The following is a 567379-nucleotide window of genomic DNA, read 5'->3' on the forward strand; positions in this document are numbered from 1 at the left end:
ACTTTTGCAACACACTCTGTAATTCACTAAAAACAAAGGTCTCTGCCAAGGCCGGAAGCCCGGGGGATTAACTGTAGTCACCTGACCTCGAATTCCGGGCTTTGATTGGGCTTTGCGAATACGTGCCCCTCTCGGCCCCGTACGCGTATCCCGCCCCAGCAGCCCACGGGGCGGGGGACAGGTGCCACCGAAGGACAGTATTGGTCGGCTTCTTCAGGACGCAGCCAATCGGAATCTGTCGGCTTCCGGCGCGAAATGAGCTGGCGCGGGGCGCCGGGGCTCTGGCAGCGACGCGGGTAGTTTAGATCCTGGTTCCGCCAGCTTCCACACTGTAGGAGAGGTGAGTTCCCGCGCACGCTGATTTACGGGTTGTCCGCCTGGCCCAGCTCTGTTCCTGGCCATCCGGCCCAGGGGTGGAGAGGGAGGCCTCTCCGGTTCCTCCCGTTGTCTCCCTCGGTTCGGCTAGGCCAGAGTCCGGAGTCCTCCAGTCCCGCGAGCGGCATGAGGAGAGAAGAGACGCACAGGGACCCTCAGATGCGGAAACAGAGGCCCGGGGGCCGGGGCTAACTTTACCAGGCTGTCTCAAGGCGTCGGGGGCAGAGCCGGCCTAGCACCCACTATGTTCTTGTTCGTGTGCTCCAGCGCCTACCCTGATGCCTGGCACAGAACAGTCACTGTCTAGATTTCTGGCACTACCCCGTTTCTCTACCGAGGGAAAACCAAAACATTGTACTTTTCTAAATGGCCTTCCACAATCATTAGCCAGGCAGTGGTGTTTTGAGTGTCTGCTGTGTACCACGTGCCCGGCACCCCTTTATCTTAAAACTGTAGTTTACCCCCAGCAAAGGGAAATGGTTACGGGCACAGACTATCAGATTTCCTAAGTTCAGATGCCGGCCTCTGCACATACTAGGTATGTGACTCTCCAACTCTTACTTAAAGTGCCTCAGTTTCCTTCTCACATAAAGGAGATGACCTATTTTACATCTTGGAGTTTTGTTAGTATTGAACCGACTTAATGCTGTGAAAGTCAAGTCGCTCAGTCATGTCCGACTCTTTGCGACCCCCTGGACTTCTCCGTCCATGGGATTTTCCAGGAAAGAGTACTGGAGTGGGTTGCCATTGCTGTATATGCCTTTAAATGCTTCATAGACTACTTACTACTTAGTAAGGGTTCTTTTATCACCACCCGGAAAACTGGATAGGATTGTTCTCATTTTAGCCATTGAGACTAGAGCACAAACAAGTGTCTTTGTGAAAGGGCGTTTGGTGATTAAACGCTAGAGATAGGATTTGAATTAAGAACTACTAGATCCCAAAACACCTTGTACAACAGGGGGATTCCTCCTGTACCCCTTACTTGTCCTTAGGTTACTTGGGACTTTGGACATCTAATGGCCTGAAATGGAGCAGGTGCCTGACAGCTTGGGCTTCCCTGGTGGTAAAGAATCTTCCTGCCAATGCAGGAGATGTGGATTTGATCCCGAGGTTGGGAAGATACCCTGGAGAAGGAAATGGCAACCCACTCCAGTATTCTTGCTTGGGAAATCCCATGGATGGAGGGGCTTAGCTTGGCGGGCTACAGTCCATGGGTTCACAAAAGAGTCGGCCACAAGTTATGGAGAAAAATAGCCTGACAGCTCCTGGTGCGACCAGACCAGCGTGGATAAATAGCACTCCTGTGCCCCTGTCAAGAATAAAGAGCAATTTATGTAACTGATTCACTTTATCCTACAGCAGAAACTAACTCAACATTGTAAAGCAATTAGACTTCAATTAAAAAAAAAAGAAAAAAAGATTAAGTGACATAGTGAGAGAGGGTAGGTGAGAGAGCCGAAATTAGAGAAGGGAGAGGCAGAGTATTCTGTGTGAAATAATAAATAGAATTAAGTTGAAACAACATTTAGTTAGCCAGGCTGCTAACTGTCAAAATGTAACATGGTCTAGTAGGAGGAAAGGAAATTTCTGAATCTTGAATCATTTTCAGTGTCAGTCCCCATGATAACCACCTTATGCACAGTATTTCTCATCCTCCCAGCACCCGGGAGCTATTGCCTTCATTTTACTGATGAGGAAACCCAGGATTTAAAAATTGGAAAAAGACTGTAGTGTTAGATGTGCAGTAAAAGAACATGTGCAGGGAATTATACACATCCACTTTAGGATAGTCACAGTCTCTGGAGAGGAAGATAGGGGAAGTGAATAGGATTTTAGATATATCTGAAATGTTTTATGCCTTTAAAAGAGAAATAGTATAGAGTTTGGACTTTCCTGGTGGCTCTGTGGTAAAGAATTTGTCTGCCAATACATGAAATGCAGGTTTGATCCCTGGTTCTGGAATATTCCCCTGGAGATACCCACTCCAGTATTGCCTGGGAAATCTCATGGACAGAGGAGCTTGGCGGGCTACAGTCCGTGGGTTCTAAACAACAACAGGACAGAACCTAAATTCTTAAGTTTAGTTGGTGGGTACATGGGAATTGTTCTATTTTCTGTACTTTTCTGTATGTTTGAAATATTTAAAATAAAAAAAATTTTAAAGGAAATATATAAAATTAAATATAAACACTATATTAAATATAGTAGTACTAGTTAACTGTATATTTTAACATGTAATATTTTTCTTTGACGTATAGTTGATTTACAGTATTATGTTTGTTTCAGGTATATAGCATCAGTTCAGTTCAGTTCAGTCGCTCAGTCCTGTCCGACTCTTTGCAACCCCATGAATCACAGCACGCCAGGCCTCCCTGTCCATCACCAACTCCCGGAGTTCACTCAAACTCATGTCCATCGAGTTGGTGATGCCCATCCAGCCATCTCATTCTCTGTCATCGCCTTCTCCTCCCGCCCCCAATCCCTCCCAGCATCAAAGTCTTTTCCAGTGAGTCAACTCTTTGCATGAGGTGGCCAAAGTATTGGAGTTTCAGCTTTAGCATCAGTCCTTCCAATGAACACCCAGGATTGATCTCCTTTAAAATGAACTGGTTGGATCTCCTTGCAGTCCAAGGGACTCCTCAGGAGTCTTCTCCAGATTATACTCCATTAAATGTTGTTGCAGGATAATGGTCGCAGCCCACCCATATTGCTGCAAATGGCAGAATTTCATTTTTTTTATGGCTGAGTATTATTTATTTCTGTGTGTGTGTATACACCACATCTTTTTTATTCATTCATCTGCTGATGCATTACTTCGATGTTTTGGCTGTTGTAAATAGTGCTGCTATGAACATTGGGATGCATGTATCTTTTTGAATTAGTATTTTCATTTTTTCTAGATATATGCCCAGAAATGGAATTGCTGGATCATCTGGTAGTTCAGTTTTTGAGGAACCTCCATATTGCTTTCCTTGATCCCTGCACCGTTCCCATCAATAGTATACAAGGGTTCTCTTTTCTCCACTTTCCTACATTTATCATCTGTAGGCTTTTTGATGACAGCCATTCTGACTGATATCTTGAGTCAGATATCACTGATATTATGAGGTGTTATCTCATTGTTTTGACTTGCATTTTCTCTCATAATTAGCAGTATTGAGCATCTTTTCATGTACTTGTTAGCCATCTGTGTGTCTTTGAAAAATGTCTGTTTAAGTCTTCTGCCCATTTTTTGTTTGGGATTTTTTTTTACTCAGCACCACTTGTTGAGGAGACTCTTCTCCATTGTATATTGTTGCCTTCTTTATTATAAATTAATTGATCACAGGTGTGTGGGTTTATTTCTGGGCCCTCTATCCTGGTGCATTAATCTATGTGTCTGTTCTTATGCCAGTACTGTGCTGTTTTGATTTCTGTGGCTTTGTAGTATAGTCAGAAGTCTGGGAGAGCAATACCTCCAGCTTTGTTCTTTTTTCTCACAATTGCTTTGGCAATTTGGTGTCTTTTATGATTCTGTATGAATTTTAGAATTATTTGTTCTAATTCTGTGAAAAATTTCATGGGATTGCATTACAGCAGTATATTACTTGGGTTGTATTTTGTATTTATTCCGTTTAAGGGAAGAAAGGATAGAAAAAGAGGTCCATGGGTAACTGCAGAGTATTTTGGGGAGCAAAATGCCAAAAGCCATTGAGGGTCTCCATTACTTGTAGCTTGATACATGAGGCCTTTGAGCAGTCTCCTCTAACCCTTGTTAGTCCACACCAGTCTTTGCAAAAATAGTGCGTTGACTACTCTTCACAACTTCCACCCTGTCAGAAAGGTTCCAGTTGTCCTTCAAGATCCAATTCAGTATTCTTTGAAAAGCTGCTCTATGATTTTCCTGAATTTTACCTTCATCTGGGAAATCATAAGACTTTTAAGAAAAGACTTTATTGTAGGATTTACCCCATTCCATTATAATTATTTATTGGCATGTCTATTTCCTACTCGTCTAGAAGCTCATTGAGGGTAATAATTATGTCTTGCCTATCTGTCCTCTAATGCCTCCTACAATCCCTGGCACAAAGTGAAAATACAAGTTGAAATCAGCTAGTGGAAGTTCTTGGCATTATGACACAGGGACTTTGTTCTTGAAGAATAGCAAGGAACTATTGAGTTTACTTTATCTAAAAAGTCCTATATCTTAATGAACCATGTTTTCAATATCAAGAAAAAATTTTGCAGTCATAATCTCGTCTTTCACTCACTTCAGCTGTTTTTATTTTCTCATGAAATTTAAATTTTAAAATTTCTAAATAACCTTAGTGTATTCATAATTTACTGGGGTTTTTTTTTCCCCAGTTTTAAATTATTCCGTGTAGCTTCTCAGTCTTTGTGGTTGTCATTTATCTTGTAAATTATCACAGTATTCCATTTTTTTTTTTTTTTTAGTATTCCATTCTTCTTGTTTTAATAGGTGTGAAATGTTGCCTCATGCTATTAATTATTAGAAAAGTTGAACATTTTTCCGTAAGGTTATTTTGCATGTGTATATTCTGGTTAACTGTGTATTTATACTCCCTGATCATTTGTTCTTTGGAGCTTTATGTGTTTTTAATATTAATGCTTTATTTGTTACTTGTTGCTGTTTTTTCAAAAAAATTTTGTGTCTGAAAGTAGTTACATCTTTTAAGTACATTGTGTGTGTGTGTGTATATATGCGTATAAAGAATATAGAGTTTAATTTTATATTAAATTATGTAAATGTAAAGAATAATTATAAAGTTGTAATTACATGTAACTGTCACCCAGATGAAGAAATGTAACATTATCAGTACCCCCAAAAGTGTGCTTCGCTCATCATAGTGTCCTCCCTGCACTGAAGATAACTATTTTCCTGGCTTTTATAATAATAATTTTATTAACTTATCCATGTATGTACCTGTAAGTAATGTAGTTAATTCACTTTTGCCTGGTTTTGAACTCAGTAAATGGCTTGATGGTTTATGTTTCTACTTTGTCTTTCTCCTTTGATTCAATGTTATGTTTGTGAGATTCTTCCATATTGTAGATACAGGTTTTCCTTTTCTTCTTTAATTTTTTGGCCATGCCGTGTGGCATGGGGGATATTAGTTCCCCAACCAGGGATTGCACCTTTGCCCTCTGCATTGAAAACATTGAGTCTTTACCATTGGCCCACCAGGGAAGGTGCAGATACAGGTTTTCTAATTTTTTAAATAATTTATTGATTTTAATAAAAGCTTGTTTTGTTGCCATAGAATACTCTGTTGTATGATTGTGCCTCAGTTTGTCCACCCTGCTTTTGTCCACCAGGCGTTTGGGCTGGTTTCAGATTTCAACTATTAATGTTGCTCTGAATGTTCTTGAATATACTACCTGCTGTGCATGTTCTTTAGTTTGTGTATGACTAAGAGTAGGCTACAGTCCACGGGTCGCAAAGAGTCGGACACGACTGAGCGACGGAACGGAAGAGTAGAAGCACTGGGTCTAAGGGTATGTATAGGTTTTACTTTCCAATCTGAAGCCAAATGGTCTTCAAAAGTGGTTGCGCTCCTACCAGTGTATTAGACTTTTCATTGCCCCACATCCTTCCTAATATTTGATACTGTGATTTTGTTTTTTGCGTGTCAGGTAGGTGTATGTATTTTCGTATAGTTTTAGCTCCCTGGATTATTAATGAAGTTGAGCACCTTGTATTTATGGACTGTTTCCTCTTTTTTAAAGTGACTCTTCAAGTATTCTGTCTTTTCTGTGGAGTTGTCTTTTTCTTATATGGTAGGAGTTATTTTTACATTCCACATAGTTGTTTTTATTTGTTATACATATTGCTGATATCTTCTCATCTGTGGCTTTTAAAAGTGGATTTAATAAAATTTTAGTCAACTATTTTTAAACATTTTTATTATGAAAAATTTTTTGACTTTTTATTTTATATTGTAGTATAGTTGATTAACAATGTTGTGATAGTTTTAGTTGTTCAGTGAAGTGATTCAGTTATATATACACACGTGTCTATTCTTTCTCAAATTCTTTCCCCATTTAGGTTGTTACATAACATTGAGCAGAGTTCCCTGTATTACACAGTTTGTCCCTGATGGTTATGCATTTTAAATATAGCTGTGTGTACAATCCCAAACTCTTAAGTTTCTCTCCTCCACCCTACTGTGAAATAATATATTTCATGGAAAAAAGGTGCAGAAAACATCCATATAAACTGTTGTTTAGTCGCTAAGTCATGTCCAGCTCTTTTTTGTGACCCCATGGACTGTAGCCTGCCAGGCACTATCTATGGGATTTCCCAGGCAAAAATACTGGAGTGGGTTGCCATTTCCTTCTCTAGGGGATCTTAACAGCCCAGGGATCAAACTTGCATTTCCTGCCATTAGCAGGCATATTTTTCACTACTGAGCCACGAGGGAAGCCCGAAAGCTTTGTAGGAATGAGTTAACATAGTTGGCCTGAGAATTATCCTTAGAAAGACCTGCATGCAAGATTGGCCCTTGATTGGTATCTCGGAACTCGGCTTTTGGAACCTTTCTTAAGCTAATAAGGTCCTTTTGCCTATATGGGACACTAACACTTGCTTTCATTCTGAGAAGCTGACATTTTGGGGTTAAAGGGTTCCTATGTGATTAGCCCTAGATAAAGACCCTAACCATTGCATCTCTGGTGAGTTCCCTAGGGAAGAACCATTGCGCACATGTAGCTACACTTTCCTTCAGAGAGAGCATGCTGTCTGGGAGGGAGAGAGTATGTAAAGCCAGCATGTATTCCTACAGACTGGTGTGTCTTTTCCCCTTGCTGATCTGATGGTGTGTCTTTACTGCCTGTTGTAATGAAACTTAGCTGTGTGTTGGGACTGTATGCCTGGGGGTCCTTCATCACTGAACATGAGGGAGTGGTCTCTGGGGACTCCACCAACAGCAGCTTAATGACATCTCTCAAAGCAAACACCTCTGTACCCATGTCCCAGGTGAGAACATTGCTAGCACCTTCAAAAGCCTCCTCTCTGCCCCAGTCTCATCCTCATCCCCAAAGAGAAAAATTATCCTAACTTGTGTGCTAATCAGGACCTTGCTTGCTTGCTTGTGCTTGTGTTCCATCGTGTCCAACTCTACAACCCCCTCTACTGTATCCCACCAGGCTTCTCTGTCCATGGGATTTCCCAGGCAAGAATACTGGAGTGAGTCGCCATTTCCTCCTCCAGGGGATTTTCCCAACCCAGGGATCTAACTTGAGTCTCCTGCATCGCAGGTGGATTCTTGACCACTGCGCCACCTGGGAAGCCCAATCAAGATCTTATTTTTCTGTATTTTCAGGTGTCAGGTCTTGGAAAGTGCAAGTCGCTCAGTCATGACTGACTCTGCAACCCTATGGACTATAGCCTGCTAGGCTCCTCTGTCCATGGAATTCTCCAGGCCAGAATACTGGAGTGGGTTGGCATTCCCTTCTCCAGGAGATCTTCCCAACCCAGGGATCAAACCCAGGTCTCACTAATTGCAGGCAGATTCTTTACTGTCTGAGCCACCAAGCAAGTTATTTTAAACTAGTTGGCACACAGAAGATTCTTAACTAAATGACAGTTCAGTTTTTCTTATCTTTTATCTTTTTTGTTAGTGCTTTTTATATCTTGTTTGATAAATCTCTTGGTGATTATAAAATTATTCTGTATTCTTTTCCAGAAACTTTATTGTTTTGCCCTTTACATTTAGAGCTGCAGTTCACTTGAAAATGATTTATGTGTGTGGAGGGAAGTAGTGTTTAAATTTCATTTCTTCTCATGTAGATATCCAGTGCCACAGCCCCATTTGCTGAAAGACTTTCCCTAGTGTTCTGCAGCGCCACTTTTGTCATACATTCAGTGTCTGTATATTGCCTTGCTTGTGGGGTCTTTAGTCTCTTTAGACCAAAGAGAGACTGATCTATTTGCCTATCCTTGCATCAGTATCTCACTGTTTTTAAAGTAGGTTTTTAGTAAGTCTTCTTATGTCTGCTGGCACTAGTCTTCTGACCCTATAGGTCTTCAAGAGTGTCTTGGCTATTTTTGGAATTTTGCATCACCATATGAACTATACACTCAGCTATTAAATTCCTTCAAGGGGAAAAAAATAGAATTTTGATTACAGTTGCATGAAGTTATACATTGGCTTGGTGAGAATGGGCATCTTCACAGTGTTGTTGTCTTCCAGTCATGACTATGATTCAAGCATTTGTTTACTCCTTGTGGGCTTCCCGGGGAGCTGAAATGGTAAAGAATCTGCCTGCAATACAAGAGACCTGGGTTCGACCCCTGGGTCGGGAAGATTCCCTGGTGAAGGGCACGGCAACTCACTCCAGTATTCTTGCCTGGAGAATTTCATGGGGTCTCAAAGAGTCCTTTGATTACTCGTTAATTTCTCTTAATAATTATTTATAATTTTCTGAACAGAAACATAGACATAGTTTGGTAGATTTATTTTTTGGACTTTAAACTTTTTATGCCATTGTAAATGGTAAGCTTTCTGAAATTTTCTCTTTATTGGTGATATATAAAAACAGAATTAATTTTTGTATGCTGAGCTCACATCCAACAGTCTGCCTAAACTCACTGCATTTGTTTTCTGCTTGAAACAACACAGATTTATTATCTTACAGTCTGTATTCCCAAAGTTGAATGGGTCTCGTTGGGCTAAAACCAAGGTATTGGTGTTCCCTGTGTTCCTTTCTGGAACCTCTAGGGAAGAATCTGTTTCCTTGCCCTTTACATCCTCTTGAGGCTTCCCCCTCCGTTAATCTGAAGATCTTCTAGTCGTTCTATAAACACAATTGTGTCATTTGTGAATGTTAATGCTCTTGCTTCTTTCCAGTCCTCCTGTACTGTTTGTTTACTGTTCTTGCTGTGCTGCTTTGGCTTAAACTTACAGTGCACATCATATGGAAGTAGTGAGAGTGGGCATCCCTGTAGTGTTCCTGATCTAAAAGGAAAAGCTTTCTAAATTTCATCCCACTGGATGGAGGCTTGTTTATTTTTTATTTATATATCCCCTCTGTAGGGTTAGGGAAGTTCCCTTTTATTCCTTCTTTGATAAGAGTTTTCATAAAGAATGGATCTCATTGTGAATGGATATTTATTTGATTTTACCGTATGCTTATTCTGTAGCTCTTGAGAAAAATCACAAGATTCTTCTGCCTTAATAATTTGATTTATTAATGTTGCCAACCATGCATTCCTGAAACAGTGCGACTTGGTCATAGTATATTTTATAAATGACTGGATTTGGTTTGCAAACATATTGTTTGGGATTTTTTGCAGCTACATTCATGCATGAGAATTGACTTGTAATTTTTCTTGTTAACTGCCCTTGCAGAATTCTGTACCAAAATTATGATAGTTTCATAGAGTTGGGAGGTTCAGTCTCTTTGTACTTTTGAATCATTCATAAAATTTTGAATTTTAAATAAAGTATTTAAAAGTTAGAATATTTTATTATCATAAATGCTCAGAAGAATTCACCAGCTCTTGGGTGTTGATAGTATCTTTATGGGTAGATTTTTAACCACAGATATTTCTTTAAAATAACTGTAAGGCTGTAAGCTTTCTGTCTTTTTGAGTGAGTTTTGATAACTATGTTTGTAAAGAAATTTGTCCCTTTCATCTAAATTTTAAATTTCACTGGCTCAAAGTTGTTCATAATGACCTATTATTATATTTTAATGTCTATATTATATGTGATTGAGTTTCTTCTTTTAGTCCTCATAGTGAGTTATGCATGCCTTTTCTCTTATTTTTGTTAAGTCTTTTCATGGAACAAACCTTATTTACTGACTCTCTGTTATTTGTTCATTATTTTGGCTCTTTATAATTTTCTTCTTTCTATGTTCATTGGACTTATTTTGGTTTTCACTTGTGAAAATGAAAAACATATGAGATAGAATAGTTAAGACTGTGCATTTTCCTATAATTGCATCTTTAGTTGCATAGCACAAGTTTTTAATATGTAAACTTTCATTATTGCTCAGTTCAAAAATATATAGTAACGCCCACTCTGTTATCTTATTTGATGCATGCTTTTTTAATAAGTATATTCCTTTATTTCCAAACATAAGGATTTCCTGGATCTCTTTCCTCCTTTCTCTTTATTTTACTTTGAAAAGTTAAAGTTATTTTTATGGAAAAATTGTAGGATTAGTCCAGTAATAATGTATCTACTCAAGTGTGCATTTTATATTCATAAAAATAGTTCATGTTATCAACCTTAAAAATAAAATAGCTATTTTACTGGCAAAATGAACTTATTCAGGAATGGCAGAGGAATTGCAATTTAGGACATGCAAACTATGGCAAACCACAGGTAAGCCTGGAAAACATAAGAGAACAACCTTACTTTATATGGAAAAAGAAGTTGGAAAGGGATGATGCTCTGAACCCAGGACCATTGGAGGAAAGCAAGAGTTCAGAGTGGCTGAGTTGCAGATCTCATTGACTGCGCTGTTGCTTAACAAGGAGAAAATCAGGTGGTAAAGTAAGCTTCCTGGCCAGGAAAGTAAAGCAAGCTGTGAAGGAAGGTACATGTGAGGAGAGCACCCCCTTCAAGACTTTGCAACTCTGTTTTCAGTGAAATTTCTCCCTTTTTAAATTTTTGCAATATGTTTGGTCACAAAGAAAGCATTAGTATTTCCCAAAAAGTACAAATATTTTGAACTGTTCTTATTATTGTATTACAAAACTAGAAATTTAGAATGTTTTTTTTTTTAAAAATAAAGACAAAGGCTTTTCATCTGGAAAATTAAAAACTTTCTATTAACGTACTGTCGGATACAAGGGAAATACAAATGGAAATAAGGGATTCTTGAAAATTAATGAAATGAAAACAGCAAATCTGATTCTGTAAGACACATATAATGAAGTGATGCAGGGGGGATTTATAGCTTTAAAGCCATTATAAATGAAGGAAAAAAAATAGATGAACTGAATTGCAAGCTTGGAAAGTTAGAAAAAGGACAACAAAGTAAACCAAATGAAAGCACAAGAGGCAAAAATATAGTAAAGACAGAGGCAGAAATTAGTGAGATAGAGAACTGAAAAACATGATTAATCAATCAAAATCTTGTATCTTGAAAAATTTAGCAAACTAGTAAACTACTGCCGAATTTAAGAAAATAGGCGGGGGGGATTGGGCTTCCCTCATGGTCCAGTGGTTAAGAATCTGCCTACCAATGCAGGAGACACAGGTTTGAACCCTAGTCTGGGAAGATCCTACATGCCACAGAACAACTAATCAATGCGCCACAACTACTGAACCCAAGCACTGGAACTACTACTACATGCCTAGAGCCCATGCTCCACAACAAGAGAAGCCCCTGCAGTGAGAAGCCCATGCACTGCAAGAAGAGAGCCTCTGTTCACGCCAACTAGAGAAAGCCCACCTGCTGCAACAAAGACCCAGTGCAGCCAAAATAAATAAAGATTTAAAAATTAAAGAAAATAGGGGGAAATCGCAAATACAAAATGACAAATGGGGAAAAACTCACTGATAGAAAAGAAATTTTTTAAATTGTGAGATTAATTTGCATACCTCTAAACATATTTGAATATTTATATGAAAATGGGTTCAGTTCAGTTCAGTTGCTCTGTAGTGTCCAACTCTTTGCAACCCCATGGACTGCAGCATGCCAGGCCTCCCTGTCCATCACCAACTCCTGGAGTCCACCCAAACCCATGTCCAATGAGTGCTTGATGCTATCCAACCATCTCATTCCCTGCCATCCCCTTCTTCTCTTGCCTTCAATATTTCCCATCATCAAGGTCTTTTCAGATGAGTCAGCTCATCACATCAGGTGGCCAAAGTATTGGAGTTTCAACTTCAGCATCAGTCCTTCCAATGAATACTCAGGACTGATCTCCTTTAGGGTGGACTGGTTGGATCTCCTTGCGGTCCAAGGGACTCTAAAGAGTCTTCTCCAAAACCATGGTTCAAAAGCATCAATTCTTCGGCTCTCAGCTTTCTTTATAGTCCAACTCTCACATCCATACATGACTACTGGAAAAACAATAGCCTTGATTAGATGGACCTTTATTGACAAAGTAATGTCTCTGCTTTTCAGTATGCTGTCTAGGTTGGTCATAACTTTTTTTCCAAGCAGTTCAGTTCCGTCGCTCAGTCGTGTCCGACTCTATGCGACCCCGTGGACTGTAGCCTACCAGGCTTCTCCGTCCATGGGATTCTCCAGGCAAGAATACTGGAGTGGGTTACCGTTTCCTTCTCCAGGGGATCTTCCCGACCCAGGGATCGAACCCGGGTCTCCCGCATTGGAGGCAGACGCTTTAACCTCTGAGCCACCAGGGAAGCCCAAGCAGTAAGCGTCTTTTAATTTCATAGCTACAGTCACCATCTGAAAGGGGTAGAGAAATACAATTTGACAAAATGGATCCTCATAAAGATTACAGGTTAAATAGCTCAATTTCCATAGGATAAGCAAAGTTTTGAAAGAACCGTTTCATTGAAAACAAAAAGCAGTAGGTGCAAATGGTTTCATAGGGAAAATTCTACTAAACTTCAAAAATCTAGGTAACCACAATGCTAATAAATTGTTTCAGACCAATGAAGGGAAACTTCAACAAAACCTCCTTATGTACTTCATATTACAGTTACTGATTTAGCCATCTGTCTCTTGTGCTTGTGCTCAGTTGTTTCCGACACTTTGCAACCCTGTGGACTGTAGGCTGCCAGGCTTCTCTGTCCATGGGATTTTCCAAGACAGAACACTGCCATTTCCTCCTCCAGGGGATCTTCCCGACCAGGGATCGAACCCTCGTCTCCTGCATTGCAGGCAGATTCTTTTATCACTGAGCCACCAGGGAAGCCCCAAGTAATCTGTCTCTAGTTGTTATCAAACAGCTAGAGTGAAGTAAAATTTCCAAAACACTTTTCAGTCTTCTAGATGCTCCTTGAGTTTGCCTTTTTTGAAGCTGTTTTGTTGACCTATAATAAACTGCACATATTTGAGTTATGATTTGATCAGCTTTGATTTATATATAAGATATCATCACCACTATCAGGTTAGCGAACATACCCATCTCTCCCAAAAGTCTCTGCATGCCCCTGTGTCATGCCTCACTCCTGCTCCCTTTCCCCCAGTCCAGAATCTATAATATATATAATCCATATATGAAACAATTTGAGCATCAACATAAATAATGACAGTATAGATTACAACCCACTGAATAAATGAAGAATCTTTACTGATAGAAAACAAATAGGGAAGACAGGAAAGTTCTTGATAGTAGAGTGCCAACTACTAAATGGTAATGCCAACTGCTAAAGAATGACTGGGATTAGAAAAACCTTCATTATATAGTCATATTATTTCTTCAGGTATGAATCATCAATGGATATGAAAACAGTTTTTTTTTTCCCTAGCTATCTTTTTATTGCTGATTTCTGGCTTAATGACAACTGGTTGGAAGCATGTCATTATTATATCAATCCTTTGAAATTTGTTGAGACTTGCCTTGTGACCCAGTACAGGATTGGTTTTTATAAATGTCTGTTCTTGAAAAGTGTACATAGTGTAGTTGTCAAGTTTGTGTTATTCAAATTTCTGGATTGTTACTGATTGTTTGATTACTTGTTCTGTCATTTACAAAGAGCTAATTTTAAATCTACTATAATTACAGGCTTTTTTCTGTTCTTGTCATTCTATCAGTTCTGCTGCATGTATTTTTGCAATTATTTTATGAACTATACCAGTTTAAAGTAGAGAATCTTCCTGGTGAATTGAATTTTTTATCATTATATTCTTTATCTCTACTGAAGCTTTATGTCTTAAAATCTATTTTGTTTGATATGAATATAGCCATCAGCTTTTTTGGGTCAGTTTTTGTATATTTTTTCCATCTTCTTACTTTCAACCTTTCTGTACACCTAATTTTTTACATGTGACTTTAATAATCTGCAAATATTAGATACTGTTTAAAGAATTCAGATTGTAATCTTTTAATCAAGACAGTCTGTTCACATTTATTATAATTAATTTTTGGATTTAAATCTACTACCTTATTTTTTTCTTTGTATTATTTTTTTCTTTTATGTAGCTTTCTTACAGGTGAAGTTTTTTGTTTGTTTGTTTTTAATCATTTTTCCCTTCTAGATTTTAAGTTACATACTCTGCTTTTGTTCTTTAGTAGTTACCCTAGAAAGTGCAAGTGCATATTTATGCTTTCAAAGTTTTAAGCTTATCAACACTTATTTCACTCCTCACAGACAGTGCAAGGGCCTTGGAACACGTTCACTGTATTTGCCTCCCTCTTTTATGGGTCATCTATTGTTGGGTGTTTTAACTATTTTTTTAACCCCACTGGACATTGTTGTTATTTTGTACAGTCAAGGTTTGCATAGATTTAACCGAATGTTCCTTGGACTGCAAGGAGATCCAACCAGTCCATTTTAGAGGAGATCAATCCTGGGTGTTCATTGGAAGGACTGATGCTAAAGCTGAAACTCTAGTACTTTGGCCACCTCCTGCAACGAGTTAACTCACTGGAAAAGACTCTGATGCTGGGAGGGATTGGGGGCGGGAGGAGACGGGGACGACAGAGAATGAGATGGCTGGGTGGCATCACCAGCTCGATGGACATGAGTTTGAGTGAACTCCGGGAGTTGGTGATGGACAGGGAGGCCTGGCGTGCTGTGATTCATGGGGTCGCAAAGAATCGGACACGACTGAGCGACTGAACTGAACTGAACTGAAACCGAATGTTCGCCACTTTCTTTGTCCTTCAGTCTAGCTGTCATCCATCCAGGTTCACTTTTCTGCTACGTGAAGGTACATCCTTCAGAGTTTCATCTAATGCAAGTCTGCTGGTGGTAAACTCTTCATTTTTAATTATCTGAAAATATCTTTATTTTACCTTGATTATTTTTTAATTTTTTTTTAATGTGGACCTTTTTTTTTTTAAAGTATTTATTGAATTTGTTACAATATTGTTTCTGTTGTCTGTGTTCTAGTTTTTTAACCACAAGGCACGTGGGATCTCAGCTTCCTGATGGGGGAGCAAACCCACACCCCCTACATTGGAAGGCGAAGTTTTAACCACTGGACCACCAGGGAAGTCCTCTGGCTTGACTTTTTAAATAACAACTTTCTTCACTATAACTCACATACCATAAAATTCACCCATTTTAAGTATAGTATTCAGAGGCTTTTAGCATATTCACCTGTGCAGCAGTTGTCAGACTGAATCTTAGAACAGCTTTGTCAGCCCAAAGAAAACCACCACACCCCTAGCCATCAAACCACAATCTAACCAGCACCCCTGCCCCAGGCAATCACTAATTACTCTGTAGGTTTGCTTATTTTTGACATGTCATGTAAATGGGATCATACCGCATGTTGTTCCTTGTGACTGGCTTCTTCCTCTCAGTATAGTATTTCAAGGTTCATCATTATTGTAGCACTTATCAGTACTACATTCCTTTGTATGACCAAGTAATATTCCATTGTATGATTACCCACATTTCCGTTATCCATTCATTCATCAGTTGATGGACATTTGGGTTGTTTCTAGTTTGGGGCTATTATAAATAATGCCCCAATAATTGGGGGCAGGAGGAGAATGGGACGACAGAGAATGAGATGGCTGGATGGGCATCACCGACTCGATGGACATGAGTTTGAGTGAACTCCGGGAGTTGGTGATGGACAGGGAGACCTGGCGTTCTGTGACTCATGGGGTCGCAAAGAGTTGGACATGACTGAGCGACTGAACTGAACTGAAGCGTTCAGATACAAGTATTTGTTTGAATATCTGTTTTCAGCTTTTTTGAGTGTGTGTTTAGCAGTGGAGTTGCTGGATCGTATGATAACTCGGTGTTTAACTTTTTGAGGAACTGCCAGACTATTTTCTGTTCCCACCAGCAGTGGATAAGGGTTTCACTTCACATCCTCACCAATACTCTCTTTCTTTCATTATGAAAAGTGAAAGTGAAGTTGCTCAGTTGTGCTCCTCTGTCCAGGCAAGAGCACTGGAGTGGGTTGCCAAATGGAGTGGGTTCCATTTCCTTCTTTCATTATAGTCAGTTTAAAAAATAATAGCCTTATTGTGATGTAATTTATGATTCAATCTCAATTTTTGAAGGATATTTTTGCTGGGAAAAGAGTCCTAGCTTATTTTCAGCAGATTGAAAGATACTAATCTGCTGTTATTGTCATTTTTTTTTAATGGAAGTATAGATTTATAATGTTGTGTTCTATTCCACTGTCTTATGATTTCCAATTTTACTGAAGAGAAATCTGTCCAAAAGTCTATCCAAGTGTTGCATAATTAGGGGAAGTCCCTGGCAGTCCAGTGGTTAGGACTGTACACTTTCAATGCCAGGGCCCAGGTTCAGTCCCTGGTTGCAGAACTAAGATCCCACAAGCTGCTTGGTATAGCCAAAAAAGAAAGGGAGGAAAAAAACACCCCACAAATTTTGCAATTGATATATTTTGGTATGTATTTATTTTTATCTGTCTTGCTCAGAATATGTTCCCTTTTTTGAATGTGAAGATTTGTATCTTTCATTCTGGAAATGTTCCAGCTGTTATGTTTTCAAATATTCTGCCCCAGTTTCTCCTCTTTCTGAAGTTAGATTTATGTTAGACTTTCTTACTCTATCTTCTATGCCTTTTAACTTCTCATATTTTCCATCTGTTTTCTTTATCATTCTGTATATGCATCTATTAAGTCAGAAACTATGAAGGATCTTAAATTTTACCCTATTTTTCATCTCACAAGTTAGCCAGACACATAGAGATGCTTACACATGTACTGATGACACGGGACACCTGGGTGAGGGATACAGATGGTTTATATAGCAAAACCTTGCATCCATTCCCTATACCCTAATTCCCACAAGGTGATGTGATAAGAGCTACATGATACCTGTGCATACAGTTGCGTGCATCCCAGGAAAGGAACCCCAAAATTCAGAGACTATGAGCACTTGAGGGTTTCTGGCATATCTCCCAGAGAGATTACTTTTTACCTTGAGATGTAGGTAAATCTCCCCTGGCTGAGAGAGGAAGGGACCTTGAGGTTTATTATCCTGAATGTAGGGAAACATCTCCAGGGAGAGAAAAGAAAGGGCTTTATCTTTGCTACTGTGAGATGTCTCTGGGGAATGTGTGACCCCAAATTGCTCCAGAAGAATATAGCCACCAAGGCCATTTGCTACTTAACATGTCCTTTGCTCAGAAGGCTTAGACCATGCAGGAGTGTGAGAATCCAGAGACAGATCCTGGACACTTTCTTCTGATTTTCCCCCCAGGTTACTAATTTCCTCTTCAGCTCTATGTCGTCTACTGAAACAGCGTACTGGTTCAAAATTGAGAAAGGTGTACATCAAGGTTGTATATTGTCACCGTTCTTATTTAACTTATATACAGAGTGCATCATGCGAAGTGCTGGGCTGGGTGACTCACAAGGTGGAATCAAGGTTGCTGGGAGAAATATCAATAACTTTAGATATGCAGATGATAACACTCTAATGACAGAAAGCAAAGAGGAACTAAAGAGCCTCTTAATGAGGGTGAAGAAGAGAGTGAAAAAGCTGGCTTGAAATTCAGCATTCAAAAAACTAAGATCATGGCATCCGGTCCCATCAGTTCATGACATAGAAGCGGGGAAAGTGGAAGCAGTGACAGATTTTATTTTCTTGGGCTCCAGAATCATTGTGGACGGTGATTGCAGCCACAAAATTAAACTGCTTGCTCCTTGGAAGAAAAGCTATGATAAACCTAGTGTATAGTCAAAGCTATGGTTTTTCCAGTAGTCATGTACAGATGTGAGAGCTGTACCATGAAGAAGGCTGATCACTGAAGAATCTATACTTTTGAATTGTGCTGGAGAAGACTGTTGAGAGTCCCTTGGACTGCAGGGAGATCAAACCAGTCAATCCTAAAGGAAATCAACCCTGAATATTCATTCATTGGAAAGACTGATGCTGAAGCTCTAGTACTTTGGCCACCTGATGCTAAGAGGTGACTCATTGCAGAAGACCCTGATGCTGGGAAGGATAGAAAGCAAAAGAAGGGTGTGGCGGAGGATGAAATGGTTAGATAACATCACTGACTCAGTGAACACGAATTTGAGCAAACTCTAAGAGATAGTGGAGGACAGAGGAGCCTGGTATACTGTAGTCCATGGGGTTGCAGAGTCAGACACGACTGAACAACTGAACAGTCTACTGTCCTACAAAGTCTATCTATTGAATTCTGAATTTTGGTTATTGTATCTTTCATTCCTAAAAGTGCTGTTGACAGGGTCAATCTAACAGTTATGTTTACTGCAGATATTTTCAAGCTTGTCTTTTATTTTTGTAAACATAAGTTTAATAGCTTTGTACTGCTATGTCTGATACTGTTTGTTTCTGTTACAACTAATTCTCATTCCTGGTGCCTTGTTTCCATTTTGTGCTTGACTATTTCTGTTTGCTACACATTGTCTCATGGTAACTATTTAAGAAGCATAAGATAAAGGGCTTGTCCTCCAGAGACATTTTTGCATTTGTTTCTGCCAGGTGCCTTGGGGTTCATTTGCTTTAATCTAAATGCATGACTTGAATTTTTTTAAAAAAAATATGTGATAAAAATTGGGTTGCAAAGATTTTCTTGGGCTTGTGGTTTCAGGGTCTCTCCTACTCAGCACCTGACTGATTAGTAACTTTATTTGTAGATACCTGGGGATAGAGGTAGGGTTTAATTTTAGTTTACCTTTGCCCAAATGATAGAGCCCTTTGGGGTGATGTTTTTATGGGGAAACAGTTCCCACCATGATTTTGCCCTGACTTTGATTCTATCCATCTTTTTCCTCCAAGGCTAGCAAAACTGGTGTTCAAATTCTCAGAATTATGCAGCTGTCCTCAGGACAAAAACATCTGTCAGTATTCTCCTTACCTCTCTGGGTTCTCACTTTTGACTTGATCATTTTATTTTCTTGTCAGAGATTTACTGTATTTAATCATTTCTTCTTTTTTTTTAACTTTATAAAAAAATTATATTTTATATTGAAGCATAGTTGAATAACAGTGTTGTGTCAGTTTCACCTGTACAGCAAAGTGATTCAGTTATACATGCATACACATGTATCCTTTTTCAGATTCGGTTTCCTTTTAGGTTATTACAGAGTACTGGGCAGAGTTCCCTGTGCTATACTGTAGTAGACCCTGTTGGTTATCAGTTTTAAATAAAGCTGTGTGTCCATGTCAATCCCGAACTCACAGTCTATTCACCCCACCCCGTATTTAATAATTTCTTATTTTATCCAGCACTAATTTAGTAGGATCAATTGTCAATAAGCCTTTTCTGGAAGGGGCCAAATAGTCGATGTTTTAGGCTTTGCAGGCTAGACATTGTCTGTTGTAACTTTCCAACCATGCAGTATGTTAATAAACAGGCATTGTTGTGTTTCAATAAAACTTTATTTAAGAAACACAGGCTGCAGGCCGGTTTTGTCCTGTAAGTCATAGTTTTTTCAACTCCTGATCTAGAATATATTTTGTGCTCATTATGTCAATAACATTTGTTAAATATTGGTTCAGTTCAGTTCAGTTGCTCAGTCGTGTCTGACTCTCTGCGACCCCATGAATCACAGCACGCCAGGCCTCCCTGTCCATCACCAACTCCCAGAGTTCACTCAAACTCATGTCCATCGAGTCGGTGATGCCATCCAGCCATCTCATTCTCTGTCGTCCCCTTCTCCTCCCACCCCCAACCTTTCCCAGCATCAGAGTCTTTTCCAGTGAGTCAACTCGTCGCAGGAGGTGGCCAAAGTATTGGAGTTTCAGCTTTAGCGTCAGTCCTTCCAATGAACACCCAGGATTGATCTCCTTTAGAATGAACTGGTTGGATCTCCTTGCAGTCCAAGGGACTCTCAAGAGTCTTCTCCAGCACCACAGTTCTTTCCTTCTTTTGTTATGTTTCTCTCATTACACACTAAACATTATATTTTGGTTTTTCTTTTTCAAAGTTGAGTACCATGCCTTTTAAATTAGTTACACTTAATATGCTTATAGTATTTCTAATGCTAGTTCCCATCCCATTGTTATTTTGTATTCTTGCCTCATGCTTTTGTCAAATGAAGTGCTTTTGTTGAGTTTTGTGAAATACTCTTGTGGCATTTTAATTGGAATTTTATTAAACTCACTAGTATAGAAAGAAATATCTTTGCTATATTTAAACCTTTCTTTTAAGAATATGAAACATATTTCTTGATCCAAATCTTTATTCTTCCCAGTAATATTTGGTCATTTTCTTTACATCATGAAGATGTATGTCTTTTGTTAGGTTAATTGGTATTTTAATGTTTTTCATGCTGTTGTTAATTGAATGCTTTTTTAAAATTATATTTTCTAGTTAGTTATTACTGTTACATGAGAATACATTTGACTTTTGTGAATTTATATTTATCTTTTATTTTTATTTACCCACTTTCCTGAAGTTTTGTCTATTGTTAATGACTGATTTTCTTTGGATTGAGTTAGCGTATAATCAAATTGTCTACATGTAATGATATTCTCATCCCTTCTAGTATATTTCTCTTTTTGCATATTTTTGCCCCTATTTTTAATGGATTCACCTCTATTGTAAAATATAAGATATTGTATTGGGTCTTGATTTTAAGTACTTCTAATTTTATGTTTTAGTGTACGTGTTAGAAATGATTTAACAGACACTATTTCAAATATACATTGATAATACATACTGTGTGGATCCATATATACGAATCAAGAAATTCAAGAACAGGCAAAACTAATCTATGGTGATAAAGTCAGATAGTGGTTATATACGGTGTGTATTAACTGGGAAAGAGCATGGGAAAGCATACTAATGTACTAGAAATGTTCTATACCTCTTCTTAAAAGCATTACTGCTGAAGGCTGTGGCATAGGAAAATTATGTCTTTGCTTCCATGCTTCAGAATATAACTGATTAGAGGATGCCACCCTGCGAGGAATAACCAAAGAGCAGTGTAGCTTGAAAGTAGGGAAGGACACATTAAGGTTGAGATGGTAAAGAATCTGCCCACAATGCAGGAGACCTGGGTTTGATCCCTGGGTTGGGAAGATTCCCTGGAGAAGGAAATGGCAACCCACTCCAGTATTCTTGCCCAGAGAATCCCGTGGACAGAGGAACCTGGCGGGGCTGCAGTCCATGGGGTTGCAAAGAGTCTGACACAACCGAGCAACTAACACTACTACTGACTACATGCTAACTGTGAATCCACAGTATATCACTACAGTTACAAAATATTTAGTCAAACATATGTACTATTACGATGGTTAAATATACACATCAAATCATGCCGTGGAATAATGTTAGAAATCTTTATTATAGACTACTGTGGCTAGTTTTGATCCAAAAATCAATAAAGTTTGAAAAATTTGCAGAAGGATGAGACAGGGACAGTAAAACCTGAGAAGGAATGTGAGGAAAGGTTATATAATGATGCCGTGGACCGTTTTGTCCTGCTTTGTCTTAAGGCTGAAGGATTGTGTGCCTCTGCCTCCGCGTCATTGATGGAGATCAGTAGTGTGGCTTTAGTCTTTTAGTCTTTTTATTCTGTGAAAACTTCCATATTGGACCGGGCCTTGGAGAAAATATACTTCGGCAAAAGGCCAGTGCTTTTAAACTGGATGTAAAATGGGGAGGTGCCTTTGGATATGCAGGGAATGATGGTCTTAAAATATTATCCACTGGGACTTCCTTGGTGGCCTAGTGCTTAAGACTTCACCTTCCAATGTAGGGAGTGTAGGTTCAATCCCTGGTCAAGGAGCTTAATATCCCACATGGCTTATAGCCAAAAAATCAAAACATAAAATACAGAAGCAATATTGTAATAAATTCAATAAAGACTTTTTAAATGGTTCACATAAAAAAATCTTATAAAAATATATATACCTTCTTCACTAAAAAAAATAATCAGGGTGGGGAATTCCCTGGTGGTCCAGTGGTTAAGACTCTCTGCTTCTACTGAGGGGGGTGAGGATTCAATCCCTGGTTGGGGAACGAAGATCCTGTATGTTGTGCGGCATGGCACACACACGCAAATCAAGGCTCTTTGGAGAAATGCCTGATTCTGAGTCTGGGGCAAAAAACTGCGCAAGCGAAGTCTGGGACATCTTTTTATTCCAGATAGTAAAGAAGCTCTCAAAGCCTAACTTTATGTCAAAAGGACTGAAGAGCCAGTCCTGGTATCTGAGTGATACCCTGGGCTCAGCAAAGGGACCAAGTTTTCAGAGCCTTGAAGACAAGGGGTAACACCCCAAAATATGGGCGCATTTCCCACTCTTCCTTCATTGGCTGAGCAGCTGCCAAGAACAAAGGCCACATCTCCTGATAACCTGGCAAACAAATACAGTATTGCTCACAAATTGATTTCTTCTCTGAGGTACCGACTGGTTATTTGGGGGTAAACTTCAAAAACAAGTTGAGGAGCGTCTGTCCTTCTGTGACACTGGAGAAATTCCACAAAAGAATCTGGGTGTCATGACGGAGGCAATGGTTCAGGCAGAGGAAGCGGCTACTGAGATTACTAGGAAGCTAGAGAAACAGAAGAGACGCTTGAAGAAGGAAACGATTGCCCTGGCATCTTCAGAAAATAGTCGTGCCCCAAAGGAGTATGAGGAGACAAGTGAAAGACCCAAAAAGAAGAAAAAACAAAAGCCCCAGGAGGCTTCCTTGGTGGCTCAGATGTTAAAGAATCTGCTTGCAGTGCAGGAGACCCGGGTTTGATCCCTAGGTTGGGAAGATCCCTTGGAGAAGAGAACGGCTACCCATTCTAGTGTTCTTGCCTGGAGAATTCCATGGACAGAGGAGCTGGCAGGCTACAGTCCATGGGGTCACAAAGAATCCAACATGACTTAGCGACTAACGCTAACAGGAGGCTTCTCTGGAGAATGGAATGGAAGACCTGTCTGTCTCCTTTTCCAAACCCAAGAAAAAAAAATCTTTTTCCAGGGAGGAGCTGGTCAATAGTAATCTTGAAAAGAGATGGGACTGGAAGTCTTCCCAAGAGGAAGAAATCTTTCCCCAAAAAGGAACCAGTTAGTGACCCCAAGAGTCAGGAAACAAGAGGGTGCCCAAGAAAAAGAGGAAATTGTCCTCCAAGGAGGAGCCTCTCAGCAGTGGACCTGAAAAGGCGACTGCCAACAAGAGCAGTTGCTCCAAGAAAAGAAAAATCCCAGGGAAATTAGAATGGACATCTCCCTCATGGGACGTAACTTGTGGAGGTATTTCCCAGCCCATTCTCTAGAGCCCAATAAAAATCAAAACTAAAGAAGCAAAAAGGACTGAAGAGTCAAACTGGAAAGGCTTCCTCTGGCCAGTTTTGAAACAGTTTGAGAATCAATAAGGGTGATAATTATATTGAATTGAAACATACCTAATGTTTAATCCATGAATTTATAATGATATTGAGAAAAAAATTGACCAGTAGAGGTTACCAGAGAATTCATTCGTTATGTTGAAAAAGAATAACGGGAGAAAAATCCCACATTCATGCTGTCCTGTGTGAGCTGTACTGCTGGGCAAATAAACAGTGGATCAGAGTGCGTTTCTCTTGGTAGAACTATTCCAACCAATGAACGAAGAAGGAATGACAGATTTAAAATATCACTGTTCTGAGCGGCTGGCTTCTGGAATAGTGAAGTGAGGACCCTGGGATGTGTGTGCAGATGAAACTATGGATGAGTTGACAATTTTTGATAAATGTTGATAATGAGTATATAAGAATTCATTATACCTCTCTGTCTACTTTCTGGTGTTTATTTTGTAACAACTTTATTAAGATATAATTCACATAGTTATTCAGTGTTTATTAATTGGGCTTCCCAGGTGGTATGAATGGTAAAGAACTCTCCTGCCAGTGCAGGAGACATCAGAGACATGGGTTTGATCCCCGGGTGGGGAAGATCCCCTGGAGGAGGGCATGGCAACCCACCCCAGTGTCTTGCCTGGAGAATCCCATGAACAGAGGAGCTGCAGTCCATAGGGTCTAAAGAGTTGGACATGACTGAAGTGACTTCTTGTTGTTTAGTTGCCAAGTTGTATCTGACTCTTTGTGACTCTGTGGACTGCAACACACCAGGCTTGGACACGACTGAAGCAACTTAGCATAATTAGTTATTTTACTGAAGGCATTTTAAAGAGGAAGAAATGGCAAACATTTTTTCTTCCAGGGAAAGTGGAACAAAATCGATATTGTAATTATCTTCATCAAGCTCAACACATGAAGATTTCTTCCACTGAACTTGCTTCCAAGTTTTTCCTTTTTTCACTATTATCTAAAGTTCTTTTTAAACATAATTTATTTTAATAATTAGTGAGTGGACTATGATATATGTAAAAGTTCATATTTCCATGAATATCATTTGGTATTGTTAGCCCTTCCTCCTAAGCGATATGTCATAAAATAGAAGATCTTTGTTAAAGATAAAATGAGAAAGAGGGTTATAGCTCTTAGCTCAAATAAGAATTGATTACTGTCCATGTATTCTGCTATTCCATCCTCATTTGGCCCCAGTAATTTTTTAAAAATAAATTTGCTTATTTTTAATTGGAAGATAATTGCTTTACAATATGGGTTGGTTTCTGCCGTACATCAACATGAATCAGCCATAGGTACGTATATATGTGTCCCCTCCCTCTTGAACTTCCCTCCCACTGCTCACCCCAGGCCCCAGTAATTTTTTTTAATTTGGCTTCACTGGGTCTTAGTTGTCGCATGTGGGATCTAGTTCCCTGAGTAGGTTTTGAACCCAGGCCCCCTGCATTGGGAGCACAGAGTCTTAGCCACTGGATCACCAGGAATGACTCTGGCCCCCTTAACTTTAATACAGCAGACAGGGACGACAGAGAATGAGATGGCTGGATGGCATTACCGACTCGATGGACATGAGTTTGAGCTCCGGGAGTTGGTGATGGACAGGGAAGCCTGGCATGCTGTGATTCACGGGGTCACAAAGAGTCGGACACGACTCTTTGAGTGACTGAACTGAACTGAACCTACACATTGATGGTTAATGCTTGTGGGGGTGGTGCTCAGTTATGTCCAACTCTTTGTGACCCCATGGACTGTGGCCTGCCAGATTCCTCTGTCCATGGGATTTCCCAGGCAAGAATACTGACGCAGGTTGCCATTTCCTCCTCCCGTAGATCTTCCCAACCTAGGGATCGAACCCGCATCTAAATCTCCTGCATTGACAGTTGGGTTCTTTACCACTGGCACCACCTGGGAAGCCTCTAAGCTACATATTATTCCAGGAATTAGCTCAGTGGTGTCACAATTTATATGCTTGGTAAAAGTATTCTTTCAGGTTGAGACTAGATGACACCAAAGCACAGCATCTTGCTGGTAAACCATTGCCCTCATTGACAGTGCTCATCCTTTTCCTGATTTACCCTCGGGCAGAAAACTCAGTTATTCCTTTGTTTGGATTTTCAGTGTGTTTTGATCATTTTCTTACACTTCTCTCCCCATTTGCCTTCCCTCTTCTTCAGACCTAGGCCAAGTCCCCTTTTTCTGCAAGCCTTTTCCTAATAAGCCCTTCCCTACTAATATCTTTTGTGCTTTTTTTAGCATTGGGGGAAAACCAGGTCATTTTGCTATTTAAGTGAGCCTTCAGTTAGTTAAAGATTATGTATTTTAAATGTCACCTGTTTTAAATGTCAAAACAGTTTTTTGAGCAAAAAAAGTCTCATTACTCTGGGCACAATTGGAACAGTAAATATTGTGATTAATGCAAAGCGTGTAATTCCACTGATATTTTTCTCCCTCATTTTTTAGGATCATGGCTGCTGTTCCTCAAAATAATCTACAGGAACAACTGGAACGTCATTCAGCAAGAAAGCTTGACAATAAATTGAGTCTTTCAAAACCGAAATCTTCGTAAGTACTTTAGTTTGCTTTCATACAGGCACCAACACTCAAGTGAAAAGAAATATCTCTTACAACTCTTTCATTGTAGAGATGAGAAAATGAAGCTGAGAGGGTCAATGGTTTTCCCACGTTACAAAATAATAATAGAGGATGTTTTAGCACCACCAGGTGATGAATTGTTCAGCACCTTTGCACAGTTTCTAGCACATGATATTTGCTCAATAAATATTCATTGAGTGAACAATGAATCTTGTAAATATGAGCAAATTGGTATTTTTAATTTTTTTTAATTTTTATTTTTGGCAGTGCTGGGTCTTCATTGCTGTGTGGGCTTTTCTCTAGTTATGATGCATGGGGGCTGCTCTCTAGTTGCAGTGCACGGCCTTCTCATTGTGGTGACTTCTCTTGTTGTCGTTCCTGGACTCTTGAGCACAGAACCAGTAGTTGTGACAGCCGAGCTTAGTTCCTCCCTGGCATGTGGGATCGTCCCAGACCAGGGATCAAACCTATGTCTCCTGCATTAGTAGGTGGATTCTTTACCACTAAGCCAGCAGGGAAGACACAAATCGGTATTTTTAGTATCTTAATATAATTTTATGTCCTTTTCGAAAACCATTTGTCAGGAAACTGTAGCTCTCCAGTTCTGTTCTTTCCTTCAGGCTGTATTCCAAAGTCCTTCTAAGAATACCTAATGATGTATAGCCCTCATTGTGCCCTTAGCAGGTTCTAGGCACATTCTTTGTGCTTGACTTTAAAGTTACCATTAACCTTCATGTCAGTAAATCCAGGAGATGTCCAGGTCCCTTGCCCCTTTCACTTGTCTTTCAGATTTCAGCATAGCTGGAAGTTTTTAATTCTTTTCCCCATAAAACTTTTATCAGAGTCGCAACAAGTAGTCACATTTGCGTCTCTTCTCTTCTTTGCTTCTGCTTCCCTCTGCCTCTGGAGAAGTTGTTAATTAAGGACTATGAGCCTGAGAGGCAAAGTAATGGGAATGGCCTGGATAGTCTCAAAACTGAGTAATGAGCTCCTGAATAGGAAGAATCAAAGCATACAAAGCATAATGTAAGTTACCTTACATATTTTAAAGTCAGAGAGGCATATAGATTCTTTGCTCGTTTGGGATACAGTGAAGGTAAGTCATTATATAAATTAGTGAAAAATAAAAAATCAGAGTTTTGTATACTCTCTGGATTTGTTAAAATTAATCCATCTAATTCAGTTTTTCGATTCTTTTTCAGAGGTTTCACTTTTAAAAAGAAAGTGCCTTCAGCCAACGATGTCTCCGTAACTAGTGTGTCAGTGGCAAAAACCCCTGTGTTGAGTGATAAAGATGTTAATATCACTGAGGCCTTTTCCTTCAGTGAAACTTCACCCCACTCCACCAATCAGCAGACGGGGATCAGTGACTTTAAAAGCGCTCCATCTGGACCACAAACTAAGAGACTTGGTTCAAAACCATTATTGCCAAGTTTGTCGCAGGTTCATCAGGAAATTTCATGTGCGGCCCAGAACACACCGGTTATAAAGCAATCCCACAGCGCTGCTTTCAAGAAATTAGAATTTAGTTCCTCATCAGATTCTCTTATTCCCTTCGATGATTGGGATGATATGGATGACTTCGATACTTCTGGAAATTCTAAAGCATTTGTGACACCGTGCAAAAACCACTTCGTAAGAGTAAGCACTGCTCAGAAATCAAAAAAGTCTAAGAGAAACTTAGTAAAAGCGCAGCTTAACAAAACAAATACAGAGAAGACTGATTTGGCTCCCTCCTCTGAGAGCAAGCAGGAACATTTGACTGAGAAACAGAAGGATGACTTAGAATGGTTAAGTAGTGATGTGATTTGCATTGATGATGACCCCAATTCCGAAGAGCTGATAAATGAAGATACTCAGGAAAATCACTCGTTAAAAACTCATTTGGGAGCGGAAAGAGGTAAAAATTATTATTTCATTTTAATAGGTTGATTGTATTAGTTTATTCAAAGCTAGACATTAGGAAGAGTAGCAAATATGATTTAACTTTTGTCCTTGGGATATATAGAGGTGCTTATTGAACCATCTGTTGGTCACGTTCTTGCATACTAAGGAAATGAAAGATTTTATTCTTCTAATACAGTTTTTATATTAGCAAGGATATTTCTGTGATTTTAAATACAAAGAAATATGTGGAGAATATAATGCTTAATGGAATAAGTCAGAGAGAGAAAGAAAATTACTGTTATATCACATGTGGAATCTAAAAAATAATAAAAATAAATATACAAAACAGAAGCAGGGACATAGAAAACAAACTTATGGTTACCAAAGGGGAGAGGGAAGTAGGGGGGACAAATTAGGAATATGAAATTAATAGATACAAACTACTATACATAAAATAGATAAGCATTAGGGATTTATTGTGTAGCACAGGGAGTTATACCCATTATCTGGTAATGTCCTGTGATGAAATAAAATCTGCAAAAAACTGAATCACTTGGCTGTACACCTGAAACTAACCCAATATTGTAAATCAACTACATTTCAATAAAAAGAAGAGAAGGTTCCATAGAAGTTTCAAATGGCTTCTTGATGGTGTGCTGACTAGTTGGTAGTAGAATTGGGATGTAAAACTAAAGCCTTTGTGTTATAATTCTTTTATGATTTGTACTACCTAATATTGATGAATAATATAATCATGCTATTCAAGTATTATAAATTACATTCAAATAGTTTTCTGTTTAGGTCTCATAGTTATTAGATGTCTAGAACTTAATAGCTGAGATCAGCCATATGTGGAGGTACCCACCTTATGAAATAATTGTAAATATGAAGCTAATATTTTTAAACACCTGAATCCTATCAGGGTTAGTGCAGGGTAAAAGGGGGCTGAAAAGTGACTGATTATAAACACAACTATAGTCTAATCAAATGTGTTACTATTTATGAAGAGAAAATTTGGCAAAAGGTAAACTAGAGAGCAACGATTTGGTACTGTTTTCCCACATAGTTGAGAGAGAGAGACATTTATTCTGGGTGACTTAAATAATTAAGACGCCTTTGGGATAAGGTAGACATAGTTTATCTGTATCAACAGTGGTACTTGTATAACCCTCAGGCTTACTTACTGTACTTTACCCTTATTTAAATGTGAATGAAAAATAGAGAAATAAAAGCACTGATCCTAAATATGAGTTTCATAATTTAACTGGAGACAGTCATGAAAATCCTTAAGCAAATCATCAGCCTCAATCCAGCTTTTGTTGGACTTAATCCAGTTGATTCAGTCATCCTCCATGAAGAAACAAGCCAACATTAACGTGTGAAAGGAGAGAACGCATATAGTACAGAGTGCTGCTAGTGCTTTTATGTTATCCAAAGCACTCACTTTTAAGTGCTCACACCCTGTTCTTTCTGGCTCGTTAATATTAAAATAACCTACACTTATCAACTATTTTACTTTATTTTTTAAACTTTTTATTTTGTGTTGGGATATAGCCAATTAACAGTGTTGTGATAGTTATAGATGAACAGTGAAGGGACTCGGCGATACACATACATGTATCCTTTCCCCTCACCGACTCCCCTCCCATCCAGGCTGCCCCATCACACTGAGCAGAGTTCCCTGTGCTGTACCGTCAGATCTTGTTGGTAGGGGAGTTTGGGGTGGCATGTACACACTGCTCTGTTTTAAGTGGATAACCATCAACTTTTACTTTAGGTAATTGTGAAAAGAAGAAAAACTCGGAAGAAACAGAATTACATTCAGTTGAGAAATCTTCATGTGTTGAGCTTGACGAAGATGATTATGACATAGATTTTGTCCCACCTTCTCCAGAAGAAGGAATGGCTTCTACCTCTTCGTCCTCTTTAAAATGCTCTAGGTAAAATTGTTTTATTAATTAATAAGCATTGTTTCTGAGATAGCTGAAATAATTTTAGTTGTGTAATGTCACCTCAAAATTGACTAATTTCATGCTATTGCAGTTTGTTTTGTATTCAAATGAACACATCAAGAAATTCCTATTTATATACATTTTATTTAATTGTTGGTATTCTAAAACTATATAGTCCCATTATCATTAATTACATGACACCTCCAAATGGTTTTATGTAGTTGATCTTGATATGTGGAATGTAGATACTGATTTCCTAGACCTGAAATGACCCAAAACCACCTACTTTGTGAAGTGACTTTTACTAAGTAAAGCGTCCTTTCTTCTTTTTAAAATTTTTCTTAATCCAAATATTAATAGAATTTACCATTGGTATTTGTCATTCACTGAATTTTGATAAATTTGTGACATGATTGTGATTAATTGGTGGTGTTATGGGAAAATAGAAAATCCACATAGTTCATTAATAGCTTAAAATACTAATAGTCGTTGTTACCGCCATATTGACTCCAGCCTAAATCCGCTCAGTTGAGAGGTCTGATATATACTATGCTGCTAACCATATTTTGATGAGAAACAAATCCCTCTAGTACCTCACCTGAAGGAAGGAAGGAGGTGTTCGTCTACATAAGCTGGTTTCTCTGGGTTTTTGTTTTAACAGGTGGGTTGAAATGTTTACAGAGGTGGGAGAGGGTGAAGCATGATTGCTATTTGACAACAAAACAGAAAAACTCCGAAAGTTCCCCTCTTTCATCTCCCAATAAAAATGCAGACAGAGTTGTGGGGGGTAAAAACTCAGCAAGAGTTCACATAGCATTATTCAACAGCATTCTTATTTCTCAGGTGAAGGAGTTGAAGCTTAGGGAGGAACAGGGGATTGTCCGAGATGACGTAATTAATGGCAAATGAGCTAAGATCCAGTGTAGGGTTATTTCAAGTGTGTATTGCCCAGATAACACTGTAGCCACTTTAACAGGCTATTGACTGATAGTCTTATAGTCCAACAAACCAAACATTTTCTTTATCCACATTAAGTATTTTTTTTTTTTAATTGCAGTATAGTTGATTTACAATATTGTGTTAGTTTCAGGTGTGCAGCATAGCGATTTAGGGTTTGTATTCTTCTTTTTCTGATTATACTCCATTATAGATTGTTACACGATATTGAATATAATGCTCTGTGCTATACAGTAAATCCTTGTACCTTGTCTGTTTTGTATATGAAAGTAAAAGTGTTAGTTGCTCAGTCATGTCCAATTCTTTGCGACCCCATGTACTGTAACTTGCCAGGCTCCTCTGTCCATGGAATTTTCCAGTCAAGAATACTGGAGTGGGTAGCCATTCTCTTCTCCAGGGGATCTTCCCAACCCAGGGATCGAACCCAGGTCTCCTGAACTGCAGGCAGATTCTTCACCATATGAGCCACCAGGGAAGCCCACTGTGTATTTGCATCCCATACTCCTGATTTGTTCCTCCCCTTTCCCTGTCCACATTGTTCTGTTCCTTCTCTATATGTGTGTATGATTTTTACATTGCCATAATCAACATGTTGCTATCATTTTTCAATCTGCTTTTCTTTTGCCGTTATTTTTAAAACGTTTTCCATATTGCTGCATAGTCATTATTTTTATTCCTCTTAATGGCTACATAATTTATTGAGTTGTCATACCACAATTTAGTATATTTTACCTAGCTCTTCAGCAGTTGGAAAATGGTTCTTTCTAAGGTTGTTTCTGAGATAAATTCTCTCTATATTTCTACTGCAACCTTGTATACATATTTGTATATATTATAAAACTAGAAGAGGATTTTCACAAATGCTTTATGTGCAGTGCACACTTACATTTTCTGTTATATTTTATTACATTTTGTTGTGATGTAATGGTTAGAAAATATATCACAAAAAGGAGAACATGTTTTTGTATCTCCTATATTCCTAGAACAACAAGACTGGTTCCAAATAGGAAAAGGTGTACGTCAAGGTTGTATATTGTCACCTTGCTTATTTAACTTATATGCAGAGTACATCATGAGGAACGCTGGGCTGGAAGAAGCACAAGCTGGAATCAAGATTGCTGGGAGAAATATCAATAACCTCAGATATGCAGATGACACTACCCTTATGGCAGAAAGTGAAGAGGAACTCAAAAGCCTCTTGATGAAAGTGAAAGAGGAGAGTGAAAAGGTTGGCTTGAAGCTCAACATTCAGAAAACAAAGATCATGGCATCTGGTCCCATCACTTCATGGGAAATAGATGGAAAAACAGTGGAAACAGTGTCAGACTTTGTTTTTTTGGGCTCCAAAATCACTGCAGATGCTGATTGCAGCCATGAAATTAAAAGACGCTTGCTCCTTGGAAGGAAAGTCATGACCAACCTTGATAGTATATTAAAAAGCAGAGACATTACTTTGCCAACCAAGATCCGTCTAGTCAAGGCAATGGTTTTTCCCGTGGTCATGTGTGGATGTGAGAGTTGGACTGTGAAGAAAGCTGATCACCGAAGAATCGATGCTTTTGAACTGTGGTGTTGGAGAAGACTCTTGAGAGTCCCTTATACTGCAAGGAGATCCAACCAGTCCATTCTAAAGGAGATCAATCCTGGATGTTCATTGGAGGGACTGATGCTAAAGCTGAAACTGCAATACTTTGGCCACCTCATGCGATGAGTTGACTCACTGGAAAAGACTCTGATGCTGGGAAAGGTTGGGGGCGGGAGGAGAAGGGGACGACAGAGAATGAGATGGCTGGATGGCATCACCGACTCTGTGGACATGAGATTGAGTGTACTCCGGGAGTTGGTGATGGACAGGGAGGCCTGGCGTGCTGTGATTCATGGGGTCGCGGAGAGTCGGACACAACTGAGCGACTGAACTGAACTGAACTGATATTCCTAGACCTCTTTAGCTGGCCCTCAGAATCCTCTCTCTGCAGACCCCAAATTACCTTTACAGCTTTATCTCCAGTTATGTTCTTATAGTAACCCTAAGCTCCATTGCCTAATCAGAGTAAACTGACACTCTCTCTCCTTCATAAGTGTTAGCTTTCTTTGGATTGCCATAGTATCCTCTCTTTAACACTTATTTAATACTAATTTATTTTGTTACTTTTAAAGTATTTTTTATATCCAGCCAGAATGACCATGTTTATGTGTGTTAATATCAGGGCCAAAGATGGCAAACTTTGAGGGCCAGCTAGGGCTTCCCAGGTGGATCAGTTGGTAAAGGATTCACTTGCAATGCGGGAGACGAGGGTTCGATCGCTGGACCGAGAAGATCCCTTAGAGAAGGAAATGGCCACCCGCTCCTGTATTTTTCCTGGGAAATCCCATGGACAGAGGAACCTGGTGGGCTACAGTCCATGGAGTCACAAAAGAGTCGGACATGACTTAGCAACTAAACCACCACCTAAGAGGTTTTACAATAGAGATACAAAGACATGTTTCTCTTCTCTGTTACATAGTGTCTGACCAGTTGTGGAAAATATTAGAGGGAAATGTATGCATTTGGTCTAGTCTGTACTCTGATCTGTTTAATGTTTTTGTAATTTGTAGTATGTTGAAGGATCTTGACACCTCTGACAAAAAGGATAGTCTTAGCACATCAGAAGACTTGTCAAAACCCAAGGAAGTGGCCACACAGCAGCCTAATCGAGAAACCAGCACAAGCTGTGAAGGTACAAAAGTATTTTAGACATAACACATGTTGTAGCTGCTTACTTTTGAAAACAAAGTAAGGTTGTATTCTTAGCCTGTGACTGTATAGTATAAGATGATAAATCTGTAGTTTCTTTTGATCTAATAGTGAATCATCCATAATAACCAACCACGAGCATTTGCTCAAATAACTCCGAAACTCAGAAACTTGTTTTCTCACCAAATGACTCTCTAACAAGTAGCATTTTTAGAATAGAGAAGGAATTTTTTTCTCATACTGAACCAAAATTTTGCCTTCTTGTAGCTTTAATCTTTGTGAGATAAATGTGAAGTGCCTAGAGCTAAATATTAGATCGTTTACCTCTTTTTTATAGGTACTGATTTCTAGACCTTTCATCCTCCTAGTTCTCTGAGTTTGGTGTTCACTTAAAATTTATACTTTTTGTTTGCTTGATTTATTTCTCATTCATTTTTTAATTTTCTATTAAATATCTAGTGTAAATAATCCAGTAGCACCTAAAGGCTTTGAGAAGCTGCTGTGTCTCCTTCCCACTCCTGATTTCTGTTTCCCAAAGGCTTTTTCGGACTAGAAATTTGTTTCCTTCTAGTCTGAATTTTCGGAGAAGGCAACGGCAAGCCACTCCAGTACTCTTGCCTAGAAAATCCCATGGACGGAGGAGCCTGGTAGGCTGCAGTCCATGCAGTCGCTACGAGTCAGACATGACTGAGCGACTTCACTTTCCCTTTTCACTTTCACACATTGGAGAAGGAAATGGCAACCCACTCCAGTGTTCTTGCCTGGAGAATCCCAGGGACGGGGGAGCCTGATGGGCTGCCTTCTATGGGGTCACACAGAGTCGGACACGACTGAAGTGACTTAGCAGCAGCAGCAGCAGCAGTCTGAATTTTTCCTGGTATTATTCCTGGTTTTCCTTCTAGTTTGAATTTTTCCTGGTATTATTCCTGGTTTTCTTCTTTTTTTTTTCTCTTTCACTCTTCCTGGAACTTCAGCTATTGGACCATTAGAACTCTGTTAATTAACTTTTCTGTTTTTTATCTCTTGCCTTTTTTGCTTTCTGAGAGATGTCCTCAGTTTTTAAATTAACTCTTGCATGGAATTTTTCATTTTTATCAGATTACTTTCCAACAGCTGCATTGTAATCTATGAGTATTTCTGTAATGTTTTTTATTCTTATTTGATGGGTACTGTACTTAGGGGGTGTGTGGATGTGTGTTTGACAGTTGCTGTACTTACGGTGTCTGTGTGTGTTTGACAGTTGCTGTATTTACGGTGTGTGTGTGTGTTTGACAGTTGCTGTACTTACGGTGTGTGTGTGTGTGTGCACACATGCATGTGTAATGATCTCTTGGTGTGGTTCCTGTTTCCTCTGAATTTTTGTTTATTTTCGTCTCTGAATTTATTGTTAAAGATGCTCCTGAAATAACTGATGTAGGCACTCTTCTAAGTGCCTTACAATATTAATTAATTTAATCCTCACAATGATCCTTTAAGATAGTTTCTGTTATCCCATTTTACAAATAAGGAAACAAGGTACCAGGTACCAGAGAGCTAAATAATTACTCATGGTCATAGAGCTAGACATCAGCAGAGCTAGGATTTGAACCCAGCAGTCTTGAGGCTCTTGAATTTGCACTGATAGCCACTGCACCATACTGCTCCTGCGTCATCAAGTTTCACTGATGAAATTGTTGGCTAAGACGAGAGCAAGGACAGAGTCCTACACAGTGTCCTTAGCGGCCTCCCTCTCAGCTGACAGCAGTCTATTCATCACCGCCTCGTGTCCATCTTGTTACAAATCTACCTTCAGACTGTGTTTCTCTCCCTTGTCCCTGCATGTGACTCCAGAATTTGAAGGTCTGAGGCAGCAAGAGGAAAAAGTTGGGCCGTTGGCTCCAGAGCAGTGCTGACCTGGTATGCAGGCCTCCATCTTCCCACTCCTGGCTGGTGACTGTGCCAAAGTAGTTCAGGTTCTTTGGACCTCAGTTTTTGTTCCTTCTGTTAAATGAGAAGAATAGTATCTACCTTGCCTGGTTGTTGTCAGGATTCAAAGTAAAGCACCCCTTGCACTGCAGGCCTTCAATAAATGGGGGCTTTTGTTGTCTGCCAGTCTAGTGATCCTTTCAAAAAAGGAACTACATTGAGATGGCTGTTGTATTTTTATGAACTCTTGCGAACTCTGTAATTGTTTCCTCTTTTTCTTAGAGCTCACAAAGCAGCCATTTGATAACATGTTCTAGAATTTTGCCTTGAATTAACTTTAAGAACACCAGCCTGTAGCTTTTGGCATCCCTTTAGAATTTTTTTGAAAATTAGAACAATGTTTGACTGTCTTCACGCTCCCTTCAACTCTCCTATTAACTAGACGCCTCATGTATTAGTGAGACTTTCTTTTGCAGGTTTCCTTTGTACTCTAAGGTGTAATCTGTCTAGACAAAGAGACTTGAGCTCCTTTCCAATAACTGTGTCTCTGAGCCTGTCTTGGTTTTCATTTCCTTTGGACTGTTGTTTATCCTCCTCTTTCCAATCCAAGGCCCATTCTCTTTCCAGAGAAAACAGATGTCAAACAGGAGCCCAGCGAGCGCACTTGTACCGCTTCATACTTCACGACCCTGTTTACCTCAGTCACTAGTGAAAGTCCTCACTCCCAAGTTGTTTTCACATGGACATGTGGGTCCCCTCATTGGGGTCGTGTCCACACCCCCATGCTCATCTGTCCTCGCTTCCTCTCCTTAGACCCTTCGGCAGGCTCCCTCGCTCAAAAATTTCCCAGCAGCCACCTCCTCTTCTCTGATTGTCTCTGAGAATACTGTTGCCTCTGTAGCTGCCTATTTGCCTCTGTAGCTGCCTAAACTGTTTACTTCACCTGAACACCTTAGGCCCCAGGGGTCGGTAGGCATGTGTCTTGCTTCCCATCGCTCCCCTAACCCATTTTTTTCCCTTTTCTTCATCTAAAGCCACCCCTCCTCTGACATCTATTTCTTAGTTACACAGCTGAAATGTAAAAGTGTGGAGTGGGCTGGCTGGATTCATATGTCCATACGGGTGTTATCAGGAATTTCTTTCTCACCTGCCTCTCACGTCTCGCTATCTCAGTCTTCCATTTCCCTCCATCTCTGTTTTCTGCTTTCCCTTACATTGGCCTTATTTTCAAGCTTATATTTTCCCTCAGGGTGGCAGAGTTGGCCACCTGCAGCCAGTCCAGCTTGTTGAAGAGAGAGGTCTTCTTTTCCAGTTAGTCAAAAAACTCTAAGATCTAATTCTCATTGAACTGTCTCACGTCACATGCCCACTGAGGAGGTCGGGGTAGGGGTGGAGGGTGGGAGTGGTCTCCAAAAGGAAAGTGTAAGTGCCGTGCTGTTAGGAAGCTCTAGTTGGCAGGCAGACGAGAGCAGCAAGTGGAGTTCTTACCTGTCCAAACTGTATGACGTACTCTGTGTGGGCATGGTGAGATTTACATCTGAAGTTAGTTAAAAAAAAAAAAATCATAAAACTTTGCTATCTTACAGTGACCTTGGTTACCTTATAATAAGATTTAGCAGGAAATGAAACGATAACAGTTTTGAGCTCTCATAATACAGATTAGAACCAGTCTGATTTCAGATGATTTCAGAGGCAGATAATGGGAGAATATATTATTGTTCAGAATCCTGTTTTTAAACTACTTCAGGTGTTACATGCAGGGCTTTCAAAATTTTAAGTCTTTTTTTGTTGGTGGTGAAAAATATTCACAGCATAATTACTTTACAGCTAGACAGACAAGTTTACAGCAGCAGCTTATCCATGTGATGGACCGAATCTGTAAGTTAGTTGATGCTGTTCCTGATGATGAGCTGAAAGCTTTGGATTGTGGGAACGAGCTGCTGCAGCAGCGGAACATAAGGTATCTTGACTTCTCCTTCTGGATCTGATTGCGTTTCCACCGACACTGTAAGTGTCAAACATACAGGGCAAGATTTCCAGGCATTCTGCCCCACAAATTGTGTAGCATCCTTATCACTGTCTTTTTTTTTAATTCTGTGATTGGAATATAGTTGATTTACAATGTTATATTAGTTTCAGGTATACCAAAAAAATGATTTAGTTATACATATACATATATCTATTCTTTTTCAGATTCTTTTCCCAAATACATTATTACAGGCCTTCCCAGGTGGCACTAGTGGTAAAGAACCTGCTTGCCAATGCAGGAGATGTAAGAGACCTGGGTTCAATCCCTGGATTGGGAAGATCCCCTGGAGGAAGAAATGGCAGCCCACTCCAGTATTCTTGCCTGGAAAGAGGAGCCCACTGGGCTACAGTCCATGGGTTTTCAAAAAGTCAGGCATGCCTGAGCAACTGAGCACACACATATGTTGTTACAGAGTATTGAGTAGAGTTCCCTGTGCTCTACATTATGTCTTAAATTAATTTACTTTTTCAAACTATTCCTTTAGCATTTGTATTCAGATTTTTAAGGTTGGAAATATTTTGCCAATTTGGCATGAAAACTAAATATAAACTTGTGTGTACCCTACCATTGCCAGCTTGTTGTTGTTTAGTTGCTAAGTAATGTCTGAATCTTTACAACCCCATGGACTGTAGCGCACCAGGCTCCTCTGTCCATTTGATTCTCCAGGCAAGAATACTGGGGAAGGTTACCATTTCCTCCTTCAGGGGATCTTCCCCACCCAGGGATCACACTTGTATCTCCTGCATTGGCAGGCGGATTCTTTATCACTGAGCTACCAGGAAAGCCCACACCATTGCCAACTACGCATCCTTAATTTGGCATCCTGTGTTCTCTCTTCAGAAGGAAACTCCTAGCTGAAGCGGATTTTGATCCCAGTGATGCCAGTGTTCTTAGCTCTATGTGGGGATGTAGGCCTGATCCCCTGGAGAGCCCTGTGGAGGACTCGGCCTCTGTTTCCTTACCTTACGCGTTTCCGAAGGGTACTTCCTGTCCTGCAGGGAATGCTGTGAAGGAGTTCACTCTTCCACACCTCCCCTCAAATTCTGTGTCCACCCGGGAACGTTTACTGACTCCTCCCCTAGGAAAGACGGGAGTCTCAGCCGCCACGAAGAGTCCCTTTGAAAGACCGCTATTCAGTTCCCATTTACAGAAGTCCTTTGTAAGTAGCAACTGGGCTGAAACACCGAGGGCAGAGAAAAGAAATGAAAGCCCTGATTTCCCAGGGAATGTTCTCACAAGCACGGCTGTGAAAGATCAGAATAAGTATACCACCTCCATAAATGACTTGGAAAGAGAGCTCCAGGCTGCTTGCGAGATTGACAGTTTTGACATAGATGACTTTGACGATGATGATGATGATGACTGGGAAAATGTGATGCAAAATTTAGCAGCCAGCAAATCTTCCACAGCTGCCTACCCACCCATTAAGGAAGGTCGACCAGTTAAATCAGTGTCAGAAAGACCCTCTTCTGCCAAGACAGACTGCCTTCCAGGGGCATCTACTTCTCAAAATAAAGACTTCTCAGAGTCAGTTCCGAATTACCCTGGTAAGTTTACAATAAATGGAATGCTTATATTTTCTCTGACAACAAAACTGTCCAAAATAGGAATTGTACAAGAGAAACCATAGCAAATCATCATTGCCTGAGAATGACATTGTTTCTATGCAAATTTCTGCTGATAATATGAATTACAAATCACAATTTCAGAAGCAAGTTGCTCTTTTGTCTGGGTACCAGCTGTAGTTTTATAAAATGTGTAATTATAACCTATTGTAGTAAAGCTCTAAAAGTCATTACAAATGTGCTTTGCCTTTAAATTAACATTTTTTAGTCCCTAAAACAATAAAGCTCATGAGGGCCAAGTTTTTAACAATTTGGGGGATGGATAAAAAGCAAAGCTGAATTTATATGTTAAAAAATGTCATTGTGTGTATTTTTAGAATCCTGGATTCATAAAAAATGATGTTTATAAAGCAGTGGAACAGGTTTTATGTCAAAATACTAAAATTTACGGCAACCTAAGAAACCCAAGCGGAGGAGGCAATGGCACCCCACTCCAGTGTTCTTGCCTGGAGAATCCCAGGGACAGTGGAGCCTGGTTGGCTGCCGTCTATGGGGTCGCACAGAGTCGGACACGACTGAAGCGATTTAGCAGCAGCAGCAAGAAACCCAAGAAGTCAAAAATTTCTTACAGTCAAATTATTTTTTTGTTCTAGGATCATTTTAATTCACTCAGCAAATATTTCCTGAGTGGCCACCATGTGCCATATGCTGTGCTCAGGTCCTAGTGAAAGATGGATAATGAAGACTTCCTGCCTGCTTGGAGCTCACAGTTTAGTGAGAGAACTTTTTGGAACAGTGAAATTAGCCATTGTAAAGGCTGCAGAGAAAAGCCAAAATTAATTTTAAAACCTTACATTAACTTTATAAAGTTATCAAAAGGTGGTTTTTTTAAAATTTATATGTGTAAGGTTTTGTAAAATGCAGTCCTCCCTATTTTTGCCATTGATGATTTAATCCCACGGAGGTTGTTCTTACAGCTATGCTGTTGACCTTTAAAATAACCATTAATGGATTTGTTTCTATGTCATGTTTGAGTGTGTCATGTTTGGTGTTCGCAGTTACCTTTGAGACAGTTGAGGGCTGGGGTGAGAGGAACTGCCAGAGCTGGAGTGAGCACTTCTTGCAGTCTGTGGGCACCCTTCCTGAGTTGCGACAGCGAGGGGGCAGAAGAGGGGGCAGAGGCGAGTGACATGATGGAGGGAGATTCATAGGGAGCTAGGATGACTCTGAGTTTTCAGGCCCGGTGACTGAGAAAGCCGTGACACTATGAACAGAAAGAGAAGTCAGGAGGCAGAGGCAGATTTGGAGCAGAGCTGAGGAGGGCTATTTTAAGGCTTGCTGAGCTTCAAGTGTTGGGAAGTCATTCAGGCGGAAGTATCTTGCAGACAGTTGGAGGTGCGTGCAGCCCTGGGATTTAGGAGGGCGTCAGTCTAGTCTTAAGAAAGAGATCTGGGCATTCTTTGCACATCAGCGATGTTTAAGGTCAAAGGACTAGGAAAATTCCAAAAAATAATGTCTACTGATGCCAGTCCCAAGTGTCAGAGACTCCCAAATTTCAAGGACAGGTGGAGGGAATGGAGCCAGGGAAAGGAAGTTAAAGTGAGTAGAAAACCCAGGACTGTCTTTTTTTTTTCTTAATATGTATGTATGTATTTGACTATTCCAGGTCTTAGTGCATCTAGTTCCCTGACCAGGGATAGAACCCCGACCCCCTGCATTGGGAGCACAGGGTCTTAGCTACTGGAACACCAGGGAAGTCCCCCCATGATTGTCTTGAAGTTCAAAAGAGAAAGAGGAGAGAATATATAGGAGGAGTAGGTGCTGTAAAAAAAAAAATCAAGGAAAGATTTGAACTTGGCCCTTAGGAAGTCTCTGGTGGCCTTGACACTGGGCAGCAAGGAAACCCTGATAAACAGGTAAAGAAGGGTGTGCTATAGCAAACCGTACACCAGCGATTCTGCAGGGCAATGGGTTAAAATGCTAAAGCTTATTGGTTACAACAACGCCATGATTTCTCTTAACATTGATTATTTTCTTAGACAAGACGGCGCAGAATTTAGCATCCAAAAATCCGAAACACGAGCGTTTCCAGAGTCTTAATTTTCCTCATACAAAAGAAATGATGAAGATTTTTCATAAGAAATTTGGCCTGCATAATTTTAGGACTAATCAGCTAGAGGCGATCAATGCTGCACTGCTTGGCGAAGACTGTTTTATTTTAATGCCCACTGGTATGTATTTTTAGATATGAATTGGCAGGAATCCATTGGCAGATGTTAAATGAAAGCCCTTTAATAGAAATAAAAAGAACGCCTACACCATATTTCTATCATTGAGGGGCCTCTAGCCCTCCCATGCCACAGTTGGGGAAGTATATTACTTCATGTCCTCGGTTCTGGTTGTTGACATGATAACATTTATTGCCCTTTAAGATCCTCACCTCAAAGCTCATTGTGTTGAATTGATCGAGGATTTTCCTTTGGGAATTTTTCTTTTTTTCTAGTCTAAATTAGCCTGAAACAGGAACAAAAAATTTACTGTCAGAGACCACAACCACTTCTGGCAGTTTATTTGGCACAACCTCCTGTGGCCTGGTGGTTGAAATCATCAGCTTTGGAGTGATGCCCTGGGCTCAAAGCACAGCTCTGCCACTTATTAACAGTGTGGCCGTGAGCAAGGCACTTCACCCCCCAAACCCAGGCTCCTCATTTGTGCAGTGGGAATAATACCAAAGCACCCACTTCACAGAGTGTCATGAGGATTAAGTGAAAAGCCTGGAAGATAGTTCTTTCTTGTCTTCAGTTTTGAAGAGATCCAAGACTTTTCATTGTGCTGTTAAAGTGTATAACATTTGTTGAGTGATTTACAGTCATCCAAGTAAGAATATTAAATCAGCCATTAGGATAAGAAGCAGGGGAACATTGTAAATCACCTATGCTTCAATTAAAAAAAAGAAAGAAAGCAGCAATGTGGGAAGCTGGGGTTTCATTACTTACGTCTAGTCTTCCCTCTGCCTCTACTCGCCTTTGTTGTGACTCCAGCAATCAGTTGTCGCCATCGTCATTAAATAGCGTTGACTAGGCATCTGAATTTTCTCAAACTGATCTTACAGTTTAGATGACGTTGGTTTGTTTAGTCAGCAGCTTTCCTTACTTTATAAACTTGTCGTTCAGTCTGCGTCTTCTGTTTTGACTCGTTTGGCACTGCAAAACTAAGGCTGCAGAGGGAGGGCCCTGGCATTCGTCTCGCCCAGCAGTCTGAGGCATTGGCAATTCAGTGGTAGAATTCTCACCCTCCTCATCCAGCAGTTTTCATTCAAAGCTTTCCAAGACCCTCTAGGGTTTCAAGGGGACATTTTTCAGGGTATCCTTCTGAAGTAGACTTTTAAAGTATTTCTGATGCATTTAAGTTTCCTGCCCTGAATCTTGCTTTTGCTATCACATGTACCTATATAAGATTGTCCTAAAGATATTTTTTATACATTTAAGTTGCCCACATACTTTTTCTCATTCAAATATGGCATATTTTGGCACCGTGGAGAATATCACTTGGTGTCATATTAGTTAATTACTTTAAATTGTATATGTCATTTGCATTGTACATTTTGCCTTCATGCTCTCAACATAGAACTTGACAGATTTTTTTTTTTTTTTTGTCATTTCCTTTAGGAGGTGGTAAAAGCCTGTGTTACCAGCTCCCTGCCTGTGTTTCTCCTGGGGTCACTATTGTCATTTCTCCCTTGAGATCACTTATAGTAGATCAAGTCCAAAAGCTGACTTCCTTGGATGTAAGTTAAAACACTACCAATTATAATAAAAATACTAAGAATAGCATAACTTAAAGACAGTTATATTTTAGTACTCTGGGTAACCTTTTTTATTAAATAGTTCATGAACTGTAAGACTAAAACACAGCAGTTATATTAGGTTGTTACATTTAAGTACAAGTCTTTGGAAATTCTGGTACAGATGACTTTTTAGAGTTCAATCTGGTTTTACTCAGGAAGAACGCATTTTAGTAAGAACCTTTAACCTGTATCGCTGATGTAAATTTGTGTTTTCTAATATGGAAGGATTTCTTTTTCTACTACTGTCAGATCGGCTTAGTTCTCACTCCCTTCATATCTTAAAATGCCCACACACATATGTCCTTTTTCCTCCTGGCTGAGGTAAAGAAGAGTTTATGAATGCAGTCTATTAAATCCTACATACTGTGATCAAACAGAACTCTTCTCGGGATTATGAACTATCACCCCTCAACAAGACTACTGGTTTGATTTTTCTTCCCAAAGATGTCTCAGTACAGAGATGGTAGCCATTGTGCAGCCATTCCTGAGGTTGTGGTCCTTTTAGTGTTGTGCATTAAAACCCAAAAGATGCATTTACCTGAAAAAATAATATGGCCATACATGAGAATTGAAATCTCCTAGATGCTGAATTCATATTTATCTTCCTTACAAATCTGAAGAGCTAAGAAAGTAAAGAAACAGGGAAAAAGGAAAGGAAATAAACAGTGAGAAGACCATTTGACTTATGGTAAACAAGGATTTTTAAAAATTATGTACTGATTATTATGTTGAGATTCTCTTTCCTTTGACAGGTTTGATATGTGACTTATAAAATATTTATAAAACCTAAAGATAAATGTAAGCTTGAGTCAGATTAATGTGTAAATTTAAAATTGTTTACTACTTTTATGCTTAGATTCCAGCTACATATCTGACAGGTGATAAGACGGACTCAGAAGCTACAAGTATTTACCTCCAGTTATCAAAAAAAGACCCAATTATAAAACTTCTGTATGTTACTCCAGAGAAGGTTTGTATTTCTATCATTATTTTAAAATATGATATTACAGCTATTTTAGAAAAACAACCCAGTTCTCCTTACCAAGTAAGGAAATACCAAGTCTTTCCTTCCTGTGTTTCTCTCCTTTACTTCTCACATAGAATATTACTCGCTAGTCATCAAAAGTATGGAGGTCTTTGCTTCCATTAAGTGGTCCTCTGTCACACCAGCTCAGGGTCCTACAGTTTACCTCAATTCTGACACTACCTACCCAGAGATAGTGTCAGACCCCACAGGTTAAGGGCTCAGTCCCTCGAGATTACCACCCTGCTCCAGGTGCCAAGCCACAGTTTACCCACAACTTCCGTCTGACTTAGCTGCAAATCTGAGGTTCCTGTGACCTCCTCCTGCTTGAATTCAGTGACTTGCAAGAGCAGCTCACAGAACTCAGGGAGACACTTACCGACATTCACCAGTTTATTGAAGGCTGTGGTAAAGGCCTTCAGATAAACAGCCAGATGAAGAGGCATACGAGGCGGGTCCTGAGCACAGGAGCTTCTGTCCCTGTGGAGCTGGGGTGTGTCACCCCCCAAGCATGTGGATGTGTTTGCCAACCTAGAACTTCTCTGAACCCCATACTTGTGGAATTTTATTGAGGCGTCCTCACATAGGTATGATCAATTATAGTCTCCATTTTTACACTGACTCCCTTCTCTGGAGGATGGGAGTAGGACTCAAAATCACAAGCTTTTAATCCTGACATAGTCTTTCTAGTGACCAGTTCCCACCCAGGAGCCCAACCAGAGTTGCCTCAGTAGGACCAAAGGTGCTCCCAGTGCTCTTGTTGTTTAGTCGTTAAGTCGCATCCAACTCTTTGTGACCCCATGTATGGCATTTTCCCAGGCAAGAGTACTGGAGTGGGTTGCCATTTCCTCCTCCAGGGGATATACCTGATCTAGGAATCGAACCTTGTCTCCTGAATTGTAGACGGATTCTTTACCACTGAGCCGCCAGGGGAGCCCCAGTGCTCTAAGAATTTACAAGGGTTTCAGGAACCCTATTCCAGGAACTGGGAGCAGGGACCGGTATATTTTTTCTGTTATTTCATTAAAGCCCACTAAAATATATATGTTTTTAAATTTTTGACATAATTTCTGATGCATTTAGTGTAAGAATTCCTCTATAACTTTCATTGAGAAACCCATATGGTAACATTTTATTGTAACTGCTCTATCATTCTTTCTCTGTTTTTCCCTTTAACATTTCAGAATAAGTTGCAGACATGATATCCTTTCAGCCCTAAATACTTCATTGCATGTTCTAAAAACAAGGAATTCTCAGTACAGTTAACAAAATTGGAAAATATTAATTGCTACAATACTACTACTTTATGAAACTTTATTCTAATTTCACTAGTTATCCAAATAATATCCTTTATAGCAAAAGAAAATCCTAGATTATCCATTTTCTTCATGTCTCTTTAAACAGTTTCTGTCTTTCATGATCCTAACAGTTGAGTGAAAGCCAGTTGTTTTTTGGACTGTCACAATTTGATTTTATATTTCCTCTTGATTAGATTTGCATTGTTCATTTTGGGGGGAATATCACAGAAGTGGTGATATATTCTCAGTGCAGCCTATCAGGAGGCATTTGATGTCAATTCATTCTATTATTGGTATTGTTAACTTCGTTCATTTGATTAATATGATGTCTGCCAGATTTCTCCACTGTAAAATTACTTTTTTGTTGTTAATTATTCATTACAAGAATAAATGTAATTTTTTTTTGTAATTGTAGATCTCTTATTGTGGAATATTCTGAAACTGTGTAAATATCCTATGTCTCATGAGACTTTGACTTGAGTTTTATTGTCCCCACCAGTTGTTATTATACTGGGTGCCAAATGATGAGTCTTCTAATTTAATTGGTATTCTCCTGTAAGGACAAGGTTTCCATTTTACCCACATATTTATTTATATCAATATGAAATCATGAATTCTTAATCAGTGGGTTATAATCAATTGCCATTGTGTGTTTTGATGTTTTAATTGTTCTAGGTTTGGCCAGTGGAAAAGCTCTATCACACTGGCTTCTGTGTCCTTCCGACATGTCTGTCAAGATGTGGGTGCCAGATATGGTCACTGCTACTGGGATGTCATTGTTTCTAGGCCCAGTTATGGACTGAGCTATGAAATATATGTGCATACAGGCTTGTATGTACAAGCCATATATATACAGGCTTCCCAGGTAGCACAGTGGTAAAGAATCCACCTGCCAGTGCAGGAGACATGAGACGCAGGTTCGATCCCTGGGTCTCAAAGATCTCCTGAATGAGGAAATGGCAACCCACTCCAGTATTCTTGCCTGGAAAATCCCATGGACAGAGGAGCCTGGTGGTCTACAGTCCATGGGGTCACAGAGTTGGACTCGACTGAACATGCACACATGTGTGTATATATTGTACATATGTGTGTATATGATTCCTCCAAACAGCATGCACACATGTAACACATCTGTAACCCTGTCACCAGTATAAACGTGTGATGGCTCCCAGATACACTGAGGCAGAAAAATTGTTTCAGAAGCACTGACCTAATACATAACTGTTTGCTAAATGTGGGTGAACATCCTAGAGTGTCTCATCCGCTATTTTCTATTACTTTTTCTAATTCAGTTCGTAGATTGAAATCAGAACCAATTTTATGTGGTTTTAATGCAACTTAAGTCACAGTGGAACTTAAAGACAACCAGATCCTTACGGTGATGTGTCTAAATGGTTTTAAATGTCTGACTAACATACTTCCCGTCTAGGTCTGTGCGAGTAACAGGCTGATCTCTACTCTGGAGAATCTATATGAGAGGAGGCTCTTGGCACGTTTCGTCATTGATGAAGCACACTGTGTGAGTCAGGTAAGTACTGTTCTCTATGTCTTGACATACCAGTAAATACATACCGCCAACAGTATCTAGATCTTGAGTGCCGAGAGAAAAAAATATTGATTGAATTATTCTGCTATTTCACTGAAGAATAATATGGTTCTTAATATGTGTATTAAGTGTATGCTTTATATAAAGAAGATCCGAGTAGTCTGAAAAGCAGTAAAAAAAAAGCAGTTTTTTTTTTTCCCCCCAAATAGTGGGGACATGATTTTCGTCCAGATTACAAAAGAATGAATATTCTTCGCCAGAAGTTCCCTTCTGTTCCAGTGATGGCTCTCACTGCCACGGCCAACCCCCGGGTACAGAAGGACATACTCACTCAGCTGAAGATTCTCAGGCCTCAGGTGTAAGTTGTCAAAAGCTACTCATTTTAAAACCTGGGGGCTGTGGTTCCCCAATTATCGTACAGTAGGATCATTTGTGGAGCCTTCAAAAATCCCAGTGCCCGGGGTGCGTGTGTGCTAAGTCACTTCAGTCGTCTCCAAGTCCTTGGGACCCTATGGATTGTAGCCTGCCAAGCTCCTCTCTCTGTGGGACTCCCCAGGCAAGAATATTGGAGTGGGCAACCGTTTCCATCTCCAGGGTGTATTTCCATCTCCAATGCCAATTACATCCGGATTTGAGGAGCTGGGAGCCAGTATGTATTGTTGTTGTATTTTTTTTAATTTTTTAAATTCCCAGGTGATTCCAATGTGCAACAGAATTTGGAAACCAAGACCCTGGGGCTTTTATTCAATCACTAAAATTAAAACTCTTATCCCAGTACCAATTTTGGAAGTAGGGATAAAGTGCATGCCATACCTGTTAAACCTTAGGATGGTCTCAGTAATTAGCTTTTATTTATCCAATTTTGGCTCCTGTGTATTCTAGAACAGGGGACCCCAACCCGGGACCACAGACTGCTACTGGACTGTGGCCTGTTAGGAACTAACAAGCTGCACAGCAGGAGGTGAGCAGCTGTGGGCAAGCCAGCAAAGCTTCATCTGTATTTACAGCCACTCCCCATCTCTCCCTTTACCTTCTGGGCTCCACCCCCTGTCAGACCAGCGGCAGCATAATAAATGTAATGCGCTTGAATCCTGAAACCATCCCCCGCCCCCCAAAATCGTCTTCCAAGAAACCAGTCCCTAGTGCCAGAAAAGTTGGGTGGGGACTGCTGTCGTAGAGTGTATATAATGAAAGGGACAGACAATACTGCTTTGTCATTTTCCTCTGAAGTCTCAACTATATCCAGGATGTTGAAAACAGTCCAGAAAGTATATGTAGCAGCTTTTTTTTTAACTTTGTTTTTATCTCAACAGCAAAGTGCTTCTTCTTGCCACCAAATCCATAACTATTCAATAACAAAAACTTCTGTAAGACAATATCCCCAGTATAGGTTGCACTGAGTTGTTTTGTACCTCTGTATGACTTTGTAAAGACAAGTACATTCTCTGACAGGTTCCATTTACTCGGCAAACATTTGCTTAAACAGCTGTTGTCTACCAAGGTTAAAGTATTTTTTCCTTCTGATTTATTAGTAGGTGCTTTGAGATTGAGGAATATCTGAGGAAATAATGGCTGCTAATGTATTGGGGTGAATTTTTAGAGCTTGGCTCACTTGAAAATAAAGAAAATAAGCTGGCTCTATAAATATTATGATCAGTAAAAACAACAGCAGCATTTTGGTGGATTATATAAGAACTCTTTAAGTGCCATATGTGGGGACGGATGTGAAGGTGGTATTAGTCACTCAGTCGTGTCCGACTTCTTGCAATTCCATGGACTGTAGCTGGCCAGGCTCCTCTATCCTTGAAATTCTCCAGGCAAGAATACTGGAGTGGGTAGCATTCCCTTCTCCAGGGGATCTTCCTGACCCAAGGATCGAACCTAGGTCTCCTGAATAGCAGGCAGATTCTTCACCATCTGAGCCATGAGGGACGCCCTAGTGTGAAGGGGTTTGAGAGTAAGATAGCTTCAGAGACCTTTTGCAGATTAAACTGGCATTCATAAGCCCCATAATTTTAGAGTATTCAGAATTCTGTGCAGGTAATCACAAAAACTGGAATGCAGTATTTTAATTTCACTTGCAGATGAGTGTTTATAAAATTTGGGAGAAAAAAGATCGTTTCTTCCATAATTGATTTATATTACAACATTTTATATTTAAGATGTCTTATAAGTTTAGGTTCTAGTGAAGAACCCACATGCTAGGAATTTGCTTCTGCAAGTCTTCCACTGGTTTATAAAATCCTTTTTAAAAAATAGGCAGTGTTTTTAGCATTTTTCCATCAATAGATACCAGATGCAATCTACTGTTCCTTTAAATCAGTAATATTAATTGCCAAATGCCCATAATTAAGAGAAGTGATGCAAATTCAATTTATCTTTTGAATAGCTTTTTGGAAGTATCAAATCTATCTTTTTTGAGTAAGCATTGCACATATAGGCTCAGAGGCAGACACTTCTAATATGTTCTCCCAAGGATGTGTAGGGGAGATCTCCTTGGAAAAGTCATGGACTGTACATTCCCTGAGTCTAGCATGTGGTGCCCTGTGTATACTTGGCACTTGGTAAGAATGAATAAATGAAACATGTGGAAGAATTTTGGTAAATGTGGGTGAAATATGAAAATTTGGGCAGGTCTGTTGACTCTTAATATATTTGGTGCTTCTATATTTCAGTTCAGTTTAGTCGCTCAGTCGTGTCCGACTCTTTGCGACCCCATGAATCACAGCACGCCAGGCCTCCTTTGGGGGGAATTTAAATCCCTGAGTCAAAAGTAAACGATTTTAACCAACACTTTCTGTTACTTTCTTTGGTTGGTGGGGGGGGGGGGGGCGAATCTTCTTTTCTGCCCATAGACCTCTTGTTTGGATTAAATTTCCCCACTGCTGTGGTGTCATGGCCCTGGTGAAGACAGGTGCCCCTAGGGTTGAAGCCACGGTCCCTGCTCTTCTTTCCTACTGCCAGTCTGTGATAACATTCTTCGTCTTTGGGAAATATGAGGATGGAAATGAAATTGATTGGCTTTATGTACTCTTGCCTGGAAAATCCCATGGACAGAGGAGCCTGGTAGGCTGTAGTCCATGGGGTCGCTGAGTCGGACACGACTGAGCGACTTCACTTTCACTTTTCACTTTCATGCATTGGAGAAGGAAATGGCAACCCACTCCAGTGTTCTTGCCTGGAGCATCCCAGGGATGGGGGAGCCTGGTGGGCTGCCGTCTATGGAGTCACACAGAGTTGGACACGACTGAAGCAACTTAGCAGCAGTATCAGCATCCCTTTTCTTCAGGGCCTTATAATATGAACCGAGAAAGAAAAATAAGAGATATTTATGCAGTTAATATAGCAAAGAATACTGTTTCTCTTTCAATTTCCCCATAGAATTTTACCCTAAGGTAATGTATTTTTATGCATGAAGTCTTATTGCTTACTCTGTCATATTTACCTGAAAGAAAAACATATATATAAATTAATTGTTTTTTTTTTTAATTTCCTATAGTAAAATTTTTTTCCTAACTGAACAAATGAATTATATATAACAGTACTACATGACTGATCAGAACAGCTTAAATACATTTTTGAAAATAATTCTTAGGGATAAATTTTGATGGGGAATGTGTAACTTAATGAGCTAGGACTTCTTCTCAGTACATTTATCTATGGATCAATCAAGTCAGTTCATATTTCTTATTTTTAGAGGTATATTTCATAGCATTGAGAAGTGTTGCTCATATAAGCATGTAGATAGGAACGGAAAGCATTTTAGTCTAGCATTAATGCTCAGTTATTTGAATTCCTTCTGATATATATGCCAAAATTATATAATGATCTGTCATCAAAAATTATTTGTAATGATCTCTCAGCTGACATCTCAATTTAGTCCTCCAAATTTTGTGGAAAGGAAAGAATTCAGAACCATCTGACTGGCAAAATAAGTCAGATCATTAGTTATTCACTTTACTTTTTCTGGGAAATATACCTTTAAAAATATGCTTTACCAAACTTTTCTAATGGCTGTTAGATATCCTTGTTACTCTTTTCATTCACATGATTCCTTTATCCAGGAGTTGGGGAAATCAAAATACTATTAGCTTCAGTACATCTTTTCTAGTATATTTTTGACATATGTTTTTATTCTGTGATATGCTTTTTTTAATGATAGTTTTGTCAGAACTTTACAGCTGCCAATTAGCTCTTTAAAACAATGAGACATGACTACCATGAAAACTAATTGGCAAAGCCAGTTTTCATTGCCAAAACAATTGGCCAAACTAGACTTATTTTTTTACATTAAAAAAAAAATTCTGGCTTTGTTTTTCAAGTCACATAAACTACTTAGTACACATGCCCAAGACAGTGCCTCAGTTCCAAAAGCAACAAGAGCTGAGCACAAATTGATTCCGTTTCCTAACATTTAGAATGACTAGAGCTTGACGCCCTGGACCTAATAATATTTACCATTTCAGTGTCTCCACCAGTATTCCCTTGGTGAAGATATTTTGGGATCCAAAGCTTTTTTACAAAAAAATAGAGACACATTTGACACACCACCGAATTCACCCATTTAAAGGTTAGAATTTACTGGTTTGTTCGTACTTTCACAGGTTCTGCACCCATCCCGCAAATCTAAGTTTAGAACATTTTTATCACCCCCAAAAAAACCTAGTATTCAGTAGTCACCACACATTCTCTCCTTCCTGTTTCTGCCCTGCTTCTTTCACTTAACATGTTCTCAGGGTTCATCTATGTTGTAACATATATCAGAATTTCATTCCTTTAAAAAAAAATTATTTATATAACTGCACCGGCTCTTAGTTGCAGTATTCAGGGGATCAAACCCAGGCCCCCTGCATTGGGAGCATGGAGTTTTGGGCAGTAAACCACCTGAAACCCCGTCATTCCTTTTTATGGTTTAATAATCTTTGTGGATCACAATAAACTGTGGAAAATTCTGAAAGAGATGGGAATACCAGACCACCTGACCTGCCTCTTGAGAAACCTGTATGCAGGTCAGGAAGCAACAGTCAGAACTGTACATGGAACAACCGACTGGTTCCAAATAGGAAAAGGAGTATGTCAAGGCTGTATATTGTCACCTTGCTTATTTAACTTATGTGCAGAGTACATCGTGAGGAACGCTGGGCTGGAAGAAGCACAAGCTGGAATCAAGATTGCTGGGAGAAATATCAATAACCTCAGATATGCAGATGACACCACCCTTATGGCAGAAAGTGAAGAGGAACTCAAAAGCCTCTCGATGAAAGTGAAAGAGGAGAGTGAAAAGGTTGGCTTGAAGCTCAACATTCAGAAAACAAAGATCATGGCATCTGGTCCCATCACTTCATGGGAAATAGATGGGGAAACAGTGGAAACAGTGTCAGACTTTATTTTTTGGGGCTCCAAAATCACTGCAGATGCTGATTGCAGCCATGAAATTAAAAGATGCTTATTCCTTGGAAGGAAAGTTATGACCAACCTTGATAATATGTTGAAAAGCAGAGACATTACTGTGCCAACCAGGGTCCGTCTAGTCAAGGCTATGGTTTTTCCCGTGGTCATGTATGGATGTGAGAGTTGCACTGTGAAGAAAGCTGATCGCCGAAGAATTGATGCTTTTGAACTGTGGTGTTGGAGAAGACTCTTGAGAGTCCCTTGGCTGCAAGGAGATCCAACCAGTCCATTCTAGAGGAGATCAATCCTGGGTGTTCATTGGAAGGACTGATGCTAAAGCTGAAACTGCAATACTTTGGCCACCTCATGCGACGAGTTGACTCACTGGAAAAGACTCTGATGCTGGGAAAGGTTGGGGGCGGGAGGAGAAGGGGACGACCGAGAATGAGATGGCTGGATGGCATCACCGACTCTGTGGACATGAGTTTGAGTGAACTCCGGGAGTTGGTGATGGACAGAGAGGCCTGGCGTGCTGTGATTCATGGGGTCGCAGAGAGTCGGACACGACTGAGCGACTGAACTGAACTGAATCTTTGTTGAATAGGCATTTCACATTTATTTATCCACTTATCAATTGATGTGAACTCTAATTAGAATATCTGTTAATTCCAAACATCCCATTTCCAACAAGCCAAGTAAGATTTGTTATATGTAATGAACTCTTTAAGAGATTTAGCTCTTTCATTATAACAAATTGTGTGAATACAGTGGACCCTTGAGCAAAATGGATTTGAACATAGGCATAGTAACCTTCCCATACATGTTTTTATCTGTACCTGTGTTTTCATTTCTCCTGGGTATATGCCCAGGAGTGGAATTGTTGGGTCATATTGTAACTATTTTTAACCTTTTGAGAGCTTTCCAAAGTGGCTGCACCATTTTTCATTCCCACCAGTGATATAGTGGATTCAGATTCCACCAGCATGCGCTTTTGTCTCCCCTTTTTGACCCAGAATTTTTTTGTTTAATGCATAAAACACCGTTCTGAAATTAAAGTGTAGTGTAAAATGTAGGGGAAATCAGTAAGGCCATTCTTGTGTATAATCATTTTAGCATTCCTATCGGTAGGGAGACTCATGTACGATTCCCAGCTTAAGCCCGAATCATGCTGCTGCTAAGTCACTTCAGTCGTGTCCGACTCTGTGCGACCCCATAGACAGTAGCCCACCAGGCTCCGCCATCTCTGGATTCTCCAGGCAAGAATACTGGAGTGGGTTGCCATTTCCTTCTCCAATGCATGAAAGTGAAAGTGAAGTCGCTCAGTCGTATCCGACTCTTCGAGACCCCATGGACTACAGCCTACCAGGCTCCTCCACCCACGGGATTTTCCAGGCAAGAGTACTGAAGTGGGTTGCCATTGCCTTCTCCCCGGCTTATTTCCTACCTAGAAAGAAAAAGGGGCCAAAGAGAAGGAAAGAAACAATACAATCATATCAAGTTTTTAAATTATCTACATCATTTGTATTCCTGGGCAATTCTTTTTATGCCTAAATTTTATCAAGACTGCAGTTTGCTTTGCTGTGGCAGTGATTGTAAATAATTAATTGAGAACAGTCAGAATAGTCTATGGGTGTATCGAGTCTCTCATCTACCGACTTCCCGCAGTCTGCCACACATCTTCTGCCATCTCAAGCACTAAAAGATCTCTGAGTGTTTTGTACATATACATGATGTCTTAAGAGGGATGGTTTCACAGTATCGTTTAGCAGTCGTCTCATAAGACGCTGTGCATAATGCATTTCATGACCCTAGGAATCAAAGAAGCCAATTTCATAAAGTGAGCATCAGCTTCTCTCCCGCCACCTTCCTGTCAGTATATCTGAAATCAGATCATCCCAATAAAGGCCTGAATACTTTTTTCCTAATGTTGTACTTTACTCTTAACAGAAATGTGTAAAGCACTGAGAGACAGGAATCCCTACCCGGGGTGTCGGGTACTTAGATTAGAGAAAGTTGCACCTACACCATACTACATTTCAGTCGTTTTGTTTGGAGGTTTTGACATCTGGAACATGCACACGGTAAAGTTTAGAATGGGTGAAAAATAAAGTTTGTTTTTCAAAAGTGAGAGACAATTGTAAAAGGGAAAAAATGGTCAGGAGTATCGAGCAGAAAGGGCTTCCCTAGTCGCTCAGCAGTAAAGACTCTGCCTGCTTTGCAGGAGATTTGGGTTCTATCCCTGGGTCGGGAAGATCCCCTGGACAAGGAAATGGTAACCCACTCCAGTACTCTTGCCTGGAGAATCCCATGGACAGAGGAGCCTGGTGGGCTACAGTCCAGGGGAAAATTCATACATGTTAAAACAGGATCTGGAAATTGATTCCTGTAAGATTATCCTCGCTCATGTACCTTTAGAAAATCTTTGTGAACCCTTAGGCGTATATGTACCCCAGATTTAGACCACTGATTTGGAAGAAGTTAAACTGTGGTTTAGAACTCTGAAAAGAGGTCTAAGGTGGGAGTGAAGTTGGAACTCACAGGTATGATATTTGGATGCTGTTTAAAGCAATGAGAGTGCAGTCCCTGAAGAGGATAATACAGGGGAAGAAGAAGAGAAGAGCCAAGCGTTTTGGGAACTGATTCTCTTGTAAGTGGGGAGAAAGCCCACAGGTGTGAGAGCTGATTGTAGGTTTTGGTAAGGCTAACAAACAGCAGAGAGTGACAAGGAAAGGTAAGAGGATGAGGTCTGACAGAAGACCAGGGCAGGTACCAGATGCAGTTGATTTCTGCCGCCTGCTGCGTGGCCATTTTATGTGCCTAGTGGTCCCCTCAGGAACATGCCTGCCTCACATATGAAGCATTCTTTAGTACTAAAATTAAGTGTTTATCCTGATATCAGTGGCAACCAAACCTGGACCCATCTGTCTTGAACTTAGATGCAAAGACAGAAAAGCAGTGGTTTTAGTTCCCGTCTTTCCTTCCTTTGATCCCTACCCACTGTGTATAGACCACCTCCTTACCACAGTTGTTGCAGTTCACGATCTTCGTTCCCCTCCATCCACCCAGGCACTGAGATGTCTTCATTCTCTAACCTTAACTCCTTCGTTCATGTTCTCTCTCCTTCCTGGGGCCATGTTGGAACCTGGCGCAGATTCAGGGTCTCCCCAGGGCCAAGGACCCTGTAACAAGTCCATCATCCTTCTCCAGTTTCTCAAAGCTCTGATAAACCAGTTTGGGTAGAATGATAATGCCAGAAGCCAGTTGGTTGGGGGCACAAGAGGATTCTGAGAAACCTACCTTTGGAGGGAGAAAACAAAGTGGGATGCCAGCTGCAGTGGAACATACGAAGGGTCGAGAGAAGCTTTTGTTGTTTTCAGGATTGGAAGGTCCAGGTACGTACACAGAGATAAAAGGGAAGAGTTCACAGAAGAGCCTGGATCACAGGAAAGGAGATAATGGAGAGGTAGAGCTCACACAGGAGACAGGGGCCGTGGGGGACAAGAGCGAAGGGCAAGGACCAAGCGCACACCCGTCTCAGAGTCAGTCACGCCCCTCTGAGCACAGAGCTCAGGGCAGTGATCAGGGTCTGCAGACTTCACCTCCTGGGGCCGTGTAGCCCGCTCTCCACTCTTGGTGTGCAGGCGTGCCTAGTCGCTTCAGCTGTGTCTGACTCTTTGCCACCCCATGAACTGTAGCCTACCAGGCTCTTCTGTCCATGGGATTCTCCAGGCAGGAATACTGAAGTGGGTTGCCATGCCCTCCTCCAGATCTTCCTGACCCAGGGATCGAACCCACGTCCCTTAGCATCCCCTTCATCAGCTGGCAGATTCTTTGCCGCTAGCACCACCTGGGAAGCCCCCACTCTTCTGTGCACAGTTAGAATTGGGGGATGTTGGTAGCCTAAAGTTATGTATGGTTTCTCTATGAATTTCTTCATCTTTTAAATAATGTTTTAACCATCTCTGGCAATGGCAAGCCACTCCAGTACTATTGCCTAGAAAATCCCATGGATGGAGGAGCCTGGTAGGCTGCAGTCCGTGGGGTCGCTAAGGGTCGGACACTACTGAGCGACTTCACTTTCACTTTTCACTTTCCACTTTCACACATTGGAGAAGGAAATGGCAACCCCCTCCAGTGTTCTTGCCTGGAGAATCCCAGGGACGGGGGAGCCTGGTGGGCTTCCATCTATGGGGTCACACAGAGTCGGACACGACTGAAGTGACTTAGCAGCAGCAGCAGCAGCTTTTAATCTACCTTGTTTTTGGAAACTCCTGTCTTTTCTGCATATTTTTTTCTTTTGCCGTCCTTCTGATTGTCATCGAGTCCCGTAGACATACCCTCCTTATCACCATTCTTAATCTTTAACCTAACTTCCAGCTGTATTTTATTATATAAGTTGCCAGTAGTTACATTCACTTTAAGACAACTTGATTGCACTGTAGAAAACCAGTGCTTAATTTTTTAATAATTTTGTTCATTTACTTATTTTGGCTGTGCTGGGTCTTTGTTACTGCAAGAACTTTTCTCTAGTTTCGGGGAGTGGGGGCAACTCTCTAGTTGTGGTGTACGGGCTTCTCATTGCAGTGGCTTCTCGTGGAGCACGGGCCCTAAGGCGCCTGAGCTTCAGTAGTTGCAGCTTCCAGGCTCTGGAGCATAGGCTCCATAGCTGTGGCGCATGGGCTTGGTCGCTCCGAAGCGTGTGGGTTCTTCTGGACCTTGGATCAAACCCGTGTGTCCTGCATTTGCAGGTAGATTCTTTACCACTGAGCCACCAGGGAAGCCCAATCAGTGTTCAGTTTTTGAAAGTGGCTAATCTGGTCCCATCACTTCATGGGAAATAGATGGGGAAACAGTGGAAACAGTGTCAGACTTTATTTTTTTGGGCTCCAAAATCGCTGTGGATGCTGATTGCAGCCATGAAATTAAAAGACGCTTACTCCTTGGAAGGGAAGTTATGACCAACCTAGATAGCATATTAAAAAGCAGAGACATTCCTTTGCCAACAAAGGTCCATCTAGTCAAGGCTATGGTTTTTCCAGTGGTCATGTATGGATGTGAGAGTTGGACTGTGAAGAAAGCTGATCGCCAAAGAGTTGATGCTTTTGAACTGTGGTGTTAGAGAAGACTCTTGAGAGTCCCTTGGACTGCAAGGAGATCCAACCAGTCCATTCTAAAGGAGATCAGTCCTGGGTGTTCATTGGAAGGACTGATGCTAAAGCTGAAACTCCAATACTTTGGCCACCTCATGCGACGAGTTGACTCACTGGAAAAGACTCTGATGCTGGGAGGGATTGGAGGCAGGAGGAGAAAGGGGACGACAGAGAATGAAATGGCTGGATGGCATCACCGACTCGATGGACGTGAGTTTGAGTGAACTCCGGGAGTTGATGATGGACAGGGAGGCCTGGTGTGCTGTGATTCATGGGGTCGCAAAGAGTCGGACACGACTGAGCGACTGAAATGAACTGAAACCTATATTTTCTCATTATAGCGAAATTTTATGTTTCTGACTTCTTTTAGGTTTAGCATGAGCTTCAACAGACACAATCTAAAATACTACGTGTTACCCAAAAAACCTAAAAAGGTGGCATTTGATTGCTTGGAATGGATCAGAAAGCATCACCCACGTGAGTACAGCCTTGTGATGAATTATGTCTAGAAGAGATAAGTAAATGTCTTTTTAGTACTACAGTTGAATATATAAAATCGCATATTAAGCATTTCTTTTCTCATCATGGTAGCACTAACTTGCTGTTTATAGCGCAGAATATTTCAACTCTCTCAGTTCTGAAAATTAGAAAACCTTATTTGGTTTGCTAGCAATAACCCCTAATAAAAAACATATTAAATACCCCCTCCTACACACCTGTATTATTCGTGGTTTCAGTCTTTCTTTTGGCTGCTATCAGTGTGTGAATTATGCAACTATGTTCTAGTCCCTTCTCCCAAGTGTGTCTGCCTTTGAGTCCTGTTAACTGAAATGAGATTCCGAAATTCATGGTAGTTTTCCATGTAACCTCTTAGCTACTTTTCCATGGAGCATTCTTTGTTGTTGTTAAACATCTCCATTTTATTTTTTTTAATTAGTATACACACTTGTTTCAGTAAATCAAATAATACAGAGATAGATCAAGGAAAAAGTCAGTTTTCCATCCCCCATTTCCAAAAAAATTTCCTTTTCCATCCCCCCCATCCCCCACCACCCAGAGAGCTAATATAAATAGCCTTGTGTGTATCTGTATCCTTGGCTTTTCCACAGAGAGGTGTCTTTTTCTTTACTGCCTTTTATTTTCCAATTTTTAAAAATAACGTTCATACAAATGGCAGTAAATATAATATAGTGAAGAGAATTTAGAAAGGAAGGAAAGAAAGAAACAAAAGACAAACCTTACCATAGGACAAGTTAAGTTATTATTACCATTTTGGCTTACTTCCTTCCAGTAATTTCTGTGTGCATTTTTCTTTCCATTAGCCTACTGTATATACAGTGTTTTCTACCCTTTACCTCTTTTACACCTTAAACATTTTCTCATGTCTTTTTAAAAACTTAGAAATCACTGAATGGCTGCTTGTAATTTTCTTTCTTAATTATGTCCTATGTTGGCCCTTAAAATTTTTTTTTAATCTTAAAAACTGTAGGGCCTTCCCTGGTGATCCAGTGGTTAAGACTCTGCACTTCCACCTGCAGGGGGCCAGGGTTCAATCCCTGGTTGGGGAACTAAGATCCTGCATGCCGCACAATGTGGCCAAATATTGTAAACAGAACTTCTTAAATAAATCCTTGGGTCACTTTATTTCTTCGATTTGTTTCCCAGAAGGAAACTGCGTCAAAAGGAAGGAGAATTTCTAAGGCTCTTGATACATGTTACCGTATGCTTTCTACAAAGTCTGTGTAGAAGTGCCTTCCTATTGTATACCAGTGAGAAACAGAGCCAGGGTGCCTCCAGGTCAGTTTGGAGGAACAAGATTACAAGTCAAACCTTGTCATTTCCAGCACATGTTATTCCTTGCTTGATTTATTCTACCTATGTGATTCTCCTCTGCTGTCAGAAAACTGAAGGTCTATTTACAGTTCAGACAGTTCTAAGAACATCATGTAAGTTACGTCGTTGTTTATGTTACATGTTCTCATTTCACAAGACTGTTTTGGTTTCTTGGCAGATGACTCAGGGATAATTTACTGCCTCTCCAGGCACGAATGTGACACAATGGCTGAAACATTACAGAAGGATGGCCTTGCTGCCCTGGCTTATCACGCCGGCCTCAGTGACTCCGCCAGAGATGAAGTACAGCACAAGTGGATTAATCAGGATGGCTGCCAGGTAGCATCTCTTAATATAAAGGAAACAATATTTTACAGTATATAAGCCACCTTAGATGGAAAATTGTTTTTACCTTAAAGGTAGTAAGCATCAAAATAAGGCAGATTTAAAAGGAGATCTTTAAGACATCTAAAGTTGCTTTTTCTTTCTTAAATTAAAAAAAAAAATTTTTATTGGGATGTAATTCACATACCATAAAATTCTCCCTCCCAAAGTTTACAAGTCAGTAGTTTTTAGTATATTCATAAGGTTGTGCAACCATTCAGTTCAGTTCAGTTCAGTTCGGTCGCTCAGTCGTGTCCAACTCTCCGCAACCCCATGAATCACAGCATACCAGGCCTCCCCACTGTCTAATTCCAGAACATTCCATCATCCCAGAAAGAAGCCACATATCCACTTGCCATCACTCCCCACACCCCCAACCCCCATTCACTAATCTATTAACTACTGTTAATCTCTCTCTGTAGAGTTTCCTGTCCTGGGCATTTCATATGAATGGACTCATACAGTATGCATGCTTCTGTTCAGGTTTCTCTTCCTGAGCATGTTGTCGAGATTTATCCACATTGTAGTATGTATCAGTACTTGACTCCTTTTTGTGTCTGGACAATATTCCATTGTATGAGGCACCATATTTGTTATCTGTTCATCAGTTGGAAGACATCTGGGTTGTATCCATTGTGTCACTCTTGTGAATAATGCTTCTGTGCAAGTTTTTGTGTAAACATATGTTCAGTTCTGTTGGGTAAATATCTAGGAGTGGAGGGACTTCCCTGGTGGTACAATGCATAAGAATCCACATGCCAGTGCAGGGGACACAGCTTCCATCCCTGGTCTGGGAAGATTACACATGCCTCGGAGCAACTAAGCCCATGCACTAAAACTACTGAGCCTGTGCTCTGGAGCCCTCAGGCTGCAAGTACTGAAACCCTCGAGCCTAAACCTGTGCTCCACAACCACAATCAGGAGCCCAAGCCCCACAACAAAGGGTAGCCCCTGCTCGCCACAACTGGAGAAAACCTGAGCACAGCAACAAAGGCCTAGCACAGCCGAAAGTAAATAATTCATTAATTTATTTATAAATAAATAAATACCTGGAAGTAGAATTGCTTAGTCATATGGAAATTTCATTGTTTAACTTTTTAAGAAACTGCCCTTTTTCCAAAGCAGTTGTAAAGTTATACATTCCAGCAATGTGTGAGGTTCCAATGCGTCCACCTCACCAACACTAATTATTGTCCCTTTTTTTACTATAGCCATCCTGGTGGATGTAAAGTAGTATCTTATTGTGATTTTATTTGCATCCCCAAATAACTAGTGATGCTGAGCATCTACTTCTGACAGATTTGTCACCGAAGTGGATCAAGAAAGAAACTGAGAACACTCTAGGCATCCCATACTGTCACTTGGATAGATCCCTCTAACACACAAGGATGAATCTGAGAATGACTAAACTTTTTTTGGAGCCTGTGAAATTTTCAGTTCATAAAAAAAGAAATCATTACCCTAAAGATTCAGAAAGAAAATAACTTTTGAAGTTATTTTCTGAGGAAAAATAAAAGGAAGTCTTAGAGGATATCAACTTAATATCCTTAGGAAGATTTAAGAAGAACTGTATGAACAGTTTTTCCATAAGAAGATGATATGAAAGAAACAGTTTGCCATAAGAAGATGATATGAAAAGGCTGACATGAAGGGGAAAATAAAAATTCCATATATGCAAACAAAATGCAAGGAAAAACAAAACAAATAGAATTATATATCAAGACACACATGGTCCAATTCAATGCAGACATTTGAATCACTGATGTAGTGAATAACTTGAGAATGCAAAGGGGAAAAAAACATGAAAATAGAAGGAATAAAAAAAAAATGTGTTTTTTTGCCAAACAGAGAAATGTTTGGCAACGGGGAGTAATGCTCAGCCTAAAAATAATAAGTGTACCCAACAATGAAATCGGGAGAGTTGAGATAGATAGAATGGTCAAATGTATTACAAATAAATATATAAGAAATTAAGAGTCATCTCAGAATCATTGGGGAAAAACTTAGATGTAGACATAGTTCAGAATATTTGTTTGATTTACAAAGTTGTAAGGAATTGTGGGCCTTAGGAAGCATCACTATGAACAAAGCTAGTGGAGGTGATGGAATTCCAGTTGAGCTATTTCAAATCCTAAAAGATGATGCTGTGAAAGTGCTGCACTCAATATAGCAAATTTGGAAAACTCAGCAGTGGCCACAGGACTGGAAAAGGTCAGTTTTCATTCCAGTCCCAAAGAAAGACAATGCCAAAGAATGCTCAAACTACCACACAATTGCACTCATCTCACACACTAGCAAAGTCGTGCTCAAAATTCTCCAAGCCAGGCTTCAGCAATATGTGAACCATGAACTTCTAGATGTTCAAGCTGGTTTTAGAAAAGGCAGAGGAACCAGAGATCAAATTGCCAACATTCGATGGATCATGGAAAAAGCAAGAGAGTTCCAGAAAAACATCTATTTCTGCTTTATTGACTATGCCAAAGCCTTTGACTGTGTGGATCACAATAAACTGTGGAAAATTCTTTAAGAGATGGGAATACCAGACCACCTGACCTGCCTCTTGAGAAACCTGTATGCAGGTCAGGAAGCAACAGTTAGAACTGGACATGGAACAACAGACTGGTTCCAAATAGGAAAAGGTGTATGTTAAGGCTGTATATTGTCACCCTGCTTATTTAACTTATATGCAGAATACATCATGAGAAACGATGGGCTGGAAGAAGCACAAGCTGGCATCAAGATTGCTGGGAGAAATATCAGTAACCTCAGATATGCAGATGAGACCACCCTTATGGCAGAAAGTGAAGAAGAACTAAAGAGCCTCTTGATGAAAGTGAAAGAGGAGAGTGGAAAAAGTTGGCTTGGAGCTCAACATTCAGAAAACTAAGATCATGGCATCCGGTCCTGTCACTTCATGTTAAATAGGTGGGGAAACAGTGGCTGACTTTATTTTTCTGGGCTCCAAAATCACTGCAGATGGTGATTGCAGCCATGAAATTAAAAGACGCTTACTCCTTGGAGGAAAGTTGTGACCAACCTAGATAGCATATTAAAAAGCAGAGACATTCCTTTGCCAACAAAGGTCTGTCTAGTCAAGGCTGTGATTTTTCCAGTAATGTATGGATGTGAGAGTTGGACTATAAAGAAAGCTGAGTGCTGAAGAATTGATGCTTTTGAACTGTGGTGTTGGAGAAGACTCTTGAGAGTCCCTTGGACTGCAAGGAGATCCAGCCAATCCCTCCTAAAGGAGATCAGTCTTGTGTGTTCATTGGAAGGACTGATGTTGAAGCTGAAACTCCATTAGTTTGGCCACCTGATGTGAAGAGCTGACTCATTGGAAAAGACCTGATGCTGGGAAAGATTGAGGGCAGGAGGAGAAGGGGATGACAGAGGATGAGATGGTTGGTTGGCATCACCGACTCAAAGGACACGAGTTTGGGTGAACTCCGGGAGTTGGTGATGGACAGGGAGGCCTGCTGTGCTGCAGTTCATGGGGTCGCAAAGAGTCGGACATGACTGAGCGACTGAACTGGAAATGAAGAAGTTATATTCGTTAAGATAAAGAAATAGGTTACTCTACAAAGAATGAGAAACAGACTTACCTGAGGCATTGTCACTAAATTAAAAAAACAGAAACAGACTATCTCTAGAAGGCTGGGACTGAGGGGTTTCATGCTCATCTTATTGTTATTTATGTTGAAAACAATGGAACCACTTTTTCAGATATTTAGAAGTTCAGAAAATACTGGTTTGTCTTCACTGACATAACTATAGATGGCATTCTTTCCAAATTAATATTTAGCTAATCAAAATTGCACTGTTTTTTTTTTTCCTTTGATGAACTTTTTTGAAAGTTTGCCTGGATGAACATTCAAGTGAAAATAACCAGAAGAATTTGGCAAGAAAATGATAATGCATGAACATTGCCTTTGCAATACATAATAGATCAATGAAACAGAAATCCAGAAATAGACTAGAAACATGTAAAAACAGTGTATGATAAGGAAGGTATTTAAAATTAATTGGGGAGCTTCCCTGTTGGCTCCGTGGTAAAGAATCCGCCTGCCAGTACAGAAGACATGGGTGGTCTGGGAAGATCACACATGCCGCGGAGCAACTAAGCCAGTGCATCACAGGTACTGAGCTCATGTGCTGCAACTCCTGAAGGCTGCACGCCCTAGAGCCCATGCTCTGCAGCAAGAGAGATCACCACAGAGTGCACCACACCTAGAGAGTAGCTCTCCTCTCTACAGCTAAAGAAAGCCCACACAGCAACACAGACCCAGGACAGCCAAAAATAAATTAATTAATTAAAATTTAAAATGAATTGGGAAGCCCCTGGAGAAGGAAATGGCAACCCACTCCAGTATTCTCACCTGGAGAATTCCACGGACCAGAGACCTGGCAAGCTATAGTCCATGGGGTCGCAAAGAGTCAGACAAGACTGGGCACACAGCACAATTGGGAAGGGAAGTTTATTCAACTTGTGGCACTGGTTACCTGATGGGGAGAATTATTCTGAGTCCTCATATCAAAATTAATTACAGTTAGGAACTTCCCTTGCTGTCCATGTTGAGACTCCATGCTTCCAAAGCAGGGAGCATGAGTTTAATCCCTGGTCCAAGAACAAAGATTCCACATACCGTGTGACCAAAAAAAAAAAATTACAGGCAAATACAAGTACTGATATTTTTAAATGTGGAAGAGAACCTAAGCTTAAAAACAAACCCTACAGGAAGCGACTGCTCTAAATGATTGAAAACCTAAACAACTAAACAGTTCTGTATCTATAAACAAAACCGAAAGGCAACAGCAAACTGGGAACTATATCTTCAAAAATAAAACATAATGAAGACCTTGTAAAAATGTGATAAGAGAAGCATGAGTCTCAAATAGTCAATTACCCAAGGCTGTCAGGAGACTATTGGAAAGGAAGAAACTACAGAGGGCTAAATACAAATTTATTTTTAAGTGCAGCTTTACTAATAATCGAATTAACATTTAAAACAGCTTTTTACCTTCTGTATTCAGTTCAGTTCAGTCGCTCAGTCGTGTCCGACTCTTTGCGACCCCATGAACCACAGCACGCCAGGCCTCCCTGTCCATCACCAACTCCCGGAGTTCACTCAAACTCATATCCATTGAGTCAGTGATGCCATCCAGCCATCTCATTCTCTGTCGTCCCTGTCTCCTCCCACCCCCAATCCCTCCCAGCATCAGATTCTATATTAGCAAACTTTTATTAACTGACAGGAACAGTGTTATGAGAGGCAATTTCCTATAGTAATCCTGAGACCCTTTCTGGAAAACAGTATGATGGACTGTACTCAAATCTGAAACAGGTGTGGAATTTGCTTTAGTATTATTTTTAATAATAAATGTTCTGAGACCATGATTGGTTATATTGCAGTACATTCCTGCCATTAAAATGGTTTATGAAGAATTTTTTAATGGTATGAAAATGTTGGAATGTGAATGATAGATGAATGCAGGAAAAAATATAATTCAAAAGTGTGTAATCTCAACCATAAAAAAATCGGATAGGAAACTGATAAGAAAAAAGAGGCAAGTCAATTTGTTTAATTTCTTTAATTCTTTATATATATGTATGTGCTCAATTGCTCGGTCATGTCCACCTCTTTATGACCCCATGGACTGTAGCCCGCCAGGCTCCTCTGTCCATGGAATTTTCCAGCCAAGAATACTGGAGTGGCTTGTCATTTCCTACTACAGTGGATCTTCCCAACCTAGGAATCGAACCTGAGTCTCCACCATTGCAGGCAGATTCTTTACCACTGCACTACCTGGGAAGCCCCTTTATATATAGTATATTCTACAATATACATATTTTTATATATAAAACACTTCAATCCATTAATTCAGTTTTTTTTATCTAATTGTTTCTGCCTCAGAGCAGCTAATCCTCACAGTCAAGGTGTAATAACCAACTGGGCAGCCTTGATCTTATTAGATTTGTGGGACAGAATAAAACTTGGTTGTTTTTCTTCACAAAGAAATGATGGTTCCCTGAAATTTTGAAAACCACACAGATATAAAAAAGGAATTATCAGTTCAATAAAGCCAGTGTTCCCAGTTATGAGAAGTAGAGAGGCTCAGGAGGAGTTGGTGTCATTGTCACCTCATGAGCCTGCGGAGGTGCACCCAGGCTTCCTGGAGACCTGTGGGCTGGCACAGCTCGCTCCACAGCCTCTCCACCTGCTCTCCCACCTCTCAAGGCTGCGGTAGACCTTCCCTTTCCAGGGAGATTCACCTTTGATCACAGTGCCGTAGATTTCAGTGGATGGATAACCTGAAGTACAGGCCATCGGTGTTCCCAGTGTGGATGAGCACTCTGTCTGCCATCTATCCGTGTGCTCTGTGCTGTGCAGTCCCCGGGTCTGGTACTCACAGTGACTGAAATCATGTCATTAGCCTCACTCTGGTTGCCACAACATCCAGTTGTTTTTTGAAATACTCTTCTTGAAGTAGCAATTCATCTTTTTAGGTCCTAAAAAAAGACTTGCAGCTTTATTTGTGTAATGTAATTTTGCCTGGAGATACAGTGTCTTCAGATGGGTTATAGGTCCTAAATTTGCCACTGAAACAGATACGTTTGAAGATTATTTTTTACTAAAAACTGATTTATCAGGCTCCTGAAATTTAAGTGCCACTTTGCTTCCACTGAGTAACTTGCATAGGCCAAGATCCACAGTCTCTCGTCTTTTTTTCTTTTCTGGTATAAACAGCTCTCAGACTTTTTGCCCATCTGAGTTCCAATAAAAAAATTCACAAATTTTGACTCTGAAACCAGCTGATGAATAAAAGGAACCGGTGTGTGATCAACTGGGAAAACGGTTAGTAAGCCCTGGAGCAGGTGAGAACACCACTGTTCCTGAGCCATTGGAAAAGCTAGCAGCAGAGACCCCAACAGCCCCAGCCCGGGGAACACCCAGAGCTTCAGAGCAACACGGTTATCAGGGCATTATGGATATCATGGCCGTGTGAGCACCACTCTTGCACATCCACATCAAAAAAATGAGAGAGCAAATAGTGGCAACACATCGAGAGGCAACTGCTGTTGACCTTGGCTCCCATGATGATAACAGTCATGCAAGCAAGGGCCTGCCACTCCAAACTTCTTCCTGCCTTCTTGGGTCTGACAGGGTTTCAAATTAACAACACGAAAATCTCTAATTAGTTACACTCAATAATGAAACCAAGTTATTAGAATCTTGTATAGAGTACATTTCAAAGTAAAAGAGAGGAAGACTTCCCTGGTGGTCCAGTGTTTAAGAATCTACCTGCCAGTGCAAGGGACACGGGTTTGATCCCTGATCTGGGAAGATCCTGTGGGGCAACTAAGCCCGTGCGCAACTACTGAGCCCATGTGCCGTAACTACTGAGCCTGCATTCTAGAGCCCAAGAATGGCAGCTAGAAGAAGCCCAAGCACTGCCATGAAGACCCAGGGCAGCCAAAAATAAATAACAAAATTACTTTTAGAAAAATTAAGTAAAATAGAGGATGAAGCTTTTCAAAGCATCTATTATTAAAATGTTCCTTCAGATGCATTAAGAGCCTCACTGGCTTTTGCTTTTACATCAGGTTATCTGTGCGACAATTGCCTTTGGAATGGGCATCGACAAACCAGACGTGCGCTTTGTGATCCACGCCTCCCTCCCGAAGTCCGTGGAGGGTTACTACCAAGAGTCTGGCCGAGCTGGAAGAGACGGGGAGATCTCTCACTGCATACTCTTCTACACCTACCATGACGTGACCCGGCTGAAGAGGCTTATCCTGAGTAAGCTGAGCTCCCTGGGGGACTTGTGCTGTCCCACTCAGTCCCATGACTGTCGTCCACCCCTGCAGTCATGGTGCTTTTGGTCCAGTGTCCTTAAAATAGAGATGCTTACATAGATATGGAAGTTTTATTTTAGGTCATCTTTATGACAAAGATGTTCAACATGTTGAAGACTGGAAAATTTCCAAACCAGGCCTTGTATACAGTGCAATCCTAAGAAATAACTCCAGTTACTAATTTCCTTTGTATCCTTCCAGGCCCATTTTCTGCCTGGATCCTCAAACCCAAGTCTCCCGTATTGCAGGCAGATGCCTTACCCTCTGAGCCACCAGGGAAGCCCACTCTATTTATAGTTATTATATAAATGTGCTTTTTAAAATATATATGTATACTGACCAGGTTTTTTCCTAGTCAACACCAGGGTGTAACTATGACTCCCAACTAGTACACATAGCTTGACTATATAGAATTCTATAGAATCATATTCCTTGTTTATTGAACCAGTCCCATTTTAGTAGGTAAGTAAACTTGCCACTTTTGAAGGAACTCTGACAAAGATACTGAGTGTGTGAAGTGACGCTTACCAAGTTCTGTGCCGGATAATGTTGACCTGTTTTGCTTGTAACCAGTAGCAAGGCCAGGGTCCTAACCATTGGACTGACAGGGAATTCCCAATCACTGGCTTGAGAGATAGAGTCCGTCCCAAGAGAAAAGTGAACTTCAGAAAGGTTTCGTAGCTTGCTCCCGACAGCAGCAGCAGCGGTAGCGGGGAAGTAGTCATGTGATGATACTGTTTCCTTAGCACTTACTTACTGTATGCCGCTGTCCTGAATGCTTCACGTGCATCACTTGATGTTCACACGAACCCTAAAAAAACACTACTCTTCCTCTCCTCATTTTACAGAAGAGTTTCCTCGAAATACAGAGCTAGATAAGTGGCAGAGCCCTGGTGGAATCCAGGTTCATCTGAATCCAAGATGCACCTCCCTTGCACTATACCAAGATCATTCTCAGTGAAAAAATAAAACTTTTAAACTTAGTGTGTCCAAAAGAGTGAAACTTTTAAACTTAGTGTGTTTTTGAAAAGAACCTATATTAAGTTCGGTCCAAATAATTTAGTAAGTATTTAAACCCTAAATACTTAGAAGCCGTCTGAAAAATATAATACTCATAAAGGAGAAAAAAAATTTTTTTGATTTCCTTTTTAACGAATCATAGTTGCTTATGAATAAAAACTATGAACATGTTGTTCTCAAACCTTGGAATCAGAATGGATGCTACCACCCTCATTTCCTGTTTCAGGTTGATATTTTTGGAGGTAAAGATTCATTTGAAAAGACCCTGATGCTGGGAAAGATTGAGGGCAGGAGGAGAAGGGGACGACAGAGGATGAGATGGTTGGATGGCATCACCGACTCGATGGACATGGGTTTGGGTGGACTCCGGGAGTTGGTGATGGACAGGGAGGCCTGGTGTGCTGCAGTTCATGGGGTCGCAAAGAGTCAGACACGACTGAGCAGCTGAACTGAACTGAATTGTGCTCGTGATAGCACCTGCCAAAATTTTAGCTTCACAGTGTCATTTATAGGGACTTCCTTGGTGGTCCAGTAGTTAATACTCTACACTTCCAATGCAGGAGGTGAGAGTTCGATCCCTTGTCAGGGAACTAAGATGCCATGTGCTGCCTGGCACGGCCAGGAAAACCAAAAAAAATTTAATTTACTATAAAGCAATAACAATGTCATTAGAAGGAAAGTAGCACATCTTGAGAGCCTCCCTGGTGGCTTAGTGGTAAAGAACCCACATCCCAGTGTAGGAGAGGCAGGTTCAATCTCTGGATCGGAAAGATCCTCTGGAGAAGGAAATGGCAACCCACTCCAGGATTCTTGCCTGGAAAATCCATGGACAGAGGAGCCTGAAGGACTACAGTCTGTAGGGTCACATGAGTTGGACACAACTTAGTGACTAAACAACAAGCTCATTGTGAACTATCCCAAACTAGTTGTGTATGTGGAGTTCAACAGGTGTTAGGTGTTGCTGTGTTTCCCTTAAATTTAAAATACCAACCAGCAGCCATGTGCATTCATTGCAACACCCACCCTGGCCCAGGAGGTCCTTTGCACACAGTTTCAAAACCAGTGGCTTTACCACTTTGATCCCAAATACTCCAGAAGATGCACAATCCACTGCCATGGCCCCAGTCTCTGCTTACTCTGGATGCTAGATTTAGTTCATGCTTGTCTCAATAAATGTAGTAAATATAGTTCAGATAGTTATCATTGGGAATAATGAAGAGATGCAAAATGTTTTCAGCTACTCCTGACAACCTGTGTTTATTCCTGTAAAACTAAATTCTTGGTTGTTGTTGTTCAGTCCCTCAGTTGTATTTGACTCTTTGCAACCCCCTGGACTGCAGCATGCCAGGGTTCCCTGTCCTTCACCATCTCCCAGAGTTTGCTCAAACTCATGTCCAGTGAGTCAGTGATGCCATCCAACCATCTCGTCTTCTGTCATCCCCTTCTCCTCCTGCTTTCAGTCTTTCCCTGCGTCAGGGTCATTTCCAATGCATCGGCTCCTCGCATCAGGTGGCCAAAGTATTGGAGCTTCAGCTTCAGCATCAGTCCTTCCAATGAATATTTGGGGTTGATTTCCTTTAGGATTGACTGGTTTGATCTTGCTGTCCAAGGAACTTTCAAGAGTCTTCTCTTGAGATGAATCTTGGAGATGAACATAAACATTCAGTTAATTATAATATAAATATTTAGAATTATCGGAACCTATTTTAAATACTTCTGTGATACATTCAATTTTTCTACTTTAATAAGTATGTTTTACTATGTTCTTCATCTCTTTTAGTGGAAAAGGATGGAAACCGTCATACACGAGAGACCCACTTCAATAATTTGTATAGCATGGTACATTACTGTGAAAATATAACAGAATGTAGAAGAATACAGCTTTTGGCTTACTTTGGCGAAAATGAATTTAATCCTTATTTCTGTAAGAAATACCCAGATGTTTCATGTGATAATTGCTGCAAAACAAAGGTAAAATAAGCAGGTTTTAAATTCTTTGTAGTAAGGAAATTACCAAGATTTTTTTTTTCTTCTCTTAATTTAGAAAAGTTAGTTACAGGTTCAGTTCAGTTCAATCACTCAGTCGTGTCCGACTCTTTGCGACCCCATGAATCACAGCACGCCAGTCCTCCCTGTCCATCACCAACTCCCGGAGTTCAGTCAAGGTTAGACTGCAGTAAAGTCAGCCCTAAGGAGTTTAACAAGGGAAGAGTGGCTTCCTCCCCATGTTAATTGGAAATAGAAACATTTTGACAATAATTCTGTGACATACCCTTAGAATTCAAAGCCTGTTTAAAAAATATATTCTGTACCTGTTTCAGTGATTATAGGATGTTTTAGAAATGTCGTTAATCTATAAATTTCCAAAAAGATCCAATATGGGCAGCTAGAATCATTTCCATTCAATTGAAATTACATTTAAACATCCCATTCTCAAAAGGGTTATAACTGGTGTACTTATGTGTTTGAATTCAGATCAATTAGATTACTCTGTAAACTGGTTTTAAAAAACTATAGAGAATAATGGCAATAGCTTCAAGATGAGTTTGCTATCATCTCTCGTAAAAACAACCTTGGGAGGTGGTTAAATTCAATCCTTATCTTCTCTACTTCAGTTTATGGAACATTTTCTTGTTTTATGTATTACTTGAAATGTCTGTGCAAGGTGCTAGGAATTCACAGACAGGAGAGACAGACATGTTTGTATTCATATCGTTGTGATACTGTTATAAATCCAGTTACAGATAGGCAGCACTAGCCGAGCAGAGGGCAATTTACTCTGTCTCTCTATGGTTTCCCGGCCATCTCCACCCACCGTGCCCCACTCTATAGATGTTGCTGATCTGTTCACTCATTCAAGAAATATTTGTTGAGTGCCTGCTCTGTGATAGACACTGTTCTAGGAGTTTGGGATATATCACCGAACAACATATGAAGATCCAAAAAAAAAAAAAAACATACGAAGATCCCTAACTCTTGTGGAGCTCACCTTCGAGCAGAGGAAGGCTGAATAAAGACAATAATACGTTATAAGTACATGTGAAGAGGGAAATTGTTGCTGTTCAGTTGCTCAGTCCTGTCCAATTCTTTGAGACCCCATGAACTGCAGCATGCCAAGCTTCCCTGTCCTTCACCATCTCCTGAAGTTTGCTTAAACTCATGTCCATTGAGTTGATGGTGCCATCCAACCATCTCATCCTCTGTCGCTGTCTTCTCCTCCTGCCCTCCATCTTTCCCAGCATCAGAGTCTTTTGAAGAGGGAAGAGCCTTGGTGAAAAGTACCACAGTATAAGGAGTCAGAAATGATAAATGGGATTCAGGAGGCAGTGGCCCTAGGAAGTCCTATTACAATGATGAGATCTCAACAAAAACTTGAAGGGAGTTTAGCTGAACAGCTCGCAAATATGGGTATTCTTGGCAGAAGCCAAGACGAAAGGCCCTGAGGTGGGGATGTGCCTGTATGTTTGAGAGATAGCAAGGGAAACCACTTGTGCAAGGCTTCCCTTGTAGCACAGTTGGTAAAGAATCTGCCTGCAGTGCAGAAAACCCGGGTTCGATCCCTGGGTTGGGAAGATCCCCTGGAGAAGAAAATAGCAACCCCCTCCAGTATCCTTGCCTGGAAAATCTCATGGACAAAAGAGCCTTGTAGGCTGCAGTGCATGGGGTCGCAAAGAGTCGGGCACGACTGAGTGACTAACACTTACTTACAACTAACACTTAAGGGAACTCACAAGCCTTCCTGGGCCTAAGAGTTAGTCAGGGGAAAGGTAACAGCCAGCCAGAGCATTATCTGGAGGGTGGAGAGACTGGCCAAATGGAGCAACCCTCAGCAGAGGAGACCTATTGGGCAGGAGGATCAGGAGTTTGGCCTGGGGCACAGTGAGTTAGATACTCTTATCTTAGATTCAGGAATTCTGAAAGGAGGCTGGGGATACCATAACTGGGAGTGGTTGGCCTGGGGGTTGAATTGAAAGTCATGAAAGCAGATGAAATCCTCAGTGATTTCTGTTTACCTGGAAGAGAAGAAAATTAAAAACTGAGCCCTGGTACTTCAAGAGCCTGCAGAGAAGAAGAATTAGGAAAGGAGACCAGGAAAGAGAACAAGTGAGGTAGGAAGAAGAGCAAGGCAACTAAGTGTGGAAGAGCTTCAGGGAAAAGGAGTGCTACCTGGTCACACACTGCTGCCAAGCCTCGTATCATAAGGACCAAGACATCCCCATGAACATAGTCCCACAGAAATACGGGACCTGGACCTGACCAGTTTCAGTGGAGAGGGGCAAAGCTGGAGGCAGTGTGCTTATGGAAAATTCTTTCAAGTTTTGTTTCAGGGATGAACAGAGAAACAGTAGCTGCCAGGGGAGCTGGAGTCAAGAAAAGACAGGAGAAATGCTGTAGTTGTGTGCTGAAAGAATGTACCTACAGAGAATGGAAATTGATGTGTGAGGACAGGAAGACACGCTGAAGCAGGGTCCCTGGGTTGGCGAGGGGGCCTGGGAGCTCGTCTCGGGTACCAAGATGGGTTCAGACAGGAGCCTGGGTAGTTCATCTGTAATAACAGGAAGGAAGAAGAGAAAATGTGGGAGAGGTGCTGGTGACAGATGTAGTGGAGGGAGTTTGTGAAAGCTTTCTTCCCATCAGTTCAGTTTTCTCAGCAAAGCAGGAAACAAGGTGTGAAATCAGATGGGTCCACAGATGTATCTTAAAGGGCCAGAGAGTAAACATTCCAGGCTTTGTGGGCAGTCTCTCCCAACTACTCAACTCTGCCATTTTAGCCCAAAAGGGGACATAAAACACAATAAATACATCGATTTTCCGTGATTGTATTTTGATAAAATTTGATTTACAAAAGCAGATGTATTGCGCATGGGCCATAATTTGCTGGCTCCTATTCTAAGAGAATGGAGGAAGGATAGACCATACACATGTCATGATCACCAGTGGGTGCACTTGAGGTCTGTGACCCTGTGTTGAAAGTGAAAGTCAGTTCAGTTCAGCAGTTGTGTCCGACTCTTCGCGACTCCATGGACTGCAGCACGCCTGTCTTCCCTGTCCATCACCAACTCCTGGATCTTGCTCAAACTCATCTCCATCGAGTTGGTGATGCCATGAAGTCAAAAGTGAAAATGGCACAGTTGACCGCGTGTTTCTCCAGCCAGGTGTAGCTGCAGAGATACAGGCATGAAGTGGTGGAGAATGGGATGTAATGTGTTTGTCAAACTAGGAGACATAAGGGCAAGGGAGTTGAGGGTGTGTGAAAGGTGGTGTTATAATTTTTTAAAAAAGGGATTGACTCTGGGATGTCAACTGAATCTCTTAGTACTTAGAGAACATCTAAGGGTGTGGATCCGGAGAAGGCAATGGCAACCCACTCCAGTGTTCTTGCCTAGAGAATCTCAGGGATGGTGGAGCCTGGTGGCTGCCGTCTATGGGGTCGCACAGAGTCGGACACAACTGAAGCGACTTAGCAGCAGCAACAGCAGCAAGGGTGTGGATCAATGGCTTGGCAGTCCCAGAGGATTGTTGGAGTCAGCATACTAGCTGGCCTGAGTTTGAAAGGTAGAAAGTGATGGTCAGAGAACAGAGGGTTGCTGGTATTATTAGTAAGACTAAGGTAGTGGGTGTGACCATTAGAGTGAGTGGCCGACATTTGTGGAGGATTGGATCACTAGAGCACAGGAGATCAAGTTGCCCAAGGCCAACATGTGGGAGAATCATTTCTGTGTACTAAGTCACCAAGAATTAAGGCAGGAGTCAGGTTGGAGAGAGCGATGGGGACACTCATGACAATGCCAGATAGAGCCTCAGAATCACTACCAGTTGTTGGTATAGGATGAAAAACCCACCTGTCTTCAGGACTGTGGGGGTTGAGCAAGGATTAACAGGTAGAGGGACTACATATACAGAAGCACGATGCCGCTTCCGAGAACTTCAGGCACTCGGCATTGCTGTGATGCGATGATCGTAAAACATCACACAGTAATGGGGACTCCAAGAGGGAAACAGGGGGACTTCCCTGTTGATCCAGTGGATGAGTCCATCTGCCAGTGCAGGAGACTCAAGTTCAGTCCCTGGCCCAAGAATATCCCACATGCTGCAGATCAGCTAAGCCTGTGTTCTACAACCACTGAACCCTTGTGCTACAACTACTGAAGCCCACGCACCTAGAGCCCATGCTCTGCGACAAGAGCAGCCACTGCAATGAGAAGCCAGCATGCTACAATGAAGAGGAGCCAACCTCTCACCAAGCGCAACTAGAGAAAATCCACAATGAAGACACAGCAGAGCCAAAAAAGAAAAATAAATAAAATTCAAAGAGCAAAGAAAAAAAAGGGTTGGCAGAGTTTGGAGACAGCTGAGGGCTATGAGAAAGGAACCTGACTGGAAATAACAAAAAGGATTGACTGTGGCACCAAAGACCCAAAGGACATCAGAACTCATACATTTGCATGGTTAGACAATGCATTAGAGACATTGTCTAATCTTGGTCTCCTGTGCTGTAGTGATCCCATCCTCCACATTAGACATTCCAGAGGTCACCATACAGTAAGTAACAGAAAAAGTATGAAGGATTTTGGAAAAAAAGAATATTTCTACCCATAGAGTGCTCTCCGGTAACTGTCTGTGAAACTAATGAAATAGACACTGTAGACTGCTAGTTGTTCTAGACACAAGATTAATATAAAAACTTAGAAAAGAAGGAACATTTGCAACTTCCTTAGTTTTTGGTCTTGGTTTCAGTGTGGAAATGGCATGTTGTAGGACTATTTCAGTTAGTATTAAACCCTAGCAATCTAGGTATTGTTATTGTAATTATAAAGATAACAGTAAAAGGTAATAAATAAATATAAAAAGGTAATCTCTTTTTATTCATAGGATTTTAAGACAAAAGATGTGACCAATGATGTGAAAAATATTGTAAGATTTGTTCAAGAACACAGTTCATCTCAGGGAACAAGAAATATAAAGCTTATGGGTCCTTCTGGGAGGTTTACTATGAACATGCTGGTCGACATTTTCTTGGGTAAGTCAGCTGTTTTATCATTTGAATTACATCAATTAAAATTGAACATTAAAGAAATCATTACAGCTACATAGAAACACCTCTATGGCAAGCCACTGCAGTACTCTTGCCTGGACAGTCCCATGGACAGAGGAGCCTGGTGGGCTACAGTCCATGGGATCGCTACGAGTCGGACAAGACTGAGCGACTTCACTTTCACTTTTCACTTTCACACATTGGAGAAGGAAATGGCAACCCACTCCAGTGTTCTTGCCTGGAGAGTCCCAGGGATGGCAGAGCCTGGTGGGCTGCCGTCTATGGGGTCACACAGAGTCGGACACGACTGAAGTAACTTAGCAGCAGCAGCAGCAGAGTAATGAAAGAAAAGCCATTTTATGCATTATAACAGTTATTTTTATAGAATTTATATAAGTCACTAAAATGAGTTTTCACAAATGAAAAATAAGAAAGCTCATGCAGTTTCATCTGAGTGAAAGTGAAGAAAGTGAAGTCAGTCAGTCGTGTCCGACTCTTTGCTACTCCATGGACTGTAGCCTACCAGGCTCTGGTGTCCATGGGATTTTCCAGGCAAGAATACTGGAGTGGGCTGCCATTTCCTTCTCCAGGGGATCTTCTCAACCCAGGGATCGAACCTGGGTCTCCTGCATTGCAGACATACGCTTTACCGTCTAAGCCACCAGGGAAGCCCTCATCTGAGTGAGTGGAGCATAAATTCACTGGGCTTCTAGTTTGGGACAGCAGCTTGAGCATTAAGTATCTGTCTTCTTTTTTCTTCCTTGAGGCCCTTTTAAAATAGTAGCAAGGAAATAGAAGGAGGATTCAATCCATAACAGCATAGAACCAGAAAGAGACCATCATCAGATTAGAAGTTTTAAAAATCTTTTACAAAATGGATGAAAGCATATTGATAAATGGAATGAAATTCGATAAATCACAGAGCAAATAAATGTAGAAGAAAGTTACAGCCAAGGGACTGTCAACCAGGCTGAATGCCATTGTCACCAGACCCCAAACCTGGGGTCTTAGAGGCCTAGAGGTAGAAGGGAAAGCAGGGGAGCTCCAAATAGGAGGGGACAGTTGGAAGAAAGTCTGCTCACAGAAGAACTGCATGGAATACCAGCCTGCAACTAATTCTAGAACAAAGATAAACTGCTTGAGGAGCAGAAAGACAGCCAAGTTGGGGGCCACCCAGCGCATTTACAAACCTGATAACTGGACATCCCATTTCAAGGCAGGAATTTGGGGCGAAATACATGTAGATACAAAATAATAAGAAATCCACTTAAAAAGTTTAATCTGGTCCCTGAAGAGTAAATATAAATAGACAATCAAGAGAAGACCAGAGACTTCCCTGGTGGTCCAGTGGCTAAGACTTTGTGCTCCCAGTGCAGGGAATCCAGGTTTGATCCCTGGTCAGGGAACTAGAGCCCATGTGCCCTAACTAAGAGTTTGCATGCCGCAAAGAAAAACGAGAGAGGCCAAAGAAGTAACATATTTGATCCTGGGGGTAGAGATAATTTAGAAAATAGGCAGTACTTCTGGGGAAACAGGATGGGGAACTCTTCATTAGTATCTTCACAAAGACAAATAATAATAGAATGTTATGGTGTCTTGGATGGTAAAGAATCCACCTGCAATGCGGGAGACCTGGGTTCGATCCCTGGGTTGGGAAGATTCCCCTGGAGGAGGGCATGGCAATTCACCCCAGTATTCTTGCCTGGAGAATTGCATGGACAGAGGAGCCTGGTGGGCTGCAGTCCACGGGGTCACAGTCGGACATGACTGAACAACTTTCACTTGTATGGAAAAGAAGCAAAGATGGAGAAAGAGCTGTTAAAATTTTTAAATGATTGACAAAGTAAATTTAGTAGAAAGGCTGGAAGACAACATCAAGAAAATTTTCTCAAGACCTCAGCAAAAATATATGGAAAATGTGAAAAAGAAAATACAGATCAATTCTTAGGAAATGTAAGATCTGACAAAATTTTGAAATGGGAAATAAACCAATGGTAAAAGGAAATTTCTCAGAAAAGGAAAAAAGCCTTAATTAAAATGCCCACTGGAGGAGTTCCCTAGTGGTTGGAATTCGGCACTTTTACTTCCATGGCCTGGGTTCAATCCCTGGTCAGGGAACTGAGGTCCTGCAAGCTGTGTGGTGTGCCAAAATTTAAATTAAAAAAAAAAAAAAAAAAAAGAGCCTGCTTAATGCCAAATAAATGCTTTATAAGATGAGATTTAAGAATACCAAGAGTAAAGAGATGTTAGGGAGGAAAAAAGCCTTTTCTCTGTTCTCATAATTAGGGGAGGCAGATTAGCAAGAGAAAGGACAGATTTAATCAGATGTGTAATGGGAGTTCATGGAAAATGTGACTCAAAGGAGCCATTACAATCTGAGGCTTAGCTACCATTTTAATAGGGGAAGGAGAGGTAGGAAGGGTTAGGAGGAAACGAATGATGTGGGGATAGATAAACAGGCCCTTAGGAGAAAGATGCGGGGGGGACGTGGTCGTTTTTGTGACAATGTCTGGGTGTATGGAAAGTTCTCATCTCCGCTGATGAGAGTCAGTCTTCTCTGGTTGCTCTGGGGCGGGAGGGCAGCGGATAGGATTTAAGACAATTGAGTTCTTTGGGAAGTGTCTGCTTTTTGGCAGATAGATTTCAGGAACTCAGATGCCTTCTGCTCAGAATAGTTTTGATACCATTGTGGCATATTCTGAACCCCTTCAGAGATACTCCCAAAAGCTTTGGAAAGAAAAACACAACCAAAACCTAAAGGACATCATATTAATACCAGCAACCCTGGAGACTTGCAGGCAAAGAAGATGATGTGATGTATACCATAAACAGGAACAGACCCATGGGTCCAGGGAGGAGAAATCCCAGAGTCACAGTAAACAGTCTTTACATGCATGCTCAGTCAATTAGTTGTGTCCAGCTCTTTGCGACCCTGTGGACTGTAGCCCGTGAGGCTCCTCTGTCCATGGGACTCTCCAGGCAAGGATACTGGAGTGGGTTGCCATACCCTTCTCCAGGGGATCGTCCTGAAGCATTCTGTACAAATTGTTAACAGAAAGTCGGAAAAATAAGTCCCAAGCAATATAGAGAAAGAACAAGAAATGAATTTTTTTTTTTTTAAACGACAGAAAAGGCCACAAATGTTACTTCTCAACAACAAAAGCAGAAAGGCACTTAGAAACTCTGGGGAACGATTATACAAGAGAGCAGAGGTCAACTAGAAAACGAAGGAAGTGGCCACACCGTTTTGCGTAATTGATAAAATGTACAAAATCATCTGTCTGGATACAGTGAACATCCTCCTTAGTTGCACAAGAGTCAGGAGTTCTAAGTGGGAAAGGAAGCTTGTCCTAATCTAAACAGTGCTGATAAGTGGCAGAGTCAACTTATAGACTTAAATGTGGTTAGAGAACAGGACAGGATATAGTTGTTAATCCTGGTGATGTAAGAATGAAAGTACAATAAAGAAAAATAGGGATTTCCCTGGTGGTACAATGGGTAAGAATCCGCCTGCCATGGCAATGCAAGGGACATGAGTTTGATCCCCGATCCAAGAAGATTCCACATGCTGTGGAGTAACTAAGCTCAAGCGCCACAACTAAACCTGTGCTCTAGAGCCTGTTCGGGCCTATTAGGGTGTGGGTTCAACCCCAGAGCCTGTGCTCCATAAGAGAAGTCACCACAATGAGAAGGCCATGCACTGCAACAAAGAGTAGCTCCCGCTTGCCACAACTAGAGAACGCCTTTGCACAGCAGTGAAGACCAAGCAAACCAGTAAAGAGATAAAAATAAAAGGGGAGTATACAGATGACTTGGAATGACAGCAGAAGTATGGGTTCCATGAGTGGTAACCACCAGAAGAGCTGAAAACAAGCCATTTAAAAAGTGATTGCCTTGGGATTTCCCTGGGAGTCCAGTGGTTAAGACTCCACGCTTCCATTGCAGGGGGCAGAGGTTCAACCAGTGATCGGGGAACTAAGATCCTACATGCTGCATGGCACAGCCAAAAAAATTTAAATTTTTAAAAAAACAATTGACTTGGAAAAGAGTGAGACTAGAGAGGGGAAGGGTAGAATAGAGGAATGTTGCTTTTAATTACAAACCCTTCTGTACTGTATTTTTTCCTATGTACATGTATTACTTTAATTTAAAATCTATAAAGCAATTAAAAAATGAATAGCCTCCACTAGAGAAGAGAGATGGTTTGCTCAGTTTCTAAGCTGTTTCTTCTGGATCCACACATTTCTTAGGACAAAGCAGCTTTTAATGCTGGACCCCCTTTCTCGATTCTTGCCTTCTAGTTTGGGAGCACAAAGGTTTGTAGATTAAGCAGTTTATTATAAGAATGATACTTAATCATTCTACATTATTACATGTATAAAACTGAAAAATACAGACTCCAGAAAAAAACTACTAATATTTTAATGCATTTGCTCACAATCACATATTTATCATATTGAATGTATAGTTTCTATCATTTTTATTTAATAATATAAGCATTTAAAAATTTTTTTACTCTCCTGAAGTAGTTTTTAGTTTATATTTTATCATATTGATAAAATATATTTAAATAGTTTTATTTTAGAACATATTGGGTTGGTGAAAAAGTCTGTTAGGGGTTTTCTGTAAAATGTTACAGTGAAATTTTTGGCTAACTCAATATTTTTATAGTGGACATAATGGTGTGATAAATAGCCTTTTAAGTACACCTTCACCTGCATCTCTGTTTGTGCCTTTCATGTAGGTTCCTTGAAAGATTGCTAAGTCAGACATTTTTCTGACACATGCTTCAGTTTCTCATCAGCTCTTGTATGTTTTTAAGGAAACTGTTTATGTTTCATCCAGCTTTCTTAGTTACCCTCAGCCTAGTACTGGGTCCGCGTCACCCAGTCCTTCACCAGAGCAGTAGTCCTTTATGTCCAGATCACTTGAAGAAGTAAAACTTGGGTCATTCAGCATCTGTGACCAGAAGCCATCTGAAATTTACAGTAACATGATTACTTGGAGCTCTTACAATAGAGCTAAAGCCTTACAAAGTAGAGCTGTTAGTTCTGATTATAATCGGTGTCACCAGCCTTCTTAAGTGGTGTTGGTTTAGTTGCTAAGTTGTGTCTGACTCCTGTGATCCCGTGGAACTGTAGCCCCTCAGGCTTCTCTGTCCATAGCATTTTCCAGGCAAGAATACTGGAGTGGGTTGCCATTTCCTTCTCCAACCTTCATAAATAGATTGTTATTAAAGAAAAAATAACTGTGCTTATGATTTAAAAAAAAAAAAAAAAGACACTTGTCATTACAGCAGCTGGGATGAGAAACCAAGTATCCAGCCTGGTGTGAAGCTCTCAGTCAGCCCCCTGGGGGAGGAGGGAAGTACATGGCCTCGTGGAATACCATGCTCTTGTTTTGGAGTTTATATAGGTTTCATCTGTGAGGATGACAGAATGTGTAGACTTAAATACTTTGATTGTAAAGGAGTAGCACTTTCATCGCAGGAGCAGATATAATATTTATAAAGTTGATTGTCAAAAAACTTTTTGGAACTAGATCAACAATGCATAGTTATCCTAATACAGCAACAGTGATGTGAAGCTATTAAAGTTGACATAAACTTTGTCTTTGATTTGTTTGCTGTCATATAATTTTATAAGCTGTCCATGCAACATCCTAGAATGACCAACTTAATTTTGTTGCTGTGTTTGGTCAGTGCCTGTTATATAAAGAGAAGTACATGAAATTATTTTAGAATTCTACTCAAATATTCTTACTTTATGGAAATGAGTATCTGTCTGTGCCATAGGTTTTCCTGAAAAAGAGTTATCTATCCCTTTATCCAGACTTGTCCATAAATGACTTTTAAATATATATATATATTTGGCTGCATTGGGTCTTAGTTGTGGCATGCAGGCTCTTCATTATGGCTCGTGGGCTTCGTTGCCCTGTGCCATGTGGGATTTTAGTTCCCCAAGCAGGGATTGAACCCATGTCCCCTGCACTGGAAGGCAGCTTCTTTAACCACTGGACCACCAGGGAAGTCCCCATAAATGACTTTTTAAAATTTCTTTTATTACAGTTATGGTGAAAGGGCAAGTCGTGCAATCATGTCTGTCTCTTTGAGACCCCATGGACTGTAGCCGCCCGCCAGGCTCCTCTGTCCATGGAATTCTCCAGGCAAGAATACTGGAGTAGGTTGCTGTTGCTTTCTGTAGGGGATCTTCCCAACCCAGGGATCGAACTCTGGTCTCCTGCCTTGAAGGCAGATTCTTTTCCATCTGAGCCACCAGGGAAGCCCTCAGTTATGATATACCTATATTTACTAATCTAACTCCTTGTACCTTCTTGCCAGGGAGTAAGAGTGCAAAACTTCAGTCAGGAATATTTGGAAAAGGATCTACTTATTCAAGACACAACGCTGAAAGACTTTTTAAAAAACTGATACTTGACAGGATTTTGGATGAAGACTTATATATCAATGCCAATGATCAACCAATTGCCTATGTGATGCTCGGAAGTAAAGCACAAACCGTACTAAATGGGCATTTAAAGGTATGATTTTGTTAAATGTTGATTTTATTATCTCCCAAAGAATAGATAGAAATATTTTACTGAGAGTTAAAGTGTCTTTTCCTAAGCTGATGAGCTGATGGACATTGAACTTATATGTACTGCCCTATATGAACATATTCTGTTCTTCTTAATTTAGAAATAGATCTTAAACTTGAGCCCAAGTAATGTCATACCTGTCAAAATGAGTCATATGGGCTATCAGATCATTAGATCATCACATATTCATTAAATAAACATTTATTAAAAAGCTTTTCTGTGCTTTCACTGGAAATGCGAAGATGGAGAATGGACAGCCCCTGTTCCCGAGAGACTTACTATCTACTTGACATAACAGAAGTACCCGCCCCCCCCAAGAAACGTAATTAAGCATTAAATAAAGCCTCTGTTTGGCTGCAAGTATGCACTCACCCACTGCCGTGCTCTGTTTTTCTCTCACAAAGGTAGACTTTATGGAAACGGAAAATTCCAGCAGTGTGAAAAAACAAAAAGCGTTAGTGGCAAAGGTGTCTCAGAGGGAAGAGGTGGTTAAGAAATGTCTTGGAGAACTTACAGAAGTCTGCAAATCTCTGGGGAAAGTTTTTGGCGTCCACTACTTTAATATTTTTAATACCATCACTCTCAAGAAGCTCGCAGGTTGGTATGTGTGCGTCTCCTGCTGCACAGCATAAATGAATGGGCCACAAGTTAATCTTGATAAAGAGCTCATCAAGAACATTAATATATCTCAGTCTTTTTCATCCCTGAATCGAAAGCTCAGATAATTTAAACTTATTCTTGAAATAAAATATATTCTTGAAGATAAATACAGTACTTTGTTCTTCAGACATATGGTATTAATATAACTTTAATCTTATACTTTGGTTTAATACTGCATGTTAAGATATGGGTAATTGTAATTGCTAATACCAGGTGTCTCTTACTGACTTTGTGTGCATTACTTGCCAGCCTTATGTTTAATGAATTGTGCACACGGTTTTGTTTTGTTTTCGTAAGGACCTTAGCTTAACATTCCTAAAACATAAGTTCCTTATGAAAAGAGATTTTGTTTTATGCTTCTCCGAATCCAGACCTAGCACATGGCTATGTCTTAAGTATTTTGTGATAAATACTTGCTGACCTGAATTATCCCCATGGCTTCAGATAGTTCCACCCAGAATTCTCGTAGTAAAGTCCCTGGAAAATAAGTTGGCCAGTAGTTGACTGACGATGAGTGTACATTTCCTTCCATGCTTTTCCTTTATAAAAACCCATAATCACCACCTTCCCTCTCTCCCATTCCCACTCTGGCCACCATAGGTCATTATAGTATCTCATCAACTCTAAGATGCCACGTTGTTATTTTATGGACTATTGAGAAAGAAAAAAATTCTGCTAATTAAACTGTGACACAGTACTTTTATTGAAAGAGTTGTGTTCTACTTTATTTAGATTTTTAACATACATAACTGTGCCTCTATGGAAAAATACATAAGTCAAAGTAGGTTGATTTAAGTACTTATAAAAATTCACATTCAAAGCCTGACTCTTCGGAGTCTTTTTTTTGACTCAGCTGTCCGTGCCATTGTTTTTCCCTCATGTCATCAGGGACGTTAGTGATACAGCCTTTTTAGCATGTTCCACTATATCCCCCAAATTTTGTCAAAATCCCCATCACCCCTTCCAATGTGATGGTGGTGTTTTCTTAATGATACCAGAAAGTTGTCCACGGATGGGCACACATCTCTTAGCAACACAAGTCATGTAAAGCACTTGGTTGTTGCCTACAAGAAACGATGAAATTGTCATCTCCTCCAGAACAAATCATTTGCTTTGTTAATGCCACATTTATTCCCCATTACGCTGTGTCTGAAACTTTTTGCCTTCACAGTCGTTTTCTTTTTTTAATTATTATTATTTTTTTTTTTCTTTTTGGCTGCACTGGGTCTTTGTTGTGGCTCAACCCCACAGCATATGGGATCTTAATTCCCTGACCAGGGATCGAACCCGTGTCCCCTGCCTGGGAAGGTGGATTCTTGACCCCTGGATCACCAGGGAAGTCCCCACATCATTTTCTCAGTGCTTATCCAAGTCTGGTCTTTTTGAAGACATTTCATGTGCAGTTAAATTCAAAAAGTGAGGAACCAGCACTGCAGTGGTGCTGTTGACTGATGCTGTGACTACATTCTCACGTGCATTGGCGGTGACAGCTGCTGGACAGCTGCCATCTGGCCATCTGCACTGGTAAGACACAGCTTGACCTCAGGAATGCCAAAATGCAAAAAAAAAAAAAGTGTACATTTAGAATCAGTAAAATACTGTATTTTGTTCCTAGGTTCTCAGTGAAGTTTCTTAACTGGACTCCTTAACTCCAGATATAAACATGATACTCATTTTAATCTTCTAAGTACTCTAAAGCTCCAGCAGTTCTTCAGATAAAGTATAAACTCTATCAGGGATTTGCATTTCTTTTTTTTGGCCACACCCTGAGGCATATAGGACCTTAGTTCCTTGACCAGGGATCAAACACTCACCTCCTGCAGTGGAAACACAGGGTCTTAACCACTGGACCACCAGGGAACCTGCAGGGATCAGCATTTCTCCTTGCCTCTCTAACTTTATCTTCTGTAACCCCCTGGTCTGTCGCACAGGTCTGTTCTTTTTCCTCTAAATGTAGAAATAATGTGAGAATCATGGGTTTGAAATCCACCCTTTGCTCAACTCAAATACGTAGGGATTACTCACTTGCTTCCCATAGCCAGTGCATCAATAAATCCTACAGACCTAGCCTCCAAAACATGTCCGAATCTGCTTCTTCTCTCTATCTAGTTCATAGCATCCTCACTTGCACCTGCAGCAGCTTCCTCGAGGCTCCAGTTTCTCCTCTTTCCCTTACAGTCCATTTTGCATACAGCAGCCAGAGTGGTATTTACAACGATAGACTTGTCTAGCTGTAAGACTCACGTGCCTTCTGTGCTCAGAGGACTCTTGGCCTACTTGCCTCTCCCACGTGCAGAAAGGCTGGAGGAAGGACAGGTTTGGATTGAGGGGGACTGAGAATTCATTTGAGGCCTTACTGAGCAGGGGATGCAAGTCAGGAGTGCAGGGGAGAAGTCGGAGGTGGAAGGAAGCACAAATGTGGGCCTTCTCTGCAAACAAAGGATCCCCATAATTGCAACTAGACTTGTCTTTGTAGTGCGAACAGTGGGTGAGAGCAAAGACCGGATACCCCCGACTCTTTTTCCCCCCCTCCATGTCCTCAACCCCGTCCCATTCTCTGCCCTGACCAAGCACCTCTGCTGCTGGAATGTGATGGTGGGCTCCTGCCCTCTGGGCCTGTCTGCTGCCTCCGTTAGCACTAGCTGCCTTTTTAGAAAATTGGCCCGTGTACCCAGTGCTCTGCAGTCAGTTGGCACTTAACACACAGGCGCTGAATGGGTGAATGAGCATAAATCCAGTGGGTTTTCTCTGGGTGGTAATTTAAATTTCTAATTTTATGCCCATGTACAGAATCTTTATCTTCTGATCCTGAGGTTTTGCTTCAGATTGATGGTGTTACCGAAGACAAACTGGAAAAATATGGTGCTGAAGTGATTCCAATATTACAGAAATACTCTAAGTGGACATTGCCAGGTTCAGTATATAGCCAAATATGTGTTTTTCCAAAAGCCTCTTTTAATGTTAAGCAATGCCTCTCACTGGATTAGAGTTGTGTGGTTTCTGGGTTGTGTCAGTGCTTCCTACACCTCGTCATACTGACATCCAAGTGCTCCGAGCAGACCCCAGTGGGGTGCCAGGCACTTCATAGAGAACACTGGTGCTTAGAACCTGGGGGTGCCAGTTAGCAGACCTGCTAATAGGACCCAATGGAAGGCCTGTGGACCCAGCATTTGTTGCTTCTGTTAAAGCAAGTGCCTGAGGACCCTGGAGCCCCCGGGTGCCGGTTGCAGATTGGTCAGCATCCACCTCTGTGATCCTTGGCAGGCCACGAATAACCTTTTCATGTTTCACTTTCCTTATCCGAGGAAGGAACGTGTTATCTGACAAGCATATCTAAAGATTAAGTTGAAATGTTTTGGAAAATGAACATGTAACTGGAACGCTAGAACCTCTACTCTCAGTAGCGTTGAAAGGCGTTGCCCGAGCGAGTGCATCCTTAGTGGACGGCTCCAGAGGCTGTGTGAGGCCTGTCGTGTAGCACCTCTAACTACAGAGCTCACCACTTGTGCTTCTCCCTACAAGCGATAGAAAGTGGATGCAGGGAAAGCCGAGAACACAGACTGTGTTGTGGGTGATAGGTCGGGTGCAGGGGTCGGGTGCTGCCTCCAGGGTATTGTGATGCATAGGAGCCAAGTGAACTGTTCTGTGACTCCGGTCCTTCCCAGGGCTGAGGGAGATGGTAGTGGGGTGAGAAATGAACAAGTCGCGTTCTGTCTCTCCACAGTCATTTTTATCCCTTGGCACGATGCAGAAGAGTCAGGTTCTCGTTAATTCTTCTGTACGGTAATTATTCCATAAAAGCCTTACTTCAGACACATTGAACTCTTGGTGGGAACTTAGCGCTGGGTTAGTGTACCACCTTGTTTGGAAGGGTGTTTTACCCACATCAGACAGGGCAGCTCTGCAGAAATCACCGGCGATGAGCACTCCCCCTTACTGAGGGAGAGATGCTGAGCCGAGAGCTTTGCTCGTTTTGTGTCATTCAGTCCTTCCTTGTACGCCTGTTTGATTTTTGATCATGCCGTGTAGCTTATGGGATCTTAGTTTCCCAAGCAGGGACTGAACCCAGACCCATGGGCTGTGAAAGGGCAGAGTCATAACCACTGGACCGCCAGGGGCTTCCCCACACCCATTTTGGAGGTGGAAATGGGCGAGGTTTTTCATTTTCCTAAAGTCCCACAGCTGGAATGACTGCACTCTTCACCCTTCCTCCTGTGCCCTTCCTACCACGCAGTGAGGCAGGGTGGCCTGAGGGTAAACTGGGCCAGCCAGGAAGTACCTTCAGAAGATGAAGACCCGATCACTGTTGGTGGGGAGATTTCAGGCTTTGGGAGTGCCTTGGGTTGCAAATACCTATGGAAATTTCCATCTTCTTTGCAAATGTGTGCTTTGTACAGGCCCATTTCCTGCACAGTATGTGAACTATTCACAGCTACTATGCAAAGAAAAGTAAAATACAGTCTAGAATTTCCGGACACTTACTACTAAGTAACTATCAGATGAGGAGCGAACATAGTCATGTTTTCCTTACTCTGGGCTTGTCTTTTTCAGCATATGTAAACTAATAAATTGTCTTTTAGTTAGCACTTTCTACTTTTTCAGAGAGCTTAACAGGATTAAGGGCACAAACAATAGCAGAGACTTGGGCTGCAGAGAGTGAGCTAATAAACCTGACGTCTCTAGTTAGGTTAGAGAGCATCACACATTTTCTTAATGAATTCCGACCCCCATTCTTTAAAACTGAATTGCCATTGACGACTTTGGCCCTTTGTGGAATAAAAGAAGAGCACGGTTCTTGTGGGATGGTTGAACCCAAGTGGCAGGATGCTCCAGGAAAGCAGCAGGGCCTCAGCTGAACTGCGCCCTGTGCTGTGTGTCTGCACATAGATTGTCAGCAGCATGGCATCACCAGTAAATGTCTGCATCATCTGTTTGTAGCTGAGGACACCTCCCCACGGAGAAGCCCCTCCAGCAGCAGAGGCACTGGAAAAAACACCCCTGATGAGTCAGATGAGGAAGCACCCATATCTTCTCACTACTTTGCAAATAAAACCAGAAACGAAAGAAAGAGGAAAAGGATGCCAGCCTCCCAAAGAGCCAAGAGGAGAAGAACTGGTTTCAGTGGTTCCAGGACGAAAGGGTAAGTTCTACCACCTTGTCTGCAGTGTCAGGTGAAAGAGAGAAGGATAGAAGGGAGTGGGGCTGCCCTGCTTTGCTTTGAGGTGTTCATTAAAATAAGCCATTGTTCAGTGTTGCCTGGTCCAGTTCATCTGGATTAAGTTTTGATCCAAAACAAAAATTTTTTTTGTTTCAGATTTTTATATCTGCTCCTAGGTTGACTATCACTGAAATTTTCTAGTTTGTAAAAAAGCTTCTCCAATTTTGACCTCACCTCTAAGGGGGGTAAAAAATTTGTTTTTTTTTGACCCTTGCACTGAAGAGACTTTTCCACCTAAAATACTGTAAACCATATTGTTGTTGTTTAGTTGTTAAGTTGTGTCCGACTGTTTGCAACACCATGGACTGTAGCCCACCAGGCTCCTCTGTCCATGGAATTCTCCAGGCAAGAATACTGGAGGTGGGTTGCCATTTCCTTCTCCAGGGAATCTTTCCGACCCAGGGATCAATCTGCATCTCCTGCTTGGCAGGCAGATTCTTTACCACTGAGCCACCAGGGAAGCCTGTAAGTCACACACTAGCTGAATAAACAAAAGGGTTTTGTTTCCTCATGACTCTTATGATCCCGCCAGTACTTGCTACTCTGCTTTTATTGCTGCAGCATCTGCAGGACGTCCACCTGGAGGCCCCGCACAACCCCTGTCATTCAGTAACAGCCAGGAGGCCAGCCTCCCAAGCTTTGCAGGGCAGCGGAGAAGTGGCGATGACTGGAACCCCCCAGAGGCCAGTCCAGCCCTGCCATCTCCCTGTTCCCATGTTTGCCTGGCCCCCGGGATGGGATGCCCCAGCGTTGGGGTGCTCTCTGCTCACCAAGGCGGAACAAAGCATTGCCGTCAGGTCCCGGGTGACGATCTGAACAGCGTTTGTATTTCTTCATCATTGCCCTGCTCTTTCCCACCTTCTTCAAGAACGTCCTCTGCCCTCACCTTCTAGGTGAGTTCTGGTGGGATAGCGACCATCACGTCGGTGTTAACAGAAGCATAGGAAAAGGGAACTCAGTAAACTTGTGCAGGCTATCGTGTTTTCCTCATGCAGTTTTTCTACCTCTTTTCCTTCTGGGTTAATAAAGACCAAATATTGAATGGGGAAGAGAAAAGAAGGCAGTGTTAGCAAGCTGTCATTTTCTCCTTAAGTCCTCAAACAAACATCTTGTGTGTGCTAATCCTTCTGTCGGGGGACAGAAATGAAAGACATTAGTAAATATTAGTTTAACTTTGTGGGTTTTATTTATCTATTTTAATTCTATTTAAACTTTAAACTTCACCCATTTATCCTACGCCCCACCCCATCCATGCCTCTTGCAACCACCCCACCAGTCTTTTCTCTGCATCTATGAACTTGGTTTAAATATTCATATGTATTTAGGTTCCATCTATGAGAAAGATCATAGAGTATTTGATTTATGTCGTTTAGCCTCATGCCCTTGAGGTCCACACGTATTGTCGCAACTAGCAGGATTTCATTCATTTTTATGGCTAAGTAATTTCTGTGGGTTTTGATGTGCAAGTGACCCACCAGTGCCCTTCCGTGGGGATGTTTTCTTAATTTCTTCACTTATTTCCCCATTTTGGGAAAGACTTGTTTCCTCAGGCGCTTACACGGAGTAGAAGACCTTACAAGGCCTCTGTCCCACTCCCTGGGACTTACGCTGAGGACACTGGGGCTTCCTGAAGCTTCCCCTGGGGAAGGCGTGTGCATTCCTGGCCTGCTTCCCATCTCACAGGTGGGGCCGGACACTGGCTCGCCCAGGCCTGACCAGAGCACTTTCTCTGCTGCACATGGTCCGCGGAGATTCCATCATGACCTCTTCTTGCTGCCCTTTAGAACAAAGCAGACCATTGTCTCCCTTAGTGTTGTCGCAACTGTTGTTTTTCAGAGGGAAGCACTTTGCCCTGTGGCCTGGAACCTAAGCCAGTAAGGGCCTTCCCTGGTGGCTCAGTAGTAAAGAACCCGCCTCCAGTGCAAGAAACATGGGTTGGATCCCTGGTCGGGAAGATCCCCTGGAGAAGGGAATGGCAACTCAGTTCAGTATTCTTGCCTGGAGAATCCCATGGCAGAGAAGCCTGGTGGGCTACAATCTGTGGGGTGTTGCAAATACGCCTTAGTGACTGAACACAGCAGCACAGAGAGACTCACACTTGTCCAAAAGCCAGCACAGTTTTGATGCTGGTTTTTAATTAGCCTGTGTGTTTACGGCAGGATTCTTTTCTAGTCCCTGCTGGCGGAAAGCAGCGAGTTGTGTAATAACCGCTTTGCCCTGTAGCAGCCTTGCTGTCTCCATGCCCAGTTCTCCACATTTCCACTGACCCACTCTACAAGGTGGTGGCTCCCCACATGTCCGGGCCGCTCACCTGGCTGGGGCCCCGAGCGGCCACGGGATCCACGTGGCTCCCTGCCAGTGCCCTCACCTCCCAACCCTGCCCTCAGAGTTTCACATCTTCGGAACAACACACAATGAACTGGTTGTGTTCTGGGCCCTGAGTGGGAGTGAAATGGGTGGCTCTGGTGAAAATGGAGGCTGCTCTTGACAGATTCATTCTATAAATCAATATCAACAGCAGGTTTTCTCTCGGGGCTTAATTTCTTAGCAGGAAATCAGCATAGGGAGATTTAAGGCTGCTTCTCTGCTAGTTTTAGCAGATCTTTACCAAGTTCTGCAGTAAAACTGCCCTCGAGCAAGAGTTTTAAAATGTTGAAAAACCACTTCTCACTCAGCCCCACCAAAATATCATCAGCAGACTGATGGCCCTGACACCTGGCCCTCTGAGGCCACTTGGGTGCCCTGATGACCGGGAATTAACACGGGGCAGGAATTCAGCCTGGCTGCAAAGCGACGGGAAATACTGGTTTAGGGACAGGCTTCTATGGCAAATGCTGCCTGCTGTTAGCCTTGTAAACACACTGGCCCTGTGATTTTTTTTTCACAGTTTGTTCGGTGGGGAGAGAAAAGCTGTTATCTTCAGATCAGTGGAGGAAGTGAGGTGCTGGAAGACCTCTGTAGTAGACCGTGGCAGGGGCTCCTCAACCTGTTTTAAAGGTAGCGAGTGGGAGGTGAGAGCAGGCAGACCTTGGAGTGTAGACAAGCAGGCGAGCCGCAGGCAACAGGGTCTGATGAAGACATGGCAGCTCCAAGCTGCTCCCGCTCAGGAACCACGTCTGCAGCCTCCCCAAGACTGGCGGGCCTGGCCTGACCGGGAGAAGGCTTCCTCTGCTCCACGCCACCTCCACTCACCTGCAAAGCTCCCTTCCTCTGGGCTGTGAGAGTGCAGGAATTCCACCACGCCTGTTGTCCAGGCACTGGGGCCTTAAGACGAGGTGCTGTCACTTTTCTGTATGGTTGGAATAAGTGGGGAATGTGAGTCTCAGTTCAGATGTCTGGAGGGATGGATGGAAGGAAGGGAGGAGAGAGAAGGCACCTGGGGTTGGGCTCAAGTCAGAGAGTCCTTGACATTTTAGGAAGACACGTCTAGGACAGATTTGTGTAAAGGGCAGCAGTCCTTTATTCCTTGAATTGTAAAGGAAACTTACCTCACCCCAGGGCCATCATAGGCCAAAAATGGAGAACATGTCATACCAAGGAAAAGCGTGGATTATAAAGTGCATGCAGGTTAAAGGGCTTCCTTGGGGGCTCAGTGGTGAAGAACCTGCCTGACAAGCAGGAGAAACGGGTTTGATCCCTGGGTCGGGAAGATCCCCTGGAGAAGGAAATGGCATCCCACTCTAGTATTCTTCCCTGGAGAATCCCATGGACAGAGGAGCCTGGCGGGCTACAGTCCATAGGGTCACAAAGAGCTGGGACATGACTGAGCAACTAAACCACAATAATGCAGGTTATGAGAAAAATGACTGTTCACTTTTGGGTTTATTTGACATTTTTTCTTTTTTTTAATTTTGACATCTTAATTTTCTTTTCTTTGTCATATTTTAGGGGGTCCAGCACATGCCGAAGGATACCTTCTAAAACTAAACCCTCCAACATAATCGGACCCAGTTCCACTTTGCATGGTTCTCAAGCAGCATCAGGAGTCAGTAGGAAATTGGGGATTATGGCTCCACCAAAGCCTATAAATAGACCATTTCTGAAGCCTTCATATGCATTTTCATAACAACCAAATCTCGATGTACATAGATCTCATTTCTTGTTTGTCAGCATTTGACCATCTGTGAATATAAAGCTGTTAGTTTCGTTAAACCATTTGTAAATTTTTACCCATGTCTATTAATATTTAAATAAATGCTCGGGGTGACAGTTCTGTTTTTTTTTTTAAATAAACATTTTCTTATTTTCTTTTGAAACACATGCACAATTTGCTGCCACTGCAAACGCTGTGGCCGTTGTTTCTCAGAATGTCTGAACCAGCAGCTGGATCATCTCAGTGAGAGAAATCTTCAGCACAACATGAAACACAGAAGCCAGAGGGAAAGATTCAAACAGGACAGCACGAAACTGGAAAACTTTTTGTAGAAGACAACATAAACAACATTAAAACATAACTGATAGAGAAAAAAGGGAAGAAAATGCATGACACGGGGTTCATATCCATAATATATAAAGAGTACCTATAAATCATTAAAAAAAAAAAAGACGAGCTAGTAGAAAAATGAGCAAAGGATGTGAATAAGCTGTTCTCGGAAGAGGAAATGCAGGCAGCCCACAAATATGTGAAAAATGCTCAATCACCCTTGTTTAAAATATCAATTAGAACAATAAATTGCCATTCATTTGCCTATGAAATTGTCAGCCCTAGATGATAAATTTGGGGTCTGCAAGAGAAGGATCAGAAGTTCTCTGTGAAAACATGTATTAATACTGGTGTCTCCCTTTAGCATCAAAGAAGCCTTACTGGTCAAGACCCTCCCTGAACTGGCTGACCAGCCAGAAAGTCTTACAGTGGGATTTTGGCACCTCTTTTTGCAGTTCCCAGCCCCTCATTTTTGGAGACATCTTTTCTCAGCTATCATGTAACCTTGGTGACACCTGTTAGGTACCCCACTTCTTGACCTCTGTCAAGAGGATAGAGCTGGGGGACTCTTGCCTGGGCCAAACTTGTTGAAGAAGGAGTTGGCTGGGAGTCTGTGGCCTTGGCCTAGATATGATGCTGAGGCCGACCCTGTACCCACCCTGAGGGGTCGCCCTCGGAGCTGCATGCCTACCCCCTGCCCAAGGCCTTCATTTATTGGAGGAGACTGGGAGGCAGAAGTCTGCTGAGGGCTGTGCACTGTTAGCTCCAGATGCCTCCTGGAGCTGACCTTTTCAGAAACCACTTTTCCGGCAAGTCCCAACTCAGGTGGCCAGAAGAGCCTCCTCGGGGTGAGAGAAGGAAGTGGAGAACAAAGTAGCCAGTGGCCTGGACTGCAGGGTTCATGTTGCTGGCTTGAGGCATCCATGGAGAGCTGGCCATGCACGTGGGCATCTGGCAGTAGGTGGCACCTTCCACCTACAGCAGCTCTGGCTTCGGGGACAGAGGAGATGAGGGGGCAGCCTCCGTGCAGAGTGTGCCACACACTGGGCTGCTTCCCAGCTCTGACCTCACTCATTCTAGTCCTCTACTGGGCACCTCTGTCCGGACTCTGAGCTAGTTGTCCCCTCCGCAGTGCCCACTCTGACTTCAGGGGCTCCCAGGGCAGTGGAGGGGGGGGGCAGGCGAAGGTGGTGCCTGGGGGCCCCGGGGTGGAATGCAGAGGCTTTGAGCAGGGTGGCACCACCCATACCTGTCACCAAGCTCAGAGGAGGAACTCCCTGCAGGAACCTGGGGCCTGGAGACCTCAGGCTAGCCCGGGGTCAAGGGGCAGAGGCAGGTCCCTCACCCACCTCGCCACCTCGTTCAAAATGCTGGGTTGGCACAGGTTCTGGTCAATTTCTCAGTACCCAGGAGTAGCCACAGGAAATGCAGGCAGCCTCCTTAAATCCTTCTGGACCTACCAGAAAACACAGCTGTGTTCATACAGGGCAACCTCAGAGAACAGAAGTACACAGGCTTTCTCTGAACCAAAACTGGGACCTCTGGCAGAAAGCAAAGCCGCTTCAGGCCAGGTGATGGGAGGGGTCCTCGATGAGTACCAAAGACCACCACTAGGGAGGAACGGAGGGGACAAGTCCACAGGGGAGTTGCAGCCTAGGACCTTTCGCTGGCCCACCCTCCCCAGTACAGGGAGGCCCGAGGATTGGGGCCAGTGCCGGGGCCTCACCATCCCCCTGCGGGAAGGCACAGAAAAGACGAATCTGACTTTGCAGCTGTATACATACCTTCCCTGGCCCCTCCCATGAGAACTCCCTCCAGAGAGCTGACAGGTCCTTGCTTCCCTCCAAGGACAAGGAACCCTCTTCCTCACTGAAAGAGAACGAGCATGGAGAGTCCAGTCTATGCTGAGGGCTGTTCAGGCGTTTTCACATAACTTAATGCGCTTGAATCCCTCAGCTCCAACACTTTGGCCACCTGATGTGAAAGGCCAACTCCTAGAAAACAGCCTGATGCTGAGAAAGAGTGAGGGCAAGAGGAAAAGGGGACAACAGAGGACGAGATGGCTGGATGGCATCACCAACTCAATGGACATGAGTCTGAGCAAACTCCAGGAGACGGTGAAGGACAGGGAAGCCTCGTGTGCTGCAGTTCATGGGGTCACAAAGAGTTGGACAGGACTTACCAACTAAAAAACAACATTCCCTCCACCAGCCCTGGAAGGCAGGCACACAGGATCAGCCTTTATGCAGAAATTGGAATTCAGAGAGGTTATGTAATTGCCCAAATGCACACAGCTCAGAAATGCTAGTAAGTAGGGTAACATATGTCTCGGTTTGCCCTGAGGAGTCCCAATTGGTATCTGCTGCCCTGGTATAATAATTAAGACAACTCCCTTTCAATTCTTGAAAGTGCTCTAGTTTCGATGCTAAACTATAAGGAATCCAGGTCTGTGCTCTTTCCCTGGACAATCCAGCCTCCTCTCCCAGCCCGTTTTCCCTCCCAAAGCCCCAGGGACCATCCTAGGGCTCAAAACTTCAGAACTTTGGGGCACGCTTGAGGCACAGAAGCAGCAGAGCTTATCAGCCAACACAGCTGAACTGTGGTTTTTCTCCAGAAGAGGAAGCAGAGGCTGTGGTCCAGGCTCCCTCACTCTGCTCAAGACACTGCCTCTCTTCTACAGCCTGGAGCTGCTTGGAGCCCCCAGGGCCCACCCTGTGCCGAGAGGTTTGCTGGGTTCCCATCCCAGCTCTACTCTGAGCAGCAGTCTGGGTTGATGGTGGGGTGAATCTCAGTGAACTCTGGAGCTCCCACCCTGGTGGAGGCCTCTGAGCAGGGGGCCATTGACCCGAGCCCTCAGCGGAGACCCCAAGAGGCATCACTTTTCCCTCAGGACAGCAGTCACGTCCCCCGCTTAGCTGCACAGACAGGACTTGGAAAAGGAGGCTGGTGGGACACGCTTGGGGACCCCAGCCTTCAGCCGGCCCCTGCTAGGTTCCCCAGGCCGTGGGCCCAGCCCCCACTGGTTAGGCATCAAGTGCTCAATTTCTATAGCTGTGCCAGGCATCACAAGAGCAGCTCGAACCAGCACCCTTGGCCTTTAGAAGTCTGCTTTTCAAAAAGCACTTATTCTCCTGTCCTCTCCACCCCCAGAACAGCTTTCCTCAGCCAGACCTATGTTCCCTGTAGGCAAGAGAGAAAGGAAGGAGGGAACAAAATCCCATCGAGGCTGGAGTGGGCCACTGGAGCTTTGTTCTGGGCAGAGGCCAGAAGCCAGGGCGAGAAGCTGGGCAGAAGCCGGATCTTGACTCAGCAGACCCTTGGGCAGGGAAGCGTTTCCCAAGCAGGGAGGAGGGTCTGAGACTCGTCCTTGCTGCTCAGAGGTGTGGGTGATGGGGTTTTGGTGTCATCACAGCTCAGCTGCGTGGGTGCCCCATCCCACAGAGGCTGTGGTGACCGTCAGTGACTAGGGTGGCCCCTCAGCCTACTCCGGATGTGGGAGCCCCCACAATGGGCCTCCATCTGTCCCCCTGGGTCCCCCACGCATGGCCTCTCCCGGCCCCAGGGACTCAGCCGCTGGCAGGAGCCTCAAGCCCCCACAGAGGTCAGGGTCCCCGGCCCAGCTTCGGGCGGGAGCAGAGCACGCAGGTCCCCTCTGAGGGGCAGGAATGAGCCGCACACCTCTGGGCGTCAGGACCTGGTGGTCTTCACTGCTCTCAGGAGGAGAGGTCTGGAACCCTAGCCTGGAGGGAGGCATGTCTGAGAAAGGAGCCCTGTGGCTGGAGTCCCACCCACACCCAGCACCCTTCCCCAGCAAGGGCCCCAAGCATCTTGTGACCTGAGGGACAGGGAACCCCGTCAACCTCAAGACGGAAGTGTGAACGTCTGTGGCGGCCGTGGTTTGACAGTTACAGCCGAGAGCAGGCCGCCCTCGCCAGCCCCACGGGCCGCCACCTGCAGCTGCACGCGCTGTGCCACGGGGACCACGGCAGAGGGCGTGGGGGACCACCATCCACGCGTCACCGCCGGTCCCGGCCCCCAGTCCCGTGGCCCTGCTCGTTTCGCACTCGCTGAGTGACCTTTGCAAGCCCCCTGGCCTTCCTGAGCCTCAGCTTCTCATCTGCATGGGAATCGTTAACAGCTGGCCCTGCCGCCTGAGGTGGTGGTATCCTCTGGTCAGAGGTCCTGCAAATGTTTGCTGGTCTGAAACCAGAAACCCCAGCATGGCTGTGGCTTTCGGCGATTTCACAGAGAGGGAAGCCGTGCTCACTCACCCCTGGGGAAGGAGAGGAGAAGCAGCACTGGGCGATCGGGGTGCCACGGGAGCCCCCAGGGGAGACCTAGTCCAGCCTGGAGGGCCCAGGAAGTGAAGTTCGAGCCTTGGAGAACGAGTAGGAATTCAGAACAAGAGGAGGAGACCCCAGGGAATCGCAGAGTTAAGTAAAGGCTGGAGGTGCAATGGAGCCTAGCCCGAGAGGGGACCGCCCTGGGCTGAAGGACGAGCCAACCAAGCGAGGGAGGTGGACGAGCCAGCCGCGATGGTCCCGGCTGAGGAGTGGGGACCTGTCCCCGGGGAAGGCTCTGAAGCCAGAGAGACATGATCCAATTTGTGTTTGAAAAATGACTCTGATCACAGGGTCAGAAAAGGATTGAGGTGGGTGAGGCCAACGCCAGCAGAGAGGCAGGAGGCTCGAGCTTGTCCAGGAAGAGAAGCAGCAGTTCTTGAGGTAACAGGTGGCAGGAGAGGCCAGATCCCATTGACAAGGAGGGGACGCGGGGTGGGGACAGGGGCTGTTGACGTGCTTTGAAGACATCCCGGAGAGATGGCGCTCCCACAACAGGGACACCAACAGACACTGCCCTTCCCAGCAGGAAGAGGCTTTGTTGCCCAAGGGGTCAGTTTGGGAGCCCCGGGTCTACCACATCCTGCAATGTGTGGGGCAGGCATGGTGTGCACGTGATGGGGGGTCCGTCCAGCCCACATGGCCTCCAAGCTTGGCAAGTAACCCTCAAAGCCCGCACTAGCACCCCACCAACAAAGCCAGCTCTGTGCTAATTTACTTTTTATATTTAAGAGCATGTAATGAGCACTCTGCTGATTGACCTAGAAAATCATCCACAGCACGTGCCTGAGGAGCCAAACAGGGTCCCACTGCTTTGCTGTAAATCCCTGCTCCTGACTGCCCAGCCCGGGACCCCGGGTCCCTCATGGTCTGCAGGAAGGGCCAAGTCATAAGGCTTAGCCTGCTTGGCGTTGACATCTTAAACGACAGCTCGTTTTGGTTTTGTTAATTTTTTTTTAAAGCAGGCTGTAGAACAACATGGCTAGTAAAGATTCCGTCACTTTATCTGTGTATGTGTATGTGTTTAGATAAAGGGTTGCTCACCAAAATATTAACAGTTGGTGGGATTGAGATGATTTTTACTTCTCTGAATTGCCTGACTTTTTACAAAAAAGCTCTGTATCTTTTTTTTTTAATTTTGAGACTTCCCTATTTATTTATTTGTGGCTGGGCTGGGTCTTTGTTGCTGCACAGGCTTTTGTCTAGTTGTAGCGAGCAGGGGCTACTCCCTACTTGCGGTGTGCAGGCTTCTCATGCTGGTGGCTTCTCTCGTCACAGAGCACAGGCTCTAGGCACATGGGCTTTACTAGCTGCAGCACATGGGCTCAGCTCCGGGGCTCTAGAGCACAGGCTCTGAAGTTGTGGCACACGGGCTTAGTTGCTCCACAGCGTGCGGGATCTTCTTGGACCAGAGACTGAATCTGTGTCTCCCGCCTTGGCATGACAGATTCTTTGCCAGTGAGCACCACCAGAGAAGCCCTGTATCATTTTTATAATCAGAAAAAAGCAAGGGACACTTAGGGGTTCGGTCACTCTGGGGTTCAGTTTTGCTCAGGAGGGCTGGGGGCGGTGGGGTCGGAACCTCCAGTGGAATGGGCCATGGGGCCAGGAACGAGCAGCCCCCTGCCTAGCACTGGCACCAGCCAGGACCAAGCAAAGCCAGCAGATGTCAGTGAGCTTTAACTTGCACAGGGTGCTAAGGCTGGAGTGGCCCCGTGGCCTCCAGGCTGGGGAGCCCAGGGTCTGGCCATCGCCAGTGGGGCCACCCTGCCCATTCCTGAACAGAAAGCAATGCTTCCCCACCTGGCCACCCTCCTCACTTCGGAGGGACAAGGGCCCTGGGCTGGGTCTCCTGCCTAGGTGACAACCGGGAGCACAGTGGGACTCCAGCTCAAGGAGAGGGTGCTGCCCAGGGGCAGGGAGAGGGGGCCCCGGATGGCCTGCAAGGACCCCCACCCTACAAGTCCTGCCACTCCCCCCATAGTCCTTAGCTGAGGTCTGTGCTTTGCCCCAGACCAAGGTTCTGGCTGAGAAGACCTGGCACACAGCAGGCTCCAGATAATATTCATGGATGAGTGGGCAAAGGGGCCGATACGAAGGCACCTGCCCCGGCTGCCCTCCCCCCAGGCGGATAAGATAGGAGGATGGGGACCGGGGCCTGGGGCCTGCTGGATCTTAGAATCTTGCTGCCCACTTGGCACTGCCAGGCCTGTGGGGACACTCCCCCCTCACCACTTCTGTTGGCTTCACCAAGTGAAAGTTGCCTTCCAGTTGGCCTCAATGGCTTCCCTGGAGGCTCAGATCACAAAGAATCCACCTGCAATGCGGGAGACCTGGGTTTGATTCCTGGGTTGCGAAAATTCCCTGGAGGAAGGCATGGTAACCCACTCTACTATCCTTTCCTGGAGAATTCCACGGACAGAGGAGCCTGGCGGACTATAGTCCATGGAGTCACAAAGAGTCAGACATGACTGAACACCTGACACTTTCAACTTTTCTCAGCTTTCTTGGCCTCGGTATTCACTTACATTTCCTTTTGTTTGCGTTGCTATTGTTTTTGGCTCTCAGTGTCTTGCTTGTTCCCTGTTTGTTGATTCGGAGGTGCACCATTCACCACTTGCTAAGGCTAATACAACCACCCGCGTCTGCTTCTAGCTCCCCGTTCTAGCCTCTGCATGTGGAGTTTTCACTGTCTTGTGGGGAAGGCTTTGGGGAGGACCATGATGCAGGGAGGAGGACTTGGAATTCGACCTTCAATCATCGATACTTGTGCAGAGCTTCATCCCAGCGGAGAAGGCGGAAGCCCAGGGCAGCGGTTCTCAAAGCTTCAGCATCCCTGGAGGGCAGGGTAAATGCAGTTTCTGATTCAGAAGATCTGGGTTGAGGCCAAAGGGTCTGCATTTCTAACAAGCTCCCTGGTGATGCTGAGGCCATCAGTCTCCCCGGGGCCCACGTTTTGAGAACTGCTGGCCTCGGGCAGAGGGAAGAGCACCGGGAGTCAGCCCTCAGGGTGAATACAAACTTCGGCTGCTGAGAATGTAGCTTTGGGCTGTGGGCAAGGCAACCTCTTTCTTATTTATTTCTTTAGGCTGTGCTGGTTCTTTGCTGCCCCTGAGCTTTCTCTGGTCGCGGTGAGCAGGGGCTGCTCTCCGGTTGTGATGCCCGGGTTTCTCCTCTTTCAAAGCACAGACTCCAGGTGCACAAGCTCAGTAGTTGCAGCGTGTAGGCTTAGTTGCTCTGCGGCATGTGGCACCTTTCTGGACCAGGGATCGAACCTGTGTCTCCTACATTGGCAAACGGACTCTTACCCACAGTACCACCAGGGAAGTCCAAGGCAACCTCTTTCAGCCTTGATTTCCCCCGCAATGTCAGCTGAGCCTGTCAGGTGTGCCGGAAGCCTCCGGAGGGAGTTTAGGAATGCATGGGTGCGAAAGCCATTTGCAGGAAGTGGTCTGGCATCATGAAAAAGCTCCTGCAGCACCCAAGTCTGCCTTCACCAAGGAAACAGGGACAGGAACATGGTTTCCCACAGACACTTTGCAGAGAGCACTGGAGGTAAAGGGAAACTTAAAAGCAGTAGAAAGGAGTGTAGGCTGATGTTCCGCAGGCTTTGCCAGCCTGTGAGGTCAAATGGGGTCACATCACCACCCAAGTTTGCGGGGGGAAGTGGAGTTCTATCTCCCTGCCAAGCCAGGCAAACACCACTTCATGATACAGGGCTGGGGGCGCCAATGTGCTACAGAGGCTTTCCAGAACACTGCCATTTCAGCATCCACTTAGAGCCTGCTCTCCTTGCCTTGACCCCACAACATCCAAAGCCACGTCTCAGGAGAGGATCGGGCCAGTCCCCCCGCCCCCCGGCCCCCACCCCACTGGCTGTGTCCCACCACCCGCTATGAAATGCGGCTCAGACGGTAAAAACTCTGCCTGCAATCTGGGAGACCTGGGTTCAACCCCTGGGTCAGGAAGATCCCCTGGAGAAGGGAATGACAACCCACTCCAGTATTCGTACCTGGGAAATCCCATGGACAGAGGAGCCTGGCGGGCTACAGCCCATGGGGATCACACAGAGTCGGACATGACTGAGGGCCTAACACTTTCACTTTCATAAAGGCATGAGGACTAGCAGATGGTTCTGGAGTCAGAGTGCTTGAGGTCAGAGGCCAACTGAAACAATTTACTGTGTGACCTTGAGAAAGTTCCTTGACTCCTTTGTGCCTCAGAGTGATCGTAAGCGCATAACCCCTGTGAGATTCACTCTTAGGAGTGTTTAATGAGATAATGCACGGTCAGCATGTAGTGCCCTGCCTGGCACTCACTGGACATGAACTATTGTTCCTGTGGCATGGACCCACCCTATGTTTGTGTTTTCTGTTGCATATATCTGTGCAGAAGTTGGCTGGTGAATACACCGGACTCAGTTCTCACTCAGTGGGCTCAGCCATTCTCAACCTGATTCTTTTTTTTTCTTGGCTGTATTGGGTCTTTGTTGCTGCTCAAGGGCACTCTCTAGTTGCAGAGTTCAGACTTCTCATTGAAGTGGCATCTCTTGTTGTGGAGCCGGGGCTGTAGGGCTCAGGCTCAGTAGTTGGGGTGCACTGGCTTTGTTACTCCGAGGCATGTGGGATCATCCTGGACCAGAGATCCAACCCATGTCCCCTGCACTGGCAGATGGATTCTTACCCAATGGACCACCAGGGAAGACCCCCTCAACCTGTTCTTTTTTTTGAAATCGCTCTCTCAGTAAAAGAAGCCTCCTTCAGGTGTGGACGCATCCAGTCCTCTAACCATCATAAGCAGCCAGATTCTAGGTTCTGGAAATTGGCGGACAGCACATCCTAACATAAGAGGTCTCCATGCAAACTATAGGAGCCCTTGGAAGATCCAGGGATGGATGGCAGAGGGTGTATAAACCCCGAACGTGTATGTACTATTTCTGTATGTCTGTGCAGATTTCTGGGAGAGAAGCCAAGACCGTCATCAGATGGTCAGAGAGGCCAACACACCCAGAAGGTCCAGAGACCCTGCCTCAGAGGCTGAAGAAGTCCTCAGCAGACTACCTGGACAGTATAGCCCCTCCAAGGAACACACAGGGAGTTCCTGAAACCAAGATGCAGGATGAATATGGGAGCTCTGCATCTCCTTTCCTGAGAACCAAGCCTTCTTCAAAGTGAGGAGAGGACTCACCACTATAAAATGATGAGACTTCCCTGGTGGTTTGGTGCTTAAGACTCGGCACTTCCAATGCAGGGGGCGTGGGTTCGATCCCTGGTCAGAGAACTAAGATTCAACATGCTGTTGTAGTTTAGTCGCTAAGTCACATCCGACTCTTTGGGACCCCATGGACTGCAGCCCGCAAGGCTCCTCTGTCCATGGAATTCTCCAGGCAAGAATACTGGAGTGGATTGCCATTTCCTTCTCCAGGGGATCTTTCCGACCCAGTGATTGAACTGGTGTCTCCTACTTGGGAGGCAGATTCTTTACCACTGAGCCACCTACGAAGCCCTAGGATACTGCTATTTTATAGGATATTCCTATCTTACAGATGAGAACACTGAGGCTCAGGGGCTCAGTCACTTGCCACTGGCACACAGCATGCTGTGGCGCAGCCAAAAAATTAAAAATGAGCGCAAATTAGGAAGTGTAAAATGCCAGGCAAAAATGTGTGATGACAACTGGGCATAATGACCAGCTGCCTGTGATGTCAAGGAGGAGACAAGCCTTGGAGAAGAGGGAGTGGAACTGCCACTGTCACCACCCCCAGTTGTGGTAAGAGCTGTGCAAACAGAGGGCTGAGGCCGAACAGTAGAGGGGACTCCAGGTCAGGTAGAAGTGGGAGAGGACAGGGTGGGGAACGCACTGAGCAAGGAAAGAGCAGAGACATCCCAGAGAGAAATTCAGTTGAAGCTTCATTACGGTGAATCACGAGATTCCTTTTCAACTCCTCTCAAAAATACTCCAGTGAAACATTTCTTGTTTCCCTGTGGAATGAATCTGTTCTGAGCTCAGGAGAGCACCTTTATAGGAATCTACCCTCCCCGCCACCTGGGAGAGAGTCCTGCTTGTCCCTGAAGCAGGCCGGTGGAGCCATCAAATCAGGCAGGGTTGGGTCCAGATTCTCCCCAGGCTGCGCGATGTCATCAGGCTGGCCAGAGTCCCAGGGAGCGTGCGAATGTCCCAGGGGGTATGTGAATCACGAGGGAGGCTGGGTCGCGCTCTGGGAAGTAAAAGGAAGTGACCCCGTGGCAGGACCGCCGTGACTCCATCAGACACAGGGCGCCCGGGGAGGAGGTGCCAACTCGGGATGCACACTCAGCTGCTGCTGCAGCCAGCCTTGACCACATCACCATGTGCGTGGGCTTCCTGGCTCTGCAGCGAGCCGGGGAGGAGACGGGCCCAGGACACCCAGTGTGGCTGACCTAACTGCCTGAGGGTCCTGGCCCAAGCCACTCAACAGGCAGGAACCTTCCCTGACCAGGAACCGAACCTGTGCCCGCTCCGGTAGAAGCACAGAGTCTTAACCACTGGACTGCCAGGCAAGTCCCTGGCCCATCCTCTTGATGGATGATCAAGGTGTGTTGCCTGGTCATAGCCCAACTGCGCTGGCAGCCCCTTCCCTGAGCAAGCAGGGGTCCCTCCCAGAAAGGCCTGGCAAGCCCCTCTCCAGCCCTTATCCTAGGTTCCCTGCCTGTTCTGCGGCTGCTTTCTCACCAGGGTGGCTCAACCTACTGCCCAGCCCATGGTCCTGACCAGATCTGGGGCTCATGCGGAGAGCATGGGTTTGGGGCAGTGGGTGATGGGGTGAGGCAGGCAGGAGGGGAAGTGGGGTCACTCTTCCTGGACTGGCCACCCTCTCCAGCGATGCCCCCGGGGAAGGGCCACACCCATATCCTCTCTCCAAGGCCCTGAGGTGGGAAGGGAGCTGCTCTTGCTACAGGCAGAGACCTTCCTGGCCTTGGAGGTGGGCTACCTTAATCCTGAGGCCCCAGATCTGGGATTGGCACTTCCATGTCTTCAAACCTGTCTGTTCAGTCCTTCAAACCTGTTGCTGACATGCTGGGTGACCTTGGGCAAGTCACTTACCCTCTCTGGGCCTCAGTGGCCTCATCATTAGAATGAATGATCCAATATGCCCATCTGTTAGGACATTCCAAAACTGTGAAATGTTTATAGATATGTGATTTTACATAATCAGAGCCACATTCTTTCAACTTGACAAAAATGCAAATGACCCTGGTAGATGACTCAGCAGTCCTCAACCTTGGCCTGTCCACCCATTTCACTCGGAGTGGAGAGGGAGAGGTCCCACCCAGACTCACAGAATCTGAGGCTCTGGGCCTCTGGGTGAGCAGGACCTGGAGATTTGCATTTTTAAGAGGCTGCCTACGAACCTCTCTGGTGGTCTGGTGGCTAAGACTCCTCGCTCCCAACACAGGGGACCCATCCCTGGTCAGGGAACTAGATCCTGCATGATGAAACTAAGACCGGTGGCAGCCAGAAAAATAAATAAAATAACAGTGTTAGTCACTCAGTCGTGTCCAACTCTTTGCGACCCCATGGACTGTAGCCTGCCAGGCTCCTCTGTCCTTGGGATTTCCCAGGCAAGAGTACTGGAGTGGGTTGCCATTCCCTTCTCCAGGGGATCTTCCTGATTCAGGGATCAAACCCAGGTCTCCTGCATTGCAGGCGGATTCTTTTCCATCTGAAGCTTCCCTGGTGGCTCAGATGGTAAAGAATAAAATAAAAATAAATATTTTTTAAAAAATTGCTTTCAAAGAGACTGCCTAGGAGGAGTTCAGGCTTTAGACAGCAGAATGAGAGGAGAATACAGACTCTCCCTACCCCAGTACCTGACAATGTGAACAAGAATGACAGATTATGAGAGATGACTCAACACGCTAAGAAAACAATCTCCAACAGAGGACTCTAGGGTCCCCCCAGTCTCACGGATCCCAGGCTACCTGGGACACGGGAGTAGGACACAGGCCTGGCTGGGCAGAGGGGGTCTGGGGTGCAGGGTGTGTGAAGGCTGGCAGGAAACAGAAGACCTGTGCATTGAGCAAGGGTGGCTTCTCCCCCAACCCCTGCACAATTGGGGCTCCCCAAAAAACTGAAAACAACACAGCCCTCGAAACCATCCTTCCAGGGGAAGGCAGCCTGGTTCCCGAGCGAGAAGTGGACCATTTGCAGGAGATGCTCGAATTAACTGAGCAAGATGAAAAGAACTTGCAAGGCCACCCTGCCAACCACCAGGAAGGGGAAGGAAATCACATGAGGGCATGGCTGGCAGGGGATAGGGCTGAGGATCAAAGGCAGCTTCCTTGAAGCTAATAGCTTTGGGAGAGAGAACCGTCAATAAGATGAGTGGAGTAAAAAAAGAGCACAGAAATTCGTTCTCCAAGTCTGTGAATCTCTTTCTGTTTTGTAATGAAGCTCATTTGTATCACTTCTTTTTGAATTCCACCTTTAAGGCATGTCTTTATGGTGGGGGATGCTGGGGGAGAGGGGAGGAAGCGATAATTAGTGAGTTTGGGATGGACAGGTATACACTGCTATATATAAAATGGATAATTAACATGGACCTACTATTGAACTCCAAAATCACTGCAGATGCTGATTGCAGCCATGAAATTAAAAGATGCTTACTCCTTGGAAGGAAAGTTATGACCAACCTAGATAGTATATTAAAAAGCAGAGACATTATTTTGCCAACCAAGGTCCGTCTAGTCAAGGCTATGGTTTTTCCCGTGGTCACGTATGGATGTGAGAGTTGGACTGTGAAGAAAAGCTGATCGCCGAAGAATCGATGCTTTTGAACTGTGGTGCTGGAGAAGACTCTTGAGAGTCCCTTGGACTGCAAGGAGATCCAACCAGTCCATTCTAAAGGAGATCAATCCTAGGTGTTCACTGGAGGGACTGATGCTAAAGCTGAAACTCCAATACTTTGGCCACCTCATGCGACGAGTTGACTCACTGGAAAAGACTCTGATGCTGGGAAAGGTTGGGGGCGGGAGGAGAAGGGGACGACAGAGAATGAGATGGCTGGATGGCATCACCAACTCGATGGACATGAGTTTGAGTGAACTCCGGGAGTTGGTGATGGACAGGGAGGCCTGGCGTCCTGTGATTCATGGGGTCGCGGAGAGTCGGACATGACTGAGCGACTGAACTGAACTGAACTGAACTGAACTGAACTATTGAACTATAGGGATTCTGCTCAATGTTGTGTGGCAGCCTGGAAGGGAGGCGAGTTTGGGGGAGAATAGATACATGTATATGTGTGGCTGAGTCCCTTTGCTCTTCACCTAAAACTACCACAACGTTGTTAATTGCCGGTGCAGTGGTAAAGAATCTGCCGGCCAATGCAGGAGGCAGAGTTTGATCCCTGGGTCGGGAAGATCCCCTGGAGAAGGGCATGGCAATCCACTCCAGTATTCTTGCCTAGAGAATCCCATGGACAGAGGAGCCTGGCAGATTACAGTGTGTAATGCGTGCTAAGTCGCTTCAGTCTCGTCCGACTCTTGCGACCCCATGGACTGTAGCTGACCAATCTCCTCTGTCCATGGGGATTCTCCAGACAAGAATACTTGAGTGGGTTGCCATGCCCTCCTCTAGGGGATCTTCCCCACTCAGGGATCGAACTCCTATCTCTTATGTCTTCTGCATTGGCAGGCGGGGTCTTTGCTACTAGTACCATGTGGGAAGCCCTGGGTTACAGTCCATGGTGTTGAAAAGAGGCAGACATGACTGAGCAACCAAGCGCCCACACATGGCCCAGATGGAATCTACTCCACACATCTGCCCATGTTCCAGAAATTCCAGATACTTGCTGGACCCTTACTCTAAAATAGCTCATGACAGCCCACCCCTTAAGGACAAATAATTTCCTTTCTTATGTCAGAGACCAGCCTTGTGGCTTTTGTCTTTACAAGCCCCCAACTCTTCCTCTCTCCTGAACACTCAGTTTTACCCAAGTCTATCTCTTCTGACTTAAGCTTCTTAAGACCCCAAATAAACTCTTTTATTATTTGTAGCCTTCCGTGTTGTTGTTTTTTTTGGTTGACAACCTCAGATTCTTCCACAGCAGCGTTCAAGACCAGAAGACAAGAGAGCTGAGTGTTTGCAGTGGCATGGAAAGGGGAAACCAAGAATATTACACCCGCTGGGGTTGTTTGGATTCATAGACACCATGGAAATAATATCCTTGAGCCTTTTTTGGAAGGAAAAAAAAAAACAAAAAAATAGTCATGAATCCAGCTAACCATTAGAAGTGTTCATTTTGGGGAATTCCCTGGCAGTCCAGTGGTTAGAACTCAGTGCATGGCCTGGGGTTTAATCCCTGGTTAGAGAACTAAGATCCTACCAGCCAGGCAGAGTGATACCCTCCACCCCAAAAAAGTGTCAATTTTTTCCAAAGGTAAAATCAAAGATTTCCCTTGTGGTCCAGTGGTTAAGAATCTGCCTCGCAATGCAAGCCATACCAGTTCGATCCCTCATCGGGGAACCGAGATCCCACATGCCAACTGAGCCCCCACACCACAGCTAGAGTCAGTGCGCCACAATTAAGACCCGAAACAACCAAATAAATTGTTTTAAAAAAGGGAAAATCCTGACTCTCAGACAATATAAAATGAACACGTCAAAATTTTTGTTAAACTCCTTAAGGAATGAAGGAACAGGTAATATTTTCCAACTAGTTCAAGGGAAAATTGGAATAACACACACACATATATGGGCAGATAAATACTGAAATGAATTTACATGTATGAGCAAGAACTGTTCAATGGCCACAGACAGCAGTCATTTGCATCCCACTGGACAAAACCAATTTGCATTTCTAGATACAGGACACCCACCAGTCTTGTTGTTTTTGTTGGTCCAAATTCAGTCTTTCACAGGTTTTACTGATTCAACCGAGAGATGACTCCAAATGCAAAATTCAGGGACACGCTGTGCTCAGAAGAAAGAATGAAATCTATTTAAGTACAGAACTAAGCCGAAATACTAGGAGAATTATAGATGCAGAACAGAGTATAAGTGTCATAAACCTTGAGAAAGTGAAAATATTAACATCAAAGCCAGGAGCCGGGGGGAGTGGGAAAGGAGGAAATGGTCCCAAGAAATATTGAGCCTGCCCAAAGTGAAGGGTTTATTCTTTTTCCCCAAGTCTCCAGTCTCTTAATGGGTTTCATGATTTTTCCTTAATGTTTCATAAATTCATCATGAATGAATATCTCTGTGGAAAATAAAAGTTTATTTAAGATTCAGCAATTTTTTCATTTTCTTTCCATTAAACTCAATAAAAATTAAATACTTTTTGTTTAAAATAGAGCAGGTGTGATACAATCCCACGTTTTAAAATTATTTCGGCTTCCCAGGTGGCTCAGTGATGAAGAATCTGCCTGCATGCAGGAGACGTAGGGTTCGATCCCTGGGGGAGTAAATGGCGACCCACTCCGATATTCTTGTCTGGAGAATCCCGTGGACAGAGAACCCTGGTGGGTTACAGTTTATGGAGTCACAAAGAGTCAGACTCGACTTAGCCACTAAATGACAACCACCAGTTTCTACCTGTACCTCATTATCTCCCCCAAGTTCTCTGTGCAGATGACATTCACCGAGTGTTCGCAGTGGATAATTGGCTGTATTAAGCATTGACTGCATGCCAGAAAGTTCCAGGATCTGGGAACACAGTACAGAACAGAAGAGGTAAAGCTCCCGCGCTCAGGAAGTTGGCATTCTAGCGAGGGGATTTATGGCTTCCTTCTTTGTAGTTTTCCAACTTGCTTGTTTTGTCTGAGAAGGAGCATGTATCATTCTTATAAAAACAACAGTCATTACCTTCACACACACCTCAGATGACTTTTCTGAACAGTCAGACTTGAGAACCACGACCTTGTGAGCAATATGAGTCATTAACACTTTAGCGTAAATAAGGTTTTTAGAAAGTCAGCCTGAGGACCCAGAGTCTCTGCAGATCCCGACCTGGAGAACTTGAATCCTGGGAAGAGCTGAAGAGGGGAGACGGTCCCGAGGTCTTCAGACCCCCTCAGCTGGAAGAATCTCTGAGCTTGTTTCCTGAGCCCCTCAGCCAGAGGTTCCCACCCCTGCCCTGGGATCCTAAGCCTGTGAGACAGACACCCACTCTAGCAGGCACCAGAGCCAGGCAGCGGGGGGCCCAGCCCAGTCTCGCTAAGAGTCCGGGACGTCCCGGCCAGGGTTCTCCCCCCTCAGCCCTGGGGACGCCTGAGCCCCATCTGACTCCACTGCCCTCACCTCCCACTCCCTCTTCTTCTTTTTTTTTTTTAATTTTTGGCCACTCTTCGAGGCATGCAGGATCTTAGCTCCCTAACCAGGAATTGAACCCATGTCCCTACACTGGAAAGGGGACTCTTTTTTTCCTTAATTTTATGTATTTATTTTTGGCTGTGCACAGACTTTTCTCCAGTTGCAGGGAGTGGGGGTTACTTTCTAGTTGCGGTACACTGGGTTCTCACTGCAGTGCTTTCTTTTGTGGAGCTCAGGCTCTAGGGTGGCTTCAGTAGTTGCAGCTCCTGGGCTCTAGAGCACAGGCTCAGTAGCTGTAGTGCGGGGGCTTAGTTGTTCCGAGGCATGTGGGATCATCCTGGACCAGGGATCGAACCTGTGTCCTCTTTACTTGCAGGCAGATTCTCTACCACTGAGCCACCAGGGAAGCCCAGAAGGTGGATTCTTAGTCACTGGACCTCCCATTCCCACCTCTTGAGTGGAGCCCTGACCCCACCCTTCTCCAACTGTCCCCTCACTCTAGCTACCCCAACCTAAGTCTACCCTCCCCACACCACCCTGCCTTTGCACACACTTTTTCCCTCCACCAAAACCCTCTTCCTGCCTCCTTCCCTTGCTCTTAGATCCCCAGACCCTTTCCTCTGGAAGTCTCCCTGACATACCTCCCAAGCCCTCAGGTCAGGCCCCTGCCCTCTGGCTGTGGGCTGAGCGCCCCCTGCGACAGCCCAGTGCCAGCCGGGCCTGCTGTCTGGGAGGCAGGAAAGCATGTGGGTGAGACTGGGCCTTGCCTCTTACCATCGGGGTGACCTCGGCGAGGTCCCTTGTACTCACTGACTGTTTCCTCTTCTGAAAAACAAGGACATTGTCAAGTCTTCCTCATGGGGCCCTTGAAGGGAATAAAGAAGATAATTCGTATTGCTTTATTTTAAGGTCTGTTGCAAGAATAGCAATGAAATATGCACTTAAAGGAGGAGGGGAAAGTGAAAGGGGGAAATAAATCATCAAGTCGGAAAGGTTTAATTGGGGAAAAAAGTCTAACTTTCCAGAGGGGACAGAGAATCCCTCCAAAGCCCACTGCCGGTCTGCAGTTCCAGCGGTTGGACGCCATCAGGCTCACGGAAGATCACGGGCAGGGCTGGGCCACCCTGCCTGCAGGCCCACTGGGAACTTCATTCTCAGACCCCCATCTTTTCTAGCTCAGCCCCGCTCAGAGCCCCAGGAATGATCACCCCACACAGCATTCACCAGCTCCCCGGAAGTTCCCTAAAACTGTTTTCTCTATTCACGTAGCGAGCTCGCTGAGCAAACGTGGCTCTGAGACAAGCCCCTAGCCCCCGTGGGTGAAGTGAGGTCTCCCTGCTCCAGCAGTGCCGCGTGAATCTTGGAGCAGGTGGGGGCCGGCGGGAGGGCTGGGCTGTCACCCTGTGTCGCCTGATGCGCCTCCTCCCCACTCTGTCAGGAAACGGTGGCGTGAACTCTTCCCCTCGTCTGCTGTGGGGGCGGCCAGAGGAGCTGGGCTCAGCACCCCTGACACGCATGCGGAGCGTGTGACAGGCAAGGCCACCGTCTGAGCCCCTGCCCCACCCCCACCCACAGCTACCCCACCTTCCCGATCCCATCCAGCCTCTGGTCTGCACCCCCATAGTTCCCAGTGAGCAAAACTTAAGTCACATTCACCCCTATTGGACTCCTACTCTGTGAACCAGGGGCTCATCTCACCTGCGAGGTGGGGAAAATGTCCCCCCATTCTACAGGTAGGGAGACTGAGGCAAAGAGCAGGGTCTGGGTTGCTCTAGGTCACTCAGCTGAGATTGGCAGGCCCACCCGGCTCTGAGCTCTTCTGTCTCACTCTTCTGCCCCAGTCCCAGTGCTGGGCTGAGACAGGGTCATGTGACACAGGGAACACTGAGTGAGGCTTCGGGGCAGTGGGAGGGGGTCTCTGAGGGACATGGGAGCCTGGCTTCGGGGTTTATGGCAGCCTCTGAGGAAATGGGGGCTTCCCAGGTGGCTCAGTGGTAAAGAATCCCCCTGCCAATGCAGGAGATGCAAGAGATGCAGCTTCTATCCCTGGGTCGGGAAGATCCCCTGGCGGAGGAAATGGCAACCCACTCCAGTATTGTTGCCTGGAGAATCTCATGGACAGAGGAGCCTAGCAGGCTACAGTCCATGGGGTCACAGAGTTGGACGTGACTAAGCCGCTCAGTGCACTGAAAGGAAGGGCACGGAGAAGCTACCCTCTCCCCTTGTGAGCACACTCTGGAGACCCTCATTCCTTTTCTGGGCTTGCAGGACTCCACAGAAACGTGTGCTTGCGTGCTCCATCACATTCCACTCTTTGCGACCCCATGGACTGTATGTAGCCCACCAGGCTCCACTGTCTATGGAATTTTCATGCAAAAATACTGGAGTGGGTTGCCATCTCCTCCTCCAGGGGATCTTTCTGACCCAGGAGTCAAACCTACATCTCCTGAGTTGGCCAGGGGATTATTTACCTCTGAGTTGCCAGGGAAGCCCAGAATCCCTGATCCCCTCACCCACTCTTGGACATGGAGGAGGTTAGCTCTAGTCTTGCTAAGACAGGCAGTGCTGTGATGACATCCCTCTCCGTGCCTGTGTGTGTGTCTGCCTCGGTGTGTGTGTGTGTGTGTTTGTGTGTGTATGTGACAGATTCCCCCAGGGCTCCCTCCAGCCCCACAGATGGGAAGGAGGGCCTCTTGCCAGGAGGACGCAGTTTCCAGGAGGGCCCCTCACTTGGGACTGACCCAAGCTTCCTCCAGAGCCAGCCAGTCCCCAGGAGGCAGCTCCCCAGAAAGACTGCCCAGGAACCACCGATAGCCTGTCCTTACACCAGAGATTTGTTTGTTTGGCTGGTTGGGGTTATTGGCCAAAGGGCAGTGCTGGGCTCCGGCCCTGGGTGTGCAATGGACAGAGCTGGTCTGGGCAGATTGTTATGCAAATCAGATGAGGAAGCCAAGCTTGGGGATCAGGGGCACTTTCCTGCTGGGTTGCCTGCCAGGGAGGAAGGGGACCTTAGGGACCCCGCCCCTGCAGGAGTCCTGAGGGGCTTCAAGGAAGGCACAGTGACCACCTGGTCCCAGGGAAATGAGTCCAGCCATCGCCCCAGCTCCTGCATTCCTGGAGTCCCTCCAGAGAGCTCAGAAGCCAGTCTGGGCAGGTACTGAGACTGTGTGGCTGTTTCCTTGCCCTTTGTCAATTCTGGCTCCACAGACGCCTACACAGTGTCCCTGGGTGTTGGAGGAATATTTGATGGGGGCGACCCTGTGCCCACACAGCCCTGACCTTTCTGCACAGTGAATGGGTCTAGGTCATGGGCACCCGGCAAGAGCCTGGGTACATCATACATGCCCAGTGCTCTGGCCCACTGGAAACCCTCCCAGTCCCACACTGACAGAGAACAGGGCAAAGTCGTGTCCGGTGGAGGGCCCCCAAGCAGGGCCTGGCCCCAGGGAGGACAAGAAACAGGGCTTCATCAGCCCTCCGGCCAGAGCTGCTAGCAACACATGAAGAAGAGGGAGGAGGAAGAGAAATGAAGAAATCCTTTCCCGGAGCCCGAGGCCGTGTGGGGCGAGGCTGGAAGAGTCCAGGCCAGCTTCCTTCAAATGGTGCATATATTACATGACGTTCCTAGATAGAGAGTCCAGGTTCTCTCACCTTCTTTGGCACATTTCAGGAATTGTTTTTTAGCTAATTATCTTAACGGCTCTGGTGCCTAGGATTGGCAATTCTAACCAGCCTCTCAGACACAGGCTTCAGGGGTCCCCGCTCACCTCTGTTCTTGGTGAGTTTTGCCTGCGTCTGTGCGCAGGGCGAGCTCATTACACAAATTAGCTGTGCCTGTTGTCTGCTCCCTGACCGTCGTTGAGGAATGGCAGCGTCAGAAGATGCTATGGATCTCACCAGAGAACAGTCATATTCAGCTCCTCTGCAGATGTGCCAATCGGGAGGTGGCACGGAGCCAAGCAGTATTCAGTTTCCATGCACATCGATGCCTGTCAATTGATCATGTTTTTTTGTTCTGGGCTTCCCTGGTGGCTCAGTGGTAAAGAATCCACCGCAATGCAGGAGACCTGGATTTAATCCCTGGGTTGGGAAGATTTGCCGGATAGGGAAATGGCAACCCATTCCAGTGTTCTTGCCTGGAGAATTCCATGGACAGAGGAGCCTGGCGGGCTACAGTCCATGGGGTCACAAAAGAATCAAACACAACTTAATAACTAAACAACAACGTTTTTGTTTTATTCTAGCTGCCCCCATGGCTTCCCTGGTGGTTCAGATGGTAAAGAATCTGCCTGCAATGCAGGAGACCCGGGGTGGTGGTGGAGGGGGGTGTTGAACCATAAAGAAGGTTGACCACCAAAGAATCGATGCTTTTAAATTGTTGTGCTGGAGAAAACTCTTGAGAGTCCGTTGAACTGCAAGGAAATCAAACCAGTCAATCCTAGAGGAAATCAGTCCTGAATTTTCATTGGAAGGACTGATGCTGAAGCTACAATAGTTTGACCATCTGATGCAGAGGGATCGTTCATTGGAAAAGACCCTGATGCTGGGAAAGATTGAAGGCAAGAGGAGAAGGGGACGACAGAGGATGAGATGGTTGGATGGCATCACTGACTCAATGGACGTGAGTTTGAGCAAACTCTGGGAGATGGTGAAGGACAGGGAAGCCTGATGTGCTTCAGTCCATGGGGGTCGCAAAGAGTCAGATACGATTTAGCAGCTGAACGACAACAAACTGCCTCCACTCGTGAAGGGCTGAAAAAACAGCCCATTTCAGTTGCTCCTGATGGTTTGCTCGGGTGAGGATCTGGGTCGGGCCACCTGCTACTCAATGGCTGGTGCTGAGAGCAAGCCTCTGGGTCTGTGCCTGGGAAGCCTCTAGCTACTATCCTTTTAAAAAGAGGTCAAATCATGACTGTCACACATATATTAAAATGAACATGTATTAAAGAGTTTATTACACTCCTAAATCCATAGAATTAGGAGATATAATCAGTTCAAAAGAGAGGGTGAAGAGCAGACACATTTATTTATTGATCGGGACTACGGAAATGAATGTAGACATGGAGGCAAAACCAGGGAGGGGAAGTCAGTTGTGTTCTACAGGCGGGTTCTGAATCCACAGTATAGACCGAAATTGGTTTGCGTCACCATCAGTTACCTAGGATCTGCAGAGCTGTAAAAGAGCCTTCATAAAATGGAATCCAATAATCCCAGGGGGTTCCTGCAGAGTTGAGGTAATGCAGAGCTTCTCCACAGATAGTACAATGATTTTCCCATCACCCTGAGCATCCAAAGCCCTTCACCTGACCTGCTGCGGCCACGCCTCCCCCAGAACGCCCTCCCTGGCTTCAGACAGGGTGGGTATTATCCACTCTGCTTCCCTAGCCCCTGCAACTTCTTTTTTTTTTAATCTAATTTTATTTATGTATTTATTTTTGGTTGTGCTGGATCTTCGTTGCTGCGAGGGCTTTTTCTCCAGCTGTCGAGAGTGGAGGCTGCTTTTCACTGCAGCTTGGGGACTTATGGGGTCACAGAGAATGGGCTCTAGGGCATGTGGGCTCAGTAGCTGTGGTTCCCGGGCCCTGAACACAGGCTCACCACTAGTTGTGGCCCTCAGGCTTAGTTGCTGCAAGGCATGCGGGATCTTCCTGGACCAGGGATGGGACCCGTGTCTCTTGCGTTGGCAGCAGGACTCTTTCTTTACTACTGAGCCACCAGGGAAGCCCCGTCCCTGCAACTTCTGATCACACTGTCTCCTCTGTCAGACCATGAGATTCTCAAAAGAGAAGTTGCATCCTTTCCACCTCTCATTGTGCCTGTGAGAACTTGAGATACATTTGTTGAATGAATAATACAATGAATGAGAGAACAAAGCAAAAAGACAGGGACCTAAAATCAGGGTGGGCTTCCCTGGTGGCTCAGTGGTAAAGAATCCACCAGCCAATGCGGGAGACCGGGTTTGATCCGAGTCAGGAAGATCCCCTGGAGAAGGAAATGGCAACCCACTCCAGTATCCTTGCCTGGGAAATCCCATGGACGGAGGAGCCTGGCAGGCTACAGTCCATGAGGGTCGCTAAGGAGTCAGATACAGCTGAGCGACTAAACAGCAACAAAAACCAGGTGGTCCACGGGATGCCCCCCACCCCTTTAAGAAAGTAAAAGACTCCTGACGCAGCAGGCGAAAGTCAGCAGGGCCTCATGAAAATGTGTAAGTCTCCATCTTGATCTTACTAAGGGCATCTCAGAAGACTCCAAGAGCGAACAAGCTTCGAAATGCTGGGTTACACATAAACAGATTCTTTGCTTTTTCCTTTTTCGTCACAACATGTCTGAGAGCCTTTGATATATCAGAGTGCCAGAGAATGCAGTGTTCCAGCATTTTTCATGCTTATCAGATAGTGAAGCGAATTTTTTAGATGGGGCAAAGGTGAGGGTTCTGGAGAATTCACACTGAGAAACACCCATTTAATTCAACTGGCTTGATGTATTGAACAAGATATAAATCATTATTACCTGGGTCAGAATTCTGGCTCCACCATTAGTGTTCCTGTGGCCTTGGACAAGTTAATGTCTCTACACTTTAATGTTTTCATCTGTACAATGGGATTAAACTCGCCTCAAAGTTGCAGCAGGGGGGCAGGTTAAATGATTTACTGCAAGGAAAACACTTAGCATAGAGCCTGGACAGGGTGTGCTCAACAAATGTGAGCCATGTCATTATAATTTATAAAACCATGAAGGGCCATTTATTGATTGTGCCTTTGCATCGCCTCACGTGAGCCTCGCAACAAGCCTGAGGCCAGATGAGAAAGATGAGGATAAAAGACTTGAGGGGTGAAGCCCCTGGCCCAGGGCGTTGTAGCCCGCAAGCCTCCAGCGCTCCTGGACCAGGCACGAGATCTTAAGAACAAGCTTAGGCCAGGACTTGGCATGAAGTAGTTGCTTAAGAAAGACGGGTTTCTCCTCTCCTGCCTCCCTCCCTCCTTCCCTACCAGCCAAGAGTCATGCCAGGCCCCAGTGTCTAGGTCGCCCCTGGCCAGGGTTGTGGTGGAGTGGACAGTGCTCAGGCCAAGGGCTCCGCAGGACCCAGGCTAAGCCTAGGCTTCCTCCCCACCCCCAACTGAGATGCTCCCTTCTCTTTCTCTTCCTCATCCTGCCTGCACCCCCCCCCCTTGACACACCCCCGAAGTTATTTGGAGACTTGAGAACCTCCAGGGGTACCTCCATGCTCTTCCCCATCTTGGTGACACAGCTTCACTCTCAACATACACAAAGGGCTTAAAATCATTCCTGACTCATTGAATGAGTGAAGCCTGTGTGCTGCAGCTTAAGCTGGCTGATGGGGCCAGCAGGGGCTGCCCATAGGCTAAACATACACCCAGGGACTTTCCTGGTGATCCACAGGCTAAGACTCTGTGTGCCCAATGCAGGGGGCCTGGGTTCGATCCCTGGGCTGGGAACTAGATCCACATGCCAAAACGTAAAAGATCCCGCGAGCCGCAACTAAGACCTGGTCCAGCCAAACAAATAAATAATTTTTAAAGAAATAAATTTTTAAAATTTAAAGAAAAAAATATAAACACAGAGGCCCCGCCCTGGGCCTGGCTCAAGAACGCTGTCCTGGCTGAGTACATGCTCAGAGAAATGACTCAGCATGAATGCTCAGATGCAATTTTCCACGTTTTATGGACTAAAGGTATTTTCACAACAGCCGGTGTTGATGAATCAATAGCAGGCTGTAAATAGAGCAAAAAAAAAAAAAGGCCCTGGTCTGAGGTCCCACCCACACAAGGGCCTCCCAGACTGTAAGTTTCTCCTCCATCCTGGCAAATAATAGCACAAATTCCCCACCCCCACGCCCCCCAAAATTACATGGAGACTCATCCAGGCCACTTCCTTAACTGAGGAAGGAGGTGAGTAAAAAAGTTTGTCCTACAGCCTCAGACGCAGCTCAGTCCCTCGGGTGCCCCCATTCTCCAATGAGTCTGGAAAGTATCCTGGGACCAAGAGTCCAAGGGCCCTGCGCTGAGCAGGGATGGGGGTGGGGAGGAAGAGGACCCTCCCCCCGCCCCTTGCCCTAGCAATGAGAGTCCTGCTTGGGGGAAATGACCCACGTGCTGAAAAAACTTGTTCAGTCACTCAGTCGTGTCCAGCTCTTTGCGATACCATGGGCTACAGCACGCCAGGCTTCCCTGTCCTTCACTGTCTCCTGAAGTTTGCTCAGACTCAAGTCCACTGAGGCCGTGATGCCATCCAACCATCTCATCCTCTGACATCCTCTTCTCCTCCTGCCCTCAATCTTTTCCCAGCTTCAGGGTTGTGGTAGCCAAAGCATGTGAAAAACAAAGAGGGTGGTGCTTCCTCCTCCCCAGGGAATCCGATGGGAAGGCTGCAGCAGGTAGGGCGGCCCTGCCAGCTCACACCTCCTACTTGCCCCCACTCATTCATTCAGTCAGTCAATTATCAGGCACTTTCTAAGGACCCACCTCTCAGCTGCACCCCAGACCTTCCCATCTCAGCCAACGACATCACCAGCCACTGTAGCCAAGAAGCAAGGGATCGTCTTGGATCCCAATTCTTCTTGCCCGTCAGCAAATCCCGTCCTCTTTCTGTCCGTCACGGATCCAATATCAGTCCGTTCCTTAGCCGTGTTGCTCTCCTCTGGCTTGGACGCTGCAGCAGCCACCAACTGGACTCCTGACCCCTTGGCCTTGGCCTAAAATCCACTCTCCACTCCTCAGAGTGACCTCAACACAGCATCATTCTGACTCCACCATTTCCTGTCCTCAAACCCTCTGAGGGGTCCTACTGAATATTTAACCTTATAAAGGAAATTAAGGACACCAGCTTTGGCATCGGGCTATAAAGAGATGAAATGAACAGAAGAAAGGCCCAGAGGCAGGATTGTGCATAAATGAGAACTTGCTATATGACAAGGAGGCATCACCAGCCAGAGGGGAAAAGACAGACTCTTTTATAAATGGTGTTGGGACAAGTGGTGATCCATATGGAAAAAGTAAAATTAGATCCCCAGCTAACACCACACACACAACTCCAGGTGGATTCCAGGCTTACATGTGAAAAACAAAACGTTTAACACATTTAGGAGAAAATCTAGGAGAGTATTTTTATGACCTAAGGGTAAGGAAAGATTTTTTTTTTTAAACAAACCTTTTGTTAATTACAATATGGATTTTGAAAGTGCACATTATAATTGTGCCTCTCCATAAAATTTCACAAAGTGAACCTGGCTTTGTACCCCGCACCCACGCCAAGAAATAGGATGCAACCAGCAACTCAGAAAAAGCCTCCCTGTGCTTCTTGACAGGGAAGAACATCTTAGGTGCAAAAAAGCATCAGCTGTGAAGGAAAATATAATGAGTCCGATGACATTAACATTCAAATCTTCAGTTCAGCAAAAAATATCATAAACAAGATTAAAAGATATGCCACAATCTGGGAGGAGATATTTGCAATATACATGACCAGCAGGAGATTTGTTTCCAGAATATATAAAGGACTTCTGAAAATCAAGAAGACAACCAACCCAACAAAAAATTCAGCAGAAGTTGTCAACAACTACCTCCTAGGAAAAGAAACTTGCACGGCCTATAAGTGTTAGTCACTCAGTTGGGTCTGACTCTTTGCGACCCCACAAACTGTAGTCAGCCAGGCTCCTCTGTCCATGGAATTCTCCAGGCAAGAATACTGCAGTGGGTGCCATTCCCTCCTCCAGGGAACCTTCCTGACCCAGGGGTGGAACCCAGCTCTACCTTCATTGTAGGCAGATTCTTTACCACCTGAGACACCAAAAAAGCACAATAATCATATAAGAAAAGAGGTGCTACCTTGCCAGTGTCAGAGAAACTTAGATTAAAACAACAGTGAGATATTGCCTTCGAAATGGCAAAAATTAAAAAAAAAAAAAAAAAGAAGCTGGTGCTACCCGAAGCAGACCCCATGGCTGGTGGAGGAACAGATAAGGCCACTTGACACTTGCATGATGTGGCATCTCGCCAGATTGAGGGCAAGCATATCCATGACCTAGCCTTTCCTCCCCAGAGCACAGACTCTACAGTAAGCTCTCGTCTGAGTGTCCCAGGAGGGAAACTGGGAACATCACCAAATGAGGAGAGTCATGCAGCAGAAATGTCCCTGGGCAATAATTTTTATTTTTCCTTTTATCTATTTATTAATTCATTTTGCCACACCATGCAGTTTGTGGGATCTTAGTTCCCGGACCGAAGACTGAAACCAAGCCCTCCATAGTGAGAGTACAGAGTCCTAATCTCTGGATCGCCGGGAATTCCCTGGCCTGGCAATTAAAATAAAAGTAGCAAAATAGAAGTGAATGATCAGTTAGACACAGCAAACAGGACGTGTGCAAGGTGAGACATTAGAATTAGGACCAAAACCAAAGCCTGTGGGAGGAGAGAGAGAGGCTACCTGAAGGAGCTGACCCTGGAGAAGTGAGACACATCCTCGCCCACTGGGGATAATTTGCACACGAATTTGTCTCACTCATTCTACAAGGATGTGCATGCTAAGTTGCTTCAGTCGTGTTCGACTCTATGTAACCCCGGCGACTGTAGCCCGCCAGGCTCCTCTGTCCATGGGATTCTCCAGGCAAGAATACCGGAGTGGGTTGCCATTTCCTCCTCCAGGGGATCTTCCTGACTCAGGGATCGAACCCTCGTCTCCTGCATTGGCAGGCAGATTCTGCACCACCGAGCCACCAGGGTTCCTATGCCATAACTCAAAAAGATCCTACATGCCACAGTGAAGATCAAGGATTCTGAGTGCTGCCTCTAAGACCTGGCACAGTCAAAGAAAGGAATGCATGAATAAATACTGAAACAGAGGGACAGAGAGAGGCAGGAGGTTTTCCACTTTTCCTGACCTCGCCTTGGAGGCCACATTGATCGCTTCTGCTGTTTTCCTCATCAAAGTCTGTAGCTCAAGGAGCTACAGCTGCAAGCTGGCAACTACAAGTTGGCACAAAGGTCTATAGCTCAAGGAGAGGAGAAATGGACTCCACCTCCTGGGAGGGAGCAGCAAGGTTTTCGAAGACCATGTGGGGCCAGAAATATTTCTGTGGACATTTTTGACAGTAGGTAGAGGAAATTATTAGCATTTAGGGCTGAGAGCCACAGCAGATCTTGAATGGGACCCTCTTAGCCCATGAGCAGAGTGGAGAAGAGGCAGGGAGGCCAATGTGGAGGCTACTGCATGGGTCCCGGCCTCTGTGTGGTGGGGCCGGAAAGGCTGGGAGGAGGGTCGGGCGGGGGGAAGGGGCAACAGAAAAGGCGCGGAATTGCAGGTGAAGCTGTCAACTACAAGTTGGTGCTTGCCACGGGCACTTTCTACTTCTATAAGGATTAAACCACGTGCTGCTGCAGCTGCTGGCCTTCAACATCCCCTGAAAGGAATTCAGGACAGAGAGTAGAAATGAGGCACTCTGTGCTCGGCAGTGGGGTGGGGGTGGGGGACTAGCCGAACAGGTCTTCAGATAGACATTTTCACGAGTCAATTTTATGAGCCCAGTTCTTGCATCTCCTCATATCTAGAAGATCACTGAAATCCTTAATGGTGACAACCACGTTCCTCGTGACTAGTGAAGGCTTCTCAAGACTAGCAGAAACCTAATGGGAAAATATGTGCTTGATTGTATATAGTCTCCCTTCACCAAAATCTCATCTAAATTGACCTTTCCCTCCTGCCTCTTCGGAGTAGTCTCTTGGAGCTCTCTGAGGTGCCATCTCCTGGGCTGCAGTTCTCATTTTGTCCCAAATAAAACTTAACTCCCACCTCTCACGCTGTGCATTTTTTTTTAGGTCATGAAACGCAGTTACCATCTCAGCTTGGTTGCCAACATGGTAAGCCATTCCCCTTTATGGAGTTTACCTTTATAACCTGTAAAATAAGCAAACACAAGGAAGAGGTCTCTTATTCATATCATGGACCCTTTGAGAATCTGATGAATGGAATGGATTCTCTCCTCAGGGAAAGACAAACACTCAGGCACCTGTCTGTGAAACTGAGTGGAGTGTCTGCGGGGCTCTGAGTCAGCCAGCTCGGTGAATAAGGTGGAGCCAGGATGAATGGATATAAATCCTGCCTCCACTCCTCACCAGGGGAGAGAACCTGGGTGAGTGACCCGACCTCTCAGTGCCTCTGCTTCTCCGTCTGCAGCAGCTGGAAATGCGTTTGACAGTAAAGAACTGAGGACTCCAATGTTCAGTGCTTTTGGCAAAATGGAGGCTCCGTTTCTGTGATCTGGGAAAACCCGGATGTGTGGTGGTGGTTGTCATTTGGAGAGCTCAGACAGAAGATTTCTGTCCCTTAGAAAGACTCAGGGGGGAGAAGGGATAAATTAGGACTGTGGGATTACCAGATACACACCACTGTATATAAAATAAATAAACAGCAAAGATGTACTGTATAGCACAGGGAACTACATTCACTATCTTGTAATAACCTACAATAGAAAAGACTTTGAGTGATTTCCTGGTGGTCCGGTGGTTAAGGGGCTTCCCGGGTGGCACAGTGGTAAAGAATCTGCCTGCCAAAGCAGGAGACACTGGAGACTTGGGTTCGATTCCTGGGTCAGGAAGATCCCCTGGAGGAGGAAATGGCAACCCCCTCCAGGATTCTTGCCTGGAGAATCCCATGGAAAGAAGAGCCTGGTGGGCTACTGTTCATGGGGTCACAAAGAGTTGGATGTGACTGAGCGACTGGGCATGCAGGCACACCAGTGATTAAGAGTCCACACTCCAATGCAGGGGACACAGGTTCAGTCCCTAGTCAAGGAACTAAGATCCCACACGCAGCACAGCAAGGCCAAAAAGAAAGAATCTGAAAAAAATATGTATATATAATTGAATCACTTTGCTGTACACCTGACACTAAAACGATATTGTAAATCAACTCTGTGGAATGTGGGGTGTGCTCAGTCACGGCCAACTCTTTGCAACCCCATGGACTGTGACCTACCGGGCTCCTCTCCCCATGGGATTCTCCAGGCAAGAATACTGGAGAGGGTTACCATTTCCTCCTCCAGGGGATCTTCCTGACCCAGGGATCAAACTTGAGAGTCTTGCATCTCCTGCATTGGCAGGCAGATTCTTTATCACTGGCATCACCTGAGAAGCCCCGTAAATCAACTCTACCTCAATTTTTAAAAATCCCTTTGCCCTGAAGACCTGCCCTCAATTTCATTGTCCAGAATGGAGCCATGTGAGCCCCTACCTGATTGACGGTGATGGATGGAGCATCAGCTCAGTGGTCCTCAGCTTGAAGGGACGTTTGGAGACGTGGGAGGACATTTATGGTGCCCACCGTGATCTCACATGTGCATTGCATGCAGCATTTTACATGAAGAATTGTTCCCCACCCTGTGCCAAAAACAGTCCCCTTTGAAAAACTCAGAAGCTCCTCTGGTCTCTATTGCAAAGGCAAGGAAGAAGGGCGGCTGGGGAGTGCAAGTGGGTCACCCAGCTCAGGGCACTGGCCACCACTCACTTCAACCTTGTAGACTGCCATGAGACACACAGGTAAGTGCTCAGGTCAAGGCACAAATATTGGGGTCCCGTGAGAGCTGAGAGACTGCAGATGAAGCCCTATGAGACCAGAGCCGCAGGGGCCAAGAGACTCTGCAAAGAACCCACCACAGGACCAGGAGGCACACACATTTGGTTAAACAGAACTTCTTGGCTCATGTTCTCTGATTTCCCTTGGAGCTCCTGGCTTCTTTTTGAAGCCCGCCTGGCCCTCGGGGGCCCACCCAGAACCTCCCGCCACATCCTTCTATGTCATGCCACATCCCACCATCAGTCCCCAAAGGGACCCTGACTCAGCAGCAGACGAAGGGCAGGTAAAAGGAAGTGGGGGGAACGTCACTGCTGCCTGTCACCACGTCCGCCCGCTGGCCCAGTTCCCGGAAGGCGGGGAGTCAGCAGGCCCCTGGTGGGTGTGGGCCAAAGCCACAGCCCCGCTGCCAGCTGGCCGGGATTGGCAGGACACACGTGGCCTTCAGGATGGAACGAGGGTAGGGGTAGGGGATGGAGAGGTCTTGGGAGGAGGCTGTGTCCCCTCCACCCTCCACCCTACCCCCGCACCCCGAGGGCCAGATCTCACCATTCCTAGGGACTGGACCTGGCCCCACCCCAGCCTAGGGGTCACCACTGTGGGGCTCGGGGCAGGAAGTTGGCCCAATGTGCACAGTTGGAGCCCAAACCCTTAGGCTTTGTGTACCTTTGTTTAAAGATAGTGGACTTTGTTGTCGCTATTCTGATGATGATAAAAGCAAATCCAAATCGTGCTTGCTGTGTAAAAGTTTGAAAGGCACAGGGAAGAAAGTAAAAAATCCAGCCTCCAGTCCATTGGTTACCTAAGACAATTATCAGTCTGGTGGTATATTTCCTTCCAGTTTTTTCCGTGTGAGTGTTAGCTTCATTTCTCATACTATTTTATAATTAGCTCCTTTTTAAATTTTAAAACTACACTATTTTTATTTTAAAACACTAGATCAGTGACTTCCCTAGCAGTCCAGTAGGTAAGGCTTTCTGCTCCAAATGCAGGGGCCATGGGTTCCATCCCTGGTCGGGGAACTAAGATCTGGCATGCTGCACAGAATGGCCAAAAAAAGTACAAACCCACTATAGATCAGTCAATGATCTATATAATGATCTATATAAAGATCTATATAATGATCTCTTTCTCCTCCCCGCTGGTGCCACCAGTGTTCCCTTCTATGGCATCAACCCATGTGACGTGGGTGGGCACAGAGAGCAGTGGTCCCCAGAAATGGCCCCTAGGAAGTCAGAGGTGGGCACTTCTTGCCAGAACCTATTTCCAAGCAGGAAATTTGCTGATTGAAAGCCCCTTGCCACACAGGGAATCCCCTCCATTAGGAGGGGTCTCTGTCTGTGGCTCCCCCAGTTGACACACAAAAGAGGCCACAGGACATGGGCACCAGGGACTGCTGTTTGGGAACTTCTAGGCTGTTCTTCATCCCTCTTGCCCTTTCCCCAACTAAGGAGAAATCAATTTTCTCACCCTCCCAGGTTGGCCAAGGTATTTGAGTTCTGGTGACTACAGAGCCAGCAGAAGATGGGACAGCCAGCTTTCTGCAGGAAGGTGTGGGTGGGTCATGGGCTGGGCTCTTTAGAGCTGGAGAAGTCCTCGGGTGATTCCAGCTGCCCTCCCTGAGTTGCCGTGTGTGTGCAGGTCCTCATGCTGAGCATTTTATAGAATTAGTTCATCCCATTCTTGTGACATTTCGGCAGGGGAGGTATCATTATCCCCATTTAATGGATGAAGAAACTTAGGCTCAGCCAGATTAAGCCACAGGTCAGCTTCCTTATGGATGCATCAGGCCTCAGAGGCCAAGAGGGCAGAGGGAACTAGCCTAAAGCAAGTCTTGTCCCTTGGACATCTGTGTCGGAGAGTCTTGTCCCTTGGACATCTGTGTCGGAGAGTCCTGCCGAGATTGCCTTGGACACAGGCCACAGACTGAGGCTCAAATGAACCTGTCTGGCCTACCGCTGTGTTCTAGGCACTGAGCCTCCCGACCATCTGCGCACTGCTGCCCCACTGACCCATGGAGCCAGAATGTTCAGAGTTCATCAGATCAACCCAACCACCCTGGGATTTCACCCCCTGTACTTATCGGCACGAGGGGTCTGCCTCTGGTGGACATGTGGGCACAGGGACACACATGTGTGCTCTGATTCCCAGACCAACTGTCCAGTTACAGACCGAGGCTTCTTGGCCAGGAGTAGGAAGAGCAGAGCTCCAGACCCTTCTGCCATGATACCCCACGTGACCTCAGCAAGGCCTCGTTCCTTCAGAGCCTTGGTCTCCTTATCTGAGGAATCCTAACCCTGTGATGTTTGCAGACACATTTCTTTTGCCCCACGCTCAGGAATGGCTCTTCTACCAGCAACAGATATTACATCTCACCTCCTGGGTGAATTCTGATAGATTAACAGTGACTGCCTGGAGCACTGTGGAAACAAGGCGTCCACAGCCATGTGGGGATGGATTAGCAATGTCTGCTCTGGGCTAGGACAAAGAAGTGATGGATGTTTGCCATAACGTGATCCTGCAAGCATCTGTCCCAAGTGAACCCGCGAGGAGTTCCCCAAACATTCCCCACAGGTAAGGTGCCCCAGTAACCTCATTTCTGTGAAGACTGAGTCCTTGGAGAAATTTTGCAGTCGTTGCAAGGGGATTTTGAGTTGGTTCAGCGCTTCCATAGCCACTTCCTGTCCCAGATAACCAACTCCAATGCCTGCACTGGGGTTTATCTGTGAGGTCACTGCCGTCTTGAGCTCTCCGATTCTGAGGACTCCTGTCACGGAGAACAGCGTTTGTAGGCTTCCTACTTTCCTGGCAGCGCCCTTGCTTCTAAATGCCCCCATTACCAAAACTTACACCCCCTGGTGACCCATTCTCGGCTGCCAGGCAAATTCAGACCTAGTTTATGCGGCTGAGATGGCAAGAAAGTGAAACAGTGAGTGAAAGTGTCAGTCACTTCAGTCGTGTCTGACTCTTTGTAACTCTGGACTCTAGCCCACCAGCCTCCTCTGTCCATGGGCTTCCCAAGTAGTAGTTCCACCTCCCAATGCCACAGACTTAAGAGATGCGTATTCCCTGGGTCGGGAAGATCCCTTGGAGGGGAAACAGCAACCGGCTCCAGTATTCTTTCCTGGGAAATCCCACGGACAGAAGAGACATAGCAGGGAGGCCCTGTGCTAGAGCTGAGTGAGCCAGGAAAGGACTGGAGTAGACAAGATGAGGTCGGAATGGACGAGATGGATGGTGCTTATGTATGTACTACTTTTGAAGAGCAAGAAACCAAAATTTTTAAACAGGAAAGGGTTAGATTCCAGTAGAAGTACAGGGGAATTCCTCTGTGGTCCAGTGGTTAAGTCTCGGGGCTTCCACTGCAGGGCACATGGGTTCGATCCCCAGTCAGGGAAATAAGATCCCACATTCCATGCAACCAAAAAGAAAAAAAAAAAAATCTCTAGTAGAAGCACAAACCCAGAAGAAAAGAAGGCTACCAATACCCAATCATGGTGAGCCCATCAAAGACCACACTGGGAACTATGTAAGGGGACCAGCATTTCAGGAGCTCTAACAATGCCTGGAGTGTCACCTGGAGCCACAGGGGCAGGTTTAGTTTCTACAGTCATTTTGATCTAGGAAAACAGAAACCAAACTACCAGGCAGGGTGAGAAGCAGATCAGAGAGCGCTGGGCTTCCTGGGGCCTAATACAGGGTGAAGGGTAAGGGTATTTGGGGTCTCAGGCCTGGATACAAGGTGGGCATGGAATGGTGCCCGCCCCTGTACCCTTGGGCCTGTGTATGCCTCCCAGGACCTTCACCAGGAGAGGGTCTCAGGCAGGCAGTGGGAGTGCCCAGGTTTTCAGGGCTCAGGCATTTGTTATGTAAGCCTTGGGGTGAGTCAGCCAGCAGCCTGGTATGTCCAGGGGGGATGTCCTGATTCTTGAGGGCCAAACCCCTTCCCTGGGCTGCCATTCAAAAGGGTGGCAGCCAGCCACCAATAGGACTCCACTGGGTCACCATCTTTGTCATTGAACTAGTACACCACTTCTGTTGCCCAGGAAACCGGTGAAGCTCAGACATGCTCTGTCACCTGTGGACTAAGATTGAGCTGAAGTCTCCGCTCCAGGCCTACCTGACCGGCCCTGTTTCTCCCAGTCTTGGGGGCTACAGGCTGAGGCTACAACAGGGAAAAAGGACAGGCCCAGGGCAGGAAGTGAGCATGGATAGGAGAGGGGGAATGGGTGGGACAGAAAGTGAGACGGGGCAGGAGTCGAGGGAAGGTGGAAGGCCCTGAGGAGGCCCTGGGGAGTTATGGCTACAGAGCCTGCTCTTTCACCCTGAGCCTGGCCCAATCCCAGGCCAGCACAGCCAGCCAAGGATGGTAGAAGAACATTCGGAACTCTCAGTCCTTTGCCAGAACCTGACAAAATGTCACTGTCACAGTCACCGGTCACGGACATAAAGCATCTTCTAAATGGTGTTTTTGGCGTGTGTGTGTGTTTATTCATTTTGATACTGAGAGGGAAGTAACAGGCTCAGCACACTCTCACCAACTCAGGGAGAGGATCCCAGAGAGCCTAGGCCCCCACAGGGACCTACCCACACCCTCCCCTTCCACCTTCTGCCCCAGACCCTACATGTCCTACCTGGCCCGGCCCAGGAGCACCTAGCCAGGTGAGCAGTTACAGCCAGCATCTGATGGCAAAGAGGTTAGTAAGGTCCCTGCCCCAGCTCCCAGCCCTTGCGGTGATTACTGGGGCCAGCCTGACATGGGTTCAAATTCTGACTGTCCCATTTCCCGTGCATGTGACCTTGAGCAAATTATTTAATCCCTCTTAGACTAAATGTTCTCATCTGTAAAATGGGTAGTGCTTACTTTATAGGATTGTTTGGAAGATTACATAAGACCCAGCATGTAAGGCACTTAGCAGGGTGCCAGCCCAGAGCAAGTACTCATAAATGTTAGTCATTATGATTATCTTCATCATCATTACTGCCGGCATGACCACCTTACAATCTACTGTTGACACAGGATTTCACTGCCTGAGTTTGCATCTGTGTTTATGATGGCATTGGCATCAAGCAGTCGTTTTGGATTGCTGCTGGCTAACAAGAAAAGAACAGAGGCGGATTTAATGCGTAAATGATGCATTGAAGCCAAGTGTAGGCCAAATGATGTAACAGCCCACTATGCAAACAGAAGTATTGCAGTCATTCAAATAGAGAAAAGTACTGGGAGAACTGAGTCATCCCCAGCACATGGAGCATCCATAGGCATGACAAACTCAAAAGGAGAGCTACTCTTATTGGTCAGTCCCAAATCACTGCAAGTGGCAATTTGATTTCAGCCAAGCAGCATCACCCTTCACATCAAGCTAATGTTGTCACTTTGAATTGGATTAGGTTTGTAGTTTGGTTTATTTACTTTTGCATTCTTTGCCCTTTAAAAAACTTTTTAATTGAAACATAGTTAATTTACAATGCTGTATTAGTTTCAGGTATACAGCAAAGTGATTCAGTCACACATATATATATACATGTTCTTTTTTAAAATTCTTTTCCATTATAGATTATTCAAAGACTGTAAGTATATTTCCCTGTGCTATTCATTAGGTCCTTGTTGGTTATCTATTTTATATGTGTGTGTGTTCGTGCTCAGCCACTTAATCTTGTCCAACTCTTTGCGATCCCATGGACTGTAGCCTGCCAGGCTCCTCAGTCCATGGAATTTTCCAGGCAAGAATACTGGAGTGGGTTGCCATTTCCTCCTCCAGGGGATCTTTCCGACCCAGGGATTTTATATATAGTAGTGTGTATATTTTAATCCTTTGCTTATTTTTATTGTGTAAACTTCTCCAGAATGTACTGCTAAGTAAAAAAAAAAAAAAAAAATTGTAATATGCTCCCTTTTGATTAAGAAAAAAGGAAAGTACAAGAATAGAGAGGGGACTTCTCTGGTGGTCCAGTGGTTAACACTTCACCTTCCAACACAGGGGATTTGGGTTCAATCCCTGGTCAGGGAGTTAAGATCCCATATGCCTCTCGGCCAAAAAACCAAAGCATAAAACAAGCAATACTATAACAAATTCAATAAAGACTTTAAAAATGGTCCACATCAAAAAAATCTTAAAAGAATAGAGATAAATGTGTACGTGCATATAATTTATGTTCTTTTTTTTGCAGAAAGAAATATTGGGGGGATAAATCAGATCTAATAAAAATTGGCGTCCAAGTGTGGAAGGGGCTGAGCAGAAGGGACAGAGGTAGCAGCAAGATTGCTTTATGTGTATTTTCCCACATAGTTTTCACTTTGAATGGTTTTGGCCTGATGGTTGCATGAGAACTATAAGGAGATATCTAATAAAACAAAAATAATTTATCTCCATGAGCATTGGGGAGGTTGCTCAGGTGTCTTTCCCATTAAGGGAATGTACAAGACTCAATTAGAGACCCGTGTCCGTGATAAAGAGCCTTATTGCTTCCCAGGGTAACGACCTTCTAAGAATGCTCTCTGGAAAACATTTCTTCTCTCTAAAAACAAGAAGGTCAGGCAGACCAGCCCTTCCCAGGACTCTGTGAGGAGAGAACTTAGCAACACGGTATGTGGCAAGTGGTGGGACAGTCTAGCCACTTGTCCCCGACGTGGCCAGACCACCAGCCTCCCCTTAGAGAGCACTGCCGACTCATGTGCCTGAAATGGGCTCTACAGCCTCCAGCCCCCAAGTGGGCATCAGGGTGAGGGGTGGCAGCTGCCAGAAGGACCCCATCAACCTCAATCGGCCTGGTCCCTTGGCCCCAGCGGCTACTCACATTCTCTGCATGTAACCATGTCGAGAAGCACTGCCTCGGGGACCGTCTGCTGACCTTCGACCTCAAAGGCAAGAGGTCAAAGGAGCCAGCATCTTACAGAATGGTTACAAGGCATCTTGTGGGCCACCCAGGGACCAGGCCACACCAAGGCTGCTTTACGCACTGCAGCAAGGCAAGGAGGCCCGCTGCTCTCCTCCAAGGAAAAAAATTAGCTAATGGCACCAAAGAAGGACCACAGGGAGGGCAGAGATTTCACCCACTAATGCCTGGGTTTGGGCCAATGCAGAACAGTTAGAAGCCTCCAGGGCCAGCCCACGGGAAGAGCGTGCCTGCCTCAGAGAGGAGGATGGAATTTACTCACAGCAGACACTGCTTCGGACCAGACGCTGCATTGAGTGAGGACTTTACATTTATCACCTGATGAGCTGGACAGTTTTCACCCCAGTTTAAAAATGAGGGAATGGAGTCCCTGAGAGGTTAAGTAATTTGCCCAGGGACTGGGGGTGGCACTCAAGCCAGTGTTAGGGCTGCATTTGAGGCCACGGCTGGGCTGGTATTAACACCCAGGTTGGGGGAAGAACAGCTCTGGTTCCGCAGCGCACATGTTATAGAAACATCATTATGATGGGGGGTGGGGGGTGGGGACAAGACAAGAAGGGGTAGGGGAGGAATTCTCCCATGATACAGTGTACAGGAGTCTGCCTACCAATGCAGGGGACATGGGTTTGATTCCTGGTCCGGGAAAGCCTCACATGCCACAGGCAACTAAAGCCTGTGTTCCACACCTGGAGTCTGGGCTCTACAATAAGAGAAGCTACCACAAGGAGAAGCCCAAGCACCGCAACTAGAGAGTAGCCCCTGCTCACCTTAACTAGAGAAAGCCTGCATGTAGCAATGAAGACCCAGCCCCCAATTTTTTTTAAAAGTTGAGAAAGGATTCATGTAAAACAAATTAATTAAAAACGTCTCAGCTGGGAGAGTGCAGGTATACAAGCTTCCTCCAAGAAAAAGTCAAAGATGAACCACAGCTGAGCCACCCACATGACGGTGCCTGGGGAATCAGCGTCTCCCTCTTCTGGAAGCAGAAAACTGAGAGGCTGAAGTGTGTGTGTGTTCCCCAGGCTCAAATCCTGGATCCTCTTCTTCCTAACTGTGACTCCAAGCAGGCTCTCTGGGCCTCAGGTTCCTCATCTATAAAATGGGAATAACAGGACTTCCCTGGTGGTCCAGTGGTTGGGAGTCCACCTGTCAGTGCAGGGGACACGGGTCCGATCCCTGGTCAGGGAAGATTCCACGTGCCACGGGGCAACTAAGCCTGTGTGCCACAACTACTGAGCCCAAGTAGTCTACAATCCGTGGTCTGCAACAAGAAAAGCCACTGCAATGAGAAGCCCAAGCACCGCAACTAGAAAGTAGCCCCCACTCGCCGCAACTAGAGAAAGCCTGTGCACAGCAACGAAAATCCAGTGCAGCCAAAAATAAATGAATAAATAAGATGATGTGGCTTAAAGATAGGCCATTTCAGTTAAAAAAGAAATAAATAAAATGGGACTAACACCAGTGCCCGGGCCAGGGTGGCCATGACAAATACAGGAGGCAGTGAGAGGAAAGCGCTTGGCAGGGTGCCTGCCAGGGAGTGAGCGGTGGGTGCTCCGGGAGTCCTAGCTGGGAACTCGGGCATCCCTTGTTGCCAAGGCTGCAGCTAAAGATGCTGACCGGGATGTGTGATTCAGGGAGAAGCACCTGAACCACCAAAGGGGCTGGGCAGTGGGGTTCCAGGCCTGGCCGCCTAGGGCCAGCTCTTGGCCTGAGGAGGCTCCGCCTTCCCAGGGCAGACACACGTTATGGCTCCTGTCCATCCTTCCTAGACCTGCTGCTGGCTCAAGAGCCCACAAACCGGATTACTGGGTTATGAGAGTCTCCTGATACCCCAGACCCCTCATGCACCTGTAATATGGGAGGGTCATGAATGGTACCTCGTGCACAGGACTGTCATGGGGCTCCCACTCTTTACATATATATTTATTTGGCAGCACGCCAGGTCTTAGTTTCGGCACTCAGTATCTTTGATCTTCATTTCAGCATGCAGGATCTTTAGTTGCAGCAAGTGGGATCTAGCTCCTTGACCAGGGATCGAACCTGGGCCCCCTGCGTTGGCAGCACAGTCTTAGCCACTGGACCACCAGGGAAGTCCCTGGGCTCCCATACTTACCCACCTGCCCTGATGTGTCTTCTCTCCTACAGTAGTCAGAAGGTCTTTGAAAAAAGGCAAATTAGTAAAAATTTCCCTCACACTGGCCACTGTTCAGTTCAGTGTCCCACCCAGCCTGCTACACGCGGCGTGGTCTAGCCTTGCTGACCACTCTCATCCCATCTCTTCCTTCTGTCACCCTCTCCCCCAGTGCCCTGGAGAAGTGTCTGCTCTCCAAGTGCACAAGCTTACTCACCAGGCCCATGCACTGTTTTCCTCCGCTCACTGCCTGGGACGCCCTCTTGCCAGATCATCACACCTTTATCTCTTGTTTGAGCTTCTGCTCAAATATCACCTTCTCAGAGAAGCCTTCCCTCAGAGAAGACCACCCCAGGGATAGTACCTTCCCGTCCTCCCTCTGTTATTTTGTTTCAGAGTACTTACCATGATCTGAACTTCTTATTTATTTACTGAGTTGTGCTGGGCGTTAGTTGTGGCATGCTGGATCTTCAGTCTTCATTGCAGCACTCAAAATCTTCAGTTGCAGCGTTTGGGATCTAGTTCCCCTACCAGGGATCGAACCCTGGGCCCGCTGCATTGGGAGTTCAGAGTCTTAGCCACTGGGCCACTAGGGAATTCTCTCAACTGCATTTTAGCTGATGGAGACCTCCACTGAAGTTCTCAGAAGCCTAAAGTGAGGAGGGGGTGCAAGGACAGACCTTTGCGACAGGGATGTTATGTGTGACCACAAAAATCTCCGTTTGTGCAGGGTTGATTGTGCTCTGGGCATTTCATTCCTTCCTTCCTCGGACATTGATTGAGCACCTGCTGGGTGCAGGATCTCCTCCAGTGTGAGGGCGGCAGACAGCAGGCTAACTAAACCAGTTTATAAGAGAAGCTCAGGGACTTCCCTGGTGGTCCAGTGGCTAAAACTCCATGCTCCCCATGCAAGGGGCCCATGGTTCAATCCTTGGTCAGGGAACTAGATCCCACATGTTGCAACTAAAAAGATTCCCCATGCTGCAAGGAAGACCGAAGATCTCACATGCCGCAACTAAGACCCGATGCAGCCAAGTCAATAAGTGCATTTTGGTTTTTAAAAAAAGAAAGGCACTTGAACTGTTGCCGAGATGCCCCTCACTGTTGGCCATCCCCAGCTCTTCCTCCTGGGCACCTTGGCATGCCTCCCTGCAGAGGACACCCCCTGGGCACAGTGGCTGCTGGCACCTTTCCCATGCAGCCAGCTCCTGTAAAGGCTTTCTGTTCCCCAGCTGCAGCAGCCCCACTGAGGGATAACACCCGCCCTCCTCCAGGTATTAACTGGCTTTTCCCCCAGCAATGTTTGCTTTAGGGATTAAAGGCAGTGGAGGAGCCTGTAATTTTCAGATTCATCTGTTTCTTTCCTGGCAGCCAGCACTAGAGTTGTTATTTCTTTTCCCCAAGCCCCTGATAATACCGTTCCAGACACGTTGGTCTGATAGCATCATTCAACAGAAAAACTCTCCCGTGTTTCCTCTAAGCCAGCGGACAGGCTCTCGCTGGCTTCATGTAAAGACACTGGAGCTGAATGTTCTTGCCATCATTTTCCCTCCTTCTTAGATATGCCTGGAGGTCCATGATCATTTTCTCCTTGTTTTCTGTTTCATTTTTAAGGACTACAGTGACTGTCCCACCCCACCATTCATCTGGCACAGTCAAGAAATGGCTACTTCATGGTAGTACATTTCCAAAATAATGCTTTTCAAGCACTAAAATGTTAAACAATGAAATACATTTATTTTTTCTGGGGTCTTCATTGCTGGGCTTTCCTCTAGTTGTGGCCAGCAGGGGCTCCTCTCCAGTTGCAGTACTCAGGCCTCTCCCTGCAGTGGCTTCTGTTGCAGAGCGCGGGCTTCAGTAGTTGCAGCACGTGGGCTCATAGTTGTGGGGTAACCTGGCTTAGCTGTTTTGTGGCAAGCGGGATTTTCCCAGACCAGGAATTGAATTCATGTCCCCTGGATTGGCAGGTGGATGCTTATCCACTGAGCCACCAGGGAAGTCCTGAAATACATTTTTAAAACAACTTTATTGACATAAATTGACACGTGATAAACTGCATATATTTAAGACATGCGACTTGATCCATCTTTGTTTGTTATTTTTGTTTTTCTTTTTTTGTTCTGATGACTTGATCCACTTTGACATTTGTGAATACCCTGGAATCATCACAATCCAGGTAATGAACAGATCTGTCACTCCCCAGAGTCTCCTCTGCCCTGCCCCTCTTCCCTCAAGAACCACTTTTGTCTGCTTTCCAAATACATATTTAATGCAGAGCTGTCTCACCCGCTTCCCCACATCAGTAAACAGTGTGATCGACGTGATGGTTCCTCTCCTCAATTCAGCATTATCATTAACGTTCTTGAGAGCCGTGTCCTCAGATGTTGGGGAGATACATAGGATTGTTTACCCTGCACACTAAATGGCCCCATTGTTGCCCTGCCCTGCCAGGTGTTTTGGGGTTTGGGAGTTTTCTCTCTTGCTGCCAGCTGTCTCAGTGCAGTTCCCGGTACACAGCCCCTGCCGCCCAGAACCCTGGCACACCGACCCTCTCCCGAGTCACTGCCACTCCTCACTCTGAACCACTGGTTCTCAGCCAGGAGCAGTTTTGTACCCCCCTGAGGGGACATTTGACAATGTCTCAAGACATTTTATGGAGAAGGAAATGACAACCCACTCCAGTATTCTTGCCTGGAGAATCCCATGGACAGAGGAGCCTGGCGGGCTCCAAAGGGGAAAGTTAAGTCCATGGGGTCGCAAAGAGTCGGACATGACTGAGTGACTAAACACACATGAGACATTTTTGGTTGTCATAATGTTGCAGGAAGGGGGACCCCATCCAGGGCCTGAGAGGGTGTTCCTGTCTAACACTCGGAAATGAATTGTCCAAGGAAACACACGAGCTGACAAAGCAAGAGGCTATATTGGGACGAGGTGGCTGGGTGGGGAGCAGGAAGGGAAGGGAAGCCAGGAGAACTGCTCTGCCATGAGGCTCGCAGTCTCAGGTTTTATGGTGATGGGATTAGTTTCTGGGTTGTCTCTGGCCAGTCACTCTGACTCAGGGTCCTTCCTGGTCGCACATGCTCTGCTCAGCCAAGATGGATGCCAGTGAGGAGGATTCTGGGAGACGGAAAGACATGTGGCATCTCCTTTGGCCCTTTCCCGAACTCTTCTGGTTGGTGGTGGCTTATTAGTTCTGTGTTCCTTAGCAGGACCTCCTGTTGTAAAATAACTCGTGCAAACGGTTACTATGGTGCCTCGCCAGGGTGGGCGGTTTCAGTCGGTGTGCTTCCCCTAACAATAATGGGGGTGGGGGTGCAACTGGGCCCTAGTGTTCAGAGACCAGGGATGTTGCTAAACCATCCTAGCATGGACAGGACAGTTTCCCAAACAAGAATAATCTGGCTCAAGATGTCAATAGTATCGAGGTAGAGAAATCCTGTTCTGATTAATAGAACTGATAGGAAAATTCAACAAGAAGTCATGTTAACTGATAGTTTTTACATTGTATCACGAGAGAGAAGGAAGGGCAGAGCTTATTGGAGCTGCAAGGCCAGAGGGAAGGCAAAGCTTCAGGAAGCTCCTGGTGCCTCTCCTTCTATCTTGCCCGGGGGTGGTCGAGGGCTTCCTAAGGACAAGTCCTAAGGGGCTCAGCTTGAGATCCCAGGGCTCAGCATTCAGATTGCACCCAAAGCACCTATTTGTTGCCCAGTCATGGGCAGCACTGGCTGGGCAGTGAGGGCAAAGCAGAAGACACAGAGCCGGCAGAAGGGAACCCTTAAGCTGAGCAGTGACTTGGGGATGCGGCAGAACCTGCAGGTAAAAGCTAAGTGTGGACCTAGCCTAATAATTAGGAACAGGAGAAGGGCCGGTCCAGCTGCGATCCTGTCCCAGCGTGACCAGATACATCACCGCCACATCACTCCTCATTCCTCCCCCCACCCACACAGACACCCAGTTTGCCTGTCGTATAAAGGAGGTTTTCCCAAAGCGGTTTAGCTAGAACTGGAAGGGCCCTGCCCTGTGACGGGACAGGAGGAGCCTGACTGTTGTCTCAGCAGCGTTCAGGATGGACCCCAGGTGTTCTGGAGCCAGTTGGTGAAGTATGGGCATGCTTTATTCAGTTTTGCATGACTTAAATATTTTAATTATCTTATTCTAAGTTATTGCAGAAATTTCTGAGCATGCAGGTAGGCAAAAAGAAAACAACAGAAAGCTTTCAAATCCCGCTCTTTTAGAGAAAACCCCAATTAAATGTTGTTGTCTGCTCTTCCATGCATGTGTGGATGTAGTGGGTGTTGGTGGAGGTGCTGGACTTCCCTGCGCATCCAGTGGTTAAGACTCTGAGCTTTCACTGCAGAGGGTGAGGGTTCCATCCCTGGTTGGGGAACTAAGACCCTGCCTGCTTTGTTTGATCCTGAAGGCTTTGTTTGAGGTGTCTGAGAGAGGGAAGAAGAGATTTTGAGAGGAAGGGATGCCCCGGAGCACTCCAAGGGGACAAGGAGAGTGCCTGAGGTAAGGGTGAATGGGTGGATTTTATCATAGGACACCAGTTGCTCTTGGAGGTCTCCCCAGATTGCTTAGTCGTGTCCAACTCTTTGTGACCCCCAAGGACTGTAGCCCACCAGGCTGCTCTGTCCATGGGATTCTCCAGGCAAGAACACTGTAGTGAGTAACCATTCCCTTCCCCAGGGGATCCTTCTGACCCAGGCATCAAACCCTGGTCTTCTGCATTGCAGGCAGATTCTTTACTGTCTGAGCCACCTGGCTGTATATGTGTACTCAGTTGTATCCAGCTCTTTGTGACTGTATGGGCTATAGCTTTCCAAGCTCCTCTGTCCAGGGATTCTCCAGGCAAGAATACTGGAGTGGGTTGCCATGCCCTTCTCCAGGGGATCTTCCTGGCCAAGGGATCAAACCCGCATCTCCTGTGTCTCCTGCATTGCAGGCGGATTCTTTACCCACTGAGCCACCTGGCCGGTTAGCCTCAAACCCAGGGATAAAGAAAGGCCTGGTTGGACCCTTCTTCCATTCCCCTGCTAGGAAGGTAGAAACTGCTCACAGCCCGTTCCTCCCTCAGGCCTTACCCACTAGGCCCTGCTCAACCCCACAGGTTGGCCCCCCTACCCCCCACCCCCATTGCCAGGCTTCTGTCACTTGGTGCTCCTGTTGTAATTACTGCTGTGTAAAACTGATAACTCTTGTCCAGAGGCCCGTGAGCTTACTGAGGCCCCAAGTCAGGGTACCTGGGCAGGCAGTTTAGCTCCTTCAGGCCTTAAGCCTCAGATAAATTCTTGGGAGTGATAAAGAGAACAAAACCTGCTTTTAGGACTTGCTCCAGGAGATAAAGGAAGAAGTTGACTAGCAGTCACCAGCTGTGGCAAGGTGGGATTCTCGCCAGAGGGTTTTTCTCAAGGGGAATGGCTTCCACTTTTTTTTTTTGGCCTGGCCGAGCAGCTTGTAGGACATCTTAAGTTCCCTGACCAGGGATTGAACCTGTGTCCCCTGCAGTGGAAGCACAGGGAAGTCCTTCCACATTCTTTTTTAACAACAGAATTGCTGTAAAATACAACCCGAAAATAGGAGCAAGACTAAGGTGGGGATGCCCTGGGACAGGCTTTTAGTCCTCTCCTCCCCTCGGAGATGTCCCTCTGAACAACAGTTTAAAGAATTCTCCTTATGCCAAAGGCAGCACTGGAGGCACAGGCTGGTGGGAGAAACCGGGACATTTCAGTGCCCCTTCCTCCTCCTCAGACCCACTGCAGCTTCCCTGGGCCAGCCTCCAGGACGGGTGGGGCACCGAGAGGCAGACAGCCCTGGTTTCTTTCCGGGCTGACTTTTCTTGTAGGCCAGGGGACAAGTGGGAAGGGCACAGAGGGACTCAGAGGCTAGGTGGGGCCAGCCCAGTCCCTGTTTCCCCTCAACAGGGTTCTCTTGCTCACAGACTTAGGAAGAACCGTGACTCACTTCCTGCCTAGGTCTGACTGTAGAAGCATTGTTTTCCCAACTGTAGCTGGGGCTGCTGGTTGGGGCTACCCCGGGGTGGCCCCGAGGAGTCTTTGCTCCCTGGTGATTGTGGTGGGGAGAGCAGTTCCCATTCAGAAAGAGGGCCAACCCGACTCAGCTCCCCCGCTCAAATTTCAGGACCCCATTCTTCTCCGAGTTTCTGGGTTTTGTGCTGTTCGTATAGGTACCCAAATAGTATGTTATCTTACTGGTTCCATATTATCTCCATTTTACAGAGGGGTAAATTGAGGCTCTGAGAATTAAGGTGTTGTCACTGTCATTCAGTTGCTAAGCCAAGTCCAACTCTTTTTGATCCCATGGACTGCAGCATGTCAGGCTCCTCTGAACTACATTATCTCCCGTAAAGTAAAAGTGTTACTCGCTCAGTCGTATCTGACTGTTTGCAACCCCATGGACTGTAGCCCACCAGGCTCCTTTGTCCATGGAGTTTCCCAGGCAAGAATACTGGAGTAGGTTGCCATTTCTGTCTCCCTACTATCTCCCAGAATTTGCTCAAATCATTGTCTAAGGTTGGCACAGTTTAAAATAGTGCCGTTGCGACTTGAACTCAGGTTTGGGCATTGACTGTCACCTAGTGAGTTACTTTACAAATGCTACTAACTTCTCTGGGCCTCAGTTTCCTCCTGTGTAAAGCGCAGACGGTGATACACGAAAGCTGCCTAAAGGAAAACTGTATCTACCTTGCAGGATCCATGGTAAGCATGGAACAAGTTAACACATGTGAAAGAGCTCAGAACATTCTGATTCGTTTTCCTCATCATCCCCAAACCTGTACTGAAGAGGTCACAGGATAACACTTTTCTGCCAGGTTATCTCAAAGGGGGCAGGAAGGGCTGGGCAGAAACTGCTCTGTGACCTTGAAATAACCCAGCCTGTGGAGCTCTTGGCCACACTTCCCCTCTTTTCTTTCTCAGCTCAAGCAGTGATGGCCTCAGCCAAGTAGCACAGACGTTTTCTAGGGCAGGGACCCAGGGAGGGAGAGGAGCCGGTTGGTATATTGCAAGGAGCTCAGATTCAGGCTCTGCCAAAGCCCCAGATCTCTTCTGGGATCTGAGGCCTGTTAGTTGTGGGACCTTCAGCAAATTATTTAAACCTTGTGCGCCTCAGTTTTCTTATCTGTAAAATGGGATTAATAATGTCAGCCTGAAAGGATTACACGGATTAAATAATGTACATAAGAAGGAGATAATATAAAGTGATTGACCGGGTGCCTGGTAGGCAGTTGGAGTTGAAAAAAAAAAAGTTTAAAAAAATTAAAAGGGGATGGGCTAGTTGTTCTGCTCATCCACCTGTCTATATAAATGCAAATAAAGTCGTGAGTCTTCTAACTGTAGGCCACAAGGAAGTTTGCCCAGACACGGTGAAGCCCGACCTCAAGGGGGGTACTCCAGGTGCGTCATCCCAGGGCACTTAACCCGGTCGTGCCCAAACTCGTGGCTTAGGAGTGGGGAAGTGGCGGGGGGTGGGGGAGAAGCCCAATTCCCCCAGAATCCAGCCGAGACTGGGCTTAGAGTGACGCCTCGAGTCCTTCCCAACCCCTGCCCGGGGTGTCGAGTTCAGGTCTCCTCGGCCGCCGGCCCGGGGAGCTTGCGGGGCTAAGAGCCGAGCCCGGGGGGCGGGGGCGCTGGCAGTGGGGCCTGGGGGACCCGCCGAGCAGCTGCGAGGGCTCTGGGATCGCCGGCCCCACTTCCTACCTCTGCCCCGAGATGGAGCCGGAGGCGGCAGGCGCCCCGGAAGGCCTCGGGGCCCCGGCGCTCCCGCTCGGAACGCGGGCCCGCGTCCGGGCCCGGGCGGCATGGGCGGCACGGCGGGCCGGGCCGGCGGGGCGGCGGCCGACGGCGGCCGGGAGCGCGGAGGTGGCGCCGCGAGGGGGAGGGGCGCGGCGGCGGAGGAGGAGGAGCCCGGGCCGCCGCAGCCGCTGACAGCGGCCCGAGTAAACAAGCCGCGCCGCCGCGGCCCGGCCGCTGCCCCCGCCCGCGCCGGAGCCGGAGCCGGAGCCCAGGCCGAGCCCTGCCCTGGTCGCCGGCCCGGCCGAGGCCGCGTCGCCGCGCCTCCCCGCCTCTGCGCGGTGACGCTGCTGCGGGGCGCGGGGACCGCGCCAAGCCCAGGCCCCCCGGAGCCGGGCTCTCCGCTCGGCCGAGGGGCGCCTGAGCCGCCCCGGCGCTCGCCTGGAAAAGTTTCCCCGCCCGGGCTCCCTAGGGTAAGCAGCGAGGGCGCGGGGCCCCGGGGGAGGCAGCGCGCCGGGAGCCGGGCCCGAGGAGCCTGGGCCGCTCTGCCGGAGGAGCGGGCTCCGTGGCCCGAGCGCCCAGGCCGGGGGAGGGTCGGGGTCGCTGGCGCGGAGGCAGCCCGGGCCCCGATGCCCGCCCGGCTTTCGGAACTGGCCCGCGGGCCGGCGCGGAGGGTGGAGCCGCGGGGAGCAGGAAGGGCATCCCGCAGCCCACCTGAGCGCGCCGGGCCCCCGCGGTTGCCGGTGCTCTTCCGCTTGGGGCCGGGGCGAGCCCTCTGACCCCAGGAAGCGCCGCGGGGGCCCCCGCCGGGGGCGGGATGGGGCGAGGATTCCAGCGGCGCCGGGTGCTCCCGCCTCCCCGCCGTCCTTGGGGGCAGCCGCCGCCGGCTCGCCCACTCCGTGGCTGGGGAGGGCCTGCGCTCCCGCCGCGGGAGGGGCGGAGCGGCCGCTCGCGGCGGAGGGGATTATTCACTGCCTGGGCCTCGTCCCCGCCAGCACACCTGGGCGGCGAGAAACTCAGGTGCGGGGTCTGCGGGCGCGGGCAGGTTGGCCCCGGCGAAGGCCTGGCCGAGGCCCCTGCCGCCCCCGTGGGGTGGCCTGCTTGCCAGACAGGTCTTAACAGCAGTCGGTTGTCAGGTCAGTGCCTCCTTCCCGCCGTCCGCTCACCCCTTACCCTCGGGATGCAGACCCTCTTCCACAGAAGGGTGTCGAAATTCTTTCTGCCTTGGGAAATGGGAGGGAAACCCAGGTGATGTGGCCTAGTGAGGGCTGGGCAGCCGCTGGCCAGGTGTGGAGACAGCGGAGGAGAGGAGCCAAGCTTGACTCCTGCTCTGGAGCCGCCCAAGTTTTACGATGTCCTATATTGGGCTTCCACATAAGATTTGATTTTTTTTTTTTTTAAAGAGGATTCTGTGGCTTTCAGAAAAAGTTTCAAAACCTCTGGTCTAGCAGTTTTTCAGTTCAGTTCAGTCGCTCAGTCGGGTCCGACTCTTTGCGACCCCATGAATCACAGCACGCCAGGCCTCCCTGTCCATCACCAACTCCCGGAGTTCACTCAAACTCATGTCCATCCAGTCGGTGATGCCATCCAGCCATCTCATTCTCTGTCGTCCCCGTCTCCTCCCATCCCCAATCCCTCCCAGCATCAGACTCTTTTCCAGTGAGTCAACTCGTCGCATGAGGTGGCCAAAGTATTGGAGTTTCAGCTTTAGCATCAGTCCTTCCAATGAACACCTAGGAAAACTGAGGCCCAGACAGAGAGAGGAAGTGACCTAAGATCACACAGCAAATGAGTAGTTGAGCAAAGGCTGGGATTCAGAATTTCAGCGGAGCCATCAGTGCCTGCTACAGGAGCTGGTTTGGTGTCTGTGCTGGAAAGAAGGAACCAGTTTTCCCAGGCAGCCCTGACCACGCCAGACCCCCCTGATGGCTGGGAAACAGCAGCCGGACCTGGGTGAGGTTCAGTTCAGATGCCTTGAAGAGACTGGCTGCGTTGGGAAGGTTCCTGGGGCAGGAGAAGAGAACACAGCCAGGAAGAGCACCCACAGGTCTCTCTGTGGTCAAGCCTGAGTGGAGCCCCATAGAGGGCTTCACAGGAGGCTGGAAATATGGCAAGCCTACCGGTTTGAGCCGAACAGGGACTCAGAGGGTGAGTCAGAGTCTAGGATGGGGGTGGGGAGAAGAAGCCCATTCATTTATTGTTCTCAGCGCCTGTTCTTTGAGGTGGGGGCCATCCTCCCTGCTTCCAGGATGCTGGGGCAGGGCTGTTTGGGGTTTCAAGCTCTGTGGAAGCCATATCCACAGCTCAGCATGTCTGGGGATGCTGAGCAGACGGAGGCCAGTCCTTTCTTGGAGGATTGTTTGGTTGTGCCTGAAGCCCACTTCCTTTTCGGGTCCTACAAGGTAATTAAATAATCATCTTTATTACCAAGCAGCTGCGGCTCCACCCACAATATGCCAGAACTTGGGCTAGACCCAGATGAACCCGGTCTGGATGTGTGTATGGGGGGGGGGGGGTGGGTCCAATATGGCTCATAGCACTGTGGTCAGGAGGTGGCCTTGCTGATGTCTGAACCCAAGAGGCAGCTCTTGTGTCAGGAAGGGGAGTTGAGAACTTGCTTCTATAAGGCCCTGCCCCTAGGGCTCTATATCCTCTGTTAAGTGAGGGGCACAGGCCCCCTTCAACAACCCCCCCCAACCCTCACCCTCCCGAAGGGCTGCCCAGCCTTTGCTCAGACCAGCTCTCTGGAACTTGGTCGCCCAAGGCATCATGGGGCAGTGGCTTCCCAGCCCGTTTGGGAACCCTATGGACTCTGCCCATCGGGGGTGAGGAGGAGCTGCCTTGTGGATGCCTCCTGCCATCAGCTGTCAGGTTATTTTGGTGTAAACTGAAAATACTCCAGGAATTATGAGTTGAAGTTCTCCAGCCTCTGCAGGGTGGGAGTGCAGGAGGAGCGGGCAGGGGGCTGGGGGTGCTGAGGGCAGCCCTGGGCAAAGTGAGTCTTCCCAGTGGTGAGCCTTCTGGTCCACCTCCCCAGGGCCTAGATGGGCTGCGGAACTTCACTTTGCCGTCCAGCAGAGTGACGTCCTGTGGGGCCGGGCCCCAGGAAGGGTGGGGCATCTGGGGCCGTGTGGGCAGTCTCAACAAGCTTGGCATTGAGGCGGGACACCTCCAGGACCTTCCCCAGCTTCTCCCCACCCCAGGGGCTAGGCTTCTGGCTAGCCAGGGGCCCTATGTGGGGACAGTTATGTGGCCCCAGGCGGAGAGGTCCCGCTCTCTGTTTGCCGAAGGAGGAAAAACAACACGCGGACTATTGATTCAGCCTCACCTTAGCGCTCCTGGCTCAGCAGCCAGTGTTTGCCCTGGCTGCCTGGGCTCGGATGACGCAAGGCTGGTGGGCGTGGAGCCACCAAAGGGGGCTGCTGGAGGCCTCCAGGCCAGGGCTGGGTGGCCCTGTCGTCTCCCAGGAAACTGTAAAAAGAGAACCTGGGCCCCCTGACTTTGCTGATGGCGTGGGCCACAGAGGGAGGGTGAAGCCACTGTGATCCCCCTTTCCCTTGCTCAGCCCCCGGAGCCCACACCCCATCTTAGGCGGCCCCCTTCTTTCTTGCCAGAGGCTATGGGTCTTTGCAGGTAACTCCTCACGGCTGGGTCTGAACCAGGAAGCCCTAGTGAGCTGTGTAGATGCCACCCATTAAAAAACTTTAAAAGTCAACATTTTATCCTTTTACAAAATATACCTGAGTCATTTGGAAAATATACAGCGACACGAAGAAAAAAATAACCGTTACTCGTAATTATCACCGTCTTGAGAAAACCATTGTCAGCATGTGTCCTTCCAGATTATTTCCCGTGGTTTTATATAAATATACGTGGATGTGTATAAATAGTTTCTTTCAAAACAAAAACAGGATTGTGGGTACCTGCTGCTTTATACCCCACCTTTTGGACTTAGATTCTGGGAAGCATTTATTCAGTTGTTGCTTCTGGTTTGGAGTGACTCAAGCCTTGATCCTTTTCTTCCCACTTCTGTATTCCTGCGTGTGGAAGGGGTCCATCGCTCCATCTATCCAGCTGACCTTGGGGGGCCAGGATTTCACCCCTCACCCCCCAGAGGCCCTTTCAGGCCTGGAGTGAGCTGAGGGGTGGGAAGGGAGCTTTAGTGCGTACCCAGGGAGGGACTAACTCTCCGCCTTTCCCTCCCTTGTTCCCCTCAGAGCCGGCAGCCTGCCTCCTCCCTGCACAGCCCTGCCCGTCTCGGCCCCATGCCCCCACCAGTCAGCCCCGGGCCACAGGCAGTGAGCAGGTACGCCGGAGCCCAGGCCCTGTGACCAGGCCAAGGAGACGGGGGCTCCGGGGTCCCGGCCACCTGTCCCCCCCATGGAGCTGAGGCCTTGGTTATTCTGGGTGGTAGCAGCAGCGGGAGCCTTGGTCCTACTGGTGGCCGATGCCCGCGGAGAGAAGGTCTTCACCAACACCTGGGCCGTGCACATTCCTGGAGGCCCAGCCATCGCTGACCGCGTGGCACGCAAGCATGGCTTCCTCAACCTGGGCCAGGTAGGTGTTGCTCTTCCCTGTCGGCGCAGGACATCACCTGAGGGTGGGGCCCGTGGGGGCAGGTGTTACAGTACCTGGCGCGGAAACTCAGGGGCTTGTCTTCTCCGGGCCACCTGGGTGGCCAGCAGGGAGAGCCGAGGCTCGTCCTGCCCTTGGGCTTCTAGCTTAGGTTGCTCAGTAGACTGGTGCGTCCCATTAGGTGGGAGTGGGTGAGGCCCCCTTTGCCCCCTGCACCTTCTTGCTGGGTCCCGGGCAGGGAGCGGATGCCCACCACCCAGCCTGGCATCCTGAGCCTCCCCTTGCAACTGGTTGTCCACCCCCGCCCCCTCGCCTCCCCGGGGAATGACAGATGGAAAGCCCAGCTCAGTCTCCCTGCTTTGTTACAGATCTTCGGTGACTATTACCACTTCTGGCATCGAGCGGTGACAAAGCGGTCCCTGTCTCCTCACCGCCTGCGGCACAGCCGGCTGCAGCGGGAACCTCAAGTGAGTGTGGCCCTGGCCCCTCTCGCTGCCAGCCTTCCCCTTCCATTCTCTGGAGGCCCTCTCTCCTTCCCTTCTCCTCCTCCCATACAATCTTCCCCTCACTGCCTCACAGGTTAAGTGGCTGGAGCAGCAGGTGGCAAAGCGACGGGCCAAACGGGACATATACCAGGAGCCCACGGACCCCAAGTTTCCCCAGCAGTGGTACCTGGTACGTGACCTCCCCGGCTGTCTCCATCCATCCATCTATCCCCTCAAGGGTCCCATGAGCAGGCACGGCTGACTCTGAGGCCTCCTGTCAGTCTTCCTCTGTCTACTTCCTCTGTCTTTTTCTTGCCCATCCTGCTAAGCCTTGGGGAGTGCCCTCGCCAAGGCTTGATAAATCAATTCTTGATAATCCCATGGAGTCCAGTGGTGGCATCTCAGGAGCAGGGGTGGGTGGAGAAGGGGCTTGTGGAGCAGCAAAGGGACCTCACCCAGCAACCAACCTTGTCTCCTAAGCACTGGGTAATGGGGCTGGGTGTCTCTGCAGTCTGGCGTTACCCAGCGGGACCTGAATGTGAAGGAGGCCTGGGCCCAGGGCTACACGGGGCGCGGCATCGTGGTCTCCATCCTGGACGACGGCATCGAGAAGAACCACCCAGACTTGGCAGGCAATTATGTGAGGAGGCGGGGAGGGGAGTCCAGGGATGGTCCTGCTCTGCCGGAGTGTCCAGGCTGACCCTATGATGGCCACCTCCCTTCCAGGATCCGGGGGCCAGCTTCGATGTCAATGATCAAGACCCTGACCCCCAACCCCGGTACACGCAGATGAATGACAACAGGTAAGAACTGGTCCCTGGCCTCTGTCTCCCTTCTCATTTCCACCAAGGAAGCAGACGAGCCCCATCCAAGAGGCTGAAGTCTTTTCCACAGTCCTGGTCTAGCTGGGGCATTGAGGGAGGGTCTGGTCAGAGTGGAGAGTGTCCGTGTGTGTGTGTGAGGGGGAGAGGTGTCTGTGCATAGACGTGGGACAGCAGGCTAAGGTGGAGGGGCGTGTGGCTCCTCCTTCTCCTCAGGCTGCCCCCACCATGCTCTGTCCATTGCTAACGCTGTGCTCTTGACCCCGGCAGGCATGGCACACGGTGTGCAGGAGAGGTGGCTGCTGTGGCCAACAATGGTGTCTGTGGCGTAGGCGTGGCCTACAATGCCCGCATTGGAGGTGGGTGTGGACCTTGGCCACCCTGTCTTCAGCACCACCCTTTCTGGTGGGATTCTTCTGTATTCACTTCCCATCCAACCAGCGTCCCTCACTTTCCTGCTATGCATCCTTCTGACCACATGGCTCTTCTATAGAGGATTCTTAGCAACTCAGAGGGGCTTCCCAGGTGGCTCAGCGGGTAAAGAATCTGCCTGCCAATGCAGAAGATGTAGGAGACTCAGGTTCGATCCCTGGGTGGGGAAGACCACTCCCTCCCCCTGCCCCGCCACAGAGGAGGGCATGGCAAGCCACTCCAGTATTCTCGCCTGGAGAAGCCCATGGACAGAGGAGCCTGGGAGGGCCACAGGGCCACAAAGAGTCACAGCTCAAAGAGCTGAATGCATCACCTTCTGCTGCTGGCCCTGTGCTGCAGGGCGGGAGGAGTGTTTATTTGTAACATTTATTTGACTGCATCAGGTCTTAGCTGTGGCACACTGGATGTTTCATTGTAGCACACAGTCTCTAGTTGTGGTGCGCTGGCCCAGTAGTTGTGGCGTGCGGGCTTAGTTGTGCTGTGACTTGTGGGATCTTTGTTCGCCGACCAGGGATTGAACCCCTGCATTGCAAGGCGAGTTCTGAACCACTGGACCACCAGGGAAGTCCCGGGGGGATCATTTCTTAGCGGGAGTTGCCCTAAAACCTCATCTTCCACTCTGAAAGGCCTTGAGCTCCGTGCTCCTTTGAGACCCCAGAGACTTGTCCTAGTCCAAAATGTGTGGTTGAGAGCTGGGAGATCTTCCCTTTCCCCTGGGTCTTGTCTTCAAAAGACAGAGGCCACCCAAGAAGCCAGGGGCTCAGGGTTTCCTAGCACCAGCCTCTGCCCTCCCCTCCGGGTGCAGGACTGGGTGTGCTCCTGGGGGTGCCCCGACAGCTGGACCCACGCAGCCTCTCTCTCCCTGCCCCCCTCTGTGGCCAGGGGTGCGCATGCTGGACGGTGAAGTGACAGACGCTGTGGAGGCACGCTCGCTGGGCCTGAACCCCAACCACATCCACATCTACAGTGCCAGCTGGGGCCCCGAGGATGACGGCAAGACCGTGGATGGGCCAGCCCACCTGGCTGAGGAGGCCTTCTTCCGGGGGGTCAGCCAGGTGAGGTGGGCGTCCTGTCCCAGCCCTGGAAACCAGGCCCAGCCTCAGGGGGCAAAGTAGGCACTGTCTTTGCCATGCTTTCGTCTTTGTGTTTTCCTGTTTCTATTTATTTATTCTTGTGTTTAATTTATACAAAGCACGTTTATTAAAACGTTAAGGACAGAAAGGACAGGAAGAGAAAAGTAAATGCTAATTGCCCATAACTCCCACTCCAGTATTCTTGCCTGGAGAATCCCCATGGACAGAGGAGACGGTCCATGGAGTCACACACAACTGAGTGACTAAGGATAGCATGTAGCATCACTCCCTGGAATCACCACTCTGAAGATTTTGGTAGTGGACTGAGTCTCTTTTTGTGTAAAAAGAGATGAGAGAGATCTACCAGGGGTCTCCTTGGGGGAAGGGGTGGGATAGAGAGTCGCTGGAGAAGGATGCTTCAGCCTTCCTAGTCTCAAGCAGCATCTTCCCACCAGGTCCCCCTCCCCTAAGTCCTGTTCTCATGTGAGCCCAACCCGCTCTGTCCACAGGGCCGCGGGGGTCTGGGCTCCATCTTTGTTTGGGCCTCGGGGAATGGGGGCCGGGAACATGACAGCTGCAATTGCGACGGCTACACCAACAGCATCTACACGCTATCCATCAGCAGCGCCACACAGTTCGGCAACGTGCCCTGGTACAGTGAGGCCTGCTCGTCCACGCTGGCCACCACCTACAGCAGTGGCAACCAGAACGAGAAGCAGATTGTGAGTCTCTTCCCAGGAGGGGGCTGGGGAAATGGGGCTGCTCGCTTTCTGGCTCTGCCCGGGGCTGCCTTTCTGACCCTATCTGCCTTCTACCCACATGTGGCTGGGCAGTGGTGGCGAAGGCATCATGGGATGGGAGCCACTGGGTCATGGAGCCACTGGTGAAGCCCCTGATAAGACTCTCCCTAAAAACATGCATCGCTCTCTTTTTTTGTTTGTTTTAACAATCTATTTGGGCTTTCCTGGTGGCTCAGACAGTGAAGAATCTGCCTGCAATGCAGGAGACATGAATTTGATCCCTGGGTGGAGAAGATCCCCTGGATAAGGGAATGGCAACACACTCCAGCATTCTGGCCTGGAGAATGCCATGGACAGAGGAGCCTGGCAGGCCTCAGTCCATAGGGTTGCAGAGAGTTGGACACAACCGAGGGACTTATACTCTGATTTATGTATGTATTTTTGGCTGTGCTAGGTCTCTGTTGCTGTTCTGGCTTTTCTCTAGTTGTGACAAGCGGGGACTACTTTCTAGTTGCAATGGGAGGGCTTCTCATTTTGGTGGCTTCTTTTGTGGCGCATAGGCTTTAGGGTGCTTGGGCTTCAGTAGTTTTGGCATGTGGGCTCAGTACTTGGGGCGTACAGGCTTGGTTGCTCCACGGCATGTGGGATCTTCTCGACCCAGAGACTGAACCCATGTCTCCTGCATTGGCAGGCGGATTCTGTACACCACTGAGCCACTAGGGAAGCCCTGCATTGCTCTCAGTGCGCCAACCTTTAGTTCAGCCCTGCTATTCATTGGGAAACTGAGGCCCAGAAAGAACCAGGCATTGTCCTGTTGGCAGTGAGTTTGCAAGGCAGCAAATGGGATCGAGGCATCGTGGCCCTGGCTCCCCACGCCATTTATGGTGCTCAGGGCCTGTGGCCAGAGGGAGGGCAGCCAGGCGGCCCCTCTGGTGTCCTCCCCACGTCACCTGCTTGGCGTCATCCTCCTCCTGTAGGTGACCACTGACCTGCGGCAGAAGTGTACAGAGTCTCACACGGGCACCTCTGCGTCTGCCCCCCTGGCAGCAGGCATCATCGCTCTCACCCTGGAGGCCAAGTAAGTGGTAGGGACCGAGGGGCAAGCCTGTCCCCACCAGCGCCCCCTGCAGGGCAGCCCTCAGACTCCAGCTGGAGTCTCTCAAGAGACTAAGCCTTTCGGTCCCTCTTTTGCAGTAAGAACCTCACCTGGCGCGACATGCAGCACTTGGTAGTCCAGACCTCAAAGCCAGCCCACCTTAACGCCAACGACTGGGCCACCAACGGTGTGGGCCGCAAAGGTGAGGGCACCGTGCTCCCTGGGCTGGACTGAGGGTCCTGAGGGGCCGCTCTGTGCCCCCCTAGCTGACCCCGTCCCTCTTGCCCAACAGTGAGCCATTCGTACGGCTACGGGCTGTTGGACGCTGGGGCCATGGTGGCTTTGGCCCAGAACTGGACGACGGTGGCCCCTCAGCGGAAATGCATCATCGACATCCTCACTGAGCCCAAGTGAGGGCTGGACCCTGGCTGGGAGGAGGGGCAGGGTGGACCCAAGGGTTGCTGGGGTGCCTGCTGGCCCCCCTCTGACAGCCCATCACGTGCTTGTTGCAGGGACATCGGGAAGCGGCTGGAGGTGCGGAAGACCGTGACCGCCTGCCTGGGGGAGCCCAGCCACATCACGCGGCTGGAGCACGCTCAGGCACGGCTCACCCTGTCCTACAACCGCCGCGGTGACCTTGCCATCCACCTGGTCAGCCCCATGGGCACCCGCTCCACCCTGCTGGCCGCCAGGTACTTGCCCTCTCTCCTGCCCAGCCTGTCCTGTCCCTTGGGTCCACGCGCATTCATTCATGGACTCACACGGCCCCATGAATACGCCTCCATGGGGTAAACGCTGACGTTTTTGGGAGGGATGGTTTTGTCCTATGGGATTGTCCTATATTGCAGGAATCCCTGAGTCTACCCGTGACATGCCACATCTGTGTGCCTTCCCATGTGTAGTCTGTGTGTAGTTTTCCCTTGCATGTTTTCCAAATGTTCCAGCTGCGAACATTTGGCCTCCTGGGAAACAACCAGCAGGCATTTCCAGCCCAGCGGGGTTGGTGCGGCACCAGGGGAGGGTGTGTGGTCTGTTTGCTGTGGGCTCGGCACCCCCTGGCTGGGGTCCCCAAGAAGCTTCAGGCAGGCGTGTGCACCTTCTTCCCTAGGCCACACGACTACTCTGCAGATGGGTTTAACGACTGGGCCTTCATGACGACCCATTCCTGGGACGAGGATCCCTCTGGCGAGTGGGTCTTAGAGATTGAAAACACCAGCGAAGCCAACAACTATGGTATTGGGGGATGCTTGAGGGCTGGGGGTCCAGGAGACAAACTGGCGGGGTCTGGGGGTGGTGGGTAGGCATGTTCCCAGTGTCTCCTGACTTCTGCCACGCCCCTCAATAGGGACGCTAACCAAGTTCACCCTGGTGCTGTATGGCACGGCCCCTGAGGGTCTGCCCACACCACCCGAGAGCATCGGCTGTAAGACCCTCACTTCCAGCCAGGCCTGTGTGGGTGAGTCATGTTTGCTGTAGGGGGTTGGGGACCTGAGACTTGGGGCGGATAGAGGGTGCCTGTCCTAAAGGAGGAAAGGGGGTGTGAAGGGACATCCTGGGGCCCTGGGTTGGGTTCTAGGGCTGGGAGCTCCTGGAGACAGCATTGACTGTGTCCAGGGCTGCAACTGCCCCGGCTGCCCCTGTCCTGGGGCTCAGGGCCCAGCAGCCTTGGTGGCCTGGCTGACGCCCACCTTTCCTCCCTCCCTCCCCGGCCGGGCAGTGTGCGAAGAAGGCTTCTCCCTGCACCAGAAGAACTGCGTCCAGCACTGTCCCCCAGGCTTCGCTCCCCAAGTCGTGGACACACACTACAGCACGGAGAATGACGTGGAGATCATCCGGGCCAGCGTCTGCACACCCTGCCACCCCTCGTGCGCCACGTGCCAGGGCCCCGCCCCCACAGACTGCCTCAGCTGCCCTAGCCACGCCTCCCTGGACCCGGTGGAGCGGACGTGCTCGCGCCAGAGCCAGAGCAGCCGCGAGTCGCCCGAGCAGCAGCCGCCGCCGCCGCCCCCCCGGCCGCCGCCCGCGGAGGTAGCGGCGGAGCCGCGGCTGCGGTCGGACCTGCTGCCCTCGCACCTGCCCGAGGTGGTGGCCGGCCTCAGCTGCGCCTTCATCGTGCTGGTCTTCGTTACCGTCTTCCTGGTCCTGCAGCTGCGCTCGGGCTTCAGCTTCCGAGGGGTGAAAGTGTACACCATGGACCGCGGCCTCATCTCCTACAAGGGGCTGCCCCCTGAAGCCTGGCAGGAGGAGTGCCCGTCCGACTCGGAGGAGGACGAGGGCCGGGGCGAGAGGACCGCCTTTATCAAAGACCAGAGCGCCCTTTGACGAGCGCCTACTGCCCGCCCCTTCGAGCCCATCCCTTCCTTGGGCACTTTTTAATTCACCAAAGTATTTTTTTATCTTGGGACTGGGTTTGGACCCCAGCCGGGAGGCAAGAGGGGCAGAAACGGCTTCCCACCTACCCTTGGGCCCCCTGGCGGCCTGAGGTGGGACCCCAGGGCCAGCTGGGGGTGGGGGGATGGGGAGCGAGCCTGTCCCCACCCGCAGCAGCCCTCCCGTGTGGAGAAAGGAATGAAACCTTTAGGGCAGCTTTCCAAGGTCCAGGCCCCAGCCAGAGCGCCCGGTGAAGAGGGGCGGCCCTCCCGGGATTCCTGACCGGGGCTGCGGCCCCTGCCTCTCCCGGTCCCTCTAAAGCAATAATGGGCCCCATCCAGGCAGCAGGAGACTGGCCTAGGGGGTATCGGAAGGAGGCAGCCACCTCTCTAAGGGCTTGTGCGTCCAGACCCTGTTCTGCATTTCTGGTGAGCCTCAGGCAAAAGCAGTAAGCAAAGGAAGGGACCAAGGCAGGGCAGGCACATCCGGGGCATGCACATGTGTGCCCACGTGCATTTGGCCCTTTGCCCACCTCCACTACAGTGGGCGGGCTGCCTGCCTAGCGAGGCTGGCCCGGCCCCAGGCTGGTGTGCTGACCACCCTCCCCTCTCCAGCACTCTCCCCTCCCGCCAGGGCACGAGTCCCTGTTTTCTGAGCCCGGGGCTTTCTGGGCTGTTGGCATTCACAGCCCTGGAGCCCCTGGGTGGGTGGTGGGGAGGGACGGTGGCCCAGCTGGCCTCTCCCGCCTCCCACCCAATGCTGCTTTCCCCTGTGGGGATCTCAGGGGCTGTTTGAGGATATATTTTCACTTTGTGATTATTTCACTTTAGATGCTGATTTTTTTTTTTTTTTTTTGTATTTTTAACGGGGGTAGCAGCAGCTGGACCATCCACCCTCTCACACCCACTGTCCTCCCTGTTGTTGCCCTCGGCTGCCCTGGGCCTGAGGTGTGGGGGGGTGGGCTGCAGCTGAGCCCCGGATACTGAGGAGGCAGGCCAAGTGGGCCCTAGGGAAGGAGGATCACAGTGGAAGGGGCAGGCTGTCGTCCATTTGAGATGGGGCTCGTCGTGCCAAGGGCTCATGGGTCACTGGTTCTCCAAGTGCCAGGGGTGGGCAGGCAGTGGCACCGAGCCCCCTCCAACACTGTGCCCTGGTGGAGAAAGCACTGACCTGTCCTGCCCCCCATGTCTCCCTCTTCTGACGTGCCTTTTGCACCTCTCCCACTAGGACAATCAGTCCCCTCCCATTTGGGAGCTCCCTTTTCTTTCTTTCTCTCCCCTAGCCCCTCCTGGCACCCAGCCACCTGCCCAGAGGTGCCCCCTCCTTTTCCCACACCCATCCCCCCTTCCCGTGGCCAGCCCAGCTGGTTTTGTAAGATACTGGGTTGGTGCACAGTGATTTTTTTTTTTTCTTGTAATTTAAACAGGCCCAGCATTGTTGGTTCTATTTAATGGACACGAGATAATGTTAGAGGTTTTAAAGTGATTAAACGTGCAGACTATGCAAACCAGACCTGGTCTCCAGTGTGTGATATTCTTCCCAGGACTGTGGGGCTGCATCCAGGATGGGGTGGGGGTGAGGGCTGGGGTGAGTTATGTGCCCACATGATGTCCTGCCTGCTCTGGCTGCCCAAGGTCTATCTCCCAAGGGGTTTAGGAGGGTGTGGAAGGAACAGTAGCTGGCAGCAAGCCCCAGGGGTGGGACAGATGAGGCCCCAGAGTGGAACCAGCTGAGCACTCACTTCCTCTGCCACAGGCCTTGGCTGCAGCTGGGTGGAGAGTGATGGCCCAGGGTCTTGTTGCTCAGGGTATCCCTTGGCTGAAGCACCTAGGCCACCAGCTGTAGGGCTGAGGCCTCTGGTGGGGCCTAACTGAATCAAGATAGGCTTTGCTGGGGAGAACCTGAGTCCCACACTGGAAATGCCATACCCCCCACCCCTGACACACACTCTGGCCCAGGCCCCTCTCCTGCCCCAGGTCTCCCTTGGGACAGGAAATCCCTGCCTGTGGTGGGGAGAGGAGCCAGGCCAGTTCCACCAGGATCCATGCCTGAGAAGTAGGCCTCTCCTCGGGATATTTACTAGGAAATTTTATTCAAATAGACGCTGGCGCCTGAGCCCTCCTTGGGGAATCCAGTGGGGTGGGAAAGGCCTGGACTAGCCTTCCCCCTGCCTCTTTGGGGCGTCCCTGGCCTGCTGCTCAAATTGCCTGCCTCGGGCCCTCCCGGCCCACTGCAAAGTCCACAGCCCTGCCCTATGTCAATGCTCCCCAAGCACCCTCGGCTGTTCCCCGGGGCGCTGTCTGGGCCCTGGGGAGTGCCCGCGCAAACTGCTCTCTTCTGGGCCATTCTTTCCCTGCCCCCTCCTCCCTTCCGTTTCCGCGGGGCCTGTGTGGCCGGCAGCTGAGGCAGCGGCCGGTGCTGGGCAGGGGGGGGCGGGCAGGCGTCGGGACTCCCGCCCGCCCCTTCCCCTCGGCCGGCCCGCCCCAGGGCCTGGGCCAACTGAAACCACAGGAGGAGGAAGCGCGGAATCAGGAACTGGCCGGGGTGGTGTGGGGCCTGAGTGTAAGTCGGTCCTCCGTGGCCCAGGAGCAGCTGCCCGCACCGGTAATGCCTGTACCGAGGCCCTGGAGGCGGCGGCCAACCCGGGAGGTGGTTGGGCAGGGGCCTGGAAGGCGATCAGAGAGAGGGACATGGGACAGGGTGGAGCAAGGGCCGCGGGAGGGTAAGGGCTGGGGGTGGGGGTGGGGGGTGGCCACCTGGGGTTCCTGCAGGGGCAGCCTTGGCCCTGTCGAGGGCCCAGAGTACATCTTGCACCTGCAGCGGGAGTTGGGTGGAAAGATCCAGGGAGGTAGACTGTGGGAGGTTTCTGTTCCAGGCCTGGGGAGGAGACCGCTGGCATCAGGTCTCCACCTGGGACCCGGGAAGCACTGACGGCTTTCCCAGGCCAGGCGGTGTTTCGTATCCATCACTGCATTACAGGGGGACAGGCGTCCACCTTCTGCCTATCTGTGGCTCTTTAGCCCCTCGCCTCCCTGTCCCACCCCTCCGTCCATCCCCAGCTACTCGCGCCCAGTGGTGGCCTCTCCTCTCTCCGTCTCCAGGACGACACTATGGGCTTCCCTTCGGAGCTGTGCAGCCCCCAGGGCCACGGGGCTGTGCAGCAGATGCAGGAGGCCGAGCTCCGGCTGCTGGAGGGCATGAGGAAGTGGATGGCCCAGCGGGTCAAGAGCGACAGGGAATATGCCGGGCTGCTTCACCACATGTCGCTGCAGGACAGCGGGGGCCAGAGCCGGGGCATCGGCCCTCACAGCCCCATCAGTCAGGTGGGATTCTAGACTGCCCCCTCTTCCCGCCTTCCACCAGCAAATTCCCGTGGGTGCCTGGGTAGGTCCGCCTGCCCCTTCCATTTCCCGGAGTCCCCTGCTGGGGAGGGCTGGAGATTTGGCAGGCCCACCTCGGAAGCTAGTTTCCCCACTCCCTGCCTTGCCTGCCCCTCCCCACTGCAGTCCTGGACAGAGCTCACCAGCCAGACGGAGGGCCTGAGCCGGGTGCTGAGGCAGCACGCGGAGGACCTGAACTCAGGGCCCCTGAGCAAGCTGAGCCTGCTGATCCGGGAGCGCCAGCAACTGCGCAAAACCTACAACGAGCAGTGGCAGCAGCTGCAGCAGGAGTTCACCAAGGTGGGTGAGCTTCTGTCCTCCCTGCCTACATTTGGAGCCTCAGAGGGCTGGTTTTGCAAGGAACCCCAGGATTCCCTGAAGTGGAAGTGTCTGACCACAGGCCTGCCCCCAGAGCTGGCTCCAGCTTCCTTCCCTCCTTCCCGCCGTAGCTAGGACTGGCCTTTGTCGGGGGGGCGGGGGGGAGCCCTCGCTTCTTTTTTCTGTCATCCTACTGTGTGCCAGGGCAGAGGAGCACTGGGAAACACAAGGATGAGTGATCCAGCCATTGCCTGGGTGGAACTCAGGACCAAGGCGGGGGGGGGGGATGTCCATCTCCTGCATTGCACCAGCTGGCCCTTGAGTGAGACAGAGAGAGGGATGGCGCTTGGCCCAAGGCTCACTCCTTCCAGGGGCCCAGAGACTCCACGAGGCAGCAGCGTGGTCCCCTGATTCGGAGGTTAAGGACTGGGGCTGTGAAGTGGGCCTGCCCGCATTTGAATCCTGCACAGCTCCTCGGTCTAGAGGCTGTTTGGTAGGAGCTATTTACGTGGAGGCTTTAGCCTTCTTCAATGTGCTGGGCAGCCGTCTGCACCACACCCCTTCTCCCAGCACAAACCCCAGCCTTACAGCGGCCCCACAGCGGCCCCACAGCGGCCCCTGGTGGCCAGTCTTCAACAAGCCGTTCCTCTCTCCAGGAGATCACCTAATTCAGGTGTCAGCCTCTTTTTCTAGGTAGTATAAGCAGAGCACAGACTTGCCAATATGTTAGTCATACTATGGCTACTGAAGAGCTAGGGCTTTCCTGGTGGTTCAGTGGTAGAGAATCCACCTGCCAATGCAGGAGATGTGGATGCGATCTCTGGGTCGGGAAGATCCCCTGGAGAAGGGAATGGCAACCCCCTCCAATATTCTTGCCTGGAGAATCCCATGGACAGAAGGAGCCTGGTAGGTTACAGTCCATGGGGGTCACAAGAGTTAGACATGACTTATCGACTAAACAACAACACTGAAGAGCTAAAATGGCAGAGTCAAGCAATTTTAACAGAGACTGCACGGCCTATAAGCCTAAAATGTTTCTGCTCTGGCCCTGAAGGAAAAATCTGATCTAGTCTGTGCACTTAGCTCTGTGGCGGATGAGGAAGCTGGGGTTCAGAGGAGAGGGGTGGAGTTTGTTCTGAGTATCCCAGCACATCAGCAGGGAACTTGGGTCTTCATCCAATCTTGACCATCTGTTGTTCCTGCCACCAGGAACATAATTGGGGACCCCGTACAAAAGGAAAACACAGGGTTCCTTGTCAACAAATTATTAAGAATTTCAAGATGGCATCAACAGCGTTCAGCCAAGCACAGGTCCTTCTAAGCGTGGAGCTCTGCATAGCCCACACACACGCCTGCCACCTGATACCACTCTAGGCCAAGGAGGGACAGTTGTCGCCTGCCTAGTCCAGCTCTCTGCCGCCCCCAGAGCCTCCCTGTCCTTAGCCCAGCTCCTCTGACCTTAACCTCAGCAACAACGGCTAAGTCCCAGGGGTCTCCAGGTCCTTCCTGAAGAATGGGCTTGGGGCACTTGCCCACCTGGACCATAGGCCACGTCCAGGGCCGCACCTTGGGCAGGAATCCTCCAGGGACCTGCTGAACCACACCGGTCCCTCCTCTCTCTCCAGACTCACAGCCAGGACATTGAGAAGCTGAAGAGCCAGTACCGAGCCCTGGCACGGGACAGTGCGCAGGCCCGGCGCAAGTACCAGGAGGCCGGCAAAGGTCCGAGGCTTCCCTCCCTGACAAGGGTGGGGATTCAGCCCAGGCCCATCTACAGGTATCGTGGGGGCAGCGGGCGCTGCCTAGGCCTCTGCTCTGGGTAACCCTCACCTTCTCCCGATCTGACAGACAAGGACCGTGACAAGGCCAAGGACAAGTATGTGCGCAGCCTGTGGAAGCTCTTTGCTCACCACAACCGCTATGTGCTGGGCGTGAGGGCAGCGCAGTTGCATCACCAGCACCACCACAGGCTCATGCTGCCCAGCCTGCTTCAGTCCCTGCAAGACCTGCACCAGGAGATGGCCTGCATCCTGTGAGCCCACAGCCCCGCCCACCCCTGCTCCCACCTAGCCTGCCACAGCCCTGACGCCCAGAGGCAGGGTCCAGAAAACCCCACCCTGTGAAATTGACAGTCCTGTAGTCACTTGCAAATGAGCCCTGGGCCAGTCAATTGACATCCAAATTATATTGTTCTGGGGCCCTTATTGCAGGGCTCTATTGTGGGTATGGGCTCTTCCCTCGTGGCTCAGATGGTAAAGAATCTGCCTGCAATGCGGGAAACCTGGGTTTGATCCCTGGGTCAGAAAGATTCCCCTGGAGAAGGGAATGGCAACCCACTCCAGTATTCATGCCTGGAGAATTCCATGGACAGGCTCCTCTGTCCATGTGGTCACAGAAGAGTCGTACTCAACTCTTCTGAGTGATTAACACTTTCACTTTCATTATATATATTGAACACCATTCTAGGCTCTCCTGGGTGATCCAGCAGAGAAGAGAAACCAAAATTCTGTCCTCTAGGATTATTCATTTGTGGAAAAGAAAAGAATATCAGCAAGTAAAGTAGAAAGCCTGTTAGAGGTGATAGATGCTATGGAGAAAAATAAGAAAAGAAAATGGGGATGCAGGGGGGCAGGGTAGGAGGTTATTGTTTTGGGGGTTTTTTTAATAAGATACTTCTTTATATGTAATCATTTTTTACTTTTGCTTATTTATTTTTGGCTGCACTGGGTTTTCATTGCTGTGCAAAGGGCATTCTCTAGTTGCAGCGATCAGGGGCTACTCTCTAGTTGTGCTGTGAGGGCTTTTCTCTTGTGGAACACGTGCTCTAGAGTGTGAGCTTTGGTAGTTGTAGCACACAGGAGCAGTCGCCCTGAGGCATGTGGGATCATCCCAGAGCAGGGATCGACCTGTGTCCCCTGCATTGGCAGACCTGCACTGGACCACCAGGGAAGTCCAGTAGCCTACTGTTTTAAGGGGAATGGTCTGGGAAAGCCTCAAAAGTGCAAGGGTGAGCCAGGCAGATGTTTGGAGAAGGGTCCTACTAAGAAGAGGGAACCGCAGGCTCGAGGTGGGAGAATGCCTGAAATCAAGGAACAGCTAGGAAGCCAGTGTAGCCTGTGCAGAGTGCGGGAAGGACAGGCTCAGACAAGGGGCTGCAGGATAATAGAGGGCCTGGCAGGCCTTTGTGAGGACTTTGGCTCCGAGTGGACCAGAAGAGTGGCCAGATCTGAGCCGTCGTAATAAGGTCAGTCTGGCTGCTGAGTTAACAGACTTCAGGGGGCAAGACAGGATTAGACCAGACAGGAGCCACTGCAGTGATCCGGACCACAGACCATGGTCACTAGACCCAGGCAGTAGCAATGGAGGGAAGAAGTGGTCTGGTCTCGGAAGTACTTTGAAAGTGGAGCCGGTGGAATTTCCTCATGGACTGGAAGCGGGGTGTGGATAGAACAGTCAAGGATGGCTCCAGGAGCTTGGCCTGGAGCCCTTGGGAAGCAGAGGCCACGTGGAGAAGGCAATGGGAGAAGCAGATTCAGAGGCCAGCTAGAGGAGTTCATTTTTCAACTGGTGGAGTCTACGTGTCTAAGAGATGTCCAATGGGATGTGTTGAGTAGGTGGATGGTTAGATGAGACAGCTGGAGCTCTGGGAGGTGTTGGGACTGGAGGTATCAATATGGGGTCAGCATAGTGATGGCTTTGGGGGTTATCAGAGCCCCACTGTGGGGCTGACTGCCCAGAGCAGACACATTTGTAGCTCACACTTCCCGAGCACTTCCTCACACCACACACTCCACTCATACGCTCTCACTGGGGCCCTGTTATGACTTCCGGGAGATGCTAAGTGACTTGCCTGTGGTCATTTGACTGGTCAATGATGGGTGAGGGGGGAGTCTAATCCCACAGTGGGCCCAAATCCAGTGCCACGGGCCCCAAGCTTCTAGCCTTGTCCAGCCTGGGGTCTCCCTGACCCAGGGTCTGGTCTGGGGGCAGGAAGGAGACCCTGCAGGAGTACCTGGAGATTAGCAGCCTGGTGCAAGACGAGGTGGTGACCATTCACAGAGAGATGGCTGCAGCGGTGGCCCGCATCCAGCCAGAGGCTGAGTACCAAGGCTTCCTGCAGCAGTACGGGTAAGCCCCTCCTTGCGGGGGCCAGGCGCCTGAGCGGCTGGCCTGTCGGGCACTGACGGGCACTGTTGCTGCAGGTCCGCCCCTGATATCCCACCCTGTGTCACCTTTGATGAGTCACTGCTGGAGGAGACTGAGCTGCTGGAGTCCGGGGAGCTGCAGCTGAACGAACTGACAGTGGAGAGCGTGCAGCACACGTGTGTGGGGGCTCGGCTGGGGACTGGGGGCAGCGGGGGCAGACATTGTCCATGCAGCGCTGCGGCCAACCCACTGGGCTTACTTGGCTTGGCAAGGAGGCAGCCGAGGGGCGCGGCTCTGACACCGCCCTTCCTCCGGGCGCAGGCTGACCTCGGTGACAGACGACCTGGCTGCGGCCACCCAGACGGTGCTTAATCGGCAGGAGGCAGTCACTCAGCTGCAGCGAGAGCTCTGGAATGAGGAGCAGACCACCCACCTCCGGGAGCGGTGAGTGGGGCCTGCTGACAGCCACCTCCTGGTCCTCCCTGCCCTCCGTCCGGCCTGCCTGGCTCACCCCTAGCCTTCAGCTGCAGGCCGAGCCCCCCTCTCTTCCCTCCATCACTGCCTGCCTCTGCCTGCAGGGTGCAGCTGCTGGGCAAGAAGCAGGCACTGCAGGAGGCGCTGCAGGGGCTGCAGGTCGCGCTGTGTGGGCAGGCCAAGCTGCAGGCCCAGCAGGAGCTGCTGCAGGCCAAGCTGGAGCAGCTGGGCCCTGGCGAGCCCCCGCCCGTCTTGCTCCTGCAGGACGACCGCCATTCCACCTCGTCCTCGGTGAGCCACCCACTGGCTGCCCCCGCGCCGCCAGCCCTGCCCGCCCACCCCCAGGGGCCACGTGCCTCATTGTCACCCTGCCCCTCCCTCCCCAAGCCTGGCCACCCGCTGACGTCTGTCCCTGGCCTCAGGAGCAGGAGCGAGAAGGGGGAAGGACGCCCACCCTGGAGATCCTCAAGAGCCACATCTCAGGAATCTTCCGCCCCAAGTTCTCGGTAAGTGGATCCACACCTCCGCCCTTCCCTAAGGGGTGGGCCAGACCAGAGCTCTCTAGGAGGTCTCCCTAGGCCGCTCCTACCACTGTGTCCCGGGGTTTAGTTCCTTACTGGAGGCTCCTCCCAGGCCACTGTTACTGGAGCACCCCTCTCTTCCCTGGGACTCCAGACCCTGTCACCTCTGCCTACCCCTTCCTCTCCATCACTGTGTTGTGTGGCACGGTCACCCCAGGGCTCTCCCTGCTCCAGGAGTGGTTATGGGCTGTGGACTGGTGGACAAGGCAAAACTTGGTTTGAGATCAGCCAGCCTGGGCAAGTTTATTGCTGGCTCCGAGGGTTGCAGGCGGCTCTATGTGGCACTCTGGTGGTTTATGAGGACAGGAGGCCCATGAGAGGCAAACAGACAGAGACGCCTGCCCCCCACCCAACTGGCTGGCCTAGCGACCCCTCCTTGCTCCTCCCCCATGCCTTTCCAGCTCCCCCCACCGCTGCAGCTCGTTCCAGAGGTGCAGAAACCCCTGCATGAGCAGGTGTGGTACCACGGGGCCATCCCGCGGGCAGAGGTGGCTGAGCTCCTGACACATTCCGGGGACTTCCTCGTCCGAGAGAGCCAGGGCAAGCAGGAGTACGTGCTGTCGGTGCTGTGGGACGGCCAGCCCCGGCACTTCATCATCCAGTCCGCTGACGTGAGTGGACCCCAGCCTCCCCTTCCCTTCCCTCTCCTCCCCTAACCTCCCCTTCCCTTCAGCAGGGAATGAGCTTGAGGCGGTAGAAAGGAGCTGCTATGTCTTAGACGCCTCCCCGACAGAGCTGAAAGGGGCCGCAGAGACCACCCAATCCCTGCAAAAACCAACAGAGGTTAAGCCTTCAGCCTGAATCCCTCCATAATATGGGGGAACAGGCTTGTCGTGCACCCTCAGGTCTCTGCCTCTCGCCCCAGGCAGGCCCTTTCTCCCCACTGCTCTTCCTTCCTCTCCTCTCCCACAGCTCAGTGACCCCCCGCCCCCAGCAATGGAGGCGGTTGACCCCCGGTCCCCCCGTCCCTGCAGAACCTGTACCGACTGGAAGGAGATGGTTTTCCCAGCATTCCCCTGCTCGTAGATCACCTGCTGCGCTCCCAGCAGCCCCTCACCAAGAAGAGCGGCATCGTCCTGAACAGGGCTGTGCCCAAGGTGAGCCTGGAGCAGGGGCTGGGGGCTGTGGGTTTAGGCCCACAGAGGATTCTAACACCGAGGGCTTTTCAGGTCCCCAGCAATACATATACATATGTGGGCTTCCCAGGTGGTGCTAGCTGGGAAGAACCTACCTGCCAGTTCGGGAGACGTGAGCAATGCGGGGTCAGTCCCCAGGATGGGAAGATTCCCTGGTGAAGGAAATGGCAACCCACCCAGTATTCTTGCCTGGAAAATCCCATGGACAGAGGAGCCTGGTGGGGCTACCGTCCATAGAGTCGCAAAGAGTCAGACACAACTGTGAGCGACTTTAGCACCCACATACGGGGTACATATTAACACATACAGGGAGCCCAGCCAGCCTCCTGCTAGGCTGGAGCATCAGGATCACTCCCATTTCCTGGGCCTCATACACCAGGCTGGTGCTCACACACCTAGTGCCCCTGCCCGGTCCCCCAGTCATCTAGGTGTGACCCTGGGTCGAATCCCCACTTTACAGACCAACAAACCAAGATGCCAAGACATGAAAGACACAGCGTTGGTGGGAGGTGTTCAGTCCTTCATAGGGCCCAGCACATGCGCCCGCCACTGACTTCTGACCCCTCCGACCTCCTCCCTTCCTCAGGACAAGTGGGCACTAAGCCATGAGGACCTGGTGCTGGGCGAGCAGATTGGGCGGGTGAGTTGAGTGTGCTCTGCCAGCTCCTGGCTGCCTGCCTTTCCGTCCCTCAGCATCACCTCCGTCTGTCCGAGGCACACCAGCACCCCCACCTCCAGAGCTTTTTGGCCTCCATGCCTCAGTCTGATTCCTAGCTTGGACCCCTGTCCACGGTCCATCCACTGCCATACACCGTCCTTCCAGAAATCTAGGGAAAAGTGCCTGCCCTGACAACTCCTCAGAGAGGCTTCTGCTGCCAGCTATGTACCCTACTCCCCTCACACGCAGGCACATCACCCCCAGCCACCCCCCACCTCAAGGAGGCGAGACATGCTCTCTTCATGTGACCTATAAAATACCAGCTTGTGGCCTGGCGGGCCAGTAGTGAAGACTCCATGCTCCCAATGCAGGGGGCACAAGTTTGATTCCTATTGGGGAACTAAGATCCTGCCTGCTGCATGGCATGGCCAAAAATAAATAGATAAACAAATATAAATGAATATAAATACATATGATATGTTCTTCGGAAAGAAGTCACTGTCCTAAAAGTCAGAATGCTTTTCCAACCCAAGCAAAAGTGATTTTTGAACCCTCCGTGTAACTTCTCAGTGACTATAGTCAATCAGAGGTGACTTCCTCCGCCTGTTCCCCATGTCTGCTTGGCCCCCTGAACTGACAGCCAGAATGAGCAGGACTAAGCACGGGGCGGGGGTTGGGGGGGCTGAGTCAAGGGCGGGTATGGACAGGATGGGCTGTGCTCCCGGGTGCAGGAGAGGCCCACAGTCCAGGGAAGACAGGTAGGAGCCCCAGACTGTTTCAGGGGAACTTTGGCGAAGTGTTCAGCGGACGCCTGCGAGCAGACAACACCCTGGTGGCGGTGAAATCTTGTCGCGAGACGCTTCCCCCTGACCTCAAGGCCAAGTTTCTGCAGGAAGCGAGGTGGGTGATAAAACACCCATCACTGTAGGGCCCTGTATGACAGCTTTCCCAACGCATGGCAGGACATTTGACCTCCGCAGGGCTTGACTTCTGCCATGTTGTTTAAGCCTCCTGGCCCCCCGTAGCTTGGCGGGGTCCAGGCTCAGGGACCCACCCGAAGTCACACGGCCTGGTCAGCTGCTCTTCTCTGCTGCCCATCTCCTATTCTCCCTCAGGCCACCTGGTCTTCCCTAGGGCTCCTGGGGCTGGGGAGGCGAATGTGTAAGACCCCTCCTATCCCTGCCTGAGGCAGGAGCCTAAGCAGCACCTCAACCCCTCAGGATCCTGAAGCAGTACAGCCACCCCAACATCGTGCGTCTCATTGGCGTGTGCACCCAAAAACAGCCCATCTACATCGTCATGGAGCTTGTGCAGGGTGAGCAGAGGGGGCTGACCTCTGGGGGTGGGGCGCTCAGCCGGGCTAGGTCTCTCCCATCTGGAACCTCCCACCAACACCACCCACTCCCAGGGGGCGACTTCCTGACCTTCCTTCGGACGGAGGGAGCCCGCCTGCGGGTGAAGACACTGCTGCAGATGGTAGGGGACGCGGCCGCGGGCATGGAGTACCTGGAGAGCAAGTGCTGCATTCACCGGTGAGGGGATGAAGGGTGGGCTTGGCAGGCCATCCCAACACCCCTTCCCCACCCCTGCCCCTTCACCAGCAGGCACCAGCTCCAGAGGTGGGGTGTGCCTCAAAGGGACCAGGCATCGTCGCAGGGGCAGCTGTGGCCCAAGGCTGTGTTGAGCGTGCCCTGGCCAGGCAGCTGGCAGGTACCGCACGGATGTTGGCCACACGAGCCCCGTGTCCTGCTTTGCCCAGGGACCTGGCTGCTCGGAACTGCCTGGTGACAGAGAAGAATGTCCTGAAGATCAGCGACTTCGGGATGTCCCGGGAGGAAGCCGACGGGATCTACGCGGCCTCGGGGGGTCTCAAACAAGTCCCCGTGAAGTGGACTGCACCGGAGGCCCTTAACTACGGTACCTGGGCCTGATCCACGCTGGCCGCAAGGCCCGAGGCCGGGCACGGGTGCCGCCACCTGCCCCTCTCTGGCCGGTGGGCGCGGCCCACTCACGCTGCCTCACCTCCTCGCAGGCCGCTACTCCTCCGAGAGCGATGTGTGGAGCTTTGGCATCTTGCTCTGGGAGACCTTCAGTCTGGGGGCCTCCCCCTACCCCAACCTCAGCAATCAGCAGACCCGGGAGTTCGTGGAAAAGGGTAAGGGAACCCGGTGGCCTGACAGTGGTCCCAGAGCCAGGCCCTCTTCCTGGCACTTCATCTGGACTCTTCCAGGTCTCCTTTCTCTCCTCCCCACTGGGCACAGTAAGGACAATCCTTGAGGTACCATCCAGGGAACCCCTGTCATGTGCCAGGCTATACCTTTATTTCATTTACTCTTTTTTGAAAATTTTTATTTATTTTATTATTTTCGGCTGCTCTGGGTCTTCACGGCTGTGTGGGCTTTTCTCTAGTTGCAGCGAGCAGGAGCTTCTCTGCAGTTGCAGTGCTTGGGCTTCTCATTGTGGTGGCTTCTCTTGTGGAGCACGGGCTCTAGGCATGTAGGCTTCAGTAGCTGCAGCTCCCAGGCTCTAGAGCACAGGCTCAGTAGTTACGGCATATAGGCTTAGTTGCTCTGCAGCACGTGGGATCTTCCCGGACCAGGGAGTGAACCCGTGTCTCCTGCATTGGCATGCGGATTCTTTACCACTGAGCCACCAGGGAAGCCCCTCATTTACTCTTCACAACATGTGAGGTCAGGATTAAAAGGTCTCTTTTACAGAAGGAAATTAAGATTTCACAAGAGTCACACAGCACATGGTGACTTGAGATTAGAATCTCTGTGTTTCTGGCAAAGAACAGGGGGCTCCTTAAAAATGCAGCAAGGAAAAAAAAAGGAGAACTTTGCAGCTTAAGCAGTTCCCATTGCTCCTGGTGTGTCCCCAGGGGCTGCCAGGGGCCCTCAGACCCCTCCTTATGCCTGGTATGCTGTGCTTGTCCTCACAGGGGGCCGCCTGCCCTGCCCTGAGCTGTGCCCCGACGCTGTGTTCAGACTCATGGAGCAGTGCTGGGCCTACGAGCCAGGGCAGCGGCCCACCTTCAGCATCATCTACCAGGAGTTACAGAGCATCCGAAAGCGGCATCGGTGAGGCTGGGCCCCACTGCTCAAGCCAGCGGCCCCTGTGAGCAAGATCATATCTCCTCAACAGGGCTCCAGCTCACCCCGCTGGACAGCTCTTCAACGTCCTGGACTCCAGCCTCCAGATTCTGTGCTGCGGGCAGGGTTGCAACTCCCGGCCTGCCCTGCATCCCTGCTCCTTCCAGGGCTTCCTCTTCCAGGCAGAAATAATAAACCCATTTGTGCTCATCAGGTGCTCTCAGCATGTGCAGTCCTCTGGAGGGCAGGTCTTAGGAGGACCAGAGGGCCTGTATCGTGGCCGTGGGGAAGGAGGAGGACCGGCAGCGTTCCCAGGGCAGAACTGACGCAGTGTGGTTGGTAGCTGTTGGATGTGAGACCTGGGGAGGAGGGAGAGAGACCAGGACGATGTGCAGGCTTCAGACCAGATGGAGGTGTTATTTCTGCATTAGGAGCCCAGGCAGAGGATCAGAGCCATGGGAAGGTTGGCGAGTTAGGAGAAGCATTTGAGGGGCCTGTGGGGATCTAAGTGAGACATGTAAGTCTGGAAGCTCAGAGGGAAGTAAACGCTGGCAGCTGAGGTGTGAAAGTGAAAGTTGCTCAGTCATGTCCGACTCTTTGGGACCCCGTGGACTATATAGTCCATAGAATTCTCCAGGCCAGAATACTGGAGTGGGTAGCCTTTCCCTTCTCCAGGGGATCTTCCCAGTCCAGAGACTGAACCCAGGTCTCCCGCATTGCAGGTCAGTTCTTTACCAGCTGAGCCACAAGGGAAGTCGTTAGCTTATGAATGTTTTCAGACCCTGAGTCTGTGTCCCACTGCCACATGACATACAGGAGGGAAGAGGAGAGTGTCAGGGAAAGTTGGAGCTCCACCCAGAGCGGATGGAGTGGCCGGAGACAAAGAACATGCTTCACATCTCTCAAGACAAGTTTAACGAGCAATGAGGGGCCCTCACTTCCTCCCTTAAGTCCCCCTGAAACCTAAAAGGTTATCTGAAACTTTTCTAGCAGCAACGGTGAAGGTCAAAAAGACAAAGAGGGACTTTCCTGGTAGTCCACAGTTAAGACTCTGTGCTTCTACTGAAATGGGTTCAATCCCTGGTTGAGGAACTAAGATCCTGCGTGTTGTGCGGTACAGCCAAAAAAAAGAGAAGAAGAAGAAGTATAAACAAACTGAAAAACAGAAACTAGGACGACTTTTAGCTCCAAAGGACAAAGCAGTAAGAATTTTGAGGTAAAAATGACCGTCTTTCAAGAAAGTTCAAGAAGTCATTAATATCTCCTTTCAAAGAGATGAAAGATGAAAGGCCTAATACTTGTTTAAACAAGAGGAAATCAAGTTAGAGTGTGACTAAGTGAAAATTCAAACTGTGTCTCCACTAGAAGTGGTGAAAAGTGGAACTGAAGAACTTCATTGCTTCAGGGTAGGATGTGGTAGGTCCCCACAGCCCCCATACCCATGGCAACAACGAAGAGGAAACGTCAGACAAAGATAATAGTTTTTAAAGACAAAGGCAAGTAGTGTTAAGAAATAAAGACCATGTGAATTAAAATTTCAAGGAGGAGAAAGCCCCTCCAAGGTGAACGGGTGATGCACAGGTATTCTTTTCCCTGAGACATTTGCTGATTTGGGACATCTCTGATGATCAGAATTAAGAGGTACTGTTGGGGAACAGGGGAAGAAATGGTGCTTACAGGGACTGTACTATGGATTGTCACCTAGAGGAACCTCAAATGCAAAGCCAGTTTCCCCCATGGAACATTCGCTGAGTCCTGGAGCAGTATGGGCAACCAGGCAGGGGCTGGACTGGAAAGGCAGAGGTTTAGAGGGAGGGGCCCTGAAACAAACTGATGTCTCCTTCAAGATACTGGCCAGGTTTTGAAACTGTGGGAGGCTAAAGAGCTAACTTTAAAATCTCTTTAGAGCAGAATTTGAAGGATTTGGAGAGATAGAGACTGGCCAGGCTTTCCCAGATCTGAGGTTTATCGGAACTATAACTCTGCCCCAACTCAGCTCAATGCTTGATCACATCAAGGTAACTAGCTCCTTTGAGAACCCTCGGGGAGAAGTTGGGGAAAGAAATAACATAATATTTTACCCTTCTTTTATACCCAAAATGCAACATATGATAAACATTATAAAACATGCAAAAAGGAAGAAAAATGGGACCAATATACAAGAGAAAAAATAAACAATAGAAGCAGACCCACAAATGATCCAGATATTGGATTTGGCAGGTAAGGATTTCAAAATAACTGTGTTTAATATGTTAAACAGAGAAAAAAGTGGACAAGATAGATGCAAATACAGAGAATTTCAACTGGGTTGGAATCTATTTTAAAAGAATCAAAGGAGCAGGTAGAACTGAAGAATGTCATCTCTGAAATTACAAATTCTAAAAATTCATAGAACTTAAGGATAAAGTCCCAGGATTCGTTCCCTAACCAAAAGACAGTGAACTTAAAGTCAGATTTGTAGCGTCTAAACTAAAAAAGGGCTTCCCTGCTGGCTCAGACGGTAAAGAAACCTGCCTGTAATGCAGGAGACGTGGGTTTGATCCCTGGGTCGGAAAGATTCCCTGGAGAAGACAATGGCAACCCACTCCAGTATTCTTGCCTGGAGAATCCCTTGGACAGAGGAGCCTGGCAGGTTACAGTCCATGGGGTTGCCAAGAGTCAGACACGACTTAGCAACTAAACCACCCCCACCAGTATTCGTACCTGGAAAATCCCATGGACAGAGGAGCCTAGAGTGCTACAGTCCATGGGGTTGCAAAGAGTCCAACATGACTGAAAAAACTAAAAAATAAAGAAGAAGAAATAGGAAGAACAGAGCCTAAGAAACATGTGGGACTCCAAGGTAACTGAAGTTCCAGAAGGAAAGAGAGGAGCTAGAACCAGAGTAAACGAGATCACCCAAATGTCTCAGTTCAGTTCAGTTCAGTTCAGTCGCTCAGTCGTGTCTTACTCTCCGCGACCCCATGAATCACAGCACGCCAGGCCTCCCTGTCCATCACCAACTCCCGGAGTTCACTCAAACTCATGTCCACAGAGTCGGTGATGCCATCCAGCCATCTCATTCTCCGTCGTCCCCTTCTCCTCCCGCCCCCCAACCTTTCCCAGCATCAGACTCTTTTCCAGTGAGTCAACTCGTCGCATGAGGTGGCCAAAGTATTGCAGTTTCAGCTTTAGCATCAGTCCCTCCAATGAACACCCAGGATTGATCTCCTTTAGAATGGACTGCTTGGATCTCCTTGCAGTATAAGAGACTCTCAAGAGTCTTCTCCAACACCACAGTTCAAAAGCATTGATTCTTCGGTGATCAGCTTTCTTCACAGTCCAACTCTCACATCCATACATGACCATGGGAAAAACCGTTGCCTTGACTAGACGGACCTTGGTTGGCAAAGTAATGTCTCTGCTTTTTAATATACTATCAAGGTTGGTCATAACTTTCCTTCCAAGGAGCAAGCGTCTTTTAATTTCATGGCTGCAATCAGCATCCGCAGTGATTTTGGAGCCCAAAAAAATAAAGTCTGACACTGTTTCCACTGTTTTTCCATCTATTTCCCATGAAGTGATGGGACCAGATGCCATGATCTTTGTTTTCTGAATGTTGAGCTTCAAGCCAACCTTTTCACTCTCCTCTTTCACTTTCATCAAGAGGCTTTTGAGTTCCTCTTCACTTTCTGCCATAAGGGTAGTGTCATCTGCATATCTGAGGTTATTGATATTTCTCCCAGCAATCGTGATTCTGGCTTGTGCTTCTTCCAGCCCAGCATATAAGTTAAATAAGCAAGGTGACAATATACAACCTTGATGTACAACTTTTCCTATTTGGAACCAGTTTGTTGTTCCATGTACAGTTCTGACTGTTGCTTCCTGACCTGCATACAGGTTTCTCAAGAGGCAGGTCAGGTGGTCTAATGCACTGGTCATAGCAAACACCCTCTTCCAACAACTCAAGAGAAGACTCTACACATGGACATCACCAGATGGTCAACACCGAAATCAGATTGATTATATTCTTTGCAACCAAAGATGGAGAAGCTGTATACAGTTAGCGAAAACAAGACCAGGAGCTGACTGTGGCTCAGATCATGAACTCCTTATTGTGAAATTCAGACTTAAATTGAAGAAAGTAAGGAAAACCACTAGACCATTCAGATATGACCTAAATCAAATCCCTTATGATTATACAGTGGAAGTGAGAAATAGATTTAAGGAACTAGATCTGATTGATAGAGTGCCTGATGAACTCTGGACGGAGGTTCGTGACATTGTACAGGAGACAGGGACCAAGACCATCCCCATGGAAAAGAAATGCAAAAGAGCGAAATGGCTGTCTGATGAGGCCTTACAAATAGCTGTGAAAAGAAGAGAAGCAAAAAGCAAAGGAGAAAAGGAAAGATATAAGCATCTGAATGCAGAGTTCCAAAGAATAGCAAGGAGAGATAAGAAAGACTTCCTCAGCGATCAATGCAAAGAAATAGAGGAAAACAACAGAATAGGAAAAACAAGAGACCTCTTCAAGAAAATTAGAGATTCCAAGGGAACATTTCATGCAAAGATGGGCTCGATAAAGGACAGAAATGGTATGGACCTAACAGAAGCAGAAGATATTAAGAAGAGGTGGCAGGAATACACAGAAGAACTGTACAAAAAAGATCTCCATGACCAAGATAGTCATGATAACGTGATCACTGACCTAGAGCCAGACATCTTGGAATGTGAAGTCAAGTGGGCCTTAGAAAGCATCACTACAAACAAAGCTAGTGGAGGTGATGGAATTCCAGTTGAGCTATTTCAAGTCTTGAAAGATGATGCTGTGAAAGTGCTGCACTCAATATGCCAGCAGATTTGGAAAACTCAGCAGTGGCCACAGGACTGGAAGAGGTCAGTCTTCATTCCAATCCCAAAGAAAGGCAATGCCAAAGAATGCTCAAACTACCCAAATGTCTAGATAGCAATAAAAAAGAACAAACCATAAGTATATGCACCAAACACTGATGAATCTCAAAGACAGGCTGAGTAAAGAAACTCTGCGTGGAGTGCTTGCGATTCCATTTCAGGAAGTTCAAGCACAGGCAAAACTAAGTTACAGAGAAATAAAAACAGTGGTTGTCTGAGGGGTCCTAACAGAAGTGGTCAGCACGTGGGGAAACAGCACTGCCTTGCTGTCCTTATAACCTTGCGTGTCTCATGGGCAATGTTTGTGCGTGGTGACTGGAGTCTTGACAGAATATACCACCATTATTCCTGGAGCAACAGGACATGGCAGCCTAGAGAGGAGCATTCCTATATTGTGGGAGACCATTTTCCATCCATCTTTCTAGTTTCAGTTGAGTGCAGGCTTTCCATCTGGCCCCCTCCCTTCGTGGAGTAGGGCCCAAGACCCTACAACTGCTTGGCCAAGGTTTAGAGTTGGCGCCATAGCTGCAGAGTGGCCTAACACCATGCCTCCTGTCATCTGTCCCCCCTTGTGCCAGAGTTCTAGCCCACACTTGACCTGACAGCCCACGGAGCCCTGTCTTTGTTCCAAAAAGGGGATGTGACCTTTTTGGCCCCACACTGAGTGCCAACGTGGCCAAGTAGTCACTTCCTTTTAGTCCGCTGTGACCTCGGTCTGGATTCATCGTGGAGACATGCATACCCAGATGATGTGTGTTCTTAGTTGCTCAGACGTGTCCGACTCTCTGCGACGCTTTGGACTGTAGCCCACCAGGCTCCTCTGTCCATGGGGTTTTTCAGGCAAGAATATTGGAGTAGGTTGCCATGCCCTCCTCCAGGGGATCTTCCTGACTCAGGGACTGAACCTTAATCTCCTGTGTCTCCTGCACTGCAGGCAGATTCTTTACCTGTTGGTTCATCAGGAAAGCCCTAATCTTTTAGTACTACACATATTTTTGAAAGCTGTCTCAAATCTTTCAGGGAGTGAAGTTGTATACTCCTAAATACGTTAATTGGTTGTTCTAGAGAAACCCTTTTTGTATGGCAGATTTTCCTATCCATTAATTTTAAAAAACTGTGGTAAAATGTAGATGATGAAATTGCCACCCCAAACTCAGATTGAATGTTTGCTCAACCCTGGCAGGAAAAGGAAATGGCAACCCACTCCAATGTTCTTGCCTGGAGAATCCTAGGGACGGGGGAGCCTGGTGGGCTGCCATCTATGGGGTCGCACAGAGTCGGACACGACTGAAGTGACTTAGCAGCAGCAGCAACCCTGGCAGCCCAAGGCAGAAACCAAATCTTCTCTTGCTCTTGGGGATGTCTCTGGGAAACTCTTCGGCTACCGTGCAATCATTTTCCCAGAATGGAAACCTCGGCAAAGGTCAAGATAACACACTACAGGCCAGGGTAGGGAGAGAAACCTGCCCTGTGGGTTTGGCTATTATATAAGGGGTCACAAAAGAGGAAAGCGATAGTCTTTCCATGAAGACAAACTCTCTTGTTTTTCTGTTTTTGTTTTTGAATATTTAGTTATTCATTTGGCTATAGCATGAGGGGTCTTAGTTGCTCCACAGCATCTGGGAACCCTAACCCACGAGCCATGTATTGCAAGGCAGATTCTCAACCCCTGGACCACCAGGACCTCCGAAAACTCTCATTATTGGGCTCTGAGGGGACAAGCCTTGCTAATGTCTTTTTAAACATTCCATTATACCCAAAGAATGAAAATCAGCTTGTCTCTATTGGCTTGGGTTACAATACACCTTTTCATTGCTGTCACAGGTCTACCTGAATTCCCCTGTGATTTGCCACCAGTGGATAGACCAAGACATGGGGTAGCCTGGAATCCCATAAGAAGCACCTTGGTATTATTCTATCTATGATATCCTAATTAGAAAAACGAACCAGTTCAAACTGCCCTAGACAGGCTAGCCCAATACCTACCCAAGGCAGGAAAATGGTGGCTTCTCCTGCTGCAGAGCATGGGCTCCAGGACGTGCAGGCTTCAGTAGCTGTGTGCACAGGCTTAGTTGCCCTGTGGCATGTGGACTCTTCCCAGACCAGGGGTGCAGTGAGTGCCCCCTGCACTGGCAGGCAGACTCTTAACCACTGGACCACCAGGGAAGTCCTAACTCTCTCTCTTGACTCATCAACAGGGAGGGTCTAAGGTTGACCCCCAGTAGTGGCTGGGATACAGTGGTCTGAATACAGATAAGAAGACTGGTCTAACCTGTGGTCTAACCTGCAAGTGTGTCTGATCATCCTGCTGGGACGCATAGCTGTGGTCATTCTCAACTTATGCTGCCTAAGATAAATAGGCAGCAAGCTCCTTTTGGTGCAAGCTCCCACCAGTGCAATGAATCGGACTACCTCTTAGGGTGACTGATGTTCCTGAAAAGAATTCTTTGCTGGATATATGAAAGGTCAGGGTGGTTGGAAGGTAGACTGTTTAGTAACGGCTCTGATACACTGCCCTGACGACTTTGCCACGGGAGGCAAGGCTTGACCACTGTCCAGTTTGAATCTTGTCAGAACACACTATGATTCCTCCTGGATCAGGGGGAGATAAGCAGCCTGGTGAAGAGCCACCTTCTTCTGGGAGATTCCACAAAGCCATTTCTCATCTCTTTGCCTAGTTTCGGTGAAGTGTAGGTCTTTCCACCTTTCCCCATCCTTTTCCCCCCACTTAAGAGTGTAGCAAGGAGAAGGCAATGGCAAGCCACTCCAGTACTCTTGCCTAGAAAATCCCATGGACGGAGGAGCCTGGTAGGCTGCAGTCCATGGGGTTGCTACGAGTCAGACATGACTGAGCGACTTCACTTTCACTTTTCACTTTAACACATTGGAGAAGGAAATGGCAACCCACTCCAGTGTTCTTGCCTGGAAAATCCCAGGGACGGGGGAGCCTGGTGGGCTGCCGTCTATGGGGTCACACAGAGTTGAACACGACTGAAGTGACTTAGCAGCAGCAGCAGCAGCAAGAGTGTAGCAGCAGGTCATAAAATTGTCTGATTGCAACTGAGTTATTAATAGTTGGCTTCTCAGCTGCAGAGAGACCTACCATCAAGCTCCCTGTCATCTGGTCCCTCCGGTTCAGTGTCACCCTGTGGCTGGGGAAAGTTGGCACCAGTCTGGCATTGCTTTTGCTGTCTGTGTGAGTAATAGTGGTCTGGTCCTTTGGGGCTTATCATCTCCTTACTAGCTGGATCTCATGGAAGTATGGTAGACACATCTTGCTAGATATATGCAGAGGTTTGTGCACAATTATTTGTGGCCCTGTTAGCTACCATGCTGCACTGAGGGAATGTCTGACCTTTTAAAAATATTATTTATTGTTGGCTGCTCTGGGTCTCAGTTGCTGCACTTGGGAGTTCTCTAGCAGTGGCAAGCAGGGCCTACTCTCTTGTTGCCAAACAGGCTCTAGGTCCTCTGGGCTTCATTAGTTGCGGCTCATGGGTTCAGTCGTTGTGGCACACTGGCTTAGTTGCTCTGCAGCATGTGCTCTGCAGAATCCTCCAGAACCAGGGACCGAATCCACGTCACCTGCATTGGCAGGCAGCTTTTTAACCACTGGGCCTCCAGGGAAGTTCCTGACCTCTTGATAGAGGGGACCCTTTGGGAGTGATGAGAAAGTTCTGTGTTTTGATCTGAGTGATGATTAAACCTGTATATTCATTTATACCTGAGTTTGAAACTCATCAAACAGTATACTTAAGACTTGTGCCACATACTTTGTTGTGTCTCAGTTAAAAAAAAAATAAAGCTTACCAGAGAACCAATAAAAGCTCTTGAAAATAAGCTTATGATTGCCAAAATGAAAAATTCAATAGGTTGGAAGATAAATTTTCCGGGCCACAAGGACAAAGCACAGAAACACAGAGGATGATGAACCCAGACTACCTCTAACACCTTAGTAACAGGCATGTTAGCAAATAAACCTAGAAAAATGTTTCTGATGGTAATAAATGAAATGGGAGTTAAAACAATGAAATGGGTTTGAAAATCTGGCTAGTCAACAAAAAAAGTTGCTTAAGCAATTTTCAAGTTTGTAATTGATGGTGGAAGCTGGTACAACTCTTTTCGGGAGCAACAGAATGCCAAGTATCAACAGTCTTATCAGTCCTAATCTTTTGAGCAGGTAACCTCACAGTTGCAAATTTGTCGTAAGGTAATAATTTTAATTTTTAAAAATATTTATTTAGTTTTGGCTGCACCAGGTCTCAGTTGTGGTTGGTGGGCTCAGTAGCTGCCCTGTGGCATGTGGGATCTTATTTTCCCAACCAGGTATCGAATCGGAGTTCTCTGCATGGCAGGGAAGATTTTTAACCCCTGGACCACCAGGCACGTCCCAAGGTAATAATTTTAAAAGAAGACAAACGTAGAATTCATAGAGATGTTCACTAGTGTGGTTTCAGTTCAGTTCAGTCGCTCAGTCGTGTCCGACTCTTTGCGACCCCATGAATCACAGCATGCCAGGCCTCCCTGTCCATCACCAACTCCCCGAGTTCACTCAAACTCATGTCCATCAAGTCGGTGATGCCATCCAGCCATCTCACTCTCTGTCGTCCCCTTCTCCTCCCGCCCCCAATCCTTCCCAGCATCAGAGTCTTTTCCAGTGAGTCAACTCGTCGCATGAGGTGGCCAAAGTATTGGAGTTTCAGCTTTAGCATCAGTCCCTCCAATGAACACCCAGTTTAGTATGCTGCAAAATTATAAACCCAGATGTCCAGTAAAAAAAAGAACAAGCGAGAAATGTATGGGTCTTATTCGTTAATTGCAAACTCAGAGAGGCAATTGTGATTAACGCACGGTACCACCAGGAGGCAGCACTCCTTTGCCCGAGGAGAGGAATTGCATCAAGTGAAGGATACCTACACCAGAGCTGAGAGGGAGCCGGAAAACGCACTCCACCCTTCGGTTGGTGAAATGGAGGAGGACTGTTTCTGCTACTGGTAGTTCAGGTGCAGACATCTAGGAAGAGTCCGAAAACATCAAGTCACGCGCCCGTCCTCGCGGCTCCGCTGCGGGGCCGAGGCCGGGGTCCGCGCTGCGGCTGCGCACTGCGGAGCCTCTGCCGGCGCCGGGGGTCACGGCGCAGACCGCACCGGAAGCGCCCGGGCCGGCCCGGGGAGCCGAGCGAGGGCCGCGCGTGGCCCGACTGGCCGGGCTCGGCGGGGCGCGCCACAGGCGGCGGCGGGGCCGGGGCGCGCAGGCGGGGCCGGGGCGGCGCGGGGGCGCGGCGACACTGTCCCCGCCCCGCACGCCGCTCGGCCCGGCGGCCGTGAGGGGGGAAGCCCGGCGCCGCCGCAGTCGGGCCCCTCTGGGAACGACCGGAGGGCAGACGCCCGCCTTCGCCTGCGTCGCTACCTCCGCGCGGGCCGCCGGCCCCGGCGGTGTGAGGGCGCGCAGCGCGGCCGGCGGGGCCCAGGGCGACGCGGAGGCCCGCCGCGGACGGTAACGCGCTGGGCGGGCGCGGACGGGGCTCCGGCGGCGGCCCTGGCCCAGGTCGGCCGTGGGCGTCAGGAGCGCGGACGGTGGTGGTGCTTCGGAGTCGGAGGTGGCTCCGGCCCCCTCTCCGGACAGTGGCCCTTGTGGTCCTGCGCCCGGCCGAGCCTCGGAGCGCCGCGGGCTGGGAGGGTCGGGAGGGGGCTGAGGGCTGCAGGCGGGCGGGCCGGCCAGTGGCCGAAGACCCGGCGGCAGGTGCCGGCTCCCCTCGGTGATCCCACTTTCTTTCCCCAGCTCTCCATCTCCTGTGGCCTGGACCCAGCCTACCAGGGCTAAAAATATTGCCCGGAGGCTTCTGAGCGCAATCAGATCGTGCTAAGTAGGACACAACGCTGCCAAGGCGACAGAGCGTCTCAGCCCCAGGCTTGGAAGAAGGTTCTGGAGCGGCCGCTTTCGCCCCCGCTCGCCTGGCGGCTAGAAGTCTCTCAGCCCCGCAGGCAAGTGCGGGCCACGGGCGGTGGTGGAGGGCGCTGATGCTCTCAAGTTGCCCCAGCCCCGCAGCTGTGCCTCGCTTCTCCCCACCCAGGGGATCATCGACATCCATCACCGCGGGCTTCTGAGGGGGTCCCCTAAATGCTCTGTAAGCAGAGGCTGAAAGTTGCCCACTGTGGGGATTAGAACAAGGAGAGGACTCTGTTAGAAACATAAGCCGTGGCTGCTGCTGCCTTTTTTTTTTTTAATTCATTATGTATTCCTGAATAAGAGAGGAGCTGTGCCAGGCAGTGTTTTTGGTGAGTACCAGTCTGATCCAAGCAGGCAGGGAGAAAGGCTTTCTTGTTAGTCTCTTGGAGCTTTGGCTGTATCCTTTAAATCAAAATAGATACCAGTTTATTCCTCTGAAATTAGAAACTCATGGCCAGGGAGCCTGGACACCTGCGTCCTTTCACTGGCTGTGTCTTTCTTGTAGGCAAGCTCTGTGGGCAGCTGGTTATAACAAGAAGTTGTATGGCTAGCTCAGGAGTCACAGCTGGAGAGTTTTGTGATCCGCTTGTTTTTTAACGGCATCCACGTGGGAGAGAGTGTCACGGCCACCCTAGGGACAGAGCTGCTACCATGCCCAGGCAGGACTGCCCTCAAATGTGCTTAGTCTTATTAGTGCTTTCTGTGTCTCAGCCAGGAGAATACAATCCGGGTTGGGTCCATAGCCAGTGTTAGGATTCCATGCTTAGAAGCTTTCTTTTCTTTTTTTTAAATGTATATCTCCCATATTTAAAAAAATTTTTAATTGAAGAATAATTGCTTTAGAGTCCTGTTGATTTCTGCCATAACAGGAATTGTTGTTCAGTCTCTTAAGTTGTGTCCGACTCTTTGCGACCCTGTGGACTGCAGCTTGGCAGGCTTCCCTGTCCTTCACTATTTCCGGGCGTTTGCGCAAACTCATGTCTATTGAATCAGTGAGTCAACAGGAATTAGCCATAAGTATACATATGTCACCTCCCTCTTGAACCTCCCTTCCAGCTGCCTCCCCATCCCACCCTGCCAGGTCGTTGCAGAGCACTCGAAGCTTTTGTTTCTTTGGAGTCAGGCAAATTGGTGTCCCTCAGGAGCAGGAACTCATTGGGACATTTGGTGGAAAGACCACCAAGGGATTTTTGCTTGCTGGAGCTACATCTGATGTCCCTCCAGCCAGGTGTGTGTGGAGGCCAGTATGAAGCTGAAAAAGCAGGTGACAGTGTGTGGGGCTGCTATCTTCTGCGTGGCTGTCTTCTCGCTCTACCTCATGTTGGACCGAGTACAACATGATCCTGCTCGACACCAGAACGGTGGGAACTTCCCCCGGGTGAGTCAGTCCTGGCTGCTAACCTCTGCCTGCATAAATTATCCAGGATCAGGTTATTGCTCCAGCTGGAGAGTCATGGCAGCCCAGGTCAACAGGCAGTTTCTAGAAAGCTGTCGGCAATAATGGCAGAAAAGAAAGAAGAGAGGAAAAATGGCACTGGGTACTGCTGCTCTGTCCGCCTTGGCAGACATTGCTCGTGGATTGCAGCTTTCCCTCCCACTAAGCCCTGGTGCAGTCATTGTCAGCAAACGGTGCTCCAGGTAGACAGCGCGATTGTTGAGAATAGGCATGGGAGGTGAAATCCTTGCCATCCATAAGCTAGAGAGGGAGGATACTCCCAGCCCAAGTGGGCTGCAGTCCTCAGTAGTGATTCAAACCCCGCTCGTTACTTCTGGCTCTTTAGGCTCCTGGTCCTGCCTTTGATTAGGGAAGGAAGGATCTTAGTCAGGCCTCAGGCGGTGAGCTGCATGCAGTGATCCTCCTTGTGACACAGGGAGCTGGGGTGACTGCTTTCTGCTTTTTGGGGGGCAGAGTCAGATATCTGTGCTGCAGAACCGCATTGAACAGCTGGAGCAGCTGTTGGAGGAGAACCATGAGATCATCAGCCACATCAAAGACTCTGTGCTGGAGCTGACAGCCAACGTGGAGGGCCCACCCGCCCTGCTCCCCTACTATGTGGCCAACGGCTCCTGGGTGGTGCCGCCAGAGCCCCGGCCCAGCTTCTTCTCCATCTCCCCTCAAGACTGCCAGTTTGCTTTGGGGGGCCGCGGCCAGAAGCCAGAGCTGCAGGTAATAGTCAGAGCCAGCAGGGACCCCCAGTGGCCATGGCCGGGGCACTGAGCTGCTCTCCTCCTGCCTGGCAGATGCTGACTGTATCAGAGGAGTTACCATTTGACAACGTGGATGGCGGCGTGTGGAAGCAAGGCTTCGACATCTCCTACAGCCCGCACGACTGGGACACCGAAGACCTGCAGGTGTTCGTGGTCCCCCACTCTCACAATGACCCAGGTGAGTGAGTGCCCAGCAGGCCCCGGCAGCAAGGAGAGGGCTTTTTCTTTTTTAAAAAGATTTATTTGTGTGGCTGCGCTGGGTCTTTGTTGCTAGGTGAGCTTTTCTGTAGGTGTGGCAAGTGTGGGCTACTGTCGAGTTGTGACGTGAGGGCTTCTCATTGTGGTGGCATCTCTTGTTGCAGAGCACAGGAGGCTCTAGAGCATTTGGGCTCAGTAGTTGCCGCTCCTGGGCTCGAGAGCCACAGGCTCAGTAGCTGTGGTACATGGGCTTAGTTGTCCCGAGGCATGTGGGATCATCCTGGACCAGAGAGTGAACCCATCTCTCCTGCATTGGCAGGCAGATTCTTTACCACTGAGACACCAGAGAAGCCCTGTTTTTTTTAATTGGAATATAGTTGATTTACAGTGTTCTGTTTCAGGTGTCCCGCAAAGTGAATCATTTATACATGTGTATACTCTTTCATAGATTCTTTTCTTTCATAGGTCATTTCAGAGTATTGAGTTCCCTATGCTAAACAGAAGGTCCTTATTAGTTATCTATTTTATATATATAGTAGTGTGTTTATGTCAATCCCAGTCTTCCAATTTATTCCTCTCCCCTCTTTTTTCTGGTAACCATAAGTTTGTTTTATATGCCTGTGGGTCTGTTTTCTAAATTCATTTGTACCATTTTTTTAGATTCCATATATAAGCAGTATCATACGATATTTGTTTTTCTCAGTCTGACTTAACTTCACTCAGTATAACAATCTCTAGGTCCATCCAAGTTGCTGCAAATGGTATTTCTTTCATTTTTTTATGGCTGAGTAATATTCCATTGTATGTATACACCACATCCTCTTTATGCACTCCTCTGTCAGTGGACATTTAGGTTGCTTCCATGTCTTGGTTAAAGTAAATAGTGCTGCAGTGAATATTGGGGTGTGTGTATCTTTTTGAATTATGATTTTCTCCAAATATAGGCCCAGGAGTGGGATTGAATCATACAGTAGTTCTATATTTAGGTTTTTTAAGGAACCTCCACACTGTTCTCCATAGTGGTTGTATGAGTTTATATTCTCACCAACAGTGTAGGAGATCACCCGTTTCTCCACACCCTCTCTAGCATTTGTAGACATTTTGATGATGGAAATTCTGACTGGTGTGAGGTGATAACCTCATTGTAGTTTTTATTTGCATTTCTTTACTAGTTAACAGTGTTGAGTGTGTTTTCACATGCTTTTTGGCTGTCTGTATATCTGTGGAGAAATATCTGTTTAGATTTTCTGCCCTTTTTTTTTTATCGGGTTGTTTATTTTTTTGATATTGAGCTGCATGAGCTGTTTACTTTGGAGATTAATCCCTTGTTGGTTGATTCATTTGCAAATATTTTCTTCTGTTGGTTGTCTTTGTTTTGTGTATAGTTTCCTTTACTGTGCAAAAGCCTTTAAGTTTAATTAGGCCCCATTTGCTTATTTTTGTTTTTATTTTCATTACTCTAAGAGGTGGATCAAAAAAGATGTGATTTATGTCAGAGTGTTCTGCCTACATTTTCTTCTAAGAGGTTTATAGTATCTGATCTTAGGTTTAGGTCTTTAATCTATTTTGAGTTTATTTTGTGTATGGTGTTAGGTAATGTTCTAATTTCATTCTTTTACATGTAGCTGTCTACTTTTCCCAGCACCACTTACTGAAGAGACTGTCTCTTCTCTATTTCTTACCTGCTTTGTCATCGGTTAGATGACCACAGGTGTGTGGGTTTACCTGTGGGCTTTCTATCCTGCTCTATTGATTTCTGGTTTTGGCTCATACCATACTCTTCTGATTACTGTAGCTTTGTAGTGTAGTCTGAAGTCAGGGAACCTGATTGCTCCAGTCCCATTTTTCTTTCTCAAGGTTGCTTTGGCTTGAGTGGGCCTTCTGGTGGCAAAAGTAAGGGAGGGACAGTTGGAGAAGATGGTGCCTTCTTCAGGGGACCCTTTGTTGGCTCCCCCAGGCTGGATCAAGACCTTTGACAAGTACTACACAGAACAGACCCAGCACATCCTCAACAACATGGTGTCCAAGCTGCAGGAGGACCCCCGGCGGCGCTTCATCTGGGCAGAAGTCTCCTTCTTCGCCAAGTGGTGGGACAACATCAGTGCCCAAAAGAGAGCAGCAGTCCGAAGGCCAGTGCCCACTAGGGAGGAGAGGGCCCTCTGGGTCCTAGGATGGGTGTGAAGTCCTTTCCTGGAGCTGTGGGTGCCAGGGAGAGGCAAGAGGAGACACGGTAGAGATGAGGTGTGATGGTAGAGGGACCAGGGACAAGTAGTCAGGAACGGATTTGAGGGTCACTAGTATTAGGACCGGAGAAGGCAATGGCACCCCACTCCAGTACTCTTGCCTGGAAAATCCCATGGGTGGAGGAGCCTGGTAGGCTGCAGTTCTTGGGGTCGCTAAGAGTCAGACATGACTGAGCGACTTCACTTTCACTTTTCACTTTCATGCATTGGAGAAGGAAATGGCAACCCATTCCAGTGTTCTTGCTTGGAGAATCCCAGGGACAGGGGAGCCTGGCGGGAGGCCATCTATGGGGTCGCACAGAGTCGGACACAACTGAAGCAACTTAGCAGCAGCAAAAGCAGTATTAGGACAGGGAGGCCTGGCATGCTGTGATTCCTGGGGTCGCAAAGAGTCGGATACGACTGAGTGACTGAACTGAGTATTAGGAAAAATCACAGTAGTATGAGCACAGGGAAGAGAAAACGTAGGGTCTGGCCCTGGAAATGCAGACCGAGTCCAGGGATGAACAGAGCCAGGACAGCTGGAGGTTCTGGAGGGAAAGGAGGGCACATGTCTATTCTCTTGGTTGGTTCTGGGTTCAGGTAAACTGGCCCAGTGAGGCCAGTGCACACAGGTCCCCTCCTCTGGTTGGCAGGACTGGGCAGAGGGTCTCTACCCCATGCTGAGTGTGCACTCTTAACTCCAGGCTGGTGGGCAACGGGCAGCTGGAGATCACGACAGGAGGCTGGGTGATGCCGGACGAGGCCAACTCCCACTATTTTGCATTGATTGACCAGCTCATTGAAGGCCACCAGTGGCTGGAAAAGAACTTGGGTGAGTCCAGGCTCAGGAGCCGGAGTCTGCCGCTGTCACTGGGCCAGAGGACAGCAGTGGGGCTGTGAGGCCAAGGTGGGCAGGGGGTGCTTCCTTTCAAGGCTGATTGCACCAGTATGGTTGCTGGGTGATGGCAGGAGGGGCTGTGGGGCCAGGGACCCGGTGGCCAGGCCCTGGGGAGTTCAGACCTCCGACTTCTGCGCCCCTGCCCAGGTGCAACCCCGCGCTCGGGCTGGGCAGTGGACCCCTTTGGATACAGCCCCACCATGCCTTACCTGCTGCGCCGTGCCAACCTGACCAGCATGCTCATTCAGAGGGTACATTATGCCATCAAGAAGCACTTTGCTGCCAGCCACAGCCTGGAGTTCATGTGGAGGCAGACCTGGGGTAAGGCCAGGTAGGGTGGAGGGGGTCACAGCAGTAGTTCTCCCAGGGGAAGGGAAGGGGTTTCAGAAATAAGACCCACCAGTCCTTCAGAGCACTGGTGTAGACCATCAGAAGCGCTCGCCTTCAGGTTAGGTAGGGGATCGCATTGATATCCCTGGCTGCTGCGGAGCCTGTCTGTCCCCTGGAGGAGCCATGGGCTCCCCTGCCTTCCCTGATCCTGACCCTGGCCAGCATATCCTTGCAGCCTTGAGTTTAGTTCCTGCCTTTAGCTGGACTACTTACCTCCCCCACCGGCTTCCCTGAGTCCAGCTCCAGGACCTGACTGCTTGGCATGTCTTCTGTAGACTCGGATGCCAGCACAGACATCTTCTGCCACATGATGCCTTTCTACAGCTACGATGTCCCCCATACGTGTGGCCCGGATCCCAAGATCTGCTGCCAGTTTGATTTCAAGCGCTTGCCTGGTGGGCGTATCAGCTGCCCTTGGAAGGTGCCGCCCCGGGCTATCACAGAGGCCAATGTGGCTGAGAGGTACTTGCTCCCAGCCCTGGACTGGGTGTGGTGGTGCTGTTCTTCTTCTGCAGACATGTCTGGGCTGTGCTGCAAGGCGGAGCTTCAGGTTCCGTGTTCATAAAATAGAGGCTGGGTTGGCTGGTGAGTTCAGGCCCACAGCCCTTGCAGTGACAGTTTCTTTACTGCGTTTTCCTGTTAAACCAGAGTGGCTGTAAGGAACCACCTTTTCCAGAAGGGTTTTATTTTCCCAAATGAGCATGTTTTCCAGTGTCCTCATAAACTAACGTTGGAGCCAGTGGACTGCCTCAGATGAAAATGATTCTCAGATTAGTGCAGCGCCTTCCAACCTTCAGTCTGCTGTGCATTCATTAAGCTCAGGCCTCCTTTGGCTTGAAGTCGGCCAGGATCCTCAGGCTCTATGCACCTGGAATCTCATTCAGATGCACATTCTGTCATGCCCCACAGAAAACAGACCCCATTCCCTTTGAGAAAATCCTTGGGGACCCCTAAAGATGTTGCTGAAATGGCTCCCCCAGGAAAAGGTGGGTTAAGAGAGCTAAACAATGATTCAGCCAGAACTGGACTGGCCTTAAGAATGTAACAAGTTGAACTGGTTTTTGTGTTGCAATACTCCGGTTTCCATGAGTCCAAGAGGTGAAACGTGACCAAAAGCAAAAGAAAGTAGTCTTTTGTTTCTAGAATCCAAAAATCTAAATGCTGCTTCCAAGTAAAAATCTTGGGCTTTTAAGGCACACTTTTTCTTGGATCAGCAGCTGTAATCTAAGGCCAGGCAAGGTTTACAGAGCAAGTCATGGGAGACAGCCTCATTTTCTCCTTTAAAAGGCTTACAGGGCTGATAAATTAGGGGAAGGTGGTATTTGAGGAGTCCTTCATTGAGAACAAGATGGCAAAGAATGAATTGGACCAAGTACGTTAGTGGCTGGTTGAACTGTGACACATGTAACATGCCACTTACCAGACTTGTCTAAAAAGAGAGGCTTTAATGCAACAGGGCTCTGTTTTTCTATTGATTATATTAGTGATTGGGATGAAAAAGAAAATAACATGTTTATATATAGTTGCTACTATGTGCCAGGCACTGTTCTAAGTGTTTAACAAATATTAATTCAGTTCATTTTAAATCTCCCAATAGTGGGCACTGATGTTACCCTCATTTGATAGAAACTGAGGCCCAGAGAGGTTCAGTAAGTTGCCCAAGGTTGCACAGCTAGTGCACGCACGGCTGGCGTTGGTGTCATCCGGCCCCCGAGTCTGGGCTCTTCACTCCGGGGCTGTGCCGCATCACTGACTGGTGACAAAGTAAAGCTGGAGTGTCAGAGTCAGGATCCCGGAAGATCTCAAGAGGTTGAAATGTGGACTGAATCCAACCAGATAAGAGTTTTATTAACATTAGATATAACTGTAAGGTTCTACCCTTGGCATCCGTAAACAGGATAGGAAAGTTCAGGATGAGAAAAGGTCTTGCTGGGCCGCATGCACAGCTGCCAAATACGCCTGTGTGAACACACGCTCCTCCCACGGGAGTGTGGCCTGCCTTTCCCTGGACTTGCATGTTTAATGCTGGGCCCTGCACTCCGCATTCCTGGCTGATGGGCTACTCAGAGACCTGCCAGTGAGTGGATTCCCAGCTGCTCTTTAGGAACCAGAGAGATGGAAGAGTGGGGATGGAAGAGCAGGGATTGCAGAGGCTGCGAGGAAGCCTAGGGGAACGCTTGCACATCTTGGTTGTCTGAGGGACTGGCATGGAGGACTGACTTGTTCTGTGCGGCATCCAGGGCAGACCTGGGGCCAGGGAACTGAAGCCATGCCTCGGGAAGGACTCTCTAGTCACCCAGAGAACCCCGGACTCCCTGGGGCTGGGCTTCCCACCCACGAGCCAAGTGAGTCCATGACAGGGGTGTGTGAGGGGGCGCCTCTCGGGCTGGCCTTCCTCAGGATCCAGTGATGTGAGGCTCCGCATGAGCTGGTTCCCCTCCCCATCCATAGGGCAGGCCTGCTCCTGGACCAGTACAGGAAGAAGTCCCGACTCTTCCGGAGCAACGTGCTCCTGGTGCCGCTGGGTGATGACTTCCGCTATGACAAGCCCCAGGAGTGGGACGCCCAGTTCTTCAACTACCAGCGGCTCTTCGACTTCCTCAACAGCAAGCCTGACCTCCATGTGCAGGTGTGAAGGGACGCTGAGCTGGGAGGGGGCCTTGGCGGGGCTGCAGCCCAGCCCTTCCTGTGAGGTCTCCTGTTCCCCGATACCACTCCAGAGCAAGGGTACATTCACAATTCTTGGGTGTGTTTTCCTTCCATGTCACAATTCTTTCCCAGGCTCCCCAGCTTCTTTGAGGTCCAGGCCACCCAGGGACTACCCTCTGCATAGACCAGATTGTTCCCCCTCACCCCCAGCTGTGGCATGGGGAGCCAGAATTCCCAGAAGACTCTGGAGCTGATGGAAGGGGGTTTTGGGGTCCCCACAGGCCCAGTTTGGCACCCTCTCCGACTATTTTGATGCTCTATACAAGAGGACAGGGGTGGAGCCGGGGGCCCGGCCTCCAGGTTTCCCTGTGCTGAGCGGGGATTTCTTCTCCTACGCGGACCGGGAGGACCACTACTGGACAGGCTATTACACTTCACGGCCTTTCTACAAGAACTTGGACCGCGTCCTGGAAGCACACCTGCGGTGAGACGGCCCCTGCTTCCAGACTGGAGGGAGAAGGGTTCAAGGAGAGGCTGGATTGGCTGAGCAGGGACGCGAAGGGTGTGGAGACCACGACACAGTGAAGGGGAGGAAGGAAGAGGCGTGCGGCTTGCAGAGCGAGGGTGGGCCCAGGGGAGCTGTGTGGCAGGAGGCCGACTTGTCTATCTGGGCAGGGGCGCAGAGATTCTCTACAGCCTGGCTGTGGCTCACGCCCGCCGTGCTGGACTGGCCAGCCAGTTCCCACTCTCGAACTTTGCCCTTCTGACGGATGCGCGGCGCACGCTGGGGCTCTTCCAGCACCACGATGCCATCGCGGGCACTGCCAAGGAGGCTGTTATGGTGGACTATGGGGTCAGGTGGGAGCCCTCTCCTCGTCCCCATCCACTCTATGCTGCTGCCCACCGTCTCCAATATGAGGATGCACCGGGTGGTCGGTGGGCTGGCCTGCTGGGGGCTCGCCCTGCTGGCGGGTGGACAGTCTCTCGGTGGTCACCTCTCCCCTGATCCCTCTCCTGCCCGCCCTCCCAGGCTTCTGCGCTCCCTTGTCAGCCTGAAGCAGGTCATCATTAATGCAGCTCACTACCTGGTGCTGGGGGACAAGAAGACCTACCACTTTGACCCAGAGGTGCCCTTCCTGCAGATGGTGAGCCCTGCTCCTGTGTCTGCCCAAGGGGATCTCTGGTGTGTGGGCCTGGGCCGAGAGCTGTGGTGCAAGGGCCTTGCTCTTCTTTTCCCTCCCCATCCTGGGGTGAAAGATCCCTGCCCAGCACAGCTGCTGGTCCCCATCAGGACAGTTTGGGGTCTGGGGAGGCAGATCTCTGAGTCAGGCTGAGCCATACGATGATTCTTCCCTCCCCCTGACTTAATTCCAGGATGACACTCGCTTAAATCACGACACCCTTCCAGAGCGCACAGTGATCCAGCTGGAATCCTCACCCAGGTGAGCCAGGCACAGAGGCCAAGCCCCTCCCTGGCTCTCCACCCCTCCCAGCTGCCGCCGCACTCTGAGGAACTCCTGGCCTGGCTATGTTCCTGCTCCCGTTCCCCCAGAGCAGGGGCCTCCTGGGTGAGCCTGCCTTCTGCTCACAGGTACGTGGTGCTGTTCAACCCACTGGAACAGGAGCGGCTCAGCATGGTGTCCCTGCTGGTGAGCTCACCCCGGGTACGCGTGCTTTCAGAGGAGGGTCAGCCCCTGGCCGTGCAGGTCAGCGCGCACTGGAGCTCTGCCACCGACATGGTCCCTGACGTCTATCAGGTGAGGGGGAGCCCCGCCATGGCCCTCTGTGCTGATCCTCGGCCTCTCCCCGGGGCCTCAGGCTGTCTCTTGACACTGGCTTCCCAACCTCCTGCTCGCAGCCTTCTTACTCCCCGTGTTGGGGACTGGCGTCTTGAGGAGAGGAGTTGCCTGGAGTTTGGTCACTCCTGGGGTTTGAGTCTGTCCTTGAAAGGAAGGTAAAGTTTGCCGTAGTGTGACAGTAGGAAGGACGGCAGTTACGTTGTCCCATTATTCATTCATTCAGCAGATTTTTCTTAAAATCTTATGTGCGGTTACCATTTCATGGTTTTTCCAGTATCATTGGAGACTCATGAAAGTCTTGATGAGGGGCAGGTCACCTCATCTGCCCTTTCAGAGGTGACAAAAGCCCTCCCCAGTGGGTGCAGGATTTGCTTGGGCTCTTAGACCAGAACCCCAGGCCTGTATCCGAGGCCCTCACCCCTCCCGTGCCTGCAGGTGTCTCTGCCTGTCCGCCTGCCAGCACTGGGTCTTGGCGTGCTGCAGCTGCAGCAGGGCCTGGACGGGCCCCGCACGCTGCCCTCCTCCGTGCGCATCTACCTACACGGGCGGCCGCTGTCCGTCAGCAGGAATGAGGCATTCCCTCTCCGTGTCATTGACTCGGGCACCAGTGACTTCGCCCTCAGCAACCGCTACATGCAGGTCTGGTTCTCAGGCCTTACCGGGCTCCTCAAGGTAAAGGGCCAGGGGCTGGGAGCTGGAGCAGGTCACGCGTGCTGCCTCCGGGCCGTGAGCGCGGCCACCCGACTGGCGGTGGACCTGGGAGTGTGGGCCGTGTCGGCCCCAAGCTGGCAGCACAGGGAAGCAGGGCTGGGCTCCTCAGGGAAGTGCCCGTGCCCTCCCAGGGGGCAGGCCTGATGTGCTGGTGTGGGGCCAGGGGTCAGGGCTGTGTTTCTTGGCAGAGCGTCAGAAGGGTGGATGAGGAGCAGGAACAGCGGGTGGACATGGAGTTCCTCGTCTATGGCACCCGCTCGTCCAAAGACAAGAGTGGAGCCTACCTCTTCTTGCCCGATGGCGAGGCCAAGGTACCCTGAGGACACCCCACAAACCTCAGGGGGCCCTGGGAGGCTTCACCAGCGGCGGGCACGAGGACGGGCACAGGCCTTCCAGGGCATCACCTGCCTAACAGGGCGCCACACCCGCTGCCCCCATGGTGGGGCGGGGATCCAAGGAATGCTCCCTGGGGCCTGGGCCTGGCTCGGCCGCGGTCTCAGCCCAGAGCCTGTTGGCACCAAGTCCCGCTGCTTTTGACACCGGCCGGCTCCTCCCTGTTTTGCTCTTGTGCCGGGGATTCAGCTGCTCCCTGCTCTCTCCCCAGCCCTACGTCCCCAGGGACCCACCCGTGCTGCGCATCACAGAAGGCCCTTTCTTCTCAGAGGTGGTTGCCTGCTACGAGCACGTTCACCAGGTGGCCCGGCTGTATAACCTGCCAGGTGAACCCTGCAGGCAGGGAGCGTGGGGAGGACGGCATGGGCTCCATGGGCTGGGATGCTTGCTTCTGCCCGCTCTCTGTGTGTGATCACACATGTGTCCCCAGGAAGCATGTTGTTTGGCCTTCTTGGAGTAGAGCTTGGCTGGAAGTGCTGGGCCTCACCTGGGGCACCCTCTCTGGCTGTGGCTCACTCCGCTCAGCCTCTCTGTTTGTCCTGCGCCCAGGGGTGGAGGGGCTGTCCCTGGATGTGTCATCCTTGGTGGACATCCGGGACTACGTCAACAAGGAGCTGGCCCTGCGCATTCGCACGGACATCGACAGCCAGGGCACTTTCTTCACGGACCTCAACGGCTTTCAGGTGACACCTCAGGCCCGGGGCCCAGAGGCCCACGGAGCACAGAGCTTGACAGTGTTTACTGCCTGCATCCCAGGCCCTGGCGGGTGATCTGCTCTGATAGAGAAGGGGGAATCGGAACGTATGGGTGCCCAAAGAGGGCCGGGACGCCCCTGGTCAGCTGGCCTTGCCCACAGGTGCAGCCCCGACGGTATCTGAAGAAGCTGCCCCTGCAGGCCAACTTCTACCCCATGCCCGTCATGGCCTACCTCCAGGACGCTCAGAACCGCCTCACGCTGCACACAGCCCAGGCCCTGGGTGTCTCCAGCCTCCACGATGGTGAGTGGGGAGCAGGCATTGTGTGTGTGTGGTGGGGGAGGTGTAGAGGGCAAACTTGAGAAGCCCACCCCTGTCCCCTCGTGGGCCACTCCCTCCCTGTGAGCCACAGGCCCAGTGGGAGATGACAGGAAAGCAGCTGCCTGCTGTTGCCCCCTCTCCCTGGTGCCGGCAGCTGTGGGGGCAACGGGAGGGGGTGGCCTGTTGGATCCCTCCAGAAGCAGCGGGCATTGAGGGGGATAGTCAGCTGAGGTGGGTGTGCGCCTTCTCCTGAGGGGGACAGGGTAGGGACAGGCAGAACAGTGTCTTCAGGGTTAGGATGAATTATTCAGCAAAAGAGAAAAATATGTCCCATCTTTGTGCTGCTGCTGCTAAGTTGCTTCAGTCGTGTCTGACTCTGTGCGACCCCATAGATGGCAGCCCACCAGGCTCCCCCGTCCCTGGGATTCTCCAGGCAAGAACACTGGAGTGGGTTGCCATTTACTTCTCCAATGCATGAAAGTACAAGTGAAGTCGCTCAGTCATGTTTGACTCTTAGCGACCCCACAAACTGCAGCCCACCACACTCCTCCATCCATGGGATTTTCCAGGCAAGAGTACTGAAGTGGGGTGTCACTGCCTTCTCCGGTCTTTGTGCTAACTGTCATTAAAATCAATGACCACAAAGAGAAGGACGGTCTTGAGAAAAGGAGGACCTGAGAGGACCGGCCTGCAGCCGGTCACCTGGGGCCAGCCCAGGAGGCTCCTGTGTCCTCGGGGTGAAGTGAACAGTTGGTACTTGGTGCCTTCCGAGGCCGTAAGGCTGCCCGTCTTTGGGCTGGACATTTGTGCAGGGTGAGCCAAGGGTGCCCAATCCAGGCTCCGCTGAGCCAGCAGCGAGCACAGTGGGGACCTGACCCCCATGCTGGAAGGCCTGTGCCTCTACTGCCCCTTTGCCCACGGTCACTCTGACTGCAAGACTCGTCACTCAGCCGAGTGTTCCGCCTCAGTCCCCCTGCCCTTTCGGAAAACAGCGCGCTCACGGTAGCAGTTTTACACGCAAGGGATCCGCTTTGGGATTGGGGGTGTCTTTCTGTGGTTGCTCAGGGTAAAAACCAAGGAAGTACAGAAGTCAGGGTCTGGGAAGTGGATACGGGAGGGTAGGTGGAGCTCTCTGTATGGGCTCCCTTCAAGAGAGTCGTGAAAAAAAGGTGCTGGGAAAAAAGCCTCGTTCCAACATATGCCACTTTGAGCCCCTCCCCCAGGCATATTTTTAAAGGAAAGGAGAGGTGATCCATCACCTGCTGTTTGACTGTCCTCTCACTCCCTCCTTTTGACGGATGTGGTGGGCAAAATTGGGGTCTGTCCTGCGTAGAACCACGGTGGGAAGCGTGTGTTCTAGTCACAACACAATCTGCCCAACCTGACAAAGCCTGGCCCAGGTCAGGGCCTCTGCAGCAGCTTCCCGTGGCGGTTGACAGGGTTTTGTGGTTGCTGCTTACTTTGTTGCATGTAGGCAGCCCAGAGACAGGTCCCTGCCTGGGCACCCAGACTGGCCCTACTACTGAGCCACGGAAAACAGGGCAGCGAGCTGCCAGGGTCACAGCCCTTCCCTCGGCCCCTTCCAGCTCCCAGTTTCTTGGCTGCTTTGTTCCCTGAGTGACTCACCTTCCAGCCAGGCTTTCCCCTCAGGCCTTGGGTGGACTGCTTCCAGAGGCTGGCATCTGCTTGGGGCTGAGGGAGGCAGGCCGGGGGCTCACAATGAACTCCCCCCAGGCGAGCTAGAGGTGATCTTGGACCGGAGACTGATGCAGGATGACAACCGGGGCCTCGGCCAAGGGCTCAAGGACAACAAGAGAACCTGCAACCACTTCCGCCTCCTGTTGGAACGGCGAACGCTGGGCAGGGAGGTGAGTTCTGGCCCTCCCCTCGGGCGCCAGGTCAGGCTAGGCCCGCGGGTGGCCCTGGGTTCCAGCCCCGGCCTGGGAGCCTCCTCAAGGTGGGCAGGTGTAGCCAGAGTAGGGCCTGATCCCCGTGTCGGTGGGAAGTGAGCCTGACGCTCTGCTGCTCCATCTCGCGCAGCCTGGCACCTCCCTCTCCACTGTTCCCTGTTGTCTGTGCCGCCGTGTGCTCATCTCTCACCTCCCCACCCGCCCCCGTGTCCTCTTCCCTCTCTGTTGCTGCCCAATCATCTCACGGCTTTCTTTGCCCCCACCAGCCTGGCTTTTTCTCCAAACTGGCAGCCATGTTTAGGGGCTTGATCTTTCACAGCAGCAGGAACAGGAACCGAGAGGTAAGGGCCAGTGGTGGGGTGCCAAACTAGCCTTAGTGATGTGTAGCTGGAGGTGGAGTCCCTGGTGGCAGAGCCTGCTGCCCGATCCCCCGTCTGGGGCTTGGTCACTCACTCGTCAAACAGCTGCTGGGCTCTCACTGTGCTGTGAGGGCTGAGCGGGCAGCAAATGCATACGATATTGACTCTACGCTCTAGGAATTGACTCGTGAGTAGGGGTGGGGGATGAGCTGTGTGTGTGCAAATTAAAAGTAGAAAATGGGTATGTCCATGGGTCCTGAGGAATGAGAGAACATAGTGGAATCCAAGACAGCTTCCTGGAGAGGTGTCATCCGTGAGCGTCTTTGATGAGCGGGGATCTGCCCTACACGTTTGAACCAAGGCACAGGGTGGGAGGCAAGAAAGAATGTGAAGGGTAAGAGCCGTGAATTCACTCGGTTGGATCAGAGCCTCCTGTCTGGTGTGACAGCCACTAGCCATGTGTGGCCATTTGAATGTATCCAAAACTAAATATAATAACAGGTTCAGTTCTTCATTCAGACTAGTCGTATTCCAAGTGGCTCAGTGGCCACTGGTAGTTGGTACCTGCTGTGTTAGTGCAGATGTAGCGTATTTCCACGATTGCAAAAAGTCCTAGTGGCCAGTGTGGGCTGCCATGGAGGGTGCTTTGGGGCAGACAAAACGGGCCTGGAGTGCCTGGCGAAGACTTTGGACTTCCTCCTGGAGGCCAGTGAGGTACCTGAGCTGAAGGAATGCTGTTAGGACTCTGCTCTGGGCATATCACTCCCACAGTGGGGACCGGGTGGGTTTTCAGGGGTGACTGCTTCGAGGCTGTTCAAGCAGGAAGCAGTGTTGGTGGCATGAACTGAGCCCTGGGAGGGAGAAACTGGAGGTGGATGTGAGCACTGCCGAGGGGGAATGGAGATCATGTCTGAGGGAAGGGTGAGATTTGGACAACAGGAAGAAGATGCTAAGAACATGAAGTTAGAAAGCTGAGCTCAGGCCTGTGAGTGTGACATCCCCATCAGCTGACCAAGGAGTGGGGACCGCTGGGCTCAAGCATCAGGGTGGGTCGAGCTTGAAACTGGGGTTGCCCCAGAAGCTTTCTCCATCAGAGGCCCAGCCTCTGTGGTGAAGCGTCCGTCTGTCTGTCTTCCCTTCTCCCTACTCTGAGAATCTACATGGTAGGAGACATTGCTGATGGGAGCATGAGGAAGCAAAAAGCCCCCAGAGTTAGAGATGTGGTGGCCTAGTGAGGTCACCCGTCCTAAGCTGTGTGAGGCAGGAAGCAACTGAACTTGAAGGGTTCTGGAGTCAGGCACCCTGTGTACCCAGACACGTCAGGGGCGCTCTCTGCAAAGGAGCTGACACGCTGTGCTTCATCCTCCCGCTCCCCCGGTGCCATGTCCTTAGCCAGACCTCGGCCCGTCTTGCAGGTCCGCGAGGGCTCCTCTACAAGCTACCCATCCCTCCTCAGCCACCTGACCTCCATGTACCTGAACACCCCCGTGCTCGCCCTGCCCGTGGCCAAGAGGCAGGCCCCCGGCCCCGCTCTGCGCTCTTTTCACCCCCTGGCCTCCTCACTGCCCTGTGACTTCCACCTGCTCAACCTGCGGACACTCCAGGCTGAGGTGAGTGTCTGGTTCAGCGCTGGATCTCCTGAGTGGACCTTGCCTCTCCTCATCCAGACTCCTCTCCATCCAACCCTACCGTCCTGGCAGAGGTGCTGCCCCACCTGTGAGCCCTGCAGAGATCCCCTCCCTGCCCCCACCACACCCCCACACACGCGCGCACACACATGCACCGCCCCGTGTGTCTGTCACCAGGAGGATGGCTTGCCCTCGGCAGAAACTGCACTCCTCTTACACCGCAAGGGCTTTGACTGTGGCCTTGAGGCCAAGAACTTGGGTTTCAACTGCACCACAAGCCAAGGCAAGGTGAGCAGGGCCCCGGTGTGGGAAGGGAGCAGAGGGCAGGGAAACAGAGCACCAGGAACAGCGGGCAGAGAGCTTGATGAGGCAGGCAGCCAGTGGGGAGGTGGGCAGGGTTACTCTGGGACTTCATGGAGAGAAGTGGGAGAAGCTGTTGACATGTTTTCAAAGCCTCCGAGGCCCGGCAGGTGTCCAGATGAGGTGTCCAGGTAGAGAACTTTGGTTCCACATATGAACCTGTATTAAACAAACAGAAACACCAGGAGTTAAAAACCAAAAGTCATCATACTCTAGTCATTGTTTAGACCAGCAAAGACAAGCACTGATCAATGAGTCTGTGTGCTGGTACCAGTGATTCAGAGGGAAATCAAGACATGGTCCGTGCTGGGATTCCCCTGGTAGTCCAGTGGTTAGTCTCAGCACTTTCCCTCCTGTGGGCCAGGTTCAACCCCTGGTTGGGAAACTAAGATCCTGCAAAGCCTCTCACAGTGTGAGAAGAAAAAGATATAGTCCTTGTCGTCAGAGACCTCACAGCTCAGTGCAGCAGTTCCCACCCTGAGGTCCACAGAGGGGTCCAGGGTTCCGCAGACTGACTGCGTGTGTAGGCGCTTGCTGTGTGTGGAGAGGCCCGTGCTGAAGCGAGGTTCACTCAGGTCACGTAGAGGAAGAGCAGCTGCACGTGGCGGGTCAGCACCCAGCACTGCCCTGTGCCTTCTACCTCCCCACAGGTGGCCCTGGGGAGCCTCTTCCACGGCCTGGACATGGTTTTCCTGCAGCCGACCTCCTTGACCCTGATATACCCTCTGGCCTCGCCCTCCAATAGCACTGACGTCTACGTGGAGCCCATGGAGATCGCCACCTTCCGCCTCCGCTTGGGCTAGGTCTCCTGTGGCCTGAGGGAAGCTTCATCCATGGAGACTGGCCTCTTCACATGAGATTGGGTTGGACAAGCCACACCCGGTATCCTGTCCCGATCTATCTCTCAGAACCACGACAGACTGGGCTCTGCCCTCATTTTCCCTTTATTATTGCTTCTGTGCGGGGGGGGCAGCCCACAGGCCCAGTGTTGGGGGGATAGGTAGTGCAGCGCCACTGAGATGCAGCAGTGAAGGCCCTTGCTCGGAGCGGGCAGTGCCGGCCTCTGCTTTTGGGGGGGGTGTGTCCGCTTCATGGGGCACCGACTCAGGCACCCACCCTCTCCCCCAAATGGGATGAAGGAGAAGCAGGGGAGGCTAAGTGGGCCACAGACCGGCATCAGGCTCACAGTGGGCGACGGCTGACTCTCAGGGAGTCCCGTAGTTGTGTAAGGACACATGTCCTGCCGTGACAGGCAGGAGCAGAGCAACACCAGGAGGAGGGGCTGGGGACCGAGGGTTAGCTGTGGGGCAGAGGAGTAGAAGCAATGGCTGTTTGTGAGAAGGCTCCGCTCTGAAGTGCTCCCTGACCTGCACGCCCTGGCCAGGGGCTGCCGCGTGGCAGGAAGGACTCATGACTGTCATGGCCGCAGGGCATAGGACACTTCAGGTACCAAAGCCCCCATCTCAGACTGGGCACTTGGTCTGTGTGTTGATTTGTGGGGTGAGGGAGGGGCCACCCTGCTTGACACCTCTGGTTCCTGCACGCTGTCCACCACTCTCCCCAGGAGCCGCTTCCTGTCACAGGGGCGTTTGATCCGGCACATTTCCTTTCCCTGGAAAGAAAGTGAAGCTTCCAACTTGAGAAGGCTTTTGACATTGTCTTTGCAGGCCTGGAGCTTCTCCTTGCACGTCCTTCTACAGAAGTCTTTGTGGGGAACTAGGGAGGCATAGACTAAATTAGGAAGCACCGTGGCTGCTCATCAGCCTTCATTACAGCTTCAATCATTAGAGAAAAACTTACGATAGTCTCTATAGACACTGAACAACATTTGGTAAAATTTTAAATCTATCCCTTATTAAACAGTATTTGGTAAAATTTAAAATCCATCTCTTGTTAAACTTAGGAAGTTAAAGATTAGGAAGAAACATCATAACCTAGATAAAGGGTGTCTCCATCTGAAACCCACAGTCAGTGGCATTCTAAAGAGCCAACCACCACAGACATTCCCAGTAAAGTCAGAGAGTCACCAAGGCCATACAGTTACTTAGCTGTGTTCTGGCTCTACTAACCCCTGCAATGTGGCAGATAGTGGTGAGCAAAAGTTCCAAAGTAGCCGTCCAATACAATCCAAGAGGATCAACTCAAGACCTTAATAGAGCATTCTGTATGTCGACTCAAACGATGCATGTTACATTTTGTAAAGATTCTGGTTTTCTGCAAATAATCCCATAAATTCGATGTATTCCAGTGAGATTAGATACTTTTTTGGAATTTGACAGGTTCCAAAATTGTCAACATCTGTTGGATCATAGAAAAAGCAAGAGAATTCCAGAAAAACATCTTCATTGATTACGCTAAAACCTTTGACTGCGTGGATCACAACAAACTGTGGAAAATTCTTAGAGATGGGAATACCAGATCACCTGACCTGCCTCCTGAGAAATCTGTATATAGGTCAAGAAACAATAGTTAGAACCAAACATGGAACAAAAATGGTTCAAAAATGGGTATATATTGTCACCCTGCTTGTTTAACTTATATACAGAATACATCATGCAAAATGCTGGGCTGGATGGAGCGCAAGCTGTAATCAAGATTACCGGGAGAAATGTCAGTAACCTCAAATATGCAGATGACACCACCCTTATGGCAGAAAGGGAAGAGGAACTGAAGAGCCTCTTGACAAAGGTAAAAGAGGAGAGTGAAAAAGCTGACTTAAAACTCAGCATTCAAAAAACTAAGATCATGGCATCCAGCCCCATTGCTTCATGGGAAATAGATGGGGAAACAATGGCAGACTTTATTTACTTGGGCTCCAAAATCACTGTGGATGGTGACTGCAGCCATGAAATTAAAAGATGCTTGCTTCTTGGAAGAAAAGCTATGACAAACCTAGTCAGTGTATTAAAAAGCAGAGACATTACTTTGCTGACAAAGGTCCATATAGTCAAAGCTGTGGTTTTTCCAGCAGTCATTTACAAATTGTGAGAGTTGGACCATAAAGAAGGCTAAGTGCTGAAGAATTGATGCTTTCGAACTGTGATATTGGAGAAAACTTGAGAGTTCCTTAGACAGCAGGGAGCTCAAACCAGTGAATCCTAAAGGAAATCAACCCTGAATGTTCTTTGGAAGGACTGATACTGAAGCTCCAATACTTTGGCCGCCTAATGCAAAGAACTGATTACTTGGAAAAGACCCTGATGCTAGGAAAGATTGAAGGCAGGAGGAGAAGGGGATGACAGGTTGAGATGGTTGAATGGTATCACTGATTCAATGGACGTGAGTTTGAACAAGCTCTGGGAAATGGTGAAGGACAGGGAAGCCTGGCATGCTGCAATCCATGGGGTTGCAGAGTCGGATATGACAGCAACTGAACGACAACAGCGTTCATTTGGAAGAGTAAATGTGTGAGACTACTAAAAATTCTGAATGAGCAAAGGGTGGGTGGGGCAGTGGTGCTGGGTAAAAGGCAGTAGATTTCCCCGGGGGACTCGGGTAGGATCAGACCGCCAGAACCAAAGGGAGAGCCCAGCATCAGGCCCAGGTGTGAGGGACTCAGTACAGGACAGAGGAGTATTTTAAGTGGGAAAAAGATGGATTATTTAATAAAGACTACGATAACTGCCTATCAAAACAGGAGCTCTCTACCTCACAGTTACCACAAAAAGTAGCACCAGAGGGAAAAAACAAAAAATTGAACTCCAGAATTACTGAGGAAAATATAGGATATTTTTATATTCCAGTGTGGAAAGGTCTTTTCTGAACAGAAAACTTGAAAGCTATAATAAGGGAAAAGATAAACAGATTTTTACCACCAAAAATATGTGTAAAGTTTGTTTATGATGAAAACCACTAAGTTAAAACAAATGACTGGGAGAAAATATTTGCAGTACCTCAAAACTTGGTGTGTACGATCACTTCAGGAGAATAACTTGCTTTGAGCTCCTTAGAGCAAGTCATGGGGCCTACTAAGCAGTGACCAGCTGAGTTTTCTGGGTTATCCAGGGTCATTGCTGCCAGGCCAGGACATGTGGCATCCTGTCTGTGTCACAGTGAAAGAATGAAGATTATCAGAGAATGTGACACATTGTCTGTGTCACACAAAGAATGAAGTGCTGAGCACAGTGCCTGGTACATATAGTGAAGTCACTCAGTCATGTCCAACTCTTTGCGACCCCATGGGCTGTAGCCCACCAGGCTCCTCCGTCCATGGGATTTTCCAGGCAAGAATACTGGAGTGGGTTGCCATTTCCTTCTCCAGGAGATCTTCCCAGCCCAGGGATTGAACCCGGGTCTTCCGCATTGGAGGCAGACACTTTACCGTCTGAGCCACCAGGAAGTGCTCAGTAAATATGAGCAACAATCATGTTCATTAAGGATGCTAAGCAATTACATTATAGCTGGTTATTTACTAGGATAACTTGTAATCCAGTTTTAAGGGAGAACCTGTAAACCCCCTAGGAAATTAGTAAAATAAAGGCTATTCTCTTTGGAGGTATTAGATGTGCAAAGAGGTTATTCATGTGCCAGGATCTGAAGTGTTCATTCCTACATACTGGCCTCTTAGAACCCCATAAGGCAACATTGCTCAAGGTGTGGTCCACAATCACCAGAATTACTTGTTGAAAGTCCAGCTGCCTGGCCTGTGCTGGCCGGGGCTGCTCCTTTGGCCGGCACACTGGAGGGGCGTCTGTGCAGCAGAGCCACGGGTCCCTGAGACTGACTTGTGATGAGAACAAGAAACAAAACCCTCCCTCAGCCCACAGGAGGAGAAACAGAGTACTTGGCACAGCCTGTTGAACCAATCTCTGGGAGGAGGGACCAAAGAATCCACACTTAGAACAAGCTCCCAGGTGAGTCTGCTGCACTTACAATTTGAAAATGGGCCTGCTATTTTAAAGCTAGCAGTAACCCTTTCCCATGGAGCTCTGACCCTGAGGCTTCACAATTCTGAGGGTTACATCAAAACCAGAACCAGATCCCAAATGTATACTTGAAGTGTTTGCAATTCAGGAAGGTGGATTACTTGTGCTTGATTGAAATTTTTTTAATATACTTTTCAGCTTCCATTTCTTAAAGGATACTAAGTTTTACACATACTTTGATCCCATTTGCTTAAAGTATTACTGCTGTATGGACTCATAACTGTACCATCTTTGTTCTGACAGATTTCCCTTTATGATATGTGGTAGAAAAAAATGATGCCTCTTTTGCCTTTTGTAGTAGAATGAACATTTCCAGTTCAGAAATACTTAAAATATGTATGTAAGTAATTCAGTTTTTAAAATGTGATGTTCAGAATACAACAGCCTTTTTAGAAACCATGGGATTAAGAGTTGGTCTCTTTCCTGGGTTAGATTAATACCTGGCCTTTCCTGGTGGTCCAGTGGTTAAAACTTGTGCTTCCACTCCAAGGGGTCCAGGTTTGATCCCTGGTCAGGGAGCTAAGATCCTATGTGCCATGTAGCACGACAGGAAAAAAAAGATCAATGCCTGGAATTAAGAATGTAAGTGCGTTACCCTGTAAGTCATACTCTGGAACTGGAAAGAACTTAGAGATCGTTGTGTCAATATAATTTGATAACCTAATGTTTAACTTCTAATTAATATTTCCCAGTGTTTTATTTTTAAAAAAATCAACCAGAGACCTTAGGAGTAAGGGAGAATTTGGGAGGAAAGAGAGCCCCAGGGGCAGATACCATTTGCCCATGAGTGAATGCCTGCTTTCAATGCAAGATCCTCTGTTAAGGAATATGGGATTTCTCTTCAATTACAAACATGTATGATGTCCCAGAAAGACACGTAGAGCTTATTAGTCCAACCGTCTCATTTTACAAATAAGCTGAAACTCAGAGTTTACATGAACTCTCCCATGCCAATGGCAGAGCCAATTCAGTGTTCTTTCCAGTATACAATATTGATGCCAGGCTATTAAAAGAATCCATTTTCAGTGAAATATTAAACACACACACACAGAGCCAGGACATGAGAGAAACAACTTCAACCACTAACTCTACCCATGGAGAACCATTCTGTTTCCGGGAAGAAAGGACTAATGTGGCCAGCTGGAACCATGAACAGCTGACTTATTGGGTCCCGCCTGCACAGGGTGGGAAGGCCACACTGCACTCTGATTCGGCTTGCCTAGGGGATGAGTATAACCTGTGTGGAGAGAGTGACATCCTTACCCTGAAACTGGCCTGTGTACCACACTGTCACCGTGTTTAACTAATGATGCTTATGTACTCAGAGGAAGGAAATCATAGTGTGAGTGGTAGGAATGAGGCTTCCCATCCAAAAGATTTTTGAACTTTTTGCTTTTCCCTAACAAAGAACAAACACTTCAAGGAGCAATTCTCACGGGGGGGCGGGACATGATAGAGGACAGACTGGATCCTTCACATCAAGCCTCAATTTTACTTAGGGTCAGAGGGAAATTGATCATAACAGTTGCCAGGACCAAGTGATTCTGCAAAGAATGTCCATCCATTTTTGGCTCCTGATTTAGACCTTGCTAGTTGAGAACAAACTTGAACTGAAAGAAGTCTGAAATTAGGTAGAGTAGGCACAGGAAACAGTGACAGACTTTATTTTCCTGGGCTCCAAAATCACTGTGGATGGTGACTGCAGTCATGAATTTAAAAGACGCTCTTTGGAAGAAAAGCTATGACAAACCTAGACAGCATATTAAAAAGCAGAGACATTACTTGGTCAACCAAAGTTCATATAGTTAAAGCTATGGTTCTTCCAGTAGTCATGTATGAATGTGAGAGTTGGACCATAAAGAAGGCTGAGCGCCAAAGAATTGATGCTTTTGAACTGTGGTGGCGGAGAAGGCCCTTGAGTCCTTTGGACTCCAAGGAGATCAAACCAGTAAATCCTAAAGGAAATCAATCCTGAATATTCATTGGAAGGACTGATGCTGAAACTGAAGCTCCAATACTTTGGCCGCCTGATGCAAAGAGCCAACTCATTGAAAAAGACCCTGATGCTGGGAAAGATTGAAAGGAGGAGGAGAAGAGGATGACAGAGGATGAGATGGTTGGATGGCATCACCAGCTCAATGGACGTGAGTTTGAGCAAGCTCCGGGAGATGGTGAAGGACAGGGAAGCCTGGCGTGCTGCAGTCCATGGGGTTGCAAAGGCATCTGTGACTAAGCGACTGAACAACGAGGCACAAGAAGCCTATGTAGGGGTGGGAATGAAGCTTCCTTGGCATTTGGAACACGACAGGGTTGAAGATGGAAGACACAGCATTCAGCATGGAGGCCTGAGAAGCTCACTGATGGAGGAAAGACAGGTTTCCTTTGTCAGAATGCCTGGGGACATGCAAACTGAATGAGTAGACACGTGTCCTGTTGCCCCCTCAACTAGTGCCTCAGAATGCTAAATGTTACAAAAGTAAACGCATAGTCATACTCAGAAGGAAATCTCCTTTGACTCAGAATGGAGAGAGCAACTACAGCCATGAACAGAGCATGAGGCCACGCAGATCTAGGGAAACGGAGTCCAGGTAAGGACAGGTCCTCGGAGGGGCCAGGAATCTCTGTTGACCTAATTCTAGGCCAGAAGTAAAATTGTTTTTTGTTTTGGCCATGCTGCAAGGCTTATGGGATTTTTAGTTCCCCAACCAGGCATTCAGCCCAGGACCTTGGCAGTGAGAGCACATGGTCTTAACCACTGGACTGCTTGGAAAGTCCCCAGACATATTCCCAGCCCAGCAAAAGCCAAAGTAAGTATACAAGTAAATTGTGAAGCCCTCTATCATCAGAGATTTAAGATAGTAATGTATTAATATTAATTTCCTGGTGTCGATGGCTGTACTTTGGCTTATACAGACTCTTTTTGCTTGCATTGGGCGTTTGTTGCTGGCTGTCTCTAGCTGTGGCAAGCAGGGGCTACTGGCTGTCGTCGTGTGCAGGCTTCTCATTGTGGCGGCTTCACGTATGGAGCACAGGCTCTAGGCGCGTGTGGGCTTCAGTAGTTGCACCACGTGAGCGCAGCAGTTGCAGTGTGCAGGTCTTAGGGCGTGGGGATAGTAGTTGCACCACATGGGCGCAGTTGCTCCACACCTGGTGGAATCTTCCTGGACCATGGATCGAACCCTTGTACCCTGCCTTGACAGGCAGACTCTTTACCGTTGAGCCACCAGGGAAGTCCTAGCATGGTTGGACTTAACCTCAATTGTAGTCAATCTTGTTTGGTTAAAAAGGCCCACAGTGGCAAAAAGAGGGATTCTGGTCTTCATTTTGACACTACTCCTCTGTTTAATCATTAACAGGTCTTCTCACCTCTCTGAGCTTCGTATTTCATCTTCGTAAAATGAGAACAATAATCTCAACTCTGCCTGCCTCAACTGGTTATTATAAAGAACAGATTAGGAAACACACGTGAAAAGAAAACATCAATCACCTTGTGACCACGAAGTGGCCTTTGACCAAACAACCCTCCTCACCCACACAAGTGTACCCGTTTAGAGTGGGCTAATAACCCTCAGCTGCTCAGCAACGATCAGCAACACTTCACTTGATCCCTTCAGGTGAACGCCTGGAAAAGCTCTGCCCCTTCTCCCAGACCCTGATGGGTTCCCAGGGTTGGTCAGTTCCCAGGCCACTTCCTGGGGTACCCGGAAGTTCCTGTCACTTAGCAACAAAAGGAATCAGAGATGGGATGGTGGTGAGACAGGGTGGGGTGCCAACCGTAGCAGGTTTCCAGTGGCAACCTGGGGTATGAGGGACCCTTCCCCCTCACAGGCCCTATCATGTTGCTGCTGGGGACTCTACTGAACTCCGCAAGACCTGCCAGTAAGCAGGGTGGCACTTCTTTCCAATATATATGTCAATACATACGTCAACTTCTTTCCCACCCAACTTCCTCAGTGAGGAACCCTACCAACTTCTGAGTATCTATGTGTCAGGCATGTCACCTAGCTCAACCCTGATAATTACACAACCTATCCCACTGATATGGAAACCAAGCTCCAAGGGGTTCAGGCCCTCAACCTGAGGGACCTGTCCCAGAGGGCACACAGTTGGAACCCTGCCCTACTGAAGGGCAGATATCTCCCCCCGACACACACACATCGGTTCCCCACTGGGGAGGCTGGAGGAGGAGCAGCGGCAACTCAAAGCTTTATCCAAATGTTTTATTTTGCATAATGACTTTCAGACCAGCATTTATAGATAGGCCTAAGTCCCTGAGGGGCCAGAGATCCCACTGTGCAAAACAGACCCAAGCCCTGAAGAGGGGCAGTGAATGCATTAAAAATGGATGGGGCGCATCATCCCACAATCTGGGGCTCAGCTTAGTTGGTAGATCTTCAGAGTCAGAAGACACGTGTATTTGGTCTCTAATATCTGTGCTGAGTGATCCAGGGAGGGAGCTTGGGAGGCATGGAAAGGCTGGAGTATGCATCTTCTCTGGCCTGGGCAAGGATGGCTCCAAGCACCACTCAGAGTGTCAGCCCCCGCTCTTTAAACAGCTGCCTTAGAGTCTCTTCCAGCTGTCGGTTTGTTCCCTGAAGCCCCTTCACCACCTGTGCTGCCCACTCAAAGTATTCCTGGACTCGGTGTTCAGACCATCCTGCATAAGAGTGGACAAAAACCGCTCGTGTTGATGTCCAGGAATGCCCTGGGTTTTGCCCACTTCCTGAGGGGCTTGGCGCAGGGCCATGAGTTCCTGATGGAAGGATTTGTGCTGAAAACTTCCCCTTGGCCCAGCTTCTGTATTTCTACTGTATGAAAGATCAGAGGGGTCTAGTAAGATTAGGGAATTAACAAGAACACTTGGGCTTTTATTCCAGGGGAACTGACCAACCTGTGCCTTCAGAAGATGGATACCCCTCCTTTTTCCCTCAGAGCAGGTAGGGGAGAGCATACCCTCTGGGGTGCAGCGATTCAGGTCCCTCAGATTGTACAACTTATCTGCCAGCTTCACCAGTTTTGCTCCGGTGCTGCTCTGGGGTGCCTGCTCCACCTGCAGCCGCTTTCTCTCCAGCTTGGGCAGAGTCTTGTCATCTGTCACCTCCTCCACCAGGCGCCGCACTTGGTCTCCAAAGTGCAGCTCCACCTCATCCAGGGTGGTGTCTGTGTCCTCCACTGTGTCATGGAGCAGGGCTGCCTGCGGACAGGTTCCCACTCAGTCCTGGGACTCCTGCCAAGGGGTGCCCGAAGCTGATTGGGGCTCCTGATCCCCAGCCCAGCCTCCTAGCAGAGGAGGAAAGTTACCTGTAATACCACAATGTCAGTGATCCCCGCCTCGTGGGTCAGGATCCGAGCCACACCTGACGAGGCAAAGCAGGAAGTCAGGAGGGGGTTCAGGGCCGCGTGATGTGGGTTCTGCAGAGCCAGAGGTGGCTGCCCCTCACTAGCGGGGTGACCTTGGGCAAGTCCGTTACTCTTTTTTTTTGGATGTCTACTGTACACAGGGAACAGCCACGCCGACCGCCCCAGGTCGCTGTGAGTCTTAAACACAAACTGTGCCTGGCACAAAGCTTGGTACCGACTAGCTGCCCGAGGAGCTGCACGCCCTCCGTGTTCCCTTCCCGGTCCCCACCCCCTGGAGGCTACAGCCGTGGCTCCCCCGGCGGCGCGCCCACCGATAGGGTGGTTGATGTAGGGGGTCCCTTCGGGGTCCTTCCGCCGCTGCCGCTGGTGCTTGCGGGCCGCGAAGTCAGCAGCCTCCAGCAGCTGGGCCACCTCGGAGCCCATGGCGCAGGTGGGGCGGGTACCTTAGGTCCCAGGCGCCCGGGGAGCGTGGACGCAGCGTCTACAGCGCCCCCTGGCGCCGCGGAGGCCCGGGAGGTGGTGGAGTCTGGTCCGGACGCGTTCTTCCGGGTCTGATGGGCGGGCCTTTGGTGTGGGAAGTTGCTGGCCACAGCTTCGCAGCTGCTAGTTAAGTGTGCTTTGCTGAGGGTGCAAGGAGAATATGGCCTGGTTCTCTGGGAGCCCGCAGCCTGGGGGAAGGAGGAAAACAGACAAGAAGACAGTAGCCTCACTGTGTCCGGAGCAGGAAGGCGCAGAGGACTGTCGTAACTTGGAGGGAGAACAAGTCACCTAGCCTCTGGGCCAGAGACAACTTCTCTGGGGAGGACCCTCTCCGGCCATGAAAAGACAATTTTCAAGCTGCCAATGCTCTGAACATTCTCAAAGTGCTCTAAAAAGAGTCCTCCCTGCAAGAATGGCCTGGTTGCTGTGGGCAAAGGAGCCTCACACTAGGGCCCAGAGGACCCCTGGGGTCTGCTGCTGCTGCTGCTAAGTCACTTCAGTCATGTCCAACTCTGTGCGACCCCACAGACGGCAGCCCACCAGGCTCCCCCGTCCCTGGGATTCTTCAGGCAAGAACACTGGAGTGGGTTGCCATTTCCTCCTCCAATGCATGAAAGTGAAAAGTGAAAATGAAGTTGCTCAGTCGTGTCCAACTCTTAGCGACCCCATGGACCACAGCCTACCAGGCTTCTCCATCCACGGGATTTTCCAGGCAAGAGTACTGGAGTGGGGTGCCATTGCCTTCTCCGCCCCTGGGGTCTGACCTGGAAATTGGAGCTTACAGTGGGAGCCCTCCGTGATGGCTTCAGACTTAGACTCCCAGGCTGCAGTGCTGTTTCTGCAGGAACTGTTTTCTTTGCTCTCAGGTGCCAGGAGCAAAATTTGCATGTCTTTCTTGTGCCATGAGGGTTCCTACTTCAGTCCACAGGCACAGCTGTGGGGCCCCTGGGCTTATGAGTGTTGTCACTGTTGTTCTGAGAGCATGACGTTGTCAGGCCTCAGTAGACACTACAACAACACAACACTGCAGGCTGGCGGCCTCTGGTCTTTTGGAGATATCGCCTGTCTCAGCAGACAGTATCTATGAAGTATGAGGTTTGCCAAGACCGGGAGACCCTGGAAGAGCTGTCCCTGTGAAGTGGAGTTGGCTGATTGCTAAGTTTACTCCTGTGATTATGATTTCAGTGTGTCTGCCCTCTGATGCCCCCTCGCAATACCTACTGTCTTATTTGGATTTCTCTTACCTTGGGTGTGGGATATCTCTTCACAGCTGCTCCAGCAAAGCGCAGCTGCTGCATCTTACCTTGGACGAGGGGTATCTCCTCAAGGCCGCCCCTCCTGACCTTGAACGTGGAGTAGCTCCTCTCAGCCCTCTCGCGCCTGCACAGCCACCGCCTATTGGAAGTGGGGTAGCTCCTCTCGGCCGCCGGCCCTGGCCTCAGGCTTGGGGTAGCTCCTCTTGGCATAGCCGAATGTGGTCCACTGGAGAAGGGAATGGCAAACCACTTCAGTATACTTGCCTTGAGAACCCCATGAACAGTATCAAAGGGCAAAATGGTAGGATACTGAATGAGGAATTCCCCAGGTCGGTAGGTGCCCAGTATGCTGCTGGAGATCAGTGGAGAAATAACTCCAGAAAGAATGAAGGGATGGAGCCAAAGCAAAACCAATACCCAGTTGTGGATGTGACTGGTGATAGAAGCAAGGTCCGATGCTGTAAAGAGCAATATTGCATAGGAACCTGGAATGTTAGGTCCATGAATCAAGGCAAATTGGAAGTGGTCAAACAGGAGATGGCAGGAGTGAACATAGACATCCTAGGAATCAGTGAACTAAAATGGATTGGAATGGGTGAATTTAACTCAGATGACCATTATATTTACTACCGTGGGCAGGAATCCCTTAGAATGGAGTAGCCATCATGGTCAACAAAAGAGTCCGAAATGCAGTACTTGGATGCAATCTTAAAAACAACAGAATGATTTCTGTTCGTTTCCAAGGCAAACCATTTAATATTACAGTAATCCAGGCCTATGCCCCAACCAGTAACGCTGAAGAAGCCGAAGCTGAATGGTTCTATGAAGACCTACAAGACCTTTTAGAACTAACACCCAAAAAAGATGTCCTTTTCATTATAGGGGACTGGAATGCAAAAGTAGGAAGTCAAGAAACACCTGGAAAAACAGGCAAATTTGGCCTTGGAGCACAGAATGAAGCAGGGCAAAGACTGATAGAGTTTTGCCAAGAGAACACACTGGTCATAGCAAACACCCTCTTCCAACAACTCAAGAGAAGACTCTACACATGGACATCACCAGATGGTCAACACCGAAATCAGATTGATTATATTCTTTGCAGCCAAAGATGGAGAAGCTCTATACAGTTAGCAAAAACAAGACCAGGAGCTGACTGTGGCTCAGATCATGAACTGCTTATTGCCAAATTCAGACTTAAATTGAAGAAAGTAGGGAAAACCACTAGACCATTCAGATATGACCTAAATCAAATCCCTTATGATTATACAGTGGAAGTGAGAAATAGATTTAAGGGACTAGATCTGATAGATAGAGTGCCTGATGAACTCTGCACGGAGGTTCGTGACATTGTACAGGAGACAGGGACCAAGACCATCCCCATGGAAAAGAAATGCAAAAAAGCAAAATGGCTGTCTGAGGAGGCCTTTCAAATAGCTGTGAAAAGAAGAGAAGCGAAAAGCAAAGGAGAAAAGGAAAGATATTAGCATCTGAATGCAGATTTCCAAAGAATAGCAAGGAGAGATAAGAAAGCCTTCCTCAGCGATCAATGCAAAGAAATAGAGGAAAACAACAGAATAGGAAAGACAAGAGATCTCTTCAAGAAAATTAGAAATACCAAGGGAACATTTCATGCAAAGATGGGCTCGATAAAGGACAGAAATGGTATGGACCTAACAGAAGCAGAAGACATTAAGAAGAGGTGGCAAGAATACACAGAACTGTACAAAAAAGATCTTCATGACCAAGATAATCATGATAACGTGATCACTGACCTAGAGCCAGATATCTTGGAATGTGAAGTCAAGTGGGCCTCAGAAAGCATCACTACGAACAAAGCTAGTGGAGGTGATGGAATTTCAGTGGAGCTATTTCAAATCTTGAAAGATGATGCTGTGAAAGTGCTGCACTCAATATGCCAGCAAATTTGGAAAACTCAGCAGTGGCCACAGGACTGGAAAAGGTCAGTCTTCATTCCAATCCCAAAGAAAGGCAATGTCAAAGAATGCTCAAACTACCACACAATTGCACTCATCTCACACGCTAGTAAAGTCATGCTCAAAATTCTCCAAGCCAGGCTTCAGCAATATGTGAACCGTGAACTCCCAGATGTTCAAGCAGGTTTTAGAAAAGGCAGAGGCACCAGAGATCAAATTGCCAACATCTGCTGGATCATGGAGAAAGCAAGAGAGTTCCAGAAAACATCTATTTCTGCTTCATTGACTATGCCAAAGCCTTTGACTGTGTGGATCACAATAAACTGTGGAACATTCTGAAAGAGATGGGAATACCAGACCACCTGACCTGCCTCTTGAGAAACCTGTATGCAGGTCAGGAAGCAACAGTCAGAACTGTACATGGAGCAAAAGACTGGTTCCAAATAGGAAAAGGAGTACATCAAGGCTGTATATTGTCACCTTGCTTATTTAACTTCTGTGCAGAGTACATCATGAGGAACGCTGGGCTGGAAGAATCACAAGCTGGAATCAAGATTGCTGGGAGAAATATCAATAACCTCAGATATGCAGATGACACCACCCCTATGGCAGAAAGCGAAGAGGAACTAAAAAGCCTCTCAATGAAAGTGAAAGAGGAGAGTGAAAATGTTGGCTTGAAGCTCAACATTCAGAAAACAAAGATCATGGCATCTGGTCCCATCACTTCATGGGAAATAGATGGAAAAACAGTGGAAACAGTGTCAGACTTTATTTTTTTGGGCTCCAAAATCACTGCAGATGCCGATTGCAGCCGTGAAATTAAAAGACGTTTACTCCTTGGAAGGAAAGTTATGACCAACCTAGATAGTATATTAAAAAGCAGAGACATTACTTTGCCAACCAGGGTTCGTCTAGTCAAGGCTATGGTTTTTCCCGTGGTCATGTATGTATGTGAGAGTTGGACTGTGAAGAAAGCTGATCGTCAAAGAATTGATGCTTTTGAACTGTGGTGCTGGAGAAGACTCTTGAGAGTCCCTTGGACTGCAAGGAGATCCAACCAGTTCATTCTAAAGGAGATCGATCCTGGGTGTTCATTGGAAGGACTGATGCTAAAGCTTAAACTCCAATACTTTGGCCACCTCACGCGACGAGTTGACTCACTGGAAAAGACTCTGATGCTGGGAGGGATTGGGGGCGGGAGGAGAAGGGGACGACAGAGAATGAGATGGCTGGATGGCATCACCGACTCGATGGACATGAGTTTGAGTGCACTCCAGGAGTTGGTGATGGACAGGGAGGCCTGGCGTGCTGTGATTCATGGGGTCGCGGAGAGTCGGACACGACTGAGCGACTGAACTGAACTGAACTGAAGTTTACTCCAGTTGATTAGCAGCTTCTGCACTTTGGCTGGTAGCTGGGCCGATAAGGACTCAGGGGACAAGTTAACGAGAGCACGCACTCTTGCTTTTCAGCTGGTGTTGGTGGTTGCCACGATGCAGAAGTTAGAGAGGGAAGCCCCAAATGCTGGAAACAAGGTCTCTGGGGCCTGAAATGGAACAAGCTGAATTCCCATGGCTTCCATGGCAGCCTGAAAGTTAAGAGTGGGTGGAGAGAAACATATCTGGTTCTAAATGCGTGTCTGTTCTTCAGGCTAGTGGCTCGACTCGGCTCGTTCCTCATTCAGCCCTCCAGCTTTCTGAGCCTTTTCCCCTTCAGCTCAGAGAACCTTAGGCAGTGTGGAGCCACAATCCCCACGTTTTCAACAGAAGATAGAAACTCAGTCACTTTCATCTCTCGCTAGAGGTCTGTGACAGAGAAGCTTCAGGTTTGTGTTAATGGTGCTTTGATGTTTATTTCCTTACTGTCTGCATCTGTGGCTTAAAAATACAGCTGTTGGGGTTTCTAGGACCAGGGCCGAGGTGGAAGTGGAGGTGACTGCTCATGGGCTTCCAGAGGAGGTCAAGCCCTCTGCTGATGGGCCTGTCAGTGGGGCTGCTGCTGTTCTTCAGCTGGATGATGCGTGCTCAGCCGGCCTCCCTCTCAGGTACAGCGCTCTCCTCTGCCCACCACCCCCTCTGGTACTTACTCTTTTAGCAGGTATAGGCTCCTCATGGAGAAGGAAATGGCAACCCACTCCAGTGTTCTTGCCTGAAGAATCCCAGGGACGGGGGAGCTTGGTGGGCTGCCGTCAGTGGGGTCACACAGAGTCGGACACGACTGAAGTGACTTAGCAGTAGCAGGCTCCTCTGGAGAGCTGGTGAGGAGAGAGAAAGCCTGCCCTTCTGATAATAGTTGACCCTTTTTACTCTTCAAAAGGGATGAGTGGGATGTGGGTAGATCACTCCTGCCTGTCTCCAGCCCCCCTCACCCCTCCCTTCAGCTTTGGCCCATCACCCCCACCTGTGCCAGACCACCTGGGATGCTGATGGCCATCGCTACCCGGGTTTCTTCTGCCCTCGGCTCTCTGACACCCCGGAGGAAGCCTACTGCTGCCACCTGCAGGCTGCAGGGGGCTTCTGCTGCACTCAGGCTGAATTTGAGGCCTTGAACCAGGTCAATCTGTCTGCCCTTCGGCCTCCTCCCATCTTCAGGTGAGAACTCCAACCCCAGAGCCCCTGGAACTCTGACAGGGTGTTCCAGTATCTTGGACTCTGTTCCTAATTTCTGGGGTGGGAAGCTTGTAGTTTACAGATAGATCTCAAACATAAAATCACCTAAATACATGATTACAAAACAATCTGTGAAGGAAAAGTACAGGGGGCTGTTAGAACCGGTAAAAGGGAGTCACTGTAGGTGTTGTGTGGTAGGTGGGGTTGGACGGGTGTCAATACTGAAAGGAGTATCTGGAGCAATCTTACATGTATTATCAGTTCAGTTCAGTTGCTCAGTCGTGTCCAACTCTTTGCAACCCCATGGACTGCAGCATGCCAGGCGAGCTTGCTCAAACTCGTGTCCATCAATGCCATCCAACAGTCTCATCCTCTATTGTCCCCTTCTTCCCCTGCCTTCAATCTTCACCAGCATGAGGGTCTTTTCCAATGAGTCAGTTCTTCGCATCAGGTGGCCAAGTATTGGGAGTTTCAGCTTCAGCATCAGTCCTTCCAGTGAATATTCAGGACTGATTTCCTTCAGGATTGACTGGTTGGATCTCCTTGCATTCGGGGTTTGATCAAACATGTATTATCGTCGGGGTTTTCAATCCTGAATCTGTCCGTGGATGACTTCAGGGTACCTGTGAGCTCCCTGAGTTTGTATTTACACATTCTGCACTTTTCTGGGTAGCTTCTTCCAGACTCTCGGGGGCTCTGTAATGCACGTGAAGCGGCGAGAACGGCTGGGGCCTGCATCCTGATACCCTCCCGTCTCTCACAGGGGTCCGGGCCCGCTCCTAGCGCTGAGCCTTTACAGCCTGCTGCTCGTGGCCCTGATGACTGCAGACCTTGTGCATTTCTGCCGCGTTCGGAGCCGGGGCCGGGGCCAATGCCGAGACCTGAGCCCCAGCAGCGACCGGCGTCCCTCTAGGTCCTCCGCTGCGCGCCCCCTGCAGGTCTCAGCGGGAACAGACTAAGCGCGCCTGGGCCTTTGCGCCTGCGGACCCGGGCAGAGCACCGCCCCGCGCCTGGCGCGCCCTCTCCTTGGCCCCGCCCATACCCCGCCCCGCCTCTGACGCAAGACTGGGGCGGGGCCGCCGCTGGCGGATTCCCGAGCCTCGACCCACCCTACTCTAGAGACTGCGCCTGCGCGCGCCCGGGACGTCTGTGGCACGATGACTGTGAGTGGTCCGGGGACCCCCGAGCCCCAGTCGGCCGGCCCCGGGGTGCGTACCCATTTACCCATCCCCCTGGGCTATCTCCACTTCTCACCTGCTCGGACGATTCCCGGGCCGCCTCCTCCCTCTCAGTGTGGCCCTCCATGGGACTCACCCGCGACCCTCAGCGTCCTCTCCCAGTAGCTTCCCGACTCACCCTGAGCCTACCTGCGACTTTTCCACGCGTTCCCTCCACAGGCCAGCTCAGTGGAACAGCTGCGAAAGGATGGCAACGAGCTGTTCAAATGCGGGGACTACGAAGGTGCCCTGACGGCCTACACACAAGCCCTGGGTCTGGGCTCAACGCCCCAGGACCAGGCCATTCTGCATCGGAACCGGGCGGCCTGCCACCTCAAGCTGGTGAGGGAGCCGGCTGCTCTTCTCCTCGCCTCCCGGACCTTTTTTGCCTACCCCGCTGGTGCTGGGGCCCTCACACTTGTCACATGGCCCTTGGGTCTTTAGGTGACTCGGGCACAACCCTGTTGCCCAGTTTTGCCCGAAAAAGGAGATGACCAGCAACTCAAGCCCTGTTCTTTCTGTTTCAGGAAGATTACGAGAAAGCAGAAACAGAGGCAACCAAAGGTAGGAGAATGAGAGCCCTTGGGTGAAGCCATGGGGCTTCTGGGGTGGGTAGTCCTCACTTTTTCCTTCTCCTTTCACCCCTAAAACACATCTGCCTTCTCCCCCCCACACACACACTTCCCTGGGCATCTCCTTTTCTGCAGCTACCCTCACCTTTTCTGAGGCTGAAATACTGAGCCCCACATCCATACCCCCACCTTCCTCTAGCCCTCGAGATCTTTCCCTACTGCTCTTGCCTGGAGATGGTGGCCTCTCGGGTGCTGACAGAGCTCCTGTTTGTGCTCAGCCATTGAAAAGGACGGCGGGGACGTCAAAGCACTTTACCGGAGGAGCCAAGCTCTAGAGAAACTGGGCCGCCTCGACCAGGCCATCCTTGATCTGCAGAGATGTGTGAGCCTGGAGCCCAAGAACAAAGTTTTCCAGGAGGCCCTGCGGAACATCGCGGGCCAGATTCAGGAGAAGGTATGTGAGTAACTGGGAGAGCGAGGCATTGACCGGTGGTAGAGGGGCACTGGACAGTGGATCTGAAGCAAAGGTATAATCACAGATTTCTGAAGAGGGGATACTGATGGCAGATGGCCTTATAGAAGGATGCGCAACCTTGTCAGTGGTCACGAAAAAGCACATTGAGAGAACAGCAAAGTGCTGTTCTTTTCAATGGTCTGTTTGGCAAACATTTTTTAACATTAAAAAAAAAGTATGTCTATTTTTGGCTGCTTTGGGTCTCAGTTGCCGCGCACAGTATCTTTGATGCATTGTATGGGCTTCTCTCTAGTGGAGCGTGGGCTCCAGGGTGGGCGGCCTCAGTAGTTGTGGTACGTGGGCTTAATTGCCACTCTGCATGTGAGATCATAGTTCCCTGACTAGGGATCAAATCCATGTCCCCTGCATTGGAAGGCAGATTCTTAACCACTCGCCACCGGGGAAGCCCCGTTTGGCAGACATTTAAAGTTTGTACACATTGCTAGAACGAGGGAGACAGACAGTTATAGGGTGAGGTTGGGGCGATCGTGGGCTTTTCATGACTGCTTCTGGGGGCTGTGAATTGGTACAGCTCCTTGGAGAGTCCTTTAGCACATCTCTTAAGTTTGAGCATATACTGTGATTCAGTGTGTTTACTTTTTGCTGTTTTCCCTAGAGAAGCCTTGTCCATGTATGCAAGTAGGTGTGTGTATGTTTGTTTCAACCTTGTTCATAGTAATGAAAAATTGGAACTTACCAAAATGCCCAGCAATAGGGGACTGGCTAAACAGATTGAGTCACATCCTTATTACAGACACCTATGTGTAGTTATTGAGAATAGGCAGATCGTCATGAATGGAGGTGGAAAGCTGACAGTGTGATATCATCTATGTTAAAACAATCCGCCATATATGCACCCAAAGTAATACCATGTTTTTTCCATGGGTACACTTGGGTATGTCATTACAGAGGAAAATCTTTTAAAAGAGAGACATCGCAATGATAACAGTGTGACTGCTAGGGAAAGGAATGGGCTTGCAGGGGCTTTTCAAAAGAGATTTTGCTTCATCTGTTCATTTTTTAAAATAAAGAAATGATGCTTGTGTGATTCACATGTTTAAAAATTGAGAAGAGAATCTAAAGAGTGTCATTAACTATTTTCAAGTTGGACTTATCCTGACAATGGGGTGTTAATATGCAAGTAATACAATGGCAGACACCTCATCAAGAGACTGAGACCTGGGAAAGCAAATTATTTTCCTCTCAGCGTCAGCTCTGTTTGATCTGCAGGGGCCGCCTTGAGCTGTGTGTTGAGAAGTATTTGGAAGCAGGTCGCCTGGGCCTAGGAGGGGATGCGTCAGTGGTGTCTACCATGGATGCAGGAGGGGCAGTGGGCACACACGTGTTAGGCACGTGCGCTATCCACGCCCAGAACCCTGGGGAAGGAAAAGGCCTAGGATGAGGTTGGTCATCAGATTATTTTAAAAATCCATCAAAAAGAGAATCCTTGACCTAAACAGAGTATCAGCAACTTCATCATGACCTGCTGGCTCCCTTGCAGGAGGTATAAATGCCGATTCAGTGCCATGAGCCATGTACCCAGACCGCCACACAATGCATAGCCCCCTGGGAGTGGGTTTTCTTGTGGCTAAAAGGCCGCCACGCTTCTGAATGGCACTGCCTTCAGCATCGGCACCACTCCCTGCTGCCCAAGGAGGAAAGAGCTCAGAGAAGAAAATAGCCCGGGGAAGTTTGGGAGAAGCTGCCAGGCGAGTCTCTTCCTGCCCAAGGTAGCTGGGTATGAGACCTGGGCCCAGACATCCGTGCTGTGTCCTCCGGAGTCAGGAGCCAGGCCTGGAGAGGAGCTGGAGAGAACAAAGAGGAAATGTGTTGTCTGGGGCCAAGAGGCGATTCCTCCCATGCTTTGCTGGTTTGTCATAGGTGAGATACATGTCCTCAACGGATGCCAAAGTGGAGCAGATGTTTCAGATACTATTGGACCCACAAGAAAAAGGCACCGAGAAAAAGCAAAAGGTATAGACCTGGGCGAGTGGGGGCAGAGCTCCCTTAGTGCTGCCCACCCCTCCCTGTGTGTGTATGATGTTGACCCAGGAGCCCCTGCTGACCTGGTCTGCTGGCTCGTCACCTCCCAGGTGGTGTCGCTGGGCTCACAGAGCCTGAGTGGGGGATCAAAGGGCCTGGAGCCTCAGTGTGGGCCCTGGAGAGGGAACCAGTGTTCCTGGAACCAGCGCCTACTGGTGCCCAGGTCTCGTGCCAGGAGCCAGGTGCACAGAGGTGTCTGAGTCACAGACTTGGCCCTTCAGGCTTTGCCAGGGACTTAAGACTCCATTTATGCTAACCATCAACTCCCAGAGCGAGCTTTTCCCTCTGCTTACAGAGGAGGAACCTGATGTTCAGAGCGGTGAAGTTTATGGCCAACGTCCCTGAGCTCAGTGGAAGCAGTGAGGTTCAGGTTGTCTTCTCTCTCCATGCCGTGTGCCGTGTTCACATCACAATGCACTGCCTTTGATGCAGGCGTCTCAGAACCTGGTGGTGCTGGCCCGGGAGGATGCTGGGGCCGAGAAGATCTTCCGGAGCAACGGGGTTCAGCTCTTGCAGCGCCTGCTGGACACGGGAGAGCCCGACCTGATGCTGGCAGCCCTGCGCACCCTAGTCGGCATTTGCTCTGAGCACCAGTCACGGGTGGGTGTGGCGGAGGGTCTAGCTACTGTCTCTGTCAGTCTGTTTGTCCATCCACTCACGTGGGATCCTAGTTCCCTGACCAGGGATTGAAGCTGTGCCCCCTGCATTGGAACCACAGAGTCTTAACCACTGGACACCCCCAGGGAAGTCCCATAGCTCTCAACTTACAAGGCAAAGTATGAGGAGATACATAACAAGAGAGGCAACATTAAAATGACCAAAAGACCAACACGATTTGGCACAAAGTGAGGCCAGGAAAGAGTAAGCAGCCCTGGGACACCCTGAGCATGTGCTCAGAAGGCTCACAAGGTCACCCTCGGCTCTTCTGAGATGCCTGGTCACTGATGCCCTCCTTGTCTGTGTGGTAAAAGCATGCTGCTTGCAAAGAATGGGGCACCTGTCCTTCCCTCGCCACCAGGCTGGCATTTTGCTTGGACAAGGGTCCTCACAGTGCGTGACGTGGTGGGTCACATGACCCACAGCATCTTCACCATCACGTCAGTAACCGGATATGCAGGGCAGCACCCTGAGATGGTTCTCTGTGGAGACTGTGGGTGTCCCGCACACACGGTTCAGCCAGCACAGCCCTGTCCCAGGCTGGTGTCACCAAGTCCCTGCTCTGGCTCTTGCCTGCACCAGCTGGACTCGGGGATCAAGGACTTGACCCTCAGTAACTTTTAGAGGAGCCCACAGTTCCTAGATCAGGGGTGGAAATGTGAAACATTCTGTGAAAACTAGTCAGGCCAAGATCGGGCTCTATCTCTGGGTTCCCAGAACTAAAACTGGTAAAATCACGTGAATTCTGCCCATGTCCTGCTCCCTTCCTGGGATCCCTTTGGGATCTGTTTCCTGACCAGGGGTTGAACCAATGCCCCTCGCAGTGGAAACTCAGAGTCTTAACCACTGGACCGCCAGGGAAGTCCCTGGAGTGTTTTCTTTAGGAAGCCCTTCCAACAAGAGAATCCGGGTATCACCCAGGTCTCGCCCTCAGGCAGACCCACTTTGCTTTCCCGGGGAGCTGCTCTTTCCACTCAAAGTTTTCTCTCCTCTGACCACCCTCTGCAGCCCCCAGTTAGGGATCACTGAAGCTGCCCTTTGCCAACTGGAAGCTCTGTCCACCTCTCTCCCCCCACCAGACAGTGGCCACCCTGAGCGTGCTGGGAACCCGGCGGGTGGTCTCCATGCTGGGCATGGAAAACCAGGCCGTGTCCCTGGCTGCCTGCCACCTGCTGCAGGTTATGTTCGATGCCCTCAAGGAAGGTGTCAAGAAGGGTTTCCGCGGCAAAGAAGGCGCCGTCATCGTGGGTGAGCCAGTGGGAGCCAGTCTGGGTCCTGTGGGTGTCGATGTCTGCGGGGAGCAGCCAAGCTGGCCGCACCTGCAGTTTGTTCAGGAGAAAGGCTTGTTGACGGTATCTCACTCGGAGCTCTAAGGACATGGGATGCCTCTGGGGGAGGCTGGGAACCAGCGCCCAGCTGCAGGTCCCCTCGCCCTGCCAGGGAAGTTCAGGGTCAGACAGGGCTGGGCCACTGTAGAGCCAGTGAATGTCTTCCTGTTGCCAGATCCCGCCCGGGAGCTGAAGGTCCTCATCAGTAACCTCCTGGAGCTCCTGACGGAGGTGGGGGTCTCGGGCCAAGGCCGAGACAATGCCCTGACCCTCCTGATTAAAGTGGTGCCCCGGAAGTCTCCCAAGGACCCCAACAACAGCCTCACCCTCTGGGTTATCGACCAAGGTAGGTGACAGAGTTTGAAAAAGAGAAAGGTACTTCCCCTGGAGTCCCGTGGTGAGGACTCTGTGCTTTCACTGCCGAGGGCCTGGGTTTAATCCATGGCTGGGGAACGAAGATCCCATGTGGGTCCCGCGTGGCACAGCATATGAATAAGAAAGAGAAATACAGGTAGACGGGGCTCCCCTGGTGGCTTAGATGGTAAAGAATCCTCTTGCCAATGCAGGAGACATGGTTCGATCTCTGGGTCGGGAAGATCTCCTGGAGAAGGGAATGGCAACCCACTCCAGTATTCTTGCCTGGAGAATCCCATGTACAGAGGAGCCTGGTGGGCTACAGTCATTGGGTCCCTAAGAGTTGGACATGACTGAGCGCCTAACAGTTATTGGCCACACACTTATAGGTAGGTAAATAAATCAAGCGTATGTGTGGCATGTTGCTCAGCTGGCTGGGCCTGCGCGACCCCAGGAGCGATTGCACCCAGCACGTTTGTCTACTCTGCACCGCGTGCCCTGTGCTGTGCCCTTCGGCAACATTGGGCCCTTCAGCTGTGTGCGTGGGCACTCGTCCACATGTCGAGCAGGCCCATGAGCAGGTTAACAGGGAGGCTGGGTCAGCTTTCTGTGTCAAGTATTTTTCATTGAGTGTGTGTTACTTCTGTACACAGGGGGAATATTCTTACAGTTTAATATATAAGTTCACACTTCTTTCCCCCCAAAAAAATATAAGAAAAGTTTGGCAACGTCCCAGCGTGAGCACGCCTGTTGGAAACTCATCTTTTCTTGTTATCCCAATGATCCTATGAGGCATGAGGTTATTTTCCCTGCAGTTTTGCAGCTGTGAGGAACCTCCAAGCTCCAGAGCATTCGGCTTCACAGGCAGGACCAGCCCACAGACCTTAACTTCTGAGGTCCTTTGCTGACCCCAAACCTGCCGCCCCATAGACAGCGGGGTCCACCAGCCCGATTCTCTGAGCCTGCCTGTACTCTGTGACCTCGTGCGAGCGGAGACCTCTTCCCTTCACCCATCAGGGTTGGAATCCGTGTCCTGCTGTCTGAATAGGGTGTCTTTTCAGGTCTGAAGAAGATCCTGGAGGTGGGGGGCTCTGTGCAGGACCCTCCTGGGGAGCTCACAGTGACAGCAAATAGCCGCATGAGCGCCTCCATTCTGCTCAATAAGCTCTTCGATGACCTGAAGTGTGATGCCGAGAGGGAGAATTTCCACCGACTCTGTGAAAACTACATCAAGTAAGGGAGCCCTCCTGTAGCCAGGGCTCCCTTGAGAGTGCTTACTCTTTGGGGAGAGACAGGAGTGAAAGGTTTCCCATCAGAGAAACGGCCTTGGGGAGGACTTGTGAGAGTCAGAGCAGTCCCAAGGGCCACTTGTTGTTTCAGAGTCCCTCTGCAGGGACGTTCTTTCTTATTTATACACTGCTTAGCGTATCAGATCTGTTTCCCGACCAGGGCTCAAACCCATTCCCCCTGCTGTGGAAGCACAGTCTTAATTACTGGACCACCAGGGAGGTCCCCAAGGATATTCTTTCTTATGTCAGTTCTCCTCCAGTGCAGCTGGCTCATTGCTAAAGAATCTGCCTGCCAGTGCAAGAGATGAAAGAGACACGGGTTCAATCCTTGGGTCGGGCAGATCTCTTGGAATAGGGAATGGCAGCCCACTCTAGTATTCTTCCTGGAAAATCCCATGCACAGAGGAGCCTGGCGGGCTACAGTCCATGGGGTCACAAAGAGTTGGACACGACTGAGTACACACAGGCTCTCAAGCTCTCTAGTGCAGCCAGTGTCCTCTAGCACGTCGTGTTCACTGAGCATCCGCTGTGTGTCCATCCGGACACACCAGTGCTGCTTCACAGTCCTCAGCCTTAAGGGCTCACAGCTAGGAGCAGACTGATGGATGACAATTCTTGGAGTAAGTGGCCCAAGTTTGGACCTCAGTGACTACAGGGAAGGAGACAGGATGGCGTGAGTGACAGCGACCTGCATTAGATGGCAGGTCATCGGGGGTGGGGATGGGGCTCGAATGAAAGCCTGGATGAAGAACCCCGGTGGCTGCCGTCCAGAGGGGTGGTGTCCTGGTCTTCCCGCTGGCAGCTTTGCTTGCTGCTGTGGCCCACATCCTGCAGATGCCTGGCCAGTGGAGGAGGCGGAGGGAAGGGCAGTCTCTCTGTGCTGGCTGTGATGTGACGGCTGCCACCCTGTGCCCCTCAGGAGCTGGTTTGAGGGCCACGGGCTGGCCGGGAAGCTGCGGGCCATCCAGACAGTGTCCTGCCTCCTGCAGGGCCCGTGTGACGCCGGCAACCGGGCCCTGGAGCTGAATGGTGTCATGGAGAGCGTGATCGCCCTGTGCGCCTCGGAGCAGGAGGAGGAGCAGCTGGTGGCTGTGGAGGCCCTGATCCACGCAGCCGGCAAGGCCAAGCGGGCCTCGTTCATCACGGCCAACGGCGTCTCGCTGCTGAAAGACCTGTACAAGCGCAGCGAGAAGGACAGCATCCGCATCCGGGCACTGGTGGTGAGACGGGCAGGCCTGGGCTGAGCCAGCAGGTGGCCAGGCGGGCGGCCCTGGCTGGCTGTGTCTCAGAGTGCAGCCTCAGCACATGCTCGGTGAAAACCGGCGATGTGCAGGGCCTTGTCGAAGGGCCTCCCTGATCACTCAAGACAGTAAAAAACCTGCCTGCAATGTGGGAGATCTGGGTTCCATCCCTGGGTTGAGACAGTCCCATGGAGAAGGGCATGGCAACCCACTCCAGTGTTCTAGCTTGGAGAATCTCATGGACAGAGGAGCCTGGTGGGTTACAGTCCATGGAGTCGCAGAGTTGGACAGGACTGAGCGACTATCACTTTCAGGGCCTTGTCTCCTGGGGAGGAGGAGGAGGTGAGGCTTGGACAGAGAGGACATCTAAGAATGCAGGGCAGCCCGGGCTGCCCACTGTGGGTGGTGGGAGCGGCTCTGGGAGGAGTTTGGAGGACACACTAGGCCAGGCAGGTCCGGGGGCTGTATGAACCGGCTGGGCTGCCAAGCAGCCCCCAGAGCCGGTGGTCTAGGGAACACCTGACCCCTGTGAGCCTGTTGCAGCCCTGCCCCGGAGGAAGCCGGTCCTCCTCTTTGGGGAACCTTGTCCTGGGTTTCTCCCTCCCATGGGGGTCCTGGCCTTGGCTGAGGCACTTGTCTTCTCCCCACACATATCTTAGCTCTGCCTGTCAAGAGCTTCCTTGGTGTGAGGTGGGAAGGAGCAGAGCAAGTCCCGGTGCACATCAGGCGGGGGACCCGGGCCAGCACAGTGGTCAGCATGTCGGTCTCTCCCAGATGCTATCACACAGCCACCCTAGCAGTTGGTTTTGTGGGCTTCCCAGGTGGCACTAGTGGTAAAGAGTCCGCCTGCCAGTGCAGGAGACATAAGATACGTGGGTTCAGTCCCTGGGTTGGGAAGATCCCCTGGAGGAGGGCGTGGCAACCCACTCCAGTATTCTTGCTTGGAGAATCCCATGGACAGAGGAGCTTGGCGGGCTGCAGTCCATAGGGTCAAAAAGGGTTGGACACGACTGAAGCGACTTAGCACAGTACAGTCCAGCTGGTAGCCTGGTGGGGGTGTGCCTGGCTCCCAGCTAGCCTGGCAGAGTGCTGGGGGGGAGCCCTGCCCTGCCTCCATCCCTTGGCCAACAGCTGGTTCTCACCCTTTCTTGCAGGGGCTCTGTAAGCTCGGCTCGGCCGGAGGGACCGACTTCAGCATGAAGCAGTTTGCCGAAGGCTCCACTCTCAAGCTGGCCAAGCAGTGTCGAAAGTGAGTGGTTTAGCATGTCCGTGGCTCCCTGCCTGCTGGCCAGACCTCAAGAGAAGAGGGGAATCCTCACTGCCGTGTCCTCCCCAGGCAGACCCTCCAAGTGAACTACTTCCGTATGTGGTGGGGATGCCCCAACCCCTGGCTTTTCCTGCCTGGGTCCTGGGGTGCCCCTCCTGGCACCCCTCGGCCATCCCCCTGCCCGTTCTGGTAGTCATCAGTGCCCTGCACGCCCCCAGGTGGCTATGCAACGACCAGATGGATGTGGGCACGCGGCGCTGGGCAGTGGAGGGCCTGGCCTATCTCACTTTTGATGCTGACGTGAAGGAAGAGTTTGTGGAGGATGTGGCTGCCCTGAAGGCTCTGTTCCAGCTCAGCAAGGTAGCCTCTGGGTTCCTGCAGTCGTCCAGGGCCGCTGACTAGGATTAGAGCCCAATGGGCTTTCTTGGCTGGTTGTGGCCAGCGGCGTTTGTGACACAGGGCTGGTAGCCCGAGTGACTGCCCTGTGTGGCCTGGGTATTCTGACCTGCCCCAGTGCTGTCAGAAAGGACGCTGTCTTAGGAGGAGTTGGGGAGGTCAAGTGCGTGAGCTCCCAAAGTCAGGGGCCGCCCTGGGGCCTGGGAGGTGCCTGGATTCATCCTGGTGCCCAGGGGGCCCAGCCGAGGGTAGAGCTGGGAGCCCGGGCAGCGCCGACCCCGGTCCTGCTCTGCCCCCGGGCTGGCTGCTGATGGCTCCTCTGCCCCCTCCCGGAAGTCCGAGGAGAGGTCGGTGCTCTTCGCGGTGGCCTCGGCACTGGTGAACTGCACCAACAGCTACGACTATGAGGAGCCGGACCCCAAGATGGTGGAGCTGGCCAAGTACGCCAAGCAGCATGTGCCCGAGCAGCACCCCAAGGTGAGGGCACCTCCACGTCATGGGGGCCCGTTGACCCGAGGCCTCCACAGCAGAAGCGCCTTCTGTTTATGCGGGTTTCTCTTTTCATCTTTTTTTAACTTAACTCATGTATGTATCTTCAGCAGCACTGGGTCTTTGTTGCTGCTTGGCCTTTCCTCTAGCTGTGGTGAGCAGGGGCTACTCTCGAGTTGCCGTGCGCAGGCTTCTCGTTGCGGTGGCTTCTCTTGTTGCAGAGCACGGGCTCTAGAGCTCAGGCTCGGTAGTTGTGGCGCACGGGCTTAGTTTCCTGCAGCACGTGGGATCCTCCCAGACCAGGGATTGAACCTGTGTCCCCTGCATCGGGAGGTGGCTTCTTAACCACCAGACCACCAGGGAAGTCCTCTTTCCCTTGGTTGCCATGCCCATCAACATGTGTCGTGAGAAGGGTTCCCCTTGCCCCTGCCTGATCAGCTGGGGTCCCTCTGCTCAGCTGCCTCCTTCCCCAGGACAAGCCGAGTTTCGTGCGGGCTCGGGTGAAGAAGCTGCTGGCGGCTGGCGTGGTGTCGGCCATGACGTGCATGGTGAAGACCGAGAGCCCTGTGCTGACCAGTTCCTGCAGGGAGCTGCTTTCCAGGTGAGCCTGCCCTCTGCCCATCAGCCTCCCCGCTGCTGATGAAACTACAGAGGGAGCCATTGCTGGTGCAGTGGGCTCCTGGAGCAAAAGGGGCCATCCACCTGGCAGTCCGCCTTTGCTGTACCTGGGAGCGGAAGGTCTGCCCACCAGAGCCCTGGCCCACCCGCCCAGCCCGGCATTCTCCCCGCAGGGTCTTCCTGGCTTTGGTGGAAGAGGTTGAGGACCGTGGTACTGTGGTTGCTCAGGGAGGGGGCAAGGTAAGCTGGCTCAGACTCCTTCAGGATGGGCCATAAAACCTGACTCAGTGGCTGCCACAGCAGAGGTCGGTGTTGGATGGGGACGGAGAAGTGTCATTAGCAGCCATCAGGAATGTCTTCCTGATGCGTGAGTGATGCTGAAGGGCCCTGGACTTTGTGCCTACAAGGGTCTGAGTGCTCCTGTGTCATTGACCTTCATGGCCCCGTGCCTGGCACAGTCCACGTCTAGCCCTTAATAAGTGTTTCCAGAAGCGTCTGGGTAGCTTGCCAGGAGGCCTAGGAAGTGAGAGTGTGTGAGTGGGTGTGTGGTCAAGCCCGGGGAGAGAGATGGGAGAGGCGAGGGCAGCACGGTCAGGGCCTCTGGCCTCACGATCCTGGCTGTACCCTGGGTGCTGATGGGCCTGTCCCACAGGCTCTGCTCCCACTGGCCCTGGAAGGCACCGACGTGGGGCAGACAAAGGCAGCCCAGGCTCTCGCCAAGCTCACCATCACCTCCAACCCAGAGATGACCTTTCCCGGCGAGCGGGTGCGTGTCTTCCTGCCCCAGCCCCGGCCTGTCCTCCATCCCCTCAGCGGGCCCTCCTGGCCTTTGACCCGGGCTGCGGCCCCTCCGTGAGGCCCCGGGGTGGGGGCGGGGCGACCTCTCAGGGGCTGGACTCCCATCTGCAGGGCTGGTAGCCCTGATGCATGGGTGTGTATCGCAGATCTACGAGGTGGTCCGGCCTCTCGTCTCCCTGTTGCACCTCAACTGCTCCGGCCTGCAGAACTTCGAGGCGCTCATGGCTCTAACGAATCTGGCGGGGATCAGCGAGAGGCTCCGGTGAGGTCTGCGGGGATGCGGGACCTGGGCAGGGCACGGTGGTTTAGACCATTCCCAGGAAAGCACTTTACAGTTTTTCTTGTTGTTAATCGATTATTTCCTTATTTTATTTTGGGCTGTGCTGGGTCTCAGTTGCTGCACACTGGCTTTCTGTAGTTGCGGTCAACGGGGGCTACGCCTCATTGCAGTGCACGGGCTTCTCTTTGTGTTAGCTTCTTTTGTAGCAGAGCATAGGCTCTAGGAGCTCCAGCACAGGCTTCAGTAGTTGTGGCACGTGGGCTTATACCCCAGCATGGCAGGCAGATTCTTATCCACTGGACCAACAGGGAAGTCCAGCACTTTACAGTTTGGAGAGCACTCCTCAGCTACTTATTTGCCAGACAGGCTGAGAGGCGTGACTTGTACAGTGTTCTGCGAGAGGGCAAGGAACTAGGCCATAAGAGTGCAGGCCCTGGAGTCAGACCACCTGGGTTCAAATCCAGGCTTTATTGGTTATTAGTGTGTAACCTCACAAGTAACTTAACACCTGTGTGCCTTAGTTTCCCTCTCTGCGAAGTGGAATGGTTATATACCTATCTCATGGAGTAGCAGTGAGGAGATTAAATGAGAAAATACAGGTAAAAGCATTGACGACCTAGATGCCTGACTCCTAGCAGTGTGTCCAAGCAGTACGTATTAGCTGCTGTCACTAATGGTGAGGCTACTCAGCCTCAGTCTCCTCTTCTGCAAAACAGTAGTGGTAATCACACGTGCCCCTTTACCATAGGGCTGTGGTGAGGACTTCTTAAAAAATACTTATTATCTGGTTGTGCCAGGTCATAGTTGCAGCATGCAGGATCCTAACTTGTGACGTGTGAGATCTAGTTACCTGATCAGGGATGGGCCTGGACCTCCTGCATTGGGAGCGGGGAGTCTTAGCCACTGGACCACCAGGAAGTCCCTGTGGTGAGGATTAAGTAAGATAGTCCAAGTGCTAGGTCAGAGTGAGTGCTCAAACGTTAGATGTTAGCATCGCCATCATGACCCCCAGGTCTCCTAACTCCTAGTTCAGAGCATTTTCCAAGGTCCCATGTGCTGTCTCCTTGGCTGGGTTAGAAGGCTGGAAACCACTGCCTGGTGGCTTCAAACCTGTGCAGGGCGGTTTCTGCATATTGCCCAGGGAGATCCTTGGCCCAAGGCTTGTTGTATGGGGAAACGGGGCTGGGAGTGACGGATGCAACCGCTCTGGTGATGCCAATGCTTCCACCCTTGGCCCTGCAGGCAGAAGATCTTGAAGGAGAAGGCCGTGCCCATGATCGAGGGCTACATGTTTGAGGAGCACGAGATGCTCCGCCGGGCGGCCACGGAGTGCATGTGTAACTTGGCCATGAGCAAGGAGGTGAGGGCTGGTCCAGGCAGTCACACCAGGCAGGCACGCAGGAGTACCCTGCCCTGGCTGGGCTTTGCCCTATCTGACTTGGACCCTCCCTGCTTCTGGCCACAGGTGCAGGACCTCTTTGAAGCCACGGGCAACGACCGGCTGAAGCTGCTGGTGCTGTACAGCGGCGAGGACGATGAGCTGTTGCGGCAGGCGGCCGCCGGGGGCCTGGCTATGCTCACCTCCATGCGGCCCTCGCTCTGCAGCCGCATCCCCCAAGTGGTCAGTGCCTCTTCTTGGTGGAGACGGGGGAGGTGGGCCAGGAACCCCCAGCCTGCTGGCGGTCGGTTGGTGGAAGGCAGCCCCAGGGTGTGCGGGTGGTGTTCGCAGCCAGGGTTCCCTGCTGCTCCATGGTCACACTGCCCTGTTTCCGGCAGACCACACACTGGCTGGAGATCCTGCAGGCTCTGCTTCTGAGCCCCAGCCAGGAGTTGCAGCACCGGGGTGCTGTGGTGGTGCTGAACATGGTGGAAGCCTCGAGGGAGATCGCCAGCACCCTGATGGAGAGTGAGGTGTTGGAGATCCTGTCGGTGCTGGCCAAGGACAAGGAGAGCCCGGTCACCAGGGCGGCCACAGCTTGTCTGGGGAAAGCAGTGGAATATGGGCTTATCAAACCCAGCCAGGACGGAAAATGAGGGCCTGCCTCACACATACTACCCATCACAGTACAAGGAGCAAGGACAGACTGGCTGGTGGGGGCTGGGATGCAAACATCTGGCCTCTCCTCCCCAGCTGCCCTTTGATGTCCTCTCTTCTGAGTCAGGGAGCATGTTCACAGCCCTGCTGTCCCAGCACAGCCTCCGGCCTCACGCGGCAGGGCACTTTTTCCTGTACTACTAAGACAGCTAGGAATGAGGACGGCGTGTCCTAATTCAGCCTGTGGGTTCCTGGCATTGGGAAGGACACAGCAAGCAGCCTCACCAGCTATGAGCATCACCCGAACCTGCTAGCAAGACCACCTCTGATCCTCTAATAAAAGCTTGTGGAAGGATTTCATTGTTGTCCAGTGGTTAAGACTGTGTTTCCAAGGCAGGGGCTGCAGGTTCAATCCCTGATCAGAGAACTAAGGTCCCATGTGCCAGTGTATCCAAAAAAATAAAGTGCATGGAACTCAAGTATGTGCTCTGTCAGTGGGCAGGGAGGGCTGGCAGTGGGCCAGAGTATGGAGCAGGAGCTGGGCATGATTGAGTAGTGTGGGCAGCTTTACAGCAGCACAGCCACCTTTAGGGAAGGGATCAAATGGATTCCCACCCCAGGTCCGCTGAGTTGCTTATCCCTGTTAGAGGGTCAAAGGGTAAACATCAGGGAGCAAATCAGTATTCAGTTACATGGATATAAATGCATTCAGTTCAGTCTCTCAGTCGTGTCCAACTCTTTGTGATCCCATGGACTACATACAGCACACCAGGCCTCCCTGTCCATCACCAACTCCTGGAGTTTACTCAAACTCCTGTCCATTGAGTCGGTGATGCCATCCAACCATCTCATCCTCTTTCGTCCCCTTCTCCTCCTGCCCTCACTCTTTCCCAGTATCAAGGTCTTTTCCAATGAGTCAGTTCTTCGCATCAGGTGGCCAGAGTATTGGAGTTTCAGTTTCAGCATCAGTCCTTCCAGTGAACATTCAGGACTGATTTCCTTTTGGATGGACTGGTTGGATCTCCTTGCAGTCCAGGTCTCAAGAGTCTTCTCCAACACCACAGTTGAAAAACGTCAATTATTCGGTGCTCAGGTTTCTTTATAGTTCAACATTCACATCCATACATGACCACTGGAAAAACCGTAGCTTGGACTAGACGGACTTTTGTTGGCAAAGTAATGTCTCTGCTTTTTAATATGCTGTCTAGGTTGGTCACAGCTTTTCTTCCAAGGAGCAAGCGTCTTTTATTTTCATGGCTGCAGTCACCATCTGCAGTGATTTTGGAGCCCCCCAGAATACTCTGTCACTGTTTCCATTGCTTCCCCATCTGTTTGCCATGAAGTGATGGAACGGCATGCCATGATATTAGTTTTCTGAATGTTGAGTTTTAAACCAACTTTTTCACTCTCCTCTTTCATCAAGAGACTCCAGTTCTTCTTCGCTTTCTTCTATAGGGTGGTGTCATCTCCATATCTGACCTAATAGGCCTTTCAATACTTCTGCCTTTGTATTGAGAGCTCTCAATGGCCTCCAGTCCGGAGAACTCGGGATCTAGGGCTGGGAAAACGCTGAGGAGAACCCCAGTAGCTGAGCCGGGTTGGAGCTGTCCGCCGCAGGTACCCCCCACCTGGCTGGGCTGATGGTCCCAGAGCGCCTGCTTCCGCTCTGCGGGCCAAGCCCAGCTTGACTCTCATTGGCTCACGGAGGTAAGTGACAGACTTCAGAGCCAATGGCTGGTAAAAGCTGCCCGCCGCCCGCCTAGTACGACTGCGGCACGTTGGGCAGCAGACCCACGGGAGTTAAGGGCGAGCTGCCGCTGCCACAGACTAAAAAGAAGGACAGGCAGCACTCGTCCCTGGGGCCGCTCGTAGCCGACCCCTTAGTCCTTTGTGTCCCCCAGATGCTTCTAATATGGGCTCCGCGGCCCCGTGCGAGCTTGCGGGGGGCGGACCAACCTCCGTTTCGAGCCACGCCCGCCGGGAGTTTGGCCCACTCCCCGCCCGGGGCCGCCTCGGCCTAACGGAGGCCTCGGGACCGGTTCGACCGAGTTAGGACTGAACAGGCCGCGGCCGGAATTGCCCGAACCCAGGTGAGCACGTCCATGGCCGCCCGCCCTGCGCGGGAAGGTCACGCCGCTCTCCGGCGATTGGCCCCGGGGAGGCTTCCGAAGCCAATGGGCGCTTGGCTCAGGGCGCGGCTCTTCAAACCTTTCCTTCCTGGCTGCCTTCCGAGTCAAGTTGCGGCTGTCGACCGGTTCCTGGTGGCTGCCCTGCCTCCCGGCCTTTCCTCCCTCTAGACGGCCCATCGGATCGAGCTGCCTGTGGAGGTGGAGGACACAGGGTCAGGATTAAGGTCAGAGGCCTTCTTGGACTGGGATTGGCCCAGAAGGGGTAGGAGCCCAGGCCTGGGTCAAGGAGAGACTGCAGGATCTGGCTTCAAAGACTTAAAAATTCCAACGATATTCTGATTACGCCGAACATGCTGTACGCAGAAAGGGGCAGCACCGTGTCACTTGACTGTGTTTCTGTCTCCCCATTTATGAGTGAGGGCCTTGAAAGCAGACAGCGGTGCTTCTCATTGACTTAGAATAAGGGATCAATGCAGTCCATGGGGTCCATAGGGTCGCAGAGTCTGACATGACTTAGCGACTGAACGACAAAAAGGCTCAATAGATGCGTGTGAGATGAATAAATGAGCAGACAAGGTCCAGTTGAAATTGTGTTTAGATAGGGCCCTAAAAACCCAGTGGCCATTTAAAAAACTTTTATCAATTCTTAAATACTGGATTTAATAAGCTGACACTGTGCTTACCATGCTATGTGCCAGCACTTGAAACCTTCTGTTCATAGAAATTCCACAAGGTAGGTACAAACATCACCCTTCCCTGCTGCCCAGCTTTGTACAGCTGAAGAAACTGAACTGGATTGAGAAGAGCTAGTCAGTTGGCTAAGGACACAGGCGTTGCTAGCTGCAGAGGCAAACATGTGAACCCTGGAACTGGTCCTACCCCTTACAGGGCATCGTCTTTGCCTTTCACTGGTGGGAAATGATGCATCTTGAGTTCAGCTTTGTGCCCCTCTCAATGCTGTTACCTGCTTATATAAGGATCAGTTTCTCTCGGAGTCTCCACGGTCAAACGGAGACGATTCTAGTTCCCAGGATTACATGGGATAATGTGTCTGACATTGGGAATTTGGAGTGGGAAGGATTCAGATTCCTAGTCTGATGCCTAAAGGAAAGACTATTTAACTACCTCGTGCCCATTTTGTGGGACAGTGAATATGCTTGAGTCAAAAGAGCTCAGGGAAAGGGCCCCACTCACAGCTCCGAATCGTTCTAAGTCTGGTAAGGAAGCCCACTCACCGAACGTCGGTGGAATGCACGGCGTGTGCCTCTGAGGCTAGAAGGGTGGCTTTTCCTCCTTTTTACCCTTAAGGCAGCTGCAGTGTCTCGAGGTGCTCGTCTTGAAGAGTCTCTCCGGCTTCTTTCCCTAACCCTCCGTATCGCCGGCCGCTGCAGCCAGGTCGCAGCCAGCCGAGAGCGCTGCGGGGCATGGACGAGGAGCGTGGCGGGACCTGGTTCGGCTTCGGTTTCTGCGGCTTCGGGCAGGTGCTGGGCGCGGGGCTCGGGCGTCAGGTACACAGCCCCGAGCCGCTGAGGACGCCCGGCGGCAGCCTCGACGTCTGCCGCGTGAGCGCGAGCTGGAGCTACACTGCCTTAGTGACCCGTGAGCGCCCCTCTCCGCCCCCGCCCCCGGCCCCCGGCCCACGCGCCGCCCCTCCGTCCCCAGCCGGCTCTCCGCCCCCCGCAGGTGGAGGCCGGGTGCAGCTGTCGGGCGCGGCGGGCGGCGCGGCAGGCGGATGCACGGACGCTTGGGCGTCGGAGGAGCTCCTGGTGCTGCTGCGCGCGGGGCAGGGAGCCGGGGCGGAGCTGCAGGCCTGGGCGCCCGGTTCGGCGCTGCGCGGGGAACCCCTCTGGGTCCAGGCCGTGCAGGAGGCGGAACCCGGACCCAGCCGTGATGAGACCCAGGCGGGGCCGCTGCCGCTGCTGCCCTGCGCTCGCGCCTACGTGAGCCCGCGGCCGCCCTTCTACCGGCCTCTGGCCCCCACGCTGCGGGCGCGTCGGCTGGAGCTGGGCGCCGAGCACGCGTTGCTGCTGGGCGCCGCGGGCCAGGTGTTCTCCTGGGGCGCGGGCAGGTGAGTGGGGCTTGGCCAGGTGGGCCCGCTGGGCTTTTGCTGGGATGCCGGGGTTGAGGGCTCGGTACATGTGACCTCGGAGTAGGAGGTCAGCATACGGGGGCAGGAAGGAGTGATTGGGCAAGGACAGGGAGGAGACCTCTTCGTGTGAGCGTAGCTGACTGGGACCTCCTTTGTTCAGGCATGGACAGCTGGGCCACGGGACCCTGGAGCCAGAGCCAGAGCCCAGGCTGTTGGAGGCGCTGCAGGGCCTACCCATGGCTGAAGTCGCTGCAGGTGGCTGGCATTCTGTGTGCCTGAGTGGTGAGTGACCTAGGGCTTTTCCAAAACCAGCTCAGGGTCTCGCAGGCGCCAAACCTTACTCCTCCTCTCCCCATCTGATGTGTGGCCTAGCCAGGCCTCATTCCAAGCTCATCCCGCATCCATCAACCCAGTCATTCCTGACTCCCAAATGCCTCAGATTCAGCCCCCCCGCCATCACCACCCTCACAATCCGGACTGTTGGCAGTTGTTTCCCGTCTTCTGGTCTCACTACCCCTCCCATCCATTGCCTCCAGCCAGGGCTGTCATTTTGGTCCCCAAGGGAGAATGGAGAGGTGAGGGGCAGCCGAGACAAGGACGGAGAAGAAAGGCAGCAGCTGCCCAGGTGGCCGTAATGCATGGCACAAGGTGGACACTGGGAGGCCCACCCGGAGGAGGATGGTGGTCAGTGTGAGCTCTGGTGGTGCTGTGGCTGGTCACCCAGGATGGGAATGAGCGTCACTTGAGATTGTGTTCACCCCTCTGGCGGGAGATCCAGTGCAGCTGATAGCTAGGCTGTGGGGTGGGGCTGGTGGCAGATGATTTTTGCAAGGATCTGCATCAGGGGCTCTGACCGCTACTTATATTGTTACCGACCAGGTCAGGCCACGCAGCCAGCCAAACACTGAGACACCAAGATTGCCAGCCAAGAAAGAGTTTATTCACAAGGCAGCCAAGCGAGGAGATGGGAGAATAAGCCTCCAGTTTGCCATCTTGAAGGGTTTGGGTTATTTATGGCATAAGCCAGGTGGTCTTAGGCATAGAGAAGGGTGATTGGAGGTAGGGAAGAGGGTGAGGTAATCAGTGTTATGAGCAGGCATACCTGAGTCAACATGATTTTGCAGATTTCAAAGTGGAGGCACTTTGGGACTTCCCTGGCAGTCTAGTGGTTAGGACACAGAGCTTTCACTGCTGGGTTCAATCCCTGGTCAGGGAACTAAGATCCCACAAGCCACGCAGGCAGCGGGGGGGAAAAAAAAAGGAGGCAATTAGCATGATCTGAGGGTGGAGTTCTCCAGCCTTCTGATATCAGAATGCCACTCATTGGCCCTGTGCACAGGCCCAGGTTTAGGGTCAGTGGTCCCATCTAGTCTCCAGCTGGCTTTTGCTGGGCAGGCGCTGACTCCCAAGTTCCTGTGAAATACCTGGGTTGTATGAAATTGTATGCAATTAAAGGGAAAAATAGAAAAATAACCAAAGTGAACTTAATGAAGGCACTTTACAAGCAAAGGGGTTTTAATAGTGTGTTCCTCATCTGTTCTCCAAGGAAAGTTCAAGAATTTCTGTTAGTTATCACCTTCTGTTAATTCCATGGAGCATGGTTTCACCCGGGATCTTTAAAAATGACTTAGGCCTGCACTCTCCCCTCCTTATTCTAATGGGCCTGGGCTGGCAGCCAGGCTTGAGAACTACTGAGCAGGAGGAAAAAGCCGAGAGGACCAGAAAGTGAGCGCAGTGGGAAGTCTCGCACTAAGGTCCAGAAGGAGTTTGTGGCCTCGGTGTTGTGTGGTTGGAGCGCTGATGCTTCAAACCAGACCTCCCAGGTTCACATCAGCATCACTCTGCCCCTCGTGGTCTTGGGCAGAAACCTCACTGCTCACATTTCTCTGGAGTAAAGTGGGGATATGGTGCTTAAAACACTGGCACGGATTAAACACTTGATAAAAATCAGCTGCTACTGTTGGTGAATTTTTAGCGTTAGGGCTCTTGCTCCAGTCAACAAACTATATAGTGTTGTGGGAGGACGCAAGCAATGTCGAGAGCTTCTAGAGGCCTTCAGGGATGGGGGAGGGTGTAATGGGTCAACTCTATGGCGACAGATGGAAACCGACCTTTTGGTGATAAGCTAACTGGAGTGCATCCAGAAGTCAAAATATACATAATGTTGTATACATGAAACTTATACAAAAAGTCTTATGCTGTGTCAATTAAAAAAAAACACATTTTTTTAAAAAGATCTTCAGGACCAGTGATGGGTAGGGCTGAAGAAAGGAGCCTAGGCTCAGTGAATGTGAAAGAAAGATACTAGGGAACTTCCAGGGACTCATTTCCAAATTGCATGTTGTAGGTGGGGGCTGGGAATTAACAACAAAGGGGAAAAGTGACCCTGGAGAGGAAAGCCTAGTAAGAGGTGTCCTTTAAGAATAGGGTGACCGAGTACACTTAAGAGGGAAAGGCCCTGCTGAGACAAGGAAGCTGCTGGGCCATGGGGGAGGTACTTAATCTGGAACGCTGACTTGGGTGGGGCAGGCAAGTGTTGTCTCTCGGGAGCCACACTCCTGTAGGGAGCGTGGGTGGATGCAGGGGTGATCTGAGTCTGTTTAATGGGACCCTATTCTCTCTGTCTCAGAGACAGGAGATATTTATATCTGGGGCTGGAATGAATCAGGGCAGCTGGCCCTGCCCACTAAGAGCCTGGCAGAAGATGGAAAGACAACTGCAGGAGAAGGTGAGGGTCAGTTTTATTAAAAATCTCTTATTAAAGTACAATTGATTTGCAGTGTTGCGTTACTTTGTGCCATATGGCCACGTGATTCAGTTATACCTACACATATTCTTTTTTATATTTTTTCCATTACAGTTTATTGCAGGATATTGAGTAAAGTTTCCTGTGCTATAGATTAGGACCTTATTGTATTTTCCATTCTATGTATAATAGTTTGCATCTGCTAACTCCAAACTCCCAATCCATCCCTCCCGCTCCTCCTTGGCAACCACAAGTCTGTTGGTGAGAGTCAGTTGTTGATTTCCACACATTTCTGTCATTCCTGCCTCCTGGCCGTAGGCTGGCTTGAGAGCTACAGGGCTCAGAAAGGGTATGTGATATCCTTGGGACCCCAGGACACACCGAAGGACTCTGAGCCCCTTATGAGAGGGAACACAGCAAGGCTGATGCCAGTGTCCTCACGGCACACCCCATAAGCCTGTCAGCTCCAGCACTTCCCAGGGAATTCGGGGTTGGAAGCGACAGCTTTGGAGCTAGAGTAGGGGCTTCAGCTATTGTGTGTATGAATGAGGTGTTTTTTTTTTTAATTATTTTTTATGATCGAGGTGTAGATCAGGTCTCAGTGAGTGTTCACCATCATTATCATCATAACTCTTACTGCCTCTCTGAAGCCTCAGGACTGGATGAAGATGGTTCCGAAGTGAAGAGAGTCTCTGCGGGTGAGGATGGAGCCCCCGCCCCCTTCATAGCGGTCCAGCCATTCCCAGCTTTACTGGACCTCAGCCCGGGCTCAGAAGCAGTCAAGGTCAGCTGCGGATCCCGGCACACAGCAGTGCTGACAAGTGAGTGGGGCCAGGTTGGTTGATTCAGGATGGAGCAGGAAGCCCCCTCTGCCCACTGTCTAGCTGGTGGCTGCAGGAAAGGGTGTGGTCACTTCAAAGACTAGCAGCCTCACTCCCTTGGGCCTTGCACAGAGGCTACCCAGCCTGTCAGGCCCCGAAGGTTCTTCTGGAGGGAGGCTAGTGTTTGCCAGCCTTGCATCCGATGAGGGTCTGCCCAGCCCTGCTCCTGAGACTCCAAATTTAGCTGTGAGTCATAGCCGTTGGGCATATAGGAAGGTGAACTTTTTCAGTCTGGATCCTTTACCACCCCAAATGTGACTAGCATGTGTGCATGCCGCGTGCTAAGTCACTTCAGCCGTGTCAGACTCTATGCAACTCTCTTTGAGACTCTAGCCTGCCAGGCTCCTCTGTCCATGGGATTCTCTGGACAGAGGAGTGGGTTGCCATGCCCTTCTCGAGGGGATCTTCCTGACATGTGACTAGACTGTTGTTAAAAAGGGAGAGAGAATATGTGTTGCTCTGTCAAGCAAATCGCACGATGACCACAGTGAGCTGGCTATGGGTTGTGGCAGGCTGGCAACAGCCCCTTTACTGTCCTTTCGGTTGCAGGGACGGGGGAGCTCTACACCTGGGGCTGGGGTAAGTAAAGGGTTTGCTCTTGTGATGCTTAAACTAAGGGGAGGGAAAGACCTGCGGGTAGAGGGCAGGTGACAACAGCTGTGAAGAGAAGCAGAAGCAGAGGTCTCAGCATGACCGCTGGACTGAAAAGCCGTCTGTTCCCTTCTCTGGAACAGCTCTAGGCATGCTCAGAGGGGCAGAGCTCAGAGAAACAGGAGGTATCAGTATTTCCCATCTACCTTTCTGAAAAAGTGTGTGTCCCAAGGGACTGTTTCGCCAGCATTTCTGAGACCTCTTTTGGTCTGGCCCTGGGAAGAGAAAAAGGTAGAATGAAAATCTCTGGGCATCTGAGCTTAGGAGTGGGGAGCCTCGAGGATTTGCCAGGCTCTCTGGTGCTGATCTGAACTCACGGAGCAGACACCAATGGAGTGGTGGCCTAAGCCCAGCACTTCAGTCGATGGGCTGGTTTTCCTTCCTGGAGAGGAGAAGCCACAGGGTCCAGCAGAGGATGGCAAAGGGGCTCATTTCACTTCAGGTAAATATGGACAGCTTGGCCACAAGGACACAACCTCTTTGGACCGGCCTTGCCGTGTGGAGTACTTTGTAGATAAGCAACTCCAAGTAAAAACTGTGAGCTGTGGGCCCTGGAACACCTACGTGTATGCTGTGGAGAAGAAGAGCTGACCTATGGATAAGGGCATAAAATAACAGTAGAGTGGAAAATTATACAGCCAACACCTGTGAAACTCCCCATGGGGCAAGGAAAACCACTGCCAGCACCCGGAGGCCTCACCTTTGCCCCTCCCGGTCACAGCCCTCTTGCTCCACCTTAGAGCAGGCAGTATCTTCAACTTTGTGCTCCCACTAGAAACACCTGGAGGGAACTCCCTGGTGGTCCAGTGGTTAGGACTCTGTTTCCACTGCTGAGGGAGCAGATTCAGTCCCTGGTCAGGGAACTAAGATTCCACAGGCTGCAGGGTTTGGTGTGCCCCACACTCCCAGAACAAAAGAGAAACACCTGGAGATCTGTAACTGGATGCCTAGAAACGCCATCATGAAGAGAAAGTGAAAGTCGCTCTCCTCATCTTGTAAGTCTGAAACTCTACAGCTATTAAATAACTCCTCATTCTCCATACCCCCTGACAACTATCATTTTACCTTTTGTCTCTCTTTGTGATCTTGACTACTCTACCTAATATAAGTGGAATCATACAGAATTTGTCTTTTTGTGACTGGCTTATTATCAGTTAGCATAATGCCCTCAGGGATCATCCATGTTGTAGCATACTGCACAATTTCCTTCCTTTCTAGGCCTTATTAATATTCCATTGTATGTATAGGCACGTTCGGTTTATCCAGTCATTGGTTGATGGACACTTGGGTGGCTTTCATATTTTAACTGTTGCGAATAATGCTACTGTGAACATGGATTTACAAATACCTCTTTAAGACTCTGCCTTTAATTCTTTTGGATATATACTCTGAAGTGGAATCACTGAGTCATATGGTAATTCCATTTTTAATTTTTTGAGGAGCCTACATTACTGTTTTCCACAGTGACTTTAACATTTTACAATCCCACCAATAAATAGTGCACAAGGGTTCCAATTTCTCCATATCCTTACCCAACACTTTTTTTGCTTTTTTAAAAAAAATATGTATTCTTGGCTACGCTGGGTCTTCTTCATTGCTGTATGTGGGTTTTCTCTAGTTGTGGTGAGCGGGGGCCACTCTCTAGTTACGGTGTGTGGGCTTTTTGTTGCCGTGGCTTCTCTTGTAGAGGCTGGGCTCAGTAGTTGTGGCACACGGGCTTAGTTGCTCCACAGCATGTGGAATCTTGCCAGGTCAACTACTGGACCACCAAGGAAGTCCAATTTTTTGCTTCTTTGACAATAGTCATCCTAATGGGTATAAAGTGGTTATCTCATTGTAATTTTGATTTGCTATTTCCCTAAAGATTTAGTGATGTTAAGTATCTTTTCATGTGCTTATTGGCCATCTTATTTGGAGAAATGTCTATTCAAGTCCTTTCCCCGTTTTGAATCAGGTTGTGTGTGTGTGTATGTTGTTTTCTGAGTTCTCTATATATTCTAGGTATTAATCCCTCATCAGACTGATTTGGAGAAGGCAATGGCACCCCACTCCAGTACTCTTGCCTGGAGAATCCCATGGACAGAGGAGCCTGGTGGGCTGCAGTCCATGGGGTCGCTAAGAGTCAGACACGACTGAGCGCCTTGACTTTCACACACTGGAGAAGGAAATAGCAACCCACTCCAGTGTTCTTGCCTGGAGAATCCCAGGGACGGGGGAGCCTGGTGGGCTGCCGTCTGTGGGGTTGCACAGAGTCGGACACAACTGATGTGACTTCAGCAGCAGCAGCAGCAGCCTGATTTGGAAATATTTTCTCCCATTCTGTTGGTTGCTTTTTCACTCTGTTGATAGTGTCTCTTTTGCTTAAATATTTGTTCTTCGGTTGCATTGGGTCTTAGTTGTGGCTGTTGGGCTCAGCAGTTCAGTGCATGGGCTCCAGTTGTCTTGACACATGGGCTGAGCTGCTCCATGATATGTCGGATCTTAGTTCTCAGACCAGGGATCGAACCTGTGTCCTCTGCATTGTTTTTAATTTTCATGAAGTCCAGTTTGTCTATATTTTTTTTGTTGCCTATGCCTTTGGTGTCATGTCTAAGAAATTATTGCCAGATTCAGTGTCTTGAAGCTTTCGTTCTAAGAATTTAATTTTTTAGAGCTTATATTTAGGTCCGTGATCCATTTTGAGTTAAATTTTTGTGTACGAGGTAGGGGTCAAATTTCATCCTTTTGTATGTGGATATCCAGTTTTCCCAGCACCATTTGTTGAAGACTGTCCATTCCCCAATGAATGGCCTTGGCACCCTTGTCAAAAATCATCTGCTTATATATTCAAGGGTTTATTTCTGGGCTTTTAATCTATTCCTTTGATCTATATGTCTCTCTTTTTTATGTCAACACTGGCTTGATTACTATAACTTTGCAGTAGGTTTTGAATCTAGGATGTATGTTCTTTTTCAAAGTTGTTTTGCCTGTTTGAGGTTCCTTGAGATCCCATGAGTTATAGGACTTTTCTATTTCTGCGTAAAGGTTCTTGAGAATTTAGGGATTGCTAGAATCTGTAGATTGCTTTGGGTGCTACTGATATTTTAACAACATTAAGTCTTCCAATCCATGATCATGGGGTGTGTTTCCATTTATTTATGTCTACAACTTCTTTCAGCAGTGTTTTGCACTGGGTTGGCCAAAAAGTTTTGTTTTTTTTTTTTTAACATTAATGGAAAAACTCAAATGTGCTTTTTGGCTAACCTAACAGTTTTCATCGTACATGTCTTTCACCTCCTTAGGTAGTTCAGTTCAGTCACTCAGTCATGTCCAATTTTTTGCAACCCTATGGACTGCAGCACGCCAGTCCTCCCTGTCCATCACCAACTCCCGGAGCTTGCTCAAACTCATGTCCGTCAAGTCGGTGATGCCATCCAACCATCTCATCCTCTGTCATCCCCTTCTCCTCTCACCTTCAATCTCTCCCAGCATCAGGGTCTTTTCAAATGAGTCAGTTCTTCGCATTAGGTGGCCAAAGTATTGGAGTTTCAGCATCAGTTGAGGACTGATTTCCTTTAGGATGAACTGGATGGATCTCCTTGCAGTCCAAGGAACTCTAAAGAGTCTGCTCCAACACCACAGTTCAAAAGCATCAATTCTTCAGCGCTCATCTTTCTTTACAGTCCAACTCTCACATCCATACATGACTACTGGAAAAACCATAGCTTTGACTAGACGGACCTTTGTTGGCAAGGTAATGTCTCTTCTTTTTAATATGTTGTCTAGGTTGGCCATAGCTTTTTTTCCAAGGAGCAAGCGTCTTTTACTTTCATGGTTGCAGTCACCATCTGTAGTGATTTTGGAGACCCCAAAAATAAAGTCTGTCACTGTTTCCCCATCTATCTGCCATGAAGTGGTGGTACCAGATGCCATGATCTTAGTTTTCTGAATGTTGAGTTTTAAGCCAACTTTTTCATTCTCCTGTTTCACTTGGATCACTCTTCTTTGCTTTCTGCCATAAGGGTGGTATCATCTGCATATCTGGGGTTATTGATATTTTTCCCAGAAGTCTTGATTCCAACTTGTGCTTCATCTAGTCCAGCATTTCTCATGATGTACTCTGCATATAATTAAATAAGCAAGGTGACAATATACAGCTTTGACGCACTTCTTTCCAGATTTGGAACTAGTCTGTTGTTCCATGTCCAGTTCTGTTGCTTCTTGACCTGCATATAGATTTCTCAGGAGGCAGGTAAGATGGTCTGGTATTCCCATCTCTTGAATTTTCTAGTTTGTTGTGATCCACACAGTCAACGGCTTTGGCATAGTCAATAAAGCAGAAATAGATGTTTTCAGGAACTTTCTTGCTTTTTCAACGATCCAATAGACGTTGGCAATTTGATATCTGGTTTCTCTGCCTTTTATAAATCCAGCTTGAACATCTGGAAGTTCACGGTTAACGTACTGTTGAAGCCTGACTTGGAGAATGTTGAGCATTATTTTGCTCGTGTGTGACATGAGTGCAATTGTGCGGTGGTATGAGCATTATTTGGCATTGCCTTTCTTTGGGATTGGAATGAAAACTGACCTTTTGCAGTCCTGGCCACTGCTGAGTTTTCCAAATTTGCTGACATACTGAGTGCCACTTTCACAGCATCATCTTTTAGGATTTGAAATAGCTCAGCTAGAATTCTAATCACCTCTACTAGATTTGTTCATAGTGATGCTTCCTAAGGCCCACTTGACTTCGCATTCTAGGATGTCTGGCTCTAGGAGAGTGATCACACCACTGTGATTATCTGGGTCGTGAAGATCTTTTTTGTATAGTTCTTCTGTGTATTCTTGCCACCTCTTAAGAATATCTTCTGCTTCTGTTAGGTCCATACCATTTCTGTCTTTCATTGAGCCCATCTTTGCATGAAATGTTCCCTTGGTATCTCTAATTTTCTTGAAGAGATCTCTAGTCTTTCCCATTCTATTGTTTTCCTCTTTCTTTGCACTGATCACTTAGGAAGGCTTTTTTATCTCTCCGTGCTATTCTTTGGAACTCTGCAATTAACCTCCTTGGTTATTTGCTAAGTATTTTAGTCTTTTTGATGCCATTAGAAATGAAATCATTTTTGTAATTTCCTTTTCAGATTGTTCACTGTGCATAGAAATACAACTGATTTTTGTGTATTGACTTTGTATCCTGCTACTTTGCTGAAGTCATTTATTAATTCTAACAGCTTTTTGGTAGTCTTTAAGATTTTTTACATATAAGATCACTCACCTGCAAACATAATTTTACTTCTTTCTTTCCAATTTGAATGCCTTTTATTTCTTTTATAGCCTAATGGCTCTGACTATGTTGATTAAAAATGTTGAAAGTGGACATCCTTGCCTTGTTCTGATCTTAAAGCAAAAGTAATTGAGTATTATGTTCACTATGGGCTTGTCATATATGGCTTTTATTGTGTGGAAGTAGTCTCCTTTTCTATTTTATTGAGTTTTCATCATGAAAGATTGTGGAATCTTTCTTTTTCTACATCAACTGAAATGATCAGTTGGGGAGTTAAAGCATAACACATGCTCAGGGTTGGCTATCTGCTCAAAAATGCCAGAGAAAATACTTAAGTTTTCATTTCTGCCTAGAATTCAGGCTCCACACAGCAAGAACCGAAGGCTAAGTAAGGCACAGTCGTATATGGCCTGAAAGTCTCTCAGTTGTGTCCGACTCTGTGACCCCATGGACTGGATATACAGTCCGTGGAATTCTCTAGGTCAGAATGGCCTAGCTAAGCATTAAAGACTTGCTCCAACAAAATGAATATATATTTTCCCCTCATTTTTCTTTTAGTAAGTGAGTTTAGCAAGTTGTAGGATACAAGAGCAATATACAAAAGTCAACTATATATGGACCCAAGTAACAACCAGAAATTCTAATTAAAAGATACCATTTACAATAGCATCAAGATATGAAATACTTAGGGATAAATCTGACAAAGATGTGAAATATTTGTATGCATGACCTATAAAATACTGCTGAGAGAAATTAAAACCGAAATGAATGGAGAGAGATGCCTTGTTTGTGGGTTATTAGTTCTCCCCTAGTTGGTCTACAGGTTCAATGCAATGCCAATAAAAATTCTACCAGATTTTTCTGTAGAAATTGACAAGCTTTTTCCCCTAAAACTCATACAAAAATGCAAAGGACCTGTAACAGACAAAATGATGTTTAAAAGCACAAAGTTGGAAAGTTAACATTACCTGATTTCAAGAATTCATATAAATCCTCATAATTAAGACAGGGTAGTACTGTCATTAGGACAGATAGATCAGTGGAACGGAAACTTAAGGAAAAGTTTAGCTTTTCAGCTAATGGTGCTAGACAACTGAATGAACTCAACAGGTACTTCACCAGAGAAGATAAGAATGATGGCAGAGAAGCATGTGAAAAGATGTTAAACAGAATTAAAAGAAAAAAAGTTAAACACCATCATTAGGAAAATACAAATTACAACCACATTGAGATACCATTTCACAGCTGCTAAAATCATAAAGACTGACCATACCAAGTGTTGAAGAAGATGTGAAGAAACTGGAACCCATCATGAGAATGTGAAATCAACCACTTTGGAAATCAGACTGGCAGTTTCTTAAAAAGTTAAACATACACCCACCATATGTAAGATCCAGCCATTTCACTCCTAGGTATTTACACAAAAGAAAATATAGCTGTACACAGAGACTAGCAATGAAAACTTGCGAGTTAGGCTTTTTGTTTCTCTCAGAAAACTTTTTCTCAGGACAAGAGATGTTCTTAATTTAGAAACACTCAAAGTAAAAATCATGCTCCTGACTAAAAATTTCTTGTATGTTCTTTTAGTCCTGTTTTTCAGACAAAAACCAACCAAAAAGTGATTGGGGAACAATGAAAACACCACTACAATAATTATTTCTGAAATATAAGTATACATTTTAATTTAAGAATATATTTTAAAATCAGTACATGTAGACGCATGACTAACAGACCAAATCCACACTTGTAAGCTTCCAAGAACCATTTACTGTGCTGACAGTAGTAGGGGTGCAGGCAGAGGGAGAATAAATAATAGTGCTTCGGGGAGCGCAGTAGTGATCGATAGGGTAGGCAAAGAAGGAGCCTCATCGTGGACGCTATGGCAGGAACAACTCCCCAGTACTGACATGTGCAAAGTTCCAGGTCTCCACGACAGGAATAGGAACGGCCCAACCCACCAAACAGCCTCCCTGCTTGGCTACCAAGTGCAGAGGGTAGAGGGACTCGGGCACAGGGGTGCAGGGATAGGGGAACTGGACCCAGAGAGTAGAGTTCAGACAAGCAAGTGTGTTCACACACCGGCCCCCCCGACCCACAGCATCGCCCCACATGACAAAACTGTACACGACTGAACAAAGGCACTCCCAGCCTCCCTGTCACCTCTTTGGCAGTGAGTCAGGCCATCCCAACTTCTGACACACAGACATCTTCATCAGGAGGAAGGCTGTCCTGTGTGGTGGGGACAGGCCTTTAGGTGAGAGCAAAGCTATTGAAGCTGTAGCATTAATTGAACATCCCTAAACAAAAAAGATGTTAATTGCTAACTATAAGTGTACAGACAAAAAACTGCTTCATGTCCCATACCCCAAGGATGGACACAGTCATTTTCCTACACAAAGGTGAAATATAACAAGCCCTTGATCATGCTTCAGCAAGTACAGTTATGGGGCAGGAAAAGAAATTCAGTTCCATATACTAAAATTTACACTTACTGCTATGAACTAAGTTTTAATGTATTTCTTGAGTCAAAATAAAACCAAATGTCTGAGGACGCACTAAGCTTATGATAGACTTTCAACTGTAACTCATTCACTTCTCTAAGTTAGACTCATGGTAATGGAACGTGTCCAGGCTTTCAAGCATCTAAACTGAAGAAACATTAAAGCCACCCTGTATAATTAGGCACAGAAAACTTCAGAGGGGTGACTGATCAGGGCTTCTCAGGACTGGATGTTGGTTGAATTGAGGATTCGGGAAGCAGCATCAGATTTGGAAGCCTTTGAAAGTTCGCGCTGTTGAAAAATAAATAACATCAATGGCAGTACTGCCCCCTCATGCATGCCCTACCCTGGTTAAGTAAGCACGAGTGAATGTCAGCACACGGCCCTCAGGGCTTTTCTCTAAGACGGTGGGCCCTAGCCCAGCACAGGCTGTGTTAGGAATCCAAGGGAACGGAATGCTTAGTCACAGATTAAGCAGGTACATATATGCCCCTTGATCGCTTTCCTCAGCCAGTCCATTCTGTTAAAACCTCACAGAAGAGAAATCCCTTAGACTTCACCAAGTACTCTGAGTTGTCAAGCTAGATAGGCAACAAGCTTTGGTCTTTTGAGCCCTTTATGAAACAACGGGCCAGAGTGTATATCTACCAATCCCTGGGGCTGAGGGCCTGTTAACCTGCTGGTGATGTCATCTCATGCTGGAGCACATGGTAATGAAGCAGAAGACAAAGCATGGCCGACCAGTGAGAAAGGACAGGTGTTAGCAGAGGTTAGTCTACTGGCTTCAGTGCTGCCTGGTGGAGCCTACAGCCACGACAGCCAAAAGCAGAAGAGCCTTCCTGACCGAGCCAAAGGCAGGTTTGTGTGAGCACCAAGTGGATGAAGTGGGGCTGGCTGAGCAAATAGGAAAGAGAAAGCTGGACTTTGTGGCCCACAGTCAGCTAGCCACAGTGACAAGTACCCACTTCTGTAGGTAGAACCACAACAGTCAAGTACTTGATAGGGACTTCTCTGGTAGATCAGTGGTTAAGACTGAACTTGAGGTTCAATCCCTGGTTGGGGAACTAAGATCCTACATGCCACACAGCACAGCCAAAAAAATAATAATAATAAAAACAGCTCTTAAAAAAAGTAACTTGACAAAAGTAAAAGAATATAAAGCGAGCTTCAGAGCTCAAAATGAGCTGTAGCCTTGGGCAGCTGTCACATTCTCTATTACTGCAGTAAGACAGTTGATGCCCTAGCCTTTCACTCAATATCCCCCACAGTGGTGAAGGATGGCCTTGCCTCTCAATCGTTAAATACTCAGGGAAGAGCGAACACATCACTAAGGAGCAGGCACTGCAGTTAAGTGTTGGTAAGTGTGAAGTAGGTTACTAGGAGCTGATGAGCATTGTGGGAAAAAAACAGCTTTCTTCCAATGCCTCCTATGTGCTTTAGCAGCTCAATGTGGTAGAAATAAGCAAAGGCAAAGAAATGAGCATGGGCTAGCCCAGAGCAGACAGAAGGTTGGCAGTGCAGCTCTGAGGGGTTAGTAAGACATATACTCCAGGAAATAATCAGCACACAGGCCAAGAACCTTTTAGGCAGCACACAGCTGGGGCTCCCCTCCCCATGTGATGGGGCCTCTCTTCTTTCTAGCACACTGGAGGCCCTTAATGTCACAACTGGGGAGGATCGAAATTCTCTGTTGTGAAGTCCAAGATAAAAAAACTTTGCCTAACTTTAGATGGGGCTGAGAATCCAAGTCTGAACAAGTTAATCGGCAGGTTAGTCTGTTTAGTCAGTCTGTTGGGAACTTAAGTCAGATATTTACTACTTTTGAAATCTATTAGGGATTCCTGCTTCCTTTGTTAAAAAAAAAAAGTCTTATGATAGTACAGCTAAGATTATTGGTTAGTGCAGCCCTGTGCCCACATGGGAATGAAGCCAGCAGGTGACAGATCAGCTTGGAAAAGGGACATGGGACATGCAGTGGTTGCCATACAGACCTGAAGCCCAACAGTGGAGCTGTCAGAGAGGGACGGATCCTTCTAAGAACAAAGAATTAAGACAATTACCAAGACTCCACCAAGAGAGCACCAGGGCAATGATTAGAAAGGTCACCTCCTGCAGCCAGGGAATGGTATTTCTTAAGCAGAAGGATCCAGGTTAAATGTCTGGTTGCTGCTGCCATATTTTTTCCTGTATACCACCCTTTAACCACCCCCACCTCATGCCATGGTCATGTCAGGAAAGGGATTCTCAGCCTCCAAAGATCCGTCCGAACTAACAGCCTGGGTGCCCTTGGGGAGACGCCCCCTCTGCCCCAACTGTGTGCTCCCCAGGGACTGGTAGATATTAGAAAAGGTGAATTACCGCAAACTCAGAATAGGTGCTGGCAACAGAATTAATGCTGAAGTTGCGCCGTGGGGGGGCCGAGTCAGGGTACCCACCGCTGAGGATGCTGCCATTGAGCTCCAGGTTCTCCTTGTTGGCTCCATGCTTGACGGCACGGGGTGTTTTTTTCCCTGAACAGGTGGAAGTGATGACTGGCTGTAAAGAAAGATCCTTCAATGTATCACCCTTATAATGACCACACATACACAAATTATCAAAGGCTGACACCATCTTTATTCATGTGTCTGTAATCCTATTCTTCTGGTTTAACAAATATAAATTCTTAATGATTTGCAGAACCCTTGAGCATAGTCTGCAGAACACTTGGAAAGACAATACATTTTAGCACATACTCCTCACCCCTCCCCTGGGGTGAGAGCTCCTGTCTGGACCTAGTCGTCCAGTGTAACTGGGCTGGAACCCACATGCAGGGACCTCACACAGCAGCACTGAAGACCAGGCTTTCGACCGGGCCTACGGAGACCTCAGTCCCCAGCCCCCCGTGCTCCCACTGGTCAGGGCTCAGGGTGGCCACTCTTCTCCTCTCATTCAGTCTGGGAGATACTAGCCAGCTTCCATCTGGTAACTCTCGGCATCTCAATGATAATCAGATGCAAGGATCTTAGAAACTGGAACAAGTCAGTGGGGCCTTGTGTGGCTGAACCACACTGACTCCTTTTTGTCAGCTCCACCTTAGGCCTGCAGTCCCACCCTCTCCCCGTCCTCCATGACTGACCTTCAATCTACGCACAAGGAATGTGCCCAAGCCAGACAAAGTCCCTATCAAGTCTGACCCTTGCCTTCACCTGATATGAAAACTGAAGAATGCCTTTTGCTGACGCAGGTGGTCTTGAGACCCTGGGAGAAGGAAAACTGCGCAGTGCCTATCAGTACAGACGTGCTGCTCCTAGATGTGTCCTACAGATGTGTCTACATTTTTAGCTTTGGCCCCTTTAAATCCCTCTGTACCCGTTTCGGTGCTTGAGTGCAGATGCAAATGCCTCTGGGTCACTGTCCACCCGATCCTGCCTGTAGGTAAATTACCCACAGTAAACTTCATAATTGCACTTTATGAAGCTACCTGCTTTGTTTTTCGGTCTCAAAGCTCCTTCTCAGTCCAGAGGATAGTATTCGGTATCTCTGCCTCCCAACAGACCCTGGAGTGCATAGGCCAGGCCGGTGTTATAGATGTGATTGTACACAGAGCATACTGACCTTGCTGCCAGAAGGTGGAAGTCGAGACACAGGAGAGCGGTAGACTGTCCCTGAAAAGACAGGCCGAATGCTGCTGTTGGCCGTAGCATTGGACATGGTGGTAGTGTTCAGCTAGAAAAAGAAACAAGATTACTGACATGAGACAACGGGCTGAATAACCCATCCCTACTCCGGGAGTTGGTGATGGACAGGGAGGCCTGGCGTGCTGTGATTCACGGGGTCGCAGAGAGTCGGACATGACTGAGCGACTGAACTGAACACTACAGAGGATTGAGGACGGGAAGCAGTCTAGAAAAGTGTTCAGTGTTCCATCCAGCAGATGGAATTGCAAAATGGGACAAACATTTTGTTCTGAAAAGTTAAACAGGCAACTATCCTAAGACCCAGCCATGTCACTCTTAGGTATTTACCCAAGAGAAATGAAAGCATATATCCATACAAAGACTTTCACATAAATATTTACAGCAGCTTTATGTGTAGTAGCCAGAAAACTAGAAATAAGCTAAATATCCATCAACACAGGCAACTAGGTAAGCAAATCGTGGTATACATCCAGTGGAATACTGTTCAACAATAAAAAGAGTAACCTACTGACATAACACAGATGAAAAAAGCCAGACATAGAAGTATACACACTATGATTCCATTTCTATAAAATGTTAGAAAATGCAAACTAATCAACAGTAACAGAGCAAACAAAGCTGTAGTTGCTAGGAGCTGGAGGGGATAGGTAAGGAAAGCAAAAAGAATATAAAAGGGCAAAGGGAAACCTTGGGTGTGATGGGTAAAAATGTATAATATGTTCTAAAAATTTCATCACATTATTTTCCTAATAAAAAATTAAGTACCTAATATCAAACAATAGGGAACTAGTTTAATAAATGACAGAATGTCCAAAAAATAGAATATAACAGCTAATAATGAGCATATTTAAAGAAAGTTTAATTCTCTGAAAAAGAAGAAATCAAAATTATATATGTGATCTCTATTTTATGAAAATACACTATTTTTAAAAGCTTTTTATAAAAATCAGGAAAAACACCAAATATTCTCATTGGTGCTCCTGGAGTTATACATTATAGGTGACTTTTTTTTTTTTTTTTTTATAGGTGACTTTTTAAAAACATTTTATATGTTATAAAGTATGAGTTGAGTAGCAAAGAGGAAAATAGCGCTCCATTCATCAAGTTTAAAAAAAAAAAAAAGGATGGAAGGAAGGAAAGGACGGACTCCCTGATTTCCTGCTCTAGAGATTAAGGAGTACTAGCTATTCTATTTGCCAAGCATTAAAGTCTTCTTTCACACAGTGCCATGGTCACTTGTTGGAATTACAGAATGAACCTCTGAAGGTTTTCATCATTACACCCCCTGAGTTTAATCCGGGATCCAACATCTGACACACATCAAAGACCAGCAGTTCAGGCAGCTCCGCGTTACCTTGCGCACTTTGCCTGGAGTGCTGGGTGTCGGTCCTCGCCGCTTGTTGGGTGTTCGCGGAGTACTGCCGTAGAGCATCTCTGTCTCTGTCTGCTTCTTGTTCTTCAGTTGCTATGTGAAAGTCAGGGGCAAGAGTGATAAATCCCAGGAGGAGAACAGCTCTGGGATGGGGGCAGAGGAAGGGCCAGAAATACAATGCCAGTGTCTACACCCAGAGTTAAAAAGAGCTGCCATGAGCTGCGACTTCTTTAGCTAACCGAGAGCCCTGGCAGAGACAATGGGCTGCTCCCTCATTGCTCTTCCCCGCTTCCCAAGCTGGGTTCACTTACTCGTTCCTGCTTGGCTCTCTCTTTCTCCAGTCGGTGCATCTCCCACTGTTCTGTTACGTACTCCATGAATTTCTGCCCATTCACCACAAATGCCTTTGAATGCTCCTGTTCCCACATTTCAATCCTTGCTTTCAACTCCTCTTCCAACTGAGACCAGAAACAAGGACATGATAATTACGTCAAATCTTTGATGTGAAACCTAAAAGAAATGATTCTCCCAAAGAACGCCTATTACCCACTCAGAGTATCATTAGCCTGACTTCAGGTAGCTGGACCCATATGGGAACAGGCCGGAGTGGCCAGAAATCAGTCTGGGCATGGTTCATTCATAATACACTTGAAGGTGGGAAAAGGTGAGAACCCAGAGCCTGACCACTAAAGTTCTGGTGCCGGAAGCTGGAGGCAGCACTGGGGGAACCTGCAACATTAAGCAGGCAGTGTTCACAGAGCAGCACTAGTTGGGCTGCAGCCTGGGATCCACCCCTTACTGACTCTGAAGAGGTGGGCAAGGTACTTAAGTGCTTAGTCCCTCAGTTTGCTCATCTGTAAAAATGGAAATAATAATACCAACCTCTTAAGGATGTTGTGACGATTAAGTGAATTAATAAATGGAAAGCACTCTAAGACAGTATCTGGCACTTAATTCAATAAATGTTAACTATTATTATTAAAATACAGAATAGTAATGAAGTCTAAAGCACTTTCTCAAAAGGTCACCTTGTGTTATGGGCTCAATTATGCCCCCTGCCAAATTCATATGCTGATGTCCTAATCCCCAGTACCTCAGAACATGACTTTATTTGAACACAGATGTAATTAAGTTAAAATGAGGTCGTAAGGGCGAGTCCTAATCCAACATGACTGTAGCTTTGTAAGAAAATTTAAACACACACACATACAGTAGGAGGACTGTGTGGAGATACAGAGAGAAGATAACTGTGTGGAGGCAGGAAAGAAGCCTTGGAAGAAACCAGCCCTGCTGACACCTTGATCTCAGACTTTTAGCCTCCAGGACTGAGAAAATGAATTTCTGTTGTTTAAGCCACCCGGTCTCTGGTACTCTGTTGTGGCAGTCCTAAAAATGTAATAAAACTTGATACTCAGTTATCAAGGAATACTTGATACTAGGAAGACCCAGCATGTACTTACTATCCTTACCTAACCTTTGGAAGAGAATACAGTTTGGGGGCAAAATGATTAAAAGCAAAGGATATACAAAAAGTGAGATATTTTGTAGCCACGCACCAAACACTCTCAGCAACAATATTAACTTGCTGCTGCTGCTGCTGCTAAGTCGCTTCAGTCGTGTCTGACTTTGTGCGACCCCATAGACGGCAGCCCACCAGGCTCCCCCGTCCCTGGGATTCTCCAGGCAAGAACACTGGAGTGGGTTGCCATTTCTTTCTCCGATGCATGAAAGTGGAAAGTGAAAGTGAAGTCGCTTAGTCGTCTCCAACTCTTTGCAACCCCATGGACTGCAGCCTACCAGGCTCCTCCGTCCATGGGATTTTCCAGGCAAGAGTACTAATTATTATTAGTAAGAGTACTAATATTACCTTAGGGAGTGTTTTCTGGAGCTTGGCTCTCTGCTTTTCCTCTTTTAGAAGATTTCCTCCACGATTTGTAAATCGACTTGGATCTGAAGCTTTTCTCTGTGAAAAACACATTTTAATTAGAGTAAATGCCTGACAGTCACTTCTGCTAGAATCCATGCTCTCATAAATGGATGCATATTTGTAAGGAGACTTCAGAGTCTTCATCCCCACCCACTCTGAGCAGTGAGACATGGTGACTTTCTAAGGAAGGGAGTGGGGTGTGAATACTCCCAGGGAGATGCACAGTCATACACTGGGGTGCAGGAAAACTGCTATTTCCTTTTCCATCTAAAAAGTAAGACAGGCTTTAATATTTACTGCGCAATGTCACTGGCTCCTTTCCTTGGTTCAGAGGTCACCAAAGGGAAAAGGGGGGAGAGGGGGGACAAGCAGGGTGGCTCCCCCACTTGCCCACTCCCACTGTATTAAGACAACACAGCTTAAATATGCTCAGTGAAAGGGTTTACAGATCATGTGATTTTTATTAAATTAACCCTCACAAAATGGACAAAAATATAAAATGTTAGGCTTCTTATTCTTTTTAACTTTTCTGTTTTTAGTTACATTCTACAATATATCAGAACAGTAATGTAAGTATATAATTTATAAATACAAATTAGGTGAATACACTACAAAATGGGGCAGATAATCAAAAAAGTTTAGAAACAGTCTCGACAATTTGGGGGCCAAACTGATAAACTGTTTCCTTTCCAGGCTATTTGATTAGTAACTTTCTATAAGCATATCTAAAAGGAATGGTGATTAGGTTCTTATTTTTCCTTAAACATTGGCATGTAAACAAGGGTTGCATATTTGGTTATTAGCTTTATAGTTGATTTACAATATTATATAAGCTTCAAGTGTACAACACAGTGATTCACAATTTTTAAAGGTCATACTCCATTTATAGTTATTATAAAATACTGGCTGTGCTCTATAGTGTTCCATGCTGTACAATGTATCCCAGTGGCTTAGTTATTTTATACATAGTAGATGTACTTCTTAATCCCCTACCCCTAAATAGTCCCAGTTTCCCCCTCCCCACTGGTGACCATTAGTTTGTTTCTATGTCTGTGAATCTGTTTTTTTGTTATATGCATTAGTTTATTTTCTAGATTCCACATATGAGTGGTGTCTTACAGTAGTTGTTTTTTTCTCTTGAGTTATTTCACTAAGCATAATACCCTATAGGTCCATCCAAGTTGTTGCCAGTGGCAAAATGTCATTCTTTTTTATGGTTGAGCTCTTTACTAACTTTCACTCCTCCTCCTCCTTGCCTTCTACCAGAAGTAAGGAGGAATGGAGGCCTAGAATACCTGCTCTTAAACAGCTGTGAGATCTCACGCAGTTTTCTCTACTTCTGAGTCCTAGTTTCCTGCCTATAAACTTGGATTTAAACTCCGGATTTGCTCAAGGACTGTTCCAGCTCTAACAGGACTGGTATGGACCTCAGAATAAATCTCATGAATTTCATGCCCGAGGTGCCTCACTTGCCTCAACCTGGTCCCAGCTTTGAACTCTAAAATGCTCTAAGGGAACCTATTCGTGCTAAGTCTGTCAGAACAAAAGGAATTCAGAATACACAAATGTGCCCCAATAACCAGGCAATTTTCTAAGATAATAGCAAAAATTTGAACAGTAGAGAATGTTAGTTGCCTGCCCCTACATCCACTCTTCTCTGCTTCCTTAGAAACAGACCCTGGATTTATCTACAGCAGCAGTTCTCCCAGCCTCGCCAGCAGTTGGTGTGGCATTTAAGCAGAGGTGCTATGAAGAGAAGGAAATGGCAACCCACTCCAGTATTCTTGCCTGGAGAATCCCAGGGACGGGAGCCTGGTGGGCTGCTGTCTATGGGGTCGCACAGAGTCGGACACGACTGAAGTGACTTAGCAGCAGCAGCAGCTATGAAGAGAGCCTGGGAAAGGCTCTCAGAGGGATGTGGGGGGCACTGTCTTTTGTGCTCCCGCCTTCACACACTGTGTGAAACGCTATGGTGGGAGCTCCAGAACCACTGTGGACCTGAGCTTAAGACTCACCTCTTAGTGGTGGAGGAGCTATGAACTGGAGAAGCCTGGGACCTCACTAACTATGGAACGGCCATACCTGCCTTGCACTGCCAATCCCTAGACTTTCTTTATGCAAGAAACTTCAGCCTTATTGAAGGAATTAATTTGGGGTTTTTCTCTTACATGTTTCTAAGCTTGACAAATACAGATGGGCTAGCAGTAATTTACAGATGTAATGATAAAACCTGGTAAAGAGCAAAGGAAACAGGCTCTGATTCCACACAGATGCTTTCTTAATACCACACTGCACTCTCAGGAAAACAGACAAAAACTAGGGCAGTACCTCAAACTCTAAGAAAAGCCTCCAGCTTTCTTCCCACTTCTGGACACCTTCAAAGAGTTCTTTGTGAACCTCATAGTAGTTTCTTAACCGCACAATCTCGGCATCATGGAGCTGGAGCAGATTTTCTGTGTAGTCCTCTGCAAGATACAGGCCCAGGAGCTTTAAGAAATCCCTCCAGTGTTTAGTATCCCAATTTACTAATCCCTCATCCCCCTAAAATGGAAGCAGATTTTTCCCCCTTACAGTAAAAGTGATACATGAGTAATTGTATGCTGTAGATAATAAAAGCCAGGTTTGTCACCATCAACCTGGTAGGACTGGAGACTGACTAAGGTGTAGAATAATATGACTAAGATTCTCAAAACTTGTCATCTTTTGCCTTGTCTTAGGTTTCTTTCATGCTGCCCAATAGAGGGCTGAGTCACAGAAAATGTCCAGAAATGTGGAATTCAGTAAACATAGCAGCACCTTTATATTCAGTTCAGACCAGAATTCCATTGGGCCCTTGGGGGCATACTCCTGGGCTCAAAAGTGGGCTCTGCCATTTACCTGCTGTGTGTCTCTGGGTTAAGCTGTGCAACATTTATGTGCCTTGGTGTCCTTCCTCATCCCTTAACATGAGTATTAAGTGAGATAATCCTGTAAAGAGTCTAACATTGCACCTGGCAGCACAGAGTAAGCACCTGAGCTTCACACCTACAGGCCACAGAGTTTACTGCTTCAGAGATCCCTCATTTTCCAATAGCATTTGCAAATGCTTATTTGAACAGGAATGGCAATTTATGCTGAATGGCTTGGAAATTTATGCCTCTGTTCCAGAGAAAATACTTTCTAGTGAATGTCTGCACTTGTAAAGCACAAGTAAGCAGCCACATGAAGAGTGACACTTCTATACGAACCAGAGTAATAAGCAGCAAAAGCCTGTCTCTGCTCCTGGCTGTAAAAACACTTGTCCCAGTACTGAGCCACCTCCACTCGGATAGCCTCAATCACTTTCTTCATGTTTTGCATTTTTAGTTCTTCCAACCGATCCACTTCTAATTGCAGCTAAAACAAAAAGACCTGTTAAAAGTGTTTGTTATATTTGTATATTTATGTAAATTTGCAAAATATTTTCCCCCTTTTTAATAAAGTGAAGTGAAAGTTGCTCAGTTGTGTCCAACTCTTTGCGACCCCATGGATTATAGTCCATGGAATTCTCCTGGCCAGAATACTGGAGTGGGTAGTCTTTCCCTTCTCCAGGGGATCTTCCCAACCCAGGGATAGAACCCAGGTCTCCCGCATTGCAGGCAGATTCTTTACCAGCTAAGCCACAAGGAAAGCCCTTTTTAATAAAATTACAACACAAAACCACAGTGGCAAATCAACACTCTATAACAATGATATCCTAGGAGCCAGAAATCTAAGAAACAGACACAAAAAATAACAGATGATCAGGCTACTGCCACCCTTTTCTGATGCTTGTCTTAAAAACAGGCTCACTCAGGACTTCCCTGGTGGTCTAGTGGCTAAGACTCTGTGCTCTCAATGCAGGGGGCCCAGGTTCAATCCCTGGTCAGGGAACTAGATCCCGCATGCAACTAAGACCTGATGCAGCCAAATAAATAAATATTAAAAAAAAACAACAAAAAAAAACAGGTTCACTCAAGGCAGAAGCTAGTAAAGACATCAGTGTGTGCTCATGCTCAGTCGCTCAGCTGTCTCCAACTCTTTGCAACCCCATGGACTATGTAGCTGGCCAGGCTCCTCTGTCCATGGAATTTCCCAGGCAAGAATACCAGACTGGGTTGCCACTTCCTATTCCAGGGGATCTTCCTGACCCAGGGATTAAACCCACATCTCCTGCACTGGCAGGCGGATTCTTTACCACTGAGCCACTAGGGAAGCCCCAGAGACATCACACTTGACAGCAAAAAGCTGACCCTGTGCCCTCAGGGTTCCTTACCGCTTTCCGGACCTTGGCCTTCGACCCAGTCATAACCGTGGCCACAGCTTCTCTTTCTTCTGCAGGTATTTGCAACCTATCCCAGAGCTCTCGTATCTGAGCACGCAGCCCCTCACACACTGCTTCATTTTGTGATTTTCGCACTTCCAGCTGTAGCAAGGAAAGCAGTGGTTACAGCAATGACAGCAGCAGAGAGAAAGCTGGCCCTCTGGCTTCCCACAAAAATACATCTCTACCCCCATGGAGAAGAAGCACTTTCACAAGACTGTGAAGAGCTGTGTTTTCATGACTTCTGAAAACAAACTATAAGGCTGTCATTATGGTAGTAGGGTCTCAGATCTCCAAAATTAGGATATAAATTTTAACTAAAAAAAATTGTTTCAGTTAAACACTAAACTAATTCAAATAACTTAGTTTTTCACCCAAATCCTGAATTTCATATTCTTAGAACTACATATAAATTAAGGTTTTTGTTTAAGAAAAAAAAATTCAAGGTTGTATTTCATACAATACTCTCTTTATCTTAAAGGAAAAAACCGCAAGTGTTTTTTTTTCCAAATTGCTGGATACTGTGGAGATCCCAGGCCATAATCCGAGCGACATTACCTGCCGGAGCAACTTCTGTAGTGTTGCAATATTTTCCAGAGATAAACAGAAGGCTTCTTCATCTTCACACACCACGTCTCTTTCAAAGCTTGTGTCTGGCGTGTGCTCTAATTCCTCCATACACAGTATGATCTGTCTCTTTATGTTAACAAACTCCTCACGCCTAGATGCCTATGAAAGAAGATGATTATAAGATACTTGGAGGAAAGTCAAATGACTTTTAGGACATATGAATGTTGACATAAATCTATGACAAACCTAGACAGAATATTAAAAAACAAATACATCACTTTGTTGACAAAGATCCATATAGTCAAAGCCATGGTCTTTCCAGTAGTCATGTACGGGTATGAGAGTTGGACTATAAAGAAGGATGAGTGCCGAAGAATTGATGCTTTTACAAACTGTGGTGCTGGAGAAGACTCTTGGGACTGCAAGGAGATCAAACTAGTCAATCCTAAAGGAAATCAGTCCTGAATATTCATTGGAAGGACTGATGCTGAAACTGAAGCTCCCAATATTTTGGCCACTTGATGCAAAGAGCTTATTCATTGGAAAAGACCCTGATGCTGGGAAAATTGAAGGCAGAAGGAGAAGGGGGTGACAGAGGATGAATGAACATGAATTTGGGCAAACTGCAGGACAGGGAAGCCTGGCGTGCTGCAGTCCATGGAGTCACAAAGAGTTACATGCTACTTAGCAAACTGATCAGAAACACCAATGTTAGCATACCTTTGTTTCCCTCAAAGTTGCCACATGTTGTCTAAACTGGTTCAGTTCTTCTAAGCTGGGAACTGAGGTGCTGTCGATTTCATAATGGGGCATGCAAAGAATTTCACACAGTTCTTGATCTTGTTCTTGAAGAATTTTCAGTTCTTGTTTTCTTTCCTTTTTCTGTTTTCTCCTCAGTTCTACCTGAGTGCGCAAATCCTTTTCTAGTTGCAAGATTGTTGTCTCTCCTTCTTCCTGTAGGAGACAATGTACTACTGTTAAGGTGCCAAGTGGATTTCTTCAAAGGAGGAGAAAGACGATGAAAAAAAAAAGACTAGGATGACAGACTTTTAGTTAAACTTACAAATAAGTTAACTGATTTGTTAGCCTAACAGAATATAACCTAACCTAACAGAATATGGCACAGAGAGGGTCCCCTAACAAAGTTCCCCAATAAGGAAAGGTACCAGGGCAATTTTACCAGAGGTAAAAATGGTTGAAAAACTTGCTTTGAGTTAGCTATAGTTATTTAGCTCCTAACTAAATGTTTATCCCAATAATCCTAAGAACATCACTTAACCATCCCAATAATCGAAGGTCATCACTTAACCAATAATAGTCCATTTTATACTCCTTGCTCTACTCCTAACTGATAAGCAGAAGAAAAAAGTAGCAGTTATATGTCCTATAAATTTTATTCAACATTGAACTAGGAACTGTCATATAATTTAAGGGAGATGTACTACTGAATACCTAACTTCTCATCCAATTTCATATCAAAAGTTAAAAAAAAAAAGACTAAAGAAAGAATCTCAGAAAACAAAATTCTGTAAAGCTATTATCCTTCAGTTAAAAAAATAAATTAAAAAGGAATCTCTGTTCAAAATCATTATTTATTCCATTTGTGTTAATGTCTGAGACTGCCTGATTGCTCACGGCTACAAGATATTTATTATCCTTAACTCTTTAAACACAGTGACCTCCTCCGAGGCTGACTCCATCTAGATACCCAGGCAGCTCTTTCTGTAACCTGAGACCTTACTGGTACCACGTCAGCCCCCTGTGTGCTGTCCCTGCACCCACCTTTATTCTAGTTACCTTCCCAACCCTCACATTTGTCTTCATTTTTATGATCCCAACACTGTTTTTACTGGTTCTAACCAGGGCTATGTTTCGGGGTCCCTCTGTCATTCATGTCATGCTTGCTGGTGTCTGCATTCATGTCTGACTCGTGCTGGAGCAAAGGACAGCAACCTCTCAGCAAGAAACACAGATGAGCATCCCTGGGTTTGACCTCACTCTCCTGATATTCCTACTATGGAAACATTTCTTCTCACGTGGCCACTCTGGCTGGTTCAGTGGTATGCAGCTTTCAAGTATGAAAAAATCCACCAAGGCAGGTTTTGGGGATAACTTTCCCTTATATCACTCGTCACTTTTGTTTCTTAAGTAGCTCTTTTCATTTTCTTTCAAAAAAAGAACGGAATGATATCATCTATTCCTCTTTTAACTAAGTTCAGAGTTAAAAAAATTTTATGTCCTACAAATTGATAGGAATAGGAAATTTGTTTTGATGAAAACACTGCAACACCTAGGTGTTTCACCTCTCAAAAGGGCAATTTATTTATATAAGTGAAAAGCTGGCTTTGCTGGAACCAAGTAACCAGGCAACATGTTCCACCCATTTCTCATGTCCAGTATCAGCCCTACAAGGAAACTTTCCACCTAAATCTCAAACAGGATCCCCTGACACCCTGCCACATACATGAAAAGGCTCGACATTTAACTCGCTGCACAGAGTGTTCAGCTCTTTTTGACAGACGGCTATGCTTTTGATAAGTCTTTCCTTCAGGCTTTCCTCTTCAGCAATCATCATATCCAGGAGGTCCTGTGAGAGAGAAAGCAGTGCTATAAAGTTTTGGGTTTTCCTCCATTGGTGTCAAACAACAAATAACACCAAAAACCTCACAGTTTCAAATTTTTAAGAAAGGACTTAAAAAAAAACAGGACTTCCCTAGTGGTCCAGTGGTTAAGACTCCATATTCCCAATGCAGAGGACCCAGGTTCAATCCTTGGTCTGGGAACTAGGATCCCCATGGCTTGGCCAAAACAAACATGCAAACAAAACCAGGAGGAGCCTGTGACATCCTAGTGTCACTTCTATATGCTATTTTAGATGAGACACCAACATCCTTACCCCTGTCCCACTGCAAAGAGGCCAGTGCTACTAAACTCACCTTGATGTGCTTCTTTACAACCTCAGTTCTTTGTAACCGCTGGTCCTCTGGAATGCCAATCAATTCCCATATTTCCCGAAGGTGATTCAGGGCTTTCTGGAGACATACTATGGACTCCTCTGCCAGCACCTCACTAAAAAGCAAAAGAGAAGCCAGCTACATAGCCACTGCCTCCAGTCTAAAAACTGTATTTACAGAAACTAAAACTAGTTTCTGAGTGTGCTCAAGGCTAAAAAAATTGGAAATAAGCATTCAACTTAATTCATCTTTAACTACTTCCCTATCCTTCCCCTGACAAACACCACAAGCCTGGCAAAGCAAAATCCAGTATCATGTTACATTGTAGAAATTAAATCTTACACTGTGTAAATTTAATCTTTTGAATAATACTCAGAATCTGGACTTCAATCTATGATTCTATCTATGGCAGTATATTATGGAAAAACAGACAAAAATGTCAGCTCCTATAAAACAGCTGGAAGTTTACTGCAGATTTGTTATTCATCTTTTCCCTTCCAGTTTTATTACACTATAATTAACATACAGCACTGTATAAGGTTAAGGCATGCAGCACAATGCCTTGATTTACATGCATCATGAAGTGTTACCACAGTAAGTTTAGTGAACATCTGTCATCTCATATAGGGAAAATATTAAAGAAATTTAAAAATTATTTTTCTTATGACGAGAACTCAGTATTACTCTTTAACAACTTTCATAAATAACATACAGTGGTTTCAATTATATTGATCATGTTGTACATTATATCCCTATTACTTATCTTAAAATTGATTTATCTGGACTTCTGTGGTGGTCCATTGGTTAAAAATCTGATTGCCAATACATGGGTTTGGTCCCTGCTCTGGAAGGATGCCACATGCCAAGGGCAACTAAGTCTGTGCACCACAGCTACTGAGCCCAGGCACTCTGGAGCCTGCGCTTCACAACAGAGAAGCCACTGCAGTGAGAAGTCTGTGTGCTGTCCCGGCTCACAGCAACGAGGGAAAGCCCACATAGCAACAAAGACCCAACATAGCCAAAAATACATTAATTAAATACAAATTATTTAAAAACCTGACATCTTATAACCTCTGACTGCCCTCATCCAATTCTTCCTTCCCCCTACCCCCAAACTCTGGTAAGCTAAAACTAATCTCTTTTTCTCTGAATTTGCTTGTTTCTGAAATATAATTGACTTACAACACTATGTTAATTCCTGCTAGAGAACACAGTGAATATTAGTGAACATATTTCTATACATTTCAAACTGATCACAAGAATAAGTCTAGCTACAATCAGTCACCATACAAGATATTACCTAGTTCTTGACTACATTCTGCACACTATCCATTTCATACCTGTAACTCATTTATTTTGTAACTGGAAGTTTGTATTTTTCTTTTTTTAAATTTGGCTGCACTGGGTCTTTGTTGCTGTGGGATCTTCATTGCTGCCTTCAGGATCTTTTCGTTGTGACATATGGGATCTCAGTTCCCTGACCAGGAATCAAACCCACATCCCCTGAATTGCAAGGCAGATTCTTAACCACTGGACGGCCAGGGAAGTCCCTGATAGTTCTATATTTAATTTTTTGAGGGATCGCCATCTGTTTTCCATAGTGGCTAACTCCAGTTTACATCCCCACAAACAGTACACAAGGGTTCCCTTTTCCCAGTATCCTCGCCAATTCATGTTATCTGTTATCTTTAATAAAAGCCATTCTGACAGTTGTGAGGTGATTATCTCATTGTGGTTCTGATCTGCATTTCCCTTTTGATTAGTGATGTTAAGCATCTTTTCATGTGCCCATTGACCATCTGTATGTCTTCCTTGGAAAAATGTCTATTCAGATCCTCTACCCATTTTTAGTAAGGGTGTTTGTTTTCTTAATGTTGAGTTGTGTATATCTTTGTATACTTTGGATATTGACCCCTAATCAGTGTTGATGAGTATACAGAAAAGCCAGAACTTTCACACACTACTTGTTGGAGTGAATTAGTACACCACCTTGAGACTGCTGGCAGTATCTGATAAAATTAAACTCTGGATGTGCTTTGCTACCAGTCAGCCAGGAGGCCCGGAATAAGTCACTGAAGCTCTTCGGTGCAAGAAATGAGGCTCAAGGCTCTCACTGGCCCCTCTCTGTTACAGCACATTCAGGGGTTCTGAATCACCAGCCTAGACCTCCAGGAACATCAGTTTCTCCATAGTTTTAATATACTTATTTCCAAGACATTTTTCTAGCCAAGAAATCCCAGTGTAAAGGTTTCCTGTCCTAGTTGCAGAAAAGCTTTTGCACAAATACTAGTTGCCTATACCAGATGGCAATATCAATACACACATAATGAAGAGTGTTTAAAAGAATTTACTGGGACTTCCTTGGTGGTCCAGTGGTTAAGAATCTGCCTGCTAATGCAGGGGACATGGGTTCGATTCCTGCTCTGGGAAGATTCCACATGCCGTGGGGCAACTAAGCCCGTGTGCCACCACCACTGAGCCCAGGCTCTAGAGCCTGTGCTCTGCAACAAGAGGAGACACTGCAATGAGAAGTCCAGGCACCGTGTACACCGCAACGAGAGAAACAGCCACAGAGACCCAGCACAGTCAAAAACTAATTAATAAAAAAAATGAAAAGAAAACCTATAGAATGGGAGAAAATATTTGCAAATGATGTGACAGACAAGGGCTTAATCTCCAAAATACACAAACAGGTCATGCTGCTGCTAAGTCACTTCAGTCGTGTCCGACTCTGTGCGACCCCACAGACGGCAGCCCACCAGGCTCCCCTGTCCCTGGGATTCTCCAGGCAAGAACACTGGAGTGGGTTGCCAAAACAGTTCATACAACAATAAAAAAAAAAAAGAGAAACAACCCAATCAAAAAATGCACAGAAGACCTTAATAGACATTTACCCAAAGAAGACATACAGATGGCCAGTAGGCACATGAAAAGATTCTCAGCATCACTAATTAGTAGAAAAATGCAAATCTAAACTATAATGAGGTACCACCTCATAACTGGTCAGAAGAGCCATCATTAAAAGCCTGCAAATAACAAATGCTGGAGAAGGTGTGAAGAGAACCCTCCTACACTACTGGAGGGAATGTAAGTTGGTGCTGCCTCTATGGAAAACAGTTTGGAGGTTCCTAAAAAAAAAAAAATGGAGTTGCCATATGATCCAGCAATTCTACTCCTGGGCACATACCCAGACTAAACTATAATTTCAAGATACATGCACCCCTAGTGTTCACAGCACTATTATTTACAGTAGTGGGAAACAACCTAAATGTCCATCAACAGATGAATGGGTAAAGAAGGTGTGCTGTGTGTATACACAGACACACACACACACACACACACACTGGAATATTACTTAGCCATAAAAAAGAAAATAATGCCATTTGCAGCAACACAAATGGACCTAGAGATTATCATAAGTGAAGTAAATCAGAAAGGTAGACAAATACCACATGCTATCAAGAATCTAAAATACGACACACGGCAGACTCAAAGATATAGAGAACGTATTTGCAGTTGCCAAGGGGGAAGGAAGGATTGGGAGTTTGGGATTAGCAGATTCAAACTACACAGAACTACACAGAACTATATTCAATACCCTGGGAATAAACCATAATGTATAACTGAATCACTTTGCTATACAGCAGAAATTAACACAACATTGTAAATCAATTGTATTTCAATAAAACTTTAAAAGTAAACTAAAAGCATAAAAAAATGTAAAAAAAAATTATCATGGTACAATTATGTACTTACTGCCTTGCTAACTGGTTTCAGGTAATTCCTAAAAAGGTGCAAATTTCAGATTTTTTTCTTATACTACATCATTTGAAAAACTGAGGGTGCTTACAAGAATACCATTCAAGAATACAGAGGTTGAAAGGGGCCAATTTTTCCAGTCTCGAGACTCTTAGGTCACTAGCCCAGAAGATATCCTAAATGGCCCTTTAAATGATTTTCTACCTTCTGGCAGCATTCCACTGATCTACCGTCCTATTTTTTTTTCTAAATAGCCTTCTAGAAAAGCTTGTTAAGCTCCTGTGTACAAACTGCTTCAGAAATCAAGCCAATAGTTAATTCAGTGACCATTCTGATAACCATATTTTTCAGGCATATTTCTCAGTCTTCTTTAAATATGAATACTTGAAACCAGATTACCTGAAAGTCTGGTTTTGTTAGCATAGTAATTCCAGTTGTTAGATCTGTCAGGCTGGAACCAAAGTTAATTGATAACTTTTCCTTCCCCATCATTCACTTTCTTGAAAACAGTAGATGCCTGAACTACTGCTAATGGACTTGGGAGTAAAAGTCTTCTGTAAAATGTCATTTAAAATTTTACCAGTCTTCAGAATGTGTCATTAGCTGAAACACACAGCAGCTTAACTGTGCTCTCTTTTAAATAATAAGTTGTCATCCACAACCTGACACCCAATATCTGTTTTCCAGTGGTACCAGTGATTTGTACTCCATTCCCATTCTCCCAAGGACAAGCATTTGAAAAAGAACCGTCAGAATCAGTAACCATGGAAGGAAGAACCTTACAAAGCCATACATTAACCAGTTTGACCAATAACTACAAATTATGTAATAATGAATTATCACAATGCTTCATTCACTACTTTCAGAAAATAAGGTTAACATCTGTATCACTTTTAATACAAAAATCCTAGCACTGGCATTGTTTTCATTTTAGTGATGAGCAAACTGACATTCAACATCATTGCCCAAAAGTTACAAGGCCGGTAAGAGGCGCAGTGATGAGTCTGGTCGCAATTTCAATTCGGACACCCCCTTCTCCCCCACCGCCCCCTTCTGCCCAATGCCTGAAAAGCTGCTAAACGACGGGACAAGTATTCCTTAATTGGGAGTTTCCGAACTTGCAAGAAAACCAAGCTATGTTTCCAATTCGAGTAAAGTATTAACACTGCAACCCTGAGACACTGAAATGCAACGCTAAATTTGAAACTTGACCGCTTTACTGAAACCCTGACCACAAAAAATTTAGGACATACATAAAACAAGCGTCGGTGCCAATAAGCAGCACCTGAGACGCTCGGCGGGCGGAAAGGGTGGGGCTCCCGGACTCCAGCTCCGGCCGCTCCGCACCCGCGGCGCCGCGGGCCCGACCGACCTCCCCACCCCGCCGCTTTTCCCGGGCACCTGCGCTTGGCCCGCTCGGGGCGGCTGGACCCGAGGGGGCCGGAGGCCGCCGGGGAAAGGGCGCGTCAGGTCTGGCCTCCCCGCCGCCAGCGGCCCGCGGCCCTCGCGCCGGCTCACAGCTTCCCAGCGGAGCCCGGCCGCTCCCGGCCTCACTCGGGCGCGGCTGACAGGACGCCCCGACCCCGGGTGGAGGGCGGCCCCTCGGACCCCGCACCGCCCGGCACCCAGAAGGGGAGTCGCTCCCTCCCGCGCCCCCTCGACGCCCCCCACAAACATGCACCTTCTCCTCATGACGGACGCTCCAAGCGGGCGGGCGTCGAGGCCCCCGACCTTCTCCACGCGGGCCGATCGCAGCAACCCCCAGCAAGCACCAGCGGAGTCCCTCCAGGTCGCAGCTGCGCGAGCCGTTAGGCCTCGGCAGAATTTCAAACCGAACCGGAGGCGGTAAAAGCCCCGCGATTGGTGCCCCATCCCGTCGCTCCTCGAGAAGCCCCGCCCTCGCCCCGCCCACCGGCGCGCTGCGTTTCGGGGCGGGGGCCTGCACACTGCGCGCGGTTTTCAAAGTGCGCGTCTCCGCCTAGAGACCGCCGCGTCTCCCGGTCTTCCTGGCTTGGTCCTTTTAAAACGCCTTGGGAGCAGGAGTCACAGAAAAGCCTGGAGCGTTAATATGTTCCCTCTCTCTTTCAGGCAGCAGTCCTGGAGACCGAGCTTTGGTGGCCGTTTCCCTAGATAGAGGAAAGCAGGACCTAAAGGGGAGAGGGAGGGACGTTGGACCTTGCTCACCGGCCGGTGCTTTTCTAGTGATCTCATTTAATCTTCCCAGCCATCCTATTTTTGTTGTTGTTTAGTCGCTAAGTAGTGTACGACTCTGCGACCCCAATGGACTGTGGCCTGCCAGGCTTCTCTGTCCATGGGATCCAACCTGCCTCTCCAGCGTTGGCAGGCGGATCCATTACCACTGAACCACCTGGGAAGCCCAAACATCCTGCTAGGTAAACACCGCTGTTCTACAGAAGGAAGTATCTCCAAAAGGGTTTTGACTTCCCAGGTAACGATTGGTAAATAAATGAGATTACCTGGATCGTGGTTTTCTTTAAAACTACAAGGGTTTATATAATTGTCCTGTGAAAAATTTAGACTCAAAGTTCGACAAAGTTGCTTGCAGCTGTGTGCTGAGCTCACTTGAGTGTGCCCGACTCTTTGCTACCACATGGACTGTAGCCTGCTAGGGTCCTCTGTCTCGGGATTCTCCAGGCAAGAATTCTGTAGTGGGTTGCCATGCCCTCCTCAGGGAATCTTCCCAACTCAGGGATCGAACCCAGTTCTCCCACATTGCAGGCGGATTCTTTACTATCTGATCCACCAGGGAAGCACTTAATGCTTACATATCACTTTTTCATTGTTGTGTAATATATGGTCGTGTAGATTCGTAATTCAACTTTTTTACAGTTGATGAACATTTAGGTGTCATTTGTACAAATAAATGTTTTCATACCTCAATCTTGGCATCTTGCATTCTTTCTTAGGGTTAGTTCCTAGAAGTGTAATTACTTTATGCTCCCCCTCCAGACAGGTTGTATTTATTAATTTGCCCTCACCAAGGCATCCTCGCTGGAAGAATACCCTCCTTACCCTCAGCAGCGTGGAGTACTGCTGTCCTTGTGACATTTCTTTGCTTGATAAGAATAGTTGCTTGTTTGATAATAACGGAAATTGCACATTTTCCTCATGTTTATTGGCCAACAGTAGTGTCTGAATTCTCATTTGCCTTTTCCATGAAAGAAAAGTAAAGGATGCTTGTTTGCTTAACCTTCATGACACTTTTTTCACTTTCAGAAGAACTTCATTGTTGTTTTCAACGTCCTTTAACTTGTTAGCAGTGTGCCAAACATTCACACCACTATGTGGCCTACAGGCACCACTTTTAAAATTTTCTTGCTCTCTTGATCAAGTTGAGAGTTTTCCAGAAAGCATCAAAAACTTGTGATCTTCAGACAGGTGGCCAGGGTTGTAAGTTTCCAGAGATAAGACAATTTTGCTATCATTGCTTTACACTGTAGTTCTGAAGCTAACCAAGTCATAGAACCGTTGGAAGATAATTCAGGGCACATACTCAGCATGTAAAACACTTTGAAATGTATGTATACAAAAGGATCATATTATAGTCCTAGTGAACTGCACTGTTCTAGAATTTAAGTGCAGTGCACTGCCACCGTTTATTCATTTGGCCATAGAATGTTTTTCTGTGTAATTCTTCTTACAAACTAACAGTCTTGTCAGCAATGTCTTTGATCTTGCACACTAGTTTGGTGTAATACTGTCAAGCTTCTAGCTAGACACTTGAGGTATGCATTTTCCTTGGAATTTCACACATCATTGTCATTTTCCTGTGGAAAGAATACTTTTGATGACCTAACAACACAGGTTTGGGTCTTCTTCTTTTTTTAATATTTATTTATTTGGCTGCGTTGGGTTTCAGTTGACAGACAGGGGATCTTTCATAGTTATGTGTGCTTAGTTGCTCTGAGGTATGTAGGATCTTGGTTCCCTGACCAAGGATAGAACCTGTATCCCCTGCATTGCAGGGCGGACTCTTAACCACTGGACCACCAGGAACATCCCTGGATCTTTCTTTTAAGAAGTGGCAGCACTGTGGATTGGGGAACAGACTGGAGGCGAAGCAAATAGAAGGGACAGTTTTGCAAAAAGCCTGGGCCAAAAACAAGTACATTTGCCATGGGGATGGTGAAGGGAAATGAACTAGAAGCATTTAGAAGTAATGGGTAGGGGGACCAGCTGATTGTGGTGGATAAAAAGAAAAAAAAAATCTAAGGTCAAGGATATAATTTCTTGCATGAACAAAACTAGGGCAGATGATGAGACAATTAGGGAAACAGAGGAAGAGAGGCAGGTTTAGGGGCCCCACGTGGTGACACGAAGTTCAGTTTGAGAGTTTATTTTAGACGTGCTGAATTTCAACTGCCCATGGAATGATCACATTGGCAATAACAGCCTGAAGTTCAGCAGTGAGACAAAAGCCTGGGATGGGCAAGCGGATAACAACAAAAGACACAGAAGGAGATGGCAGCAAAGGAGGATCCACAGACAGAGGAAACAAAGAAGATGGAAATACAGCGTAGTAGACGCAGGAGGACAAAACTGTCATGGAAGCCTTACAAGAAGGAAAAGGGGATTAACAGATCAAGTTAGAAGACAACCACTAACAGACAGTGGTTAGAGTTCACCATTTTTAAAGGCTGAAGGGAAAGAGAGGCCATTAGAATTAGCAATTACAGGGGCACTAGTGGCCTTTAGAGGAGCACAGTGCCTAAAACTGCTCTAACAGGGGACACAATCTTTCCTTCTGCAATAAGAAACTGACGACTTAAAATTCAAGTGCCTCCTTATGTTAAACAATAGCAAACTCATTTTTCCTAAAGTACAATGAATCAAAGAATTTTAGAATTGGAAGGGTGCTTACTGATCATCTAATCCCTGTTTTATGATTGAGGAAAGTGAATTACAGGGCAAGTTTCAAGGAAGAAACAGAACAGGCCCAGAGCAACTACCCAGTCCTGGCCGCGGAGCACACGAAGCTGCTATATAAAGCGCCCTCTATTTCCCCCCCAACAAACTGTGGAAGTGCCTGTCCAGAACTAAACATAATAGGTTGAGAGGTTGTAAGGCTTTATTTACAATGATACTCAAAGAGGATTTAGAAAAAGATCCTCTTATTAGCAGGGGCTGTACTTTATGAACAAAAAAGAAACATCCTGGGGGCAGGAGGTGAACTCTCTCCTCAGATAGGTTCTCTAGATCCCAAGTAAGTTCCCTGCTCCCCAGCTCTTAGGAGGGTAGTTGGTGGACATTTTCTTAGCAGTTGCAAGTCCTGCATCCCACTGAGGAACACGTCCAGGGAAGACATCAACACAGGGAAGACTTCAGGCTTTCACCTCACTCATGGCCTCCATGAGGCGGGCACTGTTGGTAACTGCTGTTGTCAGAAAAATGAACCTGTACCCTAAGGAGTAAAAGCACCATCAAACATGACCGAGGGCAGATTTGAGCCCCCAACACCAGCCATGTGGGGCCGCTCCAGTTCCACAGCCCCAGCTGGGTCAGAGTAGCACCACGCTCTGGGGCCCAGCAACTTGCCACACTGGGTGGAACCGGGCTCCCTGCCATTCGGCCCCCAGCAAGATGGCAGCAGGTGGTACCCAAAGGCCTGTAAAGAAGCCTTCCTGAGGTCTTCCCTTGGCCCCCCAGATCCCATGGAGGCCTGTTCTCACCTTTCTCTCTGCCCAGGAACCGGAGGGCTGAGATCTCAGAGAATGTGCAGCCACCCAAGAACACTACCAAGATGAGGCGCAGGGACTCGCTGGAGGCCTTGTCATCCTTGGTCATGTCTGCAAAGACCGGACCAGACTCGGCTCTTTACTGGCCACACAGGCTCGTACTGGGCGGTACATCATGCCCTCCCCTTGTTTCACCCGTCCCACTGGGCAAGGAAGGCCACGCACCTGTGAAGGCCAGCTCACTGCAGTTGAGCAGCCGCACCACTTCGTCCAGGCCCTGCCAGCCCCGTCGCTCTAGCACCTGGGAAGGCACAGGTGCTAGTTTCAAGTCCAGCAGCAGCCAGACTGTCACGTTTCATGCTAGTTGCTTGGGTAGTTACAAGGCTGGGCCAGGCCAGGGACTAAGAGAAAGCAGAGAGCATGAAATATGAATGGCAGGGGGCCACGTTCTCACCTGCTCAATGATTCGGCAGCTGAGGGGCACGTACGCACCGCTGAACACGTATGCCATGTCACGTGGCACTTTCAGGTCATACTCGCCATCCACGCGTGGGATCTGGAGGGTAAAGGGGGACACAGAAGGCAAGTGGCAACTCAGCCTTCCAGTCCTTTACCGAGTCCGAGAAAAGTGGTGTACCCCTAAAAGCAGTTCTTACTTCAACTAAAGGGAGAAGCAGCAATAGCCTTGGAGAGGGGCGGGAAAAGACTCCATAATCAAAGCCGGAAGCTGTTCAGTACCTGCCAGTTCTGCTGAATGAGGGCTCATGTGCCCTGGCAAGAGTGCCCCTTTGTGACCCTTCAGCAGTGACATGCGACAGGCCTGTCACTGAAGCAGCACTTGGCACATTCTCTGATTCTCGCAGGTATGTGTTACATGTTTACTAAATGAATGAACCTTTGTGTCTTGTCTCATTATTAAATTAAACTCGTGCTATAATGCTACCAAACAAAAGAATCTTCGTTTTTTCCTTTAATTTTTAGTTTTTGGCTGCATTTTGGTAGCATGTGGGAACTTAGCTCTCCAACCAGGGACTGAACCCACACCTCTGCTTTAGAAGCATGGCATCTGAACCACTGAACCACCAGGGAAGTCCCCAAACAAAAGGATCTTTATAAAAACAGAGTAACAGAAAGGGTTTTGTGGGCTCAAAGTACTCCACAAAGGACTGAACCCACTGCCTCCCCTATCCACGCCTGATCCACATACCAAATTCAGCTTCTTACTGATGGCTCGGAAATTGCTTCTCTTGGCCAGGGAACTGAAGGCATCGGTAATCTTTCCTGGGAAAGAAATCTGTGCTGGGTTTTATTTAAGGTTTATGGATTAACGATGCTGCCATGGGTGATGCCATTCAAGAAGTGACAGGACTGCCTCTCCTCAAAGAGCAGGACCTATCACACCTGAAGACCCTCCTCAAAGCAGATCATCTACAGTTCCCTGAAACTATCAAGACATTCACTACCTTTTCTCTCCCCACCCACAGTCTTCCTCCTTCTATAGCACACCAACCCTCTAAATGTAATCTATAGGGTGATCTACAGTTTACTGGTTAAGTGTGTGGCCTTTGGAATCAAACCTGACTGAGGGGCTCTGAACAAGTCACTTAATCTCCCTCTGCCTCGGTTTCCTCATGTGTAAAATGGAGATAATACAACTTACCATGGAGAAGGTTTGGGAGGATTACATGAGAAAGTGTATCTAAAAGGCTTAGCACATCAGTGTTCACTAACTGGAAGCTGTTCTAACGAGAAAGCAGAAGGAGTGGCAGTAAGGGCTGTGACAGTAAGGAATCGCCTTCTCCTTCCCCAGCTCATTCTCTTCTTGGCCAGCGTGCTCCGTCTGTTGAGAGAAGAGGCACCAAGGGCCAGGGAGGGCAGAAGGGGCTACCTGCGCTCCCTGCTCACCTGCGGCCTTGTCCGTCACCAGCTTGCTCACTTTACTCTCCACGGCTGTGAGGGTGTCTCCCGGGGCCTGCTCTGTTAGGAGCCCAGCTCGCCGCAGGTTGGAGAAGGTCAGCAGGTGCTCGGGGCCATAGCTCTGAACAAAATGCAATTCAGCTCTCTACCAAGCATCCACCAAGGGCTTAGCCCTGTGAGGTGATACGGAGGTGGGGGAGAGGAGGATTATGTGGTCTCTGTCCTGAAAAGCACACACTTGTTTGTGGGGAAGAATTTTTTTTTTTTTTTTCAATTGGGGGATAACTGCTTTACAGTGCTGTGCTGGGGAAGTCACATCAGAAATAACCAAATGCCAAACAAACAATAATAGCAGCACAAAACATTTAAAGAACACAGAAAATTATGGATGGGAGGAGGTGGGGAAGGCTTCAGAGAGGAGGCAGGACTTGAGAAGGACCTGGAAGGAAAGCTGTATAGATGCCTCACAAAGAGCTAAAGGAAGGGAGAGTCCAAGGGCAAGAACTCACCACTGGTTCTAACAGCCGAACTGTTCAAATTCCCTCCCGCACTAGCCACATAAAGCAGGGAGCAGAGTGAAATGAGGGCAGTGGGAAGGGTGTCTGTGCTGAGAGGGAGGCCGCATGGGAACAGAAGGGTGACCAGGAAAGGAAAGGGGCTATTTCTTCTTCAATTCTTTCAAAAATGTCCACCAAATTCCCTCAAGAACACACTCTCCTGGCCTTACCTGCAGGTACTGTGTTTTCAGGGATCGGTAATCCTTGGGGATTAAACCTGAGGGTAAGAAAGATAAAGGTTCAGGAGCCAGTTGATGTGTCCTAATGTGTAGAGCCAAACCCACCAACCAACAAACCCTCCTCCCCACAGAAAATACAACACAAACCCTAATGAGAAGGAAGGAGTTGGATTTGATGTTAACTTTGCATCCTATGCAGTCAATTCTAAATTGACTCCTCAACTGAAGCCTGCTTTTTGAAAGATAGAGCCTGGATCTGAGGGTTCCAAGAAAGAGTCCTGGAGAAGGGACACCGACAAATGCCAATTTCATCCATGGGGGGTGGGGGAGGGGAATGCAAGCACAGGGAGAAGGGCCTTCCTGTGCATGCTTCCCTAGCTAGGGGCCAGTCCTCCAAGGAATTGCTTAACAGCAAGTGAAGAATGGGAGAAGTGTCCACAGGGGTTCCCAAAGTACAACAGGGAACTCTTAGATGTAAGAGGAAATGGACTTCCAACTATAATAAAGGGGATTCAGAATAAGCAAATGACTTCTTTGGGTAAAAAGCAACCTTAAATAATATTTGCTGAGACTTCCCTGGTGGTCCAGTGGTTAGGAATACACCTGCCAATGCAGGGGGCACATGCCGTGGAGCAACTAAGCCCAGTTGCCACAGCAAGAGAAACCTGAAGCAACAAAGACCCAGTGCAGCCAAAAATAAACAAATTTAAAAAATAATAATAATATTTTTAAACTGGAAGACCTCAACACTCAGAACAAGTTGCCACGAAAAGTTGCAGAATCCGAGCTTCTAAAATGCTCATGAAATTGGTTTTTCCTGAACTGTATCCTGATGATGAAATCGTGTTGAGGGTAGGAGGCCAGATGGAATAATGAGAGACATGTCGCTCAGCTCTGCCCTTGACAGTCCTGAGACAGGCCTTATTGCAGAGAAGATGACTAGATGCAGACCTCTTTAGGGCTGGAACGATAAATCACCTTAATGACCTGGGGATGTTTCTCCCCAAACAAAAACCTGCTTTATTACAGGGGAAAGAATCCATGAGATTACAAGGGAATGTTCTGCCTGCTAGGACATTTCTCTGTCTTTCAAAACTTTTTCTGTCCCTAAGGTACAGCTTTTCAACCTTTGGTCCCTGGGACTCACCATTCTCCGTGATGGACAAAAGGCACATAAGACGGAGGCTTTCTATGGGTGACACCTGCATGGGAAGAAAGAGTCTGGGAGAACTCAAGTTTCTCTCTTCTTCGTCTGCCTGCCCCACCTCTCCCCACCCCGCCTCACCTGCCGGTCTATATGCTCTTCAATGTAGCTGGTGCTCTCCCGGATGTTGAACCCCTCCAGTAGTGCTACAAGGAATTAGAGGGTTTTGGGGTGGGTTAAGGGGCCCCCAGAACTTCTAGCAGGAACCAGCATTGGAAAGTGCCAAAGAGCATCTTTTCAGGGTGGGCTGGGGCTGGGAGGTCAGGAAGCGGAAGCAGGGGAGGTAGCCAAGTCACCATGCTCAGTCTTGATGAGCTCCTGGAAGTCCTGCTTGGTTTTCTTCTTCATGATGGATTCACAGGCCCCGATATCTGCAGACGGGACGAAAGGGGAGCTGACACATTCCTGTTTCTGGAAGGAGGTCTCTACTGTCCAGGAGAATAAAAACTTCTTCAGGCAAAGTGCAGGAGCATTTCTTCCCATTTCGGAGCAAATAAGAGCACTATTTGGAACTTCCTTGGTGGACCAGTAGCTAAGACTCCCAACGCAGGGGAGCCCAGGTTTGACCCCTGGTCAGGGAACTAGATCCCATATGCCGCAACTAAGGCCCAGCACAGCCAAATAAATAAATAATTTTTTTAAAAAGCAACTAGAAACACTGATATTATTAAAATAATTTTTTTTCTTAAAAAAGCACAATTTGATAGATGAACGGGATCTCCTCCCAGAGACAGAGCTCCTCTGCAGCCCTCCCCGCACCCTGGCCTCAAGCTGAAACGTACGGAGGCTCAGCAGGCGGTGCTCCTGTTTCAGTCCCTTGAGCTCCTGGGACACGAAGTTCTTCATCTGCTTGATGTCCATGCCTCTCCGGCGCTGTGGGACGTGCCCGAGAGGTCAGGCCTTCTGCCCTCACACTGGAGTGACCACTGCCCACCCGCAGGTACCATCCCCCTGCCCCCGGCCCTGAGGTAGCATCAGGGAGGCAGCAGCCTGGGGAGCCACTGAGGGAACAGACAGAGGCCCCGGGCAGGAGCCTCACATCATACTGGGCCTGCAGGTTCCGGGCCTTCTGGCTCAGGAAGCTGAAGACATTGGAGAAGTGCTCATTCCGGATCTCATTAAACACCTGCGAGGGGAATGTGACAGGAACAGATGGCTGCACAGACTCGGACCTCCCGTCTTCTTGCCTCCTCAGTGCAGCGATAGCACAGGGCGCGCGCTCAGCAGTTCTAGCAGAGAAAGCTGAGCCGGTTTCGATGAGGTCGTGTCAGATCCCTGCTGTGTGCCCTGCAGTGCCCTCTCAGCTGGCGGGGTGGCCCTCTCTCCGGGGACTCAGCCTCCCCTCCCAGCACTGGGGCCCACAGCCTCGTGGTGGCAGCAGCCTGGGAAATCATCTGCAGGCACCTGCGTGCTCACCTTGTCCTCGGCATTGAGCAGCACCTTCAGGCTCTTGTCAGAGGACGTAACTTCCGGGCCAAAGTCAACACTCCCTTTGAGAGCAGAGGGGACAGCTCTGAGGATCTCTAATGAAGCCTTCCTTCCCCACCCTTTCCTGAATTGCCATGATAAGTGTCCCTAGGACTTCCCTGGCAGTCCAGTGGTTAGGACTGGTTAGGTCCACTGCCAGGGACCCGGGTTCGATCTCTGGCTAGGCAACTAAGATCCCACAAGCAAGACAAAAAAAAATGAGTTAAAGGTCCCCCAAACTATTTGGGGGCTACCCTGGTGGCCCATGGCGTAGGAAATGGCTACCCACTCCAGTATCTGTGCCTGGAAAATTCCATGGACAGAGGAGTCTGGCAGGCTACAGCCCATGGGGTTGCTAAGAGTCGGACATGACTGAGCACACAGTGGTGGCTCAGTGGTAAAGAATCCACCTGCTAATGCAGGAGATGTGGGTTTGATCCCTTATTCAGGAAGATTCCCTGGAAGAGGAAATGGCAACCCACTCCAGAATTCTTGCTTGGGAAATCCCATGGACAGAGGAGCCTGGTGGGCTATAGTCCACGAGGTCATAAAGGAGTCGGACTTTGCAACAAAACCACAACAAACCATTTGGAAACCAGCATTTCACTCTGAGTCTGGGTCTCCCCAATAAGTCCTCGCCCAGGGAGGCCCGAGGAGTCCAGCACACCTCTGTCTCGCCAAGATACCACTTACCACACTTGATGCGGAAAGTGTCATCCACCAGGCCCTCATAAACCACCTGGGAGCAAAGTGCCGTCACAAAGTCCATGTCTGAAATCGAGATCCCCAACCGTGAGAGTCTTCCTCGACTCAACCTCCCACCCAGTTAGCTCAGTATCCATGGGGCCCAAGTGCCCAGGCATCCCCGCCCCCGGTCAATGCTGGCATTCACAGACCCCATTGGAGGATTCCAACTGTGCCACTGTGTCTGCTATCGTCCCAATATTCCCATGTCTTCTCAGGTCCATGGAAGAGAGGAGCGCTAAGCACAGCTCACCTCTGTCCAGGAGAAAGATATGTCCAATCTCTGGCCTTCGGCCCTTGGTTTCGCCATCCTCCTCCTCTTCTAGTCTCTTCCACAGTTCATACGACATCTGCGAGGGCCCAACACGTCCTCAGTCTTGAGTCCAGGTCCCTTCTGCAGCCCCACACCTACAGAACCCAACCTGTTCCGTGCAATCCTTCTCCTTGACCCTAAGGAAGAGCTTATTATAACACGATTACCTCCTCTACTCCATCTGTTCCCATCCCTCCCCATCCTTCCCCACAGCAGTGAAGGAGTCTTGCTGCCCCCAAATACTTAGGAATGCTACCCAGGGGTGTCCTGCTGTTCTGTTAGCCACATGAATTCTCTGCTCTGGGGACCTCTTCTGGAGCAACAAAAGTCTATATATCACATCACAGATGCCCTTGAATAATCCTTAGTGGGCAGAAAACGGGGGAAATACGGGCTATCTGGGCAACAGAACTGCTTACCTTGGCACACCTGCCAATTCCATAGCAGTTGGGGAAGGGTCCATATAGGGTGCTGAGGAGGTGCAAAGCTTGCGCCAGAGTGTTGATCCAACGCTGATCTCCTTCCTGCAGGGACCACGTGGGCCACAAAGCTATAGATCAACCTGACAGATTCATCTGGAAAGGGGTGAGGCCTAGAAGTCCCGGAGCAGAAGGGCAGGGTCTCGGCAATGCTTCAGAGGGTTCATTTTCATTGGTCCCAAAGGAAGTCTCGTGAATATCAGTCAGCAGCATTCCATCTCCAAATCAGTATCACTCACGATATATGAGACAAGCTGGAAGGAGGCTGAGTCCATGGCCCACAGGACCCCATGTTTGTCCCCACCCATTGAGGCCAAGACCCGAGTGCCCTGCACTCACCAGGAAGTAGTCCCTGAAAAACTCGGGTAGTTCCATGCTCAACAGATCCACATCAAGAGGCAAGAGAGAGAAGGCCCATTCGTCACAGCTCACATCTGTGGGTACAGAGAGAGTCAGCCTTCCTGCCAAAGGCACGCGGCTCCACATGAAGAAGGAAGGTCCACTGCAGTCGTGCGAGACTTCCCAAGGGCCTGCCCCACTGCCTCAGGTACTGCACTAAGCACCGGATGCTCAGAGATGAGAAGGTACAGTCTCTGCCCGGAAGGGGCTCACGGGCTGATAAAGAGAGGACATGTGTATGTAACAGCCTGTAATACAATGTGGTAAGTGGTGTGTTTCCATTAGAGTGCCGACCAAAAGTGCCGGTGAAACACTCACTCATCAATGCATCATCTGACAGCACTGACTGAAAGCTGCGTGTGTACAGGCACTAGGCTAGATACTGCGGACATGCTCCTAACTTCTGGAGCTTACACTGAAGGGGGAGGGTGCCCAGCAGACAAACGGGATTCCAGTTGTAGGCTCCAAAGAAGACACAGCAGCCTAGGAGCACAAACAGCTCAAGGCTCTAAGCCCAACTAGGGGTACAGGGGAGACGTCCCTAAAGAGTGATATTTAGGTGATTCAGGTAGGCAAAGAAGCTGTAGAGGAGTACTCTAGGCAACGGGAACAGATGTGTGAAGTGCCCATGGTTGGAGGGCGGTGACTCAGGAGAGAGGAGCACACGTGATGAGTCTAAAGGGCAGGAAGGGGCCAGACCGCGGAGGTGCAGGAAGCCACACTGAGGGTTCTGGGCTTTATTCCGAGCAGGATTTCCAGGAGGAAGGACTGGGGAGCAGGTCTGTGTTGCACACAGAGCAGGGAAGGCACACTGTTTCCTTGTGGGGGTCTTGGGAGGGAAGAAGAGAGCACGGGTGATTTCCAACTACACCCCCCAGCATCCCTTCCATACTGTTCCACTAGTGGTCTAACCTGGGGTCCTTCTTCCCACTCTAAGGACACTCTCCTCCTGCCAGGCCAACAGGAATGAGACAGCAAGTGAAAAGGAGATACGGCAGGGGGACAACCCTCAGGGCCTTCTCCCACACATCCTCCCCCTTTCCACTCACACCCAACTCCTCTCACCTCCATAGATGCCCTCTTCCTCAAGCACCATCTCGCACGCATAAAACTGAAAGACAAAGGGAAGCTGATTAGTAGCCCCCTTCTCTGTTCTTTCCATTTCTCTGGATTCCTCTGTGGTCACTGATGAGGACCACAGTTACTGAATCCAGTGAAAAAGACAAGAGAACCCAGACTCTTAGATCTAGAAAGGACCTCTGGAATCATCCGGCCTAACACTATGTTTCCATCATTTTCCCTATTTATTAAGTCACTTGCTCTTTTCTCCCTGATCGACTGGAAAAGCTTTACGAAGGAGAGGGTATTCGGCTGTCATGGAAGGGTGAGTCCTGCAGGTAGAGCTCAGAAGAGGGGCGTGACAGTGCTACAGACACATAGGAGGAGGAGCAGGTGGAGGTAGAGAGCAGTGGGGCAGAGAAGGGAGAGATGGAGTTCCAGTCAGGACATGTCCATGGGACCTCTGCAGACGCCAGGGGAAGGTCTGGACAGACAGCCTTGGGGTTCATGGCACATACATTACACTTAAAGCAGGTAGTTTGTCCAAAAGAACACAGAGAAGAGAGCTAAGGACAGGACTCTAGGGAACCAAAATTAAGAGTGTAGTCCAAGACCTTCCAGAGAAGACCAAGAAAGAATACACAGAGGCGGGAACAGAGAAATTAGCGCCTCTAAATAGCACCTCTAAAGGCAGAGGTTCAAGGAAGAATGGGCAGCCATATCCAACGCCAGAGATACTAGGTAGAAGAGCCCGACACAGACATCACTGGGTTTGTGAAGAATTATCTGCTACCACTGCTTCTGCTTCCTCACACCCACCTTCATCTTTTTATCTAGACGCCTTAGATCTCTGTGGTCAAATCCAGGGATGTCTGTGTCAGGCTCCCAATGCAGGGGGCCCAGGTTCGATCCCTGGTCAAGGATCTAGATCCCACATGCATCAACTAAAGATGCAGCATGCCAGAACCAAGACCCTGCCCAGACAAATAAATAAAAACTGAAATCCTATAGGCCTATTTTTAATTCTAACTAATGGGATTCCTTTGCCCACTTGGAAAACTGCCAATCTTCATAATTAACAGAGGGAGCTCAGGAAGAAAGAGAGATCTCCTCTTCCCTACAACCACTAAAGAAGAGACCGTCCTGTGATGGAAAATCAGTCAAAGAATTTGATTAGATAGGGTGTTAGAAAGAAAAAAATTCATTAAAATCTCAGTTTTGTTTGTCTGTGTGTTATGGAGGCTTACAGCATTATTTGAAACTGTTACCAACCTGTTCTGCTCCCTATTTAAACAAATCTGTCCTTGGACGTATAACTGGAAAGAAAGGGTTCTGTAAGACTCCAAAAACTAGAAACTACTGTTACAGCTCCTTTAAATAACATTAAAAAATAACCTGTAATTCTGATTGGTTATTTTACTCAATAATTTTCTTGCCCTAGTAATAAGGTTATACTTCATATATTTATATTCCTAAACAGGATAGCTTCCTAGGTGGCACAGTGGTAAAAGAATCCACCTGAAATGCAAAAGACATAGGAGATTCAAGTTCGATCTCTGGGTCGGGAAGATCCCCTGAAGGAAGGCATGGCAAACCACTCCAATATTCTTGCCTGGAGAATGGCATGGTCAGAGGAGCCTGGGGGCTCCAGTCCATGGGGTCACAAAGAGTCTGACACAACCGAGCATATACACACTCACATGTAGAGGCCACCTCTCACCACTGTACAATCTGTATTTGGGGCAGTTTGATAAGAGACTCTCTGCCACATTAATAAAAAGACAATGGCAGGCATTTTGTTCAGTCACACAGAATTCTCTTAGAGGGAGACACAGCTGTTGGCCCCTTGCCCCATCCCAGTCTGCCACGTTCTTCCACCTTATCTCACTCCCACGAGGGTCCAAACTCACCTTCTGAGGACTGAAGATCACTTTGTATTTCCGAGTTCGGCCAGCCATTTTGTCAGCATTGACGAGACCTACAGACGGAAGAGATGCAGCCCAGAAAGCCATGAGCCTTATGTTAGACTAGAAGCAAGGAAGCGAAGAGCCTCGATGAGGGGCAAGGCCAACCCGAACAATTCTTTTCTTATGAAAGGGTTCTTATGGCCGCGGCCCTCAGACGTTCCCACCTCCCCCGGTCTCAGCGACAGTGAACGCTGTGACACACTCACTGGCAATGTACCGCATATTCCTGATGCGAGGTCTGACCAGGAAGCACAACCTATGGGATAGAAGGGGAAAAAAATCCTAGTGAAGAAAAATCATGAAGCTGGTGATAGTAACGCCAGCTCTTCCACCATGTGCTACAGTTCTCCCCCGGCCAAAGCCACGCCAGCTTTCTTGGCTGACTCGCCACAGAAGACTCCCCTCAGTAAAGCAGGTATAGGTACAGAAGAACCCATTTGCAGGGCAGGAATAGAGACACAGATGTATAGAACAGACTTGTGGCCATAGCAGGGAAAAATTGAGAGAAGAGCATCAACATATATCCACTACCATATGTAAAAGAGAGAGCTGGTGGGAAGCTGCTGTATAACACAGGGAGCTCAGTCCGGTGATCTGTGACAACCTAGAGGGTTGGGATGGGGTGGGGACAGGAGGGAGCTTCAAGAGGGAGGGGACACATGTATACTTGTGGCTGATTCACACTGTTGTATGGCAGAAAGCAACACAACATTGTAAAGCAATTATCCTCCAATTAAAAGTAAATTAAAAAACATAAGGCAGGTATATTGTGATGAGCTGGGGGTACTTACTGGCCTTATGGTGGACCCAGAAGTTTCTGCTCTCAAATAATTTACAGTTTATTGGGCAAAATAAGATGCACATATGCATGGAGTATATTAACCATCAAGTATTCAAAAATAATACAAGGAAGTATATGACATGTTTTTCAAACTGGGGTTCGTGGATGTATTCTCCATGTATCTAGGAGAGTTTTTTCCTCTAAGGGAGGGTGTGCATGACTTAAGTTGAGAAATACTAAAAATAAAAACAAACGCCAGAAAACAGGCAGCATGTGACTGAGTGCCAGGTGAATAGGACAAACACTGCTGCTGCTGCTGCTAAGTCGCTTCAGTCGTGTCCGACTCGTAGCGACCCCATGGACTGCAGCCTACCAGGCTCCTCCATCCATGGGAGTTTCCAGGCAAGAGTACTGGAGTGGGGTGTCATCGCCTTCTCCAGGACAAACACTGAGCTCCATGCAAATCCAGGGGAGGAGACAATCACCCCCAGGTGGCAACCCTGGGACGGCTTCATGGAGGAGGTGGGACTGGGCTCTGATGGCTGGGTGTCTGTCACGAGAACAGTGAGGAGAGGAGAGAAGGTCAGGCAGAGCGGGTGGAGTGGTCAAAGGCACGGAGGTTTGTGCATAGAGCGGGGAAACACGTGAGAGTGCATCAGCTAAGAGGATGTGCAAGAGGCCAGGCTGGAAAGACGGTGCAAGACCTTCTGGGAGGCAGCTTTGGAATCTATGGTGAGCAATGCAAACCTTAGTGGGTAAGTAAGGGAAGGCCTGAAGGTTCTGGAGGAGATCACAAGGAAATTATTTGTGAAAGATTAATCAAGGTGGTAGGGGAGTGCTTCCCTGACAGCTCAGTTGGTAAAGAATCCGCCTGCAATGCAGGAGACCCTTGCTCAACTCCTGGGTTGGGAAGATCCGCTGGAGAAGGGATAGGAGACCCACTCCAGTATTCTTGGGCTTCCCTTGTGGCTCAGCTGGTAAACAATTCACATGCACTGCAGGAGACCTGGGTTCAATCCCTGGGTTGGGAAGATCCCCTGGAGAAGGGAAAGGCTACCCACTCCAGTATTCTGGCCTGGAGAATTCCATGGACTGTATAGTCCATGGGGTCGCAAAGAGTTGGACATGACTGAGCAACTTTTTCAATCAATGTGGTTAGAGCTGGTAGATTGGGTTAGAGAGAGAAGATGACAAGGGAGGGAGAAACTGAAGACAAGGAGACCAATTAGGAGGATAAAGCATAACCTAGGGATGAAATTGTAAAAGTGCAGGGAATTGAACGCTTTGATATCACAAATGTCATGGGGCTAGATCTCAGCCAAGGATTGATCAAAGGCAAACGTGCAGGGGCCTCCTCCAGCTTGGAGCAGGGACCGAGGCTCCCGGACACTCACTGTTCACTGGAGCTGAGGGCTGGCTTGTTCTCCACTTTGTACAGCTTGTCTACCTCGTGTTGCTACAGACAAGAATCAAACGAAACAACAGACGTAAGTGTGATTGGGAACCTGAAGCCTGATACAAAGACAGGGGTCTTCTGAAAGGGCTTCCTCCTATTTACACTAACTCTAGGAGTCAAAATGCCTCCCTAACAACCATTCCACTGAACCTTCCTCAAACTGTGAGTAGAAAAATCAACATTTTAATAATTCAAAAACAATACAAAGAGGATCAACCCCCCCCCAGTCCACTCAACTCTGCTATCCTATATTTACCCTAGAAGGGTAGTAATTACTCCTCAGTAATTTATACCATTCATCAAAAGAAAAACTGCTTAATGAGGAAAGAGGGGCCTGATCCACCTGGGAATGGGGGCAAGGTACCTTTAGAATGGAGACATTGGCGATTCGATCCAAAGGGCTCATGAGATCTGCCTCAATGAACAAGTCTTTCTTTCCGGGAAGCTGAAGGAGACACAGTATGTTGGATCACTCTCAGGTCATACAAGTCCCTCAGCCAAGAGTTCACTCAATCATCCATTTAAGAGAAGTCTCTGAGCTGGGGACTTCTTTGGTGGCACAGTGGACAGGAATCCACCTGCCAACACAGGTCCAGGAAGATTCCACATGCCATGGAACAACTAAGCCCGTGTGCCACAACTACTGAAGCCTGCGTGCCTTAGAACCCATGATCTGCAACAAAAATGTCACCACAATGAGAAGCCCATGCACCGCAACGAGGAGCAGCCCCTGCTTGCCACAATTAGAGAGAGTCCAGGAGCAGCAACGAAAACCCAGCACAGCCATAAGTCAATAAAGAAAATTAATGAAAAAAAAAGTCTCTGAGTTCCTTGGAAAGGCACTCAGTTCAGTTCAGTCGCTCAGTCGTGTCCGACTCTTTGCGACCCCATGAATCACAGCACGCCAGGCCTCCCTGTCCATCACCAGCTCCCAGAGTTCACTCAAACTCATGTCCATCGAGTCGGTGATGCCATCCAGCCATCTCATTCTCTGTCGTCCCTTTCTCCTCCTGCCCCCAATCCCTCCCAGCATCAGTCTTCTCCAGTGAGTCAACTCGTCGCATGAGGTGGCCAAAGTATTGGAGTTTCAGCTTTAGCATCAGTCCTTCCAATGAACACCCAGGATTGATCTCCTTTAGAATGGACTGGTTGGATCTCCTTGCAGTCCAAGGGACTCTCAAGAGTCTTTTCTAACACCACAGTTCAAAAGCATCAATTCTTCGGCGATCAGCTTTCTTCACAGACCTCACCTAACCCAGCATCTTATTTATTGTCTATATCCACAGTTGACATTTCTTTACATATTCACCTATTTTTGTCTTCTATTCATTACTGGTTCCAGTGGAAAGATATTTCATCTTTTTTTATGGCCACGCAGCATGTGGGATCCTAGTTCCCTGCTCAGGGATCCAATCCATGCCCCCTGCACTGAAGCTTGGAGTCTTAACCACTGGACTGCCTGGGAAGTCCCTCAGCTTCTTTCTAAGGTCACATCCTTGTCACTCAACCCTCCTGCTCTCCTGTGACCCTGTTCTACATCACTGCCCCTCTGCTCCACTGCTTCCTCCTCTATGCTGCTGCTGCTAAGTTGCTTCAGTCGTGTCCGACTCTGTGCGACCCCATAGATGGCAGCCAACCAGGCTCCGCTGTCCCTGGGATTCTCCAGGCAAGAACACTGGAGTGGGTTGCCATTTCCTTCTCCAATGCATAAAAGTGAAAAGTGAAAGTGAAGTTGCTCAGTCGTGTCTGACTAGTAGCGACCCCATGGACTGCAGCCTACCAGGCTCCTCTGTCCATGCGATTTTCTAGGCAAGAGTACTGGAGTGGCTTGCCATTGCCTTCTCCGCTCCTCCTCTATACTTCCTGATAAACCAATTGATCTCCTGCTGAACGAAGCCAAACAAAACAAAACTGCACCGTGTATCCTGCAACCCCACAACTAACTGCCAAATATCTCTTCAAATGGCATTTTACTTCTAACTACAAAAAGAACCAATGTTCAAGGCAGAAAACTTAATCCAGGACAGTCCTCACCCTCCCAACCCACTTAGTGCTTCACCATTCCCGACGCTGCTCTCTCATCTGTCCAGAGGAAGGAGAGGTCACACTGAGCAGAAGAGAGGGTGAAGTCGTTGAAAGCTTCCTCTCAACATGATTTTGACAAATGGGTAGGCTGTGGGCAGTGACAGATTGAGATGGCAATTCAGCCAAGGCCAGGGAAAGCCAACAGGCTGAATGGTAAGGGCAGAAGAGCAGTTAAGTTTGCCTGATGGGTAAGGTGCATGTAGGCTGTGGTCCTCAACCAGGACTGATTTTGCCCTTCAAGGGATATCTGGCAAAGTCTGGAGACATTTAGGTTGTCCCATCTTGGGCCAGGGGCTGTTACTTACATCTGGTGTTACTGGTAGAGGTTAGGGATGCTGCTAAATACTCTACAATGCACAGGTCAGTCCCACCACAAAGAATTAACCAGCCCAAAATGTCAATGTTACCAAGGTTGAGAAATCTTGGATGTCGGGGAATGGTGGGAAATAAGACTGAAACATTCACAGGAATCGGGGATAAACCTTCAGCAGCTACCTAATGCCTACTGTCTAATTTTTCATCCCTCTTTTCCATGTATTACATGCCTTGTCCTTTCCTGGTTCCTCAACTTTGCTCCCACCAGTACATCTGCCTGGAATACCCTCTCCCATCTCCAAGGAAAGTATGTTTATCTTCAAACTCCAGTCTTTGAAACTCCTAGATTACTCCAGCTAGAAATGACTACTTCATGAACCCTAACTGTCACTCATTTACCACAGGATACCCTATGTGTGCTAATTTGTGTTTCATAGGCTCTCGGTAATGCCTATGAATAGATCAGGAAGCAAGATCCCTAAGGACAAAGTTGTTTTAACCATATTTCCATCCCCAGTGGTGCCGGACACTATTGGTGTCTCCCTTGCCCGTATTTAAAAAAAAAAAAAAAAGATTTCCACAAACTCTCTGGCCAGGTCGTCCCAAGAAGCTCTTAACTGCTCTCTGAGTGCTTCATTTTGGACCTGCCACTGAAGCTCCAAGGACCAAGGCAGGATCAAGGGAACTCAGTAAGAAAGAACTAGGCATCCAGTGAGTGCTAAACTGCAGATTCAATAAAGGCCCCCGACGTGGCGGGCACTGACCTGCTCCAGCAGGTAGATGAGCTGGTCTCGGGCCAGCCTCTTGAGCATGGAGAAGTCAGGCAGTTCTGGGGCGTCCGGTCGATGGGGAAAAGCCATGGCGGCGGTCACCTGAGCCACAGGGTGGAAGAAGGGGGACGCCCTCCACTCCGAGTAGGCCGGCAGCGGCCCGGGTAAGCGCAGGATGGCTCTCCTTCAGGTAAGGGCACAGAACCCGAAACAGCCCCCCAAGGGGCCCTCGCTCGTCAGCCACACTGGAGGAATGAATGGCCGGCCACCTCTCGGCCAGACAGCTGCAGCCAAAGGGGCCTTGTAAGGCCTCCAGCCACTGTATCCCGCCCCGCCCCTCCCGGTCCACTCCGCCTGTCCGCAGGATTCGCCTCTACACCTGCAGAGATACCAAAGAGAGGGGCAGCTTCCTAGACCTCCCGGAAGTCCCGTACTCTCGAGCACTGCTCAGGGTACCCGGAAAAGGACGGCGTCTTGGAAGGGACATTTGAAAACGCGCGGCAACTCGTCAACGTTCCAGTTTCTTTCCGGACCAGAGGCGAGTGTTCCTGTGATAAAAGGATTTTACCTTGAACTAACTTTGAAGGGTACCCCCAATTCTCCTAGCTCACTCAAGGAAGCGTTGGGCACTTGCTCCATTTTCAGAACTTCGTGAAATGGGCGAAACCAACTCGGAATCCGGAGGGCACTGATCACCGGGGATCTTGGCTGTCGATCACACCTACTCCACACAGTTAGCGGCGAGCTCTGAGCTCTCTCGCTTCTGACCTGCGGGAGGCTAGGCGCCCGAGATGGAGGCGGGTGTGAAGGGAGAGAAGAACGCGTTAGGAGCCAATGGAAGCCGAGTCTCACCACCTGTGGCCTTTCAGTATCGGAGTTCTGACTCATTAATGCTTTTCGTGGGAAAACGGATAAACTGTGACATATTCATACAATAAAAATAACTGAATAAATGAAAGAAGCCACACAAAAGTGGCTTCTATAGTATTAACAACAGGTTCTTGAACAGGAAAAACTATAGTGAAAATTTCAGAAGTGATTGAATGGGGAAGCTTAGGGAATTTCTGGAGAAGGCAATGGCCAGCCACTCCAGTACTCTTGCCTGGAAAATCCCATGGATGGAGCAGCCTGGCGGGCTGCAGTCCGTGGGGTCGCTAAGGGTCGGACACGACTGAAGTGACTTAGCAGCAGCAGGGAATTTCAGGGGTGATGATAAAGATCTATATCTACCTTGTTTGGGTTTTTTTTTTGGTTTGTTTTAAGAAGCTTATGAGAGACATTATAATGGACAGGTCTGGCTGACAATACCTGAACTCACTAATCAATGGTGACATCACAGACTCATCTGGTGAGATGCATGGGAAGTACAAATTGAACCTGATCAAGCCTCAAGATCTAACTGCCAGTTCATAGGAAATACAGAAGGTAGTGGAAACATGATAAAAGACATCATAAGGATAAAATCAAGCATATCCAAAATGCACAAAATTTTATGGGTCAAATAACCTGTCAAATGACAAAGAGAAGAAAGTGGAAGGGGAAATCCCTTTAAAATCAAAAGACTTCTGGGACATGACACAGTGCAATATTGCAATGTGTGGACTTTGTGTGGATCCTAATTCAAAGAAATCAACCAGAATATTATCAGGATATTAGCTGATAATAAGGAATTACTAAAACTTTCAAGGTATAGAAATGGTTCATATGTCTTGTGTTAAAAAGGAGTTCCTATCTCTGAGACACATACTGAAGTACTTACAGATGAAATAATACACAATGTCTCAAATTTGCTATTTTTACTATTTATTTTTATTTATTGGTTGCACCCGCTCTTAGTTGCAGCATGTGGAGTCTCTGACCTTTGATGAGGCATGCAGGATCTCTAGCTGTGGCATGTGGGATCTTTTTTTTTTTTTTGTCGTGGCTGAGAACTCTAGTTGCAGCATGCATGTTAACAAAGTTTGGCCATTTGTTAAATGCTGAAGGTGGGTGATGGGTACACAGGGGTTCACTGCATTACAATATTCTGCTTTCAAATATTTGAGAACTTCAAAAACAAAACAATACAAAGCTTTTAAGCTCATCAAGTGTTTTTTACTAAGCTTCCTCTCACCCCCTCCCCTTTAGTTAGATTAAATCTCAGCTGCACAGAAAGGAAGAAGCTGCCCTTCAGATTAGTGACATATACACCCTCCAGGTCACAGGGACTTTAGTCCCTTCTATCATAAGTTTGCTAGCCTCTTGAATCTGGCCCCAAAGTTGCTCTGAGTTGCCCATTCCGCCCAGTCTGTTTCACTCCAGCTTGAGGATCTTGTCTTCTGTTGCCTCCTCCACAGATGCCCCACCTGTGCCCCCAATGCAGCTCCCCCTCACCCAGTGTGATGTGAAAGTCCTTTGTGTCCAGAACTAGGACTGACTGGGGATAGGGCACCATGGAGTCCTCCGACCCCTGCCCAGTGAGTCCCCCCCATTCCCCTTCAGCCTCCCAGCTTGGGCTGGGGCAGTGGGGGACCAGGGAGGAGAGGACCACAGTATCCCCAACACCTCAGTGCCAGTGGGTGAAGATCCGAGACTCTGACCGTATAGAGCAGGGACGGGTCGACCTGTAGGAAGTGTAGGCCTTCTTGACTGGCAAAGGTAAAAGGCTGGACTTTCTGCCATCGTGGATTGGCTGATGGATTGGGTTTCCCAGGTGGGGCTAGTGGTAAAGAACCCACCTGCCAATGCAGGAGACCTAAGAGGCTTGGGTTGGATTCCTGGGTCAAGATCTCCTGGAGGAGGGCATGGCAACCCACTCCAGTATTCTTGCCTGAAGAATCCCCACGGACAGAGGAGTCTAGTGGGCTACAGTCTTCAGGGTCGCAAAGAGTTGGACACTGAAGCAACTGAGTACACATGTAAGGTTTCCCAGCCATTTTTTCATTCCCTCAACCAATATTGAAATCTATGTTAGGGGAATTCCCTGGAGGTACAGTGGTTAGGACTCCGTGCTTCCACTGAAGGGGATATGAGTTCAGTCCCTGGTCATGGAACCAAAATAAAATACCACTTGCCACTCAGCAAAAAAAAATCTACGTCCGGTTGGAACTACAGCAACGAACACAGATAGGTCTCCGGCCCTTATGGGATCTACTTGCTAATGGGGCAAGGAAGGTGATGACAAATAATAATTGCTGCTGCTGCTGCTAAGTCGCATCAGTCATGTCCGACTCTGTGCAACCCCATAGACGGCAGCCCACAAGGCTCCTCTGTCCCTGGGATTCTCCAGACAAGAATACTGGAGTGCGTTGCCATTTCCTTCTCCAATGCGTGAAAGTGAAAAGTGGAAGTGAAGTTGCTCAGTTGTGTCCAACTCTTCATGACACCATGGACTGTAGCCTACCAGGCTCCTCCATCCATGGGACTTTCCAGGCAAGAGTACTGGAATGGGTTGCCATTGCCTTCTCCAATACATTACTGCTGCTGCTGCTAAGTCGCTTCAGTTGTGTCCAACTCTGTGCGACCCCACAGACAGCAGCCCACCAGGCTCCCCCGTCCCTGGGATTCTCCAGGCAAGAACACTGGAGTGGGTTGCCATTTCCTTCTCCAATGCATGAAAGCGAAAGTGAAGTCGCTCAGTCGTGTCTGATTCTTAGCGATCCCATGGACTGCATTACTAATACATTTCAAATACTGGGAAAAATTAAACAGGGGTATGCTGATAGCTAGACCATGAAGGGAGTTGTTTTAGACTAGGGTGATTAGGGAAGGCCTATGAAAGTAACATTTGACCTGAGACCTGAATGGTAAGGACCCAGCCAAATGAAAATCTGGTGACAGCGAACTGGTAAATGCAAAAGCCTAAGATTAGCATTTACAATGGAGAACAAAAGATTTAAGCTAGGGAGTGAGGTAAATTGAAAACGTATCTAAGCTAGTAATAAAAGCTTCTATTTTTTTCATAATCCCCTGGGGAAAGGGCATAGTCAAATGATGTGCAGGAGTTAGAAACGCCTGTTTAAGCAGTCAAATAGCATCTTGCTGCTCGAAGGTTCTCATGGCAAATTACTTTTTAAAATCATAAAAATACTTACGTTTGTAAATTACTTGGAAGTAACAGAGTAGTGACAAGGGCCTTGTGTATCCACTGCTCTATTACCAGAAGCTGGATTCCCTAACTGACTGGCATGTGATAGGGCCTTGCCCACTTATACCGAGTGAATGCTCCAGTTAACAGCAATCAGTGATATTATAATTGCTATTAATGACATCTGAAATAGCAACAAGGTACACGAACAGACTATCAATGACAAAGTTGGGATATCTACGTCTTCATTAGAAAAACATTCTGCATACATTTAAATTCTGACTAGCCTATTTTTGCTGGTAAATTGTTAAAGTGAGACATTGCTGAGAACCATCACTGGACTCTTAGGTTGCCTGAATATGTCTCTGTCTTTTGATAATCACTTTCTGATTATATTCATCAAATATTTCTAAAAGAATCAGTGAATTAACAGAAATCATGCCAGGCAATGCTGGATTCCAGGAATTTAAGAAGACTTAAGAGTGAGACCTGGGTTCAAGCCCCAGTGCTGTGCTGTCACTCACTCACAGCTCCATGGCTTTGGGTATATCCAAAAACCCTTGATACCAAATTTGTAAAAGTGATCTATTATCTGTTCTTGTGTAGATCACAAGAGCCTTGTAAAAATCTGATAAAAACTGTAAAATAAGATTCTATTTAAGCTTTTGGAAGTGGCTGGAGATTATGTCGAGAGCCTGTAAAGCCTGTGCCTGCCCTGTATTTTCTGTGTTTGGACAGACCCCCACACCCGGATCTTCTTCAGGGCCCCAGCAACTGTAAGAGCGACTTTAGACTTATAGTGTTTAGGGTGTTTAAGGGAGGCCTAATGTCCAGTTTTTAAGTGTCAAAGTCTGTAACTAAGCAGGGCTGATCAGCACAGAGCCCTTTGCTGGTGATACTTTTGGCCACATTTCTCTCCCAACATTTAGAGGCTCTGTTTTTCTTCCCTTCCCAGGTAAACAAACCCTCCCAATCCCACAGAGCACCAATCAAAACAGACTGCTTCATTTTGCTTTATTTTGCACATAATGAGGACAACCAATTGATTAAGCAGTTCCAGAATTGTTAAGTGTTCATTAATCAAGAAGTAAATGAGGTGAGAAGACAAACTTAACCTCCTCCCAAATATACTGCAAATATCACAGAAACTTGTAACAACACATGCAATACAGGTTTTTCAACACACAGACAGCCCAAGGGAAAAGGGTGAATCCTGAAGATGCATGTGGGTCAGAGCAGGGGTTGTGCTCCAGGAGGCTGGATTCTACCTGGCGGGTCACTGCCCTGCTCCCAGACACATCCGCCCTGTGACGTCCTCTGCCCTTTGTCAGATTCAAACCTTTCATCCCACATTCCAGGCTCATCATTCCCCGCCACTTCCAAGGTGGAAATCCGCACACAGAAATCCAGGCAGAACCATATATACTCGCCCAGCTGTGTGTCACAGGGCACATCTCTGGCTCAGATTCTGTACAGGAAGTTCCCATTACTGTCAAAGAACTCTCGTCCCCTCTGCACGACTCTGTTGCTGAAGATCTGGTCACCTGCCTCCCCTGCCTTCAGCTCTTCCAGCCTCTTGTCACTGGGTAATCCATCATTGTCAATTCCTCTGGCGCCCCTACAAGTGCCGGTAGGGTGACCTACAGCAACAGGCACAAAGTTCTTCCCCTCCTCCAGGCCCTGGACTCCTTCATTCCTTTCCGTCTGTCTCGTTTGTATATTTGTACTCTGACTGTTCAATTCAATCGCTTTCAAAGCTATGCTGTGACCATGGCTTTTGGATGAGGCTTCATCCCCAGGCATCAGCAAAGAACCTGATACAGACTGGCCTGCAGAAAGCGGTTTGGAGGAATCTCCAGACCCTGGGAGCTCCAGAAGTGAACGGGCCAGTCCGATTTTCTTAAGGACTTTTTGATCCTGCTTCAGTTTCTGTTCCAATGTAGGTACGAACTTGCTTTTTAAAACCCTTCGGATCACATCGGTGCTGACATCAAAGCCTTCAGCCAATCTGGGAACTGACCAAGACTCTGCAAATTCCCTGTGTAAATACCTATGAAAAAAAGAAGCAGATTTTCCATCTGTGAAGACATCTCCTATCAGAACAGTTAACAGATTCTCTACCAGTGATAAATACATGAAAAGAAGAAGGTTTGGAAAAACTGCAAATGCAGTCTCTGGCTTGCACCACTAAATGTCTACAGCCAATTCTGTGCTTACAGCAACACCCAACTACTTTTAGTCATTTAATGTCAACTGGATTCCTCTCGCTGCATGACGGGCCCCAGTAAGATCCAGGGGATGCAAGACAGTCTTTCCCTTCAAAGAACATACAATCCAGACATGCCTGACAGTGCAGTGATGAAGACTCCATGCTTCCAATGCAGGGAGCTGGAAGACCCAATGCAGGCAGGTTTGACCCCTGGTTAGGAAGATCCTGCATGCCCCACTATGCAGCTAAAAAAACAAAACGAAAAAGACTGCTGTGTTGAATGAATAATAAATTGATTATTAAATTGACTATTAATAATTTGATTATTGATTGTATAATAAATATCCAGCCCAGGGCCTATCCCTAAATAAGACACTCATTAAAAAAAAGAAAAAAAAAAAAACACATACAATCTGATGATGGAGATAAATGTATTAACACCCAGCAAAACCCGCAACACTATGAGAAGAATCTCAGCAGAGGATGATATGAGAGAACCAGGGAGGGAGAGGTAGGGACAGGCTAGCACCACACCTGTGGAGCAGCCTAAGAGTTCTTCAGAAAGTCCACCCTAGAGCTGGCCTGAAAACATGAGCAGTTTTAACAAGCTGGGAGAAGGGAGGAGAACAGGGGGTCAAAGGAACTGATGGCAGAGCAGGCAGCAGGTGAAATACAAAGAAGCACATCACCTTTGTTGGGAAGAGTTCTATCTGTGTAACAGTGGGAGAAGGAGCAAGACCATGTCTTGCTTAGGGATTCTGGAGTTTATCTCAGAGCAACAGTGAAGAAAGAAAGAATTTTAAGCAGCAGAATGCCATAAGCACATTTTCATCTTGAAGCTCAATCCAATGATAGTGAAACAGGGTGCAGTCATCAATTAGTTTCCTTGAACTATAATCTGTATATTAATGAACGATAACCTGTAACTTGCTTTCACTGACCAGGCATGCTCTAACTGTTCCTGCAAAGTGCATACCCTCCCAGCTTCACAGCCTAGACAGTATCTCACATGATTCCTTTAACTGCCCCCTGTAGACAACACTTCTGAGCAGGGGTCAGTGTAGTGACAGTTGCTTAAGTTGTTGTTCAGGCCATGGGGCTAGTTTTGCCCAGCTCAAGCCAGTGGAGACTGGAGACCCCTGACTATTCAACTGAGTCTGCACACGTGTCCGATGAATGCCCTTTCATCGTCAAGGGCCAGAATCTCCACCCTGAGATCATGCTAATGCTGCCCATCATTTTCTGAACACACATCCCAGGAAGAACCATGTAACTCAGATAACACCGTGCAGAGCTCCAATTACTTAAACTTTTTCTAACCTTCAATAACCTTTCCTGAAACTTCAAACCACCCTGCTTCTTTTTAATATCTATTTATTGACTGCCCTGAGTCTTAGTTGTGGCATGCAGAATCTAGTTCCCCAACCAGGAACTGGACCCAGGTCCTCTGCATTGGGAGCGTGGAGTCTTAGCCACTGGACCACCAGGAAGTCCCCCACGCTGTTTCTTTACCCCATAAATATTCTAAGCCTCTCCTTCAAGGATGCAGATTTGAGATTTGTTCTCCTGTCTCCTTGCTTGGCTGCCTGTGAATAAACCCTTTCTCTGCTGCAGACCTCAAGGTTTCAGCACTGGCTTGCTGTGCATCAGGTAAACAAAAGTGGTTCAGCTACCTGGTTCAGTAACAGTAAATTTTGGCACAAGACCAGAGGTGGAAAGATCAGGCAAGAGGCTGTCAGGAATTCAGGCAGGCTGAACTCAGGCAGGGGCAATGAGAGCAGAAGAGGAGAGAGACTTGAGAAATACTTTAAGAAGGCCAAATAGGTGTACTTGGTGAGGAAATAAATACTGGGTTAAGAAATAGGTTGAGAGTCAGTATTTTTTGAGTAGGTGGTTGGTGGGAACATTCAGGGATATAGCAAAAATAGAAGAATGAAATTATCAGGGAACAATGATGAATTCTATTTTGTACATGTTGAGTTTGAGGAACTTGTGCGACAGCCAAACAGCAATGTCTAGTGCACAACTAACTACAGAGTTCAGAAGAACATGGCCTGGACATGAGAGAACTGGAAGTCATAAGCCAAGAGCAGGAGTGGTTGAAGCCACCTGGCATCAGGCAGGGAAATATGCAGAATGCCATAAAAGACCCAGGGCACAAGTGTAAAAATCTACAATACTTAAGTTATCGGAGGATGGGAAGCCCAGAGACGAAACAGAAAACCTGTTCTACAAATAGAGGTGAGTGGTCCCCTGGGTCAAGACCATGTCTCGCTTAGGGATTCTGGAGTTTATCTCAGAACAACAGTGAACCAACGAAGAATTTTAAGCAGCAGAATGCCATGAGCAAATTTTCATTGCTCAAAATTTTGAAGCTCAACCCAGTGATAGTGAAACAGGGTGCAGTCACCAATTAGATTCCTTGAACTATAGTCTACATATTAATGAACAATAACAACCTGTAAGGGTCAAGGGAGAATTTCAAGAATGCAGCAAGGTCAAATGCTGAGAAGTATTAGACAAGCTAAAGTGTAGAGAGGCAGTTATGCCTAGCACTGAGGAAGTCACTGGTATATTTGTGAGCTGTTTCATTGTCATGATGAAACAAACAAACAAAAATGAGAACAGGGAGCCAGGAGGGAACTAAAGGAGGAGGGAGTGTAGAGTAAACTTGACAGCTGGGTTTCCTTTTTTTTTTGTAATCCAAGTGACTGATTTAAGCTTCGCTTGCCAAGGCACACACTTTGAAGATGGCTGTCTTCAATAAACACACTGCCAGCCACACAACTAGATAAAAAACCGGGCTACAAACACCCCACTGAGGCACCTTTGTTTTAGAGATCATGGTTGACTTCAATAACTAACCACTTGGGCCACTTGCTTTTTCTCTTCCTGTGCTTTAAATTCCCATTGAATTCACCAATAAAGAGTGAGCCCTCAAAACCCTACCCACCTCCCCCCCCCCAAAAAAAATCTCAGACCCCAGCGCTCAACCCCAGTAAAAGTAGGACTCCAGGCCCTTGCAACTCTCTCTACCCATAGCCTTGCTGTGTGGCCTCAGGTGGGCTGTGTAATTTTCAGGTCCTGTAAGTAATAAACTTCCACCCACCCCCAGCCGAAGTTGAGGTCATTGAAGGGCATGTTGTAATCTTAAGACACAACAGCTGGTCCAGCCACAGCACTGGTTGATAGACTCAGCCCAGCACACAAAAGGGACAAATTAAAGTTGACAGAAAAAGGTCCCTGAGGAATTAGGTAGGAATTTGACCTGGAGCACCCAGAGGACTGGTCCTAGACAAGTGAAGGACTGCCACTTCCCCAGTGATATGACTAGAGTACAAGACTGAGAGTAGAAGGTAAGGAGGAGTCCAAGAAGCTTTAATAACTTTTTACAGCTAATGGCCTGATTTTTCTCTGAAATAAAAAGATTATTTAATGATCCCCAAAGGGGAGGTGACACGTAAGGAGATGGAAGGGTTAAAAATGCTGGCATTCAAGACAAGAGAGGAAGCTGACAGAAGAGAGTTATTGTAGGCGCATAAAGTCTTGCTCATCTCTATAAAACACCCTTATTCTAAGTCTCAACCCCAGAATTATTCTGGGGAGAATGAAAAATGGAACATGACCTTTGGAAGACTATTTAGCAATATTTATCAAAATGCAAATTCATTTACTTTTGGCTTCAACAACCTACTTCTGGGAATGTGTCTTACTTCTGGGAATGTGTCTAATGCTCTGGAAGATAAGTACACTGATGGGCACACAAGGGCATGCACTAGAGCACTATCTGTTACAGCGAGTGAGTGGGAACAATTCAAGTGTCCACCATAAAAGACCAGTAAACATAACCTACAACTTACTAAGCATCTACAAAAAAGAATGAGGAGCTCTCTCTTGGAGAGTTGAAAGATCTTCGGAATATATGAAGAGAACAAAGTGTAGAAAAGTTATTTATAAATTCTGTTTGAGACTACAAAAGTGAAAATAAAATTCTACATTCATATAAACTTGCTTGTATGTGCAGAAGAAAACCTAGATAGTGACACAAGAAAACTACTGAAAACACTATCCATAGGAGACTAGGAGGGTTAACGCTTCTCAACACATATGCAGTTACACTATTTTAATTTTGAGCCATATGTAATGTACTATGTATTCAAAACAAAAATCTTAATAGTCTTACCGGATCTGCTCCATGGCTTCCCACGTCAGGGTCCTGGGCGGGGCACCTGACGCCTCCATTTGCCTCCGAATTTTCTGGAACCGGATGGCTTTTTTCTGTCGTTTCAGGGCGCTGGGGGAGAGAACCAATGGCAGAAACCATGCCTAGACGCTAGATGGGTGGTTTAAGAGCCCTGGGGTCAGTCACAGAGCGTCCAGCGCACTTCACTTTGCAAACACTACCTGGCCATGTCGGCCAGCCAGAACACCGCCCCAGAAGTCTAACACCAAGAACAGCCCATAAGCTGTTGCTGAATTCTTTAGTCGGGTGATGAAATACGTCCTTGGTGAAAGGACCTGTGGTCCCAAAGGATCGAACACCTGCCCCTGCGCCCCTAAAAACGGGTGAGAAGGGCTGCTGCTGGACGCCCAGCGCCAAACGGGCGCGGACAAGGGCGCCCAGACCGAGGCCCTGCTTCAGGCTGAGGGCCCGGGAAGGAGCCGGTACCTCTCCACCTCCTGCAGTTCTCGCTCCTCCGGTTCCCAGTCGAAATCGGGGTCGGGTTCTCGGCTGATAGAGCCCGGGATGGTCACCCCCCGGGTAGCAAACCCACAGCGAGCGACCGCTGCGCAGACACGCCCGCCCAGCAAAACGTTCAGGGAAAACGCCATGTTTACAAAAAGCCCCTACAGGACCCGCGGAGTGGCAACACCGGAAGCCAGGGACAGAACCGGAAGTACGCGGTGGGCGGAACCTGGGAGAGGTCGCGGTTCTTTCCGGCTTCAGGCTGAGGGCGTGGCTTTTGGGTTTAAACCGCTTTGTGGCCCAGCCCTCCCGGTAACTACGGGGCGGCGGGAGGCGGGTGTTTTCCCTGCAACTCCCGGAACCGGAATGAGGTAGAGGACGCTCCTGCCAAACGCGACAAATTTTAAATACGAGATCATTGGCCAAGAGCCGCCCCTCTACCCCAAGGGCTGCCTAGGCCGCCACGGTTACAAGGGCGTCCCCTCAGCGGTTCTCTGATGGCGACAGCCCCGAGCTGTGGGAACTCGACTCCTCTGGGAAACGGACTTGTCGCCTGGATGACCTCTAGCCCAGGGCTGCATCCAGAGTCCAGATTTAGCGGTAAATCCAGGCTAAGGTTTGAAGGACGTAGATGACAAGTTTTAAGTCAGCCTAATTGACGTTTTGAACTGTGGTGTTGGAGAAGAATCTTGCGAGTCCCTTGGACTGCAAGGAGATCAAACCAGTTAACCCTAAAGGAAATCAGTCGTGAATATTCATTGAAAGGACTGATCCTGAAGCTGAAACTCCAATACTTTGGCCACCTGATTCAAAGGAAAAGACCCTCATGCTGGAAAAGACCCTCACTGGAAAAGACCCTCATGCTGGGGAAGATTGAAGGCGGGAGGAGAAGGGGACGACAGAAGATGAGATGGTTGGATGGCATCACTGACTCAATGGACATGAGTTTGAGTAAGCTCAAGAAGTTGGTGATAGACAGGGAAGGCTGGCATGCTGCAGTCCATGAAGTCACAAAGAGTCGGACTCGACTGAGTGACTGAACTGAACTGAACGAGATCCAGGGGCTGGGAGCAAATTACGAGAACCGTCTTCAGAATGATAACTGCAACCCTAAATATCCTCTGATGCCCGGTCATTTGAGTGATGAGCTAGGTGCTTCACTCTCATACTTGCAGTTGATCAGGTTGGTGGCCAGGGTTCTGGAATGGAGGAAGAGCAGAAATCAGGGAGAGAGAAAAAAGGACCCTGCGGTACCAGACACCCAGATGAAGAGACAGCCCACAGATTCATTTTCTCTAGAAGCCACTTAAAGGACTAAGTGGCTTCAGTCGTGTCCAACTCTTTTGCAACATTATGGACTGTAGCCCTCCAGGCTCCTTTTTCCCTGGGATTCTCTAGGCAAGAATACTGGCGTGGGTTGCCATGTCCTCCTCCAGTGGATATTCCTGACACAGGGATCAAACCCATGTTTCCTGCATTGGCAGGCTGGTTCATTACCAGTAGCACCACCTGGGAAAGACCAGGATGATATAAATGTGCTGAAATTCTAAATTAAGCCAGTCCAAATGGTTCTGGATTTTGTTGTACCAAAACGCTAATGATCTCTTGCATTTCCTGTCCTTTTTCCCAGGCTAAAGGGAAAACTTTGGATTCCCCGCCCAACTGCAGAAGGGCAGAGGGTTACTCGAGCTGGGCAAGTGAGGGGGTCCAGGAGACAGTTACCTGTGTTTCTGCCTTCTCTTTCTCCTCCCAACCTCTAAGACATCTGGCTCGGCTGGGGTTATGATTTTCTTTGGTATTTTCTTGGCTACAGTGTACAAAGGAACTCCGTTCCTAAATGTATTGTAGTCAGCCTTTGAGAGTGCCTGCTGAAAAGCATTACATGGGATGGCAGCTTCCCCTTTTACACACTCCTCCTCAGATTCCTCTTCTTCACCGTAGCCTTCCTCTGATTCACTGGGTTTCCAGGTATTCAGCTCCATCCTATTAGACTCTGAGGGGAGAGGGATGGGGGTAAGGACCTTTGTGGTGTTCTAAGGGGATGTTCCTTAAGGATAGAACCGTCCACTACAGAATGGGATGTTTTCCACTAGGTTTGGGGTCTGTGGGGGGGGGCTTGTGCAATGTAAGACTTGCTGACAAGCCCCACTCATCCAGCATCACTCCATACAGCACTCTGGGGTGCAGGAGCTGAGCTGAGTTGGCCGTGACCTGAGCTTTCTTTGTGACGGGCGATCGCTGGGAGCACTAGGGGTACCTTCGCTTCGAAAAATAGAGCTGAAGACCTATTGGCCCGGTGCTAGACTCAGCTGGTGGCTCATGACAGCCCTTTGGCCGGCTCCTGCTCTTGCCCAGGTGGTGTTGGGCCTCTGGGACCTCCTCCTTGCTCCTGGAGCTGGCAGTGGAAGTGCAATCAAGCGCACTGCACTCAAGAGTGGATTCTTGCCGCAGCTGACCCAGTGCATGATAGGACTTATCCTTCTTTTTCACACCAGTTCACACAAGTCCCATCCCCACCCTTTCCTGAACCCGCAGGCCAAGCCCCTGGAATTAGGCCAACAAAGTGTTCGGGACGAATATCTGCTTGCCTTCCTTCAATGTTTTTAGTAACCACAGTTTGGACAGTCTCGGCACTTGGGAGGGACAGCCGTGATTAGCACACATGCCCTTCAGGTGCTCATCAGACTGCTCCCTCACCATCGCCATCTCTTCCTGAGGTGCACCCACTCTGACTTCTGATGGCCACCTCCACCAAACTCAGCCCAAATTTGTCACTTTAAGATTATACCATGTGCCTACATCTAAAGGACACTTAAAAAATTTCTCTCCTTTAAAAAGACATGGATATTTCCTGATTCCTCGATTTCTGGATCTTCCTTCAGTATATGATACTCTATTACCTCCTCCTTAAAATGTTTTGGAGTCCCTTGCCTTGCAGGATGCACACTCTTCTCACTTTTTAGACAAATATTTTGTTCTAGTACCTGAACTATCATCATTGCTTGCCTGAATTGCCAGCATTCAGCAGCATCTTAATTGGATTCCCTGTCTTCCCTCCTTCATACATACATCCACAGCTTAAAGGCAAATTTGTTACCCCTCAATTTAAAACTTTTCAAGGTTTCCCATTAGCTCAGTCCATCACCCCTTAGGACAAGATACCCTCCATCAAAAAGCAAGAAACATACATACAAACAAACAAAAAGCAAGCAAAGAGGTGGAGAGGCCCTGAGCTGGATCACCCCTTCTTATGTTCCTACTGTGTTCAAAACCCAGGGCCCTGGATACAAAGCAGCTCCTAAGTGTTCCATATTTAAGCTTAGAAAAGGCTTCCATAAATCCCTTTCTTGACGATTCACAGAGTATTCATGGCTAAGAAGTACCACCATAAAGAAAACCTATCTTTTAATTTTTGTGTAAAGATTTATTTGGGGCCAGAAGATGGCTTTCCTCTGAATATCATTCCTAAGGGAAAGCTGGGGAAATCCTGGTATTTGGACTCACCACCTTAGGCACTCAAAGTCCACTTTGCTATCTATAATGGTCACTGCACTCACTTCAGAGAGTAAGCAAGCAAAATAATGTGATGTTTCTAGAGCCTGTATTTGCAAAGGCTTGTAGAGAGAGAAGCATTGAGCTAAAATTACTGCAATTGCCAAAAACAGGCACATTGAGGGTGACTAAAATGTTCAGAGGAATTTCAAGGTTAAACTTTCTTATGAAATGGGTTGTGATGCGTATTCTGCCTCATCTCAAGGAGACTTTATTAACATGATGGTCACAGGTGCACAGCCCCAGCTCAGCTTCATGGTGTCTTGACTGCCTGGGTCGCCGTCCTGACTCCACTACTTTTGAGCTACCTGAGCTTTTGAGCTACCTGGATGGGTTAGTAAACTTCTGTCAGCCTCCATCTCTTCATCTGCTAAATGCGGCTATTAAAAGGACCTGCAACACTCAAGTTGTGAGGACACCTTGTTCTCACGAAATAATGTATGTGAAGAACACTTAGCTCAGCATTGGGACTGCAGGAAAATTCGAGGTGCCCAGGTAGGCAAAATATGTCCTATAAATACAGTATATGGATGGAGGGGATGAATGCAGGAGCAGAATGAAGAAACACAACTCAGTGGTGGGCAGAGGCAGAAGCAGCAGAAGCAAGAACAGAACAGGTGATAAACTATCACTTTGCTAATACTTAACGAAAAGTCAGCATACAGAGCCAGGAGCGTGTAACTCCTGCACACACTCCCTTCTTAGTAACAAGTTTGACATCCCTGGGGCTTGTCCAAGAGGCAAGGAGAAAAGCGGCAGATACATCCAAGCGGGCTCATTCATGCCATTTATTCCAATGATCTCCCTCTTTAAAGAGACCACTTACCAGTTCTTTATCCCTCCCCTTATGCTGAAACCAGTGAGAAGGCATTCATGAATGCGCCCACAGCACCACGATGGACAGTTCTCCAGATCAGTTAGAATAAATACTGCTGGGAGGATTACTGTTCCTCCTGGGCTATCAAGGCCACCAGCGCCGCCTGCACGTCTTCTGCCCGGGCTGGGGGCAGCAGACATTCTCTGATGAGGGTCAAAGCTGCCGCCTCGGTCAGGCTGCTGAAGTCCTGGGCGGTTTTGACCGGGAGGTGCCCAGCCAGCTCACAGAGGGCAACGTTGAATGCCTCACCTTCCTTTATCCCAAAGCTGGGCTTCCGGGGCCACAGAATGACTCGGACTCCTGAGAGGGCTGAGGAAGATGATGTCTTTCCAGGTGGGGCCCCCCGGGTGACAAACAAGTTATGCGCAATCTCACAGTCAGTCAGGTAGTCAGTGGCCCGACACACCCTGCTTATCAAGGCTTCCAAGTCAGGCCCTGGCCTACTGGTGTAAAAGAGGAAGCCTGGAGCTGGGAGGGCCTGCAGCACATGCAGACGGCCCTGAGGGTCCAGGGGTTCACTGGGGGCTCCCTCCACGGGCAGCCGGTGGGCCAGGTAGTAGCCATGCAGGTGGAGGTGGTTCACTGAGGCCAGGCCGCCCAGGCTGTTGAAGCCCACGCGGAAGCCTGGGTGTGAGCTCAGCAGCACAGCCTCGACCCCAGCCCGCAGCGCCCCGGGCAGCAGGCGCTGGGGGAGCTCTCGGGCGGGTTCGGGCACCAGTAGCACGTGGCCCCACTCCAAGGGGCTGACGTTGATCACCACCAGGATGTCCTCTTGCTGGACAGTGCCGGGGCAATCCCACTTCCGGTGCAGACGGAAAAGGACCTCTCCGGGCCGGATCTGGTTGAAGTTAAACTGTTCAGGGTCAAACTCCTGCCTCACGCTCTTGATGTTCTGGGGGCGCCTTCTCTGCACACCTCGCTCCACGTTCAGCTGAGCCACAAAACCCACAGTCCCAGGGAGGGTTTGGGTCGGCAGCGCCCCCAGTGGGTAGCGGAACAGCCCCAGCTCCATCCGCTGCCTCCAGGCCGAGCAGAGGGCAGAGTCAAAGTGAGACAGTGGTGGCGTATTCAGGAGACTGAGCGCGCCCCTTGGCCACTGAACCCCTTCCATCACGAGTTCCTCCTGCCCATAGACAAAGTCAGGAATGCCGTGCCCTTCCCAGTCCTCCTTGTTTGGAGGCAGCAAATAGGAAGTTTCATTTGAAGCATATGGAATAGCCATGGGGCTGACCTGAAACAATCATAAGGTGAAAAATACATGATGCCATCCCATTTCTAAAGATTTTATTTTTTAATAATAAACTCACTACATTTTACTTATGTATTTTTTTTACTATTTCTTTTGGGTTTCCCTGGTGGCTCAGATGGTAAAGAATCTGCCTGCAATGCAGGAGACCTGGGTTCCATCCCTGGGGCAGGAAGATATCTTGGAGAAGGAAATGGCAATCCACTCCAGTATTCTTGCCTGAGAATTCCATGGACAGGAGAGCCTGGTGGGCTACAGTCCATGGGGTTGCAGAGTCGGACACAACTGAGCAACTAACACACACACACAAAGTATTTTTATTTACTTATTTGGCTGTGTGGGGTCCTAGTTGCAGCACAAGCAGTTTTCCATCTTAGTTGTGGCATGTAGGATCTTTAGTTGAGGCATGTGAGATTTTTATTTGTATTATTTATTAATTTATTTGGCTGTGCCACTCAGCTTACAGGATCAGTTCCTCAAGCAGGGTCTGAACCTGGGCCATGGCGGTGAAAGCCCAGAATCCTAACCACTAGCCCACCAGGGAACTCCCCTATTTTAATTTTTAAATAAACTTTACTCTTTGTTCTGATTACAAAAATAATATATGCTTTCGGTAAAATATTTTGAAAACACAGAAATCACTCATAATTCTATCACCTGCAGGTTAGCATACATCTTTGCTGAATTAAAGATATAAATCAAATTCTTTCTCTTTCTAAAAATTACACATAATGAATAAACTTTCTTAATGGAGAAAAGAAATACAGATAAATTACAACACTTATTCCAATGCCCAGGGAAAAATCACAATTTATATATGTAGCCTCATGTTCGTATGTAGATAGATCCTGATTTTTTTTTGGCCATGCCATGAGGCATGCAGGATCTTAGTTCCCCAACCAAGGATCAAACCCATGCCCCCTGCATTGGGAGCACAGAGTCTTAACCACTAGACTACCAGGGAAGTCTTGGAACTTGTTTTTTTTTAACTGATCTTTAACTCTTGTACATTTAGGTTTTTCTGACTTCTTACTACCATATACAATGTTGTGATGGACATCCTGTGTATCTATCTTTGCAGATGCTTTTATTTTCATTTAAAATAAAATCTTAGTTGATCACAGGTTCAGAAGAGGCTCAGGCTTTCACTACACAGTCTGGCAAACTGCCTTCCAGAAAACTGCACAAGTCTTCCAGTGCCTGAGAGTGGCCATGGCTTCAAAGTTTACTACCCCTTTGGGAGTAGTAAGCTATGGGAATAGCTTTTCCACTGTTGTGTAGTAATTCCAAATGGCCATGCATACAACCACTTAGGTGAGGATGGCCAATCATAAGTGCCCAAGGCCAATCCTTTAAGGTGGAAATAGGTGTCACTCTTCATCTCCACTGGGTCCCTGAAGCCCAGGGGACCCAAGGTGTCAGGGACATGACCTGCTGTTGGCCCCGAGGGGGCTTCAGAAGGAAGCTTACCTCAGTAGAGTCGCCTTAGCACAAGCTTGGGTAACCTCAGCTCTGCTGGTCCAGAAACTTTACATTAATAAAACAGAAAAACATATAAAACAATGTTTTGTTAAAAGTCAAGCTGAGTTTAACAGGTATAGAGTTTCAGTTTTGTAAGGTGAAAATATTCCAGAGATTGGCAACACGATAACGTGAATATACTTAACACTACTGAACTGTCCCTCAGAGACGGTGGTAACACTACTGAACTGTCCCTCAGAGACGGTGGTAACACTACTGAACTGTCCCTCAGAGACGGTGGTAACACTACTGAACTGCACACTTAGAGATGGTTAACATGGTAAAACGTTGGCAATTTTTACCACAATAAACATTTTTTTAAACTTGAGCTTAAATTGTATACTTAATTTACTAAGCATAAAAATTTATGCATAATTTACTAAGCATAAGTAAAATATAAAGTCTTACATTATTCTATTAAAAGTGAGTCTAGGACACTTCTCCAAAGATATACAAATGACCAATAAGCATATGAAAAGATGCTCAACATCAATAATTAAGGAAATAAAATCAAAATCACAATAAGATACCACTTGACATTCTTCAGGATAGCTACTATCAAAAACAGAAAATAAAAGGTGTTGGCAAGGATATGCAGAAACTGGACCCCCTAGGCACTATTGGCGGAGAAGGCAATGGCAAGCCACTCCAGTACTCTTGCCTAGAAAATCCATGGACGGAGGAGCCTGGTAGGCTGCAGTCCGTGGGGTCGCTAAGGGTCGGACACGACTGAGCGACTTCACTTTCACTTTTCACTTTCACACATTGGAGAAGGAAATGGCAACCCACTCCAGTGTTCTTGCCTGGAGAATCCCAGGGACAGGGGAGCCTGGTGGGCTTCCGTCTATGGGGTCACACAGAGTCGGACACGACTGAAGTGACTTAGCAGCAGCAGCACTATTGGTGGGAATGTAAAGTGATACAGTTGGTATTGAAAACAGTAGAGCAGCTCCTCAAAAAAATAAAAATAAAATTACTATGTGATGCAGCAGTTCCACTTCTGGGGGTTTATCCAAAAGAACTGAAAGCAGGATCTCCAAGAGTTATTTATATACCCGTGTTCATAGCAGTATTATTCACAGTAGCCAGGAGGTGGAAGCAACTTAAGTATCCATCAATAGATAAATGGATAAACAAGAGGTGGCCTATACAGGCAATGAAATGTTATTCGGCCTTAAGAAGAAGGCAATGCCAACGCAGGCTACACCATGGATGAACCTTGGGGACTTTATGCTGACTGAAATAAGCCAGTCACCAAAGAACAAATTATTTATGATTTCACTTATATAAGGGACCTAAAGTGCTCAAATTCTGGGATTGCCCTGGTGGTCCAGTGGCTGCAACACTGCGCTCCCGATGCAGGATGCCCAGGCTGGATCCCTGGTTGGGGAACTAGATCCCACATGCCACAACTAAGACCCAGTGCAACCAAATAAGTAAATTAACTTAAAAAGCTCAAATTCATAGAGTCAGAAAGTAGAATGGTGGATCTCAAGGGTTGGGGGGAGGGGGAAATGAGAAACTGTTGTTTAATGGGCACAGAGTTTCAGTTTTGCAAGAAGAAAAAAGTTCTGGAGACTGGGCTACCAAATAATGTGAATATACTTAACACTACTGAACTATACACTCGGAAATGGTTAAGGTTTTAAAGTTTATGTTACATTTTTTTTTAACCCAATTTTTAAAATGTCAAATGGTAAATTTCATGTTATGTGTATTTTGCCACAATTCAAAACAATTTAAGTGATTCTCAAAATAAATTTAAGAAATCCAACAATGTGCTGAATTAAACCTAAGTAGGGGCATCACTGACTCAATGGACATGCATTTAAAAAAACTCCAGGACATAGTGAAGGACAGGGAAGCCCGGCATGCTGCAGTCCACAGGGTCGCAAAGAGTCGGACGCGATTGAGCGACTCAACAACATTCACTTAAGTGTCTCTCATTCATTCATTCAGAATCAACCCACTTCAACCCCACTGTTGACATTCTAGGGCCACCTCTTCTGTGCGCCCTGGTCCATGTTCTGCTGAGCCACAAAATCAAAGTATTTAGGAAGTAACTGCTGTGTATGAGGCAATGAAGACATGGTAGCAAATAAGGAGAACCAAGTCCATATCCTTATGGAACTTACATCCTGGGATGAAGTTAGATGATACGCAAATGGAAAACATTAACTACCCGTGGTGACAACATTTTGTGGGAACCAAGTCATAAAACAGGGGGTGACCAAGCGGTGGGATCAGGGCATCCCACTTCTATAAGAGGGATGTGACAGCTGAGCTAAGACAGGAAGGATAAGAAGAGGCCTACAATGAAGAGCTGAGTGTACTCCAGGCAAAAGAAACCAGAAGTCCAAGGCCACGAGTCTTGCAGGCAGCTGGTTGGCCTGTTCTAGGAGCAGAAAGGAGGCAGTGTTACTGGCGTATGGCCGACAAAGGGGTGAGGACACCTCACCAGTGAAGCTGGAGAAGAAGGTGGAGGCCAGATTAGCTGCAGGGCCTTATGCATCATGGACAGGAACTTGGATTCTATTCTAAATGGAGTAAGAAATCACTGGTAGGTTCTAAACATAAGGATCATCTGGTATTTTATTTTTTTGGCCACACCACACAGCATGTGGAACTTCTCTGACTAAGGATTGAACCCAGGAAGTCCAGGACTGTCTGATATTTTAGAAACTTTTTTCTGTTATGTGGAAAATGGACTGCAGGGGAGCAAAGGGGAAGCAGAGACCACTTTGGAGGCCACTGTGGTGGCCAGGTGAGCAGTGAGGTGACTGGACAACACAGATGGCAACAGAGTGTGGAAGAGTTGGGGATACGGGTCATGTTTTAAAGACAGAACCAACAGGGCCCGCTGACATGCTGACTATGGAGACTGAGGGAAAAGGAAGAACTGGGAGTGACTCAGCTTCAGGAACCAGGCCCTGCAGTGGCACTTACAGAGATGGAGAGGGTGGAGATGGGGTGCGGGCGGGAATAGGCGACTAGAGCAAGGGAGAGATCAGAGTTCAGTTTTCATTACTGAGTCTGAGATGTCACCTGGGCATTCAAGAGAAGTGGTGTAGGCGGCTGGACAGTTGAACCTGGAGGTCAAGGCTGAAGTCTGGGCTAGACAGAAATTTATAATAACGTTAACACCCAGGGGTTAGGACCAAGGACCCAGGGCCAAGATGGTACCAAAAGACTAAAAATATGAGTAAAGACATATCAGTCAACAGAATCAATAGAAAGTGGGTATGGCTGTACTGATATTCAAGTGAAAGAATAGAAAGAAAGAATTGAAGTCGCTCAGTCATGTTTGACTCTTTGTGACCCCATGGACTGTAGCCGGCCAGGATCCTGAGTCCTTGGGATTCTCTAGGCTCCAAGAAAACTAGAATGGGTTTCCATTTCCTTCTCCAGGGGATCTTCCCAACCCAGGGATGGAACCCGGGTCTCCCACACTGCAGGCAGACTCTTTACCATCTGAGCCACCAGGGAAGATCTTCAAGTGAACAAGAGGCAAAAAACAATACCTAGAAGAAAAGAGGAATACTTGAGAATAACAAATCATAGTGACCACATGACAGGACTGAATCTTCATAGGAAAACCAGGAGGAAGGGAACACAGGTCCCATGTCTCTACTATGCCAGGCATGGGCTGGGGGCTTTCCAAGTTTACTTAGGTGACCCTAACAAGCCTGTGTAGTGGGTATCATCCTGGCAGGAAGGTGAGAGATCTGACTTTGGAGGCTGACAAGATATTTGAATTCTGACTCTTCCATTCCCTAGGGATGATAAGACCTTGAGCCCCTAGAACAAAACCCATTTCCACACCATGGGCTCTGGGCTCTCAAGGCTTAGCTGTGCCTCCCCCTCACCTCCTTTCAGACCACTCTTCCCCATGCCTACTCTGCTCCTCACTCTTCCTAAACCTGTTCCTGCTCAAGGCTTTGGTGCTTTCTGTTCTTTCAGCCTAAAATACCCTTCTCCCAGATTGTCTTCACACGCCTGTCTCATTTAAGTCTCAGATAGAACAGTACCACCTCAGACATGGGCTCACCTGGTGGCTTAGGGAAGCAAGCAAGAAACAGGTTCGATTCCTGGGTCAGGAAGATCCCCCGAAGGAAAAAGCAACCCACTCCAGTATTCTTGCCTGGGATATCCCATGGACAGAGGAGCCTGGCAGGCTACAGTTCATGGGGTCACAAAGAGTCGGACCTGACTTAGCAACTAAACCACCACCACCTCAGACACACCTTGGTGGCCACACCATCTAATGTCTCAAGGGAAAGGGGAAGACGGAAATAATATGACAAGCAGGGAAAGAAATGTCTTGGAAAACAAACACCAAGAGCTATTTTTAAATCAGCCACTCAGTTTTATCACTGCTATCAAGGGTTCATTGAACACAGGAAGGACAATATGTTAACCAAGCTCACCAGGGACTGCTAGATGACTCAGAATGCTGATTTAATAATTTATAATGAGAAACATGTCAAAGAGCACAAAATGTTCTTGGTGGCTGGTTGCTATAGGCCTTCCTCCATACAAAAATTTACCAGGAAGCAAAATTATAATCAAAATATTGTTCAATGAAGAAGGGTTCAAAGTCAAGTGAGGTGGCTGAGCAATCTACATCACAGCTGGCCGCGATGGCAGGGCAGTGTCAAGTCCCACTCCTTCACCATGATGCAGTCTCACCGTGAAGTCCAAGGATGTACACTCACTGGCTGGTGCTCTGTCTTCTTAGCCTAGCACAGGAGACACCATGACAGCTTCTTGTTCGTTGAAAGAAAGTGAAAGTTGTTCAGTCATGTTTGACTTGTGACCCCATGGACTATACAGTCCATGGAATTCTCCAGGTCAGAATACTGGAGTGGGTAGCCATTCCCTTCTCCAGGGGATCTTCCCAACCCAGGGCTCAAACCCAGTCTCCTGCATTGCAGGCGGATTCTTTACCAGCTGAGTCACCAGGGAAACCCAAGAATACTGGAGTGAGTAGCCTATCCCTTCTCCGGGGGATCATCCAACGCAGAAATCAAACTGAGGTCTCCTGCACTACAGGCAGATTCTTGTTCATTGCCTTTTATTAACTGAAGACCAACTCTTTCCTGGACAGGAGTCTACTGTCAAGAGACTACACTCCAGTCGCTTTGACTGGCTTTTGTGTTCCCACTGCTCTGTAGCCTCTACTTTCTGGAAGGTAATATTTCCACAGTGGTGGGACTCACAGGTTGATACAATGAGTCTTACTAAGTCATTTTCTGATGATGACCTTATCGTTATTGAGTGCTGGGAAAATTACAGTCACTCAGCAAAAGCATTCACTCAACAACTGCCACACCTAGTGTCTGAAAATCATGATTCCCACTGCTCCTCATGGAGCTTGCAGTCTAGCAGGAGAAAAAGACATTAATCCAATCATCACACATGTAAATATAGATGGGAAACATGACTGACACTGTCAAGGAAAGCACTGGATCCTCTGTGAGTGTAATACAGATTCTTAATCTAGTCTAGGAAATCAGGGAAGGAGTCCCTGAGGCTAAGATGAAAGAGGAATGGAGAACCCATAGTGGATGAAACCCAGAAAGCCTGAGGAGACTGGTAGAGAGAGAGAGAGAGGTTGAAGTCGAATTACAGGGGGTTGGTTTGGGTTCAGTTCAGTTCAGTTCAGTTCAGCTGCTCAGTCATGTCCAACTCTCCGCGACCCCATGAATCACAGCACACCAGGCCTCCCTGCCCATCACCAACTCCCGGAGTTCACTCAAACTCATGTCCACAGAGTCGGTGATGCCATCCAGCCATCTCATTCTCTGTCGTCCCCTTCTCCTCCCACCCCCAACCTTTCCTAGCATCAGAGTCTTGTCCAGTGAGTCAACTCGTCACATGAGGTGGCCAAAGTACTGCTGTTTCAGCTTTAGCATCAGTCCTTCCAATGAACACCCAGGATTGATCTCCTTTAGAATGGACTGGTTGGATCTCCTTGCAGTACAAGGGACTCTCAAGAGTCTTCTCCAGCACCACAGTTCAAAAGCATCAATTCTTCGGCCATCAGCCTTCTTCACATTCCAACTCTCACATCCACACATGACCACGGGAAAAACCACAGCCTTGACTAGACGGACCTTTGTTGGCAAAGTAATGTCTCTGCTTTTTAATATACTATCAAGGTTGGTCATAACTTTCCTTCCAAGGAGTAAGCGTCTTTGGTTTGGGTATTTAACTCCTTAATGGTTTTAAACAGACTGACATGCTCATATTTAGACTTTACAAAGATCGGCTAGTGGAATGAATTAAAAGAATCAAGAACTACATTCAATACCGTATTAAAGTAGAAAACAACAATAAAAAATAATGAATCTCACTACCTCCTCCACTCAGTAGCTCCTAACCCCTACCTTTCGGAATACTCATTCATGCATGCATCCAATACAAACTGAGAGCGTACCATGCACATGTCAAGCATTGTCTTAGGGGTTGAGAGGGGACAAGAGCAAATAGTTCAGTTTCAATTCCTACTACCCCAGCATGCAGTCTGGGAGCAGGTCACAGGGCAGCTTGCAGGCTGGGGAGAGGAGTACAGCAGTGGGGATCCTTGAAAAGAGCCTTAGAATGGAGCCACCGATTTTTAAAAGCTCGAGTCTAGACAAGTCTCTAGACTTGGTGGGTTCCATACCTAGGCTGGAAGATCCCATGGAGGAGAGTATGGTAACCCGCTCCAGTATTCTTGATAGAGAATCGCCATGGACAGAGGAGCCTGGCAGGCTACAGTCCATGGGGCCGCAAAGAGTCGGACACGACTAAGCACACACACACACACATACACAGACAAGTCACTGAACTCCAGTGAGCCTTTGTATTTCCCCCTTTGGAAAACGGTAACTCACCTTGCAGAGATTTCAGAATTGAAGCTAATTATGCACAGCGCTTGGGACTCGGTGGGCCCTCAATGAACAGCCTCAGCAGGCAGCAAGGTTATGGTTATTTCTGCAGACGTGGCATGAGGGTTGCAACTAGTACGGCAGGTGACGAATGGCAACGTCCGGGTGGAAAAGCCCTCGCTGGGCAGAGATGGCAGCCGAAAGCCACGGGCCACTCATCGAGCCACGAGGTTTCTCGGTTACCCCGGCTCCAAACACTCCCCAGACTCCGCCCAAGGGCGCTATGGCCCCCACCCCGACACCTACTGCAGGTGAGGCGGGCACACCGCGCGACTTCCCCCAAACTCCTACCGGGGCCATCGCGGGGTCGTGGCGCCCTCAACGCATGCGCGGCCTGCACGCCAGCGCGCGAAGACGGCCTGGCCCGGCCCGGCCCGCCCACCCTGGAGGCGGGGCCGTCAGGCCTGGGCCCCGCCCCCGGAGCGTCCGGCCCCGCCCCCAGCTCGCCAGGGACAGCCCGGAGCCGGGAGCCAACCGGCCGAACCGGGCTGGGAGGGCCTGGAGCCTTAAGGCGGGGGCAGGCCCGGGGGGCGGCGGCCCCAGGAGCGGTTGCTGCGGGCACCGGGTGGTGACGCGGCCCGAGGGCGGAAGTGAGAAAGTTGCCAGCGTCCCGAGACAAGTTGGCGGAGCTGTGTGCGAGCGGCAGCGATGGGGGGTTCGGGCAGTCGCCTGTCCAAGGAGCTGCTGGCCGAGTACCAGGTGCGCGAGACGCCGGTCCCCAGGGAGTTGGCGCGCGGCCTGCGCTCGGGGAAGGGCGGTCCCCGAGCCGCGGCCAGGCGGGTGGGCGCGACCTCTGGCCCCGGGCGGCCTGCTGACCCTCCTCTCTCGTTTTGTCTTCCAGGACTTGACGTTCCTGACCAAACAGGAGATCCTTCTGTAAGTGCTGTTTCGAACCTCACCTCCGGGATGCTCTCGGAACGGCTTCGGGAACGGGGGAGGCTCAGTCTTACTGATGGGCAAACCGAGGTCCCACCAGCGGGAGGGGCAGGGGCCTGCTTGAGGCCAGCAGCGGAGCCGTAACTGGAGGCCGGGGCCCCGGGCCCTCGGCTGTGACCTCTTCCCGGCACGCCCTCCCATCTCGCGCCGGCGGCCCCAGCGGTGCACCGCGGAGCAGCCTCCTGCCGGAGTTGGGTGCTCTTTGACCCCCCCCCCCCCGGCTTCTGCAAAACGGAACTTCCTGCCCCAGTCCGGCCGGGACTGCTGTAGTTCTGGGCTGCTTTGTCTGCTGGCAAAGCCAGAGAAACCTTGGGGAGCCCTGTGGCTCCTCCTTTATCTGAATACTACCGTAACCGTTAACGCTTCCTGAGCACTTCCCATGCTCTGCTAAAGGGTTGTCTAGGTTTCCTTTGTAACCCTCACGGGAGAGATATGGGGACAGTGAAACAGTCGGATAACTTGCCTAAGACGACATTCTTGAGTAAGAGGATTTGAACTGGGGCTGGAAGCCCTTTCCTAGCCAGCTTTATGTGGCCACACACCTGAGCAAGAAGGTTCCTTGGCTTCTCTTGGCAAAAAATAATCCCAGTGGGAATGAGGTGGGGCCTAAAAGTGGGAGAAAGTTCAAGGTAGCTGCTTTGAGGAGCAGCGGGAGATTCCGGAAATGAAATGAGATTTCAGTTTAGCTCTTTTTCGCTTGCTCCTTAAGACCAATTTCTGGCCCCTTCCTGGACCTCTCCAAACCTGGGGGAGTCTAGAATCAGGGCCAAGCACAGTGCCTGGGACACAGGGTCCCACAGTAAACCCGCAAGGATGGACTCCCAGATTCCCTGTACTGTCTTGTGATGTATCTCCTCTTGCCTTAGAATTCCTGAGGGCTTAGCTCCGCAGCTGGTTCATGATGGGTATTCAAGCCCAGGAGGGGGGATGTGATACACTTAGGAAAGCACACTAACAGGTTCTCTTCCTTCTGCCAGAGCCCACAGACGGTTCTGTGAGCTGCTTCCCCAGGAGCACCGGAGTGTGGAGGAGTCACTGCAGGCTCGAGTGTCCTTGGAGCAGATCCTCAGCCTTCCAGAGCTCAAGGTGCCAGCCCCACCAGCCTCCCTCTGCTACTCCTTCTGAGGTCACATGGTCACTACTCCCCATTCTAGTCTTCTCTCTGTTATTCACCCTAAGTTTCTGGGTGCTTTATCAAGGTCATCCGGGGGAGTTATATAGTAATAGAAGGCTGTTTTGCACACTGGGATCCTCAGACATATTCTTGGAGGTTCAAAGTTGTGTCCTTTAATAGGAGTTGAATTACCTTATTGAAGTTTGAGAAACACTTCCAGAGGCCAATTGCCTTTCCATAGGGCTGCTGTGAAAATGTTTATGCAATGGGCCTGGCCTGTAACACAGTAATTGCTCGGTTCAATATTTGTGTTTTAAAATAACCAGCTCATCTTGTTCTCTCTGCTTAGAATGCCTTCCTCTTCCTTCCTTCTTTGCTCCCAGGCCTGCCTTTAGGTTAAGCTGATGCCCAGAAAGCCATTCCTGTCTTTCCGCAGTGAGGTCATGGGTTTTCCTGATTTCTATGCTGGCCCCAAAGTGGTGATGGTTCTCCCCTGAGAGGCTGAACCGCTCTCTTGTTTCCCGGTGGCGTTTGAATATGTGATTTGGGCTGCTTCGTGTGTGGTGTTCACAGAGGACTTTCTTGTGTAGGCCAACCCCTTCAAGGAGCGAATCTGCAAGGTCTTCTCCACTTCCCCGAGCAGAGACAGCCTGAGCTTCGAGGACTTCTTGGACCTCCTCAGTGTATTCAGTGACACAGCCACCCCAGACATCAAGTCCCACTATGCCTTCCGCATCTTCGGTAAGGAGCAGGGAGCCGGGTGGACCACCAGCCCCTCTGACGTGGTCTTTGTGGAGATGCCTGAGGGCTCAGGGAGTCACGAGCTGGGCGCTCATCCTGACCACCTCTTTTTGGGCTTCCTGTGTCTGCTTTCTAGACTTTGATGATGATGGAACCTTGAACAGAGAAGACCTGAGCCAGCTCGTGAACTGCCTTACGGGAGAGAGCGAAGACACACGGCTCAGTGCTTCAGAGATGAAGCAGCTCATCGACAACGTGAGCAGTAGGGGCGGGCTGGGCTGGGCCGGGGAGCAGGCAGGGAAGTCTTAGGCTTTGGCCTTGAAGCTTCCCCTTTCCAGATCCTAGAAGAGTCCGACATTGATAGGGATGGGACCATCAACCTCTCCGAGTTCCAGCATGTCATCTCCCGCTCACCAGATTTTGCCAGGTATGACTGTGGTCCTCACCTACTGCACCAGATCTGGGATGTTATTTCCAGAGGTGCCCCTGGGGTAGGAAAAGGCCTCCTGCTTTCTCTGAATATATTAGAGTAACTCTTCTTCTAGAGGGGATTCACACATGTGGGACACAGCCCCTTCCAAGGGGTATTGGGGGAGGTGAAAACTTAGGGTTTAGTCCTTACCCTCCTCTTTCAGCAGAAAGCCCCAACACACTCTTCTCTTGTTCAGTTCCTTTAAGATTGTCCTGTGATTGGAGCCACAGCGTGTGTAGCAGTACCCTGTTGAAGAATGTCCACTGCTGAGCTGTGGTCATGGTTACCCACTGTGTTGTCAGCGCCGGCCAAGCTGGCCCAGCCTGGAGCTGGCACTGCGCAGTCTTGCCCGGGGCTCTGGAGGGCCCTTCACGTCAGGGCCTATCCCCTTCTCACTGTCATCGCTCTATTTGTGTTTCTACTAATCAGTAATAAAAGTTTAGAAGTTTTGAGCCTTTGTACAACACTAGAATTACTGGTGTGAAGGAGTGGACTTTTATGAGCCCTCGGTCACCCTGGGGCTAAGGAGGACTTAAAAAAGGGGATGGCTGATATGGTGAAGAATCTGCCTCTAATGCAGGAGACCCAGGTTCAATCCTTGGGTCAGGAAGATCCCCTGGAGTAGGAAATGGCAACCCACTCCAGTATTCTTGCCTGGAGAATCCCACAGCCAGAGGAGCCTGGTGGATTACGGCCCATGGGATCGCAAAGATTTGGACACAACTGAGCGACTAAGCATGCATGCAAAGAAGGGGACAGCAGGAAGTCAGACTGTATCTGCCCATCCCACCTTTCCTTGTGAGGGGGTATGAATGGGAGCACAAGGGGTGGAACTCTTTTGTATCCTGATATTGGTGGTGGGTACTTTTACATGTGTTAAAACTCATAGACCTGTGTACCAAAAGAAAAAAGTCAGATTCACTGTGTGATCATTTGAAAAATAAAAATGCTTTTCAAGTCAAAACAAGAAAAGCAAAGACCTTTTCCCCTGCACCCCATCCCTGAACTGAACCAGGGATGCAGAGTAAAGGGACTGAAGTAAACAAATCCTCTCCCCTACCCACTTTACAAACCTGGCTCGGGCTTCCCTGGTGGCTCAGTGGTAAAGAATCTGCCTGCCAATGCAGGAGACATGGGTTCGATCCCTGATCCTGGAAGATCCCACATGATGTGGAGCAACTAAGCCCATGCACCACAGCTCCTGAGCCCACGCTCTAGAGCCCACGGCCATGAGCGCTAGAGCCCATGCTCTGCAACAAGAGAAGTCACTGCAGTGAGAAGCCGGCGTACCACATCCAGAGTAGCCCCCACTTACCACAACTAGAGAAAAGCCTATACAGCAATGAAGACCCAGCATAGCCAAAAATAAGAAGAAAAAAAAAAAAAGAACCTGGCTCCATCGGGAGATGTGGTCAGCCAGGCTGGGCTGGCATTAGCCCACTAGCAACCTGAAAGAGGGCCTAGAACATCCCAAAACTCAGAGAACTAGACCAACCTCAAAAAGCAACAGTCCTTTAAGAGGAAGGGCCCAGGATTCAATTTCAATTCTTTAGATTTTATTAAAAAAAAAAAAAGTAAAGTGCATTTTTATTTTAAAAAAATATATATAAAACCCACATAAACTCAGGGTCCCTGTGCTGGGCAGTTATCAGTGGTGCACAGGCTTAGTTGTCCCTTAAGAGTGGAGGTTGCAAGGTGTAGGGATGCACTGGGGGCTGGGTTTGAAGGCCAGGGCAGGTATGGGGAAAAGGGTCACAGGTTTGTAGGCTGGAGGAAGGCAGGCAGCAGTCTCTTCCTAGAATTCCGAGGGATGATGTTCATTGTCATAGACTCTCTTCTGGGCTGGAGCTGCCCTGTCTCTCTAATGTGGCCACAGCCTGATACAGGCCGGAAAAGTCCAGGAGGAGGAGGGTCTGAGCCCAGGGCCTTGGGAGGGCTGTGGGGCCAGTGTGACCCTGTGGTCCCTGAGGTGACAGGATGATGGCTGCAAGGACTTCGCCAGCTGGGGAGGCTGGACCCCTTGGAGCCCAAGCTGGCCCGTCTCTGCAGTAAGCAGGGGCAGCCTGTGACAGTAGGGGAGGCGGAAGAGGCCAGTTGGTGCGCCATTTTCAGCTCTGTCTCACACAGCCACTTTGGATGCATCCTTCCGATCTGGAAGCTGGGAGTTGGGCACTGGGCTGGCCACATGTGTGGCGTCATCTTGTCTCTCTTTTCCTGTTTCACATTTTTGACTGTTTTTAAACAAAGGGCTCAGTTCACTTAAGGAGCATCTGCTCACTCGGGCAGGCCCCCATCTTCAGCCAGGACCCACAGGGACATGGCCATCTGGGGTGGAGGGTAGGGGGGGCCTTGCTACTTGGCAGCAGGCTCTGTCGCTCCCGAGGGCTGGACACCGCGGCTTCTTCCACGAGGAGGAGCAGAGGTCCAGTCAACCAGCTCTGAGCACTCGGGGCCCCCAGAGGGAGGCCACCTCCAGAAGTCTGCCCTCACACTACCGAGTCCCGGATCTCAGAGCCCAGGCGGACCCGGGGCCGGGGGCACACCGGGGACACTTCCACGAAGCTGTCCTGGATACTCAGTGGCCTCTTCTCTGACTCCGTGAAGACACGGGGCCCCAGGGAGCTGTCCAACAGGGCCTGGTAGCCTTGGTGATCAAGCGGGGTGCTAGGGGGGCCCACGCCATTGAGTGGCCGGATCTCAGGCGGCAGCACCATCGGGCGGGTCTTGGGGTGCACGCTGGCACACTCCCCCTGCTTCAGGAAGGCCTTCATGCCGCCGCGATGCCGGTAGAGGAAGAATAAGATGAGGAGCACCACAGCAGACACGAAGAGCACACACATCACCAGGAACTCCGTCCAGTACGACCTGTCTGCGCTCCAGCTGGCCTTGCCACCCGCCGGCGCGCTCACCCGGGACGTGTTGATGACGATGGGCACACGGCCGCTCCGGTCCGCACGGCCGGCCACCTCGTCCTCCACCACCTTCGGGCAGTAGCTGGCCTCCAGCTGCTGGATGCCTCCCTCCAGCGACCAGCACTGGAACAGTCCCAGCTCCAGATGGCTGCCCACGAGCAGCAGGTCCCCAGTGGCCAGCACGCGGCAGGAGGCCGAGGTGTTGATGGGAGCCCCGTTGTGCTGCCAGAGCCGGGTCGCCATGTTGGACAGGAGAGGGCAGGCCAAGGTGTTCACCGTGTGGGGCTGGAAATGAAGCTGCTCACAGGGCTTCTCACCTGCAGGCAGAAGAGGCACAGTCCCTGGTCTCCACTCGCCCCAGGCTCACTCACCCACCTCCCCCTAGGCTGTGTGCCTCGTTGCTATATGGCAGCTTGGGGACTTTGGGGACTGTGGGTCTCACTTGCCAGGACCCTGCTTCCAGGGCCAGAGGGATGAACAAGCGAGGAAAGGCATTCATACCCATCAGTGGCTGCAGGAGCCTGCCAGGCAGACTTGGCCCCTGCCTTTCCTCCACCTTTTGGTGGGGCTCCTTACCTTTTGGTACAGATGCCTGGGCCTTGGAAGGGCTGCAGAGGTTCTTGGCATTGCCCCCCTCAATGTCCTGGATCCACGGCCTGGGGACCAAAGAGAGTCCGGGATGGGCCAGGAAACCCCACCAGCCTGCATCTCCCCTCCTCCTCTGGGCAGCACACACCCACAGCCCTGCAGACGTGAGCCTGGGGAAGGGCTCAGGGATCACCAGGACCAAGGCAGCGGTGAACGGCAGGTGGCCTCCCTTCGTGATTCCCTGGCCCACAGGCTCTGTAGACAGAGCTGACATCTTTTCTGTCTACACAGTATTTACTTCATATAAAAGTTGCTATGATACTTCCTTAATCACTAAAGCAGAGTGAGCCCCTAGAGAACGTCTGGAAGGACAGCCAAATCTGTATGTATTAACATATATCTGTCTCTTTTAAAGCAAAGCACAGACACTGATTTGATTTTGGAAAACACAGAACTCAACCAAGCACAAAGGCTAAAAACATGACAAAAATCACAATCAAAGGCTTCCCTGGTGCTCCAGTGGCTAAGAGTCCGAGCTCCCAATGCAGGGAGCCCAGGTTCCATCCCTGGTCAGGGTATCAGAGCCCACGTGCTGCAACTAAGACTCAGAATAACCAAATAAATACATAAGTATGAAAAACAAAACAAAACTTTGTGGAGCTAAAATATAATTTAAAAAAATGCAATTACCCATTCAACAACAAGGGCGGCATTGTTTGGAGTGTCCCTTCAGGTATACGTATGTGTACACACACACACACGTGATGTTTTAAAATAGAAAACTGGAAACAGGTATGCCCTTGAGTGAAGTACAGACACGACAAATAGGGCAGATCCAATTTTTACTTAAAATGTATGTATTTGGGACTTCCCTCATGGTCCAGTGGTTAATACCCTGAGCTTTCAATGCAGGGGGCCTGGGCTTGATTTTTGATCTGGAGACTAGATCCCACATGTCACAACAAAGATCAAAGACCAACTGCAGCCAATCTTTTTTTTTTTTTTTTTAGTTAAAGTAGTTTTGTTTATATTACACATAGGTGGGAAAATCTGGGAGGATATATATTAAATCTAAGTCTCTCTAGGTTGTAAAATTTGGGTAGTTTTGTTTGTGCTTATTTCTATTGTCTAAGTTTTCTTAGACAAGATAAGTTATTTTGAAAATAATTTTTAATTGGTTTGTTTTCCAAAACAAACAAAGTGGCCACACCACTTTCGGGATCTTAGTCTCCTGATCAGGGAACAAACCCTCGTCCCCTCCGGTGGAAGAGCAGAGTTCTTACCAATGGACCAATAGGGAAGTGCCTTAATGGGTCTGTTAATGGACTGTTATGGAGCCCTTATTTTCTGTTATTTAGCTACATTCATGTGCCAATTCACATTCCTCAGCAAATCTTTTCACAGCTATGACATTTCATACTAACTACCAAATCCTGTCCCTGCTTTACAGATGGGTAAGGCAAACATAATTTACTGTCAGAACTACAACTCTTTTGAGAGTCAGGAAGGGAGCCGATTAATAATTATGCCCAGGGCTTCCCTGGTGGTTCGGTGGTGAAGAATCCACCTGCTGACACAGGAGATAACGGCTTCAATCCCTGGTCCAGGAACATCTCACCTGCTGCAAAGCAACCTGTGCACCACAACTCCTGAGCCTGTGCTCCAGAGCCTGAGAGCTGCAACTACTGAAGCCCACACTCTACAGCCTGTGCTCCCCAGCAAGAGAAGCCACTGCAAGGGGAAGCCTGTGCACTGCAATTAGAGAGCAGCCCCCACTCGCCACAACTAGGGCAAAGCCTGCATAGCAACGAAGACCCAGCACAGTCAAAAATAAATAAAATTATTAAAATAAAAAATGATGCCCAGACAGCGGACACAAATGAGGCTGTGTGGTGATTCCACAGAGGGTCTAAAGCAGAGGCACCTGGAGGCGGGTGCGCCAGGAGGGACAAGGGGAAGGGGCCCGAACGAGCTCTCACCTGGAGGCCACCTCCGGCTGGTAGAGGCTGATGGACACACACCTCGAGCCGTTCCAAACGCAGTAGGGGTCCCGGGCCAGGAGGCAGTCCCCGCAGCTCTGGTACAGGCTGCAGTTGGCCACAGGCACCTTGACTACGCTCGAGTATGAGGCAGCGTACAGCAATCCCTGCAAGAGACACGCAGCATGGGAGGCAGGCCTCGGCTCCTGTGCCCCACAAAGCCACCTCCTGGGAGCCGCTTCTCACGCACCTGGCCCCACCCCCCGTCACATTCCGATAGCTCATGCCTGGAACCTGGATCTTTCCACCCGGCTGGGGCAGGAGGGCGGGGCACCCCAAGCCCACTGCCCGGATTCCCCGCTCTGCTCACCCCGTCGGCGTCCAGGAGCAGGTTCCGCACGGGCTGTCCTGCCGGGAAGACCTGGAGCTCTTCGATGATGTGCACTGCGGTGCCCACACTCACTGCCTTGTGCACCCAGCCGTCACCTGCGACAGGGACGTTGCTCAGGCCCTGTGAGGAGCCTGCCACCCATGCCCCCATGACCCCCAGCCCGCCTGCGGTGGGCACTCACCAGTGCCCAGGAAGAGGACATCGTAGGTGCGGTTCAGGGCAGGCACGCGGTGGACGGCCACGCGCTGGTAGCGGGCCTGGGGCTGCAGCAGCAGCATGCGGCTGCGGACCTGTCCGTCCATCAGGAAGTGGTCCTTGAGGAAGTTCAGCACGCGGTCGGGGAGCTGCAACGACGAGTTGATCTTCCTCTCGCGGGCGCTATTGGTGATGCACTGAAGGAGAAGGTGCTGGCTTGGGGTGGGCGGCTTTGGGGTGGCCCGCAGGACGGGTGCCCTACAGATTCTGCCGGCACTGCCAAGCCCTGCCTCCCCAGTGGACAGCAGGGATTCCCCCACCCTCAGAAGCCAGGCCACAGCATGGCTCTCCCGTTGTGAGGAGCCAACACACTTATCTGCAGGTCCAAGGATGTGGGGCCATGGGCCCTGGCTGCCAGGGTTTCCCCCTCTCTGCCCACCAACCACCTCTCCTTCCTGCCCACCCTTCCCCCACCCCCCTTTCTGCTCCTGGAGCATCCTTTCAGCAGGAAGTGAGAGTTCCTTTCTCAAGAAGCCCCGGCTGAGCAAGGTGCCCTAGTGTAGGGGCCACAAGGGTGCCTGCAGTTAGTTTGCCATATTGCCAGAGGCTTCCTGGGCTTCCCTGATAGCTCAGCTGTTAAAGAATCCGCCTGCAATGCAGGAGACCCCAATTCGAGTCCTTGGGTCGGGAAGATCCCCTGGAAGAGGACATGGCAACCCACTCTAGTATTCTTGCCTGGAGAATCCCCATGGACAGAGGAGTCTGGAGGCTACAGTCCATGGGGTCACAAAGAGTCAGACACGAATGAGCGACAGCACAAGGGTTCCTGATTCTCTCTGCCCAGAGGCATTCTCTGTAGCAGCTCCAGGAATTAACATTCAAGAGTGACCCTCAATCACTGAGGTTCAGCAGCTGGTAACAAACACCCCAGTGGGACAATGCTGAGATGTACTCCATGTAGTCTCCCAGGGCCCCAGGGCCTCAGCTCCAGGTGCCCACAGCAGCAGCAGCGTGGCAACCCCCGCTTTCTTGGCTCCGCACCTCCCTACACAATCCTGTCCCCTCTTTGCTGCTTCCGGGGAGTAACTCCCCTAGAAACTGCCAGAACCCACATCCTTGTTTCAAGGTCTGCTTCGTGAGGAGCCCATGAGGCTGGAAGGAAAGAAGAGAGGACCATTTGCCCACGGCCGGCCACTCAACAAGGAGCTCACTGTGGGAGTGGGAGAGTCATGCTGCAGGCAGCGCTCTGACAGGACAGCCCTGTCCAGCCCACTGCCATCCTGACGTCCACGGTCATGTTGAACTTGGAAGGACAAGCAGCCCTGGGTTCTGCCCCAACTTTCAAGATGAGACAACAGACTTAGAGAAAGCAAGCAAGCCCAGCACGGGGTGTGGACCCGTCCTCCCAGCTCGCTGCCCTGGGGAAAGGAGCAGCACTCACCGCGCCCGGCCGGGGCGAGGGTACTGGGTGGGTCACTGTGTACCACTGCTGCGTCTCGCGGTTCACCTCCTTGTAGAAGCCATTGAAGGTCGACTGCACGTCCTTCATGGTGAAGACACAGACGGCAGAGCCCTCCGTGGTCCCCCCGTTCCTACCGAGGAAGTTGGCTGAATGAGCCCCAGGAGCCTTGGGGTTCACGGTGAGGTCAGCCAGTCACCCCTCACCCAGCCCGTTCCCAGTTAGGTCCCGGGGGGCGCACCACTGGGATGTGAAGACCCCGTAGAAGAGGGTGTCCGGCCAGTCCTCGGGGCGGGGCGTCAGTGTGAACACGTCCTGCAGCACGTTGAACGGGAAGCCGTCGTCAGGCCGCAGGCACACCAGCTGTGCCTTCAGGAAGGATGTCCAGCGCTGCTGCAGGACGCGCCCGCCCCCCTCGTCGCCCTGCGTGAGGGAGAGAGGGGCTGGGCTCAGGGACGGCTCCTCGCTGCCCCTCCCAGCAGTGGCTGAGACAGACATCAGGAAGGGCCTGACAGATACAACATCAGGCCTGAGCTCATCTCAGATCAAGAGATAGGGGACTTCCCTGGTGGTTCAGTGCTTAAGACTCTATTCTTCCAGTGCAGGGGACGCTGGTTCAATTCCTGATCAGGGAACTAAGATCCCACAAGTTGCATCCCAGGGCCAATACATGTGTGTGTGTATATATACATAGAGACAGCGCGCCTCCCGCTAGATCTAAATTTCATATAAACAATAAATTAAAAAAAAAAAGACTTGAAGTGGCAGCCTTCAGTCTCCCCTTGCCAGAAGGCTGGCTAGGTAAAAGACAGTGCTTCCCTAACTGCAAGGAGCCAGAAAAAAGGACGAAGGGAAGTCTGCCTACAAACATGAAAAAAAGTCACGATTTACTGCTGAGCAGAAAGGGAAGCTAAAGAGCTGCATTACAGTATCTCTTTGTTTGCACGTGGTTTTACAAAATAGAAATATGTATGTCTTTACACAGGTGCAAGAGAATAAAGATTAGCAAGGAACATTCTAAACTGTTAACAGTGGTCACGTGTTGTGGAAGGATGAGACTATAACACCGACAGACACCATCTAGTGGTTGTTCAGCACATTTCTAAGCTCCCATACATGCTGAACAGGAGGGAACCAAAACAGATTTCTCAGCAGGGAAATTGCCCAAGATCACACGACCTGCAGGGTTTGAACCCAGGCAGCTGGGCTCCAGCGTCGACACTCTTAATCACCATGCCAAGCTGCCTCTTTATCTTGTGATTTTTATGTGTACTTTGCTATGTTTCACACTTTTTTTAAATAAGAAAAAAAAAACAGACATTTTAACTTAAAAGAAGAGAAGACTTCTCTGGTGGTCCAGTGGTTATGAATCCACCAGCCAATGTAGGGGACATGGATTTGATCCCTGGTCCAGGAAGATCCCACATGTTACAGGGCAACTAAGCCCGTGCACCACACCTACTGAGCTGCAAGTACAGCCTGGGCTCCGCAACAAGAGAAGCATCCGCAATGAGAAGCCCATGCACCACAGCTAGAGAAAAGCTCCTGCTCACCGCAACTAGAGAAGAGCCTGGAAGCAGTGAAGATGTAGCTCAGCCAAAAATTCAAGAAAAAAAGAGAACTGCCAGTAGCCACGCCGTTCCTTCTGGAAGGCAGGAGAAGGCCACAGACGTGGAGCCTCTGGGGTGGCCCAGCCCCCTCACCTTGCAGATACGGGCGATGCGGGACACTATGGTGTTCTCAAAGAATTCCAACTCCTGGCCAGTCTCACTGAAGAAGAAGTAGATCTTGTCATCGTCCCCTTCCGAGCTGCCCAGGCTCTCAGGAATGTAGGCTGAGGCCATAAACGCTGGGTCTGTGGGGGGAGGCCGATTGGGAGCATCATCAGCCCAGCAATCCCAGACAGGCGAGACTCTGCTCTCTGGCCCTGCTAGGGGGACAGGGCCCCCTCCCTGGGGCCTGGTGACTGCCCACTGGGTGGGCGGCGGGAGGATTTCACCTTGAAGCCAGTTGAGGGAGCTCTCGGTCTTGATGGGGCGCAGGGTTTGGCTCCTGGAGATGGTCGGGTCATTCCCCTGGAAGCTGCTGACTGTTCCCGTGTACAGCTCGCCATCTGCCAAGAGAACATTTCCCATGGGAATGGGCCCTGGGCACGGCCCCTTCCCGCTCAGGGCCCACAGTGACCTGAGTGCTGCCCTTCTTGCTTGAGGAAGACAGAGGAGGGAGTAAGAACTAAGAAGAGCCACACTGAAAGCCGCCCGGGGTTGCTGCACCCCTGGGAACCAGCATAGCACTGACCTCCCGGGCCCCTCTGCCTGCCCCGCCCCCCACTCACCGACCACCAGGGCTGTGGACTTGAAATTGGGGTCAAAAGGACAACGACCCTTGCCATCTTCCAGGAGGACGTTCCCCCGCTTGTCCTGTGCGAGGGTGAAGTTCTCCACGTCCTGCAGGGGAGCAGAGCGGGGAGGTCAGGGCCACACCGGGGAGTGAGCGAGCTCGGCAGAAGAGCAGGGAGGTGTTCAGGCGAGGGCAGCGGTCCGAGGGCCTCCGCCCCATCCTGGCCCCTGGGGCACAGTCCCCGCAGCGCCTCACCATGACCCCTCATGGTGGCTGGCCCATGGGGCAGAGAAGTGGCTCTGAAAGGCGACATGAGACAGGAAAGGGCAGTGATGTGGTTCAAACCCAGGAACGTCTGACTCGGAACCTGGCTGCTCCGACCCACACCACCCTCCGCAAAGTTATGTAAAGGGCAGAAACACAAGAGTGTGTGTGTGATGAGGAGGGTGGCTGCGGTGGGCTGGCGGGGATTAGCGAGAGCTGGAGGAAGTGAGAGGGTGTGATCGTGGGTCAGCCAGGATCTTTGTGCCCAGGGAATCCTATGGATCCGTCCTCCTCTCCCCGCCCCCTGCAGGGAGACCCACCCATCAGGGCTGGGGCAGGGTGCCATGGGCTCTCAGGGCCCTTGGCCTCCCAGAAGCCTCCCACCAGGACCCTGCCCTTCACCAGGGGTCAGTGCTACAGACCAGTTCCCGGAGGGCAGAAAGAGGGCTACTTCCTGGGCCGGCCCGGGGTGCAGAGGGGCACTCACAATGTAGGTGCACGCAGGGCTGAAGGCCTCCGTGCCGCAGGCAATCAGGTGGCTGCTGTTGAGTGGCAGGAGGATCTTGACGTAGTTTTGACAGTCCCGCTGGAGGAAGGAGGAGAATGTCAGGCACAGACATGCCACCAGGGGGCGCCTCTGAGGGCCCCCCACCAGACCCAAGGGACAGCGCCTCCTGGAGCAGAGGAGACGGAGAATCACGGAGCGTGTGCGTGTGTGTAGGAGAGGACCTTGGGGCTCAGCTAGCTCTGTGACTAGGAAACTTCACTTCAGCCTGGGGTGAAGGCACAGAATATTTCCCTTTTGAGCTGTCTTATCCCCCACCTGGTGAGGAAGTTGAGCCCAAAACAGGAGGAAACACACAGCCCTGAACCCTGGACTCCAGACTCGCAGACTGCCTCTGAGAGAGTGTCCTAACAGGCATCTCCTGAGCTTCTGACTGTTCCCCCAAAACTCCCTCCTCTGGGATCTCCCTGCTTTCATAGATGCCAACTCCATCTTCTCAGGCCCCAAACCTCACAGCATCCTCGACTCCCCTCTTATGCCACCCCCAGCCTGGTTCTTCCATCAGGAAATCCTGGGGCTCCATCTTCGAGATATGTCCAGGATCTGACCGAGACTTCTCGCTCCCTTTGCTGGTCCAACCCTGGTCTGGGGCACCATCCCCTCTCGGCCCTCACTGGTCTCCCTCTATCCTTGCCCCCAGGAGCCCGCTCCCCACCACAGTGGTTAGAGCGACTTTCTGAAAACCCACACTACACCACGTGACTGCCCCGCTCAGCCTGTCAGCGGTTCCCCAAATACCTCAGAGTGACATCCACAGTCCTGTTCTTTCTCCATGTCAAACCCCTCACCCCTCCTTCTAATCTTGGCTCAAATGTCACTTTCTAAAGGAAATGTAACCTGACCACCCTTAAAACAAGACTGATTTCTTCTTTTTCACAATGATATAATAACCAGGAGATCAAACCAGTCAACCCTAAAGGAAATCAACCCTGAATATTCATTGAAAGGACTGATGCTGAAGCTCCAATACTTTGGTCACCTGATGTGAAGAGTCAACTCACTGGAAAAGACCCTGATGCTGGGAAAGACTGAGGGCAAGAGGAGAAGCGGGCAACAGAGGATGAGATGGTTGGATGTTATCACTGTCTCAATGGACACGAATTTGAGGAAACTCAGGGAGACAGTGATGGACAGAGAAGCCTGGTGTGCAGCAGTTCATAGGGTTGCAAACAGTTGCACACACTTTGTGATTCAACAACAACGATAATAACCAGTGTCTCAAAGCACCCAGGCAAAGAGTAAGTACTTAATACATTTCTGTTGAATAAAAGAAATCGAAAGCAGTCAGGACTTGAACCTGTGTCTTAAAAAAAAAATTGGGCGGGGGGGGTCATGCCACTTGGCTTATGGGATTTTAGTTACCCGACCAGGGATTAGGAGTCCTAACCATTGGACCCCATGAAATTCCCTGAACTTGTGTCTTGACCCCAAGACTGGTGCCTTTTGCCTTCTCCTTAGCTGCCCCCAACTACACTCAGTACCAGGAGGCCTCTGGGAATGGTGTGGAGTCTTCCCAAAGAACTCTGGGCTGACTGGTCCCCACTCCTCGGTCTGGCCAAAACCAAGCTGGAATATGTCAGGCCTGCCACATCAAGCACCATCCTCAAAGGGACAGACTCCCACCCCCACCCAATCACTGCTCCTGCTGGAAGCTGACATCTATTTGGCCCTTATTATATGTATTAGCTCACTGAATTCTCGTGGTGAGTCCAGTGAGACAGGCACCCTTATCCCCATTTTACTAAGGCTCTGAGAGGCAAACCCATTTGTCCAAGGTCACAGAGATTAAAAAGTACAAGGTTGAGACACAAACCTGGGTCTGGCCATCTCAGAAGCCCATGTCCTTTCCACCGCAGCTTGCAGCATCTGCTCCCACCTCCAGCCTCCATCCTGGGCCCAGACCTACCACCTACAGCCCTCCTCCAGCCCAGGTCACCTCCAGGTGCCGGCTCACCTCTGGGTCCTTGCCCTTGAAGCTGCACTGCTGCTTTCTCTCTGCATCTGCGTGCCACAGCAGCTGGGGAACCAGAAAGAGAAAGGTCAGTGTGCGCCTGGGAACAGAGGCTCCGCCTCTCGTTTCTTTGCCCCTCCCCTACTGGCATCATCCTGGGACCCAGAAGTTCCACCCCCACCCTCCCGCCCACTGGCACCCTCCACCCAGCCTACCCCTGAGCATCATCTGACCTCCTGGTACTCCCCGCCTGGCAGGAAGCTGACGCTGCTGTTGAGTGCCAAGAGGGCCTCTCGAGCACCCACATACACAGTCCTGCCATCCTTGCTCAGCAGGAGGGCTGTGTAGTTGACGATGTTTTCAGCTTCAAATCTGAGGAATGGCCGCTTTTCAGAGCCTGAAGAGAAGATGATGGACATTACCTGGGGGCCACTCCTGCCCTGAGAACGCTCTTACACCAACCACCAACCTCTGGAACTGACAGATGCGGTTGAAGGTAGATCAGCAAGGCAGTGGGTACATGGGGCTGAGAACCGGCAGTCAGAGTTAAGGGCAGCAGCACTCCCAGATTCTCAAACATTATGTACGAAACAAACACACAATGATGAATGTCAAAGAATATTAGTTACAGCACCATTCATGTTAATGAAAGACTGAAATCACCTCAAATCCAACCACAGGGGGCTGGGTAAAAAGAAATCTCAACACTTTCTATGCCAGAATACCATGCAGCTGGTAAAACGCTGTTGTCATAGCAACTCCGGACAAACAGGCAAAGTTATCTAAGAAAGGCATGGTCAAAATATTAAGTGAACTGAAACAGAAAGTGATGGATTTTGAGCATCTACCAGAATGTAAGAAACGAGAGTCTCTTTAACATTCTCCTTTGAGTAGCACTGGACCCAAAGAGAAGGACTTGTAAGCACAGCCCACTCCTGTGGGCAGCAGTGAACACGAGTCACAGGGGAATGCAAGCACGGGGCTCCAGCCTTCAGTTCTCAGCACTGCTTCACGCCACTCATGGCCGATTTATGGTTATTAAACAGAATGTAAATGCTAATAACCTTGACCTCAGAAACTGGAATGTACATCAGACAAGCATTGTGATGCTGGGGTGGGGGGTGGGGTGGGTGAAAGGAAATCAAGGAAAATGCAGTCTCCGTATCTTCCTCTGAGAGGAAGGGCCTCTGAGAGGAAGGGCCACAAGAGACTACGGTTTGCAGAACAAGAACTTGAGGCTTAAATATATTACTTACATTTTAATTGCAAAGGTAACCAAATATAGAGGCAATGTTTGGAGGAAGTAAGGAAGGGTGATGGAAGTGATGGAAACCTTTACTTTTCTTAGGAGCAAGTCAGTAAATCCAATAAACCAAGAAATCATGGAGTAAACATTTTATTTAAGGGAACCACTCTGTAACAAGAAGTCTAAATAATTAAAATTGCCCCTTTCACCCAGGCCTGCGGCTGGGGAAGACTGAGGCAATTACTGCATTTCACAATAAGTCTTTCAATGGTTTTTAAAAAAACAACTATGTGCATGTATATAACATATAAATTTAAAGTATCTTTCACTGTTGTGAAGTGAAGTTGCTCAGTCGTGTCTGACTCTTTGCGACCCCATGAACTGTAGCCTACAAGGTTCCTCTGTCCATGGAATTTTCCAGGCAAGAGTACTGGAGTGGGTCGCCATTTCCTTCTCCAGGGTTTCATTCTTGTAGAATATGTAATAACAAGGAAAGATACTAGTTATCTACTAGTAAATGAAAGTGAAAAAAACCTTACGCATAGTTAGATTCGATATTTTTGTGGGAAAAATATAAACATAGAAAAAAAAAAGTCAAGAAGGATGAATCACAAAATACTGAAAAGTGGTATCCTGGTAGAATTCTAGGTATTTTTCCCTTTGCGCTTGTTATCATTTTTTTGATTCCACAGGTTACACTTGTGCAATGCCAAAAAAATAAATTAGAAGGAAAGGAAGAAGAAGATAAACACACACATCTATCCACCAGGGTACCGCCTGTGCTCTTGTGACTAATGGATTTGGAGGAAAATTATTTTAAAAATTCTAAGCAGCTGATAAGAAAAGAAAAACAAGCAAAAAGCAGCCACTGTGCCCAACCCCAAGCATCTCGTAACTGACCAGTAGACTGCAATCACGCTAACAGTTTCATGAAGCTGAGGAAGCAAAAAAAAAAAAAATGCACCATGCCAACAAAGCAGTTGTGAAGACAGCTTTGTGTGTGTTTACAGGGTAAGCATTTTTACATACCCCCAGCCTGGTTCCACAAAGGGCAAGGAAACATGAAGAAAAGAACGTAATGAAATATAAATGCTAAAAATCAGGAACGGAGGGGGAAAAAAAATCTGAAGGCAGCATCTAAACCAGAAAGGAAGGACGGGGTCACATCAGCAGGTCATAAGGTCTCCTCAGACAGCTACCGGACATGGGCTCTGTATTTAGTGTTGAGCCTCCCAGTGGCCAAAGAGAAAAGGAAAATCAGGTTACCTTGTCCTCGCTGTTCAAGAGGAAGATCACATACCAGCCTTTCTGGGGGGAGCCAGGCTTTTTACCTGGCTGTTCATGCTGAAGGAAGCCCTTCAGTAGGACTCCCCAGCACATATAATGGGAAATCCCTCTATCGAATAGGAATGATGGAGTTCCCAAGGCTGTTGTTTGTCACAAGGTCTCCTGATGCGGGCAGGTAGTATTACAAGGTACCAGTGTGGGAATCTATTAGGGAATCTGCAGCTAGGAAGCCTGTCAGTCTAGAACCAGAGCGGAAACACGGGCTGCACTGGCAACTCACAGGGCAAAGTCCTGCCCACTGTCCAGAGCCTGAACTCTGCTGCAGAAACCACAGAGGGCAGCTGTGGTCTGGAGAAGTTAAGGCCTCTCTGAACTCTTATGTTCAGACTGGAATCACACTAGATTCCAAGTCTTTTGCCTCAAATTCCCAACTCCTCACCACTTCCTCTTAGCACTCTACACACTGGAAGGGGGACTTCCCTGGTGGTCCAGTGGTTAAGACTTCGAGTTCCCAATGCAGGGGGTGCGGGTTTGATCCCTGGTGAGGGAACTAAGATTCCACATGCTGCTTGGCGCAGTGCACATGCACGCACGCATACACACACACACACACACAGGATACACTAGCAGGCCCAAGGAAAGTTTCCAGCACTAACCCCCTACTTTTCCAACCATAAAACCCAACACATAATTGAGGCCCAATTATGTTGCTTGTACTTTGAGCTGATGAGCTGGTCAGCCTTTTGGAACAAACAGCCTGGTCATTTTGTATTCTGCTCTGGGAAAAACCATCCCCTTCCCCCCTACCCCCAACCAAGAGACCCCTCTGCTTGGCCACCACAGATGCCGCCAGCAAAGTGTTGGGTCAACGTGTTGTACTTATTAAGTCCCTGGGTACCCACGATGGTCCTGTGAGATAGAAACTGCTGCTATCCCCAGGTTGCTGCTGCTGCTGCTAAGTCACTTCAGTCGTGTCCGACTCTGTGTGACCCCATAGACGGAAGCCCACCAGGTTCCCCCGTCCCTGGGATTCTCCAGGCAAGAACACTGGAGTGAGTTACCATTTCCTTCTCCAATGTGTGAAAGTGAAAAGTGAAAGTGAAGTCGCTCAGTCGTGTCCGACCCTTAGCGACCCCACGGACTGCAGCCTACCAGGCTCCTCCATCCATGGGATTTTCTAGGCAATAGTACTGGAGTGGCTTGCCATTGCCTTCTCCGATCCCCAGGTTACATATGAGTAAATTGAAGCTCAGGATCAGTAAGCAATTTACACAAAGCCCCATAGCAAGAGTCTGTCATACAGAGTGAGGAAAAGAGAAAAATATAACATACTGACACATACATATGGAGTCTAGAAAAAATGGTACAGATGTACCTATTGGCAAGGCTGGAATAGAGAGGCAAACAAATGTGTTGACAGGAGGTAAGGCGGTGGGATAGGTGCGGAAACAATGGAAACAGTGACAGACTATTTTCTTGGATTCCAAAATCACTGAAGATGGTAACTGCAGCCATGAACTTAGAAGACGCGTGCTCCTTGGAAGAAAACCTACGACCAACCTAGACAACATATTAAAATGCAGAGACATTACTGTGCCAACAAAGGTCCATCTAGTCAAGGCTATGGTTTTTCCAGCAGTCATGTATGGCTGTGAGAGTTGGACTATAAAGAAAGCTGAGCGCTGAAGAACTCATGCTTTTGAACTGTGGTGTTGGAGACAACTCTTGAGAGTTCCGTGGACTGCAAGGAGATCAAACCAGATCAAACCTAAAGGAAATCAGTCTTGAATATTCATTGGAAGGGCTGAAGCTGAAGCTCCAATACTCTGGTCACCTGATGCAAAGAACTGACTCATTGGAGAAGACCCTGATGCTGGGAAAGATTGAAGGCAAGAAGAAAAGGGGACGACAGAGGATGAGATGGTTCGATGGCATCACCGACTCGATGGACATGAGTTTGAGCAAGCTCCAGGAGTTGGTGATGGACAGAGAAGTCTGGCGTGCTGCAGTCCATGAGGTGGCAGAGTCGGACACAACTGAGCTGAAATGACTAAACTGAGGGTGGTGGGATGAACTGGGAGATTGGGACTGACATATATACACTACCGTGTATAAAACAGATGGCTAGTAGGAAGCTGCTGTATAGCACAAGGAGCCCAGTTCAGTGCTCAGTGATGACTTAGAGGGGTGGGACTGCAGGTGGGTGGGAGGTCCAAGAAGGAAGGGTATGTGTATACATACAGCTGATTGACTTTGTTGTACAGCAGAAACTAAGAACACTGTAAAGCAACTATACTCCAATTTAAAAGAAAAAAAAAAAACAAAACACCAGAAGTGTGATGGAAGGCCAACTTTCAGGAGGTCTCCTTCCTGGACTCCTGGTCTACAAACTGCAGCAAAACTACCTGGAAGACCTAAAGTCTCGATCCACGAGCTGACCCTGAAGACTGATGATGCTGGCCCATGATGGGGCCTGAGAACTTGCAAGTTTTTGAGCTCCCAGGGGATTCTGAAGTAGGAGGCTCACGGAGCACACTTTGAGAAGCACCATGTTTGTAGAGCAGGGTAGATGCCATCTCACCAAACTGGAGTTTTCTCATAATGGGGATAATGAAAAGAAAAATCACAGCGGGCTCACAAGGATTCGGCGAGACCAGAGCAAATGGTCACTGCAGTCCCTTGTCTTTTCGTATTTTTTTATTTGTTTTTAAAATAATTAACTAGTTTCCGGCTGCACTGGGTCTTTGCTGCCGTGTGGGCTTTCTCCAGTTGCAGTGAGCAGGGGCTATTCTCTAGTTGCGATGCACAGGCTACTCACAGACCAAGATTTCTTGCTCCAGAGCACAGGCTCTTAGAGGGCACCGGCTTCAGTGGCAGTGTGCCCAGGCTCAGTTGCCCCGAGGGATGTGGAATTTTTACAGACCGGGGATCGAACTCACGTCCCCTGCATTGGCAGGCAGATTCTTAACCAGTAGACCACCAGGGAAGCCCCCTCCTCATCCTTTCGCAGCCCTCCAGTTTCCTGACAGTGAGGGCTTATCTGCCTACAGACAAGGCGCATTTCTACTGAGGCGGCAGGTCCCGTAAGCCCGGGCAGAGGCTGCTCTTGGAATCTGTCCAGACACAGGAATGCCAAAGGTCAGAGATAAGCTTCAGTCCAGGTGGCAGCTCAGCCTTGCTCAGGCCTGGGGGCATGGGGGGCGGGGAGACTTGCCAAGGGTCACAGCCAGGTGGGAGGGGCAGCCAAGGCGCCAGCTGCCCAGCCCTGGTCCAGCCCCACCCTCCAAACTTGTCAGCTGCCCAGGAGCCCCCACGCCTCCTTGGTCACACTGGGAGTCGGGACAGAAAACACCCTGAAGAAGCAGGCAAGGGGTCCCCTCACACGCATTCCCATTCTGGGGATCCTGTCCCTTGCTCCCCATGTCTCTCAGACTCAGAGTGCCATGATGTCCTGAAAGCCTGGCCATCCACAATCCCTCTTGCCTTGTGCCCTTCACCAGGGCCAGTCAGTGGGGCTCGCTTGCCAGCTGGGAGTGTCAGCAAGCCAGAAGTTAAAAGCAGACTCAGAGGAACCTCCCAGGTGGTCCAGTGGCTAAGACTCTGCGCTTCCAATGCAGGGGGCCTGGGTTCGATCCCTGGTCAGGGAACTAGATTCCTACATGCTGCAAATGAAACCCAGCACTGCCAAATAAAAAAATAGCACAGATGCAGAGACCTGGCTTCAACTCCTGCCTCTGTCACTTACTGTCTGTGTGCCACCAGGACCAGCCACTTCACACCTAGGAGCCCTGTTTTCCTTATCTGTGAAATGAGGATAATAGCACCTTGCCTCTCAGGGTAGTTACAAGAAATGAGATTAAACACGTAAATAGTAATACACGTAATAACCCACATTTACTGAAAGCTTCACTCAAAACAACTTTGCACACGTTATCGTGGTATTGGCACGGTGTCTGGCGCATGATCAACACTCCAGCAGATCAAAAACAAAATCAGAAAGCCCTGCAGGAAAATCCAGCCTGGCGAGAGCTGCCAGAGGAGCAGCGCTATTAGGAAGAGCTGGGCTTCCCTGGTCCTCACCCTGGGCGCCTCTAACCTCAGCCTGCGTCAAGCCAGCAAGGGTCTCACGGCCAAGCAGAGGGCGTGGGTTCAGACAGGGGCTGGGGTCACGGGCCCGTGAGGTGTGTGTGTGTGTGCGCGCGCACACTCTTGGTTCCTGCTCAGAGGTGTTCTGAGTGGGGTTCCTGCCTGAGCTTGCCTCTGTGTGTGTGTGTGTATGTGTGTGTATACACCCTACTGCAGGGCTTGTCCATGCTTGTGCGTTCTCTCCAGGGTGCCATCTGCAGAGGTGACTGAAGGGGGAGGGTGTTTATGCACTCAGCTCCCTGAGCACTGAGGCACACATCAAGGTCAGTCTTAGCGTCTACCCTGCCCTATGTGTGGCAGAGAGTGTCCTCAGCCCAGTGGGTTAGTCCAGTGTAGAGAAGGTTGGGCTGCCTGAAGCTGTGGCCGGTTCTCCCAGGTGGAATGAAACCTTCCCGTCCAGCCTAGGGCCAGCCGGAGCCAGTGGCTTCTCCAGGGCTCCGAGATGGCGAGATGGGGGCTGGCCTGGGGCAGGGAGTGCAGCTTGGGCTTGTCAGGACTACCTGCAGGGCCCCCACTTCCACACCCTCGGGGGCCAGCGCTCTCAGCCGGAAGTGATGCGGTGACAGCTCAGCCCCCAGCCTCAACTGAAGCTCCTACCCTGGGCCGTGACTCAGCCGGAAGCCTGGAGCTGTCCGGGGTGAGCCGGGAACAGGCCTCAGCTCTATCCCCACCCGGGGCAGTCCCCACCCTGCCAGTCAGGCGCTGCGGCAGGCCCCCATGACTCAGAGCCCCACCCCACCTTTCCCTGCACTGTGGCTGCGGGGTGGCGGGGCCATGGCGGACGCTGACCTGGCCTCAGCAGTCCACCCTCCACAGGCCCCAGCAGGACTGAGCCAGAACGTCAGCTTCCCTGTGGACTCAGAGCCCGGAAATTGCCCCCAGCGGGCAAGGGGGGTGGGCAGCTGGCTGCTCGTCAGCTTGAGTCCCAAGGTCCCCAGAGAGGGGTCTGTCTGGACCCTAGACAGGAGAGGCCCCCCAGAGGCTCTGCTGGAACACCTCTTCCCCGGGGAGTCGCATGGGAGGGACCCTTGGACCCACCTGCACCAGCCAGAGCACCACCCTCCCGGCCCGGAGCGCTGACTCAGCACCGACCTGCACGCTGTGGCCTCCTTTCACACCGCCCAGCGCCACGCAGGGCGGCCCGATGGGCTGCAGGCGGCGTGCCAACTCTGCTGTCACCAGCCCCGGTGCCAGGGCAGAGTCCCCAGACCAGACAGGGAAGGGGCACTCATGGTGGGGGAAGGGGGCTATGTGCCGGAAGCGCTTCCTACGGACTGAAGTCAGCTAGAAAGACAGAAAGAAATTGAGGGAACCCAGCCTGGAAGGGGCGGGCACACTCGGGAAAAGCCTGGTTCCTGGCTCGCTGCTGCTCCAAGCCGGCCAAGTCCTCCTGCCACCCTCAGGCAGCCCCCCAGCCCCTTACAGACACCCTCTCCTTGTGTTCATCAGGCCAGCAGAGTCTTAACCCAGGACCTGTCATGAGCAGCCATCGTCTTGGGAGCCTGACCCCCACCTACCCCACCCAGGACCAAGGTCAGCTCCCGCAGCCCTCTGCTTAAGGGGCTGGCTTTCCCCTCTCTGCTGAGGCCTGTACCCCCACTCTCCTCTCAGAGGCCCCCCTTTTCTGAGGAAGCTGGGGCTTTCGGGCATAAACAGCCTCAACTTCCCACTGTTCACCCCGCTGCCCCCCATCTCCTCAGAAACCGAGTCCTGGGTCATCAACCTCCATCTCGCATCCCAGAAGCTTGTGTGCTTTCCTCCTCGCCTTCTCAGACCAGCTCCTGAGAAGAGCCACCCAGAGCCATCTCCACTCCTCACCTCCCACTCACTCCCTGACCGGAGTCAGGCCTTAACCAGCCCCACGCTCACCGGGCAGGGCATCGCCTCCCTGCCAAACCCCAGCGCAGAGGGGCAGGGCCTGGCGGGGTCCCTGAGCGTCTGCCACGGCCGACCTTGGCTGGGGGGAGGGTCTCCTTATGTCTCTCTCATCCTCCTCCTGGGCCTCATCCCTCCAAGTGCTGACTCAGCACTCTAAACGAAAGGGCTGCTGCCGGGCATCCTGGCCGGGTCGCTGAGGTAGGAATTACCATCCGCTTTTTGCAGGGGAGAGAACTAAAGCGCACGTGAACCGACATGCCCTCAGTAACGCAGTTAGGAAGAGTGCTGGAGCTGGGATTCGAACTTGGGCCACCGGCTCCAAAGTCGGTGTTACGAATCACCTCCAGCCTTTCTGCTCTTGAATCTTCTTGTTCCCTGGGGTTGGGCCTTTGGACCTTGGGCCACACATTCATTCTCACTGTTTCAATGTCCTGGACGATGGTGACTTCCCAGCCTCTTCATCCAGTGCAAGCCAAACCCCATGATGCGGAGACCCTCCATGGGCGCCTTTCCACCTCCACCCCTTTCCAGACCACTCCTCGACTTGGGATCTTGTGTGTCTGCGGAGCATCGCTCACAGGGCTGGAAAGCCGGGAGGCGCACTTCCTGTCTCCCTTTCTCTCACCAGGGACACATCCTGACAAGTCCCCTCAACGCCATCCAGGGCTGTTCCCTTCACCACCCCTGCTACCTCAGTCCTACACCGGCCGTCACCCTTTCTCACCTGGGCCACTGGGGCAGCTGCCAGCTGGCAGGGCCCCCTGCCCTGCCTCTGGGAACTGTCACTGTCCTGTGACCCAAAGCCTCGGCTCCTAACTCACCAGTTCATGCCACGACCCCTCCCATGCTAACTGCAACTCTGGGTCCTATTTCTCCTTCCCAGTCTTCACCCAGGCAGTCCCCCTACCTGGAATGCACTTCATTTTGACAGCCTCAGTCCAGTTTCACCTCCTCCAGGAGGCCTTCCTGAATCCCCGGCTGGGCAAGGGCCCTGCTCTGTACGCCCAGCACTTCCTGTTCACGCTTCTGGCCGTGCACTGGCCACACTGTCTGACCAGGACGGGCCTCTGGTGCCTGTCACCCTCACCAAGCTTGGATCCCTGAGGATCAAAACTGTCTTACTGGGATGTCCCTGGTGGTCCAGTGGCTGAGAATCCGCCCTGCAATGCAGGGGACTCAGGTTCGATCCCTGGTCCGGGAAGATTCCACAGGCCGCAGGGTAACCGAGCCCATGCGCTACAACGAGACAGCCCTCATGCCACAACAAAGACCGAGCACCCAAATAAACAAACAAAAGCAAAGTGACCCTTAAAAAAAAGCTATCTTATTATTTGTACCCGGTATCTGTGTTACCTGACCAGGTGAGTTCCAAGGATTTGTTCAATAAACATTTGCTGACTGAATGAACGATTCACAGAGTCCCAAGTCCCAGTTTGGGGTGCTCTGGGCCAGGGATGGACATCAGATTCAAAGCGGGCAGACCAGAGGTCCTAAAGCCGCACGTTCTTGAGAGCGTGTCTGAGGCGCACAGCCCCTCCCTGTCCCCTCCCCAAAAGCTCAGTCCTGGGATCCCAGGGTCCAGAGGGAAGCATGACAACTAAAAGCACTGCAGAGAAGCAGGAAAGGCCACGGACTAGAAACGAGTCAGAAGACCTGAGTGTGAGTCCTGGCTTTTATCACTGACCAGCCAGACTAGATAACCTGCCTTTTCTGGGAGGGAGCCCCTTTGCAGGGCTGCTGAGAAGACCAAAAAAAAAAAAAACAATGCAGTCCATGGATGTGACAAGTCCCCAAATTAGGGGCCATCAACAGTTAGGATCTGCCTTACCCATGTCCCCCACTAAGTCCTTGAAGCCCACTAGGAAAGGGGACAAGGGGGACAGATGAGGGTGCAGCTTCCTACAGGCAGGCGCCCCTCTGAAGGAGTAGCTGCTGCTTCACCCAGACCCTCACTGCTCAACGGAACAAGGACCAAGCCTCGACAGGTCTTCAGAAGAGGTGGAAATCTGGAGTTTTACAGAAAATTTCCTGAGTTTTAAATGCTGCTGACTAAATAAAATTTTTCTAAAACACCTGGAGGCCAGACAAAGATCTATCTCCAAGCTGGCTCTAACCTGTCGCACAAACATCTGGCTGAGACATTTGCCCCAGTCTCCAGGAAACCACATTCCTGGTCAAATCTGCTCCTTGCTTGCTTGCTAAGTCACCTCAGTTATGTCTGACTCTTTGCAACCATGTGGACTGTAGCCCACCAGACTCCTCTGTACATAGGATTCTCCAGGCAAGAATACTGGAGTGGGTTGCCATGCCCTCCTCCAGGGGATCTTTCTGACCCAGGGATCAAATCCATGTCTCCTGCATTGGCAGGTAGGTTCTTTACCACTAGCACCACCTGGGAATCCCCTAGGAGTCTGCTGAGTGTACCCTATTTCCGACCATCGCTGGGCCATCAGGGCATCATTTGGCTCCTTTGTCCAATCCAAGCAGTGACCTCAGTAGTTTTTTCACCAGATGGAAACACCCAACCTATTACTTATTCAAGGACCACATCAGAAGCTGCTCTTCCAATCCTAAGCACCCAGGGATGGGGGAGTGGGCTTATTTAAGTCCTAAGAAGCGGACAAAGGAAAGAGTGACAGACATGCCCTGAGTTCAGCTTTTTCTCCAGGCCCCGTGCCATCCCCCCTCCATGTTGGGAGATGAACATGCAGGTGTATCCAGCTGTGGCCCAAGTTACGCAACCTCAGAGTTTTTTCCTGCTGGGCTGGCACATGGGCATTTCAACACCCAGACAAACGTGGGTTATTCAGAGGGCAGAGTGGAAGCAGCGAGGGGCAGGGAGGAGGGAGAGGTGTGGTCCAGCCCCAGGCAGACCAGGTTCTGGGGCAGAGGAGGACTTTGAAAGAGCTGAACCAGGAGCACTTGAAAAGTGGACTGAGTTAAGCAGGATCCTGAGGGATGGCCCCCGATCAGCCCGAGGGCAGTGGCGGGGGAGGTGTGCACAAAGGATGGACTTGCTTATTCTCCTACCCCCAGGGTAGACAGGGGGTCTGCACTACTTCATTCCTGGGCCAGAAGGTCTTAGCAGCAAGCAGAGGGCCTGCAGACAGCCCGTGCTCAGTGCTCAGACTATATCGACCAAATTGATGCAAATAACCTCACCCAGGAAGGCGGGCAGAGATTACCACCACAGAGAACAGAAGCCGCTACCTTTTACTGGGGATGGAGCATGTGCCAGGCACCAGGCCAAACACTTTACATACATTATTTCACGTAATCCGCTCAGAACCTGGAGAGGTGGGTCCTGCTATTATTATTCCCACCTTGTCCATGTGAAATCGGGCCTGCAGGAGGCAGGCGCTGGCCCCGGGTTGTGCAGTCAGCTGGCTGTTGGCCCCACAGTTACAGCTCAGCGCTGAGGGGCCACGGAGATGCCAGCCCACAAGACAGAGCTGAAGACAAACGTTCACCTTCAAGTTGAGACCACCTCAAGGAGAGAGGCCAGGAACCAGCCAGGAAAAAACTTTGAACGCAGCTTGGGGAATTCCCTGGTGGTGCCAGTTGTTAGGACTCTACGCTCTCATTACCGAGGGCCTGGGTTCAATTCCTGGTCAGGGAACTAAGGTCCCAGAAGCCAAGGGGCCTGGCAAGAAAGAAAGAAAGCACTTGCATGGAACTTCTCAGGGCAGCCATGACCTTGGGTTCCCGCTTGGGGTCAGAGGACAAATAGCTGATTCAGGTCAATGCCATGTCCTCTCTGCTCAATGGGGTTTTGTTGACTGAAGTTTGCAGGCTTATGGGTTTCTGTACAATCTAGATTGGAAACACTGTGTCCAGAGTTTTCCAGCCAGGCACTTCTGAGGCGGCTGGTGGGGGGGTGTGGTGGGGGGGATTCATAGCTCCTTTAATTGCCCAAATAAGGGGACCCAATGTGACTTTCACAAGTAGAGGAGCAGGTTGTTTTATTTCTGCCCACATGGCCAGGCTGGACGGCACTGCACACCTGGGGCCCTGTTTCCACTCCGCTTCTCTCCTGTTCCTGACCACTGCAAAGCCTCTCTCCTGACCACACAGTCTCTGATGCAACAGAACCAAGTTTCCACACTCTTCTTTGAAGCATTCCTTTCACATGGACAAGAGACTTCCTCTTGAGGCCTCTGCTGCCCTAGCTGATCCTGGAGCCCCCAGTCCTCCTTCCCCTCATCCTGTTCACTGGCTGAGACCACAAGTGGTACACCCCCTTCTGATGGCCCCAGGCATTTGCTGTTGATTAACAGCAACGAGGGCTCCATAGCAAGGGCGCAGACGTAGACGTCTAAGGATTTTGCTTTAAACCACAGACACAGACCATTCCCTCTAGGCACCCCGGGCCTTTGGGGAGTTTTGGCAGGAATTCAGAATAGGAGGGCAGGTGGCAGGAAGAAGGGTGTGTTCTCCATGAGGGAGGGGCCTGGGGCTTCAAGCCCAACATCCCATGGTCACCACAGGCCTGCCCAGCATGGGCTCACTGCCAGGAATATCTAATGAGCCCCTAGGGATGAGACAGGAAACCGCGTCAGGCCACGCTTGGAGGGTGCGCCTGCTCAGTCCCCAGGGCATTCCCCTCTGGGGCTCCCAGCAGCTGGGAGGACCTGCATGTAGACAGCAGCGGGACAGTAGGGATTTAGGACCTGGAGCGAAGCCTGAGAGATGAACACTCTGGGAGCAGTGCAGCTCAACAAAGTGTGGATACTCACATTCACACACTCAGGTGCTGCTAAACGATGCCAGGGCTTTGGTGGCACTTCCCTGGTGGCCCGGTGGCTAAGACTGCATGCTCCCAATGCTGGAGGTCTGGGTTCGCTACCTGGTCAGGGAACTAGATCCCACAAGCTGCAACTAAAGACCCCCGCATGCCACAATGAAGACTGAAGACCTCGCATGCTGCAGCTAAGACCTGGTGCAGCCTATTAAATAAACTCATTAAAAGAAAAAAAGAAAGAGAGGACCCCTCTGCATAGACCCAGCTTCAAGCACACAGTGGAAAATCTCTTTCTCGAGGCTCCACAGCTTGGAAAGCAGAGCATATGCACTGCATTTCAGGCCCTCAACCCCTCAGCTGGTCGCCTCTGTGCCATGCACCAAATGCGCGCCCCTGCACAGTCCTCACAGGTGAGCTCGAGTGTCTTCTTTTAGGGGGTCAGGATTTTACCACACGAACTGTGGGAATACATAGACATCCACGCCACAGCACCAAACTGACTTGTGCAAGGGGTGCTGGCGAGTGACAGAAGCCTGCACGACGGCCTGGCCACAGTGCCGGATGTGTGGAAGTGGGCCAGGCCCTCGGGGTGGGTAGTTAACAACCAAGTGTTCCAGCCGCTCTCAGGAAGCAGGCCCTCTCAGTTCCTCCTCACAGCTCCCCTCTCTGCCTTTCCTTCCCTTCTCTGTCTTTTAAATATTCTATGAGTGGTCCACGGCCAGCTTCAGAGGTGGACACAATACCTGCTACAGTTGACACACCCCCATGAGCCGGCCCAGCTTTCCCAGGGCCGGAAGTAGCCCCTCAGAGCCTTTGCGCCCATCCTCATCTCACCATCTCACAAAGCTGAGAGAGTTTGAGGGCAGAGGGAGTGGGAGCCGCAAGAGTGAGAGCAGCGAGGCAGCAGGCCTGGATCCGGATACACCTGTGAGCCTCAGTCACCCAGCTGGAGCGCTCAACGGGCTGTGGTCAAACTAACGCCCCAGCACTGCCCCCTCCACCCGGGGGGGCAGAATCACCCGGGGTTCTAGGCAGGATGTGTAGAAGCCCGTGCTGACACGTGGCAATAATGATAGCTAACACTTACTGAGCGGGTTTTATGTACCAAGCCCTGTCCTAAGGACTTTTCAAACAGAAGCTGATTTAATCCTCTCAATTCTGAGGTGGGTGCTATCATTATCCCTGTTTTACAGATGAGGAAATGAAGGCCCGAAGAGGTTAAGCAGCTTGCTCAAGGTCACATGGTTACCTAGTGGCAGAGGCAGGATTTGAACTCAGGGCATCTTCTCAGTACTATCCTGCAATGTTTCAGGCAGGGTTTCCCCAGTGGCCCGGATTTACTTTAAGGACCGATTCTGCTCCTCTTTCTTATTGTAAATGGAATGCTTTAAAAATTTTTTTTTTTTAATTTTTGCCCACACTGAAAGGCTTGTGGGATCTTACTTCCCTGACCAGGGATCAAACCCCACCCCCTGCATTGGAAACTCTGAGTCTTACCCACTGGACAACCAGGGAAGTCCCAGTAAATGAAATGCTTTTAGAAATGGAGATGCTGTAAAAACAAGGTAGCTTGGTACAGTTTTGATTTGTAAACTCTATTTTATACATCCTTTATTCTAATTCACTCAGTATGACAACCAACAAGTTGAACGGCTTGGAGAAACAACATCTGCTGGGCACCTATGTATGTTGCCTAGTCTCATGAAATCTCCAAGATAACCTTGCAAAAAATCATATGACAGTGCCCATTTTACGGATAAGCAGACTGGAGCACGGGGAGAAAGGACTCACTTGCTCAGTAGCAGAAATGGGATTGGAATCCAGGTGTCTCTGATTTCAAAGAGTTGGAACAGCAACCAGACAAAAGGGGAAGTAAGGATCGGGAAGAGAGGAGGGCTGGAAGGGAGGGGGCCACAGAAGCAGGGGACCTGGCCAAGGTGGATGCTGCTCCCGGGGGACTCCGGGGAGGGGTACTTAGGGGACTTCCAGTCCCTGGGGGTATCCCACCACGTCGGGGCAGGGGGTGCTGCCTGCGCCGCCCCGCTAGAGTCAAGAGGCGGAGGGAGAATGGGGCACCCGCCGCGGTTCCCGAGTCCTGCTCTGACTTGCTGTAACACCAGAACCCCAGTGTTTACCGGACGGCATCAAGGGCCCCTCCACCCCGCGCCGCCCTCGGGGGGCGGCACCGCGGCTGGCTCTGGTCAGCATCAAAGACAAGCAGATGTACAGGCGGACCAGCGGGCAGCCAGCACCGGGGGTGGGGGACATGGGGGTAGCGTCACCGCCGAAAGGGCGCCGTACCAGGGGGCGACGGAGCGGCCCAAAGACCCCCTCCCTGCCCATTAAAAGAATGGAAGAAAGAGACCTGCGGCTCCACAGCTTCCCTCTCCTCTCCTCCCTCCCTCCCAGCAGCGTGCTGGAAGGAGGAGGGCTCCTCATGGACCCCAAGCCTCCGACAGACCCCCTCCCTTCCCCTCTCCTTTGTCACCACCACCTCCGCCAAAGCCACCTCTCCGGCCCCCTCCCCGCCCAGACCCCTGCCCGCGTCCTCCGCGGGGTCGCCCCGCACTCACCGAGAGGCAGGCTGATCCGAGGGGTGAGCGCCCGAGAGGGAGACGGCGGCAGCAGCAGCAGCGGCAGCAGCAGCAGCGGCAGCGCGCCCAGCGGGGCGGACGCTCGGCTCCTCCGGCCCATCGCGGCGCGCCGGACTCGGACCGCGGGGAGCGACGGCGTCCTCCGGGCTCGGCTCAGGTGGCTCCCCGGCGCTCGCGGGCGGCAGCCCCGCCCCGAAGCCCGGCCCCGGAGTGGGTCGGCCGCCCCCGCCTCCGGACCTGGGGGGCTGCAGCGGGGTGGGAAGTGGGGTCACGTGGGCTGCGCGCACGCTCGCCCCTCCGCCCGCCCCCTCCCCGGCAGCGCGGTCCTCCGCCGGCCCCGCTCGATCGAAGCTCGCCCGCGAGCGCCGCAGGGAGGGGCCGAAGGAGGAAGTTGAGCGGTTGATCCAGCCCCTCCCGGCTCAGCTCCCGGCCGGACCCGCCCCTTTCCCCTTCCTCCTTCCTGGGCGCTGGAGGCTCCAGGGGCGCCAGCGGGGGTGCACCTAGCTCGGTGCGCGCCAGGCAGCAGCCGAGCCGGGCTATTAGCAGCAGCCGAGGCCGCGGGAGCGCGGGGACGCGGAGGAAAGCAGACCCCTGGTTCCCCGCCCCTACCTCTCGGACCCTCCCACCGCCGCCCCGGCCCCTTCCGGCTCCTCCGGGACCCTCAGCGCGTATGTTTGGGAAAACGTGTGGGTCTCTCCACTGTGAGCGCGCGTCTTCTCCCTTTATCCCTGCCTGCCCCCGCCCCACTGGCCACCCACCCCCAGTGCTCCTGGCACCCGCCTGTCGGTAACCAAATGAACTCCGCCGAGCTGCTGCGGACTCCGGGGCTAGCTGCTTCTGCACCTAATTTTTGCATGGGTTAGTCCACTTTAGGTCTTGGCTGAGGGTTCACTCCAGGCTTGACACTTAATCTAGATGCCCGCGTGGTCATCCACGCTTGGAATTCTGTCCACACGAAGGCAGACCTCGGATGGGGGGAATCCAGGCAAAATTAGCTTAAGTGGGATAATAGGATTTAATGTACTGCCAAGGACATGAGCCTTTCTCCACAACTGCACGTGGCCTGGCAGCGGATAGTACTCCCTAAGGCTGGAATCCCAGAGGCACCCACCCCCAGTCCTCCTGCGGTCTGAGTCCCCAGGGGTGGAGTTCAGTAGTGTTGAGACCAGGCATTTCAAACTGCGCACAGGATCCCTTAGTGGATCCTGAAATCAAGTTAGTGAATCCCTATCAACACTAAAAACAAAAAAAACTGAATGGAAGATACCAAAGTGCAATGATCAGAGAAAGGATAAGGAAAATTTAGGAAGCCCAGTTCAGCTTTTCTCAAGTGAGCACAGGATCCTGTGCATGCATTGTGTGGTGCTGTTGCCTGGGTCATGTCTGACTCTGTGACACCATGGACTGCAGCCCACCAGGCCCCTCTGTCCATGGGATTCTCCAGGCAAGAATACTGGAGTGGGTTGCCATGCCCTCCTCCAGGGGATCTTCCCAACTCAGGGATCAAACCCATGTCTCTTATGTTTCCTGCACTGGCAGGAGGGTTCTTTACTAATAGCGCCACCCAGGAAGCCCTTGCACAGGATCACAGTAAAATGTAATTCTTCCCGTAGTCCAAGTCAAAAGGACTTGGAAAACCTCTGCCAGTCATTTCCATGGCAGTAGGGACAGTTTCTCCAGGAATTAGCCGCAATGGCTGGAAAGTTCCTCTTCAACCCCAGCCCACAATGAGCTTTCTCAGAGCCAGCACCATTGGCTCTTGCCCTACTCCCAGGGCCTCCCACAGGGTGACTGACAAGGGGTGGGCACAGTGCTCACAGTCTCAGGTCTCCTCACGCACAGCCAACCTTCCATGATCTCTGTATCTCCACCTTCTAGACTGGTGGCACCCTTTTTAAAGGGTTGTCCAGCACTCGACACAGAATTCTGCCTGGCACGTGGACAGCACCAACTACCCATCAGTTCAGTTCAGTTCAGTTCAGTCGCTCAGTTGTGTCCGACTCTTTGCGACCCCATGAATCACAGCACGCCAGGCCTCCCTGTCCATCACCAACTCCCGGAGTTCACTCAAACCCTTGTCCATCGAGTGGGTGATGCCATCCAGCCATCTCATCCTCTGTCATCCCTTTCTCCTCCCACCCCCAATCCTTCCCAGCCCAACTGCCCATAGTTCTAGCATTACCCAGGCCTGGGACTCTCTGCCGTATCAATGGTGTGGGAACATCTTTAGTCAGTGACGTCCATGCTTCTATCTGTAGCTAGGTGTGTGCTCCATCACTCAGTCATGTTGGGCTCTTTGTGACCCCATAAATTGTAGCCCACCAGGCTCCTCTGTCCATGGGATTTTCCCTAGCAAGAATACTGGAGTGGGTTGCCGTTTCCTCCTCCAGGGGATCTTCTCAACCCAGGGATCGAACCTGAGCCTCCTGCATTGGCAGGTGGATGCTTTACCACCGTGCCACCTGAGAAGCCCTGTACCTAGGACCTTTGTCCTAAATTCCAAATGGCCTTGACATTTCTACAAGGCTGACTTATCTGATAGGTATCTAAAATTCAATGTGGTTCCAGAACATGCTCCATCAGTGTGAGCCTCTCCATCCCGTTTAATGGCAAGTCTGTCGTTGAATTGCTCAGGTTAAAAACCTTAATTCCTTTCTCTTCTCTTGCTCCTCATACTCAATCCACTAGCAAATCTATAATCTGACCACTTACCACCTCCTGGGGTCCCAGTTACTGCCCGTGTCTCATGTCCAACTCTTTGTGACCCCGTTGACGGTGGCCCACCAGGCTTCTCTGTCCATGGAGTTTTCCAGGCAAGAATACTGGAGTGTGTTGCCATTTCCTCCTCCAGGGATCCTCCCAACCCAGGGCTCGAACGCGCATCTCTGGCATCGCCTGCGTCAGGCAGGTTCTTTACCACTAGCACCACCTGAAAAGTGTCTCCCCTTGTTGCTGTTCAGTTGCTCAGTCATGTCCGACTCTCTGCGACCCCATGGACTGCAGCACGCCAGGCCTCCCTGTCCATCACCAACTCCCTGAGTTTGCTCAAACTCACGTCCATCGAGTCGGTGACACCATCCAACCATCTCATCCCCTGTCGTCCCCTTCTCCTCCCGCCTTCAATCTTTCCCAGCATCAGGGTCTTTTCCAATGAGTCAGCTCTTCGAATCAGGTGGCCAGAATATTGGAGCTTCAACTTCAGCATCAGTCCTCCCAATGAATATTCAGGGTTGATTTCCTTTAGGATTGACTTGTTTGATCTCCATGCTGTCCAAGGGACTCTGAAGAGTCTTTTCCAGCACCACAATTTGAAAGCATTGAATCTTCAGTTCTCAGCCTTTTTTATTGTCCAGCTCAAACATCCATACATGACTACTGGATTCCAAACCACAGCTTTGACTACCCTTGGGCTTTCCTGGTGCCTCAGCTGGTAAAGAATCTTCCTGCAATCCGGGAGACCTGGGTTCGATCCCTGGGTTGGGAAGACCCCCTGGAGAAGGGAACGGCTACCCACTCCAATATTCTGGCCTGGAGAATTCCATGGACTATACTCTATGTGGTCACAAATGGTCGGACACGACTGAGCGGCTTTGACTACCCTTGAGCTTTTCTCAATCTGTTCTCAACTCAGCAGCCAGAGTGAGATTTTCAAAACCAAAGTCAGGTCATGGCACTCCTGTGCTCAAAACCCTCCAGTGGTTCCTTACAGTGGTGTGCAGGGCTCCAGGTTACCTCGACCGCATGCCCACTGCATCATCCATTGCTGTCCCCACCCCTCACTCACTGTACCCCAGGCACTCATGTGGACGAACACTCTTGTGTTAAGACCTTTGCCCTGGCTCCTCCCTCTGCCTGCAGTTCTCTACCCAGAAGGTGACTGAGTTCCTCGTTTCCTTCAAATCTTTCCTCAAAGATCAGCTTCTTAGTCATAAAAAAAGCACAAAATAATGCCATTTGCAACAACATGGATTCACCTAGAGATTATCATACTGAGTGAAGTTAAGTCAGACAGAAAGACAAATATCACATGATATTGTTTATATGTGGACTCTAAAAAAAGGCTACAGCAGACTTGTGGACACAGCTGGGAAGGAGAGGGTGGAATGAATTGAAACCTATCCATTACTATATGTAAAACAGATAGCTAATAGGAAGTTGCTGTGTAACACTGGGAGCTCAACCCAGCGCTCTGTGACAACTTAGAGGGGTGAGACAGAGGTTCCAGAGGGAAGGGATAATGTATACTTGAGGCTGATTTACTTTGTTGTACAGCAGAAACCAATACAATATTTAAAGCAATTATCCTCCAATTAAAAATAAATATAAAAAGGCTACAAATGAACTTATCTACAAAACTGAAATAGAGTTGCAGATGTAGAAAATAAACTTATGGTTGCAGGGTAGAGGGGAGGGAGGGATAAACTGGAAGACTGGGGCTGACACATACACACCACTATGTACAAAACAGAGAACTAATAAGGACCTACTGTATAGCACAGGAAATTCTACTCAATACTCTGTAATGACCTATATGGGGAAAAAAATCTAAAAAAGAGTGGATGCATGATTTTGTAAAAAAGATTCACTTTTCTGTGCTCTTGAAACTAAAACAACATTGTAAATCAATTATACTCCAATTAAAAAAAAGAAAAAAGATCACCTCCTTGAAGAATCTGAATTCCCCCAATATTCCCCTTTCCCTGAGATGTTTTTTCGAAGTGCTCATCAGCTTCCAATACACTATATGATTTGCTTATTTGTTGTGGTTTTTCTTTATTGTCTGAATCTCCCACCTGTCTTCTCACCCCCAAGAAATGTTGACTGAGGAGGGCAAGTATTTTTGCTCCTTTGGCCTCTAGAACAGTGCCAAATGGTTAACCCGCAGTCAGTACTGGCTGAGTGATGAATAAATGAATGCAGCCTCAGAGTCACGGAATACTGCTGGCCCATGGCAACTAACAGCTAGAGCTCCTTTTTGATATCAGCTGTGGTCTGGAGTTCCCTGAAACCAGAAATGATGCAATTAACTTTTTTAACCTACGCACAGGACTTTGTATTGATCTCTTAAATCTATTGGTTCTGGTCCAGATCTCATATCCTATTGAGGTCATTGTGAATGGATTCTATCATACAATTGGCTTCCCTTCCCAGTTTTGAGTCATCTATAAATCTAATAAGCATTATTGACCATTATTCAAGTCACTGATAAAAATATTAGATGAGCAGACCTAGCACCCATTTCTTGGTTTCTAAATATCACTCTTCAATAAAAGGCAACAGAACTGCTTGGAGAAATGAAAGGGAAAGTACAAGGTGAACCTGGGACGTTGTGCTGGGCCAGAAAACAAGGAAGTGACTAAGGACTCATGGGGTCATGTCGAAAGGATACAGGGCCAGCTTAATGACCAAACTTGGGACAATCTGAGCATCAGAAAGCATAATGGAGTAATGGATTCTAACACATAAAAATAAAACAATCCATTAGTCTACAGTAAAACTCAGCAAAGCAGAGAGAGAAAGAAAAGGGCTAGAAAGAATAATTTTCTCTATAGAAAAGTGCTGCCTGATAGACGTAGAGGAAATAATAGACTTAGAAAATCTAGATTCAAGCAAGGATGACTAATGGATGCTAAACCTTTGGGTGGAAGATTGTTAGTAAACTACGTTAACAAGATCTCTGAGATTTCCCTGGTTATTATTCTTTGACTGAGATTCAAAGCTTCCACTGTAGGAAGCATGGGTTGGGGAACTAAAATCCTACATGCTGTGTGGTACAGCCAAAAAAACCCAAAAAGGAAACAAAGTTTCAAAGTCTGACCCACAGATGACTTACTAATGACCAGTGGGAAAATGTTTCTCTAAGGGAGCACCGCTGGTGGCCACTATCTTTTTTTCCCCCCAGTGGCCACCATATTAATCAAGTGGCCAAAAGTAACATCATTGGTGATATCATTCACCTCCTGATATGATTCAATAAAAAATGCACAACTCATCAACAGTTGTATCAAAAGTATGTAACCCAGATCTAATAATGAGGACGCAACAGGAAACAATCAGCTTTTACAAGACAAATAGCTTGGACTCTTCAAAAAGGTCAAACTGATGAAAAGACAAAAAGGACAGGAGAACTGATTTAGGATAGAAAACAAAAAAGACATGACAATCAAATGCAATATGTGAACCTCGATTGAAATCCTGAAGGGAAAAAAAAAAGCCACAGAGCAATTGAGAAATTTTAACATGCACTGTGTATTAGATGATATTATGGCGTTATTGTTCATTTTCTTAGGTATAATAATGGTACTATATTCTTAGGAGAATGTCATTGTTCTTTGGAGACGCCTGTTGAGGTTTGTTGACATGAAGTATCATGATGTCTACAAATTACTTTCATATGATTAAGGCCAAACAAGTGGGTTGTTAGTGTGCATTTGTGTATTAGAAAGAGTGTAAGTGCTACTGTGGCAGAGTTCTAACAACTGGTTAATATAGAAAGTTATGGGTGTTTTTATATCAGTGTATTATAAATTTGTAGGGGAAAATTGAGGGAGACACTTCCAAAAACAGAGCCTACTGGAGACCTCCATCCAGGTTGAAACTGATCAACATCCTTTGTAGGCTGAATCATGTGTTAGCTGTGGTGTCTTCCTCACTGCACCCTTCAGCCCACATTTCTTCATATTATCCATAAGAATAATATGCGGGCCTTCCCTGGCAGTCCAGTGGTTAGGACTCCGCAGTCTTGGTGGGTTCAATCCCTGGTCAGGGAATTAAGATCCAACAAGCCACATAGCATGGCCAAAAAAATAATCATATGAAAAAATTATAAGAAATCTTACTTAAATCAAGAGCCTAGCTATAGCTATAGCACAGACTCATTGGGAAAGACCCTGATACTGGCAAAGATTGAGGGAAAAGAAGTGGGTGGCAGAGGATGAGATGGTTACATGGCATCACTGACTTAATGGACGTGAATTTGAGCAAACTCTGGGAGACAGTGGAGGACAGAGGAGGCCGGTGTGCTGCAGTCCGTGGGGTCAAAGTCTGACACCACTTAGCTACCGAATGACGACAACTAACTATAGCGTTTCCTTCCATTGTCTGCTTACTGCTATTACCTAGAACAGGGCCTGATGAGTGGCATATGTTTGATTAGAACTTGTTGAGTGCCATAATCTCCACATCAGGTCTCCCCTCAAGCAGCAACCAGGCTGGTCTGCCCGAGTGTCGTGGCAACCCATAGGATGTCTTAACTTCAGTGCTCATCTCTGAGAGGAGGCAGGGGCTGATGCAGTCTCACTTGGTAGTTAACTATATCCTACTCAAACACCTCAAGTGTGTCTTCTGCTAACTCAGTGCAAGCCCCTTGAAGACAGTGACAGGTCTTGCCTCTCGAACCCCCACTGCCTCACATGGCACTCCAGTGGGACCTCCACAGGGCGGACAAAATGAGGGCCCCACCTGTTGGCCTGGAGACGAGCCCTCTAACTCATGCCCCAGCACGGCGGCCTTGGGCCTTGTGGGCTCCCCTGTCTTCTGCTGGCATGCTAATTTGTTCTCCCCAGGGTGAAAAAAAAAAACCAGGAGGGTGACTGACAGAGAAAAACCTCATTTGAGCTGACTTCCTGTGGGCTGAAGAGCGGTTCCCAGGCCAACACTGTGTCTCCTGTTCCCCTTTGCCACCCTTGGATGTAGGCAAGTCTTTCTCAGCCAGAAAGCCGGTGTTTATAAAGAGCTCAGGGGGCCACTTGGAAAGAGTATAGAAAGAGACAAAGCGAAAACCAACGCTTCCTCTGTGCCCCCGGCCAGCAAGATGCAGTCAAGTCTGGCTTCCTTTCCCTGTCCACACTCACACAGTCATTCCCCATCCAGCCTTTCTCTCCTTCTCTCTCTCTCTCTCTGAGGTTCTCTCTCTCCTGTACACACAAGCACACACATAAGAAGGATAAAAATGCAAGAAGGAGAGGTAAAATGTGCACAGGGATCGAACCCAGGCCTCCCGCATTGCAGGCAGATTCTTTTCCAGCTGAGCCACCAGGAAAGCCCAAAATATGCACAGGAATACATGCAAAGAGGCCAGACAAAATAGGGCCACATGTCTCATAGGCAGCCAAGGAAACTTTAGGGATTATAAGAGTATTTTGTATCTTAATTAGGATGTTGGTTTCCCAAGTGTAAACAGATAAAAATTTTTTGAGCTGTACCCTGAAGATCTATGCATTTTCCCGTATGTAAATTTCTACCTTATACCTGTTATCGTGGGGTGGGGGTGGGGGTAAGCAAGGAAACCAAAAGGTAAAAATATAATAATAATAATAAAACACCTCACCTGCAGAATCAGGTGAAAGAAGAAAATGAGACTAGCTATGGGCTGGAGTGGGGGGGTGGGCATGGGAGAGCTTCTCCAGGTTTTCTAGGTGGTAAAGAACCTACCTGCCAAAGCTGGAAACATAAGAGGTGCAGGTTATATCCCTGTGTTGGGAAAATCCCTGGAATATGAAATGGCAACCCACTCCAGTATTCTTGCCTGGAGAATCCCAGGGACAGAGGAGCTTAGTGGGCTACAGTCCGTGGGGTCTCAAAGAGCTGGACAAGACCAAAGTGACTTAGCATGCACATATCAGGGGGAGAAGAGAAATAAGAAAGGCTGCAAGAGAAAATGGGGCTTTCTAGGTGGTGCTGCTGCTGCTAAGTCACTTCAGTCGTGTCCGACTCTGTGCGACCCCATAGATGGCAGCCCACCAGGCTTCCCCGTCCCTGGGATTCTCCAGGTAAAAACACTGGAGTGGGTTGCCATTTCCTTCTCCAATGCATGAAAGTGAAAAGTGAAAGTGAAGTCGCTCAGTCATGTCCAACTCTTACCGACCCCATGGACGGCAGCCTATGAGGCTCCTCCATCCATGGGATTTTCCAGGCAAGAGTACTGGACTGGGTTGCCACTGCCTTTTCCCTAGGTGGTGCTAGTGGTAAAGAACCCACCTGCCAATGCAGGAGACACAAGAGACATGGATTTGATCCCTGGGTCAGAAAGATTCCCTGGAGGAGGGCATGGCAACCCACTCCAGTGTTCTTGCCTGGAGAATCCCATGGACAGAGGAACCTGGCAGGCTACAGTCCACGGAGCTGCAAAAAGTCGGACACAACTGAAGTGACCTAGCGTGAACACACACAAGAGAAAATAAAGCAAAGTGTGGCTAAAAATATAAGGCCTCTGTAACCTGATCAGTTACAAAGGAATAAGGCAGCGTGGGCTCAGGGCAAGTGCTGGCTGTGCAATGGTCCATCCAGACCACAGTCAGCCTCTTGAGCCGTCAGTACTCATTAACCATCTATAGGTACAGCCTCCGCCCAGGCATAGGCCAGCCCTGACCTGGGGCACGGATGGCTCCTGCCAGCCTGCCCCCAGCCCGGCCTGCCGGCTCTCATTTCCACCCAGGGGATCCTGGCTCTCACACAGTCCTACTCTGGGAGTCATGGCTTTGCTTTGTTTCCCGGCCGTGGAGGAGGGGCCTCTTGCCAAGCCCAGTGGAGCTTGAACCCAAGGTCTCACCCGCCCCATCCTGGAGTAGCACTCAAGCTCCTCCCATCTCTGGGTTCTGGCTGGCAGGCTGCCCGGCAAGGCCTCGCAGACACGCACTGGCGGTAGCCCAGCTCCCCGGGCCTTGGCCCCCTGCCACCATCCCCTCGTCGCCCTGAGCCCTCCTCTCATGCCAACCTGCAGCTGCAGCTCCCCTCCCTGCCCAGCTGGGCACAATGCTGCTGTCTCCTCCCCAGGGGCTGGGCTGCAGCATCAATACATTTTGATGAGAAAGCGACACCAGCTGGCACACCCTGTGTGTGCTTTCAGATTGGCCAATGACTTCCAGATCTCCAGGGTTGGGAGTATCCCTGGGGCAGTACCCTCTGCAGTGGAGGGCACTCACGGGGCCAGCATGGACACTGCTTACCAGCTACTTTAACCAGGGTCTAGCAATGAATGTAAATGGCCTCATTTCTGTTCTGCAAACTGTGTTCCTCTCCCTTGATCCCTTATGTCTCTTTCTTTTTCAAAAATGTTTATTTACTTATTTGGCTGTCCCAGGTCTTACTCGCAGCATGTGGGATCTAGTTGCCTGACCAGGGATTAAACCCCGGCAGCCTGCATTGGGAGCATAGAGTCTTAGCCACTGGCACCAGGAAAGTCCCCGACCCTTATGTTTCTTGCTCTGCGAAGTGGTTCAAATCCAGGGATGAGGCACACCAGTTCTTCCATCAGTTCAGTTCATTTCAGTTCAGTTCAGTCGCTCAGTCGTGTCCGACTCTTTGCGACCCCATGAATCACAGCACGCCAGGCCTCCCTGTCCATCACCAACTCCCGGAGTTCACTCAAACTCATGTCCATCGAGTCGGTGATGCCATCCAGCCATCTCATTCTCTGTCGTCCCCATCTCCTCCCACCCCCAATCCTTCCTAGCATCAGAGTCTTTTCCAGTGAGTCAACTCGTCACATGAGGTGGCCAAAGTACTGGAGTTTCAGCTTTAGCATCAGTCCTTCCAATGAACACCCAGGACTGATCTCCTTTAGAATGGACTGGTTGGATCTCCTTGCAGTCCAAGGGACTCTCAAGAGTCTTCTCCAGCACCACAGTTCAAAAGCATCAATTCTTCGGCAATCAGCTTTCTTCACAGTCCAACTCTCACATCCATACATGACCACAGGAAAAACCATAGCCTTGACTAGACGGACCTTTGTTGGCAAAGTAATGTCTCTGCTTTTTAATATGCTATCTAGGTTGGTCACAACTTTTCTTCCAAGGAGTAAGCGTCTTTTAATTTCATGGCTGTAATCAGCATCTGCAGTGATTTTGGAGCCCAAAAAAATAAAGTCTGACGCTGTTTCCACTGTTTCCCCATCTATTTCCCATGAAGTGATGGGACCAGATGCCATGATCTTCGTTTTCTGAATGTTGAGCTTCAAGCCAACCTTTTCACTCTCCTTTTTCACTTTCATCAAGAGGCTTTTGAGTTCCTCTTCACTTTCTGCCATAAGGGTGGTATCATCTGCATATCTGAGGTTATTGATATTTCTCCCAGCAATCTTGATTCCAGCTTGTGCTTCTTCCAGCCCAGCGTTCCTCATGATGTACTCTGCATATAAGTTAAATAAGGAGGATGACAATATACAACCTTGACATACTCCTTTTCCTATTTGGAACCAGTCTGTTGTTCCATGTACAGTTCTAACTGTTGCTTCCTGACCTGCATACAGGTTTCTCAAGAGGCAGGTCAGGTGGTCTGGTATTCCCATCTCTTTCAGAATGTTCCACAGTTTCTTGTGATCCACACAGTCAAAGGCTTTGGCATAGTCAATGAAGCAGAAACAGATGTTTTTCTGGAACTCTCTTGCTTTCTCCATGATCCAGCGGATGTTGGCAATTTGATCTCTGGTGCCTCTGCCTTTTCTAAAACCTGCTTGAACATCTGGGAGTTCACGGTTCACATACTGCTGAAGCCTGGCTTGGAGAATTTTGAGCATGACTTTACTAGCGTGTGAGATGAGTGCAATTGTGCGGTAGTTTGAGCATTCTTTGGCATCGCCTTTCTTTGGGATTGGAATGAAGACTGACCTTTTCCAGTCCTGTGGCCACTGCTGAGTTTTCCAAATTTGCGTAAGAAGTAGAATTTCAGCACCCTCTGTTATTTTGGAGACTGTAGCAAGCCGTGCAATCTCTCAGAACCTCAGCTTCCCCATCTGTGAGATGAGAATGTTAATAGTACTGCCTGGGCTGTCAGGAGAGCTGAGGAGACAGGGCGCACAAGGTGACGGGCAGAGCCAGCGCATGGTGAAAGCCCAGCGAACAAAGCCACGTGTTATATTATGGGTTCGCCTCATTTACCTAAACGTGGCCACGACCATCCTAAGATGTCCAAGCTAGAGGACCTTCTTTGGGGCTCTCTGCTCAGGTTCGGCCACCTCCTACCAACCCAGTGCTGAGACTGCAAGTCTCACGGGGAGAAGGAACCGGCCTGCCCAGCCCAGGCCCGGGGTGCGCCCGCTGCGGTGAAGAGCTCGCTGCCCGCCCCAGCGCCACCCCCACCGGGGCCTGTCAGGGCCTGAGCTGGCCACTCCCTGGGAGGGTACCCCCCTGCCCCACAGGGCTGTGGTGCAACCAGCCGGGCTCAGCTTGTCCCTGACTCGACACAGTAGAACACGGTAGGTTGCCATCATCACGCCTGTGCTCCTGATGCAAGTTCCAGAGGAGCTGTCTGCCTGGGCCCCTAGGCCTGTTCTCCAGGGGGCCTGGAGAGCCTGGCTGATTGGCCTGGCTAATGCGTGGCACCTGTCACCCCAAAGGGGCACAATTACTGTGCAGTGACTCTCTTTCCCCTGAAACCACTGCAGCTACTCAGAGGTATGAGGCAGATATCCTAGGCCAGGTAAGGCTGGGAAGCAAGGAGCATAAGCCTCTGGGACAGAGTCTGGTTTCAAGTCTGGCTTATGAGACCCTTCCAGTCCAAAGATCTTGAGAAACCAGGAACCTACCTCTCCATTTGTCCCCAGTTCTTCCTCTTTAAGTCCCGCTCTGAGCCCTAGACTCCAGCCATTGATTGCTACATGGAGGGAGAGAAGACCTAACGCAGGCCTTTCATCACTCCCGAGAAGGAACCTTCCTATCCAGAGGACCAAGGCTCTCTAGTCCCAAAGAGGTGGGGCCCTCCAAGCCCCCGTGGTTCCCTGTCACCTTAGGTCACCTGGTGGCTCTGGCTCTTACACCAAGAGAGCCTTGCTGTTGGTTCCAGCACTGCCTTCGGAGAGTGGGCCTAGGCAGGCAAGCCCATTGGGTGGGGGATGGATGGGTGGGTTCCAGTGATTTCCTGTGGCTCCAAAGACTGCTCTGATAGAATGTAAGGAGGAATGTATTACTGCCGCGGTGTGCCCACCTGCCGGCCTAGACCATGGCACCAGAACAAGATGCTCACAAAAAGCCAGTATGCGGGTAGCAGCCCAGATCTATGCTCGGACAGGGATCTTACGCAGCAGCTACCCAGGCTCGAGACTCCTGTGATGCCTGGCAGCACCCCAGTACTGAGCACCAGGCTGCAGGACACTATAAGGCTCTGAGTGGGTGCTCAGCCCTAGCAAAGGAGTTGGGGGAGGAGGACTTGCCTGGTGGTTCAGTGGCTACTGATCTCCCAATGCAGGGGGCCCAGGTTTGATCCCAGGTCAGGGAACTAGATCCCACATGCCACAACTAAAGATCACATATGCCAACACTAAGACTGAAGATCCCACATGTCTCAAGTAGGACCCACCACAGCCAAATAAATAAACAAAAATATTAAAAATAAAAAAAAAGGGGGCTCTAAGGGGCCTGGAGCCAGGGCCTGATGCACCCAGTCCTCTCTGCAAGGGAGCAGACCCAACCTTGCTCCTCTCAGGCTCTTCCTCTATGAACACTGCCCTCACTCCTTCCTTACAGCCTGTGAGCTGTGGAGCAGAGCAAGGAGTCCCTTAACCAACGGAGTTGGCTTCAGTGAGCTGTGAACCCCAAGAATGATGACAGCAATCAGAGCTTTTATTTGATTTCAAAGAGATTGTTGCCCTCCTCCCCTCCTCAACCCCTCAAAAGTGAAGATAATTTCTTTGGGGTGTTTTGGTCTGAAGACACAGGAACTTTTAGAATTAGTCTTTATTAGGTAAAAAGAAATATCAGAATTAAGAGTTATTATATACCTTGACATGAATTATCAGGCAAATTATGCCCACCGAAGGGCTTCCCCAATGGCTCAGCCAGTAAAGAATCTGCCTGTAATGCAGGAGACACAGGAAACTTGGGTTCGATCCCTGGGTTGGGAAGATCCCCTGGAGGAGGAAATGGCAACTCACTCCAGTATTCTTGCCTGAAAAATCCCATGAGCAGAGGAGCCTGGTGGGCTATAGTCCATGGGGTCGCAAAGAGTCGGACTCGACTAAGCATGCACGCAAAGCGGACGTTTATAAGGCTAACATTTATTGAGTACTTTCTATAATCAAGCCACTGAGCTGAGCTTTTTTACATCCAATCATTTACTTACATCTCACAACAAGGTGAAACAGGAATTATGATATTCCCACTTTATAGCTGAGAAATGGGGGCAGAGAGAGGTTCAGGGACTTGCTAAGGTCACATGCGTGGCAAGTCAGTACTAGGACCAGAAACTGGATTGGACTCCAGAACCCAGTGGAGACGCTCTGCGTACATGAGAATTTCAACCAGGGTTTCGTCTCAGGCTATAACCAACCCCCTCTTGATAAAATAAGCTACTGTGTTTCCTCCCTCTCTCCCGACCCCTTTTTTCCCTTCTTTTCACTCACTATTTCTTGTGCGTTTGCTGCCTCCTAAGCATCGCTGAAGTTGAAGAAACTGACATGGTTCTGCCTTCACAGAGCTTCCAGTTCATCAAGATTTCTTAAACTCTTCTTCCCAGAGAATACCCATTCTTGTCCACAATTCTTTAGACACTTTTTCACTCACTTATTCCTTTGTCTCCAACAAAGGGCCAGCCTGGCAGAGTTCCAGACGTGCTGCCAGACTTCGAAGGCTAGAATCGGGCCATTTTCAACTGCCATTTCTAGAATGGCTCCTCTGAGCTGCCTCTGCACTCTGCTCAGATTTCCATGAAGGCACTCATGGTTCTGTAGTGAAATACTCATTTACACATCTCTTCCCTCTCTTCTACTACAAGCTCCTTGAGTGCAGGGACTAGGCCTGCCTAACTCAGGTTTTTAACCTCCATCCCCAGTGAAGAGTTTGGAAACAACAGGCATCCAGGTGGCTCAGACAGTAACGAATCAGCCTGCAATGCCGTGTTCGATCCTTGGGTAGGGAAGATCCCCTGGAAAAGGTAATGTCTACCTACTACTGGAATGACTACCCACTCCAGTATTCTTCCCTGGAGAATCCCATGGACAGAGTAATCTGGTGGGCGACAGTGCATGGGGTTGCAGAGAGTTGGACACGACTGAGCGACTTTCATTTTCAGTAAATGTTTACTAAAGTGAATAAGTGAGTTTTCTGTTCTAGCTGACTGGTTTCAAATCATTTCCAAATGATTCATTCAAGTGTTCCTTCCTGGATCTTTTTGTCCCACCTTCCTCTTAACCTTTTCAAAGGAAAGGGACTTCTCTGATGTGGGAAGTCCCACTTCCCTGCTTTAGGGCAGCCAAAGGATTTCTTGCTCACACAGTCTCAACAGATTTGTTGGCTTCACAAGAGACAGTATTTTACAAAGCTGCTGAATGCTTGTTTCCTGGGGTTTTTTTAGGGCAATCCCACCAGATAATACATTAAAGCAAGAGCTCCAAGGCATAGGACCAGGGAGAGAGACTCTCTGTTTTCTCCATTCCCCATCTTCAGTTCACCCGCTGCCAATGTGTCCTCATCTTTAGACCGCCTGTCCCCAAAAGTCTGAGCCCCAATTGCAAAGAGACATACCCCAGATTTCCGTGTTGTTGTTCAGTTGCTAAGCTGTGTCTGACTCTTTGAGACCCCATGGACTGCAGCACACCAGGCTCCCCTATCCTACACTATCTCCCGGAGTTTGCTCAAATTCATGTTCATTGAGTCAGTGATGCTATCTAACCATCTCATCCTCTGCCACCTCCTTCTCCGATTTCCCTGAACTTTAGTAATAATAAGCACCAGAGCAAAGAATCGCACAGCCTGGAAGTCAGGAGACTAGGTTCAAATCCTGACCTTCCCAACTCATTATCATCTTGGGAAGTAATTTAACTTCTCTGGATTCTGTTTCTCCTATGAAAATAAGGGAGAGGGACTGGGTAGATTTCTAAACCAAAGGCTAAACCATCTCTGGGCAAAAAAATTTCTTAATTGTTCATTTCCCAGTCCTTATGGCATTCGACTCTTGTAAGAAACTTGCAATTCATAAGCCAAACAACATACATTACTGGTGAGGAAGTGTGAGTAGAAGTCAATGACCTTACTCAGGTGACCCAGGCCCCTGACTCTTTTTGCCAGACCAAGATGGTTCCAGAGAGCCCACTAGGGCAGCCTCAGTTTCCAAGACTCCAACTTCCTTTCCCTCCTAACCCCTACAGCCACGTTGTCACTCAGAGAGTAGAAGCCAGACAAAGAACTTGATTCAAGGGTCACAGCCAGGGCCATATGAGGAGGGGCCCAGGCCTTTCTCAAATTCCGAATGATCTGCCTCCAGGAGGATCGCTGCCTCTCAGTTGCAGTTTTGGCTCTGAGGCCAGGGGTGGCCATGGGAACGTGGCCATGACAACAGGCTCCCCCAGTGGCGGCGTGGGTGCCCATCAGAGCGTGCAGGTGGCGCCCTTTGGGAGAGGCGCCCGGCGGGAAGTGGGGGGCCGGGGTGGCGGCTGCCGCGGGGTGGCCTCCCCACTTCCGATCTCCTCCTCCCGGGGCCGCAGTTCCCGCCCGCCCTGTGCCCTTCCCCTACCTGTGAGTCACGGCCCGCGCGCGACCACCGCCCACCACAGGGTCACCTCTGCGCGGCGGGGCGGCCCTTCTTCTCGGTGTTCCCAGACTCGTCCCTGCTTCCAGGCCCCGCCCGACGCACTTCCCGGGCACCCGGGATGTCCCCGCAAATACCCTCGGTCTGGCGCCGCGTCCCCGGAAATGCAGGGCAGCCGCCAAGCCCCGCCCCTGCCCTTGTTGATGGAATTGTCCGGAGGCGCCCCCCGGGGCTTGCTCGCTGTCCAGCGGTCTCCCGCCTCCGCCCCCAGGCACTGACAACGACATAAGTCTCGCTGCTAGTCCCAGTCGGGACACGTCCCCGCGACTGCTTGGCTGCCCTTAGGCCATGGAGCCTATAGCCCCGCTGCACCACCCCTATCTTCGGAGCCTCGGCCTGGCCTCACTTATGCCCTGCAGGCAGCAATCTCACTAGCTGGAATTCGGAGGATGGGGGTTGTTATCCTAGATCTGTTATTGAAACAGACTTGGGTTGCCTTATCTGAACAGGCTTGGTAAAGTCAAATCACTGACATCTACCACCACCCCGGGTTCCCTGGTAGCTCAGTGGTAAAGAACCCACCTGCCAATGCAGGAGATGCAGGTTTGATCCCCGGCTGGGGAAGATCCCCTGGAGGAGGGCATGGCAACCCACTCCAGTATTCTTGCCTGGAGAATCCCACAGACAGAGGAGCCTGGAAGGCTGCAGCCCATGGGGTCACAAAGAGTCGGACACAGACTTAGCCACTTAAGTAACAACTACCATGGAACACCGAACTGGCTGTGTTACCTAGGATGAATTCCTTAACCTCTCTGAGACTTGAGTTCTTCATCTGGAAGGTAGGCCTCAGAGCAGCAAGGGACCTCACAGGGTTGCGGTGAGAAGTGCAATTACGTAGGCACACACCTGGCACATGGTCAGCTCTTTATAATGGTAGCATTGTTTACAGTCAGAGGCAAGGGAGAGCGGGCTACAGAGCCACCTGCACGAAACCACTCACTTCTCCACCCAGAAATTCTGCTCACCGCGTCCCCTAACCTGCCACGGGCCGGGCTGTGGGAGTGAAATGAAAGGAGGAGATCTGCAGGAGGGGTGAGAGATAGTTATAAATAGTATCTAGCATTTATCAAGTGACCTTGGCTCGTCCCTCTCCAGCCCTTGCCTCCTGGCTTTGCTGTCTCAGGGTGGTTCCAGAAACAGCCAGTTCTGGGCGTGTAAGTAGCTGAGCTGGCCGGAGCTGGCTGGTCAAGGAGCTGGTGAAACCAGAGGCCAAGAGCCAGCTTTTTTCCTAGGCCAGGCTAGGCTTAGGTGCCCTCTGTGGCCTCTCCTCTGGACAGAGGGGCCTGGGACTTCCCTGGGGATCCAGTTGGTAAGGCTTCTGCACTTCCAATGCTGGGGACGTGGGTTCCCTCCCTGGTGGCAAGGTCCCACATGTTCTGTTGTTTGGGCAAAAAAAAAAAAAGAGGGGGGTAAGGGATTGCCAGACTCCCCACAGAATGCTCTTCCACACATGGTTATTCTGTTATCCATCAACAAACATTTGTGTGTGTGTGTGTTAGTTGCTCAGTCGTGTCTGACTCTTTTTGACTCCATGGACTGTAGCCCGGCCAGGCTCCTCTCCATGGAATTCTCCAGGCAAGAATACTGGAGTGGGTTGCCATTCCCATTCCCTTCATCAGGGGATCTTCCTTACCCAGGGATGGAACCTGGGTCTTCTGCATTGCAAGCTGATTCTTTACTGTCTGAGCCACCAGGGAAGCCCACAAACATGTTTACTACCATAAAATTTGAAACACAGAAAAACACAATGAAAAACATCACCCTACCCAGAGACCACCAGTGTTAATATTTTCTACCACTTTTTTGGGGGTACAATTTACATACTGCAAAGTGCACAGATCTTAAGTGGACTGCTATTAATATGTTGGTGATGATCCTCCTGGCTCTTTTCTATACAGAGTTATACATTTACATTGTTTAGAAAAGGGATTATTCAGTGCATAATCTTTTGTGACTTTCCCCTAGGTGTGTGTGTGAGTCACTCAGTTGTGTCCAATTCTTGGAGACTTCATGGGCTCTAGCCCATCAGGCTCCTCTGTCCATGGAGGTTCTCCAGGCAAGAATACTAGAGTGGGTTGCCATGCCCTCCTCCAGGGGATCATCCCAACCCAGGGATTGAACCTGGGTCTCTTGCATTGCAGGCGGGTTCTTTACCATCTGAGCCGATTTCCCCTAGGACAGAAATACATCACACATGTTTTCCTGTAACATTAGAAATTCTCTCATACCTTCATTTTTAGTGCATTCTATCATAGGGATGTGGCACACATTTTTACGCAAATCTCTACTACAGGACATTGAACTTCTTCCTAATTGTTCATCATCATAAGTAAGAGTTCCACAATCATTTTCTTTTTTAAAATATTTATTTACTTTTTGGCTGTGTTCGGTCTTAGTTGCAGCACTCCAGCATGGGGGCTTTGTTGCTCCGAGGTATTTGGGATCCTAGTTCCCCGACCACGGATCAAACCCAAGTCCCTCGCACTGGAAGGCAAATTCTTATTGGACTACCAGAGAAGTCCTCTCAATCATTTCTTTTTTTTCCTTGTATTTTTCTTTCCTGCTCATAGTCTCCAATTAGTAGTTCAGTTCAGTTCAGTTGCTTAGTTGTGTCCGACTCTTTGCAACCCCATGAATCACAGCACGCCAGGCCTCCCTGTCCATCACCAACTCCCAGAGTTCACTCAAACTCATGTCCATCAAGTCGGTGATGCCATCCAGCCATCTCACTTTCTGTCGTCCCCTTCTCCTCCCGCCCCCAATCTTTCCTAGCATCAGAGTCTTTTCCAGTGAGTCAACTCGTCACATGAGGTGGCCAAAGTATTGGAGTTTCAGCTTTAGCATCAGTCCTTCCAATGAACACCCAGGATTGATCTCCTTTAGAATGAACTGGTTGGATCTCCTTGCAGTCTGCTGCTGCTGCTGCTAAGTCGCTTCAGTCGTGTCCGACTCTGTGCGACCCCATAGACGGAAGCCCACCAGGCTCCCCCGTCCCTGGGATTCTCCAGGCAAGAACACTGGAGTGGGTTGCCATTTCCTTCTCCAATGCATGAAAGTGAAAAGTGAAAGTGAAGGCTCTCAGTCGTGTCCGACTCTTCGCGACCCCAAGGACTGCAGCCTACCAGGCTCCTCTGTCCATGGGATTTTCCAGGCAAGAGTACTGGAGTGGGGTGCCATTGCCTTCTCCGCCTTGCAGTCTAGCTGTGTTTATAGCTAAGGTGGTGGGCTTCATTTGTGCAAATGGCTTTAAAAATAGTCCAATCAGACTCCCTTGGTGGTACAGTGAATAAGAACCCAGGGCACACGAGTTCGATCCCTGGTCCAGGAAGATTCCACTTGCTGAGGATCAGCTAAGCCCAGGCCCCACAACTACTGAGCCAGTGCTCTAAAGCCCTACAAGCTGCAACTACTGAGCCCACCCACCCTGGAGCCTGCGCTGCGCAACCAGAGAAGCAACCGCTATGAACCGCCCATGAACTGCAACCAAGAGTAGCCCCCGTTCACCTAAAGTAGAAGGCCCGCGTGGAGCAAGAAAGACAGGCTGCGACCAAAAATTAACTAATTAATTGAAACAATTAGTTCAATGGCCTTACTAATTCTGCCTTCCAAACACTGCTGAGGGTGGGAGGGAACACGAAGAGATGCAAAACATCAGCCCTGCCAAGTTTCAGGCATGAGGAGGAGCACGTTGCGTCCTGCTGAGCCCGGGCTCTTCAGAGGAGCTCCTGGAATCTAGGCCCCCTCCCCCGTGGGGCCCCAGAGCTCCGGAGGGCTTGAGGCAACCCTGACCTCTCCGTGTCCAGCCCAGCCCAGAGCCTCGGGGAAAGAATGCTGTCCACCTCCACATCACTCTCACCTCCTTTGGCTCTCCACCATCTTTTCTTCCTTCTCCCTCCTCCCTCTTCTGTCTCATCTGCCCATCCCCTTTGTCTGCCTGTCTTCCTCCTCCAACCTTCCTCCAGCTTTTTATGGAAAAAAGGGAAACATCTTTGATACACTTAAAAAGGGCCTTATCTTTAACATCATTGATCCCTCTCCACCACCCCCTTTCCTGGCTGTGGGACCTCAGGTGCAGAGAGGCTTGAGTTAATCGCCTTCTCAGTTCACAGCCTTATCACCAAGGTCGGCACAGGGTCGCTTGATTAATGTGGCTGTTCATTTCCTTTTATCTTTCCACACCTCCTCCCACCCCTTCCCCCACAGGCTACCATTTTAAGGTGTGTAATATATGCTTTTGTTTGTGGGCTTTCTTGCAAGATATACTATAGAATTGTATGCTGCTGCTGCTGCTAAGTCGCTTCAGTCGTGTCCAACTCTGTGCGACCCCATAGACGGCAGCCCACCAGGCTCCCCCGTCCCTGGGATTCTCCAGGCAATAGAACTGTATACATGTACTTAAAAAAATTTTTTTTTTTAATTTGGAATAATTATAGACTCACAGAAAGTTACCAAAAAATAGTACATAGTGTCCCATGAGTACTTTATCCAGCTTCCCCCATCAGTAACATTCTTACAACTGTGTGTATGTGTTCAGTCGCTCAGTGTGTTGGACTCTTCTAATGACCGCATGGATTGTAGCCCTCCAGGATCCTCTATCGTTGGGATTTCCCAGACAAGAATACTGGAGCCAGTTGCCCTTTCCTATTCCAAGGGATCTTCCTGACCCAGGGGACCCAGGGATGGAACCCGTGTCTTTTGTTTCTCCTGCATTGTCAGGAGGATTCTTTACCACTGAACCACCTGGGAAGCCCTAGAATTGTAAAACTGTAGTATGATAGCAAAACCGAGAGATTGACATTGGGATCATACTGTTAAATAGAGACCTTATTATTCCGTTTTCTCTCGCAGTTATGTGGGGGGGGGGGGCGGTATGTGTAGAGTTCTATGCTATTTTGACCCCATGAGTAAATTAGTGTAACCGTCACCAGAGTCAAGTTACAGAAGGTCCCATCTCCACGGGGATCTCCTGGTGCTGTCCTTTTATAGTCACGCTCCTCCACTCAGGTCCCTGGACTTGGCAACCACTAATCTCTTCTCCATCCCTATATCTCTGTCATTTTGAGAATGTTATGTAAGTGGAAGCTTTGTTTAAAAACTTTTATTGGAGAATAATTGATTTACAATGTTGTGTTAGTTTCTGCTGTAGAATAAAGTGAATCTGTTTTTTATATATATATATATACACTTATATCCACTCTTTTTTATTTATTTAAAAAATATTTTATTTACTTATTTACTTACTTGTTTGGCTGCACCAGGTCTTAGTTGAGCACTTGGGGTCTTCATTGCTTCTTGCAGGATGTTTCGTTTTGTGACAACGGACTCTCTGTTTGTGGTGCTCAGTAGTTGTGGCACGTGGGCTGAGTTGGCCCAGGCATGTGTGGTCTTAGTTCTCCGACCAGGGCTCAAACCCCGTCCCCTGCATTGGAAGGCGGATTCTTAAGCATGGGGCCACCAGAGAAGTCCCTTTCCACTCTTTGTAGATTCTTTTCACACATAGATCATAACAGATTATTGAGTAGAGTTCCCTGTGCTATACAGTAGGTTCAAACAGACGCTTCTGAGACTGGCTTCTCACTCATCATATTGCCCTTGAGATACATCCATGTTGTTGTAACCTATGGGCAGTTCTTTCCTTTTTATTACTGTTTTGTATTCCATGGTATGGATGTACCAGAGGTTAATTGTTCACCCACTGAAGGAGATTTGGGTTGTTTCCAGTTTGGGGCTATTACAGATAAAGCTGATTAATGCTCAGGTTTTTGTGTGTATGTAGGGCTTTTCTGGTGGCTCAGACGTTAAAGCGTCTGCCCGCAATGCGGGAGACCCGGGTTCGATCCCTGAGTCGGGAAGATCCCCTGGAGAAGGAAATGGTAACCCACTCCAGTATTCTTGCTTGGAGAATCCCATGGACGGAGAAGCCTGGTAGGTTACAGTCCACAGGGTTGCAAAGAGTCGACGGAACGGAAGTTTTCATTTCTTTGAGATATAGGCCAAATTTGGGATTGCTGGTTCTTTTTTTTTTTTTTAAGGCATTTTATTTATTTATTTATGACTGCACTAGGTCTCCTTGCTTTGCTTGGGCTTTCTCTAGTTGTGGCAAATGTGGGTTTCTCTTCATTGCAGAGCACATGTTCTAGGCGTGTGGACCCCGTAGTTGTGGCACACGGGCTTAGTTGCTCCATGGCATGTAGAATCTTTCTGGACTAGGGATCAAACCCTTGTCCCCTGCATCAGCAGGCAGATTCTTATCTACTGTACCACCAGGGAAGTCCTGGATTGCTGGGTCTTATGGTAAATGCAGCTGTAGTTTTATAAGAAACTGCCACACTATTTAGCAGGGTGGCTATACACTTTATAAGAGATCCAGTTTCCCCACCTTCTTGCCAGCAGTTGTTGTTATCACGGTTTTCTATTATGGCCCTCCTAATAATTGCATAGCTAGGGCTCATTGCGGTTTTAATTTGCATTTGCCTAATGGCTAATGATGATGAACATCTTTTCAGGTGCTTATTTGCCATCCCTATCTCCTCCTTAGCGAAACGTCTGTGGCCCATTTTCTAATTGGACTGTTTTGTATTTTTAACTTACATAAACAGCATTTTGTCATATACCTCATTCTGGTTTTTTTGTTTGTTTATTCCACAGACCAATCCATACTGCTCTGGACACGTCTTTAAAAACTTTTTTGGGGGGCTGTGCTAGGTGGGTCTTTGTTACTGCTTGGGCTTTTCTCCAGTTACAGCAAGCAGGGACTGCTCTCTAGCTGTGGTGCACGGGCTTCTCAGTGCAGTGGCTCCTCTTGCTGTGGAGCACAGCCTCCAGGGCACGTGGGCTCGGCAGCTGTGGCTCCCCGGCTCAGTAGTTTAGTGTCCTTAGTTGCTACATTACATGTGGGATCCTCCAGATCAGGGATTGAACCCGTGTCTCCTGCATTGGCAGGCGGATTCTTTACCACCGAGCCACCAGGGAAACCCCAACATTTTATTTTTAAAATTAAGTTTGCATGTGTGCATGCGTGCTAAATCCCTTCAGTGGTATTTCCGACTCTTTGTGACCCTAGGCTCACAGGGTAGCCCACCAGGCTCCTCTGACCGTGGGATTCTCCAGGCAAGAATACTGGAGTGGGTTGCCATGCCCTCCTCCAAGTTTACCAAGGCATAATTTACACACAATGATCGTGACACATTTTACACTCATTTCCTTGAATTTTGACAAGGGGATATACCTGTAAACACAAGACAAATCAGTCCCGTCAGCCCTAAGCGTTCCCTATGCCCTTTGTCATCAGTCTACCCTCCCCATCTCCCACAACCAGTGATCTGATCTTTATCACTAAATTTTTCTGCCTCTTCTAGAACTCCATGCAAATAGAAGCATACAGTATGTACTCTTGTGCCCGACTGCTTTCACTAAGCATAATGCTTTTGAGAGATATATCAATAGTCCATTCTTTTTTTTTAATCATTGAGTAGTATTTATTGTATGAATATCAGTATGGTTTACCTACTAATGGATATTTGGGTTGTTTCCTCTTTGGGAAGTTTGGGGCTATTATAACTAAAACTGCTAACAGTTGTTGCTTTAATTTATATTTCTCTGATTTCTAATACATCTTAACATCTCCTTCTGCATTTGTTAACTTTTAAATTTCTCCGGTAAATCACTTTTTTATCTTTGCCCATTTTCCTGCCATTTGACTTGCAAGAAGATTTTCTCATTGACTTGCAGAAATTCCTAGTATATTCTGAAACTAGATATCAGTTCTTTGTTGGCTTTAGATATCACAAATATATTCTCCCAATTCTGTCATTTTTTAACCTTATCAATGAACTCATACTTGGGCAGTAATCAAATCAATCGATCTTTTTTCTGCCTTATGGTTTATGCTTTTGAAATTTTGCTTAATAAGTTAATTCCTACCCCAAGGTCACAAAGATATTCTTCAATATTTTATATTATTAACTTCATAGTCTTCTGGACACATTTAGGTCTTTAACCCAAAATTCACTTTTTCATGTGGTGATAGATTTCATGAGACTCATTTTTTTTTTAGTAAGGTGAATCACTTTTCCCATTACCATATTCCTGTGGCTCTCAAACTTGAACATATATAAAAATCACCAAAAAGGTTGTTAAAAGCACTTGCTTCTCACTCTTGGGCATAAACCCAGTGTTCAGTCGCTCAGTTGTGTCCAGCTCCTTATGACCTGATGGACTGCAGCCAGCCAGGTTCTTCTGTCCATGGAATTTTCCAGGCAAGAATACTGGAGTGGGTTGCCATTTCCTATGCCAGGGGGCATATACCCAGACAAAACTATAATTCAAAAAAATATATGAACCATTATGTTCATAGAAACACTACTTACATTAGCCAAGATATGGAAACAACCTAAATGTCCATGGACAGATGAGTGGATAAAAAAGATGTGATATACACATACAACACACACACAAAGATGCACACACAATGGAATATCACTCAGCCATAAAAAAAATGAAATAATGCCATCTGAAGCAACATGGATGGACCTAGAGATTTTCATACTAAGCAAGGTAAGTCAAAAAGAGAAAGACAAATGCCATATGATATCACTTACATCAACATGCTGCTACTGCTGCTGCTAAGTCACTTCAGTCGTGTCCGACTATGTGTGATGACATAGACTGAAGCCCACCAGGCTCTGCCGTCCCTGGGATTCTCCAGGCAAGAACACTGGAGTGGGTTGCCATTTCCTTCTCCAATGTGTGAAAGTGGAAAGTGAAAAGTGAAAGTGAAGTCACTCGGTCGTGTCCAACCCTTAGCGACCCCACGGACTGCAGCCTACCAGGCTCCTCCATCCATGGGACCCTCCAGGCAAGAGTACTGGAGTGGCTTGCCATTGCCTTCTCCGTTACATCAACATATAGAACCTAAAATATGACACGAATGAACATATTAACAAAACAGAAACAGATTCACAGACATAGAGAACAAACTTGTCGTTGCCAAAGGGGAAGGGGGTGGGGGAAGGAAGAACTGGGAGTTTGCGATTAGCAGATTTGAACTATTGTATGTAGGATGGATAAACAACAAAGTCCTACTGTACAGCACAGGATATTGTATGTTCAATATCCTGTAATAAACCATAGTGGAAAAGAATACAAAAAAGAATATATATGTAAAACTGAGTCACTTTACTGTATAGCAGAAATTAATACAACATTGTAAATCAACTATACTTCAGTAGATTTTCTTTTTAAAAAGCACAGATTTCAGATTTCTCTGGTGATCCAGTGGTTAAGAATCCACCTGCCAATGCAGGGGACACGGGTTTGATCCCTAGTCTGGGAAGATCCCACATGCCACGGGGAACTAAATTACTGAGCCCAAGCTCTATAGCCCACGAGCCTCAACCACTGAAGTCCCTGCACCCCACAGCCCATGCTTCACAAGAGAAGTCACCACATTGAGAAGGTCACGCACCGCAGCTAGCGAGTATCCCCCACTCACTGCAACTAGAGAAAGCCCTCACATAGGAACAAAGTCCGAGCCATAAATAAATAGAAAGTAGCCCAGATTTCTGGGCCCCACCCAGCTGATACAGGTGGGACCCTAAAGTTTACACATCTAATAAGTTTCCAAGTGATGAGATGATACCACTGCTACCGGTGGAGAAAGCAAACTGCCAAAGAAAAAAGAAAAAAAAAGTAAGAAAAAGAATTTAAAAATAGAAAAAAGGAAGAAACAAATTAAAAAAAAAAAAAAAAGAGAGAACTGCCATATACTTAAAACCTTTACCTCATCGGGTTTTTTCCCTGCCTCACTGGCATCCTCCATAATACCGGGCACTTCTTGGCTCTCCTTCATCCTGCACAGCCCCCATCTCCCCCAGGTCTCTTGGAACATGAATCCACATCCACACATTTCAGGATCACATCCCATGGCTCTCCTGAACCACACTCTTCCATCCCCTGGTAAATGCCCTGAGGTTGTCCACCCACCTCCCGGCCACTCCCCTGTAGTCACTGGAGACTTTGGCACGTGGCTCCCCATTTTTCTCTCCAGCTAAAGCCCTGCCATTGTCCTTGATGACTTCAGCATCCACGTGGAAGTCGCGTCCTAAAGCTGGTTTCTCAGGTCTCCAATGACCTCTCTCACTCACCTGAGCCACCACTCCCATTCACTGGAAGTAATTGACTCCATTACCAAGGTCCTCGGTTCAGGAATCACTTTCTCTGGCACAGTCTCCTTTCCTTCCAGCTTTCTTCTTTAGCATACTCCCTCTGAGCCTCCTTGGCTTCCCAGGTGGCTCAGGGTTAAAGAATCCACCTGCCAATGCAGAAGACACAGGAGTCACAGGTTCGATCCCTGGATCAGAAAGATCCCCTGGAGAAGGAAATGGCACCCTACCGCAGTATAGTTGCCTGGAGAATTCCATGGACAGAGAAGCTACATGGACTGGTGTGCTATAGTCCATGAAGTTGAAGAGTCAGACACAACGTAGGGATGAAATGACAATGACAATCCGTGGTTCTATATCCCCATATTCACCCAACCACAGATTATGTAGTATTCTACATATTTATTGAAAAAAATGTTCATATAAGCAGACCTTCACATTTCAAACTCCTGTTGTTGTTCCTGGGTCCACTGTACACACATACACTAATAGCCTTTGACTCCCATCCTTCCCATCCCACTGCCTGCTCCTTCCCATCCCAGAGCTCTTACCTGGAAGGTTCTCCACCAGTTTCAAGCTCACTGAGACTGGGAACTCCTAGTTCAACCCTTAGCTTCTCGGACTTTCACGTATAGCCGGATCACCTGGGTGTGTGCATCAGTGCTAAGCTGCTTCAGTCATGTCCGACATTTTTCAACCCCATAGACTGTAGCCCTCCAGGCTCCTCTGTCCTTGGGATTCTCCAGGCAAGAATATTGGAGTGAGCAGCCATCTCCAGGGGATTTTCCTGACCCAGAGATCACCTGGGGGGTCTGATTAAAATGCAGATTTAGATTCTGAAGATCTGGAATGGGGACTAAGAGCCTCCATTTTAATAAGCTTCTGTCTGCTGCCTGCAGGGGTTGTGCTCAATCATCAAGCGGTAACCCTTTGGACCCCTGCTCCCAGGTCTCCTCAGGAAAGCCTCCTCTGACCTTCTATATCTCCACCATCAGTCACTCAGCACCGTTTGTCTCCTTCCTAGCACTTTACCCTATTGTCATTTGACATTTGAGCTTGTGATTATTTTTTAGCTCTTTTTTTTTAAATAAAAAATATATATTTTAAATTAAAAAAAATTTTTTGACTACATGGCCTGTGGGATTTTAGATCCCTAGCCAGGGACTGCACTGGAAGGTGGATTCTTAACCACTGGACTACCAGGGAGGTCCCTGTGCTTGTGATTATTTTATCACAGCCCAATCCCTCAGAGGGCTTCCCAGGTGGCAGAGTAGTAAAGAATCCGCTTGCCAACAGCAGCGGAGAAGGCAATGGCAAGCCACTCCAGTACTCTTGCCTAGAAAATCCCATGGATGGAGGAGCCTGGTAGGCTGCAGTCCACGGGGTTGCGAAGAGTCGGACACAACTGAGCAACTTCACTTCCACTTTTCACTCTCACACATTGGAGAAGGAAATGGCAACCCACTCCAGTGTTCTTGCCTGGAGAATCCCAGGGACGGGGGAGCCTGGTGTGCTTCCGTCTTTGGGGTCGCACAGAGTCGGACATGACTGAAGTGACTTAGCAGCAGCAGCAGCCAACAGCAGATGCAAGAGAAGTGGTTGTTAGGATTGTGGTCCAGGACTGTATGGAAAGGGTTAAAGCACTTACAGAAAGGGAAGGACCGCCCTCCAGCCCTGCCTGAGATGCTCTGGAAAGGTCAGATGTTTCCAGAATCTTAACAGACAGCCTGTGTCTGTTTAAAGGGAAAGACAACAAGTTCTTGGGCTCCCAGCCAGCCCTCGTGGGCAATTTTCTCCCGATTCTGCAGGCACCCAGCCAGATGCCGGGCCAGAGAGCACACCCACCCACCCCTTGCCCCCTCTAAATGGCCCTGGGCAGGCCAGGAGCTCTCTCCAACCCCCAGCCTGGAGTCCCTTCCCCTGGGGAAGGCTGGCATCTGATGAACAGGGAACACATACCAACTCTGGGGCCTGTGATACACCAGGGATGATGGGGGAGGGTGACTTCCCGCAGACATTGAATCTTTTCAGCTGAAAGGGACTGTATTCTGACCATGTCATTTTAGAGATGAGACTCAGAGAGGGGTGGCTGTGATGTAATGTAAGAATATCCTGACCCAGAATCAGGAAAACTCCAGGTTCAAAATGCAGTTCAGGGGCCATGAGCTATGGGATCTCAGGTACAAGCCTTTCTATGTGTCTCTATCTATTTGTAAAAAGTTCATACAAATGCTTCCCATCCCAGGTAGCTTGCCCAAGGTCACACACAGCACACACACACCAAGGTTTTCTGACTCCCAGACAAGGGCCAAGTCCCCTCGAGAGGTGAGCAGCTTACATTAAACGTTGACTGATCATAAAATGTAGCTGGAGACACAGTTAAATAACGGCCTTTTACTACTTAATCATGTTCTTTGTGCGAAGAAAAAAATTCCTACTTTTCCTACTCCCTGGAGGAAATAATTGCTAATATTCTGGCTTTCCTGGTGGATCAGATGGTAAAGAGTCCGCCTGCAATGCAGGAGACCTGACTTTGATCCCTGGGTCTGGAAGATCCCTTGGAGAAGGGAATGGCTACCCACTCCAGTATACTTGCCTGGAGAATTCCATGGACAGAGGAACCTGGTGGGCTACAGTCCATGGGGTCACAAAGAGTTGGCCATAACTGAAGGACTTTAACTTTCGCTTTCCTACCCCCTGCAGGAAATAATTGCTAATATTCTGATATTTATCCTTTCGGAATGTCAAAGCATATATAAGGTATATATTCATATACTGGTTTGCTTTTTTTTGCTGAGCTAAGCAGTTTGTGAGATTGAACCTGAAACAGGAATTGAACCTGGGCCCTCAGCAGTGAAAGCACAGTCATCACCACCAGGAAATCACCAGGGAATTCCCTATATATTCTTTTCCACACTGAGATCATAGGGGATCTATTTATGTATTCATCCATCCGCACTTTTACATATATATTGCTCTTTCTCACGTAACTTGTCAACAGACAATTGACATCCTTTCATGTCTGAATATAGTTGGATAAACAAAGCATTCTATAGTTTGTTTCATCCCCTATGTCAAGACATTTAGGTTTTCAATTTTCCATTATGAGTGATACAGATCCATCTTTACTCACTTGTTCTGTCATTTTCTTAGGATAAATTCCTCACTGAGGACTGCTAGATCAAAGGGTCTGATACATGCTGCAAAATTATCCTATACAAATGCTGTGATCATCGTTATTTCTTTAGACAACAGATTTAATATGAAGGCTGATCCTCCTCTAAATAGAAAGTGTTCTCCCTCACCAGCACACTCAGCTTCAGATAGGAAGAAGCAGAGTCCAGATGGGCTGAATGGGGCTGATTGATGCAGGGCAGATATTTTGCACCTGATCCTTGGCTGTATCTAAGCAGGCAGTAGCCTGGCTAATAAGATGCTCGCATCTCCAAGCCCACAGCATGTCTGGGGCCATGGGCTACACAAGAAACAGATCCAGATACTTTCCATCTGATAGATGGAAAGGGGCTTTCTTTCCCCATATTTCCTTGTCTGTCTGACCTCCAGCCCACTAAACAACCACCCTCAAGCACTCTTTATTTCCTAGTTAGATAGCACTACTTGTGTAAGCTACTGTTTATTACAGGTTTCATTACTATTACATTTCATCTCTACGTTGGCCAAGAAAGCAGATGCATGCGTGTTCGGTCATGTCTGACTCTTTGCAATATCATGGACTGTAGCCCGCCAGGCTCCTCTGTCCGTGAAATTCTCCAGGTGGAAATACTGGAGTGGGAAGCCATTTCCTTCTCCAAGGAAGCAGGTACAGGTGGGAAAGCTGAGTGTTGGGCAGATCAAGATCTTGTCTAAAGGAACACAGCAGGTAATTAACCTATTTGGGATTCAAACCTAAGTCTGTCTTACTACCAAACCTGTGTTTTACTTTAATATTGCTGTAGAACTAGTATGTATATCAATGTAAACACAAAAGCCTCGAAAGATGCAGCTGGTTTGTGATGGGTAGTAGACACTACCAGGGCTCACTAGTATTTCTAGCCTCCTTTTTCTGGATACACAGGAGGACTGTACTCTCTGGAAGTCAGGTGAAGTCGCATGAGTTGCTCTGGCCAGTGAAATGTGAGGGGAAAGTGACACAGGTCCCTTTGTGGGGGGGATTTGAGAACCCCTGTGTGGTTCTCATGCCTTCTTCCATGGCAGTGGTGAAACTTGAAGCCTCTTTTGCGGATGGTGACTTCATGAAAGTCTAATGATGACTAAAGTGTTGACAACAAAGTCCTGAGCCTAGGCAAGCCACATTGGGAATTCAAGCATAGGCAAGAAATAAATCTTGGTTGTTTTAAGCCAAAGATGTTTAAAGGTGTTTGTTACATCATAACCTAGTCTATCCTGACTGCTGCAAGTGGTAATGGGGAGTTTCATGTCTTGGTCTAAATTCTTCTCTAGTTTTTATTCTTTAAGAAGATATCTATTTATAATTTTTTTAAAAATGAGTCATAAATGGATACCAGGCAAGAACCTGTCTAGCACAGGGGACTCTGTACAATGTTATATGGCAGCCTGGATGGGAGGGGAGTTTGGGGAAGAATGGATACATGTATAGATGGCTGAGTCTCTTCAATGTTCATCTGAAACTATCACAACGTAGTTAATCATCTATACCCCAATACAAAATGAAAAGTTAAAAAAAAAGTCATAATACACATTCACACAATTGGGAGCATAATACACACCCTGCTATGCAACTTCTTTTATTCTTTGTCTATTTTTTAATTTATTTTTTGCAGCACTTGGTCTTCCTTGCTGTTCTCAGGCTTTCTCTATTTGCGGCAAGTGGGGGTTACTCAAGTTACAGCATGTGGGCTTCTCCCTGGAGTGGCTTCTCTTACTGTGGAACACTGGCTTCATTGCTCCGAGGCATGTGGGATCCTCCTGGACCAGGGATCAAACCTGTGTCCCCTGCACTGGTAGGTGGATTCTTATCCACTGTGCTGCTGCTGCTGCTGCTAAGTCACTTCAGTCGTGTACGACTCTGTCTGACCCCATAGACGGAAGCCCACCAGGCTCCGCCGTCCCTGGGATTCTCCAGGCAAGAACATTGGAGTGGGTTGCCATTTCCTTCTCCAATGTGTGAAAGTGAAAAGTGAAAGTGAAGTTGCTCAGTCGTGTCCGACCCTTAGCGACCCCACGGACTGCAGCCTACCAGGCTCCTCCATCCATGGGATTTTCTAGGCAAGAGTACTGGGTTGGCTTGCCATTGCCTTCTCTGACTGTGCTGCTAGGGAAGTCCCTATTTCATTAATTTTAACAGCTTCATAGTATTCTATTCGCTGAATATTCCATAATCTTTTACAGCTGACAACTATTGACGGATATGTTGGTTGTTTCTGGTTATTCTCGAAATACATGCTCCAAGCTACAGCTAGGCTGTTGCAACATTTATGGAAAGGAAGGATTACTATTTACTTTCTCTTTTTTTGGTTCAGATCTTGTGGTTAGTTTCCAGCCTGGGCTCAGCCCTCTGAAGACGGCTGAGGGCTCCTCCTGAAGAGAGATGAATAAGCCAAGCGTGCCCACACCCCTCCCAGGATGTACAGGGGAGGAGGCTGAAGGGCACCTGTGCGTGTGCATGCGTGAAGGCTGGGTGCTGGCCCGGAAGAACAGGGCAGGGAAGCACGTATCCGTACAACCTGGGCTGAACGGACCCTGACTCATATGTTCAGGAAGATAAGTTAACGGGCTGGAAACTCCAGAGCTCTGCGTGAGTTCTGACTCACTGACAATTATCCATAAACAAGTCATCTCACTTCTCAGTTTTCTTCCGAGTGCCACCACACGATCTTTGGGGAAGGGCTGTGACATTCAACCTTAGGAGCTTGAGAAAGTTGAGAGCTGTTCAAAGAGAGTGCCAAGAGGATTAGAATTGTTGGTCTCATTTGTTGGAAGGTGTCGAATGACTCATCATCACATTCATCATTTTGAACGGCCCCAGTGGAGGGTCTATGGGCGGCTGACGCAGGTTTACCTGCATTGCATCCCCAGAGTGATTTGACTGAAAACAAGGGTCACGTGCCTGTCAAGACCTCTCTTCACCCTTTCTCTCTGCGTGCCTGCTCAGCCGTGCCCGACTCTTTGAGACCCCCGTGGCTGCAGACCGCCAGGCTCCTCTGTCCATGGACTCTCCAGGCAAGAATACTGGAGTGGGTTGCCATGCCCTCCTCCAGGGCATCTTCCCAACCTGAGTCTCTCATGTCTCCTGCAGTAGCAGGTGGATTCTTTACCATTAGCGCCACCTGGGAAGCCTGTCCTATTTAGAGGCCCTGCTGTAATTCCCTGGTAGGGAAGAAACGGGTTTCTCAACCAAGAAAGAGGGCATACTTTAGAGTTTCCCTGGATGTGATTCAAGGGTTACATACAGATCACAGAGCTCAAGAAGAACTTAGAATCAACTATACGTCAATTAAAAAAGAATTTTTTAAAAAATAAAATGAGAAAAAGAACGTTGGAGATCAGAGTGCTACCCCCTCACGCAGTAATTCTGAGTATGTGCTTATCTGTAAGACAACCTAAGGGAAAAATAGGTTTGGAATGTGGATTTTTCCCTTTTAAGACATTCTCACATCTGGTCTGGAGTCCTGAAAAGAGTTTCTGAAGTCTCTAGTCCTGGTTTGGCACCTGTGACGCATATGACCTTAGGCATGTTCCTTAAGCCTCTGGGCACCTCAATTTTCTCATCTATAAAACGGGGCTTCTGATCTTGCCTGACCTGTCTTACAGGTAGGTGTGACACGTGGTTTAGATGAGGCACTGCGTATGAAAGTATTTTGGAAATCCAAAGCAACTTCATACCTGCAGAGCTCCCTCACTACAGCTCCGGTCCTCTGCCCAGACCACAACACCGAGACCTCTATTCAAAAGTGGGTCTCGGGACCTCCCTGGTGGCCCAGTGGCTAAGATGCTGTGCTCCCAGTGCGAGGGGCCTGGGTTCGACCCCTGGTCCAGGAACTAGATCCCACATGCTACAATTAAAATATCCCCTGAGCAGCCAAATAAATAAATAATAATAATAAAAAAATTTAAGTGAGTCTTATATAGAACTTCCTTGGTGGTCCAGTGGCTAAGAGTCCACCCTCCCAGTGCAGGGGGCCTGAGTTCGATTCTTGGTCAGGGAACTAGATCCCACTTGCTGCAACTAAAGATCCTGCATGTTGCAACTAAGACCCAGGACAACCAAATAAATAAATATATTTTTTAAAGTGAGTTTTACAGAGCGGGTATCTAGAGAGAGTCCCTGAGCACCAGGGACAGTTCTTGAGCTGGGGAGGCAGCAGAGACAAGGCCCTTCCCCCTTGGAGCTTATATTCCAGGGAGAGGCAGACCACAGAAAGGGAGACAAATTAAAAACAAGGACAGAAGAGCCTGGCAGGCTACAGTGCATGGGGTCACAAAGAAGACAGGCACGACTGAGCAACTCACACACACACACACAGCTTCAGAGAGAGGTAAGTGCTTCGAGTGAATGAAACAGGATGAGGTTGTTAGGGAGGGATGAGACAGGGGCTAGGTTAGGGGGTGACCAAAGAGGGCTTCCCTGAGGAGGTGACACCTGAGAACTAGGATCCAAGTGACAAGGACAGCCCCGAGAAGACTCAGAGCACGAAGTGTCCCAGCACAAAGGGACAGCCAGTGCAAAAGCCCCGAAGCGGGAAGAGACTGCTGTTCACAGAACCTGTAGAAGCTGATGGCTTGGAGCTGCAGTGGGATAGGGCAGGCGGGGCCACAAGTATGGGCTTGCAGCATGTTTTCTGGAGAGGGGAATGACACAGGAGCTCGTTTTCTGTTGTACTAAGATCAGCCTCCAAAGGATTGGAAGTTCTGTCTCTCACAAGCCATGTTGGGGACCCCAAGAAATGTTTAGGGCCTTCAAGGGCTTTATTCAGGAACCAGCCCAACCTCCTGTACAGTCCATGGGGTCCCTAGTTCCTACTAGAGAAACTGGGAGGCAGAGAGAAAGTCACCTGCTTAGGGGGACCCCCTATTTTCTTCCCGGGCTGGCATTCAACCCCAGGTCTCAGATCCTGGCCCCCAGGCCCAGCCTCTCTCCACCCCACAGGACCACCCCATAGATGGAGGATGGGAAGGGAGCCAGAAGATGGGCCCAGTGCCCCAAGGCTTCCTGCTTCAGCCAGTGAGAGCCCTTGGCGAGGCTCCAGAAAGGAAGGGCCTTGTCCAGCTGGGCCCTGTCCTGCATCACCAGGCCCAGACCTCAGCCCTCAGCTGGTAGGGATGGGCGGTCGGGGGTGGGGAGGCGGTCAGCTCCAGGAGCTGGGCCAGCCGAGAGCAACCTGATCGAGCAGGAAACAGGCCTGCCGCCAGACAAAGCATCACCCAGCACCTGGAGCCTTTGTTCCCTGGCTGCCCGGTGCAAACTTTCCCAGGCACCTGGGCCAGGAAGGGGCTCCCACAGGATCTGGTTTTTCTGCAAAAGGGAGTGGCCTGACTTGTGACCCGGAGGGAGGTCTTGTGACACAATAACAACATCAACAACAATAGGTCCTCTACGTGTAAGAGGCAATTCATCTAACCCTCCCAACAAACCCAGGAGGTCTCTACTAATTATTCACGTACTACAGATTACAGAATGGAAGCACACGGAGATAAAGTGACCTGAGCCAGGTCACACAGTATAAGGAAGAGAAAACAATACGGGCTTTTGAATCAATGAATCCCAGCCCTACTTGTGTGTGTGACCCTCGGCAAGGCATTTAAGATTTTCCAAGCTTGTCATCTTGTTCTGGTCTCAGAGGACTTGGTGCAGATGAAATGATATGAGATATACAAAGCCTCTGTCACATGGCTCCCCATCCAGACAGGTTTTGTTCCCCTCTCCTATAGTTCTGTGACCATGCTACCAGCAATGGGCCTCAGTTTCCTCATCAAAAAAATAGGTACAATAACAATACCCAGGCTATTGAAAGCCTCATGCTCTGCTGATAGGAGTGCCTCATCTTTTGAAAGGAGGCGACAGAGGATGAGATGGTTGGATGGCATCACCAACTCAAAGGACATGAGTTTGGGAGATGGTAAAGGGCAGGAAAGCCTGGTGTGCTGCAGTTCGTGGGGTGGCAGAGTCGCGCACTTAGCAACTGAACAATATCTTTTCAAAAGGCCGCATTCCTGAGACCATCCTAGCAAGACTCCATTTTACAAAATTGCCATCTCTGCTTTCTACCAAAACAAAGAAACACAAATAGAAAAACCAATCTTAGAGCCATTCTCCTTTTAGAGACAAAAAGCCAATATTACTCACACTGCTCGGCTTGGAAGATTTTCTCAGAAGGAAAACCAGAAGTGACAGCTCAAGTTATAACACGGGTTCCAGGATTCTCTCCAGTTTCACACACTGAGACCGACGACCCACCCACAGCAGCCGTGACAGGACAGACAGCTCATGCAAAGCGCAGGGAAGATCCACCGGGGATTTCAGCCCCAAACAAAACAAGACACTAAACTCCTTTTCCTGAAAATGAGCCAATACTGATCAAGCTTTTGTTATCAGCATAGGCACGATGTGCACATATGTTTCCCCAGTATCAGGGAATATACTGATACATGAGAACACAGAACCACCACTGTTGTGGATACCCATCAGGGTGGTGGCCTCAGCTCTGCCCAAAGGCCACATCTGTTTTTCTCAATCACCTTTTGGGGGATCAACTGCCCTTTTTCTAGTCCAACTCAGGCGATCATGTAAGGGCTGCCAATCAACCTACATCACCGCCCCTGGTTAAGGTGACTGGTCCAAGAGAAAGGTAGGGAATAAAAAAAAAAAAAAAACAAGTCTAGCAGACTTTTTACCAGAATTTCAAAATTGGAGCTGGAGAGGAAAATCCTATTCTTCTTGGATTTGGTGAGCTTGAAGGATGTAAGTCCGGACCACTGACAACCATCTTCTGGATGGAGAAAGCCTGTTTGCAAAAGCAAGGGATGAAGATATCAAAGAGAAAAGCCATTGTGAATAATAGGGTATCCTGATACAGTCCCAGATTTCATAGTCCCAGATTGCTGTTGTCCTCTAAGAAAGTGAAAGTCTCTCAGTCATGTCTGACTCTTTGTGACCCCATGGACTATACAGTCCATGGAATTCTCTAGGCCAGAATACTGGAGTGGGTAGCCTTTCCCTTCTCCAGGGGATCTCCCCGACCCAGGAATCAAATCGGGGTCTCCTGCACTGCAGGCGGATTCTTTACCAACTGAGCTCTCAGGGAAGCCAGGTCATCCCGTAAGGTAGGCTCAACCCTTCCTGCCCATCTCCTAGTATGTGTTTAAATAAGCCAATAAATTCCTTCCCATCCCTTGTGAGTTAAGAGACCTGTCTAACCCAGCCACAAAGCATTGGGTGGTAATAAACACAGCAGTTGAGTAGGAGAGATGTCACAGGCAGGACCTGATGCCTTGCCAAGTGAAAGTTTTAGGCAATCTGGACTGTGAAATCAGAGACAGACAAGATCACCTGATTCATTCAAATCAACAAATACTTATTGAGCCCTTCCTTATACCAGGGATGGTATTAGGCATTCAGGGTATAACAGTGAATGGGACAAACCAGGTACTTTTCCTCCCTTTAGAGTAATCAGAAGGGACTTCCTGGAGCTGGTGAGATTTGAGGAAGTCTCCAAGAGACGGTAAAACCTGGCCAGACTGAGGGTGATGGGGAGAAAAGCGTGAATAAAAATATGGAATATGGAGACATAGGACTTCCCTGATGGTCCAGTGGCTAAAACTCTGAGCTCCCAATGCAGGGGACCCAGCTTCGACCCTTGGTCAAGGAGCTAGATCCCCCATGCCATAATTAAAAGATCCCACATGATGCAACTAAGACCTGGTGCCACCAAATAAGTATTTTTTAAAAAGAATGGGAAAAAAAAGATATGGTGGCACAACACACGTGTCTGTGGGGGCCCGCTGTCTTGCATTTCCATGGTGCCTCGCTATAGGCCACACTCAGTACAGGTTGATGGCCTGGTGTGAGTAAGTGAATGAAAACGTGAATGAAGCAAAGTGCAAGTCATCTGGAGAGAGGGCAGCTATTCAGCTTGACTGAAGAAGAGCTACTTTTAGAGAAGGTAATGCCAGACCGTAGAGGACCTCAATGAAAACCGTGGTCTCTGCCTGGACCACAGCACACAGTCCCAGTTCCGGCTGGGCTGGGCAGGGCTGGCAGGGCAGCACACTGGATCCCACAGGCCCCTTGGGGCCCACATCTCTGCTGTGGTTGCCACACCCACGCACTCTCAGCGTCACCAGCCAGGCTCTGCCCAACACCCTAACCAGAACCCCAGCCACCCAAGGTCATGCCCCAGACACCACCGCCCTCCTGGCTCCTGGGCGAAGCTGCCAACACAGCACTCCTGCCACAGTCTGTAATTTGAACAGGACCTCCTCCCAGCCTGACCGCTCCTGGCCTTCTGCACCCCAGATGTATCCACTGTGGGAGCTGCCCAGAGAGGAGTGGTCTGTTGGCCATCAAACTCCTGCACCTGGGCTGCCTACAGGAGAGTTTTGAAGTCCCTGCTAGGCTGAGCCTGGGCACTGTGGGGTCATCAGAGGCCTCTCCTTAGCCCAGAGCTAGGGAGACTACGCCCCCTTGTGGCCAGAAGCCACCCAGCACCTTGGTCTTCCCAGTTCAGTTCAGTTCAGTTCAGTTGCTCAGTTGTGTGACTCTTTGTGACCCCATGGACTGCAGCACACCAGGCCTCCCTGTCCATCACCATCTCCCAGAGCTTACTCAAACTCATGTCCATTGAGTCGGTGATGCCATCCAACCATCTCATCCTCTGTCGGCCCCTTCTCTTCTTGCCTTCAATCTTTCCCAGCATCAGGGTCTTTTCCAATGAGTCAGTTCTTTGCATCAGGTGACCAAAGTATTGGAGTTTCAGCTTCAGCATCAGTCCTTCCAATGAATATTCAGGACTGATTTCCTTTAGGATGGACTAGTTGGATCTCCTTGCAGTCCAAGAGATTCTCAAGAGTCTTCTCCAAACCCACAGTTCAAAAGCATCAATTCTTCAGCACTCAGCTTTCTTTATAGTCCAACTCTCACATCCATACATGACTACTGGAAAAACCACAGCTTTGACTAGAGAGACCTTTGTTGGCAAACGAATGTCTCTGCTTTTTAATATGGTGTCTACGTTTCTTCCAAGGAGCAAGAGTCTTTTAATTTCATGGCTGCAATCACCATCTGCAGTGATTTTGGATCTCAAGAAAATAAAGTCTGTCACTGTTTCCATTGTTTCCCTATCTATTTGCCATGACGTGATGGGACCGGATGCCATGATCTTAGTTTTCTGAATGTTGAGTTTTAAGTCAGCTTTTTCACTCTCCTCTTTCACTTTCATCAAGAGGCTTTTTAGTTTCTCTTCACTTTCTGCCATAAGGGTTGTGTCATCTGCATATCTGAGGTTTGATATTTCTCCCAGCAATCTTGATTCTAGCTTGTGCTTCATCCAGCCTAACATTTCTCATGATGTACTCTGCATATAAGTTAAATAAGCAGAGTGACAATATGTAGCCTTGACGTACTCCTTTCCTAATTTGGAACCAGTATGTTGTTTCATGTAGAGCTCTAACTGTTGCTTCTTGACCTACAAACAGATTTCTCAGGAGGCAGGTCAGGCGGTCTGGTATTCCTGTCTCTTGAAGAATTTTCCAATCTGTTATGATCCACAGTCAGGTCTTCCCAGACTATGAAAATTTGCACTGTTAATTTGGTGTGTGTGTGTGTGTGTGTGTGTGTGAGCTCAGTTGTGACCAACTCTTGTGACCTCATGGACTGTAGCCTACCAGGTTTCTCTGTTTATAGAATTTTCCAGGCAAGAATACTGGAGTACATTGCTGTTTCCTTCTCCAGGAATCTTCCCAACCCAGGGATCAAACTCATGTCTCTTAGGTGGTCCTAACTAGCAGACAGGTTCTTTACCACTAGTGCCACCTGGGAACTTTTATTTTTATTTTTTGGCCCAGTCACATGGCATTCAGAGTTTCCCTGCCCAGGGGTCAAACCCACATCCCCTTCATTGGAAGCTCAGAATTCTAACCACTAGACCACAAGGGAAGTCCAGGGAAGTTTTTAAAAAGGAAATAACAATTTTGAAAAGCTGAGAACACAAATCACTTAAGTGGATATCTCGAGGAAACTCATGGTAAAGACATTGGGGGAAAAATAAAGCAGACTCTTGGAAAAAGCTATTTTAGAATTTCCAATGCCAAAGTAAATTTTTCTGGCTGCAATTTCTTTTACATTTATTTGCTAAGGCAGGAGGATATGCTGTTTGAAAATTGTTGTTTTAGGTGATTCCCAGTTCTATGCAGTCTTCTCATGTTCCATGTTCTTATGGAACGTACCTCCCACTTCTGTGATTCTGAACAGCCCTGTCAGGCCAGATGGATAGTAAAGAGCTCTTCTCCCCCACATTCATCAGCTTTGAAAACTCAGTTTTTCACCTACAAAGTGTTTGTTTGCAATGGGGGCAAACCTCTGAGCATCTTTACAAGCATTTCTGTCTATGGTACGTAATACCCTGTATTAGATGTTCATTGTTACTGCTGGTAGTGTTTGTGGGGGAGGAGAATGGGGATTAAAAAAAAAAAACAACTAGAAGACAGATCCTGATCTCAGGGGCCTGTCTACCTTAGACACAATCCACATGACACAACTTGCAAACAGTCACAAATTAACAGCAGGGTATAAACTAAACATATGAGTGCTGAGAGCAGTAATCAGAGTGAGTGGAAGGCTGAAGGCAGGACACTTGCTGGAAATACAGTCTGAGAGGAGTCTGGAAGAATGCCAGGCCCCCAGAGTGAGGCTGTCTGAGCTTGGATAGATGCTAAGGAGGCCAACATGGACTTCCATAGCAGTTCAGTGGTTAAGAATCTGCCTTCCAACACAGTGGACATGGGTTTGATCACTGGTTGGGGGACTAAGATCCAACCTGTTACAGGACAACTAAGCCTGTGTGCTGCAACTACTGAGCCTGTGATCTAGGGCCCGGCAGCAGCAACTACTGAAACCTGTGTGCCCTAGAGCCTGTGATCTGAAACAAGAGAAGCCACCGCAAAGAGAAATCTATGCACTGCAACTAGAGAGTAGCCCTCACTCCCTACAACTAGAGAAAAGCCCTTGCAGCAACAAAGACCCAGTGCAGGAAACAAAAAAAAAGACAGTCAGACGAACCAAATAGCTGAAGACATCAGGCCAAGAAAGCCTAGTAGTCTAGTGGCTAAGACTCCGTGCTCCCAATGTAGGGGGCCTGGGTTCGATCCCTACTGAAGGAACTAGATCCATACACACAACAACTGAGAGTTGGCCAGCTGCAACTAAAAGGGCCTACGTGCCGCAACTAAGACGGCACAGCTAAATAAATATGTAAACAATATTAAGAAAGCCCAAGGCAGTCATCTTACCATCCCAAGTTCCAACTTTTTAGGATCATCTCTACATTTGGATTCCACCAGGCTTCTTAACCACTCAGGAGGCAGCCCCTGCTCACGACCATAAGGATTGTCTATTACCCTAGGCAACTGCCCACCCACTGCTTTTGGAATAGCTCACAGTTCATTCTCTGGGTGAGATTTTGCTGTCAGCAATGATCTCAGCATTTAACCTATACCTGTCTGGACCTGGCTAGTCCTTGGATGACCCAGTGAGATTCTGTGATCTGGCTTCTGGACAGACCCAACTTTGCTCCTGGCCTCAGGGTTGGGGGTAGGGCATGATTTGGGATATTTTTGGTTCTCGGTAACAGACACTCTATTCGAGCCAGTTGAGTCAGTGAGGACATTTATTGTGTCACTTAATAGGAAGTCCCACAGGAGGGTGGTCTCCAGGTAAGTTGATACAGCATCTCAGTGAGGACATAAAGATCAAAATTCATGTGCTTCTTTGTTTACTCCTTCCCTGACATTGGAGACTGTGCCATTCTGCCCTTCATGCATGAAAACACCTGCTTGCTCACAGCCTTACCAACAGAATGTATTGTCGAACATTTGGAATTTTGCCAATCTGATAGGGGAAAAGTGGTGTAACAGTGTCATTTCCATTTTAATTGCTCTTACTATGAGCGAATTGAGCATTTTTTCATATACTTAAGGGCTACTTGTTTTTCCTTTTCTGTGACCTTTGTCTTCACCTACCTTGCTCATTTTCCATTCAGGTCGTTGACCTTGGATGCAGGTTTTTTTTCCATCTCTCTGCTCCGGCTTTTTCAGTCCTTGCTTCCTGCTCAGGTTGGAACCAAGAGGGCAGCAGCAGTTTCCCGACCTTGAGATGTGCAGAAGTCAAGAGTGTCACTTTCTGTTTGTACCTAACCCCATTCTACTTCCCAGCCCTCTTCTCTCTTTTCTGTTTCTTCTTTGTTTTCTTTTTTGTTGTTGTTATTTGGTTTTTTTTTGGCTGCACCATGTGGTTTGCAGGATCTTAGTTCCCTGACCAGGGCTGGAAACTGGGTCCTCTGCAGTGGAAGCTCCAAGTCCTAACCACTGGACTGCCAGGGAAGTCCCATCCTGTTTTTCCTTTGGATAAGAAGCAACTGACTTGCCCAGTTTGCTTTGCAGGGAGGAGTGGCCATGGGACACAGTCCTGCCCAGTGAGATGAAGGTGGGAACATGTGAGGGACTTTTTGGGAAAGATGTAGTTAGAAAAAGCACAGGTGTCAGGCTTCCCTGCTGGTCCAGTGCTTAAGAATCGCCTGCCAATGCAGGGGGACATGGGTCTGAAGACCCCGCACGGCATGGAGGAACTAAGCCCATGAGCTACAACTACAGAGCCCACGCTCTAGAGCCCTCGAGCCGAAACTACTGAAGCCCGTGTGCCGAGAGCCTGTGCTCCACAATGAGAGAAGCCACTGCAGTGAGAAGCCTGTGCTCTGCCAGCTAGAGAGGAGCCCCCGCTCTCCACAGCTAGAGAAAGCAGCGAGACCCAGCACAGCCAAAAATAAAATAAAAAACACAGGTGTCACGGGCATAGCCCCTTTCTTCCTGTCTTAATACAGACAGAATGGCTGGAGTGGCAGCCTTCTTGACACCATAAACAAAGACAGTCACGGAGATGTTGATCCTAGTATCACTAGAACCACCAAACCAACGCCAGGAGCCACCTGCCTCCAGACTTTGTATATAGCTCACTGAGTATCTTCACTCCTATTTGTCAGCGTGTAGGTGGAAGGAGGTATGTTCTGTTACCTGCTGATGAAAACATCTCTAACCAGTGCATTGTGGCTTTCTCTTAGCAGAAAAAACTTCCCAGAAGTTCACCCTTCCTCATTCCCTGGACTTTTCCTCAGGATATTGGTCACACTGGTCCTGAACCAACCACCTCAAGGGGCATAGGATTTCCCTTAGGCCGATGGGGTCACTCATCACTCCTGGGCTTGGGGAAACAGTCCCTGAGGCATATGGACACAGGGGAGAGAGGTGAAAACTAGAGGCGAGAGGCTTGCGGCATTTTCAGAAACCAAGGGGGTGAGAAATGGCTGCTGGGTAGCCAGGCACCAGGTCTCCTGCAGTGAGTGAGACAGTGGCCTCGGCTTGGGACTGCGCCTGGGGAGCGACTGTGTGTTGCCTCCGTGGACTCACTGCCCTGTCGTCCTGCTCTAGGGCACTGCTGGCTCCACCTGTGTGCAGAGGTTTGCAACCTGTCCCACCTGTCCAGCAATCAGGTCTTGTAAACCATGAATGCACAGTTACACGAACTACATACACCTCTCTCAGTGAGGTCAAAGAAATAGTTGTATTCCTTTAAGACAAAAACTTCCCTTGATAAATGAATAGATTATATTAGTTTATAAAATCCATGAGGACAGGGATGTATCTTTCTTGTTTTCTGCTATACCTCTAATCCCTAGCAATTGGTTAAAATTGTTGAACAGAACAGAGCTTTTGGACATGGTTTTTTTTTGGGGGTGGAGGGTGTCAAGCAGCATGCGGGATCTTAGTTCCCTAACCAGGAATTGAGCCCGTGCTCCTTGCATTAGAAGGTCAAGTCTTATTTTAAAAATATTTGTATTTATTTATTTGGCTGTGCCAGGTCTTCATTGCGGCACGAGCAATCTTAGCTGTGGCTTGTGGGATCTAGTTTCCTGACCAGGGATTGAACCTGGGTCTCCTGCATTGGCAGCACAGAGTCTTAGGCCACTGGACCAGGGAAGTCACCAACACAGACACTGACATCAATCAACCCACTAATTTGGGGGCCCTGATAATTCAGTCTGCTACCATCTGACTGAATTATACTGGTATCTGCTCTGTACTTCAGCCTCTCCGCTATCAGACAACAACAAGAAGTCTGTTTGGAGACCTACTAAATCCAGGATATCTGCTTTTAGCATTTCAAGCCAAGGGTGCTATGGAGCTGGGGATGATGAACCCATTCTGGCTCCCAGGAATCATAATTTCCTTTTCTGGGCCTTCTCAAATCACCCCTTTATTCCTGTTCAGCCCTCTGGCTCAATGTTTGAGGTCCCCATTTTCTTTCCTTTTAAAATCAAGAATGGCCTTTCCACTGTCTCCAACCCTCCAGCTCATTTTCTGTTGGAGTATTCCCAAGACCACAGCACTGACTCAGCGTCCCATTTCTCAGCGGGAGGGATATAATTCAGTTCAGTTCAGTCGCTCAGTCGTGTCCGACTCTTTGTGACCCCATGAATCACAGCACGCCAGGCCTCCCTGTCCTTCACCAACTCCTGGAGTTCACTCAAACTCATGTCCATCGAGCTGGTGATGCCATCCAGCCATCTCATCCTCTGTCGTCCCCTTCTCCTCCCGCCCCCAATCCCTCCCAGCATCAGAGTCTTTTCCAGTGAGTCAACTCGTCGCATGAGGTGGCCAAAGTATTGGAGTTTCAGCTTCAGCATCAGTCCTTCCAATGAACACCCAGGATTGATCTCTTTAGAATGGACTGGTTGGATATCCTTGCAGTCCAAGGGACTCTTCTCCAGCACCACAGTTCAAAAGCATCAGTTCTTCAGCAATCAGCTTTCTTCACAGTCCAACTCTCACATCCATACATGACCACGGGAAAAACCATAAACTTGACTAGATGGACCTTTGTTGGCAAAGTAATATCTCTGCTTTTTAATATGCTATCTAAGTTGGTCATAACTTTCCTTCCAAGGAGTAAGCGTCTTTTAATTTCATGACTGCAATCAGCATCTGCAGTGATTTTGGAGTCCGAAAAAATAAAGTCTGACACTGTTTCCACTGTTTCCCCATCTATTTCCCATGAAGTGATGGGACCAGATGCCATGATCTTTGTTTTCTGAATGTTGAGCTTCAAGCCAACCTTTTTACTCTCCTCTTTCACTTTCATCAAGAGGCTTTTGAGTTCCTCTTCACTTTCTGCCATAAGGGTGGTGTCATCTGCATATCTGAGGTTATTGATATTTCTCCCAGCAATCTTGATTTCAGCTTGTGCTTCTTCCAGCCCAGTGTTCCTCATGAGGTACTCTGCATATAAGTTAAATAAGCAGGGTGACAATATACAGCCTTGACGTACTCCTTTTCCTATTTGGAACCAGTCTGTTGTTCCATGTCCAGTTCTAACTGTTGCTTCCTGACCTGCATACAGGTTTCTCAAGAGGCAGGTCAGGTGGTCTGGTATTCCCATCTCTTTCAGAATGTTCCACAGTTTATTGTGACCCACACAGTCAAAGGCTTTGGCATAGTCAATGAAGCAGAAATAGATGTTTTCCTGGAACTCTCTTGCTTTCTCCATGATCCAGCGGATGTTGGCAATTTGATCTCTGGTGCCTCTGCCTTTTCTAAAACCTGCTTGAACATCTGGAAGTTCACGGTTCACATATTGCTGAAGCCTGGCTTGGAGAATTTTGAGCATGACTTTACTAGCGTGTGAGATGAGTGCAATTGTGCGGTAGTTTGAGCATTCTTTGGCATTGCCTTTCTTTGGGATTGGAATGAAGACTGACCTTTTCCAGTCCTGTGGCCGCTGCTGAGTTTTCCAAATTTGCTGGCATATTGAGTGCAGCACTTTCACAGCATCATTTTTCAGGATTTGAAATAGCTCAACTGGAATTCCATCACTTCCACTAGTTTTGTTTGTAGTGATGCTCTCTAAGGCCCACTTGACTTTACATTCCAAGATGTCTGGCTCTAGGTGAGTAATCACACCATCGTGATTATCTTGGTCATGAAGATCTTTTTTGTACAGTTCTTCTGTGTGTTCTTGCCAACTCTTCTTAATATCTTCTGCTTCTGTTAGGTCCATACCATTTCTGTCCTTTATCGAGCCCATCTTTGCATGAAATGTTCCCTTGATATCTCTAATTTTCTTGAAGAGATCTCTTGTTTTTCCTATTCTGTTGTTTTCCTCTATTTCTTTGCATTGATCGCTGAGGAAGGCTTTCTTATCTCTCCTTGCTATTCTTTGGAACTCTGCATTCAGATGCTTATATCTTTCCTTTCCTCCTTTGCTTTTTGCCTCTCTTCTTTTCACAGCTATTTGTAAGGCCTCCTCAGACAGCCATTTTGCTTTTTTGCATTTCTTTTCCATGGGGATGGTCTTGGTCCCTGTCTCCTGTACAATGTCATGAACCTCTGTCCAGAGTTCATCAGGCACTCTATCAGATCTAGTCCCTTAAATCTATTTCTTACTTCCACTGTATATAAGTGGAATAAATAAATAAATAAATCTATTTCTTACTTCCACTGTATATATAAGGGATTTGATTTAGGTCATATCTTAGTGGTCTAGTGGTTTTCCCTACTTTCTTAAATTTAAGTCTGAATTTGGCAATAAGGAGTTCATGATCTGAGCCACAGTCAGCTCCTGGTCTTCCAGGCCAAAGGACCTTGGGGGCTTCCCTGGTAGCTCAGCTGGTAAAGAATCTGCCTGCAATGCAGGAGACCCCAGTTTGATTCCTTGGTTGAATCCCGAGATGCCTGGTGGGCTACAGTCCATGGGGTCGCAAATAGTTGGACACAACCGAGCAATGAAGTGAAGCACACAGCACAACAGACCTTGTTTGAAGGAGCAGTGGTTCATTTACAAACTCCCCAACCCACCTTGGGGAGAGCTAAGAGCTGCTTCCTCCCTGAGTTGCTCGCACACTTCTCCAGGTCTGAAAGGCAAAGGTCCCATTGCTGACAGGTTCCGACCTTCCAAGATTCCGCTCCCAGCATCTAACGAAGGCCGGCTCTTCCTTTCATCTCTTTGCTCTAAACAAAAGCTCCTTTTCATTGTCCTCCCTGGCAGTGTTCTAGTGCTGCTGCTGCTAAGTCACTTCAGTCGTGTCCGACTCTGTGCAAACCCATAGACGGAAGCCCACCAGGCTCCCCCATCCCTGGGATTCTGCAGGCAAGAACATTGGAGTGGGTTGTCATTTCCTTCTCCAATGTGTGAAAGTGAAAAGTGAAAGTGAAGTTGCTCAGTCGTGTCCGACCCTTAGCGACCCCACGGACTGCAGCCTACCAGGCTCCTCCATCCATGGGATTTTCTAGGCAAGAGTACTGGAGTGGCTTGCCATTGCCTTCTCCGAATGTTCTATTGCATTTGCTTATTTCCTCCATTATAAAAATAATATAAGCTCAGGGACTAGTTAAGACTCCAGTGGTCCAGTGGCTAAGACCGTGCTGCACTTCCCGTACAGAGGGCACAGTTTAATCCCCGGTCAGGTAACTAAGATCCCACATGCTGCAGAACATGGCCCAGAAAAATAAATTAATTAATTAATTAAAAGTTAACTTTAAAAAAGAAAAAGATAATATAAGCTTATAAGCTCATTTAAGAAAATGTAGGAAATAGAGCTGGGCTTCCCTGATAACTCGGTTGGTAAAGAATCTGCTTGCAATGCAGGAGACCCCGGTTCAATTCCTGGGTCGGGAAGATCCCCTGAAGAAGGGATAGGCTACCCACTCCAGTATTCTTGGGCCTCTCTGTGGCTCAGCTGGTAAAGAATCCTCCTGCAATGCAGGAGACCTGGGTTTGATCCCTGGGTTGGGAAGATCCCCTGGAGAAGGGAAAGGCTACCCACTCCAGTATCCTGGCCTGGAGAATTCCACGGACTGTAGAGTCCATGGGGTTGCAAAGAGTCAGGCACGACTGAGAGACTTTCATTTCCAGAAAATCCAGCTAAGTAGGAAGATGGAGTAAGGAAAACAACATTCTTCCCCTTTTACCTAAAGTCAAGCACAGTCAATGATGAGCTGCTGAGGCAAGGAATATTGTCGGGGTCCGGGTGTGGGTTGGAAAAGAATTTCCAGACATGAGACAGAATGAGCGGGAAATAAAGTTTATTAGAATGAGAGATGTTGTTACAACAGTGGACCAGTTCAAGGGATAACTGATATTGAACAGGGGTCCTTAGTCCACTTTTATATCCAGGGTACAAGGAGTGGGATAGGGGTCTTGCGGGTCATTTGGTGATTGGATGAGGCAAGTATATTGGGTGGGGGAAGAGTAAGGCAAATACCTTCTTCCTATGGGGTAGGAGGGGAGACAGGTTATACTGCTCAGGAGGACCCAAAATCTGTTAATAGTTACAATATGGGGGACGGAAGGACAATAAGGGTCTGGTTTTTCCGTTCCTTCATTCTAAGACCCTCCTTGGTTTTATCTGCTCTTTATTCCTTCAGTTCAGTTCAGTTGCTCAGTTGTATCAGACTCTTTGCGACCCCATGAATCGCAGCACGCCAGGCCTCCCTGTCCATCACCAACTCCTGGAGTTCACCCAAACTCATGTGCATCGAGTCGGTGATGCCATCCAGCCGTCTCATCCTCTGTCGTCCCCTTCTCCTCCTGCCCCCAATCCCTCCCAGCATCAGGGTCTTTTCCAGTGAGTCAACTCTTCGCATGAGGTGGTCATAGTATTGGAGTTTCAGCCTCAGCATCAGTCCTTCCAATGAACACCCAGGACTGGTCTCCTTTAGTATGAACTGGTTGGATCTCCTTGCAGTCCAAGGGACTCTCAAGAGTCTTCTCCAGCACCACAGTTCAAAAGCATCAATTCTTCAGCGCTCAGCTTTCTTCACAGTCCAACTCTCACCATACATGACCCCTGGAAAAACCATAGCCTTGACTAGATGGACCTTTGTTGGCAAAGTAATATCTCTGCTTTTTAATATGCTATCTAGGTTGGTCATAGCTTTCCTTTCAACGAGTAAATGTCTTTTAATTTCATGGCTGCAATCAGCATCTGCAATGATTTTGGAGCCCGAAAAAATAAAGTCTGACACTGTTTCCACTGTTTCCCCATCTATTTCCCATGAAGTGATGGGACCAGATGCCATGATCTTTGTTTTCTGAATGTTGAGCTTCAAGCCAACTTTTTAACCCTCCTCTTTCACTTTCATCAAGAGGCTTTTGAGTTCCTCTGCACTTTCTGCCATAAGGGTGGTGTCATCTGCATATCTGAGGTTATTGATATTTCTCCCAGCAATCTTGATTTCAGCTTGTGCTTCTTCCAGCCCAGCATTTCTCATGATGTACTCTGCATACAAGTTAAATAAGCAGGGTGACAATATACAGCCTTGATGTACTCCTTTTCCTATTTGGAACCAGTCTGTTGTTCCACGTCCAGTTCTGACTGTTGCTTCCTGACCTGCATACAGGTTTCTCAAGAGGCAGATCAGGTGGTCTGGGATTCCCATCTCTTTCAGAATGTTCCACAGTTTATTGTGACCCACACAGTCAAAGGCTTTGGCATAGTCAATAAAGCAGAAATAGATGTTTTTCTGGAACTCTCTTGCTTTTACCATGATCCAGCGGGTGCAATTTGATCTCTGGTTCCTCTGTTTTTCTAAAACCTGCTTGAACATCTGGAAGTTCACGGTTCATGTATTGCTGAAGCCTGGTTTTAGTCCTTGGGTTACCACAAATATGGCTTTATTTGGAAAGCCCACAGATGGAGAAGATGGCAGACTAAAGTCTCAAAATAACCATCTAGTTGGGGTCTGGATGCCAGATTCTTTTAAAGAACCAGAGAGAGAAGCGATGAGGAACTAAAATCAAAAGGCAGAATAAAGAAGGCGAGGCAATGAGGAAGTAAAGTATAAAGGGCCATCAGTCTTGCAAAACATCTCTGGGATCGGGATCGGCCAGCCCTGGGGAAGGGTGTGTTAGTCTCTTCTTTCAAGCAGCCAGTCACAGGTAGGCGGGGTCAGATTATATCCCTCTGAGCTCAACAAAGGTACTTTTAGTCCAACAGTCAGGCTGAGGGGCTGGGTTTTCTGAGGCAGGCCATTATGTATGATGATAATAACAACAGCCATAAAAAGCAAGTCAAAGAAATAGTTCCAACATGCAGTCAGAATTAGTTTTTCTCTGCATTGGGAGCACAGAGTCTTAGCCATGGTAAAATAGGAGGGAAGGGGGCCAGGCAGAATTTTTGAATGACATAGCCCAAGGACACACATAAACCGATTGGAATCAAATCAGTCCAAGATGGCAGACAAGTCGACTTTGACTAGACCTTGATCCTCAATCAGCAAGCTAAATGACACACTCAGAGGTGCCATGATGGTTCCAGAGTTGACCATAAAAGACCAAAAAGCAGGCAGTAGCCCAACCCCTGGAAATCCCCTCCCTTTCCCCAAAATAGTTGAAATAATCCTCCTACTCATTAGCCTATGAAATTACCCAGCCCATAATGCTAACCACAACCCCTTTCAAGGCCACTGTATTCACCCTCTGCAATGGCGATGGCCCATGCTCTGTGGAGTGTGTTTCTCTCTGAATAAATTCACTTGTTACCTATCACTTTGTCTCTCACTGAATTCTTTCTGCTATGAGACATCAAGAACCTAAGCCTGGCCTTTCTCACTCCCCGGCCATCTTGGTGGCTGCTCTTGGTTGGAGGCATCCCGCATCTAAGACAGGGAGATGGTGGCCACCAAGAAGATGAGAAAGTCACTGGAGTCAATCAACTCTAGGCTCCAACTGGTTATGAAAAATGGAAAGTATGTGCTGGGGTACAAGCAGACTCTGAAAATGATCAGACAAGGCAAAGTGAAACTGGTCATCCTCACCAACAACTGCTCAGCCTTGAGGAAATCTGAAATAGAGTATTATACCATGTTGGCCAAAACTGTTGTCCATCACTACCACGGCAATAAAATTGAATTGGGCACAGATGTGAAAAGTACTACAGAGGTATGCACACTGGCTATGATTGATCCAGATGATTCTGATATCATTAGAAGCACACCAGAACAGACTGGTGAAAAGTGAATCACGTACAATTTTTCTTTAATAAAGCTGGCAGGAAAGAGCTTGTTAAAAAAAAAAAACAAAAACCTGAGCCTGTAACCAGGTCTGTGATCTCAGTTTGAAGACTGTGGGTATTGGCTCAGTTCAAGCTCCAATCTGGGTTTTGGCTGGGTTTGAGTCCCGGCACATGGGTTCAAGTCTCAATCTAAGGTAAACACCTTCAACTGGACCACCAGAGAAGTCCCTTGCAGAGATTCTTACCTTAGTTTCTTCACCTCCGGAAATTTTCTATGGTGAACGTATGCTGCTTTTGTAATCACAGAAATGTAACATGTGTTACAGGCTGAACCATGCCCCTCAAATTCATATGCTGAAGTGCTACCCCCCAGTACCTTAATATGCGGCTGGATTTGGAGAAAGGGCCTTTAAATAGGTATTTAAGTGAAAAAGGAGGTCACTAGGGTGGGCCCGACTCCAATATGGACTCTACTCCACACTTCCCAGGTGGCACTAGTGGTAAAGAACCTGCCTCCCTATGCAGGAGGCATAAGAGACATGGTTCGACCACTGGGTAGGGAAGATCCCCTGGAGGAGGGCATGGCAACCCACTCCAGTATTCCTACCAGGAGAATCCCATGGACAGAGGAGTCTGGAGGCTACAGCCTATGGGGTTGCAGAGAGTCACACATGACTGAAGCAACTTAGCAGGCATGCAGCACTACTCCAATGTGACTGGTGTCCTTCTAAGAAGAGGAGATTAGGACACAGATACTCATAGAAGGAGGCCCAGGGAGAGGATGTTGTTGTTCAGTCGTTCAATCGTGTTCAACTCTTTGCCACCCCACGGACTGCAGCATGCCAGACTTCTCTGTCCTTCACCAACTCTCAGAGCTTGCTCAAACTCATGTCCATTGAGTTGGTGATACCATACAACCATTTCATCTTCTGTTGTCCCCTTCTCTGTCTGCCTTCAATATTTCCCAGCATTAGGGTCTTTTCCAGCGAGTTAGTTCTTCGCATCAGGTGGCCAATGTATTGGAGCTTCAGCTTCAGCCTCAGTCCTTTCGGTAAGGTCGTAAAGGCCCAATGATGTTAAATAAAAGAACCCAGATGCTAAATAGATAATGTAACAGGCTTTAATGGCTAGGCTCCCCTGGGCGGGATTCCCGGACCTAACAGAGCGAGGTCGGGGAAGTCCGCGTCAAACAAAGGCAAGAGGCAACTTATATAACTTTAGGCAAGATTTGGAGTGGTGGTCTCTCATAGGTCAGTTAGCCGGGGGGCAAGACTGGGTTGGTTGCCCGGTCTGCTCAAGGTTGTGCTGATGCAGCGGAATAGTTCTTGCTGTTTCTGGGCAGAATGCTGTTTCTGGACAGGAGGGGGAGGTTAGGAGAGGGTTGATTTTTACCAGGCCACTCCAGTAGTCGGGGAGGGAATGAGAGAATAGAGCACAATAGTCAGAATCCGACGGGACTTTTTCCTGCTGGCAGGAAAGGGAAGAGGGGGAGGAGAAGTACAACAATGGCCACTGAGGTCCGACATTACACTTTCAATGAATATTCAGGACTGATTTTCTTTAGGATTGACTGGTTGGATCTCCTTGCAGTCCAAGAGACTCTCAAGAGCCTTCACCAACATCACAGTTTGAAACCATCAATTCTTCTGCACTCAGCCTTCTTTATGGTCCAACTCTCCCATCCATACATGACTCCTGGAAAATGACACTTTGACTATACTGACTTTTGTTGGCAAAGAAATGTCTCTGCTTTTTAATATGCTGTTTAGGTTTTTCAGGGCTGCAATCACTGTCCACAGAGATTTTGAAGCCCGAGAAAATAAAGTCAATCATTGTTTCCCCATCTATTTGCCATGAAGTGATGGGATTGGATGTCATGATCTTTGTTGTTTGAATGTTGAGTTTTAAGCCAGCTTTTTCACTCTCCACTTTTACTTTCATCAAGAAGCTCTTTAGTTTCTCTTTGCTTTCTGCCATGAATGCTGTCATCTGCATATCTTAGGTTATTGATATTTCTCCCGGCAATCTTGAGTCCAGCTTGTGCTTCATCCAACCGGTCATTTTGCATGATGTACTCTGTAAGTTAAATAAGCGGATGACAATATACAGCCTTGATGTACTCCTTTCCCAGTTTTGAACCAGTCCATTGTTCCATGTCTGGTTCTAAATGTTGTTTCTTGACCTGCATACAGATTCCTCAGGAGGCAGGTCAGGTGGTCTGGTATTCCCATCTCTTGAAGAATTTTCCACAGTTTGTTGTGATCCACAGAGTCAAAGGCTTTAGAGTAGTCAATGAAGCAGAAATAGATGTTTTTCTGGAGTTCTCTTGCTTTTTCTAATATCCAACGGATGTTGGCAATTTGATCTCTTGTTCCTTTACTGTTTCTAAATCCAGCTTGAACACCTGGAAGTTCTTGGTTCACGTACTGTTGAAGTCTAGCATGGAGGATTTTGAGCATGACCTTGCTAGCATGTGAAATGAGTCCAATTGTGGGGTAGTTTAAACATTCTTTGGCATTGCCCTTCTTTGAGATTGGAATGATGACTGACCTTTTCCAGTCCTGTGGCCACTGCTAAGTTTTTCAAATTTGCTGGCATATTGAGTGCAGCACTTTAACAGCATCATCTCTTAGGAACTGAACTAGCTCAGCTGGAATTCCATCACCTCTATTAGTTTTGTTCGTAGTGATGCTTCTAAGGCCCACTTGACTTTGCACTCCAGGATGTGTGGCTCTAGGTGAGTGATCACACCATCGTGGTTACCTGGGTCATTAAGATCTTTTTCGTATAGATCTTCTGTGTATTCTTGCCACCTCTTCTTAATATCCTCTGCTTCTGTTAGGTCCATGCCATTTCTGTCCTTTATTGAGCCTATCTTTGCATGAAATGTTCCCTTGGTATCTCCAATTTTCTTGAAGAGATCTCTAGTCTTTTCCCATTCTATTGTTTTCCTCTCTTTCTTTGCAGTGTTCATTTAGGAAGGCTTTCTCATCTCTGCTTGCTATTCTGTGGAACTCTGCATTCGGATGGGTATAGCTTTTCTTTACTCCTTTGCCTTTAGCTTCTCTTCTTTCCTCAGCTATTTGTAAGGCCTCCTCAGTCAACCATCTTACCTTCTGCATTTCTTTTTCTTGGGGATGATTTTGATCGCTGCTTCCTGTACAATGTTACAAACTTCTGTCCATAGTTCTTCAGGCACTCTATCAAATCTAATGCCTTGAATCTATTTGTCACTTCCACTGTATATGCATAAGGGATTTGATTTCAGTCATACCTGAATAGCCTAGCGGTTTTCCCTACTTTCTTCAATTTAAGTCTGAATTTTGTAATAAGGAGTTCATAATCTGAGCCATAGTCAGCTCCCAGTCTTGTTTCTGATGACTGTACAGAACTGCTCTATCTTCGGCTTCAAAGAATATAATCAATCTGATTTCAGTACTGACCATCTGGTGATGTCCATGTGTAGAGTCGTCTCTTGTATTGTTGGAAGAGGGTGTTTGCTGTGATCAATGCATAGCACTGGAGAAGATGGCCATCTGCAAACAGAAGCCTCAGAAGGAGCCAACACCTTGATCTTGGACTTCTAAGTTTCAGAAGTGTAAGAAAATAAATTTCTGTTGTTGAACCACCCAGTCTCTGGTATTTGTTACAGTAACACTAGTAGACGAATACACTGTGTCATTAAAAAGAGGGAGAAGGCAATCAATACAAGTTCTTGGCTTTTCAGATGTTCACACTGGAGGTTACTGCTGGTAATGAGAAAGGCATGGGGTTAGGGAGTAATTTGTAACTTTTTTTTCCTGGCTGGAATTTGAGCCTCAGCCTGTGGGGCAAGCAGAGGATCCAGCAGAGCCAAGATGAGGCATCTTTACTGCAAGCTGCCACTGGCATCCACCTACACAGGCACTAGAGAGTATTCACAGAGCCGTAAAGGCAGGTCTCTTCCTGATGAATGGTCCTGAGTAGAAAGCCTGCCCCTGGGGCAGGGAAGAGAAAGGGAGGAACAAAGAGAAGGGTGGTTCTTTTGAAAAAGTCTTCAAAAGAGCAGACAGAGCAAGGTCCAATCTGGTGATCATTCAGGCCCACCACCTTCTCCAGGCACAGTTCTGATTCTCCTGAGTTGTTGTTCAGTCACTGAGTCATGTCCGACTCTTTGCGACCCCATGGACTGCAGCATGCCAGGCCTCCCTGTCCTTCACCATCTCCCAGAGTTTGCTGAGATTCATATCCATTGAGTCAGTGATGCCATCCAACCATCTCATCTTCTGTCATGCCCTTCTCCTCCTGCCTTCAATCTTTCCCAGCATCAGGGTCTTTTCCAGTGAGTTGATTCTTTCCATCAGGTGGCCAAAGTATTGCAGCTTCAGCATCAGTTCTTCCAATGAATATTGAGAATTGAGTGGGCCCCAGACCCTTTTAGAAATTGGTCAAAAGTAAGAGAAAGACGTCTAGGCATAAATGGGGTAGGGGTTGTGTCTTCCCCTTCCAATATTCATGTACCCTAATTGAACTGCCTTTCTAGTTAAAAACATAGAAAGGCAATTAATGGCACTGTTTCAATTGAGATCCTGTCAGCAAACAAAGTACCCACCAAGTAAGAGATAAAACCTGACTGAAGGGTAAAAGGGCAGTCAGATGGAAACTGGGAAGAAGCCAGGAACCAGAATAAACCTTTCCACGAAACAGGAGGCAAAGGCTCCGTAGAGGTCTATCATGATTCTCCAGAAAGCAAGGTGGAATGGAGGACCTGAAGAAGTATCTTTGTTGCATAATGTGCCCTAGGAGAGGGGCTTCCCAGGTGGAGCTAGTGGTGAAGAATCCCTCTGTAAAAAGTCACAGGAGACATGGGTTCCATCCCTGGGTTGGGAATATTTCCTGGAGGAGGAACTGGCAACCCACTCCAGTATTCTTGCATGGGAAATCCCATGGACAGAGGAACCTGGTGGGCCACAGTCCATGGGGTTGCAAAGAGTTAGACACGACTGAGCCACTGAGCATGCACGCTGTAGTGGGGGCATTCTGCGCTGACCTTGTAGCCCAGAAATGTTTCCTCTTGAGCAGAAGCACATCAGAGAGCAGGAAGCTAGGTGGAGCCAAGTGTTGGACACAGGTGAAATGAGCCTGTGTGATGAGAAAGTGAAATTATGAACGTACAGGTAAGTGGCAAAGTCCAGGGATTCTTCTATGCACGGGGACATGTGAGGCTTGCTGAGTTCACTGGACTCCCTCCTATACACCCTGAATGCCAGACAATGGACAAAGTAGTGGAGATTAAAATCTTTTTGCCTTATTGGCAAACTAGAAAGTATAAGAATGTTCATCACAGAGATATTTATATTTGTGAAAAATTGTCCTCAACTAGGGGCTGCTGAAATAAATGATGGTGCATTGTTTGAATGACTTTCAGGCAGCCATCTAAAATGATGATGTAGAAAATGGTCTCTTTAAAGAGCTTTCTCACTCCTACTTTGAGCCATGGGGTCATTTTTCCTTTGAACTTTTTTTTGGGGGAGGGGGAGTGGGGGCCAAGCAGCACATGGGAATCTTAGTTGCCTGTCCAAGAATCGAACCTGTGGCCCCCGCAATGAAAGGGCAGCGTATTAAACACTGGACCACAGGTAAGTCCCTCCATTGAACTTTTCAAAGCAGATTTAACCTTCAGGGTGGGATGCAAGTAGCCACACCTTTTCCTTCCTTGACACTCACTGCAGTGTGAGATGATGTCTCCGAAGTGTTCACTCCTTGTAGGTTCAGATCACACTGGGACCACCTACAGGGCAAGACCCTTTAGCCTCTCTTATGCTCAGTTCTGGGCTTCCTTGGTGGCTCCATCAGTAAAGAATCCACCTGCAATGCAGGAGACTCCAGTTCAGTTCCTAGGTTGGGAAGATCCCCTGGAGAAGGAAATGGCAACCCACTCCAGTATTCTTGTCTAGAAAAATCACATTCTGGACAGAGGAGCCAGGCGGTCTATAGTCCATGGGGTCGCAAGAGTCAGACATGATTTAGCAACTAAACCACCACCACTATCCTCTGTTCTGCTCTGTAAAGCAGAGGGAATAAGAGCAGACAGCCTTTTACTTTATGTCCTAAGGAGATGAGACACATAGTGGTGACAGCCCAGAATGTTTTTTATAGGAGACCAGGTCCCCATGCCACACTTGCTAAGCTTGGTGGCTCAGATCCTGACTTAGTTACCTTCCTCCCGGGTGGCCTTGGACAAAGAACTTCTGCCCTCTGTAAAGTGAGGATAATAAAACATGATGATGGGGCTAAGTGCATTAATGTAGCTAAAGTGCTTATACTGAGAATTAATATTAATATATCTAAACTATTCTGTCCAGTAGAGTAACCATCAGCTACCTGCATCCATGGAACACTTGAAAATGTGGCTCCTTCAGACTGAGGTGTGCCCTAGGTATAAATTCATGTTGGATTTTGAAGACTTAATAAGAAAAGAGAGTGCAAAATATCTCACAGATAATTAATATTTTACATCTTTTAGGTTAAATAGAATATATTTTAGAGTTACTTTCACTTTAAAAAAAAACATTTAATAATACAGAGTAGTTACTAATTTTCTCCTGGATATCTCCCATATATTCATTAGGTGTGCATGTTTGTTACTTGGAGAAGGGAATGGCTACCCACTCCAGTATTCTTGCCTAGAGAATCCCATGGACAGAGGAGCCTGGTGGGCTACAGTCCTTGGGGTCACAAAGAGTTGAACACGACTGAACAACTAACACTTTCAGTTTTCTTCTTCATACATGCTTGTATGAACATACATGTCTGTTTGTATTTCTTCCTATTTAAAATTTTTTTGGTCATGCCAAACAGCATGTGGGATCCTAGTTCCCGGAACAGGAATTGAACCTGCGCCCCTTGCATTGGAAGCTCAGAGTTTAACCAGTGCCATGGACCACCGGTGAAGTCCCCAGAGACCTTTTTTTTTTTTGAGGGGATTAGGGTTAGGGATCTTACTTCCCTGACCAGGGATCAAATTTGAGCCCCCTGAAGTGGAAATGTAGTGTCCCAACTTCTCGACCACCAGGGAAGTCCCCTGTTCATATTTCTTAAACAGAAAATAAACTAACATGCAGCTACTAGACTATTTTAAATCACCTAATTGGCTGGCACTTCAAGTTTATTAGCTGGCTTAGAACACGGCCAACCTGGCATGTAGCAGGAGTAGTTGAAGCTATTATCAGACAGTAAAGAATCCGCCTGCAATGTGGGAGACCTGGGTTCGAACCTTGGGTTGGAAAGATCGCTTGGAGGAGGGAACAGCAACCTACTCCAGTATTCTTGCCTGGAGAATCCCCATGGACAGAGGAGCCTGATGGGCTATGGTCCATGGGGTTGCAAAGAGTTGGACATGACTAGTGACTAAGAACATTAGTGTTTAGCGCTTGGCACTTGGTAAGCACTTATCAAGTGGAAGTTTTTGTTCTGAAGACTTCTCAGGGGCCCTCTCCTGCCTCTGCTTTGGAGATCTATGCCTGGGAGGCACTGTCTGTTTCCCTGCGGGTATTTGTCTTAATCACCCAGCGGAAGAGCTTCCCCATTTTTCCTTTAATCTTCGCCACCCCCAAGACCTCTCCAGGGATGTCTACACACACACACACACACACACACACACACACACACACAGAGGTGCAGACTTTCTTGATGTCCAGTCCTCCATCACCTCCTGTCACTCCTGTGGTTCCGGTTCCCACTCACTTCGTCCCACACTGAGTCCTCCTGGCCTGAGCTTGGGGATCCCTTATTCTCTGCTTTATGCCCAGGCCCTGCGCTTCTGAGGCTTGATCCCCGATGCTCAGACAGATGGAACATTGCCAGCAGGGGCTGTTTGCAAGCTGCCAAAAGGATGTCCAGAGAGGACTTTGACAAATCCAGTCCTGAGGCCCCCAGGTCTGTCCTCAGCCTGGCAGCTGGTCGAGAGAAGATGGCATCTCAACTGTGGACTTAGATGACTCAGTTCTTCAGGGGGCCAAAGTACACACCAGATGCCACGTTTCCACGGCATTTAGCAGAGTGAGAACTGTTATTGTTTTGGTGAGTATCTGGATCAGTCACTTTGGCTGAGGAATGGGAGATTCCAGGGACATGGTTAAACACAGGAGGAACTGAACAGCTTTACCGGGGTCTTAACAGGAACTTGGGGAAAAGAGACCCCCCATAAGAGAGGAGAAGACAGGGGAGAAGTTCAGAAAAATTAAAAGGGGCCAGAAAAAAATAGCAGGAGTCTCAGCCTGGGAGGTGTGTGTCCAGTGAGAAATCCCTAGTGGCGGGGACAAAGGACCTTTTTTAAAACAAGTGTGGTAAAATACACATGGCTTCCCTGATGGCTCATCAGGTAGACACAGGAGATGTGGGTTTAATCCCTGGATCGGGAAGATCCCCTGGAGGAGGAAATGGCAACCCACATAACACAGATAACGTAAAATTTATGTTTTTAACCATTTATAGGTATACATCCTCCTTGTTTTGAACCATCACCCCAAACCATCTCCAGAATTCTTTTCATCTTCTCCAAACAAAATTCTGTACCAATTAAACAATAACTTTCCATTCCTCCAACCCCTGGCAACCACCATTCTATTTTCTGTCTATGTGACCATTCTCAGTACCTCATATAAGCGGAAACATACTGTATTATGTTTGGCTTATTTCACTTAGCATACTGTCCTCAAGGTTAATCCATGGTGCAGCATGTGTCAGAATATTCTTCCTTTTTAAGGCTGGATAACATTCCCCTGTATTGTTGTTCAGTCACTAAGTTGTGTGAGACTCTTCGCGACCCCACAAACTGCAGCACGCCATGCTTCCCGGTCCTTCACCAGTATAACCTCATTTTGTTTATCCGTTCGCCCATTAGTAAACACTTGGGTTGCTTCCATCTTTTGGCTGTTATGATTAATGCTGCTATGAACATGGGTATACAAATATCTCTTTGAAACCCTGCTTTCAATTCTTTTAGGTATCCACCTAGAAGTGGAATTGCTGCATCATATGGTAATTCTACTTTTAATTTTTGAGGACTGGTATACTATTGTCTACAGTGGCTGTGTTAGGGGAAGCACACTGACTGAAACCGCCCTCCCTGGCCAGGCACGCTACTAACTATTGGCATGAGTTGTTTTACGACAGGAGGTCCTGGTAAGGAACATGGAAATAATAAGCCACCAGCAACCGGAAGAGTTCAGGAAAGGTCAAAAGGAGGCACCACGTGTCCGACCACCTCCCTGAATCCTTCTTGCTGGCATCCATCTTGGCTGAGCGATGCGTGTGCCACCAGGAAGGACTCTGAGTCAGAATGATTGGCTAAAGACAACCTGGAAACTAATCCCATCACCATAAAACCCGAGAGTGCAAGCCATGTGACAGAGCAATCCTCCTGGGTTCACGTACCCCACTGCTTTCTGCCTGGGCACCCCTTCCCAATAAAATCTCTTGCTTTGTCAGCACATGTGTCTCTTCGGACAATTCATTTCTGAGTGTTAGACAAGAGCCCACTTCCGAGGCCTGAAGGGCCCCCTTCCTGCAACAGCTGTATCATTTTACATTCTCACCAACAGTGTGTTAAAGTTCCAATTTCTGAAAAGACAACCTACTAAATGGGAGAAAATATTTGCATATGATATAACCAATAAGAGTTAATATTAAATGTACATAAAAAGCTCATACACCTCAACATAAAAAACTCCCAAACAACCCCATTGAAAAATGGGTGCAAGATCCAAATAGACATTTTTCCAAAGAAGACTTACAGATGGCCAACAGGCCCATGAAAAGATGCTCGATGTCGTTAATCATCAGAGAAATGCAAATTAAAGCCACAATGAGATATCCCCAAACATCTGTCAGAATGGTTATCATCAAAAAGACACAAATAAATGGTGAGGATGTGGAGAAAAGGGAACCCTCACACACCCACAGGGGTGGGCATGTGAATTAGTGTAGTCACTGTAGAAAACAACATTGAGGTTTCCCAGAAAACTAAAAAGAGAACTACCAAACGATCCAGCAACTCCACTCCTAGGTACACCTCCCCAAAAATTAAAACACTAATCTGAAAAAGTGCACACACCACAATGTTCTCAGCAGCATTATTTATAATTGCTGAGATATAGAAGCAACCCAGGCATCCATCAACAGATGAATGGATAAGGAAGATGTAGTATAAAACAACAACAACAACAACAATATAATGGGATATTGCTCAGCCATAAAAGGAAAGAGAATTTGCCAGTTTCAACAACATGGTTGGACCTATAGGGTATTATGCTAGGTGAAATAAGTCAGATGATATCATTAAGAAGAGGTGGCAAGAATACACAGAAGAACTGTACAAAAAAGTCTTCATGACCAAGATAATCACGATGGTGTGATCACTCACCTAGAGCCAGACATCTTGGAATGTGAAGTCAAGTGGGCCTTAGGAAGCATCACTGCGAACAAAGCTAGTGGAGGTGATGGAATTCCAGTTGAGCTATTTCAAATTCTGAAAGATGTTGCTGTGAAAGTGCTGCACTCAATATGCCAGCAAATTTGGAAAACTCAGCAGTGGCCACAGGACTGGAAAAGGTCAGTCTTCATTCCAATCCCAAAGAAAGGCAATGCCAAAGAATGCTCAAACTACCGCACAATTGCACTCATCTCACACACTAGTAAAGTCATGCTCAAAATTCTCCAAGCCAGGCTTCAGCAATATGTGAACCGTGAACTTCCAGATGTTCAAGCAGGTTTTAGAAAAACAGAGGAACCAGAGATCAAATTGCCAACATCTGCTGGATCATGGAGAAAGCAAGAGAGTTCCAGAAAAACATCTGTTTCTGCTTCATTGACTATGCCAAAGCCTTTGACTGTGTGGATCACAATAAACTGTGGAACATTCTGAAAGAGATGGGAATACCAGACCACCTCGCCTGCCTCTTGAGAAACCTGTATGCAGGTCAGGAAGCAACAGTCAGAACTGGTCATGGAACAACAGACTGGTTCCAAATAGGAAAAGGAGTACGTCAAGGTTGTATATTGTCATCCTGCTTATCTAACTTATATGCAGAGTACATCATGAGGAACGCTGGGCTGGAAGAAGCACAAGCTGGAATCAGGATTGCCGGGAGAAATATCAATAACCTCAGATATGCAGATGACACCACCCTTATGGCAGAAAGTGAAGAGGAACTCAAAGGCCTCTTGATGAAAGTGAAAGAGGAGAGTGAAAAGGTTGGCTTGAAGCTCAACATTTAGAAAACAAAGATCATGGCATCCGGTCCCATCACTTCATGGGAAATAGATGGGGAAACAGTGGAAACAGTGTCAGACGTTATTTTTGGGGGCTCCAAAATCACTACAGATGTTGATTGCAGCCATGAAATTAAAAGATACTCCTTGGAAGGAAAGTTATGACCAACCTAGATAGTATATTAAAAAGCAGACACATTACTTTGCCAACAAAGGTCCGTCTAGTCAAGGCTATGGTTTTTCCAGTGGTCATGGATGGATGTGAGAGTTGGATTGTGAAGAAAGCTGATTGCCGAAGAATTGATGCTTTTGAACTGTGGTGCTGGAGAAGACTCTTGAGAGTCCCTTGGACTGCAAGGAGATCCAACCAGTCCATTCTAAAGGAGATCGATCCTGGGTGTTCATTGGAAGGTCTGATGCTAAAGCTGAAACTGCAATACTTTGGCCACCTCATGCAAAGAGTTAACTCACTGGAAAAGACTCTGATGCTGGGAGGGATTGGGGGCGGGAGGAGAAGGGGACAACAGAGAATGAGACGGCTGGATGGCATCACCGACTCTGTGGACATGAGTTTGAGTGAACTCCGGCAGTTGGTAATGGACAGGGAGGCCTGGAGTGCTGTGGTTCATGGGGTCACAAAGAGTCAGACTCAACTGAGCAACTGAACTGAACTGGTATCATTTATATGTGTAATCTTAAAAATAAACTAGTGAATATAACAAAAAGAAACAGACTCATAGAGAATAATCTAGTGGGTTAACTATGGGAAGAGGGACAGGGGAGGGAAAAGATAGGGGCAGGGAATTAAGAGGCACAAACTTTTATGTATAAAATAAATAAGCTATAAGAATATATTGTAGGAAACAGGGAATACAGCCAATATTTTGAAATAACTATAAATGGAATACAACCTTTAAAAATTGTGAATCATGGCCTTCTGTGGTAGCTGAGTGGTAAAGAATCCTCCTGCCAGCGCAGAAGACACAAGTTCAATCTGGGAAGGTCCCACATGACACAGAGAATCTAAGCCAGTGTGCCACGACTATTGAGCCTGTGCACTAGAGCCCGGGAGCTGCAACTACTGAGCCCATGTGCCACAACTACTGAAGCTAAATGCTCTAGAGCCCATGCTCTGTAATAAGAGGAGCTACAGCAGTGAGAAGTCTGCCAATGTAACTAGTGAGTAGCACCCACTCGCTGAAACTAGAGAAAACCCCTCATAGCAACGAAGACCCAGCACTGCCAAAAATAAATAAATGAATAAAATTTATTTTAAGAAATTGTGAATCACTATGTTGGACACCTGAAGCTTATATAATATTTTACATCAAGTAATACCTCAATAAAACACAAAAGAGTTATGGGAATTCCCTGGTGGTCCAGTGGTTAGGTCTTGGCACTTTCATGGGCTTGCTAACATGGGCTTGCTGTGGCCCATGTTAAATCCCTGATTGAACTAAGATCCCTCAAGCCACACGATGCACCAAAAGGGGGAAAATGTTCTAATTACTCCACATCCTCACCCACATTTGTCATTTTCTTGTTCTTCCCTGACTCTGAGTCCAGGATGGGTGGACAGCAGAGGAAAGAAAGAGGATGAAGTGAGAGGAAGGGGCTCGGGAGGGCAGTGGCGCTGGACTCCGGCCATCAGGGCCTGGAACACAAGGCGTTTTGAACCCTTGAACCCGGGAAACAGTGAAGAAGATGCTAGGGGCCCCATTTCCTGTGATGGGAGTAAGAGGAGATTCTATTTAGATCTCAAGGACCAGGGCCATCCCAACTGGCACACAGCTCATGGCCTGGGCACTTGGTCCCTGCCTGAACTTACTCGTGGGCAGACCATCTCCAGGCCAAGGGAGGAAGGCCTGGAGGGCTGGGATCAACGCAAGGGGCCATAAGGGCCATGAGAGTCACCTGGGTGACTCTGCCTGTGGTTGGGCCCACCACCCCTCCCTGAGTAGACACTGCCACCTTCTGGCCCTTTGTTGACCAACTGCCCCACCCCATCCCAGGAAGAGCTTTGTCTTAAGAAAGGGACCTGAAATGAGGGTTCCTTTAAGTAAGTGAACCTGTGTGTGTGTGTGTGTGTTTGTGTGTGTGTGTGTATGTGTGTTTAGTCACTGACTGTGACCCTATGGACTGTAGCCCACCAGGCTTCTCTGTCCATGGGATTCTCTAGGCAAGAGTACTGGAGTGGGTTGATGTTCCCAACCCAGGGATCAAACCTATCTCCTGAATCTCCTGTAATGGCAGGCGGGTTCTTCACCACTGAGCCACCTGGGAAGCCTGAGCTTTCCTCTACTTGTTTACAATCCTGTCTTCCTGGGGCCCACCCACGTTGCCTGCCTCAGAGCCTTTTCAACCTGTTGGTCTCGCCCACTAAGAGCTTAACACAACGGCTGCTGCTATACTGCTCCAGAGAAGCTTTGTCTGCCTTAATTTTCTTTGACTGGGGGCAGGGTCTCACTGTGGACTGCCATCATTGCTGGGATAAATGGTCCAGCCACAACCACTGTTTCCAGTGTCTCTCCATTGTTTCTTTGCTTGCTGGTTGGTTGGTTGGTTGGTGTTTTTTATATTTTGGAGGGGGCGGAAATCCTCAACTATTGTTCCCTCTTAGGCAGGCCCGCTGGGATTCCATGACTTGAGTTTCTCAAGTTTCTCAAGGTGTTTATCTCTCTTTTTTAACAGTTTAACTATCCCTCCCCCTTTCTCCCTCCCCACTCAGCCCCGCCGCTGCCTCCCTCTTTGTCTCATTACTTGAAATATGGACAAACACTTGCCTCCAGGCCCCATAAGAACCACTGTGACTTGGCCCCAAGCCCTTTGGGGGACTTCCCTGGTGGTCCAGTCCTAAGTCTCTGAGCTTCTAATGCAGGGTGCCAGGGGTTAGAGCCTCGGCCACAGAAATAGTAATAGCTCCCAAATGTTGGGACTAAAGATCTTCTTGAATGCCACAATTAAGATCTGGTGCAGCCAAATAAATACACACTAAAAAAAAACAATTTTTTTTTTTTTTTTAAGGAAGACCTTTGTTTGGATGTCTCAAACTCAGTGTTAAAACCCAATTCCTCTCCAGCAGCAGACCCCACTGGAAGACCAGCTCTTCAGTCTTCACCAAGACCAGCTCCTGAGTCTTCCTGTTCCCAAGTCCCAAATCGCTGGACTACCATGTTGATTGGTTTCTTGTCTTAGATTCCAGGATGTCCAATAATGTTGTCCTGGCCTTATCCAGGGAGGCCCTGAGTCCCTGGGGATTCAGTGGGGGAAAGGAGGAACCTGCTGGAGAGGCCAAGGCTTCCCGGGTATAGACCGCATCCACTGATGGTCTGGTCCCCATTGCCCACCTCCTTTCCTGATCTGAAGATTCTCTTCCCACTCCACATTTCCTCCCTCCTGGCCACAGAGCAGATCTATTCATTAGCCGCCCGCAGCAGTGCAATTCCTTCTTCCTCTTCCCCTAGGCGGCATGTTTCAGAGGTTCCTATGGAGATTGGCCTTCTGGAGGTTGAGAGGTCATGGCAGACCACATGTCCCAGTCAGATTGCAGCCAGTTGGTCAGATGGCGTCCTTCCCTTCTTCCCAAAGGTGGTGGTTGTCAGATATTCTGGAAACAAGGATGCTCACTCCTAGAGTCTTCAGGGGTTGCTAAGGGGACCATGGGGCTTCCCAGGTGGTGCTACTGGTAAAGAATCTGCCTGACAAAGCACGAGATATAAGAGATATGGGTTCTATCTCTGGGTTGGGTCATGGAGGAGGGCATGGTAACCACTCCAGTATTCTTGCCTGGAAAATTCCATGGATAGAGGAGCCTGGAGAGCTACTACAGTCCATGGGTCGCACAGAGTCAGACATAACTGAAGCGACTTTGCATGCACACATACAAGGGCACTCTGAAGTTGTCTCTACTCCACAGGTTCGGCCCAGAGCTTCAGAAGCTGTCCAGACTGGCGTCCAGCAGGGCAGACACAGATCAGCCCTTTTGCTCTCCAAGGGCCCTGTGAGTGACAGTAACAGGGAAAGAGACGTGGTAGGAGATGGGGGGAACCACCCCTCTGTTCCTGGTGGCTGCCCCTCTGATCATCAGACCCAGAAGGACCAGGTCCTGCTGGCACAGCCCCACTGGCCATCCTCTTTCTGGAATTTTCTGCAAGCCATTTTTTTTTTAATGGTCTTTCAGCCATGTTTGACCGTTTGCGACCCCATGGACTGGAGCCCGCTAGGCTCTTCCGGCCATGGGATTCTACAGGCAAGAATACTGGAGTGGGGTTGTCACGCCCTCCTCCAGGTGATCTTCCCAACCCAGGGATCGAACTCAGGTCTCCTGAAGTGTAGGTGGATTCTTTACCATCTGAGCCACCAGGAAACACCACTATAAAGCTCTTTTAAAAAAAGAAAAAATATATAATATATATATACAATAATATAATATATAATATATATAATACAATATATAATATATATATATAATATATATATTTCATACCTAGTACAAGGGACTGGAATTGGGTTTATAAAGTTTCCTTAGTTTATTTATTTTATTTTTTGGTTGCGCCTTGGGGCATGCGGGATTGTAGTTTCTGGACCATGCATTGAAATCTTAACCACCGGACCACCAGGGAAGTCCCTATAATGTTGATTTTATATTTAATCTCACTTAAAAGTTTTCAACAGCCTCCCGAAGATCCCGGAAAAACAGAGTCCTTACGAAGTCTTGAAGGCCTGAGAGGAACCAGCCCCTGTCCCGTCCCCTGAACTCACCACCCAGCCCTCTCCCCTGGCTCACCAAACTCCAGGCATACTCATCTTCTCGCGGTCCTGCGATTCCAAGCCTGATCCAGCCCCAGGGACTTTTTACTGACTGTTCTTCTGCTCAGAATGTTCTTCACACCAGTGGCCTCATGGCCAGCTCCTTGTTGTTTGGTTTGTAGCTCAGACGTCAGCCTCCCCTGACTGCTCCAGTCCAGAGTAGCCTCCCCTTCCATAAGCTCTATCTCCTCATCCTATTTCACTTTCTTCTCCACACATAACCCTTTCTGAAGCTTACACTTCAGGATCCCTCACTCAGATAGGCCCCTTCCAAGGGTCTCCCTAATTTTGTATTATTTTCTCAGAAAGGATCCCCTTCTCGGCCAGCCCAACTGTGTAAGCTCCAGGTCCCTCAGAATCTAGACTCATCTGTATCCAGAGCAAAGGACCAGGCTGTATTTGGTACATCCTGTGCCTACCACTGGCAGGAAGACAGACTCAGCATTCCTCCTGCCAGGCTATTTCAACACCCGTGGCCTCCCTGATCCCTTCGGGTCTGGATGCCAAGAGGAAACCTTGCCCAGGAATCTGGGTAACTGCCCTGCTCACTGTACCCAGGATTCATGGTTGGGGTCGGGGGCAGAGTGGGAGTGGGGGTGGGGAGAGAATGAGGGATGTCCAAACTCCAAAGGCGGCTCTCTGTGCATCTCCCTTCTGGACACCCCTGCCCTGACTCCCCCAAACACAAACATTTTCAATCAGCAGCCATACCACTCTTTATTTAGTGAGGAGACCGAAAAACCTACACTTCCGTAGAATCTTTAATCTCTTTCTTTTCTAACATATTTTGGCAAAGCTAATCCTAAGGTCTATCACTGACTCCTCCTCTCACCAGCTTGAGCATATATTCAGCTCGCAGGTTTTAACCCTTCTGTTGCCTCGCCCTTGGCGGACCTGGCTAAGTGATCACACAACTTTCCCATTGGGCCTTATGCATAACCACCACCGATTAATCGGAGAGGAAACCTAATTACCTCCTAATGAAGTTCAAGTCTAAATGATTGAAAGACTTTCCTGGTGGTCTGGTGGCTAAGACTCTGTGCTCCCAATGCAGGGGGTCCGGGTTCAATCCCTGGTCAGGGAACTAGATCCCACATGCCACAACTAAAGATCCTGCATGCCCCAACTAAGACCTGGTACAGCCAGAAAAATAAAAATAAATAGTAATAAAATGTTTTAAATGACTGAAGAGGTAGATCTAGTTCAAAGGAAAAGAGCTAATGCTTCCAATAAATTTCTATATCTATGCTGAATTCAGGGAGGCAGGTTCCAAAGACATATTTTCTATTTAATTGAGGGGAGACTTGGGGAGACCACAACACCTTGTGGTATTTCCCATGACACAGTGGAAAACTCACCTGCAGTTGAAAGTTTTACTCTGTTCTGGGCAAAATGATTACCTTCTTCATGGATGTACTATGCACGTTGTCTCAGCCAGCTCAGGCTTCTGTAACAAATCAGCCCAGACAGGCGGCTGAAACAGGTAACTTGTACTTCTCACATTCCTGGAGGCTGGGACTCCAAGAACAGGATGCTGGCTCATTCCATGTCTGATGAGAACCCATTTCCAAGCTGCAGACATCTGGCTTCCCCTTGTAACCTTACATGTGGAAAGAAATCCGGAGACACCCTCAAGCCGTTACTGGGAGCCACGGTAAGCTGTCCTTAGTATCCAGAGAGACTGTCACCTCCTGGTGGCCAAAGAAGTAAGAAAGTTGATGGTGAATGAACTTATTGAACTTAAGGACCGCAGACACACAGCATTCACAAAGACTCCCGTCTGTGATGTTGGGCAGTGACTCCTGTGAGGACTATGCCTGACCCCACTCCACACACGTGTTACTTCTGATTTCAGCTCATCTCTTGTTAACGTCCACTGACCAACTGGTTGTCACAAACTCCACCAGTCTCCTGTGTGTTCCCAACTATTCACCTCCCTCACTCTCTACCTCCCGCTATTTTCCTCCCGTCAGAGGAAACAGACGCCACTAGGCAGCCACCTCCTCCCCAGGAAAGAAGCAGGAGACTCTCCCATTTGCTGTCGGGGGCTCAGATCCCTCAGGGTCCGGGGTCTCAGCCACCTCTCGCCTTTATCCTTCTCTCTCTCTGGCATATTCAGCCTCACCTCTGCCAGGTCCTTTTCCTGAGCATTTAAATTTGCCACAGGTTGTGAACTCTCTGGTGGTCCACTAGTTAGGACTCTGAACTCTCACAGCTGAGGGGCCAGCATTCAATCCACATTGCTGTTGTTCAGTGGCTAAGTCGTGTCTGACTGTCTTAAAACCCAAATTCCCAAAGCCCTCCTTCCACCTCGGCTCTCCCTTCTGATTCCTTTTCCCTGAAAGAGAGGTCTACACTGGCTGACCCACTTTGCTAACTCCTAGCCTTTCCTCAACCCACCGCTGGGAAAGCACCTGCTTTCCCTGCGGCAGCCGCCGTACCACCCATCAGAGAAACAGAGGAGTGCCCACTGCCAAGGTCACAGACGGCCTCTGGTTTTTCTTTTTGGTTGAGCTACATCTTTGCTGCAGCACACAGGCTTTTCTCCGGGTGCAGTGCATGGGCTCAGTAGTTGCAGCACTGGAGCCTAGTTGCCAAGCAGCATTTGGCATCTTAGCTCTATGACCAGGGATCGAACCTGTGTCCCCTGTATTGGAAGGCAGATTCTTAACCACTGGGTTATCAGGGAGTCCCACAGATGGCCTCTGGATGGCTAAACCCAGGGAACACCTCTCAGCGCTCCATTTCTTCTCCGTTCTGTAGCTTCCCCACTTCAGTCCATTATTGGGAATCTCACCCTTTCTGTGACAGCCCTTCTGGGTCTCCTCTTCCTCCCGGGCCCTGAGGTGTTGAGACCCCCAGGGTCTCATCCACTCTCCCGCCTCCCCTCATCTCCTCCATCCTCACAACACACTGTCTTCCTGAGCAGTCTTTTCAGACCCAAGGCTTTCACCACCATCTCTAGGCTGAGAACACTGAGGAAGAAGTAGCATGTTGAAAGTGCTTTCCAGGTGGTGCAGCGGTCAAGAATCCATCTGCCAATGCAGGAGACGTGGATTAGATTCTTGGGTCAGGAAACTCCCTTGGAGGAGGAAATGACAACCTTCTTCAGTACTCTTGCCTGGGACGTGCCATGGACAGAAAGTCTGGTGGGCTACAGTCCACGGGGTCACAAAGACTTGGACATGATTAGAGACCAAACACACTCACAACATGTTGAAGAATGCAAAATAAGCATATATGGGACTTCCCCGGAGGTCTAGTGGTTAAGATTCCATGCTTCCAATGCAGGGGGCACAGGTTTGATCCCTGGTTGGGGAACTAAGATCCCACATGCCGCATGGCTCAGACAAAAAATGGAAAAAAAAAAAAAACACACATGAACTGAGACTACCGTGTGAAGGAAGACAGTTGAGGGAGAAAGGAAAAACACTGGGTCCTTCCCTTATGACTGTGGGCAGATGAGCATGCCACCCTACGTCCTGGATTTCTCACAGAACTGGAATAAAAATAGTACACACTTCATAGGGTTGTTATGAGGCTTAAGCAGGATAATTCTAGAATAAGCACCCAGTGTCTGTTCTTGTCAACATCATGACTCTGTTATTTGCAGGGGCAGAGAACCAATAGGGAGAAGAGAGGTTAAGCTGAGAAATGGTAGCTTGGATCCAGGTTTTGAAATATATGAAGGCAATAGTAGGCTGATGGGTTCTCTTTGCCAAGGGCATTCCTAACCCAATAACACAGAAGCCATGGGGCTCAGAGCCCAGGAGCTGGAAGCTCCTTCCCAGGCCTGCTGCTCTCCTTCTGGCCATCTGGTTGACCTTGTGAGCCCCCGATGTGGGTTCAGCAAGTGGTTGGCTACAATGCCCTATGTGCATGTCTCAGGCATTCCCAAGACAGTCTGTCCTGAAGCAGGGGGAGGTGCTGGTGGCTGGGAATGATAAACAGTTTAGAGTCAGGGAAGAAAAGGTCACCTTTGGGCTGTGACCTGGGGGAAGGAACACTTGTCCCAGGGGAACAAGCACTAGTCCTTAAAAAGTACATTGAACCTGCCCTTGGCACTTTTCCAGTCGCCAGGTCTTAAACACAAATGCTACTTGTTGGTGACACAGGTTTCAAATGAGGGCTCATAGGCTAATTTGTGCTAAGTGTGCTAAGTTGCTTCAGTTGTCTCTGACTCTGCAATCCTATGGACCATAGCCCACCAGGTTCCTCTGTCCATGGGATTCTCCAGGCAAGAATACTGGAGTGGGTTGCCATGACCTCCTCCAGGGAATCTTCCCCACCCAGGGTTTGAACCTGAATCTCTTACATTGCCTGCATTGGTAGGTGGGTTCTTTAACACTAGCTCCACCATCAGCCTGCAATGCAGGAGACCTGGATTTGATCCCTGGGTTGGGAAGATTCCCTGGAGGAGGGCAAGGCAATCCACTAATAGTATTCTTGCCTAGAGAATCCCCATGGACAGAGGAGCCTGGCAGGCTACAGTCAGCAAAGGTTGCAAAAAGTCAGACACAACTAAGTAAGTAAGCACAACACACAGGCCACCAATTCCATGATGGCTGCAGCCAACTTATACAGGCTCAGAAGAGCCAATTGTTAAATTTTCAGGAATTTTGTAAGCCAATTATTAAACATAGGCATTATCGAAAATTAAGTTATGTAATTAATTAAACTTACAATGAAATAAACCATATTGAAAGACTCTAAACTCATTGATTCCTATTTTGTGGTATTTTACTAGTATTTCTCCTCTTCAGGATATTTACATGTATTATATCTATCTGATGGAAAACTGTAACGTGGAAATACTATACAACTCTGTGTTCAGTGATGTTATGTTAGTAGTTCGAAATTGGCCATGGTGGAAGTATTTATACCACAGAAATGCCACAAATCAACATCCACACACACCCTCCATAGAGCTGGTTGTTAACATTTACTGGGGACTTTCCTGGTGGTCCATTTGTTAAGAATCTGCCTTGCAATACAGGGGACAGGTTTGATCCCTGGTGGGGGAATAAAGATCCCACATGCCTTGGAGCAACTAAGCCTGTGATCCGTTGCAATTACTGAGCTCATGTGCACCAGAGACCACACATCACAGCTAGAGAGTCCGTGCACCGCAATGCAGAGCCTGTGTGCTGCAACTAAGACCTGATGCAGCCATATCAATTAATTAAAAAAAAAAAAAACATTTACCAGCGCCCCCCTGAATAAACTGATGTCTAGAAAAAAAAATTTTTTTTGGCCCTGTGACTTGTGGGATCTCAGTTCTCAGACCAAGGATTGAGACAGGGCTATGGCAGTGAAAGCCCATTATCCAAACCACCAGGCCACCAGGGAACTCCTACTGAAATTTTGTCTTTAGCCACTTCTTATGGGCTTCCCTGGTGGCTCAGCTGGTAAAGAATCTGCCTGCAATGCGGAAGACCTGGGTTTGATCCCTGGGTTGGGACGATCCCCTGGAAAGGGGAACAGCTATCCACTCCAGTATTCAGGCCTGGAGAATTCCATGGATTGTATTGTCCATGGGGTCGCAAAGAGTTAGACACGACTGAATGACTTTTACTTCTTATGAGTTTCAGCAGATGAGTTTCGGCAGTCTCCATCAGCTCCACAGAAACAGGACCTTCAGGTTTTGGTGGTGTAGTAATGCTAGTTGCTCAGTCATGTCTGACTCTTTGTGACCCCATGGATTGTAGCCTGCCATGCTACTTTGTCCCTGGGACTCTCCAGGCAAGAATCCTGGAGTGGGTTGCCATTTTCTTCTCCAGGGAATCTTCCTGACCTAGGGACTGAACCTGGGTGTCCTCCACTGCAGGCAGATCATTTACCATCTGAGCCACCAGGTAATCTCACTGGACTATATCCCACAGAATGTGAATGCTATTGTGTTCAGTCCCTAAGTCATATCCAACTCTTTGGAACTGCAAAGAGTTGCAAATGGACTGCAGTATGCCAGGCTTCCCTGTCTTTCACTGTCTCCTGAAGTTTGCTCAAACTCATGTCCATTGAGTTGGTGATGCTATCCAACCATCTCATCTTCTGTCACCCCCTTCTCTTCCTGCCCTCAATCTGTCCCAGCATCAAGGTCTTTTCCAGTGAGTCAGCTCTTCATATCAGGTGGCCACAGTATTGGAGCTTCAGCTTCAGCATCAGTCCTTCCAATGAGAATAATGGTGGTCATTACTGATCACTTAACACTTGTCTCATCCTTCTTCAGGTCACCCTTTCAACATCACCCTGAGCTTGGTTTTAAATTTTACTCTACTATTTTACAATGATAAAGTGAGCCACAGAGAAAGTAAGTAATTCTCTCTCAAGGTAACCAGAAAAAATAAGGTGGAATCCTCTCCTAACCACTGCTGCTGCTCTAAGTCACTTCAGTCGTGTCCGACTCTGTGCAACCCCATAGACGGCAGCTCACCAGGCTCCCCCGTCCCTGGGATTTTCCAGGCAAGAACACTGGAGTGGTTTGCCATTTCCTTCTCCAATGCATGAAAGTGAAAAGTGAAAGTGAAGTCGCTCAGTCGTGTCTGACCCTCAGCGATCCCATGGATTGCAGCCTACCAGGTTCCTCTGTCCATGGGATTTTCCAGGCAAGAGTACTGGAGTGGGGTGTCATTGCCCTCTCCGATTCATCCATAGAGGGAGAATAATAAAACCTACCTCGTGGAGGTGTTCATTTGGTTCATATGTATCTGACTCTCTTCTAAACATTGAGACAGCAGTGAACAAGACAAAAAAATGTTCCACTTTATGAGCTTACCTTTAAGTAGGGGAGACAGACAAGAAATAAGATAAATGAGTGAAAATATGGTATGTTAGTGATTATTAGATGTGAGGCTTACATTAGAGTAATATATGTGAAGTACCCAGCACAAGATCTGGTGTATAGTAAGTATTCAATAGAGAATAATTTCCTTTGCTTCTTCAGTCTTCCTAACAGCTCCTCAATTACCTAACCACTACAGATAAAGAATAATCTGATAAAGAAATATGATTAAGTGGCTCAACTGCCACTCCTTCATGGCGCCAGCCCTGACTTTAGTTTTCTCTACCAAAGGGCATTCATCTTGATGTTGTTTTATTGTTCTTCGTTCGTTCCGTCGCTCAGTCGTGTCCGACTCTTTGCGACCCCGTGGACTGTAGCCTACCAGGCTTCTCCGTCCATGGGATTCTCCAGGCAAGAATACTGGAGTACAGAATATGTCTTATCCCAGAACTTTAGAGTTTAATGAATAAGTAAGACTGTTCTGGAGTTAACTGATCCACTCTTTCAGTTGGTGTGTTATTGTTCAGTCTCTCAATTGTGTCCAACTCTTTTCGACCCCATGGACTTGCAGCACACCAGGCTTCCCTGTCCTTCAGCATCTCCTAGAGTTTGTTCAAACTCATGTCCATTGAGTTGGTAATGCCATCCAACCATCTCGTCCTCTGTCATTCCCTTCTCCTCCTGCCTTCAATCTTTCCCAGCATTAGGGTCTTTTCCAATGAGTCAGTGCTTCGCAGCAGGTGGCCAAAGTATTGGAGCTTCAGCTTCAGCATCAGTCCTTCCAATAAATATTCAGGGTTGATTTCCTTTAGAACTGACTGGTTTGGTCTCCTTTCAGTTGATACAGTACTTCTAAACAATCAATTATTAATTAGGAATTGACGTCCAGTTATGAAACCAACTCAGTTCAAGACCTGCACACCTCTCATGAAAGCTAAAGACCAGAGTCTTTAAAGTTCCCACAACTTATAAAAGGATACAGAGCTTGTAAGAGATGAAGACAAGATATTAACCAGGCCTGTCTGGATATCAGAGTCCCTGGTCCAGTAAGAGGCATATGATGACTGGGTTAAAAAGCAAAATTTAACTGAGTAAATTTGAAGATTTAATTGTCCTTAGAGTACATCATGAGGAACGCTGGGCTGGAAGAAGCACAAGCTGGAATCAAGATTGCCGGGAGAAATATTAATAACCTCAGATATGCAGATGACACTACCCTTATGGCAGAAAGTGAAGAGGAACTCAAAAGCCTCTTGATGAAAGTGAAAGAGGAGAGTGAAAAGGTTGGCTTGAAGCTCAACATTCAGAAAACAAAGATCATGGCATCTGGTCCCATCACTTCATGGGAAATAGATGGAAAAACAGTGGAAACAGTGTCAGACGTTATTTTTGGGGGCTCCAAAATCACTGCAGATGCTGATTGCAGCCATGAAATTAAAAGACGCTTACTCCTTGGAAGGAAAGTTATGACCAACCTAGATAGCATATTAAAAAGCAGAGATATTACTTTGTCCGTCTAGTCAAGGCTATGGTGTTTCCCGTGGTCATGTATGGATGTGAGAGTTGGACTGTGAAGAAAGCTGATCGCCGAAAAATTGATGCTTTTGAACTGTGGTGCTGGAGAAGACTCTTGAGAGTCCCTTGGACTGTAAGGAGATCCAACCAGTCCATTCTAAAGGAGATCAATCCTGGGTGTTCATTGGAAGGACTGATGCTAAAGCTGAAACTGCAATACTTTGGCCACCTCATGCGACGAGTTGACTCACTGGAAAAGACTCTGATGCTAGGAAAGGTTGGGGGCGGGAGGAGAAGGGGACAACAGAGAATGAGATGGCTGGATGGCATCACCGACTCTGTGGACATGAGTTTGAGTGAACTCCGGGAGTTGTTGATGGACAGGGAGGCCTGGCATGCTGTGATTCATGGGATCGCGGAGAGTCGGACACGACTGAGCGACTGAACTAAACTGAATGATTCATGAATTGAACAGCACTCCATCTGGCAAAGGAGCTCTGAGGAACTATTCAAAAGGGAAGACTTTATAGGCAGAAAGAGGCAGACAGAAGGAGGCAGGGCAAGGAAGTTATTCTAGCTGAGAGTGGATTGTTTCAGGCAAGGTCACCTTCCTTTAACGGGAGGCTGGTACTATCAGGCAGGTTACCCTTACCAGTGCTGACCAGGTAATTCCAGATAGGCTGATTAAAGATCACATTCCTGGGAGAGGCTGAAAATGCCAAGAGATTAGGGCTTTTTTAAAATTTTATTTTATTGAAGTATAGTTGATTTGCAGTGTTGTGTTAGGGGCTTCCCTGGTAGCTCAGCTGGTAAAGAATCTGCCTCCAAAGCAGGAGGCCCCAGTTTAATTCCTGGGTTGGGAAGATCCCCTGAAGAAGGGATAGGCTATCCACTCCAGCACTCTTGGGCTTCCCTGGTGGCTCAGTTGGTAAAGAATCAGTCTGCAATGGCTACCCACTCCAGTATTCTGGTATGGAGAATTCCATGGACTATAGTTTTGGAGAAGGAAATGGCAACCTACTCCAATATTCTAGCCTGGAGAATCACATGGACAGAGGAGCCTGGTGGGTACAATCCGTGGGGTCACAAAGAGTCGGACACTACTGAGTGACTAATTTTCTTTTTCAGTGTCCTGTTATAGGTTAGTTATTAAGTCTTGACTTGCTGATATGGGGTTTAGCACAAGGGAATTCATTTGGAGTCTGTTGTCTCTTTTTCAAGACTATTAGGCATTTACTTTAAAAAAAAGTCTTGTAGAAGAATATTTGTGCTAGGTTGCTTCAGTCATGTCTGACTGTTTGCAACCCTATGACCATAGCCCACCAGGCTCCTCTGTACATGGGTTTCTCCTGGCAAGAATACTGGAGTGGATTGCCATGCCCACCTCTGGGGGATCTTCCCAGAAGAATATTTAATGGTAAAGGAAAATGCCTGTTAAATATTAAATTAAGGAACTTACCTGGTGGTCCAGTGGCTGAGATCCAGAACTCCCAACACAAGGGGTCCCAGTTTCATCCCTGGTCAGGGAACTAGATCCCAAATGCTGCAACCTGCATGCTACAACTAAGACCCAGTGCAGCCAAATAAATAAAATACATTTTTTAAAGTATTAAGTTAAAAATGGAAGTTAAAAAAATCTGAATTTTATCATTTCTTGGATACATATTGTTTTTCACATTAAACGTGTCTGAAATAGGGTGCATCAAAAATCAGTTCCAGGGGAATTATAGATATCAATGTGAAAGGTAAAATAATAAAGCTTCTAGAAGATATTACAAGGCTAAGAAAAGATTTATCAAACAGGAAATAAGACATAAACATAAAAGGCTAGTAAGTTGGACTAAATTAAAAATTTTTTTTTTTTTGCAACAAAAGACATTTTAAATGAACGAGAAGGTGAGCCAGTGAATGGGAGAGAAAACTTTTGCAATACATATATCCAAAATGGGGACTCATATCAGAATGTATATTGAGCTCCTACAAATCACAAACTGGCAAACAATCCAATGGAAAAAAAATAAGCAAAAAGCTTGAAACAGGCACTTCACAAAAAAGAATATTCAAATGGACAATAAGGATATGAAAAGAAGCTCAATCTCATTAGTCTCCAGGGACATGCAACTTGTTAGTCTACCACACTGACCAATTGCTCCCCAGAGAACATGGGAAATGCAATTTAAAACCATGAGAACCACAGTACACCCACAAGAATGCCTAAAACTGAAAAGAATGAGAATGTGGCTGTCAGCATGAGTTGCAGAGAAACCAAAGCTCTCCTACGTTGCGGGAAGGATATAAATTAGACACTCAGAAAATCATTTGGCAGTGTCTGTTAAAGTCAAATCATTGACTTTGTATCATCCAACAGAATTTCATACAAATGTGCAGCAAAAGACGAGAACCAGAATATTCATAGAAGCATCTTTAATAATAGTCCCTACCTGGAAACCACCCAAATGCCATCTGTAGTAGAATGGACGCATTGTGGCAGATTCATAAACAGAACTTTATATAGAAGCAGAACTAATAAATTACAGCTACATGCAAAAACATGGATGAATTTTACAAACACAGCATTGAGAACAAGTAAGACACAACGGAGTACATACAGTATGATTCCATTTACAGAAAAACAAAAACAGGCAAAGCAGTCTATTTCAGTAGCAGTTAGGATAGCAAATGGGAAGTTGGGAAAGGTAGTGCCTAGGAGGTGGTTTAAGGAGGGTTTGGGGGACCCTGGTGATGTTATGTTTCCTGATCTGGTTAGTGATTCAGTCAACATTCATAAATTGTACACTAATAATTTGTGTACTTTCTGTATATGTGTGTTAGTCGCTCAGTCGTGTCCAATTTTTTGCAACCCCATGGACTGTAGCCCACCAGGCTCCTCCATCCCTCGGATTCTCCAGGCAAGAATACTAGAGTGGGTTGCCATTTCCTCCTCCAGGGGATCTTCCTGACCCACGGATCGAACCTAGGTCTCCTGCATTGCAGGCAGATTCTTTACTGTCTGAGCCACCATATGTGTGTATAGATATATATTACACTTCAGTAAAAAGTATACCAAATAAAGATAAAATTGAACAATTTGAGAACGAGAAGGTTAATTACTCACAGATATTTGTTGAAAGACCTGTTCAATGATGTCATCCAGTTATCAGGAAATTGAACTCAGCAGGTAGGAGTGGAATGTAAGAACCACTGCAGAGCCAAGAAACAGGCAAACGTGTAGATAAATCTATTTGGAAAAAAATGAAGGGGCTCAGAAAACCCAGTGGAACCTAAAATGCTATGGAATAATAACATGGAAAACAAGAGAGGAGAAACTGGACAGAAATTATCTAAGTTTCACATATTTCTAAGAAGGATAAAGACAATGAGTTGTAAACTTTGTACAATCAAATCAAGAATTTAATTTCTAAGCAAGTAAAAATACAATGCATAATTTCTAAACCAGTGAAAAGAGTGAGAAAGAATAAAGAAGTCTGCATTGTTATAGTAGAAAACTAAAAAATCGGGGATTTTCTTGATAGTCCAGTGGTTAAGACTCCGTGCTCCCAATGCTGGGGGCAACAGGTTCAATCCTGTCTAGAGAACCAGGATCTTGCATGCTGTGTGGCGCAGCCAAAAATAAAAAAGAAGAAGCAGCAGTTAAAGACAAGCATGGAAAATAAAAAATGCAAAATAAAGTGACAGGCGTAAGTTTAAAATTTTCAGTAATCCTTATAAATGTAAATAGTTTAAATGTGTCTGTTAAAAGACAGGGACTTTTAAATTTGCTACAAAAACAAAATTCAACTACATGTGATTACATGTAAAACCTAATGACAGAAAAGATGAAAGTAAGAAGCATGAAAAATATATATATACCAGGCAAATACCAATGAAAATAAAGCTGGTGTTGCAATATAAACTAAATCTTAAAGAAAAAAGCAATATTAAGTATAAGGATGATCATAGGTCAATGATGAAAGGAAAAATTCACTAGAAAAATATTGCACATAAACCTACACTTTACAACATAGCTTCAAATATATATATAGCACAAATGGATGGAACTGCAAAGAGAAATGAACACGTTCACAGCCATACTGGGAGAGCTTAACATCTCTCTCAGAAACTAAGAGATCAAGCTTATAAAAATTTATAAGAATATAGACTGGAAGAACACGATGACAAGAATGTTCTAACATGCAGACACAGAATGCTATATCTTACAAGTGCAGGTGTGTGTTCAGTGGCTCAGTCATCTCCAACTGTTTGCAAACCCATGGACTGTAGCTTGCCAGGCTCCTCTGTTCATGGGATTTTCCAGGCAAGAATACTGGAGTGGGTTGACATTTCTTCCTCCAGGGGATCTTTCACACCCAGCAATCAGACCTGAGTCTCCTGGGTCTCCTGCATTGGCAGGCAGATTTTTACCACTAGTGCCACCTGGGAAGTCTTAGGGAACTATATTTTTTGCCTTCAAGAACACATGGAAGTTACAAACGTGGCTACACGTGGGATCACAAAGGAAGAGTCAAAAGTGCCGAAGAAGCATTAAACCTTGTGCGATAAAATATAAAATCACTATCAAGAAGAAAGCCCCCAAACCTACTCTGGCATAACAAAAATGGACAGACTAACATCAGGGCCTTCCCAATGCAACGGGAATGACACACTTTACATAAAGTTTTGGTTAAATTTTTTTTAAACTTGAATGATAGGGAAACCATCAGACAAAAGAAGCAAGGCAATTGTGAAGGACAGTCTACAAAACAGCTGCCCTGGAATTCTTCAAAAATAGCAAAATTATACACCTCCCACTGATTTTCCCACAAAAGAAGAAGGTACTGCTTTAGATTAGAGAAAGCTAATGAAGGACTTCCCTGGTGGTGCAGTGGTTAAGACTCTGAACTCTCAATGCAGAGGGCCTGGGTTTGATCCCTGGTCAGGGAACTAAATCCCACATGCCACAACTAAGACTCAGTGCAGCCAAATAAATAAATATTTTTAAAAAAATCTAATGAGACATGACAACCAAATGCCATGCCTGAGCCGTGATTCTGGATCCCAGACCATCTTCCCAAATTTAAAGGAATGACTGGGACAGTCTTGGGACAATTTAATACAGACTACAGATTATATAGCACTACCGTATAAATGTTAAATTTCTTGTGTGCCCCCTTTTTTCTTTTTTTTGAGCTCTTAGTGCTTTCCTCTAGGATAATTCTCCAACTTCTTGGTCTTAGGATTGCTTTACACCCTGAGAAGTTGTTCAGAACTCCAAAGGGTGTTTGTTTACATAGATTATATAATTAGGGGCTTCCCAAGTGTCGCTGGGGGTCGGACACGACTGAGCGACTTCACTTTCACTTTTCACTTTCACACATTGGAGAAGGAAATGGCAACCCACTCCAGTGTTCTTGCCTGGAGAATCCCAGGGACGGGGGAGCCTGGTGGGTTTCCGTCTGTGGGGTCACACAAGAGTCGGACACGACTGAAGTGACTTAGCAGCAGCAGCAGCAGGTGGCGCAATGGTAAGGAATTCTCCTCCAATGCAGGAGACTCGGATTCAATCTCTGGTCTGGGAAGATGCCCTGGAGGAGGAAATGGCAACCCACTCCAGTATTTTGCCTGGGAAATCCCATGGACAGAGGAAATTGGCAGGCCACAGTCCACTGGGTCACAAAGAGTTGGACGTGACTGAGCACACACACGAAAACCTATTTACTGAATTAAAAGTTAAAACAAAATTTGAAACATGTTTATATATTCACTTAAAAATAACTACATTTTCCAAAATAAAAGAGTCAATGAGGAGAGCTGTTTCGTTTACATTTTGCAACTCTCTTCACATCTGACTTCTCAGAAGTATTAGTAGCTGGAGTCTCACACCCGCTTCAGCATTCAGTTTGTTGCTGTATTTTGTTTTGGTTGAAGTGTTTGAAGAAAATCCAGCCTCAATCAGATATGCAGTTGGAAAAAAAGAGGAGTGTTTCAATAGATTTTTCAGGTGTTAGGATTCTTCTCCCCTCCTCCATGCTCTCATTATCAAACACCATTTAATTTTTAAAGATCAACAATACCAAAAACACAAAGTAGAATAAAAGAAAAGTTTTTTTATAAGTACAATTTAATTAAAGCTGTTTACAACTATTATCTCCCACAGGAGTCACACATGAATTTTAAAAGTGTAAGAGGAGTGGTCCAGTGGTTAAGACTCTGTGCTTCCACTGCAGGGGGTGCGGGATTGACCCCTGGTCCAGAAAGTTCCACATGCCAAACAGAATGGCCAAGGAAAAAAGAGAGAGAGATGAGAGAAACAGCACAAGCAGCCCACAGGGTTAGACAAGCCACAGGAGCCTGTGGAACTTGAGGGGTCACCGCCACAGGAAGGGGGACCAGGCAGGAGCGTTTTTTTAACATTTACTTTGAATGAGAAAGTGGTAAGCAGCATAAGCAACTGCGGGTGTGCCCCTGATAGGAGAGCTCTTCCCCTCCCACATCTCTCCGTGCTGTGCTCAGTGTGTCCCACTCTTTGCGACCCCATGGACTGTAGCCCACCAGGCTCCTCTGTCCATGGGGTTCTTCAGGCAGGAATCCTGGAGTGGGTTTCCACGCCCTCCTTCAGGGGATCTTCCCGACCCAGGAATTGAACCCATGTCCCTTGCGTCTCCTGCACTGGCAGATGGGTTCTTTGCCACCAGCGCCACCTGGGAAGCCCTCCCACTCCTCACTCCAAGCTATAATTTTTTGGGGAAAACAAAATGTCCTATATCTAGTTAGATGTGTTACCTACTATTACATCTCTAGTCTGTTTTCCTACACTAAGCAATTCAACAGGACTGAATGTCCTACAGTTTAACTAATTCTGACACTATCTACTTGCAGAAAGCATTAGATCCTCCAGATTAAGAGCTCAGATCTACAACACTGGTGCTTATTTCCAACCAGGGACATTTCAGTTGCATTTCTGACTCACCCGCTAAAAACTTGGAGATTTACGTGACCCCTTCCTTGGGCCCCATAATTTCCTAGGACAACTCACAAAACACTGGAAATGTTGATTCACAGTTCTCAATTTATTATAAAGGATGTATAAAGGCCTCAGATAAACAGCCAGATGAAGAGGGTGAGGTCCAAAGGGGTCCTGAGCACAGGAAATTCTGTCTCAGTGGGCCTGAGATGCTCAAAAAGGATTACTGATGAGTAACAGAAGCAAACTCCTATCTCTCAGGAAATTTCAACAGTTTTGTGAGCTCTGAGCTAGGAACTAGGGCCAAAGACCAACTATATTCTCTACCACAACTTTCTTATAAGGCAGGCATGGCATTGACGGATACCTGGCTTAAAGTCTAAAAATCATGCCCAGATAACACATGTAAACATTTATAGTTCAGCAGATAAAACTTCCATTTCAGTTAAAATTGAACATGTGTCTGAATCATTGATCTTGATCAAGTTAGGGCCAACGATTGCGATTTGTTCACATCTCCACAGTCGTGGATCAGAAAATATTCTGATCGAATAATCTGCAAAGGAGATAACCTAGCTTTGAATCTATAATATAAAAGCAAAGAGACAATGATTTTCTGCTCAGTTATCACGTTTAGGATCCTTGCAAGGAATGTAACAGGACCCAGGAAGCACCTCTTGCTGTCTGTGCCAAAAGCTTCATGTACTGTCCTTGAGCATGGAAATGGTCAGCTAACCGGCTGTATGCAGTCCGCACTGGTTCTCCCACAAACCTCCACAGAGCTGTCACACAGTTCTTTTCATCCAGTGTGAAGCAGTGATAAACGCCTGCAAGAAGCAGTATCACCTTTTGTTTCTTCATAAAAATCTGAATCCATGTTATTGTTGTTCAGTTGCTAAGTTGTGTCCGATGCTTTTCGACCCCATGGATTGCCTCACGCCAAGCTTCTGTGTCCTCCACTGTCTCCCAGAGTTTGCTCAAATTCATGTCCATTGAGTCCATGATGCAATCTAACCATCTCATTCTCTGCCATCCCCTTTATATTTTGCCCTCAATCTTTCCCAGCATGAGGGTCTTTCCCAATGAGTCGATTCTTCGAATCCAGTGGCCAAAGTATTGGAGCTTCATCTTCAGCATCAGGCCTTTCAATGAATATTCAGCCTTGATTTCCTATAAGATTGACTGGTTTGACCTCTTTGCAGTCCAAGGGACTCTCAAGAGTCTTCAGCACCACAATTCAAAAGCATCAAGTCTTCAGCACTCAGCCTTCTTTCTGGTTCAACTCTCACATCTGTAAATGACTTGTGGAAAAAATCACAGCTTTGACTATACAGACCTTTGTCAGCAAAATGATGTCTCTGCTTTTTTAATATACTGTATAGGTTTGTCATAGCTTTCTTTCCAAGGAGCAAGCATCTTTTGATTTCAAGGCTTGTAGTCCTCATCTGAATCCATGAGTCCTCTTTATTTCTTTCACAGTAGTATCCACTGCCATCCAAACTGCAGCAAATTTTATATCCTAGTGCAAATGCTCCCAGAAAAGCATCTTTTCTTTTCAATATTTTTAAATGTAATGAAAAGTAGACTTCTAATTTATTTGGCTTTTAATTTAATTTAAATTTATTTGGCTATGCAGGGTCTTAATTGTGGCAGGTGGGCTCTTAGTTGTAGCATATAGGATCTAGTTCACTAACCAGGGGTTGAACCCAGGACCCTGGGCTGGAAGTGAAGAGTCTTAAAAACTTGATCACCAGGGAAGTCCCAAAACATCTTAATCTTTTCTTCAGAATCTGGAAGTTTATTTTTGTGTATGGTTATTATGTCTACCTATGAGTAGCTTCTCTTTATGATTTTTTTCTAATTCTGGATCATTCTCGTATTTGTCAACTTCCAGTAAAGGACTCCAAGCTGGCACAGCTGCTGCAGACTGGGCTCCAAGCCACGGGGATACCTCAGGTCATCTTGGGACTTGTCCATGTACCAGATCTGCACCATGGTCTGGGCCTGGGGGGCTGCGGGGCTGTGCTTCCCACCACAGTAGGCGTTGCAAGCACCAGGTGCTCTGTGACCTGCGTGGGCTGAGCTGGGCAGAGTCCCTGGTGGCCTCTTTTAGTGGGCATCCCAGTTTGGGCCACTGCCCAATCCTGGTTTGCCAGTCATTGAGACTGTGTAAGACCTGACCCACGGTATTCACTTACTGTAACAAAATGTAGGAGTAATACTTTCTCAAAGGTTAATTGCAATGTGGAATCTGAAACCACACAAATGTGCTTTTCTTCTCTGTTACATTCAGACCTCTCACATTCAAATCCGTTCTCTTTACCCATGCATGACTTTTTAACATCATGCATTGGTCGTTTGGAAAATACTGGCTCACTGAGTTATGCAGATCTTCCCAAAGTTGACACAGTTCCTTATACAACATGAAAAAAAATCACATTTGTTAATATCACTAATCTCATTAGAAACATTATTAAGAATTGGAAAGCTCTCAAGCTCAGGGTATCCACAAGTTTTCCAAAATTTTAGTTTTCCCTTGAAAGCGCCAGTTTAAAAAAATCATTGGTAACACACACTATAAGCTATTTTCTTGAAGTGACTGGTTCACTTCATTCATTTTTGAGAAAATATCTGCCAGACACTTGTGTCTGAATGGCTTCTCTATTAGTTGTTCGTTCCAGTTAAAATGATGTTCTGTGAAGAAAGCAGCTGGTACAGCTCACCACTTAAATAAACCACTCCAGTTCTTCCTAAGTTCTTCTCCAGGAGACAACCATCTTACAAGGGTCTGCAGCACAAGTGCTTTGTATGTATTTTCATTTGTATTATATATATATTATATAGGGTATTAGAAAGATGTATACCCAAGAGTTATGATCTAATCAAATAATTAATTTTTACTGCTTTATTAAGATCTTATTAATGGACTTAAAAAAAAAAGAGTGCATGGTGGTGAGAAATAAAATCACCACAGTTTGGTGCCTCTGTCATGACTCAGGCTAAGTTGTAAGCAGTTATCCCCACTGTTGCTTTCACATCATTAGGGCAAATGTTAGCACAGTGAGAAATGTAACTGACTTACTATTATGATCATAATTTAGATCTCCTGGTCCCCGCCTTCCTCAGGGTCCGCGGACCACACCCTGAGAACCGTTGGTTGCTGCTAGGTTGCACCATCTTGTCCTAACCTCCACCTAACTTTACATTCACTGAGTTCTGATCTTTCCTCCTCGGGTGTCCCCAGGAAGAGCCCAGCACCTGAGCCAGATCCTCAGGGGAGGTGTGGAGGCGGGGTGTGTGGGGGCCTTGGGGGGGCGGGCAGGCCAGCCGGCACTGCAGCTGTCCCTCACCCCTCTTTCCCTTACCTCATTTCCTCTTTCCTTCCCCTAGCCCCTTTAGCCCTTTTCTTTCCCCAAGGACGGAGGGAAAGCTTCAATTTAAAGAAAGCTGCCAGAGTGAATAGTGCTGGGGTAAGAGGCACTTAGCACAGCAGATAAACTACTGTGACAATCTGTTTCAAAATTAAAAAGAATCTAATTATCTTTACCCATCAGTTCAGTTCAGTTGCTCAGTCGTGTCAGACCCTTTGCGACCCCATGAATCACAGCACGCCAGGCCTCCCTGTCCATCACCAACTCCCAGAGTTCACTCAAACTCATGTCCATTGAGTCAGTGATGCCATCCAGCCATCTCATTCTCTGTCATCCCAGTCTCCTCCCACCCCCAATCCCTCCCAGCATCAGCGTCTTTTCCAGTGAGTCAACTCGTCGCATGAGGTGGCCAAAGTATTGCAGTTTCAGCTTTAGCATCGGTCCTTCCAATGCACACCCAGGATTGAGCTCCTCTAGAATGGACTGGTTGGATCTCCTTGTAGTCCAAGGGACTCTCAAGAGTCTTCTCCAGCACCACAGTTCAAAAGCATCAATTCTTCGGCGATCAGCTTTCTTCACAGTACAACTCTCACATCCATCCATGACCACTGGAAAAATCATAGCCTTGACTAGATGGACCTTTGTCAGCAAAGTAATGTCTCTGCTTTTTAATATACTATCTAGGTTGGTTATAACTTTCCTTCCAAGGAGTAAGCGTCTTTTAATTTCATGGCTGCAATCAGCATCTGCAGTGATTTTGGAGTCCCCCAAAATAAAGTCTGACACTGTTTCCACTGTTTCCCCATCTATTTCCCATGAAGTGATGGGACCAGATGCCATGATCTTAGTTTTCTGAATGTTGAGCTTCAAACCAACTTTTTCACTCTCCTCTTTCACTTTCATCAAGAGGCTTTTGAGTTCCTCTGCACTTTCTGCCATAAGGGTGGTGCCATCTGCATATCTGAGGTTATTGATATTTCTCCCAGCAATCTTGATTTCAGCTTGTGCTTCTTCCAGCCCAGCGTTCCTCATGATGTACTCTGCATATGTACAGGGTGACAATAAATAATAAGCAGGGTGACAATATACAGCCTTGACGTACTCCTTTTCCTATTTGGAACCAGTCTGTTGTTCCATGTCCAGTTTTAACTGTTGCTTCCTGACCTGCATATAGGTTTCTCAAGAGGCAGGTCAGGTGGTCTGGTATTCCCATCTCTTTCAGAATGTTCCACAGTTTATTGTGATCCACACAGTCAAAGGCTTTGGCATAGTCAATAAAGTAGATATAGATGTTTTTCTGGAACTCTCTTCCTTTCTCCATGATCCATCGGATGTTGGCAATTTGATCTCTGGTTCCTCTGCCTTTTCTAAAACCAGCTTGAACATCTGGAAGTTCATGGTTCATGAATTGCTGAAGCCTGGCTTGGAGAATTTTGAGCATGACTTTACTAGCGTGTGAGGTGAGTGCAATTGTGAGGTAGTTTGACCATTCTTTGGCGTTGCCTTTCTTTGGGATTGGAATGAAGACTGACCTTTTCCAGTCCTGTGGCCACTGCTGAGTTTTCCAAATTTGCTGGCATATTGAGTGCAGCACTTTCACAGCATCATCTTTCAGATATCTTTCAGTTCAGTTCAGTTCAGTTGCTCAGTCGTGTCCGACTCTCTGCGACCCCATGAATCACAGCATGCCAGGCCTCCCTGTCCATCACCAATTCCCAGAGTTCACTCAAACTCATGTCCATCGAGTCGGTGATGCCATCCAGCCATCTCATTCTCTGTTGTCCCCGTCTCCTCCCACCCCCAATCCCTCCCAGCATCAGAGTCTTTTCCAGTGAGTCAACTCGTCGCATGAGGTGGCCAAAGTATTGCAGTTTCAGCTTTAGCATCAGTCCTTCCAATGAACACCCAGGACTGATCTCCTCTAGAATGGACTGGTTGGATCTCCTTGCAGTACAAGGGACTCTCAAGAGTCTTCTCCAGCACCACAGTTCAAAAGCATCAATTCTTCCACAATCAGCTTTCTTCACAGTCCAACTCTCACATCCATACATGACCACGGGAAAAACCATAGCCTTGACTAGATGGACCTTGGTTGGCAAAGTAATGTCTCTGCTTTTTAATATGCTATAAAACAATTAATTTATTATTTATTTATTTGGGCTGTGCTGGGTCTTACGTGCTACGAACAGACTTTCTCTAGTGTGGGGCTTCTACGTTGTGGAGCACAGGCTCTAGGCGCTCTGGCTTAGCTGCTCTGTAGCCTGTGGGATCTTCCCAAGAACAGAGATCAATGGCGCCTCCCTGGCATGGCCTCTGGACCACCAGGGAAGTTCTATCTATAGATATCTTGATTTTTTTTTCTGTTTTCATATTTTATTGTTATGTAATTTTCAACCCCCATAGAATTGTGTAAAGTAAAAATCGAGAGTCTCTGACTATACCCCTCTCCCGGACTGTCTTTGTTATCTGTGCCTCTAATTTTTCCTATATATGTATGTATGTTAGGATGCATGTGTGCGTGCTAAGTCACTTTAGTTGTAGCCTGTCCATGGGATATACCAGGCAAGAATACCGGAATGGGTTGCTGTACCTTCCTCCAGGGGATCTTCCCAACCCAGGGATTGAACCAGTACCACCTCAGTTCAGTTCAGTCGCTCAGTTGAGTCGGACTCTTTGCGACCCCATGAACTGCAGCATGCCAGGCCTCCCTGTCCATCACCAACTCCGAGAGTTTACTCAAACTCATGTCCATTGAGTTGGTGATGCCATCCAACCATCTCATCCTCTGTCATCCCCTTTTCCCCCAGTACCATCTGGGAAGCCCTAAAATAGGATATTTACCTGCAACTTTCTATTTTCACTTCATATGTCACAATGCATTTTTCTAAATCAGCAAATATCTACTTCATTCTTTCTTACTTGTTCATTTATTTATTTGGCTGCGCTGGGTTTTAGTTGCAGTACTCAAGATCTTTAGTTGTGGCATGTGGGATCTTTTCTTTCTCTCTTTTTTTTTTAGTTGCAGCATGTGGGATCCAGTTCCCTCACCAGGGACTGAACCTGGGCCCCCTGCATTGGGAGTAAGGAGTCTCAGCCTCTGGAGCAGCAGGGAAGTTCCCATTCTAAGTATTTTATCTGCATGAATTTATTTAATCTTAAGAATATGCCTACAATGCAGGAGACAGCCTGCAATGCAGGAGACCCGGGTTCAATCCTTGGGTCAGGAAGATCCCCTGGAGAAGGAAATGGCAACCCACTCCAGTATTCTCGCCTGGTATATCCCATGGACAGAGGAGCTGGGAGGGCTAAAGTCCATGGTGTTTAATGCTAAGTTGGACACGACTTAGTGACTAAACCACCCATAACTGCTAGGAGTAGGTATTGTTATTATCCCCATTTGCAGTTGAAGACACTGAGGCTCAGACTTGAACAGGCAATGAGAGAATCATAACAAAAGATTTCTACAGACAGGGAGAAAACTTTATGCTCTGGGACTCTGTTACCAATAGAGTAATGAAGCCTCCAGTTCTTTTTAATGCCTTTCAATCATTTCACCTTCCTCCAACTTTGGATCTCTGGTTTTATTAGGAATTTTGAGGATTAACTTAAATAACCTAAGAGAAAATTTCATGAAATTAGTGTTTTAAAATCTTCCAAATTTGTTTCTGGACTCCGCCTGTTACTGTCCATAGATTTATTTTACAAAGCTAAAATCAGAGTAGTAGTTCATGTTCTTTTTTTAGGAGGGAGGGGTCTGTTTACCTTTCAATATGATTCAAGTGTAGATGAATGTAGTGCCTCTCCCCCTTATCCCCAATGGACAGTGCAGGCTTGAGAAGTTGAACTTGTACTTGGCCAACAAGGATGAGTTGGGTCTGTCTATTGGGGGCGGGGTGTTGGTGGCGGCGGTGGAAAGAACCCACTTGATGGAAGGAAGGGACAGTGCAACTGCTCAGAGCCAAGGACTACTCAGGGGAATGGCTAAATCTAGGGTTTGTGTGGAGAGGGAATAGTAGAAGAGAAGGGCGGAGAGGTAAGTGAAGGTTATGAATTGCTATAAGCTCTTCAGATTTCATTGTATCAGGCGGTAGAGAGCTACTTCCCTAATTTGAGTGGAGTGACTGCTCAGGCCTGTGCTTCAGGATGACAAGGCTGGAAGTGGCTGGCTGGGAGGGCAGATGGGAGGGGAGTGAGCACAGACTACTGGCAGGGAAATCACTTTAGAGATGACCATAAATAGCTCTGCTATCAACACCTCCCCCACAGCCCTCCCCCTTCCCATTTTCTGACTTCTAATAATGGCATCACCATTCTCCCAGTGCCAGCGATGGGAGTCTGAGTCACTGTGCCTCCACCCCCTGCCAGCAAGCTGCAATTCCTGCGGATGCCATCTCTACACCGCCGCTACCGTCTTGTTCCTTCTTGAGGGTCCTACCTGGACCCTGTGTCAGGCTGGTCTCTGGTTCAGGAACCCTGGCCTTCCTTCCCCAGGCCTGCTCCCCTACTCTCTGACGTCCCCTCTCTGCTGGGCCAGATGTTCCCAGATGTTACCCTTCTGCCGACAAATACAACATGAAACAAACATAGGGTGAAACGAAACCCCTGGAATGTGCACCTGGAGGAAGTGCAAGGCCCTCATTCTCCTTGTCTGCCTGGTCAGCTTCCTCCCTGTCTTTTTTTCTTTTTAATTTATCTATTTTGACTGTGATGGGTCTTTGTTGGTGCGTGGGCTCCTTCCCTAGTTGCAGAGAGCAGGGGCTTCTCACTGCGGTGGCTTCTCTTGTTGCAGAGCACCGGCTCTAGGGCACGTGGGCTTCAGTAGTTGCTACAGGTGCAACTCAGTAGTTTCCAGTCCCGGGCTCTAGAGCACAGGCTCAGTAGTTGTGGCACAAGGGCTTAGCTGCTCGGCGACTTGTGGGATCCTCCCAGACCAGGGAGAGAACTGGTGTCTCCTGCATTGGCAGGAAGGTTCTTTACTACTGAGCCACCAAACAAGCCCCTCCCATGTCTCAAAGACCAGTGAGAACACACGTGATGGGTGTTTCTGCCCTGAGCTCACCAGGGTCTCCTCCATCAGAGGTGGTTTTCTCTTTGCCGGATGCCTGATGTGTCATCTTTGCCAATAAAGGTCCGTCTAGTCAAGGCTATGGTTTTTCCAGTGGTCATGTATGGATGTGAGAGTTGGACTGTGAAGAAAGCTGATCGCCGAAGAATTGATGCTTTTGAACTCTGGTGTTGGAGAAGACTCTTGAGAGTCCCTTGGACTGCAAGGAGATCCAACCAGTCCATTCTAAAGGAGATCAATCCTGGGTGTTCATTGGAAGGACTGATGCTGAAGCTGAAATTGCAATACTTTGGCCACCTCATGCGACGAGTTGACTCACTGGAAAAGACTCTGATGCTGGGAAAGGTTGGGGGCGGGAGGAGAAGGGGACGACCGAGAATGAGATGGCTGGATGGCATCACCAACTTTGTGGACATGACTTTGCGTGAACTCCGGGAGTTGGTGATGGACAGGGAGGCCTGGCGTGCTGTGATTCATGGGGTTGCAGAGAGTCGGACACGACTGAGCGACTGAACTGAACTGAACTGAACTGAAGGGTAAAGACTGAATGATATGCATTTTTGTGCCTCCACAGGGAACTGTGGAGAATAGCAAGGAGAGATAAGAAAGCCTTCCTCAGTGATCAGTGTAAAGAAATAGAGGAAAACAATAGAATGGGAAAGACTAGAGATCTCTTCAAGAAAGTTAGAGATACCAAGGGAACATTTCATGCAAAGATGGGCTCAATAAAGGACAGAAATGGTAGGGACATAACAGAAGCAGAAGATATTAAGAAGAGGTGGCAAGAATACACAGAAGAACTGTACAAAAAAAATCTTCATGACCCAGATAATCACGGTGGTGTGATCACTCTCCTAGAGCCAGACATCCTGGAATGTGAAGTCAAGTGGGCCTTAGGAAGCATCACTAGGAACAAAGCTAGTGGGGGTGATGGAATTCCAGTTGAGCTATTTCAAATCCTGAAAGATGATGCTATGAAAGTGCTGCACTCAATATGCCAGCAAATTTGGAAAACTCAGCAGTGGCCACAGGACTGGAAAAGGTCAGTTTTCATTCCAATCCCAAAGAAAGGCAATGCCAAAGAATGCTCAAACTACCGCACAATTGCACTCATCTCACGTGGTAGTAAAGTAATGCTTTACTAGCTTTACCATGAACTTCTAGATGTTCAAGCTGGTTTTAGAAAAGGCAGAGGAACCAGAGATCAAATTGTCAACATCCGCTGGATCATGGAGAAAGCAAGAGAGTTCCAGAAAAACATCTATTTCTGCTTTATTGACTATGCCAAAGCCTTTGACTGTGTGGATCATCACAAACTGTGGAAAATTCTGAAAGAGATGGGAATACCAGACCACCTGACTTGTCTCTTGAGAAACTTGTATGCAGGTCAGGAAGCAACAGTTAGAACTGGACATGGAACCACAGACTGGTTCCAAATAGGAAAAGGAGTATGTGAAGGCTGTATATTGTCACCTTGCTTATTTAACTTGTATGCAGAGTACATCATGAGAAATGCTGGGCTGGAAGAAGCACAAGCTGGAATCAAGATTGCTGGGAGAAATATCAATAACCTCAGATATGCAGAAGACACCACCCTTATGGCAGAAAGTGAAGAAGAACTAAAGGGCCTCTTGATGAAAGTGAAAGAGGAGAGTGAAAAAGTTGGCATAAAGCTCAACATTCAGAAAACAAAGATCATGGCAGCCAGTCCCATCATTTCATGGCAAATAGATGGGGAAACAGTGGAAACAGTGGCAGACTTTATTTTTTTAGGCTCCAAAATCACTGCAGATTGTGACTGCAGCCATGAAATTAAAAGACTCTTACTCCTTGGAAGGAAAGTTATGACCAACCTAGATAGCATATTAAAAAGCAGAGACATTACTTTGCCAACTAAGGTCCATCTAGTCAAGGTTATGGTTTTTGCAGCAGTCATGTATGGATGTGAGAGTTGGACTAAAAAGAAAGCTGAACACTGAAGAATTGATGCTTTTGAACTGTGGTGGTGGAAAAGACTCTTGATAGTCCCTTGGCTGCAAGGAGATCCAACCAGTCCATCCTAAAGGAGATCAGTCCTGAGTGTTCATTGGAAGGACTGATGCTGAAGCTGAAACTCCAATACTTTGGCCACATGATGCAAAGAGGTGACTCATTTGAAATGACCCTGATGCTGGGAAAGACTGAAAGTGGGAGAAGGGGAAGACAGAGGATGAGATGGTTGGATGGCATCACTGACTCAATGGACATGAGTTTGAGTAGACTCTGGGAGTTGGTGATGGACAGGAAGGCCTGGTGTGCTGCAGTTCATGGGGTCACAAAGAGTCGGACACGACTGAGTGACTGAACTGAACTAAACAGGGAATTTGCACATGATCTAGACTCAACAACTTAGTTGAAGTTTGACTAAAAATGTTCAAGGGTGGGAGTTTCCAATTCTGCTGACCCCAAACTGGAGGATCTAAGCACCTTTCCTTGAAATATCATCTTTCTCTGAGGTGGCTTCAGGGCCAGTAGTTATCACCACAAAGAATTCCAAACAAGTGCAATAAACAGGGACTCTGGTTCCTCCTCTTTTTCCTTAAAAGAATGATGGATGATTAGCCAGGTATATAGATACGAACTGGCTTCCCTGGTGGCTCAGACAGTATAGCAGCTACCTGTAATGAGGGAGACCCAGGTTTGATCCCTGAGACGGAATGGCTACCCACTCCAGTATTCTTCCCTGGAGAATTCCATACACAGAGGAGACTAGAAAACAAAATGCATACCACTCAGTCTTCACCCTCAGGATCACAAAGAGTTGGACATGACTGACACTTCACTTTCATGCATATGAACCAGAGTTCTGCTACTTCCCAGCTGTATCTTTTTGAGCAAGTGTCCTAACCTCTCTGAACCAATGGAGCTGACACCAACTGCCTCACCAAATGGATACTGGATGGACAAGGCTGCCATGGAGCTGGAGCCCTGGGAGGTGGGGCTGCTATTGCTGCTGCTAAGTCACTTCAGTCGTGTCCGACTCTGTGTGACCCCATAGATGGAAGCCCACCAGGCTCCCCCATCCCTGGGATTCTGGCTTAATCTGAAGATTTTGCCTTGACTATCCTGGGCTTCTGCTGTGCTTTCAAAGGACCCATGTGTTCCCACCCTGATCCCTCTACAGGTAAGGGCCAGACTCTGGAATACACTGAGGCTCTAGCACTGCCTCTTGCCAGGTCTCTGATACTCTGGTCCACAATATAAAGAAACAATATGTGGTGAGCAATTTCTTTATATCCATTTCAGAAGTGGCAGTACAGGTAAGTTGTACATAACAGAATCTGATCTTTTGGGTCAAAAGGAGGCTGGCGGCGGGGGGAAGGCATTCTCCCAGTTTATAGATATAAACAGAGAGGCCTTTGTACCTGATGGCATGAAAGCCAAATACCAGAGGCTTCCATGGTCTCTGCTTGTGGGTTTTTGTTTTGTTTCTTTTCTTTTTTCTACTTGGGTTTTGAGCAAGGGAATTGGGAACAAAATGAAAGGGATGATGGGTTATTCTGGGACATGCTGGCTCAAGGTCAGGCCTCTGAATAAGGCCTTAGACTTTGGGGGGCCCCCAAACAGCCCCACTTTGGGCCCAATCTACTAGATCTCTGGGCCAAAGCGGTAGCTCTGCCTGGCTGAGACAGGGAGAAGGAAGCTTTGAAGTCAGTAATTCAAGGTCACTTTGCTGGCCCAGCTCCATCTGGCAATGTTGACTCTGAGGCAGTGAAGGGGAGAGCTGGGAACACAGGGCAGAAAGAGGTGGCTAGCATTGGAGGGAGCTGGTGTAACTGGGAAAGTGGGGGGCTGGCCTCAGACGTTTCTAAATAAAACCCAGCCCCAGCTGAGACTTTGGTTGTTTATGGCAGAACCGACCAGTATTGTCTTTTGTATGAAAGCAGGCAAAAACGTGCCTGGTAGATTCAGCCAGGCTGCCTGAGTACTGCCTGATAAGCATCGGTGGTTGTACAGGGTGTGTCCCAAGGCTTTAACATATGTTTTTTCACCCAAGTCTTCTGGCAGCCCTATTACTGTTATAGTTCCCCTCTCGGAAGGGAGGGTACAGACCCTGGCTACGCTGAATGACTTCGAGGACTAGCAGCTTGACCTGCTGAAGCAGTGGGACTCCAGTTCTTGAGTCGGGTCTGTCTACCTAACGCGTAGAGGATCTGAGAGCGAATCCGAGAAGACCCGAGGTGGCCATGATCTTAGTTCAAGAACGCGGAACCCGCACTGGTTAATGCGCCCGGAAATTTCAGCTCAGCCAATGCGACGGATGCAGTTGTTTGTTCAGATTTGCCTTTTTGGGCTTAAGCTGATGCGTCAGCAATTGACACTCTGGTTTAAATAGGGCATCCTGGAATGAGAGTTTTTCCTAGCTAACAGCTCCCCCAATCCTCCAGCTCCCATCCCCTGCTCCCGGGTGCCATTCGGTCTCAGCGTGTTCCAGAGTCTGGCCTTTACCTGTAGAGGGATCACTGTGTCACTCGCCTCTGGCTCCAGTGGAGCCGAGCCTCCTCCGGTGTCCAGCGAACCGCGCGCCGGGTGCGGGGGCGGAGCCTCGGCTGGTGCAGGGCCGGGGGAGGAGTCCCCCATGCCGGACTCCGCCTCCTCCCGGTGAGGCCCAATAGGGTGGCGGGCCCGGCAGCCCCGCCCCGGCGCTGCCCGCGCGGCCCGCGCTTCGCAGGCCTCCGCAGCCCGCCGCCAGGCAGCCGCTAGCAGCAGCCGGCGCTCTTATCTCGCCTACCCCGGTTCCTTCGCTCGCTCATCCGCCAGTCCGACCGCCCACTGGTTCGGGATGGCTGGTTACCTGCGGGTCGTACGCTCGCTCTGCAGAGCCTCTGGCTCCGGGTCGGCCTGGGCACCAGCAGCCTTGACAGCCCCCAACTTGCAAGAGCAGCCGCGGCGCCACTGTGAGTGCCACGAGGAGGGTCCGGGCGGGGTGCGCGCCCGGCACCGCGACGTGGCGGCCTTCCGGGCGGGGACCAGCGAGCGCGACCCGGGACGCCCGCGGGCCGGGGACGGCGGGGTAGGGCACACAAAGAGCCGGCGGACGGGGGCTTACTCTCCTGCCCCACCTTCCAGGCCGTGCCAGTCGCAGGGGTGGGGACTTGAAGAAAGGTGGCAACTGGTGGCCCGGGGCGATCTCGGCCCTTGGAGCCCTGCGCCCCCAGATTTTCCCGCAGGGGGTTCTGGGGGTATCCCGGGCTCGGAGAGTATCCTGCCCTCCCTGCGCTCCTGGAGGGAGACAAAGCAACCGAGTGGGTGCTGGAGCGCCTGGCCAGCTCCCCAGCGAGAGGGAGGGTCGCGGCGCGGTCCCTGATCAGACAAAGGAGGGGAGGGAGGAGGCAGCCACTTCCCCTTCCTTCTCACCCTGGGCGCTAGGTAATCCCTGCTCGCTGTCAGGCGCTCGTCAGCTATTTTTGGAGCCTTTTAGGCTACAACTGGAGGAGCGTTCCTTTTTATTTTCGCTTTGTTGGACGCCCCCGTTCTCCTTGTCGACGCACTTGAAGCTCCATCCTGGGGCCTGTCCTTGGCTTGACCGGCTTCTTCTCGCCAGCCGGCTCCCGCGCCACTCCTGGGTCCTGCCCAGCTCATCCGACCAGGAGACCTGGCAACCGAGCCAAAATGTCACTTTCCCAAATCTTGCGTCATAACTTCTGTGGTACCCCTAGTCCCCTGCTTCGGAGAGACGGCAGTAGTCTTTTTTTTTTTGTTTGGCATGCCAGGTCTTCGTTTCGGCATATGGGATCTAGTTCCCTTATCCGGGATCGAACTGGGGCCCCCTGTATTTGGAGCACGGAGTCTTAGCCACTGGACCACCAAGGAAGTCCCGAAACGACAGTAGTCTTGATAAGCAGGGCATAATAAGCAGGACTAGCTTGAACTTCCATTACCAAGGCGGGCTTGCACCTCTGACATTGGTCTGCCCCCTGGCTCTCCATCGCAGGCTGCAAAAAGCAGCGAACAATGTAGGTCCCTTGGCCCTGGCTATTGCCTGTTGCCATGGAAACCCCTCTCCTGACCTGGCTCGCAGCCCCTTGGAGTGAGGAAAAGGGAGTGGGGCCCAGGCAACTTGGTCTTACTGTTGGAGTAGGTAATCTTTAACCTAGTGTGGGAGCAGCTGACCAGAACACAGAAAGGCCCTGGCACACTCCCTCTCCTTTCAAGGAGAAAGGGGCATTTCTGTTTTTATATACTCATGGAATTTGTCTTTAAGGAGCCTGCCCTGCAACTTAAGGTTCTATGTGTCCCCAGACCCCAGACAGAGTTTCCCATATGGCACCACCTTCAGCAAAATATGGCAAGAGTTAGATACATTCTCCACTTCTCCCTTTTATTTTTTCTTCTGCACATATGGTAAAAAATAAGATAAAATAAAATTTAAAAAACCCCACATAAACAAGAAAACAGAGCCCCTTTGGGGGCCTGAATTTTGGTAACACATAAAAAGAGCAGCCAGTGGCAGGTCCTTTCAGAAGCCCCTAAGAGGGGTTTGGTTATTAATGAGGAGAAAGCCTGGTGTTTGAGTTGGACATGCATGCGACCGTACAGTTGTGACCTCTGCTAGCTTGTTACTTGGCAACACTGCTGGAGACAGAATACTCGGCATTCCCCTTGATGACAAGAAAAGAATATGCTTTGGCTAAAATACTCTTGTACTTTTGCTGCCGGGTAATTCCCACACGTGTCTCTTTCTAGTTTTGCAACTCACAGGCCTCCTGCGACTGCTGGTGGTGGTTCTGATAAGTGAGCCTGGGGAAGTGAGGGTGGGCTCTTCTCAACCGCTCAGTGGGATCTTTATCTGGTCTTCCTAGCTCCGCTCCTAGCCTGGGAACTTGTTAATTTCCTCACCCCCCCGTTCCTCAGCTTTTCAGATCTTCGTGACCTGCTTCAGATCTTGGTGACTTGTTTGCCCTTTTATATTTCAGAGGAAATTATTTAACAATTGTTCAAAGTTGGCAGACCTATCAGTAGTGTTCTTGTGTGTTCTTCACTGAGCCTTGTTTCAGCTGCATCAGATAAGCCCATAGCTACCCCATCAGATGTGGCGCTGCTGCTAAGTTGCTTCAGTCGTGTCCAACTCTTAGCGACCCCATGGACTGCAGCCCGCCATGCTCCTCTATCCATGGGATTTTCCAGGCAAGAGTACTGGAGTGGGGTGCTATTGCCTGCTCTGCAGATGTGGCGCTAGGGGTAAAGAAACCGTCTGCCAATGCAGGAGACATAAGAGATGCAGGTTGAGTCCCTGAGTTGGGAAGATCCCCTGGAGGAGGGCATGGCAACCCACTCCAGTATTCTTGCCTGGAGAATCCCTTGGACAGAGGAACCTGGCATTCATTAGGTTGCAAAGAGTTGGACACACTGAAGAGACTTAGCATGCATGTACCGCATCAGGGGTGTTTTGGGTGGTCATGTTTCGGCCCTGTAGGTTTTAAAGAAAAACTGCTGGAAGGGCCTGGGGTATGCCCCCCAGATCCTTTTTGGAAAGCTGTGGCCTCTTTTACTGATTCCAGGATGGGGTGTTGGAAATTGCTCTCTGATTACTGGAAGTCAGCCTTGTGACTTGCTCTGGAGTTTACACTTCTGTAAACCCATGTTTAAAATGCTAACAGATGGTAAATATTAACACACGATAAATTGTGAGCCACTCCAGCCCATTACCTGGCAGAGATGCCACCCAAGAACATTCGTGATGGTCTGGTGCCATTTTGTGGTGAGAACTCACTGGCCTCTGTGTGGTAATGCATCCCGGGATGGGGGAGGGAGTGGAGTAATTTTCTCTCCAAAGAATAGGTTATGACAGGGCAGCCCTGACCAGACTGAATTGACCGTAGCTTCACATTCATTCATGGACTTCAGCAAATATTGTGCTTCTACTATGTGCCAGGCACTGTGCCAGGGACACTCTGAGGACAAAGCTGGGCATAAGGGACAAAGATTTCTGCCCTTATGGAGCTTAAATTCTGATGTGAGGCAGGACAGCAGACAAGGTTGGCTGCTGTGATGTACTGTGACAAGAGCTAAGGAGAACAAATAAGAGAGAAAGATATGAGTGAAGGTTTGGGTAGGGCTGCCAGCTAAGACCCCAGTGATTGAAGGATAGTAAGCCCCCTACTGTGAAGAAAGCTGATCGCCGAAGAATCGATGCTTTTGAACTGTGGTGTTGGAGAAGACTCTTGAGAGTCCCTTATACTGCAAGGAGATCCAACCAGTCCATTCTAAAGGAGATCAATCCTGGGTGTTCATTGGAGGGACTGATGCTAAAGCTGAAACTGCAATACTTTGGCCACCTCATGCGACGAGTTGACTCACTGGAAAAGACTCTGATGCTGGGAAAGTTTGGGGGCAGGAGGAGAAGGGGACGACAGAGAATGAGATGGCTGGATGGCATCACCGACTCTGTGGACATGAGTTTGAGTGAACTCCGGGAGTTGGTGATGGACAGGGAGGCCTGGCGTGCTGTGATTCATGGGGTTGCGGAGAGTCGGACACGACTGAGTGACTGAACTGAACTGAACTGAACTGAAGCCCCCACATGCGACTTAGTTCTTCTGTTCGGAGAGCACGCTGCTAAGACCCATTTGTTCGTAAGTCCAACAAAGTTAGCTTAGGTACCCAGCTAACACAATGGGCTATTTAGTACCGTACTGTAATAGGTTTATAATACTTTTCACATAAATAGTCCATAAAGAAATACAGAAAAACATTTTTAATCATACAGAACAGTGCCTTGAAGAATACAGGAGTACAGTACAACACTGGCATACAGGCGCTGGCATTGAGTAAACAGGCAAGAAGAGTTACTGACTGGAGGTGGGAGATGGTAGAGCGGAAGGGTCGTCAGCAACAGGAGACGGAGGGCAAGCTGCAGTGTCACTCACGCCTGGTGCTGGTGACACGGGTTCTGGTTCCTTGCTGGAACCAGATGCATGTTCGCATCTTTGAAAGTTTGCATCTTGAAGGCTCACACGTAGGGGACTTACTGTACTAAGGAAAAAAGGGAATGAAAACAGGCCATTTAGTGTTCAGGGGAAGCGGGAATGCTGATGCCAAGGCCATGGTGCAGGAGGGCACCTTTGCTTGTTGGAGGAGCAGAAAGTCAGGCTGGCTCAGAGTGTGCGATGGGAGATGAGGTCAGGCTGTGGGAGCTGGGGGGCTTGTAGCCACTTTGGAGGGTTTTGGCCTTTTCTGAGTGAAAGAGGAGGCTTTTCGGGTCTTTTAGAGGAGTGTGACTTGATTTACATTTTAACTGGAGCATTGCTAGCATCAGGGACCTGGTGGGAGGGTAGCTTGGACCTTGGTGGTGGTTGGATTCTGGGCTTATTTTGTAGGAAGAGCCAGTAGAATGTTTATGATGGTTTGGACGTGGATGCAAGAGAAAGGGAGGCATGAAGGATGACACCAAAGAAAATGCTAGAGCCTCTTCTGGAATTGCTGCCCTGCCTTCTTGAACCCTCAGGAATTGGGGGCTTCCCTCCACATTCTACTAGGTTTCTGCTGACAGGAGCGTGGGTGGGAATGTGGTGAAACCAGTTACATAGACAGAGCGGGGCGAGGGGGTGCCCGTCTTGGGAGGGCCCTTTAGCCTGGAAGCTAGATCTCTTTACTTGAGCAGCAAGTAGATTCTGAAACCGGGGCTGGGTTTTGAAATCCTTACTCTATGTTTCCCGGCCGGGAGTTGGCCTAACGGACCTCTTGGGACTGGTGTAATTCCATCTCAAACTTGGCCCAAGAGGACAGTATTTGTGCAGCAGGTCGTCTGAAGATTTCATGGTGACTGTTACTTGGATTTCAGGTCACCTGTCACCACCTGTCTCCCAGAGAGGCAGACGGTGGGGTTGTCTCCACCATAGTGGCTAAACAACAGACAAGCTTTCAAACTCCGATGCCTCACCTGTCACCACCTGTCTCCCAGAGAAAGGCAGGTGGTGAGGTTGTCTCCACCATAGTGGCTAAACAATAGGCAAGCTTTCAAACTCCGATGCCTCCGGGTGCTCTGAAGGGCACGTGGCAGGGCTGGGATGGAGGGAGAGGCTGACCTCTATCAGCCTGTCCTTCATCCTTGCTGTGGGTGAGCAGGGGCTCAGTGGGATGAAGTGACTCCTTCTTTAAGAGGGACTGGATTTTTATGTATAATCTTCTGTTGTTGTTTTTTTTTAAAACTGGTTTAAATTAGGCATTAAAGCAGTTTTTAATTTCTTATTTTTTATGGTGGTAAAACTGCATAACAAAAACTTCCACCTTAACTAACGGTTTTTATGTGTGTTGTTCAGCAGACTCCACAGCTTTTTCATCTTGCAAAACTGAAACTCGGTACCCATTAAACAACTCTGCTTCCTTTCCTCCCCCAGGCCCTGGTAACACCATTCTACTTTCTGTTTCTTTAATTCTGACCACTCTAGGTACCTCACGTAAATAGACTCGGACAATATTTGTGTTTTGTGTGACTGTCTTGTTTCACTTAGCAGAATGTCCTCAAGTTTTTTCCATGTTCAGCACATGTCAGCATTCCTTCCTTTTTAAGGCTGAATAGGCTTTCATTGTCTATATATAGCACTTTTAAAAAAATATTCAGATGAAAATTTATTGTTCTTCTGAGTCAGGTATAGGAATTGTGAAAAGCTTAGGTGATATAGTTATTAAATCCTTACGTACTTAATACTGTTTCTGATTTATTATGAGTTACTTCCCAGAAATGTTAGTTTCACAGCTGGATTGAAAAAGTATTTGAGTAATACATAAAGTTTCCATAGAAGCAGGCATATAAGGCTTTGTCATATACTTACGGAGAATTGTTGTATATCTTGTGGCTTATGAGGTCCCCAGTTTGACTTAATGAGTTAAATAAGTCTCTGTTACTAGCTGCATTGTAATTTCCAAAAGTAATGATGCATGTAATTAGAAATAAAATAGGAAGAACTTTTTATTTATTTTTTAACTTTTTATTTTGTATTGGGATAGAGCCGATGGACAGGGTTGTTTAGATCCCACATGTCAGGGATGTCATATGATGTTTTTCTTTCACTGTCTGACTTGCTTCACTCACTATGACACTGTCTAGGTCCATCCACATTGCTACAGATGGCGTTATTTCATTCTTTTCAATTGTCGAGTGATATTCCATTGTATGTATGTGCCACATCTTCTTTATCCATTCCAATAGGGAAGCTTTTTAAATTAAAGATCTTCTTCTCAAAAACAAATAAGTATTTGGGAAAGGTGGTGATGTTGTTTATATAAGTACACCACATTGTAAGTCTGATCCAAAGGGAATTTACCTATGTGGAATTTGAAACAAAAGAACAAGTGGCAAAGGCTACTGAGGTAGGGCCAGATCCATCCCTGAAACTTGGAAGCACTTCCTTTTTTAGTTTGAAAGCAAGCACATCCATGTTTAAGTGGTGTGGGGCCTGGTTTTGGAAAAAACTCAGAATCGTGAACATAGTTTAACTTTTTGGTGGAACGGTTTTTCTTAAACATCCTGGATTAGTTTCCACAAGGTTCTTTTTTCCTCTTGAATGTTCATATATCACTCTCTATTTCCCCATTCATCTGTTGATGGACACTTGGGTTGCTTCCACCTCTTGGCTATTGTGAATAATTCTGTTGTGAACATGGTTATACAGATAACTTTTTGAGACCTGACTTTTAGTTATTTTAAACAATTTTTGAGGAACCGTCATACTGTTTCCCATAGTGGCCCCACCATTTTACATTCTCACTAACAATGTACATGGGTTCCAATTTCTTTACATCCTCATCAACACTTGTTACTTTATGGCTTTTGTTTTTGTTTTGATAGTAGCTGTCTTAAGGGGTGTGAGGTGGTATCTCATTGTGGTTTTGGTTTGCATTTCTCTAATGATTAGTGCTGTTGAACATATTTTTATGAGCTTATTGATGGTCTTTTGAGAAATAGCTATTCAAGTCGTTTGCCCCTTTATTAATCAGGTTTGCTGTTGTGTTGAAAGGGCCTGTTTTTTAAGCCTTGGTCACCAAACAGCATTAAAAAAAAAAGAAAAAAGAAAAAGACCCACTACCAAATGACCCATCCCACAAACAAAATAGCCACAAACAAACAAGAAGATCCATCCCACAAACAAAATGAGACTCTGCTGCTGTGGCTCACACCTCCGATCCTTGTTCCCAGCTCCTTTGGGCAACTTCCTTTGAGGAAGGCTGACACTTTACTTTGATAATAATGCCTCTTGCTCTCTCTGTTATCAATGGTGATAGTGATAAGGGTAGTCTGTCAGTCGTGTCCGACTCTTTGTGACCCCATGGACTGTAGCCCACCAGGCTCCTCTGTCCATGGGATTCTCCAGGCAAGAATACTAGAGTGGGTTGCCTTTCTCTTCTCCAGGGGATCTTCCCAACCCAGGGATCGAACCTGGATCTCCTGCATGACAGGTGGATTCTTTACCATCTGAGTCGGTTTTCCTTTCCATCCTCACTCTTTAAGGATAGGCACTGTTGTGTTGAGGTGTTTCAGGAAGGGCCATTTACCCTTGACACCTGGTTGTAAATAAGCGGGCCCTGTGGTCTCTGAGGGTTTGACATTTGCATACACAGCTGGGAGGGTTGCCTGCTGTGGTCTTGACAATTGAACTCCCCCACTGAGGTGTGGTGTCCACAGGCTGCTGTGCCTGAAGCTCAGAGCTTGAGTGGAGCACAGGCTGAGGCCGAAACCTTTAGGACTGGCTCCAAATGGACCTCACCTTAGGGATGCGGATTATGGTAGCTTTAGTACATTTAAAGGTCTTCTGGTAGCTCAGCGATGAAGGGTCCACCTGCCAAGAAAGAGATGTGGGTTCGATCCCTGGGTCAGGAAGATCCTCTGGAGAAGGAACTGGCAACCTGTTCCAGTATTCTTGCCTGGAGAATTCCATGCATGGACAAAGGAGCCTGGCAGGCAACAGTTCCAAACTCCCAACTTTGGAGTCCCAAAGTGCTGGACATGACTGAGCGACTGAATAACAAGTACGTTAAAAGAAATTGATTGGCTGTCACCACATTAACTCATAGAAGATGCATCTGAAAATTAAGCGAGCTAGCTCTACAACAGCCCAACAGGTCCAACAGGTTTCTGCAGGGCCACTCCTGCTTTAGACCAGACATGCTGGAGGTCCAAAGTCCCCACTGCACCTTGGGAGGAGCTGGAGCAGTGCCAGCCGTGTTCCTTCTTGTTCCCTGGGGGAAGAAATATTTGGAGCCTGTGTTTGCTTTCTGCTTCTCTCCATCTGGCCCACAGGGGCATCCAGAGGCTATGCTTGAGCCAAGGCCCTGGGATCTATCCTGACCCTGACACAAGCCATGCTCCCTGGGTCTCATTTTTCTTCCTTTTTAGATTTAAAAAAAAAAAAAATCTGTTTGCACATCTTTGGAGAGTGAGTCATCCGGCTGCCCATAATTCACTTGCTGCTTCTGCAGGAGGGGGAGTAAACGCTGGGCAGTGGGACCTGGCTGACACCCTTCCCTGCGTGGTGAAGGGTGGGTCTGGCCAGGAGGAGAAGGGCTCTCCCGCCAACCTCTTCTCATGGCTGTGATACGCTGTACGTGTGTCTGGTTCTAGATGCCGACAAGAGGATCAAGGTGGCAAAGCCAGTGGTGGAGATGGATGGCGATGAGATGACCCGTATTATCTGGCAGTTCATCAAGGAGAAGGTAGTTCCCTCCCAAAGTGGGTGGCCTTGCACGTGGCCGGCCAGGCTCAGTGATCAGTCCCAGCTCCTATCTCCTGAGCCCTGCTTCAGGTCCCCGGGATTCACCCATCACCCTGGTGGGCAGGAGCAACCCTGTTTGTCTCCTTCTGCCCACCCTTCTGTTGTGTCCAGACCACTCATGGGCCTTATTATTTTATTTATTTTTAAATATTTATTTATTTGGCTGCGTTGGGTCTTAGTTGTGGCTCTGGAGCTCAATTCTGCAGCATGTGCGATCTTATTTCCCAGACCAGGGATTGAACCCACACCCTCTGAATTAGAAGGCAGGTTCTCAACCACTGGATCACCAGGGGAGTCCCTGCTCTTATTATTTTTTAAAAATATTTATTTGGCTGTGTCAGGTCTTGTATCATGGAGGAATTTTTCATTTCGGCCTATGGACTTTAGCCGTGGTACAGGCTTAATAGTTGTGGTGCGTGGACTTAGATCAGGCACGGGACCGTCCTCAGCCATCTGTGTCTTGTACCAAGGTTAAAGCATTTTAAAGAATGTGATTAAACCTAATCACATATCATGTCTTTTTTTTTTTGCAGCTGAATTAAGCTTTTGTTTTACTCTTCAGATTAATTAACACATATATACAGATACAGGAAATACAAGAAACTAGGAATTCAATCTGTGTTGCAGATTGAATATTTATCTCCTTTCAGAGAGCTGGCCCAGGTTGACTTATCCTTCGGGAGTTTCTTCTTTGTATTTAATTTATTTTTTATTGAAGTACAGTTGAGTATGTTATCTTGATCCCCTGCATTCCGATGCACTCCCTTGAGGGAGTGAAAGATGAACAGGGATCATGAACCTTTTCTTAGCGGTCCGGGGAGGTCATCGTGAGTGGTGGCGTGGTGTCTGTTGGGGACAGTGATATGTTTGAGCCACCACTGCAGGTGGTTCCCAGGGTGGCTGCTTGACTTCTCCAGAGTCTCTGTGGGCTGGGTCTGCCTTGGGGGAACACACGGTCCATGTGAAGACCCCCGCCTTGTGTGTCTGTCCCGAAGAACAAGGTTGAGAATCGCCACTTCTGAATGGGGAAGGAGAGGGAACCCACTGTTGGGAGAACTCTGGATGTGTTTGGAGTGGGGTTTGGCTGAGTTGATGGGCCACCTCGGGGGATCGGTGATGTTTTATGTGGTCCACGCTGGGGAAGAGCCCTCCAAGGGGCTACAGCCTGGTCTGCCAGCCTCTCTCCAGAGCCCCAGCTTCCTGCCAGCTTTGGCCATCCCTCCAGAGGTCTTTCCTCTTTCCCTCCCAGATGGGGTTGTCCCCAGGTGCCCCTGAATCCCAGTCAATCTGGGCTGATGCCTGGCCCCGGCCATCTGTTTCTAGCTTATCCTGCCCCACGTGGACGTTCAGCTCAAGTATTTTGACCTGGGGCTCCCGAACCGTGACCAGACCAATGATCAGGTCACCATTGACTCTGCATTGGCCACCCAGAAGTACAGTGTGGCTGTGAAGTGCGCTACCATCACCCCCGACGAGGCCCGTGTGGAAGGTGCGAGGGGGAGGGGATGGGGCAGCTGGGACGGTGGGGGTTGGGACAAGGAGTTAGAGGGTCACCGTCTTAGTAATTTAGGCTGAACCCCGCGGGTGGGGCTGGAACCACAGCGTCTGGACCGAGGCTGTGTGTTGCCAGGTTCATCAGACTGAGCTCCGTCCCAGCGTGAAGGGGCAGTGATAACGGCTGACAGAGCCCTTACCATGTGCCAGCCACTGTTCTGGGCACTTTACACACAACATGCATTTAAATCTCACAACAACCCAAAAGGCCAGGTGTTTTATCAACAGTTTCGTTTTATGGGCACTTGCCTGAGGTGGCGCAGCTGGATCCTGAAGCCGAGAAATCGGATTCAGGAGTGCCCATGGCCAGTCTCAACTGTGCTGCTTCCCCAGGGTGGTTTTCATGAGCCCCCTTCTCGCTACATTCTTGCTTAGGGTTCAAATCCTGGTCGGAAGGTGGGGGCTGCAGCGGGGCCACTTCATTTTTGTCCTCATAGAGTTCAAGCTGAAGAAGATGTGGAAGAGCCCCAATGGAACCATCCGGAACATCCTCGGGGGAACTGTCTTCCGGGAGCCCATCATCTGTAAGAACATCCCGCGTCTCGTCCCTGGCTGGACCAAGCCCATCACCATTGGCAGGCATGCCCACGGCGACCAGGTCGGCCCCGGGGGGAGTGGGGTTCAGAGGGCCTGGGACACCCTGCCTCTCGCTGGAGCCCTGGGCCTGAGCCATCTTCTCGTGTCTGCAGTACAAGGCCACAGACTTTGTGGTTGACCGGGCTGGCACATTCAAGGTGGTCTTCACCCCGAAGGACGGCAGCGGCCCTAAGGAATGGGAGGTGTACAACTTTCCTGCTGGCGGCGTGGGCATGGGCATGTACAACACGGATGAGGTGAGCAGTGGCCCCCGGGCCCCTCCCCCGCCTGTGTCTCTCTGGCCACATCGGGTTGGTGGTTCTGACTCTTCCTATGTCTGTGGCCTGAAGGTCTGAGGCCTGAGAGCAAATGCGTCTTTAAGTTGTTCAGGGGGCCCTATGGTTTGCCTAGCATCCGGTGCTCATTCTCGGGTGCGTCTTGGGGCACACTGGTTGTCAGCTCTTGGTTTACAGCCAGCGGGGTAAACGCTTCTTCCCCTCCCTACCCCCATTTCTTGGCTTTCCTTTCCTCTGTGGCTGGCCTCATTCTCAGGCTGTGAAGAAATGGCCAACACTGGCTCTGGGCTTATCCCCACCAGCCTGGCTATCCTAGCAGAAAAGAGCCTTTTTGGCTCCTGGTTCCAGCAAAAGGGGATGGCTTGGGTCACATGGCCATCTCCCAGCCAATCATGAAGGCCCAGGGGAGGAAGGGCTCTGATTGGATAAACCCGGGACACAGGCGAGCCAAGCAGGTGGGCTGAGGGCATGGCCCCACCCTCGGCATATGGTTTAAGAAATGGGGAAGATGGTAGCTTTCCCAAGTAAAGCTGGGTGTCTGCTTCCTTCCAGAAATTGGGAGTAGGGTCCTGGGCCAGCAGCAACAGCAGATGCTCACTCCAGGAAAAGAAAAAGTGAAAGTGTTCATTGCTGAGTCGTGTCTAACTCTCCATGTCTGTAGCCCGCCAGGCTCCTCTGTCCATGGAATCCTCACTCCAGAGGGGCTGGGTGAACCCTGGCTGCCTGGGTCCAGTACGGGGAGGGGAATGCTCTTCCCAGGACTGGGCCTGCCCTGGGGGACCACTCCAGGGACCTCTCTCTCCCTGCAGTCCATCTCGGGTTTTGCACACAGCTGCTTCCAGTATGCCATCCAGAAGAAGTGGCCTCTCTACATGAGCACCAAAAACACCATCCTGAAAGCCTACGATGGGCGCTTCAAGGACATCTTCCAGGCCATCTTTGAGAAGTAATGGCTTCTCCCTTTACTGTTTCCCAGGGAGTCCATGACCCTCCTTCCTGGTCCTCTCAGCCCTTACCCACCTGGGGAGGCTGTCCCAGTGTGTCTGTCTTGGCCCTGAGGCTCAGGGAGGGATTCCCCAACCTGTCAGCCTCCTGCCTTCTCCTCACCACGAGCCCCTTTGCTCCCAGGCACTACAAGACTGAGTTCGACAAACATAAGATCTGGTATGAGCACCGGCTCATTGATGACATGGTGGCTCAGGTCCTCAAGTCTTCGGGTGGCTTTGTGTGGGCCTGCAAGAACTATGACGGCGACGTGCAGTCGGACATCCTGGCCCAGGGTACGCTCCCTGCAGGGATGAGGGATGGACCATCGGTTTTCCCTTGCTGGGAGAGAGGGTGGGCCGGGAGTGGGGCCGCTGGTTTGCACATCCTTTTGGGAAGAAGCTACTCCAGTGGAGCAGCAGGACTGGGACTTGCCTGCTCATCGCAGGATCTGCTGTAGACACATGGACAGGGGCTCTCTGGTGTCTGAGTGAGGAAGGGTCATCTGTTATGTTTGGACTGGGGTATTGCTAAGGCTGCCGTTCCAGAGGAAGTAGTACACAGCAATTTAGGTCCTAAAGTCCAGGCTTGTTAGCCCTGAGGTTGTTCTCATCCATGAAAGGGCCTATCTATGCAGATGTTCCTGTCCATGCAGGAGACTCAAGAGACACGGGTTCAGTCCCTGGGTTGGGAAGATCCCCTGGAGGAGGGCATGGCAGCCCACTCCAATATTCTTGCCTGGAGAATCCCATGGTGAGAGGAGCCTGGTGGGCTACAGTCCATGGGGTCACAAGGAGTCTGACACGGCCGAAGTGACTTAGCACAGCACAGCACATAGAAGGGCTAGGTGACTCTGCTTGGCTCCAGATTTGGACGAGGTTTGGCTCTAGTAGAAAAATGGGAGTAAGCATTCAGTTGACCGAAAAGTTTGTTCAGGTTTTTCTGTAACATCTTTGGCCAAGTTTTTAGCCAACCCAATACAACCAGATACTCTTTAAATTGCAAAGAATTTGTTTTGCACAGTAAACCTCTCGGATATAGGAGAATACTGGGGGATGACAGCAAACCCCTCAGCCCTAGAGCATCCTAAAATACAAGTTGAGTTGCATCAGAAAGCCTGGGTGAAGCCATTAGGGAGGAACAGAAAGAAATAACTCAGTTGTAATGGGAACGAGGGTCTTCCCAGGTGATTCAGTGGTAAAGAATCTGCCTGCCAATGCAGGAGATGAGGGTTCGATCCCTGGTCCAAGAAGATCATCTGGAGAAGGAAATGGCAACTCACTTCAGTATTCTTGCCGGAGAATCCCATGGACAGAGGAGCCTGGGCTCCAGTTCATGGGGTTACAAACAGTCAGATACGATTGAGCATGCACAGATGCGTTCATCTTACTGTGACTGAGAGCAGGAAAGATAGTGGGAAGAGGCAACGTGTATGCGTAGGGAGTGGAAGAGAAACCAGGCTCTGTGAGAGGGGGGCTGGCTTCCATATGGAAAAAGTGAAGCCCACGTCGGGCTGCAGTGAAAAGGCAGAGGGTCTCCGTGCTTCACAAAAACCTTTGACTTTATTTTGAAAAGTTCAGTGTGATCTTCTCACTAGAACAATTCCTATCTAGGATGGAAGGATGACAAGACTGTACACAAGAGAAAGGCATGAAGTGTGTAGGGACTGGTGAGTGTGAAGGTCCCAGGTGAAAATGGAGAAGGGATCCCCCTTTCTCTGCCCCAACAGCAAAAATTCTTAGGCAAATAATTTCCCTCTAGAAGTTGCCCCGTTTTTCTTTCTTGGGCATTTACAGTTCTTATGTGGGGTGCTTTTGAAGCCCAGGAGACCTTGATCACAGTAAATGTTGATATCTGGATTTGAAAAAATTTGGAAGTAGATCACAAAGCTTTTTTTAAATTTTTAAATATTTATTGTTTATTTGACTGTGCCAGGTCTTTGTTGTGGCATACGGGATCTTTGATCTTTGTTGCCGCCCTTTGGGATCTTTAGTTTCATCATGTGTTTCATCATGTGGGATCTAGGTCCCTGACTGGGGATCGAACCTATGCCCCCAGCATTGGGAGTGATGAGTTTTATCCACTGGACCACCAGGGATGTCCCAAATCGTAAAACTTTCAAGTGGCCTAAAAAAGCAGAGAGCTTCCTGGGTAGCTCAAACAGTAAAGAATCTGCCTGCAATTTGGAAGACCTGGGTTTGATCCCTGGGTTGGCAAGATCCCCTGGAGGAGGGCATGGCAACACATTCCAGTATTCTTGCCTGGAGAATTCCATGGACAGAGGAGCCTGGTGGGCTACAGTCTGTGGACTGAGCGACTAATACGCATATATTCAAAAGAGCAGATAAAGTGATGACTGTAAAATAGCTGGCCACAGGCTTTATTCTTCCTGCTTGAATGAGCCTCTTGGTCACCTGCCAGGGTGGGTGGGTAGAACTTTGGGGGGGTGGGTCTTGTGCCTTGGGGGGCCATAGATTCCGGGGCACCTGGAGGTAGGGGATGTGGATGTATGCCAGCAGGCGGATGAGAACCACCTCTGAGTGCCATCTGCCCTGTGCTGGGCCCTGGACACGCAGCACAAGTGCCTGAGGAGAGGTGCTGGCACTGAGGGGAGTCTTCTTGCTCTCCAGGCTTTGGCTCCCTTGGTCTGATGACATCCGTGCTGGTCTGCCCGGATGGGAAGACTATTGAGGCTGAGGCTGCTCATGGCACAGTCACCCGCCACTATCGAGAGCACCAGAAGGTGAGTGCCAGGGTGGTGGCTGCGTGCCCTTCTGTCCCCGGAGCCTGAGCCCACTGGCCCTGAGCATGGGCCTGGTCCTGTTAATCTAGAGGGGGCAGCTGTGTCCAAGGGGCCTTTTCATTGGCTGCTTGGCTCTTCATCCCCCTGTAACCTCTTCCCCCAGGGCCGGCCGACCAGCACCAACCCCATCGCCAGCATCTTTGCCTGGACGCGTGGCCTGGAACATCGGGGCAAGTTGGACGGGAACCAGGACCTCATCAGGTGAGTTGGTTCTGGGCAGGTTCTGGGCCCTGGCTCCACACAGCCAGGGTCTCACTCTGCCCTGTGCCCTGCAGGTTCTCCCAGACCCTGGAGAAAGTGTGTGTCGAGACGGTGGAGAGTGGAGCCATGACCAAGGACCTGGCGGGCTGCATCCACGGCCTCAGCAAGTGAGTGGTCTGGAGTCAAGGCAGGGCTGGGCTTCCGGGGTCTCAGGGTCGGGTGGAACGTAGCCCAGGGTTCCTTGTAGAGGCTTCTTCCTAAGTCAGCTTGGCTGCCAGGGGATAGGACAGGTATCCACGGCCCTGAGTGATGGCTGGGGCTAGCCTCCCCACACCAGGCCCAGTGAATGGGTCCCTATCCCTAGGCCAGCTGCTCAGAACCTTCCAACCCCTGCCGCAACCGTCTCCCGGCTTCTCTCAGAAGAGCTTGTACTGAGCTGCCTGTTGTGACCTGGAAAAGCAAAGCCCGGCCTCGCTGGGTTCCTGCTGAGTTTGCTGTGGCCCCCTTCCCCCTTTGTTTGCCCATACTATGCTGCCCGTAGGATCTTAGCTCCCCAACCAGGGATCGAACCTGCACTCCCTGCAATGGAAGTGCAGATTCTTAACCACTGCACCACCAGGGAAGTCCTGTTGTGGCCTCTTGACAGTGGGCTCCAGGTAGCCTCTGGCCTGTAGCCCTCCCCACAACTGCACAAAAGGCCTACTGTCTGGACACTGCCCTGGACGGAGCGAGTCGGGGGGAGCCTGCCAGACCACCCTCACATGCTCATGCTTTCTCGACAGCGTGAAGCTGAACGAACACTTCCTGAACACCTCGGACTTCCTGGACACCATCAAGAGCAACCTGGACAAAGCTCTGGGCCAGCAGTAGCGGGCCAGGGTTGCTGCCAGCTGCCGAGCTGGCCGGGCCGGAGGCGAGCGGGCAGCCAGGGGTCCCCCTGCCCGCCCCGACCGACACGCCCCGCGGCGGAGGGTGAGCCTCTTAGCCCCTGTTAGGAGGCCTTTCTAGGGGACTTTTTTTTTTTTTTATAAGCAAGAAGTTTTTAAAAGTATCTGTGTGTTTCCCCTCATGGTGACATGAGGCAGGAACAGTGTGTTTTACCTCAGCCAGTGGTATGTTTTGCATACTGTAATTTATATTGCCCTCGGAACACATGGTGCCATATTTAGCTACTAAAAATTTCTTCACAAAACAGGTCTGCTGTGTTTGTCCCTGAGGGGAAGGAGGCAGCGAGGGCTTAAGAGGCAGACGCCTTCAAAGGGCTGGTGGATTGCAGCAGGGACAGACTGGAACGCCCAGGTTGCCACAGGCCTCTGTAGTCAAGGGGCCAGGTGTGGGGGGTGGGGGTGACCGGCAGCAGGTCTTGGGGGGGTTCACTGGAATTTCCCAGCACTCTGGTTTCTATATCCTCTTCTCCTTTTTGAGAGTAATCACTTCCCAGTTGATTCCGGTTTTTCTTTTTTGTGTGTTATTGTTGGTTTTAACCTTCCCAACATCTCCAGACCTCTTGATTTGCCTGTTTCTCAGTCCTCAAAACAGGTCCCACAGAGTAACCGCCTCAGTTCTCTTGCCCACGGCTGCTTAGAGCTTGAGCCTGGGAGTGTGCATGGGGCTCCTGTGTGGTTGGTCCAGGCCACTGAATCCCAGACTGAGGCTCCTCTTCACTATTCTTTGGCAAAACTAGAACACCAAGATTATAGAGTTGTTATACATGCTAGTGGTAAAGAACCTGCCTGCCAATGCAGGAGATGTAAGAGATGCGGTTCGATCCCTGGGTCAGGAAGATCCCCTGAAGGAGTGCATGGCAACCCACTTCAGTATTCTTACCTGGAAAATTCCATGGACAGAGCCCAGTGGGTTACAGTTCATAGGGGCACAAAGAGTCAGAGTGAAGTGACTTGGCAAGCAAGCAAGCAATACAGCTAAACAGATCTAATTTAAAGGGCTGTGCTTTATGCAGGGATTATATTCTACTTTTGGTGTTAAATGTCCTGTGGAAGAGTTGTGACATTTTTTTTTTGCTGTCCTATGCGGCTTATGGGGTCTTAGTTCCCTGACCAGGATGGTACCCAGGCCTTTACTGTTAAAGTGTAGTCTTGTGCTCAGTTGTGTCCAACTCTTTGTGACCCCATGGACTGTAGCCCGCCAGGTTCCTCTGTCCATGGGATTTCCCAGGAAAGAATATTGGGAGTGGGTTGCCATTTCCTCCTCCTGACCCAGGGATCAAACCTGTGTCTGCTGCATTGGCAGGCAGACTCTTTACTACTACACCACCTGGGAAGCCCATACCTGGTCTCAGGTCTTGACTTGAAAAAAATAAACACTTGGCAACCCGAAGTCTATTTCCCAAATTCGGGCGGGGTTTTGTAGGCTCCTGAAACCCGAAACCTGGAAGCTTTGAGATGGGCTCCTGGGCACCCACCTGCATGGAGGTGTTTTAAGCCCATTCTTTCCCAGTCATCACTGGAATCCCAGGACTGGAGAAGGAAAGGCTGGCATGCTGGCTGTGCCCGGACCAGCTCCTGGGGGAAGCTCAAGGTTTCCAGCCCTTCTTCCCCATCAGCGAACAGCCAAGGGCTGGCAGCTCCCCAGAAGACACAGCCTCTGAAGCCCAGTCTGGCACCAGGAGCTGGCTTCCGTCCTGGAGGCCTGTTGGTGGGAAAGCGACTTTTCTCTACAAGTGGTAGGAATTCTGGGGTCTTGGCCAGCACCCCTTTCTCATGGGTCAGAGCCCTGCAGGTGGCCATTCTAGCGGGAAGGACAGTCAGGTGCTCCTCTGGGCCCCCTAGAGAATGAAGTACTTGTAGGGGGTTCCTTCTGGAGAAGGGGTGAGGACCAGTTCCCCCCAGAACCATGGAAAGAAGCACCCACAGTCACCTCACTAAAGAATATTCATTTATTTATAATTATTGCTAAGTAAACTTCTCTTGAAACAGGAACATAAAAACACAGTAGGGCTTTGCACGAGTGGAATTTCTAAAACAGTTGGTTCGTATACATGTCAAAATAAGTTAGAATGGAGTTCATCCAGGAGTTTCCAAGTCAAGTGAGAGGCCTTGAGAGCCTCTTCTGAACAGGTTGGGGCAGGGCGAGGACAGGAGCCTTGCTGAGACCACCGCCCTCACCCCCCCAGCTCAGATTGTGAGTTGTGCTGCTGTTTCCTTCTCTCAGCCTTGCCCAGGTCCAAGGCACAGGGCAGGGGTTGGGGTTCAAGTATGGAACCTCTCAGAGGGCTGGTACTGATGGCGGGGCTGGGGGAAGACAGGACAGTGCCAGCCTGGGGGCTGGACCCTGTCCTGTGGGCTTCCAAGACCAAGGCTACTGGGTGGCTGGGAAGAGGAGGAGGAGGAGATACAGGGTTTTTGATTTTTGGTACCTGGGGTGGGGGGAGAAGACATGGTGGGAAGAGGTAGTTTGCAGGGGACAACGCTTCTGCTCAGCAGGAGAAAATGTCATCTACAGTGACGGGGTCACTGCCACCTGAGGGTCATCATGGCGGGCACCTGGGAGGCTGGGGGCCTCGGGGTCTAGAGAGCCACACTTGGGGTGAGTGAGGACCCCCAGTCCTCTCATTTGCTGCTCAGCATGAACTCTAGTGGAGAAGGAAGGGGAACCTGGCTGCCTGATCCTGAGGCTTCTGTGTCCTCCCTCCGCCCCCATCCTGATCTCAGCCACCCTGAGGCCTGGCTTGTGTATGTGTGTGTGTGTGTGTGTGTATGTGTATGTGTGTATTAGTCACTCAGTTGTCTGACTCTTTGCCACCCCATGGACTGTAGCCCGCTGGGCTCCTCTGTGCATGGGGATTCTCCAGGCAAGGATACTGGAGTGGGTTGCCATTGGTCCTTCGGGAAGGACACAGCTCTGGGGGCACCTCCTCCCAGCTGCTCCCTGGGGCCCGTGGCCTCACCTCCTGTGCCTTTGAGGATGGCCCTGCCTGCCCCCACTCCCACCCCATCATAGAGGCCTCAGGGTTGAGTGGGTGGGAATCTGGGTGCCCTGGCATTCCTCAATGTGCTCTTTCACTGCCCCGGAGGCCCTGCAGTCTTTCAGCTCTGAGGCAGGAGCTAGGGACAGAGGGGCTGAGAGCGGGCAGGCTGTGGGAGCTCTGGCCACTGCTCTGAATGGCACCCAGCGAGTCACCGGCCGTAGGGGCCAGGCGGGGGTGGAGGGCCTGCCAGGCTCTGCCTCCTCCTGCCTCGCCCTCGCCCTCGCCCTCGCCTCCCGAGGCTTCCTGCCCACAGCCGCATGCACCCTCCAGGGCCAGACCAGCAAGTACCCACTCCATCCCCACCCCGAGTCCCTGGGCTGCTCTCGGGTGGCTGGGGAGCCACAAAGCACGCACAGCACACAAGAAAGCTTCCGCTGGGAAAAAGAAAATGATACCCATCAGAAAAGAGAATAGGTGATGCAGATTTGGAAAGAAAAAAAAATAAATTACCTTCAAAATACCTCCCTTTGCGCAAAAAAAAGGAAAAAAGGTTTTTTTTTTTCTTCTCTATGGTCTTCCTTTTTAAAATATGTTGCTCTTCCTAGGACTCTGGTGACCCTTGGCTGTCCCTGTCCTCAAAATGCATACTTATTAGACCTTAAATAAGAAAAACTCCAGCCCCCCTCCCCCCCACAGGCCATCCTTGGCCTCCTTGAGGACAGCCCCTTTTGGTCCCCAGTGATCCCCTCCCTATTGCCCTCACCTGGGAGGGCTGCCACCTTTCTTGTTAGCAAGTGCCTCATGCACTGCATGTCCTGGCTTTGCCGGGGGACCCTGGTGTGCTGCCCTGGGTAACAGTTTGTTGGAATCCACTTTCGGGACACCCACTTCCAAACAGGGCTGTGAGATGGGGCCTTTCTGGGGGCTGGATGGAGAGGATGGTAGCCAGGGTTGGGGCTGCACCCTGCTTTCCCAGGGGCCACATGCATGCCTGGCTGGCAGAGTGTGTGGAGGGCACCAGGAGGTAGAAGGCAGAGGGCCCTGCCTGGCTGTCTGTGGACCAGGTGGGGAAGGGGGGCTCTGGGCCTGGGCTTTTCCCAGCCCATGGGCTGATGGGAGTGGGTGAGGGTGGGGAGCAGGGCTGACCAACCAGCACAAGAGCTCAACCATCCCTAGAGGCAGGAGATGGTCCAGAGGAGAACACAAAACATGGCTCAAGAGATCTCTTCCTCCAGTGACAGGGCCCCTGAGGAGCCATCAAGACGGCACTCCCCAACACTGGCCGCCCCAGCTCTGCTGGGCCCGGAGAGACAGAACCTCTGCCCTAGTGGCCTGTCCCCAAACGGCCCCCATCTGCATTTCTCCCGCAGCAGCAGGCCAAGGAGACGGGGACCTGGGCTTCTCGGGTCATCCTTCCTTCCCCACCACACCTGGGGCCTGTGCCGGGTTCATAGCTGAGGCCAGTAGTATAGTCTCCATTTGGTCTCCAAGTCCCTAGTGGTGCAAACGACCAAGTGGGAGGGCAGGGCTCAGGGCAATGGGGCAAAAGCTCATTTCTCAGCTGCAGGGAGGCAGCCCGCAAGCCCTACGCCCTCCTTGCCCCATTTTGGGCGGCCCAGCCTGTGCTATAGCACATTGTAGTAGGCCATCTCTTTCATGGCCTGTTCGGTGAGGACGCTGGCCTCGGCGCTGCCATCCACACCCGTGTAGGCGTAGGCGTTCTCCTCGAAGTCCTCCATTTCCTGCTGGCTGTCGAGCTCAGAGGGGTCCGTGCCCGTCAACTCCATCATGGGGTCTGCAAGAGAGGGCACAGTCAAGCTTGGCTGCTGCCTGTGGGAAGGGTCGGTCACTCCCATACAGGAAGCAGAACTAAGGAGTGGTTCCTAGTCACGGCTTCCAGAAGACTCAGCGGTTTCCCCTACCGCCCTGCTCTGGGGGGACCTGACTGACTCCTGTGGCTTCTCAAATGTGTGCCGAGTGAGTTCAGGCCTGGATTTGAACTCTTGCACCTCCTGAGTCACGAAAGTGGAAGTCACTGTTTTCTCCAACTCTGCCACCCCATGGACTAGCCCACCAGGCTTCTCTGTCCATGTAATTCTCCAGGCAAAAATACTGGAGTGGGTAGCTGTTCCCTTCCCCAGGGGATCTTCCCAACTGAGGGACTGAACCCAGGTCTTCTGCTTTGCAGGTGGATTCTTTGCCATCTGAGCCACCAGGGAAGCCCCCTAAATCACTAAGCCCTTATTTATTCTTTGCAACATGACTCATTAATCCCCTTTCCCATATGAAAGATTCCTGTGCTGTATTATATTGGCCACACCACTTATTTGGCACCTACTGTATGCCAGGCACTTCACATGTATCATCTCCTGAATGCTCACAGCAACCCCATTTAGGAGAGCAAAAGCAAGTTCAGAGAGGTTAATCAACTTACTCAGGGGTACCCAGCAAGTGCTGTTGTTTTGATCTACTTATGACTATCTCAAAGGGCTATTTCTCCAACCTGGTGCCTGCCAGCTGTATCTTCTGGCCCTGCTCTCCAAGGCCAAACACTCAAGGTAGGTAAACAAAGATGATGAGATAAAAACTCTTTTAAAAGGCCTTCTGTCATTTTATCAAATTGAAATCTTTTATAAAGCTCTTACTATTGGAACAAAGCCAGACAGAAAACTCCACAGAGGTGGAGGCCTGGGTGGGGCTGCCTTCTGCTAAGTTTTGGAGGGAGGGAGGCCCTGAAGACAATGGGAAGCTTGCTGGCAGGTACTGTGGCTGAGTCCCAGTGTACATTCTGCCCCATCTACCTAGGAGATGCAATGTGTTTGGGAAGAAATAGAACCCAGCCCAGGGGTAGCCTTGATGAGTCTAAGGCATGGGTTTTCAACCTTGGCATTATTAACACCTTGGGCCATGATTCTTTATTTTGGGGGACTCGCCTGTGCATTCATTGTAGGATGTTTCACAGCATCTGTGGCCTCTACCAGCTAGATACCAATAACATCACCCCAGCTGTGATACCCAGCTCTCTTGTGTATTAGTTGGTCAGTCGTGTCTGACTCTGCGACCCCATGGACTGCAGTCCGTCAGGCTCCTCTGTCTATAGGATTCTCCAGGCAAGAATACTGAAGTAAGTTGCCATTTCCTCCTCCAGGCAATCTTCCTGACCCAGGGATCGAACCGGAGTCTCCTGCATTGCAGGTAGATTCTTTACCGTCTGAGCCACCAGGGAAGCCCCAAATGTCTCTTCAGTTCAGTTCAGTCGCTCAGTCGTGTCCGACTCTCCACGACCCCATGAATCACAGTACGCCAGGCCTCCCTGTCCATCACCAACTCCCGGAGTTCCATGTCCACAGAGTCAGTGATGCCATCCAGCAGTCTCTTAGACATGGTCAAATAAATGTCCCCAATTGAGAACCACTGATTGAACAGTAATCCTACTCCTTGTCAATGAGTGGCTCAGGATGAGGAATGGGACCCAATTCTGGCCAATGAATCATGAGGAAAGGCCTATTAGTGAGTTCTGAGAATGTTCTCATTGGTTTCATACAGCAAAGGACAGCAGGCTCTTGCTCTTCCAATAGAGGTGAACAAGGAAGCGTGTTGCCCTAAAGGCCACTGGCAGCTATTTTGTGACCGTGAGGAAAATCACAGCCAATGCTGTGGAGAGAGGGAGTCTCACCCTGTTATTGCTGAGGGGCTGAATCAGTCAACTTTGCAGATAACCTGGACTGCAAATCATTTATTTATTTCCTTATTGTTTAAGCTGGTCTGAATGGGATGTCTGTTATTTGTGTCCATGGCATTTGACACACTGAGTCTTGTGACTATAAAACAAGGTCAACTGCACCACATCTTACAGACCCTAGGCTGTTTCTTCCTCAAATCCTAGTGCCACACTTCCCTATCATATACTTGATTAAAAATAAGCTACATAAAGGCTGAAGAATTGATGCTTTCAAATTGTCATGCTGGAGAAGACTTCTGAGAGTCCCTTGGACTGCAAGGAGATGAAACCAGTCAATCCTAAAGGAAATCAACCCTGAATATTCACTGGAAGGACTGGTGCTGAAGCTGAAGCTCCAGTACTTTGGCCACCTGATGCGAAGAGCCCTGGTGCTGGGAAAGATTGAGGGCAGGAGAAGAGGGGGACAGAGGATGAGAAGGTTGGATGGCATCACTGACTCAGTGGACATGAATTTGAGCAAATTCCAGGAGATAGTGGAGGACAGGGAAGCCTGGTGTGTGGCAGTCCATGGGGTCGCAAAGAGTTGGGCACAACTTAGCAACTCAACAACGACAACAAAATAAAGACCCAGGAAAAATTTCTACCTTTGAGTCTCTTGTTACCCTCCCAACTTCTTTTATTAACTCTATCTGGCAGTTCCAGTTGGCCCCAGGGAACAATTTGTACCATTTTTTTTTTTTTTTTTTGCAAAAACATTAATCTACCTCTTAAATTACAGTCCTATAGTTTATTGGATAGCTCTATCTAGAATGTATGCTGCCTTCCTCCTGCACAAGATCAAAACTGAGCTTCTCAGACCAAGGTTATATATGAGTGGCTTGGGCCCCAGCCAGTTCCATGCCAATCCCTGCTTTACTGTCTGTCATCTGGTACAATCAGGAAGAAAGCCACCAGCATCCTTGGTTGCTGATCTCAGATAGAAAGAGCTTATGCCTTAGCCACACCCTGGGAGAGAGGTTTGTAGGGACAGCTGCTTTCAAAGGACCAGTCCTGCTCAGTCCCTCCTGGTGGGTTTGCTTCCTAGTAGATGCACTAGAGTACTGGCTCTTAGACTCTACTGTGCAAAGAATTACCTAAGGTGCTTAAAAAAAAATCCGGATCCTGGGCCACACACCAGATCAATTACTTGAATCTCTGTGGTTGAGACTCAGGCATCAGCACTTTAAAACTTCTCTAAGTGATTTCAAGTTTAAGAACGGTTCTCTAGAGCTTAGATCAGAGGTTCCCAATATGAGTTTCTTGACCGGTAGCTTCCCTTTGACTTGGGAACTTGGAAATGCAAATGGTCTAACCCCACTCCAGACCTACAGAATGAGAAGCTCTGGGGGGTGGGACTCAACACTTTAACAAGCCTCCGGTGATCTCATGCTCCCTGGCTCAAATTTGAAAACCATCACTTCATTAAATGCTTCTCAAGTTTTCCAGTGCAAACAAATCACCGAAGGATCTTTCTGAAATGCAGATCCTGATTCAGCAGGTCTGGGGTGGAGGTGAGTCTGCAATTCTAGCAAGACCCCAGGTGATGCCAACACTGCTGGTCCTAGAGCCACATATCAAGGAAGAAGGTGCAACAGAGCATCTATATGCAGCCAACAGCATTTCATCCTCACCCAGGGAGAATGGAAAACTGAGGACACTTGTTTCTACCAGAAAACCCCAGGCCACTCACTGTTCCAAATCTAAATCAGAGTTATTTCCACCACGCCCCAGTCACCTCACACGGCAAGTCCACCCACCCAGTGATTGTCGACACACATTCCTAGCTATGCGTCTTGGAAGGAACTCCAGAAAGTTAAATAGCTCCAGACTATATAAGGAACCTTCTGAAAGTGTGGCTGTCTTCTCCTTCCTGTAGAATCTCTAAAGTGTCTCCTTCCCATGAGGCCAGAAAGAATAAGGTGCTTCCACTGCTGACCAGTGTTGAGGGGAGAGGTCATCACTAACACGTGGGGATGTTATAACCAACAGCCAGTGAAACCTCCACCAACTGCAGAGGTGAGCAAAAGCCTCCTGAGTATGTGGGCTGCATTCCTTCCGCCAGGTACTAGGAAGAGTGTGACTGACGGTATTATCCTCTTTGCCTTGGTCACTGGGAAGCTCAGGGCTCCCCTCTGCATGCCCACAGAACCTCCCACTTGTACTTGGGGTTGTAACCTCACCTGGCTCTCCCTTATTTTTCAGTTGGCATCTTCCCTTTTGTTACTTTCCTTCCCACCCATTCTTAAACTGATTATCGACTGGGGGATTTTTGCAGAAACTAATGCCTTTGACCAGTGATTTTTATTTTGGCCAGTCAAATATTAATTCTGTTATTTCACTAACACTTTGCAGATTATTACATTCAATAATTATACCTGACACACCTATAACATCTTCTCCAGCACCATGAGTTTCATTTTCACTTTGAGTATCCAAATCAAACACTAAGATTTCTTTTTTGTCTTTTTGTTGGTCTAATACATCGTCTGAAGCAGAACTATATTCTGAAGAACTATCATCTTCTGAGGGACTAGTATTTATGTTGCTTAGACAATCAGAGGAAGTAACTGCATAAAATTCACTGAAAAATTCTTATTTTACTCAAAATTTCATAATGCGTCATTTTTGAAATTTTATGGTAATAAACTTGAGTTTATAATACACACAAGTTTGGAACAAAAAACTAACAGAGCAAAATGTGAATTATGACAATCGTAAGTTGTATAATGAACCCTTGATCAATTTTAAGCTCTAATAACTGCATGGTGATGTTAATTGTGTCACTCTCTAAAAACATATTGATATGTCTCCAGTCAATAACGTCTGGGTAATAAAAGACATATTAACACATCTCCGGTCAAATAATGTGTTAAAAATGCCCTGTCTCAGTGATGATCTTGCATGAGTTCCCTAACTTCTCTATCCTTCAGTGCCTGCATCTGTACAATGGTGATAATAACAGAGCCAACCTCGCAGTGAGGGTCACATGAGTTAATAAAGGCTTGGCACACAGCACTCAACAAATATTCTTTTTATTATTGTTTATGTGAGCCCACGTAAGTCCTTTGGAGAATACATAAATGTCCCGTCGTTATCACGCTGATGGCCCTCCGGGGAGCCCCCTCTCCAGACCTGAGCCCACCCCAGTGAGGTCTCAGGCCTGGCCAGCCTCCCCGCTCCCCTCACTGGACAGGAGGCTCCTGAGTGTGCCATGACAGGACCGCTCTTGCTCCGTCCACGGCGTGTGGCCCACCCACCTTGGCTGTCCAGGCCGATGTCCATGACGCCATGCTTGACCTTCATGTGCCGGCTCAGGTTGCCCTTGAGGTTGAACTTGCTGGAGCAGTAGGGGCACTTGAAGGGTTTGCTACCCGCGTGAAGGTGCATGTGGCCCAGCAGGTTGTACATGCGGTTGAAGGACTTCCCGCACACCTGGAACACACCCCGCCCCAGCCCGGCCTCGTCAGCCTGGGGGCCTGTCCTCCCCCAGCCCCTGGCCGCTCCCACCTCCATGGCTGGGCCCAAATCGCATTCCCTTTGTCCTTTCCTACGTGACCCCAGAGGCCGAGGACTGAGCCCCTCCTTGCAGGTCACCGTTCCTGCGGGTCTGCCCCACACTCCCCAAGCTGAGGCTGAGACCCAGGGCTGGGAGCTCCGACAGCACTGAGTCTCCGGCCTGGGCTCCTTCCCTGAGGCTGCACCTCGACCTTCACCCCCGCCCCCAACTCTCAAAGAGCAACTAAGGGGAATTCCCTGGCGGTCCAGTGGTCAGGATTCTGCACTTGCACTGCCAAGGGCCTGCGTTCCATCCCTGGCTGGGGAACTAAGTTCCCACAAGCCTCAGTGCGGCCAAAGAAAAGCAGCCAATTCAGTAGCTGGAGGACCTCAACCCTCACCACCGACCCGCCACCTCTCAGAGCCCAGCAGTTTCAGCCAACGGGGGTGGGGTGGGGGGTGGGGGAGTGGCCCCCCTTGCCCAGCCTGGGTCCCGCCTCCTGTGATCACATGCCGGGGCCACTTGTGAGCATGCCCTCCCCGGGGCCCGAGGGTCCGGTACCTTGCATTTGAACGGCTTCACAGGCGAGTGGACAATCATGTGAGTCTTGAGGGTCTGCTTCTGCACGAAGGTCTTGAAACAGATGTGACACTGGTAGGGCCGGACGCTGGTGTGGATCAGCATGTGCCGCTTCATGTTAGCTTGCAGGGTGAACTCCCGGCCGCACACCTCGCACTTGAACTCCTTCACGCCCTGTAGGGGGATGGGGGCGGGCGGGAGCCACGATCAGGACCGCACAATGGACACAGGTTCTGGGAGTGTGTTCGTGCGGACCCAAGCATCAGGGCTTCTGGGAAATGACTTCCTGTTGTTTGCTGTTTCTTAGTCTCTCAGTCGCGTCTGACTCTTTGCGACCCCATGGTCCCAGTGTCTCTCAGTAGACAGACATTGTGTGTGCCAGCTTGACACAGTGAAGATGACGTGTGTGACCACCAGGGGGCCCTGCCCTTGGGGAGCTGACTTCGTGCATGATGTGTGCACTGCATACACTGAGAATGATCACGGGAATGTTTTCAGTTTTATCAGCCTTTGATTTTTGCTTTCCCCTTTTCTTCACAGTATTATTTATTTCTTTAACACTTTGTGGACTTGTGGGGATTTTTAAGTCTATGAAGAGAGGAGAAAGATGGCAAGTACACAGCACGTGTACTTACTGCTCTCTATTCTCATCACTCAAGCCCCCTGCAGGCATAAATAATCAATCATCTGGTTTTATGGCGAGGCCAGATTCAGCTTCAGAATCCTTCTTAACATTACAGTCTACGTAGCTACACCAATTGAATGGAGGAGCACCTGCAATGAAATCTGCAATCATCTCTGCTGCAGCAGAAAAAGTTCCCAAGGGGACTTCCCTGGTAGTCTGGTGGCTGACTCAATGCTCCCAATGCAGGGGACCCTGGTTTGATCCCTGGCCATGGAACTAGATCTTATATGCCATAACTAAGATCCAGTGCAGCCAAATAAATTAAAAAGTATATATTAAAAAAAAAAAAGTTCCAGGGCTGGGACAGGCTGGATTCTCGGCTTGGCAAGATATTTCTCCCCTACTCACTGCAATGTCCACTGTGAGAGACAAGGACACGAGTTCACCCTGGAGCCTCTCTAAGGCCACAGCTATGGAGAGTGGTACCTCTATGCACACGCGTGCTCTATTGGTCAGTCATGTCCGACTCTTTGCGACCCCATGTACATAGCCTGCCAGGCTCCTCTTTCCATAGGATTTTCCAGGCAAGAATACTGGAGTGGGTTGCCATGCCCTCCTCCAGGGGATCTTCCTGACCCAGGGATCGAATCGGAGTTTCTCATGTCTCCTGCATTGTACGTGGGATCTTTACCACTAGCGTCAACTGGGAAGCCCCAGCTCCATGCACATTCAGCTTCAAAGTGTGAAGCTGGTTGGATTTGGGTGGAAACCACAGGGCAGGCCAAGTGCCAGAGTGGGATGGTGGGACCTGAGAGGCCTCATTCAACCTGTTTGGATGTAAAGGCCCCTCAAAGGAGGTGATGTTGGCTGAAAGTCAGGGTGGCTAGTAGCCTCCAGGGAGGGAGGAAGGTAGGAGAGAACTGGTCAAGGTTATGTCTAGAGACACAGCGGACAAGGACAGTGTTGCCCTACCATCTGTCTCCACAGGCCACTTTGCCTCATTTCATAATATCTAGAACCAATTGTACTTCTCCATAACAAATATTTTCCCTTACATTCATTCCCTTTTTAAAGCTTTTTTTTTTAAAAAAATATTTATTTGGCTGTATCGGGTCCATGTTGTAGCACATGGGCTCCAGAGCACACAGGCTCAGTAGTTGTGGCCTGTGGGCTTAGTTGCCCTTTGGCATGTGGGATCTTAGTTCCCTGACCAGGGATCAAACCTGTGTCCCCTGCATTGGAAAGTGGATTCTTAACCACTGGACCACCAGGGAAGTCCCTCACTCCCTTCTACAATGAAATATATTTAATATTTGCTTAAAAGAGAGTCACACACTTTTGATAGACTTGAGTAATTAGGAGAGGCAAGGGGAGCCCTTTGTGTTCTTGCGCATCTCATCTACTTCCCCAAGGCATCCTGGCCTCTCGCTGGCCTCGGTCCTCCCAGCTGTGAGATGGAAAATCAGCAATTCTCCAACTGTGCTCCTTGGGTCCTGCCGGGATTCTTCAAACACTTCAGTTCAAATGTTTTAAAATGAATAAAGTTTCACTATTTAAAAAACTAATTTCAGAGCATCTGAAACACTGGGGCTGAAGCCCATTCAGAGCTCCAGGCTTGCGGCCCAAAGTGTTTGCTGTTGACCTAAGGGGGCCCAGCAGGGAGGCAGATGTGTCTTCTCTGCTCACCTGCATCTGAATTGCAGGTATCAGGATTAGGGAGGAGAAACCACATTCAGAAACATGTCTTTGGTTGTTAAACAGAAAAACGGTTCATATCTTTAAAAAAAAAAAAAAATCCCCCAAACCACACACACACAAAAAGCCAAAATCCAAATAAACAAAAATTAATTTCAATTACATCTTTTTTCTAACACTCATCAAAATAAAGCAGAGACATCACTTTGCTGACAAAGGTCCATCCAGTGAAAGCTATGATTTTTCCAGTGGTCATGTACAGTCCCTTGGACAGCAAGGAGATCAAACCAGTCAATCCTAAAAGAAATCAACCCTGAATATTCATTGGAAGTACTGATGCTGAAGCTCCAATGCTTTGGCCACCTGATACAAAAAGCCAACTCACTGGAAAAGACCCTGATGATGGGAAACATTGATGGCAAGAGAAGCGGGTGACAGAGGATAAGATGACTGGATGGCATCATTGACTCCATAGGCATGAATCTGAGCAAACTCCAGGAGATGGTGAAGGACAGGGAAGCCTGGCGTGCTCCAGTCCATGGGGTGCAAGGAGTTGGACACAACTGAGCAACTGAACAGCAACAACATCAAAATAAATATAACGATAAAAATAAGAAACATTTGGGACTTCCCTGGTGGTCTGCTGGTTAAGAATCCGCCTGCAATACAGGAGATGCAGGAGACATGAGTTTGATCCTTGGGTAGGAAGATCCCCTGGAGGAAGAAACTGCAACCCACTCCAGTATTCTTACCTGGAAAATCCCATGGACAGAGGAGCCTGGAGAGCTACAGTCCACGGGGTTGCAAAGAGTCGAACATGACTCAAGTGACTGAGCACACAAACATTAAAAAAAGAAATAAATGTTCACCGCCTAAGTGGTCGCATCCAGCACTATGGGAAGCCCTGGGTGAAAGCGCGGCAGGAGAGAGCAGAGACTCAGGAAGCCCTGGCGGGTGCGGCCAGCAGGCAAGCTCCAGGGGCCAGGTCTGGCCAGGGTGCGGGGTGGCGCGGGCGCCCTTACCTTGTGGGTGAGCGAGTGCTGCTTGAGGTGGTGGATCTGGCTGAACTCCATGCCGCACTCGGTGCACACGAAGGGCCGCACGTTCTGGTGCTTGAGCATGTGATTCTGCAGCTGGCTGCGGTAGTGGAAGGACTTGTCGCACTCCAGGCACTGGTAGAGGGTGGGGCCCTGGTGGGAGGCCAGGTGGCGCTTGAGCTGCGTCAGCGTGGAGAAGTCCAGGCCGCACTCGACGCACACGTGGCAGCGGCCGCTCTCGTGCTTCACCTCGTGGGCCTTGAGCTCGCTGGGGTAGGCGAAGCCGCGGCCGCAGAAGTGGCAGCTGTAGGGCTTGACCTCCGAGTGCAGCAGCATGTGGCGCTTGAGGTGGCTGGTCTGCGTGAAGGCCTTCTGGCACACCTGGCACTTGTGTGGCCGGGTGCCCTGGTGCGTCAGCAGGTGCGTCTGCAGGTGGCTGGGCTGCTTGAAGAGCTTGCTGCAGTGCGGGCACGAGTGCGGCTTGATGCCGTTGTGGCCCAGGATGTGCGTCACCAGGTTGTACTTGGACGTGTAGGACTTCTCGCACATGCGACACTGCCAGCGCTTCTGCCGGTCGCCGGCCTCCACCAGGTACGAGTCGTCGATCTGCACGTTGATGTCCAGCCGGTCCAGCTGGGCCTTCTTGTGGCGCTCCACCGTCGAGCCGGCTGCGTCCGCTTCGAACTCGCCCACCTCCTGCCACACGAAGCCCTGCTCCGGCTTCACGGGCTCCGGGGACTCCATGGTGGGGGGCTCGGGGTCGCTCAGCGGGGGCAGGTGCGGCGGCTCAAAGCCGCACTCCACGGGCAGGGCCTCCGGCCTGGGCAGCGCCATGCTGGGCTCGGGGAAGGCGTCCCGGGCTGGGTCGGGGAAGTGGGCATCAAACGGGGCTACATCCAACTCTGGCCGCGGGGCGCGGGGCAGGTGCCGCAGCGTCCGGGGCTTGCGGCTGAAGACGCTGAGGTCGATCATCTTGACCGCGCTGCTCTGCACCAAGGCCTCGCAGCCGCCGCCAGCCGCCTCGGCTGGGGCCTCTGCTGGGCCGGCATCTTTGTCGTCGCCGCCGGGCACCGACACCTCGTAGACCTCCTCCTCCTCCTCCACCTTCTCAAACTTGACCTTGGGCACCAGGCGCACAGGCGGCCGCGTCTTCCGCCGGGTGTGCTTCTCGAAGGCCGCCTCCACCTCCAGCACCTCCTCCTCCGCCGGCTCCTCCAGGGCCCGCCCATTGCAGGCCAGCTGGTAGACGTCCGGGCCTGGGGGCCGGGGCTCCCCTATGGCTGCCCCGGACAGCTCCGGCCCCAGGTCCGGGTAGAAGGCTTCGGCGCTTATGGTGGCTCCAAAGAGCTCATTTTCCGAGACCAGGCCCAGCACGGCGGCCTGAGCCAAAGACAGCACCACCACGGCATCAGTCTGTGTCCCTGAGTCCATGAAGCCCTCCATCCCGTGGAGGCTGGCTAGGAGGGCATCGCTGCGGGAAGAGAAGGGAACATGCGTACCTTCAGCTCAAGGCCCCCAGACTGACGACAGACAGACCCACGCTCAGCGAGGGCTCGCCAAGTCTGGGTGTGTCTGTCCCTGACGTCTTTCTATTCATGTCTTGGGAACAGGGCACAGGGTGATTACAGGGAGCCATGACACCCTCTGTGTATCTGATCTTTGTTCGCCAGGGCCTCCATCTCCCTGTGGGGGTCCTGGGTAAGCCCTGCCCCCTTGCTGGCCTCAGTCTTCCCATCTGTGAAATAGGGAGGCTGGGTTTCCCCAGTGGTACAGGAGTTCCCAAAAGAATCAGATCCAAAATGGCAAACACTAAAGATTCTGCTCTTTTAAAAACTGATGTTAAAAAAACCCATCTTTACTCAAATGAAATATATACCTTGTTCCCACACAATGGCTTTGTGGCCAAGGTATAATTAATTTTACACTGACCTTGAGACTGTACAGTGAGCTGTTAAACAGCCGTCACCATTCACTTGGCTATGTGAATGTGGTGTTTTGGTTTTTAAATATATTGGGCAAGAACAAGGCAACACACAAAAATAAATTAGGTGCAGAGGCCAAGCTCAGACAGCAGTTACCACCTGTCAGCCCTGATGCTAAATGACTGCCTTGCACAACAGGTTATTGCTCTTGATTAGCTAAATGTTGCACATTTAATGACCTAAGTTTACACTGATTAAAATATAGCTTGTGTCTGATATGTACCTTGGAATTTCATGAAAGATCTGATTTGAAAGAAGGAGTCTGTGATGGCTAACAAGCTGGAGAAAACTGGCTGAAGTGAATGCTAAAACTAGCTCCCAGCTTCACAGCCACGTTCTCTGATCCAACAGGTGTTTCTACTAAAGCCACTGAGCCCACCTGTCTGAGTCCAAAGCCGGGGCATCAGCTTCCTGCCTTCCTAGGAGATTCACCACACCACTGCCCTCTGCGTAGCCCAGCCTTTGCACAGGGTTCTCCCACCTGGGTGCCCTTTCCCCAACCCCACAGAGCTCCTGGTTCCTCCCACCAGCTCCCCAGGCTTCCCTGAAATTCCCCCAGTTTCCGGTGCTTCCCAGCTCTCCCTGATGGCCAGGATGTGGGAGGGCCTCCTCCCTGGCCTGGGGTCCTCATCAGATTGCACCCTACCCCACTGCTCAGTACCTAGCACAGAACAACAGAGGTGCTCCATAAGGAAGGGGGAAGACAGGACTGCCTGCCTCGCCAGCTCTCCTCCCAGGCCAGGGTCAGGTGCATGGCGGCCGCCCTTCCTCAGGAAGCAGGCTCCCGGCTGGTGTCTCCCTTCCCCCAACAGGCCAGAAGAGCTTCCCCTTCCTGAAGCCGGCTAAAAATAAAATACCCCAGAGAGGAATTTTAGCCTCCTTGAAACGGACACTAAAGATTAAACTATTAGGCTTAAAGCAGGGCTCTAGAGGAAGGGGTCAGATGGAAGGAAAACCTCTGGAACAGGCTGGGGGTTGTGGGGAGGGGGTGGCTAGCCCTGATGGAGAGACCTCACTCTCCCACCCCGCATTGGAAAGAACACTCAGCTGCGAGTCAGGCAGCCTGGCCTCAAGTCCTAGCTCTGTCACATACAAGTGACTAAGCGAAGTCACTTCTGCATCTCAGTTTCCCTATCCAAGAACGGGGGAGGGGGACTTCCCTGGGGGCTCCAGTGGTTAAGACTCCGCATTCCCAACACAGGGGGGAACCGCATGACATGGCCTAAATAAATAAATAAATAAATAAAATTAACTGGACCGCCATGGAAGTCCTCAAAGAAGCAGCCTTTTTGGATGAAAACCACAGACCTGAGAGATTTTTTCATTCTGGGGTCCCAAATTCATCAAAAGTTTGGGTGAGTCTATGTCAGCCTCTAGAGACTAAGAACTCATTTGATCAGTGCAACAAATAATTTGCTAAATCCCTGATCTGGGTCGGGCCCTGTGCTTGGAGATGAAAGGCAATGAGGTCCCCCGTGGTGTCCAGAGGAGACTGCTGTGCCCACTGCAACCCCCCTGCCTCCCCGTGCGGGGAGCCTCACTGCCTTGGAGGACAGCGGCCCATCTGACCCAGCGCCCAGCAGCGCCCAGTGTCAGCTGTGGGCTTGAGGAAACAAGCAGCTCAGCACTTTTTCCAGACTTCCCCAAAGGCAGGGCCAGCAGAGGGGAGGGACTGACCCTCAGCGGCGGAGCCTGTGCCGGGACTTGGCCTGGATTCTGAATTCAGATCTGGACTTTGCCCCTTTCTGGTTCAGGGTCATCCGGTCATGCCCTGAGCCTCAGTTTCCTCATCTCTGCCGAGGGGGAGGTGATGCCTGAATCCTGGGGTGCTGAGGACATGAGATGTATGTCAGCAGAGATGTCAGTCCCTTCCATGTGCTTTTCTTCCCCCCCATCCCACCTAATTTATTTTTAATCAGAGGATAATTGCTTTACAATGTTGTGTTGGTTTCTGCCGTACAGAACATGGATCGGCCTTAAGTATACAGATGTCTCCTCCCTCCCGCCTCCCTACCCGATCCCACCCTTCTAGGTTGTCACAAAGCCCCAGGGTTGAGCTCCCTGCGTCATATAGCAAATTCCCACTATCTACCTGTTTTACCCATGGGGATGTATATGTTTCCAGGCTACTTTCTCCAATTATCCCACCCTCTCCTTTCTACAAGTCTGTTCTCTATGTCTGCGTCTCTATTGCTGCCCTACAAATAGGTGATCAGTGCTATTTTTCTAGATTTCATATCCCCTGTGCTTTTCTCCAGGCCCCAGGCCCTGGCAGCACCCCTCTTCCAGCACCTGAAGGGAATGGGAGCAAAGAAACCCGTAACACATCACTCCACTGGCAGATGAGGGCTTCTCAGGTGGCGCCAGTGGTAAAGAACCTGCCTGCCAATGCAGGAGACGCAGGTTCGATCCCTGCGTCAGGAAGATCCCTTGGAAGAGGAAATGACAATTCACTCCTTATTCTTGCCTGGAAAATCGATGGATAGAGGAGACTGGAGGGCTACAGTCCATGGGGTCACAGAGTCGGACATGATTGAGCACACACACACACATTGGCAGATGAGCACCTGCCCATGGAAGCACATGTCGGGGGTGGCCCCCACAGGGAGGGTGGTCATGTAGAATTCCAGCCCTGTTAGGAGTGACCTTCTAAGAGCAAAAGGGCCACTCCCAAGGCTCATACCAGGAACCCAAGTGCAAGCTGAACCTGTCCCTGGCCATCCTGCATCCCCTTCCCACGGGAATAGGCTGGTGGTTTTACTGTGGGGCTGAGGGCTACAGCCCGTGCCTGCGTGTAGAAGGGGACCTGCCCACAGTCCTTCATCTTGAGGGGTTTGTGCCCAAGTGTAGGGACACAGAACTGCCAACAACTAACCACAAACATGGTGACTGAGTGCTCAGCAGGTCCTAGGCAAGCCTTTTAATCCTAAAAACAACCCTGTGGGGGTGGGGGGAGCAGGCACCACACTCCTCGGCCCCGGAATCCCAGGTGTAAGTAGCAAGCTCAAGAGTGCCCTGGCAGGGGACCTCCTGGCAGTCCAGTACTGAAGACTCTGTGCTTCCAGTGAAGGGGGCATGGGTTTGATCCCTGGTTGGGGAACTAAAAGGCAGCACCAGCCCCAGTGGTGAGGGCAGCACCAGGTCAGCACCTGGGCCCATCCAGGCTCGGTGCCTGCAGCTCTGCTCCGCCGTCTATGCAGCCTGGGAGGCTGCATCTTGGCTCTGAGCCCTCCCTCCTCAGGCTCCCGTGAGCCAGCAGGAACGCATGGGCAGACCCAGGACAAATGCGAAGCCTCAGACCCGCTCCTGTCTGGCTGGTCCATGGCTCCAGCCAGACTGGGCAAGGGGGGGGTCCCCTTCCCGGGCAGCTAGAGCCCCTCTGTCCTTGGGTCTCCACTCAGAAAGCACTTCTTCCTGGGAGCCTTGATTAACCCACCTGCTGGTCAGGCCCCTGCTTAACCGACACATGCTGCTGCTAAGTCACTTCAGTCGTGTCCGACTCTGTGTGACCCCATAGACGGAAGCCCACCAGGCTCCCCCGTCTCTGGGATTCTCCAGGCAAGAACACTGGAGTGGGTTGCCATTTCCTTCTCCAATGTGTGAAAGAGAAAAGTGAAAGTGAAGTTGCTCAGTCGTGTCCGACCCCTAGTGACCCCATGGACTGCAGCCCACCAGGCTCCTCCATCCATGGGATTTTCCAGGCAAGAGTACTGGAGTGGCTTGCCATTGCCTTCTCCGACACATATTACCCTGTAAATACATGCTGAAGGGGCTGAGTGTTCACTGGGGCAGCCAGGGAGGGTGTGTGTGTGTGTGTCTGTGTGTGTGTGTAGGAGGAGCTGTGTTTGTTGAGACAGAGGCCTGGAGAACGACGACAGAGGGAATCTAATTCTCCTGCGTTTCACACGCGTGTTTGTCTGCCTATCGCACATGGGGCCGGGGGTTGGGAAGCTGGGGGCTTTGCAACGCAGGTGCCATCATTCCACCTCCTGGGCCATCTTTCTGTGCCCCCACCCCCGCACCCCCAACTCCTTCTCACAGGCCGCAGCCCTCTCGTTTTAACATCCTGGCACGGGCTGCCCAGGGCAGGAGGCGCGCCACACCTGTGTGCCAGGGCGGGGCCCCACACCTCAGGGCCCTCCCTGCCGGGGCCCTCCCGCGGCGCATGGCTTTTCAGGGCAAGGCCTCTCTCCCACCCCCTGTGCTGTGGGCTCAGAACAAAAGGTCTCTACAGTGTCCCAGAGAAAGGGGAACTCAGACCGCCCTGGGCTCCGCACTGCCTGGGCTGTGAGATGAAGAGCCACCAGGGAGGGGATGCGGCTCAGTCTCCTACCAGGACACCCTGGTCCCCGGGGTGGAGAGGAAGGGAATGGAAAAGGCAGGGAGACAGAGGAAGTAGAATCACTGCTTGAATGCAGCGTGAAGACCTGCAAGGGGAGTTGGGGGGAGGGGCCCACAGCAGAGAGAGACAGAGAGACAGGGAGAGAGAGGGAAGGAGGGAGGGAGAGAGGCTGTGGAGGCCAAGAAACAAAAGCAGGGGAGGGGGAGGGGAAGGAGGAGCCTGCAGAGGGGGAGGGGACTGTGCCAGTGACACCAGAAGCCCAGGGCTGTCCTATTTCCCAGGGCTTAGCATCACCCCCTCCCAGGCCTGAGGGCCAGGCCAGCCCCTGGGGAAAGAGCCAATCTCATTCCCGGAGGCCCAGCAGGAGGCCTCCCCAGTCCCCCGGCAGGGCCCCAGGGCCCCCAGAGCTCTCACTGCTGCTTCATCTATTGCTGTGCTAAGGTCCCTGTAAAACACTGACACAAGTTTGTCAAATGAATTAATGAGTGACTTGCTCGGTGACCCTGGACAAAGTCACCTGGTCCCTCGGGGTCTCAGTTTCCTCATCTGTAAAATGGGCACAAGTGGCTACTTGGAAACTTGAGGGCCAGTTAATCCTTGGCTTACCTGCCTGTCTTCTGGGGTCCCCTCCCTTCCCAAGACAGGAGCTCACTTCCTCTCAGCCATGCTGCTTTAAAAGCTCCTTTCCTCTCATGGCGACCCCCACCTTCATGCACCAGAGAAGGGTCACAGAGCTCAGGGACACCAGTGTCCCTGGGAACCAGACAGTGGGGCAGAACAGTTGAGGCCCTGTCTTGCTTAGGGCTGACAAGACAGGAGTCATTTGGAAGGAAGAACCAATAAGACTTTGTGACCATCTGGCTATTCTTTGCCTCACTCTTGCCTCCAGGACATCTCAAAAACCAACTGAAGACACAGGAATGCTCCGGGGCTTTTGCCCAGTCTTGGGATGTCACTCACTACCCTGTGACCCATTACCCTCATGATGATTTTTCAGGGTCTGCTCCCTGGCACAGGCCCCACAGAGCCCTGGGCTCCTGCTGGGGAGACAGGTTCACCCCTTCGGTACTGCAACTGAATCACTGGCTCCACACACCTGCCAGGTGCTGGGTGCCATTCTTGGTTGTGAAGATATAGTTGTTGCTGTTGTTATTCAGTTCCTAGGTGGTGTCCAACTCTTTGTGACCCTATGGACTGCAGCCCACCAGGCTCCTCTGTCCATGGAATTCTCCAGGCAAGAAAACTGGAGTGGGTTGCCATTCCCTTCTCCAGGGGATCTTCCTGACCCACTGATTGAACCTGGCTCTCCTGCATTGGCAGGAGAGTTCTTTACCACTGCGCCACCTGGGAAGTCCGAGGATATGGAAAGAAGTGTAAGTTTCCACACCAGGGGGAGCTGCTCTGAGCAAACTCAGTCTAAAACCTGAGGCACCAGGAACTTTGGGAGGTGCAGCACTGGGCTCAGGTGGGTTCAGGGCCCCCACAGAATAGCTGCTGGGTCCCGAGAGGCTGAACTCTGAGTGGTGGGGACAGGCCCAGTGTCTGTCCCCAGGGTGGGGGGTAGGGAGCGTCAGGTATGAAAACAACTTTAAAAAAAAAAGCCACTCCCAGGACTTCAACTTAGAGCAAAACCACCCTCTTTGTTTCCTCTGTTTTCCCCGTCTTAAGGGTAAACTCTGCTCACATCCCATGAAAGGAAAAGGAAGCGAAAGTAAAGGCTGGAGGTTTGTGCAAACCTCAGGGCTCCTTGCCGTGGTCTCACTTCTGTCCAGCCCACAAGGTCTCACTGGACTCTGGAGCTGACTAGGCAGCCGGGGCGGGGGTGGGGTGGCCCAGGGGGAACTGTCCGAGGCTCTTCCTTACAGGAGTCTCTCTCTGCCTCAGCTTCCCCTTTTTCCTTGGACAGACTTGCTAAGCTCTGGCTCCAGAGGTCAGAGTGGCGATACAGGACCACCAATCCAAACCACAGGAGGGCCCGACGCTCACCAAGTATGGCAACTTCCTTTTAAGGAGGCTCAGAAGGGGAAGGGACTGGCCCAAGTTTACACAGTGAGATGCTGGTGAAGCCCAGAAGCCCATCCTCAGCCAAAATCTACCTGACCCTCTTTTAAAGCTTCCTGTATGTCTGCATCCTACCTCAGGGCCTTTCCACAGGCTGGCTCCCCTGGCAGGACTTGTTCCTTCCCTCCCATTGGGTGAACCCCTTCCTTCTTTAGGAATCAGGGTTCCTAGGTGGCTCACTGGTTAAAAAAAAAAAAATCCACTTGCCAATGCAAGAGGCATAAGAGACTCGAGTTCAATCCCTGGGTCACGAAGATTCCCTGAAGAAAATGGCAACCCACTCCAGTATTCTTGCCTGGAGAATTCCCTGGAAAGAGGACCTGGTGGGCTACAGTCTATGGGGTCACAAAGAGTCAGACACAACTGAGCAACTGAGCCCACACAGCACATACACACAGGCATGGCCTCCCGGGAGATATTACTTTGCCTGGGGGCAGGGCGAAGGCCTCTTTCACAGCCTGGGAGCATCAGGTTAATTTTACCTGTGTCTAGGCTGGGTGCCCAGTTGTTTGGTCAAACAACAATCTGGATCTTCTGATGTTGTGATGTCATGGTTGATGTGATTAACATCTACGATCGGCTGACTTGAAGTAAGGCAGATTACCCTCCGTAACATGGGCGGCTCTCATCTAATCAGTTGGAAGTTTTCAGAAAAAAAACCTCAAAGTTTCCTCAGAGAAGAAGGGGATTGCATATCACAGAAATCCTGCCTGGGTCTCCAGCCTGCCAGCCTGCCCTGCAGATTTTGGACTTGCCAGCCTCCACAACCGCATGAGCCAATTCCTTAAAATAAATCTCTCTCTGTGTGTATATATCCTGCTGGTTCTGTTTCTCTAGAGAATGCTGATACAGTTGTCGTGATTCACAATTGAATCTGTTGATGAGTCCTCTCCCCCACCAAAAGTCCACCCTGTAGGACGGTAGGGATTGTCCGGAGAGAAAGACACCAGGCTCCTCTGTCCATGGGATTCTCTAGGCAAGAATACTGGAGTGGGTTGCCATTTCCTTCTCCAGGGGATCTTCCCAACCCAGGGATCAAAACTGTATCTCTTACGTCTCCTGTACTGGAAGGCAGGTTCTTTACTGTTAGTGTGGCCTGAGAAGCCCCAAAAGTGTTAGTCCACTCAGCCATGTCTGACTCTTTGAGACCCTATGGACTGTAGCCTGCCAGGCTTCTCTGCCCATGGGATTCTCCAGGCACAATCTTGGGCCCGCTCTCAATTCCAAGGGCAGAGGTCATGGCTTCACAGGGTCTGATTGGCACTGCCTGATGAGAGCACTGGCGCCCATGCCAGTTAAATCAGAATCTCTGCCTCTGGGGCCTGGATATCATATTTCTCCAAATCTTCCCAATTCATTCTGATTCTCAAAGTAAATTAGTAAGAGCTGATGAGCACTCACACATGACCTGGGCCTGAGGGTGAATGAAGAGTGCCCTCCCATGGATGTTATGACACCTGCACCTGATGGGCCCTTCCTCCCCACTCTGAGGGGTCCCATGCCCAGACCAGGGTCCCACTTGCAGCACACCCACGCCTACCCCCCACCACAGGCAGGTCTGCTCCTCCTCACATCCCAGATGGACTTAGGCCATGGAGGTTCCCCTGTTGGAAGCACAGCTATGCATCAAGCCTTACACTCTCAAGCAAACTCTTCATACACAGAGGTGCATGTGAGGTGGAATAAAGCCAAAACTCAGAGGCAGTGACACTAAGCCAGCTGGACCCAGCCCTCCGAGGAGGAGGGGGTGAGCATGTCTGGAGAAGCAAGGCTGTATGCTCCTGGGGAGTCCTGGTTCCTGAAAGGTGCCAGCCCCTGCCACCAGCCTGGGGACCCTCACTCACCCTTTTGTCCTGAGGAAAACAGAGTGGGTTCCTGATTCTTGTAGAGATTGCCTGTGACTCTTTGCGACCCCATGAACTGTAGCCCGCCAGGCTTCTCTGTCCACGGGATCTTCCAGGGAAGAATACTGGAGTATTCCTGGTTGCTATGCCCTCCTTCAGGGATTTTTCCTAACCCAGGGCTCCAACCCCGTCTTCTGTGTCTCCTGCATTGGCAGGCAGAGTCTTTACCACTGAGCCACCTGGAAGCCCTTGTAGAAATGAGCCCAAAATGACAGGGCATCTAATTAACTGCCAGGGACAAACACTGAGCTGCTTATAGAGCTGCATACAAAGCACATGGCATCCTCCTCGGGCACAGGGGTGCCGTGTGCCTCTGATCTCAAGTCACTGGGTCCCCAGAAGGCCATGGGCTAGGGTTCCTCCGGCCTGATGCCTTGCTTGCCACAAAGAAAGCAAGCTGGGTTCTCCCGCAGCAGGAAAAGTAGCCTCGCTGAAGATCCCTCATCTTCAAGGCTGGTCTTGGAATCTTCATCAGTAGGGTTGGAAGGGCCTTTGGGGACACTCCTGTCCAATGCTGTCATTTTACAGATGTGGAAACTGAGGCCCCAAGGCTCCCACCCCACAATGGGCACCAAACTGAGAGCTCTCAATTCCCAGTGCATTTCCATCCACCCACCCATCCATCCACAGCAAACACGGCAGCCGCCCCACACACTCAGGTTCCCCCACCAGCCTGTTGGCTGCATCAAGTCCAGACATCACTAGAGACCTGTAAGAACTTGACTGATTGGCCCTTGCTTGCGTGGCAACTTCACAGCACTGCTTGTCCCCTTATTCATCACCCTCCAGTCACGTGGCCTTTCCTTATTTTCTTCAACAGATTCACATGCTGCTCCTGGTGCCTTGAACGTTCTCTTGTCCCTCCTCCAGGCTTCAACTCAGGCGTCACTTCCTCAGGAACCTTCCCTGACCACCCTTCTTCCCAGCCAGGTCTGGTCCCCCAGGTTCTAGGTAGTTACAAGTTTACTACTTTTCCTTCCTGGACTTTACCACAATTTTTAATGATAGATCTATTTGTGTAATTATTTGCTCAGTGTCTGGTGCCCCAGTTAGATCACAGACTATGAGAGGGCAGAGAACACGTCCATGTGTCCACAGTTCAACCCTCGCAGAGCACACATCTAGAATTTCTGCACCTTTTGAGAACATCCATTTCAAGTGTGAAGAAAAAAAACAAAGAGCCCCTTGCCGAGCCCCAGGTGGACACCCTCAGGTCTGTGCTTCTTTTCCCTGAGCTCCAGGACTAGTCCCTGTTCCCAGGAGAAGGAACGGCAGGCTCCATGTTTCTGCAAGGCCCTGTCTCTTTTCTCCAATTCCAGAAGAAAAAGCAAGTCTATTCTTGAAACAAGGACACTCATCTGGACCCAAAGATCACCAGCGTAATGTAACAGGGAAAAGCAAACAAAACTTGGGCTCACAAGTTCACGGACAAAGATAAGAATCACAACTGAAGAACATCGGGAGCTTTTATTGGGCTTGACCTTTGTCAGGTCCTGTGATGAGCGTGTGCAGTTTCCAGGCTTCCAGGCTGCCCTTTCGGGAAGGAGAACCATTTCCATTTTACAGTTGTGGAAACTGAGGCTTAAAGAGAGGCAGAACCTGATGGGTAGGGCAGGGCAGACCCCAGCTGGGCCAGCCCCAGGGGCCCAGGACCAGCTCTCTCCACCCTGCCACCTTTGGGTGGGGATGAGCTTTCTGGGTCGGCTCTTATTTCCTTGCCAACCTCGGTTTCTCCACACCGGGGCCTGATTCGGACCTGGGAGCCCCTCCTGGCTCCCCTTCCTCCTCCCCAGCCTTGTCTCAGGCCCCTCCCGCACTGAGCCCTCAGCTTTCTCCATCCGTCTTCCTCTCCCTCCTTCCGTTTCCGTGGCAACCCCATCCTCTGCTCTGCCACCGGTCCTGCGTTCCCATCTCTTTCTTTCCTCTTTCATCTCTCCCCTCATTGCGATACATAGCCCAAATCCCCCTCTGTCCTTTGCTTCTGGTCTCTAGTCCCTTTTACACGCCTTTTTATCTCTTTCAATATTCTCTTGTCATCTCAGGGCGACATTTATTTATCTCTTGCTAAAAAGAAAGAAAGAGAGAGGGAAGAGGGGAGGGAGGGAGTGAGAAAGGGAGGGAGGAGGGAAGAAAGAAGAAGAAAGGAGAAAAAAGAAACCCTATTTCATCAGTTTCAGCCATCTTTCTTTCCAAGGGCTAGACTCAGACAGATCCCAGAATGAACCCCCTGCTTTGCCACCATGCAGACCCTCTACTGACCTCACTAACCCCTGGGGAAAGAAATGGCAACTCACTCCAGTATTGCTGCCTGGAAAATCCCATGGACAGAGGAGCCGAGTGGGCTACAGTCCATGGGGTTGCAAAGAGTCGGACACGACTGGGCACACACGCAACCACGGGGAGTGGGGGGTGTCCAGGGGATGAGGGCTCCCTGGGAGAGGGGGCACCCTAGGGGGCTTGGCCCTGCTTCTCTGAGGTCAGGCTAGGGGAGGCACCAGAGGCCCCTTCAGGACAGAACAAGGCCGGACCCAGACTCAGGGTTACGCTGGGCCCAGCATCCCTTTGTATCCCTGTCCCAGCAGGAAATCACTGCAGTTCAAGAAAAGTCCACACATACACTGCCCCACGCCCCACGCCTCCTCCAGGCCCCACCTTGCCTCGTGTGCAAGTATGCATTAGCCACAGGGCCTGTCCTAGTCTGGGGCCCACGGCGATACTGTGGTACCCAGCTCCCCTCACTCCAAACACGCCAGTGAGATTCACACCCACTCTTCATAATTCACTCTTCCTCGTGATCCTAAATGGTCTCTGAGCAAAGGCGGCACTGACCGGTGGGGACTCTCTGACGCACGTCTCTGGCTCTGCAGTTTTTTTGACCATGCCAAGTGGCATGCAGGGATCGAACCTGTGCCCCCTACAGTGGAAGCGCAGAATCTTAACCACTGGACCGCCAGGGAAGTCCTGTCTCCACAGTTGAAGACAGAAGTAAGGGTTGTCAGTTTTTTCCAACTTCTTTTTAGCTGCCATTACCTGAGCTTGTACTACCTTCCAGGCGCGCAATCCTAGCCACCCCAGGGAGACAGGCCAACTGAGGCTTGGGAAAGCCTGTTACTTGCCCAAGTCACCAAGCCAGTAGGAGGTGAGGGTGTGATCCGAGCAGGTTACAGTCATGCCCCCTTTTCTCTTCTTCTTCCTGTGTTCCCGGGAGGGGAAGGTCATGCGACTCCTGGCCCAGACACCCCAGCCCCTGCCTTCAACACAAGAGAAACAAATTTACCACCGAAAACAAAGCAAGCTGATCACAGCTGGGCCCCAGTGTCTCAAAGTGACAGAGGAAACAAGGGAGCTGGTGGAAAATGCTATCAAGTCCCCTGGGAAACCAGAGCCACATGGAGAAGAAAGGGACCCCCTTCGGGAGTCCACGGGCAGCTTGAGCATCTGGTGAAGCTGAGCTGTGTTGTGGGCCAGGGAGGAAGTATTGGTGGCCATGAAGTCCTGGGGCTCAAAGGCCCTTCCGGAGTAGCTCCTGCCTGCTCCGTGCGAGCAGCTGGCAAGGCCCGGCCTCAGGATGCAGCAAGGCCCCGTGGTCCAGGCCTGCCAAGCCCAAGGAGGTGTCAATGACATGACCTCTCTGTTTCTCCCCCAAAAGGCGGGCTGAGCACATCAGGAAAACCAGGAGCGGGGCCCAAGGAGGAAGAGATGGGCAGCAGCAGAGGGGGAGGGGAGGCATAGAAGGACAGCCCCTCAAGGCCTCCCCAGTCAGTGGCTCAGCCGCTGAAGAATCTGCCTGCAATCCAGGAGACCAGAGTTCGATCACTGAGTCAGGAAGATCCCCCTGAAAAAGGGAATAGCTGCCCACTCCAGTATTCTTGCCTGGAGAATCCCATGGACACAGGAGTCTGGCGGGGTACAGTTCATAGCATCGCAAAGAGTTGGACATGACTTAAGTGACTGACACACAGAGGGGAGAGGAACCCAGCTCTCGGTCTGGCAGGCCCAGTCCACACCCCTATCTCTGCCACAGATGAGCTAGGTGACCTTGGGCAACTTCCTCAACTTCTTTGGGACTTGGTTTCCTTGTTGTAAGACAAGGAACAGTGACATGAAAAGGATCCACTGCACACTGAGCCCTTCCTTCAGGCCAGGCTTTTTTGCCTGATGAGATCATAGGCAGAAAGCATGACACCCTTTATTCTTTTCCCTTTGGCCACACCACGCTGCATGTGGTGCCTTAGTTCCCTGGTCCTGAACTGGAAGCGTAGAATCTTAATGAATGGAAGGCCAGGGTAGTCCCAAGCACCACATCTTGATGACAAACCCACATTGCAGAGGAGGCAACCAAGGCATAAAGGAGTAACTCACCCAGTTCACCTCATCTAGGATACACAGAGAGGAGAAGTGAAGTTTGGGTTTCATTCTTGGGTCTCACTTAAGTGCTTTAAATTTTTTTTTTAATTCTGGCTGTGCGAGGTCTTAGTTGTGGCATGTGGGATCAGCTGCAGTGTATGGGCTCTAGTTCCCTGACCAGGGATAGAACCCAGGCCCCCTGCGTTGGGAGGGCAGAAGTCTTAGCCACTGGACCACCAGGGAAGTCCCTTAAGTGCTCTTTAAGGTAAAGGAAAGAAGGGAAATACAGGTATCCGTGGGGGAGGGGTTCCAGGCCCCCAGTGGATATCAACATGTGCAAATGTTCAAGCTCCTTACATAAGGTGGATAGTACAGTCAGCCCGCCTGTGCCGTGTTTGATAACAAGGCTGGTGGTGCACAGTAAGGACTTGATTACCTGGAGCTGTTGCTACTGTTATCATTCCATTCATCATCCACACCCTGGGCCAGGCTGGCGATGGCGGCTGGTGGGATCCCACTCTCGGGGACCTCACATTTTGCTTTCAGAGAGAAGACGAAGAACCACGAAACGGGGGAGGGAAAAAGCACAAAGAGCATGGGGTGCCACAAAAAGACAAAGCAACTTTGCTTTTTTTTTTTTAAAGGTGTCAGGAAGATTCTTGCAAGTAAATGGGCACTCTGGGAGTCAACAGAGACGTGGGGTCTCGCTTCACCCCATTATATACTGGTTTGGGAGAGCCTCAGGCCCCTCACCTGTGACACAGGATCCCAGTTTCCACTTCCCAGAGCTGAGCGCATCGGTCCAATGAGCATGATCTACGGGATGCAATACACAAGAGAGGGGCTGGGACAGCCTAGGGAGAAGAGAACCTGGCTTGGAAGCCCCCACCCACCTGCCCATCTGATGCAGCGAGAGATGAAGGGAAGGGAAAAAGGCAGAAGAGCAGCAGGCAGAGAACGTGCGAGGGCGGAGGACGGCCGCGGAGTGTGGCCTGGCCATGGAGCCCTCTCCTCGCTCATGGCAGCCGGCATGACTCATCCCAGGCCTCTAGCCCAGCAGCGTCCCTGGCAGCGTCTGCCGATGCTGTAATCAACATTTATTTTGCAGTCACCCACACACCCAAGTCGAGTCCGGATTTATGCCAGGAGAGGAGTAAAGAATGCCTCTCTCATTCACGTAATGCCTTCATATATCTCCGGAGGGGAGGGACAGCTGGGGAAACATTCAGCCCGAGAGTGTACACACGCAGACGTGAGACGCACACGGCCGTCCACGCAAGCCACCGTCAGCAGCAGTACTATGCCAGTCCTCTCCTGAGTCACCTCGCTTTCTGCACTGCCACATGGTGAGCTGTGGGTCAGAACCCACGTGAGGGGTGGACACCTGCAGTCGAGCCAGGAGGATGAAGGTGGGGCCAGGCAACCCCCATGACATGCAGACGGGAGATGAGAGGTTCAGGGCAGACTGCGGAGAGCAAGCAGGGGAAAGAGGCTGGAGCCACAGGATGTGGGTGACACGGCCAACCCCCGATGGGTCTGTGCTCTCCCAGGTCTAATGGCGGCTGGGGAACCTCTCACCTGAAGGCTGGAGAAGAGGATCAGAGGGCAGAGACCAGAAGCCTCTGGGGTGACCTGGCCGGAGGGCAGTGGGGCGGGAGGGCCTTGAGGGCAAGCGGGTCCACAGACATCAGAGAAGGTGGCCAGGGTGGCCGGCTCAGCCCAGAATGCAAACCAGTTTCCTCTGATCTCGGTCATCAAGGATGACGCTGAGGCCCTTCAGAGCAACAGTCCCCAAGCTCTTTGGCACCAGGAACTGGTTTCATGAAGACAACTTTTCCACGGACAGAAGCAGGGTGGGGTAGTGCGGGGGCGTGGCTGGTTTCTGGACAGTTCAAGTGCATTACATTTACTGCACACTTTATTATTATCACATCAGCTTCACCTCAGACCGTTAGGCATTAGATCCTGCAGGGTGAGGACCCCTGCTTTAGAAAACCTCGCCTGCAGAGTGCTAAGCTGTGGACCGCCTGTCCCCAGGCACTAAAATTCAAATGCATGTGGTATGTGACACAAAGGCCAAATGAGTTTAGTGGAGGCGACTATTATATACCAACCAAACGTCTGGCCCTCACCAGAGGTGTCTGCGGTGGACTTGAGGGTTTCCTCAGCACACCACCTGCTGTGGGTTGAGGTTCCTCAGAGAGGGCCGTGGTGGAGGGCAGGGTTAGGCCCCACAACCAAGGGCGGCAGGAGGGCCTGGAGTGAGCCAGGCCACCTCCTGGTTTTAAGGTCTTAGGGCAAGTTGCTTCATCTCTCAGACCCTCAGCTTCCTTAAGTGTAAACGGGAGGGACAGCTGTCTTTCCCACAAGACAGCTGAGATCATGTGAGTGAAAATACCTGGCACAGGAGCTATCATTTGATAAAAGGAAATTCTTTGCTTTTACCCTTGCAATATATATAAACACACTATGTGATTCACCCACACCCCCAAAATATTTGATATTTTCTTGTGAGTTCAGTCATTCAGTCGTGTCCGACTCTGCATCCTCTATGGACTCTAGCCCGCCAGGCTCCTCTGTCCATGGGACTCTCCAGGCAAGAATACTGGAGTGCATTGCCATGCTCTTCTCCAGGGGATCTTCCCGACCTAAGGACAGAACCCGCATCTCACACATTGCAGGCAGATTCTCTATCGCTGAGCCACCGGGGAAGCCCGATACTTTCTTAATATCACTAAATATATCTACAGTAAGACCTACAAAGGAGTGGTAAGTGCATGAACATTTGGGGAAAGCAGCTACTATTTTGAGGGACAAAAAGTGACCAAATCAGGTACACGGGGAGAGATGCTGGAACTGAACCCAGCATCTTCAAGGAAGTTTCCAGCTCCAGTTTTGAGCCACACAAGAGCCCCTGGGTTGCTAGACAGGGGTGGGCTGAGGGTCTCTTGGGATGTACCATGAAGCCCTGGGGAGGCGGGAAGTCCTTTCCTGGTGCACCTGGAGAAGCCCTTGTCAGACACCAGATGTTTTCTCTTTTCTAAAATTGCACAGCTCATCAGGGTGGCTCAAAAGACCAAATTTCTGGGAATTCCCTGGCTGTCCAGTGGCTAGCGCTCCATGCTTCCACTGCAGGGAGCATGGGTTTCATCCCTGATCGGGAAACTAAGATCCCTCAGGCCGCACAGCACAGCCCAAAAAATAAACAGATAATTTTAAAGAGAACACACTTCTAAAAGAATGACAACACCCAACTCTCCTCTCACCAGAATGTAGTGTCTCTTTCTGGGATCACTGGGCACCTTCTTAGCCTCAATGCTGCCAGCTGGGATGACCCACCCTCAGCAAAAAGCCCCAACAGGCCACAGGGTGAAGGGGAGAGTCTAAGACCCCCCAGGCTGGCCTTGATTCCTTGAAATTAAAATGTCCAGGAAGCTTCTTGGGTGAAGACCACGCATAAGCACACGCACACGTGTGTGGGCCAGAGCCAAGGGTCACACTCCTTCCTGCACTGTGGCCATGACTGTTCAGAGTCCTGGTTCAGGAACACGTGGGGCCTCCTCCGAACACCCCCAGATCTGAGTGCCAAAGTGCACGATGAAACAAGTTCTTTTGGGACCCAGAAACACAGGCCGGGCAGGGGAACAAGCACACCTGCTCGTCCAGGCAGAGCCCGTGACGGTTTACAAAGCCATTTCTGGGCACGATGCCACTGGGTCCTCCCCACCCGGTCTGAGCAGCTGTCTGTATGGGCAGCACCTGTGTGGGCAGTGTTATTCTTGTTTGACTGGTGGCATAATCCTGATGTTAGCAGACTGGCTGGTGGTCCTGAGAACTCCAGTGCCAGTCTGCGCCAAATCTAAAAGCATTATCTAATTTAATACCAACCACAGCCTGCACAGCACAGCTCAGCACATAGTCTGTATGGGGCTTACCAGGTGGCGCTAGTGGTCAAAAAACCGCCTGCCAACGCAGGAGACACAAGAGATGCGGGTTCGATCCTTGGTTCGGGAAGATCCCCTGGAAAAGGAAATGGCAATCCACTCCAGTATTCTTGCCTGGAGAATCCCACGGACAGAGAAGCCTGGCAGGCTACAGTCCATGGGGTCGCAAAGAGCTGGATGTGACTGAGTGACTAACTCTCTTCACTATATAGCCAATTGTGTTAGTTGGGTACCCAGGCTAACTTTATTGGACTCACGAACAAACTGGACTTAAGGAACACGCTCTCGGAAAGGAACTTGTTCATATGTGGATATACTGTAATTTAAAGACAGGTTGAGAAGTGCTGTTTTAGAGCTGAGACTCTGGAATCTGAAGGCCTGAGTTTCAAATCCCACCTCTGCTTCCTCCCATCCCCTCGACTCTTTCTCCTGACTAAGGTGGGGCTGGGTGCCGACAGGACCTGCCCTCAGAAAGGAAAACATGTAAAGTGTGAATCCAGCAGCCAGTTTGCTACTATTATTAGCATCCGGGAATTGGCCTGGGGCCACAAAGCGACTTCCTAGAAGAGCCAGCTCCTTGTGCCAGGTCATGAAGGGCAGACTGACCACTGGGGCCTCTGCCACCCTGGAACAGGGGGTGGCTGGGGACCCCAGGAAACCTGTCTGTCTCTGAAGCCTGATCACCTTCTTGCCTCTGTCAGGAGCGAGCTGCCTTCCCGGGCTCCTCTTTCATCTCCAGGCCAGGTGCTGTGGGCGCCTTAATGGGGTGTAAGGAGATGTTCTTGCTCAAACTGGAAAAACCCGATGGGCAGCCAGGCTCGCCCTGGAAGGTGTGGGTTTGGCAGTGTACCTTAAGAGGCAGGTGGGGCCAGGGGGGCGGTGGTACCCTTTGTGGCCTGGCCCTAGGATCTCAGCTCTGGGAGACGCTGCAAGAGATGCTGTCTGCTCACTGGGTACCGCCATCCCTTCGCTGGAGCACAAACCTACTGTCCCCGGAGGCAGGGTCTGCCATCCCCACCCATAGCTCCCCTGTCTCAGTCACCCAGACTTAGAGGCAGGACACAGCCCAGCCCTTTGGAGCCCCAGGCTATCCTCCTGAGGCTATGTCACCCACTGAACATGCACACAGTAGGTGCTTCACCCGTGTCTCCTGGATAAACCATCCTTCAGGGGCGTTCAGATCCATTTCTCTGATGTTCCTCCTCCAGTGAGCCTGCTCGTTGTCCCCACCTGTCCTGCTGTCCTGCCCTGCTCAGGCCACCTCTGTGCCTGGGACTGACTTGTCCTTCCACCTTCCTCCATGGATGTGGCTGGGTTCCTGCCCTGACCAGCAGCGCTGGCTCCAGCCAGTTCTACTGCCCTTGAGTCTCTGTCTCCTCCTCCCTAGAGATGCCGGGCTCTGGCCTTGGCCTCTGCTTCCTCATCCTGCAGGGAGTTCCCTGAAAGAAACCCTCTTCTGTGTCAACACTCCATCAGGCCCTGCAGCGCTCTGGAGCTGTCAGGCCTTCCATCAGTCACACCTGTCTAAGCCCCAAGGCTTGCTCGGCTGCCTGGAGCAGTCCACTGTGGCCAGACCCCTCCTTTCTGCCGTTCCAAGCTTCCAGCCTCGTGGGCAGGACTCCAGGGCCAGCCGAGGCAGGCCCGCCAGCCCCGAGGCTGGGATCCCCGGGGCCACGCCGGAAAGCCGGTGATGCTGCCTGCAATCGCTCAGCCTTCCCCCTCGCGCTCAGCCCTGGCCTAGGTTCCCACGATCTCCCCGGGCCCTCCCCTGGCCAGGGGGGCCAGATTCCCACAGAGAAGGGAGGTCTGGGGGCTCTGCACCCACCTCAGGTCCTTCCCTTCGCACACATTAAGGCCCACTCTGGGGCCAAGCAGACACCAGGGCCATGTCTGCATCCTGGTGACCAATCCAGGGTTTCTCAGCGAGAACCGCCTGACCTGTGATGAACAGCTCCCTCTTGTCTGACGGAGACCCTTCCCTCTCAGAACACCCGTCCCTCTCAAAGCGAGACCCCAGAGGGAGCCGGTGTCCTGCGTGGTGGTTCTTTTTCACACATCCAGAGCACACGGGGCGGGGGGTGGTGGTGATGGTGTGTGATTAAAACCTCCACACTCTCCCTTCCTCAAATAAACCGACTTCTCTGCTCATCCCGGTCCTTGAAAACAGAAGCACTATTCAAAAATAAAAAGGAAAAAAGAATTTAAAAAAGGGGGGAGGCGAAAAAGAAAAAAGAAAAGGAACTGAATAGAAGAAGAAGAAGAAAAGGGATGAAAAAAAGAGAAGGAGAAGCGGGCGGTCCCCGAGGGAGCGGGTGAGTGCCGAGAATGAAAGGCAGGAAAGTGAAGGGAAGGAAAGCAGAGATACAAAGGGGGACAGAAAGACAGAAGCTCTGAAAGAAAGAGTGTTCCAGCGTGAGTGCCGCGTGCAGGGGAGAAGGGGGCGCTTGAAAAGGAACAGCCCCGATGAGGTGACCCCTCATTCACAGAAGGTGCCAATCACTGGGACAATGCAGACCCTTTCTTCTTTCTCTTTCTCTCCTTTCTGGGAGAGAGGGAGGGGCTGGGAACCGCAAGTTAATTCCTAAAAGTAACAAAAAAATAAATGCAGTTTTCCTGGAGAAGCATCAAAGGGTTGCTTCAAACGTTTCTCCCCCAAAACTCACTAAACCCACAAGAGAAGCGCTTCTTCTCAGGGAAGGAGGAGGCACAGGCCGGCAGCCATCAGCTTTATTTCAGGGTCAGCCTCCCCTGCCCCAGCCCCGGGTGAGCCCAGGCCGGGAGAGCTCTGGGCCATGACACTGTGAGTGAGGCCCGGCCTCTGTGGTTCTTGGCCCTCTTGGTTCTCCTGTTTTGGTCTGAGAGTTGAGAGCCCAGGTAGAAGGACCAAAGAGGAGGGTCTGAGTAAGGTGGCTGCTCTGGCTGGAGGCCAGCCCGGGGCCCAAGTCCACTCAGGAGGCGCTGGGTACCAGTGGAGGGAGGGACACTTTGAACCGGCCCTGGGATGGGGTGTCCTCTCCTGGTGCTGCCTCAAGGAAGTGGCTGCCTGCTCAGGAGGGTGGCGGCTTCTCCCTTTTCACTGGCTGCCAGCTGTCGGATCAGTGTCCTTCTAAGGGCGGGGCCCCTGTGGACATCACAGATCAGCAACTTCCCTGGGCTGGCCGAGACCCAGGACTAAGAGCCAAGTAGGCGCCCCGGACAATCCCAAGTCCTCCTTTCAAAAGAGGCCTGGAAGTGGGCTCTGTCCTTGCCTCCTTTCTGCCGATAGACATCAGCTATGACGGGGTGTCTACTGTGTGTGGGACTCGTGCTGAGCTCCGGGGAGAAAATGGTGCGCAGGATGGTCCCTGCCCGCACGCAGCCCTCAGTCTAGTGAGCAAACATCTCCCCGAAGGTCCCCCCCAAGAGGGTGGGCGGGTGAGCGTCCCTGGCCCCCCTCTCCATCTTCCCTTCTCTGGCTCTTCCTGTCTCTCAATGCTCAGTGAGTCACGGCAAAACCTGAAATGGGGTCACCTTTATGCAGAGGCTTCTTTTTCCTTCTGATCATCCAGACGCTGGATAATGAGAAACGCCTGGGAGCAGAGACGCTGAGTGGAGGAAGACTGATTGGTTTATCGATTGATTGATTGAGCGAGCCTCAACCTCACTCATCTATGGAGCCATCCGTCTGTGCGGAGCTGGGCAGCAGGGGCTGGGATTACAGTGACGAGGACCAATCCAAGGCCCCGAGATGCTTGAGGCCCAGCTAGGGGGAGAGGGGGTGGGATGCAGCACAGACCCAGGAATGAAAACCCTGCCTTTGCTAGCTTCACCTGGGAAAGACTGTTGTTCAGTCCGGACAGGCCCAGAAGGGCCTCCAAACCCGAGGAAGGAAGCTGAGAGAAGGGGCACGTGGAAAATGCCAGGGAGCATAGGGTCAGAAACATCGCTGAACTACCCAGACTGTATCATCAAGCTGGCATTTCAACCCAGCTCATGCAAAGCCCAATGAATATTTACTGGGCACCTGCTTTGTGCCCACCAGCCCCTGGGCATTTCTAGGGAGACCACCGTGAATGGGACCAGCTCTGCCCTTGGGAACTCCCAGTGTGGGAGGAGCGACAGCTAAGAAAACAGGCGATTGAGTTCAGCACACTAAGGTCTGTGTGAGAGCAAGGGACCACGGTGGGGGCGGGGGGTGCCCAGAGGAGGGGCAGCCTTGGGGAGGTGGGTGGGGGAGGTTTCCGGAAAGCCTTTTCAGAGGAGGTGGCAGAGTCACTATAATACATTAAAATGAACTAAATTTTCATTTGTTTTCAAGAAACTTTAAAGAAGTTCACTGGTGAGATAACCCAGTGTCCAGAAAACAAAAAAGGAACTGATTAATGAACTAATAGATAAAATACATGATAGAGGGACTTTCCTGGTGGTCCAGTAGTGAAGACTCTGGGCTGCCAATGACAGGGACGAGGGTTGGATCCCTGGTTGGGGAACTAAGATCCTGCATGCCATGCAATGGGACCAAAAAATTAAACAAAAAAATCTGATAGATGTTTTCTTGATCTTTTGGTGTACTGAGAGGAATCAGAGCTAGACAGAGGAAAACCAAGCAGGTGAAGACAATAGTGAATTCTTTTTAAAGAAGTAATAGGTCAGTGCTAAGCTCAGCAGAGAATGGTATTTATATTGTGAATTTAACCCCAAATTGTGATAGAATGATATTAACAGGAAAGGCAGTTACATGGAGGCAATAGGTAATATCCAAAACTGGTAAATTGAGAAGTAGTGGGATAAATGTACTTTTTTCAGAGTATGGAGGTGAATATCAGAAAGGAGAAGCGAAAGGAATTGAGAATAGTGAACTGGTCTGGAGGGCTGGAGTGAGGGGAGCAAGGTGGGCCGGGGGTGGCTGCTGCTTTATCTGTGTTAAGCCCTTCAGTATTGTTTGACATTAAAAAAAAGATGCATGTTCATTACTTTGATAAAGACAAAATTAAATGCAAGTAAACAAGCAAAACAAGGCTTGGCCAAGGAGTCACTGTGAAGTCAAACTGGGATCCCTCTAAGGTCCTTGGAGGACTGGGCCAAGCAACAGAAAGGGCACCGTCCTTACACGCTTATGAGGATAGAAATTTCTTTGAGAGAGAACAGAATTCAGTGGGCTCCTGCCCAAGATAACACAACTTGGGGGGACAAGACGGAGGGACAAATCTTAGGGAAAGAACATGCACAATACTGGCAGGTGGCTTTAACAAGACACCAACACTAGGGATCCTTCCCCAGGAGACCAGGCGACCCAGAGACCAGGGTGCTGCTACCTAGTGCCCTCATGCATGGGCCCAGACCCCCAGGAACGCTGGGGTGCATTCATACAGCCGAGTTAGGCCAAGGCAGCATGATCTACGTGCAGGGAGCACACCCTCAAGCTCTGGCACTCACACACGTGCTCACTGTTCTCACCAGTCACTCCTGCCAGGTTATGGTCTTTTCTAGGCCTTTTTAACTGGAAACGTGTGGAACTTGCCTGGTGGCCCATGGCCTAAGACACCATGCTCCCAATGCAGAGAGCCCAGGTTCGATGTCTGGTTAGGGAACTGGATCCCACATGCCCCAACTAAGATGTGGTGCAGCCAAACAAATAACTTGAAACATGGAACAGCAACACCCCCTTGCCCAGAGGTCTCCTCTTTGGTGACCACAAATTCCCCCAAGAATAGAGAGTGTAAGGTATTATTCCCAAAGCACAGAAAACCTATTAATACAAGTAACCTGAAGTGGGCACCTCCAAGAGGGGCCTTCGGTGTCACAGTCACCCCTTGAGGGGACAGAGCCCCTCGCTCACAGCCTCTGGACCCAGTTCTAACAAGCCTCTTTCTCTGGCTTCCCAGACCACAGCAGATGCAAGCTGCAAATTAGGAGGAGGAGCAAGGCAGCATGAGGGGTGCTCTGGTGAGGCTGTGTGGGCTGACAGCGAAGGTGCAGGTTAAAAAATTTACCAGTAGCTAGGACACCATGCTCCCAGTGCAGGGGGCCCAGGTTCCATCCCTGGGCAAGGAACTAGATCCACATGCCAGATCTAAGAGTGCCCACTGCCTCGACTAAACATCCTGTGTGCCGCAACTAAGACCTGGCACAACCATATAATAAATAAAAATACATATTAAAAAAGGATGACCACATGGCAGCCTGGGACCATTCCGGGTAGGGCAAGCAACTACAATACCTGAGAGCACCGTTCAGTCACTAGACTCAGATCCATGACTTGGAGTCATCAAGACAGGTTACAGCGTATCTGAGTATATACAACAGTCTCCGTCTAGCACTCAGGGTCTAGCACTGTTGGGTTCACCCTTGAAAAGATACTTCATCAGGTGTCTTTAGTAGGGACAAGGGTTTCCTCAGCAAGCCATTTGAAAGAGAGTGAGATAAAAGATAAAACAAACGTGGCAAAATGGTAATGATCGTGACTCCAGAAGAAGGTTCTTAGCTTTCCTGTTAGGCTTGACATTTTCAAAATAAAAAGTGGCGAGGATACAGACCACACAGGCGAGTTGTCACTTGTTCTTTGCATTTGTTGGGCCAATCTTGGTTTGTTACCCAACCTGCCCAATGAAGAAAGTGATGTGCTCGAGATGAAGAGATAGGCCATTGGGACTTCCCTGGTCGGTCCAGTGGCTAAGACGCTGACCTCCCAATGCAGGGGGCCCAGGTTCAATCCCTGGTCAGGAAACTAGATCCCACATGCCATAACTAAGAGCCAGCAGAGCCAAATTAATTTTTTTTTTTTTTAAAGAGAGATGGGCCACTGCAGTGCGTCCCAATCTGTTCATGGAGGAAATAACACTGGGACTGTACATGGGGGTACTCAGGCCCACCCTACCTAGCTGCCTGTGAGCCGAGGCGGAGCTTAGTGGCTCCAGCACTCAGCCCAGCATGTCAGCAGGCAAGCCAGGCCTGCGGTCAAGGAGGGTGGAAACCTTCAGGTCCTACCTGTTTCTGTCTCCTCACTGAATCCTCCCCTGGCAGAAGAGGGGGACCTTTCCCCCTCAAACCTATCTCCCTTATAGGTCTGGAAACACAACATCCAGATTTGAATTCTTAATGCCTGAACCCATCACTCCCCAGGTCCCCAGTTCTTTGGGGGCTGAAGCTCTGCCCTCCTCCCCTTCAAGCACAGATCCTTCACTTGAAGGTCAGAGAAGGGACTTCCCTGGCCTCCCCATGGGTTTGATCCCTGGTCAGGAAGCACGGATCCCACACGCCCCCCAGGCCAAAAAACCCAAAACATAAAACAGAAGCAATATTGTAACAAATTCAATAAAGACTTAAAAAAAAAAAGTCCACATCAAAAAAAAAATCTCAGAGAAAAGGATGTAAATTGTGGGGATTATGGGTGCCAAAGATGCTCTGTTAGGGATTATGCTGTCACATTCTAGTTAGCTCTCACCTAGCCAGGTGGGAGCAAAGGTCTGAAACCCCAGGCTCTGCTAGCCAGAGGCGGTCCTTGCTGGTGATGGGGCCTGGTTTCCCCTTCTGAAGAAGGTCCCTTCTAGGGCCCAACTCTGCTTGTACTAGCTGGTCCTCATGTCCGATTCTTTTGTGAACCCGAGGACTGCAGCCCATCAGGCCCCTCTGTCCAGGAAAGAATACTGGAGTGGGTTGCCATCCCCTTCTTCAGGGGATCTTCCCTACCCAGGGATGGAACCTGGGTCTCCCACAATGTGGGCGGCTTCTCTACCGTCTGAGCCACTGCAGTCTGCTTAGAGCTCCCCGGTTCATCCTGGCCCGGGACTCAGAGTTGAGTGAGCAAGACAGGCCTTCCCATCCTCAGAGAAAAGTCCTAGAGCATTCCTGTCCTGGCATGTCTGCCTACTGGCTCCAGTCACCTTCTCAAAGTGTTCATCATGTTCAGCGTTGGTGGTATAGTGGTGAACGTAGCTGCCTCCCACAGTGTTCATAAGAGATTCTTGGACCTGTGGCCTCGGGGGAGCAAACGCAAATCCCAGGATGGTCCACCCCCAGAGACTCTGGTGATTTTTAAAAGCCCCTCCAATGGTCCAAATGTGACCCGGGTGGAGTCCATCTCCCAGGCACCAGGCCCTTGGAGCTGAGGCAGACTTTTACTTCTAGTTCAGCCCCGCAGCCTCTCCTCCCCAGCCTCTCCCGAAGCCCACCTTTGGAAGCCTGCCTGGGAACCAACCCTCTCCTTCCCTGCGCCTTCCCAGACCTGTCGCATTCTTCAAGACACTTGTGCCTTAAGTATCTCTTCAGAACCCAGGGCTGCCTGCCTCTCAGGAGGGCAAGGCCGGAGAAGGCCACACGCAGGGGCCGGGTGCCTTTCAGAGGCAGTGGGAAACCTGAGGAGGCTTTTAGGAGAGGACATGTGAGCCAATGGCTGCTTTGAAAATCCTCTGGTTGCTGTGCAGAGAGGGTGAGGGAGGCCGGGACAGGGTCCCACCAGGCTTATCCATTTAACCCCTTGCACTCCAGTCCCTGCACCCCACTCCCCCAACCCCCTGCACTGGGGGGCTCCAGGCCCTCGTGGAAGCTGCAGCCTTGGCAGCCACCATCAGGTCCATCCGCGGGGCTCAGTGGTGTCACAGGGGAGAACGGGACAGGCTTTCTTTCCGCCGTGGCCGGCGGCGCTGACAGCTGAACGTGCAGCGGAGGCGGTGAGTGCCGAATGCTAACAATGAGAACTCATTCCAGGCTCCCGATGGGCAGAGACCATCTGGACCCGACCAGAGGCCACTGGCAGGTAGGGGGCAGGTGCTCGCCTGGGCCACTCCGGAGAGAGGCTTCGGAAATCCGAAGGGGTACCCTCCCTTTGCCCTTCAGAGGGACGTGGAAATCAAACGGCACCAAATGAATGGGTGGAAAATGTTACACAGCAAACACGGGAAGGGTTTTGCCCCCAGATAAAAGGGATGGAAAGAGGAAGAGAGAAATGGAGGTGGAGGGAAGGGGGTAGCGCAGCAAGAATGAGGGGAGGGGAGGAAAAGGAGCAGGGGGGAGGGCCTCAGAGCTTTCTCAGGTTACAAAGAGACAGGGAGGAACAGAGAGGAGAAGCTGAGGTGGGACTCGCTCCAGCCCCAGAGAGGAGCTGCCCCGTGGGGCAGAGTGGAGACAGTGCCTCTCAGAGCCCACAGCTGGGTTTGGGCAGAAAGCCCCTCCTCTAGCGAAGAGAAGCCCACTGCTGCCACCCTCGAGGCCTCAGTGATAGGTTTGCAAGGCTGCTGGGACTTCCCTGCAGCCCTGGGTGGTCCCATGGCTGAGAGATTCTGCGCTCCCACTGCAGGGGGCACAGGTTCCATCCCTGTCAGGGAACTAGAGCCCACACACCGTGACTAAGATCCCGCATGCCGAGACCCATCGCAGCCAAATACATACATAAAATATTTAGGGGGAAAAAAACCAGTTCACAAGACTGGACAACACGGACCTCAGGACGCTGTCCCTTGGGGCCCTGGGAATAGTGCTTGGCCGCAGCCGTCTAGCAATTCACACTAATTTTCAAACAAAGGGGCCCTCACTTCCAGGTTGTACCAGGGCCTGCACACATTGCGTGGTCAGTGCTGGCTGTCCTTTCCAGAGGACGTTTTGCTAGAAACGCAGAATCAGGAAGGCAGGGGCCGGCTCTGACTGCTGCTCCCTGTTTGCTAACCAAACACGTGGCTGGCCTGTTGACTTAGCCACAGGATGGGAGTAAGCACAGGGCTCCCTGCCTCCCCCTCCAAAGAGCCAGCCTCAGATGATCCGTGTGTGGAACTCTGCCCCTGGGTGACATACTGTACATGTCATCGTTCCAGAGGCGGTCAGGGCCTGCCATACTCCAGGCACCAAGTGGTCCTGACCTTTCCAGCCCTGCGTGCAGAAAGCATAGCCAGCCTGACAAAACCCGCCCAGTCCCAGGAGACCCGCCTTCCGCTGGTGGCCAATGAGGCTTCAGAACCCACATTCTCAACCATCCACATCCTCCACTATGTGGAGTGGAGATGCCACCCAGGATGTTTTAGGACCAAGACTACGCCTCGAGATGTGGCTCCCACAGTGCTCGTGAGACCACCGTGAGGTCACCAGGTCTCCAAGTGATAGGCTGAGGCAGACCCAGCCTAACCCAGGCCCCCTCCCCTACGAGTGCCTCCCCAAGATGCAGGCTGCTGCTGCTGCTAAGTCACTTCAGTCGTGTCCAACTCTGTGTGACCCCACAGACGGAAGCCCACCAGGCTCCCCCATCCCTGGGATTCTCCAGGCAAGAACACTGGAGTGGATTGTCATTTCCTTCTCCAATGTGTGAAAAGTGAAAGTGAAGTCGCTCAGTCGAGTCCGACCCTTAGCGACCCCATGGACTGCAGCCTACCAGGCTCCTCCATCCATGGGATTTTCTAGGCAAGAGTACTGGAGTGGCTTGCCATTGCCTTCTCCGAAGATGCAGGCTAGGGACCTTCAAATCCCAATACAATATGGGCCTCTCCCCCTGCCAGCACCTCCCTTCTGAAGACAATAGGCAGAGGCCCTGCAGACTACCCTTCCACCAGCAGGGAAATCCTGGGGTCCACTTCTCTTGCCTGGGGTCCTTTCCAAGATCCCTGCCAACAGGGCTCCTCCTCTGAAGGGGCAGAGGACCCTAAAAGCATAATTTCCCAGGGCTTGCAGTCAGATCGTTGTACTTCTCAAGCCCAACTTGATGGGTGACATGGAAGACACCTGCGTCCCCCCAGGTGCCAGGTGCGCCAAGGATCACACCTGCAAACCCAGAGACAGCTGGGTCCCGGCACCCCGCCCATGGTGAGAACAAAGCCAGGCTCAGCGGACAGCATCGCGGCTGGGCCAAGGGCAGGCAGGCGGCTCAGGAGGGGCCATCCAGAGTAAGCAGAGGAAGCAGGAGGCCAGGCCTACGAGGGAGCACCCGCCAGGAACTGAATTAATCAGCAGGAAACTGATGGCTGTTTCCTGACAACTCCACTCCACCACCACCAAAAGCACAGAAAACACACGCACACACACGCGCGCGCACACACATACACACGCAAACACACAGGAATTCAGAAACAGGGAGGGCAGCTGGCAACTTCCTCGAGACCCACAATGCAACCACTTTTTCAAATACCTAGACAAAACAACACAAAGCACCCACCCTCTCCCAAGTGTAGAGGGTGTGAGGAGACCCTCCTGCAAGTTATTTCTATCCTGCATGAAAACCTTTCCAAGAGGGGCTGTCATTCCCCGTTTTCTAAACTCCGAGTTGCAAAGTGAGAGGACCTCGGTCACAGCTAAGGGTGCTTGAGTTTTCAAGGCTAGGCCTGGCAGGACTACAGAGGCCAGTTCTTAAACCATCTCACTCCACCTTGGACCAACAGATCTCTCCCACAGACTCCAAGACCAGGGCTTAAAGGAATCCTAGGGGGACTTCCCTGGTGGTCTAGAGGCTAAGACTCTAAGCTTCCAACGCAGGGGGCCTGGGTTGGATCCCTGATCAGGGAACTAGATCCAACATGCTGCAACTAAGAGTTTGCATGCTGCAACTAAAGATTCTGCGTGCCGCATTGAAGACTGAAGATCCTGTGAGCTGCAACTGAGACCCAGTGCAATCAAATAAATATTAAATAAAAAATAAAGGAATCCTACAGCATGAGAGGAAGGGCTCAAAAGTGAGGAACCAGCTAGTGTGGCAGTGGACGCCCTTCTGCATGAACTGACCTATTGAGATTTGGCGGGTGGGGGCGAGAGGTCTTACACTTCTCCCCTGACTCTTCTGCTTTCCACTTCTTCAGCTTAACAGTACACTTTTAAACATACCACTATGGATGGAGGAGCCTGGCGGGCTATAGTCCATGGGGTTGCAAAGAGTCAGACACAACCGAGTGACTGAGCATACATGCATGTTTCTCAAACTTTCTGCAGTTGAAGAGCCATTTTATTTGAATCCCTGGAAGAACTAACACTAATAAGCAGCTCCTGGTCCCACCACCTGTCACATGAAGTCAGCAATGCCCATCTCGGTTCACTCTGATCAAGATGCAGCTGTCAATCATCCACTTGGATGTCATCATGGCAACATGAAACTATGTAAGTTTCTAAGCCTCATTTTCAATTTTTCTTAGCTGGGTAACGCTATGCAGACCAGCAATGGTCCACGGCCAGTCTTTTTACGTGGCGCTGGCCTCAGAATGCATGAGAATGTATATAGATTCAAGAATTTTAAATGCAGAGGGATATCTTTCTTCTTAGGTGAAAATTCTACTCACAGGTAATAGAGCCTCAAATCTGCCCTTACTATTTCAAACATGCGTTCGTAGTCACCACTGTTTGGGGGCGGTTGATTTTCCAGTTATCTCCCCTGCCTCTCCTCTCTCTTAAAAACAGAAAATAATATATTAAAGTTTCTTAAGCGTTCTTGGAATTTACATTCAGCAACACGTGACCCACTGAGCTCCAGGAAGCTGAGGTGTGAAGAGAATGTTCTGTCAATGAGAAATTCATAAGCGTTCAGAACAGAGCACAAAATTTGCAGTTCTTAGGCAGGGTTACAGAGTCATTGGATTCCTGCAGATGAGAACAGGCTTTGGTTTAGATCAGCCCAAGCATCTCCGTAGGTTACATCTCAGAAGAGGAAGGCTGCTGCAGTAGTTCACAGTTGGCCCACGATGGCCGTAACAAGACTGGTAACTGGGAACCACCCAAAGGCATTGTAAGATACAGACTTTTGAGTTCTGCCCAGATCCTGTACTCAGGGCTGGACACAGGGAACTGCATTTTATTTTTTAATAATTATTTATCTGGCTGTGCTGGGTCTTAACTGCAACATGTGAGATCTCTTAGTTGCAGCATGTGGAATCTAGTTCCTTGACCGGGGATCAAACCCAGGCCCCCTGCTTTGGGAGTGTGGAGTCTTAGCCACAGGACCACCAGGGAAGTCCCTGGGGAACTTCATTTTAACCAGTTTCCTCCAGCAGGGAATAACAAATAGTGTGGCCACTGAAGCTGCCCTTCTGCAAAAGAACCAGGAGTGACCAGTGGCTCAAAAGATTTGGTCTTGGTAAAGTAAAACAGGTCCAAATAAAACCAACCGGGTTTACTCCACTGAGGCAAGTGCTAGCGCTACAAAGTCCTGGCATGGAGATACCCATGGATTAAATCCAAATTGCTTGTTTATTGAAGGTGGTCTCATATTCTCCACTTAGCTGGGCCCAACACATAGCAGTCTCAACTAATGTCAGCTGTTGTCCACAGACTTGGAAATCAAAGCCCAGAAGGCTTATCGTTTGCTGAAAGTCAAGTTCTTAGAAAAACCAAGACTTGCCCCAGGGCTCACACCTCTTTTCCTCTGTGCCTCAGTTTCCTCATCCATACAATGGGGATAACAGTCACAAATTCTCATGGTTGTTGTGAAAATTAAATGAGGGAATGTCTTTGTAAGTGCACTTGGCCTGGTCCCTAGTAAACACTTAGTAATACCTGTTCAGATAATCATTATCAATTTTGAAAGTCTGAGATGACATAAAATCTGTTTCCATAGCTGGAATTTGCTTATCCCAGATGGTTCTTGTTAGCACTAAATACCCTGATGATGCTGATTGGCCAGAATTGTCCTTGCACCTTGGCGGAGACTTTCCATTTGGGCCAGGAGGGCCAAGCACCCTGCAAATACCCCACCCTGGACACACACCTGGCCTGCACTTGTTCTTGGGGAGACCAGCTGGCTGGCGGAAATTCCCTGCAAACATGTTCCTAGGCTGAGCCCCTCTGAGAGGTTTCACAGTGGGCACTCATCCAGAACATTTATTATGTCCATAATATGCCAGGCATGGGGCTGGGCACTGGAAAATAAAGGAACTGCAATAAATGAAGCAGAGTCTTCCCCTGCCATAAGCTTACAAAAGTTTCAAGTGGGAATAAATCGGTTTTGATTAAAATTTTCCATTATAAAATTCATAAAACCACCCCCTGCAAAGAGTTACGGAAGTGAAACAAAAATTAATACTCCTCATCCTAACTCAACCACGTCTTGTGTTATTTCTTTCCGGTCCTCTTCAAGCATATGGTTTTCGCATGGTTTTAATCATGGAGTGTATAAGGCCGGTGTTCTGCTTATTTTCCCTGGATTGGACACTAGCAAGTTTCCATGTTGTGTGTTCAGAACCAATGATCCGTACTCATAAACACAGAACATTTGCAAGAGTGCACAGATCACCGTTTGCCTGCCCATTCTCACAGTGAAGGACATTCAGGTTGTTTCCAGCTTGTCCACCCTGCCCACTAAACGCCTTCATGCATTCATGCAGAAAGACAGAGGGAAGCGGCAATGTTGTGTGATGTGATGGTGTCAGATCGGCCTGGGTCGAATACTGCCACAGTATGAACTTGGGCAAGTTACTGAACCTCTTTGAACTTCAATTTCCCCCCAAATGGGCATAACACTTCCATCACACAGTGGTGAAGACGATTTAACAGGAGACCTGAATCAGTAAAACAACTCGCAAGGAGCCTGATGCTCAATAATTATGTGCCTGCTTTTTTCTTATACATCACAAGGTCCTGACTGACTCCTTAGTCCCTTCTCAAGGACTAGGGCGATCAGCAGAGACACCCTCAGGGCACAGACTGCCAACTTTCCACACCCTCCACACAGATCGCTGAATTCTGGGAGATGAAGCATTTGCAAGCTGAGGTATCCAGGAGGGAAGTGATAAGTGCTCTGCAACTTACTTAAAAAATGGTTCAGGGGTAAAAAACAAACATATACATGTACAGAGGAAGCAAATATGCCAAATGTTCACATCTGTTACATTCGGTCTTAGGTGTATGAGTATTTCCTGTACTATTCTTTCAACTTTTCTATGTATTTGAGATTTTTCATAATAAAACCTTTGGGGGAAACCTCTTGCTAATTCAAAAGGTTAAAAAAAATGGTATCATGCTTTAAAAACTTGCATTATATCCATTTATTTGTTCAACAAATATTAATTCAAAGTTAACAAATATTAATTCAATACTGTGTCTGTCATGCGGTGAGTTGATCCAACCTCATAGAACATACCATCTGGCATTTCTTTGGGTTGGGTTTTTATTTGCTAATTATATATAGTTTGTTCACTTTGTCTTTTAGTTTAAATCTTGATTTTTAAAACCGGTATGTATAGGTTCTTGGTGGAATTAAAATATTAACCCCTTAAGTGTCTTAGGAGACGATCTTTTCCCCCTAGCTCTCAAGTGTTTTGTAGAACTGACACAGCAGCTACAATTTGTAAAATGTAGTCAAGTCTGTTGAATTTTTTGGATGACCTTTTTTATTTCTTAACTTTGGAAATCAAACTCCAGCCCAAGACTTGGTATAAATTGTACACACTGCTATGTTTACTCTTTATATTTGTTTCAGTATTATCCTGGTGATTAGCTTTTTAAAAACCATATTAATCAGTGATGGTGATGGCAGGCCTCCTTATTTTGTTACTAGTTCTAACAGGAATGCCTCTAGTGTTTCTCAGTTATTATGGCTATTGGTTTGAAATAGATATCCTTAACCAAGCTAAGGATACACCTTTCTACTCCTTTTTTTGGTGAATTGATTAGTTAGAAATGGTTGTTCAATTTCAATCAGTTATTCCCCTGCATATATTGGAATCAATCTGGTTTTCTTTCTTTAGCCCATTAGCATGACCCAGTTACTATATTAAGCTTCTCTAGTATTGACAATTTCCCCCCACTTGCCCCATTGGGTTTTGGTGGATGACTTCTTTAATATATTATTGAATTCTATTTCCTTCTAGTCTTTTCATTCTTTAACATGGTCTCTTTGCCATGTTTAATATCAGGCTGATTTTGCTTTGTAGAATGAATTGGAGAGCTCTCCATCTTTTCTGCTAAGCTGTGGAATAGCTTAACGTTAACAGTATTATCAAATTTGAAACAATTACCTAGCAAAAACACTTGGGACTGGTGTCTTCTTTAGGTAAAGAGGGCAGCACTTTGATAACGATTGCAAATTTTTTCTCAATTAACACATCCATTTTCAGAAAAGCATTCATTTAATTGAGATTTTCAAATTTAAGCCTAGTGTGCACAGATTTTCATTTTTTAAAACCTTTCTACTTACTGCAATGTCCCCTTTCTCATTTCTATTGTTATTTTATTTTTCAAATAGATTTGCCGAAGGTTAAGCCACTTTACTCTTTGTTCAAACACAAAATCAGCATTTGAATATACTTGCTAATTTCACTGCATTTCTATTTTCTAATTCACTTATTTCTGCCTTTATTTTTACTTTTTTCCCCCTCCCATTTTCATTAGGGGCTGCTTTTTATTCTTTTTTTCTCCCCTAAGATCTCAGGCTGAATACTTAGTCTTTTTTCTCTCTCCCTTTTTAATAATAAAAACATTTAAGGCTATGAGAACAGTGCCAGCTGTCTCCCATAGGTGTGCTTATGTGGCACTCTGGTTTCCAATGCTTTCTAAATATTTGTTACTGTGCTCTTTATTTCTTCCTTGACCCAACAGTAATCTAGGAAAGCATTTTAAATTTTTTTCAAGCAGTTCGGTTTTAGTTTTAGTCCGTATAAATTTACACTATTTTGTCGAGGTTTAACTGCGTGGTGATCACAGGACTCTCCGACTGGCACAACTTCTGTTTTGGGTAGACTGTGAGCTCTTACATTTGGTTACTGGTGGCTGACAGAAATATTTGCAGAGCATATGCTTGCTAGGAAAGCCCAAGTGCTTTTGAAAAGTTTCTGCTTGCCATAATGTTATGTCAAATGAAGGAGGGTACAAAGTTCAGTGTGCTTGTAACCAGTTAAAAAGAATGTATATTTACCTATATGGATGGAAAAAGACTGAAAAAATATACAAAGGTACTAATCAGTGCTTTGGCCACCTGATGCGAAGAGCTGACTCCTTTGAAAAGACCCTGATGCTGGGAAAGATTGAGGGCAGGAGGAGAAGGGAATGACAGGATGAGATGGTTGGAAGGCATCACCAACTCAATAGACATGGGTTTGGGTGGACTCTGGGAGTTGGTGATGGACAGGGAGGCCTGGCGTGCTGTGGTTCATGGGGTTGCAAAGAGTCGGACATGACTGAGCGAATGAACTGAACTGAAACAGTGCTAGAAATTTTTCTTTTTTTTTTTTAGTTTTTTTTTTTTTTTTAATGTGGACCATTACTTTACTGAATTTGTTACAACATTGTTTCTGTTTCATGTTTTGGCTTTTTTGGCCATGAGGCATGTGGGATCTCAGGCACGCCCTGTGGGTTCCCTGTGGGTTCCCTGTGGGAGCCTGCACCCCCTGCATTGGAAGGCAAAGTCTTAACCACTGGACCACCAGGGAAGTCCCTATGTTGGTAATTTCTAATGGGTGAGAGTATGGGCAATTTCCACTTTCTTTACAATTCTCTGCATAAGATTTACTCTTATAAGATTTCTTTCAGTGTTCGGTAACGAAAATGTTTGCTTCAAGCTTTATCTTTGCAAGCTCCCTCTGGCCAGAGAGTTAAGAAGTCACCAGGAAGAACTTGAGGAATAATTGGATTTGGACCCCAAACAGTGCCTACACCTGGACAGTGGCCCTGTGAGGAGCTCAGTCACTCAGGCCGTGGAGGCCCCCCTGCTGGAGGAGACTCACTCTCCAGGGCCCTCCTCATCTCTCCACGCTCCTCATGCTTAATGATGAGACCCCCATTACTGTCACCAAGGAGCTTTCCCTCAAAGGGAAAAACAATGAAATCCAACTTCTGCAACTGACGCATGCAGGCTTTTATTTCCCTTCTACCTCTCTCTACACGATCTCTAAGGCCGACTCCAAAAACTGCATTTTCAACCCAAGATCAACTGCAGAGCCCCTGTAAATTCAGGGAAGCTCTGGGCCCTGGAAATGGACAAGGTGGCTGTGCCTCCAGCTCATGCCACTCTCAGCCCAACACCAGCAACTCGAGAGAGAGAACAGCCGAGTTCCCATGAGCTGCCCGCTCATCGAGTGGGATCAAAAACTCCAGAGAGGTCGAGAAGCCTACTCTGTGACGGGGGAGAAAACAGGGACGGAAAGGGATGAGAGCGGGTGAAAGAGAAGAGATGTGAGTGACAGCAAGCATTAAGGGGAGTGGAGTGGCAGTTTCAGGCGGTTCCTGGGAGACCCATGGTTTCAGAAGCATTTCACAAGCATGTGACTGGCGAAGCCCTGGCACTCCTAACAAGGAGTCATGGGACTTGCCTGGCAGCCCAGTGGTCAAGAATCCACACTTTCACTGTGGGTGGCACAGGTTCAATCCCTGGTTCAGGAACTAAGATCCCACATGCTACTCGATGAGGCCAAAATACGCCCCCCAACCCCCCCCCCAAAAAAAAACCCAATAAAAACCCAAAACAAAGAGTCATTTTACGCCGGGGGTTTTTTCCGCTGTTTCTCTGTCCTCCATCCTTGCTCAGCCCTGTCCTCTGCTAGAAGACAAGATGCCTCAGCTGGCTTCCACTGAGCAACCCCAGGGAGTCTGGGACACTCTTTAAAAGTCAGGGGAGAGAATCCTGACCCACAGAGAATGTAATAAGACAGCTAAGCAAAGAGGGCAAGGGCCAGAGGAGGCACAGCAACACACAAGGAGATGCTGGCGTGTGCCGAGCACCCCAGAGGAGTGGCTTGTTTCCTGGGAATGTCTCTCGTCTCTTTCTCCATAAACCTTCGCCCCCACCCACAGTGGCTTCCTATATCCAGGCAGGTCTGCCCACCACCCTGACTGTTCTGGGCAGTGACCTTCAGGTATGTCTCTGTTTCAAACTGATGTCACTTACGGGTAACAATTTCGTGCCCTCTGCTCTGTGTGGAGTCTCCACAGTGGACTGAGTCACCCAAACCAGAATGCAGGTCACTACCCTTTGGAAGAATGGTCCTCAGGGAAGTGGTTCAGCTCTAATTTTTATCTAGAAATCAAGAGGCTCTCCATCGGCTCATCTGACCCACCTCTGCATCTCCTGTTTTTCTTTTCCTTTGGCTGCACTGGGTCCTCGCTGCGGCACGTTGGCATTCTCCTATTGCAGAGAACAGGCTCTAGAGCACACAGCCTCAGTAGTCCCACAGCATGTGGGATCTCAGCGCCCTGACCAGGGACTGAACCCCTGTCCTTTGCATTGCAAGGCAGATTCTCAACCACTGGACCACCAGGGAAGTTCCCCACTTTACTTTTCTACTGTCTTGGAAATTAGGTGGCAGGGTGGTTCGATGAATGGAGTGTGAATTCAGGATTCACTCATACCTGGTTCAAATTCCACCACCATCCCTTACAGGTGCAAGGCCCTGGGAAAGGGGCTGCCTTCATGAACCTCAGTTTTTCTGCCTCTAAAATTGGTCAAGAATGCTGTTTCTTACAGAGTCACTGAATTAAAAGTGCCTGGCCCAGAGCAGGTACTCAACAAACATTGGTCCTCCTTATCGTTACCTTGCTGGAATTGGGGAAAGTGTTAGTCACTTAGTCAACTGTGTCCAACTCTGTGTGACCCCATGGACCCCAGAGGCCCACCAGGCTCCTCTGTTCATGGTATTCTCCAGGTAAGAATACTGGAGTGGGTTGCCATGCCCTACTCCAGGGGATCTTTCTGACCCAGGGATCAAACCTGCATCTTCTGCAGCTCCTGTAATGCAGGCGGATTCCTTACCACTGAGCCACAGGGAATCCCATTCAGTAACTATGAAAATGAAAGTGTGTCAGTCATGTCCGACTCTTTGCGACCTCGTGGACTATACAGTCCATGGAAGTCTCCAGGCCAGAATACTGGAGTGGGTAGCCTTTCCCTTCTCCAGGGGAATGTTCCCAACCCAGGGATTGAATCCAGGTCTCCCGCATTGCAGGCGGATTCTTTACCAGCTGAGCCATAAGGTAGGTCCAAAAATACGGATCTTCACAACCCAGGAACTGAACTGGGGTCTCCTGCATTGCAGGTAGATTCTTTACCAACTGAGCTATCAGGGAAGCCCCTCAGTAACGATAAACATGTATTAATAATACGTCTCAGTGGGGACTTCCCCGGTGGTCCAGTGGTTAAGATTCTGTGCTTCCAATGCAAGGAGTTCAGGTTCTATCCCTGGTCGGGGAACTAAGATTCCACATGCTGTGCAGCATGCGCCTCCCTGCTGCCCAAAGCAACTATACTCCAGTAAAAAATGTTTTTTTTTTTAAAAAGAATATAACTCAGTGGAAAAATTTTACTTGGGATTATTTCCTGGTCAGTTTTAAGAAACACAGTCAAGCACAGAAAACATAATTTTATAAATGATCTGTAAACAGCTCATACAGAGCAGATATTTTAGGTGAAATGAAAAGGAATTCAAGCAGAAATGCTGTATTTATTCCTCTGAAGGGTTTTTCAACCCTTAAATCAACTTTTCCAAGGGGATTTCCCCCCATGGAATAACAATGTAAACCCCAAGTCCCCTGGCTTATACCAGAGTGATCTTGCAATGGCTTCGTCACTCAGAACCCACTGGTGGCTCCCCCAGGGCTCTGAATGAAGTTCAAGTCTTTGGACACATTCCCAATTGACCTCTCCAGCTCCATCTTCTGCCATACCACCTCGACACCCTATCTCCCATCCGCAACAAACCACCACTGACTCTTTGAATGCCTCTGTTCTTTCTGACTTGGTATATTCTAGTCCCCCAGTGGAATGCCTCTGCTTCCCTCGCCTGCTATGACTCAGCTAAATACCACCTCCATCAGGAAGTCTTCCCTGAACTGCTCCCCACCTTCACCATGTCTGCAGAGAGAACTTCTCATGCCCTTGTCTGCATATCCCATATCCCTTCAATTTAAGGGCCTGCTGGGGGCAAAGACCACGTTGTTTGCCCTTTATATCAGAGTTTGCTAGGTGTTTGGTGTTTACTGACTGAACAAAGGAATAAAGAAAATGATGGCGGTTTGTAAGAGAAAAGAGGACTCCCTGACTTCACATGCCTGCAGTCCACAAGTGACAATGATCACCACGTATCACACAGCACAGACAAGGTCTGTATACTCAAAGCTCTGGTTTTTCCAGTAGTCATGTACAGATGTGAGACCATAAAGAAGGCTGAGCACCGAAAAGAATCGATGCTTTCAAACTGTGGTGCTGGAGAAGACTCTTGAGAATCCCTTGGACAAGATCAAACCAGTCAATCCTAAAGGAAACCAACCCTGAATATTCACTGGAAGGACTGATGTTGAAGTTGAAGCTCCAATACTTTGGCCACATGATGCAAAGATCTGACTCATTGGAAAAGACACTGATGCCAGGAAATATTGAAGTTAGGAGGAGGAGGCAGCAGCAGAGGATGAGATGGTTGGATAGCAACACCGACTCTACAGACATGAGTTCGAGCAACTGGGAGATAGTGCAGGACAGGGGAGCCTGGCATACGCTGTAGTCCGTGGGGTCGAATGGGACACAACTTAGTGACTGAACAACAATACAGCACAGATCACACCTATGAAAAGCAGGTACGTGAACCCATTTCGCAGGCCATGAAATCAAGGCTTGCTGGAGGAGGCTGTGGCTCGTCAGGGCTGGGAGACGGCAAGCCAGGACAAAAGGCCGTGGCTCCTTGGATCCTGAGTCCCATGGCTTGAAGTAGGTCCTCCACTTGCCTGTGATCCTACTTCTGTGGCAGGCAACCCTTTAGATTCATCCCTGCCTGTGGGGAGAAGAATAATTCTGTGTTTCAGTGATTAAGCCCCTGCAGGGCTTCCCAAGGCCAAGAAGGTGCCAGGTCAGAAGTTGTAACACAGGGACTTCCCTGGTGGCCCAGTGGTTTTAAGAATCTGCCTTCCAGTGCAAGGGACATGGGTTCGATTCCTGGTTGGGGACTGGTCAGGAAACTTAAGATCTCACATGCCCGGGGTGACCAAGTTCATGTGCTGCAACTACTGAGCCCAAATCCTGTAGAGCCCATGAGCTGCAATGAAAGATCCCACACGCTGCAACTAAGACCTGATGCAGCCAAATAAACATTTTTAAATTAAATTAATAGAAGTAGCAGCACACATGGGAGCAAACCATCAACTGTGTCTTGGGCGACCCAGATCCAAGACCCTCACCCTGGACCCAACTCTCCCATCCTGCTCAGGGTGGGTGCCACACACCATCTCTCACTGGACACCAGAGCTGCCCACTTCTCATGCCTTCGGTGGGCCCACCATCACCAAAAGTGGACCCGAGTTTTCTCCAAATCAATAAGCTAAGAATCAAGGTGAGGAGTTTCCCTGGAATCTAAGGTTGCAGAATGAGGCCCACAACACTGTGTCTCAAATGGGGGCGGCGGGTAGAGACTGTGGGAAGGATGGGCCATTGAGGGGTGAGACGCAGGGCCGGGCAGGTAAGAGATCGCATCCACCAGACAGATAATGGGACTACAAGGACAAAGGAGCTGGAAGCCGTGCTGGCGTGTTGAGAGAAAGAAAGAGCATATTAAATTTTAAACAAAGCCCACCCCGGGGGAACCTCCAGCCTTGTCTCCCAACCTGTGCCTCCCATCTCCAGCTCACAAGTCACCAAGTTCACAGAAACTGAAACGGCTCTCAGCTCTAAGAGGTTGGGTTCGGTTTTATTGCTGTGTCTCTGGGGGTGGGGGGACTTGGGCCTCCCTGAGCCCCCGGGGTCTTCCCACCAGGCCTGAGAAAGGAGGGCAGGCTAGAAGCAGCTTCAGCTGGGACAGCCCCGCTTGGAAGGGGGAGCAATGAGGGGGCTGGGAACCAGAGCAGAGCGGGTACAAGAAAAGAGCTGGCAGTGCCAGGTCCAGATGGTGGGCAGCAGCAGAGATGTCACTAGGAGCCAAGAGGAGGGAAGAGACTAAGAAGTAGGGAAGGTCCTGAGAGGCCTCACCAACTGCCATAAAGACTGTGCTGGCGTGGAGGAGGAAGAGCACAGAAAAGGAGGAAGAGCCAGCCCCAAGTCGGAGCAGGAAGGCCCGATTTAGCCCAAGCACGTGTTACTTCCTCTGTAATTCCATCAAACCTCCCCCACCCCACCCCAAGGTGATGACTAGGGGATTGGGCTGCAAGGGCTGAAGGTCTGGAGAGAGGCACTCCCCTGGGGCAGGACCAGTGGGGGAGGGCCTGAAGCCTACACAGCATCCTCCATGCCAGCCCCACAAACACCAGCCCAGCCGGGCAGGACTGGCTTCGGGTCTCCAGAGTCAGGACAGGATGTTTGTTTCACAGGCATCTTCTCCAAAGAAAGACCAGCCTAAGTCTGGAATCCTCAAAGCCAGTGCTGTCCCGGGCACCCTAAGGATGGGCTCCTTGAGGATTCCCTCAGGAGCCACAGGCCTGCAGTCAGAGGAGACAAGAAAGGCTCTAGTCTCAATGCTCAAGGCCCACTGTGAACAAAGGGGCAAGGAACCACGGGTTCCCTTTCAAGGGTCAGCTGTGCCTGGGGTCAATCAGGCCTTTCCCAGGCCAGTCCCTCTTAATCAATGTGCGTGAAACAGTTGAAAAGCAGTGTCTTACAGACGCACAACCAAGTTTTATTAATAAAAGAATAAGACTTAGTATTCACCTAAAAGGAATCAAAAATACTACATAACATTTCTGGAGGCCAATTTAACCATCTAAATCCAGGGCCATTAGAATGTGTCCTGGTCCCAGTAATTCCCTGCTAGAAATGTATGCCAAAGATTTAATAAAAAAATACCCAAGGATGTGTACCATAGCATTCTTTACAAGAGAAAATGAGGAAAAAAATTTAAATTTAGGAGACTGCTTAAATATATGGAAGGGTATATCATTCACTGAAATATTAATAATTACAGGCATTTTAATTTTCTTCTTTTTGCTTGTTTCTATTTCCTAAATTTCTTGCAACAACTGTAAATCTCTTTGTAACAAGAAAAAAAAAATCAATAAAAGCTATTCTCTAAAAAACAAAAGGCAGAGATCCAAGAGACTGTGCATTCCTTGGACATTCGAACCTGAATTGGATTGGAACAAAACAAAATGGGACAGAAACACTTAAAACCACCTAAGAATATTTTTAAGGACTAAGAGGTGTTTTCCACTGAAGAGGCATTAAAATCCTCCAGAAGGGCTCCCCTGGTGACTCAGTGGATAAGAATCCACCTGCAAATGTAGGGGACAGAGGTTCAATCCCTGGTCCAGGAAGACCCCACATGTTGCAGAGCAACTAAGCCCGTGTGCCACAACTATTGAGCCCAAGCTCCGAAACTGCTGAAGTCTGTGCCCCACAACAAGGGAAACCCCTACAATGAGAAGCCCACGTACCGCAACTAGAGAGTAGACCCCAATTGCTGCAACTAGAGAAAACCTGGGCAGCAAGGAAGACCCAGGACAGCCATAAATAAATCTTTAAAAAAATAAAACAAAATCCTCCAAAAAGCCCAAGTGAGAGCAGGGAGGGCAAGTCAAGAGCAGGGAGCTAAGTCAGGACCCAACTTTCTGTCCTTAGAGTGACTGCCATGGGGAGAACAGGGGTGGCGATGAGAGCAGGCAGAGCGGCTGATGTGTGAAAAAAACAAAACATGTGTTCCTTTTGACCTTGATCAAGGAAAGAACAATGACCAACTCCTTTGACAGTGAATTACAAACTGGCCAGTCTGAGACTTCCCTGGTGGTTCAGTGGTTAAGAAACTGCCTTGCAGTGCAGTGGACGTGGGTTTGATCCCCAGGCAGGGAACTAAGATCTCACATGCCTGGAGTAACTAAGCCTGTGCCGCAACTACTGAGCATGCGCTACAACGAAAGATGCCACGTGCCGCAGATAGGACCCAACACAGTCAAATAAATAAATAAATATTAAAAAGCAAACAAACACAAATGGCCAGTTATTGAGCTGAGTGACATTTGTTCATCTACTTGGCCATAGGGAACAAATATTTACAACCAAGATACAGAAGCCCCCAAAGAGGCTCTTTGAAGAGAAATTCTGACAAGCTCTGCAGCTGAAGCAAAAGAACTTAGCTGGGAACTTCCCTGATGGTCCAGTGGTTAAGACTCTGCACTCCCAATACTGTGGGTACAGGTTCCATCCTTGCTCAGGGAACTAAGATCTCACATGCCACACAGTGAGGCCAAATAAATAAACAGACAATAAAAATACTTAAAAAAAAAAAAAGAATTTAGCTGATGTTACACAGAAATTTTCCAGATAATGAGCGAGGACACAAGAGGACAACAGAACTGGGAACTGTTGGGAAGGCATGAGAGTACCACGTGCACCATTTACAGAAGTTGGCGTTTGTGTAAGATGAGCCAGAGCCCAAGAAAGGGAAAAAGCTCACCAGCCATGGACTCAATTATTCAAGCATCAGGAAAACTTGAGGAGCAATGGGAGCTGTCTGAATTTCTCCATTCCTCTTTCTGATTGAAAGCTTTAAAATCTATCTCAAAGATCAAAATCTGTCCACTGGGGAAATGTTCATGGGATGCCTCCTATCCATGCATGCATTCAGCAAACAGCCCAATGCAAACTTACTGTGGGTACCACTCTGTAATGCTCAAGGCGCTTCCACTTCCACTGGCCTAACAAACAGAAACAGACAGCGTGGACCACTAGGACGCATCCTTTGTAAAGATGCCGTGCAGCACAGTGACCGGGGGCAGGCCATGCCAGCTCCAGCCCACGGGTTCCAAAGACCGCCACCAACATTCCTCAGCCCCAGTGGACCCTGCCTCTTCCTTCAGAAATGATGATTCCAACTTGGATAATCAATACGGCACTGTCCATGAGGACAGCTGGTGCTGGATGATTCTGTGTCTCTTAAAGACATCAAATTCTCCCCCCAGGTGAAGCTGTAGCCTACAGATGACAGCCTCATATTATATACGGCCAACACGTTTAGCTTTGTTCTCCGTAGAGAATTTCTCTTCAGCGAAGAGGAAGTAGTCAATACCCTACTTTGAAAACAGCACAGGTGTTTTCTGCCAGACAAAAACCAAAACCCCAAATCAAAAAAACCACCTCCCCTTCCTTTTAATTAAAGAGATGCCATCCAATTGCACCTGTGTAAAGAAAAATAGGAAAAGTTGTTCTTCCAGAATGTTCCGTGTTCCGGGTACCATCAGCCCTGAAAACTTCCCCACTGTAAAACAAAGTGAAGGCACCAGGAAGTGCTCCCTTGGCACCTGGCAGCTGGGACCTACCTGAGGCCAGTTCACACAGACAGTAATAAAAGCTCCCTTGAAATAACCTAAAGCTTCAGACATTCTGATAAAAGCCGGGAACTTCAAAGGTAGGACCGCAGAGCCCATCCCTCATCCTCCTCATTGTGTCTGATGTGGAGGGCTGGGTTCTGGGCTGATTCCACCAGCTACTGCCAAAGCTTTGCCCAGTAGGCCTTGTGAGCCAGCCAGCCAGCCAGCTATAGGAGGTAGGGTGGAACCTCATTTAAAAACAAAAAAAAAGCTTTAAGGACTGTTCTTTTAATTAATTTTTACATTTATTTTTTGATTGGAGGATAACTGCATTATGATGTTGTGTTGGTAAAACAGACAGCTAGTAGGAAGCTGACACATGACACAAGGCGCCCAGCTTTGCGCTCTCTGACAACCTAGAGGGGTGAGATGGGGTGGGGGAGGGAGGCCCAAGGAGGAGGAAAAAGTGTAAGTGGTAGTTGTCAGTCTTGTCCGACGTTTTGTGACCCCAGGGACTGTAGCCCACCAGGTTCCTCTGTCCATGGGATTCTTCAGGCAATACTGGAGTGGGGTGCCTCCAGGGGATCTCCCCAACCCAGGGACTGAACCCGGGTCTCCTGCACTGCAGGTAGATTTTTTACCATCTGAGCCACCAGGGAAGCCCCAAAGAAGGAGGGGATACATAGAAGGAGGGGATGTACAGACGGAGGGGATGTATAGAAGGAGGGGATGTATAGAAGGAGGGGATACATATAATTATGACTGATTTGCATTGTTGTAGAGTAGAAACTGATAAAATTTACTTTTAAAATATTTTCTTGTCCGTGCTGCATATGTGATCCTAGCTCCTCGACCAGGGATCAAACCCAAACTCCTTGCATTGGAAGCATGGAGTCTTAACCACTGTACCACCAGGGAATTCCCAGGATGAAACTTTATACTCACTCCACTGCCCTGGGGGGCCAGGGTTCAGGAGGGCTGTCTAGGCCATGATGCACAGCCTATTGGCCCTTGACCTATGAGAGGTTGGTTAAAAATAAAGGAAGGAAACAAGAAAGTACTGATTTACAGATACGAGCCCGACGATTCTGAAGTGAGAGCTGGATTCAATGCTAGGTTCCAAGGCTCTCTCTGTGAACTTGGGCAAGTCATTGAAGACTTCCGAGCTTCAGTTTCTGGGTCTATAAAATGGTAGCCTCCTTAGGGGCTACTAAAATAGCCTATGTGAAAAAGCAGAGCAAAGGTGAAATCCTTCTTCTCTTTCTCCCTCCTTCCCACCCTAACCTCCTTCTTTGAAAAAAAGTTTTTTTTAAATTAGTTGACATAAGGAATTCTCTGGTGATTCAATAAGCAAGGAAATCAAACCAGTCAATCCTAAAGGAAATCAACCCTGAATTTTCACTGGAAGGACTGATGCTGAAGCTCCAATACTTTGTGATGCAAAGAGTTGACTCATTGGAAAAGACCCTGATGCTGGGGAAGATTGAGGGTAGAAGTGCGTGAAAGAGGATGAGATGGTTGGATGGCATCACCAACTCAAGGGACATGAGTTTGAGCAAACTCTGGGAGATGGTGAAGGACAGGGAAGCCTGGTGTGCTTCAGTCCGCGGGGTCAGAAAGAGTTGGATATGATTTAGCGGCTGAACAACAACCACCAGTGGTTAGGACTCTGCACTTTCGCCGCAGGGGGCACAGGTTTGATCCCTGGTCGGGGAAGTAAGTTGCTGCAAGCTACATGGCATGGCCAAATAAATAAATTAGGTAGTATACACACAAAGTGCAAAATTCAAAAAGAAGAAGGAAAACACTGAAAAGTCCGCATCTGCTGTGGGAAATCACTACTACCAGTCTCCTAAGAGTCGGGTACGACTGAGCGACTTCACTTTCACGCACTGGAGAAGGAAGTTGGAACCCACTCCAGTATTCTTGGCCTGGAGAATCCCAGGGACGGGGAGCCTGATGGGCTGCCGTCTATGGGGTCGCACGGAGTTGGACACGACTGAAGCAACTTAGCAGCAGCAGCAGCAGCAGGTATCCTTGCAGCGTGCCACACAGCCAGTCAGTCACCCTGTCTCTTACTTTCTTACTTAATAGCTCGGCAACCACATCCATATACAGGGAGCTTTCACATTCCTTTTTACCGCTGAACTGAATTTTCAGTGCATGGATATAGGATAATTTATTTAACAGTTTTCTACTGATGGACAATAAGGTTGTTCCCCTTGCTTTTGTTTTGGCTTTTACAAGCAATGAAGCAATGAACTATCTTGATAAATGCATCATTTCACATGTATACTCATACCTGTGAGAGGAATCCCCAGAAGTGGAGTTGCTTGTGCAATTTTAATAAATATTGTCAAAACACTCTCTATACAGGTTGTACCAACTTATACTCTTATAATAATTCGGAGAGTATCTGTTCCCACTGTCACTTCTTCACAGAGAAGTTAACACTTCTCTTAATATTGGTGGGCTGAATGAACACTTCATATGGTTAAGAACCATTTGAATTTCCTTTTCTGTGCCTGGTCCATTAGCCCATTTAAAAAATTGGGTTAATGGGACTTTTCTGGTGATCCAGTGGCTAAGACCCCACATTCCCCATGCAGGGGCCCAGGTTCCATTTCTGGTCAGGGAACTAGATCCCGCACGCCACAACGAAGAGCTGGCACAGACAAAGAAGTAAATAGTTTTAAAAACAAATTTGGCTGATGCTCTTTTTCTTATTGATTTGTTCTTTAGATATTAAGAAAATTAGCTCTGTCTCTGATATATGTCATGAAAATGTTTTCCCAGTTTTGAGAAGTAGGAGACTCTTTTGACTGTTTATGATGATTTTGCCTTGTAGAAATTTACTGGTGTAGGGTCAAGTATAATCAGCTTTTCTTCTATGGCTCCTGGGTTTTAAGTCGTACTTAGAAACTATTTTCCGAGTTAGTTTTTAACATCTAACGTCTCTAATCCGTCTGAATTTATGTTGTTAAAGCGTGTTCTTTTTTTTTTTTAATGTAGCCATCAGGTTGTCTCAAGTCACAAATTTTAAAATGTCACCTTTCATATTAATTTACTTTTGAGTACCTTCTCTTCCTTCTCTTCCATATCATGCCCAATTTCTCAGAATCATACTCTTTCTCTCCAAGGCCCTCCCATCCCTTCATTCCATTTGTGAGCCAAGAGGTAATTCGTGTTATTATGCTTGACAGTCATACAAGTTATGCTGAATGCTAGTATCTTAGGGTAGGTAGAGATTTCAGAAGCATCCTTTTATTTTAAAGCTCAGTCACTCAGATCCAAAGAGGTAAACTGGGCTTCCCTGGTGGCTCAGTGGTAAAGAATCTGCCTCCTAATGCAAGAGAAACAGGTTTGACCCAGGATCTGGGAAGATCCCACAAGCCACAGAGCAATTAAGCCCATTACTGAGCCTGCGCTCTAGAGCCTGGGAGCCGCGACTGCTGAAGCCCATGTGCAAAGCTGGTGCTCCACAGCAAGAGAAGCCACTGCAATGAGAAGCTCGAGGACCACAATTGGAGAGTGGCTCCTGCTCTCCACAAGCAGAGAAAGACCACGCACAGCAGCAAAGACCCTGCACGGCCAAAAAATAACTGAAACAAAAACACAAAGAGGTAAACTGGACTTGTCCAAGATCACAGGGTAGGTTAATGCTTGTGATTTTACTATTTAAGAAGAACAGAAATACTGATTTTGCCATAAATCCCATTCAATCAATAGATATCTAGTAAGCAACTACTCTGCCCAACAGTCAGGTACTAGGTCTCCAGAAATAAATGACACAGCTCTGCGCTTTTAAGAAGTTCAGAGTCCAGAGCGGGGTCTGAACACACATCCCCATAGCCTAATAGGTAAGGTGACAAGGGCGAATGAATGTACAAGGCCTGGTTAATTTTGCAAGGGATGGCATGAGGAAGGCTCAGAAGATGTATCGTTTTCAACTGTGCCTGACGTGATTAGGCCTTTGTCCAAATACGGAGAAAAGGCATTTGGCAACATAGGAACAACAGGACAAAGTGGGGTGTCTGGTGGTATACAGTCAAGAAGGAAGTCATCTGGCTTAATGTTAGGTGTGGGCAGAATTTTCAACGAAAAGGCTCCTCTGACAATCCATGGTCATTAGCCAGCCTGCATGTGGGTCTGGGCTCTGGTCCCCTAACTATAAGCTAAGAATTGTAAAGAATGACTTATCTGTAAGACCTTAAGGTGTCTAGCAGAAGGCAACACATATTCTCCCAGGAAGAATGTACTCTCATCCCACACCTTAAAGAATTCTCACAGATGGAATTCTAACAAACATAAGCTCACAACAGAAAATCACAAAACACATAAGGAAATAAGCCTTCATGAGTGGGAGTGAACAGAACCATCAAACAACAGAATCATATCTGTAAATACTGCAGATACTAGAATTACTGGATACAAAAAAAAAAAGGTATGTATAACATGATTAAGGAAATGAGGATTTAAAAACCCAGGTAAAGAGTAAGAGATTTTTAAGACACACGTATTTGAAAAATGATAAAACAAGAAACACGATGCTTATCCAGATTATAAACTTAAAAATGAACATCAAAGAAAATAACTGCAATGGAGTAAAACACAAAAAGTATATTAAAACCTGTGAGTTAACACTGATATTAAAAATACCTCAGTGGAAGGGCTGAACAGAAGATCATAGATAACTGAAGAGAGAATTAGTAAACTGGAAGATAAATAAGAAATTACCCAGAAAACGCTATAAAAGTGTTGAAATTAAAAAGAAGTTAAGAGATGAAAAGGATAGAACCAGATTGAGCATATATATAATTAGAGTTCTGAAAGAGAAATCAGAGAGAGAATGATAGGTAACAGTCAAAGAGACAAAGGATAAAAATTTTGTAGAACTGATAAAAGTCACTAATCTTTGGTTTCAGGAAGCCTAATGAATTCTTAGCCAAACAAAATATAATCCACTCCTAAATAAATTAAGCTGAATACAAACAAAAAAACCCCCAACAACCAAAAAAACCCCCATACTCACGTGCATGTGTGTGAACACACACACCACCACCACAATAACAAAACAACCAGAGAAGAAACTGCCTGAAATCAACAACTGGGCTTCTCAACAAGGAACGCTGAAAGACAGCAGAATACCATCGTTAAACACTAAGATAAAATAACTGTCAAGCTGAAGTTTTATACCCAGTAAAACACTCCCTGTGACATAAAATTCTAACCAAACAGGAACTGGAAGTTTATGATTAAAACACCTCCACCACAGATGTTCTGATTTCAGAAAGAAAGCCCGAGATGTGGGAAGAACTGTGAGTAAACAAAACGGTAACTATGTGGAACTCAAAAGTTAACCAACCACATAGAATGCTGAAAAGAAGGTCCAATCTGTGGTATTAAACAGTGAAACAAGACAGAGCTAAACCACTACAACACAACTGAACATAAGCAGGGACAATGGTGACTTTATATAAAGCATCCTAAGATCCTTGAATTGCTTGAAAAAAAGATACGAATACCAACTAACTTTAAACCTTATACAGTCTTCATGCATCAAAAGAACAGAAATAGAGTGTATAAGTTCCAGAACAATAGAGGAAAAAACAAACAAAAAATGGAGAAGAAAGAATGAGGAAAAGAAGAAACCTGATGCTTTCGAATTGTGATGCTGGTAAAGACTCTTGAGAGGTCCTTGGACGGCAAGGAGATCAAACCAGTCAATCCTGAAGGAAATCATCCCTGAATATTCACTGGAAGAACTGATGCTGAAGCTCCAATACTTCGGCCACCTGATGAAAAGAGCCAACTCATTGGAAAAGACCATGATGCTAAGACTGAAGGCAAAAGGAGAAGGGGTCAACAGAGGATGAGATGGTTGGATGGCATCACCGACTCAATGGACATGAGTTTGAGCAAGTTCTGGGAGACAGGGAAAGACAGGCAAGCCTGGCGTGCTGCAGTCCATCACAGGATGGGGATAACCAACAAGCACTGCCAGCCTCTGAAGCCTCCCTGAGCCTTACTGAGAGGCCAGCTTGGGCGTGTCCTCATGAGGACATTCTGACACGGCACATAAAACAACCATTATTAAAGTTTGGATGATTTTTTTTTTTTTTACACCAAACACGTACAGGACAACCTTCCCCTTTCAAAACTGCATCCCACTGCAGCCCCAGTGGGAATAAGATGGGGTGGGGATGGTGTTTAGGTACCACTCAAAAGACAAACCACACATAACTAAGAGTCATCACAGAAGTTATAGTCTCCCACATAAATCTGCAGGGTGGACATTCCTGCTTTCTTTAATTTTTAGAAAATTATTTTTAAGGTGATTTTAGTATTTAAAAATATATATATTGGATTTATTACAATATTTACTTCTGTTTCATGTTTTGGTTTTTTTTTGGCTGCAAGACATGTGGATTAGCTCCCCGACCAAGAATCGAACACGCACCCCTGGCACTGGAAGGCGAAGTCTTAACCACTGGACCACCAGGGAAGTCCCCATTCATGTTTTCTGTAGTGATCATTTTTACTTGATTTTAATTCCCTATTTGTTATACCCTGTGAGGCAGAGAACGCAGTTGGGCCACAATGTGATCTCCTACTCTCAGCTTCTGACTGCACCGAAAACCCTAACATTTCCAACAGTTCTCTTGGTATTCCCCAAATATACACATGATGTGTGCGTGCTCAGTCTCCTCAGTTGTTTCCAACTCTCTGCAGCCCTACGGATTGTAGCTCCTCTGTCCATGGGATTCTCCAGATTGCTACTTCCAGGTTGCTACTTCCTTCTCTAGGGGATCTTCCCAGACTCAGGATCAAACTCACATCTCCTGCGTTGCAGGTGGATTCTCTACCCGCTGAGCTATCCAGGATTTAATAGCAGAAACTCCTTTACCATGATGGTGGTAGAAGACAGAACCAAAACCCCCCTCTAGAGATCAACCTGCTTTTAATAGTCCTTTTACTCCATTTACAAATATACAGATTATAAAGATAATACATAGTGATAAATATTCAAATGGCACAGAAATGAGTTAAGAGAGAAGACAAAAGGCCTCTGCACTTGGGGGCCTAGGGATGCAGGAAGGGTCCAGTCTGGGAGCTATACGCATTAATTCAGTTCAGTTCAGTTCAGTCGCTCAGTCGTGTCCAACTCTTTGCGACCCCATGAATCACAGCACGCCAGGCCTCCCTGTCCATCACCAACTCCCGGAGTTCACTCAAACTCATGTCCATCGAGTCGGTGATGCCATCCAGGCATCTCATCCTCTGTCGTCCCCGTCTCCTCCCACCCCCAATCCCTCCCAGCATCAGACTCTTTTCCAGTGAGTCAACTCGTTGCATGAGGTGGCCAAAGTATTGGAGTTTCAGCTTTAGCATCAGTCCCTCCAATGAACACCCAGGATTGATCTCCTCTATAATGGACTGGTTGGATCTCCTTGCAATAAAAGCCAGTTATTTCACCTTTTGAAGCTGCTGATTCAACATGCATTTAGCCCCACTTTGACCTCTAACATTCTCTGATACCCCTTTCAGAATCTACCCCAATTTCCTGCAACCACCTCACCTCCCTTATTTGACTGTGTTCAAGCACCTTCTATCCAATTCTAGAATTTTTAAAAAACACATTATTAATTGTATTTTTTTTAAGATTTCTTTTTTTTTGATACAGACCATTTTAGTTAAAGTATTGAGTTTGTCACAATGTTGCTTCTGTTTTATGTTCTCGAATTTTTTTTTTTTTTTTTTTGAGCCACAAGGCATGCGGGTTCTTAGCTTCCCAACCAGGGAACAAACGTGCATCCCCTGCACTGGAAGGCGAAGACTTAACCACTGGACCACCAGGGAAGTCCCTGGATTCTAGAATTCTTAATTTTCCTTGAAGTACTGCAGCAGTCTTGTTTTCTAATTTTTTTTTTTTTTTCAAACTATCATGAGTTGAGTCCATTAGTGACACAGGCTCTCACTGGCTAGCCTGGCAACTCTGTGCTATTTGTAACACGTTTCCTTGGGAAAATCCTTGCAGTTTTGTGCATGAACAATTGGGAGACGCTTACTTGTGAAGTGGAGGCCTCCATAATCTCAATTTCTATTCCTACTGAAAACAGCAAGCCCTTGGTTTCACCTGCCCTGTTTCTAAGGTGGGCTTTGCTCGCAGGGACTCTGGGGCCTGACTGCCTGGGTGCCAATCCTGGTTCTGAAACTTACTCGGTGTGTGACCTAGTATTCAATCTTAATGGGCTAATACATATATGGAAAGTGCTAACACATATATGAGAATAGTGCCTAGGACACAGTCAGTGCCACATAATAAAGAGATGGGAGACATTAGTCAAGAAAGCCCTTTGTCCCTAGTTCTGGGAGGCGACAGACTCCTTTGAGGCTGGTGAAAGCTACAGGTCCTACCTCTAGAATGTAATCCTCTGTTCAGCTACAGATGTAACCGAAGCCCCCCATGGCTGTGAAGGTCAAGAAGGTCTGGTTCTAGCCCCCTGGTTCTCTCTACAGTGATGTGAGGATCTCAGGGTCAAAACGCCATGGCAGGTCTTGAAGTTACTATGTTCAAATGCACACCAGTGAAGCAGGTCCCTCCTGCCCTCAGTTTAGGTAAGACATATTACACCCTTCTTCCTCAAAGTCCCTTTGATCCTGCCCATTTTTCTCTTGCTTCAGGTCAACTCATCCCTGGGTCACATTAAGACAGTCTCCCAAGACTCTCCTGGTGGTCCAGTGGTTAAGACTCCATGCTCCCAGTGCAGGGGGCCTGGCTTCTATCCCTGGTCAGGGGAACTGGATGGCACGTGCTACAGCTAGGAGTGCATATGCCACAACTGAAGACCCCCTTGTGCTGCAACTAAGACCCAGTCCAAATAAATAGATAGATACATATTTAAATATTAAAAATAAAAAGATAGTATTTTATGGGCCACGAAGTTCCACATGCTCTTTGTGATTTATTCTCATCTTTCCCCGAGGAATGGTCTGGCCCCTCTTTAGTGCTCACTGAAGTCAGACTACAGCATGGACTAGTATCCACTGCTGGCCTTCCAACCAAGAGCATCGCACAGGTGGATGCTGTGTAAGTCCAGGTCCTCTCCCTCCATAAGCTTGGAGACAGCACCCATCAGCAAAAGCCAAAGATCTGAGAAGCCAGAAGGAAGCTGTGTGTGTATGCGCTGTGTGCTCTGTTGTGCCCAACTCTTTGTGTAGCCCACCGGGCTTCTCTGTCCATGGGATTCTCCAGGCAAGAATACCAGAGTGGGTTGCCATTTCCTCCTCCAGGGGATCTTCCTGACCCAGGGATTGAACCCGCATCTCTTGTGTCTCTTGTACTGACAGGCGGATTCTTGACCACTGAGCCACCTGGGAAAAAACTTGTGGGATGATCTAATTCCCTTGTTATTACTACTCCAAGTCACTTCAAAGTGGGTGACTTGCCTGAGGTCACCCAACTCACTTGCAGCAAAGCTGGGAACCTCCCAGTTCAGTACTTTGATTCCATCAGCATTTCTTAAGACTCTACCACGCACGGGAATCTTAAGATGCAGATTCAGCAGGTCTGGGGCAGGCGCGAGATCCTGCATTTCTAACAAGCTCTCAGGTGATGCTGCTGCTGCTGGTGCCTGGACCACATACAGAGCAGCAAAGGCTTACATCAAGGCTAATGGAATGTCCCACCTGGTTAAAGCCTCTTTGCCCACCCTCTGCGTGGCTGTTTAAATGCCTTTTCTTCAGGAAAACCTCCCTTCCCCCGTCCTCCTTGATTATCAGCTCCCGTGGTCTCTGTACTTTTTCCTTTGAAGCATTTGTAACAATTGTAATTAAAGAGTATTGGTGTAATTATTAGTTTAATGTCTGTCTCCCAGGGAGACTGCAAGCTCCAGGAGGACGGGACTGGCAGACTGTCAATAAAAGGGCAGCTGTTGTGGGCTTCCCTGGTGGCTCAGTGGCAAAGAATCTGCCTGCCAACACGGGAGACTCGGGTTCGATCCCTGATCAGGGAAGATCCCACAAGCCTCGGAGCAACTAAGCCCGTGCACCTTAACTACAGAGTCCGGGAGCCGCAACTACTAAGGCCACGTGCTGCAGCTACTGAAGCCTGTGCGCCTCAACAGAAGAAACCACCACGGTGAGAAGCCTGCATACCGCAACGGTAGCGCAGTCCCCACTTGCTGCAACTAGAGAAAAGCCAGAGCAGCAATGAAGACCCAGCATAACCAAAAATAAATAATTTTTTTTAAGGGAAGTGTTGTGGGCTGAGTAGCCTGGATCAGCATACTTGGAGTAGGAAGAGAAGGCTTGAGCAGGTGGGAAACACTTTCTAGAGGCCTCATGGACAAAGGTGACACTTCTGGCTTTAAAATTCCCACCAGTTTCAAATATACGTGGACTAAAACGTAACTTGAAAAGCAACCTTAAAAAAGAAAGTCTTCTAAATCTTTATCAAGCGCAAAACAGATCCAATCTGGTACTAGCCACTGTGCCTGGGAAATAGTTAGGTCCCCAAAATAAATATTTCCTTACAGGGGACTTCCCTGGTGGTTCAGTGGCTACGACTCTGCACCCCCACTGCAGAGGGCCAGGTTTCGATCCCTGTTCAGGGAATTATCCCACAAACAGCAAGAAAGCGTTCACATGCCGCAGCTAAGACCCAAAGCAGCCAAATAAATAAATACTTAAAAAAAAAAAAAAAACTTTTAGAGTCTTCAGACACTGGCAAAGGAAGCAGAGGGCCATCTCCCTGACCAGCCTCACTGCATTGCAGACCAACAATTTCTTTTCCAATTTTTCTGTTGCTATCCTTTCTAGCAACCCCAAAGCTCTAAATGCCCAGCTCCTTGACATGGGCAGAAATACCTGAATTCATCTTCATTCTCGGGCAGCCAAGTCTGAAGTCAGTCTGCTTGAGTTCAGACACCACCAGCTTTGTGCCCTTGAATGAGTTACTGACTCCTCTGTGCTTCAGTTCCCCAATCTGCCAAATGGGAAAAACCAGGCAGTGGAAAAGAACCCGCTGCCAATTCAGGCAGTTCAATCCCTGGGTCGGGAAGATTCCCTGGAGGAGGAAATGGTAATCCACTCCAGTATTCTTGCCTGGAGAATCCCATGGACAGAGGGGCCTGGTGAGTCCATAGCGTCGCCAAGAGTCAGATACGACTGAGCAACTCAGCATGCAGGCAGCAACTAGCACCTGTGAGGACTCTTAAGGGAGATGATAGAGCACTTACACAAGCCTGGCCCAAGATCTATGGTTATTATTATCCTCCCCATAACCAGTTCAATTCAAGATCTATTGTTTCACAAGTCTCCGCCCAGTGGCTCCACCCCTCGTGAGATTTGCTCTTCCCAGCCCCTCCTGCCTTACCTGTCTGGAGCTTGTTCTAAGCCGTGACTCACAGCAAAACTCTGCAGCTCCCATCAATTACCTCCCTGTCTCTGCCTCCGTCTGTCATTTGTGGGTCCCTTCTGGGTGGGAACTCTTTTTCCTAACACCCAGTACATTTATTCAACAAGAATTTATGGAGGGCCCACTATGTGCCGGGCCCTGTTCTAGGCACAGATCATCATTAGCAATGAACAACAAAAGACCTCATGAACTGAAGGTAGCAAGAGATGTAACCCAGGAAGAGATACCAGTTTGGGTCTCTGGTCTTTCCTTTCCATCCCCATTCTTCTCCCGGACCAGGCCTAAATAAATCACACACAGGTACAAAGCAGGAAGAAAGCATTCCAGATAAAAAAATGCTCAGTGGGACTTAAGCACAAGCCAATGACTAAACTGCTGCCCCGCTGAACTGGCAGACTTTGAAGAAGTCCGTGTTAAAACACTCTGAAACACCCGGTTTCCCCACGTAGTCACACCGGCCGTCAAATCCTCCAGAACGGTATGCGGAACACAACCGGAAAATAAGGTCCTTCATTTACTTATGTCGTGAGCGTATCTCAGGTTTTCATGTTCTCACTGCCACATTCTTTGGATGGAGCATAACTCAGGTGCCCTAGCAGGCATTCAGGCAGCAGCTTTGTGTTAAAAGTCCTTGGGGGACTTACTTCCCTGGTGGTCCAGTGACTGACTCCACGCTCCCAATGCAGGGGGCCTGGGTTCAATCCCTGGTCAGGAAACTAGATATCACATGCCACAGCTAAGACTGGGTGCAGCCCAATAAATAAATACATATTAAAAGAGACAGAGAGACCATTGGAAATGGACTCTGAAAGCCTGGGTTTGAGTGCTGGCTCGGTCAATCACTTCGTGATTTCAGGCATAAAGTTTTTCTCTTGTCTCTATCTTTCAGACAAGCTCTAAGGTCCTCTTCCAGTTTTGCAGCCTAAGGGCTAGGATCCAACACCATTAACACGAAACTCAGCAGATTCCTTAATTCAACAAGATGAGCCCCCACCCTCAGATTCCTGGCTGGGTGAGCCAGATGAGGAGCCTGTAAACAGCATCCTGAGATGCGCTGACTCCTCCTTTATTTACTTACTCCCTTCCAACTTCAAACCTGAGATTTCCAAGCACAACTCTGGTAGAAATATCCCTGGGCCACAAGGCAAACCAAAAATAGAAGGTATGCAAAATCTCTGGTGGGCCCATTAGTCTCCCTTCCTCCACTTCAAAAACCATGCCAGACCTTGTCCGTCTCCTTGTCTCCAGACGGAGAGCCTAAAATAAGTCTCCCTGGTAGAAATGGAAGTGCCTCAAGTTCAGAAGAAATGTCCCAATGGCCACACACCACAGGTCAAGGACTCACCCAGAAATCTTCTCTGAGAAGCGGGAACCTCTGTTCCCACTTCAACCCACTGTCTCTCCCTCCATGGGCATACAGGCAACCAGGTGAGCCTGGAGGAAAGAAAAACATGACCCAAATGGCCAACTCACCCTACCTCAAAGAGAGCAGCTGTACCCCGACTGCCTTCAAGCAAGAAGGCAGGCTCCTGCAGGTTACTGGAACACTAGAGCCCCTAGAGCTACAGGTGACCAATTAGAGGTCCTGGTCCCAGACTGGCAGGTGCCTGGCACACAGTGACGTGTGGCTGGAGGGCCAGCTGACAAAACCACCACGAAAGTTCTAGAAACTAATATTCGCTTTAAAGTAGAAAGGGACTACCATAAGTCTCAAAAATCAAAACCAGACAGGCCCATGGCTTTGATCACAAACATTAAGAATGCCTTTTCTAAAGTCTAAAGACAATTAGGGGAGGTTCACCTCCCCTCCCCCACCCGGCCCGGCGGGTCCTTTGAAGGCCCCTGGTCTCCGGGCAAAAACAGGGATGCAGGCTCCAGGCCCTCTGCTTGGCAGAAATGAACTTTGACTGTTTTACTTACACGTGGACAAAGGCAGCACTGAAAGAGCAGCTTCGAAGCTGGCTGGGTGACCCCCACAGTTCAAAGTCCCTCTCCGCACAACCTGTGGGGTCATCTTGTGAGTTTCCCCGGCGCCCTCCGGAACTGGCTATATCCCCTCCAGGTCTACGCCGGCTGGGAGTTTCCATTTTGCACAGAAATCAAGGCGTTCTGGGTGCCCTTAGCACTTAGAGCGCTCGGCCCGCAGCTCTAGGGTGGGCCTCCAGACGGGTCCCTCATTGGACCGCTCAGACCGGGAAAGGACCAGCACCTCGTAGTGACCCTGTGAAAACGCACCCGGGCTCCGAGTACGCCTTGCCCGATCCCTCGCAGAGCTAAGAGATACATTAATGATCGTTTCGGGTTAGTTAAAACCCACGCAAGCACCTCCCTGGCCTCTTAAATCTTCCCAAACTACAGCACAGACTGAAGGGAAGCAGTTGCAGCGACCATAAAAGTCATCTTAAAAGGCAAGTTGAAAAAAAAAAACACAACACCGATACGCACTAGTTAGCAAGTCCGTGGTTAGGGGGGCGGTGGCACCAGGGCAGGATCTGTGAGCTCTGCACGCTGGCTGGGGCTGTCCCGTCGGTCCCCGAGTCCCCCGCGCCCACCTGGCAGCCTCGGGGGGCCCCCAATCTGACGCCAGCGATCACACCCCACAGCTCTGGCCAATTAGGAAAATGACCGCGAGGAGACGGAGAAGGGTGGGCGACGACGAAGGGGAACCGAGACCGACCAAGGAGGGCCGTGGGGACCCGGCCGGACGGCGAGAGCCTTCAACAGGTCCCCGGCCCCGGGGTGGGGGGGCGCGCGGCGGCCCCGGGGGGGCGCCCCCCGACAGCCCGGCGGCGCGCCAGGCCCTCCCCCACCCCGGACGCGGGGACGCGCAGCCACCCCACCCGCCCCGAGAATAAAGTTTGTGGGCAGCGGCGGGGCGGGGCGGCGCGGCGAGGGGGCGAAACTTTGAGTCCCGGGCGGGCGGCGGGGGGAGCGCGCCGGGCGCCGGGACACCCACGTGCGGGCCCGCGAGCCGCCGCCGCCGCCTCCGGGCCTCCCGCCCCGCCGCCGCCGCCGCGCTTTCCTTTCATTTTTGCTTCTCTCTCTCCCCTCCCTTTCTCTCTCTTCCTCTCGCTCTCTCTCATTCGCGCGCTCTCCTTGCTCTCGCCCGCTTTCGCTCGCCCGCTCCCTCCTTCCCTTCCCCCTATACACCCCCCTCCCTCCCTCCCTCCAGACGCCATCTCTCCCTCTTTCCCCGGCTCTCCCTCTCTCCCTCTAGCTCTCCGGCATGAGGGAATGTGGAAGTGAAAGGAAAAGACGACATGTTTGCAGCGCGGCGAGGGCCTGCGCGCCGCCGTCCCCGGGGAGAGGCGGGGGGCGGGTCGGCCGCGGCCGCAGCGACCCACCCCCGCGCCCCCCGCGCCCCCGCCGGCGCGCCGCCCGGGGCTGCGGGGCCGGGGCCCGGGGGCCGCGCGGGACACTCACCCTGGGTCCGGGCGCGGCTCCTGCGCTGGGGCCCGCGGCGGGCCGGGGCCGGGGGGGCTCCTGGCTGCCCACCGCCCGGGCTGCTGCTGCGCGCCCGCCGCCCGCCTCCACGCGCGCCCGCCGCCTGCTCCTGCCGCCCTCCCTCCGGCTCCTCTCTTTCTCTCTCTCTCCCCCTCTCTCCCTCCTCTCTCGCTCGCTCGCTCGCTCGCTCTCTCTCCCTCCCTGGAAGAAGGGAATGAGGCAGGGCTGACGTGAAGGGATGCAAAACAGCTCCTCCTAACCCAGCTCGCGGAGGAAGAGAAAGAAAAGCAGCCCTTTTATCTCTCTTTTGTTTTCTCACTTCCTTCCACCCCCCCAACACACCCCTCCTGTCAGTCCAAGTTTTCTTTTTCTCTTTCTACCGCAGAGAGGGTTTTTCTTCCTTTCTTTCTCTTTCTTTCGGTTCAACTCTCCCACTCAAATTGAAAGCCTGGAGGGGTTTCTCTCCTTTCTTTTTTTTCCCCCTTCCCTCTTTTCTTCCTTCTTCCTCCTTTCTTATTTCTCTAAAAGGGTTTTGTTTGCTGTGGGAGTTTCGTTTGAGAATCAAGTCACGCCTTTTTTCCTCCTTTTCTCTCTCTTTTTTTTTTTTCTCCTCTCAGCAGAAAAGGGGAACAAAGATTAACTGAAGCGGGGGAGAGGGGGAGCATAAGAACCTCGCATGGAAATGGGGGGCCCGGTCCTGCCTGGCACAAAAGGGGCCAGGGGACGCCCCCCCCCCGTGGGAAGCATGGGACGTCCTCCCGAGAGGAGAGCCGGTGGGGGTGGGGGACGCAGCTGGGTGCTGGGTGCTGGTTCCTTCCGAAGTGCGGGCGGGGGCCGCCGAGCCCGCCCCTCCCCAGCCAGAGGTGGAAGGTTGGGTGTGTTCTTCACTTATATATTTTTAAAGTAGGCAGATGGGCTTGGAACAAACATCCCCGCAGAGCACTGAACTGTAAAAAGCCTTTGAACAGCTGTTTGCAGAGCCCTGGACGTCCAGACTCGAGGGAGCGGGGCGCCCTGCGAGCGCCTGGGCCGGTGAGGAGCCGCTGGGATCGGGCCCCCGCAGGCTCGCCCATCGCAGAGCCTGGGCCTCCGCCCCCGGGCGCGCTGCTGGGGGGGCGCCGAGGCGTGGCCGTTGGCCGTGCGGGGGTCGGGCCCCCGGCTCCTCCCTGCAGGGCCGCGGGGTTTGGCGCAGCCTTGCCTTCCCCCGGCTTCCGACCGGCCTCTAACGTCCAGCCGCTTCTCCACCGCGAGCCCTCGGACCGAACGCGGCAGAGACCCCACGAAGGGTCAATTATTCATGGGGCGCCTGGGCGTGTTCCCAAGAACCTGCTCTGCCTTCTTCTCCAGAGAAGTGGGGAGAAGGGAGGGGAAAAGTTCCCAGAGCAAACTTGGGCCACATGTCTCTTTTGCCCAACTAAGTATTGAGCACCTGCTGGATGCCTGGCCCTTGGACTCGGGGCTGCTGCCAGGGGCTGTGGAGAAGCGTGAGTCTCCATGGTCCCCTCACGTTTCCGCAGGAAACAATGCGAGAGGAGGCTGCGGCCCCGGACCAGGTCACCGAGAGGAAGGAGAGTCTGGATCCTCTCCCCTCCCTCCGCTCTTCCTTCCCCTTCTCTTCCTTCCTCCCGGCTGCGTCTCCTTGGCTCCACCCCTTCTCCTCATCAATTCCTCCCACACTTCCCTGCTCTCCCTGGCTTTTCTCTGGAGGGTCCCTTCTCCCAGCGAGGAGCAGATGCTGAGCCCCATTGTCTCCCCCCCGCCCCCCACTCACACACAGGACCTGCCACTCTGCACCCCTCCCCCCAGCCCGCAGGCCTGGGCCTTTAGACACTGGAGCCCCAAGGCCACTGCCCCTCACCCCACCCTAAACCATCTCCCGGTGCTGTGAGCAATGACTCCAGTCACTCAGAACATTATTTGTTTCTGACTGGGAGTGAGAAAACAGTAGCCTGGGACTTGCTTTAGCAAGGAGGACAACGTGGTTTTTAATATCGTTGCAACTGAGCCCTGGATGACCCCAGAGCATCCACCCCCCACCCATTCTGCCCTCTTAATGGGGTGTCCAGGGAGCCACATTTCTGTCATCTTAGATTCTGCTTAGTGCACCTAAATTATTTCCTCCAAATAAAACAAATAGCACTGATAGCAGAGCATTCGGGTAACCCATGCTTACTGAATACCTACTCTGTGCCCACTCCATGCTGGGTGCTAAGGACCTAACAACCATCAGTGCCTATGGTCGTCACTTAGGCTTTAGACTGTCAGGGGAAGAAACAAGAAGACAGGCAACCACAGTGCCGCATGTTACACGTAAGGATGAACCAAGGAAGCACCTAGAAAAGGGATGTTTGGACTAGGATGGTCAGGGATGGCTCCTGGAGGAAGTTATGTCTAGATGTCTAGGTAAATGCATGTGATGGCACAGCCTGTCTGAAGGTGCCAAGGCGAGAGCACGTTCTTCTGGATTCTTGGAACCTCCACAAATATTGGCTGCAGTGGAGAGGACAGTGGCGGAGCAGGGACACACGGGTGTCTGAGTGCGAGTTGGGGAGAGGCAGGATACCTGGGAGATTTTAAAATTTTAGCCTCTCCTACTTGCTCTCATCATGAACTTGGGTGGTTAATAGCCTTATTTTCCATCTTTATAAGATGAGGGTAAGAAGACCTATGGGCTTTCCTGGTGGCTCAGTCAGAAAGAATCCTCCTGCAATGCAGGGGACTGCCTGGGTCTGTCTGGGTTCGATCCCTGGGTTGGGAGGATCCCCTGGAGAAAGAAATGGCAACCCACTCCAGTATTCTTGCCTGGGAAATCCCATGGAACAAAGGAGGCTGGTGGGCTTCAGTCTATGGGGTCTGAAAAGTTGGACACAACTGAGCGACTAAACCACCAAGAAGACCTGTGGGCCACAGAAACGGTGTTTTATGTTTAAGGGTCCAGGTTGACTTGTTGCATATTCCTGGGCCAATTGACCTCTCTGAATGTAAGTTTTCCCATCTGTGAAATGGGGTAAAAACAACTGACTCATAGGGTTTCTATGAGGCTTAAAAAAGCCTGTGCCCAGCTCAGCATCTGGGACATAAGCTCCAATACATGATAGCTTTTATTCATTGTTACTATGTGTTAGGGAGTGACGGGAGGTGCTCTTACTAACTGAAAATGAGATTTATGTTAAGGGTTGAAACTTGAGTAAGTCACCATACCTGAAATGTGATGAACTGGCTGTGGAGAGAGCATTCCTTCAGAGATGCCCTGTGTCCTCATGGGTGCCTGGGACTGGGGATCACCTACATCCAACCAGGATGGCCAGGATGTCATCTCAGAAATGAGACCAGAATGTGACAACTGTGGTTACCAAGGCCTGGCCTGATGGGTAGAGATGTCGCCTGCCTGAAGAGCAAATAGGAACAGAGAGAGTGGGCCTTGTAAAATCCCGGAGGGCCCCTAGGAGTAGGTGCCTGGCTGTTTGCTCAGTGGAGAAAAGTAGACCCAGAAGTTCACACTGGGGAGAAGAGAAGGGGAGAGAGCAACTTTTGACTCCTCTATTGCCCACGTGAAGTCTCTTGAAACCTCTTAGTCCTTTGCTTGGGTTCCTTATTCTCCAGACAACCTGTAAATGAACTTGGCATCAGCCACCTGCCCCCTGGATCCAGGCAGACACCAGGGTTCCAGTTCCTGCGTATTAAACCTTTTGCACTTATACTGTTTCTTTATGACACAAGTTCATTGTGAGAGAATTTGATAACCAGCTAAGCAAATCTGAAAAAGAACTCCTGTAGAGACATTATAGTTTGGTATATAACCTTGGACATTTTATACGCACACATCTGCACATAAATGCATAGTAATAAAACTATGCAAAGTAAGTATTAACCAGATGAATGACTGTACATGTAAATATATTATTTTAAGAAAATTAACAAAAATGACATAATGTTATTCTTACCAAATAGCAACCACTTTTACTTGATAATATGTCACAGATATCTTCCCCTGTCTGTAAACAGCCATTGTCATTCTTAACAAATGGTATTTTCCCATAGCATGTGTTTATCTTACTTGTTTAAAAACAAATCACTGGACTTGCGGGATATTCCCAATTTTCCGCTTTTACGGACCCGCTGTGATAAACATACTGTACCTTTGTGCCAGAGAAATGTCATATTCTGGTCATCGTTTTATAGCTGAGGAGACCGAAGCACAGAAAAGTTTAAAAGCTTTCCAAGAAAAAAAGCTTTCCAAGGTCACAGCTATGGAGTGACCGAGCCAGAATTTGCAGCCAAAGTTTCTAGGTGGGAGTTCCTTTCAACATCTCTGTTTTCTTCTTTTCTCGCATACCCCTCATCATGTGTGTGCATGCATGTGTTAGTCTGTCAGTCATGCCTGACTCTGTGACCCCATGGATTGTAGCCCACCAGATTCCTCTGTCCATGGGATTCTCCAGGATTCTCTGGAGTGGGTAGCCATTCCCTTCTTCAGGGGATCTTCCTGACCCAGGAATCAAACCAGCATCTCCTGCGTTGCAGGCGGATTCTTTACCATCTGAGCCACCAGGGAGGCCCATCCGCTCCTCATACTTCCCTGTTTTCTCTCCCAGATCACCTCCCTGCAAGAACCTGTCTGGGCAGTGACCCACTTCCTTCTCTGACACCTGAGTAGCTTTGGTAATGGCCATCTCCTGGGATTGTGGGCAGGCATGAAAGCAGGTGATGCATGGCATGTGATGCGTGATACTTCATTTGGTAAACGGTGAAGCCTGTGTGAATGACCGTGAGGAAGTACTTGCAAGGGCCTACGCTCACAGACACCACCACCTTTAGCCAAGTCCCCTGATCCTCTCAAACCAGGAAGGAACCCTTCATATTCACTCACACAAGAGAGAAAGAAATCAGCTGTTCCGATGCAGAAGCAGTAAAGGAAGCTTCCCCTGGGCTTTTCAGGAGCCCCACGGCTGGAATGGGAGGGGATATTTGTTAGTATAATGTTTGTTAATGGGAGGATGCAGTCACGTCGTCACAGACCTTCAAGAATGTTCATAACCGTCTCTGAAATCTCTGAAAATCTGAGGAATCTAGTAAGCCGAATAAAGGGATGAAACAGAGCTCTTCAGTGTTCCAATTGACGGATTCACCGGAGATCAGCAGATGATTATTAAAATTTGTTGCTGTCATTGGCAGGACCAAACAAACATTAAAAATTTATATCAAGGACTTCCCTGGTGGTCCAGTGGCTAAGGCTTCATGCTCCTAATACAGGGGGCCTGGATTCCATTCCTGTTCACGGAACTAGATCCCACATACTGTGACTAAAAGATCCTGCCCCCGCCACTAAGACCCGTGCAGCCAGATAAAGAAATACTTTTATAAATACTATATATATATATATATATACACATATATATCTTTTTGCCTTTTCATACTGTTCATGGGGTTCTCAAGCAAGAATGCTGAAGTGGTTTGCCATTCGCTTCTCCAGTGGACCATGTTTTGTCAGAAATCTCCACCATGACCAGTCCCTTGGACCACAAGGAGATCAAAGCTGTCGATCCTAAAGGAAATCAACCTTGAATATTCATTGGAAAGACTGATGCTGAAACTGAAGCTCCAATACTTTGGCCACCTGATTCGAAGAACTGACTCATTGGAAAAGACCCTGATGCTGGGAAACTGAATGGCAGGAAGAGAACGGGATGACAGAGGATGAGATAGTTGGATGACATCACTGACTCAATGGACATGAGTTTGAGCCAGCTCCGGGAAGTGGTGAAGAACAGGGAAGCCTGGTGTGCTACAGCCCATGGGATCACAAAAAGTTGGACACAACTGAGCAACTGAACAATATAATATATATGTGTATATACACACACACACACACACACACACATATATATATATAAGTAACTTTGCAATGTCTAATATTGGTTTTGATAATCAAACCTCCCCACTGGATGGATTCCAGTCAATAGAAGATGCAGGACCCTGGGGACTGAACTTCAAGGGGTTTCAGAGAGCAGAGGCAAACCTTGAATCCTGAAAGGATGGGATGTAGGAGATGGCAGGAGGACCAGCGCTGGAGAGTCACTGAGAACTAAGTCAGGGACCAGAGTCCTACAGAAGTTGTATTGGGCAGCAGCTCAAAATTCTCAGAAGTGTAGTGGCAATTTAGGGAGACTCAGGGGGGGCCTCCCTGGTAGCTCAGCTGGTAAAGAATCCTCCTGCAATGCAGGAGACCCTGGTTCAATTCCTGGGTCAGGAAGATCCCATGGAGAAGGGATAGGCTATACCCACTCCAATATTCTGGCCTGGAGAATTCCATGGACTGTATAGTTCATCAGGTCTCAAAGAGTCGGACACGGCTAAACAACTTTCAGGGTTTGTAGGAAAAACCCAAAGAAAGCAAGTCTTCGTAGCTAGATAGATGGGGTGAGCATCTGACCTTTGTGCATCATTTTTCAGAGAATGACAATAGAGTGAACCTCCCCATCCCCCTTATGACCAAGGGTACATAGTTGCATGGCTTTATTCCCATCATTGTTTGGACCAGTAAATTAACTGGCCTTATTTGCATAAATATAAGACTAAAAATAAGCTAAAAGAAACATGGGCCATCTACCATAAACAGGAAACTGCTAGCTTCACTAAACAGTTAAAAACACATAAATACATAAAAACCACAATGATGACATGTATTGCTATGAGAAGGCTGATGGGTCAAAGCCTGGAAAATAATTTGATATTGTAAGTCAAGTTGAAAAAGTTTATGTCTTTTGATTAATAACTTTAGTTCTAGAAATCTATTGGAGGGGGAGTCATCAGTGTGGACAAAGATGTGAGTTAAGGATGTTTATCAAAATGTTATTTATGTTGGCAAAAATTACAGCCAAAAAAAAAAGGAAAAGGACAGAGGAAGAAAGGAAATAACCCAAGTATTCAACAGTGAGGAAATGTTTAAAGAAGTTACAGCATGCACGTCTGATGTAACTGCATTGCTATTAAAAGCCATGTTTTTGAAGAATATTTAATGACCTGAAAAATGTTTCTGCTGTAGTGAGTGAGATACAAAATTGCACATGCAATTGTAGTCTTGCCCAGTTTTGTGTATACATATATATTGAATATTTATCCTGAAAAGTACATATAAAAACTTGGAAGGAAATACAAACAAGTTTAAAAGTTACTTGTGGGACTTCCCTGGTAGTCTAGTGGTTAAAACTTCCGTTGTAGGGAGCATGGGTTTGATCCATGGTTGGGGAACTAAGATTCTGCATGCCACACAGTGTGGCCAAAAATGTAAAGTAAAAATTAATAAAAAGTTATATGTGTTTGTTGGAATATTACATAATTTTTATTTTCTTCTTTGTCTCAAAGTATTTGCCAAATTTCTATAATGATTATATTATTTTAAACAATAACCTATATATATAGAGAGTAAGACCTGGGTTGCTTATTTATTCTACAGTCAATAGTGAAAAGACCCAGGCCAGGCCTTCGAGGACCTTCCAGTTTGCAGGAGAAACAGCCAAACAAACAGGGACAGGAAGTTACGCTACAGAATGCAGTTATTCCTCCTCCCCTGGAAACGTTTGAAGACCTAGGAGGAAAGAGGAACCAAGCATTTTGGTTGCTGATCATTTGGGCTCTGGGTTGAATAGACTATCTATTGTGAAAGTGTATTGTGCAAAAAGAGAATGGGGCTTTTTGTGAAGGGAGATAAAGAGGGTGTGGGGTGGGAGCTGGGAGGGTGGGGGAGGAGGAGGCAGGCCTGGAAGCGGGATGAGTGGACTGTGAGCAGAGCTGTTCTGAAGGTCCCCCTAAGTCGTCCTCCCCAACCTTCACCTGGGTCCCAGTGTCCAGGGCTAGCAGATTACCTGGCTTTGCATTCTTAACAAGGGCTCAGTAAATGCTCTGTCAGTGTTTATCGCCCATAAGAACAGATAAATGAATGAGCATGTAACATCAGGGATCACTCTCATGAATTTCCTTTAAGGCATTAATTAAACATGTTGTCTGAAGAAGAAAGACTCCATTGTGAAACCACAATGATGAGCGAGGCAGGAGAGGAATTGAACGTCTCCACCAAGGCAGCAAGGTGTGTTTGTGTGTGAGCGTGCACGCATGTGTCTGCAGGTCTGCTTTAGCAAACTTGACCTGGGTTCAAGTTTGAATGTGGCATTAAGTGGAGTCTGAGGAGCTCTTGGTTATGGTGACTTGCAAGCTGTATGACCTTGTCGTTCAGTCGCTGAGTCATGTCATGTCCGACTCTGCAACTCCGTGGACTGCAGCATGCCAGGCTTCCCTGTCTGACCTTGGCCAGACTCAGTTTCTAAATGCTTCACTATTATACCTAGAAAATGGGGCTTAGGGCAACCCATTCTTGGAGACCAAATAAGATAGTGCAGATAGGATAATGCTGTATAGGCAGCAAACACTTTGCAAACAGATCGAGCTATTAATGCCAATATTATTACTTGTAAACCCCGAGGCATCGCCATTTGGCAGGGGTCGGAGAAGGGTGCCTTAGGCTGATGGCTCTGCTGATGGCTTTGCTGTGTTCATTCTTCATACAGGAACTCTTTTTTGTTCCTTTATTTTGGTCCTTTTGCCTGTATTCTTCACTTCGTAACAAATATTTATGGAGAACCCACAATGTGCTGGCTATCCTTACAGGTCTTCCAGGTAACCAACGGTGGCAGATGTGACTAGCGATGACTTCTATACGAATAGAAGAGGGGTACCCAACTCTTCTCTTTAAGAAAAAAGGTGTTTAAACTGAGTCTTGAAAGGAAAGTGGGAAGCTGCTCAGCATAGCGAGGGGGACAGGACTGTGAGCAAGGAACAGACTTTAGGAAGTTACTTAACCTCCCTGGGGCACCATTTCCTGCTCTGAAGAATCCTGCTTGGCCTCAGAATGAGACAATACATTCAAAGCACCCAGCACAGTGCCTGGCCTTTAGTGGGTACTGAAAAAAGCCAGTCCTTTGTCTCCTCTGTATCAAAATCACTTCCTCTTTGAAGCTTACTTCCTGTTCACATTTTGTTCTTTTCCCCAGTTCCTGAAGATATACTGACTTTTGGCTTGGGCTGTAAGTTACTCAGCCTGTTTCCCAGGATCCAAAAAATAACTTTAAAAGTGGATCAGAGTTTCCTCCACGAAGAAAAGCCCAATGAATTCAAAGTACAAATGTCATGTGGATCACATCCTTTGTTCACAATATGCTAACACTAGAAATTATTGTTAGAAATTGACTATTTAAAATTTTCCCAAATAAGTTTTTGGATAAAGGAGAAAATCAGGAATGAAGTGGAGTTTGTGTGTGTGAGCTTCACTGCCTTTATTTACTTATTTATTTATTTTTTCGTGAATAGAGTTTTCTTTGAGGGGGGGTGTGTGTATGTCTTTTTTTTTTTGAAGTGTAGCTGATTTACAATATGGTGTTAGTTCCAAGTATACCACACAATGATTCAGTTATATTTCCTAGGAGTTGTGTTAATTTAGAAAGAAAGATAAAGAGTCACACCTAGGAAAACCAACAGTATGTACACAAAGCTTTACTCAAAAGTTTATTTAGTTTTTAAAGTGATTTTACTGTTAAATCCAGAGAAATTTAAACAAGCAAAATACTCATTAAATACTTTAGAAATACATGAAAACAAAACCCCAAATAAAGATGAGGAAGGAAGAGATCAGAAAAGAAACAGAAAAAAATAAATTAAAAAATAGAAAAACAGTATGTAACACATACATCTTTGAGTTGATTCTTTATGTAAAAAATGAGATCTAAATAATACAATGGACAAATAATGAAGGGAAAAAAACAGAAATAAAACTTAGGGTGAAATGATAGAAATGACCAAAAAATAGACTTAAATATAAAAGAATATGATGTGAGATTGTAGACAAATTTGGATACTTCTCAGATGATTTTCTGAGGGAAAAAAATAGAGAAGTTTCTCTGACAGAAGCAGAAGCAGAAAATTTAAGCCACCTTCTTCAGCTTCTGTTCAAAATCAGCGGACAGAGCGTCTGCCCCTGACCAGCTTTCCGAAACTGCACTTTTTCTCGGCAGCATTTCGCACCATCTGATATGACATATGCCTAATTGCTTACTTGTTTCCCTTCTTCTCTCCCCACAAGAATACCAGCTTCCTAAGAAGAGAGAACTTTAGTGTTTTTAATTAAACTTTTTATTTTGAGATAATCATGATTTTTTTTTTAAGTAAGCATTATATTTTGAGATGATTGTATGAAAACTATCTGGGAATTCCCTGGCAGGCTAGTGGTTAGGACTCTGTGCTTTCACTGGCGTGGCTGGAGTTCAATTCCTGGTGGAGGAACTAAGATCCCACAAGCCAAGAGGAGCTGTCAAAAGAAAAGAAAGCTATTTTACTTGCTGCTGTATCCCTATGTACAAACTGGGCCTGAAGCATATCAGGCACTTGAAATAAATACTAGTTTAATAAATAAACAAGTTGAGGAAGAATTTAAGACAGATATCAAGAATGCTGTGCCCCAAAGTTGTGAGTTCAGATGGTTTTACTGGGGAAGAGGGTTTATCTTCTAAAGTTTTAAAGCATGGGATATATAAACTAATCCAGAATATAGCATTTTCTCTATGAAGAAATCTATAATTTTTTTTCCTAAGGTTAAAAGAAAAGATGACTAGGGAGAGACATTCTTTATGCATAGTGCAAAGGCTAAATGATGTAAAGATGGAACAGTCAATTTAATTTACAGGCTTAATGAAAATCCAAATGTGATTTTTTTTTTAACTTTTCAAAAAAAAAAAGGAAAAGATTATAAAATTCATTAACTCATTTAGCAGAATAAAGAGGTAGAATTTCATCGAAAGTTTTGCAAAATGAGAGTGAGGATGAGGGAATAGAACTTCTAGCCACAAAGCATATTAGGAAATTGTGATGTTAAAGGAAATGGCAATCCACGCCAGTATTCTTGCCTGGAAAATCCCATGGACAGAGGAGCCTGGTGGGCTGCAGTCCATGGGGTCGCAAGAGTCAGACACGACTTAGCAACTAAACCACCACCACCAAAATTGTGTGGTATGAGGTCAAAAATTTGTAGTTGTCTTAGTAATTTAAAATAGGATTTTTAGAATGAGACAATGATACACATGTAATGTGTAATAGCATACCATCGTCAGGAAAAGAAAGGGTAATTTAGAAAATTATTTTGGGCTAACTGGCTGGCAATTTAGGGAAAAAAATTGTATCCTCATCTCACATAATACAACAAATATATTTTATTTGGACATAATAATAGCAATAATAATAAAGACCAAATGTAAAAATGTTGTGAGGGAAAGAAAATAGACAGTTTCAAACACCTGGAGAAGAAATGACTCCCTCAGCTTAGAACCAATGGGAGAAATCAAGGAAAAAGAGAACATTTTTGGTTGTATAAATAAGTCAGACTTTACATGGTAAGAAAACAATAATTATCTATAAATGATATATTGGGTTTTTTTGTTTGTTTTTGAAAAATATGTATTTATTTATCTGTGTCAGTCCTAGTTGCAGCATGCAGGATCTTCGTTATGTCATGCGGAATCCTCCTTGGCAAAGGGACTCTAGTTGTAGTTGTAGCTTAGTTGTTCTGAGGCACCTGGGATCTTAGTTCCCCAACCAGGGATCGAACCAGACGCTGTCCCCTGCATTGGAAGGCAGATTTTTAACCACTGGACCACCAGGGAAGTCCCTCTTAAGATGTATTGTTAAGCAAAGAAGGGAAGTTGCAGTTAGTATGATGTTCACATAAAGAAGAAAAATGTACACAAAACAAAACTATGTATTTTTGTAAATGTATTAGGTGTGTAAATACCTAGAAGGTGGTCAGGATGAATATACACAAACTGATAGCATCTGGAGTGGGCTAACAGGACATTTGATTTATTTGAACTGTAAGGGTTTTAATATCACACAATAAGAGCACACTCACTTTGTTGCTGTTCAGTTGCTAAGTCATGTCCGACTCTTAGCGACTCCAGGGACTGCAGCACGCCGGGCTTCCCTGTCCTTCACCACCTCCCTGAGTTTGCACTAACTCATGTCCATGGAGTTGGTGCTACCATCCAACTATCTCATCCTCTCTCGCCCCCTTCTCCTCCTCATACTCATAAATCACTTGTATATTTTAAAAGAAAAATTGATGACAAAACTAAAAAGACAGTGTTGAATATGTTTAATACCTTTTAAAAATTACATAAATATATTTTTATGTAAATGATTTTTTAAACTGTAAAATCCCAATAGACAAATCATTAAAAGTTACATGAGTCATGTCACTGAACAGAAAATACCAGAAACAAAACTAGAAGAAAATGTTTGCACTCATGTCATTTAAATAAATCCAGAGTGAAAGCTGGCACTGAAGATTAGGATTCCAACTTCTCTTCTGGACCAAGGACCTGCTCAATCTTGGGAAATAGGCAGCTTAGGGGAATCTGCAGCAGAGGGGAGAATGGGAGACCCAATTTAAATTCTCTCAATGGGACATTTTGTTGGTGTTGGATGCTAACCCTTTCCTCTGGGGTGGGTGGTCCTATTTTATCTCCTTGCCTTATCTGCAAGAGAGTGCGATTCAGGGAGAAAGGAAGCAGAGAACTGGTGGGATGGCCTAGTCTGCAGACAAAGCTGAGGATATTTGGTCTAGTGCCCTCACGCAAGTGCCCTTCTTGGGGACTGAGCTCCAGAGCATGGCGGAAAGTTTAGCTTTAGGGCTTCCTCAAGCTGAGAAGAAACCATGGGAAGAGGTGAACACAAAGGGATTTTAAAGCACTTGGGATAGAGTGAAAACCCTCATTTTTACCCGTTGGGACCTTCTCTTTTTCTGTTTAGATCCTCAGCATTGGTTCCACTCTTGAGCCACACAAGTCTACACTGTGTGGGCCTGCACACACTGGAGCTGCTTGTGTACCTGCCCATGGTGACCTCTTTTGCTGCATCGGTACAACCTGGGTTTCTCCTTGGAAGAAAAGTTATGACAAACCTAGGCAGTGTATTAAAAAGCAGAGACATTACTTTGCCAACAAAGGTCCATCTAGTCAAAGCTATGGTTTTTCTGGGAGTCATGTGTGGATGTGCGAGCTGGACCATAAAGAAGGCTGAACGCTGAAGAATTGATGCTTTTGAACTGTGGTGCTGGAGAAGACTCTTGAGAGTACCTTGGACTGCAAGGAGATCCAACCAGTCCATTCTAAAGGAGATCAATCCTGGGTGTTCATTGGAAGGACTGATGTTGAAGCTGAAACTCATTTTTCATTTTTTAAAAAGCATTGTTTATTCATTATTATTATGATTTAATTTATGAGTTATTTGGCTGTGTCAAGTTTCAGTTTTGGCACATGGGATCCTCCTGGTGGCATGTGGGATATTTTGTTGCAGCTTGTGGGTGTCTTAAGCTGTAGTGCATGGGCTTAGTTGCCCTGTAGCCTCTGGGATCTTAGTTCCTTAACCAGGGATCGAACTTGTGTCCCCTGCATTGGAAGGCAGATTCTTAACCACTGGACCACTAGGTAAGTCCCCCACTTTTCTAAATGAAAGGCCAGAACAGAGCTCCCTTCAGGGTGTGGGGAGGGTTTAATGAGACCGTGAAGCATCAGAACCGGGTCAGGCAGAGTAAAGGGCTAGCAAATGGTAGGTGGTCCAGTGTTCCCTAAAGGCCTGGCCTCTTATGGCACAGCACAGGTTGTGGATTTGAACTTGTGCTTGCGTGTTCTCTTTACGTGTCACTTGTCCAAAACAGACAAGTCTCCATGCCTAACCTGTCCCACAGCTGGGCTCCTGTCAATGGCACAGCATCCGAGGCCAGCCAGAAACCTGGCTTTCGTGCTGAGTCGCTTCAGTTGAGTCTGACTCTTTGCGACCCCATGGACTGTAGCTCAGGAGGCTCTTCTGTCCATGGTATTTCCCAGGCAAGAATCCGGGAGTGGGTTTCCATTTCTTCCTCCAGAGGATCTTCTCAAATCAGGGATGGCATCTGCATCTCTTATATAAGTCTCCTGCATTGGCAGGTGGGTTCTTTACCACTAGGGCTACCTGGAAAGCCCAGAAACCTGGCACTCCTCTTTAAACCTCAGTGCCCCTCAATGCCCAAGATACATGGATTCCACTGTGGAAATACCTTTCAGGGGTTCATTACCCTACTCACACAAGTCTTATTTGGCTGCTAGTATCTCCCTCCCCTGTAACAGTCTTCTTCTTTTTAGTATTCTTATTTATTTACTTATTTGGCTGCACCAGGCCCTAGTTGTGGCACACGAGATCTTTTAGTGGCGGGATGTGGGATCCTTAGCCTGGTATGAGAACTCCTAGTTGTAACAGACTTCTAATTAATTTCCCTTCATCTACCCTGGACTCCTCAGAGCCATTCTTTAAAAAAAACATCCTCTTAATGGCTTACAGCCTTTTAATGGCTTCCCGCTGGCCTTAGGATAAATCAAAATAAATAGTAAAAATTATTGAGCAACCACATTGCTCCCTCACTATCTGTGGGGATTTGTTTCCACGATGCTCAAGTCTCTTATACAAAATGGCATGGTCTTTGCATATAACCAGCTTCCCTGGTGGGTCAATCAGTAAAGAGTCTGCCTGCAAGGTGGGAGACCCGGGTTCGATCCCTGGGTCAGGATGATCCGCTGGAGAAGGAAATGACAACCCGTTCCAGTATCCTTGCCTGGAGAATCCCACGGACAGAGGAGCCTGGTGGACCATAGTCCATGGGGTCATAAAGAGTCAGACACGACTGAGAGACTAACACTTTGTATATAACCCAAGCACATCCGCCTCTGTACTTTAAGTCATCTGTAGATTATTTATAATATCTAAGAAAATATAAAATCTACGCAAATAGTTGTCAATACAATATAAAATCTATGTAAATAGTCACTGGCTTGACAAATTCAAATTTTGTTTTTTGGAACTTTCTGGGGTTTTTTTTTTTTCAAATATCCAAGGTGGATTGAACCTGGGAATTCAGAACCTGGAGATATGGAAAGCTGACTGTGTTGTGTGCCAGGCACTGTGTTAAACATTACACTTTATTTATTTATCTCTTTCAACTCTGGAAACCCTGTCAGGTAGATCCCTAACAGCATGCCAGGTCACCTTCAACAAGTTAATTTAGTGACTCAGTTTCATTATCTGCTAAGTGATAATACCTTATCTCTTAGGAATATTATAAGGATTAAATTAGTTATGTCCTGTAAAGTTCTTGGAAAAAATGCCTGGCTTGTATTAAGTGCTTATTAAATTCAGCTAGGTGTTGGAGAAGACGCCCCATTTGCAGCTATGAAAAAGGAAACAGAGAGTTTAAGAAACTCATCCAGGTGGTCCAGTGGCTAAGACTCTGTGCTTTCAATGCAGGGGGCCTAGTCAGGGAACTAGATCCCACATGCTGCAACTAAAGATCCCACATCCCCCAACAAACACTGAAGATCGTGAGTGCTGTGACTAAGACTCAGTGCAGCCAAATAAATAAATATTAAAAACAAAAGAAAAGATATTCACCCAAGGCCCCACAGAGAGTAAACGACCTCATCAGGATTCATACCCAAGCCTCTTGAGGCCCGTCCCTGAGCTGAGTCTTTGAGGAGACTCCCAGGCCATTTCCTGTTACTCACCATCCTCTTCCAAAGTCCCCTCACCTGCTGTACTCACCGCAGCCCCTAAATGCACCTCAATTCCCCACCTGTGTCCTTCACATGCTGTCCCGCCTCTTATGGGCCTTTGTCTACTCCAGGAGGCCCTCCCTGGACACCAGATCAGGTTGTTGCAGGTGTGCATGCTCAGTCACTCAGTCATGTCTGATGCTTTGTGACCCCATGGACTGCAGCTCACCAGGCTCCTCTGTCCATGGGATTTCCCAGGCAAGCATACCCCCAGCTTCTGCTCCTCCTAAATGTGCAGTGGCTATAGTGGCGACTGCCAGAGCATGTAGGCAGACCCTCCTCGCCTTCAAGGGATGGGGTGTGCTGGCCCAGCTGTGTTTCTTTTCTTCTTCTAGGCTTCCTAGGTGGCTCAGTGGTAAAAGAATCTGCTGGCCAATGCAGCAGATGTGGGTCTGACCCCTGGGTCAGTAAGATCTCTTGGAGGAGGAAATGGCAACCCACTCGAGTATCCTTGCCTGGGAAATGCCACGGACAGAGGAGCCTGGTGGGCTACAGTCCATAGGGTTGCAAAAAGTCGGACATGACTGAGCATGCACATATTATTGCAGGAAAGATAGTGGGGCCCAAGAGGTTGGTCACATCCCAGTGTCTGGAACGGCTGCCAAGTATGGGTTCTTGGCTTCCCACAGGAAAGAATTTAAGAGAAAGCTACAGAAGAGTGAAAAAATTTTATTCAGGGAGAAAACACACTCCATAGACAGAGTGTGGGCCATCGTGGAAGGCAAGAGTGGCAAGAGACCTCTTGGTATGGGGTTGTCAGTTTTATAAGGGTGGGTTATTTCATAGGTTAATGAATAGAAGCTGAAGCTCCAATACTTTGGCCATCAGATACAAAGAGCCGACTCATTGGAAAAGACCCTGATGCTGGGAAATAGTGAAGGCAAAAGGATAACAGGGTGGTAGAGGATGAGATGGTTAGATAGCATCACCAACTCAATAGACATGAATTTGAGCAAACTCCAGGAGATAGTGGAGGGCAGAGGAGCCTGGTTTGCTGCAGTACGTGGGGTTGCGAAGAGTTGTACAGGACCTAGTGACTGAACGACAACAATGAGTGGGACGGGTATTCCAGCTATTTTGAGTAAGGGGTGGGGATTTTCAGGCATTGGGCCACCGCCCACTTTTTGGCCTTTATGGTCCTGGCATCTGTGGGTGTGTCACTTAACGTTTTGATGTGTTACAATGAACATATACTGAACACCATCTGGAACCTAGCTGGTTCTAATCAGCTGATGTCATGTCCTTGGGTTATGCCATTCTTTTAAAGGTTGTGCCCTGTCCCCTTCCTGTCTCAGTCTGACCCTCTCATTGGCCCATCCCCCCACTTCTTGGCAACACTTTGCACATTAGCAGTTGTTGAATTGATCAGATCATTACACTGTGTTTCCTGTCTGTATTCCCTGGCTTGCAGTGAGGGTGGTACCATGTCTATCTTAAAACCTCCAGTGCTTAATCAGTACTTATAGAATGAATGAATGAACCCTAGAGATCTCAATCATCCTTGTCAAGTAGGTGCTGCAAAGCTCTTTTCTAAGAGGGACCTTGGCAATGAGGGGAAATTTGAAGACCCAAGCCAGGGAGAGGTCTAGGACAAGGGAGAGGGGGCTCATTGGTACAAGGGACTGTGGGGGCCAAGTGGAAAGAGGTATCAAAGCATCAGTTCAGTTCAGTTCAGTCGCTCAGTCGTGTCCAGTTCTTTGCGACCCCATGAATCACAGCACGCCAGGCCTCCCTGTCCATCACCAACTCCCAGAGTTCACTCAAACTCCTGCCCATCGAGTCCGTGATGCCATCCAGCCATCTCATTCTCTGTCGTCCCCGTCTCCTCCCACCCCAATCCTTCCTAGCATCAGACTCTTTTCCAGTGAGTCAACTCGACGCATGAGGTGGCCAAAGTATTGGAGTTTCAGCTTTAGCATCAGTCCTTCCAATGAACACCCAGGATTGATCTCCTTTAGAATGGACTGGTTGGATCTCCTTGCAGTCCAAGGGACTCTCAAGAGTCTTCTCCAACACCACAGTTCAAAAGCATCAATTCTTCGGCAATCAGCTTTCTTCACAGTCCAACTCTCACATCCATACATGACCACGGGAAAAACCATAGCCTTGACTAGACGGACCTTGGTTGACAAAGTAATGTCTCTGCTTTTTAATATGCTATCTAGGTTGGTCATAACTTTCCTTCCAAGGAGTAAGCGTCTTTTAATTTCATGGCTGCAATCAGCATCCGCAGTGATTTTGGAGCCCAAAAAAATAAAGTCTGCCACTGTTTCCACTGTTTCCCCATCTATTTCCCATGAAGTGATGGGACCGGATGCCATGATCTTCGTTTTCTGAATGTTGAGCTTTAAGCTAACTTTTTCACTCTCTTCTTTCACTTTCATCAAGAGGCTCTTTAGTTCTTCTTCACTTTCTGCCATAAGGGTGGTGTCATCTGCATATCTGAGGTTATTGATATTTTTCCCGGCAATCTTGATTCCAGCTTGTGCTTCTTCCAGCCCAGTGTTTCTCATGATGTAGTCTGCGTATATGTTAAATAAGCAGGGTGACAATATACAGCCTTGACATATTCCTTTTCCTATTTGGAACCAGTCTGTTGTTCCATGTCCAGTTCTAACTGTTGCTTCCTGACCTGCATACAGATTTCTCAAGAGGCAGGTCAGGTGGTCTGGTATTCCCATATCTTTCAGAATGTTCCACAGTTTATTGTGATCCACACAGTCAAAGGCTTTGGCATAGTCAATGAAGCAGAAAAAGATGTTTTTCTGGAACTCTCTTGCTTTCTCCATGATCCAGCGGATGTTGGCAATTTGATCTCTGGTGCCTCTGCCTTTTCTAAAACCTGCTTGAACATCTGGAAGTTCACGGTTCACATACTGCTGAAGCCTGCCTTGAAAATTTTGAGCATGACTTTACTAGCATGTGAGATGAGTGCAATTGTGCGGTAGTTTGAGCATTCTTTGGCATTGCCTTTCTTTGGGATTGGAATGAAGACTGACCTTTTCCAGTCCTGTGGCCACTGCTGAGTTTTCCAAATTTGCTGGCATATTGAGTGCAGCACTTTCACAGCATCATTTTTCAGGATTTGAAATAGCTCAATTGGAATTCCATCACCTCCACTAGCTTTGTTCATAGTGATGCTCTCTAAGGCCCACTTGACTTCACATTCCAAGATGTCTGGTTCCAGGTGAGTGATCACACCATCGTGAGAAGGCAACAAAGTCATGGTCAGCATCTTGCTCCAGTGCCAAATCCAGGGGCCTGAGTGAGGAAAGCTGACTGGAGAGGGTCTGGCACATGATAAGTGCCCCCAGAATGGGGGCCATTCCTATTAATAAAATAATAATCTGCATGGAGCTCCTGAGAAAGGTTGTTTTATTTAGAAAAATGAAAAGAGAAGAAAAGGGGAGTAATATGAACCAAAATACAGAGAAAGTGCAAAGCATTTGTGTGTGGTCAGAATGGTGGGAACTAGGGTGTAACCATGGAAAAATTCTGGGTGCTGAGGCTGGAAAAGGAGGTTGTGGCCAGAATGGAATGGTCTTGGATGCTGTGTTGAGGTATCTGGGCTTTATCTTGTAAATTAATGATCCCCCAAATGTGTTTGTTAAATGACATTGGATAAGAAAGGCTTCAGTGTCAAATAAGTGAAAGTGAAAGTTGCTCAGTTGTGTCCAACTCTTTGTGACCCCACGGACTCTACAGTCCATGGAATTCTCCAGGCCAGAATACTGGAGTGTGTGAAAGTGAAAGTGAAGTTGCTCAGTCATGTCCGACTCTTTGCGACCCCATGGACTATAGCCTATCAAGCTCCTCCCTCCGTGGGATTCTCCAGGCAAGAGTACTGGAGTGGGTTGCCATTTCCTTCTCCAGGGTATCTTCCCGACCCTGGGATTGAACCCAGGTCTCCCACATTCCAGGCAGATGCTTTAACCTCTGAGTCACTAATTTCCCTTCTCTAGGGGATCTTCCCAACCCAGGGATCAAACCCAGGTCTCCTGCATTGCAGGTGGATTCTTTACCAGCTGAACCACAAGGGAAACCCAGGAATACTGGAGTGGGTAGCCTACCCCTTCTCCAGCAGATCTTCCCGACCTAGGAACTGAACCAGGGTCTCCTGCATTGCAGGCATGTTCTTTACCAACTGAGCTATCAGGGAGGCCCAGTGTCAAATAAGGTTACAACAAATACTGTATGATATTACTTATACAGTAAGTCCCCTGCATACTAACAAGTCCCGTTCCAAGAGGAGAGCATGTTCATAAGTCCAATTTGTTTGTAAGACAACAAAGTTAGCCTTGGTACCCAACTAACATTGTCAGCTATATAGTACTGTACTTTAATAGGGTTATAACAATTTTCACAGACCTTACAAAGCCCTGGGAAAAGACTCTTGGAGGGCACAAACAGAACCTTGTGCGCATCAGGACCCAGGAGAAAGGAGCAGTGACCCCACAAGAGACTGACCCAGACTTGCCCGTGAGTGTCCAGGAGTCTCCAGCGGAGGCTTGGGTCGGTGGTGGCCTGCTGCAGGGTTGGGGGCACTGCGTGTCGCAGTGCATGCATGGGCTCTTTTGAATGAGGTTGTAATTATCTTCATTACCTCCACCATAGTTTGGCCCCAGGTAAGTAGCAGGGAGGGAACACAGCCCCACCCATCAGCAGAAAATTGGATTAAAGATTTACTGAGCATGGCCCTGCCCATCAGAACAGACCCAGTTTCCCCCTCAGTCAGTCTCTCCTATCAGGAAGATTTTCTCCATCAGAGAGCTGCTGCTGCTGCTGCTGCTATGTCACTTCAGTCGTGTCCGATTCTGTGTGACCCCATAGACGGAAGCCCACCAGGCTCCCCCGTCCCTGGGATTCTCCAGGCAAGAACACTGGAGTGGGTTGCCATTTCCTTCTCCAATGTGTGAAAGTGAAAGTGAAGTCGCTCAGTCGTCTTCGACCCTTAGCGACCCCACAGACTGCAGCCTACCAGGCTCCTCCATCCATGGGATTTTCTAGGTAATAGTACTGGAGTGGCTTGCCATTGCCTTCTCCGCCATCAGACAGCAGACAAACTCAAAACCACAATCACAGAAAACTAACAAATCTAATCACATGGGCCACAGCCTTGTCTAACTCAATGAAACTATGAGCCATGCCATGTAGGGCCATCCAAGATGGACAGGTCATGGTGGAGAGTCCTGACAAAATGTGGTCCACTGGAAAAGGGAATGGCAAACCACTTAAGTATTCTTGCCTTGAGAACCCCATGAAGAGTATGAAAAGGCAAAAAGATAGGACACTGAAAGATGAACTCCCCAGGTTGGTAGGTACCCAATATGCTACTGGAGATCAGTGGAGAAATAATTCCAGAAAGAATGAAGGGATGCAGCCAAAGCAAAAACAACACCCAGTTGTGTATGTGAATGGTGATGGAAGCAAGGTCTGATGCTGTAAAGAGCAATATTGCATAGGAACCTGGAATATCAGGTCCATGAATCAAGGCAAATTGGATGTGGTGAAACAGGAGATGGCAAGAGTGAACATAGACATTTTAGGAATCAGTGAACTAAAATGGACTGGAATGGGTGAATTTAACTCAGATGACTATTATATCTACTACTGTGGGCAGGAATTCCTTAGAAGAAATGGAGTAGCCATCATAGTCTACAAAAGAGTCCAAAATGCAGTACCTGATGCAATCTCAAAAATGACAGAATGGTCTCTGTTCTTTTCCAAGGCAAACCATTCACTATCACGGTAATCCAAGCCTATGCCCCAACCAGTAATGCTGAAGAAGCCGAAGTTGAATGGTTCTATGAAGACCTACAAGACCTAGAACTAATACCCAAGAAAGATGTCCTTTTCATTATAGGGGACTGGAATGCAAAAGTAGGAAGTCAAGAAACACCTGGAGTAACAGGCAAATTTGGCCTTGGAGTATGGAATGAAGCGGGGCAAAGGCTAATAGAGTTTTGCCAAGAGAACACACTGGTCACAGCAAACACCCTCTTCCAACAACACAGGAGAAGACTCTACACATGGACATCACCAGATGGTCAACACTGAAATCAGACTGATTATATTCTTTGAGCCAAAAGTGGAGAAGCTCTATACAGTCAGCAAATTGCCAAATTCAGATGTAAATTGAAGAAAGTAGGGAAAACCACTAGACCATTCATGTATGACCTAAATCAAATCCCTTACAATTATACAGTGGAAGTGAGAAATAGATTTAAGGGACTAGATTTAGTAGACAGGGTGCCTGATGAGCTATGGACGGAGATTCATGACATTGTACAGGAGACAGGGATCAAGACCATCCCCAAGAAAAAGAAATGCAAAAAGGCAAAATGGCTGTCTGAGGAGACCTTACAAATAGCTGTGAAAGGAGAAGTGAAAAGCAAAGGAGAAAAGGAAAGATATACCTATTTGAATGCAGAGTTCCAAAGAATAGCAAGGAGAGATAAAGAAGCCTTCCTCAGTGATCAGTGCAAAGAAATAAAGGAAAACAATAGAATGGGAAAGAGTAGAAATCTCTTCAAGAAAATTAGAGATACCAAGGGAACATTTCATGCAAATATGGGCTCAATAAAGGACAGAAATGGTGTGGACCTAACAGAAGCAGAAGGCAATGGCAAGCCACTCCAGTACTATTGCCTAGAAATCCCATGGATGGAGGAGCCTGGTAGGCTGCAGTCCGTGGGGTCGCTAAGGGTCGGACACGACTGAGCGACTTCACTTTCACTTTTCACTTTCCACTTTCACACATTGGAGAAGGAAATGGCAACCCACTCCAGTGTTCTTGCCTGGAGAATCCCAGGGACGGGGGAGCCTGGTGGGCTTCCGTCTATGGGGTCACACAGAGTCGGACACGACTGAAGTGACTTAGCAGCAGCAGCAACAGAAGCAGAAGATATTAAGAAGAGGTGGCAAGAATACACAGAAGAACTGTATAAAAAAGATCTTCACGACCAAGATAGTCACAGTGGTGTGATCACTCACCTAGAACCAGACATCCTGGAATGTGAAGTCAAGTGGACCTTAGGAAGTATCACTATGACCAAAGCTAGTGGAGGTGATGGAATTCCAGTTGAGCTATATCAAATCCTAAAAGATGATGCTGTGAAAGTGCTGCACTCAATATGCCAGCAAATTTGGAAAACTCAGCAGTGGCCACAGGACTGGCAAAGGTCAGTTTTCATCCCAATCCCAAAGGATGGTAATGCCAAAGAATGCTCAAACTACCACACAATTGCACTTATCTCACACACTAGTAAAGTAATGCTCTAAATTCTCCAAGCCAGGCTTCAACAATACATGAACCGTGAACTTCCAGATGTTCAAGCTGGTTTTAGAAAAGGCAGAGGAACCAGAGATCAAATTGCCAACATCTGTTCGATCATCAAAAAAGTAAGAGAGTTCCAGAAAAACATCTATTTCTGCTTTATTGATTATGCCAAAGCCTTTGACTGTGTGGATCATCACAAACGGTGGAAAATTCTGAAAGAGATGGGAATACCAGACCACCTGACCTGCCTCTTGAGAAACCTGTATGCAGGTCAGGAAGCAACAGTTAGAACTGGACATGGAACAACAGACTGATTCCAAATAGGAGAAAGAGTAAGTCAAGGCTTTATATCGTCACCCTGCTTGTTTAACTTATATGCAGAGTACATCATGAGGAACGCTGGGCTGGAAGAAGCACAAGCTGAAATCAAGATTGCTGGGAGAAATATCAATAACCTCAGATATGCAGATGACACCACTCTCATGGCAGAAAGCGAATAACTAAAGAGCCTCTTGATGAAAGTGAAAGAGGAGAGTGAAAAAGTTGGCTTAAAGCTCAACATTCAGAAAACTAAGATCATGGCATCCGGTCCCATCACTTCATGGCAAATAGATAGGGAAACAGTGGAAACAGTGGCAGATTTTATTTTTTGGGCTCCAGAATCACTGCAGATGGTGACTGCAAGCGCAGTCACCAAGTAAGCATTAAAAAACGCTTGCTCCTTGGAAGGAAAGTTATGACCAAACTAGATAGCATATTAAAAAGCAGAGACATTACTTTGCCAACCAAGGTCCATCTAGTCAAGGCTATGGTTTTTCCAGTGGTCATGTATAGATGTGAGAATTGGAGTATAAAGAAAGCTGAGCGCCAAAGAATTGATGCTTTTGAACTGTGTTGGAGAAGATTCTTGAGGGTCCCATGGACTGCAAGGAGATCCAACCAGTCCATTGTAAAGGAAAGCAGTCCTAAATATTCATTAGAAGGATTGATGTTGAAGCTGAAACTCCAATACTTTGGCCATCTGATGCGAAGAACTGACTCTTCTGAAAAGACCCTGATGCTGGGAAAGATTGAAAGCGGGAGGAGAAGGGGATGACAGAGGATTGAGATGGTTGGATGGCATCATCGACTCAATGGACATGAGTTTTAGCAGACTACAGGAGTTGGTGATGGACAGGGAGGCCTGGCATGCTGCAGTCCATGAGGTCACAAAGAGTCGGACATGACTGAGCGACTGAACTGAACAGGACAATTTTCACACATATTATAAAGCAGAGACGTTACTTTGCCAACAAAGGTCTGTCTAATGAAAACTATGGTTTTTCCAGTAGTCATGTATGGATGTGAGAACTGGACTATAAAGAAGGTTGAGCACTGAAGAATTGATGCTCTCAAGCTGTGGTGCTGAAGAAGACTCTTGAGAGTCCCTTGGAGTGCAAGGAGATCAGACTAGTCAATCCTAAAGGAAATCAACCCTGAATATTCATTGGAAGGACTGATGCTGAAGCTGAAGCTCCAATACTTTGGCTACCTGATGAAACGATCTGACTCACTGGAAAATTCCCTGATGCTGGGAAAGATTGAAGGCAGGAAGAGAAGGGGTTGGCAGAAGATGAGATGGATGGATGGCATCACCGACTCAATGGACATGAGTTTGAGCAAACTCTGGGAGATAGTGAAGGACAGGGAAGCCTGGCACGGTGCAATCCATGGGGTTACAAAGAGTTGGATACAGCTGACTGAACACAGAAAACAAACTCAACAGATAAAGAAAACATTTTTGTTTGTTTGTTTTCTATTTTTGAAAATGTTTATTTCTGTCTCACCAGCATTCACTGCGGTGGGCAGGCTTTCTGTAGTTGCAGTGGCCAGCCCTCTCATTGCAGTGGCTTCTTTTGCTGCGGACACAGGCTCTAGAGCTCAGACTCAGTAGTTGTGCTGCACAGGCTTAGCTGCCCCGAGACTCGTGGGATCTTCCTAGACCAAGGACTGAACCCGAGTCCCCTGCACCGGCAGGCAGACTCTTAACTACTGGACCACTAGAGAAGTCCAAGAAAACATTTTTAATCTTACAATATAGTAAGTCACCTTGAAAGTACAGTAGAGTACCAGCTACATCAGTACCGCTACCGCTGTTTTTGGACATCCTAGGCTTGAAATACTGATGCTGTACTACTATACGCTATACACTACTGTACAGTGAAGTGCACAAAAGCACAGTCACTTATAAAGGAGGCAGGCACGTGACAGTGTATGCCAGATTCCTGAACTATTAGACATGTGATCTATCTTACGTGATCGGACACGGCACATTCAAATCTTTGAAAGTTCAAAGAAACTTGAAGGTTCATACATAGGGGACTGACTGTATGTGGAATAAAAAACACAACAAAGTAATAAATGTAAAAAAAAAAAAAAAAGCGAAGCAGACTCACAGATATAGAGAACAAACTAGTGGTTCCCAGTGGGGAGAAGGAAGGGGGACAGTGGCGTAGGGTTAGAGGATTAAGAGGTACAAACTATGGAGTATAAAATAGGCTACAAGGATGTATTGTATAGCACAGGGAATATGGTCAATATTTTATAAGAAGTTTAAATGGAGTATAACCCTTAGGAACTGGGAATCACTCTCCCGTACACTTGTAACACGTAATATTGTACATCAACTATACATCAATAAGGAATTCCCTGGTGGTCCATTGGTTGGGATTCCGTGCTTTCACTGAGCCCAGATTTTATCCCTGGTCAGAGAACTAGCATTCCATAGGCTGTGTGCAGCACCACCAAAAGAACAAAACAGATCAACAAAAACAACCGTTTCCAATAAAAAGAAAAAACAGTAAAAAAATGAAAGCAGCTCTTTACTGAAAGACTGCTTGGAGCCCTTAATTTGTCATTTTGTGTTCGGATTCTCTAACATGGGTATGCTATGGAGAATTTCTTAAACTTATTTGATCAAAGAATGAGGTTCTAAGAAAGATACTTGGAGAAGTATTGCTGTAGGCATTGGGCAACCCTGAAAGATTTTGAGGGGTATAAATCGATGGGGTCAGATTTACGTTTTCTTATTTCTTAAAGAATTAATTACTCAATTGGCTGTGCCAGGTCTTAGCTGTGGCCCATGGGGTTTTTTTGGCTATGACATGTGGGATCTAGTTCCCTAATCAGGGTGAATCCGGGCCCCCGGCATTGGGAGTGCAGAGTCTGAGACATAACCACTGGGAAGTCCCCGGATTTATGTTTTAGGCCAAGAAATTCTGTGGCCCAGTTGCCAGTGGGGGAAAGAAGCACAGGGAAAAGGAGAAGAAGGCAAATATACAATCCACCAGCTTCATGAAAACATAGGCTCACATGCCTGTCAGAGAATTGACTTCACCCACCGACACAGGGAGCTGGGCTTAGGCTTGTCTTGTTTGCTGTCTCCATACATCTAGAGGGTCTGACGGGAAATGCTGAGCGCTAGAGAGAGATGGGTTTCAAAGCGCCTGGTGTCTGTGATAAATAAGGAGAGCCTGGCGGCTTTCTCCTCTACATACTTCCTCCGCAGGCCGGGTCCTCTCACATTCACTGTCCAGCCTCCCAGGCCCTCCCCGCCCCCACCCCAGGACACTTCCTGCCCAGCTGCAGTGGGACCATCTCCCGCTCTCCTCTCCTCCCTTGGATTCCATGTGTGAGTCCAAAATGGCCTAAGTCATGGTGGAGCTGCAGACTCACGTCCGTCTTCCTTGTACATCTGTAAAAATCAGATGTAATAACGTTCTCCTTGACACACCTCTATCAAGAAAAAAAAACAAAAACCCATAATATATGAAGAGACATTCAGCCTAACAGAAAGCCGTGCCGTCAACCCCCTGAGCCCTTGGAAACGCTCAGAAGCCCCTTCAGTTCCCCACTGGAGTCTCCATCTGCTAGATGATTCTCATTAATTAAGCTTGCTTTTTCTCAAGCACCAGCTCTCCTAATAAATCAAGTCCAGGTTTCGGATCCAAAATCTTTTTTATATGTCATCCACGGTTGTAAGTTTTGCTTTCTAATTTTTACTGCAAATATCCAAGTACTTCCTCTATATAATGGATTAAATAAAAATTTTCAGGCTAGCCTGGGAACTTGACAATTACAAATCTCTCCTCTCCTCTCTTCACCTGAGCAAAAATGTGTCTGTTGTGGAGTGTGAAACCGATTTACAAAAGACCTTTTCCAGCATAAACTGTCTGGGAGCTCTTAGGCACTTTTCCCTAACCATATAATTGTGTATTTGCTTGTGCATTTGGTCACCCCAGGTAGACGTTCACCTTACTCTTTCTCGATCTTTCTGACACTTAACACCCGCCTCTTCTGCTTCTTAAAATGTATCCCAATATGGCTTCGAAGGCTCGACCCCAAGGCACCCTAAGTCCGTGCTATTGGGTGGGTGTTGACTCCACCCCCGAAGGCCCAGCCAATCAACACATCCCATTTCTGTGCGTCAGTGTTGAGCCAAGTCAGGCCTGCTAGAGTCAGTGAAACTCAACTAGTTATTTGACTTATTGGGTTTCTTTTTCCGTTTTCCTGAGAGGCTGTTAAGGATGGGTGCCATGGCTGCCATCTTGCTGTTTCAGGAAAGTGAGGCCGACGTGAAGGAGAGCAGAGCTGAGAAACGGGACTTGGAATTAATCGTCCTTTGATCCTCTGATCCAGCTGCATCTGAAGCTCCACCTACACTGAGGTTTTAGTTCTATGCATCAATAAATACACTTTGGTTAAATCAGTTTGGGTAGGTCTTCTGTCACTTGGGAACCAAGAGTCCTCTCTCTAATACCCGTTTGCTTCTGCATTAGTGAACCCCAAGGTAGACTCTGGGATCCTGCACTGTTGATTCAAACACCCTACTCCTCTCCCTGTCTTTGTAGGCTCAGCACTGCGTACATGTCTTGCCGAAAGAACAGGAACAATTTTTAAACAGTGTGAGCTCCAGTCTCCTCCATACCTCCAAATAGGCAAGTCACATATGTTCCTAGGGCTCCAGCAGACACTCTGGTTGATATCTGGCAGTGGTCCTGAAACCCAGAGCAGTTTTCCTGCAGGGAGAGACAGCCAGCCTCAGGCAGAAATAAGGTGACAGGGAACTCAGGGCGCTCTGAGTCTCCTCATGGGCTAACTGAACAGGTTTGCCTCTTCCTGGCCAATCTCCAGAGGCAGAGAGAATTCATGCTGTATTTGGAAGAACTTTCAATCTGGTGGGCAAGGTAAGGAGAGGTGGTTAAAGGCAAGGGCTCAGGCATCAGCCAGGTCTGGGTCCAAATCCTCATCTTAAGACACACAGGCTGTGTGCTAGTGGCAAGTAACTGAGCCCCTGAGCCTCAGTGTTCTCATCTGTAAAATAGGGATAACAGTATCCTAGGGCTTCCTAGGTGGCTCAGTGGTAAAGAATCTGCCTGCCAAGCAGGATACACAGGTTCAATCTCTGGGTCAGAAAGATCCCCTGGAGAAAAAAATGGCAATCTACTCCAGTATTCTTGCCTGGAGAATTCCATGGACAGTGGAGCCTGGCGGACTGCAGTCCATGGAGTCACAAAGATCTGGACACTTAGCAACTAAACTACAACAGCAACAAAAACACTATCCACCTCAAAAGTATTGATGGGAACTGAATGACAATAAAAGACAAAGCCTGAAGGCAATATCCACTATATGGGAAAAAATATTTATTATTTTCATCTCCAAGCTTGGTCTAACCTCTAAGCATGCTAAAACATTCTGTTAACTGGAAGAGTTCAAAAGACAGAAAAAGGGACTTCCCTGGTGGTCCAATGGCTAAGACTCTAAGCTGCCAATGCAGGGTGCCCAGGTTCAATCCCTGGTCAGGGAACTAGATCCCACATGCCACAAGGAAGACTGAAGATTTGGCATGCTGCAACTAAGACCTAGTACAGCCAAATAAATTAATAATTTTTTAAAAAAAGATTTAAAAAATATAAGAAAGGCCAAATCTGGCTACAGTTTGGTTACCTCTCAATAGGAACCATGGGATGAAGAACATGGACTTTAGCTTCGGGTAGACCTAGGTTCAAGTCGGGCTCTGTCACAAACAGTTGTGTGACCTTGAACAAGTCATGAGTGACCATTCTGAGCCTCCACTGCTTCATCTGTAAAATGGGCAAATGAAAACCTACTTCAGAAACTTGTGGTGAGGATGTAATGAGCACCTGTTTGGCACATTGTTCACTCTGTAATGGTGGGTATACCTCAGCTGTGCCTATGGGCGGGCTATGCAAGTGATGATCCTTATTTACATGAAGAGAGGAGTGAGGCTGCTGTTACTTTATTCAAGCAGCATTAATTATTCCTTAGACAAGGGCTGTGATTTATGAAGAGAGAAGAGGACGAGAAGAAAAATGAAGAGGAGAGAACAGCCTGTGCTGGGGATGAAGAGCTCAGTGGAGAGATGTTGTCATGAGACCATTATGCAGACTGCTGTTCCTGGAGCTGATGGCAGGAGCGCTGATCCAGGTTTCCTGAGACCTGGGTTCTAGCCAGTGCCTCTCCAGCCAGATACTCAGACCCTTTCAGTCCTGGCTGAGGTGCCTTCCTTAACTGTGTGACCTTGGAAGGTCACAGCCTATCTGAGCCTCTTGTGCTATCAATAAGATGGGGCTGTGAACACTGGTCTCTTTCTCAGGATGGCTGTGGGCATTGAATGAAATGTGGAAACACTTTAAAAACTCCAGAATCCCCTTATTGCCCCCAGTGGCCCTCATATTCTATGGTTTAGGTTCTGACATTTTCCAGTGTATGTTACACATTGTAAAAACACACCTTTTCGGGACTTCCTTGGCTACCAGTGGTTAAGAATCTCTGCTTCCACAGCAAGGGTCACAGATCTGAGAATTAAGGATCCCGCATGCCATGTGGCAGCAGCCAAAAAAAGAAAGTACAAAAAAACTTGTGCTTTTTCTATATCTGTTTCATGCCTTGGAGGATGGACATGGTGGTGACCTAGGTGGGGCAGCAACAAAGAATGTGGGCTTCCTGATGGAGGAGGTGGTTAGGGTGGGGCTGTTACAGAGGGCAGTGGCTGAAGGGGTGGAATGGAGACAGGCTAATCCACTTAGGTGTCAGACAGACCTGAATCTGAATCTTGTCCCCAGCTGGAGACCTTGCGCAGATCACTTATGAACTTTCCAGCTTCCCTTTAATCATGGGGATGAGAGAGCTAATTGTGAGGACTAAAAGAGAAACATGTTTGAAGCACTTAGTATGATCCCTTGCTTGTTTTTGTTGTTCAGTCACTCAGTCGTGTCTGACTTTTTGTAACCCCATGAACTGCAGCATGCCAGGCTTCCCTGTCCTTCACTATCTCCCAGAGTTTACGCAAACTCATGTCCATTGAGTCAGTGATGCCATCCAACCATCTTATCCTCCATCACCCCTTTTTCCTCTTACCCTCAATCTTTCCCGGCATCAGGGTCTTTTCCAATGATTTGGCTCTTCACATCGGGTGGCCAAAATACTGTAGCTTCAGCTTAAGCATAAGTCCTTCCCATGAATATTCAGGGTTGATTTCCCTTAGGATTGACTGGTTTGATCTTGAAGGCCAAGGGACTCTCAAGAGTGTTCAACAACACAGTTTTTGTGCTTAGTCACTCAGTCGTGTCCGACTCTTTGCAACCCCATGGACTGTAGCCCACGAGGCTCCTCTGTCCACAGGACTCTCCAGGCAAGAATACTGGAGTGGGTTGCCATGTCCTCCTTCAGGGGATCTTCCCAACCCAGGGATCAAACACAGGTCTTCTGCATTGCAGGTGGATTCTTTACTGTCTGAGCCACCAGGGACTCTTTGTAACCCCATGGACTGCAGCACACTAGTTTTTTGGTCTTCATTAATTCAGAAACAAACCCTCCCAGGGTTGAAACCACACACACAGATTGGGACTCGAACCCAACTGCACCTCAGATGGCATTTGAGCCCAGCTAAATCTCAGACTGGGACTTGAACCTATGGGCTGGAACTTAAACCCATGGGCTGGAACTTAAACCCATAGGCTGGAACTTAAACCCACTCTACTTACTGACAATCAGGTTCTTTATGTCTTAGCACAGAAAGAATTCATCAGGAGGCAAAGTGATAGATAAGTAGATTTATTAATATAGAATGCTTCTGAGAAATATGAGTAGGTAATTAATCAAGGAGGGCTCTGCCTGGGAACTAAGTGGGAAAGTAGGGTTTATTCAGAGAGACACACATTCCATAGGCAGAATGTGGTCCATTTCAGAAAGTTAGAGCAGACCCAAAATACAGAGTGGTTCGTTTTTATAGACTGGGTAATTTCATAGGCTAACAAGTAGGAGGATTATTCCAACAATCTTGGAAAAGGGGCAGGTGTTTCCAGGAACTGGTTCACCCACCCAACTTTTGGAGGTTTTGGTCAGTTAGAACTGCCATAGTGCCTGTGGGCCTATCGTTTTGCATAGGGCTAATGAATCAGCTTCCCTGGTGGCTCAGAGGTTAAAGCTTCTGCCTCCAATGCGGGAGACCCGGGTTCGATCCCTGGGTTGGGAAGATCCCCTGGAGAAGGAAATGGTAACCCACTCCAGTATTCTTGCCTGGAGAATCCCATGGATGGAGAAGCCCGGTAGGCTACAGTCCACGGCATTGCATAGAGTCGGACACAACTGAGCGACGGAACGGAACAGAACAGAATGAATCACAATGAGGTTCACGTCTACTGAAAGTCGAATCTTCTGCCCTCTTGGGCTAAACATTTCTAACCAGTTTCTGTTGTATTCTCAGGGGCTATATCATTCCTTAAGGGTTGTGCCATCCCCTCCCCACTTCTATTTCAAGGTGAGTCTGGGATTTTCAAATATATTTGGCTTCCTTCATTTAATACTATTTGATTGACTTAGAATGGTGAAGTGTGGACTTTTATGGTTGGAAGGGATATTCAGTTCAGTTCAGTTCAGTCACTCAGTCGTGTCCGACTCTTTGCGACCCCATGAATCACAGCACGCCAGGCCTCCCTGTCTATCACCAACTCCCTGAGTTCACTCAAACTCATGTCCATCGAGTCAGTGATGCCATCCAGCCATCTCATTCTCTGTTGTCCCCTTCTCCTTCTGCCCCCAATCCTTCCCAACATCAGATTCTTTTCCAGTGAGTCAACTCTTCGCATGAGGTGGCCAAAGTATTGGAGTTTCAGCTTTAGCATCAGTCCTTCCAATGAACACCCAGGATCGATCTCCTTTAAAATGGACTGGTTGGATCTCCTTGCAGTCCAAGGGACTCTCAAGAGTCTTCTCCAGCACCACAGTTCAAAAGCATCAATTCTTCAGCGATCAGCTTTCTTCACAGTCCAACTCTCACATCCATACATGACCACTGGAAAAACCGTAGCCTTGGCTAGACGGACCTTTGTTGGCAAAGTAATGTCTCTGCTTTTTAATATACTCTCTAGGTTGGTCATAACTTTCCTTCTAAGGAGTAAGCGTCTTTTAATTTCATGGCTGCAATCAGCATCTGCAGTGATTTTGGAGCCCCCAAAAATAAAGTCTGACACTGTTTCCACTGTTTCCCCATCTATTTCCCATGAAGTGATGGGACCAGATGCCATGATCTTTGTTTTCTGAATGTTGAGCTTCAAGCCAGTCAGGGCTTAATAGCTGCAGCCCCAGGAATCCTGGGCTCTGCAGAGCTGCCTCAGAGTTAGGAAGGCCCAGCAGGCAGGGTTCCAGGACTTGGTGGCTAAAAGAAGTTTGAAAACCCCATAGTCCAATGCCTGGATCCATTATGATGTTCTTAGTGTGAGGCTGAGGAATAATTCTATAGCAGTAGAATTCTCTATCTTTCTTTACTGGAGAATTGACTGTCCTATCATGGTCATCTGTGTCCAGCTTTTATTTTTATCTGTCTATTTTTATTTATTTATTGTTTATGCCACGCATCTGGCAAGGATCTCAGTTCCCCGACAAGGAATTGAACCCACACCCTTGGCGGTGACAGGGAAGCCTGGTGTGCTGCAAAGGGTCGCAAAGAGTCAGACATGACTTAGCAATTGAACAGCAATTTGAGCAGTGAAAGCATGGAGTTCTAACCACTGGACTGCCAGGGAATTCCCTGTGTCCTGCTTTTAGATCAGAGTTCTAGAATTCTCTATTGTTAAGCTTCCAGCATAACCCACTAAGAGCCCCAGGGTTCTGCCTGATTGGTCCTCCTGAGGACAGGCTGGAGGGCTGAAGCCTCATGTTGAGGAGCAGAAAGAGAAAGGAGTCCAGAATTCTGGAAACGTCAATCCTTTTGCGGGGAGGTGTGGTCCTGGAGGCCAGATATCTCTGGGACAGAGAACTCTGTCCTCTATGGAACCTCATGTTGTTATACAAAGAGCTGTAATTAATACCACCGAGGCTCTGAAAAGACATCCTATCTTTCCAATAAAAAATGAAAGCTGCTGGGCCCAACGCCCAAAGCGTGCAACCATTGCCAGCCCAGAAACCTCCAGCAGAGGGCGTTCACAGGGACCAAGGTGTCCTCATACCAACCACCCAAACTGCTGGAGAATGGAGCCCTGCCCCACCTAGTTCTGCTCAGCCAGAGCAGGGCAGGTACCAGGAGACCTGAGGCCCCAGGGGATATGAGTCATTCAGAGAGGAGGCCTTGGAGTGTCGGGGGAGGCGGGAGATGGAGAACACTCATCAGGGTTGATTTCCTTTGACCTCCAAATTACACATCAATTTGTCACCCATTTCGTACTGAACAGGCTTTCCACCCTGGCGCAGAGCACAAGGGCTCAGCCAGGACCTCCCCACACACTACTTCCTCACCTGCTGAAAGCGTCACTAGAATATAGCATGTAAAAGCTCCCCATTCCATGGTATCATGTGAATGTCTCTGCCCGTTGTCAAGGCCTTTGACTATCTGCCTCCTTGTCTTCCAGTCTGCCTCATCTCTACATACGCTATTTGCTTCAGGCAGACTGGTCCTCTGGATGGCTGCCCAAAACTGCCGTCGCTTTCCCTTTTGTGAAATGGCACAAGCAGGGCCCACTTCATAATTGCTGTTGTGAGGATTAAGTGAGAGAACACATGTGAATCACATGCCTGGCACATGATGGATATTTAGCATAAATGTTTGTGATGATGATAATTGTAAGTTTTAAAAAATTTATTTATTTATTTGGCTGCACTGGAGCTTAGTTGTCGCATGTAGGATATTTAGTTAGTAGCATTCGAACTCAGGTAAGTGGCAACCCACTCCAGTATTCTTGCCTGGGAAATCCATGGACAGAGGAGCCTGATGGGCTCCATGGGGTTGCAGAAAGAGTCTGATGCAACTGAGGACTCACACCTGTGCTTTTGGTGTCACATCCAAGAATTTATTGCAAAATCCAGTGTTGTGGAGCATTTCTTCTATGTTTTCTTCAAGTTTGGGGCCTTATGTTTAGATCTGAATCCATTTTGAATTAATTTTTGCATATGCTATAAAATAAGGGTCCAATTTTATTATTTTGCACGTGGGTATCCAATTTTCCCAGCAGGATTTGTTAAAGAACAGTTCTTTCCCCACGGAGTGGTCTTGGCACCCATCATTTGATTATATGTGTAAGGGTTCATTTCTGGGCTCTCTATTCCACTGGTTTGTGTCTATAGTATCACAACATTTTGATTGCTGTATCTTTGTAAAATGTATAGAAATTGAGACATGTGAGACTTCCAACTTTCTTCTTCTTTTTCAAGACTTTTTTTTCCCCAGTTCAGATTCCTTTGAGGTCCCATGTGAATTTTAGGTTAAATTTTTTTTCTTAATTTCTGCAAAAAAGTCATTGGAATTCAGATAGAAATTGTGTTGAATTTGTAGATCACTTTGGGTAATAATGACATCTTAACAATATTAAGTCTTTCAGTCCATTAACATGGCATTTATTTTTGTTTATTTGTGTCTTCTTTAATTTCTTTCAGTAGTGTTTTGTAGTTTTCATTGTACAAGTCTTTTTTTTTAATTGTTCTTTGTTAGTGTGTAGAAATGAAACTGATTTTTATGTGTTCATTTTGTATCCTTCAGCTTTGCTGAATTTGTTTATTCTAACACTTTTTGGTGTTTGGAGTCTTTAGGGTTTTCTACATATAAGATTATGTCATCTCTGAACAGAGATAATTTTACTTCTTCTTTTCCAATTTGGACCCATTTTATTTCATTTCTTATATAATTGCTCTGGCTAGAACTTCCAGTACTGTGTTGAATAGAAGTCGTTAAGAGTGGGCATTCTTGTCTTGTTCCTGACCTTAGAGGAAAAGTTTTCCCTCTCCACCATTGAGTATGATGTTAGCTGTGGGCTTGACATACATGGCCTTTGTTATGTTGAGGTTATTTCTGTCTAGTCCTAGTTTGCTGAATGTTTTTATCATAAAATTTTGTTAAATTTTGACTAAAGCTTTCTCTGTATCAATTGAGATGGTCACGTGGTTTTTGCCCTTTATTCTGTTAATGGGTGATCATTGTATGTTGGATCATCCTTTCATCCCAGGAATGAGCTCTACTTGGTCATGGTACATAATCTTTTTTTTTTGGCTGTGCTGGGTCATCATTGCTTTAAGAGGGCTTTCTCTAGTTGTGGTGAGGTGGGACTACTCTCCACTGCAGTCCTCGGGCTTCTCAACACAGTGGCTTCTCTTGTTGCAGAGCACAGCCTCTAGGGGATGCACCCAGTAATTGTGGCACACAGGCTTAGCGGATCAGGGATCGAACCCATGTCCCCTGCTTTCGCAGGCAGATTCTTATCTGCTGCACTACCAGGGAAGTCTGGTACATAATCTTTTTAATGTGCTGTTGAATTCGGTCTGCTGATATTTTGTTGAGGATTTTTGCATCAGCATTCATTTGGGGTATTGATCTATGGTTTTCTTTTATTGCAGTGTCTTCGACTTTAATATGAGGGTAATGCTGGCCTCATAGAATGAGTTTGGGGGTGTTTCTTCTTCACATCCTGTTGAAAGATGATGTCTAAAGCTCAACTTCTCTGTGCACTGGCGCCAAATCACATCTTGGAGACAGAGTTTTGGATAAAGTAGAAAAGAGTAGCTTTATAGCTTTGCCAGGCAAAGGGGATCATAGTGGGCTAAGGCCCTCAAAAGCAAATATTCCAGCTTGGGGAAGACAGTGACAGGTTTTATAGTAATTGTTCAAAGAGGGCATGATCAGCTCCTGGACATTCTTCTGACGGATTGGTGGTGAGGTCCAGCTGGTCTGGCGTTTACATATTATGGCCTTATTAATATGGCCATTAATTGTTACTTCTTCCCCCTGGAGACGGTTTCAGTATCTGCAGAATAGCTCAAAGATATTGTTGTGTTTATCTCTTGATGGGGCAACAGGACTTTGCCCCAAGGCTGCTCCTGACTGTTTCTACCTGGTCTCACATCCCTTCCCTTCCCTAACTAACAACTGCTTGAATCTGCCCATTGGAACTCAGGAAAGGTCATGGAGGATGAATGAATGTTGTTTCCTATAGTCAAAGAAATGGGGGACACCACAGGATGCTGCATGGTACCAAAGAGTTTGATGAGGATTGGTTCTAGTTCTCTAAATATCTGATGGAATTCTCCAGTGAAGCCATCTGGTCCTGAGCTTTTCTTGGGAGGTTTTGGGAGACTTTGTTTACTAATTCAGTCTCCTTATACTAGTTACATGTCTGTTCAGATTTCCTATTTCTTCATGACCCAAGTGTGTATTTCTAGGAATTTATCTGTTTTTTTTCTAGGTTATCCAATTGTTGATGAACAACTGTTCATAATATTCTCTTATAATCATTTTTATTTCTCCTGAGTCTGCAGGCTCTAGAGCCCATGGAACTGGAGAAAGCCCGCATGCTGCAACAAAGACCCAGTGCAGCCAAAATAAAAATAAATAATAAAAAGAAATTTTAAAAAGAAAAACAATAGAAATGAATCAACATAATTAAAAGTTGGTTTTAGATAAGATCAACAAACCCTTAGCTAGAGTCACAAGAAAAAAAGAGAGAAGACTCAAAAAACTGAAATCAGAAATGAAAGAGGAGACATTGGAAACTTGGTAACCAGTTTGATGAAAAAGTGAAAGAGACGCATCTTAGTATATTGTCCAGTCTGTATGCTAGTGAAACAATCCCTATTAAAAACCCTCTATACAGAGACTTCCCTGGTGGTCCAGCGGTTAAGAATTCACTTTGCAATGCAAGGGACCTGGGTTCGATCCCTGGTTGGAGAACTAAGATGCCACCTGCTGCAGGGCAACTAATCCCATGCTTCGTAACAAGAGCCTGTATGAAGAGCCTGTGCATTGCAACGAGAGCCTGTGCATGCATGTGTACTCAGTCAAATCTGACTCTTTGTGACCCCATGGACTGTAGTCTGCCAGGCTCCTCTGTTCGTGGGATTTTCCAGGCAGGAATACTGGAGAGGGTTGCTATTTCCTCCTCCAGGGGATCTTCCAGACCCAGGGATGGAACCCAAGTCTCTTGCATCTTCTGCATTGGCAGGCAGATTCTTTACCACTAGCGCCATCAGGCAAGCCCCTAATGAAGTCCCAGCACAACCAAAATAACAGTAGAATAAAATAAAATCACAACCCTCCCCATAGCACTTCCCATTATTCTTAAAAAAAAAAGGGGGGGGGTGGGGAGAGAGAGAAGCCTTTATGCAGAAAAAGATGTTGATTCCACTGTTACTTTTGACAGGAAAAAAAAAATTGGGAGCATCCTGAACTGTTTTGAGGTGTGTTTCCTGGGGTAAAGCCTGGAGATTTGTGGGACTAATTTATCTTAGCAGAAGCCTGACATGGGGAGGCCACAATTACCAACTTCTGATGGGAGAAGAGCCGTCTGAGGAAGATGGTACAAGGAGTGTAAGATCTTTGAGGACCAGAGACAGGCTTACTTCAGGAGGCCCCATCCCAGGTCACGTGAAGCATATTAAAATGCATCTGTATCCATAATTAAATATAATTTATGTCTAATCCCTATATAAGGATTGTATTGCAGTTGTCTGCTTGACAAATATTACATTTTGTAGACAGTTAAACATTTATCATTCATGACTGTACCAATTTTAGGTTTTGAAGTCCATCCTTTTTGTTTGCTTGTTGTTCATGTTTTAGGTTGCAAACATTTGACTGGGCCTCAACTCTGTGCCACAGGATCTGGTGGGTGCAGCAGTGTGGGGCATGCATGCCAAGGCCAGTGAGTGACAGTTTCTGGAGCCTGGACGGGCTCTACAGAAAGAGCTCTCTACCCATGAGAGAGCTGCCTCCACCAGAAGAGTTTCCCGTTCCTGGAAATAATTTTCTTTTAGGACAACTAAGGTTTATTTAGCACCTAATACATGCCAGGCACTGTCCTGCCATCAGAAATGCTGCAGGGAGGATTTCTGGCTTTAATAGGAAGCAGGAAATCATGGTCTCTGGGGTCTCTTCCCAGTTTAATGATTTCATGGGCATGAAGGCCTGGCTAGCAGCTGCCACTCATCCTGAGATTCCTGGACCAGCAGCATCAGTCTGGAGCTTGTTAGAAATATGAATCTCAGGCCCCACTCCAGGCCTACTGATTCAGAATTTGCATTTTCACAAAATCCCAGGTGATTCCCATATACATTGCCTTTTTTTAAACTGTGATTAACCTGTGTCACAATGTTTTATTATGTGGGCAGGGAGCTGAGGCTCAGATGGGTGAGATAGCTTGCCCATGCTTCACAGAGGGCTGCCCTGCACTCCTGACCTGAGAATGCCAAGGTGCAGGGCCTGGAAGCCCTCAGGGTGATGTGGAGCAAGCGACAGGGGTGTGATAGATCTAGCAGGGACTGAAGCCAGTGGGTGTTCAACACTGGCCCTCGTGGAGTTGGCAGTCCTGGGAGTATTAGACAAATGCCCACATGACTCTGAGATAAGCTGCAAGATCTGGAAAGCCTACCTGACTGCTGGGTGGCCATGAAGTTGGCAAAGGTTGTGTCATCTCCCGGTAGGGAAATTTTGCCATCGTAAGTATGCTCCTGGGCTTTAGCCCGGGTCTCCGGCCTGCAAGGACTCACCCCTGATCTGCTTTATAGTGTCTTCTTTTTAACATTTCTGGGTATTGATTTTTATATATTTTTAATCTTTTATTTATTTATTTGGCCACATCAGATCTTGGTGGCAGCATGAGGGATCTTTAGTTGTGGCATGTGAAATCTCAGTTGTGGCATGTGGGATCTAGTTCCCTGTGTGCATGCTTAGTCGTGTCCAACTCTTTGTGACTCTATGGACTGTAGCCCACCAGGCTTCTCTGTCCATGGAATTCTCCAGGCAAGAATACTGGAGTGGGTTGCCATTTCCTTCTCCAGGGGATCTTCCTGACCCAGGGATTGAACCTGGGTCTCCTACATTGGCAGGAGGATTCTTTACCACTGTGCCACCTGACCAGGGATCAAACCTGTGCCCCCTGCATTGGGAGCTCAGCCTCTTAGTCACTGAACCACGAGTGAAGTCCTTTAATATTGACTTTTAGTATATTAGCTTGTTCTTTTGTCTTATTTTAGTGTACATCTATTTTAATTCTTTTATTCTTTAGTGTATATACTTTATTGTTTTGGTTTGTATTATGCCCCACTATTTTTCCTTTCTAAATGATCTCATTGTACCTTCCATGCTTTCAAACTTTTTATGCTTTCTGGTTTCCTTTCAGATCTTCTCTTTAATTATCTGTGTTTATTGTTATATTTCCCTTCAATTTAAAAAATCATATTTTTCTGACTCAAAAAGCACCATGCATTTTTATTGCTAAATGTTGGGAAAATATAGGAAAGGGTATAAAGAAGAAAATGAAACTATCCCATTAAGCTCTTCTCTAGGGATAACCACTGTTGTTATTTCATTCTTTTCAACTACTTTTTCTGTTCATAAACACATAGACATTGCTTTAACCCTTTGTCTCCGATATGTGTTATAAATATTTTTCATTATTTGATGTTTGTTGAAAAAAGTCTTCATTATTTTAAACAGTGAAAGTGGCATATGTTTGATGTGAGCATATCAGACAACGCTAATAGGTCTACAGCAAAAATGCAGCGCCTTCCTCCCCCATCTCTGGGAAACCAGCTTGAGACAACCACCCAGAAACTGTCAGGCAGGCATCCTTCTAGACTTTGAAAATGCATTTTTATGTTCAGGTATTTTTCTTTCTATTTTTTTTTTGCTAAGCTGCACAGCATATGGGGGCTTCCCTGGTGGCTCAGTGGTAAAGAATCTGCCTGCTAAGCAGGAGACTGAGGGTTCCATCCCTGGGTCAAGAAGATCCCCTGGAGGAGGAGATGTTAACCCACTCCAGTATTCTTGCCTGGGAAATCCCATGGACAGAGGAGCCTGGCGGGCTGTAGTTCATGGAGTGGCAAAGAGTTGGACATGACCGAGTGACTAAACAATAACTATGGCCTATGGGATCTTAGTTCTCTTACCAAGGGTTGAACCTGTGCCCACTGCCGTGAAAGCACGGAGGCTTAAGCCCTCGGCCATCAGGGAAGCCCCTTGTGTGCAATATTTGTACTAAACATACTTTCCACCTTTTGCTTTTCCACTCAACAGCACATGAAGGGCATCTTTCAACATCAGCTCTGAGCAGTGTGGAGGTGGAATTTTGAAGGGACCACAGCCAGGAGACCCTGGAAGGCTGTACTTGCTAATCACTCGAAAGGTTCCCAAAGTAGTTTGCATACAAGAATCAGCAGCCAAATGAGGATCAAAGTACCATTCATTTCATTGTTAGCTGAGCAAAAGCCTGGCACCAGAGAGGGCTGGGTCTGAGAACCTGAGCAAAATGTGTGCCCTGATGCTTCCGTCTTGTGTAGCAATTCTTTTGTACTGCAATTAGCACATGGCAGGTGACTTTCAGCCAGCATGACTAGGTTTCACCCCCATGGGCTGGGGGTGTGAGAAGGTGGCTTCCCCTGTCTCCTGGTTCCTCCTCAGGAGAGGTACTAGTGCAGGCAGCTCTCGAGGTTGGGGCTATTCCTGCCTGAGAAGTTTTCTGTATCTCTTGGATTCCACTGTAATAATAACATCCAACAGAGCTCTAAGTATGCTTCCCATATACTAAACTTGGTTATTCTTCATGTATTCTAAGTCACATCCAACTGTTAGCAACCCCATGTACTGCAGCACGCCAGGCTTCCCTGTCCTTCACTATCTCCCCGAGTTTGCTCAAACTCATGTCCATTGACTCAGCGATGCCATCCAATCATCTCATCCTCTGTTGCCCTCTTCTTCTCCTGCCCTCAATCTTTCCCAGCATCAGGGTCTTTTCCAATGAATTGACTCTTCACATCAGGTGACCAAACTATCAGAGCTTCAGCTTCAGAATCAGTCCTTTCAATGAATATTCAGGGTTGATTTCCTTTTGGATTGACTGCTTTGATCTCCTTGCTGTCCAAGGAACTATTTTTGGATATAATATTTTACAGAGGAGAAAACGGAGGCACAGAGTGGTTAACTAACTTTGTCAAAGGTCACAGGGCTAGCTAGATGTCAAACCTGGATTTGAAAGCAGGCAGTCTAAAACCTGTGTTCTTAACTAATATGCTACTCTACCTCACCTACTAGTTCCTAGTGGCTTCTGGTTATTTGAGACTTCCTGGTGGCTCAGATGGTAAAGGAATCTGCCTGCAATGTAGGAGACCTGGGTTTGATCCCTGGGTTGGGAAGATCCCCTGCAGAAGGGAATGGCTACCCACTCCAGGATTCTGGCCTGGAGAATTCCATGGACTGTATAGTTTGTGGGGTCAAAAAGAGTCTCGGACATGACTGAGCAACTTTCACTTTCACTTTCTAGTATTCTTGTCTGGAGAACCCCATGGACAGAGGAGCCTACAGTCCATGGGGTCACAAAGAGTTGAACACGACTGAGGGGCTAACACTTTCACTTCACTTTCTGGTTGTTTACATCATCCAGATCTAGCATCTGGGTTCACAGGATCACTTCTTCCTTCAGCAGGACACCATATTGCTACAGTGTCCTCTGGTTACAAAGCAATGACTAAACGTTGCCTGGGCTTCCCAGGTGGCACTAGTGGTAAAGAATCCGCCTGCCAATGCAGGAGACTTAAGAGACTTGGGTTCCATCCCAAGGTTGGGAAGGTGCCCCGGAGGAGGAAATGGCAACCCACTCCAGTGTTCTTGCCTGGAGAATCCCAAGGACACAGGAGCTGACATAGGCAGACTACAGACCATGCGGTCACAAAGAGTCGGACATGACTGAGCAGCAGCAGTTTAGTGTCGATATTGTCTGTGGCAGCCACACTGTAACCATGTAAGCATGCATCTCATTTGCCTTCTGGGTCAGGAGGCCGAGGACAGTTGGAACTAGCAGGCTTGGCTATGCTTGTCACCGTGTCTCTCAGGACTCGGTGGCAGATATCTGAAAGGGAAAGTAAGGGAATCTGAAGAAGATCAACTATTCTTTTATCTGTCTAATTAATCCATTTTTTAATTCATTCAAAATATACTCATTGAGCTCAAACTCTATATCAAGCAAAATTCTAGATGTCTCAAATACATCATTCGACAAAACAAAAGTGCTATATTTACTGGAACTATTCTGGTAGAAGACACAAAATTTAAAAACTAAACATTAATTAATATATTCTTAATGTGGTATGTTAGTTATAAAAGCAATGAAAAATGGAAAAGAGATGGTGAATAAGAAGTGAGGAGAGAAAAAATGGAATATTTTATAGCAGGCAACAAAAGCTACCTTTCACATATTAATGTTGCTTAATCTCAGATAATTAATATTAAGCTGAAAAAACATGTGAAATATGATACCATATCCAAAATTCAATATAAATTATGATAAAAGCATATTTATCTTAATAAAAGATTTGTTGTAAAATTATTAGGAAAGCATGAAATGAAAATAATTATGGTGAGAGAATTAGAAGGAACTTCCAGTGAATATCAGTAATATACTTTCTTGATTTTTGTGGTAAACTAATGAATTCTCATTTTATTATTGTTTTTAGAAATTATATGTCATTTTTGATAATTCCTGAAAGCACATTCTTTTAAACTATGGCACATCATGCAATCAGAAGGAGTAATTTATGAACACTAGGTTCTGTCTCTCTTTCTGTCTCCTTTCAAAGATAAAGATGCAGTGCCTAAATTCCTCTCCCTCATCAAGCTCTCCGGTTCCCAGGTTGTCTCTCGTGACTTCCAATAAAGTTATTAGGCATTCCACATTTCCTGTTCAATTTATTCCTAGGTATTTTACAGCTGTTATATCATTGTGAGCTCATGGTGTTTAAAAATACAGTTCTTACAGTTTTATGTTTTTATCTTGTCAAATCTGTCAACCTGTTCCTTTTTGCTTGCCTACTTTGATACTAGTCTTAGAAAAGCCTTCTCCACTCCAAGATTATGAAACTGTTTGCTTATATTTTCTTTCAAACCATTATGCTTTTACTTAGTATGATTAAAAGGTTTTTGTTCACATTTAAATCATGTAAGGGTTTATTTAACATCTGGTATGAGGCAGAGCTCAACTTTAGATTCCAAACGGCCGGTTGAACCAATGCACTGTATTGAATTACCCATCTTTCCCTCATTGATTTGAAATCCCACATTTATCACACATGCAGTTCTTATATTTATTGAATCTCTTTTTCAGTTTTCTCTTCTGTCCTATTGATCTGCTATTCCCAAACCAATACTACAAAATGACTTTATTTCTTATTAGAAAAGCAATAAAGGCTTATTACAGAAAGATCAGAAAATACACAGACACGAAGAAACAAGAAAGCACCTGTGACTGTATCCAGGGAACTACTATTTTATTTGGTGTTTATCACTCCAAAGCATTTAATTTATATAAACATATATAAATATATATTCATAAAGTAAAATTAAGACCATGTCATATACATAGTTTTGTAAACTTTTTCACTTTATGATGCTCTAGGAATGTTTCTTTGCCAGCAAGTACTCTTTTTTAAACTTAAAAAAATATATAGTTATTTATTTATTTGGCTACTCCAGCTCTTCATTATAGCATGCAGGATCTTTAGCCGTGGCATAAAGGATCTAGTTCCATGACCGGAGGTTGAACCCAGGCCCTCTGTATTGGGAGTATGGAGTTTTTTTGTTTTTGTTTTTAACTAGAGGATAATTGTTTTACAACATTGTGTTGGTTTCTGCTGTACAACAATGTGAATCAGCTGTAAGTATATATATATATATATATCTCCTCCCTCTTGAGCCTCCCTCCTACCCCCAGGAGCCTGGAGTCTTAGCCACTGGACCATCAGGGAAGTCCCTTTTTAAAACTCTTTTTTTTTTTTTCTGTAAAATATAACATTGGTACAAAGAGTACACAAAATGAATATTTTTAGCTCAATGATTTATCATGAAATAAACACTTGCATAACTGCTACTCAAGTTAAAAAACACGTGTCAGCACCCTGGAAGCCCATCTTGTTTGCTTCTAATCACTGCTTCCTTCCTCACAAAGATAACTTCTAACCTCCTTGCTTCCCCCCGCCCCCCACCCAGAACTTACCATGTGAACTTTAATTACCAAACAATATAGTTTTGTTTTGTTTCTGTTTGTTTTTGGCTGCATAGTTTGT

The 567379-nt window shown here is 48.2% G+C and overlaps 16 protein-coding genes, 1 long non-coding RNA gene, 1 other non-coding gene and 1 pseudogene across 46 annotated transcripts; 11 read left to right on the top strand and 8 right to left on the bottom strand.

Annotated features, from left to right (window-relative positions):
• Window positions 1–203: 203 nt before the first annotated feature.
• On the top strand, window positions 204–92736 carry BLM (BLM RecQ like helicase). 2 transcript variants are annotated; one of them, XM_088829610.1, is made up of 22 exons: window positions 204–340; window positions 26186–26287; window positions 27520–28217; window positions 29982–30144; window positions 33709–33830; window positions 37580–37712; window positions 38622–39328; window positions 41386–41577; window positions 43015–43133; window positions 44050–44163; window positions 46945–47043; window positions 47271–47419; window positions 57973–58079; window positions 59614–59774; window positions 67423–67618; window positions 70475–70665; window positions 75568–75715; window positions 82071–82270; window positions 82732–82924; window positions 85778–85900; window positions 87926–88127; window positions 92094–92736. In XM_088829610.1, exons 2-22 carry the CDS (start codon window positions 26190–26192, stop codon window positions 92269–92271), a joined length of 4293 nt encoding a protein of 1430 aa, XP_088685736.1. In that variant the 5' UTR covers window positions 204–340; window positions 26186–26189; the 3' UTR covers window positions 92272–92736. The 2 variants fall into 2 exon arrangements, with proteins under 2 accessions (XP_088685736.1, XP_055273840.2); XM_055417865.2 differs by lacking the exons at window positions 204–340; window positions 26186–26287; window positions 27520–28217; window positions 29982–30144; window positions 33709–33830 and having other exon boundaries at window positions 37165–37712; window positions 92094–92732.
• A 46464-nt stretch (window positions 92737–139200) lies between these two features.
• On the top strand, window positions 139201–152729 carry FURIN (furin, paired basic amino acid cleaving enzyme). The gene is made up of 16 exons (XM_055417864.2): window positions 139201–139289; window positions 143843–144182; window positions 144569–144667; window positions 144780–144875; window positions 145197–145325; window positions 145412–145488; window positions 145777–145865; window positions 146821–146993; window positions 147521–147733; window positions 148729–148829; window positions 148946–149049; window positions 149140–149257; window positions 149360–149539; window positions 149956–150080; window positions 150193–150303; window positions 150565–152729. Exons 2-16 carry the CDS (start codon window positions 144006–144008, stop codon window positions 151167–151169), a joined length of 2397 nt encoding a protein of 798 aa, XP_055273839.2. The 5' UTR covers window positions 139201–139289; window positions 143843–144005; the 3' UTR covers window positions 151170–152729.
• Window positions 152730–153653: 924 nt separating this feature from the next.
• Window positions 153654–165215, top strand: FES (FES proto-oncogene, tyrosine kinase). 3 transcript variants are annotated; one of them, XM_055417860.2, is made up of 19 exons: window positions 153654–153779; window positions 154319–154540; window positions 154724–154897; window positions 156541–156637; window positions 156764–156947; window positions 158906–159043; window positions 159118–159237; window positions 159383–159505; window positions 159640–159826; window positions 159958–160041; window positions 160518–160727; window positions 161091–161213; window positions 161839–161892; window positions 162692–162810; window positions 163131–163225; window positions 163319–163442; window positions 163670–163827; window positions 163943–164065; window positions 164852–165215. In XM_055417860.2, the coding sequence occupies exons 2-19, from the start codon at window positions 154328–154330 to the stop codon at window positions 164992–164994; spliced, it is 2469 nt and encodes an 822-aa protein (XP_055273835.2). In that variant the 5' UTR covers window positions 153654–153779; window positions 154319–154327; the 3' UTR covers window positions 164995–165215. The 3 variants fall into 3 exon arrangements, with proteins under 3 accessions (XP_055273835.2, XP_055273834.2, XP_055273836.2); XM_055417859.2 differs by having other exon boundaries at window positions 153712–153821; XM_055417861.2 differs by lacking the exon at window positions 158906–159043 and having other exon boundaries at window positions 153712–153821.
• Window positions 165216–174777: 9562 nt separating this feature from the next.
• MAN2A2 (mannosidase alpha class 2A member 2) lies at window positions 174778–200819 on the top strand. Of its 5 annotated transcripts, XM_088829614.1 has the most exons (25): window positions 175233–175391; window positions 175677–175883; window positions 177073–177222; window positions 177754–178011; window positions 178086–178230; window positions 180208–180379; window positions 181180–181307; window positions 181521–181694; window positions 182039–182225; window positions 184215–184392; window positions 184694–184896; window positions 185088–185270; window positions 185443–185557; window positions 185787–185854; window positions 186004–186169; window positions 186647–186883; window positions 187111–187233; window positions 187527–187641; window positions 187865–187998; window positions 188172–188313; window positions 190066–190199; window positions 190508–190582; window positions 192016–192210; window positions 192406–192516; window positions 193239–200819. In XM_088829614.1, the coding sequence occupies exons 3-25, from the start codon at window positions 177091–177093 to the stop codon at window positions 193389–193391; spliced, it is 3528 nt and encodes a 1175-aa protein (XP_088685740.1). In that variant the 5' UTR covers window positions 175233–175391; window positions 175677–175883; window positions 177073–177090; the 3' UTR covers window positions 193392–200819. The 5 variants fall into 5 exon arrangements, with proteins under 5 accessions (XP_088685738.1, XP_088685740.1, XP_088685739.1 ...); XM_088829612.1 differs by lacking the exons at window positions 175233–175391; window positions 190508–190582 and adding an exon at window positions 174778–174898; XM_088829613.1 differs by lacking the exon at window positions 190508–190582 and having other exon boundaries at window positions 175234–175391; window positions 186647–186850.
• Window positions 192457–203317, bottom strand: HDDC3 (HD domain containing 3). 7 transcript variants are annotated; one of them, XM_055417853.2, is made up of 4 exons: window positions 203186–203317; window positions 202815–202870; window positions 202467–202707; window positions 192457–192747 (listed from the first exon to the last, which is right to left on the bottom strand). In XM_055417853.2, the coding sequence occupies exons 1-4, from the start codon at window positions 203295–203297 to the stop codon at window positions 192491–192493; spliced, it is 666 nt and encodes a 221-aa protein (XP_055273828.1). In that variant the 5' UTR covers window positions 203298–203317; the 3' UTR covers window positions 192457–192490. The 7 variants fall into 7 exon arrangements, with proteins under 7 accessions (XP_055273828.1, XP_055273829.1, XP_055273830.2 ...); XM_055417854.2 differs by having other exon boundaries at window positions 202405–202707; XM_055417855.2 differs by lacking the exon at window positions 192457–192747 and adding an exon at window positions 201713–202170.
• Window positions 203318–208231: 4914 nt separating this feature from the next.
• On the top strand, window positions 208232–210251 carry LOC129550306 (protein shisa-like-1a). The gene is made up of 3 exons (XM_055417858.2): window positions 208232–208588; window positions 208925–209135; window positions 209917–210251. The coding sequence occupies exons 1-3, from the start codon at window positions 208486–208488 to the stop codon at window positions 210110–210112; spliced, it is 510 nt and encodes a 169-aa protein (XP_055273833.1). The 5' UTR covers window positions 208232–208485; the 3' UTR covers window positions 210113–210251.
• UNC45A (unc-45 myosin chaperone A) lies at window positions 210199–224730 on the top strand. 2 transcript variants are annotated; one of them, XM_055417845.2, is made up of 20 exons: window positions 210199–210316; window positions 210551–210712; window positions 210898–210934; window positions 211221–211396; window positions 213338–213430; window positions 213932–214099; window positions 215236–215404; window positions 215660–215830; window positions 216900–217071; window positions 218047–218347; window positions 219523–219617; window positions 219854–219995; window positions 220368–220508; window positions 220994–221121; window positions 221312–221378; window positions 221791–221904; window positions 222083–222198; window positions 223459–223576; window positions 223682–223837; window positions 223993–224730. In XM_055417845.2, exons 1-20 carry the CDS (start codon window positions 210311–210313, stop codon window positions 224248–224250), a joined length of 2790 nt encoding a protein of 929 aa, XP_055273820.2. In that variant the 5' UTR covers window positions 210199–210310; the 3' UTR covers window positions 224251–224730. The 2 variants fall into 2 exon arrangements, with proteins under 2 accessions (XP_055273820.2, XP_055273819.2); XM_055417844.2 differs by having other exon boundaries at window positions 210284–210361.
• A 1174-nt stretch (window positions 224731–225904) lies between these two features.
• On the top strand, window positions 225905–245875 carry RCCD1 (RCC1 domain containing 1). Of its 3 annotated transcripts, XM_055417851.2 has the most exons (8): window positions 225926–226341; window positions 227689–227979; window positions 228064–228448; window positions 228630–228751; window positions 231099–231197; window positions 231866–232036; window positions 232646–232675; window positions 233190–233871. In XM_055417851.2, the coding sequence occupies exons 2-8, from the start codon at window positions 227805–227807 to the stop codon at window positions 233336–233338; spliced, it is 1131 nt and encodes a 376-aa protein (XP_055273826.1). In that variant the 5' UTR covers window positions 225926–226341; window positions 227689–227804; the 3' UTR covers window positions 233339–233871. The 3 variants fall into 3 exon arrangements, with proteins under 3 accessions (XP_088685743.1, XP_088685742.1, XP_055273826.1); XM_088829617.1 differs by lacking the exon at window positions 233190–233871 and adding an exon at window positions 245212–245875 and having other exon boundaries at window positions 225905–226341; window positions 227689–228448; XM_088829616.1 differs by having other exon boundaries at window positions 225921–226341; window positions 227689–228448.
• Window positions 239560–260917, bottom strand: PRC1 (protein regulator of cytokinesis 1). 6 transcript variants are annotated; one of them, XM_055417849.2, is made up of 15 exons: window positions 260770–260917; window positions 255312–255444; window positions 254840–254962; window positions 253096–253329; window positions 252364–252534; window positions 251758–251907; window positions 250712–250859; window positions 249813–249949; window positions 247425–247520; window positions 245869–246015; window positions 245540–245650; window positions 244103–244213; window positions 242944–243043; window positions 242500–242541; window positions 240162–240799 (listed from the first exon to the last, which is right to left on the bottom strand). In XM_055417849.2, exons 1-14 carry the CDS (start codon window positions 260778–260780, stop codon window positions 242522–242524), a joined length of 1692 nt encoding a protein of 563 aa, XP_055273824.1. In that variant the 5' UTR covers window positions 260781–260917; the 3' UTR covers window positions 240162–240799; window positions 242500–242521. The 6 variants fall into 6 exon arrangements, with proteins under 6 accessions (XP_055273825.1, XP_055273824.1, XP_055273821.1 ...); XM_055417846.2 differs by having other exon boundaries at window positions 242867–243043; XM_055417850.2 differs by lacking the exon at window positions 242500–242541 and having other exon boundaries at window positions 239560–240304.
• On the top strand, window positions 251303–251375 carry TRNAE-CUC (transfer RNA glutamic acid (anticodon CUC)). The gene has a single exon. It is a non-coding gene; the product is annotated as a tRNA-Glu (tRNA).
• A 2041-nt stretch (window positions 260918–262958) lies between the features above and the next one.
• On the bottom strand, window positions 262959–281212 carry VPS33B (VPS33B late endosome and lysosome associated). Its single transcript, XM_055417835.2, has 23 exons — window positions 280471–281212; window positions 277671–277751; window positions 277245–277306; window positions 275276–275325; window positions 275013–275080; window positions 273109–273154; window positions 271984–272078; window positions 271585–271689; window positions 271106–271202; window positions 270802–270879; window positions 270058–270131; window positions 269681–269767; window positions 269424–269514; window positions 268938–269012; window positions 268723–268787; window positions 268585–268639; window positions 267429–267475; window positions 266690–266822; window positions 265992–266065; window positions 265239–265340; window positions 265010–265085; window positions 264779–264895; window positions 262959–264510 (listed from the first exon to the last, which is right to left on the bottom strand). Exons 1-23 carry the CDS (start codon window positions 280564–280566, stop codon window positions 264431–264433), a joined length of 1854 nt encoding a protein of 617 aa, XP_055273810.1. The 5' UTR covers window positions 280567–281212; the 3' UTR covers window positions 262959–264430.
• Window positions 281213–285539: 4327 nt separating this feature from the next.
• NGRN (neugrin, neurite outgrowth associated) lies at window positions 285540–291602 on the bottom strand. The gene is made up of 3 exons (XM_055417837.2): window positions 291421–291602; window positions 290935–291045; window positions 285540–286592 (listed from the first exon to the last, which is right to left on the bottom strand). Exons 1-3 carry the CDS (start codon window positions 291582–291584, stop codon window positions 286004–286006), a joined length of 864 nt encoding a protein of 287 aa, XP_055273812.2. The 5' UTR covers window positions 291585–291602; the 3' UTR covers window positions 285540–286003.
• Window positions 291603–292501: 899 nt separating this feature from the next.
• On the bottom strand, window positions 292502–305890 carry GDPGP1 (GDP-D-glucose phosphorylase 1). Of its 3 annotated transcripts, XR_008684804.2 has the most exons (5): window positions 305513–305890; window positions 298584–298640; window positions 295817–297098; window positions 293161–293431; window positions 292503–292637 (listed from the first exon to the last, which is right to left on the bottom strand). XR_008684804.2 is itself a non-coding variant. In XM_055417836.2 (3 exons), the coding sequence occupies exon 3, from the start codon at window positions 297087–297089 to the stop codon at window positions 295932–295934; it is 1158 nt and encodes a 385-aa protein (XP_055273811.2). In that variant the 5' UTR covers window positions 297090–297098; window positions 298584–298640; window positions 305513–305890; the 3' UTR covers window positions 295751–295931. The 3 variants fall into 3 exon arrangements, 1 of the variants encoding a protein (XP_055273811.2); XR_008684803.2 differs by lacking the exon at window positions 293161–293431 and having other exon boundaries at window positions 292502–292637; XM_055417836.2 differs by lacking the exons at window positions 292503–292637; window positions 293161–293431 and having other exon boundaries at window positions 295751–297098.
• A 152-nt stretch (window positions 305891–306042) lies between these two features.
• CIB1 (calcium and integrin binding 1) lies at window positions 306043–309281 on the top strand. Its single transcript, XM_055417838.2, has 7 exons — window positions 306043–306265; window positions 306408–306442; window positions 307480–307588; window positions 308207–308357; window positions 308494–308612; window positions 308696–308784; window positions 309026–309281. Exons 1-7 carry the CDS (start codon window positions 306215–306217, stop codon window positions 309045–309047), a joined length of 576 nt encoding a protein of 191 aa, XP_055273813.1. The 5' UTR covers window positions 306043–306214; the 3' UTR covers window positions 309048–309281.
• Window positions 309282–310369: 1088 nt separating this feature from the next.
• Window positions 310370–353954, bottom strand: SEMA4B (semaphorin 4B). The gene is made up of 15 exons (XM_055417834.2): window positions 353809–353954; window positions 337345–337610; window positions 321707–321870; window positions 321477–321539; window positions 319445–319543; window positions 318689–318800; window positions 318353–318466; window positions 318057–318208; window positions 316595–316776; window positions 316336–316486; window positions 314881–315091; window positions 314679–314794; window positions 314309–314475; window positions 312318–312397; window positions 310370–312058 (listed from the first exon to the last, which is right to left on the bottom strand). The coding sequence occupies exons 2-15, from the start codon at window positions 337463–337465 to the stop codon at window positions 311316–311318; spliced, it is 2475 nt and encodes an 824-aa protein (XP_055273809.1). The 5' UTR covers window positions 337466–337610; window positions 353809–353954; the 3' UTR covers window positions 310370–311315.
• Window positions 353955–362786: 8832 nt separating this feature from the next.
• On the bottom strand, window positions 362787–404899 carry LOC129550293 (uncharacterized). Its single transcript, XR_008684802.2, has 4 exons — window positions 404340–404899; window positions 379260–379386; window positions 373920–374029; window positions 362787–364195 (listed from the first exon to the last, which is right to left on the bottom strand). It is a non-coding gene; the product is annotated as an uncharacterized LOC129550293 (long non-coding RNA).
• LOC148774558 (large ribosomal subunit protein eL30 pseudogene) lies at window positions 387958–388305 on the top strand (annotated as a pseudogene).
• A 27858-nt stretch (window positions 404900–432757) lies between the features above and the next one.
• On the top strand, window positions 432758–449478 carry IDH2 (isocitrate dehydrogenase (NADP(+)) 2). The gene is made up of 11 exons (XM_055417833.2): window positions 432758–432992; window positions 441656–441747; window positions 443130–443295; window positions 443798–443958; window positions 444050–444193; window positions 445042–445178; window positions 445361–445512; window positions 447847–447959; window positions 448123–448220; window positions 448295–448387; window positions 449003–449478. The coding sequence occupies exons 1-11, from the start codon at window positions 432878–432880 to the stop codon at window positions 449088–449090; spliced, it is 1359 nt and encodes a 452-aa protein (XP_055273808.1). The 5' UTR covers window positions 432758–432877; the 3' UTR covers window positions 449091–449478.
• Window positions 449479–452928: 3450 nt separating this feature from the next.
• On the bottom strand, window positions 452929–523084 carry ZNF710 (zinc finger protein 710). Of its 6 annotated transcripts, none has more exons than XM_055417826.2 (5): window positions 521303–521717; window positions 463287–464772; window positions 459927–460118; window positions 459127–459301; window positions 452929–453943 (listed from the first exon to the last, which is right to left on the bottom strand). In XM_055417826.2, the coding sequence occupies exons 1-5, from the start codon at window positions 521467–521469 to the stop codon at window positions 453774–453776; spliced, it is 2190 nt and encodes a 729-aa protein (XP_055273801.1). In that variant the 5' UTR covers window positions 521470–521717; the 3' UTR covers window positions 452929–453773. The 6 variants fall into 6 exon arrangements, with proteins under 6 accessions (XP_055273801.1, XP_055273803.1, XP_055273802.1 ...); XM_055417828.2 differs by lacking the exons at window positions 452929–453943; window positions 521303–521717 and adding exons at window positions 465945–466125; window positions 522806–522940 and having other exon boundaries at window positions 458659–459301; XM_055417827.2 differs by lacking the exons at window positions 452929–453943; window positions 521303–521717 and adding an exon at window positions 522806–523084 and having other exon boundaries at window positions 458659–459301.
• Window positions 523085–567379: the final 44295 nt, after the last annotated feature.

Source organism: Moschus berezovskii, chromosome 21 (genome assembly GCF_049115385.1).
Source record: "Moschus berezovskii isolate FMDL1 chromosome 21, NW_MosBer_1.0, whole genome shotgun sequence".
Classification (NCBI taxonomy): domain Eukaryota; kingdom Metazoa; phylum Chordata; class Mammalia; order Artiodactyla; family Moschidae; genus Moschus; species Moschus berezovskii.

Coding starts and splice junctions, on each gene's coding strand:
- MAN2A2 (XM_088829614.1), top strand. CDS start 177,091: ATGAAGCTGAAAAAGCAGGTGACAGTGTGTGGGGCTGCTATCTTCTGC. Junction 177,223..177,753: donor ACGGTGGGAACTTCCCCCGG/GTGAGTCAGTCC, acceptor TTTGGGGGGCAG/AGTCAGATATCTGTGCTGCA. Junction 178,231..180,207: donor CCACTCTCACAATGACCCAG/GTGAGTGAGTGC, acceptor TGGCTCCCCCAG/GCTGGATCAAGACCTTTGAC.
- PRC1 (XM_088829615.1), bottom strand. Junction 244,214..245,539: donor CTCCAGGCAAAGTGCGCAAG/GTAACGCGGAGC, acceptor TTCTTTTTCTAG/CTGAACACTACCACCATGTC. Junction 243,044..244,102: donor TTCCACCTTCTGGCAGCAAG/GTCAGTATGCTC, acceptor CTTTCTTTACAG/CCAGTCATCACTTCCACCTG.
- SEMA4B (XM_055417834.2), bottom strand. CDS start 337,465: ATGGGCCGGAGGAGCCGAGCGTCCGCCCCGCTGGGCGCGCTGCCGCTG. Junction 321,540..321,706: donor CAGGCGGGGAGTACCAGGAG/GTCAGATGATGC, acceptor CTGGTTCCCCAG/CTGCTGTGGCACGCAGATGC. Junction 314,795..314,880: donor TGTCCTCTTCCTGGGCACTG/GTGAGTGCCCAC, acceptor TCCCTGTCGCAG/GTGACGGCTGGGTGCACAAG.
- FES (XM_055417860.2), top strand. CDS start 154,328: ATGGGCTTCCCTTCGGAGCTGTGCAGCCCCCAGGGCCACGGGGCTGTG. Junction 159,827..159,957: donor GCCATTCCACCTCGTCCTCG/GTGAGCCACCCA, acceptor CCCTGGCCTCAG/GAGCAGGAGCGAGAAGGGGG. Junction 161,893..162,691: donor TGGGCGAGCAGATTGGGCGG/GTGAGTTGAGTG, acceptor AGACTGTTTCAG/GGGAACTTTGGCGAAGTGTT.
- VPS33B (XM_055417835.2), bottom strand. CDS start 280,566: ATGGCTTTTCCCCATCGACCGGACGCCCCAGAACTGCCTGACTTCTCC. Junction 269,013..269,423: donor GCACCGCCTGCTGAGCCTCC/GTACGTTTCAGC, acceptor TCCCGTCTGCAG/ATATCGGGGCCTGTGAATCC. Junction 268,640..268,722: donor AAGAGCATATAGACCGGCAG/GTGAGGCGGGGT, acceptor CTTCCCATGCAG/GTGTCACCCATAGAAAGCCT.
- ZNF710 (XM_055417824.2), bottom strand. CDS start 521,469: ATGGAAACTCCCAGCCGGCGTAGACCTGGAGGGGATATAGCCAGTTCC. Junction 460,119..463,286: donor AGCACTCGCTCACCCACAAG/GTAAGGGCGCCC, acceptor ATCCCCCTACAG/GGCGTGAAGGAGTTCAAGTG. Junction 459,302..459,926: donor TGAAGCCGTTCAAATGCAAG/GTACCGGACCCT, acceptor GGTGTGTTCCAG/GTGTGCGGGAAGTCCTTCAA.
- IDH2 (XM_055417833.2), top strand. CDS start 432,878: ATGGCTGGTTACCTGCGGGTCGTACGCTCGCTCTGCAGAGCCTCTGGC. Junction 432,993..441,655: donor AGAGCAGCCGCGGCGCCACT/GTGAGTGCCACG, acceptor GTCTGGTTCTAG/ATGCCGACAAGAGGATCAAG. Junction 443,959..444,049: donor GGCATGCCCACGGCGACCAG/GTCGGCCCCGGG, acceptor TCGTGTCTGCAG/TACAAGGCCACAGACTTTGT.
- CIB1 (XM_055417838.2), top strand. CDS start 306,215: ATGGGGGGTTCGGGCAGTCGCCTGTCCAAGGAGCTGCTGGCCGAGTAC. Junction 306,266..306,407: donor AGCTGCTGGCCGAGTACCAG/GTGCGCGAGACG, acceptor TTTGTCTTCCAG/GACTTGACGTTCCTGACCAA. Junction 307,589..308,206: donor TCAGCCTTCCAGAGCTCAAG/GTGCCAGCCCCA, acceptor TTTCTTGTGTAG/GCCAACCCCTTCAAGGAGCG.
- GDPGP1 (XM_055417836.2), bottom strand. CDS start 297,089: ATGGCTATTCCATATGCTTCAAATGAAACTTCCTATTTGCTGCCTCCA.
- LOC129550306 (XM_055417858.2), top strand. CDS start 208,486: ATGGGCTTCCAGAGGAGGTCAAGCCCTCTGCTGATGGGCCTGTCAGTG. Junction 208,589..208,924: donor TCAGCCGGCCTCCCTCTCAG/GTACAGCGCTCT, acceptor CCCTCCCTTCAG/CTTTGGCCCATCACCCCCAC. Junction 209,136..209,916: donor CGGCCTCCTCCCATCTTCAG/GTGAGAACTCCA, acceptor CGTCTCTCACAG/GGGTCCGGGCCCGCTCCTAG.
- HDDC3 (XM_088829618.1), bottom strand. CDS start 203,297: ATGGGCTCCGAGGTGGCCCAGCTGCTGGAGGCTGCTGACTTCGCGGCC. Junction 202,708..202,814: donor CTGACATTGTGGTATTACAG/GTAACTTTCCTC, acceptor ACCTGTCCGCAG/GCAGCCCTGCTCCATGACAC. Junction 202,171..202,466: donor GAATCGCTGCACCCCAGAGG/GTATGCTCTCCC, acceptor ACTCTTATGCAG/GATGGTCTGAACACCGAGTC.
- RCCD1 (XM_088829616.1), top strand. CDS start 227,805: ATGGACGAGGAGCGTGGCGGGACCTGGTTCGGCTTCGGTTTCTGCGGC. Junction 228,449..228,629: donor TTCTCCTGGGGCGCGGGCAG/GTGAGTGGGGCT, acceptor TCCTTTGTTCAG/GCATGGACAGCTGGGCCACG. Junction 232,676..233,189: donor GCTCTACACCTGGGGCTGGG/GTAAGTAAAGGG, acceptor ATTTCACTTCAG/GTAAATATGGACAGCTTGGC.
- BLM (XM_088829610.1), top strand. CDS start 26,190: ATGGCTGCTGTTCCTCAAAATAATCTACAGGAACAACTGGAACGTCAT. Junction 30,145..33,708: donor TCCTCTTTAAAATGCTCTAG/GTAAAATTGTTT, acceptor TGTAATTTGTAG/TATGTTGAAGGATCTTGACA. Junction 88,128..92,093: donor AGTGGTTCCAGGACGAAAGG/GTAAGTTCTACC, acceptor GTCATATTTTAG/GGGGTCCAGCACATGCCGAA.
- FURIN (XM_055417864.2), top strand. CDS start 144,006: ATGGAGCTGAGGCCTTGGTTATTCTGGGTGGTAGCAGCAGCGGGAGCC. Junction 149,258..149,359: donor GACATCCTCACTGAGCCCAA/GTGAGGGCTGGA, acceptor TGCTTGTTGCAG/GGACATCGGGAAGCGGCTGG. Junction 149,540..149,955: donor TCCACCCTGCTGGCCGCCAG/GTACTTGCCCTC, acceptor CTTCTTCCCTAG/GCCACACGACTACTCTGCAG.
- UNC45A (XM_055417844.2), top strand. CDS start 210,311: ATGACTGTGAGTGGTCCGGGGACCCCCGAGCCCCAGTCGGCCGGCCCC. Junction 211,397..213,337: donor CGGGCCAGATTCAGGAGAAG/GTATGTGAGTAA, acceptor GGTTTGTCATAG/GTGAGATACATGTCCTCAAC. Junction 221,905..222,082: donor TGACCTTTCCCGGCGAGCGG/GTGCGTGTCTTC, acceptor TGTGTATCGCAG/ATCTACGAGGTGGTCCGGCC.
- NGRN (XM_055417837.2), bottom strand. CDS start 291,584: ATGGCGTTTTCCCTGAACGTTTTGCTGGGCGGGCGTGTCTGCGCAGCG. Junction 291,046..291,420: donor GAACTGCAGGAGGTGGAGAG/GTACCGGCTCCT, acceptor TCTCTCCCCCAG/CGCCCTGAAACGACAGAAAA. Junction 286,593..290,934: donor GAAGCCATGGAGCAGATCCG/GTAAGACTATTA, acceptor TTTTTTTCATAG/GTATTTACACAGGGAATTTG.